The sequence below is a fragment of the Hetaerina americana genome, unplaced genomic scaffold (genome assembly GCF_022747635.1).
Source record: "Hetaerina americana unplaced genomic scaffold, ioHetAmer1.1.p SCAF_7, whole genome shotgun sequence".
In the NCBI taxonomy this organism is placed as follows: domain Eukaryota; kingdom Metazoa; phylum Arthropoda; class Insecta; order Odonata; family Calopterygidae; genus Hetaerina; species Hetaerina americana.
In genome coordinates, this window is record NW_027287316.1 from 23755336 (window position 1) to 24332051 (window position 576716).

At 39.9% G+C, this 576716-nt stretch overlaps 6 protein-coding genes and 1 non-coding gene across 8 annotated transcripts; 4 read left to right on the forward strand and 3 right to left on the reverse strand.

The window, feature by feature from the left end:
- Positions 1–1959: 1959 nt before the first annotated feature.
- On the reverse strand, positions 1960–6216 carry LOC139696577 (putative autophagy-related protein 11). Its single transcript, XM_071595382.1, has 6 exons — positions 6075–6216; positions 5906–5970; positions 5727–5829; positions 5176–5303; positions 2445–2549; positions 1960–2364 (listed from the first exon to the last, which is right to left on the reverse strand). Exons 1-6 carry the CDS (start codon positions 6214–6216, stop codon positions 1960–1962), a joined length of 948 nt encoding a protein of 315 aa, XP_071451483.1.
- Positions 6217–40992: 34776 nt separating this feature from the next.
- LOC139696425 (semaphorin 5c-like) lies at positions 40993–384486 on the forward strand. Its single transcript, XM_071595187.1, has 19 exons — positions 40993–41435; positions 259407–259624; positions 304844–304943; positions 361192–361408; positions 362899–363097; positions 364629–364819; positions 365025–365224; positions 365839–366023; positions 366300–366628; positions 367814–368030; positions 368734–368890; positions 369461–369675; positions 370920–371228; positions 372553–372690; positions 373326–373565; positions 374369–374554; positions 376701–376859; positions 379107–379424; positions 380760–384486. The coding sequence occupies exons 2-19, from the start codon at positions 259471–259473 to the stop codon at positions 380945–380947; spliced, it is 3702 nt and encodes a 1233-aa protein (XP_071451288.1). The 5' UTR covers positions 40993–41435; positions 259407–259470; the 3' UTR covers positions 380948–384486.
- Positions 99312–99383, reverse strand: TRNAM-CAU (transfer RNA methionine (anticodon CAU)). Its single transcript has one exon. It is a non-coding gene; the product is annotated as a tRNA-Met (tRNA).
- Positions 384487–386657: 2171 nt separating the features above from the next.
- LOC139696607 (uncharacterized) lies at positions 386658–419283 on the forward strand. 2 transcript variants are annotated; one of them, XM_071595413.1, is made up of 6 exons: positions 386658–386714; positions 395776–395891; positions 406850–406975; positions 409547–409886; positions 416540–416743; positions 418864–419283. In XM_071595413.1, exons 2-6 carry the CDS (start codon positions 395852–395854, stop codon positions 419075–419077), a joined length of 924 nt encoding a protein of 307 aa, XP_071451514.1. In that variant the 5' UTR covers positions 386658–386714; positions 395776–395851; the 3' UTR covers positions 419078–419283. The 2 variants fall into 2 exon arrangements, with proteins under 2 accessions (XP_071451514.1, XP_071451515.1); XM_071595414.1 differs by lacking the exon at positions 386658–386714 and adding an exon at positions 386726–386742.
- Positions 419284–466646: 47363 nt separating this feature from the next.
- LOC139696475 (lipase member H-like) lies at positions 466647–479792 on the forward strand. The gene is made up of 7 exons (XM_071595259.1): positions 466647–466789; positions 468750–468924; positions 471406–471554; positions 472127–472381; positions 474277–474465; positions 475574–475736; positions 479264–479792. Exons 1-7 carry the CDS (start codon positions 466705–466707, stop codon positions 479319–479321), a joined length of 1074 nt encoding a protein of 357 aa, XP_071451360.1. The 5' UTR covers positions 466647–466704; the 3' UTR covers positions 479322–479792.
- A 47897-nt stretch (positions 479793–527689) lies between these two features.
- On the forward strand, positions 527690–536668 carry LOC139696580 (lipase member H-like). Its single transcript, XM_071595386.1, has 6 exons — positions 527690–527753; positions 529633–529807; positions 530773–530921; positions 531592–531846; positions 535484–535672; positions 536502–536668. Exons 1-6 carry the CDS (start codon positions 527690–527692, stop codon positions 536666–536668), a joined length of 999 nt encoding a protein of 332 aa, XP_071451487.1.
- A 6492-nt stretch (positions 536669–543160) lies between these two features.
- Positions 543161–572926, reverse strand: LOC139696582 (protein draper-like). The gene is made up of 14 exons (XM_071595387.1): positions 572863–572926; positions 569164–569307; positions 568069–568197; positions 565707–565832; positions 561770–561901; positions 559560–559691; positions 559347–559469; positions 557596–557730; positions 555936–556067; positions 550307–550441; positions 545732–545857; positions 545207–545323; positions 543365–543508; positions 543161–543225 (listed from the first exon to the last, which is right to left on the reverse strand). Exons 1-14 carry the CDS (start codon positions 572924–572926, stop codon positions 543161–543163), a joined length of 1704 nt encoding a protein of 567 aa, XP_071451488.1.
- Between the last annotated feature and the right edge of the window lie 3790 nt (positions 572927–576716).

Here is a 576716-nt window from a genome sequence, read left to right on the forward strand (position 1 = left end):
ATTGGAAATTCATTCAGGACCATCACACACATTGTAAGAAAGTTATTAATAATAAAGATAATAGAGCTCAGGAATCGTGAAGATATTGACAACACTTGAATGCATATCAGTTTTTATTGAATTAGTATTTTTAGAGTAATTACGAGTGGAAAAATTCATCATTCAGCCATTCAAGGGTCAAATAATACCCAAGGGATATTCTTGAGAGTCACTTTAGAAGGTTTAGAATGGCCCAATACTGCCATTTTTTTCATTCTATTTACCAAAATGTGCAATGAAAATAAGTTTTTTTGAAAGCTGTAAGATAAGCTGTCGCATTATTATTCTTTTCAAAACTGAAAATGGAATTGTCAATTACAAAAATAAAATGAATTCTACAATAGTATTATCTAAATTATGAAATAATCTTTCCTGATGGCTCTAAGAATATTGATTGTGGTACTTATTTTTTGGCAATATTGTTTTAAGTATAAAAAATAACTTTCCTCATTTGGAATTCTACCATTTCTTGTTAGCAGAATAATACTATTTTGAAGAAATTCATGGGGTCTAATCCTAATCCCTTCTCATTGAATAAAACTGTTCATCACAGGTGATTCGAAAATAAAGGACTTAACATCTCTTATCCAAATGTATGCATTAACTTTACTAGTCGCCAATGATATTTGCTCAAGGCTATTTAGATTTGTGTTAAGCACTTTTTCTAAAAAAGTCATTAAATAAGGAAGCAGTAGCAAATATACTAAAATTGTGTGGGTCATCAGAATTAATTTAGGCTGAGGTATTTTTTAAACAATCCATATGCCTCCTTCCAGTTACAGCTCATAGAGTGACTGATTTTTTTAATAATATCCTGGTAGGTAATAAATGTCTCAAGATCATTAAATGCCTATTAAATAAAGTTTTTAGTATAAGTGAACAATTATCTATTGAATAAGGAACTAAAATATTTAAAATGCACTTATGGTCATGAGGGTGTGGTAGCACGGGGAGTAGTAGAGCGGTTGGCTACTGACTGGTGGGCATATTATTTTCTGTTGACTTTGAAGCTGTTTATTTTATACCCACCACTCCTGAGAAATCATGGAAGATTCAGGGGAAGGAACTACCCATCTCAATGATACGTAAATTTTGCATGCCATATAACTTAGTATGTGGTAAGGCTTACAATTTCCTATGGATCAACTTTTGGGCTGATTAATGTGATTTTTTAGGGTATGCAGACTGAACTGTATTAAGTCGAAATTGATGTGGGCAGGCAAATGGTTGAATATGGGACTTGTGACTGTAGCTGTATTTATTTTGCATACCTGTGGTAATCATTGGTCTGTAAAATCAGTTAGTTTTGTATATGTGACCCTACATTCATGACTTACTTTTCTTTTTGTGGTTTTGTATTTCAGTCCAGAATAGCAAATCATATGGATAAAATGTAAATCCCAATGAAATGCTTAATGATATTTGTTATTATGTGCTTTATTTTGTGTTTACTCCTTTGATTATTGAGGATGGAAACATTAGTTGTACATGGAATAGCAGGGATACTGCTTGCTTTTCTTGAATGTGGACTTGCATGGATGGATGTATGTGCTGGTGACAAGTTCCTTAGGTGTTGATGTGAATGCTATCTTTGTAAAATTATACAACTCACTAGTGGCATGGTATCAAAACATGCTTTCAACATTTTTCATTGATAACTATTTGGGTATAGCTTCAGGATTTCCAGAAATGACTTAAGAATTGCTTTGCATATCGTGAAGTGTTGTTGTACATTTTATTACACAATTTGCAACCTAGTGATTGTTTTTTTTTGCATAAATGTACAATCAATCATTGTATTATGTAATCCATAATGAATCACTTAGTATTGGAAATGTGACGAATGAGACTCAAAATAAAAAAACCATTTTAAATAGTTTCTACTTAATGATCAAGGATGCCATGTAAGGCAGTAGAAATCTATGGCTGTAGATAGTTATTTTCGGCTGGGGTGAAAAGCTTTTTTTTCTTAATTATTGGGAAAGCCACATTGCGCCGTGAGTTAGATGCTGGAGTCTCTTTCTGAACTTCTAAGTAATCTTCACTAAATCCTTGCCTATCTTGAGGCTCGGAAATCATTCCCAAGGAATTTTGACCACCAGCAAAATACTTTTTGATATCTTGCTGCTGTTGTTTGTTGTTAACCTGAGAAACATGAACGCTAGAATCTGTGGCATTCTGAACATATCTGGCATTTGATGCCATTGATGTTCCATACTCTTTTGATTTCTTAAAATTTTGGTTCACGTTTTGTTTGATCGAAGAATTTTTGTCATATGCTTGTAAGGAGACCATGGCATTCTCTTTTTCTAATTCCAGTAGTTTCTGAAATCAATTAAAATAATATACGTAGCAAAAAGAAGAATTAATGAGTCATGGGGGCATAATAGAATATGTGCACTCACTTTTTGGTAGATTGACATATTAGCTGATGCCCTTTCTCTCAAGTTTTTATTTTCCATTGTCACAGAGGCCAGCAGTTCATTTGACCTCTGAAGTTTTCCCTCATACTGAAAAATATTTAGCAATCCAAAATTGTCAAAAGATGCATTTTGATTTAATTTTCTAACAACCTAAAGTCAAAGAGCCGTATTTAATTGGATTAAAAAATGTGCATGATGTGGGGACAAAATGGGAATGTGGGGACAAAAATGTCATTGATATGTATATGCCCATTCATGAGGTGTGTCTGGAAAGGATCCAACCATGCCATTTTCGAGAAAAATATCCTACCTAGAACAATGAGGCCTTAGTCCCCATGGAAGTACACCCCTTAGGACCTCGTACTTATCCCAGCATCTCTTCCACTTGTCAAAACTTTTGGCAAAGTCCTTTTTTGGAATAGTCATCAGCTGCCTCGTTGCATTCTCTATCATCTTGTCAATGTCAGTCGGTCAAATGACGAGATTAATGTGACTAGGCAGCTGATGACCATTCCAAAGAAGGGCTTTGCCAATTGTTTTGAAAAGTGGAAGAGATGCCGGGATAAATGTGTGAGGCCCTAAGGGGTGTACTTCAAAGGGGACTAAGGCTTCATTGTTCTAGGTAAGCAATTTTGCTCAAAATATTGTATGGATGGATAGTTTCTGGACAAACTTCGTATATAGCATGTGTTTTCCAAAGGGCATGGTCAAGCCTCAGAAGACTTTGATTATTGCCAAAAATCTATTTGTATTAAGTAATATTATCCCTGGACTTAAAAATAAAGCAAAGTTTATTGCTTTTAAAATGACAATTATCTCTTTGTGCAAATGATAAACTCTTGAAACAAGCTCCATGCTGTAATAAGAATAGTAAAGAAATAGATTAAGAGCTGAGAATTTTTCATCCTCACTTAATGCTGTGAAGAATGCTATTCCATTTTTGTTGAACCATTATCAATTCCTTGAGGAATAAAAGAACTTGTAAAAAAAAGGCTCTTGTAAAAGTTCTATGTGCACTTTGTGATAGCTATTCCACAAGATATTATAATGTACATATTGACTTGAACTGACAGCCTTAGTAAGCATGGTTAAGGTTGTCCTACCACTGAATAAGTAACCTTTGTATTTTTTCACAAAAACTTCATTACATTACTACTGGTTTTGATGCTTAGGAGATATCATCGTGTAATATTACATCCGATTATTTTACGTCAAAACCGATTGTAGTTTTTGTGAAAATACAAAGTTTACTTATTCAGTGATCATGAATTTTCACCAAGTAGAGCCTGAAAACATCAAATTCAAGGTTGCCCTAATGAAAAAAACCTGCATGTACTTTGAATAAGGTATCTACTTGAGTGGCAACAGTTCTAGTTTTGTTTGATATACATGACATTCCCTAAATATCCATGAAAATAATAAAGTATTTGTAGTAGTTTTTATGGATTTTCATTTTTCTAAAATGTTACAGATTGGAGTGATCTGAAAGTTATAAAATAATTGATCAAAAGATTTTTGGAGTCAGCTGATTTCATTATGCCTGAAAATTCCAGTTAGGTTTATTTCCATGTTCCCCTAACTCTGGTTTGTGCTAGTAAAAAAGTTTACCATGATTATTTCAATGGTTAGGATTGGAGCTGCTGGGAGCATGAAGATTACATGCATGACTTATTATAATTGATGTATAATTGTATGATTTTAATGCTGATATACAGGTGTAGAAGAAGAAAAGGACCCAGCCCTAAATAGTGTATGTAGATGCAATGAAAAGTTCAGTGAACAGACTGCTGGACAAACTACTAACTCCTCTTTCCCACAGACAATTCATGATCACTTCAGCAGAATATGTTTAACATGCAACCATTAGAACTATGTACTGAAATATAACATGCTACCTCATGGTAATGCATAATATAATTACCATAATGGGAGGTGACTTAGCACCTAGTGTCATATGCCCTTGAGGCAGCTGCAAGGTAATGTTTAATGTTAAAAGTGAAACTTTTTTGTAGCAGTATTTAGTCCAAATGTGCCCTTCAAGTAGTAAAATTATCAAATTACTTTGCTTTGAGAGGTAGTAGAGGCCAATACTCTGTGGAATTTCATTATAATGAACGATGAAGAATCAAATAACTTTCATTCCCAGATAATAGAATTTCTATTGTCGACTAGTCTTGCTTCTAAAATAGCATCATCTGGACTAATGGTACAAGAGGTTACACACATTTATATATCATCAAGAAGTGAGGTTGGTTGAGTGATGGAAAGGGGGGGAGAACTAGTCTACAATAAAAATTCTATTCCGTGGAAACAGTTATCAAATTCTTCCTTGTTCATATAATTACTTTGTGCTATTGGCTGCCAAGTTTGACTGTCTTTGGTTCATTTTTAGGCTCCAAGTTTTTCTTGTATTAGAGTATGAGCATATTTGCTTCTTAAGATGCTAACTGTAACACAGGAGAAGCATTAAGCCTGAAATGCTCCATCTACAGTAAATCTTTGAAGCTTATCATAAATTGTAGCCAAAGCCTAACATTTATGAAAAGCAAATTAATTCCTTGTTTCTAAATGTCAGTTGTTCACAGTGTTTATAATTGACATTTATAGCTTTCAGGAGCTGCTGTCTTCCTTCTGAATGTTTTATTTTTCAAGTTTCCACATTCAATGCATGCAGAAAAATCAATCAGGAATCATGTCTTTCAATTCATATTACCTCTGCTATCAGCAAATTAACCTGCTCATCTCTTTCATTTTTTAAGGCTTCTAGTTTATTGGCGATCTCTTTATAGCATTGGTGAAATTCCAACTGATTTTTTTCAAGCTCCCTCTTGATATTCAACACTATAAAAAAGTAAAAAAACACTGGCAATGAGTGCTTGCATTCATTTTTTTGAGCTCTTGTGGCAAGATGTAATTGAAGGCTCAAGGATAATTTCAAATAAATGGAGGGCAAGAAAATAGGTTGATGAGGAATGAGGAGGAAAAGGTAATATGAAATTTGAAGAAAGTAAATATGTTTAAAATGTGTTATTTTGAAAAATAATAGCAAGCATTTATTTGGTTTTTCTGACCACAATAGATAATTACTTGACAGAATTTAATAGTGAAAAATTTTACTAACCAAACTAATAAACTTATTATAAAACTCATCTTTGGATTATCATGTTTGTATTTTAATAAGATACTTTATCAAAACAAGGTAAATGAATTGGTTTAGTTTTTGGATAATTGTTTCATAGGAAAACTATTAAAAATTTTGCGCACCTTCATCCTCTGATTTCTTTAATATATCTTGTTTCTCCTTGGAATGTAAATTTTTAAGGTTGTTTAACTCCTCTTCATGCTCTTTTACTGCCAAATCCAATTTCTGAAATAATATTTCCATCAGCAAGAAGTCATGAAAATAACCAGATTTTCAACTTTACCAGCAGTTTAAAACCAACCCTTTGAAGACCTTTGCAGGTATTCTCCACTTCTATATTATGAGTGGACAACTTGATGTTCTCATCTTTTAAAGTAAAGGAATCATGTTGATTGAGCATGAGATACCAATAGTGTACTATAATATTTAAGGTCTTTTAGATTACAGACAGTGATAGTAATGAATTTTACCTTTAATTCCAACTAGTTCGTCTATGACACATTGCTGTTGATTAAGAAGGTCGTGCATTGAATTGTCCCGGTACCTTTCCGAGCGTTCTAGGTCTTTTGAAATTCTTAGCTCCTCATGTAAAATTTCAACTGTCCCATGCATTTCCCGATAGGACTTATGAGTTTCAAGATATGCCTAAATATGAGTAAAATGTGAAGTAATAAATATTTAAATAGCAAGTGCATAGAATGGTATGATCAGCTTTGGGATTTGTTTGCAGTAATACCATGAAAACATTTAATAACCATGTATTCAATGCAATTAATTCACAAAGTAGGAGCTCTTCATGCCAAACCCTATATGTGGCCCTTTCAATCAGTCAACTAGACCATTTTATCTTATAGAAGGAAGCATTTTTATTGTGCAAGTGATAGTGTTCAAAGAAATTATAATATTACTAGCATAGACTTTTTCGTGTTGGCAATTATAAAGAACGTAGTGCAACAATGTTTCCTCATCTGGTGAACGAACTACTGTATAATATTATGCAAAACTACCTCACCACCATTAATATTTTATCAGCCAATATTACCCTAAATATGAGAGATAAGTTGGGTTAATCTAAAGTGGAAAATTGAGAAAATCAACACTGCATAGAGTAAAATTTCAAGTTCATTTGGTAATATCCGGAATATGCAACAACTGAGGAAAATGGACAAGTCTAATAAATTAGTATAGTCAAATATTCAGACAAATCGTCCCCAGAAGTAAATGCCGATACATATTTCTTCATTCCGTCTTCATTCTTACATTTTGAATTTAAAAATTACACTATCTTGTACGTTGAGGAGCGTTAGTGTTTCATAACACAACGATCCAGTTCGTGATTCATACAATGCCTTTTGGAAAAAGAATTGGTCAAACCATCTCAATCGAGACTTTTGAGGTTCGAGGGAAAACAAAACATGTAAACAAATTATCATCATGTTTTGTGTGCAAGCTAACCAACAGAAGGGGTGCATGGTTTAGCTACTAAGTGAGTTTCTTTAGGCTGCGGTTACTGTATGGATTCATTATTGTGTATAAAAACGTGTCTACCTCTTTCCAATGCATAAAATCCTTGATTAAATCACTCAGATCTTCACTAATTGCATATTCTTTCTCCATGTCAGTTTGTCAATATTTTTGAATGCACCGGAAGTTTACAACGTTTACGATTACAATTAACAATAGAAGGGCGTTTATTCAATCTGGACAAAGATAGTGAGAGAAGTGACATTATTAGTATAGTATGAAGGCGACCAAATAAACTGACGATAAGATGTTTTTTTTAACTAAGAGCCCTTTAATTATATTAGCAGGACTTTCAAAAGTTCAAAATTTATGCGCGCATATTATCGTTTCTTTTTTCTGCACCATGTTGAACTGGAAGGACGACCACGACCAGGGATTGCGACATGCAGAGACTCGTTTCTTGTAATTTTGCGCTTCCTAGTTGGAATTTTAGTTCATATCATTAGGTCGAGTGATGCGTCCTGTGAAAGGAAGCTTCGCTTAAAGTTGAAAGATAATGATTTACTACTCATTACGAAATCCCAGCCTTTGCAGAAGCCCTGTGCGTCAACCTTCGAGCAGACCCCCGGAAGAAAATGGCAGTGTTCTGTGTTGTTCTTCTCAGGTATGGTCTTCTCAGCTCATAGAACAAGAATTCTAAAGCAGACCTTATTCATGAGTGTATGGTAACATTAATGGATAAGTGTCTACTTCGTACAACGTCCATGATATATAAGGTTTACTTTTCATGTTTGCTTAGCGGCACCTAGAGACTGGTGCTCTTCAGGTGCTGGCTTGTTGCTCAATAATGCCCTGTTTTAAAGGAAAAATCCGTCAAATTTTAGTAATTCTTATTAGATACTTATTTTAAATCCATTTAAAGCCGCCCGCCCCCTGTTTTAATTCTAAGTGAATATGTATTTTAGAATTCCCTAAGCCTATACTCCCAAATGGATTCCTAAGCGAATTTCTACCATTTCATCAAAATATGCTGTAAGACTTGAATTTGAAGCAATAGTGTTCCTACAAATAAGTTGGGGCTCCACTTGCAGAAATTTGGAATAATTTTGACGGGAAAATAGGGAGACAGTGAAGGCATCGTTGAAAGAAATAGTTAAAAAATCACAAATACATTTACCATAAACTAAAGAGTAACAGGTAGACCTGGGTAGGTGGAGCTGCTGTTATGCCTGCAAGGCCATCCGTACATGCAGCTCATACAATTAAAAAAAGATTTGGGAGTAAAGAAAAGTAGGTTCACATTTGTATACCCATTCGCGGAAAGAACGTGATACAAATACCTCTTTTCGCGTCATTTGTTCATTGGCGAAAAATATGTAAACGTTCTCGATTAAGACCTTTGTAATATTTTTGAATTTTACCATTGTATACAACCACTAAAGGAAATTTATGAATCTACAACTGCAGGCCACAACGAGTGAGTGTGGCCGGAGGTGTTTTAGACTCCAGCTATTACATGTTAGCGTAATGAGTGATAATTAGTGTTCCATTCACTTTAATTTTCGGGAAGTTCGAATCAAAGCACGTGATTTTTTTCTGGTGCCACGAATTGTGCGAGGGAAAAATGATTCAACGGCTCAGCGATCAGTCGAATAAAATCTCGCCTCGGTCTCGCCTGTCATTGTAGTGCGGGGCTACGATTATTCCGTCAGCGTTAATATCGGATTTTTATTTACCAAATAGAGTAGTGTAAATCGTACGTGTGATCTTGAAACGGGTTGCTATTTTGTGTCTTGTTAAATGTCGAAAGGCACTATTGACCAGGTCCCTAGGTGCTTGAAGACCTTAAAAGTGTAGCATAAACACTCAATGCATGACCTAAAATTTAGCAATTCCAGTGCATAAGGGGATCGGGATGGTTCAATGGCTAACTTACAGGCTACCCCCCCCCCCGAGAGAGCCTGGGTTCAAAACCAGGAGACAAATATTTATCAGTGGTATCCCGATCCCTATTTGAGGTGCTTTGTGGAGAGCACTTTGAGTGAGTATGATGTCCGTCGGATGGGACGTTAAACTGCGGACCACTTGGCACCTTTCGTCAAAAGTAGGCTAATGCCGACTCCAGCTTTCTCTCCACCCTTCCTTTCCCATCCACCCCTAATGGTGCAAATGACCTTGACTGTCGGTCACCTCCCTTAAAAACTACTACTACTCCAGTACATAGGCAAAGAAACTCTCGCTCCTGGAAAAATAGTTGGACATTATCCTGATAAGTTCCCATACAAAATAATTTATAACTTGCGGTTAGCATTTTCCTGAACAGCCATGTGATAGCCGCAAATTTGACCAAAGAAATGGAGATAAGAGAAGAAAGACGAAAGTGCAAAATAAAGAAATAAGTGCAAAATTTTCACCGTATGAGATAACTTTTTTTCTTTTTATTGAATAAGCTATCAAGTAAGGAATACTACCTTGATCAAAAAGTTCCCGGAATAACCACCGTGTGGCGCTCCCATCGTTCCGATTTGAGTTCTGTTTTTTTTTGTTAAATTGGTATATCTGTTGTTGATATTCCCTTTAAATCTTAGTGTCATAACTTGACATTTGCAAAAGTTACGTAGCCAAGAGTACATCTATCTCTGTGTGTGTTGGCGATTTTTTACAATTTCAGAAATGGATTTAAATTTGCAACAACGAACTTGTATTAAATTTTGCGTAAAAAACGGATTTAGTGGCGCACGGACGTTGGAAATGTTGGAAAAGTGTTTCGGCAACGATTCTCTAAAAAAAACGGTCGTTTACCAGTGGCACGAGCGGTTCAGAAGTGGTCGTGAGTCAATCGAAGATGATGAACGCAGTGGCAGACCATCGACATCGAAAGTCGGTGAAAAAATTGATAAAGTAAAAGAAATGTTGGTCAATAACCGCAAATTAACCATCAGAGAAATAGCGGAGGACTTGAACATTGCCTATGGATCCGCCCAAGACATTGTGGTTAATGATTTGGGTTTCCGTCGTGTAGCAGCAAAGTTGGTGCCAAGAGACCTCAATTTCATGCAAAAAAGAGACCGTGTTGACGTCGCAAAAGACATGATTTGCGAGGCTGAATCCGATCCCACATTCATCAAAAGGATCATTACTGGAGACGAGACGTGGGTTTATGAGTACGACACGCAATCCAGACATCAGGCAAGTGAATGGCGTTCACCAAATGAGCCGAGACCAAAAAAACCACGTCGTTTTCAGTCAAAAAAGAAGGCAATGCTGACGGTTTTCATGGATTACAACGGTGTAGTGCATCATGAATTTTTGCCAGAAGGCCAGACAGTAAACAAAGAGTATTATTTGGGCGTTATGAGACGTTTGCGTGAAGCAATTCGCCGAAAGAGACCAGAAATGTGGGCAGAAAACTCGTGGATTTTGCACCATGATAACGCACCGTCGCACAGTGCTATCATTATTCGTAATTTTTTGACGAAAAATGCAACAAATACCATCCAACAGCCACCGAATTCACCTGATTTGGCTCCCTGTGACTTCTTTCTGTTCAATCGAGTTAAAAAACCATTACGGGGAACGCGTTTTAGCAGCCGAGGGGAAGTAATGGAAAAATCGCAGGAAGCACTGATGGACATACCGAAAACCGAATATAAAAAATGTTTCGAGGATTGGATCAAGCGCTGGCATAAGTGTGTTGCAGTCGATGGGGATTACTTTGAAGGGGACAATATAGATTTAGATGAATAAACTTGTATTTTTAATTTTCTGAATAAATTCCGGGAAATTTTTGATCAAGGTAGTATTTTTGGATAGCTGGGTCTAAACTTTCGTCAAAAATAAAACGCACAGCTGTGTTCCGACCAGGTCTTTTTTACCATGAACACTAGTACAGGGATGTCCACCCTGCGAACCGCGGGGCGCATGCGGCCCATCATGGCCATGAATACGGCCCAACAAGTAATTTCAAACTAAGATAACTAAATAATTTATCCATGTGTGAATAACTATTTTCTAGGATTAAGCGCAACAAGAATAAAATTAAAATATCTGATGGGCACCTCCTAAAGATTACTGAGAATTCCAATTACTTCCATTGAACCAGATTTTGTTGCAATGAGTTTATCAACTAGTGTTAAATATTCTGCTAGTTTCATGCTCAACTTAGCTTTCATTTTTACATGCAAATATTTATTAAAATGATGAAGTTTAATTATTTAGATATGTATATTTTCATTATTCGATATGGTAAATCGATATCACGATAAAAGTAACCTTCATTTTAAAAACAAAGGCTTTGCATTTCAGTGCGTTCGAAGGCAATTCTTTTTCTGCTATAATGGCCGAGAAAACCTCTAAGATTGGGAATTACTTAATTTAGTCAGTGTAACTATAATCGAAACTCTGATTTTGTTTCCCTGTTAGTCAATAAAATTCGGAATAAAACTAAATATTTCAATACACGGAATCTCCTGCCGTTAAATGGCCTTTCTTACTCAGGCAGCGAATAGACGATTTCTTCTCTCGGGCTAAGCAGTAATACCAGTTTCTCAAATAATGGATTTGACAAATTCCGAAGCGTAATAACTTTTATTGCGCATTTAAATAATGCTAATTTATTTTCATATTGATTTTTAATTACAAGTAAAATACTCCTGTTTAATTGCATTAGCCATTCCGTGGCAGTCGCCATTATATCCTAACCATTCAAATGGATATCCTTACCATTAACTTCAAATAATGTACTTTGAGTCCCATTTATTGGCTTTGGTAATTGTCTGGCATCGGGTAATTAGGCCACCGCCGGACGATATTTTTGTAGCGAATCCATAGCTGTGTTCGCCAATGTTTGAATACCTACCGTAAGCCAATGCATTTAGTTTATTTTGAATTCAATCAATCAATCAAAGTACTTTAGTATTTTTTTAACTAAAGTTGTCTTTCGAAGGTTTCGTAAATGCACAGGCGGATAATTTTTCAATCGTGAACGTTCGTTTATACGAGTTTCTAAAGACGAGCTTAATTCTATGTAGTTATGGGTTTTGTTAAGCAGCGGACACATTTCTTCTGAAATATCCTCATGGTAGTCGAAAAATCAGGTAGCCAAAATTTCAACCTCAAAAATGCAAATTACATCTACCTGCATTTATTGATTAATTGTAGTGTATCCAGGTATCCACGTCCTCTTCTTTCAAATGAACGAAACGGGACGAGGATGAAACATTTTCCCCTTTAGAGAGCTCTTCCTCCATATTTTCACGATTATTGCCCTAATACCCCCAGCCATGCGGACTTTGGGCGATTTTCGAAGAATCACTTCGATGAAGGTAATGTGACGTGTGTACCAGCGGAATTGTGCATTTCATTGTACCACATGTGACTAAAACGTCAATGCCTGGAATTATTTTTTCTAATACTTTAAAATTCACCAGTGAATATCCACAGAATAAATTTTGCAGCGATGTTTATTTGATTAACTGAATGAGGAATGTTTAAATCATCTTAGTTGCCATTGTTTCCGGAAAAAATAACGGGACGGCGGAAGAAGCAATTTATGAAGTCTTAGTTAGGTGTCAATTGAGGCTACTTTGTTTTCACGAAGTGATTTTAAATAAGAAATACGCGCTATTTTAACGGATTTTACCCTCTTTTCTTAGGAGTGGAAGGGGAAGAAGACCCTTATCCTGTGAGACCCTAGTAAGAGGGGAAGAAGGCCTTTTGAAATGGCTTCCTCACTTCCCTCCTCACCACCTCTGCCGTGTCTCTAAGGGGGGAAGGATTCCATCTTCCCGAAACCTCACGCCACTCAAAACTCCTACCCTACCATATTGCCCCGTCGTGCCTCCGCAAAAGTAGAAATCCTCCCTCACCCCGAGCCATAACTCATGCTGATTCGCTTCAACCCCCCCACCCCCTTTTCTCCCAAGCCATCACCCCTGTCCGCCCACGCAACCCTCCAGGGCCTTCCTGCCCTTTTACAACGCCAGACGCCCTAAAATGTTACAGACGTCCCTTAGTCCCTCCTCCTCCCCCAATAACCACCCTCCCTTCCCTAGTCACTGGAGGAACCAACCGCAGGTAGTGACCGAAAACAAGAAAATAAATACTACCCTCCGATTTTCCCCCTCATCTGTGTTAGTACATGCCGGGAAAGTATGAAAAATTGACAGGAATTGAATATTAGTTCCGAGGGACTTGGTTCCTTTGGAAAATTTATTAAAATATGTACATAGACATTGTGCGAGATTCCAGTGTTTCCTGCTGTGATGAGATATGGCATTTTACATTGGCACATTGTAGCAATTAAACTTTTTTAGATTGGAAAAAAATGAAAGGGTGCAAAAAATTACCTCTCTTCTGAGCTATTTGGTCCTGCGGAATACAGGTATGACGGTGAAACTTGTGAGGCACAGATGAATCCTAGGAAATCAAAGGCAATTTCATTTCCTCAGGTGTGAACAGCAAATATGTCCATGTAATAATGGAAGAAGTAAAGGGTGCGGCAACATAACTTCCTTTTTTAAAGGGGTTTTGCTTTATAAAAAAGGAAGCTATGTTTACGTGAAGGGTCTTGAGGTGCCGTTTGGTAATTGGGCAGTCGACCGTCATCTTGCGTCCGATGTGTATGTTGTGCTTCCGATAGTGTCTCCTGCCCTCCCAACTCGGTCTTTTGTTAACCTCCGGCGCATATAAATGTATCCTTGGGTAGGGTAACTTCACTGGACCCTTGGTCACTTCACTGGGTTCCACCATTGCTTCGCCCGTTATTGGAATTTTAATTTCAATTGTTGCCGCGCTCTGAAAATTTCATCGAAGCATCTCCAAATGAGTCTTATCCACTAGAAGATTTAATAAATTTGTCCTTCATAAAAGTATGGTAAACGTGAGTTCTCTTAAACAATATGATCCTCTATAGTGAAACGAAAAATTTTTACAGGAATGCTCCTTTTTGAAAAACTAAGTTTTAATATTATTGTAATGGTTCCGTTTTTCTAAAAAAATGCGCCTTCCCACGTTACCTTGGGAGGTGATTTTATAATTCATCGTCGTGCTGGAGCAAATGGCCCCTTAAATATGTTTGGCAGTGGTTGTTACGTTTCCTAATTTTATATGTTCAAATTGAGAGCGTTATGCATATTATTAGCTTCTAAAGAACCATCTTATCATTCAACGTATTTTTGTTACTTAAAGGTAGATTTTTGACGGTTCATTACGACCATGTACTTCTAAATTCTAAGAAACTACGGGAGATGATGCCAGAAAATTTTTTATCCATTGTTTTACCCTCAAGTCCAATGGTAACGAATCCAACTTTAACAATAATTTATCGTGAGGCACTCGGTCAAAAGCTGCCGAAAAATCAACAATTACTGCATCCACCTCCTTTCCTTCGTCTATTGCGTCGCCGATGTATTGACTTAATCCCTATAGCTGCGTTTCACATGAGTATCCCGTTCTAAACCCATGTTGGTGTTTGAATAGCCATCTATCTCTTGCCCACCATTCCCGAATGTAGTCAGCGATTCTTTTTTCCATTATTTTGCAAACAACTGAGGTTATGCTTACCGGTCTATAATTGTTGGAAATTGTTTTATCCCCTTTCTTGAAAAAGTCACGGAGTCATCCGCGAATATTCATTTCAATGCAAACAATTTCAGTGTAAGTCCGGGATTCGAACCCGGTCAAGGCGAATCATTTTTACACTGAAATTTTTTGCATTGATTTACATCTAGAAATAATATTATTGAGACCTTGGACCATCTTAATTTTTATTAATAAATCAGACAAAAGATACATAGTTTAGGAATAACATCTTTAATACATTTTGTGAATTGATTTTTTTACAAGTAATGGATGTCTCTCCTCCTACGCTTCCTTAGCAACGTTGAGTTTCGTAATACGCCATCAATTGTATTGATTGTATTTTCTAAATTATCGTTCGGTAATATAAGTAATATTGCTTATCAGTGATATTACGCAGAAATACTGTCGTAATTTAAGTTAATAGAGATGTCGACGCATCTTGGCACAGTAAAACGTTAACCATAACTCTATGACAAAAGGAGATTTTTGTTGGTACCGTATCTTTTATGAAAGGCTATCAATAACCGTTTCCAATTTTTTCTTGCGCTGGATTATTCCCCTTGTACAAAAATTATAAAACCAAGAAGGGTGGAATGGCACAAGTAAAACTAACTCTCCCGTCCATTGTCCTCTGCGACCACCATTTTAATTCATCAATTCAGATCTGCAATTCCCATGTTTTCCTATCCATCGTGACCTGCGGGCACTAATATGATAATACAAATTTATATTTTGTTCATCTTTGTGAAAAAAAGGGAATAGTCTCTATAAATCCCCATAAGAACAAATAAAAATGTACGATACCTTTTAGAAAGGCACATGATGACTTTTTTTTAACACCGAGGCAATTATTAACATGCCTCACTACTTTTTCTCATATCTGAATGAATAGAAGCCTAGGTTGAAATAAGAGTTGACAAACCGTCACATTGAAATACTATTTTAGTTTCATTTTGAAAAAAAACTCATTCGATTCATAACGAAGCTTAATACGACAACGTACGAATTCTGGATATTAATACAAATAACACCAACTACCTTCTTCCTTCTTGAAAATGTAACATTTGTTTTGTTCACATCACTTTCCATTCAAAAATATACTGTTTTCCATAATTCATTTCGGACTTCCCATTAACCCACCCCTCATTCGGAGAAAAATACGGTCTTACTCGTTAACTTATCAGCGCATCTGGGAAGTCTCCACCAGATTCTATTTAATTAAATATTTTCAGGCCCATGGCGTAATACTACGAAAAACGGGGTTCCTTGGAATTACGAAGAAATAGAGTCAAACGACGGAAATTTCTAAATAATGGCGATACATGAAATGATCAAATATTTTTTGGCTCGCAATCGATTCTTGAAATTATATGTCTTATTAAAAATAGGTGAATTTCTATGAAACAGAAGCATAAAAAGATATCATTCACAATAATTCTTTCGGAAATAAGAATCGTTCTTTTATCATCTCAATTTATGTAGGTCATATAATTATTTGAAAAATAAAATTATTTTTTTAATTCTTTATCATTGACTCCGTCTGGTGGCTATGCCAATCGGTGACTGTGAAGGACTATATAAACTCTACTCTTCGCCAGCAAGTATTCTGTTCTTATTGCATACTTACATATGTTTGGATAATGGGGTTCTCATCCCATTTCGATCGCACTGAATTTTCAATTCACTACGCAATGCTTGCAACCCCTTGGATGACTGACAAACTAAAGCTTGGTAATTCAGCAAACCTAACTGATTTTACGAATTCCTCTCCGACTTTCATTCCTACCTCCAGTTATTCCCATACCTCTTTAATCATTTCCTCCACATATACGTTGAACAGCACCGGTGATAATTGACAGCACTGCCTTATGCCTCTTCCCAACACTTCCCATCCGGACTCTCCGTTCCCCAATCACACCTGAGCAGTCTGAGACATGTATAAATTGCGGATTAGCCTCCCATCCCTCAATCAATTCCTATATTCTGCAATGTACTCATTGATTTTTCTTAATTCACTCTTTCAAATGCCGGGTCAAATATGCCGGGACCTAATTTATTTTCATCTACGCCATATCCCCTTTCTATGTCCAACCTTGCTGGCTTAAGTTCCTAACCATGCAGTTCTTCTATATATTTCTTCTGTCTCTTTTGGATCTTTTCTGACCCAACTATTATTTTACCTAACATATCTCTGACTGTTAACACAGAGCTTCCCTTCTTACTTACAGATAGTGTTTTAACTTTCTTGTATAGCGCACCAATTTCACCTTTCCTCTGCAAACTTTCCATAGCCTCGCACTGCGTCTTCCACCACGCTTCTTTTGCTCTAATTGTTGCCCGTCTCAATTTATTATTTAACTATTTGTACTTCCTTCTGCCTAACTCTATGTTTACATTCTTCCACATCCTTCTCTCATCTATCTTCCTAATCATCTCATCCATGATCCGTGGTTTCCCTGTCCTTTTCCTATTAACAGTTCATATAGGTTCTTTTGCGGTTTTCGGTATCCGTTTTTAGAGGTATTTACATTTTTTTATAGTTCTCTGCTTCTTTCCCTCACTCATAATTTCATCTTCAGTTTGCCCATACTTCTTCCTTGTCATTCCAGCTAATACATCTAAATTCCATTTCCTAACCCATAGCGCCTGCCTTATCTTTTTGAATCGGATGTTGCACTTCATTAGTACTATGAAAATTGTGATCAGAGTCCGCATCCGCTCCAGGGAAACTGTACGAATTGATCTCGCTGTTCCTAAATCTCTACCTAACCATAATATAATCTAACTGATACCTTTCTGAGTCACCTGGCATTTGTCATGTATGCCTGTGCCTTTTTTGGTGTCTAAACTAAATGTTGGTGATGAATAACCCCTATCTCCGGCAGAATTCAATTGCTTTCTCCACACGGTCATTCCTCGTACCTAAACCGTAGTTCCCCACCTCATCACCATCTCTTCATTCGCCCGACATCCCAATCCCACCCCTCATCACTATCAAATTTTTCCTGCAGGAACCAAATACACGCACACATACAATAAATAATATAAATACCAAGAAAAGACACTCACCACTCACGAATGTGTTTGACGTTTCCACGGGTAAGCAGTCATTTTCTGGATCTGAATACTGATTTCAGTTTTCAGGTTCAAATACTGAAGGTGATGGCCTGCCGCTTGACGTTAAACATTTATAATTGTTCTTGCTTTTCTGTTTAATAACGTTCTTGATCAATGTTTTTGCAAAAATTTTTCTTTATTTATTTTTCTTTTTTATTTCTACCTCCTGGAATATCTCATTTCCTTCGTTTCCCCGTTATTTGTCATTTTGGCCCTCTTTTACAGAACAAGATAACCTTAAGCCAACGAAATGTTTTCTGCCCTGTCTGTTCCACCATTATTTCCTTCCTCCAAAATCTTTTTCTCCCTTCCACAACCCTGCACCCTTTCGTTTCCGTTCGCCTTCACGTCCCACCTCCCTCCTCTCCACTCTCGAACCCGTCCCTTGCGAGGGGAGCGTCATCCCTTCCCCAGGAACCCCGTGGTACATCTCCCGACCACTTTGTCATGTCCGCGGGTCAGCGAGCAGCGTCCGAAAGAAGTCTCTCTCCTCTTTGTCTCTCTCTCCCCCAAGAAATGAATACGGGCCTCAAAAAGAGAATTCATAACAGCTAACGCACGATTGGGGGTGTACTTACATTCACAAGCAAGAGTCACGGAAATCCCCATTCCCGCCCGGGACGCTTCCGACTAGGCATTGCTTTTTCCCAAGTTCGAGGAATACATTTCCTGGGATCGGGCGACTTTGCTCCGGGGTGGTCCTTTCCTTGACATGTTTTTATTTTTATTTGAGAAGAGAAGTAAGTTCTTCTTTTAAAATGTGAAACCGTTGACATGGGCATAGAAACATCGGCGTATTGCTGGAAAGTTTTTTCTTCACATTTAGGAATCCATTTGACTTCATTTTACGTTCATGATGCGTTTTAGGCTTCGTTATTACGTGACGACATACAAATAGGGAGGGTGGGTGGAAGCCAAACCGAAGGTGTGGGTAGAAAGAGAATATAAATACTCAGCGTGAATACCAATGCCATCAGTTCAGCAGGAAAACGTTATTTATTTCATATTGGAGATTTTGGTCGAAGAAACATTGGTAAGCATTCGGCTGTGGACCGGTAGGTCACCGATCCAGATATGAGTGGTTCTTAGAATTACCTGACGTCCAGTATTACTCGGACATGTCATCTTTTCGAAAACATCCGGGTGGGGTATTGATCGGTATCAATAATTTTCCGAGCAGCGAAAAATGTGTCTACACGCGCATATTTTTAATAGACCCATTTAATTGGATGCATTTTCTTACTTTTGCCCAACATTTTCATTGACCGTTAAAGTAAAATAATCTGGTAAACCTTAGAGCTGAATCTCACTTTGGACACCATTGTCTAAACCCATGATGCGGGGTCTTCTCTTGACCAAATTTACAGCGATTTTTGGGGAATCGTGGGGGTAACTTCAGGGAATGTCCTTCGTATGGACCTTTCTACATAGAGTTCGTGATTCCACGCACCGTTGCGTTTGGTTGGCCTCACCCAGCGAGCCAAACTTTGCGTGTGCTGAATACAGTTTACTTTAGCGGTAATACTCAAAGCTTTGAATTCGTTTTCATATTGTTCATTTGGATACCTGTGGACAATGTCCTAAAAAGTTAAGTTGAAATATTAATTAATTTCATTTGAATTTCGGCGACCACGCCGTGAATTTTGTCACGGGTTTCAATCGCCCACAGGTATCATTAGAGAACACAGTTGTTTTTGAAATTTACATTAAGAATTACTTTTAAAAAAATCGAAATTTATATTAAGCTGCACATTAGATCTATTGAAAAAAGTACATCACTTTGTTTAACCTTGTACATTAATCTTTACGTATGCATTTGCGAGTTGACGATATGCGGAGGAATTTTTCGGATCCTCAACTGAACGATATGGATAATTTAAAAGACTTGATGTATCGAAGGTCGATAACTATTATCGACATGGACAGTATTTGCCGACGGGCGATGTGGGTGATATAAAATACGGACGATACTGTTAAGCTTCCACGACATGTCAATATATCTCTATGTTTTCGATAAACTCCATTTTGGTAATAATAAGCGATAAACCTAATGTATCACTACATATTCAATAAACATCTTCGTCTGGGTAGTCATTTTCTGTTGAAGATCGCTGTGGTGAGGTTATAATAATTCTTCCAGCCATGTCATTAAATACAGATATGTAGTAGAGCCCTTGCTTTAAATATATATCTGACTCTATCTCATCGTAAATCGGTGGACCCATAACGCTGCAACACTAACTTTCCTATCGCAAAACGTTTTGGTTATATATTCATTTGTTTTACCTCCGGAATTTTGTACATAGTGACCCATGTCATACCATGAACTTCTTGGGAATAATAGTGGGGTATTTTGCTTTTGCTTTACACACAGACAGAAAGATGCCCGGTTTAATTCAGCCGTCCGTTCTGTCAGACAGCCTTTACGGCCGCTCAATATGACGCTGCGTTCTGGGTTACTTGGCTTTGCTCCTCACCTTCGGTTTACCAGCAATGGCGGCCCTGTCAGGAGCGACATTGGTCTCAGGATCATTGTAGCTCCTGATCCCCCACTACCATGACCAGGTGGTAACCCTCAGGGGCGGGAGGGCGGATACGGAATGGAGAAATTATGCAATAGGTCCCATCATCTTCTAAAGGCGGAGCCTTTTTATTGCAGCCATTGCTCTCTCTCCATTTCCGTTCTTTTCAGTTCATTGTATGTTGTTACTCTCATAGTACTCTTTATATCATCATACATTTCTTTCTTGACCTTCCTCTTCCTTTTTTCCTATTATTTTCCCCTCCATTATATTTTCTAGGAAGTTGCTACGTCTCTGAACATCTCCAACAAATTTAATATTCCTTTTCTCCATCTCTGCCTTTTCCCTCTGTCCCAATATCCAAGTTTCACATCCATATAACCATGTGCTCCAAAATAAATTTTTTTGCAAAGAATTTTCTAATTTCCAATTTCATGTGTATTTTTCCTAAAAGATTCTTTTTATTTTCTAATTCCTTCTTCGCCAAGGCTATCCATCTTATCACTGCAGAGGTTATCTCTTGTAATTACACTCACAAGGTAACAGAACTCTTCTACTACTTGGCTTACCTTTGATTCCCTTATCTGATTTCTTTAGTTCCTGTTAAATAAAATGGATAGAATGTGCTTTAGCTCATTCTGGGAATGAAGGAAGATATACTATTTGCTACCCACATAATTTGTGCCCTTCAGTAATAGCAAATGATTGCAAAAGCATCTGGGCTTGAATATAAGCTAGATAAACTATCCATGTATCCCGCGACTATATTTTTTAATAGACAACGCCATGTGTCAGCCAAAATCTTCGTTAATCAGGATTTCAAAATACCCCTTGTATTTGATGAAATCGTATGTTGGCCAGCGTCGGATTTATTGCGTTTCCTCATCTGAATTTTCCACAATTTTGTTTTGACTCCTGCATCTCATAATAGTCACCACATGACATTATTTGCAGCCTTTCAGTGCTTTTTAATTTTCTTTTCCTTGTTGGTTTTTTATAACATCATACTTTTCGCGTACTTTCACTTTTATTTCCTATAACTTTGGTTTCTCATTACATTTTAATTGCATAAGTATGGATTTGAGTATTCAAATTAATCGTATCATCATACGATTGCTTCTTTTGCGAGTTGAATAATTTTCATGTTGTCCTACGTAGAATTATTACGCAGCTTTAGGGTTCTGAAGACAGGTTTGTCGTAAATTTCGTTCTCAATTGTTTTGGGATACATTTCATTTCAATATATTGATGTAAAACCTTTACTTTTTTGTAGTCATAAGTAAACCACAGTTTCGATTCATTTAAAATATTTAAGATGCTTGAAAGTATCCCATTGTATTTGATTTCCCCGAACCGTTTATACTTGTTTAAAAAACAACCGTTTATTGCACACCAAAGTTTTTTTTCGGGATCCTGGATAACCGGCTAGTTGGCGGCGCTACCTTGACCAGTTTTTGAAGGTCATCGCAGGGAACGGTGAAAGTGATCTTAAGTGAACATAAAAATATGTACGTATTTATTTCTTTCCCTTATCCCGCTTTTTATTGGAAATTATATTTTATTCGGTTCCGTTTGGATGCACTCGCATAGTTTTTCTTTCGTATTCTTTGGCTGAATGCACTTTTACGTTCCTAAGGTTATGTATTTGGTTTATGGAGAGTCTATGTCATGCATCAGACCAAAAGAGAGTTAAAGAAGTAAACAATTCCCTACATATTTGTTTTTATTTTATTTCGTAATGTATTTTAAATTTTAATGTCAACTCATCAATGCATAGCACAAGGCTCTTGTCTGTTCGCATCGTCGCCTTAAAAAATCAAATTTTTATTTCTTTCCCTTATCCCGCTTTTTATTGGAAATTATATTTTATTCGGTTCCGTTTGGATGCACTCGCATAGTTTTTCTTTCGTATTCTTTGGCTGAATGCACTTTTACGTTCCTAAGGTTATGTATTTGGTTTATGGAGAGTCTATGTCATGCATCAGACCAAAAGAGAGTTAAAGAAGTAAACAATTCCCTACATATTTGTTTTTATTTTATTTCGTAATGTATTTTAAATTTTAATGTCAACTCATCAATGCATAGCACAAGGCTCTTGTCTGTTCGCATCGTCGCCTTAAAAAATCAAAAATTTAATATTTAATATAATATCACATGAGCGACACTTCGACAGTTGGATTGTGCTATCTTAAACATTTATATAATAATGAACATACAGGAAATCATTAGATATTAATTGAGATCAGTAAAAAAGAAGAAAATAATTTTTTCAAGAGGAGGTTGATCAAGCAGTAAAATTTGTCGGTACTGTAGAAATATAAATATGTGCTGGTTCGAGTAAAGGTAAGGGAAAATAGTCATGCAAAAGTGATTTTGCGGGATTTATAATTTTAGAAAGTAATCGTATGCTTAGAAAAACCATTTGGTCAAAACTTATCCTGTTTGCTGATAGTGTGCAGTTCAATTCGCGGAATACCAGTCGTATTTTCCGTATTAAGTTGATGTTGACCCGTTGCCAGACACTATCGGCAGCAAGGGACATGGGTCCTTTCCTCTTCATTCCATTGATAGAAGTGCATATGAGATTCTCAGAAAAACCACAAACCCTATTTCTCATAAGCGATGCAATCACAGAGATCGTTCGGGAACCTAAGTGACATCCCCCTCTCCAGGGCTATGCCTCTTCCGGCCATCATTTTACTGCAAATTTATCCCAGGCATTTTATTTCATTAAAGTGTATCTATCGCGTGAATCTCGTGATGTGGTGACGATCGTGTGCTTACTCACCTCACCGTTTGCATCATTGGCGAAGAATAATTTTAACCTTTGGATCTCCCCAAACGGATGGGTAGTTTTTATCTGGATTCACCTCATTGCCGACGGCGATGCCGGTATAAACCTCCGGCGTTTCCTTGTGCTGCAGGTCCAAGTTCAGAATTAAACCGTGAAGGCAGTCGTTTTCTTGAAACTGGTAGATTATTTCCTCACTTTCCATTTGGATCCTTGAGGAGGGTCGCTTTTTCTTTATTTTATCTCCCGCCTCCATCGCCCGCAGCGATCCAAGGTCCCGGGGCACAGCGGGATCCGTGGAGTAAATTTTTCCATCGTGGAAGTCAGCACGGTTAGGTTTTTCACTTCCGCAATCCCATTTTTTCCGATCGCCTCGGGAGTGGATGGGTTTAGACACCGACCTCATGTTCCGAACAACAGATTACACGTCGGTTCGCTCTGACCATGAGAGAAAAATGAGGTGAGTTGATTGCGAAAAGCGATAGACATGATAACTCTTAAGCGAATGGATTTAGAACCCTCGGGGTTCGCTCCAGTGTTGCATCTCAGAGCATTCGTGACATTAAGGCGATTCTCATCCAAGGATATTCATTGGGACAGTATTGCCAATTAGCGATTATATAATTGGGCTTTAGAGACTCATCGCACAAAATATAAGATTCTAGGATTGAACAGTATGTGCATGCAGAGGAAAGCCTCCTGGTTCGTGGAGGAACTAGCATAAAAAATTAGAAGGTCGCACGATTAAAACATTTAGTCGGACTAGACGGTTCGAAGATAATTTTATGAAGATCGTTTTACTAATGTGTCAATCGTGCGGATGCGTTTACAATTAGACTTTGAGGAAATAATCCACCCCACGCTACTCGTACATTGGCCGGTCGGACAAAAAGGAACAAAATGGAAAGGTAAACTGTCGAACAGTTATATTCAAGGATTATCATTTCCCTCACGCAATTCACCCTAGTAAGAGTGATGCGCTGACAAATTATTATCATATTTCCCTTAACTTCATAATTTTTATTTAATTAACAAACTTCTGCCTCTACATTCTTCTGGTATATGACGAAAGAATTGGCATGTTGAGTGGATGGATGAGAGTCAAACCATATATATATGAGAGCAGATGTAAAGGCAGAGTAAATTGTTTGAAAGGAAGTGTTATACCGAGAGAGTCGTGGGTGAATATGGTTGTAGACTATCGAGTCAAAGAATATTGGAAGTCTCAGGAAAAAAAGCGTACGCATGAAACAATAAATAAATGTGACAGCAACGGAAGAAGCATACAAGGATACCAGATTAGAATGAAAAAAAAAGTTAAGACAATTTTCCTTTCGTGACCTGAAACGCAGTTGAGGAAAAACCCTTTCATACTACATGAGCACAAATAATTTTCTGCCATATTTTTTCGTGAAGGCAGAGAATCATGCTACATTTAAAACTAATGGCATTAATTTAGAGGTCGTAACATATCCATATTCCATCGGTCGGGGGGGAATGGGTCCCGTACCATTTGCTCCCTACGCCAGTGCCTGAAACCAGATTTTTCATAGCATTCCCTATCCCGAAAAGGAACGGTGTGAAAGGTATGCGTAGTTTGTGTGGTTGTTGAAATTAAATACTGAAACTAACCCCAGTTTTAGAGTGGAGGATTACTTACTTCTTGGCTCTGGCAAATGGTCATGGGGGTGGGTCGTAATGTTGCGAAGATGTAAACAGGGGTCGGCTAATCTTATTTGCCTCCCCTCCCCCCCTGTGCTGCTAACTCCTTGAATAAAGAAAGGATTAACGGTGTTCTTACCGCGTTTGATACGACGCACTGTAGGCACTGTACTATTCAATTCACTGCTTCTGCTGACCGGTTCTCACCAAGCGGGCCGCGCCAACTCAAGCTTCTGAGATACAGCCCAGATTCGTGGAATAGATTATCCCTTCCCTTCATTCTTCCCTCTTACCTTCGGGAAATACACAGCAGCGAGTGCAACAGTATCTGAGGTCTTATACTTGCAGATCTAACCGAAAAGGAAGAACTCTTTTCTGTAATTGCGCCAGTCCAAGTCGCAAGATTATGTAGAAATTATTATCATTTACTGACGCCTGTGGTGAATTTTGAACTTCCTTCATCTATAATATCACATTATTGGCCGTATTAATTTTATGAGCTCATGTAGATTACGCTATAATAATTACTATGAGACCTTAATTACAGTCTTCAGCATCGTTTAATAGAGGTGTCCTAGTAATTACTTCAGTTTATTCAATGTGATAATGTGAAGTTGAATGATGACTTTGAGCTTAAAACTGATTGGTATAGGGATTTAAACAAAATATACTACGGATTGATACTTTATAAATTAAACTGGTATTTATCTACTGTGAAATTATTAAATAGTTTGAAAAAAATAATTTCAGTCGTAAATATTCAAAACATACCAATACAGCTTTCTTGGTTATCCTGAAAATAAGTGGATCGAGTTGGTCCGGAGACTAGCGTATCCTGAGGTCTCGGGTTCGAATCCTGGAGGCGACAGATATTTTTCTGTGGTATCCCAATTCCTACTTGAGATATGCTGTGGAGAGCACTTTAAGTGAGCACAATGTCCGTCGGATGGGACGTTAAGCTGCGGACCCCTTGGCGCCTTTCGTTAAGAGAAGGTCAATGCCGATGCCGGGTTTTTCTCCACCCTTCATCCTTTCCTCTCCATCCCTAATAGCGCACATGGCCTAAGCAGTCGGTCGCCTCCCATAAAAACTACTACTCCTCTACATAAAAAGAAAAAATGCTTAATTCATTTCGTTTCCATAGAATTTATTTAATTTCGAAAGATAATCGATCGATGGAAAAATATGATCATAATTGGAACTTTTAATTTGTTTGGCGCATTTTAGTTCAAGTCCCAAGAGCGTGATCGAAACGCAAGTAATTTGAAAATCAAGAAAGGAAACCTCTGTAGTGCATGGTAAAAATATTGTCCTCCGACATGCTCTTTTGAGCTCTTCCTCAGCCATGTTACACACTGTTAGAACATTTCAATTAAAAGTATTGACAACAATTTCGCAGCAAGTGGAGAAAAGAAAAACGGAAATAATCTCCCATGGGTGTAATATTTTAAAATATTTTTTGCACCTATTGAAGAATATTACCTATTATTTTTTGCTAAGGACGTGAGGGCTTGCCACATCTCACCTAAAGAAAATGTTATTTAGTTAGTTCTTTGTCCCATCACAAGAGTCACCAATGCTCTGTCGCCGAAGTAATCCTTATAGTTTTTATTGGTGGGCATTTTTATTGTTTATCGTCAATATTATTGAAGCTTTTTGTGTGTTGTCGCTCCGCCAGATGTACAGATGCAATCCTTCCCCTATGCCACACCTAGAAATATTTAGGAGTTTAATGGTCAGATGTTTTCTTGGTAATGCCCTAAAATTAAGCGATAAATATCCTGGACCTAGTCAATTACTCCAAATATTTCCCCATTCCTGTAACTGTGATCTAATTTATGGACAGCCCTGTTCCCGGGAACCATTCTCTAGTGTCTAATATATAATTAATAATAGTAATTGCAGGGTAGCATGTGAGATTGCCGGGTAGAGCCTTTAGCTGTTGAACATGGGGGACCGGACTCAAATCTGGGCGATGCCTCTGGGTAATTCCAATGACGCCCATTGATTTGATGCGTGATTCTAGGTACCAGAACTCCCTGGGAAGTCCCGGATGCCCCAGGAAATGGAACTGACTCCCTAAAATACCCTGATGCTAAAATTTCTTACACCTTAAGGCGAACTGCCCTCGCTTATCGAACCGATCTTCGACTTAATGACTGAAGTTTGAAGATTAATTTGATAATCGAGGTGTTCCGTAATCCTTAATTAAATTCACTCGCCTTCAGTGTATTTAAGCAATAAAAAATTGTCCAACTTCAAATGGTGGCATTTCGAGCCCTACCAAATTTAAGCTTGCGTTTGAAAATTTTAAATTGGTATGGCGATAGATCTAGGAATTTCCCAAGGTTGGTGGAAAAGGATCGTAAGAACTGGAGGGCAAGAATTTTTAAATACTTCTAAATATTTTTCATGATATCTGCATCTTATTATTCCCTATATATTTAATCATCGTTGTTTTTTTATTTATTCGATTGTTCAAATTTAAAATATATTATGTAGATTGTGCATTCTTTCCTTTGAAATTATCGGTTATGGTATTAATGGTATTTATTTGGGCTCATACATGGGTGAGGGAGACCTATGCTGTTAATAGAAATATTTAGAGCTACCAACGTTTCGGTTAGAGCAATAGTTTCGGTTCAGCCCGGTAATGTATGATAACAGGTGTATTAGCACAGGAAATTTGGTGGTTAAATTCATTAATTATGCTGCCAATGTGCCTAATGATACCTATTCTTATGCGAGAAAATGCTTTGCACTCATAGAAAACGGCATGCTAGCCAAGTGGTCAGGGTGTTCGTCTTCTGACCGGAGAGTCCTGGTTCGATTTCAGGTGGCACCCCGATTCTGGCACCAACTACGTATTATTCTAATACCGCCACCTGATCATCTTGGGGAATCGCAGCCCGCAAAGGTGAAGGAAATGATCCCCCCACCCTGAATATAAATTTCATCTCACCCTGCAAGCCACCACGAGAGCGTGTGGTAGGGGGTGTTGGATCTGTAATCATTAAAGTGATTGGTGATTAATGGTCTTCGAGAAGTTCAACTTGCATGCTGTTTCATGCTTTGTTGGTCCAGTATTTTTCAAGGGAAAATTATTTCTTGCATCGATCGACTCGGTATTCGATTTCCCTTAACTTCTCGCTGTTGTCCTACCTACAAATGTTAGGATCATTCCTTCTGTGTCAGCGCTAAACGTGAAAGATTCGTGTGTAGCTAAAATTTCAAGCTGTGCATCCTTGGTGCTTCTGGTATCTCCCAACTCAGGCTCCTGAGTGAGTTGTATTGAAACTGGAAGCTTTTTTGTATCCTTTTTAATTCCGAAATTAAGCCCGTCTAAGAAGGGTCCCAAATACTCGACGTGTACCAAAGATGAGGTTTAATAACTTAAAACCTATCCTCAACTCCATTTATTCGAAATGCTAGCAATCTTCGTTTTATGACCCTTGTTTTTTAAGCATTGGTCTACAGACGTTTCTGACGCACTTTCATCGCTTGTGGTCCGATAATAGTGTGACTGCTAAATATTTAATTTGACCCGCCGAATTAATTAATACTCCCAGAATCTGCATGTGTAAGGATTTAAACTCCCAGAGTTTCGAAGTGTCGCATTTTTTTCAGATTTAATTGGAGACCACTCCTTAAGCGTTAGTATTTTTCAGACCACTAGAAAGTGACACCCAATTTCGATTAGTTACTTGCGTGTATATCACGGTAGATGGCTCTATTGTCAGCGTATCTGGATCTGCTGATTATTATTCAAAGCAATTCCATTGATGTAAATGAGGAAATGTTAGGAACCAACCGAAAAAAAAATCGCAAAATTGAAACTAATACCATTAGTAATTGCCATTGCCTTTTCTTTCGCTCAGAAAGAAAATCTGTAGCCTAATTTGCTATTTTGCCATCAGTTTCAAGTATTCATAATTTGTAAATAAGCCATGGTACTTGATCAAACGCTTTTTTTCGTAAGAATAGCACATCTACTTCATTTCTTGGTGCCTACGACTCTAGCAGGTTGTGGATGAGTATCCTAATCTGTGTTTCATAAGATCTAACTTTTCGGAAGCCATTTTGTGTGCTTATGATTATCTAGGGGGGGGATTCCATGAAACTACGGGAGATACCGCAACAGTAACTTGTAACGGAGTCATACGCTAAGTGTGCATTACAATGAAACAATGTCAGAGTGTAAAAATCATTTTCCTTGACCGGGATAACCCGGATTCCTATGTGTCCGACCGAGTGCTTTAGCCAGTAACACTATCGAGGCGTCCTCTTATACTCTGAAAATTTTGGGGCTTTAAAGGACAAGTTGTTGTGACGAAATACCGCACATACACTGTCACAGGCATTCAAATTTCATAGCGAAATGACGGTACAATAATATGCTCAAGAATTTTGCATTGAGAGACGTTAATCATGTTAGTCTGTAATTTCGTTGGTCCTGTTTATTTCTGTTTTTATAAATGGGGCTGACTTGGGCAATTTTCCAGTCTTTCGGCACTTTATCGTTCGATAAGGACTTGTTAAATATGTTTATGTCCTTCAAGACACCTCATGCCTTGCGGTAAGGGGTGAAAGCACCAGGGAAATTGATGGTGATTACGGCCATGAGTATATTTTAGTGATTGATGGATTATTTGGATACAATTATTTGAAAATCATGTTTTTTTTCTATCGACGAATTTAATTTACTCCTATCACGTATTTTTTTTGGAAAAAATCGATTTCTTTTATATTGAAGATATTTCTTTTTCATGCTCGTTTTTCCAATATTACATCCATGAAGAATGCGATTTAAATTGAATCTAACAAAAGTATCGATGAACGACATTAGTTCGTGGGCACATTCTCATCTGGATATAGTTTTGCGTCGAAATCTCTTCACTTCTGGCATTTCCGTGGGGATATGCGATTTAATAATGTTTCACATAATATGGTTTGACTCCCTTTCTCTCGGCTCCTTCGGACGACACGATGCCCTTCACACTCTTCTCTGTCGATGTAATTTATGTGAATAAAGCCCTTTTGCAATCCGCTGTATGTATATACCACGATTTGCGGAGCACGAACAGCGATATGCTCTCTACGTAGCCCTTTCAGAAGAGTTACTACTTGCGTATTTGGGATTGTGAAGGTGGGTCAAGGGTTTGGTTTTGTCATGCTGGCGAAAATGTGCGAAACCTGGTCGGAAGAGTGCCTCAACTATTAACAGATAATGCTGTAAGTGGCACGGGCACTGCATATGCGGGCAACCTAGCATATCCTATCATTCATTAATCATAATATTAAATGAAAGCCTTGGACCATACCAAAACAGGTATATAAGACAAATAGATTCAATTATATAGGGCTTATCGATACAGGAGTATATGTTTATGACAAGGCTTATTATTTGGAATGAAAGTCTCTTTGCGTACATATAGCATCGCAAGACGACTTATCGCATTGCTTGGTGGATCTGAAGAGGTTTTCAATTGACCCTGGAACGATAGTCCATGCTCTAACTAATCTTTAAATGTATTTGAATAATTCAGTATAGTTTCAGAATGTATTCCTTCTCGTGACTCCAGACGGCTTCAAGGGAACAGACTTCATTCGGCCAGTTCCCGCAGAAAGTATGTCTACCCTTAATTGGACGAGGAAGATAGCACCATTCTCTAATCTTTTAATCTTTTTTATCACTAATAAGTTAATCTATGTCTACATTTTTAATGCCATTCTCGATACCCTGGTCATTCTACGCTTTCGTTGGGAGTTCAATCTGAATTAATACTGAATCGGTAGTGCCCCACCTGTTTCAATTTCTGCGGACATGAATGATTAAAATTAAAATCCCATATCATAATAAGTCATCGCGGCGAAATCGTTTTATTTAGAAGTTCTCGAGTGAGAAAATCAATTTTTAAGCTACGCGATGTTTGGATATGTGCATCTTATCGGCGAAGAAAGTATTTCATCTGTAAATAAGGTATGGTTACAATCATCATCAGATTGTCTCACCCTTGTCTGTCATCGACACTCATCCTTTTTATATGCAAAATAGCGTAACTCAGGGTGTTGAATTGTATGCGACCCAAAGTGTAAATATTGCGAATAAAGCTGCAGGTGTACTTGCTTGTTTGCACTGCATGTGTGTCATGCTCAGTAAAAAAAATATTAAGCGGCAAAACATCCCTTTTGTATCGAGATATGATTTATGGCACAGCATATATTGTAACAGCATTGATAAGTGGGAAGATTATAGTAGGATATATTCTGGCATCATTTATAAGAAGGAATGGACAATCAAGTTTTGAGCTATTGTGAATGTATTGGCCACTTGCTACAGTTCCTCTTTCCTGACCAAGTTTCGAACCCACGGCTATTGAGTTAACCGACTAAAGGGTCAACTTCCAAGCTAACCTGAAGTGTACGATCGTGCGTAGACCATGTATTACAATCGAGAAAGAGCTAATTGTATCCATTTAATTTATGGATTAAAATCGGAAGAGAGTACACAGAGATGGAGAGGGACTTGTTTTAGAGGAGGATGCTGGATTAAGTTCTGCTTGAAGAAACAACACATTTAATTGGTAGATGTATCCATCCAAAATCTACCTTAACCGTTAGATTAACTTAAAAAAATCGAAAGATACCATTTCGTCCCATGATTCATTTTCATCAAATGGAATGATCTCTTGCAGTTCAAACGGCCATTTTTTTCATGCAAGTTTTTTTTAGCCAGTCCGAGTGAAATGTTGTCAAATAAACCCGAGAAAATATCGCTTTGAAAATAATCTACAGCTGATTTCAAGGACTCTCTCAAAAAAAAAGGCGGCTCTTGGAAAATCTCCAAAGCGATTCTCTCTCTGAAAAAAAATGCTTTTTTTGCACATGGAGAAAGTAAACGGGAGCATGTGGGTCGTAGGAGGGAAAAATCTCATGCGACCATTCACAGTTGCACTCAGAATGGAATTCGAATACCCGATCATCAAACTGAAACCAATTCCCCTGTTATTTTTGGACACTTCCCGAACAACAAATTGATTTGTACAGAGGTTTGCACGAGGATACAGCGGTCTTTCAGAGTCCGTTTTTCCGCACTTATTGAAACATTATCGTTTGATGATCATAAAAGCTCACCAAAGATGAAACATGTGGGGAAAATTTCTAAAAATCGAAAAAAGGAAGATCTCCCTTTCTTCGAGATAGCTTTTTGAGAAATTTAATCTGTCTTCCAAATGTTTAATTTTTAATTGCATAGTATTTGTTCTTAATACGTAAAGCATTTTTAGATTCTTGTTGGTTTTCTTTAGTCCGCCATGTGACCTTTTAAAATTCTTTACGTAACAAGGATATTTCGGATTAACAGTTTCTCAGAGTAGTTTGTTGGCATTTCAGAGTTTACCTTCAATGCATCCGTGCTTGTAAGTAAATACATAACAATGGGTGATATTGAATCTACATAAAAAAGAGATTCCTACTAAATGTTGATTTTTCTCATAGTTGGTATCACATTTATTATAAATATTCCTTCATATAATTGTTTTCGTATTTCCCTGCCTTTTTCTAAAAATGACAAAGCTCTATTGGGTGGTGCCACAGCGACCGTGGATTTATTCGAAGTGCAGACGCCCCTGAGGTTTTACGTTACGTAGCGGATGAAGTAGGTAGTACAGATCGTACGAGTTTTTGCGAGGTCCTCTGATGGCTGAATTTGCATCGCATCTTGAACTCCGTTCAGAAAATATCTAACATCACGACATAGCATTGTACACCTTGATGAATTCGAACCGACGACCTTCAGTATGGCCCACCACAGATGGGCTCCTTTTTAACTGATGTTGAAAATTAGTTGCCTTCACCTCACTGTCATTTGCTCGAGGTCCCCTGTTATCACGTATTCCTTCCCTTAATCACTTCTTATGGTATTTTCCTACGATCTATTTAATTACTACGCACGTGGCTTTCATTTATTTAATAATTTTTTGTACCATAATCCTAGAGAGGGAATTATGAATGCATGAAAACCATCTAACATATAAGTAAAATGCATAAAATGCCTGGACCGTTCAATCTAAATCTACATGGGACCCTATGAACGACCTCTACGGTGTGTGGCAGGGGAAGCTTCATCATCAGGCATGCAATATCAAAATTTAAGTTTTGTTAATTTTTAGTTACAGTGTATGTCAAAAATAATTCGAACAATGAAGATTAGGATTACTACAGTTACATGCACTGCGGTATCTAAGTGGATTATACTTCTTCGTGCTGCTCTTTTAATGCTTAGGATAACCATACAGTAAAGCTCTACTTCGAATGTATAGTATATATAAGGTACCTTTATGGTATAGCTCTGCCCTTTTATTGTGATACCTTCCTTAGTGTTGGTCAGGGTGAATAACCTTCAGCCACTGGGGACACTCGTTTAATTCTCTTCACTCTTGGCACTGTATGGAGCGTGGATAGTAATAGAATGCTTTCATTCCATCGAAAATATGGCATATATTAAGATGCTAATCTTTTTCATGGAGGCGATTGGCATGCAGGAATGTGATATGTGAACTGGTTTTAACGATGCGACATCGCAATTTTGGTACTCGTCACGCAAACAATTCTCTCCCCGACACTGACCTTCAACCTAGTCACGCAAGGATGGGAAGGTTCTTCATCTCCGTCTTCTTACCGCAAGCAGTCTTCTTAGTTAACGTTGGGCTCTGTTACATTGCTTCCTTCACGTGCACTCGGCGCACGGATGTATCTTCTCGTAGCTGAAGAATTATTTGCAGTCCACGTGCTTGGACTATACTCTGAGAAATTCCTTTGGTGATAGAAAAATCACATCTCAGTTCCATTTTCTGTTGACTAGTCGCACTAGTACGTCTTAAAATAATTCACAGATAATCCCATTAATTGCATAACACCCTGCTCGAAGGTCGAAGTCCTAAAAAGTTGTTTTTTCGTTCAAATATGTGGTCATCTTTGTTTTTCTAAGTGCTTATTCTTATCCTTCACAGTCTATTTTATCTTATGCATTGTTGCTGCTATTATTAATTTACTTTTTTTTTAAATGTGACCCGCTCAAAACTCTCCCGCGTGCGCAAGGCGTCCCGCTGAATTTCGTTTACCGCTAACTTACTACTTCTGAAACCTTTCCTATCTTCCCTTCGTCCACTTCCCCCCGACTATAAAATTCATTCCTACATTTATTATCCCCTCCTTATCACCACTAACCCTCGCCGACTTCCTCGAAGATCACGTCTCATCCAAGACTTCCAATCTAGTTTCCAAAAACCACCTTCCTAAGACTTAACTTCCCAACCGTTAAAATGCTACTCTCCTTCTACAGAAAATCAACCAATATTTGAACGGCTAGGGGCTGTAAAAAAAAACTTCTCAATTTGCCCAATTTATTTTTTTTCCTCGTGGACAACCACGTTTTCTCACACAGTGGCGCCCTTAGATGACCACCCTCTCGTCGAAGGAAATTGCTCAGTTTTTTTGTACTCTAATCCAACCCTCTTTCGTGGAAAAGGCCCTCTCTCGACCATTAGGCACAACAAGCAGCATGCCCTAGAACGCGCCAAGTTTTTCTCTCTCTCCTCTCTCTCTCTCAGATGAGGGGTACGGGGGGAGGTAGAAAGCCCCATCTTCCTTCCAAGAAAACAACCATCCCGTTCCTGTGTTGCCAAAGGCCCCTCTCCTAGAGGTAAAGGATGTGGGTGTTTTCCGAGGGTCGGAAGGGGGACCCGGCATCCATGGGATGGACCCAACTCCTTCTTCCTTCCAAACGGCTGGGGGCGGGTGAGGGGCCTTCCTTTGTCCGGGCAGCACGTCCGGAGGGGGAAGAGGAGGGGCCTTTATAGTGATTCAGGTGCATATTCGTGGGTTTGGGAGGCGGAGCTGAGAGAGGGTTGCGCCGAGGGTGGAAGGGGCGAGCGGACGAGAGAGTGTGAGCGGCGTAGGGAGAGAATAGTATATCGTAAAAGGGCGGAAGAGGAAAAGTTCGTGGAGGTAAAAAAAACAGGCGAAGGTCTTGTGTTGGAGGGGGCGGGGAAGGAGTAGGTGGGATACAAACGCACACACACGAACTCCGCCAGACACCTTCGGCAAAGGCGGGGAAAATGAATACGAGTCGGGGGTGTGGGGAGACTTATTTTCCTCCCTTCCTCCTCCTCGTGGACTCTTCCTACCCCGCGCCGTTGTATGGCTTGGATCGGGGATCTAGAGACCTTTAGGACTCATAAGGTGACCTTCAGGTGAGGCATCGGCTGAAAACCTCCTCGGAGGATGACCCAAAACTTCGCGAAGGACCTCCGTGCGGTTATTACACGGTAGATTTACCTTGCCAGCAATCTATATATTATCTCATATATGCATATATATATATATATATATATATATATATATATATATATGTGTATGTATTGCGCTGATATCCTCCACAGTGGAGGATATCGGCCCAAGTTTGGTTTTGTTAGGCATGATATGTGCTCACATTAAACTCTAAGGTGTGTGAAATTCACAAATTCAGTGTAATAGACCATTTCCTTTCCCTGTGCGTATTCACACCAAGTTTGAATATCAAATCTGGATTTTATACGAATTTTCCTAGAGTATCACTCTGGATGTGAACTCATAGCCCTCCGTTTAGTGTCCTAATGCTAAGCTCCCACGCCCACGATATGCGAAAGGGAAAAATTATATTATTATACAAAGAAATAGGAACACCCAAAAAACACATTTTAGGTTTTCTGAAGAGGAATTCAGAGAAAGGGACATTCATGATATTTTATTCGTTTTTTTAATAGACTGGTAAAAAGTTGAAAGTCTTTGATTAATTTCTTTATTCTGATGACCCAAAAACTTTAATTATGTGACTGGATTGTTATATTTATTTTAGATCTACTTTAATATTTATCTGACCGATGATAATCTTCGTATCTGGGAGGTATTTGCTGTATTTTTTGTCAGAATTTAATAGTAAACAATAACAAAATTAAAAATAACTCGCCGTTATCGAACTAGGAAAAAATACTACAGTGTTTGTCTCACAATTGTAGATCATTTGTAATTATTTATAACTTCTCTTTAAACTATTTCTCATAGAATGTTACAGGGGAGCAATGTTATATTAAATTTAAGCAGGTAATGCATAATCCTGGTCCGAAACTATCTCTGTTTTAAATTATGAATATTCCGCAGCTAGCTTATTTTGTTTTATTTTCTCATTGGAACTGTAATTTCATATGATGTTAATTTTCTTTGGAAATTCATTGGGCGTTTTCCTGTTAATTCATGTACTGAAAGCTGGAACTCTTTTATTTATTGAGAGCTAGACCTTTTTTTCAGTCGGCATAGTTCTTGTCCAAAATTGATTTACGGCTTGGGCAAGCTGTCTAAGAAACTTTACCTACCTTTTTTATACTGACTAGACTCGTCTCATCGCCACGCCCACCAAAAAACGAAAGAAAATCTTGAGAAACCAAAGTGTCACATTTAGAAATCTCACCGGACCGTTTGTTACCTATTCAGCAAGGTTTGCAGTTCTTTGTTGCGCTCCTACATTGGTGTCAAAAACAACTTAATACAGTGTTCTCAAGTAAAAAATTTCCCGTGCCCGGAAATTTTCACTGTAGGCAACGTCAGCATTTCTTTTTAGGGAAATACCCATCAGGTTTGCCTTGACTTACTACCAGCTATTTTCAAGCCCTTTGAGAGGCCCACTAACTTGACAATGAAACGCATTGAGTGACTTTTTATAAATATTTTGTTTCCATTACAAAGATTAATTTCCACGGACCGACCACGACCTCCTTTATCTTCAATTTAAACGGGTTCGTCTGGTGGACAAGGCACCCGAGGGTTAATATAAAGGTCGCAGGTTCGAGTCGGGCCTCAGGCAAGGATATGGGTTAAATGAAATAGTTTAGCCTTGGGAAACGTAATGAAGGCTTCGGGATTCTAGTAAAACCATTAATGTGCCGTAGAAAAAAATCTACTTTGTCGCTACCTTGATATTTGAAGTATTGATTCCTAGAGTACACATTCCATAGAGTAAAGAAGGTGACTCATTGCTTTGATGACGTAAGTATTACGTTCATTTCATACCGAATTAATTAAATTTTGAAATCTGGTGTCTCAAAAGTAACTTTTAGTTTTGTATTTGAAAAGGTAATTTTGAAAAATGAAGTGATATAAGGACTTAAAGACGCTTTTAAAATACTATCTTTTATTTTTAAAAGTCTCCCCTTTTCACTTTTTTTTTCAAGGAATTAATTGTTTTTATGGGAAAATTATACAAGAGGTGATTTAGGAAGAAAATCAGCTGATCAGAAAAGGAGCTGTAGTCAGTTTTCGTAGATGATTATTGGTGATTTTTTCAATAGAGAGAAAGTCTAAGTCAGTATCCTTCAAGCATTGGCTCAGGAAAACCCATTAGATGAAATGAGCGCACTCACTTTTATTGTTTCAAAACTGTGATGAAGTTGAAGATAAATAGAGATAAATATCTGTGTTTTTGGTATTTTGTTCCGGTCCATGTATGCATTTGTCTCAACCCACTTGTCATCGTCAAGCCACATAGTAAAATGTTCACATCTCTTGCAACCCCGTCTTCTACTCCCGAGTCATTTAGTGAATACCAATCTCTTATTTCTGAACGCCTGTTAATTTCTCTTTAATTAAAGAGGTCTTTCCCCCTGATGGCAATCTCTTCCCTGTGCCATGGAAAACTCATCGAAAAAACTCCAAAGAATACCGTGCGAAAATTGATTCATGGCTAGTAGTACTCCACGACGCTCCTCTGCCCGCCGATATTTTACCATCAACTCCACGACCAAAATGTCCGATATGTTTTATGTCCGCCCAAAGTTCGGTTAAAGCAATAATCTTCCCCTTTAATGAGTATCTCACATTAATTTTCTTCCGAGTAAAGATAATTGTGGGAGAAGGAAGTTGGTTAGGAGACTTCGAAGAAAACGCACGAAGCGGATGGAGGTAACATGCAGTGGTAGCGGAATACGGAAAGTTAGACTGGATGATGGCCTTGCGGGAAGTGGGCCAGGAGAAGAAAGAGGATGAGTACTCTGGCGACTTAAAAGTGTGGTAACTAAACCGACTTTCGGGTTGATTATTGTGGAAATTGTGATTAAAAAGAACCATGATTAAAAAGTATTAGTTAACATTCTAGCTAATCTTCGCTTGCCGTGGAGCCTATCAAAATACTACCACGGTAGAATACCCATGATGGCGTAACCTTACAAAACTGTCTATAAGTATACACGTATAAGCACTGTGTCCTGAGTTTCCCTACCGATTGCAATTTCTGCCGAATATTCTTATCGAATCAGGCCTTTGTTGTTCCTTGCATTCTGTTTGAAGAAGGTTGTCGCTGGGTTCCTTCGGCACCCGCCTGCCGCCGCACACTTCTGAGACGGATACGAGACAAAAGCTCGCGTCCTTCCCAAAGAACGTAAAGAGCCGCGGAGATCGTAAAGACTTGCGATCTTTTTTTTTTTGTCTTCAGCGCGAAGGAGAAAAAATACTCTCTCTCGTGGTGTTATACCGCCTCAAGGTTCGAGAGGATATAAAAGTAGTAGGTACCCGAAGCCAGGAGAGGAGGAAGGCCTGAAAGGTTCTGTATTTAATTTTTTTCAGTCTTCGGGTGGACATTTAATTCAACATCGATGTCCCGATGCATGTGCAATGCATTTTGCGACTAATTTTACTGGGCTCGCACACCCATCGCTCATCTATTTAATTTAGGTACTCGCATCATCTCACCCGTGACGCGCTCTCTTTCTCATGTCTGCTGTCACTCGTCGAACTCATTCCGAAGTTCCAACGACGCATGTCGCTTCATCCTAATCGCATTGTCATCGATTCATAACCACGTGGTGTATCATATGAGCGCGTCAAATTCGTTTCACTGAAATATCAATGGTTTTTATTGTGTTCCCAGGTTAACATAATCAGTTACAGGATACATCGATTAATTATGGCAAGTGCAATTGATAGTTATAAAACATGGATTTATGAAATTTAAGTGTTTTGGCTTTTTTGTGTGGTTTTTCAAAAGATTATTAATGTAAATAAATAAACTAATGGGGAAGTTGAAATAAGCCCTGAATGATCAAGATATTAATTTTGGAACCACCGAGAAAAATCTGTTTTGGGAAAATGTATATTTCGCGTTTAAACTTCACATTTTGATTTGTTCCTCGGACGAACTTCATATGATACCGGAATACACTCTGGACTTCGGAGAAAAATGGTTGGTGCCTGCTAACTCCGATTATAACGAATTAAAGACAGGTTGAACGGTTCCCTGGACGTGATATATGCGACTATTTGTTCGCTAATTTTGAAATAAGTTTTTAGAGCATAGCTTTATGTTGAAGAGCAATTAAAAATTAAATCGATCTTCAATAAATCATGAAAATTTCGTTAAAGGTTCAATTGGTTGAGCAATAAACACACTAGAATACTGTGACTCATATCAGAACTGTTTACAAATTTCTATCATAATATTACGGCCAAGGGTAAAAAATGTTTAAACTATTTTAAACTGTTCGTCCGAACTATTCAACGGTGAACTAGGAGGTAACACATAAATAGCTTAGGATAATCTTGTAACGCAATTCATAATTTAGTACGTAATGATCAAATGATAATAAAGTTATTCCATTGAAATTCACATCTCAAGTGATAGAACCCACAGGGCGGTGACAAAAAACTCGAAATTCCATTCTTCTTAATGCATAACTAAACTCACAGGATGTTACATCACGTACGGAGGAACTTTAGCTGAGAACAAATTGTTATTTTTACGGCGTGACCGAATGGACGGTGCACGGAGCTCTTAGGGGTGAAACAACTACCCGACCTGGTTTTTCCGGTAGGAAGCGACTCTTTGGCTAGCCATATGGTCACAGGTTCGATTTCTGCGTTGACTATGGACTTTGCCGTCGCTAATGAATTTTGACAGCGGTGCGTGATGATCTCACCCTTGATACTACTTCAGCATCTACCTAATACCCCGCAAGCCGCCACAAGGACTAACGGCAGGGGATTATAGGCCACCAGCCACAAGAGTAACTATTCTCACATGCTGAATCACTCGTCGACATTTTATTTACGTGTAGTTCGAATAGTTGTACGTTCTTTTGTACGGATGTAATCACGAATGTTCCACAGGGAAAAGGATTCCCTAAATCCCTTTGTCCGGCTCATTGGCTTCCCTTAACTCCTTGTTTTAGTTGCGTCGGCTAATATAATAATTTTTCCCGCCTCACGATGCATTAACACTCTATAAGTAAAATACAAAAGTCATTTACTTGTCCTACTTTCTATCTGTCTTCATTCCGCCCAACATCTATCTTCGTCCTTCTACCTCAGGTACCAGGTCACACTCTCCCCATCTATCATAGTCTTTAGTGTTCCATTCTCACTCAATAGGCCCTGCATCCATATTTTTTGCCTTTGATTTCCTTCCAACAACCTACTCTCTTCCCCTACAATGCCTAACACTCCTCCGTTTGTTCTCCTTTCTGTCCGCTTTATTTATTCTATTCTTCTCCACCCCCACAACTTAATCTACGCTCATCCTCTTTATATTCAGATAAAGTTTCGGAGCCGCGCAAAACCACCCGTCATATCGCAGTTTTCGCTAATCTTTTCCTCACTTCTTTAGTTAACATCCTTTTCATCAACTCCCTCCACCTCTTCAAGGCTTCTTTGCGCAGCGCGATTCTTATTTCAATGTCTTAACTACAATTATTCCGCCGGCGTTGAACTCACATCATTTCTATCCTACATGCAGCACGGGACCGTGCCATCGGCAGACATACCAGTCCAAATGGAATTTGACTTCGCTCCGCGCCGCGCGCAGCATCCCTGTGCTCCTCGCTCAGGAGGAGGAGGTCCCGCTACGACGCCGCGGGATTCGAAGCCGCTTCGCCCCGGGGAGATTCGGCCGCCCGCCCGGCAGAACTCTTAAGGTCCGTGACAAGGCCGCGAAGGTAAGCTGAGGAACCGGCAGGAGAGCGGGGAGGGAAGAGGCGGGGGCGGAGGGAGAGATGAGGAGTAGGAGAAAAAGAAGCGGGAGGGAGGGTCGGTTGTTGTCACGGGAAAGGGGAAGGGAGGGCGGAGGAGACGAGCGTTGGAGGGGTGGTAGGCGAGCAGAAATCTCCCTCTCCCGTCGGCCACCGCCGCCGCTGCGCTCCCAGTGTAAGACTCGTGAAGCTGTTGTTCACGTCTCGTGTGCCCGTTGCGTTCCTCCAGCTACATTGCGTCCCTCCGGGATCTCTCCGTATCGTTGCCCGTGTTTCTCTCTCGGAAGTTGAGAAGTTCGACCGGATTGGTGGAAGAAAGTTCACGAAGTTATCGGGACTTAAGACACCGAGTGCACTATTTCATTCTGCGTGGATACCCGGGACGTTTCCGTGACGTGGGACTCTTTTTTGACACCGGGAGTCGCCGGGTGTCTCCTCTTGGAGTCTCCGGGGTGTGTGCCGCTGGGGCCAGCAAAAGCTCGGCCCGCCTTTTTCGTTCTTGGGATCCCTTGCACTCACTTCCTGGTCTTTTGAGTGCGGACCGGCCAGCCCTCAGCAGTGCAACGCTCGGGAAAAACGCAATCCGGAGCAAGTCTACGATTAACGCCGATTGAAATGCCGCCTTCCCTGCGCGCTGATTGAAAAGTAAGTCCCAGCATCCAATTGCAGGACCATCGAACGTCCATCTCGAGTCGGCTCTGTAGTATGTTCGGAAGAAGATTTGAGTATGACAACTGAAGTCTTATACATGTATTCCGAAGCTTAGGGAGGCCACCGCCCGATCGAGTTCACGTTCAATTTGATCTAATCTTTTTCACATCCCTCCTCTATATTTGGCCTTCGTCCGGGTCCATTCTTCGGACTTTCCCTTCGAATATGTTCTCAAGGAAGCCATTGTGTCAATTTGTAGGGTTCCTCTGTTTCGCTTCACTATCCTTGTGTTTTCCACATATTCGGCGCGTAATCTCACCCACGGGAGGGGTTGTTTTTCCTCTCGGGTGTTGCGTCCCATTGTTCGTTTAAACAAAAAACTCTTTCGTTTATTTTTCTCTCCTCGGCAAAATGTTGTGCATTCATGTTTATTGCGTGTGGAATTGGGAGATAAGATTAACGAGGGCTCGTAAAAAAGAAGTTTCCAGGAGACCGGCCCGACCGGTGGGCGGTGTTTTTCAAGTCGCTCGGTCAACGGCTGGGGAAAACGTGGCTCGTTTCGCCGTCGATGCGAGCGAGGGCAGTCGCTCGGTCATTTGGGTTTCCGATACCTTTTCCCGCACACCTGAATCATTCGATCGATTTTGACGCGTCCATAGGCGGAATTAACGCGAGCGAGCGTGGTCGCCGGTGGCGTGCGAGCATTGCCCCGTGAACGTGACGTTTTTTTTTTTCGGTCGCGGTCCATCGTGTGTGTATTTCGCGTCGTTTAAGTCTCCTCAGAGACAAGCCTCAGGTCTGTGGAGCTCCCGCGACGTTGGGAATTCCGATGTGTGTAAACAGCTGCGGATACGAGCGCTCTTCTCCCTGGGTTCGATCCCGCTTCCTCCTCTCGTGTCCTCAGCGCCGTCGCTTGGGGCGGGCAGGCTAGCCAAGCGTCGGGGTTTGCGTCTTTGCCGTGGCATCCCACAAGCGAAGAGAACGCCCACTTCCATCCCGTCGGCGTTGCCAGCCGTGGGATCGCAATCACGAAAATCACGCGCTCGGGACCAAACTCGGGGATACCGATGGGGTGGAAGGGGGGGTAGAAGGAGACGATGGTCTTTCACTCGGGAATATCAATTAGCCAGCGATTAATTTCACTCGTGAGGTTAATTGGGAGACGGTGGTGGACCTGCACGGAGAGTTCGAAACGTGGAATGATTCGGTGAAAGCCGTACCGATTACATGGCCCCGAACTCCGTCTAGAATTATTGCCTTTCGAATCGCGTAATTTTAATTCGTAATTATTCTGATATCCTCGGCATCCCGGTGCCGATGCAATTGAAATCTCCGAGGCTAGCAACAGCAGTTTCATACCGAGTGTGACCACTTAGTTTCTTTCCTTTTGGTGAGCATATGCGTGCTATTTCCGTTTGATCCGTGGGCGAATTATTAAAAGGAATCTCGCTGACCTGGTCGGTCGCCAAAACCGAACCTTCCTTTTAAATAGGTAAGCGGCGATGAATTGAACCGGGCGTTGGCGGACTGGTTCCAGTGTTTACGTTTGCAGCCGTCGCCATGGATATTCTCTTTTGTGATGAAGATTCGATCACTGCCTGTTTAACTCCCCATCGCTTTTCCAGACTGCGAGGATAAAAGGAAGCTTTTATCCGTCGCTTCGTCCTCAACAGTTTGTTTCTACATTTTTTTGTGCGCCCATGTGGTTTTTGAAGGCACAACTAAGGAAATGCAATTCCTCCGAATCCACGTCTGGTTTTTTTAGGAACGAGAGACGATTGAAATGAATCCCATAAGATATGCGACATTAATAATTGTTGTTATCTCTGCCGCAGGAGAGAAGAGACGAACATGGTTTCATACCAAGGCCTTATGCTTATTTGTCGTTACCCTGTCTTGCGGCCTTATGTAACAGAAGGAATTACACATTTTAGGCACGCAAGCGGATACATCCGGCTTTCAATGAAGCTGCAATTAGACGAATATTACAGGAGCGAGCTTTCAGGAAAAAGGTACCTGTAATCAACTCGGAATTTTTATTAAATTAGCTATTTAAAGGCTCTTTTTAAAACGACTCCATCGCCCAGAAATGCTAGAAGAAATTCGATTCTTCGTATTTTTTAATTTATTATTTTTGGCGATATGAAATCATGCGTTTAATTTCCATTACGACCGCGAGAGGTTGATGGGGAAGGTGAGAATGATTAAGATGATCCAATCCACCCGCACTAATTGCAGCACATGTTCATGGGAATCCTTGAGCATAATCTTTGTTAATATTTTTAGAAGTAAATAAGTGTTGTTAAGTTTCCAATTAATGAAATAATTAAAATTCGATAATTCTTGTTCCTTGACGTCATCTCAAGATTGAAAAAAACAACAATATACGGATTGTTTTCAACTGGAAATGTGCATCAGATAAAAACAGGTTTAAATTTAAAGATAAGGCATCTTTATTTTGAATACATTTTCGTTCAATAACAATATTTTATTAAAAAATAAATATTTTCAATTTACTTGTTGATGTTTCCAGGATATGACAAACACCTCGCGCCTCTAAACCGTTAGTATGGCCCTGATTTTGAACTCGCTTCTCCTAATATGAGTTATTGTGAATACAATGGAACATACAAAACCCACGCCCACATTTGCGTTTCGCTTTAAAGATCGTTTTTGCGGGTCGCCAGGCTCGGTTTCAAGTTTTAAAGGGCCGAAATGTTGACTTCCGCAAATACGATGGTAATATATCGCATGCCTACTTTGCAAATAAATCACGCTGGGATGACATGCAAACCAATGAAAACGAATTTCTTGAGAAAGTTTATACTGTGATTACTATCAATTAATACTAACGTTTATCTTTCGTACATAAATGGTATATCCGAATGCTAAATCAATACGATTTGGAGACCCCTAATGCTCTCGAATAGATCTGAAGTACGAGATTTTATTTTTTGTCGATATTAGCTTTTTAAAATAATTTACGTACCCAAGAATATTAGTCATGGTGTTTTGTTGAAAGTTTGCCAACAGTTTAAGATTACATGAATTCAGTAAAATTATATAGAGGATTATTTCTATTGTCATGTGTATTGGTTGCGCTATTATTCGTTCTTAACCTCATTAAACAATAATCATTGAGGAATATTCGACCCTAAGAATAGAGTAACGAGTTAAGACTGATAAATAATTATTAGGGAAAGAATTTTTCGATTAACAATCGAGTAAATTCTTCGTTAAACAGCCGGGGTTGACGTCAGAATGATAGAATAACTTAGAGAAATGATGCATGCCTATAAATAAGGGTGTCGTATGGTTGCACTACCCCCAATCCTGATTCTTAACAGTAAAACCTGTGGGGGAGAGGGAGCAGCTTGTTAATATTATTTTTATATACGCGATACAATCCCGAATGCAACCAGATCTTAATGAATATCCAGCACTGTCTCCCGAGAAATTCTCAGCTTTGTCAGTACTTCCTGAGTAAATATTCTCAGCGTTTGCAGTCTCAGGTCTTACCCCGACTTCTCTAGCGTCAGCGAGAACGGGAGTCTTGTCGGAAGCTCATTTTAGAAAAGTTGACCACGCGCTTACAAACATTTACTGCGCCCACCTTGTAAACCCATGTAATTTTACGTCTTGCCTTCTGTTTTAACTAATGGTGGTAGCAAGGTATGGTAAGGTCATTATCCGAGATAGCCAACCAATTTTAGATAGTTTCATTGCATAATTTTCCCTTCAGTTCTAAATACCGACTACATTTCTTCTTCAGTTCCACTTACCGTCTACCTTCCTTCATGCCTTACAAAAATCCTTTTTTCTTCCTTCCTCTCCCACGCTTGCTCAACATTCTTCCCTCTGTCAAGGCCTTCAACATCCCACGGCTTCTCAAGATCTCCTTCGTACACGTATTCTGCCTTATAGTTTATTTGTATTTCGTGTCGCAACGTGGTTACAATTAATTTACCATGTCGCAGTTGCCGAATAGTATAGTACCGTAATACTATTTCGAACCTTTTGGGCCCAGTCTTAGTTCCTAGGATAATGTATATATTCCCGAAATGTTTGATTTTTATAGTTTGGAAGAAAGACGTTTGGTACGATAGTGTTTCGCTATACGGAGAGAAGGATCGTTATGAAAAAACTAAGGCGTCGCCGTGTAGTGGATAGGCTGGTTTAAGAGCCATTGGAAGTACGAACAAGCACACATTTTAGTTAAATGCTAATCATTCGAATTCAACGCTGGCATAGAGATAATAAATGTTAGATCCATGTTACATCGGCCGGCGAGACCTCTATGATATGGAATTGACTGCCTAACAGAACAATTTTAAGGAATCTGCCTCTCCACTCCCCTCACAATTATTGAAAAAAAGTGCATGAACCATCGCGAACGACAACACGAACTTTCCAGATATAAAACTACGAAATGCCAATGTTCCTCAATTAATTTATTTTTTAGTAACCCAGCATCCTCTGCCACACGCCCTCGTGGCGGATTGTGGTGTAAAATGTTAATAAAAACTGTGTGTTCACTGATGTTGTTTTGTCGTCCTGAAAAATATTCGCTATGGTAATTTCAGTTCACGTTATTTTAACGTACCTATCGTGCCGTACCGTGCGGCCAGCTGTATGCGCTCACCGCTGTGAGGGATACTCCTCCCGCCTTTTTCCAGTGTAAGGCAACCATCATCCCCCTGTAACTTTCTTCTCCCTTCCTCCCAAAGGCCTCACTCACTTCTCCCCAAAGGAGAGGCCCACCCCCACCAGCCCTCCTTACGGTTCGTAGCCTTTCCCCTCCTAGCCTCCTCCCCTCATCTCTCAAACGTCATCCACCACCTCCCTCAAGACCCAATTCTCATCCTTCCACCCCCTCACCGCACGGTCGGGGCGTCAAGACGTCCCGGGTGGAAGGATGGATGGCTTGTGGATGTCAAGGCGTATCCAGCTCAGAGTGTACACACAGCAGTGGTTGGCAGAGGTAGAAGTTTTGGTAGGGCACTGCCCTCGGCGGCTGGGGTTGTCCTCTCGCCCTCGAGGGAGGAGGCGCGAGGGGTTAATGAGGGCATGGGGGGATGGGGAGAAGGTTTGGAGAGAAATCTCCAGCTTGGTCGTTAGTTTTCGACTGCTGACGTAAGACACCACGGGGCGAAGTGCGCTATGATATCCCACACGACGTACGTTAGGGATATGCTTAACGGGTCAAAGTGAAACAGCTAAGAACGTGATTGCAGGGGAGGTGGAAAAGGAAAAAGGCATGGGGAACGTAGCCATAAGGTGTTCATGGGAGCCAAATGGCTGAAATTTATTCCGTGTTTGTCTGGGGGCCGTTTTACACGAGGTATTCAATTGTGTACTTAGTTGCATGGAGTGGTGGGCATTAAAAATTTCGTCTCGTGAAATATTGTAAGTATCACAATGCGCAGAAAAATGCGTCAATTCATAACTTTCAAGGGAAATCGGGGTGGCCACTCAGTCGTGTGATTCGGAAATTGCTCAATGTCTTCTACAAACCGGGAAAGAATGGGGAAAATAAACGAATTAAAAAAATAGTCTGGGAAAGGGCGATCGGGTGGGAAATATACGAATCAGGGATGCCCGTTTGAACCAAATGGCTAGTGTTAATTACCGTGAGAGGCCAATTCCCATGAACGGCGCTTCTCCTTGTACTTCTTTTCAATAAATATAGCCCCAATAATTATGGACATTAATCCTACGGCGACAGTCATACTCGATGTCTCGGATATTCCTCGCAATAAATTCTCAGCCTACAGCTGTTGATATGCCATACAATATAAACAAAACTGCCTACAATTCTTCCTCCCTGTTAAATAAAAATCGTTCTTTACGGACTCATTTCTCATAAAAGTTGCATGACAAATTGCACGTTCAGATACGCAGCGTAAAGCCATCGTCCTCGTACGAATTATCTATTAATGCACCGTAGATTGCGAGAGTAGAGGCTTCTCCTTAATTTGCAAGTACGAACGATGTGCGCAAAGTTAAGAATAAATTTGATTTTTTGATGAAAAAAAATAGGAGACCTTACTTTTCAAATAGCCCTCGTACATGCTTCGTATACAACGACCGTAATTACATGTAACTATTACGATACGTTACCAAAGTTAACATGAAAATGGCCAATCGTCAATGGTAAATGGCTTCAATGAAAACGATCAAGGAGTGTTTCACTATCGAGAAATGAGAAGGATATATTGTATTTTGTCGATATCTTCAATTCATGATGTATGCATAGAGTGCATACGAGTACATATTAGCCAACAATACTGGCATTTTATATGCTGCCCATGAAGAAGTGTGGTTGCAAGAGTGACACTCATACTTGAGTTTTTGCTGTTTCTAAAACTTAATTCCTAAACTTCCTATCAACTAATGTTTAGAGGATTATCCGGGGCCACATCAGGATGTGTTCAAGGATGCTTCAAGGCAGCGAAAATTTCCAACCCTACTCCTCTGCACATTTCTCTAACGAAAAAATTACCTCGCCCACGCATTTATAGGTTCGTGCCGCGGTAATTATCGTTTCTTTCGACCTTGAGGGTTTTTTTTAAATCCTTCTTCTTCTTAGCATTCGTCTCTTTCACATTTCTCCTAACTCCGCTCTTCTCGGCCGTTGCATACATTTTCCCCTCGTCTTGCGTTTTTCTGTAATGTCTTGGAACTATTCTTCTTTGAAAAAATTCTGACGAATTCAATATATACAACAATTTTTTTCCCTTACCTATTGTTCCCCGTCGTGCTTGGTAAACATATTTCGTAATGTGCATAATGGCGTTTTGCTCAGTTTTATCCCATAGATATCGTGGAATGCTCTTACACATTAGGCTGACTTTTCCCTGGTTGCGATGAAGCGGTTATAGTTAGAATTTCCTGAGATCATATTTGTCATTCTCTTAGGTTGAGTGAATATGGTTAGATGGAAAAGTAAAGGTACTTAGGAATATTATTTGGTACCTATTGTAGTCTAGCAACAAAGGGTGAGCTTAAAAAAATCCCAGACGTTGGACTGTGCGCCTCCACTGCTGATTGATCCGTATAAAATATACACACAGATTTGTAAGACATCTTTTTCGTTATGCTTAAGTGCTGCGTTATATATTTTGCTATTCAAGGAATCTTTAAAGCACAAAGAACTTCCATTCTTGCTCTAAACACTCCTGCTCCCACACCGTCACTTCCTTCCTCCCCACCTCCGGCTTCCACCCTTCCTCGAACTAAGAAGTAATTTTTCTATTCCTTTTCCTACGGAGATGTTTCGTAGGCCGAACAAAGACCTTTTCCCGGTCTTTTTTGTATAGTTCGGGTGTTGGCTGTTTCTACCGTCCTTTAAGCTCCTCACAATACAGACGGACACCTTAGACTGACAATACAGACGGACACCTTAGACTGTCGTAACATCACGAAAGTTCTTCTTGCCCAACCCTTTCATCCTTGGGATTGAATGGAGCCCCTTGCGCTACCCACAATGCTTCGCAGTTTTATTTCTACGGACGGCTGTTTGTGGATTCAGGGGTATCTTGCTTTGTAATATCAATGTCAGCATGTGTGTTGATTAGTGTAAATTACTTTTGTATGAGGAGGTAATTTTAGGGAAGATCCTTCTTATAATTACCGCTTCCATAATACGGTAAATAACAGTTTCTCCAGCACAACTCCTGGGAAGTTTAAGTTGCCCGTTCAGAAAAATATTGACAATGTTGCTCGCTATATATAAGCGCCTGTACCCAAAAATATTCGAAGAAAATCAAAAGTTCAAGGCAGTTTTGAAGCTAGTTTTCTTTACTTAAGGGTCACAAATGATGAATTTGCTGTCACAAAATTTATTAAAATTAAGTATCTTTTAGATGTGATCATCGTCTTATCTATGCTACTTTCTCCATATGCTTGTAAGTAATTGAAAGTGATGTATTTATGTTTTTCGTTATTTTCAAGATGCATCTAAGGGATTTCCTCCAAAGATTGTTGACAGCGTGGAAGATAAATAGATATCAAATGCCTTAGTTTTAAAATAAGAGTGCAATTATTTTATAAATCACGCAGGTATGAGGGGTCTCGTAGGAGCGTGTATTAAAGCGAAAAACTCACCTGAGAAATGAATATGGCGTAGATTACTTTCAATGTATGAAACGTCTCTTGAAGATGACGAGAATCAATTTCTGAGAAAAGGTTTTTGACTTAGTTATCATTGAAAATGAAGGCGTGTAAACCAGTTAACAGGAATTGTTTCTTCAATTTAGTTAATTTTGGAACAGGGATAATTTGATGAATAATACCACGGTTGTCAGTATCGAGTTCCAATTCGTTGACACACAAATTAAAATAAATGACAAATATGCCATCTTCTCATCTCAATTACTCGCGTTCGAATCCCGAAATTCAAATTTTTCAGCGGTAACTCGATCCCCCCCATTGGCAACATTGTTCATTCTCTACGGTACCTTAGTTCAAAAGGTATATGTACTTGTTCACGCGTGCGTGAGGATCTGCTAATGAGGAATGTAAATAAAATCAGTGAGATAAAATATTGGCTACAACCTCGAGTGATTAGCGTATTGCTTTTTGAGCGCTGACGTTGGCTAGTACAAAGCACTCTTTTTACAAATTGCGTATAAGATATGGAATTAAAAAGTACCTGGTCAGTATGCCTTAAACTGTGTGAAGTATTTCTAATTTGTAGTCGACAAGGGAAACCCGTTGGTATTTTTATCTGCCAAAATAATGAACTCATACTTTTCGCATCACGATTATAGGGGAAGAATCGGTTCTCGGGAGGGGGGGATGGCGAGAAAGTAAAAGTCCTCCTCCCCTCCTCCTCACCCGACATGCGTTCATAAATATCATGCCACCCCTCACACCAAGCAATGCATACCCGAGACGTCGTGATATATCGTTGGAAGGCTGCCTATCTACGCTCTGGTCGCCGACTCCACCCAAACCCCGGTCTTCTCCGTGGGATAATTTTTGGCGCGTTGGGTGCCCGCACTGGAATCTGCCCACATCCCCGACCTCACTCCCCCGAACCCATTTGGAGGAAACACCTCGAGGAATCCCTCGACTGCGACCGTTCGAAGCGATGGACCACCGGAAGGCGTCTCCCTCCCCCCCCCCTCCCGCGTGCTAAAAAAGAGAAGACTGTCGACTCCTTGCAACCGTTTAAAACGGCGGTACGTGAGCGTTGTGTGCGACAACGACCGTGTGAGGGGGAGGGGGAAAGAACGGAGGGAGAGAGAAGCGGGGAGGGGGGGAGAGGGAGGGGGGGGGTGCACGCTTCATTCCTTTTGTTTTGAAATCCAAGGGCGGTGGCGCTGCTCACTTTCTGCTCCGTCGTGTCTCGGTCACGCGTCTCGCTCGAAGTTGGTACTTACGCGGGGGGGGGGGGGGAGGCGGGGGAAAAGAAAGAAATAAAAAAAATAGCGCGGAGAACTTACCGGGCTCGATTACTGTTACTCCACCAAGGCTGTTAGAGTTTTGAACCTCGAATTCTTAAAACACTTTTTTTTTTATAAGTGGCCATTTCGGAGTCATGACCAGGTTTCAGTCACTTTTCAAGGAATAGAGAAACATTTGGTAGGCTTGATGAAAGAAAAAGATTCACCCTCAGATCTTTATATTTCCGCAGTTTTTATTTGGACCGACGGCAGCTTCAGCAACTATCGCGCCGTTTTCATGGTCAGTTGCGGAAGGGTGCGCGTGATTTATGTGTCGGAGGTCCTCCACTGTACCTGTATCATAACCTCATCTATATAAACATCGTGAACCCTCACATTCAACTTACCTTGAAAATAACTCGATAAGTGTTGAAATCATGGTCGGTCAAATGAAAACATGGAATATACGAAGCTGCACATGTATTTCTTGCATTATGGAAGACTTCCATCATGATGCGCCCAAGGCGATTGAGTTTTACCATAAGTTATACTAGAGCTCACGCAAGATATCTTCTCCTCGGGATATTATTATATTATTCGCAAATCAGTCAATGTTGGCTTCACTCATGAACACTGGCCAACCATCATCTAGCGTTGACTTGATTCACCTCCTCTCTCGGGTCTATCTCTATTCTAACAATTGCTAGTCTCCTCACGGGTTCCTGGTTTAGCGTTTCCTCTTAGTTTGATTTATTAATACAAATCAATTCCTCGTCTTTGTTCACTCTACCCTATACTTTTTCCTTCGAGAACATTTTTACAGCACCTCATAAATGTTCGTTGTAGTTCAGTTCCTATGGATGCTCAACCATTTTCTTTGTACAACTACTAGTTTTCGCAATATTTAAAACCATGGTCGGTCTGTCCATGATCGCTTTCACTCGTACACAATGAACTTCCGTATTTAACTTTCCGTTTCTGCCGCCTGCAATCATATTGGTGGAAAATAAACTAGCCATTTGTACTTAACGTACCACTAAATTACCAATTCAGAATTCCGTGGGCCATTAACATGATTTTTTTAAATCGGTACAGATATTTTTTTTAATATTAGTTATTCCAGTTTGTTGATATAAAATGTAAATCGAACATATTTAATAGCAATATTATTAGTTTGTTTAATTGCCACAAAATATCATTTTTATGTTTGCTGTCGTTGTTTGGAAAATGTTTCGTGGACCTCAAGTCCGTGGAGCATCGATTGGCAGCCGCCGATATGGATAAATCCATTGTTGGTCTCCAAAGGCTTTTTGAAAACCAATAAGTTTGGTTTCGGAACACCAGTTCGCTTGATGGATCAAAACACAAACCAAATATTGGATGGGCTAGAGCCTCCAGGAGATGTTAGTTAATGTTTGATGATTGAAATTTTTTCCGCCCATTACCTGGTTGAATATTTCCGCCGTGCAGGTAAAATGAAACAGTAATTGCGCAATTGATATTTGTTCTATAAGACCATCGTTTAACCGCCCCATCGCATTCTCACCTGACGCTGCCATGAATTGCTGTCGTAGAGAATAAATATTTTAATTGCGGAATCGTCTGCGTGATGTTTGATGCGCAGAGTGAATTTTCAGAAGTCATCACATTTACTGAGTGGTTAGATTACGAGGAGTGGTTAGGTTGTTGTAAAAGTAACGATTACGGTTGAAAGGAGCCGAAGCTCCCCTCGTTAGCCCTCCGAGTTACTTCTTCCCCAGTCACTCGTCGTCATCCGACGCAGAGAGACGCCCCCGACACACGCTGGACCGACAAAAAAAAAGAGGCCTCGCCCGCGGAGTCTACCGCTCAGTCTCTTATCTCCGCCTCGCTCTCCTCCGCTGTCACGGGAGATTATTAACCCTTCTCCCTTTATTGTGGGTCGTAAAAACGAGACGTCCCGCGACTAAGGGTGTTCTCTCTCTCCCCGACGCATCATCAAGGGCTCCTCGACCGGGCGTCCCCTCCCTGGGCGTCTTTGTTTAATCACTGCTGGCCCCTCAGCCACTACGGCTCTCCCGAAATTCTTTTTATTGGCCTCGGTCGTTGTCGTTGGGCACCGCTGTGCGTGCGAAGGACGGATGATGTCACCCGCACCTCGGTAAGGGTGCCTGCCATTTGTTTAGGGAAATGTGGGGCAGAGTAGAGACGTGGTAGTCCCGGCGTTGGTGCTTGCTTCGACTTTCTCTCTCTCGGTGAAGGGAATCAAGGAAGTGGACGAAGATCGAGAGAAGCCCCCCCGCATCGTGCTTCTCCAAAGACCACGTGCACACGGTCAATCGGCAGTTGATTAGACGGATGAATCGAGAGAACTACTAAAAATGACCTGCATTGCTCGGTGAATTAATTCAACGGTTTCACGCGATGAAAGCTTCCTTTGTATTATTAATTTTACCCGTATGGAAACATTGACTTGATGATCGATATTTGGAAGACTTCTGGCCAAACCAGCTGTTTTGATCGTATCTGTGATTATTAATAAAGCTGGCCTTCAGACAAGTCCTGCTGGGGAGCCGAAATACTCTTGAGAAATACAAGGAAATCTGAAATAGGTCGTTACAAACTATTGACACAGTCTTCCGGAGATGACACAAAGAAGATATTCATCATTTTACTGCCAGTTTCAGAAAAATGATGAGTTTCTAATAGATTTCCAAAAGGAATGTATCCAAATTTTAATCTGGAGAAGGACTCTTTAACGATTTTCGAAATTTAGGAATCTTATCAGTCTCAGGTGAAAGGGTTAAACGACGAGCATTATTTCAGAATTTTTATAAAGTAACATAATTACCAAATTAAATTTCCAATAGATATGCTTTATAATGCTTTGTTAGAAAAAATCCGTGCTAAATCCGCAGACAGGTTATATCTTTTGTTAACAAATCAAGAAGCATGAGATTGTAGAACTCAGCCTTCGGAATAAAATGTATCTGAGGAGTTTATTTTTAGTCAATTATTAGTGAAGAGTACTCCTCGTTAGACCTCGAGAAGAACTGAAGATTTCCAATGTTACAAGGAGTGATAATTATTCTGAATTGAAGAATCGAGTTCAGAACTGTATTGACTACTGTGATTAATAAACGATAGGTATATCTGATACACAGAGAGAAATCTGGAGTACGCTTGGAAGATTTATCGCGACTGGCAAATTAATTAGTGAATTCCTTAAATTTATTCGGATTTCGCGACCTGCTCTAACGCTATACCTCCTTTTTAACCTCTACATTTTTTTAAAGGAAGGTGGAAAGCGTGGAAATGTGGTAGTCTAGTGGTTAGAGCGCTGGGTTAATCACCGGAAGGCCCAGATTTGATTCCTGAGGAAGCCCCTGAGCACCCTCAGCTTCACCCAAGCTTTGGTATTTTTTAGGGTATCAGATTATCCTGGGAAACCATAGGCTAATGTGCCAATGAAAGAAACTAACTCCCCTAACCTGACGTTTTACTTTCACACGCCGCTGGGCTAAGTACTAGATGAGCTCTATCCTCACGAATCAAACCGATCTTTGGGTTTGTGGTTATAGATAATAAAGTGAGGAGAAACTAAGTAGTGATGATGGATCCTCAGGTGGAAAAACCTAGCGGAGTGTCCCCCTCCCAGGTCGAAGCTGACCCACCCAGTCACATCCGCCAAGGTGCCCTTACACTTTCCGAGAGGCTCAAATCCATTTCCTTCCTCCCTCCGCACATCATCTCGGCTTCCCTTTCCTCTTCACTCACTTGCTCCGGGACGCTGGAATCTCCCTCCGCCTCCAGTCCCCCCGGCCGAGTCGGAAAGTGCGGGAGGACGCGCGGTAGGTGGGTACAGAGGAGGAGATCGGGAGGAGGTGAGGGAAGGATGCGACGGCTACCAAGATGGCGTCCTCGCGCCAGAGGTTAACGGAGGCACGACGTGGTGCGGCGGTGGTCAACTTCTTGGTAAACCTCTCTCTCTCCCCCACTCCCCTCCGCACACAAATACACGCAAGTTACACGCACACACATCTCCCCGTCTTGACGTGGACACCTATGCCGACAGCGGGCCGGATTTCTTTGTCAGGGTTATTTTTCCGCTCGTGAGCGAGATACGTACGCATACGTAGTATATTTTGACCTTCGGGGTGCCTTCGTAGCTCCAGCGCTCCCTCCTCCTTCTCCTCTCTTTCCCCTCTTTAGCAGCCTTCGTAACCTTAACACTTTTCTTTTTTCCTTTTTCACCTCTCAAATTCGCGTACCTCATCCCTTGGATGCTTGCGTTTGATCGTGCGGATTTTATTTCAGCGTATTTTTCATGTCGGGAATTTCCCCTTGTCCTTAGCGTTGGAGACGGATCGAGAGAACGAGTGGCGAATGGTGGGGGGAGTAGAGAAGGGGAGAAGATGAAACTTTTTGTCCTGTTGTTTTACGGGTTGTAACGCCTGGTGGTTCAGAAGAAGGTTCGGTCCAGAAGAAAAACGAACTCGAAGGATGGAAACGGGAAGATGGAAATTACAGTGGACTGAAACTTACTGCGCGTGAAATCAAACGCATCGGGAGGGATGAGGGACTGGTGAGAATCTTTACCTCGTGCCGCTGGTTGTATTCTAGGTTAATACCACAACTGGAAAACCGCACCTTCTCCTTGTGGCCGCATGAAAATCGCAGTATTTGAGCCCGAGATGTCGACCGGTCAGTCATCACTGTAATGGACTTGAAGGTTGTTCTTTTTCGATATGTGAGGATGGAGCTCACCGCGTTCTAAACCCTATGGCGTGTGATTTTCACTCATGGGGGTCAGGGATTTCGGAGTTTCCTTTCTCTAAGCCACCTGTGGTTTCCTTTGGTATTCAGAAAATTACCGAGCTTAAGACAAGCCTGTTGTTTCTAAAGGAATCGATCGGATTGGAACCCGGCATCCTCCAACCAGTAGTTTAACGCTCTACCAAACAAAAACATGTCGTTGATGGCCAACATTAAAGTGATTTTTCTGTCGAGTTAGCTTATGTCCAAAAGCAAAAACTCACCTCATTCAATTTCCGCCCCACCAGGGACATCTTTGACGGAAGAAAGGTATGGAAAAGCTGGTGTCTCGTTTTTATCTCGAATCAGGTGCTCTAGTGAGAAATGTGGCTGTGCCCCAATGACTGTACTAAAATGTACATACTCAAATGATATCAAAACTTCTTAAAAAATCACCGAACATTAGGCTTGACGACTCTCCTAATTACTGTAATAAAATGTAGGTACTCGAGTGATATCAAGACTACTTATAAATTGACCAAATTTAGGGTGGATTTCTGAAATATTGAATTTCACGGCTAAAATCGATCCAACTGAAAACTTTATCATTCCGATTTTGCTTGGAATGATCGAATGTTTGTGTTCTTGACCTAGCATCGAGATATATGTCTTGAGCCATGTTTTTTCCTCACAGTAATAAAAAAGATGGGTACTCAACTGAAAGTGAGCATACGATTGGCAGCCTAGTAGTCAATTTGGCGTTAAGTATAAGATAAGAGAGATAGGTCTGAGATCGGATGGGTTCAAAATGCCGTTTATGCCTTGTACAACAAGGGATCAGAATGATAATTATCGTAGTTACTCGGGAAATAATTTATTTTGCTTAGATATCCTAGTTTTTTAAACTCTTCTAATTAAATCTTAATGTAGTTATACTACTATTTACTAGCATCTTGTCTCACCATTGTATTCAAAGCTCCATTTATTTCCATAATTTTAGTTCTTTAACTCATCTGTTAGACCCTAACTTTTACAGTATTATACAAGGATCTGTGGGTCGTGTATACCTGTAAATGTGGGTCGTGTATACTTGGTGCGGTAACACACCGTATGACACATTCTAGAGATGGTTTGTGGGAATCCAAGGAGACGGACTCCTGGCTATAGATTACTCGATAGGTGTCAATAATTAAATATACCACAAATCGAATGCTAACAATCGGAAAAAAAATCACGTTATGCTAGCCAACTACCATTGAATTCTGGTCAATGTTCTTCGAGCGCGCTCACCAGTCGTCGCGTTCGCGGCTGCATTTCATTGCTGTCTGGCTGCGGTTTGCCCTCCATTTGATATCACTTCAATGTATCCCCTCTGATCAAAAGGAATCGTCGTTGGCGCCATCTCCGATCCCTCCTTGGCCCTTTGTGATCTGGGTTCCGCCGCCGGCTTTTGATCCGCTTGGGCTTAGTGAACGCCGTGAGGGGACCGCTGCGATTTCAATAGCACGCACCCTGGAGTGCCGCCGCCTTCCGCCCTGATACACCCTCCCCCTCCCCAACCCGTGGCCTCATCCCAGAGGAAGTTGTGAAGGCTCTTGATCCGGCGCGTCTTATTTCTCGTCTGGAGATGGACGAAAAGATACGAGAATCTTCTTCGGGCTTGTGTGAGTGCCCCGGTAAATCTTTCGCGCCGTATTGAATGAACGAGATGGTCTTAGGATTTGCGGTCGAGACTTAAGTCCTCTTTGTTTTTATTTAGTCAAGTGGTCTGAGAGGTATGCAGAGAGAGGGGCGTCTGGAGAAACGGATGTTACTAAAGGATTGACGAATCGAAGTGGGAATACTTATATGTTCTAGGTAATATTTAGACAGTTCATTCCCACCTTAAGCATTTTAATCTTAATATACCAATCGAACTAATCCATTAGGTTAATAGGTAAAGGTGGCGAGTTCTTAAATCAATCCGAAATGTTGTGGGTTCGAATATTCCTTTACGTAACTGTTATTATGACGTAGATAGTTCTAAGTTGAGTTTACGGTGATTTATTACCTCGTCCACTGTTAGGCAACCTAAAAAAAATTAATTACTGAAGGTTAGATCGAAACCAGCAGTTTTTAGTCGGGAGTACCACCAGGCACATCAACGAGAAGAAAGCCCTTCCTTCATTGCGCGAATATTTCTACGGCTCATGCGAGTTTTCATGTCTTCGCCGTTACTCGGGGAATGTGTCGTAGTTGTCAAGCCGCAGTCATCAAGAAAAACCTAAACGAGCAAATATGCTGGGTAAGCCATTAGTTATCAAAATGTGCGCGACTACATTGATATGAGCGAGATACTGCTGAGGGGTAAGGAGATAAGAAAAATGACGACCATGACGAAATAGAAATTTAAAATATTTAAAATGTTCTAATTTATATTCTTTAGTAACTTCTGAAGATGGGATGAGGCTGATTTAGTGCTGTAATTTGGTTAATGTTTATGGTAAATTATTTGACTAGTGATTTAAGCTATCAATGGTATACTTATAAAGTAAAAAGTATTACTCAAAAGAACAAAAATTTAAAGAACTCCAAGTTCATTCATATACATTCCTATATTGCAATTAGCTGCATGTTTTCATTACATAATTTGGAAGCGCGTTGAATTTTTCTTTCTTTATATAAAGGGAACTGCAATCGAGAAAGCTTAGGAACTCCTAGTTAGCCTTTTTTGGAGTTAATTGCTAAAGAAATCGGGATACCCTTGGAGAGATCAGGGGTTCGAGTCCGGTGCAAGCCATTTCATTATTTTCATTTTTGTCCCTAGCCACTTTGAGGAAAACTTTCTTTTCCATAAATGCCCGCTTTTGATTTTCTTCTATTCCCCTAGCAGATGCTAATATTTACTTTCACTTTAATCCTCCTAATCACCCCCAACACCCGCCCACTGATTCCATCCTTCGACGAACCACGACCGTTGTGTGTCACTCCAATCCCTTATTCTGCGGTTTCCACGTCTCAGCGATCGATGCTAGAAGCTGGATGCTAGATGATACGTATTTCGGAGTCCAAACATCGCCCAAATTATGAAATAAATTAGTCTTTGTATCAAACGCAATGTTTTCCACGCATTCACATTTAAAGCATCCTCATTCTTCTTCCTCCGTACTTTTCCATGCCTGATATGTAATTATAGATGGTAAAAGAACAAAATGCGAGTAATATGAGAATGTAATTTGATAGAACCCGCGGTCAGCCAATTTATTACGTAGCGTGAAATTGTAACAAGAAGTTTATTTTTCCATTCTCCTCCGTAATGGAGATATTTCACCGATTAAAGCCTAGCATCCTATGTTTTACTAAGTGTGCTCTTTTTATTACGAAATTTCTCTCTTTGAAGGTCAAAATTACGAAATCGCTCCAGTTGAGTTGGTAGTTGATAATTAGAGACATGTACAATGCTCTAGTATCAATATCACTACTACGATGTCGTGATGAGGTTATCATGTTTTCTCGCCTGATGCGTCTGTTTTGTGAGAAATCGCAATTAGCATTGGGACTCTGATCTCGAATTAGTTTTTTATCTCGTTATTGAAACGATTTATTTGACGGCAGGGCGATGATCTCCTATCCATTTTGTGCTATTAAGTATTCCCTTCTGTCCCTCTTTGACGCTTCAGAACGGGCATTTCTGTGTCGATGTTAGTCGCTACGCTCCATGTCCGAAGTCCTCTTGATCGTGAGCACACATCAGAGCAATATCTCTCCACATTTGCGCAGAATAACAATAATATGACTGCGGATGATCATTTGTGGTTTTCTTGGTTGTCTCTATGCTACGAGTAGTTCAATTTTTCCTCCTGGCCGTTACGTTTATCAGTCCATGAAATATGTACATATTTCTGTGAGAAAATACATGGAAGATTTGGATCCCTCAAAATCAGGTAGATAAGCAACCCTTGTATTTTTTACGGAATTTCCTATTCAATCTGTTCCTCTATTGAGTTCAAGTTAATCCCTTCCAACATTTATTTCACTTCATTTAAACCGAGCCTTGATCGTACTTCGTTTGTGTTTCCTTTTCTTTCTTCTTTTGCATGCCTTCATTATTCAGTCCTATCTCAGAATATGCTGGGATGGTTTTCTTCACTTTAATTAACCAGCGCCTGTCAGTTTTCATTCACTCGCCGAAGGAATTCTTTATTAGTCACCCGATCTCTTTTATATTCTGCTGAATCAATAGGATAACTACTAGGAAGTTTCTTTCTTAATTCATGGGATAAACTTGTAGACAAAGTACTTGTAGGAGTACTTGGGTGGCAATTTCAGGAAAGCCACGGCAACATAGTCAAAGCGGCTTGTGATTGCTACCCAGGACATCAAAATTTAAAGAGTTTCTGAGCTGAAGGTCGTTAAAATCGGTATCAATGACAGAAATATATCATAGCGATAATGTTTAAAAAACTGTAGATTAATGTCAGAGAATTTTAACGGGGGTCAGAATAACAGGTTCCGTTACCTCGATACCATTGACTAGTTAGCTATCTCTATCGATACCTCCATACCAATACCGATATTCATGCACTCGCAAAAAGCTACTGAAAAAAACTCGAGACTGCATCGATGTGCAAAAAGTCTGACTCTGCTTACACCGTGCCATTCACCGTGATATTATGATACAGCACCTTTCACATAATGTCAATGAGCCAGGCGTGTGTGTGAAGCGAATTTCTCGTTCCCAATCTCGCCTCGGATTAATAAACACCGCAATCAATCAATCAAACCATCGATCACTCCTACCTCCCGCACTCGACGCACTCACCCGCTGCGATCTCCCGTCTGACCACGCCCATCCCTCCACGACCCCGGACGTAAAGAAACCCGCGAAAGCACGCGTGCTTTCATCTCGGGAGCAGCAGGCCATTTGGAATTTAAGAGAAACGCTCACTTCTTCAATCGGGTTTTGCCATGCCGAGATGCAGCGAAATGTGATGTGAGGCGTGATTGCCCCGCGGGATAAGAATTCGATGTCATATTGTCGGTACGATGATTTGTACATATACGTACGTGGATGCGATTGCGATGTGACGTTTTGTATCACCGCAAGCGCCACTTGGCGATTGAAATCGATTTACAATACTTGAATTCAATAGCTATGCCAACCATTTTGTCATTGAACTCAAATTATCAGCGAATTCAAAATAATCGTTTGAAACGTGAAAATAATCTCTTCTTATTTGCTTTATTAGGATCAAGTATGTGCAAAGTGGAGTAATAATAGGTGATAGTTATAGTTACAAGAGAGAAGAAAAAAAATTCAAATTGTGGAATTACCTTTTGCGTATTCTTTAATCTCTCATTAAATTTAATACGCTACGTAAACGATAATCTCGGAGACCACGTTGAAATTTATTATCATTGTTTTAATAAGTACTCCATAAGTCATGTGATAATTGAATTTCGTTTTTGTGACATTAGAAAAGATGATGGTGGTCCCGGTGATTCAAATGTGCGTATTTTTTCTACCTTCTTAAACCTGCCCCACTTTGTAAATTGATTCTGTTCAAAATAAAACTAATCAGAGTATAATGTACTCCCTTTTCACATGAATACCTTTGAATATCCAACGTGGAAAATTTTTGCCTGCAAAAATTGGTCGCCAGTTACTTTCGAAATGGCGCAAGCGTATTTTTGTCTATATGCGAGTACAACCACCCAGCCAAGGTAACCAGCCCGGCGGTTGGTTTGAGAGGGAGAATGGAGCTTACGATACTTCATATTGAACCCAACGGCTGATGAACTTCACAGGTCAGAGTTTAGGGCACCAGTTCCTTTTCCTGTGCCGCCTGCAATTCCCCAGGAAAATCTGGTACCTAAAACAACGCTGTGGTAAAGCTGAGAATTCCCAGAGTTGTTATCCAGAATCGATCCGAGACCCTCTGGTCTGTAACCCACTCTAATGCCACATCCCTCTTTCTAGTGGTGATTATCTATGCATAGCATTTCTTCCTTCTATGCGATGCCGTCCACGTTCAGGTTACATCGCAGTACGTCATGTAAATTACATTAATCGCGTCACTCCGGGTTTTTCGTGTCCTCGAGAAGTTTCCACTCTTACCTGCCCAATGCATCTTCTTCTCCCATCACGGCTACCAGTCCGTTCGGTACTTGTGTTCGGTACCCTCACTGTCAATTCTGGCATACTTGTCACGGCTGTTGCGCAGCAACTATGACGACGAAGATTTCTTCCCATCGTTCTTCTCTCCCTTAGGTGTAGGGAAAACGAAGTATGCTTTGTCTCCGTATCAATCGGTGCAATAGTAATACGCCATTTTCACTCTTTGACCATTTCCTTCTTTCAGTATATATATATATATATATACTGAAAGATATATATATATATATATATATATATATATATATATATATATATATATATATATATATATACATATACATATATGCATACATACATATAGATATGTATATCCAAGCTGTGTGATTTTTAGGGTACCAGATCCTCCTGGGAAACCATAACCGGCGCAGGGAAAGGAACTGGCCCCCTTACCCTGATGTGTGAATTTCACACGCCGTCGGGCTTAGTACTGGGTGAACTCTACCATCACCTACCTAACCGGCCTTCGGGTTGATTACTTTGTTTATGGTTATACATATTCCTCAGGGTAATACCTAAATGATGTCATATTTCACGATGTCAAGATAAGGCTGTCAAGCTGTAGAAAAATTTCTCTCACCGATGAGGGACATCTTGTTGACTGAAACAGTGCTGGATTTTTCATACTGTAATGTATTCATTGGGTGAAGGAATGGACGCCTTTAGTGATCCGAAGATTAGTTTTTTGGAGTTTTCCATTCTCTTCTCTACACAGCTACGATAGTCTATTCATTTCTTTGTGACTTCCTAAATTCACATCTCCCATTGTCTATTTGACATATATCATAATTCATTCTTGGCTTTTTTCAGTTGTGCTTACCGTTTCATCATTCTGTAAATATTTTGAGGACACAATTTTGCCTTAACACTCGTACAATGGAATTGCCTCTACATGATATCTATCAAGCACTTCTGTCTACCCCTACATTTCGTAGGACTTCTCTCAGTTGGTGATTTGCTTTGTCCAGTGTTAACTTCCATCAATCTTCTACTAAGAAAAATCCCCAATCCTTAATTCATAAGATTATTATTGTGACAGTAATTATTTTTTGCGCTGATGGATCATTCAATTAAAAAAAGGAAAAACATATCCGAATTAAACAGCAAAAGTCGCCATCTTTTCTTAAATTCTGTTTTCGAATACAGTCAGTTGCTTATAGAATTCCGTGAAGCCATCATTCGATAGAAACGGCAGAAATATCTGTAATTGCCAGGCCGAAATTTTGGGGAATGCTAAATCATTTTAGCTGCCCGTTTTTCCCTTTTTTTCTTTCCTTACCTCTGATATTTATTGACGTTGGCGGTTGTTATAATTCACCACCTTACTCAAAGGTCATATGCATCATACGGTGTTCGATTAACGGATCATTCGGTTTTCTTATTGTCTCCTTTGTGTTTCTTTTAGCACGTTTGCTATTTAAAGGTTAGTCTACGAGTTAGTCCCTGAAAAAGGAACAGTGTTGATGTTGGTCAAAACTTTTGAGTCCAAAACTGAATATCTGTCCAAAATTTTTACAGTGATGTTAATTTATGTCCAGGAACCATGAATACTTCTAATTCCATCCGTGTGAATACGATATATCATGTATAACGCTGTATAATGTCAATGATTTCGACGTAAGGTGTGTCAATGGTATAGACCCACACTCAGATTATGAAATCACGCCTCAGGCTGATAAGTGCGGCGGTCAATAATGCGATCTATCAATCTCTCACCGTCCCTAGTTTGTAGCCCCGCCACTTCATCAAGTGCCGCCCTTCCATTACATCCATTCCCAGCCCGAGTGGCGGGATGGGAAACTGCTGCAGTCGGTGAAACAATTAACTCTGTTGCTTGCTAAATTTCTTCCTGCTTGCTTTTCAAGTTACCTTGTCGTATCCCGTTGATAGCAAGTGCTGAGTTCAAGTTAGTTCTAAGCGGGGGAATTTTTTTTCTGCTGCGTCTAAGAATACCAGACTCGAGAAGGTTATATATGCTATAACTACATGGTTGTTTCGCCTCTCAGCAGAGGCGAAAAGAAACTTGATGATTAAAGCCTAAAAATAGGAATGTTGATAAAAGAAAGTAGGATAAAAATAATACGTGCATAAAATTAATCAGTTTTATTTTTAGTGGTACTTGTATGTCTATGGTGAAAATTTATGTCCACATTTTTTTTACAGAATATGCAAATTAAGGAGTGATCACTAATTACGTAATGACAAAAATCATTATTATAAACGTTTTCAATCTTTACCGGGCTTTGGATTTCTAACTTGACCTGCATTGGAGATATAAAGGTAGATTTTAATAAATTATTTCGAGTTTCTGCGAGCTTTAGGGAACCGATTATGGTATATAACTTGGGATAACTCTCCAGTTTTGGCCTTAGTAGGGGGTAAGAATTTGGGGAAGACCTAATAGGGTAATTTAGGTATACAGCGTGGCTTACCAATTCTCAGTTCCTCTTAAATGTCGTAATTTGACCATTTTCCCTACATGTATACTTGGATACTTAACATAGATGGACTTTTGATACAAAAGTCTTAAACTCAGGAAGGAGGGTGTTTTCCTACGCTTCTCGACTTATGCGATGACCTCTGGTATAGACATAAATAAAAGGGATTTTCTGTAGCTCTGACGCAGGGGTGGTTAACCATGTGGGAGGGCTGCAAGGAATCATCATTATTTCATCGCGAAACAAGGATTCGAACCTCTTGGACATTTTGATCGCCCCAAATTAAATGCGTACGCTCATAGTTAAATAATAATAATCATTTGGCTTTATTCGGGGGAGATTGAGACTGTGGCAGTCCCTTCTTCCATCTAACCTATTGTCAAATACATTCAATGAAAAAAAATTACCTTTGAGTGATGAATAATATAAAAAAGAACGAGATAATGAAAATCGATTTTCGATGAATATGCATGAGTACGAAGAGTGTATAAATATGTGCAAAATTGTGGGAAAAACGTAAGGAATAATGCTTTTATCCTCGACGAAAAAACCCACTGCAGGAAAACACCCACACATGAAGGGGAGTGTGAAAAATCTGCGAAAACCATTGGATAGATTATACTGATGTTATAATTTACCAAATAAAAAAAATAAGAATTAAGCAATGCATAAAAAAATGAAATAAGGAACACAAATCAATTTTATGCACATAAATGTGGAGAAAATTGATTAAAATAAAAGGACAGATTGATAATACCGAAGAAAGAAATATTAAAGAAAAAAATGAAAGAAAAAATATTACTACGATATGATTAAATTATAATTTCTAAAAAAATAATAGCATATGATATGATGAATTGAAGTGAAACACGTCATAGTTTGTGCTATATATTTGCGAAAGTATGTCAATCCAATCAGAAATAAAATGAGCCTATGTATATAATCTTGGACTCAACGCGTGGATTGGTCGTGATTGGAAATCCAGAGGTCACGTAGGAGGGTCACCAAAAGAGTAATCATTAGAAAAGCATTAAGCCGAGGCTCAACTTCTCACTTGTTAGTGTGACATTAACATAATGATGTATTGTTCCGTCGTTCTCCAGGCAAATATTCGTATCTATGCCATTGATTTTTACTTTTATTTACCCGCATCTTCACGAGTGTGACATCGCGGTTCTTTGTCGAGATTTTCGGGCTATACTGGCCACCCTGCACCGGCTTTTGCACGCAGATGCACTATTGGCGACCCCTGATCGTCCAATCCGGCGCGGATCTCGTCTCTCGGGTCAATTAACCCGCTCCGGTTGCCGCACGCCCGGCGCGGAGCGGTGTCTCTCGCGTATGCCGCCCGCGGGTCCGAAATTTCGCTTTCACTCTGAGAGGAAGGCCGGCCGCGTGTCTTATTAACCGATACTTAAATGGCGGCATGTCTCCGCGAGACGGGAAGCTCCGGTTTTAATCGCTCGATTTGCCCGTGCTCCTTTTTTTACATTCTCCCCGCCGGGGACCGAAGTGAAATAATAATTGCGAGCGCATGAAAGGGTTCCCTCGGACCGGAGGTCCAGATTATCCAGTGCGGTCAAAGCTACGCGCGACGCCATTATCGCCCTTAGAGACCATTATTTTTATTAGGTTTATTAAACCGTTGAAATTATTACGCATAGTAGATTATAAAGCGATTCCAGTCACTTCATAACAAGCCAGGCCAATAATTTTGGAGTTAAAAGGATTACGCCGTTTACTAAAGCAATGCATGGTTAAATACCATCTAGAAAATACTAAGGCAGGTTATTGGCAGTCCGTAAAATTGGACAAAGGTGTGTACGGGAGAGTCTTCTTGGCTTTTGGCCTCTCCAAAGTGTGACGTTTCTCCTTTGAGTTAACACAGTTAGGTAATTTCATTGGCATTTTTCACACCGTGCCATAAATTAGGTTAAGGAAATATTCCTCAAGCTATAGCCTGAAATGGGTTCTTTAAAAAACGTCGTATTTTAGGATGAATTTAACGCTAACTATTCTTTAACACTTCAGTTTCGGTGACCGTTGAAATCCAACCCAATCCTCTGGTCGTGGATAATTTTTTAAAATTGCTCGAAATAATACGAACTTTGTTAAAAATGCTTATCTTTCGAACCTGAAGTGAATTGATTTGGAAACTTTTGGAAGGAAATTTGTCATTGCATCCTGAATCATTTGTCGTTGAATCTGAGTTGAAATTTTCATTTTGCCAGAGACATGAATCCACGTTCGAGGAAAAATGTCCTCTGTACATGCAAGGAAAATTTCAGTGCCTACTGTCCTGCCTTCCTACCTATACGAGTACTTAACCACATGATTTCCAAATATTGTTTATTTCATGCTTACTGCTTTCCATGTCTCTCGGTAAAATTAATGAAGAGCTGGTAGTACAAAGCAATTTAATGAATTTAAATTCAACGAGGGAAGAAATATAATATTTATATGGTTGAAAGTTCCTTTGTATTAGATGACGGATTGTGAGCAATCGCCCATCGTTCCGCTACCTCTATCCTTGCAGATTATCTTTTCCGAAAACAAGCAAGGACTCGTCGCCTCGTTCAGATTTGTACTACAAAGTAGTTTCAAAGCAATAATTGGATAAAATTCCTTCTTTTAAAACATAATAGTTAGGTGGCTCTTGACGAGAAATATGAATATATGTTTCGTTACATCTTGGTTTGAGATAGTCCTTATTTTTTTCGAAGAAGATGTTATTCCATCTACGATTGAAGCGTTGAATTAGCACACCATGTAGTGGTTCGCTGAAAAGAGGCAAGCGCGAAAGAGAAACAACTGATAAGTTTCGTCTTGGACGAAACCTCCACAAAATGTGAGTCACGATCTCTAGCAGCTATCAGTGGATGGACAGGTGGGACTGAGACTTATCAAATAAGGAATTATGATGCACTTAACTCGTCTCTCTTTCGGAAGCCCCCTCCACTCGATCCGCGACCCCGCAAGCTGTTTAGCAAGAGAAGAAAGTAAGACTCGTGCAAACAAAACGCCATGAGTTCGTGAACTATGCCATCCACCACCAAGGCGACCGATATATGTATCGGGGAGCAGAAAATCCCACGGGGCGAGAAAGGGGGACATCAGGCGGTGTTTGTGGCGGTGGTGGCAAATCCGCGCGATTACTTTTTCCTCTTGCGACACCACGCTCCGCGCCCAGCTGAAGTGACATATGGTCGGCGATTGCCCTCATACCCGAACTGTGACCGACGACCTTCGGTGAACACTTGGCGACCGCGACAGGGCGTTGATGTCGAACCTTTTCTTTAATTTTTTTTCCATCCAAACTCTGGGGGAGTGTTATCGCCTAAAACAACGCCCGCGTGCTGGAGAGTGCGAGGAAATGAGATTGTTTCTGGTCATATTTCAGGGAACCGCCTCGCGTCGTTGGAAAAAAAACTTGAGGAAACTATTGGTTTCAGTTGGAAAATATCCCATTTTGCCTTGGCGACGAGGCAAATTGTTTGAAAAAATAATTTGTGAAACGAGCATTGCCCGTTAAGGTTTGAGCTCTGCGGAAACATGAAGAGCTTATGGAAGCCACGACGTGGAAATCTCCAAACAAACACATTAAAAATTTTCAGCAACAGTGGGGAGTATATTACGTCACAGTGACAAGAACCCAAGGCGTTCATCTACATAATACCCCGCAAGCCGCCGCAAGGGCGTATGGTGGGGTGTGTTAGGTCACTAACCGTAAAAAGGAACAATACCACATGCAAAACAACAACGTGGAAAATTACACCCACAGCAGCGCACATGTTACATATGACGGATAAAACGCTGCTCTATTTCTTTTCGAGAGGTTTTTTAATATATTTTTCTGGCTATTGAACATCTATATTGAAAACAGACCAGACCTTTATATGAAGTCTCATATTAATAGCATACTAAACTTTGTCGTAGCGACAATTTATCCGAAAACAGTTTTCCCACCTGATATCCCCTTTAGAGCGGGTCGAGGTAGTCCAGGGGTAAAGCGTTGGACTACTGACCGGAGGGCCCAAGTTCGAGTCCCGTGCAAGCCTCTCTGGGTGAGTGCTGAGTTTGACTGAATAAATCATTCAAATCATTCGGTCTTCATGTTAGTAAGATGAATTTCCGTCTTTCTCGGAATTTCGCTCAGCGAGGTTACTTATTGCACCGGATGATGTCCGACGTACGTGGATATTCACGATGGAAGTTGTAGTTTCGGACTCGCGCTTTCCAAATCTTCTCCTGAAGTTACTTAATTGCTTTCAATTAAGTTGTTGAAATGTACTTAAGCGTGCAACATTTGACCTGAAGGTTACATAAGGAACCTTTTTGTGTGCTGTGCTCAAAATCTTCTAATTTTTCTGTGAGGATTATAATTATTATTTGGTTAACTACCATTTGACAAGGTTTTGGATTGACTCACACTCAACACCTCCACATTTCTTTGCCTCGCCCAACAATAAAAAAACCAAAAACCTGTAAACACGATAAACTCAACTTCAATTTCGCGTACTTCTACCTCCCTTCATTCCTTCCGACATGCCTATCCCATTCCTCCGCTCACCTCGCCCACCCACGTGTCTTTCTCTCTTCCATCACAGTTTTCAACATTCCATCCCCAGTTAAAAATTTTCTGGATCCACCTTTCCCACCTCCTTTGGATTTCTCCCGAGAACCCTCTTTCGTCCCCCACCATATCTAGCACGCCTTCGTTTGTTTTATTTTCGGTCTCTCACTTTTTCCATCCTTCTCCGCCCTCGTATCGCAAAGGCCTCCAACATAAGCCTAACTTCCTGCTTCCACGACCAAGTTTCCGCGCCGCGCAAAACCACGCCCCATATAAAATTTTTCACTGATCTTTTCTAAACAGCCTTACTCAAAGTCCCTGTCGTCAGCTACTTCCTGGTGAAAGCTTCTTCGCCTTGCGCACTTCTTCTTATGTCCCTCCAACTTTAACCATTTTGGTCCAAAACACTTCCAAGATAGGATCCAATTAAATTGTTAGGCTCTAAGTTTGCTTACGAATATGCTCGCTGGGAGGACTTAAGTCTAGGCTCTTATTTGTGCTGTCAAAAATAGCCGTGAAGCTGGTGTCTAACACTGTTGCCGGCTACGACGCCTTTCCTCGTGTCGGCCCACCAACTCGAAGGAGGGACCCGTCCGAGGCTAGTTTGGGGTAAGAAATCAAGGATGATAAATTAACAAAGAAAAGAACCATTTCAACGGTTTGATCTCCACGCGGTCTCGCCTCATGCTCCCGACCCGTGGTCGCGAGTACATCGGGAGATTCGCGATAACTCCCCCAACCCCATTTTTCCTGACGCCTTGCGATAAAAACAAGAGGTCTTGACAGACACGCTGACGGCATCAAACGGCTGGGTGACCTCAACGAACGCCGATACCACAAGCGCTGAAACAGATAGAAAAATAAAAAAACAAACGACTTCGTGTTTTTCTATCTGTTTCGCGCAAGACGAAGATCGCTCTCCATAGTTCTCGTTTGAAAGCACTAGTGGGCGTAATTAAGCATCGTTATCCACACTGGTCTTCATCAGTGACGTGATGAAGAGAGTGGGGCTAGGATTATTAGTGGCAGAGTGGAAGTGATTAATTAACTTTCGCCCGAGGCTCTATCTGCGATCGTTCAAGGGAGAGAGATCTTTCTCCGTTGGAAAAAAATTATCCCTGTCTGATGATTTGTAATACTGATTTGATGAATGGAGGTTGACGAGCCAGGGCACTCGGGTATAGAAAGATATTTCACCGAATTCTTCTCAGGATTACCTTTCTTGCAACACATAGTAATCATGTACATGTTTATACAAATAACTAAAATGGCTGATAATTCTGAAATTTTCTTCCACATGAGATTCAGTAGACACTCCCAAACGAGGACTAGTGTGAAATTGAAAAGTGCCAATATTCCGATAATTAGTTCGGTTCGTGGTTTTAATTCAAATATTGTTTTTTTCGAAATGAAACATGAATCGATAAAAATCGATATCTGTTCTTTTAAAAGTTCGTTTTCAATAAGGCCTTAAATTGGCACTTACACAGATATGCAGTCTCGTTAAAGCACATGTTGATTCCAATGGAGAATCAATGTTAATAAGACACTATTGAGTCTTAAGTCAAAAACTTCCATTACTGCTTATAGAATTTTAACCATGCATGTCGCGGTTGATTTCACACAATAACGTATCCCCTATCCAATGAAAAATCGTTTACCTTCATGAAGGATTCTCATAGCAACTTCAAATGTACCTTGGTTTTGGTGTATTAATCTTATGTATTGGTCGCTTAATGAGAGTAAATCAGAAGAATAGCTAACTAATGTAGTAGTTGCTTATTCCTCGGCTACTATAGTACTAGTAGTATAATAGCTATACTCAGATGGACATGAAAGGAAATTGTTACCTCTCACAATTCTTGAAACTGCTGCACCATACTAGCTTCGGAACATTTTGAATTGAAGCTTACCGGCGGTATAACAGTGACATCGTTCGATACTTTGTAGTGAAACCTTTTTCGAAAATATTATATCGCTTAGATCAATGTATTTTAATTTTGCACTGCGTCATTATCCTTCCATAGCTACGATGTGTCCCATCATCGAGTGCTATCTCCAACATTTGACGTTCTTCGTTGATGATTAATGACTACGTGTAAGTGTAGTGATAGTGGTTAGGTGATAACGTTAAGAATAGCAATGAAGGTCGCTTTATCTATGAGTAATGCTTGAATCCGTGCACTCATTGCCGGAGCAAGAGGAATGAACTGTTTGTTCCTCGGTTTTACCATTTTATGGCAGAGTTTATTTAGGATCGCAGTCATTCCATGAGTCTTTCACACCGGAGATTGCCAATTTCAGCTATTTACTCTTGCCGATTCCCTCCCAGTGGCCGGCCTATAGTCTTACGTTGCATGTAACTTTATTTTACCCTTGTTAACTCTAATTCTAGGATGATATAACTTCCGATGTATAGATAGTGGTTTGGTATTTTGAATACATGTAAGGTTGACGGGAAAAGGTTTTGGCATGCGGAGATTCTCTGCTGGGAAAACATTGTGGTCTCTAAGCGAATAATTTATCTCTCACTGGTCACAAACAGTTGACAACATTCGCAAATATAATATACATATAAATATAATAGAAAGAGAAGTATGGAGATATAGCTGACATTGGACTGAGCCTGTCCTGAAAACGTTAAGGCTAAGTGATCACGTGAGAGACTTTTATTGCTGAATAAATCCGAAACTATTTGGTATTTTTTCATCAGTAAACATTCAAGCCAAATAGCTCACCCATTTTCATCCCGCGAGAGATCGTTGGGGAAACAAAAGAGAAGAAAAACTCAATCGTGAGCACAAATTTTAATGTGCTAGGATCACAAAAAGTGATTCTTAAATCAATCCGTGACGAGTATATCCTCACATTGTTCGTAATTAGCCGTCGGTAGAACTGTTAAGTCATTTTTATTGTATTTAGAAGTTGTGGCACAAAATTTAAATTTATAATTAGAAGCACTTATTACGAATTTTGTGGCTTGAGTTGCTGTATTATTTTCCCATCTGTTTCATTGAATATATTTAGTTTTATTTGATATCAATTGGAGGAAACGTGGATGGGAAGAACAAAATTGGAAGGCTCAGAATGAAATCCCGTAAGACGATGATGTAACGGCTTTGACTTCAGAGAAGATTGAGAGAGGCCCCCTGAAGAGAGAGCGCAATGGAGCGTCGAACGTCAAAACCATCTATGATTGACATGAATATGCGTCCCATGAAATGGGCGGTGCATATAGCGCTCTTCTCGTCAAAGTGCTCACCCACCCGAGCGAGGGCTCGCAGTGCCGCTGTAAAACCCTCCCACCCACGGGAATCGAATTCGGGTCATCGGCGTGGGAGGCGACCACAGCTGTCGTCGAGTCAATCCGGTTCTCTTCATAGCCTCCATCCTTCCATGCCGTGCACTCCTAGAATAATTCCATGGAATTACATGACTGAAATCGATACGGAGGACTTGAATTCTTGTTCCGTTCAATTAATGAGAGGGAAGTCATTAATGAATTTGAAATTTTAATTTGTCAGGATAGGTAATGATGAACCATTAAAGGGAATTTCTTTGCCCTCCTCTTCCCATCCATTGAGGAGGATACTCATGTGAACGCGTTTTGGAAACTTAAACAGTAGGGGTAATTGGCCGTTCATGATATTTGGTCTCCGGTTAGCTTTGCCCATTAGAACACAGCTTCTAATTCTCATCAGCATTAGTGTTAACGCCAGTATTCTCGTCCTTATTCCTTTTTTCTACGAGAAACCACAGCGTGGCACAAGAGGGTAGGATTGTAATTGGCAAGAGTACTTATTGTATTTCAGTCTTTGGTTTCGCTTCCTTGGGGTGGCAGGGATTTTTTATACTCGTTGTTGTTTTGGAGAAGGACGTACCCCACCATAGGCGAAGTACATCGTTGAATTTATTTAAAACCTTTTCCTTACTAAAACTCTGATCTAGTTCCTAATCCGTGTCGTTCCCGTGCTATTAATGGTGCAGATAGTACCAGAAGGTGCAAACATGACCCAAATACACTATCAGAGTAAGTTATTAAAATATTAGCGGATAAACCTCTCTGAAAATGTCAGGCTCCTCATGTGATTCGTGGAATACCGTCATTAATGCTGTTGATATTTTTATTAAACTGGGCACGAGATTTATTTTAATGTAATGATCCGAAAAAAAATTATGTTGGTTGAACGGAAAGCGTTAAGTTCAACTGGAGTGTAACTGGAAACGAGAGGAAGTCGTACACCCGGTGAGTGGGAGGGGGGGGGGAGGGTTTATTCAGTGTGGATGAGGACCCAAGTGCATGTACGAGAAAGATCCGCTTCCTCTGTCAAGATCGGACGATCCCTTCACACACACACACATGGTGGAAGTTAGAAGGTCAAATCCAGGCGCAGCGTCGAGTGAATATAATGAATGGTCCCTTTGTGCAGTAATGAGACGTGGAGTGGGAGAGGGTTGGGCGGGTGCTGGGGAGGGGAAGGAAGTAAGTATCTTTTGAGGGTGAAGGAGGCAACGGGGAGAGAAGAACACCCTCCTTTCTTTCGTGACCCCGGTTCAGGGTGTCTCTGCTCAATGCTCTCCCTCTCTCTCTCTCCTCGGGCTTTCGTCCCAGATCCGTCGCTTGACCGTTTCTGCTGCCCCCCCCTTCCCATATGGCTTCTTCTATGGTTGCCCAAATTCCCAATGGATCCAGTCGGAATCGTCCCTTTCAATGTTGTGATTAGATTTTATCCCGACCAAGTTGACATTAGTGTGGTAAACTTGTGTGAAGTTGTGGTTGGGTAATCATCTTTACCACCTTACTATGTAATACTTGTCGATGGACCATGCGAATCTAACGTGGAACTTCTCGATTCGCTTGCTTCGGGTAAAAAGACCACCACTACAGTCTCAGGTTTACGAATTTGGCCTTTGGGCAGATAGGTACATGAGTTTATGCGAAGAGGTGCCACAAGAAAATACGTTATTTCACCAGGTTCCTATCGATTGAAAATTGCTGAAAAGACGTTTGCTTCTTCGGTTATCTCTATGGTAATGGTCGTAGTTACTATTTTTCATTAGTGACGGACGTACCGATGTTGTGAAATTACTGCCTCGTGAACCCAGAATATCTTCGTTGATGTATCGTATCTATCCTCTCATGATGCCATTCTTTCAATTAAGCGACCAAAAAAATAATGTCCATTTTGGGACTGTAGTTTAGGGGTCTGTCTAGTTACCTTTCGATTTGTCATACTGAGGCTGGAACCCCCCAAAGGGTATGATTGTGTGTTTTGGGAAATAAAACAATGTAGTTACTCTGTGTCGGTCAAAATAAGCGTTAGCCCGAAAAGAACAATACACCTCTGATTCTTTCGCTAGGTATTATGTTGCTCATGTACGAGGAAAGGACACAAACACAAATCATTTTCTGTGTATGGATATATATATAATATATATATATATTTATTATATATTATACGTATATACATATTAGATATATATATATATAAATATATATTTATATTTATATATCCATACACAGAAAATGATATGTGTTTGTGTCCTTTCCTCGTACATGAGCAACATAATACCTAGCGAAAGAATATATATATATAAATATATATATATATATATATATATATATATATATATATATATATATATATATATACTACCTTGAACAAAAAGTTCCCGGAATAACCACCGTGTGGCGCTCCCATCGTTCCGATTTGAGTTCTGTTTTTTTTGTTAAATTGGTACATCTGTTGTTGATATTCCCTTTAAATCTTAGTGTCATAACTTGACATTTGCAAAAGTTACGTAGCCAAGAGTACATCTATCTCTGTGTGTGTTGGCGATTTTTTACAATTGCAGAAATGGATTTAAATTTGCAACAACGAACTTGTATTAAATTTTGCGTAAAAAACGGATTTAGTGGCGCACGGACGTTGGAAATGTTGGAAAAGTGTTTCGGCAACGATTCTCTAAAAAAAACGGTCGTTTACCAGTGGCACGAGCGGTTCAGAAGTGGTCGTGAGTCAATCGAAGATGATGAACGCAGTGGCAGACCATCGACATCGAAAGTCGGTGAAAAAATTGATAAAGTAAAAGAAATGTTGGTCAATAACCGCAAATTAACCATCAGAGAAATAGCGGAGGACTTGAACATTGCCTATGGATCCACCCAAGACATTGTGGTTAATGATTTGGGTTTCCGTCGTGTAGCAGCAAAGTTGGTGCCAAGAGACCTCAATTTCATGCAAAAAAGAGACCGTGTTGACGTCGCAAAAGACATGATTTGCGAGGCTGAATCCGATCCCACATTCATCAAAAGGATCATTACTGGAGACGAGACGTGGGTTTATGAGTACGACACGCAATCCAGACATCAGGCAAGTGAATGGCGTTCACCAAATGAGCCGAGACCAAAAAAACCACGTCGTTTTCAGTCAAAAAAGAAGGCAATGCTGACGGTTTTCATGGATTACAACGGTGTAGTGCATCATGAATTTTTGCCAGAAGGCCAGACAGTAAACAAAGAGTATTATTTGGGCGTTATGAGACGTTTGCGTGAAGCAATTCGCCGAAAGAGACCAGAAATGTGGGCAGAAAACTCGTGGATTTTGCACCAATGATAACGCACCGTCGCACAGTGCTATCATTATTCGTAATTTTTTGACGAAAAATGCAACAAATACCATCCAACAGCCACCGAATTCACCTGATTTGGCTCCCTGTGACTTCTTTCTGTTCAATCGAGTTAAAAAACCATTACGGGGAACGCGTTTTAGCAGCCGAGAGGAAGTAATGGAAAAATCGCAGGAAGCACTGATGGACATACCGAAAACCGACCGTAACTTTTGCAAATGTCAAGTTATGACACTAAGATTTAAAGGGAATATCAACAACAGATGTACCAATTTAACAAAAAAAACAGAACTCAAATCGGAACGATGGGAGCGCCACACGGTGGTTATTCCGGGAACTTTTTGTTCAAGGTAGTATATATATATATATATATATATATATATATATATATATATATATATATATACACACACACACGAGTATATATTTGACTGGTTCGCTAGTGCTGCAAAACATTTCCTCCCGGTGGTAATGATTGCGTTTAAATGTAAATAAATATGAAAATTCAAGTGCGACGGATAGGCGGACGAGTAAATTTCACTCAATCTCCTGCTAGATGTTCTTTACAGTTCATGTATTCTACCGTCCAGTGCTTATATTTTTGCTGCTCTTGATATGAACAATATTTTGTGAGTATCAAACTCTTGGTTGTTGGAAAGGATTTCATTGATGGAACATTTATGGGATCGATCCACGGATAGCAATCCCGATTGACCCTGAACTGGTCCCATCAAATTGGTCCTACGATTGAAATCGGAATTGGAGCTCGTAAAATGAGAAGAGCTATTGAAAGTCCGGAAAATCTCGACCGTTTTCGTGTTCGGTAATTGGACCCCTTATGTTCCCTCCCTCGTAATTGATAGAGCTTAAGTATTTGTGAAATTTAGGCCTTTCTGACACAAGTCCACTTAACTGTGAACCAATCCAAAATCACGGCGTGCAGATATAAAAAAGTTATTTTTTTCCACATTTTTCCTGCGGACAAACATGGGCAGTGAAAGAGTTACGGTTCATTTATTGCGCATCATCTTATGATCACGGTGGTGATTTTCGTGAGCTGAGTCTCCGTGTAACATTTGGTACCTTTCCTTACATAAATTTCTCCGTTATATTTCAAACCCGGGGGCAAGGGGGTTAACTTGTAAAGAGGAAAGGAGCCTTCGAATGGTGGGGAGATTTCTATATTCTCAGCGATGACAGAGAGGATGACGGACATCCCTTAGCGGTGTAGTGCGGATTTATCGCTGCAGCTATTTGGGAAAACTATTAAAAATTAACATTGAGGACTATCTTAATATGTACTTGCTATGAGATGAGGTGACTTCAGTATGCATTTCTTCGCGAAAACATGCGGCGCTGATAAATCCGTACTTCTATCTTTTACCCACTCCTCAGAGGACGTGGTACTTAATTCTGGATAATAAAATGTCATAGCTGTTCATTTTCTTGTGATGCATCGAGCGTGTTTCGAAAGTACTTATCGCAGAATCCGCAATGACACGACATTTAACGGTAATCACCCTTTCATTTGCTCTTTTTACCTCGACAACTTGATCGTTGCAGCTGCATACTAAATACACACGCACACACTCCCCCATATGTGCTCACTTATTGCGACCGCGTCCCGACCAGCGATTACTTCACAGACCGGCGTTAGTATGCACTCGACATTTGGCGGGAAATGCATGATTACTGTTGTCTGCGCCTCCCACGCAAAACAATGAAATCCGCTCAGTTTTAAATAATGAGTCTACCGGTAGTGAGTGCACAGCGAAGTAAACCAGATATCCCTCTCTCGCTCCAAGGACTTCATTAACCGCTCGCCTTATCTTTCAGCTAATATATTCGCAACCAATGCTTTTATTTGTACTTTATTGGCATATCGTTCCGTTCATCTTTTTTCCTTTCTTTTAATAATTGATCGATCGATCGATTGCCGTTTTTTTCCTTCAATCAAAGTTTTTTCATGCTCTGCATTTTTTGTTATAGCACAAATGTATTTTTGGTGATTATTGTAATTAATTCTTCGCTTTAACTTGATGGTGGGCGAATATAAATTTAATCCGATGCCAGGCGTACGATTGCCATGACACCAAAGCTAGTTACAGTTTTGAAGGTGTCAAGAAGACGGTATCTTTCTCGTCTAATGGCATGAAAACCAATATACTAATGTTGAATATTGTTAAAAATTATAAGATGTCAAATTCAATTAATAATTGAATGGCGAGTGTGTACAACTTATTACGATCGACGACATATTCGATGTCGAAATCCAATCTTGAAAGTAGGAAAGACAATGTAATTGACGTTTAATGTCCCGAATTAACCCGTATTCCGTATTCATTATCGGGGTTGGTTAATCAATTACTCATTTCTATTCTTTTTACAGAACAAAGCTATGCGTTGGTAACTTTTTCGAATATTTTGGCATTGATGACAAATTGATTCAAGCTCGAGTAACTCAATGCAGTATCAATGGGTTAAGACTTTCATTTCGTCTTCTAGTGACAGTGAATCTCTCATGATGGGGATGTCGTTTGTTCCGAGAAATATCATTCTAGTAATTATCGAATTCGTGTTCCCGAAATTGAAGTTTCTCCTCCGATTGTGAGATGGCTGGTGTACGTTTGCATGCATGAATGCACGCGTATTTCTTATCGAGGTCCAACGTTTCCCCGACGCGGCAGTAACGGGCAGAGACGGCGACCCAACCGTTAAAAGGTCGAGATCTTTGGGTCATCGGAGGACGGCGTATTGCAGTGGAAATGGCCGGAGGGAGTCAGTCGGTGGGTATCGGAAACTGGAGCGGTGACTGCGGCTGCCGCGGGCTAATGCGAGTGGGATCGCTCGCCAAGTTATCTTTCGCTGCGGGAGACATAGCGTCCGAATTTAGCCGAGGAAAGCGAACGAGAAGGATGCCCCCGCTTTTATCGTATCACTGGCCACGTGTGTGACTTTCTTTCGTTAAGTCCTTGAGTGGCTTGATGGATGTGTTGTTAATCATTATGAAGAGGTTATAGAGTCTTGGGCCACATTTGATTGTTTATCGCAGCCCCGTAAAGCGATGCAGGATTAGCGATTAAGGAAGAGTAATCGTAATTGCCGTACTGAGATGAATACTTGGAATTTATTCGTGCTATCAAGTCAAGACTTGCTGTTTTATCACATCAAAGCTGGATTTTGGAGTGAGTAGGAGGATTAGTGTAGAGAGGAAGCAAGATTTTGCGTCGTAATCGAAAGGAGATAAGAAGTGCTTGGCGTCATATCTTTTAAGCGGGTTTAACGTCCCATACAACGGAAGTTTCTCTCCTCTTTCAATGAAACTAGCATGTTATCCAAGGGCACCTGGGCGTCTATCACGGAATTTTTAGATAAAAATTATTATATTTAATTATTTATAGTGAGTCGCGGTAGTCCAGTGGGTAGAGCGTTGGACTGCTGACCGGGAGTCCCGGGTTCGATTTCCGGGCAAGGCACACTGGGCAACTGCAGCTCTACCCAAGCTAAAGTGATTTTTCGGGTACCAGATCTTCCTGGGAAACCATAACCGGCACAGGGAAAGGAACTGGCCCCCCTACCCTGATGTGTGAATTTCATACGACGAATAGGGCTTAGTACTGGGTGAACTCTACCATCACCAGTAAACCGACCTTCGGGTTGATTACTGTGTTTATGGTTTCTATGGTTTATTTATTTATAGATTCCGAAAATGGCGGCCTTGCCGTCGTAACGTCAAATACGAGTAAGTACGTAAATGTCCTTTCTGACGTCTGACCTTAGGAAGGCCTAAGGGAAGGTCGAAAGCTCAAATAATCATAAATGTGAGTGTTCTTCGACGTGTTTTCCATGTATATTTTTGTGTTCTCTTCTTTCGTCTAAGTGTTATAGATATTTTTTGTTGGTAATAGCTACTGTGCAAGAGTAAATTTTCCCCATTTAGCTAGTTAATTTTCACGTTCGTTTTCCCCGCGGATTAATCACAAAATACCTTAAAGCACGAAGACAAAATCAAAGAGGTTTCCTTTGGAAATGCATATTCTTTTATTCCGTCTTCGTGCTTTACAAATGGATTTCCACAAAGTATCGACCTCAACCGTCTCTCAAAACAAAATACATTTTGCGTTTTATGAATTGATGCATAATTTCATCGAAAAAGCAGAACAGCGTGACAGATGACGAGAGTGAGCAGAATTCCTCGGAAAGCATCTTGTCTTTCTCCTTACTAATCTCGATTCCGTATTCAAAGTTGTCGTTTTCTAGTCAATTCTTCCGTTATGCGCCAACGCTTGCCTATCGTATTTTGAACGAGGCGTTGTGGATTTGTCCTAAAAAGTTATTCTCTAAGCAGTCACTTCGTAACCAAGGATCTAGGGAGTTTCCACGCATTCGAGCGGAATATTTCGCACCGATTTCTGGTTTCAGAAAGCATTCAAACTTATTTCAAGGACGTCCGTCGAATTATAGTATGTAATCGTCCGTCCGCTTATTAGTTTTGGGCCCTCAAACGAATCGGTAGTGAGAATCCCAGGTGCTTTAAGTTGCTTGTTGTTGGCATTGTGGTTTTGTGCCGAAAAGACGTAAGCGGCCAGCGTGCTTGCCAATGTGTTCCGGGTGATTTTGCTGTTTCTCCCTTTGCGGGTTCCCTCCCCTCTCCTCGGACGAATCTGGCGAGGGGAAAATTCGAGGGTTTTCGTGTTGATGGGCGGCGATGAGTGGTCAGGGGCAGCCCTCGGGTGCGGGCGTTCTCCTTTTGTTTCCCGGATGCAATTTTTTTATTATAAAAGTTTTATTTATCGGCGATCGAAGCCATCTTTCGCCTCCAAAATCACGGCCGCTGGCACGAATCTGGACAAATTGTCCTTCTAAGTACTGGTCTCTTCTTGATTTTTTTCTTTCCCGGTGGTCACTCGATCATTGATGCCCACTGCGTCGATATATCTTAGTTGATCTCAGATGGTATCGCCACATCGATAGTGATATAGCGGCGTTTACTTGCTCGCTCAAGACACTTCGACTAGCCGATTTATGTAAGGTCACACGCCCGGTCGACTTCAATTGTTAGGCAAGTTACTTCCACATGTAGGACGAATGGCCGAATTGGTTTGGTGCTATGAATGCGCGAATGGAAATTTTCCCGCTGTGTATTTTATTCGTATTTTTGAAGCCCGTTGATGATTTTAATTTAATGTGTTACCTAAGGTTGCGAATTATCATATGTGTATCTGGGATTTCCATAGTATGTATTTTTTATTCTGTTGATTTTGGCCACAATACATATATGTAATTACTGAAGTCATAAGCACGATTGTGTGTTTTTGTGAAATGGAAATCATTTGGTTGGATTTCATGTACTTCAATGAGTATCTGTCGTGTTTTTTTCAGGAGAAACACTCACGGGGAGTCGTAACTATTCAATTATCAGCTTCCTCTTTTTCGTCCATCCCTAATCATTTGGTCTCTAAATCTATCCCTTGATTTTCCTTCTCGAGTTCCCTGTTATCTCTTTGAAGTTGCCTGCAAAATATATCGCGTCAGTTCCTTCCCCATTCGCAAATACCTTTGGTGGTGTTTCCTTACGCTTTCTTCTTTCATCTTCCTAGTATATGTTAAATTGTACGGTTGAGTGGATGCGTCGTCGTTTAATGTACAGGTATGTATTTTCCTTAAATTTGTCCTCGTATTTCCTTCTCATTTTGGAGAAATGGTTCTTGTGTGGTTCACAGACCATTCTTCCGTCGTTTCAATCCATTCCAAGTGTTTCCAGAATTTTGAAATTCTCGTTTCACTCCACTTTGACAGAGACCTTCTCCAAGTCGACAAGCGCAACCTACAATCGTTTAGTGACGTGCGTTTTTTTTCTATCGACTGACTTACAGTTAGACAGGACATGACCTCCATTGTTCCTCTCTTCTTCCTGAATGCGAATTGGTTTTCCGACTCCAACTTCTGTATTTATCCACTACAATTTCTTCTTATTTTTCTTCCACGTTTCTTCTTACATTCGTATTGCGGCCTCTCGATTCCGGTTGGACCTCATAATGACATGGGGGATTCTCGCAAACAACTCCCTCCGTGGGTATGGTCCTCTTGTATTATTGAATTTGTTCAATTGTTGGCTGATTGTTGGAGCACGCACGACTCTACGCCGTTTACGAGGTCGATCCAAATAAATCTGACGCCGTCTCAGTGAGAGCGGAGCGATTTTTCCGATCCTCGTCCCAGCCGTACGGAATCTGGCGAGTCTGGGTGTTTTTATTTCGGGAGCGTACAGACCATTTCCTTCAACCGCTATGTCTGCAGGAGGCATGGACGGCGCACCACGCATCATTGTTATTATTATTACTGCTATCGAGTGGCCTCACGCATCGTATGTCGGTCTGGCGCTTCGGGGAAGGCGTTAGAGACTCCTCCTCCGCATGTGCTAACCTCCCGGGCACACCACGTGTTTTTCCGCGGACCTCATCGCGGGACGCGCAAATCCCGCGGAACAAGAGGCGGGCACAGGCTACGGTACCCGCTGCCATGATTTATTCATTTCTTAATAGTCAAACCTCGACCTAGCGCTCGTTTTCCAGGAAATATATGTGTGCTGTTGAGTAGGCATTACCTGCGTCGTCGCATGTTCTCGTTAATGATGCTATTACGATTGGCTTCTTCACCATATTGCCTTATAAACCTACAGGAGAGCATTGGAAAGGGAGCATTTCGGTTGCAGTCATTAGAGTAATAAGTGATTAATGGTATTCAAGAGATTAAAATTCGTATATTACGTACGGTTCCGGCGTCGAATTATGCGAGGGATAAATAATTCCTGGTATCGATCGGTTCGATAGTGAGTCTCTCGTAATGTTTCGCCTTAGTCACACCTAGCACTTTAATGCTGTGCTAAAAGTATTCCTTCTGTGCCAGGGTTCAACTCGTATCATTTTTTTATATTAATGTTTAAATCTTGCATGATAACCAGTAATAATGTGACGTTTTTTTATTCGTTCATAGTGATTCTTCACGTAAGATGCAGCATATTAACGGAATCATTTTTTTACAATTTGTAATTCTGTTGTTGTAAAAGAATGATCCAAATAGTATGCGAACGATAGTAGATATACTTTGATAGCGTTGCTTTTATGACTAAGTTTCAGTCTGTTTCAATTAAGTAATGAAGGATAATATTGCGTTTTACAAATACTTTGTGTGCCACGTGACGAAATCGTCATTCGGTCAAAAGGTCACTGACAAAATTAGCAACTTCCGGTAGGGTGAGACAATTTGAAAAACAAAAAAACTACGACAAATGAATTTATTCTCATGGTTGCTATTTGGTTTGTTGCTGAGTTACTAATCAATATTTGCGGCGGTGGCACATGATATCATTTTTCGGCATGCGTTGGTCGTGCACCCAACCCAATCGTTTTGAGGTTCAAGAGAAAATAACGCCCATATATCGCATTTTCAAAATATTTACTAGAGCAATATTGAATTGAAACTCCAATATTTTTATCTTTCAAGTCTTATCCTTCAATTAGTCTAATTGATGGAATTAGGAGCAAAAAGTTAGCAGAGCGTGGTTTCGATCCACGGACCTCTGGGTTATGGGCCCAGCACGCTTCCACTGCGCCACTCTTCTTCGCTGGAGCGGTGGAGGTTATTATGGATTTTATACAACATACTCTCTTTCATTGCGTCAGATTATCGAAGTTACCGCCACCTTTCCTCCTTTTTTTAAACACTCATCTTTCCATTTAGTCAAGGGCATTGCGGTAGCAGTAGGTTGAGGTGTATGGCAGCGGGTACCGAAGTTGGAGGCGTGAGCCGGTTTCAGCACCCTGCCCAAAAAAATAGGGCACATGGTGATGTGACCTATTCTGGCATTCCACCGTTTTAAATTTCAAAAGCCGCCTGCTGGGTGAAGTTATATTGTGTTTGGCTTGCTCTTTAAACAAAACAGCAAAATTATAGCCTGGAGACGCGATTCGATGACTTAGATTTACTCACCGGCACTCTAAGACGGAAAATAAGCAGCGAATTTTCTGCATGTGACCCGACACCATAAACGTCACGCGAACAATTCCATAAAGCTATTTCTCTGGAGTTCTCAAAACACTTGTGGGTTGATGCTCTCTCAAGAGGGCCGCTTCCTCATAAGATTTAAAGTGACAGGCCCAGTAGATAACCGATTACCCAGCTTTCAATTGAAAAGGAGACCGAACGGATTCTCTTTGGTGCGTTACGAATGCCGCCACACTTATGGTGATATTTTTCATTTATGTGTTTTGACCCAGATGGCTTCCACGGCTCAAGAATGAACGATATACATTGAACCCGATTTCGAGATAAGGGTTATTTATTTCTTTGGATTTACGTCAAACAGATGGGATTCATATGATGTTGGGGGGCTGGGGGACACCCGTTGACCAATGGGTGACGAGTTATTGTTTCATAAAAATGTGCATCTGATTTTAAGTGATTCAGCTCGTGTAAACCGTAATTATTTTAATTTCTGGCCTATTTAAAAAAGCCTTTGTTCTCAGAATTATTCTGCTGACACAATGTGTAAAAACGTTAAAAATTGAATTTGTTAAATTAAATTGACATTTCGTAGAACGAATGGCCTGGAAGAAAACCGGTGACCATCGCGCGGAAGGATGTATGGTCACTTAAAACTGTCATGTTTCTACAACCGGTACAGTTCTACAGATCACGTGAAACACAGCTGTTTTATAAAAATTTATATATTATATATATATATATATATATATATATATATATATATATATATATATATATATATTATATCTTCGAAATGGAACGCTCTTCGGCGACGCACAAATATATAAAAACACGGATGTAGATTTGTAGAATATAGAGACACATAGAAAGGACACTCACAATATGTTATTTGACGGTACCCCTAACACACATGACATTTCTGCGCCTCGATAGTAGACATTTTGGGCATTTCCCGTAAACGACTGACCTCCGTGATGGGCAAAATGGCGCTTGACCGTCATGCCCCCGTCGTTCACTTTACCGTCTATAATGCTTAGTGCTTACCGCGTTCGCGAAACATGATGAGTTAGACCATAATGAATTCTCGAAGCCTCCTCCCGCCATCGCCTCCTCTATCCCCGGAGTCAGTCCGAAGCGACCTTTCATCTCGCTCGCTCAGATGGGGTCTCGAAAGAAAACAAAAAAATGGAAGGGGAACGTCTCCCGTGTTCCGTAGGGGTCACGTGGTTCGGCGGGCGTGATGCAGGGGTACAGCATATATGCGTGCGCAAGGGGTTGAGGGAGGATACTACGGGATGAGGAAGGGGGTCGTGGATGGACTGTGGGGACGACAGATTGGATGTATCGGGCGAAGGAAGGCACGAGCCGCGCCGGGCGGGGGGGAGGGTGTGGGGGCGGGGGAGGATGAGGAAGCAGCTGCCGACCGCAGGGAGAGCGCTCGCCTCGCCCACGTGGTGCCGCGTTCAGGGCCCTCCAAGTGCGTGCCACCGCATCTGTGGGCAACACCTAAAAGCTCGCTCCACGACTAGTTTGCTCGTCGAGCAGCTGACCCGTGTCCCCTCCCCCTCGGATTCCCTCTTTAATCGTGCGTGTCATCGAGCGCCGCCCGCGTTAATTAACCTCATGAGCGTTGGACGTACCCGTTTATAATACAGTTCCGATGCGAAGGCTCAATCAGTGCAGATCATCGTGTCATCGCTCCACCCGTCCTTCCGAAATCACGTTCCGGAGGGCAGGGGTGTAACCAGGGAATTGATGGTGAGGTGAAAGAAAGAGAAAAAACAACTTTGCACTTCCACACACTTTTTTAATATAACACGACCATGGTTTCGATGCTGCGCATCATCTTCAGGTACAACATAACAAAAAAAAAATGTTCCTTTTTTTTTTTGTTATGTTGTACCTGAAGATGATGCGCAGCATCGAAACCATGGTCGTGTTATATTAAAAAAGTGTGTGGAAGTGCAAAGTTGTTTTTTCTCTTTCTTTCACCTCACCATGAAAGAATTCCACCAAGTTAAGCCTGAAACTGTTAGATTCAGGGAATTGATGATTGAAATGATGGTGGACTGGCTGTCTCCCAGGAAAAGAAATATGCCGCGCACCCACTAAGTTCGATATCCAATTTATTCTCCAGATTTCACACTTTTTAAATAGAATTTATACTTTAAAAGTATTTTTGACCTTCGATATATTTTGGCGAATTCTGAAGAATCAATGAGGGAAGAAAAGTTGCTCCCTTCTCACTAACGGGCTACGCTCTTGGTGGATAGAAAAAGAAAATACAAAAGATAAGAAAATAACGAAATATACGCTTAGCACGAACATATTTATTGGTTCAGAATTTTCGTTGAATCTTTTAGTCGGAGAGTTCCAATCGCCCAATTCGAAAATATTAGAATTTACGAAAATTATTTCTGTTATATTTTGTACCAGTTGCAATTATGACTATTTTGAGGAGTTACCATAACCATATTTTTGTCTCAAAGGTAAACATTCCCATCTCATACAATGATAATGTTGACCACTGATAAATGACACTAGTTATTTAATGAAAATAAATTTCGCAAGTGTCGCAATTTTTCTCCCCTGCAAATTGACATTTGGCTTTTTTATATTTCGATTTGGTTAATCTATTTTACAATTTGCGTTCATCTCTCAAGGATTTCTCTACCTTCATGCAGTCCGTGGTAGTTTGTCTAATATTAGCTCTGACACTTATTTCGAAAATAAGAGTATAATTCCTCCCTATTGTAATGAAGGTGCCACCGAAGTCACTCAAATTAGAAAATACTGGGATTTGGTGTTTTCTCGGTTATTGGTGTAAATGAATTTCTCACAGGTGCTTTCATTGTTGAGTCAGTCACCCTGTCATGGTGAATCACCCATGAATGATCTTATAGAAAAATACTTATATAAAATACTATATTTTCCGTTCATCAGCACAACTTTAGAGGAATTTTAGCGTGAAATTAAATTATTTCACAATGAAAGTTAGGCGGGAATTAAAATGCAATTGCACGGTTCTTTTCGTGGCGCATAGACTCTACGTCCTACCTTGTGTGTCTTTATTGTTTTTATTCAAGTGGCGTCCAGACACCCTAGTGAGGAAAACGTGAGGGGTTCATTCACTTCGAACGTTCCCGTGTGGCAACTGCCATATACATATGGTTTGCTTGATTTGCATTTCCTTTTCCGTTGTACGCAATAGATTCCCCATCAAGGAATGATAGGATCTCCAACCATAAAGAGAAACTCGGCTCTGCAGTGGACCAGTTTTTGGGTGTATGACAATTGTAACTTATTAACGAAATTTTTTCTTTCCGTAGTTATGAAATGCAGTTTTGCCTTTTATGTATGCTTCAGTTGTCACTTCTAGTATTTCGCCGGAGCAGCCTTGGCACGATTTCCACCGTTGGGACCCGTAGGTTGAGTGAGAGAGTATTGAAAGAGCCGTACAGCAATAATATAGCACTCAAAAGTAGTTAAGTCATTAACAGTGCGCAATCGGCCATATTTGGTCGCCAGGATATGCAGTTAATGTGCATAAGACGGAGCTAATAAAAATTGCATCGGAGTGATACCATGAAAACGCCTTCAATAAAGTACACATTCAATAGTGGCTCACTCCAATGGCGTCGGACGTCACACTATTGCACAATGTGTGCTTGAATTATGGGCTGATCAACGTGGATATTTCGCAAGAAATTCTTCGGTCTCATACTCAAGAGGTGCCATCAATCATATTTCTTAAACTATATTTAGTCCGGGAAAGCTTTCCATGAAAACGTTTTATCAACCCCCTCGAAAAACGTGACATTTGAATGGTAGTATTCGTCAAGAAATTAAAATCACTTACATGGGATTTCTTTTGGACGCACGGTGCCACGAGAGGGAGGCTTTAAGTTTGTCCTACATGTAGCATTCAAATTTTGGTACACGACTAATCGTCTGTATTCCCACAGCATTTATTGGGGGAACGTAAGGATGAAAATGTTCATCATACATCTGTCCCTCTGGCTGTCTCTTGCGAAACGGTCTCTTCTGTACGCCTTCCGTTTTTAATCTTCATGATTAATCGACGAAGTAACATTTTATTTTACGCACTCATTCGGGCAAGGTGCCCAGTTGCAAAACAATCTCGAAACGAGCGTATATAAAAATTAAAACATTTTTTTTTACTTTGAGAACTTATTTCCTTCCCGATTGCTGCTGAAATGTGAATGGCCTGCTTCAGACGTCACTTATATTAGGTAGTTGTTCAAGGGAGAAAATTCATTTTCTCATGGCAGGAGGCCCGGCGGAGAATTCTGGCTCCGTGTGCCTTCGAACGGTTAATAAAAATATGCATTTGATTGGTCGGCGGGATAGAGATCGAAGGCATTTCGTCTCTAATCGAAAGCGATGTTTTAATTACTGGGGTAGCGGTAGCTAATTGGTGCGGCGATTGACAGGAGCGCGTATGAAACGTGCAGGACTGCGTGCGCTGCGTGATGATTGCCTTTCGGAAGCGGGATATTGATATAAGAGTGCCGCCCCTTAATGGGGAATTATCGTTTATTTTTTTACGTGGAATGTGTGTTTAATCAGGGGAAATAGGCCAACTTGAAAACGGCGACTCTGCGTTCCATGTAATCGCTGAATTTTACATATTGGATTTCTTAGCCATAGAAGGTGGGCCATTTGTGTTATATATGGGCAGTAATTTCATGGCGACGAAAATTAAAATGTAGAAATTATAAAATATAGATACATTCAATGCCCTATCTCGCGTCCTATTGCTCTGAATAATTATAGTATACCTAGCTAATAATCAAACTTTTAAAATTGTTTTTTTATCTGGTTCAAAAAGCGTGGAATATATGTATTAGTAAAGGGGGGGTAAGTTTCCTTGAATAACTTAAAATGTGACTTTGTTTTGCTTTACCCACTCCGAAAGGAAAGGGCTTGAAGGATATGTAGGTTACAGTTTGAAAAACTATTTTTGGTACACCATTATAAATGAAGAAATATTTCATTTGAATTGTAGGGGATGTGTTTTGACTGGGGCTAAAGGTAAAGAGGAGAACATAGTGTAGAACATCGATTATTAACCTTTGAATTTTTTGTAGCATTACTTCAAACTATCATGTTACCCTCAAATTTCTTCATGGTTCCTACGCGCACGTTTTCCATAATCTCGAACTTCATCCGTGGCCTTCCGCTGTAGGTCTCTCCCCTTACGTGGCTCCGGCCTTTATGAACTATCCTTCGTCATGATGTTTGCGATTAGCTCCTCTTCTTCTTGGCTTTCATAGACGTCTCTCCTCTGTACCCATTCTTGGAAGTACTTCGTCATTTCTTTCTCGATCCATTTCGTTTGGATCTTTCTCCGTTACTAGCAGATAGCTGTCGCTCCCCGTTCTTTTTTTTTCTCCTCTGCTGCCATCGTGTTTATTTCACAGTTGGAAATTAAACTCCATTAATAAGTTTTTACGAACCACTTCGTTATATCTGAACTAGTATCGTTTGCCTTTGACAGTTGCCTCTTCAGAGAGAGAGAGAGAGAAAAGAGAGGCTTCGCTTACTCTGTTCTGTTGCAGTCTTACCCCCACCCCCATGTACTGTTCCCATCGCTGGTGAATGCGTATGAAAAGGTTTCCGCTCTGGAAAGCATGAAAAGGTTTGAAGGAATGGCAGAGTAAAATTAGCCGCGACACCCTGACTGGTGTGAGCGGACCCCTTCCGATGGTTGCGTAAGGGAGTCGCCTCGGTGAGCCGTGTCTTCCCCTTCCTTTTTTTTCCTTTTACCCATCCCCCATCGATCCAGCTCCTCTTCCGCCGTCTCGTGAAGGGAATCCAAAGAGTGACTTCGGATCGAGGGAACTTGACCGCATGTTCGGGCCGGCCGTTGCAGTCTCCCGCCGACGAACCACGCTCGGACGGATGGCCTTCGGAGACTTCGATTGCAACTCAGGCCGGACATTGGGATCCACGGCGGAAGCCGGACGCTACATCGGACCGCCCGACGGTCGCTATCGAAGGTGGCGTGAGAAAGTTTTGGGGGAAAGGTGATCAACCTCGAGTGGTGGACTTTCTCGTCCTTCGTTTTGACTTCTTTAATTTTAGTGCGCACGCAGTGTTGGTAACGGATGACCATTGTTATCGGACGGCGATAAAGGCGGCGATGTATCTATCAATGTTGACAGTTGACGGGCTGTTGTGCTTTTAAGTTTATACTTTCCAACACTGCCTCTAAGAAACAGGTTCTTTGGTCCTTTAGCACTCAAAAGCCCAAAAGAGTAACAGAATATTTAGAGTGCGAAGGCATTATAGGATTCAATTTTTCAGCGAAAAAATTGTGCTTCATATATTATGCATTACAAACAACACTTTTTGTTTTCTGTGCGCAGAACCTATATCATGAGTGTTGCCGAAAAAATGAATGTACGAGATTCAGAGATAAATACCAATTCAATGGTAGTCACGATTCATTTTCGTTTATTATGCGGGCCTCGCACTCATTATATCATCAAATCTGAATACATTTTTCAACCTCAATTTACGTAATTAGGTGAAACCTTTTTTTTCGTTATCTCCTTGTAATTCAGAATCTCGCCAAATAGCTTAAATAATTGAAAACGCAAAATGATGTAATATATGACGAATTACTCGTGAATTTAGCGGCGATAATTTCATTTATCTGCGAGCTTCTTCCAAATGATTAGAAGTGTTGTGCAGGCAGGTACTGATTGATAACTGGATGCTCGGCTTGGAAAAATCAAAGAACTAAACCGTGGAGAAAGCACAAAGCGGAGAAAGGGTAAACTGGGGAGGAGGGATGAATGGGACCAGCTGCCATATTTTTCCTCCTTTTCCTTCGACCAATTTATGTTCCTCAATTGTATTCCCATTTCAAGAGATTTTCATTGTAGGATAATTGTCGTGCGGCGCGTAAAATATTCGCAATGCGAAGAGGTGCACCGTTCCGATTTTTTCCCTGTAACAGATTATGCACCGGAGGGAAACACCTTTTATATCGCGGGGCTCTCGGGTCTTTTCATGTCAAAGGACCTTAGTACAAAGGTGATATAAAGTACTCGATTTACTGACTGTATTCCGGTTGGAAAAGGCAAAAGATATCCCAATGCAGAATTTCCGAATGGTGGGAGTCCCTTGGTGATCCAAGTACTATCAATGGCGAGACGGTGTCATTTTCGCTCTTTTGTGCCATTCTAAAGAGAGATGTTGGATTCCGAAGGAAAGTTCTCTCGACCAAGGTGGTCGGGAATTCGACTATGTAGGCAGTGGAGAAGGCGTAACTGTTTCCATAAAACTAAAATGGCCATCTGCAATTTGAGAAATTTGTCCCAAGTCCTTTCCAGTTCTTGATATTTGGTTTCGAGACCCGGTTATCACTCGACACCGGACAGGTACGATAAGCTGAAAGGAAAACTGGAAATAGTCCTGTCTACCGAATGGGAGAAATAGGAACCTTAAGTAAGTGGAATGCTTTTTCAAGGGCTGAATTTAAAGAAAATTGAATACTGATTCCGAAACATATTTATTGGTGATACGAGTACCTCTACTGAAGGAGAAACTCATATCAAGAGGAGGAGAGAAGAATCTTGAAACATTGTAAGGTCAAACGCGTCGGTGTTATCTTTGGCCCGAATGAAGGAAGGACGAAGGTTGGCAGAATCAAATTCATCACATTACACATTGAAAAGAGGAAATTAATAACTATAAGTCAAATGATTCAAATACTTAACAGTAATTTGTAAAAGAAGTTTAGAAAAATCTGAAGACATGAATGCAATGTATGGTTTATTTTATTTTACAGTTGAGGGTATTAAATGTAAAAAATAGCGCCCGTACTATGCTTATTGGCTGCAGATTCTCCACCTCAATGCGCGGGTTGAATAAAAAGTATTTATATTTTTTTTAAATAGCAACGAACTATTCCAATCATCTCCAGTTCCAAATGGAATAAATAACTCTTGCTGTCAAAGTCTCAGTTTAAGTTCAACACTAATTTTTTCTGTGAGTTCATCTAATCAACATCTACGTGGTACCTAAAATACCGTCACGGCAAGACGAAGCAGGTGTTAATATTTCTTATTTATGTGATTGTGGGTAAATGGTAAGTGTCGTGAAAATGAATGGCGGGCCTTTTTTCCGCTTACGGTTCTTGGGTTGTATAACCTTGATTTTATGGTGGTCGCTGATTTTGAGAGGGAAGAAAGGGCATTTAAATTTATCGATTCCGCTGCTGGTGTCATCTCTTATTTTATCTACCGTGATTTAATCTGCCGATATATCATGAGATCCTGATAACGTACTAGATGTAAGAATGGGGCACTTGACTAAACATTTCTTTTACTCTAAACATGACTCCACGGGCTCCCACCACAGTTTCCATTAAAATGCACGACATGTACGTTCTTGTCGTAACAATTTTTCGCAAAGATTGTGACTTTTCTCTGTATTTAATTTAGTTCCATAATTTTTCCGTTGGGTCCCAAATGCCTTCTGTATGTTCGAAACGTGGCCTAATCAATGTCGAATAGCCACTCATTTTACACTTCTATTAACATTTCCTACAACCTAACTAGAGAAGATTTTGTCGGTGGTGTTGGAGAAAACCAAAGTGAACGCAAGATTGCATATGCTCCAAGGTAATGGCTCTCCCCCGAGTACAACGGCGCCCCCGTGCCCGGCATGTTTCATTCTCTCCCTGGTCCCAAGTTTACGAGAAACTGGAAAAATGATCGAATTTATCTCTCTTCGGCGGCTTGAGCGAAGAAAATTCGAATTCCAAAGAGCTTTCTTTATCCAACAGACAAGAGTGTATAAGTTGTGGCACGCTACTCGAGAGGCGGTTGTCTTGAACGCGGGTGCCGGCTAAGGACGGTGTATCCCCCGGGCTGGCCCGTGTGCCTGCCTCTCCTGCCGACCCCACCAACGAACGGTGCGGTGGCTGCATCACGCCGCCGCTGTGTCCGTAGCGTACGTACGCTGAGGAGGAGGAGAAAACCAGTGGGACAGGTTTCCTCTCCTCCGCAACCAACGTCTTTTCCCCCTTCCTTCCCCTCCTGCCCACCTCACCTTTTCTTCGCCTCCTCTGCTGTCTCCTGTCCGGGGAGGCGTGTGAGTGATTGGGCATGGACTGGAAGGAAAGGCGGCAGGGGTGTTCCACGTGTTCCAGGAGTCTTTTGTGTTAACCCAGGACAAGGGGTGGCCGGTTCTTTTGCGACCGAGTCCATCTATGCTTGCCGCGGTCAGAGGACGTACGGGACCTCCAGGGTGTCGAACTCCGATTCCGGAATCCCTGGTTCGATTCCCATGGGATTATGCTGCTGCGTCTACGGTCGAGTTCGGTGTGGGGAGTAATTGAAATGCAGTACGCCGTTTGTTGGATGAGACTTCGAACCGTGTGAGTCCATGGCCTTGGCATCCTTGGTCAATCGAAGGAAGAGGAATTAAGAAAAAGGAACTAAAAAAGACACAGGTCACTGCTTACACCGCTGATGCTCTTGAATGTTCACTGATATGTTACTTTGTGTCGAATGGTTGGTGAGTGATTAATCTGACTCACAGATGAATTTATTCGGCCAATGAAATTATCTCTATACGCAGTTGCTGAGGAAGTCGAATGAAAAATCAGAAATTGAAGAGTCGTAATATTTCACTTTGATAAATTAAATCGAATGTACGTCGGCTTTACTTAATCAGTTGAAGATAGGTCCAATGCTTCCATTCAGCGTTGACAGACGTCTTTCAGCAAGAGAAATAGTGTATGTATGTACTATTATGCTATGTAGTATGTACTTTGTTTACTGAATGATCACTTCTACTCTGGAAAACTCGAGAATAGCAATTCCATGATCCGATAAAGAACATGTGCAGGCCGTTCGATAAAATTGTCATGATTGGTGAAATCAACAGCTGACGAAATTGTAATTAGTCTATTCAACAGAATAGTTAATTATCTAGGTACCAATTAAGTCAATAACCTTGGCTGAGAAGCTTGAATAATTGCAGTCAAGCACATTCTTCGCCTTGGAATTTTATTGCTGCGATTTATTTACAGATAACATCGGCACATTCTACTGGTTGTATTTCAGTATTGCAGGTGGTAAGAAACTTATTATCCAACTGGCCGTGACTTACGACTTATGGATTCCAGAGCTTCGTTCTCAGTCAAATCAATACAATTTCACAGCTCGCTCCTAGTTTTCCGTTAGTATCAAACGAAATCCTGAGGACCTTTTTCGATTTCTGAACTAGTCCAGTCTACTTTTATTGCTTAATACTATGGATCTAGTGCTGGTATGAAATTGAGATTTACAGTGAAAACATGTTAGCAGCATGTTAACATCATATATTTTCCGGTACTAAAGTCAGATTTTCATTTACTCCGGGTGGACCCTGGATTACTGAATCATTCTATGCAATGATGTGTGTAACGGATTGGATTCTCTTGGGGCTGACGATGCATAAAAATGTACTCCTTTCTAAACTTTATGAATGTTTATATGGAACTACCAATCATTAGCATGTCCAAAATCAAGAGTGAAATTCACGAATTTCCTCCTGGATCACTGAAGCATATTTTTGCTCGTGAAGTCTTGGTAGAAGACAGCTAAATCGAATAAGTTTAGACACCATTTTCAAATAAAAAGAGACGTTTCAGGCGTGATATGGTGGAATATCATGATTAATTAAAAATAGCAATTTTCCACAAAAATAAAATTTAATGCGACCGGTTTCAATGTTACTACATCATCATCAGGTCTTGACCTGATGATGATGTAGTAACATTGAAACCGGTCGCATTAAATTTTATTTTTGTGGAAAATTGCTATTTTTAATTAATCATGATATTCCACCATATCACGCCTGAAACGTCTCTTTTTATTCGTAATGCTAGCATGGCAATCCAGGCAAAGTTATTTCTCAAATTGTCCGTTCAGTGCCGAATAGCGTCCTTAAACATTTACTTTAATAGCAAGTGCATCGAATACGGAGTAACCCCTAAGTACATATCCATCAAGGCTATCTCATCTTCTACAGCAGCTCAACGCGCAGTCTCCATTGCGGAAAAGGTGTGGATCCGGACGGAGCTAAAAACGTGGTACAGGAAACGGGATTCCTTGTATTACTATTTGTACCACCTCCATGCAGAACTCAGCCACAAACTGCATCCCGTCGAATTTAGTGTCCTCGATGATCGTGTGAGGTCCTTTTTTTTATCTTTTTTACACCTGATGATGATGTAGTAACATTGAAACCGGTCGCATTAAATTTTATTTTTGTGGAAAATTGCTATTTTTAATTAACCATTTTCAAAGTTATTAGTTTGACCATTTTGCCCTTGACAATTTAATAATCAGAAAAAAGCATCTGTTCTTTCCTAGACGTCTTAATGGCTCCACTTTCTCGTGAATTTTCTCTTCACAGAGCCCCATGGAAGGGATTAATTTATTATCTTTTGTAACCTTATATTAGATGACTTAGGTTCTAGTACTGTAGAAGTTCTAGAACCAAACCTGCTTCTATGAATTTACATGTTTGAGAAAAAATATGACGGCTTATGAAAATTACCTTAATTAGACAGGTTTTAGGAGAGTCGAGATAAAAAATAAGGCTTTTTTTAAGAAGACAACATGGATAGTTAGAGAATATGGACAACGAAAATATGTAATCATGAAATAAAGTGGTGGAAAATTATTCCCTTGCTATTTCATAGTCTTTTAATTTCTCAGCTCCATTCACGATATCTCTTGGGACAATTTGAGAGCTCATCCTGAGTACATTTCGAGTATTTAGGATCATTAATGGGATATGTAATGTGAATTGGACAAGATCCATTGGAAAGAACGAAAAATCGTCGTGAGCAAACCGAAAGCATCACATTGTTAATTAAATCTTGGGTTGGGATTCGCATGAAGGACGGAAATTGTATGCACGGTTTGAACTGCTTAATCGAATAAGTTTAACCCTTAAGAAGAGAGAGAATACTTGTAACCCCGGATTATATTTGTATGCGATACCTCAATGAGAATTAAATGGAATTTGACAGCCTGACAGACAAGGAGTCTTGTTCTCTCTCGCACAATTAGCAACCACATTCGTGGAAAATATTACGGTGATTCGAACAACCCGAAAATAAAACATATACCTAATTAATAACAAGTAATTGTAATATTTGATTACCCAACACCTTTTCGCTTCCCCTTTGGTAGGCGTGCGGAATAAGTTGTGTAGATAGACATCTCAAAATTGAAATCCCCTCTACGACACCGAAACTTTCTTTAAGAGTCAACTCTCGAGATTTGACACTCTTTTCGCGCGCACAGCGTGGCGACGCAAACCCTTTGATACGGCCCAAGATCTGAGTTCGGAATAACGCGTGTTTCGGAGCCTGGATTCTTAGAATAGTTTCATCGTCGGAGAACTTCCCGTTACGTCGAGATCCCAAATGAGGCGCGGTCAAACGACATGGGTCCCGATGAACGCGTGTTTTTTGTCCGATAGCACATTCCTTGTACAGAAGAAGATTTATGAAAAGAATGCTTAGGAAACAGGAACCGAGTGTAGAGATGCAATGCCATCTAGAAGGCGAGAATCGATCGTTCTCTGAAGGTATAATTTTTGAAGGCCAGATGCTAGGTGGATTACTTTAACACCCTTTTAAAATTTCATCGCAGTCTTTCTATTTTTTGTTAGACATTGACTATGGATTTACGTATTTCCCAGAATGACGAAATGGATGCTCTTTGCCATATGCTTTTCGCAGTACCTTGCTTTCTGTGTTTTAGAGTATGTTATATTTCATTCGCCCTGGGTTATAAGGGACTCTGAAATTGACTTACTACTTAAGAAATTAACATACTACTTGAATGTTACTCCATTGATATTTTAGGTAACATATTTGGCTCGCAATTTCAAGTAATCAGGAATGTTAGTGACTCGCCATTTTTCTGAAGTTAACGTGTTTCACTTGAGCAATCTTGAAGTTTGACCGAAAATTGTCCGTGCATGCCTGATTTAATTCTGTAATCAAAGGAAATACTTGAGTGACTGAAGAAGAAAGGCGTTTCATAAAAATTAATTTTTTATATGGGCACTATTAAATTCTTATGGAAGTTCTCGTTGGGAATAAAAATGTTGACGACTCAGTTATTGTGAAAGACGTGCATGGGAGATCGGAGGATTTGATAGGGGAGCGCCCTCGGCTTCCATAAAGGCTTATTTTGGATTTTCCGAGGTAAATGAATCCCACCTCGAAAATTTTTAATGGCAATTAGAATATATGTATTAATATATAAATTAAATTATTCGCAATAGCCATTTCCTCTATAGTAAAATGTATTTTAGAAGCACAGCTTTTAGCTTTGGGTAATTTAATAATCCGACTTTCAAACACTTATCGGCGAATATTTATTTCTCGTAATCAAGTGGATAATTGTTACTCTTATTTACTCGCACGTGTAAATTAGAGTAGTAGTAAATAGAGTAGTTAAAACCATATGCAAATTGAGATGAACTAATGTAATGGGATATTAACGACAATAAGAGATTCAGGGCCTCATTTTGAGTAAACACCCTTGAAAATTATCTAAATCCTAGTTTTATCGGACGTTAAATTAAAAGAAAACGACCGAGTTGGTCATTTGGAGACTAAGACACTAGAAAACTTGTAAATAACTTCGTCTGTGGGAGCAGATGTGAGAGATTGCATATTGTCCTATCCATTTCTCGTAATGGCCTAGTCTTAGGTGAATTTAATTGATCGTTGAAAATTTAGCTTGACCTGTTTTTAAGTTAAAATAGCTCTCAAAGATATAATGTCAGATTCCCGCGACTGTATCGACGACTTAATACGATGGAGTGAACGTTTCAATCCAACTAATTAATTATTTGATATTAATAATTCCATAATCCAAATGCTCACTAATATTTTAAGGTGTTCGGAAGTTGTTTCACACCAGTCGAAAACTTTTGTCTCACGTTTTAATAAATGACCAGGGATGGAAGTTCATTGGTTCTACAAGACTGAGTCTTGGGAAAACGTAATGCAAAGATTTCTTTCGGACGATTTTGCGGAAGAAAATAGTTTTCATTTTGCGAGGAAACAATCTAATCTCCATACTACACGGGAAATTCGAACAACAGAGATAAAAATAGTCAAGGCCTCTACTGTCTAGCTGATAAGTTCATTTATTCCGGTTTCCCCTCGCCCAGTCCACGATAAAAGCGAAACGTGAGAGAATCGCTAACTAAATCATGCAAATTTCACTTGCACAGGCTTCTTCATATGCGTATATTTTCATGTCCGGTGACCTAGCAACGACTGCCATGCGCCCCTGCGTTGGCTCGCTATGCATTGCGTGGGTGTAGTTGCAGGCGGTGAATCACGTGAGAAATCTTTTCACTCGGCAACATCCGAAAATGACAAGACTCCGATTTGGCCACAGGTGATGCACGTTGAAGGGAGGTTGTTGGTAACCTTTCTGGGGCAGCGAGGGGAAGGGGAGAGTACTCAGACCACGTGCTCGGAGGAGAAGGTGCTTCAGACGGAAGGGGAGGGGGGCACGATGGGTCTTTGGAAGGGGGATGCAGGGGCGTGGCTGCAGTGGGAGGGGGGCGTGGTTGATGGATTGGCGGGGCGGGGAACGGGAGGGCGCTGTGAGGACGGAGAGGGAATTGGAGGGGGCGAATGGCCTCTCAGCCGCCGCCTCCCCCTGCTGAGGGACGCTCGTTATGTATGTATGCCCTCTCGGCAAAGGGAGTGCGCATCGCGTCTCCGAGGGAGTTTTATAAATAAACACAATATGCAATCGCTGCGGGGAGAGTTGGCGGTGACGTTCGATGTCGTCTTGTGCTTTCCTGCGTTTCTTGATCGGTGAGGGATGTGCGGATGGGCTTCGTTACCATGCGACCGGGTCGGAGGATAGTCGCTAGAAGGGCGATGGCTATGAGCAGTGTCTGACAACCCTCAAAAATCCTGGAATCATTTGAATTAATTGCGTTCGGAAGAGATGCGAAATTCAGCGTTCAACCTGTAAATCACTTTAATTGGTTGGGATGTGGACGATTTGTTTGAATCAATTTAAAGATGATGTTAAAGAAATGTCATTTTTGGATTTAAATTACAAATGTAATACGCGAGCGAATTCCTCCCATGTATGAGAACTCTGCCGCTTATTTTTTTAAAGTTTTGTTTGATCTTTGTATCGATACAATTTTTTTATGCCATGGATAATCCAACCAATTACGTTAATTTTGGATTGAAATCCGTCGATCTGGAAGGCATACTGTGGTATAAGGCTAGAAAATCGGGCGTGACATTTTTTTTCGGCTAACATGTCTTGCGTCAAGACTCATTTTCATCACCCTGGTGATCAATCCTAGTTTTAGCCTCCGCCAATCGGAAAGCACAGTCGTTCCTTCATAGCTCCTTGCGCATCTTCCATCACCATGCTCTCGTAATTCATCTTTCCTGTTTAGTTCTGTCATGCAATGGTTCCTTCTCTTAAGAGTTTTACTTCTTTTTCAGTGCAATGGGAATGCGTGCCGAAATATTCTTGCTTCGTTTGACCTTTTACTATTATTCATACCTTTCATGAAGCGCTATTATTGAACACTCTGACGTATTTAGTAAAACAAAAAATACATCGAAATTGGTTAAGAGTAAAAAATAATTATATCTTTTTAAGTAGGGGGTATTTTATATGTATACGCCTTAGTTTGTTTTTTTCTGACTTCTGCTGAAGCTTACATGTAAAAAAATGGGTTTGATTATTTTTCATTCAAAACTGGTCAATATTTAAAATAAAACATTGAAAGCTGAAATGGCAGCTTGGAAAGCTGAATTTTGTGTATCAATTAATATGTCGAAATCGGAAGCCTATCGAAGATCCTAGAAACTGTGAAAAAAATGTCTTTGGAAAAATGGATTAGCAGAGCGTGGTTTCGATCCACGGACCTCTGGGTTATGGGCCCAGCACGCTTCCACTGCGCCACTCTGCTTCATGAAATGTAATGAAATTTCAATTCCTACAAATTTAGCATGAAATAGAAGTCATCAAACCATTGGGTAAGTAAATGAGACGTTTGTTTACCAAGCCAATTTCTTTCCTGTTCATAACAGTTTATTGACGGATGTTTAAGAGGTTTTGACTACCAAGAAACTGTTTTTGGAGGTGTATGCCAAATGTTGCCCCCGGTAGTTTTGCCATATTTTCATTACGTAATATTGACTCCCACTGTCGCAGTAATTTTTGTCATGTTCAGCTTTCATATCGTGGAAATTCCTATCTAAGATGAAGCTCTTCGTCTATTCCAACCTCTAAATCTCATTCAGATTACTAAGGGCAAACTCTTTTTAAGTCGCTCTAAGGATGTCTCTCTCGAAAGGAAGTGGGTTGTCCAGTTTGATTCGACTGCCCACCAATTTGTTCGTTTAGGTCTTCCGTTTCTTTCTCTCGCCTCGACCCTGTTGATGATTATGAAATCAGAAGCTGCGGCCATATGGGTCATCCCTACTAATTCCCTGCCGGGAGGTTTTGAGTTGAGTATGTGTGCCCTCCGTTTAAGTTGCTTATTGGTTTCGTTGTGTCAGATCCTCTGTTCAAAGCAAATCAATGGACCGGAAGGGTCGTGGAACAACATACGTTTGAAAGGCCGAATTATATGGATGTTCGTTCCTCTGGAAAACATCTTTTGGAAAGTTTGAGCTTTGAAAGTACCGGAGACTTTGGTGAGTGTACTCAAAATTGATAAATTTTGGGTGTGTTCGCAAATGATGGAAAATATAGCCATTTATTAGGCGTTTTCCCTATTTGATCTCGACCATTTACTAAATATTGGTCCAATGCGGGTATTTAAAAATTCGCAATATCGATTGACACGATGTATTGATATAACAAAATCACATATTTCATAACTTATACGAATTGAAAAGAAATGTTACTATTCCATGAAGATTTGCTCGTACGTAATTAAATCAATGAGCTCCAGTAAATTGGTTTTGCTGTGTAATACGATATACACTGAAAAACTGTTGCTGATTAAAGCCATTCCTAATTCGTATTCACATGTGGAAGAATTGACGCCATTTGGTGTCATGATGTAACAGCATTCAGTGGGGTTTAATAGAGTTAATAAGTATTCCAAGAAATAAAAAGTACTAAATATTTAATTTGTGAAATCGTTATTTTATTTAATTCTAAATGTTAGCGCCAAAATGAAGGGTAGTGATTCATGAATGGAAAGCGGCTGTTTTCTGCGGGAAGTTATTCTTACGAGAGTAGCTACTTTCACTCCGGAGATTCTCACTTATTAAAAAAAATCATTATTTCATTTACTCCACCATTTTCCCAGAAAGGGGCTCACGTTACTGTTTATTGCAGTGGATTGTAAACGATCTGGCATCGGCTATCCTGAAATCTTTGTTAAGGTTCATTGTGATCTGTTCGATCGTTTGTGATGAATGTCAAACAACCCATGTTTCACTAAAAAAAGTGTGTAATTTAGGAAATGTACGCTCTCGGAGAAGACTCCAATCATCTATTTCCCGATTCTAACTAGCAATTCCAAACCACATATACCGGAAAAGAAAAATATAGTGCTTCGGATCTAACTATCAGCAATCAACGTCCATAACATCCTGTGCAACTTCGATAATCGGGAACCAACACGCCTTGCTTCGACCATTGGATGTTAATTATTCTTTCGGGTGTAATTCTTTCGTTTTCGATCTACTAATATCAGCAAGTCGTAAAAAAACCCTACGTGATTTTTCAATGAATTTCACGCCGTCAGCAAAAAAATAGACTTAAAAAGCTTGAGGGCATACTTTAGAGCAGTTGGAGTTCTTCACTTGTTTAGAGAGTGTTTTAGACAAAGATGAACAAATCGGGAAGCTTATTAAAAAAAGAGTGTTTCGTTAAAGTAACTGCAACTCATTCAATCCAAGGATTAGCGAAAACTGATTAGGGGCGAGGTTGGTATGGCACGAAAAATTTGTCACCGAGGCTTGAGGATAATCGTATGCCGGAGGCCTTTAACATCTACTGAAGAGTGGAGAAATTAAATAGATCTAAAAGGAAGCGAACGAGGAAGTGTAGACATGGCAGGGGAAGTGCGATGGTCGTCCGATAAAATCGTGATGGAGGAGAGAAAGTGGGGTGAGCGAGGGAAGATTACCATCGGAATGTTGGACTGATTGAAGAACCGTAGAAAATATGCACTTATTTGGAGCTGAAAAATGTTTTTTGATGTAAGTTGTAGGGATTTAATGTAACGTGATGTAAGGGTTAGAATGAAAAGGTAGTTCAATCCAAGACACACCTTGAATGGCAGACTACTATTATTAAAAAAAACAACTTTTATATCCTAAGCTCCAATCATAATGTGTCTAATGGCACATGGATGCTAAGGGGCCTAAAGGTACGTATACTGCACGTATGCGTGAAAGACAGGGACCATTGAGAAAATCGGTACGCGCCTCGTCCTGAGATTAAGTTAATATTTCATAAGTATCACTCGAGTCTCATGTCCGCCCGTGGCTTGAAAAGACGTGGTGACCAGTCGGGAGCACCTGTATGAAACGTGGGCTTTCGGTTTGGGAACCGCATGGGAATCAGGCCCTTGGAAGTATACGGTCCATAAAAAGGCGACTCTTGGCAGCGACCAGGGTCGCCCCTGGCATTTCTGGCACACCCTTCTCCTTCGGTGGACACCGAAATTAACGGGTCGGCGCCAGCGATCGCAATCTCGTTTGTGTTTGATGCGATATTTGATTTTCTCTCCCTCTTTCTTTTTCTGGACCATTGCTCAATACTCCGGTGGGCCAATGAAGTGGAGAGGTGAGAAATTCGGGAGCGAGATCGCGCGTAAACATTCCCATATGCTTCTCCGTGTTCAATGGAATCACGTGACCGCACCTTCCGCCATCTTGTTTTTACCCCCCATCAGCCCCTCAGTGCGTGTCCGTGCGTTTGATTACGATTGGTCTCTGCCTCGTTCCCCCGTTAAAATAATTCAGGTAATTTCTCCCTCCGACTGAAATGATGACCGGCCTAATTTCCATGTCGTCTCTGAAACAATATACATTTCCAGCGGGTGCGAAATGTGAGTTTGTCGATTTCTTTTCCGATCGCAATCTTTGGAAATATTACGTCGCGGAGGGCGTCGTTTATCCAAATCGGCCGTCTACTGATCGGTAAACAACTTAATTGAAATGAAAAAAAAGGTGCTTCGAAGAGACAAAAAAATATTGGACGCCAGATATACGGATATAACATCGAGTTGAATATTGTGCAAAACGGCTTCCTTTTTTTTCCCGTCAGAGACACGCTTCATAATCCTTCGATTTTTTTTCTCAGTGCAAACAAAAACCGCACCTAATGGTTCCACTTTAGCGTGTGCCAGTAGCTGTGCACATTATCGTAAAATAAGAATCTAAATTGCGAGCATGTTCTCTTCATGTGAAATTTTCTAAACTTAGTTGACTTTGCATTCGACTTATACCTCTTGGATTCATGTTTATGGATGAGGTGAAGTATTTTTAGCGACAGTAAGGTGGGAGAACCCGCTTGCATCCGCCGTGATTTGAAGCCTGTGTGTCTCTTATTGCCGGTGAGTGTTCACAGATTGGTTTCTGCGACTGCATACTTGCGTAGTGAATTGATTGCTTAATAAATTCCTTAACGTGCGCATCTCTTTTGATTTTTTACTCGCTCTATGCCTTGAAGCAAGAAGCAATGGAAGGGCGCAAATGTTATGCTTTTAGTCTCTGCTTGCCGGGTTCATTTTGGAAAAAATTAGCGTAAACGCGCAGGTGACTAAGACTACTAAAGATTTTGCCCTGAGCAGTTTGAGCAGTTTTGTTTTGGATACATAAGCAGTGATGATTGAAAATCAAGGAATTTTTAATAGAAAATGCACCCAGTGACAGTGAAATATCTAGTGTTAGTCACGTAATGGAAATTTCATGTCAAATATTCTGCAATATTCGGGATATTTTCCGTGACAATTGCTGAGCTACCTTATTATTAGCCGAATTATGGTATTAGAAGTACTTAAATCCCTGTTTGCATTTAGAGAATTCTTTAATGATGATTTTTAATGCAAGAGGACGTAGCAACATTAATTTGAACATGACACGCGATGAATGTACTACGGTATTATGTCTTTTCGTTGTGAAATATTTACGTCTATCTACTGACGTTTTTCGTGCATGCCCCTCAAAAGGTCGGAAAGCATTATGCGCTTTGAATGTATTGATTTAATTTACAATACGGAAACCAAGTTTTGCTGTGGTGTATTGACCATGAAGGATGATCGGATTCGGATCTCCATCCAATGTCTGAAGATATTTGGGGGAGCACGTTTGTTCAGAATGAGGTCTCGCGGATGTCATTTTGGTTTTAGCTCGAGTCGTAGGGAAGCTTTTTCATTCTCACTAAGAGCGATAAACTGTTTCTCGCCTAGGAAATTCTGATACCTTTCCAACCGCGACATTACTTTTGAGGCGTTGGTCAAATTATATAAATTTCCGGGATATTTGTGGTCGCTTTGTGTTTCGCCTTGTTGGTAAATAACGAAACAACTAAACTAGCGTGGAGGTAGGTGTCAAGCCTTCCTGTCAAAAAAAATGTGCTAGTGGAGAAACGGGCGGAAAGAGTTCGGTAGGCACGTTCGTGTCTACCCGTAGCGGTTTTGGAGAAACGGGTTGTGATTCTTCCACCCCACCTCCCTCTCCCTAGTCAAACGAAACCCTGTTGGCGCATCTGATTCCTGCATGATTTCTTTGATTACATCCTCAAATGAGTTTGATAATTTTGGGTTTCTCTGATCTATACGAAATAAAGGCTTGGTTTGTGTGGTGACCCTCAGTGGTCACTTCAGAGTTGAGGAGTCTCATTAAAGGTTCTCTCATCGGGCTGGTTGAGAGAGGATTAAGGATTAACAATTAACTTCACTTCATTCCGATTCCTTTGGAGTGCATAGAATTTTCATTAAGGTTATTTGGAAATAAAATGATTTGTAATCTTTCGCCTTGTATTCACATGGTTCGATAGCTTTCTTAACTTTTTAATCGCTCCTATAACTGTTCTGTGTTGAAAAATATTTAGGACTTGTCCTATTTTCCATTTGGGAATTTATTTAAATAACTCAGTATGCCAAATATAATAGTTATAATGCGTCGGTGCAACGGAAACAGTTCATATTTGTGCCCGAAAGAAATTTATTAAGAGTTATTTAGAAAAATGATATCAGAGATAACGGCAATAAATAAGAGATTTTCCCTGGTTTTGGCTTTTGCTAAGAAATTTAAATTTCAATGCATCACTTGAAATTGCGTCTCAAAAGTGGGTTCAGCGGAGGAATTCTCTTGTAACTAGTATCGGTAGCTTAATTGCTAATAAAAACCACCTTCTAACATGTATGTCTCTCAAGTTGTTGTGCGTTCGACTATACTTCGTTTAGGCTTTTAGGTACTCGTATTTACGAAGTATTACCTATATAAATCTAGAAATTCGTGCCATTAATTGGACATGAGATTTTAAAATAATATTGCTATTAGTATTTCGTGAGATGTTAAAACCTAATAGTCTGAGTGATTCGAGAATTTTTTTTTTTTGTCTGAAAGGTAATTTTCCTCGCTGGATGTTTCTTGAGAACTGTGCAGATGAGATATTTCCCACGGAATTGGACTAATGTTTGGAAAGAGTCAACGCTGCATCAGAGGTAGTGGCAACGGTTTGACTTACTCCAAATTAGGAGCAAATGAAGCTGGTCTCGAAAGCAGAGGTTATAGGAGTTTTTACACTACATTAAGGCTAGCTATTTAAAAAGTATTTTAGAAAGCAACAGTCTTTCTTTTCTATCCCCAACGATTGAACATGGAACAACATTTTATGTATGAGTTCTGTTGGTCCTTCATGCATGCGTTAAGCCATTAGAATCTTGTGCATAAGTAATGAAATTTCTTGCAACATTCTTTGTCCATACAAACTATTGAAGTACGCTAGGACTTCAATACGTTTTTTTACGCAACAAATTTAATAGCGGTTGATGTTGTTCTATTCAAATTGGAACAGTGCCATGTGACCAAAACCTTAAGAGGGGACGTTTTCATTGAAATGCTCTAGTCATTTTATCATTTTTTTATTTTTTATGAGCGATGACCTTAATAGAGCGCGCGTTATCTTTTTTAAGCGCTCTATCAATCCTTGACGCCGAGCGAAGTTCGTTCTTCAGTTTAAAAGCAATTGGTTTGTTCTCGCTTTAATTCAAGCCTTGGTTTAATATCATTCGGAGCGAACCGATTATGCTCGCAATGTTTATAAAGGTTCCGCGATACCTGTCTTAAAGCTGTCGTCTCGGGATATTTTTCGTAATTACGTCCGTTTTCGATTCAACATGTTGCTTCGGCTCGGGCAGTTCGTTATAAGCGTTTCACTAAATTCAGCGTGGATTCCTATCGTCACCGTGAGAAGCCCGGGCGAGCAACGATGGTGCCTTAAAGGATAACGCTGCTTTGCATTGCAAATCGACTTCTGGGCGGCTGAGGGAATAAGAGGAATAAAAAGAGAAGAAACTCGAAAGAAAACACATGCGACAACAAAGACGCGGGACTCGAAGGGGTGAATGGAGAACGGTGACTCAAAGTGACGAATGACTTCAATTGTTTCCGAGGCGCCGTTAAGCGTACGGCACGTTGGGCGTTGCGTATTCTCCCCGGCCGCGCGTCCCTGTGGGAAACGGCAATCTCGCAATCGGCCGGGGTCTGTCCCTCCTCATACCACCCTTTCCTTCTCTGTTATATGTGCGGCAGAACCACCTTCCCCTCACCCCCGCAAATGCAGGGATCTTGGCAGGGGAAGGGTCGTCGACCCCGCCCGGATTTAGTCCGGGAAGTGTTTGTCTAACAACACCCGGAGTAATGTACCGAGGCGTTGCTTGAATGGCACGCCCTGGTGTCTTCGAATCGTGATTGACTCGTCATTCATCACGACACTTCCATAACATCTCGTTCTGGTGTCTGCACTAGAGTACACACGCTCACCTACACAATGGAGTGTAAATTTAAGTACCGTGGGTATATCCCGATTCGATGTGTTCCACAGTCGATACTTTTCCCCCGTTTGGGTCTCTTCCATTCATCCTCGTTTTCGATTCATTTCCCTCAGTTGTTCGCCGCATTCCCTCCTCAGATCTTGTTCCCATTCGATTCGGATTAGAATGTCGGCCAACGGAAAGGTGAATCCGCGGGATCTGACCATTGCTTCATCTTGCTTCGGGATCGATTGCGTCGAGAAACCTTAAATTTGAATAATTATGTGGACCCTATCAAATTTCAGCGAAAGAAATAAATCTTCAGTGAAGAGAGCGCATCAGATTTCAAAATTTTTAAAGAGCGGGTTAGGATGGTGGAATCGGGTTTCATTCCTGTTTTTGCATCTTCCGAATCCATTCCGATTTTATTCGGCAGTTTTCTCTTTTTATAACCCCAAAGGGCGAGGTGTCCGATATGGGGTCAATAAATCGTTTTCTTTAATTGGTTCCTCCCCAAAATGGAATGACTTGGCGCACCGGAAACTCCGTAATTTCTCCGAAATCTAGCTATTCAAATGATGTTTACGCTGTCTCTTGTTGAAGTTATTCTTGTTTGAATCGTTCCATTGCAGATAACGATTCAGCTGCAACAGGTGAAGAGAAACTTTGTTTCCCCCCCCCCCCCCTCCATAATGTCTGCATGAGAAAGTCGATTCGTTACCGGCAGAAATATCGGCCAAATCTACACTATAACCTCGCAAACCGCCATCTGAACGCACGTGGCAAGCGTTGTTGGGGTTACGGCTATGAGAACTGAGGGGTAGAAGTCCACTTCAGCAGAGATCACCGCAGAAGAGTCATTAACTGAAACGTTTGTGTCATTTAATGTGATGATTACCTTTGTCTGATGGGCTCATGTGGTCCCAACTCATACCCTTTTACTCATTAGTTCTCCTTTCGTTAAATATTTCATGGAGGTTGATTTCGTCCATGACTCATTTCTAAAAGTAAATCATTTAAGAAACCATATTTCTCTGAAGAGGAATCTTTCTAAAAGTCTTCCAGATTTTAAAAATATTCTCTACATGACATATTCTTCAAAATTTTATTGTGATTATTATCATAGATTAATCGTCACTGGAATTTTATTCATGGACAAACTACACGGACTTGTTAATTGAGTTCGAAATTTTATTTGAGAAGCTGGTCGTTCGCAGGGGCTGCTTCGGCTTTTATGTTTTACCGGCTCGCAGATACGATTAAAGTCAAGCGACTCCGACCTCATGTGAAGGGAATTGGTGTGAGTGGTTAGCACGGGAAGGAAAATATATCGACGTCCATTACGCATTTAATCGCCCGTGCGCCGTCTAGGTTTTCCTCTCTCTATCAGATTTGGGACCGAAGGTATCGTCAGTGACGTGGACGCGTCAAAAATAAAAAAAAGAAGCGATTAGTCCTGATACGAATACTTCCGGCGCTGGTATGTCGATTAGGAGTGCTCCCGTATCGTCTGGCGGGAAAGTTTACTTTTTTTCGAGAGTTTAGGCCGCAGGGTGTTCGACTGGCGATTGAGATGTCTCCTGTTCGCCCGAGTGGAGACATCGCGACACCCTCGGCGCCCTATGTCACAGGTGGCGTTCCGCTTCACCGGGGGGACCCTCTGCGTTGCGCAACCCGAGGACGAAAATCGTGCGGCAGTCGCGTTGGCTGCCGTGTGCGACCTGCTTTCGATCGCCGGGTACCCTCCCCCTACCCCTCCCACTTTCCCCACACTCTTCAACCTCACCACCACCGACGGGAGGGGATCAAGAGAGCGCCCAAACACACACACACACACACACACACACACATTCACACGCACATGTGTGCGCTCGTAGATCCGACGAGAACGATAAAATGGCGGAGTTTTGAGATCGAGCTGTCATATTCGAAGTGCAAATGGCGACTTGTGGACTGTGAATAAATTTTAATTTATTCGCGAGGGAATCGAAAAAGGCACCCATCGGAATTTTCACATAATTCCCTCACAGCCGTCACAGTCTTTCATTACCCGTCACAATTGTCGCGATCGGTCGGCAATCTCATGATTTGTTTCCTGCAGATATGCACTCCGCTGTTTTCTTCGTTATCGTCATAGAATATTCGTTTCAGTACTCTTTTCTTCAATGTGTTTATCAACATTCTATATTGTGCCTAGAATATAGTACACTGCGTTTTTGATGTGTTCATATTTTACCTCCATAATTAATCACCAAGAAACGAAGTAATTTAAGATAATTTGTGATTGGAAAGGAAATGACATTGCTGACCAGAAAATATTAATATATGTTCTGGGTTGTATGGAAGAATTAAGTAACGCTGCTTTAGTCCCCCAGCTTGAAAATGCCTCAGGTGTATACTACGTGCTAACAAGTTGTGCATACTGTAGGGAAGATTCGACAGAGAAACGCATTTTATTTGAAATAAACGAGAAGACGCTTGTTGATTGCTCTTAACATCCTCTGAACGGAATCAGTCAAGGGAAAAAGGTCCTTCCGAAATCTCGGAATTCCGACGAAAGTCGTTGTACCACCTGCGATATCTAAATCTGTGTAGACTTCGTTAGATATTCTGACATTTTGATCCAAATACTCTGCTTTCAGTCTTGCCAGAATTCTATGCGTAGGTAATAAAGAAAATGTGGAGCGGATCGAATGGATGGATATCTAGTGGTCAATTAGGAGAATTCCGTGAAGAAATCTGTTCGTGTGAGGGGCGAAAGCCAAGAAATCAGTAATTATGCATGCATCCATATGAAGAGTCGATGGGCAGAGGGGAGAGAGAGAGAGAGAACGGAGAAGCATGTTTACCCGAAGGTTTAATATCCTTTCGCGCCATTAATGAGTGGGTGCTGGGGACTCTTAGGCCTTCAAGGCATTGGTCATTCACCCTCTCGGGATAGTCTTGGGAAAATTACGATATGAAATTTTAAAAGGTTTCTTAAAAAGACGAGTAGTAAACAAGCTGATAAAACTTTTTTTTCACCTGTTACTTGTTTTTTTATTTTTTTGCTTGGCGGATATCCAACCTTAGGCTAGCTGTTGAAGTAAAGATGGTTAGTTTTACATGATGAGCGTTAATTACAAATTGCTGATGATTTACTCTGGTAGGCCATGCTCACGTCCTCTTTGTTTAATGGTCGTTACTTCGAGTCTCGCCTCGGGCATCGGTATTCATAATTTTTTCCCCTCAAGGCTTGCGCTGGTGGCCCCTGGGAACTCGATTAAACATTTCTTGCCTTGGTATCGAATTATTCAGGGGCAGAATCACCATAGTTATACGCCGCATAAGCACCAGTGAAACTCGAAACGCGACTTTTTGGTTGGGAGGAGAGCGCGTTACCAACCGGATCGAACGTTGGTATTCTACGTTGGGAAATCAGATGATAAAATCTTGTGGACCAGCAGTGGCATCAACAAAAAATGTTTTAATATTTAATTAATTTCAATGGCGCATTTAGGAATTTCATTTTTTTGTATTATAATTAAAATGTTTCCTTCGCGATGATTGGTAGGGACATTATAAGTAGGTACTAATTAAGCTAAAAATTGTTCCAGAGCTTTAAATTTAGTTTATTATAGATAAGACTACCTAACTAATGGCATAAAATATTTTTGTATTACTTAGCACCATTCGCTTCAGCAATTAGAACTAGAGCAAAACACTATGACGGAATTAAACGTAATTAAAATTTGTGTTGCGTTGCTCTTAATGCGTTACCTATTCCTTCGTATATAATAGTTGTTCGAGTGAATGTGCTTTAATAGGGCCTGCGGTTATATCAGCCTGTGAGCTTTGTTCTTCACGGATTTCCTTATTCTGCAAAATTAACTCGATGTACGACTTTTCTACCACGATATGTATTCACTACTTGTCGTCTTCTCACACATCTCTTAACTGGAACACCAAAATGTGAACCGATATCCTAACAGTAGGGCGTTTTTCGTATATAATGTGAGACCAAAAATATATTTGTTCTAGTGTTGCACTCTATTGACATCAATTGCTCTAAAGTGAAATTTAACTGGTTATGAAGCGAATGTAAAGTCTTGATATATTTTATTCTCAACCCGGATTTCGACATATAATGTCATCTTCAGGGGACATGAAGGTATGTGTGTGTGTATGTATGTATGTATATGTGCATACACACACTCACCTAACCTTGTGTTGAAACACGGGTCGTGAAGCATAATATACTGGTAGAATTTCCAAGATCTACGAGTTATTCTTTTTATTATTTTTATTAATTTTTATTTTAATGGATAAATTCATAAATATTATAGCCCAATACCAAGAGTCTTCGTAATATGCTATTATTTCAGACACTGTTATAGGTCTTGTTGTCGTTTTTAGCGACACTATGTGCACGTATAAGTAAATAAATAACTCAGAGTAATCTACAGCTTCCGTACACAAAATTCTCGAGGCAGGACTCAAATTCTCAGATAAGTGGATGAGCGCATTTCCCACCGGTACAACCGCGTAGGCATCTTAGCTCATTTCAATTAAACGCTCAATCAAAATTTATTCTTTAATGCCGTACTCCGTGGTTACATATGGGGTTGCTCATGTAACGCACACACGTGTATGTATGTACTTGCCACACCCCTCGGCGGAGGGTTGCATAGACAAAAATTAGGTGGAATTCTTAAGGAAATCACGAAGACCATATAGCACGCTCGAATATACTAGTAGTCTCACCTAAAGCGACTTCCCTTATGCAGGATGGCTTCGCCGTTCACGCGATTTTCGAGTCTAGCGGAGCTGTGATCGGTGGACCACCCGTGATCGTGGGGGAGATTATATCCCGACGGACCGGTCCCCCGTTAGATTTGGCCGCGGATAAAGCCATTTTTTTTCTGGATCGTTTTGCCACCTTGACTGACTCGCATCGGTCTGTCTGTCACGAGGTGGGAGGGGAGGCACTCGCAGCAAGAAATCGAGAGGAGATCGATTCGAGACAGCCCATAGGTGAGCTTTTTCCGGGGAGGAATCACTACTGAACGGAATATGTTGTTATTTTATTTGAATGTTTTCGAAATTTATCGTCGCAAAAATGCCGATCGATGCCATCGATATCGCAATCGACCCGCGGAAAGAGAAAGTCCCCGTAGACATTGCGAGTGAGAAAGTTCAAAGGAGATTAGCGTCTTGGAACCGTCAAATATATATATATATATGCTCGTATGTATATGTTTCTCTTTTTTTGCCAGCCGATTTGTACATTTTTTTCGTTTGTTGGCTGGGAGAGGAGAAAATCTCGCGAACCGGTCAAATCATTTCGTATCGCGCTGATCGGTGGTTGACTCCGAAGGGAATTACTCCGCGACGGACGGGCAAACAAATCCGTCGAGGTCATCGGGACAAGGACTGTTCCAATGGAGGGCACGCGAATATCTAGGTTTCATAGGAAAGTCTATGAATGCAGAGTGTACACAACTGTGTAATCTGGGAGCATCATAGTTTACTTTTGTGATTGGGAAATGTCTTTATACTCATTCTCGACTACAGACCGAGTGCGTAATGAACTTGGAAAGCTAATGATCATTTACTTTTCAATTACAGCAAGTGTTGGAAGCGAATGAATTAAAAAAAATTGAATCCCATTATAATATTTCGAATTCCTATTTTTGGTCTGATCAATTAGTCATGACTTTTAATTATGTCCCCGGAGTGAAAGTTGTTTATTCATTAAACAAGGTGCACATTTTGGCGTCGTATATTTTGAATCCTGTTTTTTTTAGATATGTATCAGAGACTTCTAGGTTAAATCAAATATTCATGCTTCAAGGTACCATGCAAAAAGCAATTCATACTTTTATTTCTAAAGAATTACATTCTAACAAGAAAAGGATACGTCGTACGTAAATCATTCGGATCGAAATCCTAGAGGTGAATTCGACCCTCAAGAATGCGATAGGGAGAGGGTCATAAGTCTCAACCAAGACAAATGCGGAGGTAGCCGGGCCCCTGGTGGCGTAACGTCATCATCGAGAATGATCGGAATAATACAGACCTTAAGTGAATACGTTCATATTTATATCAAACAATTAGTGCTACTGAATCAAGTGTAAATACGTTCATATTGATATCAAACAATTAGTTCTGATGCATCAAGTGTAAATTTTCGGGTCAGATATCCATGATTAAGTTATCATTTGTGTCAAAACAAATTCCGCTCAACATTAAGAATGTAGGTGCGTACTAGATAACGTTGATGAAGTACTTGATGCGGTCAATTACAATGTAAGTGCATATCCTGTTATATTGTACCTATTTCTTAGAAGCAGGCACTAATGATTGCCCATGTAACTAATGAGTGGTAAGTTTCGCTTAATTCTGAGATATTTTGATTAGCTCACCCGCATGCTCGTTCTCAATCGAAATGGTTTCTCTCCCGGGTGTAATTCCATTCTCCCAATTTTACCTTTATCGTCCAAGAGAAACGATGAGTGAGCCTTGTTCTTGCATACAGGAGTTTCAGAAATAACTTTGCAGTTTCCACATAAAATAACTTATTTATTTTCTACTAGTTTCGCTACACTGTAGCATCTTCAGGAACGTACGAAGCGTACGTAGCGAAACTAGTAGAAAATAAATAAGTTATTTTATGTGGAAACTGCAAAGTTATTTCTGAAACTCCTGTTCGCAATGGATTTCCACAAAGTCTCGGCCTCAACCATCAGTCACATTGTTCTTGCATGATTGCTAGCACGATAGCTTGGTATTAGGAATCCATTACCAGCCAGCGTGCCACATTGTACTGAAAGATTAATAAATCATTAGACGAGCTTTTTATATACATCTACATAAATGCCCCTCGATCCACCAAAAAGGTGTGTGGCAGTGGGTGGCAAGCACCAGGTGGGATGGGTAAGGGATGAGGGAGGATGAGGGAGAGGAAGGGAAAGGTAAAAAATATTCACTATTAGCCTTGAAAAAAACGTTATAGTTTATGTAAATGCTGGCGGAAAACTTAGTTCAAAACACATGTTAATTTCATCCATTAAATTAGTTCTTTAGTATACGAAAAATGAGGGCATTAATACGAACCTCAGCATACGAAGCATTTGTTCTCTTGTTGTTCAATAAAATTAACAAAAAATAATTGATGAATGGTTGATCTCCCGGCGAATTATTTGTTTGCAGTTAAATAAGCTCTTTGGAAAAGTCCCAATCGTGTGGACGGAAGTGGAGAAAAATTGGCGGACAATTTCTCCAGGGATTTTGCCGAAAACACGCGAATTACACGCTCGGGTGGGATCTTCGGGTAATCGTCAGGCCGTGGCGCGGCGGAAAGTGTATCCGCTCCAAGTGATTGATGGTTTAAAGCTTTCGGGTAGGTAGGAATCACCCCACCCAGGAACGGTTCCGATTGTTCTCCGCCGAGGAAATGACCCATTTGTCCACGATGTCCCCCCCCGCCATTTTCAGGCCAATTCTGTGTCGGGGTGAAGGGATAGACTAATGGAAATAACAGACGGATTTCATTTCGGCAGGTCAGTATCCCCTAGCATCCATCTTCCCACGAGGGATTGAAGGGATTTTTAACGAAAAAATAGAAAAAGTGTCCATACTCAAAAGTGGTCTCCAAGCTAGATCAAACAAACCTTCCCCTCTCATTTATAAATTCTGTTTGAAAATCCCGGGAAGTAGTAAGGATAAGGAATTGGACGGTAAAGTTGGATAGAATAGTTGCTACACGTATACTAATCTGAAACGTCTTTTAGGCACGGTGACCTGATCGAAATAGTTGTCGAGGGAAAAGTGAATGTGAAGAGCCTCAGAGAAAGAACACAGATGAGATGCCCGATAGAGTTGAAGACACTTAAAAGAGATGAAATATGCGGTTTGAAAGATGTTGACTCTTAACGATAATTGAGTGGAGAGATCCGTCAAGCCAGTTTCAAAATTTGATGATTTAGATTCTCAATATATTCCGGTATCTGGATAAGGATTTCTCTATACTTTTTCTTGGATTTAAGGGAATTATTCTATCACTATTGCTCAGCCATGTATTCAATATAATTAATGAGCATTATATACCTCGTAGTACCGTTCTCAAGACCTGTCACGAAAATCTGAGAGCGAAAGTCGTTGAAAGTTCACTGCTTATGATGCAAGGGCAGATTCAGGGAGAAGAGACACTGGGGTCATGGCTCCCTCATAGGGTATATTTGTGACTTGAATAATATTAAAAATAAATATCATTCATGTTACCGGAACTGGGAATACCTGTGGTTCCCTGAGCTTAAAATTACCCACTGTAGAGTGCGTTGCAGTCCTCCCAAGTGAATGAGAATAATTTAAAATGTAATATTATTGTCAAATTTATTTGTAGACAAAATATTTACACTATAATTTTGTTCGTAGTCTTCCTCCCTGTAGTAGTGGTGTTCTAGATCCTTAATTGTTATGATGGGAAGAGATAAGATCGCTGATACAAGTGTCATTGCGAACATTTCATTCAAAATGGCGACTTTTCAAAAACCCATGAGTGAAGATCTAATTGGATGAGGTATTAATTTTTGTGGTGAAGCATAGTTCGACATCTTGTACGTGATAATAGCTTTCAAATGGAAAATAAAAAAATGCTACCTTTGCGAAATTGAAACATAACTATTGGCTACAAGTTGTTGAAAGAAATATCTTAAGACAGTATTATAATGATTAAGGACTAACTCCAGTATCAGTATTTCAGTCTGCATGTAAATCATCCCAAGTGACGAGGGATGTGATGTAAATAAGCTATTGATATAGAATAAGCGCGTAACGAAGTACGTACCGTGAGGTGGTGATATATGTATGTAGGGGTTTGCTTCATTGCTGAAGATTTATAGGGGTCGAGAATCAAACCGCGGCATTAAAATGTAGTTGCCGTGCCAATATGCAGGCAACCCAAGACTCGTTTTGAACGCCACACGTTGATGCGCGAGTTTTAACTTGAATGCCCGCAGTTTGATTTTCCATCAAGGTGATTTTTTTTCACTGTGATTGCAAATTTCCAATGATTTGCGGTTATTCCGGCTACTGGAAAGGTTATCTTCCCTTTTTTATCATAATCGAAGTCCCGATCGAGATAAAGACAAGATTGTAAAACATTTAGCATAATTAAATTCCATGCGGTTGTTTGCCAATCGAATATGAAAGTTCCAAGTACAACGTGACGCTGTTTTTGATTGGTGTGTGAAAAAATCTTCCTGTGGATACTTCAATATCGCCTCCATATGGGAAGATGTCTTTATAAATTGCATTGTTGTCACTGGGTGCCTATACTTCTGGTCCAGACGGATGTTAGCCTGTTGCTTATGTGATTCAAAGCGAAAGATCAATACAGATTAATTAATTTCGTTCTCCGTTAACCAAAAGACTTTAATATTAGCCAATATGACATTTACAATTAAAAGGGCGATTTTTTACGATTCTAAATGAAAGTAGGTAATTGTTCATTAAGTATATGCTGATTTTTAATTTGACTGATCGTTTCTTATGCTGATTGTTGAAGTGCAGAGCAGCCAAAGAGCGGCACATGAGCATTGAGTTCAAAGGAAAAATATTATTTATTTTATCGTAGTGGAAACGTAAGGATGGCGTCCCTAATAAAATCGAAGTGTGGTAAATGAATATGCATGTGTGTAATCATAGCATGAAACAAATACCGGTTTTTTTTTAATTAATCGATGACGCTCATAACATTGTATGATTAATAAATGCTTTTTCGTGCCGAGGAGCCGCTTCATTTGCTCATGCCTTCATTTTTAAAGACCAGCATTCGAAAAATGTTCTCACTGACAACGGGGCATGCTCCGCTCTTTCCCGTTTCCAAGTCAACTCAGTGAAATATTTAGCGCAGCGATCGTAGTAATAAGCCATGTCGTTTATTGTAAAATGGCGAAAGGACAACTACGTAATCCAACTAATATGAGTCGGTAGGATTCTGTAATTGAGGCATGCTTATCCACTCTCGGGGGAGCTGTAGCGGGTCCATACGGGAGTAATCGGAGTGGGAAAGCAGCAGATGTAATTTTCACATTAAGTTCAGACGCTAAAGTTTCTTTTGCGCGCTGTATAAGGACATCCTCGCCCTGAATTCCACCAAAAATGCTCATAATAGGTTGACAAGGTTGAATAAGTGGAGACGAACGCTCGAAACTCGCACCATACGGCGTTCATTTTCGTTGGAACGTGGAAGGGTGGCTCGAAAAAAAAGAAGAAATGGCGGAAGAATTATTTGAACTCAATGCGAGTGTCTTCGAGTGAAAGTGCAAGGTGATCGAAATGACGAATAGTGCGAGATTAATGTACCTATGTATTTGCAAGCCGAAGAATATGAGGACGAAATAACATTCTCCGTTCACACACATAGGAGAATGGTGCCGACAATATAGATGGGTGTGGATAAAATGTGTTCGGGGCAAGGATCTCATCTTTCCACACTTCAGCGTTTGCATAAAGAGTCGAAGAATTATTGGTCTCTGACGCGGATCGATACACTGAGCTGGAGAAAAATATGTTCTGCTTTCCTAGACCATTAGAAATGGAAGAAATGAACGGAAATAAAAAGCACCATATTTCTTATTTTTTTCGCTTTTTTGAATATGTAAGAAGCAGGGTAAGTACACGTAAATGGCGAAGAGTAAGCAAAAGTGTGAGGCTTTCCGTAACGGTTGGTATTTTCGAGAATTTTATTTCAGGTGGGGAAAGGCATATGGAAAGTAATAAATTAGAAAAAAAATTATAAATTCATAAATTAAAAGGTGCCCTACCTGATCGTAAATTTAAAAATTAACCGTAAAATGCCCAGGTGTTTGTCATTGCTATGCTATCGTAGATAATGATATCTAGAGCGAGGCGAGATAATTATTATCCATTACATTCCCTTGATAACAACATTAATAATAATATCTTCATTTTCTAAGTATAAAAATTGAATTAACTGTTATGTAAAGGTAGGTACAGGTAAGAATAGAGTGGATATCCGGTACTGTGGGTTTCTTCCTATATCTTTTAGGAAATATAACGTTTCCTGAAATTGCTCTATTTTGAAAAACTCCCCTCTCATTAAATTAGTTGTTATCATAAAGATAAGGCGATAAAATAAAGAACTGACATGTTAAATATGCTATTTTTATGCGAAACTTTATCGCCCAGGATATGATGTTTAAACCAGGTAGCCTAGGTCGTGGCTATCGCTGTAGGTGACTCTGACCTCAATAACTGCTATTCGTCTTGTTTGCGTAGAGCAGTCGTCGAAACTTAGATACGTAATACCGCTGGTAATAGTTTTTTCAATTAGTCACTAAAGTAATATTTGATGTGGATAGCATTTCATGCCTTGTGTGGAATCTTCCCCTGCCACGCATCACAGCTGATGCTTATGTGGCACCATGTAGATGTAGAGCATCCTGCCACTCTTGGTATGTTTCACTTGAATCTGCATGTACGAGTATTCCTCGCGAGGTACTTCAGACATTTTTATCGCGCGGTATATTCATCCAGGGAGAAGTAGAGGAAGTAAGGCATGATAAAGCGAGCCATTGAGCCTTTTATTAAGAGCCTAGCGTAATAATTAAAGCTTTAGAGCTTTCCAATAGTATTTTGTTTCGCATTTATTTTTGGTCAATCAGACCCTGCCGATTTGATCGTGTCTCTAGGGAAATGGCGGAATGAAGGGGTGAGGTAAAGCTTGGCCGAATGCCATGCGGAGAAAGAGAGGTGCTGAATGATATGTAATGTAGCACGTAAAAGGACCCGAAAATTTGCACGACAAACGTGAAGGAAACCCACACATAATGAGACCACTTTCCTACTCCAGCGAGTGGAAGGACTGACTGATGATCAATCGCACGGTTAATGATGCTGATAATGTTGACTCCAATTATAAAAATTGCAGGGAGTGGGGAGGTAGGGAGAGTTGTCGGTAGATGTGACCTAATATCGGGGAGATTGAAAATTTGCGGCTAAGTATGGGAACGGGGCTGGGGAGGGGTCAGAAAAGATCAAAACGCGTGTGACGCAATATATAATAACCAGCCCGTCATCTGCCTAAATCGATTTTGTGGATCGATGATCATGCAAATATCAATAATGTTCGGACGGTCGTGTTACCAAATTGAGCCTAACATGGAATGACTGTCTTTCCGCAAGCATGCCTTTGTGTTCCTCCCAACCCCACCCCACCCCTCTCCCACCCGTCCCTGCCGCCAGAGATCCGATGCTGCCCCTGACAGTCGCTCCAAAACCAATCCGTGACCACGGGGCCCAACCGTGAGGCGCACACACGCAAGCATGGGCCTAGGATATGAGTGTAATGGAAGAAACACTCCCTCCTATTACGGAGAAGATTATTAAAATAAAATCACAAGGAGTTGAAAAAGAAACTAAAAGTTGCAGTCGACTATCCATTCCATAGTTTAAAAAATATTTCCCCCTCCCCTATACATACTTCACCCTTCCCCTCGTATTGGAATTATAATTCTGTGGCGACACATTCTTCAAAATTTGGGGCAGCCTAGTCAGTTGGTAATGCAGGTGAAGAGGAGCAGCGGAAAACTGTCTGTGGTCTGTTTCCTCAACCACACATCATCATCCACGACTACAAATAAGGGGTGATCTACATGACGATGCTCTTGCGAAGCACTGCATTTAGATTCGGAGAAAAAATGGTGGTCACCTTTATAAATTGTTTAGATGGTGAATGTGGTGAATTAATAGTATGGTATCTGGTAATTGCATCTCCTGATTGGATTTCCGATCCAAAATTGTTAGAAAATTACCGAAATAGGACGTAGTGGTAAATATTAGTGTCGAAAGTGTACGGTATTATTTACGCAAGGTGCAGCCGGGACATCCAAATTGGATTGGCAACTGGAGTTATACGTCGAGACAAAATTGGGTATACAATTGAAAGCAATCTTGGAAAATTAAGTTGTAGAGAATGCAAATCTCAGGACATTTTTATTTAAAGCGTAGTTCTCATTCTCATATTGATCATTTATAAATATATCGCAAGAGATTATTCGCGAAAAATATCTTTTTCCTTGGTAATGATACGTGTTTTGGCCATATTTTCCTCAGCGTTGAGCGAATGTAAAATTCTTCAACTCGAGTAAAATAAAATACCGAAATTATTTTCATCCAGAATATTCTTCTTAATTTGGCCGGCTCCGGTGTCTATGGAGTAACGGTCCCTCCTGCTAGACCAGAAGTCGTGGATTCGATTCCTTCCCGCCACATGTTGGTTTTATTCCCACTAAAGCTTGGGTGTTGGTAATCGGTCTTCTTGCTGTTATCTCATGAAAAGGTTTTTGACTGTTATCGGATAGGAATGGAATTAAAAAATAAAGAATATTATCAGTTTGGTACGGTTTACGTATAGTACGTGCGAACATGTGGACTATTGGTTTTTTGGGGAAGAGGAGGAGAATGGGAGTAAATTTATGGAGAAGTGAACTGAGCTTCACAAGGAAGGGAGGGTGGAGTTAGCGGGGGAGAAGATTCGGTCGTTGTTGCGAAACTCTCCTTCTTCAAAGAACCCAGTGCCGCTTGGCACCCGCGGGGCCATTGTGGGGAGGGGGGGCTGAGGTCAAACGGGCGGACGGCGACGTAACCCGGCTCAAATCTGGCGGTTCTCTTTCGGGTGTTTGGACTGGGCGATGCCTTTTATTTATTTCACCCATCCTCCCACCCCCCCTCCTCCCGTCAAGCGCCAGATCCCTCCTCCCTCGTTTTGCAATGCTAATGACTGCGGTTCCCGATCGGCCCACTGACCCCGCTGCTGACTGAGGGACTCCCCTCGCCGCTCCTTTCGTCCCCTTCCCTTTCGCTACCGTCCGGGAGTCCCTCGCCCGCTCACGGGGCCCTTCTCCGGATGGGACCGCTGGGGGGAAAGGGGAGCGGGACGTGATATTTTTTTCAGGCGCCACACCTTAGCACGGACCGTACCCACACTTAAGGCGTGCCAAGAAGCTGCTAGGGATCCGTTCCTCAAAAGCCACGGGCCAGTTTACGAGTCTTGTCAGTCGTTTGTTCTTGCCGTAACTTCTTGTGACAAATAATCGTTGCCAAAATTTACTATTACGTTTACTTCTAATAATATTTGTTCTTAGAAATCTTCTTAGGTAACGGAGTACATACAGAGCACTTGAGTTTACCTGTGAAACCGAAAAGGAAATTATTACACGTCCATGTAGGATATGACATAGATATATGGAATATTTCTTATTTATTACCTTTATTCTTATTATTTATGACTGATTTAGGAGGACGTGCAAATTACTTGTTGCTCTTGAGTATTGATTCCCAGAACATATTTCTGCCAAGGTTGGGCTTTACTGAGCTTCTAACAAAGATCAAAGTATCCAGAAAAAATTGCGGAAATTTATTTATTTCATTTAACACGATCCCTCAACAGCCTATAGGTCTTGCATTGATACGCCAGTTATAAAAACATCTTAAGAATAATACTCGACCGTTTCACCCCAGCCATATTCATGATTTAGTTTTCATCTCCGACGGAAACAAACTTAAATGTGGAGATGGGAAAGCGGACCTAAGATAAAAAAACTGAGGAAAATGTAACCAGGCTATTCTGTAAACCTAACAATCGTCATCATATAGACAGATGTATCTCCTGAGTCAATAATATAGTTTCAAACGAAATATGTAATTGCTAGTTCTCATATTGGCCTCCCTGGTGGAATTAAAGTAAAACAGGTAGGTAACATCGAGTGCGCGTAAGCTTTCAGGGTGAAGGCATACACGCTCGTAGAGGGCCGTCGTCCCCCCGGGGTCACTTCGTCTGCTCGGTGCTCATTACTCGATGACCCCTCCTGCGGTGCTGGAGACGTGGTTTACCTAATGCTCCGAACTCCTCTCTTGAATCTCCGCCCACGGTGAGGCCGCGAATGTTGATGTTTACCCGGGGCTCGAAGGTGGAAGATAAAGATTGTTATTATTATTAATGTACATGTTTAGAAGGTTTTTACTTGACACTAAATATCCATTGATGCACTGCTAAGACTCACCTAAACACGGCACCACGTGACACTCTATTCTACATTATAAAATTTTTCATTTCCTCATCCCAAATTTTTCATTTCATCTTTGTGCCTCCCGTCATTCCGTCCAACTTGCCCATTCTTTTACTCTCCCTATTTCACCCGTCTATCTCAGTCGTCAACGTTCCACTGCTAATCAAAATGCTCTGCATCCAATTTTACTGCCTTAAAACTTACGGCATGAGAACAAACGTATAGAAAATGTAGGATGGGCAACGAAAATATGGAACAACCAAAGATGATATGAAGAAACATGTATAAAATGAGACCAAAATTAATATTTGCTATTGTCTTGGGCAGAGGAGGTGAAATTTTCGGTGTCGTAATAGAAGGGATAGTATTAGGTAAGCGGGTTAGAGGAAGGATAAGAATACGCTTTTTGGTTGAGATCCATGTAGGTAGAAGGTTAAAAGAATGAAGGAGATATTTTAGGGCAAGCAAAAGGAAGCCACGCGGAACGTATAATGATTGTCATTATAATATCTTCCAAAACGTACATTTAATGTTTATGTTACTTTTGATTATGATCTTGGATATAAGAATACAATATTTCTGTATACAGTTGGCTTTGATTTTAATGAAGTCGGTTATATTGAATAGACATTCCCAACTGCAGTACAGTTAACGGGATTTTTGGGAAATGGGATAGGTATTAATGAATGGTAAACCAGATATGTTCCCCCGTTTAAGTTCACCATGAGCATAGTGGAATTTGCATTAATACTAATAACCTCTACCAAATGGACGAAAAAGACATTACCCATGTTGCCGACGCCACCAAGGGAAGGGGACTGCCTAAGACTCCAAATTTATTGCCAACGCAATTTGAATTTCCCCTTACGCTATTGACTCTTTCGATTGCTCAGAAAATTGGTTTCTTGGAGTCGGTCGTCAGTAGCGATGAACGCAATTCCATTCGGTGGGAACGCCAACTAAATCAGGGTTCTTATTTAGGCTTTACAACTCATATAGCCGATTCTGGAGCTATCAGTATGTGAATACGTAAAAATACCCATATCCCAATATTTTATTACATCTAGGGTTACGGTTAGGTGAGGAGGAGGCGTTATATATTTTTTTTAAATTTGGAGCCAATTTGAAAGCAACCAAGTTTTGACCTTTTACATCGGATGATAAACATGAGATAACCTTAGAGGCAATCACAACCTCGAAAGTTTTGGGTAGAGGAAAATTGAATTAGACGAGCATTGTACCCGCAATATCGTGGATAACAGGAAAGGGCGTCATTCTGGGGTACAAGTGTAAGGGTTATTAGAGAATACCGGTACGGTTCTGATGGTAGGAGGAATGAAAAATATTTTCTTTGACTTTTTACTATTTTCATTTTATGAAATCTCCTTCATTCATCCTCGTCAATTCAGGGTCAGCCGATGAGGGAGGATGATGGCCCGTGGCCCATTTAATCCCTTTCGAGATAAATTTTAACGAGCGCACCTCTCACTCCCGGTTTGTAGAGTTCTTCCAAACAGTGATGGCTTATGGTGTTGCCACTTGGAAAGCAGCGGGGAGTAGTCACATAGTGATCCCGGGAGAAACAGCCCAACGAACCCATTTCCACGTGCTTTCCGAAGTGATTGGCAGGGAACAAATTAGAATGGAGTTTTGTAATTTAACGAGCCAGTCCCGGCGGCTTTAATTAGTGCTGGGAAGTTTTTTTTCAAGTAATAAATAAATCTCTCACCCAGCTTCTTCAGTTTCAAGAGACAGTTTTGAATTAAAATTTATAACAATTTTTATGTTTGCATAATGGCTTGACGTTTGATTGGAGTAATCGTTTTACTGTGAACATCTCGCATGTACGAGAACCTAATTCAAGCATCATTCGCGTATTAAAACGATGATCGAAATGCGGATAAAAATAATACTTTGAAAACCTGTGTGAACATTCGGTCACTGAGTCCTGATTCACGACTAAGCGCAATGGGAAATATCGGCCTAAAACCATTCCTGAATTGTAATTGATTTTTTCAGTAAACATTGCAAACAAACGATTTTTAGAAATGTTGTGTTCGAGTTTTTTCCCTATTGAATTAATGCTACGGTAAATGTTTATCTCTTCTTCGTTGTGTTTGTAGGTTGTGCTGTGCGCATCAACAGCCACAAAGGTATAGCCTGCCACAGGTTTAGCGTGCGGGCTATTTTTAATCTTTAAGTTAACCACCGCGCAGCAGCGATGAAGTCTTCACTTGGCTCCTGAAGACGCCTGCTGGAACATGAGTGGGACGTAGAGCCACAAAGTGACTTTCGCAAGCAAACCTCACCGCGAAAACCGAAACAATTAAGGACTCCTGCGAAAGCTTACGATCCTCCCCACCTCCCCACACACATGCGTTTCGTGTAGGCTCGTAAACACATTAATGCGGATGGTATGGAAACTTTTTGCTACCCTTGGGCTAATCCCTGGGGGTTATACGTTTCTTTAGATTATTTTTATAAGCAAAGTTTGAGAGAGTTGCGGATTAATGGAATCTTCGACCGCAAGGGCGTGTGCTTCGAGGGCGCGCATTCCGAATCGCACCCGGGGAGTGCCGTTAAGCACCGCTAGTATTTTCGTCAAATTATCTTGTTCAACTTGATCAGCACAACTTTTTCTTCATACTCGTACAGTTGATAGCGTTATTACTATCTTATGCGTCATGCATTCCTTCCAACGATTTAAAGCTTTTATCACCTCTGATAAATTAGTTTATCTCTCTTAAGTTCGCGCTGTATGACGATGGGTATATCAGCGCCATAACATTATATTTTCCATTTTAACGAGACTGATATGAATAATTTAGTCTGCTGTGTATTCCCCCCTGCCTCACACCCTATTGGTGGCTTGGGGGGAACTAAAAAAATGTTAAAAATACTAAATTTAAGAAACCAATGTAATGATAGCCGACGGCAATGTGGATAATATTAACATCAAACTTTTACATTATTAATTGGGATCGTAAATATTGGAATTGAAAGGCATATATTTGCGTTACAATAATCAAGGTAGCTTCCATGTCTTATGTGTCATATTATGTCCATATCTTCCATTTGGGTGAAATAGTTGATTTTCGATATTGACGATATCGATCGAGACACGAAGTGAGTCGACTTTGAAGCTATTGAGAATATTGCTCAAGGGCGTAGGTATACTTTACAATTGTTGCCAGTTTCCGTCATTGCATTTATATTTATTTTGTTTTGCGGGTCAATATTGGCTAATTAATATCACACAGCACTGGGCATACGCTGCCGTTGTAAAACTTCCCCACTCTGCGCCACGGTACCCTGGATCATGGTTCACCGCGTGGCTCGTCGTGACCAACTAGTTCACTTAACCACCCTCAGCTAGGGATAATATCAGCGCACATAATTGTGTCCACCGCCGGATAGTGTGTCCCCTCATTATGGTTTAGCGCTTCGATCCCTCTCCAACCTCCACTTTCCCTCCCCGCCACTGCGGTTTTCTAAGTGGCCGTAAGCTCTTTTACGTGAGCACCCAGGACTTTCCCGGAGGGGTGCGGGCAGCACAGGGGGATGGTGGGGTGGAGAGGGGTCGGGAGGTCCGGTGCCACTCCGCGTCGGTGGCGAAACGCGTCCCCCAATTGTGCGTCGAGGTGGAAATGGGCGCCTTAATTGATCCGGAATGAAACTCCTTGAAAAAGCGGTCGCCCGGATCGGTAAAAAAGGAGGATGTAAAGAAGGAAGGAAGGGAGGGTGGGTGGGTGGGCTAGACCGTCGCCCCAATCTAATTTTAACGACGTACCCGCGGTTTCACCCCTCCTCACTCGCTGTGGCCGAAAGCCGTGGCGAAAACGTGTCGCATACGGGAGGTTTCGAATGTCGTCTTTCTTTGCGACGGAAACTTATCCCACTCCCCTCCCTCCCACGCCCAACCTCCCATTAGTCCCATCGAATGAGAAAAAATGGTGGAAAAATATCATCTCCCTGGTTAAAGATAGGTCAAATTGGTAGATAATAAGGGGCGTTGACGCCTTTCTTGGAAAATGCACCTTTTTTTTTCATGGTGTACAAGTCTCGGGCATCGGAAGAATTCATATCCGGAAAGATAAGGTTAAAATGAAGACATTCAACGAACGAATGGCATATAGCGTTGGGTAGAAGTGCGAAATGAAGTGATATAGAGAAGAAATTATGTACTCGTATGACATAGATATTTAGAAATAATATATATTTTATTATTATTTAATATTGTTAAACATGAACAGTTGTAAATATGATATTTAAAATTGACACATGTAGTAAAGCCTTTGGATTTAGGGTACCAGGCTGTTCTTATTATAAAATAATAGAATTGTTATTTCTTTCATGTGGCCATTTTATGTATTACTCTGTTAACGTAAAATATTTTTTTAATATTGCGACTTCAGATAATTACGCAAATGGAGCGATTTAATTCTGACTATGAAGTTAATTGGTTAATGCGTGTTAACTTATTGGAATAGATATTTGAGGAAAATGGTGCGTCAAAGCTAGACTATTAGATGTGTATTTATTATTGAACTCTTTTTATACGGAATTAACTATTATACGGAAGCAAGTAGGTTGTATTGTGCGGAAGACCTCTAGAAGAGCTGAGAAGAAAATAATCTTTTATCATTTACCACTTATGAACTAGTGACCCAGGTTGTTCAATGTGTAGTATACTGGATCCATCCTACGATGGTCCGGGATCGAATCCCGGGCAGGATATTTCAATCCCATCCCGATCCCCACTTGAGGAACCAACGTGGAAAGGTCTTCAATTGGGATTCGCCGTCAAACTGTGGAACTCTTGGCTCCTTTCGTTAATAGTAGGCTAACGCCGACCCCGGGTTTCTCCCTATCCTTCCGCCAAGCCCTGAATATCCTACCCTTACCGAATTACCCACCCATCCCTCATGGGGCAAATAACCTCATCTGTCGATTGCCTCCCCTAATAACTACAACTGCCAGTGACGGTGATATTAATTCTTACTTAAATGAGCTGTGAACATTTTTGTTGTCACTTCTTATTAATTGTGCAATGAGTCTCACCCTACGAAGGCGAGAGCAAAGGCGTGCGTTTCTTGTAAGTCAATCGAAATGGAAATGAAACGTGGTAATCCAGTGTTAAGAGTGAATTCGTCATATCTTTAACAGTCGCTTTTGGATTTTTTCGTAATAATCAATGGTTGCAGTCATGTTAGCTTCGTGGGAAGAAAGAAAAAAAACAAAATTAGATGCATAAGACTCCTCAGAATATATGTAGTGTGTTCAGGCGTGACTTTGTGAAACTTGATTGCGTAACGTAATAAAGAGACAATTTGTTTCTCCGCGCAATAATGGAAAATGCGTGGGAACTCCTCGGATGCATTATCTTTAAGAGTCACGACATTATTATGCACATGTGTCGGCAGCGTCTCCGGAGAAGGTTGAGCTGCTGGATTGAGGTCGTCCTCCCTTAGTTATTCCAAATGAGCGGAAACTTCGACAGCGGGGAAAAACTAAATGTTGCGTCGCAACGTTAGCGGCTACCGTAGCTTTCGCGTCTCAGTCCAAAGTAGGTATTAAACTGTAGGAGTTGGTGTTTGCACTTCTGGGAGGTGGTGTCAGCGAAGGAAAATTGTCGAAGACACCCGATAACGATCGCGTGCGAAGCCATAAGAGTCGAAGGGGTCGAGGCGAGGACCAGAAATCCGCTCGTTTATCGTCGGATGCGATCATTTGTCGCCGGCAGCCCCCCCCCCCCTTTCCCGATACGAATCGTCAGGGAGTCGTGCCTCCTATATTTTTTGATTTCACTCAGGTGACTGCTATCTCGAAACGCGCGACGTTCAGTTTAAAACACTCGCACACACACGCGCGCGTGCGCATCGTAGGTCGTTCCTTTCTTTTGCATAATTTCCGCGCAGTTCGTTTCTTGCGTTCGAGAAATTGGCGCCGTTCTCGCGCCGTCTCTACCCCCAAGGCCGATTTCCTTATTGGACTGCGGCCCTACTAAATACGACTATGCTTCTCTCCGTTCTTCGCTCAACTAGGTTTCCACAAAAATAAACGAAACGGACCTTTACCCACGTCCTCAGCTTGTACGCGGTTAGCTTGTAGTGGCACTCGCCATTTGTTTCATTTTTCATAATCTGCCTTTCGGGCAGCACTCGCGAAGCGCGAGGACGTAATGGGAAGAGTGGCATGCGAGGAGCACTTAGTGGAGAAATGAGAGGCGCCCGCGGGAGATCCACGCACGGCGTCTCCGAATTCCTCGTGTGCATCGATTGAGTCTTTCGTCTGCGCGAAGTTAACGCGTTCAGACGTTTCGACCGACTCCGAATAAAATTTTCCGTATCCTCTGTAGGGAACTGCATTGGGTAAAATTTAAATCACTACGAAAGTAACTTAAATCAATACCAGTGGTTATCCAATGTCCCGACAACATAATATCTCTAGCAGTCTACGGGTAAAGGGTAAGGATTAGATGGATGGTGTGATTTATTTCATAATGCCGTAATATCCCAAGCACTGTTTAACTGAGAGAGCCATTAATTATACAGGGAGTAATTTTTCAGGTCCATCCATCTACCTTTTACTTCCCTTATTGGTGCACAAATACGTAATCATTTCCTCCCTCGCTTTTCAACTTACTTGCACAATAAGGTTCCTTGGGAAATGTCAATACTTATCGTACTTAAACCATAGCGATCTCTGCCGCCTTTATTTCCTCTCGACGGACTGCGTTGACTAAAATTTAATTCATAGCTAGCGTAACAGTATTAATTAATTTTATCAATGTACTGCCTAAGATCCAAAAACCTGGACATTATTAGTGGCATGATGAAAGAAATTACTTTGCTTTTCTACACAGAATTTATTTTTATTACAACCTAGGTTCCGTTGCAGCGTAAAATCTTCAGGTTGAATATGTAACATTCTAGGTCTTAATAAAAATTCTATGTGGAAAAGCGAAGTGTCTTCTTCCATCATGATTTCCACCATGTTAGGCCTGAAACTGTCATTTATTATTTGCAGTCCACGATTGGCAGGTATGTAATGGCCATAAACACTTATTGCAATATGCCGTTATCTTCTCGGGTCTGCTTGATATGAGAATTCATTAGTGTTGAACTGAATTATCCTTCGGGTGCAAATACTGTTTATCTTCCACTTTGCTGTTCAGAATGCCATTATTTTCCCCTTTCCAGATTGCTTCATTCATCACTCTTCCTTCAGTTACAACCCTATACTCCAATTTAATGATTTTCTTCGCCCAGAAGAGTTACGAAATTGCTGGTTACCCATTTATCTGGAAGAGTTCTCCCATCAATTTCCCTCTCTACTTGAGGTGAAAATTACCCGAGAAGATATTGAAAATGAAATTAAACTTGATTTTTAACATCTATTTCTGTTCGCCATTTGTAAAGCTCCCGAATTATTCGTTTGAAAGCACGAAAACCTGCAACTTGGTAAATGATTTTTCAGGTGAAATCATATGAATAGGTTTACGTAATGGAAATTTCAATTCGATCGTTTAATACATTCTTTCATTAGTATCGTTTCTTTGTAGCTTCAGCTTTCCCTTTTCCTTTCTCCTGGTCGATTTAATTACGGGAGGTTTTAAATTTTCGTTCATTCATGGGAAATTTCTTGTTTTTGTATCCATTAATCTTAGTTAGTACAGGTAAGGAAAATAAACGATGGATAATCTTAATAAACTTGCTCCTGAGGCAACCACACTTTTGTTAATTCTTTTAAATATTATGCATCTCTTTCGTTCCTTGATGACGGAAAATCCAAATTTGTTTGTTACAAATCTGCCTGGCAGAAATTACTCGAATATCTCGACTTTTCGGAATGCTGAATCCCATTTTCTCTTCGCTATGTATCCATTTAGGTCACAGATTAACTGAATACGGTGTAACGTGCGTCATTGAAATCTAACCACGATTTTAAAACCGCACAAGGAATGTAAGGGACGAAGTGCTTTCCCATAATCAAGGCATTTGACTGTAAAATATTGCCTAAGAAAAATTCTGCGTATTTCCGCACGCATTTAATATGCAAACTTTGCTCATCATGGGCTTGTTTCCGCGTAAATCTCCCTATTTGGAAATATTAATAATTCCATTAGGGTACGTCTCTCACCGTAACGTTCGTAATAACCACAGTAATCAGAGCCAATTGACAGACGTTATCGCACATACGACCGACTACCAAGGTGCTAAGGCCTCGCTTCCAGCGAGAAGTGGTGGAACAGCTTAAAAAAAAATACTATTTCTTCTTCATTAATCAAATTCCAACTGACTACTATGAAATTCGACTTCATTCAAGCCGCTGAAATTTTATTTGGTGCCATTTTTATCATATATCGCGCAGGTTCATGATATTGCCCGCTTCTTTCCTCCTTATTTTGGATATTTTATTATAGGAGGCAGTTGAGGTCAACCGAGCCACTCTCAATCGGTGGGTAATTGGGGCAAGGCAGGTATGTGCAGAGGTTCTTTGTGGGATGAGTGAAAAACCCCGCTGCCGAAACCCAATACATCGATCGTATCGGAAGGCGGTATCGGAGTCGAAAATTTCATGGACGTTGTATCTTTTTTTATTATTTTCCCCGCGAAAACCTACGAGGGTCATCCGGAAAGTAGTACCCGTTCGTGAAATAAAGACACAAAAGTAAATATTAACAAACATAAAAAATTTTATTTGAAAGAGGATACTTTAAACTACTTCTCAACATAATCTCCAAGCAAATTAAGGCATTTGTCATAACGTGTGACAAGTTTCTGTATTCCTGCTGCATAGTCCTTCGCCGCCAGCTCATTGAGATACAGGGTCACTCCTTCTTTAAGTTCTTCATCGCTGTCAAATCTTTTTCCTGCCAAAAAGTCTTTAAGCTTTGTAAAGAGAAGAAAATCTGAAGGGGCCAAGTCCGGGCTATACGGTGGATGGCCGATCGTTCCTCACGAATTCGTCAACTGAGCTCACCAGTTGGTCTGTAATGACAGACGGTCTCTCCGAACGCTCATCGTCGTGTGTGTTCCCCCTCCCCATGTTGAAGTTGCGACACCACCGCCGAACAGACGACTCGTCCATTACATTGTCTCCATACACCTCCTTTAATTGGCGATGAATATCACATGGGCGAACGTTTCTTGCATTGAGGAATTTAATCACTGCCCTCACTTCACAACTGGCGGCGTTCTCAATTTTTTTAAACATTGTAAACAATCACAGAAACAACACAGGCAATGCTAGCGTCACGCAACTTGGCTCAGAGAAGGCAGACAAGCCACTGAAGCTATCTGACCTCGTCCAGCGGCTACTCGCGTCGGCAGCACTTCATGCGGCACGAACGGGTACTACTTTCCGGATGACCCTCGTATATTCGGATAAATCGAGCTAAGTCCTCAGCATTAATGCAATATCGAGTGAAGAAGGAGTGATATTTAAATATGGGCTGTGGATTTTTAACTACCAAAATCCACCATAGACGCGCCACAGATCATGATAAGAATGGTTTTGCCAATATAAATCGTTATTATTGCAATATTCAACCAGCCAAAGTAGATTTTGGATGGATCCAGTTTCTAACCACTTCTACATTTCTAAGTTCACCTAACACGAAACTAAACAGTTTAACACTCTGAATCAAAATGACTATTTTTCTTTCTTCTTAAAAAAACTCTTCCCTTCCCCCTCCTGCCCCGCTGACCCAACATTCTTCCTGCTCCTAGTCTTTAATATTCCCATTAATTTCCACTCTTCCTGAAATCAATTTCCTTGTCTTCTCCGAATTTCTTCTAATAACCTCTCTCCTCAAAGTCCGAGTTGCATACTCTGTTTTCCTTTCGTCCATTTTATTTTTTCTTCTCCATATACACAGCCCAAACCATTCAACCTATGCTTTTCCAATTGTCTCAATGACTAGGTAGCTGAGTGGTGCAAAACTACGCTCCATATCTATGCGCTCGCTAATGTTATCTATATATCTCTATTTAACCTACCCTCATTGTCCTTAAGAATTTCCCCATTTTGGTCGAACACACTTCCTAAATAATAAAAAATATATTACTTGCATTGACGTAATGTGTATGTAGCCGGAGGAGTATGAAAATGGACAAAACGTAAAAATATCTTCAAGCATAATGTGGTAGTGTATCATGTAATTGCGACGTTGTGATATTACGTTTTTTTATTGACCGATACTATTGCGATGCTCAGTTTACATCATAAAGCCCTGGTTGAAGACCTTCCGTTCCTTCCCGACAAAGATCTTGGTAGAATAACCTGGCCCTCGAAGGAATCGACCCAAGTCCCTTCGGGTTGGAATCGTCCCAGGTGAGGAATACGATCTCCCGACCTCCGGCTCCTTTCCTTGAATTGCTTCGTTTGTGAGGCTCGCTCCCCTGACCCGCCCGTCCCCTCCCCCGCGGGATGTACACGAGGCGCCCTTGCGGTGGCTCGGACAATTAGCCCCAAGCGGTCTCACCCCCTACCCGATGCGAAGCCACAGTCGATCAATCAAACTGTCCCCTCCCCGCCGCTGCCCATGTCCTTTTCGGAATCTCCCGGACAAAAAGAAATCCTGACGTCGAAGGTCATGCTCGCCCGTCCGTCCGTGGCCTAATACCACGCGAGGAAAAATAAACCAATCGGACATACTGATTGCGACCAAATTTCAACCCCATCTTGGAGCTGTAATTTAGTCTATTGAAAAATAAATGCCCGCGAAGCCGGAGTCTATCTATCTACTCGTATCTATCCACATGATATCCTGCAAATCACCACTAGGGTATCTGGCGGAAGGTGATTACACTCCAGACATGCAACACAAAAAGTTTTTCTTGATTTTTAGTCACAACATGTAAACTATAAACACTGTCATGAACCCGAAGGTCGAGTTGATTGGTGATGGTATAGTTCACCAAATACTAAACCCAGCGGCGTGTGAAATTCACATATCTGGGTAGTGTAAATCCTTTCCCTGTGGTGTTCCTGAGAGTTTTGGTACCCGAAAAATCACACTGCTCGGGTTAAGCTGAAGATAATCAGAGGTGTGCCCGGAAATCGAATCCAGACCCTTGTCAAATGATTCAAATTTTGTAGATCATTATAACTACAAGTGCATACACTAAGATATATAAGTGAGATATACATCTCTACGCATGCGAAAGGAGCTGTGAGGAGCAAGAAGGACAATACTTATGGTTTAAATGAGATAATGATAGTATTCTGGGATAATAGCATTCTGGCATACTCGGAATGAAAAATAAAAATAATTTTCCCCTTCGAGCGTGGTCGTATGGAGTCAGTCTCCTTGCATAACGGCAGGGCTTCTGCCTTGCATGGCTTTCTCTGTATTTGAAAGCGGAAGGGCTCAATTCGCAGTCATGTCCGTTTTTAAGAGCAGAATTCTTCAAGGACGTGTCTAGTATTGACCGACGCATACGTTCTCAATTTAACAGCTCGCTGGGAATGTAAAGCAGGGTATCCTAAGATGGGACCCTTTACTGCTGTGTGAAATTTGGATGAAGGGTTTATTGGAAATAGACCCAAACAATTTATTCGCTTTCTGAATAATTTGGAATTTTTTAGCATCGGCTGTTGTGATTCTTATTTCAGCACATTTTAATTTATGGTTTAAACTATGTCACGAAGGAATCGTAAGGATATGGAGGGATGAGGGGTTATGAAGGATTAAGTATTATGAAGAGATAAAGGGTTATTAAGGATAAGGGTATGAATAGAAAGATCTGTAAACATGTCGAGATAGTTCCAAAGTATACAGGGTTCGTCCGGAAAATAAGTGTACTGAGCTCAGGAAAAAAAATTTGTTACACTTTTACATATCTTAAGCTAATATTCCTCAAAATAGGACCCTTGTGAGTCGATACACTTGTTCCAGCGGCGTTCCCATTCCTGGAACGCTCCCGCGAAGGCATCATCGTGAACCTCTCGAAGACACGTCGTCTCGGCCTCTTTGACGGCGTCCAAAGTCCCGTATCGCGTTCCTTTCAAACTTCTCTTTATCTTCGGGAACAGAAAGAAGTCCTCTAAAAAATGTGGATCATTTTTGCAGTGATCCGCAAGTTGTGTCGCGATTTCCAAACGATTGAGTCTTTGATCATCACTGAGCACTTTCGGCACCAACTTTGCACAAATTTTTCGCATCTGTAATTGCTCCCTAATAATCTCGTGCACTATTGTTTTTGGCACATTACACTGCTCTGCTGTCATCCGAACACTAAGACGACGATCAGAGTTCAGTACATCGCGAACTTTTCGCACATTTTCGTCGGTGAGTGTCGTTGATGGGCGTCCAGGCCGTGGTTCGTCGTCGACCTCTTCTCTGCCCTCCACGAACATCTTGTGCCACCGAAAGATCATGTTTCTGGACATGGCTGACTCCCCGTAAGCCTGGTTAATCATACCGACAGTTTCGGTAGACGATTTCCCAAGCTTTACCGCAAATTTGATGGAATAACGCTGCTCCAAAAACTTCGGCATCGCGTTCCGTGACGTGGGTCGAGCGTGGTGGTTCGCGTTAACAGAGCTCCTCACTACACCACAGCTCAGAGCCGACTGCCTTTTTCAGCGTCGCTTGCCAACATACCCCCCTCCAATCGCAGCCCGTCAGAGTGGTGCTGGGCGCGCCTGGAGCGGCGGGAAAAAATCAGTACACTTATTTTCCGGACGAACCCTGTACTTGATATTTTCGTCGATTTATTTTTTTTCCAGCCAAGTACAAACTTCTTTCAATTCCCAGGTTGGAAGTGTAACCAAATAGGTATATACCTACTTCCTCAACAAACTGTAAATAGTTAAATGAAAGAAATTCCCAAAGACGAAACCGATATTCAATTCTTAACTCAAATCGTTTGGAAAATGAGTGTAATTGGATGTGTCCATGTAAAAAGTTAGACGTGTGTCTATCGAATCGATGTTGACTTGATTTTAATATAAAACAAATGCGTTATTAGATGAATAGTGAAAGGTTTCAAGTTTTCTCTTTGTCAACGCTCAAAAGGGTTAAAAAAATTGGAAATGGATTTTCTAACCAAGTAAAATATTCGCACATATGTATTCGTATGTTTAATGAACTCTGCCATTTCACGCATCATAAAATTTCAAAGGAGGCATGCAGGCAACGATAGGGAGGTGCTTGAAGGATGCGGCGAACGAAATAAACACACGCGCGTCTCCTTAGCGACGCCTGTTTTCCCGAGATTTTCCCCCTTTGTACTCCCCCCACTCTCTCGCCCCCTTCTTTTAAGACACGTAAAGTCATTCTCTCGAAACTCCCTTCCCCGCGCTCGTTTTGCGTATTTAGAAGAGGCAAAGGGGGTGGGGGTAAAGAAGTAGAACCTCATGGCCTTACCGTATTCCACGTGGGAGCGCATCATCCTCTCGGCATCCGTGTTTTTCAAAATTGATTCTCGGGCGCGTTAATTGGAGGCGTCGATGTCCCTGGTCCTGTCGAACGCGGGGAATATTTTACCGCCGCCCCGCGCGTCATTTTAAACTTCGCGAGGCCTTGTGTTCGCGGTGGGGATCGTCGCTTGTTTTTTTTTGTTTTTCTGAATGAAATGCCGCCGCATGAAGTCTGCGTGCGCATAATACCATCGACCCCGCGACTGCCTTAGTCTGGACGGTAGCCAAATGAAATACACACATCCAGCCCGTCCGGCCGCTGAATTATTTATTTATGAGGAGATCGAAGAGCGGGTTTTTTTTAAGGCACCGGGATCATTGTTGCCGCAGGAGTTCACGGGAAACTGCTCTCATGAAGCTCGACGGTAGTGTATCCACTGGATGGGAAACACGTCGTCCCGGTTAAGTGTCAAGGGATTGATTTGCGATAAAAATTGAAGCCCATTTCTTTTGCGTGTTTTTCTGCATAGTCTGGAACATTTCCCAGTGACTTCAAGTAAATCAGGTCAACATCAAATCTATTGTTTGAAATTCTTCCTGGACCTCTTAGATGTGCGTTGGTCTATGCTCTAAAGTCTAATCATCAGGAAAAATTATGGAGTGTTCAAACGAATTGAGTAACGTACTAAATGGTCTCTTAGGTGTTATGATTTGATCTTCAATCAAAATAAATAAAAAAATCAAGTGCTACCTTGCTCAACGGGTTTCCTCCTGTTAGTTATGCTATGTGAAATGCCCGTGATTGACCCTCATTCTCCTGCAAGGCGTTATCAAGTATTCTCTTTTTTTTAACATAAACAAGAAAATATATCCTAAAAGACGATGCTGTGAATCCTAAACATATAGTATGATAATAAGTCTGACTGCGTTGAGCTATGAGAAATTTAATTGTAATTAAGCTTCTCCTTTTTTTGTGGAACTTATGAAAAGTGAATTTTTTAAGGTTACTGCATGAGCAGTGGATAATAGATCCAGAGCAAGTTCACTTTTTCCAATTTAAAATTATTCAATTTCATTGCATTAACTTGAAAATGTTATTTCCTGTCTGGTATTGTAGCTTTCCTCATTTGAATATTTTGCGAATATAATTCAGTTAATTCCATGATGCGAATAGACAGTCAAAATGAAAGAGTGGGAAATCTATTTATAAATATAGTCTAGGTTATAATATAATTTGCTCTTGGAGATATTTATTTCGTTTGCATGGATGCGAAAGAAGTTTGAATTGCCACTGTAGTGCGCGTGGCCGTTCCGCATTTTAATGTTTCCCTACGTGTCGAGAAATTCGAAATGTTTCTTCGAAGGGAGTTTAATGCTAATCGCCTCTGAAGGCGTCTGAGCAAAGCAAGCGTACGGTCCATCGTCATGGAACTTGATCATTAACTCCATGAGTCTGTATGCAAAATAAATTTAAAATAAACCTCCTGCGTTAAGTAACTTTTTATGTGTCCCAGTTAATGTAGGTATTTAGTTTTATGAAATGGTGGTTTATCGCAGCATGACATGAATTTCGTATGACCATGCAAATGAGTGTCCACGCCCTTGTATTTGTGGTGTGCTGATTCTGCCATCACTGATACTTTTCCGCCAATTTATGACACTTTATTTGCCAGCTTGTCTTCGGTTTGGACCATCTCATTCGCCATCAAATTCCAGGACAGGCTTACACTCGGGCGAACGAGGGTGAGTCTGAAGCAAGTGGTAACCAGTGGGTAACGGTCGCGATAAAGCAAGGAGAGTGGAGCAAATAGCCGACGTGGATGATTGCGGAAGCACTTTAACGTAGTAGAATGATAAAAGCCACTCTTTCCATCCCTGCTGAAATGAACAAATACGAGGTTAAGAGTTGTCCCCAGAGTAATAATAACATAGATTTGTTGCGATCGTGATAATAACTGCCCACAAACTGATTTCACCTACCGTCATCACTTAGTATTTTCTCCAGATTTTGTAAAATAATATCGGTACATTAGAGGTTGTTAAAAGAACTAGAGTGAAAATCACTCGCTGGAGGGGAAGGTTTTGAATACCTGCTAATTCTAAACATTTCTTTTCTGGAGGTGATAATAACTTATCAAAAACCCAGTTGTACGGCGGTATGAGGGATCATGGAAAAAAATATCCGAAAGGTAGGCAGTGGAATGCAGAGGTTTATAATTTCATTTTTGTGAACTATGAGACCGGAATAGTTGTCATCGAAGTCACTAAGAGGATAATATTTGTAATAATCCAGTTTTTACTCATATTTTAATTGTATCTATCACAACGGCTACTGGCAAATAGTTTAATAAAAATATTCTATGGAAAAGCAAAGTGTCTTCTTTCATCATGAAGGATCTCTACCATGTTACGCCTGAAACTGTGTCATTTATTAATTTTGATGCTATGGGCTTCGTTGAAACCCACTATAACTAATGCTACTTGGGAAGGAACAATGATTAAATGTCATCATGAACTCAGAGACATCAGATGCATTAGGCATATAATCAGGGTTATAACGAAACCATTATTTTACACTTCAATGTAGGTGATTAACTTATATGCAATTTTAAATTAAATCAAATTAGTGGCGTATCGTTTTCTCAAAAAACATTTTCTCACAGAAAAGGATATATTTCCCATTAAACATTAAAATAATCATTGCGAACTTAAAACCCCATTTCACGTACCGTTGTAGTAGTTCATAGGGTGGGGTAATGGAGGAGACTTTAAAATTAGTGTTATTTCATTACGGATATTTCATGTACACGTATTTGAAGATGCATTTAGACGATCCCTAACGGCTATTATTGTCTACGAATTGTGAGAAATTTCTCTTTTTCTCCTAATATGGCAATATAGACGATATCAAACGATAGTAATTACCTGATTTGTTTGTCGTGCAACATCATCGGTAAATCAATCGCCAATTCCATCGTCCAAGATGTACCGTCCCGGTTCTTACAAGAATCGGGACCATTTTAGTTAGCATCTCACCTGATGCAAGATTAGGACAGTTCACAGCAACACTACTTCTTATTTATTTTAGAGGAAGAAACTTGTCACCAAATGGTTTGAGTGTACCATTGATAGGCGTTCTGCCAACTCCTGCTTCGGATTTGTGAAAGTGGTTACGCGGTTGGAGGAAATGAATTAAATTTTTTTTTCAAGAAGCCCGTTAACTCGACCGGTTAATAGCTTCATGAATGAGTGAAAGTGAAAAATTCGGTCGCAGTTGAATGACGCCGATAGTCGTGTGCCCTCCTCCGTCTCCTCAAGAGGTGTCCAAAGGGAGGATTCCACGTTTACATGTGATATCCTGTAAGTCATAGCAAAGGGTGTGTGGCCGCCGAGGTAGGGTGCGTGGAAAAATGCGAAATCGACTTTCTCCAGTCCCGACGGGGGAGAAGAAGGTTCGTGGTGTATCGAGGAAGCCGGCAAGGATTTCATGGCGCTTCCTGTTCTCCGATTCGGTTGACTAGGTCATTTTTTTCTTCCTTTCCGGTGTGGGACCAGTGAAAAAAACACGCGCTGATTCGTTCATTCAGTGTACAACAATTATTTTCCCGGTCCTGGGGCGATTGAAATTATATTCAACTTCCCTGAATATATATATATATAATATATATATATATATATATATATATATATATATATATATATATATATATATTATATACCCACACACACACACACACGAGGAGGAGGAAACCTCTATGGGAAATATTGTTAAGAACTACCTCATCTTTCAACTCGAGTATTTTTGTGTATTTTTCAACGTCCTTGAAGCATTCATGGACTTACAAAATTATTTTATTTCTTCCATGATAGCAGGTAAATTATCCGGTGCATCGCCTCTTCTTTTAAATAATCAATTTTTTACTGATTAAAGCGTAGGATAATGCATAAAAAATGCACTATCCTACATTTGGGTGACCAGGATTAATAATACGTAAGCCATATGAATTCTATCCTCTTTCCGCCCCTTTTTCTCATTTCATCGACACAAAATTTCATATCAGCCTCCATTCGTTTACCCTCGTCGCGAGCGCCACTTCTTTTTCGTATAGGTTTCCGTCCAGCCTGTTCTAAACAACTCGCGCCAAACCCACGTCTGGCAGGATTCCTCAATAAATCTTTCTTTTTTACCATCCAGCGATTCCGTTCCATGCAAATCTGTGCACCGGCCACTTTTTTTCCTATCAGTGTTTTTATGCTAGTTGTGAGACAGTCCAGAACGAGCGAAAAGCTAAACCGTCGATTTCGTGACAGATTTCGTGGTAAATAGTTGGTGCAGGTGATGAGATCATTCCCGTCAGATTGCATATTTGTACACTCTGGGTGCTCAGACCTCCGCTGTCAGATCACTTTCATCTCGCGGGAGCTGTTCTAGTTTCTTGTTGGACATGAACGTGGTCGTGATCTAATAAGCTAATTAAACATTCGAAAACTCGCACACGTCCGATTATCCCCGATCGAAGCAGGAAAAATCCACGAGCAGCAAACCATATGCATTTGTTAACTAACGCTTTATAGTAAAACACAACCGATTCATGCAAAATTATATATGAATACTGTGCTGCAAACTGTTTTCAGTAGTCACGAGTCCTTGTAATCATTATGCTTGGATGAAAACATGATGGATTTCGCCTCTTATCTTAAATGGAATAAACGTATCTTGTTAATTTAATATGCAGGTATATAAAATTGCTAAGTTTTTGCTGAAATGCCTGTACTGATTCTTTATCTTCGCATGAAAACTCGTGGCCGATACACATGAGACATTCATGAAAGAAAGCCGAGAGTGTCTGCATTTAAATGTTTTAATAACCTTTGCAAATTTATTTGTTGCGTAACTCGGAGAGGTGGTTGCCCAACTCTCCGTGGAAAGCACACGATGGAAGGGAGTGGACCGCCTTCCTTATCTGAAACGAAAGCCATAACGACAGGCATGTCGATGAGTTGGCAAATCTCGGAACTCACAATTTTTACCTTGCATAATAATTGCGACTTTAATACCTTCCGTCAACTTGTTTTTGGGGATAAAAAAATTTTTTTTTTTGGGGGATTACTCGGGATTATCTCGCGAGGAACCAGTTGAAGGTGATCAACTGGTTTTGAGAGCAGTGCCGCACCCGATTTTTCGCATAATTCATACTATTTTGCGGTCGACCAAACGATTTGCGCCTGCGTCCTCATAAGCCGCGGACTTCGCGTGATTTGCAGCCAATGGAGCAAGGGAGGGTTTGGAATCCCCCTCCCTACTCGCCACCACCCCTTAAATGCAACACTGCTGAATTTTCAGCTTAGGGATAGTATATCTTATTAAAATTTCCATGCCTCCCTCAACGGACTTTATGAATATTAATGAATGGGCATGCTTCCAAGCGGGACTTACCCCCGTGGTAATGATTTAAGGATACCTTTCTCGGGCGCGCCCAGGAAATTATTTGTTTCCGACTTCTCCCGTAGTCGCTCACTCACTTGGCTGCCGTTTCTACTCCTCGCTTTGTTTACTCCTCTTAGGACTCTGTCCGATCCATCCTCCTACTCGGGAGAATGTTGCACGTCGAGGCGTTTCATTCCACTGCCGTCGTCAAGATTTATTGGATGTTTATTTTAAACTTGCACGTAGGGTTCAATTAATGCAGTATGACAGCGTCAGACATTTAAGTTCGCGCCTGTTTATCCATGTTTCCTTGGTAAAAAAAAATAAAATTAAGAAGCATTTCTCAGCGTATTGTAAATGGTGGTGCATTTTAAATTGAAAGTAAAGTTTTAAACTAGTGAAATACAATTCGATGTCAGCGTTCAAAAGACCTGAGTTATTGTAATTCGTCCACAGAATCGTATTCTTGGAATTTCCTCGTTACTTCATGTTGAGAAACTTCTCAAATGCCTCTAACCTTCGCGCCTCTTTCGGTTTGGCATGCATCAAGTTCCGAGGGAAGGGTAGAGCATGGCAGTAAATGGCAGTCTCTACTTTGCTTGGTAGAAGCCTCTACTGTATTTATACGTATACATAGAGCATAAAATGCGGAAACTGGTAGCAATTATGTATTCGTTGATTTCGATAATTAAGTAAGTAATTAGTCATATTAATTCATTACTTTCTCTAACAAGACGACCAAATAATTTTCAAGTTAAAATAATTTTTGCAAAATAAAGTAAATAATAGTTGTAGAAGAAGTAGCGGCTTCATTAGCGCATCGGGTGATATATCTCCCTGAAATTTAAATAACCATTACTTACTCGGAAATTGGATCGCGAATATTTGTATGATAATTGAGTGGCCTTAGTCAGCGTTCACGCAATGGAAGACCTTGTTGGGAGGTCGAACTGTTAATTATTTTCTTCTTTGTCTTGCGTCATCCTGTATTTTACCTTTAGATTTTCTAATCGTTTCTCAAGTAATCACTTTTTGGCAATTTTTCTTTTCGCAGAAAATAAAATCCTCTATGGCATCTGTTTCAGACAAATGTTCGCATATTTCATTCCAAGGATATTGAAATTGTGATTTTTTTAAAATACACACGCCATTGAATAAGGTAATTCACGAGAAGACAGTTGATGGAAATCAGTGACGAGAAGAATGGCTTAACGCAGAAAACTGTCCTTGTGTCCTATGCCCCGTTTAGAAGTAAGACAAGTGAATGTCTGTTGTCATACAAGAGTGTACGTAGCGTCATAATTGCATTTAGTAAGTAAGGTTGGATCATCAAAGACAGCGAACAGAAATATATCCTAAAATCATGAAAGGAAAATGTCAATACGAGCAATCCATTTTCCTTGCGCAATCATTTTTGAAATAAACTGAAGAAAAGACAAAGAAAAAAAGAGAGGAATTTTGAACGAAATTAAATAGGCGGTAAGAGATGATGTAGTATTTTCAAGTTGCACTTTTCTTCATTTTGGTTGAATTATAACTTCGTGGTAATTGTTAACTTATTAATTGAATTTTATTCCCTGATAATTGTTCTATTACTTTGAGGGCGTAAATTACTGGTTGACTCAGATTTTCTTTTTCATTTTACGTAATTTCATCCCGTGGACATATATTCCTTAAAATATCTTTCGACTTCACTCTTCATTACGCGTATTTCTTTCCGTTCATATAATACTTTTTCAACGGAGTATACTACGTGATAAAGGTGTGCATTATCGGTCCCTCACGGGTGAATTATGCGCAATTATCTCACCACCCAAATGAAATCCTGTCTCCGAGGCTGATTAAAACCCATATGGGGAGGGAAATTTATGGAGACGGACGATATTTGGAGGGCCACGTACATTTAAAAGAGTCGCGGGAGAGATTCATTGAGTAGCCCGAGTAATGTGCCATTTATTCTCCGCGCGCCAGCCGTTTTTACGAGCCGGATCCGCAAAAAAATAGATTCCAACCATATGGTCCAGTGCGCGGGGAGAAGGGGGGAGGGGCCGCTCTTACTCCTCCCCCACGGCCAGGGTCGCCCCTCCCCCCCCCCCCCTTCAAGCCCGACCGCCGTCCGAGGACTGGATTTTCGGCCGTCGCCACGCATGGACCCGTGGGTGGGCGGGGCGATGGGGTGGGTACTTCGGGATCACCCAGACCCTTGTTAAGACCATCCCATGCTTCTTTTTCCTCCCCCCAACCAAGGGAAGGCCAGATTTAGACTGCGCCGAGCATTCGACCACTCATAGGACAAGTGCTAATTAAGGAACTAGTTAAAAGTTCAGAGAGAAGATCCGCTGGGTCTGTCTGCAGTCATTACGAGAAGGGACTAAGTGTGACGAAGTGAAACTTAACCAGAATGCGATCCCCCCCCCCGGACACGAGGTGACCAGACAAGACTGAACGCTTTTAGAAAGTTTCAGGGGTCAGGAGTTTAATTTTGGCACTGAGGCAAATGGTGGGACCACCACCTTAGAGACAGATTTGACAATCCTTGGATACAGTAATGGAAAATGACTCGAACAGTAATAGAGATGAATAAGTTCTCGTATTTCTGTCGTCTGATTCGATATTCAAGAGACTCCAAGGCCAAATACCATAAGAATTATAGCTGAATGTCTTTAATTTGGCCAACGCCATCAATTGAATTATCTTGAAATATGTCCCGCCTAGTGTCCTAACACCTCTTCCTGTCAAACGCCCTCGTGGAAGCTCACCGGGTATGACGGAGATTTAATAGTAGCCCAAATGGACGGGATGGCAATAGAAACCACACCAAAACGCAATTTGTTTCAGGCACGTTACATCGGGCCAACATTTCTAATTTCTAAAAGTTTCAAGCCATTGGAACTAGTGAAAGAAGTAAATGGGGAAAAATATATCACATAATTATGTATGTGTTCATGATCGTTTGAACTAATTTCACACGATTAAACCGACATCTTCTGTTCAAAAGAGTATTGAAGCAAAATTCCCCGTCATAGCGAGCTACTAATGCAATATAGCAAGTGTCTAGCAAAGAAGCGCTCAAACATTTACGACTCGATAAGCCGATCTTGTGCTGATACCATGTTCGGATTATTTTGCGCTGAAGAGAAATAGAGTTCAATGTTAACTGTATAGATGGAACTACTTTAGCGCAAATTGCAAAATGGCTATGCGTAATTCAAATAATCGCCACAGCAAAATGTCTCTTCCAGTTTAGATGTCGCAACAGTAATGGAAGTAGATGTAGAATTAAAATAACCGAGGGAACTGATAAATCAACTTTAATGACAAAATGCATTCAAATATAAAAATATTAGAAAACAAGTCAACGGTATGGAGTATAAAAACATCAACTTTATGTTACTGCGATAGTAGTCTAAATTAAATATTTACTAATTGCCTCATTCATGATGCATGCATGACTGAAACAAAACAGGCTCCTTGCTGGAATAGTAGATGAAAATATTAGATCATCGGCATTCTCGTTAATCGTCGGCTAGCTCTCATTTCAATGTCACCCCACTAACACGAGATAGCAATAACACTAAAATGACAATAAAAATATCCGTAGCGAGATTGTGTGCATGTGGATTTGTATACTTGGTAGCAGTTAGGGCCGTTTCCACTGTCCTATTCCTTTGTAGCTGACGAAATATGCGTCTTGCGTGCCAGATAACATTATTGTTGGTCAGTTGAGTTATTGAATAGAATTTTACTTGCAATTATTTGAGTCCTCTTTGTTGTACCCAAAAGAAGAGCTTCCAAAATTGATCAATCGGAGGAAATTGATTGCAAAGCTCCGACTCTGTAGTAATGTTGTTCTACCTTAACGTTAAGGAATGAAACGAACTGGAAATTTTAAATGATTACAGTTTTATACAAATCCATATTTATGTATTTGAATGTGAAAAATTGTCTCATCGTCTCAGATCATACGTCAACATCAAGCATATTCAATCCTCAAGAATCCAATTACATTGTTACATACGACATCAAGCATCTTCAATCCTTAAGCATCCGATTACATTGAAACATATGACTGAAAAGTTTTAGTTTTCTCATTCCCATGAATTCCCATTTTTATTTTTGTTGGTTTAATCGCTGTCTTGTTTTTATCTTTCCATGTTTAATTTGGTACGTATTATAGAAAAAATTTTTTGTGCCCCAAAATTTTGGCGTCTGGCGACCACAAGCCTTATTATTATTATTGTCATGAGTTACTTGTATTAAAAGTTTTTTCAATCGTGGAAAGACGGAAAGGGCGAATCCAAATACTAATGTAATAATTTTTGGATTAATTGTGTTAATGAATGGTTTGTGATTTGGAAAAAACGAGTATTGAAATCTTATCACTTCGGCAGCCTCTCTTTCTTGATCCGATTAGTCTTATATGCCGATATGAGATGGTGCTTTAATAATTTGAAATGCAAAATAGAGCCGCATAGCTGTGTAATACTGTGGGTATAGGTAGGTGCTTTGCAGTGGAATCACGTTCGCGATCGACAGACGTGCGAGGATCGGGACCATGCGTGTTCCCGCAGGAAGTCAGGTAGACACCTATGTGGAAGAGGACGAATGTAAGAGAATCGCGAGTAAGCCCTGGACACACAGACCTGCCGCAGGCATCACCATACGCCTCAGCTCCCACGTCGCAACCCCTCTGAGACATAAATAAATCCGTTATTAGCTCCCTCTCCGCCCCCTCTCCCCCGTCACCAACCTCCCACCTTCTCCCAGCCTCACCTCTCTCGGGCCACCCTCAGCTCCTCCCTTTTCCCCTCCCCCAAAACACCCTCTTCTCCCCCCCCCTGAACCCCCAGACTCCCCGACACCACCCCTCTCTCTCTCTCGCCATCTATTCTCCATACCACCTCTCTCTCTCACATACACACGTGCCACACGCTGCCTCTCTCCCCTTCCTTCCACCACCACAGACGCCTTTTGCCCTCCCCCCCCCGTTCGGTCGCTTCCGGGACACCCCTGCGGGGAGCGGTGCCGCAGACGGGGTCTTTTCGCCCCCGGGCCCCTACTCGGTGTTCGAACGGGGTCCTCCGGGCCCTAGGGGCCCCCCTGGGGGACCAAGTGCGAGACAGGTGGCCGGGCGTTCAGGGGCGTGGGAGGGGTAAGGCCCCGGAACACACGACCTCGCCGAAGTTGCGGAGGAGTCGGAGAAAGCAGTTGGGGGGAGGGGAAGGCGGGGTGGGGAGGAAGAAGGGGGGGAGTGGGGGAAGAGAGATAGAGGGGTGGGGAGGCCGTCTCTCTTGGGTGGGTGGGTTGGGAGATCGTGGTTGCCATTGGAAGCGCACCTGTTGCACCTCGAACCCAGCTATTATTCTCCTCATACAACGATTGTATGTGTATGTGCGTTTGTGTCTCTCGTTTGTGGCTTTTGTTGGCACAAAACTTTCGGTGATGCTATTGGCCCTCCCTTGTGGGATTCGGTCGGGGTCGTCATGAATCCGTTTCGAATTCCGGAGAATGTTAATTGGTTTATGGGGATAGGAGGACCAAAGGGCAGCGGGACTGTGGATTGAAATAAATAAAGAAGGATGCGATTATAAAAAAAATGTACAGTAGAACAGGATTGGAATGGGAAATGCGCTGGGTCACAGTCGTGGCGAACCAATGACGCCAGGGAGTCCCGCTAGGCACACTGTGGAATGTAGGTTTTTGAGTGTACCGCCATTCCTTAGAAAGCGTATCAAAACGGGCCCAAATTAAAATTTCATGAAAGAAATTAGTTTTTGCATTTCCGGCAAATATTTCCGATCACATTTCACTGTGACGGGATGTCACGGGGTATTTCCGGTGCAGAGTTGACATAGCAACGGATGATGGATCAAAAACCTACGGTTAATTAAAATGTCGAGCAAAATCCTCCGAAGATAATTCCACCGGCATTTTCTTATATTTAATCCATGCCTATGTTTTCTGATTTTTTACCAAAGGTTTTCGAGTCGATTTCATATTCTTTGCCTGTCATATAAAAATATAAGGGTTTCGTTTAAAAATACGTTTTACTTATCCAAAATCATTTCTCTCTTTTTAGGTAAGTGATACTTCTCCCCTGCCATGCAATTGGGTGATTGGGAGCTGTGATGGTGAGTTGTGAAACTTAATTTGGTGGATTTCATTGAAGGGTCACGACGCCGTGATGTTGCAATAAAATATGATTTTCGCACACTCTGCGGAAGAAGAATCCACCGCAATTACTTGGAGTCATCCGCGGATGGGCATCGACATGCAGAAATTTCAGTGAAAAATCACTCGTCTTAACCGGAACATGAACTGGTAGTCCGGGTTACCGGAAACCGGTGGACATTCATATTTCGGTAGGACGCCTCGTAACTTATTTTTTGGAGCAGTCGGCTGGAAATCGAGAGAATCCGGGTTCGAATCCCGGTCAAGACGAATGATTTTTACACGTGAAATTTCTGCGTTTAGGTGTTTCTCGTAGTTTTGATTTTAAAAAAGGCAATCAAGTGCTGCTGATGGGAAACAAAATTCTCATTTTCCTAACGCACGACATTCATAAGGAATTAATAGCAAAGTGTAGAAAAAAGTGTAATATTAGATGTGATGAAGTAGCGCAAAAGAAAATATTAATTAGAACACACAAGAAAAACTGTTACATACTTAGTGTGATAAAAAGATGGCTGAGTATAATCTTACAGAAAGTAGGGTGAAAATATTTGTGCAAAGATTATGTTAATTCGTTCAGTTTATTTCACTTTAATGCACAATTTGTTATTTTTCATGGGCTTTTGTTTATCTTTTGGTAGAATTTACTCTTTGATTACTTGATTTCTCAAAAAACGTACATGTAATGAAGACTTTGTTGCGTTGTAATCCGGTATCATTGCAGAAAGGTGAAATTTCACCTTGTAAATTACACTTAATATTTTTATCTTACCACCCTAGTTTCAATACATAGCATGTAAATACTATGTATTGAAACTAGGGCTGTAAAATTAAAACATTTAGCGGAATTAACAAAGCTGCATTTTTTTCTTTCCGTAAAGGACAAAGTTCCACAAAGTCAATTTTATCCTGTATCATTGGATAACTTCTGGCAAGTCACCGTTATTTCATCAGCTTTCAGTAAGTCATTTTTATCAGCGCGTGTAAAGGAGGTATAACGGATAGAGTTAATTTTTTTCACTACCCTCCATCGAGTGCTTCGCTTTTGGCGTCTCAGTGTTATTTAAGGTGCAGGTTTCACATATAATAATGACCGGTGATAAGGAAGCTTTGATGTTCTCGATGGTTACCAAACGCGTACATATTTTTTTTTAGTGTATGTTTTGCATTTTTTCGTATTAGTTTTTATTCCAGTCAGTCGCCAACCTATGATGAAATGACTGGATCAGAAAGTTATTTGCACCTTGGTAGCAGGTCACGCTGCTAAGGGATAAGGGTCGCAATCCTGGATTTTTTTCACGAGTCATCGTTATCTTTTTCTGTGACGAGATTTTCTTTACTATTTTCGATCTTACGACCAGCTCTAGTGCGTTGTCGCAGGGCCAATAATCGCGTAGTTCCGGGATTAATGTCGCAGTCTAAAGTAATGTAACAGTCTGAAGAGCGTTTAGAATCTGAAAAAAATACTGTGTTCTTCCACATATATTTTATTATTCATCGTAGAACGGAATTTCACGGAAGAACAAAGTATTTTCTTTTCCGATATGAATCGCTTCCACAAAGTGACGCCTCAAACGAGTCTTAAGAATGTTCATCGATTAGTGACGATAACATGCGCGCTAAATGAAGATCTTTGATTCCGTCCAACATGTACACGTTAACGTGGACAAACTGGGTTTACCACTCGTGTTAACTCCGAGCGATGTTTGGAACTGGTGCCATCTCGGACGGAGAGCGTAAGACGCGGTGAGAGAGCGGGAGGGGAGGGGGGGGAGAGAGAGAGATGATGATTTTTTCGTTCTAAGGATACGTGTAGAACGGGGTCTCCTCCTCTGCTCGCGATATAAAACGCAAACTCAGCGTAAATGAAAGAATCAGGCCATGAGTTTGAAAGACTATATATTTAGAGGTGCGTGCTGGCGGTGTCAAGACCCGGTGTACTGCCTCCAGGCCGGCAGTCATTTGAAAGTCATTCATTTTTGTTTTTATTTTATTTCAAACATAAGACTATCGGGTGAAGTACATTTTTTTCAAGGAGACCGGCCCTTTTAAGGGATGAGGCCTATCTCCCCGATAATTACATGTACGTTCCCTCGGGGCGGTGTAAACTTTAGCCCTATTTGGCGATCATCATCCGATTTTGACAGCCTCCCCCGTCAAAAGCCCGCGATGTTTTGCTCCAGGAGGATATTACGTTCTGGCTGAACTCCGGCGAATGGAGGACGTTCGGCATGTAGTGATGGTGTTTCTGGTTGCTGATACTCCCTCTAGGTGAGGATATTTGAAGAGGAAAGGTTCATTTTTGATTTAGAGAAGAGATTTTGGAAATTTTCCTAGAACAAGGCATATTTTGTTTGCATCTCTCCAACTACTTCAAAGAGAGAGAGAGTTCGCAACCCGAAGCTAATGGATACCAGAAATCACGAAGTCGCTGGCACAAATGAATATAAAGTATGCAAATATTCACCAATAAATAGGACGAATAAATAAAATGACCACGCTTCCACGGGGTATTAAAAAAATACTTGTTACAAGGCGCCTTTCTGCTCACTGAGCCGTCATCTGATAAAGTGCAATGCATAGCAATAACTAGGACAGCTCCAGAAAAGACAACTCGACCAAATGTTGCAGTTTTTTCAGGGAGTCGTGACCTCGTACCAGGACGACTTTGCATGTATATGTTCTCCCTAAGAGGTGATATGCTCGTATATTTTTGTACGCTCTTTTTTCAGATAATTTATATCTGAATTAGCACATGTGGGCCTGGGTTAACGTGAGAGGCGCTAGTTGGCTGAGGTCGCTTGCACCGTTAACCGAACATGCGCCTACGTGGGTGGTGAGGGCAGCGAAGGGGTTGGAAGTGGGTGGAATATGGGTGGGGAAAAATCCCGAGGTCAGAAATGACCTACTCTTTTACATGAAAGGGCTACATTTTTAACGTTCTAAACGTCGGTCGATGAGTATTTTACGTAGGTAGACACTCGAAGCTAATTTACTCGCGTCACACAAGATAGGTGGTCGTTTAATTTTTGTAGACGTCTCGACAGAGGTGATCATTTCGACCCTTAATGAATCCTTTAATGTGGAGAAATAATCACCAGCAGGGGATTATGCCTGTGTTTATTTCATAGTGTTAATTTGATGCATGAGTGCTTTAATATGCTGTGTAATTTGCTCATTGGGGTAAGATGTGTTAAGGCATAATTAAATGGTCAAAAGTTCCCAAAGAGACCATTTGAAATCAAAATTTGCGGCGCGGTTGGCATTCCGAATACTGAGGTTTGGAAAGGAACACCAAAGGATTATTTACTCTGCCTGGCAGTCAGTCAACATCGCAAGAGGAACAGAGCATTACTAATTGTTCCAGTGTAATACTTCCAATTGATATTGACAATGAAAGCGTTCAATGAGGAGTAATGCCTGTGCACCGAGCAGTGTAAACGGCTGTAATAGTCACCACCTGTTGATGGACTGTTTGTTTTGTGGAAAGTAATTTCGATATGTGATAATCAAATTCTGAACATGTATTTTTCAGTTAGGTACGCAATTGGACAGATACTTTGAGCTCTGGGTAATAGCTCACCATCGGTCGTTTGATCGGTGTTCTGGGGCCAATTTCATATGATGTTATTGTCTATTTTGATTCTTAGATTTAATTTTCTATTGTTAGAATGAGAAAACTAACTCTCCGTTTAAAATCATTGCACATTTCCCGAAGAACTGCATTAAATGATGAATTTTACAATCAAAAACAGAAAAATGTTGTTTTCTAAAATGTTGCTTTTTTTCTCTAGACCTTATGCAGGTCTCTAGACCTAGACAGGTCTCCAGACCTGTATGCCTAATATTTTCTATCCCAGATGGCGTTGGAGAGATGAAGGAATCACGTTATGAGTTAGAGACGGGTTCCTTGGAGTTTCGGTCTTTTTGATCGTGAACTCGCGTGAGTTCGAGACTATACGGAAGAACAATGCAAGGGGCATCCGAATGGAAATGGGGGTGGGGGGAGTAAGAAAAGAGGCGGGGTAGAAGGATCGAAGGTTCGTGGTATGGAGAGATGCATTAGGGCAGGGGGTCGTGGAGAGTGTGAGAGAAACGATGTTTTTTTTTAATCCCTCTCTCGTCCTCGCGACTGAAAACAAAGAAACAAATCTCCTGGAACATTTCCAGAAAGCGTTTACCGCCTTGGCCCTTTTCATTCATTCTTTGGGGGCGAAATTCGTGGAAACGAAATTTAAATAGCAATAATCATTCCCACGAAATAACTCTCGATTGAAATAATAGTACGTTGATGATTTGTTGCTTCAGTTCGGATAAAAAAATTTATTTGTCTCTCAATTTAACATCTCTGATCCTAACCGCTTCCTTTCTTGCGAAAAAAAAGTTCGTGTTTATTTTTTAATCCTTTTCTATCGTGTTGCGCCAGCGTTCTTAATACTGCTGCGATGTGTGGGCGGAAGTATGGATGCGCAGCTAGCGTCTCATGTTGCGATTGCCATGTGAACAAAATAGGCCATAGGACACAATAGATGGAGGGATCATTCCGTCCCCGCCCGTTAATTATTCGCGGAAGTTTGGAAAAGATTTCCTGGGCAATTAGTTTCCGAGAACCGTGGTCCGACTCGAGAATATGAATGGTTTATCTAATCGGCGAGTGAATTAGAGATGGAGAATTCAGATCAAGTTTAATTTGTTAACCAAAAGAGGCAGAATAGCACGCACACGTTTCAGTTGATTATATACTCAACCAACTGCTTTTTTTATCATCGTCTTCTTAATGATTTTGTTTCACCATGTACGAAACTTTCTAGAATGAAATAAGAGATCCATTGAAAGCGCGGAAAAGGTATTTATGTTACCAAAATCCTCCATTTAACGAAATTATTATTCATGAGCATCGTTCGTAGAAGTAAGTATGAATTTTTTTGTGTGTGAAATACGTATTCGGATGGCGACACACCTTTTAAATATATATCTTGGAAATGAGGACATACATCGTATTTATGACACTCCCAAATTCTGTGTTTTTTTTTAAATACCCACGCTTGTTTCCGTCATTTTGTTTCAGATTAGTTTGACGAGCTGTTTCGCGGGATGAATCGATCATTAAAATTCGGTGGTGAGAAGTTCTATGAAAATGAAAAATCGGTACTCTCTAGGAAAAGATGCACATAGCGGATGCCCTCATATTTCGGGATTCTGATTCCAATCCTCTCTTTCTCTCTCCTTTCGAGGATTTCTGCGAATCGCTTGGCGTGTGGGAGACATTCGAGAGGGTATTTGGCGTGCGTGTAATGGGAAAAGACTCGGGAGGAAATTCACGTTTTTATTCCATATGATCGATTTCACGATAGAATTTCGCAAGTTTTTCCCTGCCTTTTCGTAGTGTTTTCATTTTTAAAAAATCGCTCCCAATCCCTCTAGTCGCGTGTTGGCGTGCGGTCGCTTTACTCGCGTGGCATTAATAAGAGCGCGTGTGTTCGCCAACGCACCGCCGGACCACGATAAACCAGTAAGGAAACGGAAATAGATCATTTATCCATATGAACCGAGTCGCTATTTATTTTCTATGTGAATGACTAATTAGCGTCACATACATGGGAGGGTATTTCATAAGCAAAGGTCAGATCTGCAAAGCTTTCTGAAGAGCTATTGCGGCGTGTTTTGTTGAAAGTATATTCACGAGCACGCAACTCACGCGCGCGGTTTTATTTAGGAATTGTCCATCGCGTCTCAATCCGTGGCCTCAAAGAGTATGGTGCTATTGCATCGTGAGAACACACGCTATAAGCATCTCTAGGAATACAACTCGAAGTCCCAGATCGTGAAAGATGGAAGTTGAAGGTAGTCTTACCATTGTAGAGAGAAAAATCATAACTATTAGCCCTAAATAATAATTAACTCCTCAAACTCCTAGAAAGCTGCATAGCATGATCGGAAGAAGCCCCGCGGACTGAAAGAATAGCTCAAGCTAATTGTAAGAAGTTTTCGGTGAAGAAGTAACTAATGTGCTGCCGGAAGAATCGGGCGATACATATAACGTATCACTCTTGTTGCATGATTTTATTAGAAATGGTGTTGGTTACCATGCATTCCTCTTTGACCCTGATGAGTGGTTCGAAGTTCATCTACATGTCGGAATTGTTTTATGAAGTGGTGTCTCATGAGACTTCGTCTGTTCATGTGCTTGGCATGCTACGCACCTTTCCAATGCCTTGCAGGTTATTATTTAGATGTAGAGAAGTATGGCTGCAAGCAAGAAAGCATTTCGTGAAGATATTCGAGCACGTGTGTGATACGCTATGAATTCAAGATATGGACCGATCGCAAAAGAAGACCAGAGATGAAAAGAAACCTTCTCAACTAGGTGATAATAGTGAATGGAGGATCAAATGAGAAAAGAGGGAGCAGACTGAAGAGTAGGAGAAAACAATTTCATCTGGAATACATTCTGGCTCGGTTTTATCGTCTTGCCAAAGTGAAGATCAACTCGATAACTTAAAGGCGGAGTTACTACAGTTCAGCGTGCTCACGTTCACATACGAACATTCTGAATTGTTTTTAGAATCAGACGTCGTCAGTTTGTAGACTCAGTCGTCATACTTATCGCCAAGACGAACGTCCACGCTAACGAACGATTAGATTTTTAACCATAAGTTAATCCGGGCCTTAGTGTTGTAGAGCAAACTGAGAGGACTCCTCCCACATCTGCCTTGATATATACTCGTATGTGTATATGTATAAAAAATCATAGCTCTTAGCATCATTGCAACGGTAAAGAATTGATGAGAGCTGTGGTAGTACAAAAAGTAATGTTAAGCGATTTTAATCGTCATATGTATTTGCGCAAATGTATTCAAACCAAAATCAATTCAACCTTCGGGTTGATGAGCATGCATTTACGACTTCATTGCACTCGAGATAGTTGTCCATTTTGATCGGTTATTAAGAATACCAAGTGCGCTGGCTACCGTACTGGCTTCCCACCCAGAGGGCCCGAGTTCAAATCCCGGCGGTGTTGAATATTTTTCAGAGGTATCTCGATCCCTACTTAAGGTGCTTTGTGGAGGGCACTTTGAGTGAGTACGCCGTCCGTCGGATGGGACTTTAAGCTGCGGACCCCTTGGCGCCTTTCGTTAAGAGTAAGCTAATGCCGACGCCGGTTTTCTCTCAACCCTTCATCCTTTCCTATCCATCCCCTATGGCGCAAATGACCTCAGTTGTCGGTCGCGTCCCCTAAATACTACTACTACTTAAGAATACCAAGTGGTTCTACCGAATTCCTCAAACGCGTCTTCTTATAGGTTCCATTACATAAATTTCATACTGAATAATTTTAAAGCGGTTTAATTGGGATTAGAATGCATTAGAAACCTTTTACTTTCGTTAATATTTCCGTTTCAAAGGTATGAACCTGGTGAAATCGCGATTTGAGGTACTGAGATGAGAATTTTATACCAAGGTGCCACATAAGTTATTAAATCAGTCAGATTGCAATTAAGTTTGGTGGAATTTACATAGGTTTCTCTGGCACTTCAATCATTTCCCTGACCACTAAAAGGCTTCTGTTCTGGATGCTGAGGATGCCGAAACGTTCAAGAATTTCATTTTGTCTTAGAAGAGGTCACCTGCTAGCTGATCTGCATGTTAAACGTCAACATATAAATGTTCTTTTTCGCATTTGTTGTTAACATTTAACGTAGAACCTTCCCGAAATTATGCCCAAATGAAATGAGACGATTCTTGCAAATCCATCGTCCCATGCGTCTGCAAGGAGATCCTCGATAGAGATTTTGATTCTGTACTCCTTTTTAATTTTGCATGCTACTGAATCTATGCTTAGAAACCAGTGGACGCATTCGTATGGTTAATTCATAATTTGAAAAAAGTCGAAAAATCCCTTTTTCTACCCAAGCTCCCTCGGTGACTGAAGGGTTTATGTACCCATATGTAGATGAACTTCGGTACTTACATTCAATTACATTAAACGTCGTTAATCAAGATCTATTTAGCTTTAATTGCTCCATTTACTCGTCATTTAAGCAGATGCTGATTTACATAAAATTCAATTTCGTTGTTAATACTGTTAGGTTATCAGACATGCGCAGGCAATTAGGTTGTCGCGCGTTATAACAGTTGTTAAGGGGTTCATGCGACGTACGTTATCGCGAACGAGATAGGTGGAGGGCGCGTACGTAAGAAAGAGTCGCCTGCTTAGGCGGAGGTTAAGAGGTGCTTAGGCGGAAGAAGACGAGGTGCCTTCGCACTCTGCCACCTGGGGTAGAGTAGTTAAATCGGTGCGCACGCTTTTCTAGTATCCTCCCCGCCTCCCTCTGCAATAAACAAGACTTACGCGCAATCGATAGACTTGGAAGTGTGTCGCAGCGCAATAAAGCCTTTGGGTACTTCGATTAACTAACCCAATTCGATCCGAGCTGTTCCCTCATCGCAAAGTGTGCTTCGGAGAAGTTGCTCCCATAATGCAAACCTATACGTCAAGCATGTGGGCAAGCCCGCGCTTAGAACTCAATCGATTAAAATTCCTGGAGTCGACTTCATTCATGGCCGACATTTTTAGGGATCTACATCTACATAATGCCCCACAAGCCGCCGCAAGGGCATCTGGCGGGGGGTGTTAGGTCACCACTCGTTAAAGAGAATGAAACCATATGAAAAACGAAACAATTTATAAGGCCATTTCTTTGAACAGAGAAGAATGGCGGTAAATATCGATGGAAGCCATCCAATAATGAATTATATATAAAATTCGGTATAGATGACGTAAAAAGTGCATGCCTACGTTAGGTTGTCACGGCATCCGCCCGATGATCGAGAGATAGCATTCGAATCCAAAGTTTACCTCAGGGATGCAGTATTTGAAACCTTAATTCGGATCTACCGCTTTGTTCCAGTGCGTCTCATGTACTCCACATGTAGTGATCCATTAACTATTACCCCTGTCGTGATGTGCCAATCTTCCGCCACTCTTTTTATTTTTCCACAACGATTGTCATATACTTAAAATTATTATCATGAGAAGGAATAATGTTGTCAGAAGACTGAATGACTTAAATCTGCTTCGTTTTGCAAGTAATCCTTGCCGCTCCAGTTAACACATCTTTCGGAGAGAAGAAAGGAATTAATTCTTTATAATGATGCATAAAACTTTGACATCCCGAACTCAAGATTTGTATCTCCCGGTATTCAGGCAGATATTCTGGTCATATTTTGATCCACATTAGGATGCTGGGAAGTGCGCTTCAACGCGGTCTTCGCATAGTATGCCGTTCATCGAACTCTCTTAGGTTTGAGTCGCACGCCCCTCTCGACTCTGGGTTCACATTTTTCCTGTTCCCCGTAATATTCATTCCACGCCCCAATCCCTCACCTTTGCTCCCAGCTCCGAGGACTCACAACTGTTGCGACCACCCCCGCAACGCTGTAATCGCCTCAATGCCATGATTCGACGTGGTCGACTTGGTCCAGAGTGGATCGACCAGGAATGAATATAAAAAAACATTCCAGCGTGATGCTTAATCACTGGAATCAATAATACTATTCAGCAGGGGGCGAAAGGCTGGCCACCGGAAAGCATTAACATAATTTCCTTGGCGAGCCACCAACTGCTCCGAATCAATCGATCAAAAATGAATAAAAAAATAATATCCCGGGACGTCAACGTTTTCTTCCAATTTTTTCTCCGAAAATGTTCTTCGCATCTATTTATATATTTTTTATGAGGGAGGTGGTGAGGGGAGTGGGGAGTTTTTTTTAAAAATATGTATACATACCCTAGGGAATTCTTTTAACGAAACAAAGCCCATCTTATCTCCCGGTGAGAATCGCCTCTCCTCCCTAGATTCGTGTTTGAGATCCAATCAATCAGCTCCCTCTTAACGCCTTCCCCGGCCGAATCCTCTGACGTCTTACATCGATAAACTCTTTGAAAGGTCTCTCTCCCCATGCCACCTCCCCCCTCGGCCAACCCATCTCCCCAACCTAACCTGCCTTTCACTCCCACACGTGAGGCTTTGGTTACTTTCACACCATTTCCATTGCCTCTCTGATACTTTTCCCGGTCGCTCAGCGCTCGCGAGGATTCGGTCGCCTTGTTTATACGTGTATTTTTATTCAATGTGCACTCCAAGAGGACCTCTGCACCTTGGTGAGACATGGGATGGCTCGCGATGCGCCTCCAGACCGACCAAACGCCGATCAAACGTCACTTTTTCTCTTTTCTCGACGTCCCAGCTGGAGTTACAACACCGATAATGAGAGTTATACTCACACGGGTGAGAAATGACGCCCGAGTTATGCAAAGATCTCCCGGTCAGCTATTAACTACCGATGAGAGTTCATCTCATAATTTTTTCAGTTCGATAAAATCTTAGACCGAAGTCAGAAAGACGTCTTAACCTAAGATGCAACGAACACTCATTGATTTCCTGTTGTTTTCGAATTAATGAAGCGACTTGGCTGCTTCTAGGTGACCTAACGCCTATCTAGTGATGCCTCAGCGATAATAATGTCTTCCTTATCCGGATCATAAATAAATAATGGTGGTAATTGCAGCCATCATTACGTGCTCAAGGGCGAAACATCTGTCATCTGCCAAAAAAAGCTGGTATTCGCTCAAATGGTTTGGGAAATGCCGTGTCAAAGTAATGCATATGCCATTCCGCATTGGCGGATGACAAATGCCGATATTGCGTTGATGAATCTTTTATTATGAAAAATAAATAGGCACAGGTATTAAGGAAAGGTGTCACTACGCTACTTCTGATTCGTGTGAAATAAATTATGTTTCTCTGTTTACTTTAATGTGTGTCGTACACTCAACAAATATATTTTCAACAACAGGAAACACAGATTTTTTTGGATTATGGCAGGCTCAGTTATGAACCATAAGGAAGAGTTTCATTACAATCAACCCACCACGAGGTGACTCATGAAAAGTTGGGCTCGATTTGAAGTTTTTTCCAAAGGCAGAATATATTCTCTGGCGGTGTGTGGCCGAACGAGTCTTTTTCTTTTGCCAGTACTCATTCGTTGTAATAAAGGCTGTTACAATTGTGTTGGCTGATTATTTACGATGAAATAAAAAGCATTGATAGCAGTTTATGCTGAAGACACATGACAATAGGCGCACGTGTGGACTTCTGTTCGCACTGTTTAACGTCATATGCCCGCCATACTTGTTCTTTCTTCTACGTGTTTACTAATTCCTTTTTTTGGGGCTGCTGTTAAATATTCTTAGCAAAGTAATCCTCTCAGTAAGCTCCTAATAATCGGGCTCCCGTCAAATCTTCACACTTAAACCTTGCGAGGTGGATTTGTTTTTTCAAAAAACGCCGATAGTCCTACCACTTTCTCATTTCCAGTCGTTATGGGATCAAACCCACATTAAGTAAGCTTTATTCAAGATTTATTCTCCCGTAAGTTTGATTTTTACCAGGATCATTTTTTCGATCTAAAGCATTTACGTCAAAAGAAAACCGGACTTCCACCTGGCTAACTAGTAGTTCCAAAGGCCTCTATTTTCTTTAATACAGTGAAATATTCCTAATAAATACAACTTTAAATCTTTACTTAACGTCCCAACAGCATATTAAAAGACATTTGATAGGCTTTTTTCCATTCCTTATATCCTGCGTCTGATTATTGTGCTACGAAATACGACCTCCTCCTATTAAATCAAGTTTTATGCGGACTAATCTAATACCTACTCTATAAAAATGATAATCTGACAGTAACTATTTCCTATACGTCAAAATGGTCGATAAAATTAAGCCAGAGCTCATTTCCTGTACGATTTTTTTATTAAATATAATTAATAGCTACTTCCAACTTCAATCCTGCTCACGGCGCCGAAAGTTGGGATTTTCGAATTCGAAGGGGTATACGCGGGGAAGCGATATGCTCGAAGTCCTAAAATAACTCCATTTTGACGTGAAATGGCACGCATTCGGAATTGTGATAAAACTCCGCTCAAATAATTATGTTACCTCAATGCCAAGAAGGTATGAAATGGATCCGTGGAGGTTCAAATACGCAATTTGTACGAATAAGTTACGTGCTATCGTATCGTGATGTTTTAGGATGATTTCCACTGGTTATCCAGGCCCGCAAACTTCCGAAAGGTCGTGTGGTTGTACACCCTCCTTGAAAAAGGATTTTTTTTAATGGGACCGCCTTGAAATAGGGATCCTGTAAAGAGGAGATGTCTTAAATGTTACGGTGTTCCCCTCCTTCTTTGTGGTCGCGAACTGTCGCGAAGAGGAAACTACGAAATCGTTGGATCTACAGGTATCTGCTTGACAGAATATCACGACGCTAATTTCGTCATTCTCCGACCTACCGATGTAATGGGAGATTTGTTTTGTTTTATTAGTGTCGAAGTAAGTTCGCACGATTGATACTTAAGTATCGAGTTTAATCCAGGGTCGAAAGTTCGAATACGGGAGCTCCCGTCTCATAATGTGTATAATTTGTGTGACGCTTTGTGTACTCTCTCGTGCCTTTATTTGTTCCATTTGAGGTGAAGTAGACATAGATTTGAGGTTAATTTATCTCTGGGCTCATTAACAAACTACTTGATACGTATAAAACTGTATATCGCGGATTTATAATAAATTTATTCATATCGTTCATTAGCCAATTCAAGCGAATGATTCAAGAGATCGCACGTGTACTTAACCACATTAAGGCTGTTTGAATATGAAAGAGGTAATCGAATGACAGTGACTGAAAAAAATATCTTTTTTTAAGCCACAGTGAGTTAATTCTACGCACATGATATGCATCAATGGTGTGAATTGTTATGCGAAAAAAAAATCTTCCCGGAGCTATTGATAAGTTTCCAAGGCTATACTTTCAAGTTCAGCGGATTACGAGAAGTTATCGCGCACGCTCAATGAGAAAAATGAAAGATATGCCATAAAGTAACGAATCAGTTGCTCGTTATTACGATTGAAAAGAACTCAGAATTGAACGCTTTCAAATTGCCGACTATAATCCGCTAGTGATAACATCGCTCGTACAACTGGACGTTCACGTCATCTCTTTATATGATACTCTAAAAAAAAGTATCATAATGGACATCATCCAACTTTCATGACACTCCGTAATATATCAACAGTCAGTATATCAAGAGGTAGTACATGCATACATGAATTTCTCTGCTATTGGGAATGAAGTAAATGTATTTATGTGTGTAAATTAGAAATTTTTAGTGCAATTAAACTTCTGGGACTATTAATGCTTCATACATCCTTGCAAGGCGCTCGAAATTATCATTCATCCTTACGCTTGATTTACATTTGAATATAATTAGGAAACGCATTGAACTGCCTAAACAATTCTTGGATTGGTTACTGGCTCTGTTAATATGTAAATGCCACCCACCCTTCATGAAATTCATGCTCAGAAAGACGGAGCATGATTTTTTACCATTGCGCTAAATATCAATGACGCAAATACCCAACTTGCATAGTTTTCCGATCAAATTCACTTTTTACTGAAGCGTATGACCACATGAATTCCCGTGAATTCCTAATACTTTTGGTTTGATATTGCTTTAATTTCGACTTTTTTAAGCTCGTTCCCAATATTTTCATTTAACTATGCTCTACTACTCCGTCCGTATCACATGCTGCATCAGGGTGTAATCCGTTAAAATGGATTCCTAGTAGTATTAGTATTTTGGGGAGGCGACCGTCAGCTGAGGTCAATTGCGCCATTAGGGATGGGCAAGAAAGGATGAAGGGTGGAAAGAAACCCGGCGTCGGCATTAGCCTACTCTTAACGAAAGGCACCAAGGGGTCCACAGCTTAACGTCCCAACCGACGGACGGCGTACTCACTTTAAGTGCCCTCCACAAAGCACCTCAAGTAGGGATCGAGATACCTTTGAAAAATATTCAATACCGCCAGTATTTGAACCCGGACCTTCTGGGTGGGAAGCCAGCACGATAGCCACCGCACCATCTCGATCCCCATAGATTCCTCTTTTTTGCTAGAAATAACGAGCGGTCTCTTCAGTTCCTCATCTCTCTCACTGCCGCTAAAGCAAACTTGCAAAACGCAAAATCTGCAAAACGACGAATACCGATTCTTTTCTTCGTGTGCTCGCATTTTTCTCTTTCTTCAATTGATGTCTCCTTAAGCGTAAAAGGTCGAAGGTTCATCACCTTGATGACTCGCCGCTTAACTTTTGCGTATCCACTTCTGGGTTTTTGGCACTAAACTGGAACGCGAAAAAAGTTATTGACCTGAGAAAAACTGTTAGAAAGAGTGCAAGAGTTCCTCAATTTGAGAATCTGATCCAACGACAATGGAAGAAGCCGGAAGAAAATGATTAATAGAATTGCCCTGATAAAGAGAGAATTCTGCCAGAAGAATAGTGTGTTGAGAGTTGGAAACTAAAGTCAGGGAGTAAGAAACGAACTCATAGAAACATGCATACGTAATTTTCTGTGGTGCATGTGAGTTCTCAATGGGAGTGGGACACTAACAAAAGTAGCCGAAGGAAGGAGAAGATTGAAAGCACTGAGAACGTGGTACTGCCGGAGAACGACGAAGATCAAAATGAACTGATCGAATGACCACCTAAGAGGTTGTGAGAAGAGTGGGGAAGAGGGAGGTCAAATGAAACGTCTTAAGAAGAGTAGGAATGACCTTGCCGGGCACATTTGGAGACACGATGGCCCTAACGGAGAGAGTCATCGAGGGGGAACTACAGAGGAAGACCCCGGATGTGTGACACAAATAATGGAATAAATAAGGACAGGCGTCAAAGAAAAGGAATATGTGGACATGAAGAGGTTAGCTGAATGAAGAATTGAGTGGAGAGCCGCGTCAAACCAGCCCTAGGATTGATGACCGCCGATGATGATACCTCTTTACTGTTGAGTCCATCCACAGCCAACAGCCGTTATACAGATGAGGATCACTTTCTGTCGTCATGAGAAGTTTCTTTAGAAAAGGCCAACATTCTCTTCCAGTCCACGTTCACTTGACTCCAAATACATGAATAAGATGAAAATTAGTCTTTTTCCATTCTCATATCTTCAAGAACCAGAAGGGTTAAAGTAGCGTCTCTTTTCCTCTTGGACTTCTTATGTACGTATTGGCCTTCATCTAGGAACACTCCTCCGCTTTGCCTTATATTTTTCTGTAGGTGATCCCTGTCAAGATCTTTGATGCATGTGTCGTCAGGCCAATGGTCCGAAACGTTAACATCTATCTTCCTCCAGCGTTTCGGGAATCGGTGCTCTCTTGTTCTTTTGGAAGTCATCAGCATTTTAACCGTTGAGTAGTATCGCCATCAGTCTTAACAACTTGGTGCGTTTTAATTTGGGAGTCTTGGTTTTTCTCCTGAATTTTAAATTAGCTGTGAAGCGATATCATTCCTCAGGTCATCTTCACGCACTATTTCATGATTTCGGCATCGAATTGTATCCTCAGCTTGATGTCCCATTAATTTTCATTCCTTTTAAATTATTTATTGTGCTTTTTTCCGTTCTCGAGCTGTTTGTGATAATCTATCTAACCCATCGCTCTCTCATCATCTTAGATTACATTTTTCTAAATCTGCAAGGTACCCCGTAAGTCACCGCTACAGTGTGAAAGGGGTATTCTGCGTCAGGGCTACAAGATTACATACATACACGTATATATAATGCGTGTAGTTTTGCATCCCATCGGTGAATGCTATGGAATTATTATTGAAATCGTGTTATCCAAGCGGTGGAAGTTACTGGTGTTAAAAATAGTTTTAAATGCGCCGTAGCATTTAAGTTTCAACGTATACTCGATGCATGCAAAACAAGCTCTTAGTTACCATAAAGTTTTATTTTTTATAATTTAATAAGAGTGAAGCCGCATATGTGTTGCAGTATAGATGTGCCAATGATGAAAGTTGCGCGAAATCTCAAAAGTGCAATTTAATATATTAAAATGGAATTTCGCCAAGTCGCGGCTTAAACGATAGAGTTAATAGGAATCGGTTAAAATATTTATTATCTTCATCATCCGGTATTGAGTAGAAACTTTCGTTATGTTACAAACAAACATGCAAAGAATCTTACATTGAAGTCCATAAAATTTAATGCATGGCGTAGTGTAAAAGGATAATGGATGGAGGTGATTTTTTCGTAGGATTCTCGCGTGCTCTTTGATCATTCAAATCGGCGAAAGTTTTGCGATTGAAATTGTTTACTCTCGGTGAGTGAAGCCTTAAAGTTCATTCGCTCACGGAAAGGTCGCCATGTTCAACGACCGATCATCCGTCGCACGGCGTAGACACGTTCCGCCTGACCCGAGGGAGGAAACTCCGGCGAAGACACGTCTTAAATAATGCGACGCGTCTCGGGCCTTCATTATAGGATTAAGTTTCCGTCGCAGCGTTCAACTCGCTCTCTCCCCTCCACTTACTTAGACGAATCGCCTTACGGTAAAAATTCATTGAATTTCTTTCGTAATTTTCAATGTTTTTTTCCCCCCATTCGACTCCATCCCCAACCTGCTTGCATCCGCGCTTTGCGGTTGGATAATCCGAGGAGATCAGTTGGTAAACGGTGAGCGTGTTTGGAATTCGCCGTCCGCGGCATGAATCAAAGAAATCGTTTTGCAGGGAGCATTTACGTGTAGTTAACCCTTTTTAACTTGGTTTATCCGATCAAGGAGGCATGCATGCGAGAGGTTTTGCATAGCTGGCCGACGGAGTGTGTGTTAAAGGTGTAGCCAGGGGACGAGGTCGCGTACTCATGAATTTGTGATTGCAAAATGTGACGCGCCTCATGATCCTGAGAAAATCCCGGGGCATTAAAGGTGATATCGATTACCGAGTCTGGCGAAATGCGCGTCAAAATTCAAATCCTCAGGGCCTATATTCCGAGTGTCGACGGGTGATACGCTTCTAGCGATAAGTCAGTCGTCATTGCGAAATTACGTTGCTTTGTTGTGATGCTTTGCTGGCGCCATGCCGCTGTTTTGAATATTTATGCCGCTTTCAAAGTCACTTACGGTTTCCATGCTGTTGTAATATCAGAGAAAATTACCGATCAAAGAACAGTTCGACTGACCTAATCGTGCACAAATGCTATAAAATCTTGGAATAATTTTACGATGGAAGATTTCCTAAATGCCGGATTTGTCATTTGAAAAGGTTTGAGTTCCATTGCATGCTGAGTGTAGTTTTATCTGTTGCTGGAAACTTTATCCATCGAAGAAAGCTATTGAATTTGTTATAATCATAAAACAGATTCCACTAAGCCTGAATGGTAACTTTAGATATATATCGTCTCGTAAAGTAATCTTCCTATTTGCTGACGTCTATTTCACGGACATAAATTCGCCTCGTTTTCCAAAACCAAATAGATTTTAAATGTATTCTACAGACTTCACCGAATACGTGAAGAGTATTAGCGGAATAGGCATTGCGACCCGCGTGGCTAGTAAAAGAGAAAAGCGATATCTGCTCAAATTGTCCAAACATGAAAGGCGTTCATATGAAATGTAATACTTACGGCCACAAATTACATGGGTGCGTAATTTCTCTGGATGAATAAACAAGTGTCCGACACTTCCTCTTTATCTTGCCGGGAATCGATTCCTAGCCCTTTTATGGAGACAACATATCGCTTTCCTCCCTCCTTCCTAAACCAGCTGGTTTCTATTTTGCTCATATTTATGATTCATGTTTTAAATGTGAAGACATAATCTGTATGTATAGGTTTTATATTAACAAATGCCATATTTTGAAGAAGAGCGAACAATTTCTCCTTTCTTAAAGAATTATTGAAAATACTTTGTGTTGTTAACGCCATTTAATTTTTCAATGCCTAGCCTATAATATTAAATTTATTTCCACAAATTAATGAGAATTATAAAAAAATCAATTCTTTTTTTTATTTTAAAAACCTACCATTAGGTAGAAAATCTGGAAAAAAATAAAATTTTAGAGTATATCACGCAATGGAAACTTATTTTTCGTCAAATGGTTTTGATCATCTAGTAATCTTGAGGGATGAGGTAAAAATTTGTATAATTCACGAAATTTCTCAATTTTGTTTTTATAAATTTTACAAAGTTTATCTCATTCCAATATGCTCACAAGGTTGAGTCCGATACTATTAATCTTGTAAGCTTTTCTCATTTTTTTTCTTTAAATGTTTTCATCGCCCTATTAATAGGCTGAGCCTTTGAATTTGCATGCAGTGCGTGGTATGAAATAGCAGAAGGAGGATAGAGAATATGTTGTGACGCCGAAATTCTGTGGAAGATTTAGGGAGCGGTGAATCAGTCGTGCTCTTAAGGCCTCGTACTGATTAAGGAATTCTCGTCTTATGAGATTAACTCCTTAACATTTTGGAAATCTATAGATGTTGTCATTTTTTCTTTATTCATCGAAGAAAATATTGTAGGCCTATTTCGAAAGTAAAAATGTTAACCTTTAGTCCGAAACACTAAAAAAAACTTGAAACCAACTAGAGCCTCTCAAGCTCAGATCTTCATGGGCCATCGTGGACTCAGTTCGAAAAGGAATCTCACGCCTTCTAGGTCCGCTCGCTTGTTCAAATCATTCTGCGGAAATATTTTTTTTTTATTATTACGTTAGTATATGCACTCCCGGGGTCCCTTGTATATGTTCTCGTTCGCAGCATCTTTTTAAAATTTTAGCTATACCTCTTGTTTTCGACCGCGCTATCATTTTTAAATCGCTGTTTAAAATGCCCACGATGTACCGGGGAATTCTGTTAAGTCTCTCTCCGTCCGCCTACACTATGTACTTAAGAATCCGCTCGCCGGCTTGCCATTTGGGAGCAGGTCGAGTCATTTAATGTTCTCCCCTCCCACATCTCGAGAGATCCAGTGATATTTTTTTTCTCCTTTTGTTCCATTTCCTCTCCCGCGCGTATTCGTTCTTGCGCCGTGTCTCCGACCATCATTTCCCAGCACGAAGCGGATGCCAATTTTCCGCTTCTATCGGATGGGAGAGAATGCCTCTTGGCCTGCTTAAAATTCGTCCCACTTGACATCCTCATCGTACTCATTTTAGCTCCTTGCCTATGCGACCACCGTCCCTCAACCGGCCATCTGCGACCGAAGCATCAGAGGTGGCGGCAGAATACCACCGGGTTGCTGGGTCTTCGGGAACTGGGCCGATCGGCGCGGGGCCTCTCCCATGTAGTTGTGCGTGGGATCTCACACAATAATCCCACGCCAAACACGCCTTCTTTGGGAGAATGTCCTTTTAAAAAGTTCCAAAGCCTCTAGGATAATACCTCATCAGCTGACTTAAGTACTGTAGCGTCATCCTCCGTGATAATTATGTCTCTTGGGAAACTTTTAATTAAGGAATTAGACCAGGTTAAAAAGAAGACCCGGTAGATTCGTGAAAAATAGTTACGCGGGATGAAAGATGTGCTAGGGTTACTCGAGGCAGTAGGACCGGAGTCCCACTGCCTTGAACGAAGAGGTCGAGCGTTATTGTCACTTGAGACAACGGAAACCGAACACTTGAGTGAGTTTCCTTGTGTCAGCAATGAGGGAATTATTAAGGCCACACACTATTCCTTCAGTTAAAGACTACCCGGACAAAATTTAAAGTCTCGAGAACGGACGAATTTGAATACTCTTTCCTTGCCTCACACAATCGTGATGGCAGGAAAACTATGGTTGAGTTCCGCGACTTTGATTGAAGAACCTAATTCTGAATTGCAATTCCTATTACAAACTCATTTCCATTATCAACATTTATATCTGTAATAAAGGCTTCGATTTGGCTGTAATAAATGATACACTCCCTTTGTGGCTCTCTGGTTAAAAACGCAGGTGTAGGTGAAAATCGAGTAGACAGACACATGGAGAGGAGCATTCCGGGACGTGTCGCGGTAAAGAATTGATTGGTGAATTGGAAACGACATGGGGGGAGAAAATGACTTCATGTGGAGCGTATTGGAGGGAATTATGGACGGGGAGGTTAAACGGAGAAGACCAGGACACCACAATTGCACAGCTCAAATGGTCACATAGAAAAAGGGGAGCCCGTACTGTACGGTGGCAGAGGATATGGCATGGAAAGGAAAGAAACGGAGATGTTTATTAACCCTTTTCCTGGTGTAAAAATACATTCCCGCTTCAGCGATAACTTTGAGGCCCTCTGTCTCTCTCTCTCTGGCACCTGAAAAATAATTGTGCCTTGTCAACCTCTGATAAACAAGCCATGAGGGGAATGCGAAGCCACGATATTCGAATCATCAGGTCGATCCGCTCCGATTCACCCTGAGGCAATTACATCTCTGAATACATTTGAAAACTATGGAAAATGTTGGAATTCACGAGGAAACTACTTAGAGTTTAGAAAAGTTGGGAGATTAGAAAATTCGCTAAAAATCACCAAAATTTCTAGGTGCAGGTAGAGGTTTATCTTAAGAAAAAGACTCCGTCGTGACAATCCAGGTATTTTCGAAGGAGAAGGATGAACAAGGGATTTTTATCCAAGGTGTTTGGAAGCAATACAACATCGACGCAATATTTTTACGAAAATGGTTTCATATCTGTTTTTGGCATGTGACTAAAAATGGAGTTTGTTGTGAAGCGTGTTTCGTTATAGGTTAGTAGCACCAAACGTCAAATGAATTTCGTTGACCAGAAAAGTATTCTGCGTTGCGTCAAATGCCGTCTGCGTTTCCGTCATAACTCAACCGATCCGGGGCTGCCTGGGTAGCTTCGGACCGTTTATCAGCGGGAGACCTGGAAGAGTGGTTCCATTGGAGCATGAACATTTCAATTTCCCACTCTTAAGAGTCTTGGCCATCCTTTAAAATTTGGCTCAGGAAACCCGACGACGGCGGTGAGTTTCTTTAATCAGCGTCCAATTGTAATCTCGTTTGTGGTTCCCTAGGAACTATATCAGCAGGACAACGCTACTTGACATCAGTTTAAAGCGACCGTGGGTCTCCGAAAACCACTTTCCGATTGAATGGGATCTAGGTATTTCCACTTCTGTTGTTGCTACATTTCGACAAACCGGAAAGAAAACGCACCCCAGAGAACGGATCACAACTGCACGGTTATCCGTATTTTTTCTTCCCATCGCCGAAAGCCCGCTCGTTTCCGTGTATCATTATAAAATTTTTTTGCGCAGTGTTATTGTTTGGTTAACGATACTCATGCGGTTGATAATGTTGCATAATTTTATCGGTCGAATACAGAGGGACATGTGCTTAATTCTCTGATTTGAATCCGCGGAACGAATTGCCCCAAGGCTCAAAATAAATTGTTTTCCTTTTATTTTACTTTCATGCTCGCTTTTATTTCGTCGGTGGTTCATTTCCCATTCATTTCACGTCTCGGGGCGCCTTCGCCGTCGTGCCTATCTAACAAGCGGGGGAGTGAGAGTGAACCTTCGCCCAGACAAGCTGGCGCGGGCTTGCTAAGGGAGAAGGAACCATCCTCTGAAGCACGGGGTGGGTCGAGGGCCGAAGCTTGTGGGGAGCGTCACGGGACGGGGTTGCGGGGCGGTCGATTGACCTCCCTGATCCCATACCAATCAGAAAAGGGAAAATTTTGCTTCCACATTCGAAGGGTCCACATGAGGAAGGTCTTTCCATGGACATTTTGTTGGTTTGCAGTGTCGAAGAACTGAATTAGATATCCCATTACGGACCAAGAGCTTTTACCATTTTACCATCTTATGTGTTCCGCGGAGGGAGGCTCTCTGCCTGAATAACCCGTCCATCGGATCGGGTGTGAAAACACATGTCGGCATTTTTCAAAGTACTCCCCCATGTTGTATTTTTCTCTTGCGTATTATTTCCCTTTCTCCGCGCATTCTTCATTCCACGGATGCCATAGCTTATGAGACTGATAGTAAGGATATGGCTCTCTCTCGTATATCCTAAGGAGAGTGAGATTTTGTGATGCTAATCTTTCCGACGGGCAATAACCGCACTAAGACGAAATATTGCTATTCAGGAAGACACTTGACAGATGTTTCCATAGAAACCCAGTAAAATTTAGCTTATTAAAAAATTCGATAGACTTTGGCAAGGATGTTTCAAAACAAGAAAAATCTTTTCTTTTAGTATCAAAAAGCAGTTTTAAAAGTTTCATCCGATAGCTAGGGTTTTATCACTTAATATAATCTAATATGGAACTAATACTTGGGTGAAAACAACTTCAATTAGGTAGGAAGCCTTTACTTTTGTGTGCATATGTTACCAACCTCGAGCTTGGACTGTTACCATTGTGATATCTTTTTATATGGCAACCGATAATAAATTGAAGCCATTTGCGTACACAATCTTCAATTCTCCTCTCATGATGCTTGTAGGAATGATATTCACTGATGTAAGTTATTGTTCTATGCCTTACATATTAAATAAACATTTTAAAATTTCATAAAAACCTCTCCTAATGTACTAAATTAACACATTTTTTACCATTCGAGCCTCACCTCATTAAATGTCCCTTTCGATTGTGGTGAAATGATGCTCGTGGCTATTTTTTCCGTAAATGGAAACACAAGTTTCAAAAGCCACGGATGCAGACGGCAATAAAACCTCTACGTCTTCTACGGGATTCGAATCCTTCGACCTTTAGGTCCGCCTTTTGCGACGTTGCGTTGCTGCTCACCCTTGGGGCAGCTCGCTCGTGTATCTTTCGTGCTAAGGAGTCGCAATTGAGCGCTAAAAAGAGCCAGCCGCGTGAGTCTCCGGAGCCACCGCAGTCTTCGTGGTGGAAAAATTTTCGTACCCCACCCTCTCGCTCCCTAATTTGTGTTCCGGACGTAACCATGATTTCCATCGAGCATAATTCGAGAACGAGGTTTAATTGACGCCCGAAATATTTCCTATATTTTTTTTGCTTCATTTTCAGAGTCTTTTTATTTTTTGTTGCCAAATTTCGTGTGCCTATATGTCGCGACTGCCACCCGCCGCTCGCATGCGAAACGTCGTCTGTAGTGTGGTGTCTCCTCCCCAACACTCATTTTTTTTCTTTCCTCTCGTTGCAATAATTTCGGCTGTTTTATCTGGTCGAAATGTTCGTACGAAAAGAAAACGAAATTCAAACAAAAAAAGGACGCTCCGCCGAGAGAGAGAGGTATGTGGCAACGATGATGAAACCAACTTCGTCTCTCTTTTATTTTATTTTTTTTGCTACCATTTTCTCTTTTTTTCTTATTTTAATTTTTCCGAGACTCGGGCGGTTGTTTCCTGTCCAGAAATGTTGCGTGCGTGCGAGCTCGCGACTCAATCTTGTGCCTCGAAGGGGATTCCGTTCCGGAGGGGGACCATTCGAAAGAGGAGGATATGAGAGATGGGCAACGGTGAGCGTGGGGTCCACTTCGCTTGAAGGCATCGAGGGAAGAAAGGCGACGTGTCCTTCTCGGCGACGATAGCCTGCCGGACCCGTAGGATCGACGTTCTCCATGGAATGCGATTCACTTCGGATCGACACGATTTGGAGGCGGAGGGATCGGCATTAAGCACACGGAGGTTGAGGTCTCGAGTGCCCCTGAGACATTTTTAAATCGGTCTCAATGTATTGGATTTGAATGGGAAGATTTCTGTTTAAGAATACAATTGGGTAACCTCAGTCGGTATTTCGTTTAAACCAGTTTTAAGGAATTGTCGAAACGCCGGTGTGTGCTAGTCGATGTGCTCCTCTACCAGGTGAAAGAATATTCGTCGTTAAGGGTTTCAATGAGATTTGGCCCACAATAACGAAATGCGCGTATCGTGAGATACTTTTAAACTACTGTAAATATTACTGCAATACACATGAGTGCAATTTTGGCATTCAGACAAAAAATTAGATTCAACATTTTGCTAACTCTCCTAAAATCTGATTCTAGAGGAATAAAATAAATGTGTCCTCATTAAACACGTTTAATGAAAACTTAAATATTAAATGTAATTCTCTTTGGTTCAGATAGTTTGTTGTTCGTCGAGGAATGTGGATAAGCGTAGATAAGAGTAGGAGTCGTTGAGATGCGAGTGTGGATAAGAATTGAGAAAATGAAATCGACGGAAAGGAAAACAAATTGCGAAGTTCTAGGCCTGTTAAGGGAAGAGAGACGGCTGTCGGGAGAAATTCAAGGAAGGCAGGGTAAACGGAAGCTGGAGATAATGAGACACAATTGGGTGCTGAAGACCGTAATAGATGGGAGAATCTTGGGAAAGCGAGAGAGAAAGAGAAAAAAAAGAATAGGCATTTTGGATGGAATTAGGATGAATTAGGTCTCTTTGCCCAAAGGTCTAGTAGTTTTTATGGGAGGCAACCGACAGCTAAGGTCATTTGCACCATTAGGGATGGATGGAAAAGGAAGGGTGGCCGGCATTAGGCTACTCTTGTCGGAAGGCGCCAAGGGGTCTGCACTTAAACGTCCCATCCGACGGACGTCGTACTTACTCAAAGTGCTCTCTCCACCAAGCACCTCAAGTAGGGATCGATACCATGGTACAGTTATATTTCGCCGTTGTTCGGTCCATTCTTGAATATCGATACGTGATCTTGAATTCATACAGTTTCACTTACGATTTGGCTATTGAAAAAATACCAGCACGTTTTGTCAAATGATTGTGTTTCAGAAATAATGGCCGTTTCGGATGCAAGTAACTGCCCTAATATATGCCATCACTTTAATCTAACACATTTTAATGAAAGACGGAACGTTGATGACGTCCTTTTTCTCCGCGACACATGGAAAGGACCTGCTGACTCTTTTGTTATTTCCTTGGTGTGATCCTTGGTGATTTCTTTGGTATTAACATCCGAACCTGGAGAACATGTACCCCACTTTTTCAAGGTCGATTCGGAACGGTGGAAGTTAAGAAGTTTGAACCAGTGGTATGGATGTAACGATCGGCAAATTAGTTTTTAGAATACAATACTAAACCTGGCATTTGCAATGGTTTATCGAAATATTCTTATAAAAAACTGTTTACTCTTTTAGTAGGAATTAATCGTTGTGATATGTGTGCTGTAAAACCTTACTTTTTATTATTTATTTTGTTTTTACTGTAACAAATGTAATTGGGTTAACCTGCATGTGTTAAATAAATTATTATTATTTTTTAATTAAGGAAGGCAGAACGCATGTAAAGCTAAGGAATGAATTGATGCAATACCAAGAATGTGTGTTAAGGATATTTTGTCTCGCGTTAGTGCTTAGGGTTACAGTATTTAAAAACCTACCCAAAACCGTTGGACTACTACCAATAATAATTAAACACGAAATGGCACATCGTAGCCTAGTTCGCAGACTGTTTGGCTGATGACATGAGGATCCATGTTCAAATCTTGGTGACTGTCGATGGTCCCACCTTCTCCCAAGATGTCTACGATAATACGTTTATCGATTGCCAAATCATCCTGGGAAACCGGAGGCGGCAGAGAGAAAGGCAACGGCTCCCTTGCCTGCGCTAATGCGCGAGTTTCACACATTTTTATTAGTGAAATAAAATGACATTATATTAATAGCTTATGCATAATTCTAAGTTCAAAATAATCAAACGTGATGTGAGTATGTGTGAGTTGACGCGAACACAGCAACCGAAGAGGTTGAGCGAGGCGTGGAATTAAGGATTGAGAACTATTGCGTTATGGTGTTGTTTATGCTGCTGTCATCTGGCATTTTAGTAGTTTATATGGAACGGGGCCAAATGGTTAGGCATTTTTGAATCAATAGGGATAGGTGTGAATTCAAGTGTTAGCAGGCTTCTTGGGAATGGGGGTAGGATCGAGAGAAGTCCGACGTTAACCTGCTTTTAGTCAAGTTCCAGGCGCCAAGTAGTCAGCTGTTTAACCAAAATAATATCACAACCATTTCTCCTTTAAATAAAGTGGAAAATCATGCTGAATTAGGAACTGTTCGCATTAATTGAAAAACCACAGCTGGCTATTGAGCATGGTTATAATAGGCAATAGTATAATAGACTGGATATGTATAATAGACAATAATAAAATAGACTTGATAAGTAGTATAATAGACAATAGTATGCTCGCGGGACAGCTTTCAATATTAGTTTTGCGCTTATGAGTAGTATTTATTTTGAATTTAATCAAAGGCAAAAATTGTTCCCAAGAGGAGGAGGGCATTCCTTCACCCTTGAATCCGCTCCTTGATTTTTAATTAAATCAGCTCCGGGATACAGTCTAATATTCGCTCCTTAATAATATTGGGAAAAAAGGTCTTCCCAAATGGTTAAAAGGACAGAAATTTCATGAATTGCTTTTGATAGACTCGCATCACCATCGCCTAAGGAACTGCTTGGTTGAACAAATGATGGGAGCGTTTGGAAAGGTCTCATTTCAAAGTTACGAGCGGCGCTTTCGGTTTAGCCATAAGCCTTGAGCTCATCTCCGAAGTGTTCATTTGTGAACTGTCCGTCCTGAATGTGTGGCATGCTGCCTGATAGTTGGTGATTACGTGGCATGTTAACCCGCCCTTTTCAATGGGTTTCCTCATTTTATATTGTTAGTGTAGTCAGTGGAGGGGTCACTAACAGTATAACATTTGTAATGTGTCTAACGGATGTTTCATGAATTATGTCCAGTCTCCCCCTTCCACGTGTCCTTAAAGTCAATCACGTGGTGCCATGTGCTTGTGAGAGTACTGGATTAGATGTAGAATGGCTGCTCACCCAACACCCCCTGATAAACGTCCTTGCATGGGCCTGCGGCTTCGGCATCGACATAACACCCGAGATCCGCCAAAAAGGTGCATGGCAGGGAGTGCAAGCACCAGGTGTATAGATGCGCGGATTAGTGTATAGATGTACACAGATGTACTCTAGTACAAGTAGTAGAAGATTAGATACCGTAGTGCATTTAAAACTGTTTATAAACAGTATATACACATATTATATCCATGTGGACACTTGTATATCCATTAACACCACAAAGATAAGATAAGGGAGATTACCTTAAGTGCGGATACTTATTAATATTATCTCTTTCCTCGGAGGATCAGGAATCATACAAATAAAAAATCAAAATTATTGTGAAAATCTTTTAAAAATCGAATTACAAGCGAGGACAAGATTAAACCCTGCGTTGACATCTATTGCATTAATAGGTTGTTTTTTTATGTATTTTGCGTGTGTGTGAGTAAAAGTAAGTTTTGCATGAACATATACGTCTGTGTGGGTGTGCATTTAAATATATTTTGTTCCTTTTTCATGCAGTTGTATTATATTTTGCGGTTCGTGTCCTGACAACCTCCGCCACACACCTTTGTGGCGGCTTGCGGGCAATTGTGTAGATGTAGAGATCAGTTCGAAAAAAGTAAATTTTCAAGCAGTTCCGCTAACTTTTCGCCAACCTGTGATGTGTATTTCGCATGCCCTGTTTGCAGTCACCCCCTGCCTTCCACCGCTCCGGTGGCTCGCGGGCTACATTGTAGGGACGTAGAGAAGAGTTAATTTGATTCCCAGTCCAGACACTCCCCGCGGTGGCCGTCATGGCGATACGCGGGCGCGGCCGTGAATGTCTTTCGCCCTCCGCAGACGGTCTTCACATTGCTGCGTCACACTAAATCGAGCGCTTGCTCTTCGTCTCGAGGGAGGTTGCCTATCGGACTTTTTCTCTCTTTTCGATAGTCTGGGGCGTGAGCACTTCTGGGAACGCAGCGAGTCATGCGGAGTGGACCCGAGCGATTATTGCTCGGCTCCGACAGGCAGGGAGCGAGCGCATGCGTGATTCGGAACAGCATCTCAACTTTCACCCGTCGCCATGTGGCTGGGCGTCATTATGCACGGTTTCCCACTTTTCATCCCGCGATAAAAAATAGAAGAGCGAAAAGAGAGAGAGTGAAAAAAAATGACACGAACAAAGTGCTCCCTCACTTCATAAAACGGCGGTTGGAGAGCCCTCACGCGGTTGAGCGCCCCCTCGACTGCAGTTTTAAAATGGACCCTTTCAATTGATTTCAATCCTCTCTTGTAAAAGAGAAACACCGTCTTCGGCTTTTGGGTTTTCCTTACGCAAGCTCGCTTAAAAATGTGTTTGGTTTATCACCTCGGGAGTTGTGAGCGCTCGTGCGTGAATCGTCGGGCCAAAAAGCGGCGAAGGCAAACAAACGTATGAGCGCGACGCCTTGTTACGGGTCGGTAAAACGTCTTTATTATAAGTGTACGGGTCTCGGAGATGAAATTTTCACGATAAGGAAAGTGAACAAAAAATGTGTTATGTATATGGTTCTATTTTCGCAAGTGTTTTCGATCACTTTAAGAAACTAATTTGTTCTACAAATCATTTTCTCTTTGGTGACAAGTCGACAAAATCGTTTTTGTGAGCGCATCAAAGCTTTAAGCATGACTTCATTTAAAATTAGCTCCTAGTAGTAATGTCGAGATTAGGGTGTTTTCACACCCTGCGTTTTTCTATTATTCGGTAGGCAATGAAAGCAATATTAAAGACGCTGGAAGAGATCAAATCAGGGCATTTCCGGCTTATTTGCCAGGCGTTCAGATGAGGCTCCTGGTCAAAGTCCCTTTGCGAATGAGGCTCCATTGTGCTAGGGAGATTTCCGATTGAAAAAACGTTTAGAATTATTTACATACCTTTCGTTTGTAAGCAATGGATATAAAAATATCATGAAAGGGATATAAAGTATCATCCATTTTAACACAATTGTATTTGGAATGAGTAATTTCTATCCTAGCCAATACATATTTCGGTTTGAGGTTTTCAGTGAATATAAAAAATAAAAATATACATAATCATATGTATATACTTATTTAAACACAGAAAACGAAAGAATATTTCTGAGGATGACGGCATTTCTGTCGAAACTTCAAATATATACGTGTGTCCTTTCTTTGTAATTGGCTGTTAAGATTAATTTTTATCTAAGTTAATATACACATGTATAGAAAGTTTATATATATATATAATATATATATATATATATATATATATATATATATATATATATATATATATATATATATATATATATAATATATATATAATAATAAAGTTAGTCAATAATATTGAAAATTGCGTAACTAGTATTAAACCTTTATAGTCTTAACGTGCATTTGCCCGTACGAACCGGTGGTTTTAAGGGCTAGTGGAGTAAAGTCAACAACTGATATCTTTAAACCTTTCTCTGGAAGTCCGCACTTGTCTTTGGTCACGTTCCCTCCCATTTGTAATAGTAGTAATAAAGATATTCTTCTCCGGACGGAGCCCTCCAGTTTTAACGAGTTCTTTCGCTAACGAAATCTCATGAACGATATGCGATACTCTTATACGCCATCTGTTAGTTCTCCCTGATTTTTTAAAATATATCTTCTGGGGCAGTATAGTAGATATGTAATTAGCGAAGGGAAGTGAGAGATAATTTCAGTCCCAACAGATGTTAACGTTTAATTTGACTGGGACGTCAGTGAAAACACAACTCATTTTGCATTTGATGGTGTTCGGGTGTCCGGGGGCGTACCTACGGTTGGGTTTAGCGGCTATCCATGCGTTCCATCGCAAATAAAGAAACAAACATCCGTTTGGCCTGAAATCGAATATGGCAGCGGTGATCTGTCTACTCTCGGAGCGCGAGGCAGATTTCTCTGTCTGCGAGCCCCAGATGCTAATGGGTGCGGAGAATACTTCCGTTAATAGCCCATGTAGGGTTTTAGTCTCTCAGCGTATTTCGTCTGCTTTAAAAAGATGGGAAGTACTCCTCGGAAGCTATACCTGAAATGATTTGAGCGAAGAAAATTGTTTTTAAGCTCAATTTTTTATTATAAAATAGATTCAAACGATGTGTCTGATTTGATGTTTACAAAATGTTACCCGGAATCAGATTGTCATTATTATTTTACTTTTCTAATATAGTTTTAATGTTTTATTTCTCATGTATAATACGATTAAGATTCGTCTGTTTGTATCGTGTTAGATATCTCTCTCGTTGTGGGAATTGGGAATATATTTGTCCCAATGAGCCTTCAAGTGAAATAAATTGATAGTTAGCCTAGCTTAGCTGCGCTAACTGAGAGTCTATTTCAATTCTTGCCTTAGACTAAGGTCACAAAGGATTCGAACAATGATTTTTGGATTTTGAATTTTTTTATTCGAGGCAGATGGATTTGGAGAACCACTGCCAGCTCAGGGGAAAATGCCATTTTCCCATAGATGGTGACCACTCAGTAGGGAAATAACGGTGGGAATCAATGAAAATCTTCAAAATCTCGAGAAATAAATGAAGAAAATGGTCGAATTTTTTAAATATCGGATTCGGGAATATGATGCAGGAATCTGGAATTCCCGATTAGGATTTTCATTTTACTTGTGAGATCAGTTTGGGTTAGCTGAAGGGTGTGGAGTCAATCGCGCTTAGTAGGCCTGGAAAAAATCATAACTACCGCATAGCTTAGTCTTCAACTTCAGTAATACCAATGACTCGTGAAGCAATGAGTTATAATCTACGTAAAAATGCGCAAAAATTTCACATATAATCCGGAGAAACATCGGGAAAAGAACCTGGAAAATCGGGGAACAAAATCGGAAATGGCAATCCAAATGAGTGGCCACCCTTCTGTATGATCCGCATCTGATGAACTTACTGGGAGTGCAAAAATTGTACTTCTCCACTGTATTTATTTTAGTTACCAAACATGGTTTCAGCGTTAACTTGTCATTGTCGAGGTGTCGTGCACAAGTAAATCTGAGACAAGTCCTGAAACAAACACTTCCCGAAAATGGTGATTGAAAGGGGCTAGGGGAGGTTGGATTGGGTTTGGTGCGCGGGAGGAGGCGAGGGTTTCGATTTAATCTGAGTACGTTATGTAATTCGTAATGTGACTCGGAAACCATCAAGTGATGATCAGTGTTCTATTGATAGCCCTTAATACACCGTCGGCAACCCGTAGCTTCTTGAGTTGCAAGTGACACCTTAGGGAGTGATTTTTTTCTCGGACATCAAGGGTCAATAAAGTGTGGAGCAGGAAGGCATAATGGCCGGAACATAGAACGCGTACTTCATCTCTCTCCATTGAGGTGGCCGTAACGCATGTGAAGATGGTTACCACTTTGGCGAGGCTCAAAATACTTGGACGACGTGAGACGAATCGAACTGGTCATTATGGCTGGGCGTATGCGTTTTATATGCCCCGTGCCTATGTATGTACGTATATTTCTTTCCGATTTGCATTGTCGCCGTTCGATGTCTGAATGGTTTGGGCATGAGGGCGTCCGGACTTGTAAGTACGTCCAGGGAGACTGGGTTGGGTGGACACGCAAGATGGGTGGAAGTTAGAAGAAAAAAAAACGATTGTCGCCCAAGCGTCGTCCGAAGGTGCATTCGTTCATCCCGTCGTAATTTCAATCGCGTCTTTCCGTCGAGTTACGAGTTTTCGCGTGTTCCATCCGTGCGAGCTCTCTTTCTCTCTCCCGAAGGTGGGGCTCGTGTGGACTCAACCCTCATCCCCCAGGCCACGCTACTAATCCATTCTCCCCTTCGAAACCCCTCCCCTTTCTCCATCCCTCACGGATCATTGAATCTTCTCCTCCCTCCTCGCCCTCCCCCTTGCCCCGTCCCCTTGTCGCATCCACGGAAACGGAACATATTCCACCGATTCTACTTTGAGCCTTTGAAGCTATGGAGTGCGGTTTTTAGCATTCTCGACCTCCTCCTTGGTTTATTCAGTCGTCAGCGGTTTACGATCCTCTGGTTGGTCTATACAGCCCTCGACTCCGTTGCCTTCACACGCATTCAAATTTTCATAAATGCTCACCGACCCGACACGTAACAACAACAATATTTCAAATAGGGAAAGACTATATGGATCACGGGACTTTGAAGGAACAAGATGTAACGAAATACCGTACAAACAATGTTACAGGCATTCGTAGTCGTGCGCGATGGGCCACAGTCCACGAGGTTAAACCCAACTTTAAACACTGAGGATGATTTTTACACGTGTAAAAATCACCCTCAGTGTTGTTGCATTGTAATGCATATTAAAAAGTTACTGTCGCGGCATCTACCGCAGTTTCTTGTAATCTAGCCTTGAGTATTTTGAGCTTTAATGGCTTCCCTCTGAAGGTAGCCTAGACATTGTGTGACGCTTTCTGTGCTTTCAGGACGATTATTCACGGATCGGGAGGCCTCCTTCTTTATTTTGCTTCATTCTTTAATCAATGGTTTACTGGCTTTGCCCAAAATATTCTCGGCATATTCCATGTGGTGTCTGACTAACGAGTAATGATGCGTTTCTTTATTGGTATTATTTTCCAAATGTTCGGTTCACAAATATTCGATTTTTCAAGGCGGCGCCGCATGTACGATACGCTCTTTCTTCAATATTAGAACTCTCCTCGGCTGATGAGAGATGATATTCAAGATCCCGTTCTCTGTCACGCACTTCTTTCATGATAAAAGTCGAAATGTGATAACATGATGATATGATTTGATTATCCGCTGAGAAGAGATTAATTCCTTATGGTAAAAGATAAAAAAAAGATTCATTCTGAGAATACGTGAATGATTTTATCTTGTTCGGGTTTCTAGATGTTTTTTTTCGATCGAAAAAAATGAAGGTGTCATCCGCGTCCCACGCAACATGGCGGCAGTTCGATGTCATTTTTTGCGGTCGCAAGTTGTTCTGACTAATCTCGCCGTTTGGATGCGTTCCATGTAAAAGGGTTGTGGGATTAGTGTGCTCTCTCTCTCTCCCCAAGTGGATGACGCGGACAGGTCTTAAATGTTCGACGTCCATTCTGAAAGTCGACGTGGATATTGGTTGAGGACGGGAGAATACCCAGTGTAAAAATATCCATTCAATTCTCAGGGTGACCCCTGAGAAGTGGGCGGATGGTACGGCGCTGTTAGTTTACTCCTTGATCCTTGGATGATTTATATCGCTTTCCATACATCAATGCCTTAGACTTCCTTTCCACATCACGAGTGTGCATAATGCGTGTTACATTCAGTCAGATTAGCAAATTGGCTTGCCAAAAATCATCCCCGCATATTTTCCATCGTCATCGATCAGTGTGATACAGCCATACATGATAAAACTCACCTATAATTGAAAATTATTGCGACTAAATAGCTAGTTTCAAGTTTCCAAGGCCCGGTTTGTTCGTTAAAATCATTATAAATTGTATGTCACTTGGTAAATATAAAAATTGAATTTTTTCTCGCCGAAAGATGCAGATGCGAATATTTTCAATGAAATATTTTCAGTTAAGTAAATGAATACATTGCAGTATAACATGTTTTGTTTCATTGAAAAGTCCAAAAACAGAATTATTTTACCTACCTATAATTTAATAATTTATGGTATATATGTTTTCCTCCGTAACCTTTTCTCTTAATTAATTCTCCCATCCGGTTAATAACATTTTTTAAAACTTTTTTATCAGTTATGTCAATACTCATGCTCACATTACCCTTGTCATTAACCTAGATCCTTTGCATGTTTCCCATGGGACTCCATTCTTAACTCATAAATAGATAATTCGGCTGTCTTTTGTCTTCATTACTTCTTCGCGTAGCTTGTTGGTGAATTCATTGTTTGTTGACTTATTTTCATACGCGTGACTAATCACGTGCTCTCTTATCTTGGATAATGTCCTTATAAGTTAGTCAATAAATCACCACTGAAAAAGAATCGAAGTGAGTTTTTCAAACCCGAGTCCTATATTGTTCGCCGCTGTTTCATTACCATGAACGTGTTGATTGATGGTATTGCTGTGTGCCTAGAGTCATAAGTACATGCCCTTTGTCTATTTGTGTGTCTGGTCAAGGATATAAACCTGTACGCATTCATTACATCATGCTTATGTCCGAGCTTGTAGGGACATCTATTGGCCCCCATTCCATTGTTTGCCACTCTTTCGATGATGTCATTGATGCACATTTCCTTTGGCGTCCTGTGCCTCTTACAAAGTAAATACAACTTGTCGGGAGTGCCTAGACCATCCATCCATCTTGGCGATACCATTTTGGTGCCAATATTAAGGTCCACTGACATTCCTGCTGTCCTAATAATGGCATCCACTAGAAAGTACGTCAATCACGAACTTCTCGTCGTAATATGCAATAACTTAGTGATTAGCTATACTCGGAGAGGATGCATTTGATTGGAAAACCATTTATAGTCCAAGTTGACCTTTATAAACCACCCCCAATTGACCCACGAGAACTGCTGGATATGTTAGGTGTTCTGTCGCAAAATTTGTGGTTACCCACTAGAATTAAAATGGAGGCTAGAACTTCGTTTTGCAACACTTTTTCCTTTTTAATCTCAACGACATAACGTCTTATAGTGTGGGCCAAAAGAATTAATGGCGACGCAAATGATGACTCGCCAAAAAAACATCGACCTGGTAATGGACCTCTTTCTCTGAACTGCTGTCGTGGGTTATGTTAACTTGAGGAACATGATTTTAACATATCGAGAAGTGGTAGTTAAGCAGTCACAAGCGATGTAAATGAGGAAAATTTTGCTGTCGTTTACCAGTGGATTAATCTGCACATTTCCCCTTTCACCCCGGAGCATTATTTCCAATGTTATCGGCACTTCGATCAGTAGTGCGTACTACTAGTAATCTTATTTTTTATCTGTCATGTGGGTGGTCCCGTTGCTCATACATTGAAGGCGTGTGTCCAAAATTATGAAGCAGAATTAGGATCTACTTTTCTCTTCAAACTTTAAGTGGACTGATGTATATTATTGTAAAGTAGAACGGTCATGAAAAATATAATGTAAATAACTCGCAGAAAATTTTAATGGAGGAGTTTATCAAGCTGATTTCATATGTTCCTTAATGAAGGGATTCCACTGAGAAACACCGAGTAAGGCTTAATGTATGCGAAGTCGAGGTTTGAGAGTTTTGCTCCTTTTTTTTCTTTCTAAATTGTGCTCATATTTTTTATTTAATGACATATTTTACTTCTACTTAAGAAATATGAAGGATTGGAATAATCGTTTTAAATATGGAAATATATATTTAAATTTTCACAGTCTTCATATACAAGGTTAAGTGAAGAGAAAATTGCGAATGGTACACACAAGAGATATCTTGCACATCAGTGACGGTGCAGTTTACATTGTTTCTCGAGAGCACTACTAATGGCATAAATATATTTACTCATACATAAAATGTGCATTTAGGTCTACTCAAGAAAATAATATCTGGCATAATTTCATTTCAAAAGGGAAGGATATAAATATATCTTTAAAGAGCTACTAAATGTAATTTCATTTATGGTTAAATCTTTCATATTTGAAACCCCCGACTATAACCCGATTTCAAGCGCGCATGTTAATCGTTACGTTGACTCTTCTCAGTTTTTCTCGATCATACTGGAATTCCGGGATGGTTGGTTGCAGTGGTGGCTGGCAGTATATAAATATGTTGTTTTTGAGCGACGTATTTATGCGCGTTATGATCTTTACTTTTGTTTCGACGATTAAAATCCCCCTAGCACATTTGCATTCATAAATTTTCCCTTTTCCCCGTTTTTTGCCGCCATTACAATTTATTAGCATATATTTTAAAGAAATGAACTTAAAAAAAAACTGGCTTGGTGACTTGAGAGAGCTCAGAGTGAGCCCGCGGAAGGTCGATGACATGAACCACAGGTCCATCCGTGATTAATTACGTACGCTCGCCTCCCCCCCCTCTCTCTCTTTCTCTCCTCTTTTTATTCAAGCCCGCCTCCTATGCGCTTTCTCGCCTTCTCCTCCTTTCTCTCCCGAGACAATTCACTCCCTCAAAACAAAGGGAGTCCGTTTTTGGGGTGAGAGGAACTGTGTCAAAGGGTTGCTTGAAGGGACAAAGTAACGTGCCGCGCGGGAGAAGCATTGTTTCATCATTTGTCGTATAATCCTGCTTTTTATTTTCGTTAATTTTCGGGGCGATGGGCTGTCAATATCTTTCTATCCTCAAGATTCGTATTAAAGGTCATACCATAACAATATATAATATTCGGCGCATCAATACCGGTCCTACGGTTTTGTTTTAGATCTTCAGACTGGATCCTGGTTCCATAAACGCCTTTATACTCCGTTGATAGGCGTATACACATGGTGCATTTGAGGCCCGACACCCAAATTATGCTTTTATCAGCAGATAATACAGTGTTAGGACAGGCATTATGAATAATATGTGAATTGGAAAAGTACCTCATGCCTTGCTCTGCATATTTTGGCTAACCAATGAACTGATGAAATCAAAATCAAACTCTTTAAGATTTTGCAATAGTTTTAGTCGAGAGTCGGCCATTGTTTAGATACTATATGCTGTTTTTGTGACTGTGACACACAGGGCCGAAACCACAATCGGTGTTCAGTTAAGTTTAATGTGAAAACTAATAAGTATTTATGTATTTTTATTTCGTCAATCAATGCATGTTCGTGGATTTGCTTAAAATGTGAAAAATTTAGGCAATCCTCCAAAACAGTCGCGGCATTATCATTTTATTATTATCGATTATATCATTTTTAAGCCATGGCATTGATTTATCTACCTGAAATAAGTAAATTAGAAAACGATGTTTTACATCTGTTTTAATTTGTTTTTCCAGTTATTAATCTTTAACTCTCAAGTAATTATCCTCTTGTCTTAGTAGATATCCTTTGTGCCGTAATCACGATATCAATGGCAGTAATTTCGGCAGCTTCTATCGATAGCAAATTTTTTATATGAATAGTACGATTTTGTTCTTCCTTGACTTAAATCGACTCACAACTGAACTTGAGGTCCTTGCGAAGGGAGATCTCTGAAAAATATGAGTATGATATTCATATGATATTATTAAATAAAATGAACTGCATCACTTAGAATCAATTGATTGGCTATACCATACTTGAAATCCGAACTGATTTACTTTTAATGAATATGAAGTATTACTAATTGATACCTACAATTTTTTGTCAGTCTAACCGGAGGTCAGCTTTGTGTTGCTTATTGCTCATCAAGTCTTTGTCCAAAATTGTCTACAGATAATATTTCTGGCATTTGGCACGGTTATTTTGTTGAATTTCTTTTTCCTCGTTTACTGCTCCAACAAGTCTGACAATCCTTTCATTTATTAGCTGCATACAACAGTCCGTTTGTTGCATTCCTTGATCATCTATAAATTATGTTATATTGTTATGGTGTTAAGCCAGGCAGTTTACCTCAGAATATCTCCGTTGAGGCGCCTTGGGTGACTCATACGATAAGCCTTTTCCTAAAATTTTCAAGTTAAATTTAGGGTTTTTATGTGAAATTTATTGATACCACTTTGATAAACATGTGACTAATACGCATTTTTTTCTCTTAACAGGTGAGTGAAGTTCTTCTTACATCTGTACGTACATCATTCTGATACTGGTAGTCCTAAACGGTGAGTTCTAAATTTCGTTTATGGCAGAGACAGATTTACGGTTATTTGCGGTCGATTCGATGGGCTAAAATTCCGAGAGTCCAGTGGCCACTGTGGCCCTCCATATCGAGAAAGTTGAGAGGCCTAATATTGCTAATCTCTGATTTCCATATCCTCCGTATCGGATTCGGCACTCAACTCCTCTGTCTATTTTCGTCCCGTCCGTGTTCTTCATTTGCGTTGGAATTTTTTTTATCCCAATGCAAGCAACTGACCTCGCCTGATGCAGCCTCACCGTGCATTTTTTTTATTTACTTACCGAAGGATTATGCTAAAGCGCCGAGACCGTGTCCAGTCTTTGAGCATGCGCGCGCCATTTATATAAAGCGAGCAGCGGAATACATCCCACATACCCATCATCGGACGCCTTTTTCTTATGCTCACTTAGGAAGCTGCCTGTTCTCGATGAGTTGTCATATTTGTAGCGTTGGAACTTGTTCGCGAACGTTTTTATTCTCCCGATCGTCTCTCGATATGATCATCTCTTTAAAGACCAGATTTAATCAAAACAAGAATTTGAAAACAAATATCTATTCAATATGGAGAATATAATTTAATAGCATCAATGCAAAGGAGTGGAAGAATTGCTAAAATTAAATACCTATATTTTTGCACCTATGGAGTTTTACATTCATTCAACCTATTCCTGCATTCTTTTCCAACCGCACCAACCCTTCGATATGCTGTTTCAAGAGTTATTTCTCCGGACGGGAAGCTGAATCATGTCGAAGTGTAATAATGAATTAATGATTTGAATAAGGCGACTCGCTTTCAACAAGACAAAGAACACGGTGCGGGTCTTCTTTGTCTGGGTCTTCTCGTGTTGAATCTGCGAGCCGCGCATCGTACGTAATAAATATGCATTGACTCTTTGTTTTAGTTGTGCCTTTGTCTAATTTATCATCTATGGAGATTATGAGTAAGGTGAGTTTTACCTGGTGGAAAGCGTAAATGGTACGCAATCCGCATCCCGCCCGATTATTTGAGTCAATTCTAGCTGCAATGGGAAACCTTTCCAGCGTTCCAAAGTTGGAGGGTAGCAGCGTGGGTAGTTTTGAGTGTTGACTGAATTTCATCAACAAAAAATATGTCGTAATCATTTGATTTCGCGTTATTGGCCTTATTTTTTTCCAAAACTCCGGAGTGGAACCCATTCACGAAGGCTGATTACTATTCTGAATCGGATGGTAACCGTGGAGTGCGCAAGTATATTGACTATGGTCGCTGTTTTGACAAATGCATTATGGAGAAATAAGAGACCGGTGTCGTGATGAATGCTTATTGCTCGGTCGCTTTCTCATCCAGAATTGTGGACCAAGTACCCCTTTTAAAAAGGATTCTTACATCCCTGATCTAAATGAGTTGGAATTACCACCTGTAATCCACAGGCTTCCGATGGCCTCGTTGCCAAGTCTGAACCCTTCTCTTCAGTCTTGGCTGCTTGGTGCCAGAATGGCTTTACGACTTGAACACGCTGTTTACTTTCCCCATTCGAGTTCTTTTCGAGATCTTTTTTTGGAACATTTCGCGTCGTTTCCCCCATTCCAATCCTTCTCCCTCTCGTCTACTCCCTTGCCTTGCTCCTTCCTCCTCTTTTCTCTCCCCCTTCCATCCTTCACCCTCCTCTCCCTCCCCCATCTTCTTACCTCAACGACCTCCGCCTTTCTCATTTAAGCGTGGGCCACAAAGCTGTCTTCTCTCTGGCTCCTCCTCCCCTCTTGTCTACTGCCTCCAACCCTCCTGGTCGTCTCCCCTGAATTCTCTCTTCTCTCCACCACTATCCTCACCCTTCCCAGCCAGACACCACCTCCCCTCCCGTCCTCCGGCCTAAACTCTCCGGCTCCAACTCTCCGGCCCATGCTGTGGTCGCTATTAAAGGCGCAACTCTGTTGCGGCCAGCGATATACATAAAACGCGACCAGAACACACTCATATAAAGACAGAAATCTTTTGGCGGCGGTCCAAGCCGTCTTTCGGGGCGCGCGGACCGCTTCGCCCCCCGTCCCGGAGCTGAAAATCTCGTATCTCGCCACCGAACCCCACGAATATGGAACAAATTGATCAGATGCTACCGCCCCCCCCTCCCTCGCTTGTTTCCGTGAGTTTGCGCATCGGGAGCGTCCTTGGCCGATGCCCTGGACCGCTGCCGTGGTCTCGGGAGAGCACTTGCTGTTCACTGGACGATTGATTGCGCGGGGTGCGAACGTGACCTTCGACCTGATTTACGAAACAAGACCATCGACGGGCAATGTGGAGATAAGTTACCCCAAGCAGTCTGTTACTTCTTTTTTGCCTTTGTAATCCATTATTTTCTTCCTCAAATATCGTCCTTTTTTGAATTTAGTACTTTTTATCCACCTGAAATAAAATATGCCGTTGTTTTGTCTAACCTTCCTGTTTGTGACACTAAGAAATGGATGAAATCGCAGAATTTGTCTCCTTGGGGAAAGCGCAAGTGCGCATTTGTGCGTTGTTCATGGACAGGTGGGCAGGTTCGAGCTAACAGCCACCATTGTGGCATACTCGAGAAAAGCGTGAAGTGGAGATCCCTTCACCAGCATTAAAAATGCTCTCCTAGCTAACAAGTACCGAGGAACAATTTGCTAATTGTCTCCTCTAGGAAATCTCTGTCCTTGGTGGCGTTTTCCACTTAGTAAAACGCATTGCCCTCGGGAACACAGTGAAATCTGCAGTAAAATCCTGAGTGGAACAGCACAAGTCTAATGAGAGTACGACCATGTAATTACGCAGCCCACTGCCATGGAGGAAATATCCGGATAAAAACAGTGACACACCTGAAAAAGAGCGCTTATGCTAAAGATGGTGCCCTTGTTCGCTGATTGTGTTCCTTACCTCAGGTCAGATCCTCAACCTCGGTATTTTTTAAAATTTGCCATGCTCATTTCCTTCCTCCTCCGTTTAATGGACATTTACATCGCCCCAAACCATGGACGTGTATCAGAAATCCTTCTTTATCATTTCCTACTTCTGAGGCATGTTTCGCCTCAGGGCCTAAAATCCTAGATGGTCAGAGCATGTTAAATGGGCAAGTCTGTTCTATATCTCTTTGCATTCCTATAAATCTCTATGAAATACTTTTGGTATTTCGTATTGCTTATGAAAGAATATGCTGACGGTGAAACTTCGATTTGTTTATCTATTACGGTTCATTTAAATCGTAAATATTCTGCATTTTAAGCGAAGTCAATTTTTTTCGGAAGTCTTTGTTAATATATTAGCAGCTTTGTTTTGAGGGTATTTTGAAATAAGTGTTAATCAAGTTGTTTCCTTTTTCTTCCTTATGAAATCTTCAAGTGTTTCAATGTACCTTAGCCGAAACTGCAAGAACCAACTAAATCTCCTGTAAAATGAAATATTTACCAGTTTAATTAAATTTATCGATTGCTATGACTGTAGGACAGTACTGCATATTCCAGAACATTAGTCGTGTCGTATTATACCACAGTCCGGCAGTTGCAGGGTATATGTATTTGTCACAGAGGTATTTGAAAGTTACATAAGCATTATTAGCAGCTAGTCGTCAATTAGAACTTAAAGATTCCCCAATGCTCAGCTATAAAATATGCAATGGCATAGGTCATGATTGAGATTGATACGAGTTTTGAGATCAATTTGAGGTTGTTAATGTTGATTCCTATTATTTCCAATTGAAGTCGGAGTTGGCCAAAGGTTAATTATACAAGAAAACTGTCGCCGGTTAGCCGCTCAGTTGAAAGTGATAACGGAATCCTTTAATGTGTTCCACTTTCGGCATCTTGAAATAAGATGGTAGCCTGGTTGTCCAAAAGCCGAGAAACACCATGGCCTTTTTACGCCCTGAATCGAGTTAGTGGTCTGAAGAAAAATCTTGTACGCTCAGTCAGTCACTTTCCGTTCATTTTTCTCGCTTTGTGTTCCCCCCCCCCCCCCGATATTAGGTAACGTTCTTGCTTTTTATTCATCGATGAAAGAGTCACAAACCATCTTTCCGGATCCCTCTAACTAGGGATCTGTAACTCTCGTCATTACACTCCAGTCATTTTCAGATAGGAAATGTGTTAAGTAAAAAAAACATTCCTTCTCGGCCCATAAGAATGGAGTATCATCGTTGGCTTGGATCTTAAGTGCGGCCGAGGATCGCAGCGGGAAGGTGTCCCCGCAGTGATGAAAGTATTCCCATAAAATCGCACCAGAGCAAAGTGAGTTCTGTGAAAAATTGCGTAAGAAAATGTTTATCGTCTCCGCAATATATGAGCGGTCAGTCGCAAATGCTTTCTGTCTCTCCCGTCTTCCAGTCATTAGGATACAACCGGTTCGTTGGCGCCTCGGGTATGGTTTCACGTTTACCTCGGAAAATTGCACCTGTTTACTTTAGATTATTAGCAAGTCCTACGTTTGGTCCATTTCTGCTAATATTATTGAAATTTAATTCCGGCAATGTAAATAAGGGGTGTAGTTGGTCAACTTAGGTATTAGTTTGCAAAATTGTAACCGTCAGTTTCCCAAACTGTGTGCAGAGTGTTACAGAATTGTGATATCACTCTGTTCTTTAAACAATTAAAGCAGTTAATCACCAATGCATTTCATGAAACTTTGAAGTGTATTATGTAAATGAAAAGGAAATATGTGAAATAATAGATTTCCTAGTCTGTCTACAAATGTATATCCTGTGTAATGATTGTTTCTGGCATTATCTTTGGGATTTTATTTGGCATGTCGTTTTTGACACAAATGTGAATATTTAAATTTCCTTTTCTCAGCAGATACTGCATTATCTTTTTGTTGCCTTCGATATTCAGCACTGTACTTTATTAATGAATGTATAGCTTTAAAAAGCATCAGCATATTTAAGTTATTGCAATATTGGGGTTTTGCAATGATGACATCTCCAAAGAAGTGGAAAAAATGCAATGCATACAAAAGTGAATTGAATGCAATTAACCGATATCGCCATAACGTTAGCTGCTAATCGGTAGATCAACTGGCTGGAGGCGTCAATTTTTTTCTCTTCTCCTGACGTCTCTTGATTTTTCCATCCATTCTTAAATTCACGCCTTCCATTCTTTCATTAACGGAATGATTTATGTCAGCCTCACTCTCTCTCTTTTAGATTCATCAATCTTCTCCACAACTATAAACCTCAAACTTGTTGCTCTGCCCCAGACTGTTTCCTGTGATTTAATCCTTTCTCTCATGCTGTTTTCTGCTGGCTTCCTCACTCATCCACAGAAATTCTTCGTTCATGAATCATTGACTCGATTAGAGTTTAGTATTTCCTGTTTAATACCACTTTCCTTTCCTTCAGTCTTACCGTTCACTTACATTAAATAATGATAATAAATGCATTCTTTGCGATCCTTCGGTTAAATTACTTCCTGAAATCTTTGGCGGTATAATTGTCGTCTGAAATGGAGATCTCGTAAATTGCCTATAAGAATATCCAGCACAAGTTATTTGCATATTTGATGTTGGTTTTAATTGTTTGGCGTTTAAATTTTCAAGAGGTGGAAAATGAAGCGTGGGCAGGAACTTATCACAGTAAATTATAGACATTAGCGGAGCCATTCAATTTTGACACCGAAAGCAACATTTCCACCCGTCACACTTTTTCCTTGGAATTCGTCGTTTGGCGCATCAAAATTTTGGTAGTTATCTGGACCCCTTATTATTATATCCCATGGACCGTTGAATTAGATAATATTCAAGAAAACAAGTGAATGGCCAAAAGGTGGGATGATCTATTCCTGCTAAGGACACTGGATGAACGCTGTATTTCAAAATGACTTCACCAAAAAAACCTATGTGGAATGTAAAGCTTTGATTTTCCCCTATGCTAATAAACAAGTAGGAATCAGGAACTCCCCAATGGAATTTTTTGGATGCAGAGAGTAGTCAACAGGACTATTACCATCAGACCTGCACTTCTACCATGAGGCCTTGGAATTCTTCTCTGCATTTGCATCTGGTAGGAATTTGATCGAAAGAGAAGGGGATTTCAGCCTCCTCGACTCCGCCGTGAAACTGCCACTGATCACCGGCATAAATGCTGATCATATTGCCGAGAATGATATCTCTGGGGCGCATAAAGGTTACTCCGTGATCGACCCTGAAAAATTATACGAAATGGATCGCCCTTGGCCCGGCCCTGGCTCCTCCCATCCCTCCCTCCATCCCTCCCCCCTTAATCCTTCCCGAGAGCACCCCTTCCCTTCCCCTCCCTCCATGGGTGGCGTCCCTTCATCTCTCCTGCCTCCGGGGGACCCGCGCGCGGCGTTGGACGGCGCCAGATGGTCGTCTCCGACTGTGCGGCGCCCAGATCTGCCCCCCACGCCCCTTCCCAGCTCACTCCCTACTCTCTTTATTTTTTCCTCTCTCTCTCCCGCCCCCGCCCTTCAAGCAAGAGGCGTCGTCCGCCCCACCTGAGAGCGGGCGGGCGGCCTGCGGACGGGCGGGAGGCGGCGAAGTGCGAGACCGGGGGAACGAGAGGGGGGTGAGGGGCTGGTCGTCTCATGCGTGGAGAGGGGATGTCGGGATGGGGAAGGAGTGCAGAGGTGGGGACTGGGCTTGGCGGCAGCAGAGGGGGAGGACAGAGGATTGTGGTGGAGGGGGTGTGTTCTTGGATGGGACGGACGGCTGTGGGACTAAGTGGTATAAACGTCGGGCGTTGAAGTCTCCGACGACCGTTGAAGTCTCCTGAAATCCCTCAAGCATCGAGAGAGGTTTAGCGTTAGGTGTCAAAGCAGGATTTACGATACGCCACGTGAAGTATTACTTTTCGTTTCGAGGAACAAAAACGCGCTAAAAGTTTTAGAGTGGGACCCGGGAATTTGCATGTCGAGATAAAAGTTTGCGAGGTCAATGATTGCAAATGTTGATTCTAGCTGTTATTGCTAGTGATGATCGTCTACTGCTCTGGTAATTAGAGCATTTGAGGAAGATGGTACTATTAGGATGAAGAAGTCGGCGAGAGGAAAAATAATGGAAGAACTTTTGCGTGTTCTTTCTCCCGAAAGGGATGTCGCAAAGGGGTTCCTCAATTAAATCTCTCAGCCAACTCCAAGCGAATTTGTGATGACGATCAGAAATAGAAATTAATTTACAGTAACGTATGTAGGTTTTACTTTTATCGAGCTTCAAGTATCTGCTCCATCAAACCACTGCATTGAATTCAGTTTATACTTTATGTTAGTTTCCACTTCTATAAATATTGAGTACATGAAGGTATGAAATGTGTGACGTGTTATTGCTCATGCTTATCCTCGCAAAAGTTCACAATAAATGCATTTTTAAAACCTTATCCGTTATTAAATTCGTATGTAAGCTCATTTAAGCTTTAATAATCTTGTAAACTTGAAAAAGTTTGCAAGATTATATACGGTATACCTCCCTATTAATGCTATTGACGAAGGCAAGGAGTGAATTCTGACGTCTATAACATTGGTATCTGATTAAGATATCTTTATCTGAAAAAAATCTCTTCAAAGTAATCGAATGCTTCCTTCATAACCAGTAGAGATCCAACGGAATGCGCTTTATGGTTTACTTGCAGATGGTTCCATGAATTGGGCGACATTTTCATATTCTAGTTATTAGTGCCTTGATGTAGCACATCCCCTTTGGATAGGACGGTTCGAAGGCCATTACCTCGATCTGGGCTAAGTGGTCGTCGTTCGGTGTTGCAGTCTCCAGCCATCTCTCTTGCCTGACGACGAAAGGGTTAGTCCTTTTAAGCTTTGTGATGTGGCAGCGGGACACAATTACGACTCTTTCTCTTTGCACAGAGATAAGGCGTGTCTGGTTAAGAACTCGGGTCCTCAACTCGTCCATCGTAAAGGATTTAAAACCTCCAGGCTTGGATTTCAATGGTAGAACCTTTTATGAAAAGGGTAGAGGGGTAATTGCTTTTTAAGCATAAAAGGGACCTTATTGGTTTAGCGAGAAGGGGGAAAGCTTTAAGATACTGTGACATTTTGTTGGTGGAATCGTTGCCTAAGTAGATGTAAGCCCGAGAGTGTGGGTCATTAGAGTCTCATATCTTCGCACAGCGGTTTTCGAACGTTTACTAATACAAAGATTACGAGTCCATTCGACGTCCAGACTCATTAACGAAGGTAAACACTAAGTTCGTTTGGCAGCGGTGTAACAAAAGTTTGTCTTTGCTTAGCTTATCAAAGCTGTGTGAACCAAAAAAAAAATCATTGCATAATATACGCGCGCACACACACACATATATAAATAATACACAGTCACATTATAATTGGAAGTTTTGCAGATTTTAAAATCCGAAAAATGTATTTTTTTTACTGCAAATGAATTTTTTAATGAGAAAAGTGAATTTGCCTTGATTAGAAAAGTAATAGTCAAAATAATCCTCGGTGTGAGTTGCAACGAAAATTTTCAGCTAATCATTTTTTTACATTGATTCTTTTGAAGAAAAAAATGAAACATTGAATTTCAGTCTAAAGGTATATGTACGTATGCTGTTCGTAGCTTTAAAATATAGCAATTCCCTTACAGTCATTCCGTGGATAATTCTCTTGAATTCTGATATTTACAAATATAGAAAATGAGGTATTTAAATAAATGTATCACTTGTGATAGATGTCTCAAATTGGTGGTTGAGGGCGATTCTCAGATGAATTAATTACATTGTAGGTGTAATATGAATATTTTCACACAGTAGGAAAGAATCTAATAATGTCTCAATCATAAACAAGTAATTTATTCCGGCCTGAAAAGCAAATTTTTTCTTTTAGTTTTTTCGCTGAAACGATGAATAGGCATTTCAAATCATTCCGCGATTATCGACTAAAGTTCTCATTTTCGATACGATAACGAATATGGGACGAGTTTTCGACTACTTCTTGTTAGCCTTCTTTTGAAAAATGTCACCATGGAGAATGTACGCACGATCTTCTCGTATACTGACTTAAAGAAAAACATATGAAATCACTTTTTAAACATATGCCTTGCATATCCTGCCCATTCCCTATCCCTTCCAGCCCATATAAGCACGTACTAAACTTTCACAAAGAACATTTTAGCTAGGAATAAGCTAGCTTTGTAACGGAAAGCTGCTTATACGACAATGTCATATTTAACTTTCTAGTGAAACCCTAGAATGCGTAATGTAAATTTCTCTGGCCATTTTTGTACTTAGCAGTAGACTTTTTATGAATGAATAAACTTGAGTATTAAAAATATGGATATTTAAGTATAAATATGCTAAAGTAGTGTTTGGTGACTCATTAAGTACCTTTACACGGTGGATTTCTGATTTCTAGAATTGAGCACCATTAAACATAACATCTAAGATGAATGTTGTTCCACCCTATGTACACTTATTTATGGAAATATAAATGCCGAAAACTTGCCAAAATTTTCATTAAGATCTGCAATCCTTTCCGAGAAGACTGTCTATTTTTTATTTTCATTTAACAGAGTTTTCCTTTGGATATCGTGCGGAGATATGTAGTGTAGATTTTAGACATTTGGGGCTGGCTTCAATTGTTTAACCATATGCTTGAATTAGAAAGGCTGATATTTCAGTCTCTCTCCAACATTTTAACACAGCACGCATTCCATTTTTTATGTATTTGTAAATACAAAAAGATATAGCAGTTTTGTGAATGAAATGGTCTCTATTTCTTTTTAGAGCATCATTTTGACCAGATTTATAAAAAAATCGGATTAGTAACAAGTAACAGAACAAGTAGAAAAGACTGCCGAAATTTAGTCGTTCTCATAATGCTGTATTGCATGCTGCCATGAGCAACAGATTCATTTTCTTTGTGCATTTTGTTACGTGTATCGTGTTTATCAAATATCTGCTGATAGTGAATTCCAATAGAAAGGTTTGCTATATTCTAGGAATTGTCATGAACATAACAAACCTAATACACGCGTGAATATCCCCAATAAATGCCGAAAAGTAGGTCTCTTTCCAGTACACCTAATCTCGATTTCCATTCCGGTCATCAATCTTCGAGGACGAAAAAGGCTCGCAGCCTTCAGTTTGTAGCCTTTCAATAGATGTAGGATTAATGTTAGCTGACTTAGAGTCAGCAGCTCGCTCGCCCATCGAAGAGACGAAGAGGTTTTCGAAGAATATGTGCCAAAACCTGCCGACGCCTAAGGCGTCGAAACTTGAAATTGTTCCCTGTGTTCTCTCTCGCTCGGCGCCAATAACGCTTTCGCACCCAATCGTGGCAATTCGATTCAACATCGTAGATTCAAGAGCGGTGAAACTCCCGATTTGTTTTATCTCCGGCGGGCTGCTTGGTGCCCGTAATCCACTGTCGGCGGGGACTAAATTTGTCCGGCACTCGACATTTTGGATCGCTTCCATTCCTTCCACTTTTGGACGTCGGGGCGATTACTGTTTTCCATACCCGCGTCCATTTGTCTCCGCACCGCCTCGAAAACTTCCCGTTCCATTTGTTCCGAGTATCCCTTCCCCTCGCCTGCCTCCCCCCTCCCTTCGGTGATCGATCCACCTTGAATGGGCGAGATAAGAATGGGCACTTGCCGCCTTGCAAATTCCCTCGGTCTGGGACCACCATTCCTGGCTGGTTTGCCTTCCTACTCCCACTTGAAAACTTCGAAGTACACAGCGGGAACTAGAGTGCCCGAGGCATTAATGGATTCGTGGAAAAGGTTGCCACTTTCGAAGATTGTTGTATCCTTAAGTTCTAGGAACACTGCTTCACGATGTTAGAAGCCGAAGTCGGAGAACGTAAAATATATGCAAAAATTAGCAGCGCAGTTGCGTGTGATAAAAATCTAATAACGGTTAGAATCATCCACGTTATTAAGTTTTCAAACATTGACCCTAAAATATTACTAATGATTTAACATCATGCCCTTAGTTTAAAATACCACCCACCTTTGAGGAACCAGAATAAATTGTGAGGATCGTGATCAAATAATTATATCTTAAGAGCATAACCACCTGTTATTGCTGTGCGCTGTAAGTGTAACCAAAGGAACTCTAAATAAAACTCTCTCTCGACACGTTTTCAGTTTAAATTAATCGATAAAAAATGAACCAATAGAGAGAAAGACACTCAATTCTGAAAAGCTGTTTTACACATATAGTTACAGTTTGCTTCTCATAATGCTGGAATCATGCATTGTTTTCCATTCTTCTGTTCAAATATGAAACTTGAATTGGTGAAGAACTGAATGTCGAAATATTAAGATTATTGCTTATTTTTATTGTTTTTGGTTAGGGAATGGTTGGTAAATATAATCTTCATCGAACGACGAAAGCGAACTCCCACGAAGTTCAAGTTACGCAATTTGACGCAGGCGATTTCATGGATATAATATTTACGTGCTTCAATGGATGCCTAAGGCCATTTATGATAAAAAATCAACTATTTGTTCTTCGAAATTTTAGTCACAAACGTGATGAAATATGTGCCTGGTAATCTTTTTAAACGCTTGATTTAGTGAGGTCGGAAAAAACGAATGAAATTCATGGAAATCATCATCACGTTTTCGAAAAAAGGAGTTGGCCCGAATGTGTTTTATGGCCCTCGAGATACTAATGAACATGTGAAAGCGAACCCCTGGGCTAGAAATCATCCTCCACTCGTTCTTCCGTGGTGTCAATTTTATGGCGTTGTAATATTCAATGCGCGGATGGTGAAGGGTTTCAATAACTCGACATATGTTATCTGTTTATTTTGCGACGTTGTTTTTTTAGTTGTAAAAAGATCAGATAACGCCCAATTTGTTTTTTCGTCGAAATCTAGATACCTCGGGGCAGAGCGATCTCTTAACCTTAACTCTACAGGAAACACTATTTTGCCTTTTTTTGTGCATGGCGATGCCTATCAAACGAAGAAATTTTCTCGAAATAATATAATAGTGGATATTTATATCAGGCATATTCTAATAGTCTCAGTTCATTACAGAAAATTAATTCTAAATGGTGGCATTTATTAAATAAGGCGAAGATGAATTTCGAAAGCTATAATTTACGAAACACTTTGAAATATTATCTCATTTCACGTGCAAAAAAGAAAATAGAAAAACAATGATTCCTGGAAAATAGGTTTTTTGAAATTAAAACTTAGAAATCGGCATACTATTTTATAGACCTACTGTCAGGTTAAAAGATAGTTCAATTCTTACTTCGAGTTAGCTCTTCTCAACTAGATTGCACGCATTTATGTTAGTAATATTGTTATTTGGAATGTTATTCTCACGAATTAATTTTTAATTCTTGCCAAATTTCAAATTTTTCCGGGATGAGTTTCTAAATAATATGTTGACCATGCTTTATTCATATAGCGCTAAATATTTTTAGTAATTTGTAAATAGGGCCGCTGGTTACTCTGTTTCATTGTTCATGACATTATTTTGCCGCCCCTCGAACTTGTCATAAATAAATAAAAGTCATCGCATTAAAAATATTATAAATGACGATAACAGTGTTCACTGTTGGATAGTGGATAATCATCGACGCAATCAATAACGAGAAAAGGGACAATTTTTTGTACTCCGTATTTTTTCCTTAATTCGATGTGGTATTTGTAGTTTTATCGAGAGTGAATGAAATTTTATGCAGCGTTTGTACGGCTATTAGGCCAATTCTGGCGTCAATTGACAATTTCAATGCGTTTTGCAGCTTAAAAGAGTGCATATGTGCTATTTCAGCGGATGCAGCCACATGGTAAAGAAAATCTCCGTTTCAATCTGGAGTGGGGTTTCAAATTGCCATTTAAGCTACTTGGGAAAATTTCACAGCCAGCTGGACTATTAGTAGTCATTAGACGTTAATGGTGTTATTGACACTTGCTTATGTGATAATTAGCGAAATGGAGAAAAAGAGAGTGAGTTTGGTAGACTCAGCGCCTCGTTTACCCTATTCCTGAAGAATGGTGCGCAGTGGCCAACAAGTTAAATTTCTTCCAAACGGATTCCGGCGAGCAAAATATTCTTGACATAGAAAAGCACATGAAAAGAATTCATATGTATCTTTATCAAATACTTTCTTCGCATCTCTTCATGAAAACGAGAAAGGTTGCGAAAATTGTAAAACTGTCAACTTCTTAATTTGAAACCCATCCCCTCCCTTCTACAGGTCGCACACCCTTGTTCAGCGACTCCCAAGCAGTTCGTTTCCTGGCTGCTTCGAGTTACAAGCTCCACGCCAGTTAAGAGGGAAAATTGGTAAACGCTTCTCTTCCTGAAAGTGTATTGCGAAGGAAATAAAGGGAAATGGATTCATACGAAATCATCGTTCAGAGGTCGATTTGAAAATTGAGCTTTAGCGAGTATTTGTTTAACAACAAGCAAAATATAATTTGATGTTCAATCACGTTTGGATTCCTGTCCTAAATCACAGTAATCAGCCCGAAGGTTATAGGCGAGGGTAAAGATCACTCAATGCAATACAGCTCAATCCCAATACAGCTTGTGAAATTTAATGCATCAACAGGGTAAGGGTTGTAATTATATTCCCTGTGAGTGCAGAGGTTTTCCCGGAAGCTCTGGTACCGCTCGGTACCACACAGCTCGGGTGAAGTCGAGGATACCCGTAAAAGCCATCTGGAATCGAACTCTGGGCCTATAATTAGTCCTGGGCTTTACCCACCGAACCACCGGGTACCTCACCAAACAAATAGAGTCTAATATTCTGAGGGTATTTTCCGTTAGCCATTCTTGAAAAATCTTACGAAAGCCATCATTCCGATTTTTATTCACTTTTTAAATAAAAGTTTCCATTCGGATCCCGATTTCTCCGGGAACATTCAATCTGTGAATTAACAAGTTTTGTAAGAAAAGCGTGACTATTTAACATTTTCCCCGTTAATTTCCCGATTGTATGCTTGAGAAACTCGAGTCCCTCCGTGAGCGTCTACGTGCTCGGGTATTTACTTTCCCTATGCCCATAATTGTTGGGTGGAAGCGCTTCGCCGTGGAAGAAGGAGCTACCTACCTACCATTCGAGTCGAAGGCGCACCGCCGGCAATCTTTTAGAACATCATTTGCATATGACGTCGTCGTGCTGCGCGACCCCGCACTATGCGATGTCCACCGAATAATTGGCTCTCTCTCTTCCTCTCCCTCTTCGCCATCGCTAATGCGCGAGAGGTCTTTTCCACACCTCACTCTTAAGCGCCACTTTACGACTCCAAAAGGAGCGAGAGGCGCGCGATTGCTTTTCGGCCCCGCCCCCTCGGCTCCTCCCCCCTCCCATCGCGGCCCATCCCATCCCTCCCCCCATCTCCCCTCGGCTTCCCTTCCGCCGCGCATTCCGAGGGAATGAGGAACGACCCTCCCTCGCCAGGGCGGCGGATCGTATATTGCGATGCGCCACACAGCACACCCATTTGTTACTCCCTCGTTGAGTGATTGTGGGAAGGGCGGCGTCGTTCGGCGGACGGATTCGCGGGGAGTCAGCCGCCTTTGCAGTGAAATCTCGGTCCGACCGTTGAAATCTCTTTTATATCCCCACCCGTCCCACCCCCGCATCGCCCCAGAAGGCCAGTTCACTGGGTGAGGCTCACCAGGGCGTCCGTTGCGGAACATTCCCGTGCGTGTAAGTTTGGAATGAAAAGGCGGTTTTGTTGTCTATTTTCGCACCTCATGGCCTTCAGCTGGCGGAGCAGATCGATGTTTATGGTGCATGAATTTAAAAAAAAGCATATGACTAAAAAAAATAGGAACGCATCAACCATAAACTCTCTTTCCCTTGATATCTATCGATGATATTGTTCCGCAAGGCGGTAATTACACAAAAGAGTTGACTCCTTTGCTTGTAATTTCCAAATACACCTACGTGTGTAATATCCTCACCGATGAGAGTTCTCTGTCAATCGAGTTCGATGCTTGGACGGAGTATTAGGTGTAATGATGAAATTTATTCCGGTTCGTTTGACCTAATCGAGTTCCCACTGGACTAGTGATTAATGCAATTTCCATTTATTAATGAAGCTCTGGATTCCAGGCTTTACTTTGTAAGAAAATCTTCATTATTAAATAAGGAAAATACTTAGGAAATTTTGTCATAGTGTAATATATTGCATTACTCATTCTTCAATGTCCATTAATTTCTTGAGATGGAGGAATGAATATTCCTCGGACATTTTCATCCCCATGCTCATAATTCTCTCTTCCCTAATTACGCTCCCAGTTATTTTCTAGGTTTAGCCAAAATTTTTCCTTTCATAGATCCTTTGGCATTATCCTGCCTATTAGTATCTTCTCCATTTATTTTTCTCTAATTGTCGAATATCCTATACCCATCACTTTTCCCCTACTTTGTTTTAACACTTCATTGGCCTTCGTGTTTTTGCAACTCATTTTTCCTTCCTTCTCCAAGTCGCACCTTGGCAAGGCCGGGGGGGGGGGAAGGAAGGAAATAGAGAGAGCTTTAAAAAGCTTCTTGCACCTTACTCTATTCAAGTTGGCATTAGCCTCCATTAATACCTATGCATAATGGATTGCTGATTGTGAAATATGTATAGCTTTTATTGTTCGTTACACTTCCGTGTTCTAATTCGGAATGGAATATAATTGTTGTTATCGTTAGGAAAAGGGTGACTGGGGTGGAGAGACCTGCTGGAAAATCACGGAGTAGAGGAAGTCAGAAACTCTAATCGCAGTCTAGAGATTCATTTCAGTGCAGGTGTGAACTTATCTGATGTTTTCTCCTTGTAGCATCCTTGCAGAGAGCGGAAGAGCATTGAATAGCTCCCCTCAACCTCTGAAATACACAGACCCTCACTCAGCATGGGAGGTTCCTATTAATACAGGCAGGGTAGCACTATTTTCCCTGTCGTTTAGTCTGACAGTTTTTGAGATGGGCAATAGTCACATTTCTTTGGAACTCCTAATACTATTGCTTTTCTCCTGTCAGGGTAATTGTGGTTAAAATACATCGACGCCTCCAAAGGCATGTATTTCCTCCACTCAGGTAATGCTAAGATAATGGTGTGTAATTGTTAATAGTATATTTCATAGGCAGTGAATATGAATTGAGAAAAACTTGTGTCAGATGTGTTGACACACGAAAATAAAACCTACGTTAACTCAAAGTGGACACTTTTTGTCAGAAATTTCACGTAAATTTGGCATAGATCGTTGGGGTTGAGATAGCAAATGACTCAAAATTTCCCTTACTCAACTTCCGGAGAGAGCGAATCGCTGTCGACATCGAAGAATGCATTTTTTCGCCTCCACTTCCCAGAGTTTTCTGTTTGGACTTCTGATGCGAAGGACCTATGGGGAAGAAAAGGTCTCCTTGTGTCAAGGAAATTTAAAGCAAAGTCTATCGGGGAAAAAGTGTTTGTTTAGATTTAGCAACGGTGTTTAGATTTAGCAAAACGTGTGTTTTGAGGTAGGTGACGCCGCGCAACTCACGTATGCATTCCGCGTCTCGAAAAAAAGTTCGACTCGAGTGCTGTTATCGCACGTCTCCTTATTGCTCAATATCATATCCCTAAGTAGCATTCAAGACCAAGGTATCTAAATGGATTATTTTACAATCGTGAATAGCTACGACAACAAAGTTTTTACCATGCTGCAGTTGTGACGGGAAAGGATTAAAGGGCGATGAAGAACGAAGTTCGTTGATTGCAGGGATGCTTATATTAATTTATGATACTTATATTTCTATAGAATTTTGTGTAGAGAACTAAGAATTGGATGATTAAGTAATCTACCGGTTAGGGAAGGTTTAGGATGTACACAATAACCAAATAAATATTTTGTGACTCTTAGCAAAACACAATCCAGCAACCTACTTCACATCAAGTCTCTCGTCATCTCTGTGTACTTCCTCCCTTCATCCCGTCCAAAATCCCTATCCTGTCCCAACCCTTTCCTCGTTTGTCTAACAGTCTCCCCTCCATTACAGTTTTCAGCATCCCACTGCCGGTCAATAAGCCCTTCATCCATTTTTCCTGCCTCCTTAGGATTTCTCCCAAAAACCCCTCTCCTCGCCCACCTTACCTAGTTCTTCCTCATTTGTTTTCCTTTCGGTCCATTGCACCTAATCCATCCCTCTACATACCCACATTTCAAAAGCCTCCAATCTAACTCTATCATCCTGCTTCAGTGATCACGTTTCCGCGCCGTACATAACTACGCTCCATATCAAAGTTTTTACGAGTCTTTTCTTAACATCCTTACTCAACGTCCCTGTCATCAATATACCTCCTCCTTGTGAAAGCCTCTTTGCCTAGCGCTATTCTTCTTCTTACGTCCCTACTACTTTGACCATTATTATGGCAACCCCTCGTTGGCTCTTGTCCCCGCCACTGTATATAATTCTATACTTATCACTCAAGTAATCCCCGCTATCCTTCCATCTCACTTCGCATAAACCTTAAATATTTATATTTCCTCTTTCCATCTCTCGCTTAATATTCTCTAATTTTCCCCTCCTCATCATTGTCCTAGCATTCCAAGTTCCTGTTCTAACTAATTCAGTCTTCTTCTCCTGCGTCTTCTGTTGTGTTGCTGTCGATTTTCCTTTGCAAGGGTTTCGTGAGATGACGACCACGGAAGCCTTGCCTCTCCCGCTGCCGGGGACGACACAGGACCGATTAGGCCGAGTCTCGCAGTTGCCAGGACTCATATTCTCTATAGTGTCCATCATATAATTCTTGGGAATAATAATTAAGGTGATTCCTCGTTGCCTTCCTCATTAGTGTTTTTAATGTGACGCCATCACCCAATGGCCGCCCCTCTGGGGTCAGACGCCTTTGCAGCCGCCTCTCTGAGGAACAGACGCTGTGCGGACTACCTGTCGTCTGGCTCCTAACCTTCGACCTATCTGGCATGGGTGCCCCTACCAGGAGCAATTACCATTTCTCCCACCAGCACAGCTCTAGGGGTCATCGGAACGCACAAGCCCTTCCACCAAGTCAAGGTTGTAGTCCATGGGAGGGAGGGTAATTAGATATAAATATGAGAATTAAAATGAATAATATAAAAAGCATGTGACTAATTAACTAAACTAAAAATTAATATTACACTTCCGTGTATTTTACATCTTCCCCTTGCAAGGAGAAGTTTTTTTTTTTAATTTCGATATTTCGACGTCTTACTGAGTATCCTAATTGGACATCCTGCTTGCATGTAGTTGGGAAAAGCTTTCCTCTGCATTTGTCTCTTTTCGTGATTACTTATAGTTAGGATTTAAGGAAACATTTTTTCGTTAAATTTAACAATAAGGACATTCAAAAACGATTAGGGAAATCGAATTACTAGAGCAATGAAGTTTTACATACCTACAGTAAGGTAGCGAGCGAAGACAATAAGCTTCATTAGGACACATTTTCTTGAGATGCCTCACAGCAGTCGGATAAACATTGAAAAGTTTTTTCTCCTCGGAGGATTGAACCCATGGAGACCCATTTCAATTGCCAGTTACTCGACTATCACTTCTCCTTTAATATCGTAACCGTTATTAGTTTGACGCAGGACTTTTTCTTAATCAGCGGTGGATGATTTATTTTAACAAATCGCCTAGCGGAATACGCTCGTTATTTTCTGACGATTTGTTCCCGCCCTGATGTTCGGGTGATCGCTTGGCTCACCCGCAGGCTGTACGCGGCAGGGCGGGGGCCAATGGCCAAAACCCATTATCGGGCGTTGTGAACTCGTTCCTGACTGACGGAGGTGGGATCCAGATGATTTCCGGTACGCCACTGGCCTAAATCACGACAAAGTGACCTTCCGAGGCATAAATCCACGAGATTTTACGGCCCCACGGTCGCTTACATTATTGGAAAGTATTATTCTGTGATATTTTCCAACCCTTTTGTGCCGGCATTTTATGGCCCTCTCAAGTAGCATGAGTCCCAGACTTATGTTCTCAGCTCTCATAATACACGTAGATGGCGCCCGTGGAGAGAGGGAAAAAAGAAGGAAACTCGAACAAACCAAATGCCCCGATTATTAGTAACCGTGTGATTTTTTTCCGGTTCAAATAAGCGGTAACGGTGTATTCACTTTGCCCGGCTCACCTACAGATTCACGTTTTACGTGATACCTTAAAATCTATAAAAGGTCACCGCTGTAAAGTAATCTTTATTATCGTTTCCAAACCGTTGACCACGTTTAATGATTTTCTTCAGCCAGTACAAAGTTGTAAAATTGCCAGCCAGGACCCCTGTATTTGGAAGTTGACTGCTAGATTTGATGATTGACGTAGTCTTGCGCTAAATCAATAGCGCTCTCGAATTTATTTGCTTGTTCCTAGAAAATTACCATTCCTCAAGATGAAGGCGCCACGGTTTCGTATAATTTGTTCTCTGGCATTAGCATTAGGTGTGCGTGTCTAAACCCGAATCTTCGCCATTAATTAACTCTGCTCGATACGCCACGATATTGATGTTTTCAAAATTGCCTCTAAAGTCTTTCCTTTGCCTGTCACCGAAATTTGAATCGAGACAAATCAGCTGTTAACGCGTGCGTAATAAATTTCAATTTTTGATCCAATTCCTACGGTAGAACGGGAAAGTTTTCCTCGTTCGAAGGTTGGATAATAAATCAAAAATTGAAGCGGATTAATCACTCGCGTTAGCGGTTCCCAGGCAGTAGTACTCGCACCTACAAGGGGAACGCTTCGAGGCACTCGGAGGGCATGAGAAAAAACGGTGAGTAATGGCGGAAAAAGGTACATCATCCTCAATTCGACCGTTAAGTTTGCAAATCAATTTTTAACTTATGGGTTTTGAATTTTGATCTTTGGCTTTAGAATGCTGCTGCACGCGTGCTGTGTTTTCATCTCATTGCCAAACCGAACTATATTAATGAACCCGACGTTTAATTGGAAATATGGGGGTGAAATTCATCCGGTACTAAGCACTATAGCATCTAAAATTCACATATTCTCAGTAAGTGGGACAGCTCTTTCCCTGTGTCGCATATTTTTCCCAAGAAAATTCGAAAAATCATGGAGTCACAGCTTAGGTAAAGTTGGAAACAGGAGGATTTAAACTTGAACACTCCGGTTAGCAGTCTGATACTCTACCAACTCGGTTATCACGCCGCCCTTCGTCCTATTATAGTATTTCTAAACAATCCAATATTCGTCCATGTATTTCCTGTTACATTACATACATTTTGACTTAAGTAATTACATCAAGTGGCTGCAACTTTCTGGAGGGTATTTTAGGGTCCGGAGCAGGGCAACAGGATAAAAGGAGCGTACGAGACCATATAAATTTTGCGAACCGCTGACCTATAGCCGTCTCAGTCTCATAATGTTTTTTTATGTGTGTCACTTGTATGCGGAGATGTAATTATGCCCCGAATTTTCAGTCCGATCTGGCTTCTGTTACAACCTTGTGAGTTTATTATTTTCTGAGCTAGCATCCCAGGACTTAAGGAAATTTGCAGCGAGCGCACATTAAAATTCACGACGTCAAAGCACACACGACCCATGCGGGCACTTTGGTAGAAAGGCCGCTTACTTTTCCACATAAAAAGTCTCCCCTTACCCGCATCGTTCCTGGAATAACGGGCGGGCCAATCTCTTCCCCGTGGGCAGCGCCGAGTTATTTGCTCCTGGCCATACCAGCGCTTTACTCGGTGGCGCCGTTACTTGAGATTTTTTGGTGGAGGGGTTATTGTGCCAAAGTCTGATAGCATGAATATAAATTTTCTTTTGCGATAGAAAATACTTAAAAGAAAATCCCATTATGTTTAAGACCGATTCTTAAAATGTGGGATCGGATCGTTTGCATAGAATAAGTAGACATTTGCTTCTGTGGGACATATTAATTTGCTGCCATTCAACAACCTTATGCATAAGTTAACTAACTTTTTCAGCTACTGGAATATTGATGTTGAACTGCCATGAACGCCTTCGCTGACTGGAAACTATGTTGCATGTAATTAAACCCAAAAATTGTTAACGATTAGGCGGCAAATTGCACGGTCCGAAGATTGCGTATATTTCGAATACATCTTCTAAGTTCCATTTCATTAGGATTGAAAAGTTATGAAACTATTTCCCAAAAGATAAAATTCAGTCATGGCTGAGTATTCATTCCTTTTTTTAATCACGTTGGAAACTGAAAATGTCATTTGAACTGCAAAATGTGCTCGACGCATCCTTCATGTTGAATCAATTCCTTCTATTTGATCATCCATCATTTTATTTCTCTTTCGGCGCTCCCTTCCTCTGTAAATTCCTGTGTATCTCTTTGCAGACCTTACAGAGATCGCAATTTATGCTCAGTTCATTTACCCTTCTAAATTTTTTAGTAGTTTTCTTTCGTCATCGGCACATTTTGAAACATAGCTTCAAACATGCAAAATAAAAATGGTATTTTTTTAAACGGTAACTTTAGGACTTCCAATAGAAGTTTTATAATGATAATGAAAAATCTTATTCCCGAATCCTTTTTATAAGTAGCCTTCCTTAAACTGGGACATTCGAGAGACATATCCGTGATGAGATTTAGCGCAAATCAGACCTGATTTGAGCTAGACCCGAGGTTATTTCGTCAGGAACGCTTACAAAAACCAACAGAACAGGTAGAAAATGAGGGTATTGTTTTCGGAGTGCGTCGGGAAAATTGGCCATTAGCTGGAAACAATGAAAAAGCACACCCAGAAACGAGAGGTTCGTGATTAAGTAGGTATAGAGAGGGGGGAACAAAGAATATGGGGAAGAATGTTGGACTCCGGTCAGGGCGTAGCATCAGCCCTCTGGGCGTCCGGACGGAAAATTTCATTTCCTCGATCGTTGATCAACATTCCCGATCCCCGTTAATGATAACGCTCCGGGGTAAGATTCGTAGATACACATAACGCGTATTCAGCAGAAGAAGAGGAAGATGGAATATTCAGATCTGTGGTATCTCCGTGGACCATCTATCTCTCAAGTAACCCTACCGCCTCCCCAATGCGCTCTCCCTCCCCCAGTATTTTTTCCCCTTCGCTACCTGTTCTGACCGGGAGTCTGTAATTACCCGACAACCCCATCGAAATCCCGGAATTTCGTTAATCGCTTCCATTAGAAACGGATGAAATATGGACGCGGCCACCCCGGGGGTCATTCCGGCCGAAATTTGCCGGTCACGGCCTCACCTCGCCTCACTCCAGAAGAGAAGCGCCTGGAATTCTTCGGCGCCGGACGAGGGGGGGGAGGTCGGGGAGGAGGGTTGCAAAGGGGCATCCGCCCACACATATCCTTCTGATCGGAAAGAGAAGGGGAGCGAAAAAATCTGGCCCGGGAGCAATCAAAGCAGGGCGGCATCGAAGTGACGCGAAACACCTGTGCACTTAGGTGTGCATTCTATCGCATATTTTTACTATCGGGCGTAAAATTGTCTCCGAAAATGTTATGCGCGTCCGTCCACGTCAATTGCGATAATCAGTGCGTACTCATTGGTATTTTGTGCCGGTTTAAAACAGTTTCGGAGTTTATCAGAGACACCTGTGAATTTAAATTTTCTTTTGTCGACGCGTGTTGCATTATGCATCGGACAGGGTAGTAGGAGTTTCTTATCGCTTTAGGAAAATAATTTTCGTCATAATTGCATGCCTGCTGCATTTTTTTATCCCTCTTTCATTTGGATAAGAGTTCCGAAGATGGAATTTTACCCGAGAACTGTAGCGTATCATGTTTCGACATCCTTTGGGTTTCACTGGCGTATGTTAGAAGATGGTAGGATCGTATTATCTTGCCTCATCTCTTCAGTTTGGCAGATTTTGTATGTATCCATCAAATTTATGCATGTTGTTATATTTAATTAATTAATCATTAATTAATGTCATAGTATTCACCTAAGACTGTTACCTAGAAGGGAAGAGGGCTTTCATCGTCAGGGCGTCTTTCGGAATATTTTGTTTGGCCATTAGACGAAGGGCAGCTGTTAATCAAGCACAGTTCAAACTGATTAGTATTACGAACTGAAAGGTATTTCATCATTTTGCTCTCTCCCATAAATATAAAGAATATTTGATGGAGTTTGTAAAACTAGGCAACATTTTTTTGTTGAGCATTCAGCTTGACCGTGGCTTCTTTCTTGGATTAATTGGTTTTATTTTATGGAAAACGCGTTATAGTATCTCCAGGAAAGTGAGTAGATCTTTTCCCAGATGGTACTTTTATCTTATTCTGTTAGTTTTTCTAAATTTAAATAAATCAGTTTGTAATTGTTTTCTTTTCCAGTAACATGATGAATCATTCACTGAAATATTTATGCACGCATAAATGAAAGCTTATCAGCCGCTGTAATTTTTTGTATGCAAAATTAATATCGACTTGGGTTGAACCTAATTTTGGGCTGAATTCAGTACATGTGTATAGAATTCAATTCAAATGATCCTATCCCTAATTTTCGGTAGTAAAATTTTAGGTACTCATTGCGTTACGGTAATCTCATATTCGTTATATAATCTGAGACTTTCCACGTTAAACGATAAGAATGGCAAGCGAAGGTTCACAACAAGGAAAAATGCTGTAATCGTGTTAAGGAGTGCAAACATTTTGGAGACGGTAAACTCTATCTTAACATTTCCATTAGCGCTCATGCATTATTCACCCAGGAGAACATTTGAAGAAATGCCACACGGTTGAGAAAGTGTCCCCTGTGTTTTTTTTGTGTCCGACCCGGTGGCACGGCCTTCGGGAGAACCTCTCGAGTAGTCTCTCTCCTCTTGCAACCACGCTATCTGACCCGTCCATCCATTAAAAGTTTTGCAACACGAGCGCCCACTCAAAACAGGATCTAATGACTTTGTAAACCTACTGGGGTGTAAGACGTTCAGCGACATCTTGAGCGAAAGTGTGAACAGGAAAATGCGTGTATAACGGGTGCCAGTAACATCGCGGTATCCCAGCATCATTTTACAATGGTTACTCACGGCAGTTTCGTGGAAATGGTTTTTTATCTCGTTAAACAATGCAGTACACTTTTTTAGGCTGTTGTAAGTTGCTTTTAATCGTATTTCATTGTAATTTACTAAACTATTTCTGACGTGTTTTGGCCACTAATAACTATGAGGTGGGAGAATTATATATCTACACAATACCATGCAAATCGCCGCAAGGGCGTGTGTCTGAGGGCGTTAGGACGCCACCCGTAAAATAGAATGTAACCACATGCAAAATATGCAAAAGCGTCCCAATTCACACCCATAGCACTTGCAAGAAATGAGTTAGATAACATTGACACTTGGGGTGATGGTATTAAAACGGTCTTAGGCCAAATATTTTCCAAAAATATCAAAAGCATTCCACAGCATGACTCTTCTATCGTGAAAATTAAAAAAAAACAGTAATACTATCTTTGATCATTTTTCAAATTTTTTTGAAATATGGTATTTTCTTATGATGTGACTGTACCTTTAAAAACGTATTCAATGAAAATAACAACACTACTGATTGCCGTATTTCCCAACGGATTTCCTTGGTTCTCAGTTTATTCTGGAAAGTTTATAATTTTGGGCAGGACATCCTGAAACAGATTGAGAAGATTCGTTTCAAATAAATTCCGGTCTTCCTGTTAGTGGAAATCGTTGCATAAGTACTATAGCTGCAAACGGATGCATTTATTTTTTGGCATCGGAAGTCAAAATCACAAGTAAGTTATCAATATGTTCTAGACTAGCTTAAATTGTCACCAAAATAACCAGTAAACTCTTCCTTTTTTCCACAGCCTTTTTCGGTTAACAAAGGTTTGAAAGTTGTTCATTTTTAGTTCTGATCTGATTAATGAACACGAATGGAGTCAAATTTTGTTCTCGTCATTGACACAAAACTCCGAAATAATTTAAACTTCTGCCACTCACGATTTTAAACAACCATCAAAGCATTTGACACCCAGTTCTAGAGTTTGTGAAACCCAGCTCGTAGATTTTGCTTCCACGCATTTATTTAGAAATAGGTTCACTTTGCGCCAACTGAACGCAGCCTTTCGTACTTACGTACGAAGTGATCTGTCCCTACTCAAACTCCAAACCTTAAGGTTTCAAGATTATCACAGTATATATGCATCACGTAAGGCAGTGTGACTAAATTGTTTTCAATTATCATGCTTAACTCTGTGCTGTATAATTCACTCCAAGATTAATGAAGGCAAAGGAGACAGTGTACGAGAAATACAGAAACACGTTGCTTAAGCAAGAATTTTTTTGGGAAACAAACCTTGGAACTTTAAAAATGACTTTCACTTCTTTGTGTTAAGAACCTCGGCGTTATTTATTTTTAAATTTTCTGGTCATTAACGAATTTCGAGCGGCGACCTAGTGCCAGCAATCCACTTATCAGTCAGGTGGGAATGACCTCCAACCCCAAAGGGTCATTATTTACACTCAAATGAGTCGGAAGGCTGCCCTTATCTCTTCTACCACTTAACTCCCAGAAAGGTCCTCCACGCCGTCCTCCCGCCTTCATCTGTTTGCCCTTTTCCTTCTCATTTACTCCTCCAAGGGTGAGGTAGGTGGTGTGACTGAGCACTTCATTTCAAGTTTCTGCGGTTTCGGGATCCAAGTTCGTATATTCCTCCTCGGACCCTCTGAGGGCAGGGCCGATAACGAAATTCCACCTTCGATGACTGGGAGACCATGGAAAGCATCCTACTTATAATTTCAAAATATTAAAAAATTTGTGTTTTAATTTTACGGCATTCCTTACACCGGGTTAAATCCACATTGTAAAAGGAAGGAATTTTCTAAAATTCTTATAAGGTATAAATCATTAAATATAGTATAAAAAAGACTGGCACGCGAGAAATCGAGCAGAGTGATTTGGAGTAACACATTTAAGGAAAATATCAAGTGAGAAAAATACATTGAAGGATCATTCCAAGGTCGGAAAACATTCTTTATTGGGTTGGAAAAAACTCTGCCGGAAATCCTGCATTTTTTTCATATGAGCTCAAAAAATTTCCCGGGGCAATTAATTTCACTCTTAATGGTCTCTATTTTAGAATGAAATTTTGGTTACGTCCAAATTTTGACCGTAAAGTTTCGTCTTCCAACCGACTGGCACCCCCCCCCCCCTTCTATAATAACAGCAGCTTTGTGCCCGGTCAGTAGTCCAACGCTGATAGTCAAAGGGTAGAGCGTTGGACTACTCACCGGGGGGCCCGGGTTCGATTTCACGCCTCTGGGCACCCTCTGCATCACCCGAGCTGTGTGATTTTTTCGGGTACCCGAACTTCATGATAAGGCGGCGCAGTGATAGGATCTGGTCTCCCTACCCCGATGTGTGAATTTCACACGCCGCCGGGCTTAGTATTGAATGAACTTTACCGACTCCTACCAAACCGAATTTCGGGTTGGTAACTTTGGTTATATATGTAGTCAGTCACAAGCATGGCGAGGGCATATAAAGCTCAAAAACCCAAAATAAGGAGCCTCTCACAGTTTTGTTTTTTGTTTAATATTTCGATGGCAAAAACACCTTCCTAAACGGAACGAAAATAATACATTTATGTATAGACGCACACATACATTAACATAACCATGCGATTCATGAAATAGCCTCCCCGAGGCAGTAACTCTAGGGCGCTGTATGGATAGAAACACGTAAATTAACTCCCGGACAGTTATTGGACTGCATGATTCGGCGGTGACTCTCCACATTAGTCGACAGAAGAAAAATATACGCTTTACTATTTACAAATACATGTGTGTATCGCATGTTCGATTCGAGAGTCCGATATGTCACGCCAGGGCCGTCGTAAATAGTGAACACATAAGCATCGCCTGACACCGTCAACTTAGTCCCTTTAACGACCCGAAGCCATCATCGCTGTCGACATGAACAATGTCCGGAGAGAGGGATGAAGTATCGCTTCCGCAGCGGCAAAGTGGATACGCCGCTCAAGGGTTGCATTGACATATCAAAGGAGCGATGATGCAGAGTGAGCATCTCCTTCCCACCTCGCGCGTGTGTGCCCGGGCGTATCGACTCGAAGTCACTCGCACGGCCTCGAGGTGCACAGGGTCTTGTCCCCTGCTTATCTCCGCCAGCGCACTTTTCCTCTCCTCCTTCTCTTCCCTCGCATCGCCCAAGGCGCTTCTCCCGCTCCCCTTTTCCGAGGAATTCCTACAGTGGCCGCTGCCCACTCCTCATTTTTTTGTGAGCGTGGCGTGTGCTAGTGAGTGCTTCCGAGAAGGCGGCGAGAGAGTAGTTCCTCCGCCGTGAATTCGTGATTCTCTCGCGTCACGCCACGTTCGCTCCTCCCTTCCCCGTTCTCCCCCCTCCCCCCACCGGCAGCCCAACACCCACACACACCCTTCTGCACCGCCATCGGCAGTCCATGGTTATCGCGCGAGGCGCTCGACGACTCTCTCGGGGTCGTTCGCACCTCTAGGTCCACCAGCGACGTCACGCCGCGTTTGAACGTTTTTGATCGACCCTCTTCACGCTTCATCACGCTAGAACTAGCGTCACCTAACATCCATCCACCTGTAGAAGCTCTCAGATCCAACCCATTTGTCATTTTTCAAGAAAACGTTTCTCGCGGAGTAAAATATGAGAAACAGGGCTGAGAGTAAAACATTGTGACTCATGATAAACTCCAAGATGATTGCTATACCTGTTATACAAAATATTTGGAGGGGTGAATAACTGCGTTTTCCCACTTTTAATAATAAAATTTATTTCACCAAGCATTTCGGCTTCACTGAGCCATCATCTATAGATTCTTTGACACGCAAATCAAAAAATTTGTTTTTCATCAGAAGAACATGCATTTTGTTTTTTTTTTCGCGCTGAGCGAACATCACTCCCTATTCGATGGAAGTGCATGTATCTATTTAGATAGAATTAACAGTATTTGAAAATTCATCTTAAAGGTGTGGAATAATTTTGTTTTATCTTTGAGCAACCAATAAATAATTGTGATTACCTGAATATTTCCGCTCTAATTTTGTAACTACTCTTTTTTTTCGATTATTTTTTCGTTATCATTCAAGTAGACACCTGTTCTTAGTATTGCATTGGTAAGGTTAAACTTTGAGGAATGTGATCATTTTTTTCTTATAACACTCGCAAAAAAAACAAATCAATTAAAGGCCAAATGCATGGCAATTTGGCTCTAATCAATTTTTTAGCGTGAAAATCTCAAATGAGTGCGCAGCCTGAATAATAGATTGATGATGATTCATTTGTCTACATTTTAATGTTTACACATAGTATGCTTGTCATTACGTAAACAGTGCGTTCGAAGTTCATAATTCTTTATTTTACCAGTGGGTCACTTTGGGTTACGTTATCGTTCTATTTGAATTTATAATAATGAAGCCTTCTTAATCCGCCTTCATACTTGATGATAAGATTCTCTTTTTGCTGTCACAAAGGAGCAGGGAAGAAACAAGTTCCATCATCATAGGGCAAGTGGTTTCTTGCGACATAAATGCCTATGGTAAGCAAGGAAATAACCTTTTCCGTTTGCCATAGTGAGATTTTTTTCGGTCTCGGAATGATATGATTGGCCTCCTGCCATTTCACATGTAGGTAATCGTGATTGTGGGTGATTATGTTACGCGCAGGTACACGACGTAATGGTCGCCGGATTCATTTTTCCGGGGACACGGACGAAGACAGGGATGTGATTAACTTCGTGACCGCCGCAGTGGGGTATCATCCCGAACGGAACGCCACACGTTCGTGACAGGCGTCTCCGTCTTCAATCGGTCGGGGAAGCGGGGAGGGGCGACACGGCGCGGTCGTGAGTTGACAGTGCTCCCTCCGCGTGTCATCTACAAAGGAACGCCGACGACGCTCCCTTCGTTAAAACCCTATTCTCTTTCATCCTCTACTCTCCACACCCCTCCCCAGCGTGATTGTTCCACTTTTGAGAGCTCATCACCAGGGTTCACGACCCCCGTCCTCGGCGACAGTCCCGTTTCTTTGCCGTCCAAGTCTACGACATCGCCAAACACTAGTGTGGATAAAATGAACCTACAGAGGGTTTTAGAGGCTATCGTACCGCGGCTTGTGCCAATCCGGATAATATTAATTGATGGCACTCTTCGAGTAAATGTGGATCTAATTTTGGGGTTATACCTATACCTCCCCACACCCTCATTTGATACTTTGAATCAAGAACATAGGACTGGACCTCATACTATCTTCCTATCATAACAAACCCAACGGCTTACTATTTAAAACTTGAGAAAAATATAATTTTAATAATGGTCAGTATTGAAATAGTCTCACGTCCTGAGACGTAAAATGAGCTCACGTTCTGCTAAGACTTGCGACATGTGATATCCAAACACCTGGGATGTGAGGGCCAGTTTCTTTCCCCGTGCTTCCGTGGTATCCAGAAAAGTCGCTCTGCTTATATACTGTAAGATTGTGCGACGGCATTTATCAAAGGATTTGAACCAGCGATCAGTACTCCAACGTAGGACCTTTTTCCGCAACAAGATCAAACCCTGATAGCCACAGACGTAGTGGATTTCAGGGGGTGTATCTACAGCAGGCATTCACACTACGCAAACCATTAAACCATGTAGCTACCTACCGCTCGTAGTTATAAAATATTGTCATATTCGATAATGAATAATGGCGCGTATCTAACATGTGCAGAAAGGTTAGGAGAAATCATTCTTGGTAGAGGGACCTCGTCAACAAAGAAAAACTCACTATCCCTTAAAAATATTTCCATATATGAACTTAGGGTAAGGATGTTAAGAAAAGGCTCGTCAAAACCTTGAAATGGAGCGTAGTTTTGAACGGCGCGGAAGCATGGTCATTGAAGCAGCATGATATTAGATTGGAGGCTTTTGAAATGTGGATTTGGAGAAGGATGGAAAAGGTGAAATGAACAGTAAGGAAAACAAACAAGGAAGTGCTAAACATTGTAGGACAGGAGAGGGAATTGTTGGGAGAAATCCAAAGGAGGCAGGAAATATTGATGCAAAGTATTCTGATTGCCCATGGGATGTTGAACTGTGATAGAGGGGAGAATGTTGGCGAGGAAGGGGCAGGATTAGAGTTGGAATGTTGGACGGAATGAAGGGACGAAGGAAGTGGGCAGATTTTAAAGAGGGGCTTATTGTACGATAAGTTTGGATGTCGAGTTGTGTTTTGTTAAGAGAGACAAGGGGATTGTTGCTGTGCCGTTTGGTAGCTTGTATCCATCGAAAAGCTACCTTGACAGGTAGATTCTCAATAACATAAATTGAGGTAGAGTGAGATGAATATCAACTACGCCTGCTACTAGTTACCGGGTTGCTACGCTGTCAAAAAAATAGAAACAAATTATTTGAGGACCCGAAAGCTGGTTTTAAATAGCTGAGGGTTGAAGCTCTCCTGGCACAGAGTCAAGTGGCGTATGAAAAGTGTTCTCCGTAGGAAGACCAGTTGCTTACCGTGTGCCTTCTGCAGAAATTCGATGGTTGAGGCTCTTCCGCCGTTCTTAGCTTCCATAGAAGTGTGTTGGAAGAGAGCCCGTCGCCCCCGTAGCTCACACTTAGAGAAACGAGCTGTGTTCCGCGGCACAACTCTCCAGCCGGCGGATCAATTATGCTAGTTTGATATGCTATCTATAGTATGCATATGGAACCAGAGTATGAATTCGAATACCGCAAGTAAATCCGGTGCCGTCGGGATTATAATCCTCTACAATGATCATGTTTTATTCAATATTGTGCAATCGTGAACATTCTTTTTTTAAGCTAGACCTAGAGCATTAGTGAGTAACCACCTGCATTCCTTCCTGAAATTAATCCCTGGTAGAATAATTCATATGGAAATAATTTCAGGCGGGATGTGGGCTTCTAGTTAAGGATTCGCCGTGTTTGATTCATCCATCTGTCCGCGCAAATTTGGGTGCTGTTTGACATCTCTCCTCAGAAAAGTCTCGCGTGTTACCTTCATTTTAATTCATTTAGCCCTCGTTAATTGTTTCCGAGCGTGGACTTACGCTGTTAAGCCCGCGATTAATCATCGCCGGCCGATGTCAATGAAATTTTATTACTTGTAAAACAAGTGTGGAGATATTCCAAAGAGCTGTCACGTGTCAAGGGAAAGTGCACGCTCATCGCTACCCATATGTTTTTATGCATGAGAGCCCGTTGCATATGTATGCGTGGACCTAGGAGGTAATACTTCACTTGGGGCTAAAGGACGCCTATGCCAATTTAATATATCCATTATGTGAATGCTTATTCCGATGAGCGAAGAAGAAAGTGAGAAATTAAAAAGTACTGGCGTAATTATCCTGAAGGCACGAGGCTATTTACTTTAAACTTGATTAGTGAATTAAGCTGTCTGGAGTTAAGGCTGTCAGGTTCAGTGTAGTTAATTGAATTAGGAGCTTCGAATTCTTTGCACCTATTCATTCTCTCTCATTGTGCGTGATTCGAAGGATCTTCCGTCGTTAATTTGATCCGCACTGGGAAGGCCTAGATGGGGGACTTGCAGTTTAAGGTCCTTCGGTTGAAGACTGAAATCATACCCATGTCGTTACTCAACTTCATAAGACTTGTTTCTCAAGTGGTTACTTTCGTGTACAAGTATAAACAATGTTTCGTGTGATTACGTCGATAGTTGGCACGGAATTTCGCTTTGAAGGACAGTTTATTCACTTTGACTGTCAATATACCTAGGCACTCAACTAGAAATGAAGAAAACCGTTGTAAGGTATCGTTTCCTCAACATTTTTCACTAATAAGACAAACATTAAGGGTTTATGACAGTTATATTCATAGTCAAATCCAGGTGAAATATTAAACACTAAGAAACACTATGATAAGAATGCGTTAGGGAATTAAAAGCGAGTATTTCAGTATTATTACAGTGGATTCTGATTACTAAGTCTTCCATTTTGACGTCTACATCTACATAACACCCCGCAAGCCGCCCTAAGGGCGTGTGGCGGGGGGTGTTAGGTCACCACCCGTTCACAACCACTTGCAAAATCAACACATACATGCAAAACTATACCCACAGTGGCATATACATTCATGCAAAAATCCTTTCATTCGACACGCATGCAAATACCTATACTATCATCATATAGGCAAAGACGTGTTTTCCTCTGCTCGTCTACCTGGGGAGTTGGAGGAACAACTACGAAACATCGATGTTTTTCACGGTATCGCTCTTAGCCCTGCGTGATTTTTTCCTGTTCACCGAAATTATTCCTTCCCGAGAAATCTTGGGGCCTTAGTTTCCTTTCCCCGGTCGCGAGAGACTCGACTCACCTCCCCCGATCCCGAGAAACTCTTGATCGCTACTTCCCCTTTCTCTCCCGTGGCTCCAGCATCCCCTCAACCCCCCCTCCCCGACGGTATCTTTCTCGAAATCTCTTGACCTTCCCTCCTTTGTCCTCCTCGCTCACTCAATCCTCAGTGGTGCGACGGAAGAGCACTCGAATGGGTGGGCAAGGTAAGAGTCGTCGCCTTCGGTTGACAAGAAGACGTGGTGACGAAACGCGTCTCTCCTGGCGCGCTTTCCTTTCCACGCCCGGTCTGTTCCGAATTGAATTGGCGCGTGCAGCTGTCGCGTGGTGTCGCAGTCACGCGTGCCTAGACGTCCATAGCGTTCGCATCGTCGATTCCCGTGTGTTCTTGGAATTTCTTGGCTGAAATTAGTCCGTGTGAGCGTATTGATACTCAGATCGCTTGCATGGGGCGAGAACCTCTCAATGTCTGCTGCGGTGTCTGTCCTGAGGAGGACGGAAGGCAGATTTTTCTTGACAATCGGAAACCGCCACTCCACAACGGGGGGGAAATTTTGAACATTTTCCCTGGAAATAAATAAACGTAGATAATAAAATATCTTGGGTAGGGAAGTAGAAATATATAAGTGTATAAAATAAAAAATCTTTGATAATAGAAGAAAAGATAGCTTATAATAGAATCCCAGAAACTACGGGAGATACCGCGACAGTAACTTTTAACGGAGTCATCCACCGCCTCGGTAGCTTAACTGGCTTAAGTACTCGGCCAGACATGGAGGAACCCGGTTCGAATCCCGGTAAAGGCGAATGATTTTTACTCTCTGAAATTGTTAGCTTACAATAGATTCCCCGGAAACAATGTGCTTAAATGTACATTACTAAAATACTGTGGGTTCTTGTACCAAGGAATTCAAAATTTCATTGGATATTTTATGCTCGCAGTTTGGTAATAATGATTGAAAAGCTATTGGTGCAGATAATCTACTCGTACGTTGTATAGGGGAACTTTGCTGTGGGTATCCAAGGTGTTGATGAACTATTTAAATAATGAGTCGCAATGCACCATATTATTCCCTTTCTTGTCGTTTCTACCCCCAATCCACGTCATCCAATGTGCTCATTATTTTCCCCGCCGCCACCAAACTCTATCTTCGATGACAGACTTTCTTATGTTATTACCTCCAAGTATCTACATCGCCTGCATCTACTTAATACCCTTCAAACGGGAAGCGAGCGTATGGCGGGAACTGTAGGGACACCGGGCTTTTATGCAATAATATACCTTTCATTCAAACTTCAAACACATGCGTCACTAACTGTATGTTTCTCATAACCATCCCCGCAAACTTCCTATCCTATCCTAAACTTCTTCGTTTGCCATCTCTATAAAACATACTTTAAAGGTTTAGGAAAATAAAAACATTGAAAGAGAGAACATTTATTTTTATGGCGGTTGTTATTGGTGCAGGTTGAAACGTTGCCTAACTGGTACCATATTTTCTATGCATTACTGTTATATTTTAACTTCCAGGCAGCTGTCAATTTTTATCGCCCGTATTAATTATTGCCGCTGGCCCATTCCAAGTCGCTCGCTGAGGAAATGTTGGGAAAATTCCTACCGCCGGCGGAAAAGAAGAATAATAATATTTCTTGATTTAAAGTCTCTCATGCAGTGGTCTACTTTGCTGGCCGGGGTCCAGCTTAGGAGCAAGCATCATCATTTGCCATTCACTTCGCCAAAGCCATCTCTCTTAACCTTGTCCTATGATTGGGGAATCTTTCCTTGATCATTGAGAGGATTTATTTATTCGATTTGCTATTGCGTGTCCATGTTTAAATATTCTGTATCGCATGAGTTAAATACTTTGTGTGAAAGCTAATAGAGGTAGCTAAAAGCTGAACATAATAGCAAGGAAAATAGAAGTGAAGGTCCCTCGAGGAAGACTAAGGGATATGAGTTTGTACAAGACGGTGTCCAAATTAAAGGGAACATAAGAAAGAGGAGGAAACATAAGAAAGAAGAGGAAACATAAGAAAGAAGAGGAAACAGAAGGTAAGGAAATTGTCATAGGATAAAAAAGAATGGAGGGCTACAATCAATTACTCTTCAATTTGAACGACTCAAAATGTAATTTTGTGTGATGTCTGAAAACTTGGAATTTGAAGCGTTATTTTCCATGAGGAAACAATGATGTTGGTGTATTTTTATTGGAAATAAATGAGAATTACCGAGCTTGACGATTAAGATAACTCTCCAACATTCTTTCATCCGTCATTTCAGCTAATTGACGACATCGTGGTATCCTGCCTTATATCCTTTAGGTGACAGGTATGGGGTCCGTGGGCTAGGGATCCTAGAATCACGCTCATATATCAAAACCCTCGTAACCTCCCATTGTGATAGGTGGAGTGTCCCATCCGTTCGGGGGAGTAATAGGGAGGCACACATGAGAGATGGGAGTGGAGCAGCATCCTTCCTCCGCGGAGGGCCCGGTCCCTTTTATCCGCACCAGCCCCCCTCCTTTATTACTACTCGCCCTTTTTAAGGAATGCCCGGGCCACGGGAGCAATAAAACGCACGGCCCCCGCGAGGTCATCAACGCCAGAGCCCCCACGACCACTTCGGATTTAATGCACTCGCTAAACATCGTCTATCTCTTTCATCGAGTGAGCCGTAAACCAGGAACGAAATAAAACACGTTCATCCGCATTCATTTTGAAAGGAAATGAGGAACCCTTAATCATAAAAAAGTACTACTAATCGTAGCTCTTCTAGGGCTTTTGCTCCGTTGTGACCACTTCGTTGCCTGTGAGGCACGAACACATTTTATCGTTGCAACGTTTACAACCGGCGAGAGGTTAAGAAAAATGGATTCCATCTCGAGAACCTTAGAGGTTATTTCCGGATAATTTGAAATATTCCACCACAGTTCTGAATGTTTAGGAAGTAGTGGTGGGTACAACCGGAGGATGAGCCCGGGGAATCACGCGGAAACCAGGGAATCTTGATGTTTGTCCGGTCAATAAAATGGGTCCTGTGTGAAGATCGTAATTTATCGGCTTGGGGTAAGTGTTTGATTGACCCCGGGACTACACACCATGGCCTAACTTAAAAGACACAAAATATTCTTAGACTTCATACTGCATATTACAATTACTCAATATATTTAGCCCCACATACCATATGCCTCCATTAATTACATCCAAAATGCCTTCTCTCTTCCTCCCTTTACCGCGCTCTCCCTGAATTCTGATCGCCGTCTATATTAGCCTTCCTTCTTGGTTTTCCTCCCAACAACCTTTTCACTTCTCTTACTTTGCCCACAACTTTATCGTTTGTTTTCATTTCCGGCCATTTAATTATTCCTCACCCACATCTCAAAAGGCGTCCAATCTATGTTTATCCTCTTGCCACAACGACCAAATTTCTGAGCAACATAAAACCACGCTCCATATTGAAGGTTTCGATAGTCTTTTACCACTTTGCCTAACATCATCCAAAACACTTCTCAAATAGTTCTGCCGGTGTACATGTTCTAGTTTTGTCCCCCAACTTCAATATTTATCTTAACCTTATTGTTTCTGGAGAATCTCATTACCTTCCATTTCTTTATTTGTCTGACTCTGCAGTGCGTCAAAGTAATGATTGTAACCCTTTGGCTGACTGGCTAAGTAGCGCTTGTTCATCCGCGAATGGAAGTGATTTGATGGATGGTATTCCCCACGTGCTTTCACTCCAGATTCCAAGCCAATGGCTTTCTAGATAGCCAAATTGTCATTCCAGTCGTCACGAGTACACACTGAATGTATCCGTTGAATGCCTACTTTTTAAGCGGATGGGAATCCTAGAGTGTAAAAACGAATAAAAGTGAAGATAATCTGTAAAGTAAATTTTTATTATTTTTTTCAATGAAGATTTTTTTCTCTCCGGTGGTCAGCCTAAATTTTCAGAATGTGGTGCCATTCAAAAAATAGGAAAAGCCTCATGAATTTTCAGCGTGTCCATAATCTGAGAGACTGTTTGTCAGCTCTTACCTGGAGGAAATCGGGAATAAGCATTCCTCTTGCTGACAGCGATTTCCGGTGATCGTTTTATTTCTCCTTTTCCCTTTTAAGAGTTCTGCCGAAGAATGCGTTGCGTCATTCATATAATTCCATGGTTCGTCGGGTTGTGTGAAACCTCCTCCTGCCCTCGTACGAAAACCGCGATCCTAATTTTGCCTTCGTGATCACAAGGGCAAACTCGGTAGCAGGCGTAGTGGCTGGTGACCGAACACCCCACGCCACACGCCCTTGCGGCGCATTATGTAGATGTAGAGGAGGCGTAAGAGGTGTGGGCACCCGAGTATGCTCGAAGCCGTCTTGGAGAGCATTTGCTCTGAGTTTTGGAAGTTTTTAAGGCTAGCCCAAATATACGCACAAATGGTATGCAAATAACATACCAACGGTTCCCTTCGATGGGTAAGCAGATGAAAGTATGATGAAACTTAGGGACTTGACGGAACTCCAAAAGAAACTTTCGGATTACTTTTAACATTTATGAGGGAAAACGTTAATAAAGGCTAAGACATTAGAAATACTTGCATACTATTATTAAATTTAGTTTGATTCGTCTGCATCAACGCAATACTCCGCCAGCCACCGCAACGGTGTGTGGCAGGGGTTATTAGGTCACCAGCCCTGAATGCTTAATCCCAGTCATGTCACCATTACACAAATGTTAGTTTGCTCATGCACTCTAAAAAATTTAATAACATGAAAGAAGGTACTTACACGCAATAATATATAATAGCAGGATGTACATGTTCCAATCATGCCGTAGAACTGTTAAAAAGATGGGTCTATTAAATAAAAATATATCATGCAGGATATCGGAAAATATACTTTGCCAATTCTGTTTGCACGGCCATTTTTAATTATCTCCTATGCGATTACTGTCAAATCTATTTTGATCTGTAATTGTACTAGGAAAAAATACATTAAAAATCCATCCGTTCTACTTATCTATCTCCCTGATTTTACGTTGGCGATCTGATCTACCATAGCAAGTCGGGGCGTGTAATATGTCTTTAAAATCTGGAGTCTCCCGCGATCGACTGCAATTCTTCTATTTTTATCTTGACGCGGTAAGTAGCCAATGCCTTGAGGCAGTATCAGTATTGGATAAATGGAGACATACGCCGGTCTTTTCGCCATCACTTGAAGTTAACTTAATAAGAGAAATATGTGGTTAGGAAGAACCAAAGTTGATGAATAACTTTAAAAATTAATTTACCCGAATAAAGGATTACTCATCTTCAGATGTAAGCTATAAAATTATGGTTGAAATTATGATACTCGAGGAGAAAGTAATGAAAGCAATGTAGATTAAGGACCTTAACCACAGCTAACGATTGTTTACCCCATAAAAAGCTGGGTATTCTAGTAATTTCACTCCTAGTTTAACCAGTAGGATTGTAGGCCGGATTTGAATTTTGTAAACCATCTTCATTGCCAGATTTCCTGAGTTATTCGGCTTTCATCCTTCCCCAAATCGGTTCGTTTTTGCTTCTTTCAAATCTTTTAGATTCCTTCGCCTTCATAAGCCTAAATATATACGAGAGCCTTCGATACTTATTCCAAGGGCACTGCTCCTTTGTGTTGGCCGGCCGATATTCATGTGATGCGGATGTTCTTGGCAACGGAAACGCCGTCGCTTAATCATAACAAACGGTCGAGTAGGAAAAGAGCACAATCTCGCATTCAAATTCTCTCCTCTCCGACAGTAATTTCCTGAATTAGCGCGATCAAGTATTTTAATGGCCACCAATAAGGAGGAGCTTAATATTCGTTAATACCGAGGATGCTGGGCTAGGCGTTCCTGACAGGCCATTGTTGGGAAACTCTTCGCATAATCATCACAAGTCGTTTATTTCCTCGATGTATATTCCGTCAAGTGAGCCGGAATTTTGTGACGCGCGCGTTAGGCGAGGCTTTAATATTTTTTTTCCACCGGAGAGCAAAAATGCCTGTATTTGCTATGGAAATGAGGATTGAGACGTTCACATACCTCTGGTAGATGCCAAAAACGTAGCGAAAACACCTTTCGTGCGCGAAAATGCTATCAATGCAGATGTGGGGAATAATTTCTTTGACCTCATTTGATAACGTTCAAATATTGAATGCGGGCGAGGCACCCCTCGCAGTTATGCACCACGCTGAGCGGAGAATATTTAACTGATCATACGAGTATGTTCTACTTTTCTCCTGCCGTTTCTGAAGAATGGAAATTGATCGTGTGCACTGTTGAGTGAGTTATCTTCATTTGCACGGCAATTGATGAGAATCGCAAGCAGTCAGTATGGAGACATTCACCTCCTGGAGTGCACGGTGCAATTCCATTAAGAAGAGAAATTAGCATCCATATTTTGAATGCTATCTCGCAAATCTCGGTACTATTTCATTTTTTTCCATAAATTGACGCAATCGTGGAATCTTTCGTCTGCGGCGAACATGCATCCTCTTCTCCAAAGGCTTTTTTGAACTTGTCTGGAACGAAGTATAATTGTTCCTTAACTGAATCTATGCAACACGCAAGCCGCTACAAGGGCGTGTGGCGGGGGCTGGTAGGGCACCAGTTCATACATGTATTTAAATGTATATAGGTCATATCGAAAAATACCCTTGCACATGACTACAGGTGTCTTCGATTATATCATTTAACTTTAGATTTTCTCCGAGTCACATTTGTTTCTGAAATTAAGTATATCTCCCATGGGTCCCAAATACTTAACACACACTCCAAATGTAGCCTTTACTAAAGCTTGGTAATACCTCCCTTTTGCCCCTGTATAACGTTTTCTTATTACCCGCTTAATGAAACCTAGCCTCTTTAAGGCTGTACCGCATATGCTTCTGTTGTGTTGTCCATGAAAGGTTTGATGTCAGTGTGACATCCAAGTATTTCACCAGTTCTGAAACGCTTAATTTGATCCTGTTTGTTTCATAATTTATGTCTTTTTTCTTTTCTTTTATTCCAAAGCTTTAGTGCGTCACATTTTCTGATAATTAATTTCAACTCTCATTCTTCACACCACTCCGATATCCGGTCTTGATAGCTGCAAGGCCGTAATTTCTTGGTGTCCGTATTCCTCTGTAAACCTCTGTGTCGCCTGCAAATAATCTAAGTTTGGTTCAAAAGTGTAAACATGGATCGTTAATGTAAATCTAGAAAGTTGGGGCTTTACAGTTCTTCCCTGTGGTACTCCTGAAGTTACTCTGCCTCAAATGTGCGCACCTCAGCGGCTATATTTTCTTTCCGGTTAAATAAGAAGTCCCTAATCCAGCTGGTCACTTCCTCATTAACGTTATAATATCATCGTTTGTGTATCAAATTCTCGTGAGGGACCTTGTCGAAGGCTAGCTTGAAAACTAATGAAATAGCATCCACTCGGGTACTCTCTTCCCCCGATTTCAGGACCATCATCATATCATTACAAAAAAACCAATTTTGTGTTTCGCATGATCTGCTTATCCTAAAGCTGTGCTGATTTCGGTACATTATGTAAATTCTGCCGAGAAAGGCCATCATATTACCAATAATGATAATTTATAAGACTTTTCAGGATATCAATGTTGTAGTAATCAGTCTGTAAATACTTTTGAGTTCTCCCAATGGCCACCCTTGTTAGAGGGGAGTTGTGTGAGCCAGCTGGGTTCCGTTCGCTGGGTACTAGACCTTCTTCTGTCGATTTGTAAACATCTTGTTTTTAAATAAGGTTCGATATACATGAAGAATAGTAGGGGTCCTAAAAAATTTCCGTGTGGTATTCCTGAAGTTATCGCAAATGACTTACTAATCAGAATTCGTGGAAGTTAATCAAATATTAAATACGAGCCCTGTACATGTAGCCCTTGCGCGGAGGCTTTATGCGGTGAATGCCCTTGTCATCCGGATTTATGCGGGTATTTAAGTAACATCCTTTACTCGAATTAACAACGACGTTGCATACAGTGCAACTGGGTTTGCCTGAATCTGTTTTGGAATGGCGTCGAGGTGACGGTGTATATATTCTTAATGTTTCACCATGATCCCATGGTGTAAATATTGAAAAATCAAGCTTATCTGTAAGAGCCCACTCCGCTCTCTGCGAAAACAGCGCCATTAAGATGTGATGTGTTTATTTTTCATTTGATTCCGTGTCAATGCGTATCGTAAGTTGCAAGGTACACCCACATCTTACTCAGCCCATCCTACTCGAGGCGGTCGTAACAACCGTATTGACGGCTGGCTCCATAGGATGTTATCCGTTTTGCTCACAAATGTCAAGGAACCAACGTACATTATTGGCAATTGAGACCCTTCTAAATGCAAATTGAAGGAAAAGACGTTGGGCACAACGGCCACTGTTATTCATTTATATTCTATGGCCTCGGCGAATTCAGACCAGAGATATATTACGTAATGTGTTGAGAGATGTTCAGAGAAGGCCAAGTGAAAACATTGGTGGATGCCTTAACTCATGTATGGTCCATCTAGTTTGTCCCGAAGTAAAGTTGTAACTAATCCACTTCTGTTTGCCAAGTTTCTCCTTTGCTTGAATGGTACGTATTATTTGATCTCATGTAAAGTACTCCAGGGGGCATTTTTTTCACTGTGATCACGGGGAGGATCGCGGACCGGTGCTGTTGGCAAAACGAACTGATCTTCTGGCCAAGCATCGAAAAACTAGTGTGATTTCTTTAATTAGGTCTTCTCTAGTGTAAAATGTTCTCAAAGGCTATCCCTTATGCCGTCTTTGACCGATACAGGTCACGTGGTACTCAAAATCCTTCTCTAATTGGCATCATATAGTATGTGAATCCACCCCGTCCGTCATCATCGCACGATAGCTTAGTTGCATCGAATAACGATGGAGACGTCGTTTTCGCCGTGAGCATGAATTATTGCCGTGGCAACAAAGCGTTACTGCCCACTTAATTTCAGATGAAACGAATGGAGTGCATAGTGCTGCAAGAGGGCGTCAAGTCCAACGTCAAATATTTTTGCGGTCTTCCCGTGCGTTGATGCATTCACCACCAACTTGCAGCGCGTTCAATTGTAGTGGTAATAATGGCATAGTTAAAACCAACCTCATCAGAGTGCGAAAAAGTCATCGTTTGCTCTTGGAAATGAGAAGTCATTTATGAGCCGGAGAGAATGAAACGATCGAGTGAAAAACTTAATCATCCACAATTCCGAGAACAAGTTCGTGCGTACTTGAAAAGTGAAGGGTCACAATTACGGACTTCGGCAATTGCTGTGGGCGCCTCTGTTTCTTGTAAAATAGAAGAAATGTAATCAGCGGAATTTTTTTCCTCTCCTTGGTGTAGCACATTTTTTAGTTTGCGTGTTAAAGGTCTCGGTTCAACTGCTCAAAAACCACGCTGGTAGGGAGCGTAAGAAGTCCGTTGCGTGAAGGAATCGACCTGTTTTCTTAACGAGCAGTTCAAGCAGGTCCTCGCGGCGTTTCACGAGAGCACGCCACTCAGTCCTTGAGGCGTTTCCCACGCCGCCATCCCATTGGAGAACGGAAAGTAGGATCTGCCCCGGCCGGAGGTCGAACCGGCGGACCACGGAATGGTGCGCCAACCCCTCTTCTCCACCCCCAGTCGGGAACTCCGCCCGTCTGGTTGGTGGGCGTCCCTCGCACTTTTGAGTCTCGCACTGCGGGGAAACGCAGTGATGTTACAAGATGGTATTCTGAGCGCTAGTTTTGTCGCTATTCCCATCCAATCCCGCCAGGTGGTAGCGGGGGCGGACCACTTTCAGCGAGAATACCAGCTCGCACCTTTCTTTTCAATCCTTGTCTAACTCTTTTTTTAATTTCCCTTTCCCCTCATCTTCCTCCAACCGTATGTTGCTCCCAACTCTTTTTCTCCGGGAGAGGAACATGTTCGCGTCTCGCGTGCGCTTGCGTGCTGCGCTTGTTTTTTCTCTCCTTCGAAAAGTTTTATATTCGCGTCCGAGACTCCCCTCCTCGGTACGGCTTCCAACCTTTCACTCCGCAACGAGCGTAAATCTACTTCGCAAAGGCGCCCACGTGGCGATGCCTGGGAGTCGGAAACGAAGCAGGGAAGAGAGAGAGAGAAGATAAAAAAAACAAAAGAATGACAGTCGGCGAAGGACGAAAAGGCGTCGCTCCCCCCATTCCTCTCCCTCCCATATGTGCGGTGAGCGTCTGGCTCACTAGCTGGCTTTCTGGCGAGCACTCACGGGGGCGTATTAATTGCGATGCTATATAACGTATAGGTTTATGCCGTGTGAGAAAGAGATGGAAGTGGAAATCACACTTTATGACCGTCGCGCATGAATCAAGCCGTTGGGCGCGCGCGCGCGCCGGGGAGAGAGCGCTCTCTCACCTTCACATGTTTCCTCCCCATCTCGTCTTTTGTTTTTGTTTCCACTTCCCCCCGCCGCCGTATTTACTAGGGCTTGTCACGCCGCCACCTGTTCGCTTTCGGCATTCGATTCGGCTCGCTTTTAAATCAACGCTCCCAGCGATTCGTTTCGAATGATTTCCTGTTCGTGGAGTGAAAATTTTTGCCCGTCGCGAGATGTCGTTCGGGTGTTTTAGGAGGGCGTTCTCGGAGGTAGCCGCAAATGAGGCGTGGGAGTAATTTATGAAGAGGGTCTCATCTGTAAATTTCTCTATTTTTATTTTGGATCTCACCCGTATCCTTGGCTTTTTAGAAAAAAAATAATGAACGTCCGCGTCCAGTCGTCCCTATTCGGTTTGGTCACTCTTCCACTTAGGAAGCACATATTTAATAAGCTACATTAGTTACCAAGTGTATTTTTTAAATCTTCTGGTGAAATAATATCCATAGCAATCCTTATCAGTTACACAATGTGGCAACTAAAGTATTCAAATTACATTTTTTAGTACAAATGTATCAAATTTTCATGCTAGCTCAGTCATTCGAATACTCTTCAATGCTTAAATATCCGCAATGTTTGTTTCCGTTTGTCATGATTTAATTATTTTGGTTGAAGCGATGAGAAATGATCTAGGCCTGGGAAATGGTTGCATTGGATCCCTATCGTATTAAATATTGAGAGGCATTAATGGGTAAACCGTGTTAGCAATGTGTGTTCCACTTCGTCACCATCTGATAGAACCTGATTCTCACTTAACAGGGAGATAGATTTTTTTCACACCCGGGCAAGTTTGGATGATTTGATTTGATGAAGGAAAGAAATAGGTTTTGACGAAAAACAGTTCGCTGGACACTGATTTATGTGACAACTTTGTCTGGTGTGAAGGATAGTTTTCTCCCCCTGAGGGATGAGTTGGCACCAATTGCCAACTAACAATGGCACTACCCTTCCATTGGAGGGTAATAGCAAAAGCCTCTTGACTGTTAATTTCGCTGGATACCAATTTCAGTAAAATAATGGAAAGTGAAGGTGCTCAAATGGGTAGACCGCTGGATTACTGAACGGAAGACCCGGGTTCGATTCCAAATGGCACATCTGGCTATTATCAGCTTCTTCCAAGCTGTGTGATTTTTTTCTGGGGACGCAGTGAAAGGATACCCCACTCCGTCCCTCTCCTATTAAACGACCCTTCGGGTTGTTACTCTTGTGGGGTCATTTGAGAGTGAATTTACTTCATTATCTGCAGTTTTCCCGGATCATATCTCATGTTATAAATCCCAGGATTAGTTTATTGCGCCTATCATGTTACCACACAACCTCTTTCCTCCTTTATAATTAATAGCTTCGTCTTCTTCCATTACCTGATTCTCGTAATTCGTCCTTGATTGTCCTTTGTACGAGTCTCGTAATTCTTCCTCTCTGGTTCCTTCTGTTAGTGTTTAGTGAACTCTTTTATCACAGGCAGTCTTTCATTCTCTTTTATCTCTTCCATAGGCTTCTCTCTTCACTCACTCGTCTGTCCACTTCTCCATTTGCCCGGTTTACCCACTAACTGGAACATCCAATTTTATTCCATTCATCCCTTCTGCAGTTCCACATTTCCTTATCTTATGGTCTTTTGCGGATTTCCTGTAAGTTTATTAAATGACATTACTGAGAGTCTGTTTCGCCTGATAATTATTTTCTGACTAGAGCGACAGATGTACCAGACGGCGTAAACGCTTTGTTTGAGCAATTCTTATTCATTTGATTCTGGTCATTTTCTTTTATCCGAAATTGGGACACTGGACAGCAAATTGAATGGAACGCAGAATTAAGTTTCGTGGACAAGTGCTTCTCTCGCAGGTCACGTACACAACCTTCCCTAGTTGTCGTAATTTTATCTCGTCCTTGGTAGAAGCAGAAGAAATTTTTCGCAGAGATACGCTTGAATGGGTAGGGAATTATGAAGTCAGAATTGTCTTATATTTAAGTAATCATTTCGACTGTCACGGAGTCACGTCATAGAACCAATCTATGTGATCGGCCGAACCAAACCCACCTTCGATTTAATTTTGGCCTTTTGGGTTTTCGCCTTCGCTAGTTTGTGTTTGATAATAATTTTCACGAGTAATCATAAATCACGGCTCCAATTACACCACTTCCTAAGGTTAACACTTATTATACTTAGAAAAATACTGGTCTAATCATTCGATTCTCGATGGATTCAACATCATCGAACGAATATCCCATCACCTATATGGGAAGGCTAATGTTGAGTGAAAGAAAAAACCAGGAAAAAACGGATTATCATAAAAATTGCATGTATTTGCCATTAGTATTATTCAGTAAGGTAATTGAAAAATTAAGTATGAAATTTTCTTCTGGGATAGAATATGGTAAATGTAATCTAATACACTTGTCTAGAATAATTAATACAATGGATCGTTCGAAGAGCATATTTTATTTCATACCTCAGGTGAAGTTACGCACTTTTTTCGATTAATTTCGACACTTAGACTTTTTATGACTAAAAATGATAATAATAAAGCATAAAATACTCACTTTCAAACTACATTAATTATTCCTCCCCCTCTTTGAGGAAACCTGCGTCCGCCCGAGGTCACCTGTGACGTCTCCGTCTTCCTTCCCTGTAATCATCACATAACTCTCTTGCAATTACACATAAAACTTAATTAACCCCGCGGGATCTATTCCTATAATTAAAGGGGTCGTGTCAAATAAACTACTTTAATAGGGTTTTCGAATCGCATATTTCGTAGGTGTACATGCTTTGACGGCTGCAGTCGTTTCAAACGTCTTTCACGGCAAGGCAAACTTAGAAAACACAGAGCTCATCCATGCCTTTTTCGGAACCAGGCCTACGCATTCCTCTGGGGTGGTCCGCGAATCAAGTACCGAATAACCTGACCACCTAGCCTTAAGGTCTCAATCTATTATTTATGACTATACATATTCATGCGTCTGACAAACGTGTCATTCGCTCTTCGCCAGTCTCGGACTAAATTTTTATCTCAAAGTACCGAATTATTTATTGTAAATAATGAGGATGAAGGGAACGGTGACAATTTTCTAACGCACGCGCTATCGTGTTTCACGATGCTTGCTTAAGTTTGTTGAAGCTATGTATGTTCGTATCACTGCAGAGTCAGGCTAGGTAAGTTATGCTCTTGAAAGTAATTTTGCAAGATCTCGACCGGGACAAGCACGAAACGTTTTGACATTGTGTATCAGCCAATCCTCGTCCTCCGCTGTTCAAACTGACCTTACTGACGGGAATGGAGGCTAAACTTAACACCGCCTACTAGATGCGCAGTTGTGGAATTAATCTACCGCATACGGTGTGGACTAACATCTTCTTTATTGTTTGGGTAAATAATGCCGAAAAGCATTTGAAGTATCGTTGAAGTGAAGTAATGTGAACTAACTTGAAGTGACTAACTCTATCCTCCAGAAGACGCATATTCACAAGTATGCGGAAGACTTAACACTCTTGAAAAGCTTGTAGTAGAGCTGAAAATTCAATTGTTTATCCAGATGTCCTGAACTTGTTCAAGAGCCATATGCTATTATTGTTTGATTGAAATGTTTTTCCGTCGTTCAAAATGGATTTCCTCGAGATTTTCAAGGTTTCTGATGTTTTCCACTCGTTAGGTTGGTTGATAAACTCTTCCGCGTTTAATTTTTATCGTGGATAAAATATTTACTTTGTTGGAGTTCTATCTTTTCATAAAATGAAAGTGGCAATACAATTAAGGGATCTTTTTCACTTTGGCTTTAGAAACCTACACCCTTATTCATTGGAAATAATTTTTTTCAAATGCAATGACAAGTTGAAGGTGGATAGTGTAGTTAAAGGAATGGTCACAGAAGGAGAAGATTCCACCGACTGTGCAAAACGTTGAGAATTTAATGAATTCATGAAGACAGTATTGTTGGTTAGAAAGGGAAAGGATAAAACACTGACGAGCCATCTAGAAGGACAATAAAGGACTTCAGCGGGTCATTTTCGTCATTTTCTTAAAAATCTCATCAGATCACGGTCGTCTTCCTCTACTTCCTCTCCTCAGCACATCATTGTTAAATTTGGCACCCGAATTGTGTACCTGCAGTTTCAGTTTCTACTAAAGAGGAAGAAAATGCGCGTAAATTATAATTAATAAGAAAGCTCAACCTTCAAGACCAACTTTCTTCTTCTAATGTCCTTGCAATTCATTACTAAATTCTCTTTTTGCGCTGATACCAACCCTTTCGATGGAATCCAGTTTAAATATCAATCGGCTGTGAGAGTTAAGAGTTATTTTATTTCTTTTCGTTTATATTTACCAATTCGCTCCATTTAATTCCAATATTTCTTTTTTTGTCCAATTAATGCACTCACTTACGTAGAGGACTGGGCATGTCAGGTAATGAATCTGAATGTGGAAATGAACAGGTGTTTTGAATTCGGCGAAGTAATGCAAGATGTATCAGGATTTGAAAAAAAAGCTGGAGTTCAATCTTAGGAATGTGCGTGTGGCTAACGAGTTGATCGAATTTCCGCTAATATGTTCGCAGAATACGAGGCAATTTCGGGACCGCTCAAATCACAGGGTATATTGGCAAAGAACAACGAATTAGAGAATCAAATGCTCACGGATGGATACTGGAGCCTGTAGTCTTACGTTGGCGAAAACAATTAATTTTTGATCTAACTTTACAACGGGGACTCAAGGAAAAAATACCTATTAAAAAGCGAATTGAATCATGGGCTAGTTTCTACTTTGCTAAAGAGACCTCCTTCCAATTTATGCAAGAGCTTCAATCTGTAATTTAACCTTCGCTCCGTGAGTGATTCCCAGCCTATCTGCTCAAGTATTTTGGATATGCTACTAATTTTATCATAAGAACGTTTTTTTTACAAATCTAGCTCCACTGCGCTGCACACGATCCAATCGGGAAATTAATCAAATTAAAATTGGTTGGAGTGTTAGGCAACACAACCTGGAATGGAAGTCTTTGGAGAATCCAACGCTAAATTAAAACTAATATAAACGTTTCAGACGTGCGATTTTACGCGCACATTCGAGGAAATTATCCAAGTCCCAATCAAGGATTAAACTTCCAGGTAAGACAAGATGGACGAAATCAGAGAGATATATACAACCAAAATATTTAAAGATTCGTTTATCCCTCTCAAAATCAGGCACAAAGTAAAAAGAGCGATTGATTAACAAATGAAAACCATATCTTTATGTCGAGGCTTCTTCGTAACATAACATATTTCAATGTCTGTCTGGAGTCCAAATACCCCAATCCAAAACCCCAGTCTAACTGCCTTTCGGCAACTCCGAGCCTGTTGTCAAATTTTTATGTTGCATATCACTTGGTATACATTTAACTTCTTTCTTTTGAGATAATGTCATTATCAGTTCCTCGAATTCCTTCCTCCATTCCCTCAAATACTCCAAATTTCAAATTATCGACTTATCTTGAATGGCGTTGTTAATTATTGCAAAATTTCTTAAGATATTTAGTGGGATGCCACGAAATATGTTGAGATAATATCCAAATTGTTTAGCAGTAACTTGTTTCACAAGTTATAACCTCTAATCCATTTGCCATCGATAATTTTGCCGATTAGTTTAAGCTCAAAGGCTTAAAAAGGAGATTACAATGCATAGTCTAAGTGTATATATATATATATATATATATATATATATATATATATATATATATATATATCTCTTCGAAATAGAATGCTCTTCGGCGACGCACAAATATATAAAAACACAGATGTAGATTTTTAAACCATAGAGAGACAAAGCAAGGACACTCACAATATGCTGTTTTGACGGCTCGGCCGTCGTCTTCAGATTCTGAAGACGACGGCCGAGCCTCCAAAACGTCAAAACAACATATTGTGATTGTCCTTTCTTTGTGTCTCTATGGCTAAATATATATATATATATATATATATATATATATATATATATATATATATATTTATATATATATATATATGTGTGTGTGTTTATGGTTTTATTATATATATATATATATATATATATATATATATATATATATAACCATATATGTAATCAACACGAAGGTCGGTTTTGTAGTTGTCGGTGAATTTCAGCCAGTATTACCCCAATGAAGTGTGAAATTCACACATCAGGGTCGCGCAGGATCCTTTCCCTGTGCCGCCTATGGTTAATTACGATGAGCTGTCAAACATGTATCGTCGTTTTATTGAAAGTCCATGTCTTGGCTTTTTTTTCAAATTTAAAACATTTTAATCTATTTGAAAAAATCGATCAGCTCATTCGTCAGACACCTCCCCTAATGACTGCTGCTACTGCATACACGAGTCCACGCCGGTTTCGAGATTTTGCAATTAACTCCCGACTTATTTTTCACAAAAATCATCCCATTTCATCACATCCCGATCGCTCGCTCTCCTTGCTCGACGGGATTCCTGGGTGATAATCAATCCGTCATCGGGAAAGTAGCAGATCATACGTCTTCGGATCTCGCTGGCTCCGACGGCACGGAATGATCGGCGCCACCGGGCGGCGGGCGCCGATGCTGAGGGAAAGGGATCGACCTCCCCCCCCCTCCCCATCTACTTCCCCCTTTCAGGGGGAGGGGTGGTGAAATCACGCGCGGCGGGAGGAGCCAGGGAAACGGAGCATAAATATGCATTATTGAAATGTGTATCGCCCGCACTCTCCCTCTCCTTCCCCACTGGAGGAAGGACGTTCGTTTCGGCGTCCGCCTTCCGTCTTCGAGCCCAGCCTCTCCGGCGGCGGAGGCAGGGAGTCCTCATCCCCGTACCCTCCCTCTCTCCGGTCGTATCCGCAATCGCCCTGCGTCTTGGGCCAAGCGAGCCAGAGGAGCCGAGGGGAAAGTGGAGGGCAGCGGGGGAGAAGGGAGCCGCCCCCTCCTCCCTTGGAACTCGAAGCGTGGCGCCATGACCTGGGCCAAAAGAGAGAAGGGGCGGGGTGGAGAGGTTGGTTGTGCCGGAGGTTGGCGGGCGAGAGGAGGTAGGGGGGGAGATATTTTTTGCTGGCATTCCGAGGCGGGGTGGGTGAGGCGCGCGGCAGGAACTCCCGTGGGCCTACTGGACTCCGAAGAAATGAAGGGGAGTCCGCGTAATATTTTCGGCAACGGTCGTGTGAATTTATACGCAATAAATAAATATAATTTATTTATTTACAAATAACCATAAAAAGTAATCAACCCGAAGGTCGGTTTGGTAGGTGATGATAGAGTTCACCCAATACTAAGCCCGACGGCGTGTGAAATTCACACATCAGGGTATGGGGGCAAGTTCCTTTCCCTGTGCCGCTAATGGTTTCCCAGGAATATCTGGTACCCGAAAAATCACATAGCTTGGGGGGAGCTGCAGGTGCCCAGAGAGGCTTGCCCGGGAATCGAACCGGGACCCTCCGGTCAGTAATCCAACGCTATACCCCTGGACTACCGCAAAACACACACGTCCTATCCCACAGGCCTCTTCGCACCCTCAGTTTCACCCAAGCAAGTGATTTTTCTGATACCAGAACTTCCTGAGGAGACATAGGCGGCATAGGGACCGGCTGTCCTACCTATTACCCTGATGAGTGTGCCCGAAATAAATCACACAATAATACCGAAGGAACTCTACTTGTAGAGACATATGCAAAGACACGTCAGTAGTACGTGATAACAACCTATCATCCCAAGAATCGAAGTACCTACGAGACGGTTGATAAACAAGCACAGCAGTGCTGGAGCTATAACTTATGGAGAAATCGGGTGTCGGCGCGCAAACTAATTGATTTAATACTAATTAGTACACACGTATCTCTGCTGAAAGGGGGGGTCCGAAGTCAAAAGTCGGCAAATTTGTCGTTTCTTTTCTTACGTTTTTCAATCACTGCCCTATCATTCGATATTTATTGATTATTATTACTTTGCGCTGCGGCAGCTTTCAACGATGTAACGCATATGTGTTTGTTTGTGCGATATGGGAGTACACACACACACACACATATATATATATATATATATATATATACAGCCTATCAAAAACGGTGGTGAGGGTCATCAATAATCGATTAATGAGGTTATGGAACAATTATAAAAGCAGAAAACACGCAACTTGTATATACAATGCAATATAAATGTTTGTGTTTATGTATGTTTGGGAGGGGTGGAGTTTTTGTATCGAAAATATGAGGAATGAGAAGGGCAGAAATAATGCGGATTCGCTCCTCCGTTGAGGAACAAGTACGAAATAATTGTGATACGCTGGTTCGGTGCTAGAACTTAAGAGGGAATTGGTGTGCGTCGAATCACCATCAGATGTAAAAATAAGGGAAGCGTAAACGGTTTCGAGGCATGGTATAGAGGAGGGGACAGAGACAGAGGATGTATGGTTGAACTTGGACGAAGGGACTGCGACGACGACAAGTAATATGAGAACTCTAAGGAACAAAATGGCGTGAATTCAATATCAAAGATGAAATAAGTATGCAAAAACGAGGAAGTTTTGAAGATTAAATTCCCTCTCGTTGCCTAAAACCAGGCGATTATAGATTGTGTTTACCTGAAAATGAAAAAAATTAAGGGCATGCATGTTGGCACGTGATGCACGATGCCGAGTCGAATGCGGTGTCATCACTTCCATGCGCATAGTCAATGGTGACTTCGATTGCAGGATTCTTTGGATTGCATGTGTTATTACTCGGCATTCATTTAAAGTGCACGACCACAACGCCTCCGTCGTGGGAATATTTTAAAGCATCGAACGGCGGCCTTGTGGGCGCCCGAAGCGTTGTGGCCCTCAGTTCCGCAGGTTTTGAGAAATGGGAACTATTATGCATCCGCCCATGCCGTTTGATTTATGTGCGTCCTTTATCATGCTCGTTCGACGTCGTGAAAATGCGATGCATGCTTTTGGTTTATTATTAGTGTTGCCTCGTTTGATAGTTGAACGCCGCCCGGAACAGGGCGGAGAGAACGTTAATGGTAACATAATTACATTTGGAGAAATGTTTCGTCTGGGGGCTGCTGTAATATCACATGTGAGAGGAGCGATATCCTGCATATTTCCGTACACCTTTGTTCCGACTTCTATTGAGGACATATTTGAGGCATAAGAAAACCAAACATTTGAACGAAGCCAAACATATGTTGTCTCCTGAACGAAATAAGACATGTCGTTCTCTTGAATTTATGTCGTTCTTCGTGGCAGTCATTAAAAATGTTTGACGCGGCAAGAAATACTTAACATTTGAGTTAAAAATTAATCCCGGTTGTGACTGAAATTATTATTAACTGGGTTGTTATTGTCAAATGCTAGTTATGCTTTGTATTGACATTCTTTCGTGGAGGTCGACCTATACGACACGAACATGAAGACATTCATCCACTTCGGTCTTTCTCATTCGTTCATTCAACATACGAGTACTTTGCAGCACATCTAGAAGAACGCCATAGAGAAGGGGTAATATCACCAGATCACCGATGGTTGAAGTATATTAATATTAAATGCGATTATGTTGAAAAATAAAACATTTTTGAAAACGTACATCTTTGCCTACATGTCCATTTCACTACCAGGCCGAGAACTTTTCAGATCACCCTCGTAGTATATTCGAAATTCCACTTCAGTTCAACCAATCTCATTATCTGTAAAGCCTAAAATCATAGTTTTGATTACCCCCTCTGAAAAAAATTTGAATTATGCTTAGTGAATTTATTTCTGGTTGAAAAACATACGCTTGAAGAAACATCCTAATCAAGCAGAGATTGGACGTGCTTACGATGGTAGTGTCCTGGGTCCACGTTAAATTTTCATCATAGGTAGAAAACCAATATGCTAAAGTATTTAAAGTGAAAGGTGACATGAATGGTTTCTTTTTCTTATAGTATAAGCATTTTATTAATAGAAGGTTTTTATTTCAAATAGTTGCCTTAATACCTTCGTTCTTCGCGAGTAAGGAGGTTACTAGGAAAAATATTTGAATCAGTACCTGTTAAAAATTCCACCTTAATTTTATATTAGGTATGGATTAGATTGGTTTATGTGAAAACACGCACATTTGCCGCTGCTTCCCGCATTAGATACTAGAAGTTTTCTCTGGTTCAGTTCATGCCTCAAAAATTGCATCATCGCCTTATGCGGACAGTGACCATGTGTCGGAGGAGTTGGCTGCATGTTGTTTCGCCGTATATCTCTGACTCCCGGCAAAACGTATCGAGAAAAAGTGCAGTATGCCCGCTAGCAGTTATGTAATTCATTTTTTGTGGTAGACGCAGGGATATTTTTATTGTTTAGAAGCCGTACATCCTTATTTGGCTGGGTTGAGAATAGGAGGAAAAAAGTAGCTTTATTATTCAAAGTAGTCACATGGGCCTCAGTGTAATGTCAAATATAATTATATACTTATTAGCACAATTTGATGACTGAAAATGGGCTAAGTAGTGAGGAATTCGGAAGCCGGAAGGAAGGAAGGAAGAAGAAAACATTTTTAGAAAAAAGAGGTATTTACCAAAGAGAGCTTAATCACGAGGAATATTTGTGGGCAGGTAAAGGAAACTTACGTCAATTTAGAAGCACGGAGTTACACGTGGTTCGGGAACTTAAGCTTCAAGGAAAGATGATGAGCGTAAATTTGGGGCTTCCCGGATGAGAGTTTGCCAAAGGATGGAAGACGTGAGTTGGATGGATAGGAAGACAAACGAAGAGAGGAAGGTCGTTGGGGGAAATTCGAAGAACCTGGAGAAGTGGATTGACAGAATATCAATTAAATTGCGGCATATTGAAATTTGGAAGAAAGTCAATCTAATATTCATGTTCAACCTAATCCAATTTCTGTGGTCACGGTAATAGCTTATTTTCCAGATTAATAATTTCTTACTATTCAATATACCATCTGGTCTTGTAGCGTACTCGAGAATGTAATGAATAATCAGAGAAAAATGCGTCTATGACTAGGGCTTACCGTAATCTCTGTCCGAACTAAGCCTAGTTAAGTTGGTAATCTTATTCGTTAATGAATACAGAGAAGTCAAATTCAATGAAAACATCGGTTATAATCAGTCGTGCTAACTATGATCCGAGCCGAGCCGAGTGCACCGGCTAGATTAAGAGATAGTTATAAATGATGGCGACGCAATTGTGACGTCATACGAGTGCTTAGTTCCTAGTCACCATAGAAATAAGAGCCGAGTTCCGTGACCAATGTTTTCCTCGGTAAGAGAAGATTTAAGTAAGGGGAATGAAGCCCTGAATTGTGAGATTTCGATATTTGCTCTTTCATTGAATTATTCGCGACTCAACGAAAACCTTAGCTCAATCACCAAACAGATTTCATCATTAAACTCTTATCTGCAAATCCTTTTACAAACACTTGCAGATCACCCAGAACTAAATAATAAATGCAGGTGTTCCAAAAGAGGCGGCCACACGCCCGCTCTCCTGTCATTTGGTTTGATGTAGATGTGGTTTTTATTAACGAGGAAAATAATACTGAATTAAGAAGAATCTTATGAAAGTTAAAAAGTGTTGAAAATGGCCCATGGCCGGGAATGGACGCAGTAGTTAGGAACAGAGGAGATAAAGGACTTTTGATGCACGGATATGTTTAGAAATGAGAATTTAATGAATGGAGAATGGGAAAGTAGGTAAATCATTGGCTCAGTGAGAAGACAGGAAGAGAACTAGATGGGGCACATGCTAAGAAGGAATTCCATATCATGAAATATGTGATAGGATATTGAAATATGGGAGGCGCAAGGGAAGAGATGTCAAGGAAGGAAGAGATATTAGGCGTTAGATAATTCTTTGGCGGAAAAGTTCAGTGCACTGAGGAGTTGTACAAGCAACGATGGTGGACGAATGAGGAAGAACGGAAATTTAGTTACTGGGTTACAAGATCAATAATCACAATGCCACTTTTAAAAATCAGGGCTTAGGGCCGCCAAAGGTGCAACGAAGAAATGTTGTAGTGGAATTATGACTCTGAGTGGTAGAGAAATGATTGTCATGAGGTTGGCAACCCTGTGGAGGGGTCGTGGCGTGATGCGGAGGGTCTCGGTAGGAGGATGCGGTCTGCATGGAGGGAAGGCTTTTGAGGTAAGATACAAAGCGAGGGGGAGGGGGTTGGAAAGGGAGAGATAGGAGGGGTGAGAAAGGGAGAGTCGTCCTTGAGAGGGGAGGGCGTGGGAAGGGGAAGAAGAGGGGAAGGAGAGAAGGGGCGGAAGGGTCGGAAGAGAATGGTGGGGGCTTCGGAGCAGTCCGTCTCTCTCGCCCTCTCCGGCACAGCATTCACTGTGTTTCCAGTTTAAAAGGAGATTTGTGATGGTGGGGAAGATAAAAACGTCTCCAGGGGAAGTTGTAGGAAGGGGGCAAAGAAAGGAACCCTCCTCTCCTCTCGCCGCTGCTCCTTTTTCCACGGAACAAATCTTTTTTAACCCCCCCCTCCCCTTACCACTCAACTTCCATTTTCTTCACATTCTTCCTTTTCTTCCTACCCCCCCACTCCGGGAGGAGCGTGATGTTTCGAAAGAAACGGGTGAAAAGTTTTCCGCAACGGTTGTGAAAAGAAGGAACACATTTTTTTTCCTACCCCGTTCTCTTCTTTCGTGAGTCGAAATTAATTGGTGTCGTTAGGAACGGAATGGGATCGTAATTGAAATTTGTAAAAAGCAGCATAAAAATTATTTTCTTTTCTGCGAATGCGCATAATTTTGCGTGGACCACGCCTGTTTTTTTTCGTGGGAATTAAATAATGAAATGGATGACGTATTGCCCAGTTATCCCGGTGGGTGGTATAATCGTCTACTGGCGCGAAGGTCGTGGCATCATAAACGTATTGTATTCTGAGAATGGTGAAGCTACAGTATATTGTAATGAGGAACTAGGCACAGGTGAAGTGTTTGGGTTCCACTACTGCAACTAACCTTTAATGGGGTCGTCCATTGGAAGAATATGCGGGTCCTTTGAGAAGGAACTTGGCTTAATTAGACAAACGATGAGAAATTCTAATGATAGTTCGTTGGAATTAGAGAAGAGATATATTGTTTCGCATAGTTCAGGCCACATCTGGAATGTGAGGATAGTGGTATGTATCTATATCTGCGTTTAATTACATTACACTCTACGAGCCACCACGGATATATTACTTGAGGTGCTATCCTCATCACGTAAATCCATATGGATGCGATTTTTTCCAAATAGGGAACAAAGGAAAGATTCACAGTTAGACTTTCTTAGCATGTTGTTGAGAGACATAACCCATTATTTGTTAGATGATAGTATATGCATTTGCATGCGTGAGAATGAAAGGATTTTTGCATGAATGTATATGCCACTATGGGTCTACTATTACATGTATGTGTTGATTTTGCCTATGGTTGCGTTCCTTTTTACGGGTGGTGACCTAACATCCCCCGCCACACGCCCTGGCGGCGGCTTGCCGGGTATTATGTAGATGTAGATGAACCCAGTTCCTGTTCTCCTCGAGAATTAGTGTGAAAAAAGGAAAAAGTATCTAAATCTTCCCAGGCCGCTATATATTCATATTACGTATTTTATTCGGGTAATCTGATCTGCCAATCTTCATGTTTCAGTTACTGCCATCCTAAGTAGATCATGACTTACGTCATCATCACAAAACCCTTCTACTTTGTTTCTTTCAACAATTTACGAGGAAAATAGCCGATCTTGCCGTTGACTTTTTCCTAGTTTCTTAATAAACACTTTCTCGGGTGGATCCCAGGTACTTGCTGTATGTTATATGTAGATGTGACCTTAGTAACGCAAAAGGTATGTTTCTTTTACTTCATTGGTACATTTTTCACAGTCCGCCTAATTAAATTAAGTTCATCTACGTCCAATGAAAGGATTTTTGCGTAAATTTATACGCCACTGTAGGTAGAGTTTTGCATGAATGTGTTGATTTTGCATGTGGTTTTGTTCCTTTTTACGGATGGTGACCTGACACCCCCCGCCACACGCCCTCGTGGCGGCTTGCGGGGCATTATGTTGATGTACGTCTACATAGTACCCCGTTATTGAATACAACACTGGAATACAAGAATATTCAATAAGAGGATATATTCAAATCATGCGGAAACGGTGTTATTAAGCTGGGTCTATTTAAATTCCATGCAGAATATCGACAAAGAGTATTCACTACTAATACTAATTATCCCCTTTGCGCCTGCGGTCATATCTATTTTGATTGCTAATGGTACGAGGAAAAAACCACATTATCATGTATCCGTTCTACTATCTATCTCCCTGATTGTACGTACGTTATCTGATCTACCATGGTAAGTCGGTCGGTCATAGTGAGTTTCATTAAGGCTGGCCCTCACTTCTTTCTAATGGCCGCTCCTCATGATCGGTAGGATCACGGTGCGCATGCTACTGACCGTATTAATATAATTGGGTTCAGGGTGTGTTCAAAAGTGATGCTACTGGTACAAGGTGGGGAGGGATGTATTTCCATGGGTTGGCGTTCTCGCACACCACTATCTGGAGGACTGCGTATTTACGACGATCCCTCTTGGCGATGCTTTGTGCCGGATGACTCAGGATGTGACGGCGCCTGAGACGTCAACCTTTAACGCTATTAAATGCTCGCGTTTTCCGAAGAATCCAAGGTGAGGTAATTGCCGTGAAAGGCTGCAGTTTCCTTATCCCCCATTTCTCGATCTCGGAAACTTAGAGAGGATAGGGATTTATGAACACACCTAGTAACAAAGCTGCACGATCCATTCTCGCCATCATTCTGATTGGATCACGTTAAACATGGCATAATAATATGAATTTAATTGATTAAGTTTCATTTTTATCGTCTTAGTTCCTCGAAAAATATTCTGTTCAAGTTGTCCTTGGTTCGATATTTGCTCCAAAACTAATTTCGAACGAATAAAATGAGTCTTCCCTGCAATAGTGAATGAGTAAGGGTAGTTTTCAAACAGGGACGTTTTCATTAAACGGAAAATATATATTCTAACGCCGTTCTATCTAAGTTTGTGATTTTTCAACTACGCCTTCCCTAAAAATTAAGCATACTCTTCCAATTGTAAACCAAATATGTCCATATCGGTCATATTATTAACATTATTTTTGATTATACTGTTTTATTTCATTTTTGATCTCACGTAAAGTTTTCTTTTACGATCGAGTATCTTATTGGGAATTTCATTAACGCTAATGCCTTTTAAAGGTGTTTGGTGTGAACGCCATTTCAGAACTCGCTGGCCAAAGGTTAAAAAAGAGAACTCGTATTGGTAATTTAATTTTTAGTTGCCTCGACCACTGAGTTCATTTGCTAAAGAACTCGTTTCGGCAAATATCGAAGAAAGAGAGTGGAGCATCGTACGTGATACTCAGATATTCATTTAGTCGACTGTAGACAGGAAAAGGTCTCTCATTAAGCGAATTTTAAGTTTATCTTAAGTGAAAAAAACTAAAAAAACAGCGTCGACAGGCGTACGCTAGTGCGAAATGACAGCACCGTTCGAGTGCGAATTCATCTTACTTTCTCGTGTCGAAGAAAACCGTGTGAGAATGCAGATTTATTTCGGCAGGGACGGTACAGTTCCCTTACAAGGATCCAAGGACGAAAAAATTGCCTGGGAAAGGTCTCGTGGGAATAATCCATCAAGCGGGGAAAGATTTTTCTATTTTACGGCATTTTCCACGTGACCCTGATTAGCGGCCGATATTTCATTAGCTCGGACGTGGGGTCGGGATGAGCAAGAGAGAGAGAGAGAAAGGGTGTGGTGAATATGTCGGCACGTCCGCGACTGGATCCGCTCACGGATAAGAGAGACGGGGGCATGCGTCCGAGATTGTTCGGTGACGTCACACGCGTCGATTCGTGACGGTTTGCGGCACGCACGACCTCGATTTAAAAAAAATCAAGGGGTGACGTCACGCGCGAATTTTATTTTTCCAGTCTCTTATTCACTCCTTCCATCTTACATCCCCTTTGCTCCTTTTCTTCCTCTCGCCGGCCACACGCGGATTCGCATTCCGTAGCTGACAAAAGAAACTTCTCTCCCCACGTTGGCACCGGAATAAGTCGGTCCTGAGGGTAGGAAGACGAGTGGCATTTATTTTGCAGCGGCGGAGCGAATCGGGGAAAATCCCTCAGAAAAGGGGTGCCACGCATATTAGGTGGGGGGGAGAGACCACCTCCTTGCTTTCGTGTTGACTGGACGTCGTGGGAAATGGAAGGATATAACCTATCGATCCTAGAATTCGATGATCTCAGACGAATCATCGCTCAGAGATCGAGTCAAAGTCGGTTCGTGAAAATTTTATGGAGCGATAATCCGAGTTTCATTTTTTCTGATTTTTGCAATGACTCTCTTTCGCTGTTGTATTGAGTGAGTCACTTTGCTTTTGTGAATTCCACTCAAAAGAGTTATTATCACGATCCATGTGCAGACACTTTTTTATCACAAGTTAATCTTCAGGCGACTAAGCCTGTCCTTCCGCCCTATCGAAAATGATGATTTGATAATTTCTAATTTTTCTGTGCTATTTTCCATTCGTGTGTGTGACAACAGGGCGTAACTCTTGGTGTTTATGATCGCTTCTTTTTTAAACAAATGCCGTTTTAAGAAACTGTCCATTAGTTTTATGAATTTTCAGTAATTAAAAAAAAATGATGTGGAGAATTACTGCTGGCAGTAGAAGAAGATGCCAGATACTTGGGAGATGTAATGAGGCGTTTAAAAGGCTATGTTATTTTACATTAGTTGGGTAGTAGTAGTTTTTAGGGGAGGCGACCGACAGCTAAGGTCATTTACGCCATAGGGGATGGACAGGAAAGGATGAAAGGTGGAGAGAAACCCGGCGTCAGCATTAGCCTACTCTGTACGAAAGGCGCCAAGGGGTCCGCAGTTTAACGTCCCATCCGACGGACGGCGTACTCACTCAAAGTGCCCTCCACAAAGCACCTCATGTAGGGATCGAGATACCTCTGAAAAATATTCAGCACCGCCGAGATTTGAACCCGCGCCCACAGGGTGGGAAGCCAGTACGTTAGCCCCCGCACCATCTCGATCCCTGTTAGTTGGGTCCCACCTGGAGGGCGTGGGGTGTATGCCATCCTCATGAGGTAGGCTTAGTTTTGGAACTAGATCGAGTGCAACCTAGAGCAACTAAGTTTGTTTAAAGTTGTGATGAACAAACTAGCATGTCACGACACTATTGAAAGAATTAGGATGGGAGCCGTTAGTTGACCGTAGGTTGAAATACAGATTTAATTTACTGCGTACATTTTGGGCTGGTCACTCATCCGAGAATATGTCGAGACGTACGTATTTCAGGCCCCGGCTTACTATGGTAGATCAGATCACGTGCATAAAATCAGGGAGCTAGGTAGTAGAAAATGCTAACATCCGGAAATGTTACGCCGCAACGAAACATGGGTCGTATTAAAACTATGGAATGTGGAAAAGCCAAGTGCCTTCTTTCATCATGAAGGGTTTCCGCCGTATTACGCCTGAAACTGTGTTATTTAAACCAATGGGAATCGGAGATACGCATTTTTTATTTTAGATTTATATTATATGCCATGTAGATATTTCATGTCATCATCTTCACCGTAATTAACCTAAGATTTTAATAGGTGGGGGTAGAACTCATCTCTAATTAAGCCTCGAGGCGTTTGAATTTCAGACGTTCATGGTTGAGGGGCTACTTCCTTATAATGTGCATCCCACCAGTTAGTTTCCCACGAAGTTCCAGGAATCAGAAAATCGCACGCGCGCTTGGGTTTGAAACGGGGTTGCCCCAAGTCATCACCCAGTTCCCTACGGTCAGTGGCCGAACTCTCCATTACCGTGCTTGCGGTGATAATGTAATTACCTGTTCTTAAATTACATTCTTCCACGCACAGAAGTGTGAATATTGCATTAATACACTCTCCCGCAAGCCGTCGCAAGGACCTGTGGACGGAGGTGTTTGGTCACCAGCCATTTTATTCTGCTCCCCTATTTCTATATGCATTTGCACCTCGCAACAATGAAAGGGCGCGTGGAAGGGGGTGCGGCCGGGCGCCATTCCTGCATCATCCGTAATTCACATTACGAATATAATATTGTTAGTAACTACGTAGTTCACTGACTACACTAATAAGTCAAATTAGAAACTCATTGAAAAGGGCGGACTCACACGCAACGCAGTCACTAGTTATCAGGTAGCATTTCACTCATACAGGACGGACATTTCGCATGTACAAGATTGGACATTGGATCAATCTACATCTACATCTACTTAATACCCCGCAAGCCGCCGCAAGGGCGAGTGGCGGGGGGTGTTAGGACACCACCCGTAATTTAGAAAAGAAAAAAAAACCGCATGCTAAAACCACAATTTCATACATCCACAAAAAAACATGGTATACATTCATGCAAGAACTCTTACACCCCATTACGTTCAATAAATATAATTTTCCCAGAGAATGCGCATTACTTTCATAGTGGACCCTGTATGTTCCTAGCTATTTTTGCCGGTTACTACCCGTTCCTGTCTTCTTCCTTTTGATTTGTTTTCTCGAATAGTGCGCGAGAAAAACGAATGCTTGAATATATTCAATCGGCTGTCCTATCTCTTTTATTTTGTGATGATTGTCTGACCTGGCGATGTAATTGGAGAACTGAATTATATCTTCTACGTCGGATGCAAACCACGCGATTGGTATCTTTGTAACAGATTTAATCAAACTCTGAGCCTTCGCATATCGAAAAGGTTCCCATCCCAGATGTTGTAGTAACCAGTAGTTGTAGTATGTGACCTTATGTATTCTTTCTCACGAATTTTTCACGAATCTGACGGCCTCGTCAGTTATCTGTACCTTGTTTGATTCTGTAAACTGTGTTTTTTGAGATGCATCTCCTAGGCATGCCAAATAGTCTGTGTGGGGTCTTACCAACTAAAAATACCAAGTCTCCTTCACTTTTTCATCGCTGTTTCCCAAATATTCGTGTGATGAATGCCTTCTTTAGGGCTCCTCCGCATGAGTGCGTATGTGTAAGTTTGGTGCGATGGTGACGTCCAAGTATTTTTCTTAGTGTGCGACGCTCATCCGAACACCTCCGGGTGTGTTAGTTCAATATTTTGTTTAACCATCAAATAACCAACTAAGCAATGAAGATTTTGATTTTGACTCGAGCCTCTGCGGTAGGCAAAAGAACACTTGAAATCACTTTCATTTGCACGAGTTTCGTAACATTATTAAATGTCGGAAAATTCACATATATGAGTAAAGAGCGACCTTCGAAGACATTTAAACGAAATGCCTTGTAGTAAGGACTCTTTGAAACCTCAGTTTTGTTTTTAAGAACCTCGGTTTCTCGAGGCCTCACTACTGTGTCACAACCGGTGACCAAATGAAAAAGTAAGATATCGTCCATTGTCAAATTTGCCGAATCATTACCTGTATGATGAGATATCGTCAACATCCTGAACATCACTTACGTACAGGCCAATGACCGCTTTATCTCTTTGGAGACCAGCAACCTTCGACCCTTAGAATCGCTTCATTGAGCTCGATGAGCTCCCAAAGCGGCGGATTCTCCTCTCCGACCCACTCCCGATGCCCTTCCCGATGCCGATCGTGGGGTCGAATCTGCGACCACTTCCGGAACGCCTGCCTCTCTCCTGCGCTACTCTTTCGGCCATGTGCTGCCGGTCAATCCTCTGACCGACTCGGAGTCTCCCGTTGCCGCCGAACCCGTCTCGACGTCCCGCCAACGCCTCCCCGAGACGTGGGTCGAGTTATCCCGATCTTCCCGGGTGCTTGATCTATTTGCCGATTAGAAGTATACAATGGACCAAAAATATTTTAGTTGTGTCCACGCTCTCACGTTGCGATTGCCAACCTCGCGTCGGCCGAAAGAGCGATGCAAATCTGATTAATATTAGATATTTTGGTATGAAAATGCTCAGAATTTAACTGGTCCTTCCATTTCTTGCTTTTCCCGTTGGTGTAATATATTCCGGTTTTCCACCACGCTCTGCTACGTGCTATGAAAGACACATTTCCACTGATTGCTTTCTCTCCTCAACTGTTATGATGCTGAAAAGTCGTAAATGGGTGCAATTTCACGAGCAGTTGCGCGCGCCATGAGTGCTTTGATTCATGTGCAGCGGAAGGAGGCATGAGGATGAAAAAAAGTAATCTTCGAGCCCGTTAATTGTGGTGGAATCACTTATCATTCACTGCTATTAGTTCCCAGTATTATCTTCACACAGCGTTCTGACCTGAAGAAATTGTGTCACGAATATTTCAACCCAAAGTGACAAGTTGATCGTTCCTTCAGCAGCTCTTTCAGTTTATGTGACTGCATCTTCGGTGACGCTTTCGCACTTAATTAAATTAGTTTTTGCTCCTCGGATAGTGAGACTTGTTGCGGATTTGTCGATTAATGCATATTTTTAGAATTCATCTGCATGTTGCATCTATATCCCTCAAGCCACAGCTTATGTGTGTGAATTGTGGTGATTCTACGAGTATACCATGCTAGCGAGACCTATTGCACATACCTATAGGTGAAATGTTGGGAAGTAATTGAGGAGTCATTATATTCAATGACGGAAGTGACAAACAAACGGATTTGCATGCTTTAGGTATCAAACGCAAGATTCAATTAATACGCAAGTTCTGCGACAGAAGTTGAAATTAGCTATTATGATGCGATTAGAATTATATACAAGACTAATTATAAACCCAGTTACCCCTAACGAATTATCTCCTGAAACATGAATATATACTCTTTTAAGTCATGATTGTTCTATGAAAAGATTGATCGTAATTTGTTCTCTCTAATTATATATTCGTGATATATACTGCTGTTGTGTGTCAGAGTTGGTCATGCTATTTTTACATCTCTGCAAATGAAACTGGTTTCTAATTTACGTAAGAGATTCAAATGATTTAAAACATCGTGTCACAGATTAAGATTCACCTTAATGCCCTCTGTTGAATCATTCCCGTGCTGGGTGAGTTCCATTCCATGCCATAGAAATGAATTGTATCAAGAGAGCACTGCATTGATCGCAATGTCTTGTGTCGATTTTCACTCGTTCAAAGCTACTCCCTTGGATGACTGTGGCTTCGGGAGGCATTTCATTCCGCGCGTCGAATCAATAAAAATAACCGTTATTTCGAAAGGGTAGAACATTTAGCGCAAATTAAATATACCCACGTACTTTATGAAACTTTAAATGAGTACTCGTAAAAGTTCTCTTCATATATCTGCCATAAGAAAAAGCCGAGAATCATAATCTCTCCTGGGTTTTGTTCATTTCAGCCGTTATGGGGAAAAAACCATGCGCTGTAATTGAAGACATATCGGTAATGAGCGTAAATCTTTTTTTCAAACCTAGCACAAGCTATGTTTAAATCACCGTCAAATAATAACAAGTCAAGTCGGCGGACTGTTAATACGGCGATGTCAGTGGTTTTATTTAAACCACATGAGGATGTAAAAATACCATTCATTGATTAAAGCCCTTTAAACGCCAGGAGAAAAGAGGTACGAGCCAATACACGTAAAGCTGGGAAATTACGGCTCAGGCCTCGATTGGATGAAAAAAAAACCTTTTAATGCCACATTTGTTTTTTATCTCTCAGTTTACATGTTGTGCTAACTTCCACATCGGCAACAAATAAAAACAGAAAAATTATCATGAAATACTGGCAAAAGATAAATAACGCAATATTTATTTAACATAGATATAAATAATTATACTACTGTCAAATATTTAATACATATTTCATGATAATAGTGGTCGTTGCATTTCTGGATCTATCGCGTTTGAGAATTAAGTACGCAGTGAGCGTAGTATTATTGTAATACTAATAAAATTTTAAAATAGAAATCTAGGATCAGTCTAAATTGTGTACGCCATGATTTTGTGCCAAAGAAAGCTTCCCGAGCAAAGAAAGATAGGTAGAAAATACTCTGCGATACTCCGCTACACATTTGCCCTTGTGAATAAGTGAGGAAGGTCTTGTTCCAGCGAGCGAAGCATATTGCTCACTGAAGGCGATGGCGCGTGGCGACCCTAATAGCAGTCTGCTAATGCTCCTGTCCCTCTCTCTCTCTCTAGTGTGCGTGGTTCCGTCCCTTCACTCCGTCCCAAGGCCCGCAGACTACACGGATCTTGCCCCTGTCCCCTGAGGACTGCATTCTCACTGGTGCCTTAAGCTGTCACGCCGCCTCTTCTATGGCGAGACGTTTCTCTAAGTGTGCTGGGGAGATGTCTTCTTATCTCGCCCAAACTACGGCTAAAGAGACACTCACTTCGAGCGTTAAACGTCCGATTCAACCGTCCACCTTCCTCCCAGTAATGCCTTTTCGAATTACTCACAGGTTTTTTCGTCCTTAGAGGCTTATAGCCCCGGCATTTTAAGGCTAAGCCGTCTACGCATTCCGGTTTTCAGGTTTTGAGACGCCCGATTTCATTTCACACGGCGAATTACGTTTCATTCAGTGCTAAAGCGTAATTTTCCACAAGGGATGACGTGTACATTTTTGAGACTTGACTTGTACATCCTTGGAGCTTTGAAAACTTGGTTATACTATTGAATCATAATATAATGTCGATATAATTATGAATATGAAGAAAATCAATTAATATTTAGCAGAAATAAAGGTGATAATGAATTAATACGATTACTACACCCTACATTTGATGGTGTTGCGTCTGTCTCATTCTAATATCCTTAAGGGAATATCGAAGTACAAATTCCATTGCACCAAATATTGTTATTATCTGTAGTGTTGGATTTGGACCCAGACACATCATCGCTTCATTTCTTAGCGTCGCCTAACACGACACAAGCTGACATATAGCACTACAATAAACCCCTATTTGATTCCGTATACTTCTTTCCTTCCTTAATTCAACATGCTTATGCTTTTCCTAACCCTTCCTCATTTGCCCAACATTCTCCCCTCTATCGTAGTCTTTAACATCCCACCAACACTTCCTGTTTTGTTTTCCTTTCACTCCCCTGCACCTTTTCCATCCTTCTTCACTACCACATTTCAAATCTCGCCATTTCACATCTACGCCAATTATCTTGCTTCAGCGACCATATTTCTTCGCATTATAAAGCCGCGCGCCATATTAATAGTACGGTTTAAAAAAGCTATTGTTATTTTTGCGAAACTTCTAATGTTTCGTGCCATTTCCCTTGTTGGATTTTATTTCATTTAATTATTGAAAGATATTGTTTCCATTCTCGTGTACAATGAAAAACTACAACTTTGTAATTCCATGGCATTTTCTTGAGTTTCGACGTTCAGCGTCATCATCGTCGGACGTCGAGACTGAATGAAATTCCGTGTAATTACAAGGCTATAGTTTTTCGTCATTAAATGAATCGATTCCATAAAGTCACATCTCCAACAACCAATATTCATGTATGTAACTTACGTACTCTTTCGATGGAAAAAAGTTTTATTACCGCGTAAATAATTATGTACTGCGGGGAACCGGTTATTCAATTTTTCTTCCAGAGAAAAGATCAGTTCAGATAAAATAGTGAGCATGATTTGGTATGGCAAATGAATAAATAGTCGTTAATACGCTTAAGGACCATTTCAGTGCCAGGGGACCCCCCCATATCTCTCGGGACGTTTCGCTGTAGGTTGCACTGCCATTCGGAATTTTTCTTGACGAGTACCGGCCGTTGGAACCGCGAAAGCTGTTATAATATTGGCCTGTGGGCCCTAGGGGAGGACATCTTTGGTAAAAGTTGCCGACCCGGGCTTTCGGTGCGACGCTCGCATTTGTTGAGGCCGTACATTCGAATCCGCTCCCTTTAAAGAGTAAGAGACGGAAACGGGTTCTCCTCGGAATAAGGCCGAGCGGAAAATCATTGCCGGAAATCATAGCGGCACCTAATGATCGCCGCAGCGTGAAATTACCGCTCGCAAAAAAAGCCGGGGGGTATTAAGGAGGAGGAGGAGGGGGAGCGCAGTATTATTGACGAAGGTCGCATTTCATACGTTTGTCTCATTGATGCGAAATTCCCCGCTCATTCGAGGGCTTCCTCGGTTTCGCAATGCATATTCATGGGAAGCGGCTCAATCTTGTATGGCTGATGCGGAAAGGGAATGGTGGTGGTGGTGGAGGGGTGTGTGTGTGTGTGTGGAAGGTGGTATTATCCTTGAAAAGCGATCATTCCCTTGGATTTATGTATTTAATGGTCCCACCGCCGGCCGCATATCAACTGACACATCAAAAGCCCAATCCGTGCGGCAATAAGAGAATTTGCGATTGGCATTTACGCCAACTGCGAATTATCGCAAACGGGGAAATAATCTAACAACCTCCTCGCAACTACGATTTCCGAAGATCAGCATGGAAGAATTTGATATTTCCTTGAAGAGTCGTGCTCTTTTAACTCGAGAGATTGGAAGTACAGGTATTAAGGACTTTATCTTCCGTGAAATGGTAATAGGTGTTTAGACAGGCAATAGGAATGGAGCAAGAAAAAATGTACTGATTAGCTAGGCTTCCAGAAAGTTTTCTTTAGTGAACTTTCGTAGCACTTTCGATTCACTAATGTCGACATTTTGCTGGTAATTATTAGTACAAGGATAGTCTGAAAAGTTTCCGACGTAATAAATGAATAAACTTTTTTTCTTCTAATTTATTTTTATTCTTTAACATAGTTCAAGTAGCTTCTAATTGTAGGAGGTAAATTCGATGCAGGTATAACTGGATTAATTCTTCTGGGAAGTGAGTCATAATGAAAATATGGAGACGGCTTCTAGACTGCAGTAACAATCTTGAAGGGAGAAAAGAAAGGACTTTCCAAAACTTACAGGAATTAATGCAAATAACAGTTTATGTATGTGACTAGTATGGGGTGTAGAACGTTCACACTTTTCGCCGATGGAAACTAGAAAATTGTGTAATTTGAATTACTTGAAACAAAACGAAGTGTTGATCAGCTAAGTAAAACCCCATTTTACAGCAGTGAGTACATCAGTTATTTCGCTGCATAATTACATAATTAACAACGTATTGACACTAGAAAATTTCAAAACCAACCTTATCAAATCAAAACCAACATCTTCGTACCAACCGCGACAATGTTTCGATTTGTAACTGCGGCGGTATTTCGTATGAGGAAGTTCATTCAGATGCGTTATACGGGACGTAAGAATTAAAAGAGAAATACGGTAATGGCCGAACGGTATTAAACAGGAAAGGTACCCAATGTAAGATTTTATAGGCTTTACCATTTGAATATGTGGTGCTTGGTCACGGAGTGTATTAAAGGCTCTCCGAACGACTATAGTATAAATTCAATCTCTGCCGTAAATGTATTGACACTGGTTTTTTTTTGCCTCGTTATTAATTCAATTATTGCTGTGCTACGCATTGATCTGAGTTTTTACTCACCTTAATCTGCATCATGCCTCCCATCGCAGTTTACCGCTATACGGCATAATTAAAAGAACTTTGTCGTATCAATTTTCACTGTACAAATGAATCACTAAGAATGTTATGACACTATTACTGGTGGTGATAAAACTGAAAGTTGAATTGATTGTTGAGGGTAGGGCTCACTCCTTACTATTAAGTGTGACATTCACGCTTTCAGAGGAGAAGCGGGTGGGTGTTTAAATCTCCCTTTGCTGCCCTTATATTCGAAAATACTCTGCTTCACTAGGGCTGTTACCTTACTGAAAGATCTCGAAGTCAGGGATGGCTATTTGGGTATGGAATGCCAAGAAATTTCAGGGACTACAGGAACATTCATTGGAATATGTATTCAAAGTTCTTTGTCTGTTTTTTATTCTTATACAGTACAGTATTTTTGTTAAATCGTCAGTATTGCATTCTGAAGATTTTACGATTTTTATGATTCTTTCATAATTATAAATACAAGGCTGCATCTTCTGGGGAGGCTAATGCAATGGTTACCGGTCGTCTTGCGCACAGCAGTACTGAGAACAATTTTTAAACTGCAATCTCGCTCACAGTTTTGGCCGTAAAACACAGGACCGAACTTCTTGATCTGCGCCGTTATCACCACAGTGTCAAACTACTCCTTCTGAATGTTGGTACAGGGGTGCTGAGTCGGTAATTTTTCAGAAAAGAGGAAAGGAAATTTATTATAAAACCTGAATTACTTAGAAATGTATTTGCTATCCATATGTTTTCAATAGAATTGGTCTTATTAATCCATTAATTTGTTCGCAATATACATATATAAACAGACACACACATATATATGTATGTATCTGTACGTGTGAGTATATATATATATATATATATATATATATATATATATATATATACACACACATATATATTATATATATACAGGGTTCGTCCGGAAAATAAGTGTACTGAGCTCAGGAAAAAAAATTTATTACACTTTTACATATCTTAAGCTAATATTCCTCAAAATAGGACCCTTGTGAGTCGATACACTTGTTCCAGCGGCGTTCCCATTCCTGGAACGCTCTCGCGAAGGCATCATCGGGAACCTCTCGAAGACACGTCGTCACGGCCTCTTTGACGGCGTCCAAAGTCCCGTATCGCGTTCCTTTCAAACTCCTCTTAATCTTCGGGAACAGAAAGAAGTCCGGTGGTGCCAAGTCCGGGCTGTAGGGCGGGTGCGGCAGCGTTGCCACGCCGTGCTTGGCCAAGAAGTCCGACACGACAAGCGCGGTGTGAGACGGCGCATTGTCGTGATGCAGCCGCCAGATGTTTTTGATCGCTGGCCGGACGCGGGCGACTCGTTTTCGAAGATTACACTGCTTTGCTATCATCCGAACACTAAGACGACGATCAGAGTTCAGTACATCGCGAACTTTTCGCACATTTTCGTCGGTGAGTGTCGTTGGGCGTCCAGGCCGTGGTTCGTCGTCGACCTCTTCTCTGCCCTCCACGAACATCTTGTGCCACCGAAAGATCATGTTTCTGGACATGGCTGACTCCCCGTAAGCCTGGTTAATCATACCGACAGTTTCGGTAGACGATTTCCCAAGCTTTACCGCAAATTTGATGGAATAACGCTGCTCCAAAAACTTCGGCATCGCGTTCCGTGACGTGGGTCGAGCGTGGAGGTTCGCGTTAACAGAGCTCCTCACTACACCACAGCTCAGAGCCGACTGCCTTTTTCAGCGTCGCTTGCCAACATACCCCCCTCCAATCGCAGCCCGTCAGAGCGGTGCTGGGCGCGCCTGGAGCGGTGGGAAAAAATCAGTACACTTATTTTCCGGACGAACCCTGTATATACAGCCACATTGTTGATGACATTTAGAAGCAGTGCATTCATGTACAAATAATTTTTACGAAAAGTTATAGAAAAAAATAATTTTTGGGCGCGAATACCTAGAATTGTTGTGGAGTAAAGCAATGAGAAAATGTGAGAAACCTGTTGATCGCAAAATCATACAGCTTAGGATTTATCTGGTTGTGGTTAGAACCCTGGACCCTCCATTGTGCAGCCAAACGCTTTCCCCTTAAGAATACGCACTACTTGTATAATGCCGCCCTATTTTCATGATAGGTACTCTCATTTCTAAAAGTCTGAAGGCAGTCATCGTCACGGTGAGATTTGGGTAAGGGTGAAAAAGTTCATTTTGTTCATATTCAATGCCCGTCAGGCAATGCGGTCTCTGATGCAACCACGCCAAGTGCCTTACAGGCATTGAATAGCAACATGAGTAAGTTTTTCAACTTCGCCCAATTCTCGCCATGACAATGTCTCCCTGCATACTTTTGGAAATCATAGTAATTGTTTATAATTATGCATAGGAGTACTCTTCAGACTGAATGGATTTATTCTTTAGAATGATCGGCAACCTTGCTCCTCCCTCCCGGTCGAAAACTCTTTGGGCATCGTGAAATGTTTTGCCTCCAGCTCAGTAAATCTGACTTCGTTTCTGTGAAATCATACGAGTTTCACCTTTATCGCATAATCGTGAGCTATTTGGTTTGCGTGTAAGGCACAGAAAACTGATTGCCCGTTGAAAAATATGCACTGCCTTCATTCAAAGGAGTTTTTTTCTCAACCATTCATCTTTGTAACTCACTCGAATAAGTTTCTTGAATGTTACAGATATCCCCGAGCGGGATTCCGGGGTAAATACCACCTTGAAGTTATATCCATGTTTCGAAGGTTCTATCGTCTTCATTATTGCCGCTGTTCTCTGTAAATTGCGCAGAACTGATTATTTTTTACGATTGGAAAATGCAATAAAGTAAATTTATGTCGCCGGAAGCACAGTAGTATCATCTCATTCTATGCACTCGGGAGAAAAATTTAAAATTGAACTTGCTCGAAATGAAAAATGCCGGGTATTTTGGGTCCGCGGTAATAAACAACTCCATGTGCAATGAAGAAAGAATTAAATCTATAGTCTTGCAACGGTGCCAACTTCCACGGAATATGTATAGAAATTGCTCTATTTTGTAACTTCCTGCTAAGGACTCGTCAACGGAAACACATGCCGCATATTTTTCATTCATTTTATAATGCAGATTGTAATAGGTGGCTTCATGTCCAAAGAAGTATGGCATATCTATAATAGTTAGCGGGATTTTTACTTATTTATGGGGGGGGGGGGGAAGACTTGAGCGATTTCCGTATTCATTTTCAGTTTTATTGCATTAAAACGAGTTATAATTTTAAAGCTGAAATTGCAAATTGTTACACTTCATGCTTTTACACTTCTTTTTGGCGATCCGTCTCTCGATCTATGCTGTAGATGAAGCCACAGAACCTTATGTATAATTATGGTCTTGTAATGAAGCCGTTCGCAATTATTTTTGAAATTGTTTCAAGTAGTGCTGTATGAGCATTCCTGACAGTTCATATTCCCCTCCTTTGCTCGTGAGGTCAAAATATACAGAGTGGGTGTAGATAATTTAACGAATAGTAATTTGGAAATATGTATAGAAGTAAAAATGCTCGTGATGAGTTGTGTTTATACTCTAATAAAATATTAAAAAAATATGTGGGAGATATTTACTTTGCACAAACTCATTCAATAGCGTTTGGGAAAAATAAAATGAGATGCAGGTCATCTATGAACATTGTTCTATTAAATATAATACGTCAGTATTGAAGTAATGTATTTGCTGTCTCTCGACTTTTAAATTAATAGACTAGAAAATGATAATAAGAGAATCGCATTCACGTTTATTGGTTGGCTATAGGCTTTCTCTTGAATCGCCTATCCTAAATGGGTAGTCTGTGAATCTGTAAACATTGACTGAATTTCATTTATCGGTCATGAGTGGTGGTAATTCTCCTGGGCGCGCGCGTCTTGGAGAAAATTAATCACAGAAGAGGAAGGCGTCGGTTGACGACGAATGGCAAAGAGTAACATCGACAATTCTTTATCCTCAAAATCCCAGATAGTTCACTAATTTGACCTTTCTATTGCCCTAAACAATTTCTAATTTTTATCGTTCCCGAAAAAAAGTTCGACTTCAGAAGCGGGGATAGAATTTATCGCACACATGTTTTTACCCATTTGTTTTCTATGGATAATAAGGAGTTTAAAATAATCTAACACTGAGGATAAAACCTTTGTCATTTTTTTATATATTCATGACCAAATGCCGTGTGAGTGCTGCCTTAATTTCACCATGAATTTTCTTTTCACTCATCATTATTTTCTGAATCAGATTTTATTTTTGTCCCTAAGTTTTCACGTGTGTATTTTATTTTTGATTTTCTTTATTTATTTTCATTATTAGGGCATAATTGTGGTCGCCTGTTAATGCGAAATAAATATTATTAGTGCTACCATGGGACCTAAACGAATCAAACGAATGAAATCCTCGTGGCCTCCAGCTGCTCACGGCTCGAGTACATTTGCGCGTTTAAATCTCCGCTCTGGCGTCTAGCAAAATAAAATTCCCTCATTTTTTTTACGTCGTATCCGTTTTTTAGGGAGCCTTCATCCATTTGGACGCCGTTTCCCCGTGACAAGTCTCGTCACCGCTTCCGCGTATCGCCTCTGCCGCCGCGTGGCACTCCTCCCACCCCATCCCTCTCTCACTCCCTCCCCAACTCCCACACGACCCAAAATAAAGACTCCGTCCATCCCCGCCCACTCTGGGAGCCGGGAGGATGCGAAGGAAGAGTTCCCCTCATCGGCGCTCTCCGTTGGCCCCCCAACTGTGCATATATCTCACTCACACGCTGGCCCGCCTGCCTGCCTCCCTCTCTCTCCATCACCTACTCCTTCTTTCTTCGTTCCAGCTCCTTCCAGTCCTTCATTCCCCTTCCTCCTCCCCACACCACATCCACTCCCCCTTCCTTTCCCTGCTCCTCTCCGCTCCCGCTCCATTATTCGCCAAAGCGATTCATACAGAGTTTATACGCGGACTGATAATCCTTGATGAGTTCCATTTACAATTAGATGTTCATTACTTCTGACATAATTTTAAATGCTGGGTCAGGAAATGAGTTCAATAACATAAGAAAAATACTCCTATAATCATCTTTGTATGCATAAAACTACTATTTTAACAGAGGTTGATACCCGACTCGTACTATTTAAATGAGGGTTACCAGATATTTTGCTAACTGATCGAATAAAATGTATGCGCATATTCAAAAATAAAAGTATTGGGTACTTGGATTTGACTGATAATTATTTACATAATGGATAAAATAAGTACATACTTTGACTGATTTCTAGAATTCTAGAGTGCATAAAAAATAATAGTTATATTTTCGTAATGCCAGGATAACAAGTACGAAAAAAGCTACAATTAAATCGTTACCGGTAACTCAGTTACATCCCGTCAGCGACCGGCAGCGGGAGGAGGCGGGAGAGCTAGGCGTGGGGGCGGAGGTCGGCGCGTAGGCAGCCGCCGCCCCCTCCAGGCCCCCGTCCAACCCCCACCTCCTCACGCTCGTGCCCCCAAAGGCAGGTCCCTCCTCCCACCGCCGAGATCCTCTTCCCAGGCCAACGTCCTCCCCGTGTTCCTCCTGCCGTGTTTCTTTTTTTTATTATTATTTGTAATTGTCCCAGCTCCCACACGGGCCCGGAATAAAATGCGCGTTCGTCGGAGGTGACGGTAAGGGCATTCATTAAAGTCTCCGGCTCCGGAAAACTGGATTCCGTCGCGCTGTCCATATTCGATCGCAAGGCGAAAAGTCGAAAAACTACTTCGATTCGCGGGATAAATCTTCTTTCGTCGTCAAAACTGCACGACGTCAATGTTTAGTACGGCAGTGATGGTTGGTTGACATCAGATTGCCTGCCCTGCCTGCTATATTCGTTATATTCAAAGGGCTAGATTTGTTAAAAGAAACCCTTGAACAAAGTGTTTCGTGCCAATGCATTGCTATCAATTTTGGGACGGGAATCGATGGTGAGCAAGATTTTTCTGAAAATATCGATGAAAATTTGAGACTAAAATTATTGATTATTCATAGTTGTTCATCAAATTAGAAATATGTTATCCTAAGAAAATGGCTCTAGGGACGCCATTTTTCCGTGAATATTATCTGACCTCGACCTCTAATGTTCCCCAATTCTAATCCAAAGCCTTAAAACCATTCTACGGACGAAAATCGATCAGAAGTCAGTTTATGCTAAATAACTTTTGATTTCACTGTGGCCAGCAATCAGATCCACGCTTACTCTATATTATTAGTCAATTCGTTGATTTTAAGTAACGTACCACTTGCGTGCACAATTGGAACCTGGATTTGACAGAATTTTATTGATTATTATTTACTGAAATAAATTCAAAGAGGGAAAAAAATGTAGTAGTAGTTTTTAGGGGCGGCGACCGACAGCTAAGGTCATTTGCGCCATAGGGGATGGACAGGAAAGGATAAAGGGTGGAGAGAAACCCGGCGTCGGCATTAGCCTACTCTTTACGAAAGGCGCCAAGTGGTCCGCAGCTTAACGTCCCATCCGACGGACGCCGTACTCACTCAAAGTGCCCTCCACAAAGCACCTCAAGTAGGGATCGAGATACCTCTGAAAAATATTCAACACCGCCGGGATTTGAACCCGCGCCCTCAGGGTGGGAAGCCAGTACGTTAGCCCCCGCACCATCTCGATCCCCGGGGAAAAAAAAATGTTTTAATCAGTCGGTGATGAGAGCAGTAATTCTCTGTTTATACAATATTGCCTTTAAATTAGTGGCGTGGCGTGGGTAGAGTGCTGGGATGTTGACTGGAGTAAGATCCGGGAAGATTTCTGGGCACCCTTAGCTTCAACCAAGATGTGTGATTTTTCGGGTACTAGATCTTATTTCGGAAATGATAACAGGCGATTCAAGGAATAAAAGGAACCGCTCACCCTACACAGAGACACACAGACACGCTGTTGGATTTAGTATTAGATGAGCTCTACCCTCGTCTATCAAGCTAACCTTCGGCATGATCACTGTGGTTATTAATTTTAAACATATTTCCCGCCTGAATACCCTCCCCTTAATGAAAATCCTGCTTTAAGGTCGCCAAAGAGTCATTCTTTAATGTTTTTCTGAGATATCTGGTTGTGCTCGGGAATATGGGACATTAACAATTTGTGTGATCTCGTTGTTGCGGGGTTTTGAGCGGAAAACAGTTCAGAATTAAAATGTTTTGTCCGTTGTGGCTGTGTGAACTGTCCTTATAGCGATCGATCACCCTACCCCCTTCAATTTAATTTACGCTTCCTGATTGATCCCCTATAAACACATATGATGAGGCAACCTACATGTTTTCAGTTGCAATTTGCTATTAAAATTTGGTCCCTCTGTAATTGGAGAACAGCTGGCATTTTTAGTAGCAAAAATATCTTCAAAATCCATTGGAAAAACATATAATTTACTCCCTCAACAAATGTCGCCGCAAGTGATTCTAATAAATCCTCCCACACGAATATTCGTATGGATAATGTTTATAGAAAATATCAGAATGACATCCTCGAACTTTTGCACTCGTTATTCTAGAACAAGATGATTTTGAATTATGTGGTATATATTTTTTAAATTGGGAAATCGCTCTCTTTTTCCAGGTTTTCGCAGTCGGAAGACCGTGGTTTGTTTGGGGCCCCACCCAAACCCCTGTAGTACCCCGTCATGGAGCGCGCCCGCAACTTCAATGCCACACTCCCTGCCACCCTCCTTTTCCTGCTCATCCACGCCCTCCTGTTGCCCCAGACGACGCGGGCAACGTCCATTGTCGACTCGTCGGATACCAATAAGCGGGACTTCCGTCACATCTCGCACAGAGGTAAGTTTGTATGAATGAAGAAGTAATATTCAACTTATTCAATAAAACTCAACTTATTTATACTTCGTATATAAATATGACACCTGCATTGCAACTTGCTTGTCCGCAATTGTGGGTGTAAAACTCATGTCGTAGCCTTAAATATTGTTTGCTTGCCCTAAGCTTCCTACCAATATGGTGAGCTTCAATTATGTATTAATCCCTTCTATCTTAAATGATTTATTCGAAGTGCCTATTAAAATGAGATGTGAGAAGTTTTAGGCAATGCACCTGACTGGAAACTGTCTTTAATGCTAACTGAAATACTATGTTCATGCGATGTCTTCTGTTCATTTCACTGCTTCCTTTAAACGAGCATTTACAGGCATTCGATGGTATCTGGCTCAACTTTGTGGAAGTTCACGTTCATTCAATGAAGAATGCAATGTATTCCCTTCCCATTCCTCCACAAGAATGGTATATAAATGAACCGCAGCTTGACAAATTTTTACCTCTGATGACGCCTAAGTGTTGAAAATATTGGTACCGAAATACAGAACAGTGGAAAAGTACATTGTGTTCTTCATTTAATGAGCATTTACAGGATTTAAATTTTCAGTATTCGTAAAATTTTTGATACTGTTCGATACTGTAGTACTGCTGGAAAAATGAAGGGTCGCACAAGGGTATTCATAATGTAAAAGTTTATAAACTTCATTTAAAGTTACCTGCTTTCCATTTATGTGAAATCCTGCCGATCTTCTAGTTAGAGTAAACATTCGTTATTTATTGCGACGGCACGCAATCCGAGAGGGAATATTCTTTCGTTTAATTGACTGCGTTCAAAAAATAATATTTCCGCCAGTAATGAAAAACGCTCCAAATTGCACTTTCAATAAATAGTGGCACCACTACTAGTAGGTGCACTGTGTCGTAAAATCTCGAGCTACATGCGAAGCTCGTCATTTGCCTTGAAATCCGGTTGTATAAGAGGGTGAGAATTAAGAGTTTAAACTTTCCGGACCATGCATGATTATAGAATTATAAGGCACATTCGGAATGCGCCCCGCCGTAAATGGAAGAAGGAGAAAGTTTGCCGGAGCGTGGGACGAAATCATCTCGACTCCGGTGAGGAAAGCATCTTAACGAGTAAGACATTTCATCGTTTCGGAAAGACTGCGAATCATCGACGTGAGAAATTAATAACATGGATGCGGCAGTCAAATCAAACAAAGAAAGAAAAATAATGCATCGGATACCGAATTCACCGGTTGTCCAAACAGTAACTCCTCTAATTCGGCTTCAAGGTGCACTTCTTACTGTTTCCTGAATACCTAATCTCAGTTATTTAGTGACTTCCAAAGTTTTCAATTCATCAAGCCACCACCCTCCGTGTCAGTAAAAATTTGAGGACGACAAAAATGCTTTCATTCGATCTTAGTGAAGTTTTGCTTATGGGAAGGTAATAATTGCCTAATACCTTTGTTTAAAAGTATAGCCCTAGATATAGCCCTATAGATGCTGCTTGCTTCATCATCAGTATTTCATTCCGATGATTTATTCTTAATTTAACTTAATTCTTTCCTATGTATGACATAGAGGCTGCCTCTTCTAGGGACATTAATTGAAACGGTGTCCCATTTTCTTAAGAGCCGCAGTTCTTCGGGTGAAGTTTTGAATCACGCTTACTCATGGCCGTGCCTATAATCTTCTTGACCTGCGCTGTCATTGTTTTTTTAGTGAAACCAATTAGTCTCACCTTAGGTATAGAGCAGTTAGTATCAGCAATTTGATTTTTTCCAAAAGCTGAGAGGATTAGTGTCGTGGAGCCGCATCTCTGTAGTCTGACTCGTTATCCCGAGGTTATCATTGCTTCCAAACCGAATTTCTGCTGTTTGATTAACTTTTAAAAAAATCATCCATTAAGAAAAAGCAAACCATATTTTGGGAAACATTTCCATTAAGGACGGTGCTAAATAAACACCATATTTAATGGCTGCATTTATGTTAGTACCAGAATCAAATAACCGGCCAGACTTACGGAACGCCATGTGGTTTTCGAATACGCTATCAACCCACTTCCGAACGATTTCCACACCGCAGTGTCACCTCCGTTTCAACCGGACAGCCATCAAAGCGCAGTAAATAACGAAGTGAAGCAGGACGAGTGGAAATCAAATAAATATAAAAAGCGTGCGCTTCGATTCTGGAATTTAGATAAGGAAGAGCTATGGACCGTGAGAAAAACTAGGTTTAGGCAGGCGTGGCCCTCTTGGTCGATGCCCACGGAAAAAGAAAACACCCAGCGCGTGGTTTTGGGTGGGCCCGTGGGAGTACGAGGTCCACCTAATATCAGAGCCTCTCGAGACGAAGAGCGCCGGTCTATTCCCACTGGGGCCCTTTTCTGTTTTGAGGTGGAACCTATCATTATTACATATATATATATATATATATATATATATATATATATATATATATATATATATATATATATCTGGATGGAAAATATTGAAGAACGGACTTGAAATCTGGTTGAAATACTTCAAAAAAACGTTGACAACGGCCTGGGCCACAGTTTAAGTTAAAGTTTATACTACATCATAATTTTCACTCCGCGAGGCGCAGCGGGGCGTGTTTTTGGAAGTGTTAGCAAACAAGACTCCATTATGTAATTGCGGGTGAATGAGATATTTATGATAGGAATTGTGGATAACAAATAGGGTTTTTAGTCACAAGCGTTACTCTAGCAAACATATCATTCACAACCTAGTTACTCTAAGGTTTTGAATGATATGTTTGCGAGGTAAAAAATGCATTTTAATCTAGCTATTCTCTTATCTATTCCCCCTATTTTATTTAATGCCTTTCTAACACCGCTAGCCTTACTTGTCGTTGTAATATTTGGAGTTAGTCAAATCATAATTTTTAAATGACCGCACTTACTTTCAATTCATGAGAATTTCTCTCAAATCTAGTGAATCGTCATTCAGTCCCTCTAATTACGAGTATTTTATTAGAACTTAGCCGATGGATCCCTGATGCGTGGAGTACGTACTTTTCTCCTATTCCAAATCCAAGTATAAACAGGGTATTCCAAGTATTTCTTGTCTCAGGCGTAAATTTATGGAATTTGCATAACATATTGAAATGAAATGAAATAATTTAATTTGTAATTCCAAACAATTTATTTGAAAAACACGACCCAGGTTTCGACGTTGAACGTCATCATCAGATGACGCTCAACATGACCTGATGATGAGGTTCAGCGTCGAACCATGGGTCGTGTTTTTTAAACTAAGTGTGTGGAATTACAAGGTAAATTATTTCATTTCATTTCAATATATTCTAAGTATAGTCAGGGTAAAGTAACATCTCTGCAATAGTTTGCTTAACTTGTTTTAGCCAATCGAGCGGATCTTGTTTAGACTACATCCAATTGCATACTTAAAAATTTCTCCCTTCCAGCGTATTTCACATATGGCCGAAGCTGGGCGAAATAATACCTAACCGTTAATATTTTATATTGAATTAATACTATAGCCCACCAATTGAAGCCAAGTTCCTGAGGAAGTAGCCGCGCATATTTTTCTCACGGCTAACTTAAACTTGTCACTACGGCTTCGATCACACAATTTGAGACTTACCGATCTTCTTCCGTCAAATATACGTCATAAGAACCATATGCAGAGATTAAAATTGTCGTCACTCCTAACTAAATCCATCAAAACACTCATTCCTCATATTTTCCGTTGGCGCCTAAAACCCCTGCCATACACCGATATTGGCTGCACCTTGAAGTAAATAAATTGGGTATAAGAATAGTATATCTTATCCCTATTAGGATTTGATCTTAAATTGCCCCAAAACTTCACTCCTTAAACGGTGAAGCTGTTGGAAAACGTCGTCGCTCATCATTTAATCGTCGTTTCGATGGATTTATCTTTGATTACTTAATACCATTAAGTTCCTTACTGCCGAATGTGGTATATCCGTAGCTTATTTTCATTGAAGAGAATAGAATAGAATTTGCCCAGGCTAATTTCCTTGTGCGAGGGAAAAAAAGTAACAATATTTTATTAAAATGCGGCCCATTCTGCGAATATTTTTTTAAGTACCTTCGATTAATCTAGAGGGCACTGTCCATTTACAAAATCTGATGTGAATAAAATATTATTATAAAGAAATAGGATTACTATTAAATGAAGATTGTTACTTTGATTTTCGAAATTTTAAATATTCTTCTAGGTGCTACCTTTTTCCTAAGAGTATGACATTACTTTCAAAATAGTTAACTTCGGGAAGACGTTCTTTCTAGCAAAAAAATTTTCCTGAAACTCCATTGTCGCTCTGCCACTCTACCACGCTTTCCTCTCTATGTCACTAGATATAAGTTACAGAGTAACTGAAATCACCTGCCACCCTCTATCAATCACTTACTTTCGGTGATTATTAGTTCTTACGACGTGCAAGCCTCAGAAAATTGAAAATGGTGCTCGTCGCGCTCGTAGTTTTTAGGAACAGTTCGGCTCCCGGTGACACCTCCGGAAACCCTCAGCTTCACCCAAGCTGAGTGGGTACCAGGTCTTCCTGAGAAACTGCAAGCGGGAGAGGGAATAAGGTATTGGCCCCCTACCCTGATGCGTGAATTCCACACCCGTTTGGTCTTAGTATTAGCTGAACTCTAACCTCACCTATCAAACCAATCTTAGGGTTGCTTACTGTGATAATAAGTTGGCAAGAATAAAATCGCAAGGCATTGGTATTTAAACGTGGAGTTTCTGAATGAACAGCGATTTCACCACTTTTTTTCAGTCTTTTGCAGAACTAAGGAGTGTTGAGCGTTGAGATGGGCATTAAATGCGAGGAATGTTCTTTATTGGAGGCATATAACAGGTAGCTAGCTGTTTTTATAGCTTATCTAATTTGATGCTTTCACGTGGCCGAACTTTCTATCAATTTTCATTCAATAAAACTCGGACAAGGATCTTAAGCGGCATAAAAGGCCGCCGAACCCGAGTTTATTTCTTTTTAGATTGCTTTTTTAAAAGCATTGGACGTACTTCGAGATTTTATTCAAAATCTCATCGCTGAAAACACGAAGAAGAATTTGGCCATGCGAGAGGCCTACTTGGGTTTGAAGATCGTGAACTCTGAATACTGAACCGGAAGCAATTCTTCAAGCCTTGACCGCCGAATAATTCATTCTGGAATTTTAATGCCCGTGGCCCTCACACTTTCCAATGACAAAATATCTACTTCCCGTTATTAACACGTTTTTTTTCCTTTTATAGTTTTTCACGATGAACATAGATGTAGTCCATATCACGAAGTAATCCTTCGTGTACGATCGGAAACCGAGTGTACTGAAAAAATCAAACAAACCAATGTGATCAACACAAAGGTTGGTTAGGTATATGGGTAAGGGTAAAGTTCACCTCGCGTAATTAAGGCGAGAGCACACATTCAGGGTAGGGAGAGCCGTTCTTTTCCCTATGCCTCCCACGGTTTCCGAGAAAGCTCTGGATACCATACAGCTAGGTTGAAGCTGAGGGTATCAAGAGAGTTCTCACTCGGATTTGAACTTGGGGACACCCTCCTATCGCCTAAAGCTTTACCCGCGGGACTACCCACCACGACTCCGAACGGCTATGCTGCATTGAGAAAATACGTCGTTTATAATGCTGAGGAAAACCATAATGGAAAATGAAACAAAATCGTGTCTTTATATTTCATTGGCATAAAGTAGCACAATTTTACTCAACTCAACGATTTGAATTCGTTGACGAACAAGATGTTCCGGCCTAATTGTAAAGTAAAATTTCCTTTGTTTGTCAAAATCAACCAATTGCAAAGTGGTTGGTTAGTTTTTGTAACGGATAAGGAAGATTTCTCAACTTTACTTCAACCCTGTTTTAATGGCCAAAATAGTTGGACTAGATATTTGAATTGATTTAGGTTGCGTTTATCAGACATAACTGATATGAGTGGTGTCGTTCAGGATCTCGAACGAATGATGGAATATGGGAGAAAAAAATCTTTTCCAACTTTGCAGAATAGTGAGCGTATTGCTGAAACCTGAATCCGGAAAAAATGTACAAAAAATGGAATATATTGTTGGTTTTTTGTTGGAAGATGGGCGAAATACGGAACCGACACCTTACGTCTATCATAATGTCGATCGATGGTAGGTGATTTGAGATACTGCGTCGTCGTCGGGAGTAGAAATCACTTGCGGGTTTCTCCCTTCCATTCTCCTTCCGCACATCGCCGTGAAGGAGCTGGTGAAGGACCTTTTACCAAGGTGGCAACCAATTGAGGAGAAATAACGTCAATGAAATAGGGGGTCGTATTAGTGGGGCGTTAGGTCTAGGAGGAACGTCCTCTCTCTCTCTCTCCCTCCCTCATCGCGGTCGAAAACATACCCCTCGGAAGAAAAACCGCGTTCGCTCCCCAAAAAATAAGCAAATATGCAAATGGACATTTTCTTTTTTTTCTCTCTTTGGCTTTTATGCGAAACGAATTGGCCTCCGCCGGTTGTTTCACGCACGCACTCGCACGAACACCGAATGGAAAGAAAAAATACGGAAGAACTCCCGGACGGGATTCCGTTCTTCTTCGTCTTCGTCCTGAGTCCGTACGCTTCTCCCGTTCTCCTCTTTTCAATCCTCCGTCCTTCCGCGCGTCGTCCTGGATGACCCGATTACGATAAGCATTTTTCGAAAGCAAAAGAATAAGACGAAAAAGACAACATTTCGAAGAGGAACTTGTTTTTTCGGACTGCTTTCTAATTATAGCTCCGAAAAGTGTTTATGCCCAGCGCGTGCCACAGTTTTCTGACGAATGAAAATTGAGCGATCTCCCATTTCCGCGGAGTGTCCGAAAACGTCCGCCGCATATATTAAATTAGTTCTGTGTTATTAATTGATGGGGGTTTTTCCAACAATGGACGATTCGGCGTCCAACGGTGCTTGGTGATTGTGATCGGGGCGACGGGGATCTGGTTTGCGTGGACGATCGCCATCTTTCAACTGTTCGCCCGTGTCCCTCCGGGAAAAAAATGCGTCTGAAACTTTTTAAGGACAGAACGATAAAACACTCGGAGAGTTCGGAGACAAGGAATTTTCCGGGTCAAATATTTTAATCTCGTAGACATCAATTCCGATAAATGTTCTTTTTTTTTATACCTGACATATACCCAATTTTTCAACTGAAGTGTTATATTCTTCGTCTTGTCTCGCGTGCATAATCTGATGGCAGAATTGTCGGAGAGTTTGAGAGTGAAAGAGATTTTCAAACGTGATATCTCGTTATACGGGACTCTATTCCTTGATTATTTCCTAAATTGATGCAAACTGGAATGGTTCCGGGATTCTGGTATTCCACTCCGTCCAAAAACTGGCCATTTGGTATTTCAAATAACAGCGGTAATATGAAGTCCTCTCGGTTGCCCGGGGGCCTTTGGTAAATGATACCCTTGCTGCCTTTATCCATGTTATTTGTCCGACGCTCAACTGTTTTAGGCGGTCGGCGACGTTGATTTGGTGCTGATGTATTTTAATTTCGCGAACAGCAGGCCGCTCATGCTACCGGCCCCTATTTTTTCTGGCAGAACGCCTCTTCTCCTCCTTAAGATCATTCTGCCCTTTCATCAACCTCATTTTAGCGGATTCGATAATCTATTTCATCCAATGGAATGAGAGAGTTTTCAGTTTCAGATGGAGAAGCATTCCCCAATTAAGGTTTCCATTGCCGAAGAAATACTTCGAAGATAGTGGCACAAGCCATCTTTGAAAAGTTAATTCTCAAAGGGATCTTTTATTTGGATTCTTTGCTCGATTTCACTGTTTACAACGCCACAATAAGAGTTGAATAAACATATCTCGATCAAAATTCAGTCTGAAATATATATATATATATATATATATATATATATATATATATATATATATATATATATATATATATATATATATATATATATATATGAACACAGTAACCAACCCGAAGGTCGGTTTAGTAGGTGATGGTAGAGATCACCCAGTACTAAGCCCTATACGGCGGGCGAAAATTCACACATCAGGGTAGGGGGGCCAGTTCCTTTCCCTGTGCCGGTTATGGTTTCCCAGAAAGACCTGGTACCCGAAAAATCGCATTAGCTTGGGTGAAGCTGCAGGTGCCCAGAGTGCCTTGCCCGGGAATCGAACCCGGGACCCGGCCAGCAGGCCAACGCTCTACCCACTGGACTACCGCGACACACACACACACACACACACACATATACATATATATATATATATATATATATATATATATATATATATATATATATATATGTGTGTGTGTGTGTGTGTGTGTGTGCTCAATGGAATAGAATTAATATTTCATGCATGATATAAATTAAACTTAAATATATTTCTTAAGTATTGAAATGAACATTGAAAGACAGAAATATAGGCAGGAGAGACTGAATAATAGATGTTAATTTTATATGCTAATGTAATCCGAAGATGTTCTTACATATTTTGTCTCGCAACAGTGTCAGATGATTCCCGAGTTAGACTTAGTGGCCGAGTGGTAACTTGACTGAGAGAGAGAGAGAAAGCGAGAGAGCGGGTATGAATGATGCTCAGGACTGGCGCAAGTGAAACATGACATAATGGCTTTTAGGTGGGCAAAAATTACATTTTAAACCCGACCGATCTAACGATTATTTCTCTAACCTTATATCAATGATCTCTTCCACCTCAGTGTAATGAGGTTAGTAATACGTTTTTAATATCATCCTAAAAGAGACATGCTTCTAATTTATTTGAGAGCATATAATTTAACCCTGTAGGAACTTGCTGAATTTTCCTAGAAATTTCCGTCCCAACTCATTGGAAATGATGTCGAAAGCATTTGAATTACCCAACCGTATAGATTGGATTTGAAGAAGTAGATTGTATGGTAAAAAAATTGCCTTGGCACCTTTTAAGGCCAGATTGGTGCCAGGTTTTTTGAGTCCTCCATTCAGTAACCTAATTCCTAGAGAACTAAACGTAATTCATACCTCTTCCTAATTGCGCATCTTTCTTAATGGTCTGTCGTCTAGAGACTCCATCAATAACTCCGAAAAAAGAACCTACATCTACGCGGAGGATAGAGGTTTTTTTCCTAGAGGGGTAACGTAATGGAATGGTTTCATTCAATCCCGACGGTGGACTTGGCGCTTGAGTACCAAAGTTCGGAGGAATAAAAAAAAGACGAACGTCTAGCGAGGGTGCTTCAAAGGTGGAACTCCTCCGATGGCGACCTTGTGAAGAGCGTCCGTTTATCAGGCATCCACCGTTAGGGAGGATCGGGCTGGGAAGGTGAGGCGGAAGAAGCGGGGGTGGACGGGGGTGTAAGTACAGAGGAGTTCTGTCAGGTGGGGGTGATTCTTTCTTGTGGGCGGAGTGGGGCGGTCGGCTGGTAAGTGGAGCTGGGGGCAAGAGGGTAGAGAAGAAGGGAGGAAACGACTACTCTGGCGCGGCGTGTAATTGCCAGGGAGCTTGTCTTGTGGGCATCCCATCTCATCGAACCTCTTCGACTTTTTTTGTGATTGCGTCGTCTTCATCCATCGCGGAGGTTCGAGGCCCAGCGGAACTGTTACGTACTTGGGACGTATTCCTCCACGCACGTAACCCCCGGAGGGTTGAAAACTTTTCTTATTGCCCTTCAACAAACAGACACGATCGAAGCGTTGTTGTGATCGGTGGCGGGATTGGGTGTAAGTCTTATGGAGTTCATTTGTGGTCATTTTTTTTTCACCGCCCGAGTTTCACTCAGTCAACCCGTTTTAAACTTCCTCCTGCAGTTCTCTAAGGTTCTTACATAAAAAAATTGATCGAAAGGTTTTCCGTGTTAAGATAGAACTTAAAAAGGAAAAAATCTACGTTTTTTCCTCTTATTGGATGCCAGGTAACTGTTAGAGAGAAAAATAGTTACTTTGTTACCTTTGTCCGAGAGAGGAAAAAGGTACCCTTTCCTCCTATATATTGCCCTAGGCTTATCTCTTAGGCCCAAAAGTGCGTTAAATTTGAATGGATGCATCTTTAACGATCGTAGTTAGCCTGTGATACCAGTACCTCTCAGGTCTGAAGGATTGGTTTATGGTTAACCCCCGGAAGTAGCGTTATAGTGGACATTTTATTGACTTCCCTCTTTCCGTAATTGCTTTAGCCACTTCCATCTTCGAGCCGCTTACCTCTTCTTGAATTCTTGAGCTCATATATGAATCGTTAAAGGTTAAAGTTGGAATTCAGTCTCAACTTAAGAATGGAATACTCACGTGGCGTGACTTCGGACGAGGAAATGGGAAGCATCCTGCGCTAGAATACAGAGAGCACTTGACTCGCCGACTCAGATTTGAGAATCGGCAGATTATGAAGCCTCGGAATCGAGAAATATGAGAGTATACCATCTTATTAATCAATTTTTTTACTTACATTCCTACAAATAATAAATAAAAAGTGCTTCAGAAAACCTCACGAGTATTTACACATGAGATTCAAAGGGTATGACGAGTTTTCTCCTGATTCTGTTTCCTTTTGCACTACTTGTATTACGTTGCCCATCGGGAAATGGTAGGTTCGTTGGGAGGAAATGGCGTGAAGAGAAATCCGTAGGCATCTAAACTTGATCTTAAAGGAATAGTGTCAATTGATCAAATTTTTCAGTACATAAATTCTTTACAGTTTGATCATCCTTGAAGGCTTAGCACCTAATAATGGATCAGGATTCAGTACTAAATGATACTACCTCGGGCACTATTCGGCGACGTCATGTGGGAAGACAGTGAATATAATCTATATTCTACGGTAAGAAGACCAAATATAGTTAACTATATTTTGTCTTCTTACCGTAATTCCTCCCTGTGAGTCTCGATTTCATAAATGCTATAATATATGATAGACTTATCCCTGATGTGAAATTATTGAAATATGCATGAAATATCCTGCAAATACAAGCATATTGAACGTTTTTGTTGCAAAAAATCTGTCATAATAATGAGAATTATTTAATATCGAATGATGAGGTGCGCCTGGACATAATTAGGTGACAAAATTACTATCATATTTGGAAACAAGTAATGGATCACGTACACATTGATGACCAGTTAAGTAAAGGTTGAGATACGCACACATATCCTGCCTTACGGAAATGAGAGGTTAGTTCGGTTGCAGCTCACGAGTGCTATTCGGAGCCATTAGTGCCAGAACTATTCAATGCCTATCAAGTTAACGTTGACGTGATGATATACAACCTCCGCTAGGGAAGAGTGGTGGAAGAATAAAATTACTATAATCTGCAGTGATAGAGGCCAATCTAGCTGGTAAGAATTTAGGGGCATGCGGTGGAACAGACAATGGTTGACAAACAAGGCCTCGGCCGGTGGCCTATTCTTAGCGATAGGCGCCAGGGGGTTCGAAGTTTGGCTCACTGTGGGACGAACTTAAGTAGAAATTTTGAGGTGGTGTAAAACGCTTAGCGAAGTCCCTCTCGTGTCAGCTACGTCGTCAAAAACTACTTTTACGGCTAGCATCAAACGTATTAGAGATTTAGTTCGATGGGTGACGTTTGAGTCTAAAGACTGGCGCGATTTGACAAATTGTGGAATTAATGTACATACTAGGTAGGGAGTCCGAAACGCGGATTTAACGACCTTTGGAAATTAACTAGACGATAGAGGTAGCTCATGAAACTGGGAAATTATTAGGATTTCTTGTTTCTCGCTAGTTTAAATCTTCCAGGCAAAATGAAAGAAATACGATTCCAGAATTGTCAACTATGAATAATTCCCTTCTGTCAAACATGTTTGCCCTCGCGAAAAACCAATATAAATCAACACAACGATTGCAACCAGAAAAATACCTTCTGTTAATCCTTTAGTGATCAATTTACATTCACCGATAATTGCGTAACAATGACTGGGGCAGTGACAACTCCTGACCTACCCCATGGAGGCTCGCAGCGTATGACATGGACGGAGATGTTACTGACGAAACGTTTGCTGGGTAACGTATCCCAAACTTTGGGTTTGTAGGCGGGCGACAGGAAGTACTTGACAGGAAAGGTACAGAATTGAGTTTTCATGAGCTAATATATATTAAAATGGATGCGTGGACTTATATTTGTGCATGTAAGCCTCGTGTCCTGCCGCTCACCCCGCCACACATCCTCGTGACGGTCTGCAGATTATTGTGTAGATATGGACGATCTATGTCTCAACTTTTCGATACAAAAATCGTCCAAGTTTTCTCATTTAGTCTTCCAATGAAAATTAGTCTGTGGCAACTTGCCACTTGTTTGTATTGCACGAAACGCGATCTTGAAGGTCTTATGCTAGTGCTCGACTCTTTTTTTAGGGAATTTATTTACTGGGGATTGAGGAATTGAGAATTACTGTTTCTCGGCCATCACTGCTGCTGGAAGTAATCCATGGGCCCTAATCAATGACAGTAGGGTATAGATATGAAAAAGGAAGTGGGCTATCCAAATCTCGCTATCTATCCATCCAACAGAAAAACTAACGAAAATGTGGATTAGAGTAGAAATATTTATTGAATTAGCGCAGTAGAACATACAAATTTTTCCCTGCCCACCGGGTTCTGTCTCCTAGCCGATGCCGAAACACAGTGTTGTTTCCTTGGCATTTTTACACGGATCGGAAAACACCGATCCGACTACCTTTGGTGGAAAAATAACGGAAAAGTGAGCACGCTCTAATTTCTGATGCGTAACCCACCACCCATTCAGTTCTGTGGCTTCTAAGGAAGCATTGTCTTTAAAACATTTTTTCATTTATATGCACGCTGAAATGTATCGCGTAGCATTTCTTTTATTTTTATCTTTTTATTTTGGGGATGTTTCGACGCTAGTTGGCAAATGACAATTTTCTCTCGATGAACGTGAACGGGATAGCTCGGAGAAAAAAAGAGGGGGGTGTTATTTTTATTTTCGGCGTCGCCACATGTCGATTGATTTTTCGGTGAACAGGGGAAGATGGACGGCCCTTGGGATGGCGAATATTGGACCGAGGGGGAAATCGGAAGAATTTGATAATGGCCCGTGTAATGGACGCGTTTGCCAACTGCCACCGTCGGGGTAAAAAGTACCCGTTTCATTTTTCCCTCTCCGCAGTGATTTCTTTGGAAACGACAGCCTTTTATACGAATTTTTTTTTGTTTCACATCCCCTCCGTTGCCTTACGCCTGCCATCTGCAGGGAGAAAATGATGCTGTCCCTCCCCCAGAGTACGTGAGCGAACGCCAAGGTCGGAAGAAGAGGTTTATCGCGCATGAGCGTTCATACTTATGCGTACATCTGCACATGGACACAGAGGTACTACCTACGGCGACGAATGAGTTTTATTTAGCTCCGGCATCCTTAAAACTTGTTCGCGTGCGGCAGAGGGAAGGAGCGATCTCTCGAGCGAGAGGGATCTCGCGACTACTCGAGAGTCATTAAGCGGACTTAATGCCGCAATGCATCACGACATTTGGCTCAAGTTTGGGACGGAGGAATTTTACGAGAACCTCAGAAATTGGCGCCTTCGCAGAGCTTTGAATTATGTAAAGTGCCACGTTATTTTTTTGCATAAAGAGCGGCAGCGTTACCTACCCTTGCGAAATTTCTCCCTCGACCAAGAAATAAAGATGCACAACACGTGGTCGCGGAGAAGAAAATGACGTGTTGCGGCAATGCATCCATGTCTGGATTCACGTCAAAATGAAAACTAATCACCTGAATAGAGGCGATTAGTTCAACATGCAATCTTGCAACGCCTGGTTTAAAAAAAACCCGACTCATAATTATTCTTGGATATAAGATCCCTTTAGTTCCTGCGAGAGATGATGTAACCTCATAATAAGCCTGATGAATGCAGCACTTTTGGCGCCCAATCGTGACTTACTCGATCTATTTTTGTCCTTTCCCCCCCCCCCCCTCCGCGGATTTTGGAGTAATGGAAGTGATAAATGGAATCGTAATATTTCGGTGGATAATGCAATGGCAATGCCTAGATCCTCGGGTAAGAATCGTGTCATAGCTGTATTTTAACTACAAGAGGAATGTAAATTGCTGACAGTTCATCTCAAATGTGTAAAATACTATTTAAAACATCGAATTTCACTGCTTGAAAGATGTTTGTAACTCTTAATGCCATAGTTTCGACCATATAACTTCTCAGGTCGTTCTTAACCTTTTAGTGTAGCATATAACATGGGTGGTGGTGCACTCCTGGCGTGGAATTGCCACAACAAACATCTCAGAGGTGGTAAGAAGAATATCCCTTCACCGTTCCTTCATTCCTAAATACGTATATTAACATTTTACCCACCTATCCTTTGGTGACAGAAGTAACCTCAAAAATCGATCGGATTCCTTAACAGCTTCGTGTCAATTCCCTTGAATTCGGTCAAACTATTACGCGGATTTCTTTCAAAGAATCTCGTACAATAAATCTGGGTGTAACTGACGCAAGAGTATTTATGTTTATTATGAAGTTAAATTGGGAAATTAAATTTCCATTAAATTTCTTGCTCAAAAATTAACGCGAAGCATTCTTGGATGCATGATGTTACAGAATGTTATTATGCCGTTAGGGCAGTCTGACGTGCCTACAACTCGCGGAACGATTCGCAACTGCCAGTTGGAACTATAGCTAACACTCCACTAGATGTCTGTCCTTATCGATTGTCCACATCCATCAATCCAAGTGATCTTTCTCGTAGTCATATTCCAATAATATTAAAGTTCGTTATTTTGCCGCGCCTCCCTGCTCCGCGCTGGAAAAAATTGGTTAAAATTCTTGGGAAAGATTCTTTGACTATGTGAAAGTCAGTCAAAGAGTTGGTTAAAACGTTAGGAGCGGGAATGAATGAAATTCGTACTTCTCGTCGATACGCCATGTCCATTTTCCTTGCCACAGTTCCATTTTATCGTTTTAAAAGTAATGAAAAAGGAAGAAACAAATAACTTCGCGTTTCCAGAGAAGAGAGTTTTTACTGCCGACTAGTTTTGCTACACTGCATCATCCGGACTGGAGTGTTTTACCATTGAAAAAGTCTTTGAGAAAGTGTTTTGCAATTAATACAAATCCAAAAAAGAAAGTGTTTTACGACGAAAAAAACGTTCTTCACACTACGATATTTTTTAAGTTATTTCTTTTCTCGTCTCGTCGGTGGGAAATAATGCATCCATAATTGCCCTGTAAACTTGTTCCCGAAAGATAGAATCTTTTAGGTACTAATGCCTCACGTCCGCGGAGTCGGGTATTTAGTTTCTCTGAAAGACCAGATACACGAAGAATCATAATGTTAGGGTCGTTCTCGGGGGCCGTCCGGAGGCACCGGGAATCAAACCAGGACCCTCCGTTCAGTAACCGAAAGCTATCCACATCAGGCTGCCAAACTCCCAATACTGAATTATGTTTTCAAAAATATTCATCTTACAAGCCTACACAAGAAGTTTCGGCCGGAGTTTACAGGTCACCCGCACTTGGAATAATAGCCTACCAATGTTGCTCGACTTAAATGTTCTGATTTCATATTTTAAAGAGTATTTTCAATTTTCATTTTGAAATATACGTCGATGAATTCGTAGTTGTTTGATCACGAAAATCATGAGTCTGAGTGGACAATAGGTCTGAAACGATGTCCAGAGGTGGCACTCAGATTCCTCTCCGGTTTCAGCAGTATTTTGTATTTTTTAGTACCATGAAAGCCACCGCGAGGGTGTGTGGCAGTTGAACGCTCTACGAACTGGACTACCAAGACCGCCTTCGATTCGAGCGTTACGCTATCGAAATATTCCTGCCCAAGGGCGGGGCATTCCTCCCCGCGAGCGTACGGGAAAAGTCGACGCCGTGGAGGAAAAAAATGCGCGCCAGGCCGCCCCGGAGGATATCCTCCCTCTTAGTTCGTCTCGGAACAAGTTATAGCGTCCCCCTAGTGCCCCCCCCCCCCCGGACTGAAATTCGTGTCACGCGCGCTCCGCGAAGAATGTCGCCCTTGATCCTGAGGCATTTGGTTCGAGCTCCGCTTTTCCACCTCCCTCCCCGCCGATTCCACCAACCGAGGCAGTTGGCGGGCAGTCTCGATGTCGTCTCGACGGTGTCTCTCTCTCGGGAAGAAGGAAACCCGAGGCGAGAGAGACACGAGGAGGCGACATCCATGCGCCCTCGCGCGCGCTCTGCCTTCGGTGCCTCCGGCCAAGGCGAGCAGGTGTCCCCTGGGTGGGTGTTTGCTTAGCAGTCTCGGGGCTATGCAGCCCTCCCGAGCGAGGCGACCCTTTTTTCACCCCCACCCCCCTCCTCGGATGTTGAAATTTCCACCTCGCGGCGCAAATCTACGGGGTGAGAAAGGTCTTTCGTCGCGTCGCCACTCCCTCCCTCTTCGAGGAAGGGGAGGATTAAAATTCGAACCGGAAGGAGGAATGCAGGAGTTTAACTCGTACTGAGTTTAAGGTGTGGTTCCGAGTGATATACTCGTTTCTTTATTTCTGCCATCTTTGAAAGGATGGTTAGAAGGGACGACGATGTATCTACGAGAGGATAAACAGCCGAGGAAAGCTAGCAATGTCGATAAAAAGTTTTCATGTGATATGGTCATACGCTATAGGGATAATATGTACATTGTCGTTGCAAAGAAGATTGCAGTATCAAAATCTTCTGTGAGTGCATCCAAAATATCACCCAAATTGTCTTACTTCTTCCATTTGATCAAATTTGAAATGGGATCTGCATATATGTATTGCCATACCGTGAATTCTTGGATGCAAGTAAAAAAATAACCGCCTTCGTTTTTTGCGAATTTACTCAAAAAGAAACTCGATTAAAGGGATGAAATCGTTTCAAATGCTTTATAAAGTCAAAATAATCCAATGAAAATTAGTATTAGACACAGTGGATAGATTTGTTGATATACTGCTAATGAGTACGTATGCTCACTTCGTAGGACAGCGTGATGATTTCATGTTGCATGTATTGTACTTTAAGCCTACCAGTAGTCCAGGTGAAATTAATTATTTAGAAGTTATATTTTATCGAATACCCTATTGAAGATGACCATGTCATACCCCAAATATAATAGTTAAGATGTGACCTGAATTCGATTAATGCGTCTTTTGACAATCAACTGATATAAAGTAGGGCTTAACTTCTTCTGCTTAGAGTGTCGTCGGATAGTTCTGATGCCCGAACTCTGCGGCCAGAAGCAAATATAAGTGGGTAAGACACAAAGTTGATCATTAAATGGTGTGTGTCTGAGGAATCTTCTGGCCAGCACGATCCTTTAATACGGCAAGCAACATTTTAAATTTCGGATTCTCACATCCTTTTGGCCTTGAAAAGCGGTTGTGCAAGTTAACTGGCGAGGCCCATTATGCTGGAGGAAATGACTAAAAATTTAAATTGGACATGCACGGTTTAACCGCATTTTTGTGTATAAAGTGAGCCGGTGATAAATAAAGGAGCAGGTACTGTTACAGGACATAAATAAAAGAGAAGGTTCTGTTCATCCCACCGATCAGCGGGAAATGGAATTTATATTCCAGTTGGCGGTATCCGGCGTTGATGGCCGCTCGGTGCATTGTCCATCTGTCGTGAGACGTGATGCTTATAACGAGGATTTTTAAAATCCTATTATTAAGTTCCCCAATACTTAAACGTATATGAGACCACATACTTTCGTTTTGCGCTGTCAGACACGAGCTCCGAAAATAGAAAACCACCTTGCTCTATGTGGGACATCGATATTCTAGCGTCAGATAGCGCTGCAGTGAACCCGAATCTTGGGTTGTCTGCAGACTTTTTTTCATCATTCAAAGACCGCGCCTCGGAATGTTTTGGCGAGAGAGACGACATCATTATCACCATATCTATTGGTCTCTCTGTTCTTCTCTTGCAACGGCAATGCGTCAATTGGTAATATGCTGAAAACTACTATACATTGGTACAGCATTTTAAGACGGTGAAAATTCTGAGTTGAGAATTTATTTTTTTGTCAACTAGTATTCCAAGGATCCACCTGAACAAACGTCATTTTTCTACATTGAGTTGATTTAGACCAAGTTGATCGGAGGAGGAGGAGGTCTCTCTGAATGACTGGGCATTTCTGGAATTGTTAGAAGTTACGATATTTTCTTTATGATTTGATATTGCCCGTTTGGCTCGTATTTCTGGTTTAAGAAATATCATGTTTTATGGAAATTGTCCCCTAGTCTCTTTCATCAAAGGATATCGTGAATTAAAGGACATCGAACAGTGGGAATTTGAACACTTATTTTCTGGTACAATGGCTACTTTGAGTACTTCTCTTCCGTTTCGTGAAGGAAATATTCCCTTTCGTGCAGATATGATGTTCTCTTCAAAAGAATTAACATTGTCTCCACTCGTTTTAACGCAATCGATAATTAAAACAATATAAAAGTGATATACTGCTACGATAAAAATTATGACGAGGGGACAAGCCAATTTTCTCAAGTCAGGGTCCACTTCCATTATGCTTCAAGTGCTTCGGAAAACATTGAAAGTACAATGAATTCCAGACTGGGTCTTGGGAGACGGCTATTAAAGAGCACGTTGCATTACATTATGTTGGAATTACTCAACCTTGCATTGGAGCCTCACGAGATGTGTAAGCTCAGTGATACGTTTAAAACATTTTGCAAATGTGTCAAGGTATTGCTAATATAATGCTGTTTAACATGTCGTATATAAGGAATGAAAACGAAAACTTACATTTGTAAGTTGGCAAAAAAAGCTAAATGAGTGGCTTATTCGTAAGAACAGGATAGGATAATTGATTTATTTTCTCCAAAAAAATGATGAATAGGGTCACTTAACAGCGTATCTTCGACCATTTCCGCCTTTTCCTGACTGTCACAATTTTTCATTAATACCATCTCCTAAAGACTCCGTGTCTCGCGGTCTTTCACTGTCGAACTTGGTATTGGTATGAATCGAGTCTTTTGTCAATCAGTATAAATATTTACTGGCTAAAATTGTTTCTTCTCTAGTAATTTTATCTTATAGATGCTGAAAAATATCACACAAGTGACTAGCAATAAAATCTTATCCGTTCGTCCCCATGGTATTAGGGACATGTAAGTATGTAGGTACATCAGTAAGTATGTAGGTACATAGTTATAATCAGTCCAGGCAGTTAGAGACCAATCAGATTGATCCATACTAACCACTTTTATCGAGACAACTCCTGCCGTGAAAAGACTTTCAGATTTGTTGTTAAAAGAACTAATAATTAATGAGGAAGAGTAATGTCGGCGCATCATAATGGGAACGACTTCAGCTCTCAGGAAGAGAAGAGCATCGAAATATGGAGAGCATCGACCTCATTACACGCCTTTCGCATATTTTCTTTGTAAAATTTCAAGTTAAGAGAGGAATTGAGTTACCGATGACTCTTGTTAACTGCCCTATGCAAGTGGGGGGTACATCAATTGTTATGGCTGTTTTTCATCCATTTCTCGCCTCGCAAGGAATTTATAGCCACACAAAAAACCTTTATACCCGAATACAAATTTACAATGCCCATCTTTATTGGGGTAAAGAAAGTCTGTTATTCTCGTTTGATGTTCTTTATTTCACAGCGTTTTTTAGTTTTTTCGTCAAGATTTCAATGGCAGCCGACCGAGGTTGAGATCAATCACCGAGATTCTGGCATCATTAAGGAGGAAAAGAAAATGTGTTCACCGGCTGAAGGATGGGGACGCTTCAACGCGAACTTCTACGTGGAATACACATGACCTTTTTTTTTGCTCTGACGTGGATTCCGCGTCAGATTGGTTGATAGTTTGTGGGTTTCGTCTGAGTTGGCGGGGAGGAAGGAGTTTGATGGGACGCAAAGGATCGAGGAAGAAGAGCGAAGGAAAAATGAACTGACGTCGATTCCTACCAGGAAGAAAAAGGTGCAGTGGAAGAATGTAGCTCAGCGTCTTACCGCGCGGGTGGTGCTGTGAAGTTCCAATTTTCTTTGTCCGATTGGTTTCGGGAGTGCAGTTGAACAATGAAGGACTTAATGAAAAGGAACGGTTACCCCTAAGTTTTGTAAAGAGGAGCGGTTCCGGGATAGAACTAAAGGAGCAAAAGTAGAACCGAATTGAAGGTGGGATTGCAAATTCGTTCGAACGGTATTACAACCACAACGGATTGGCGAAGGTTACCTTTCGGTTACATCGACTTTGTCTAAGCTTATTAGATTATATATATACACACGTATGTGTGTATGTATATGTATGTATGTATGTATATATATATATATATATATATATATATATATATGTATGTATGTGTATGTATATATATATGTATGTGTATATATATATATATATATATATATATATATATATATATATATATATATATATATAGATAATGGAAATAGATATAAGGAATACGGATAGGAACACATATAAAGGACGAACTCAGTAGAGGTGGGGAAGGCGGAATCAAACGGGTCACTAGAGTAAAAATATTTTCTTGACCGGGACTCGAACACCGGATCTTTCCACTTGACGGGCGGATGCTCTTACCGCTTGAGCTATCGAGGAAACGTAATTTATACAGATCCGTGGATCTAATATGTCGCCAAGTGCCCCGATTCTTTGGCCAAGAGATGGCGTCTGGGGTTTGTTTCACCCACCAAAGGAGAAATAGACAGCACTTAAGAAGAAAGGACAGTGGGTTAGAAATCTTACAACATCATACAGAAAAGGAACAGTGCGTTTCATGGCACGCATAGCCAGAAGAAAGAGATGAGCAACATTGGCCAAATACACATTCAAACACGAAATCCCACCATACGGCGAACAAATATTGATTCACATGGAAATAGATATAAGGAAAACGGGTAGGAATACATTTAAAGGACGAACACAGCAGAGGCAAATCGCATCGAAACCTTTCGGTTACTCACAAATTTCCTACCCGGTGGAACTGTAGCCACGCCACCAAAACACTTGAACTAGAATCCGCTCGGGAAACAAACTATTCCGGGGAGAAACCTTTCGTCCCTACTTTTACTCTTGTGCGGAGCTAAACATTTCGACAGTTATTTAGTTTCATTCCGAATCGAAACTATTTGTCCGTCCCGTTTTGTTTAGCATCAAAACCCCGTTACCCGAGCTCCAATTCGTGGGCAGGCAATCACAACCGTGTCGTTCACCGAAAATGATGAGCTCCCCGACGGATTGGAATGAAGAGATCGCGGAGATCTTTCGCCAGGCGCCGTTCGCGCCTTCGAAGGGGCGGTTGGCGCCAAGGGACGCCTTGCCGAGTGATCTCCGGCACTCCGTTGGTGCTCTCGGACGTAACGGGTGCTCGGGTTTGTTTTTCCTGGGCGTATGCACTGAGTCCGAGGGTGAGGTGAGGCGAGGAAAAGGGTTCTCGTTGGCCGGGCCACCCAAAAATCTAAACCCCCATTATTTTGTTAGCAGGGGGTCGAGTCCGCGCTGTTTGTTTGTGTGGCTCCCGAGGAAGGTCCTGAGGGGAGAAAAATTTTAGCCTCTTGCGTGAAAAGCAATCGTAAAAACTAGGTTTTTACTGCGGCACGGTTTAACCTCAGCCGTCACCTCGCACGCGATTGGTTTTTAACTTATGCGGCGGTTTATGCTGGCGCGACCGTTAGTGCAACGGCCGCCTCTCCCGGTCCGCAGGGAAAAAACAAACATAACATTTCTTAACGGCTTGAGGATATAGTCTCTAGGACGAATTGCGGCTCCAGTAGTCGTGATCTTTCAGCCATGACAGTGGGGAGTCTCCACTGCACTCATATTTCCTGAGCTCCATGATCGCTTAATTTAATCCGTTTATAGTGGTGGCGTATTTGGGCTACCCCTATCACATGCACTTCAATAAAAATAATTTCAGTAAACAAATACCATGGAGTTCAATTTGAAAAGAATAAACATGATTACAAGTCATAGCAATGCGATAAAAGTGAGAAAAATAATGAAACACTCAGTTCCGAAAGAACATTCATTTGATTTTTTTCTGAAAATTTTACAAAAAAATCGTGCATAAGTAAAATTATCCGGCCGAGAGCTTGTTGGAGGCTCTTACTACTCTGGGAATGGGAGAAAATGGTTTGTAAAGTCTTTTTAGAAAATGGCGAAGCAGACTCTAGAGAAGTTCAAATTTTCCGCATAAGAACCGAAAGGCAAGAATGCCCAACTAATCCTTTCCTATTAGGATCACGGTCGTGGTTGGAAGGTGTTGCTGAGGCTCGCTCGTATCTTCGATTTTCGGTTGTCGGGGTGAGTTATTTCCGATGGATGAGCATCAGCGACTGAAAGCGAAATTTGAAAAGGAACATGGGCTCCTGGTCTAGCGGCGAACTTGAGGTTAAAGAAGTCCAAGGGCCAGTTTAGTCTATTCTTTGATATATAGCCGGCGGAATATGTTCCCTGTTTTCAGTGAACGGAACGAAATTAGAATTTGTAGTGTAGAATATTGCACCTACTTGATTAATTGCAGACTTCGGCAATATAGCGACCTGTATTGTGTCGTTGTGACTTAGCAAGCGAAGAACGTTTCCTACTCGTAACGACAGGCACCATGGAGCCCAAAATACAAGTACGATATTACGTCCCATCCGACATACGGCTGCTCTACTTAAAGTGCTCTCCTCCTGCTTACCGCAAGTAGGGAATGGGATGCCACCGTAAAATCCTTTCACCACCGGGAGTCGAACCCGACCCCTCGGTGTGGGAAGCCGATGCATTAACGACCGCACCAATCCAATTCCCTTGAAGATTCAACCATTTTTATAGCCGTACAAGGACGAGTGCGCTACATCGTGTCCGGGCATTACCCTTTCTTGCATCCCCAGCCCTGACGTACTCGGGTCGAAACGTCGCATATCGCAGACTGCCCGTAAATATATTTTTTACCGCGAATTTCACGCGACGTGGGTTTACCGGCCCATCGACTTACGGGAGCGTGTGCGTGCGTGCTCGCGTGAGGTCTCCTTTTTGGCTTTCTTTCCCCCTCTCCTTCCCACATTCATTTAAATTTCCTCCCTCCCGCCCTCTGGGGTTTGTTTTCATTCCGGGCGCGTGTGGGTAGCGGCCCGCGGGACTACTCGCGCCCTCCTAATCGCTCGTTGGGTGCGCTCGTCGTCGTAAAGGAAGAAAAAACCCCGCGGGAAATGAGGATGGTTTCCGTTATTACGGATGTGCTGCACCCGTTCCCCCACTCAACGCGGAAATCGCCAAGCGTCTCCGGCGAACGACCGACCGGTGAGAACATCTAATTTGGGGGCGGCACCTCCCCTCCACCCTCTTCCCATCCGATCGGATCATCCCGCCTCCTCTCCCCCTCATATTTCTCCCTCGTAATGTTTATTTTTTACCGGAGCGGGGAGGTAGGGGACACGTGTCGGGGTTTCATTTCTTTTTCTTTCCCGAAGATGCCGAAAATATTTATTACTCACTGACCTTGTTGTTAAAGTTCGTGTGTGTGTGTGTCTGTGGGGGGGGGGAGGAGAAGGAGAGAGATCGGGAGAGGAGATTAGGACGGGCCGAACTGGACCGAGTGGATGAGAGCGTCGCCCGTCGCTTCGAATAAAGATCCGCGATCATAATTTAGCGGGTGTAAAGGATATCCCTCGATACACCCATGGAATTCGGCGCACTCTGTGAATATTTATACCGGCAGCCCGAAAATGGATGAAGCGAGAGGAAGGTCGAATGTCTCCGTGCGTTTGAAGTGGATAAATGCATTAGACTTGTAAGTTTCCATTTGTTAACATGGCCTTGGGAGCGTGAATGGTTGCCGCACGCTGCCTCCGAAGAATTTCAAAGAAAAGTCTGGCTGAATAAATATCATGATTTAAAACATTTACGTACTATTACCGACCAACCAAGTTTAAGGAATACATTCACTACGTATTCCAACACTTATCCTTCTAGTCCATGTTACAAAAGTTTTCATATGCAATAAACTGCGGTTCCCAATATTTGTTATTCTTCTGCAAATGTCCAAGTAAAGATTCACTGAGGATTCAGATCAGGGTTCAAATTATTGATTTCTCATTTTCGTAAACCCTGTGTATCGATTTAAAATCAAAATCGTATGGAATTAATTTTTGTACTTTGTAAACTACGGATGCATTAAGTAAAGCTTCCAAATGACGTTATGATTATTGGTATGAACAGTTTTGACAAACTGGATACTTGAGAATTGCCTAGTGTGCTCACATGTTTGATATACCTGTACGTATTGTGAGAAACCGTCGCATTTAATTCAAGAGGAAAATTTTATGTTAAAGTTGGTTCTATTTTCCCAAGGTGGGAAAAATGAGTAGATCGTAAATCCTAATAAATAAATCCTGTTATATCTGACTATTTTGTTTTTACCACGAAGCTTAGAGCTTGATCATTACCTTATTTTATCGAATTACGTCCGCTTCTGTGGTAGCTTAAATGCCCTCTACATTTTTCAATGCAATCCCGATGTCATCGCACCGGATGAAAAATTACGTAGTTGAAAAAACCTGTATTATTTACAGGCTGAAATGTTTTTTTCATTTGCTAAAGTAGCATAATACTTTTCATCAACCTAATTCTTACCGAAATTTGTCCAGAAAGTTCATACCTTTCCGATGGCAGGTCACTGCTGAAGAGAAGCTCCTTTTTGTTTCCACATTGCTCTCTTCTTACAAGGTACTTCTATACCTGTCTAAATTCAATTTATCCTAAAGTTGTGTGTATGGTGCATGTTCTAGGGAGCTAAAGCACCGTGGACTAGAAGATTTTACGTACCACATTTTCGCTACTAAATTCATTCCTCCAATCGGATTACCTTCTTGCTTTATTGATCTTAAAGTTACAAAGGAATAGAAATTTTGTGTAGTCCAATTAGGAGCGAATAACCAATTAGGATTGCATTCAAGAATAATTTCCAAGGATGATCTTCTTTTCAGATTCCGAAAATGAATCGTAGGTTAAGGAATATTTTCTTCATAGTAAAACTTGCCTCTAGCTTTTTCTAAGTTTCTCTGGCAATAGCTTGGGTTTTTAGAGCGGGAACTAATTCCTCGTCGCTACAGCAGGTACCTCCATCAGTCTCCTGCAGCATAAAAATTCTAATAGCTATAATCAGGCTGTTTCATCAGTTCCGTGAATAGTCAAAGGTATCAATAACTGTTACCCCTAGGTGATCTATTCCCAATTGTTTTTTTACCACGGTTATTCCACTATCATGAAGGACCATCGTTTTTTTCTCATCATTACATTTAAGTTGAGACTGTGAAAATTATAGAGTCCAAGTATAATTGTATGCATTTGTATAACTGATGTGACAGAATATTGGGGCTCTTAACCTATGATTGAGCTTATGACAGAATGATTATGATAATGTTCTTAATGTGACTAATTTATTTCTGAAAAGTAGCCTCAAAATATATTCTGAAGAAACTGACATATTTTCATGAACTTATTCTATCCTAGATAATATATTTTAGGTGATATATATATTTGCAATGGAATATGTATTGAGGAATTTTCTGTCGTTATTAATACATAAATTTGATGCATATTTTCTGGGGTATTACTTTGAAGACTTTAGTCTTTTCTATGGATTTATGAGACGTATGCCATTCTTTTGAGGTAAATGAACATTTGTTTTTCATCAGGAGGCTCATAACAGCAACCGAAAATTAATCTCCATTCCTTGCTGATCTCTTCATCTCTTTTTATTTTCTTTTTCTTTGACGCTCCTCTGTATTTCCAAGGTATTTAGTCTCTTGGTGTGCCCGTTTCAGCTTTTCCTCGGGCCTTTCTTTCCATCGCGATCCTCTCGAATACATTGTGTGCATCAATCAATCTTAATATATTTAATTCTCACCCAGTTATCCCTCCTAATATTCAGAATATATTTTCTTCATTTTTTCAAATAAACTAGTATTTTGGACCCAAAAAAAAAGGTCTACCTTTCTCAAGAATTCTCTTTCTTCACTAGATTTTTCACCGTGCGAGTAAATTCCTGGAAATTTCTGAGTGAGAGAAAACCGGAAGCTTTTCCAGAAGTATGCTCTTCTTGATTGATAAAATTGTGACTCGTACCCTGAAGGACATGTTGTACTTTTGTTGACAAACATATGATTGCAACATCACCTGCTTTTGTGTTACGTTTTGCAACTGATTGGTTGATATTCCTCGGAAAACACAGGATTGTCTATAAGAACGGCTCAATCCTGCACGAATCCTCTTATAATTCGGTTATTCGCCAATTTATTTAATAATTTAATGGAAAAACGTTTTTACACCCTTCCAAGGTACAGCTATATATTAAAGAATCCATGGTTTAGTAAATTTAAGAATATATGTACGCGTCATACGCAATGGAAAACAATAATATGGAGTGATATGTCTACATTGCAAATACCTCCACGAAAATCCTATGATTCGGATTACCGATAGAGACTGATAATCAAAGATCAAGACCTCTTGTACCAACTAATTTGGTTCGTTCAAGTGTACCTTGTCTTTTCTAATTATGCAGTTAAAAGGCGATCATTACATGTTATGTTCATCATTCGTTCATTTTGAAAAGCAATGCTACAATTTCACTTATTGTTAATGAGAGTTTCATCACCTCTTATATTATAATATTTATAATTTCATTCGCTAGTAGTACTTACTTCAGCTCAAGGTGAAACGAAACCTCCTCAAAACATATACCCTCAGGATCTGAAATTTCAGAATCGCATCCAATCTTTCGCCCGGCAGGCTCGATTCGCGCATATCCAATCCGAGGACAAGGCCTGATCACTCAATATCAAGCGGGGGCAGGTTTGAAGTTACGGGTTTATTTTTCAAGCTCGCGTTGCCGCTCATTTCCCTCGTCTTGATTCCCTTCCCGCCTATCGTGTGGCGCGATGCAGTCGAGTCCCGGCAGGGATCAGCATTTAACATATTCTCTCCGCCCCCGGGGTCCAAATCATTAAGGCTAATAGTTGGCGGCGCGATGGGCCGATAGCGATGAAAGATTGATGCAAGTCCCGCGGACGTCAGAAGGCGGATCGAAGGCTTTCTCGTCCTACGGAGGACTCTTCCATTCCCACGTCTCCGCTCGCTCGCCTAGGAAAGCACTCACCCTCGGCAGGATTTGTTGTTTTAGAAAACCGTTGCCCCGGCTACCTGGCACGGGGAAATTGAATCAAAACATGCGCGAGTGCACGTCCTTATCCAAATGTCGGCAAATTAAATGAGGATCGACTACTCTAACTGTTTTTGAGGCTCACATCCGCGAAGCAGTGTAATTGAGCGTCCCTTTCCGGTTATTATGGAGAGGGTTTTGCGTTACAAGTCGAAGTTCAAAGGTTTCTGTGTCACGGGTGATTAATCAGTGTTCGATGTTTTTGAGAATGCTCACTGAACAAACGATGTGTGTTCGATTCCGCTCATCCAGCATGTAAATGTGTCATCACTAGATTGGTTTTGCGGCATGTCTATCCTCTCATGCTGTTAGCCGTGCATTTCACTTTAATTGGATTCAATTTCTAATTCCGACATCCTTCCTAATTGCATCCTATGCTCTTGTATTTTCACCTTCCCCTTTTAGCCCTACTTGCTAATTCAGTGGAACGAATAATTCTAATTTCATCATCCATCTCAGGAAGATATCTTTTTGTGGAAAAAGTTGAATTATCCCCATTAAATCTGTCGTTATATTTGATTTATGGACGACCATATTTATGGCTTGGAATGAAACTTTATTTTAGAAGCATTCAGTCATATTAAGTTCCCGTTGGCATACGTCTCGGAAGTCTTGTTAATAAGTATTCAATTTTAAAATACTGATTTTATTTCTGTTCCTACCTTATCTATTCTTTTATTCTGTTTTCTGATATTTATTTCTTAATGCGCGTCTGTAGTTCGCCACTCATTTATGTTCGCCATACATGTTTCCACTTTCAAGCTTCTTCCGTAATCACTCAATCCATTGTCGAAGTGAGAGTAATTTGCATCTTGTTAATTCATTTTACTTTATTAAAATTTCATCATCGACGGAAACCTTTAATCCTCGGACTTTGAGAGAGTGAGGGCAGAGAGATATGTATGAGAAGCATGAATTGGCGTGGTATCATGCCAATGTAAGACGACAAAGCACCTCACACGAGGAAAATGTGAGGTGCTTAACGATGCATAACTGGTGAGAGAATGTTCAGCTTTCCAGAGAATGAGAATTCTTGAGCGTCGCCTCTGGGGTGCTTACGAGCGCCAAGGAAGAATCCATGAATAGCTGGAATTATATTTAAAAATTGCCTCGCGGCCCTAAGGCTTTTCGATTAAAATAAATGCGAACGGATTAGCATAGATTAAATTATTTCAAGCAGGTGAAGTTTTCGCTTGTAAATTTCCCTTGATTAGCTTTTTTATATTTCTTGGCCTCGAAAGGTGAAGTGGCAGTTCTCGGTATAATAGAGGCAAGTTAAAATATCTAAGAGGATATTAGAAGTATTTATGCTATTTTTAGGCGATGTATATCCGCATAAAATACCAGTTGGTTTCAGTAAATCAATCTGTTTGCTCATTTGTGTCCTCAAGTGGGTACCTACCGTAAGAGATAAAGACGTGGAATGCGGTTTCTTCTCAAGAGTTGATTAGTTGAAAGCAAGTAAAGTGTAAGTAATACCGATGTTTTGAGGCATTCATGTAGACTAAAATATAAGGACTCCAACATGTAAGTTGTAATTTACATGTTGGGCAGCAAGTCAAGGACTCGTGCGTGACCCTCACCTCCAGCCTATCACGGGGGCCACGCTTTAGAAAGATACGGGGGTCGACGTTAAAGAAACTTGCTTTCATTAGATGGGTTACGAAACAATGTAATGACATTAAGAATGTATTATTTTGCATTGGTTAAGTCACGTTTGGAATATACTGCATTATTAAGGACCTGTAGAATTCTAGATTCATCAGCAATTATTAAGAACAGGAACGAATTTTTGGAATAAATAGAATTTGAATCCTATAGAGCATGTATAGCGTCTGCGGCACAAGGAATTTCCGGGAGTGACAAAACTATGGATTAACACATACACCAAAGTGGTAATTATTCGTGCCCCACATTATATCGGTAAATCAAACCACCAGGGTAAAACGAAAGGATATGCTGCAGCCGTGTGAGTTTCAAATACGTATTATTTTTTCGCTCCAATTGTTTTCGGTCTCAAAAAGGTAGAAGATTTTATTAATATCCCCAAGTGCGATGCCCAGAAACCCTAGTCTCCTCATTTTCGAAGGCATTGCATTAATTTGTATTTACATAATACGAGGTGGGTGGTATCCTAACACCCCCTGCCTCATTCTCCCGTGATTGTTGGCAAGGTATAATGCAGATACCATTTGGGTTGAAATATCGATCACATACATGTCCGAGTGGCTAAATGAATAAAATGAGCAAAATTAGGGTTTTTCAGAACTTAAAATATATTATAAATGGAAATCATGAGAAAACGTCACTCTTGCAAACGATCTCTTAATTTTGAACAATTCTTGTGCCTAAGTAATGAGGGTAGGTTGGGAATAAATATTTGATCGGAAATAAAAAAATAGCAGAGGTGGTGGAGAATAGATGGTTCGTAATATATTCAGACGACTAAACTCAATTCGCGGCGCTAACACGACTGGCTCGAGGAAAAACTTAGCATCAGGCCTCGGCATCAATGACCCCAGGCGGGATTCGATCGGACGACCTTCCGGTTTGCCGTCGGTCGCACATCACTCACCGGGCAATCCGGGTCAGTAAGGGTGGGGAGAGACCAGGTGTCTGCCCTGGCAAGTATTTATTATCTTTGCCAGGGCATCCAAAACCCAACGCCCTCTCGGACTTATCGGACTGCAAGCGCACCTTGCACTCTCGCCTTTCTTTTTCTTGAGCATAAATATACTGCGCCTGCATGAATTTAACATTGACCATTCAATAAACCATATCGACATGCTACGGAACCTAAAACTGACGTATTCACGCTATTTGCGGCGTTGGGTCGAGCAGCTCATTCGAATTGCATAGTAAATGGGAAGGATGTCTCTTCAGTAATGATGTCGAAAATTTATTATTTGCCCCCTCGTATTACGGTAGGTGACATCATGTTAGTAACATTAGAGAGATTAAGTGTAGAGCAGATAGATTTAAGTTGTAATTTTTTCCACGAGTGATAAGGCATCAGAATAACATTGTCCGACCGCAGTAGGGGTAAAAAAATCAGGGTCAAAATTAGTCTGGTGTGTATTTATTCCCTGCCACGCACCCCAGCGGTGGCTTGCAGAGTACTAAAAAATACTAAAACGCCGTAGGTGCAGTGTACCTACGCGACCCAATTCATGCACTTACAATTAATTTTCCTTCATAGCACGAAGAATATCGCATGCATTTAAGACAGTTTTAGTTCAACGTAAACATCCGTTGTGATAGTGTGGGTGGCAACCATAATATTTCCGTTAAGTCGAACTGCGTCGCATATCGGCATGGCACCAAGCAGTAAAACTTTCAGTATGAAGCAATGAAAGTTTTTGTAGTTGCGATAAAGAACGCCACAAATCATGCCTTTCTACCTCTTCATCATCACGTGCCGTCAATCCTAGCTTATCTTGTCGCAGCCCTCAACCAATTCTTCTGTCGGAAGAAAACGTCTTTATGTCGATACATTACTTGAATTTGACGTATTTAATCTCTGGTTACACGAAATTCCCGTTACATCTCTGTAGTCTTTAACCGTTCCCTTGTTCCCCAAGGAGTCTCTTCATCGCGTCTCAAAATATGTCCGTTGGGATTATTTCTTCTTCTTCTGCTTTTTCTGTGTTTTCATTGAACTCCTATCTTCTATTACTCTTTCTTTATTGATTTAATCTGTTCAATTTTCCGCAATTCTGTTCTTCATCATTCATCTGCGGCACCGCATTCACTTTGCTTTCTATTCCGTTCTTTTCCTGCTGTTACTTTCCATGTCCCACTACTTAAAAAAAGTGTGCTCCAAATATATCAATCTTTATCATGGTTGATCGCCTGAATCTAAAACAGGTTCGGAAAGCATTTGTCACTTTCCTCTCCTCTGCCGCATTTCCTCTGTCATTCTCTTGGTTCCATAGCATTCCATCGCTCTTCTCAAGTCATCCAGAATCTTCATACTTCTCCCCACGTTCTTCTCTCTATCGTCCACGCCCTCAACTGTGGTCTTCAGCAAACCATCTACTTTTAGTACATACCCTATTTATGCTCTTTTCCTACTTATTGCCTACAAAGATTTCTATTATTTTTATATAGAACGACCTCGTTTCTTACCATGCCTTTCCAACTGATCTTTTATACTTCGCCTCCAAATCCGCGCGTCTCTGAAAGCCTTAAATCCTCCTTCCTCAGTTTTCGTCGATGTTCACGTCTCCGAATCGAGCACAAGTACCCTCGGTGCAAAACATTTTCTAGTCTCCTCTTTGTAATTGGAGTACAATGGTCCGCATAATATTATTCCTCTCATTTTCAAAGAAAAAGGACTGCTCCGCCATCCCTATTCGCTTCTCTTTTTATTTCTCACTTCTCAAATCTGGCGTTAAGCGTAGTATTCACTTGAAATTGGATTGATTTTCTCAGTGTGGAGAATTCACGTGGCACGCCCCCTGCAATCATTACGAATTTCTCCCGCAAAGAAGGAAACAATGTTGTCTCTGATGGCAGCGATGATTTTATGCGTCGGGACGAAAAACACTGTTCACCAAGCGTCGCCGCCCCTCGAGGCTCCTGGGAAAGTTTCTCAGCCTCATCTCCCTCGGATTAGTCACACCGCGCCACTATTACTGGATGAAATGGTTGGGATGGTGGAATATTCGTTTCTCTGGGGTGGAGGGGGGGGGGAAATTAAATCCTGGATCGGTTGTTTTCGCGCGCACTAGGCGGAGTGCCCGGGCCCCTTCATCGCTTCCCCCCCGTCCGGGATAATATATAGTTGACAATCGGCATCATTGTTCCGTCCGGTGGGAGTGGGGAGAGAAGAAAGGCGGACTCGACTCGCGGGAAGAAAGTTCATGATTAAGGCGTGAAACATGGCCGGGCGAAGCGGGATGTGCACCCCCTGGCTAGGAAAAATCCACCTCGCAGACATCTCTCGCTGGCTCTCTCGAGAGCCTCCTCGCTTCTCTCTCTCTCTATCTCTGACCCTCCCCCCTCCTTACCTTCTCTCCGGCTTCCCTTACCCCCGTCCCCCCCTCCTCTTGCCTCTCTCGGTCTCCCGAACAACAGTTCGCTCGTCTCAGGCATCTCTGGTGGTGGGCCTCCTCGGGGCTTACCAATAGGGGCATCTTGTGGAACCAGTTAGGCATCGTCTCCTCCTCCTTCTTCTTACATCCCCCCTCCCCGCATTCCCCCTCTACCAATCCACTCCTCCTCCCACCTCAACAACCCCTCGGGTCATCCTCCCATCAATTTCCTTCCATCCGTCCAAAACGCCTAAGTACGAACTTTACAGACGCGTTGCATGTGCATAATACGTTCGGGCAGCGAGCCTCAAGAAATGGACTTGCCGGAGTCGAAATTTCAATAATTCGGATCCCTATATGCTCCAGGCCCGAAGGGGAAGGCGATTCGTGTGGGAATGGGGGGGGTCAAAAATCCATCGATAATATCAAACTATCGGTGGTTGTCCCGGCATGCATCGAAATGACAGCAGGAAATTTCAATAATTCGTGTTCCATATGTTCTCCTCCCATGCTCGGAGGGTTTGTTGAAGGCAGCCAAGCCACCGTCTCTCCCAGCAACTGACCAAACTATCGATGGTTATAACCCCGTTTATATGGAAATAGGCAGAAATTTAAAAAAAAATCAGGTTCTTATTATCATCTTCACGCAGTGATAGGGAAAGTGTTTTGTAAAAATGCAGCCTTCGGTACTATGGAATAATCGACCCTCACCTTTGATGTACGTTACTGGTTTTATTAAACGAGAATAAATCATACACATAATCCGGATTGATTGGTTATACCACTTTAGGTAACATTCAATTTTAGAGTTCTTGTTGGATAGAGCCATTTCTACTGCCCAGCTATCCTTCTTAAGCTTTTATTTATTGCAAGATGTACAGGAAATGATGTATTCCATTTTTCCCCTCAATAGTGTAAAATGGGGAGATGATGTAGCCTAGCTGTCCTCGATAAATCTAAAAGCGTTGATGAATTAAAGCAATTGAAGATATTCAGCGTTTTATGAAGTAAAATTCTTTCAATAAATGCCAATTACAACCCATAAAATAGCTTAGTGAGGTAGTAGTTCTATAGCACTCGTTGTAAATGGAATTGTTTTCATTAAAAAGGATTTAAGGAAGGATAATCTTGATTTAAGAATAAAAAATGTTTCATGCTAGTGCAGATTTAGTAGAATATTGCTTAATGCTGGAGTAACATTGTTTTCAAGTCTAATGGAACCGGTTTTGCTCAACACAGCTATTGGATTAACTTTTATTTCTTACTCTAAATGTAAGTTGCCTTTAAACAAATTACGGAGATTGGTGCTCTACCTGATTGTGGAGTTATTTGTTTTGCAAAGCGGTTATTTAGTTCTTAGAGGTTTGCTTGTTTTGCGAATCGGTAATGTAAGTAACCGCTTTGCAAAACATGCAAACCCTTTGTCTGCCCCTTATCAAGTGTGTTCAAGTAAGATACTATTGATTCGATTCAACTGTCGTCTATTTTGGTAAACTACTTCATGTCGATTCAAGACAGTAATCACCGCTGTTTGATGTGATTCAAAGAAATGCAGAAGTATGCATTATTGACAATTTTGCCGTAACTAGTATATTCCACCGATTTTGACTCTTAAAGTTAAACTAATCACTCAGTGTAACCCTTGGTCTTCTCGGAATGAATTTATTGCATCGCCCATGCACGTAATTTTGGTCCTCAAGGATCATGTTTTCAAAGGATCCTCATCTCAAAGGGTCCTGGTGACCTCATTTACTGTGTCTCCCGATGTTTGTTTCTTTTCTTCACTCGTATCCCTGTATAAGTAAACGCTACTCTCCACAAAATATAAGATATGTGCCGGGAATGCCAAATAATTTCGGATTATCTCAAAGCTTAAGCCAAACTTTGCCTGCTGACTGTAAATCTTGCCACCGTGACTTAGGGATTTGCAGTGGCCATACCTTTTCTGGATGTTGAGTATTTGCTCTGAAGCACATATACAAGAACAAGCTCGTGTTTTGTACTCGGAATTTCATCAGCCGAGATCAAAACAAGGAATGCCCTATTGTTTTTTGTTTGATTGCTTAACAAAGTCAAGGAACCCGCGGAAAATAAAATGTGTAATATAGATACGTGACACGTATTTAGCCTCCAGGAACACAAACTTATAAATATTAAAGAAACATTACCAATCGAGAGGATTTTAATCTTCAAGCTAATTATACATTCTTCTGGCAAATTAAGTAGCGTATTTGTTTAAAATCTTGACTAAATATTTCCGTAAGTAAGTATTCTTATCCCCTCTCAACTTTTGACTACTCCTGCATGCTTTGGGTGTGTAGGTGACTTCCGGGGGGGTTGCGGTGTGCACTCTCATATGCTCCCATCGAAGCAGCAACCTTGGGTTTTTTGTGGATGGCACAGTGCTTAACATAGGAAAAAAGGACAGCGGCAGTCGCACGATCATAGAAAAATCGATCCCAATCTCCGGAATATATTAACGTGAAGGCAAGCATTTTAGGATTCAATCATTTATTGCGTCTTGTATTAAGCATGTATGAGTGTTTTTGTTGTATGAGCTGTTAGTTGCACACGTGTGGCTGGTGCCTTATCACCCTCCGCCACAAGCCTTGGGTCGTCTTGCGGGGCATTGAGTAGATTTAAATGTCAAGTGCATCATACAACTTGCCTGGAACCCATTTCGGTGGACATTCCAGTAGTCGGGGCCAGCAAGTCTCTCTCGACACCCCAAAGACTGTAGTTACTCGCTTCGACCTTAGAAGTGCGTCTTCCTTTTGTTTTCGTCTTACCTTGCAACCGGAGGTCCGCCTGATCCTCAAGATCGCCATCCTTCTCTCAGCCTCTCTCTCCCACCCATACAACGCGGGCTTCCCCTGTTCTGCTGCGCCGTCGAGGGTCATCGGGGCCATAAAGCGGTCAACAAATCACCTTCGGCCATCATTCTCACGGCCACATCACGTCACTAAGCACGAGATACTCTGCACCTACGTCTTCCTTAACGTCATCCAAACATCTCGCACGCGAGAATCCGGTACTCATCCCACCCTCATCATCGGGGCGCACGAGGCGTGACCGAGCTATGGGGCAGTTATGTGATTTCTTGAAAATCGACATCTGTTTTGGGGAAAATTATTTTGTACTAAACAGAAACTTGGTTCCCGCCCGTTTTTTTATTTTCTTTCAGGTTTCGATTTACCTGCAGAATTAAAACAACTAATTTTATAATACTTGACCCAAAAGAGAATATGACTGTATGAAATTGACATTGTGAACATGAGTAACCTTGCTTCTTTTTCTAGTCACGGCGACGCCCATGGTCAAAATTATTAATGTTTTCTATGCAAAATGAATCGGCAAGAATGAAAATTATTTTAGGACTTCGGCGTTTCTCTTTGAGCGTCACACGTTTTGTGATGCGATATATTTATTCCGACTTATTCGTGATTGCAATGTTTGTCCAGAAATGTAATTAAATTTAAAAAGTTATAGAAAAAAATCATGCTTAACGATGACGCACGATTAATCCATGCGAACAGGTTAATAGCGTTTCCTTAGCGCCATCAATATAATTTAAGGCAAAATTATGTTTGCGTAAAATATTACTTAGCTTTAATACCTTCCTGCAATATTAATTATTATAAGTTGTTGTGTGATTAATATGCCGTCGTCTTCATATGCAGGAATATCTCGTATGAAGAAGATATTAACGAAGTTGAGGGGGTTTTGACTTTTGCTGCACGAAGTCACCGTCATCTTTTCGTTTTAATTACCGGCCACGTTGTCTAATTATCATTCACTCTCAGCGTGGGGTAAACATACTTGTTGAAATTGCTTTTGAAAAATTAATCAACACACTCCTGCACTTAAGCCTGTGAAAAAAATTACTCACGTTGGTTGAAAAACAATCATTTTCTTATGAGCACTGGAATAGAGCCAAGAACAGGCATGTAATTTCACGCAATACTTTTAGCACGTACTTGGCCCGAGCAACGATTTAATTAACTACGCATTATATTATCAAGGGCTGTTGCGAGAAAGTTGCTGCCGCAAGTCTCAGAATTAGTTAGTAATTGTGGTGTCGTGTAATCGAAGATGCTCAGGGTAAAAAACCGATTCCGGGTTGATAGACCATTCGGTGGATAAAGTATTTTAAAGAGACAGCGAGGGGAGGTTCTGTGATCGAGAATTTTATTGATTAATTCTCGTCGAGGCCTGTACGCTGCATTGGCGCTCATCTGTGATAAATAGTGCATTGAAGATGTATTGATTGGCCACGATGCAGCCTACCTTCAAAACATCATGCTGTGGAGTCATTCAAATGAAAATGATTTACTGTCTAGCCTTGACATTGCGTCGAAACCACTGCCGCGATGGAGGACACGGGTGATTGACTTTGAGGACCATGACCGCGAGGCTTTTAAACTTTCAGAGTTCTGAAAAATTATCCTTAAGCAAATACTATTTTTAATTTGAAACCCCTGATTTGGGTTTGGTCCACTTCACCCTAGGCCAAATCCAAAACCAAATTATGTAGCTGCGTCCAGACTCGTCATTTAGGCGCCTAAATCGCCCGTATCAAAATATTTACATTTAGACATCATCTGTTTAATCCTTATTCTTAGCCACATAGACGGCAGTACTACTACGTAAGGTGTCCAAACTCAAGCTGCCTTATTATTAGGCGCCTAAATGCAAACTGCCTAATGCCTAACGAGTCTGGACAGAAGAACCGTGAAAAAATATAAATGCACTTGTATATTTATTTTCACGGAGTCTCTCCAAGTCTAATGACTAAATGCTGCGATTATTGTTTTTTTATATTAATGTGGTGTACTGTGTGAGAGTACTTAATGATTAAAAATCAGGATAGTGTTTGAAAAAAATTCAATCGTGAAACGGTAAAAAAGTGTGAACTCTTGGTCGCCATCTTTCACGTGGAACCCCCGGCCAGATCGGAGCAGTTCGCTAATATCCTAGTTTGAGGGTCGGTGAATTGTAATTTTCGTCGGGCTATTAGTATGAACACACTCAACTTTTTTTAAGAAACCCTTGTGGGGGAAATGACATATACCGTGGGATAATGCATGCATCTTGTGTAATTTGTGTTACAATAAATAGTGGCAGCATGGACTCGTTATGAACCCTTTGAACATTTGGCAACTGGTACGTTATCCAATGGGAAAAAACATTTCGGTTACTTGGTTTGTCCATCAGTAGTAAAATTCGCTGATCCTTACGTCAACTTCATTGTTCTTTTATTGCCAGTTCAGTATCGATTTCCTTGCCAATGGAAAAGAATGAGACCCTCGAAGTAAGGTAATTTTCCACCCAAGTTCTTGGGTGCAAAATTTACCTTATTACTGGATATGTTACCAGTTTTATTTAGAGTAAACAGAACAAATTTCTTTGCAGTGCTTCTTTTCCGGTTAAAACTGAAGGTCGCGAGGGAAAGCTCTCATGCTTGGAGAATTGGAAAAATATATTACCGGAAACAGTGCTGTAATTGGAGTTTAAAACAAACTAACTCCAACGTGACACACTGAACTTTGACCGGGATCAATCAGAAAATCTGTCCCGCGGAGACTTAATCTGATATTAAAGCAAACCGTTGGTTTATTGTGAGAAAGAAATTTTCATATTTCGAACGTCAGAACACTCTCTGACAATTTGGCGGTAGAAATTATGCCTCCAAATGCACTTTACAGTCCAACGATATTTTATTGATTAGTTTTGAAAGTTTTATTGTTAACTTTAACATTTCAAATTTCGTTTGAGAAGGGGATATTATTTTTCTTCAGCCAGTGTAAGTAGGGAGTTACTAATTACGTCGATATTCTTAAAAATTTAAACATCAAGTGCATTATTCGATAAATACATGCTTTCATTCAAACGTTTTTTTTGTCTGAAATACCAGCTACCTACTCAGTGTGAACCAGTTCCTCAAGTTTAGCCGGAAACCACTGCCTTGCTGAGTCGGACTCGTGGGTACCATTAGTGCGGATAGTCATTTCACATTAGAAAATCACTATGTTCTTACTGCACCAGCCAATCACTTTGAGGTTGGTTTGTGCGGCGTCTGGCAGGTTTGCTGAACAGAGAAGTGAATGAAATTGCAGGCGGCCACGATTAGTGGGTCATGTATGTAATGGTAGGTAGCAATTGCAGCCCCGCGTTGGAAACATATGGTCCCATTAATGTTTCATTCTAATAATCGCAGTGATTGTGAAGAAGTAATGACCGCGCTATCTCCAGAGCAATAGCGAATAGCTTGTTTGCGAAAGCGCTTCGAAATAGGTGATGCCTTTTCCTGCATGAGGAACCATTAATTATGGGACTGGAGTAGGGAACGCACGAGAAAACCGACTTCCTGAAAAAAATGACCCATTGGCTCTCGCCCCACATTTTGGTTGTTTCCTCAAGTGTCAGTGGCCTTACTAAAGGATTTTTAAAGACACAAGTGTATTATTTAAAAAAAAATTCATTTGTTGTTATATTTGATTATAAGTCTCGGTCGTATTTTTTTCAAAGGAGCCCATTAATCCCTGGAGTGTCATGACGAGCTTTCTTTCACACGTAATTTTCCACCCACACGGCTGTCGAGTTGACACCAGGCAAGAAGCTAATGCAGAGGCGTGGCCAGGGATCAGCCGAAGAGGGTTGAGGACGTTGGTGGTCCGACTATTTTCAGTGAGGTGCGCAGAAATATCACTAAAACATTTAGAGTTTCACGCCAGAAGAGGCCGTTTGGTTGTAAATCTCTCTCTCTCCCCCCATCCTTATGCAAACTTTTATTCTTTCTCTATCCCGGAATTAATTATGAAAATTCAAGAAACCTTAGAAGGACCGAGGTCGTCAGTTTGACACCTTTCGTCGTTATAACCTGACAACGTACCGACTGACTATGTTTAATTGATGCCGACAATTTACTTGTACTGTGGGCTTGGAATATGAATTTTAAAAAAATGAAAATGTTATTAATTGGAAATATTATATTTATTTCTTCTACCTCTTTTGGTAAATTAATTTTGCATTTACTCAACACATGCGGACCAATTGTTGGTGTGATCGTAGATCAGGAGGAACTCGGTAGTCATATGACCACTACTCGATGCTTTAATCAATTGCAGCATGACTTAGTTTCGAGCAATAGGCATATGCGTTATAATGTCAACATAATCTCACTACTCCACATCTGTCTGCGGCACTGATGGTTTTTATATAGGTGTTATATGATTATTTTCCACTGCTATGTAATGTTTCATTGCTATTATTAGCAGTGCCGCTGACCGTTTATACAGCGGAATCACATTTTTATAACTATTTATAGTTAAATGGAGTATTGCTGTTACTTACAATATTCTACGCCGGTAGTGTGGAATATTATCGATATTATTGAGTTAATTTCGAAAGGCCATGGTAAGTTTCTATCATCATTCCTCTACCGCGGGAATTACTGTTATTTTATTTTACTTGGTGGCGTTTTAGTCTTGTTGCTAGGTTTTTATGCGGCGTGCTACATGAGTTTCCAAGAGGCAATGAAAATGAAATCTTCCATTCTCCGTCTTTGAACATCAACTCCACTCCTTTCAGGCGACATATGACGCCGTTCACGCATCGCGCTCCCTCAAGGTCTTACACTCATCGCTACACGCATACTCGCTTACGAAGCGAGTTTTTAATGAGGAAGTAAATTTTCTTCTGGAAGAAACCCACCGTTATCGCTCTTACAACCAGTGCCGGGTTACCCTCTTGGTGGGTGGGGCACATACGTAACCCACATGGGGTTACGGATCTTGGGTCCCAGATATTGGAAATAATTAAGCAATTTTAAATATCGAGTGTGCATTTGAATTTTCAAAAAATATCAATGCTACAATTAGACGCTATTTTTTTATTATGTTGTGTTAAACTGTTACAGATGAGAATAGTACAAAATTATTTTGAAGTCTCCACCTTTCTTCTTTGCCACTGGATTTTTGAAGGCTGTAACTTGCCACGGCTTAAATGTCCCGACTTTAAATACTCAACCTTCGTTGATATATGCTCTGGTTTAAGACAAATAAAAGATTCTCTGCTATCGGGTTACGTAAATTATTACAAGAAAAAACTTAATTCTATAATCCACTGCAAATGATTCGTTCGGTGAACGCTGGTACATTTAATCTTCCGAGGGATTTCATCTGTTTTACCGAACGATGAAAATAAATAAAAAGAAGTATCGTTTATTTTATTTATTCAACCACTATTACACTCGTCTGCATTTATACCGGGATACTATGCGACGGTTACAAAATATAAAAACGGAAGGACAAGACATTTATTTCGTTTTTAACTTCTTCACATCTATGCAAAGTATGAGAAATTTCATCCATTCACAAGAAGGGATAGTGCTTTTATGAAAATATTTACCCTGTGTCCTCGTCGTAACCCCTAGCTCAGTGTTGGGACGGTTCACGTCCATTGCTGCGTTGACGGGGCTCACTCGAGGTTTCCCCCCCATGGATGAGTCAATTTAATTCCCTTTGCAAAATGATTTCTTTCCGCTTGGCTGACCAAGGGGAACGCTCCTTGCCCAGCGAGGTGTTGAAGTAGTAAAGTGAGAGTGGGGAGGGGAGCGGAGCACGGGGAAGAAAAGTGTAGGTCATGGTCCTCCCCCTATTCCGCTTTCCTCCGCTTGTTTTTCATTTCTTCCCATTAACCGAAATTTTGGCGCGGTTATTCCGAGGTAATGACAGTGGCGACGGAATCAGCACGAGTTATCTCTAAGGCGGGAAGGACTCGGACCGAGGTCACTATTCCCAATTTTAGAGGTCGGCTGGATAATGCGGATCGAAGAAGAGAGAGGGGGAACTTTCGTTTTATTTACCTTAATTCCAGCTGCTCAATTCAGCGGTTCAAGTTTTACTCCCAGTTTTTATTAGGTAGTCAAAGATTTAAATTGAGTTTATTTTAGTATTCGAGAATGATTTCTGCTCCCAGGGAAACTGGAAGAGTCGCTGGCCTATGAGTATTTTTATTTAGTTTTGCATTGGAAGGATGTTTCACCGCGCCTGCAATTTCCTATTGAACCGTCGTATTTGCCTGCTATCGAGCACTTCAGTGGATAACATTTTTAATTGCCGTCACTTTTTCTGGATAATATTCGTTAAATTACACGCAACATCTATATTCTTGGAAAATTCGAACCTGTGATCTGGAATTTGGCTTTACAAAGTAGTATGATATATACACTGTGTAGAATGCGTATTTACATGAATATTCATGTCAGTCTTTCCGCCGTACATAGGTATGGAACTATATAATATTATTTTCTGAAAATAAATATCCTTGTATTAATTGGGAATAGACATGACCGGAACTATTTGCTCCAAATGTTTTACCAAAATCGCGGCATTTTATTCTAGAGTTTTGATGACGAGTGTCCAATGTGCAATATGGGTTTCCGTGAAAATGTTGTATTTATCGTTTAGCAGTGGCATAGATTTATTTAAATATTGCGTAGTCAAAGGCTGGCGCCCTAACATACCCAGGCAAGCTCAAGACTGGCGGCTGACGTAGAAGACAAAACTAGGTTAACTTAATGGGCAAAAAACCTATCCGAGATTTAATTTTTCTAGTTAAAGAAGTGGTAACCCATTTTCGATGGGTTTTATTGATTACTGGAGCTCCGATCTGAACTTTTCTGAGATCTCCAAACATAACCGTTATTTTGTCGTTATTATAGCGTTTAGTACACTCGCTTGTAAAACTGTTTATTGCAGTATACGCGACTCCCATCCAGGGCAACGATGTTTTTCAAATGAGATTTGTGTGCCGTGCGGTATGCGTACCAATTCATGCGAGCAGTCAATTCACTCTTGAAAGCGACGAATGCGACGACTGTTTCGTCCCCATCACCGCATTAGCGAGAGCAAGGCTCTCCCGTGCTTTCTCCTTTGCTGACCTTCTTTCCCTCAACTTCCTTTTTAAGATACAGTTTTCCACTAGCTCTTTTTGCACTCGTCCGGCTTCTTTAGCAGGGTAAACCTTCAAGGAGAAAAAATAAAAGTGGTGGCTTAGGGAAATTGATACGCACGCAAGCACGGATCTCGCGTTTCTTACTTTTGGTCCGTGCTGGGGTATTGTTTTCCCCTTTTTTTCCTCCATCGTTCGTTTTACTCTTATTCGTTTCCAGCGCGGGTTACAGCACGCGATAATGATGGATATTATTGAAAAAAAAACTAAACAAATAAATAAACATCCCTCCTCCTGGGCATATCAGATAACCTTTCTCCCTTGCCCTCTTCTCTTCATGGACGTTTGTTTTCTCCTCGGAAACAATCTTTTCCCCTCCCACCCCTGCCCCCCCCATCGTGTCACGGGGGGCTAGCGCTGCTTGATACATTGGCTCTCGTGACAATTTTTTCGAGATAAGGAATTCGGGGAGGGGTTGGAGTGGGTTGGGGTGCCGACCGCCTGGTTGTGGTTTGGAATTCCGTCGAAGGCTTCGATGTCTTCGGGTGGACCAATCGCCTTCCCCCAGCCAAGCGGCACTAGCAGGAAACCCCGGCGGGCGGCGCCGAAGAGGATGGGGAAATGATTTATGACAATGATTCTCGAACGTTCAACTCCCGTGGCGCCTGTGCCTTATGCGTAATTAATACCCGCGGAGCGACCGTTGGACAGCGAGCAGGGTTCGGTGGAATTCTTTTTTTTTTCCTTCGACCTCTCGAAATTCATCCACGTGATGTCTTTGTTAAAGGTAAAGAGTGTGTTTGTTCTGTGAATTCGACTTGGAAGTCTCGAGTGTCCTTTTTGTAGTCTCTGCTGACTGAGAGATTCTTGCAGATATTAAAGGGACCAAACGGCTACTACTCCCAAGGGAATGCTGCGATGAAAAGCGGAAGTTCAAAGTGGCTTCGATCCAAATTTGAGCTCACATAACTGTCGATGCTTTTATGGCTACGATGGTTGTTTCCTATTACTCATAGAGCTCTTCAATTGAGTAGCTCGGTAAAATATGTCATGTTAATACACTAGAAGATTGTATGGGACCGAATTCAGTTTTGAAGCTCTGTAATTATTTAGGTTAAACTGTATTCTTTTGATCTTTTGTAGAAAACTAATAAGTATTACGATTTTACCGAGTGCTTATGGCGTTATTTTTGATAGCGCAGTGATCATAATGACTTTGATTGAGCAAAATTGTTCCGACTTCATCAATTGCAATATCGACATTTTTCAAAAGTATTTATTTTCTTGTAATTATACACTTATGCGAGATGCAAGTAGAGCCCATGAATTACCATATTAGCTATGAACATCTTTGGATTTTTCTAAGATAGATTCTTACCATTCGAATCTTGACGGTGAGCTGATGAAAGCATTAAACGTTAATGTCACTTACAATAGGGAGTTAATCATCGAGTAAGAACTCAAGTAGTTGTATTTTTAAGTGTTTTCTTACATGAGGGAATGAGTGATTATGATTTTTAAAAAATTGTAACTCCCCATTTTATTAATTGTGTGACAATGGTCCAGGAATTCTCGATTGTGTTGCATCTCTCAAACTTTCTGTCAGGATCATGAATGTCGCTCGCATTCTACAGATTATTTTTTCCTTGCTTTTCTTGTGCAGTATTTAACTGTGGATTGTTACCGACTTTGAAATCGTGCTAACAGCAGTGATAAATGGGGATAGTATATCTGAAAATGGTCTCATTTTGATCATTAGCTTGTTTGTTTTACGATCAACTTCGACTACCCACTTCTGCCGTCACAGCCCATAGATGTTTATATTTGGTATGGATGATCTAGCACTGTTGACTTTGGTTTTGTGTGTTTTGTGTTACATCGGAGGATACCGTTTTCTCTTTACGTTTTGGAGTTAGAAACGCATATCTTGAAAGTGAGCGATTGGAAAAAAATAATCAAAGCCCTTAACGAAAGTGAAATGATGTCTTTCAGATAAGGATATTTTAGAAAAAAAGAGTTGATAAACGTGAGAGCTAAAATGTATTTGAACTGTGAAGAGCAGCATCCAATACTTGTTACTGTCGGTGGCATACTTGGTCATTTGATTCATATTTTTCCATGCGGCATGTGTGTCATTTTCGTCTTTAATTTTGTTGTTCCCTTTTTGCTTATCTAAATTATGAAATTAAGAAATATACTTAAATCTTGCCGTAAAATAAGTAACATTTTGCGTTACACACTTTAAGTTAGTTATTATGAAGTTATTTTTGTTTTAGATGCTAAAAATTTAATTTTTTCATCCCGCTCCCCTGAACACAAAGAAGGAATGATTATTGTCATAGTTTTCTGGGAAGGTTATTCTTTTTTGTCTTGCCTATTAGATTTTTCCGATTTTTTCACTCTTTTCGGAATAAGTGGTAAAACCAAGGAAGCCCGTGCCATCGAATGTGTGTCATTGGAATACACCATGAGAGTGAATTCCTGCGTCGTAATAGTAATATTTAATTAATTTGTCTGCCTACGGAACACCTAAACAATAGTTATTACTAATAATATAGAGCCAATTCCTATTCCTTTGCGTCATGATGATTTGGGCCATGTGTCCCGCCTAGGGGTACATTGGATATGGTCAAATTCATTTACGAGTCAGGTGAGGTTTTGTTTGAACATGCTTAAATGTCATCTGCTTTCGCTGTCATCAATCACGCGTTCCTTGGCTCGGGGATTTTCTAGTCACGCTGACATCTTAATGGCATTTCTCTCTTTGTTATCTCTAAACGTTGGTCACCGATTCGCACCAGTACGAACAAATGAACGATGCCGCAAACGCATTGCATTTGGAAATGGAATGACGACCCGGGTGAGATTAATTACACTCTCATGGTTGCGACACCTGTCTCCTGGATTGTCAAATGTGACGGTGCGCAAAGTGAAAAGCGAAACACAAAGGCGTATCTTTTTTATTCATTGCGTTCGCCATGATCGCTACTTTACTTCTCTCACTATTTCCAGTGTTTTAATTGGGTATTGTTTTTCTATTCCTTTCGGCAGATGTCCTCGCTGGAGCGCAAGTCTATTTTGACCCCAATGTAACCTCTTGCAAGGAACTTCTCTTCGACCTCAACCGGAGGCAGATCATCGTCGGTGCCAGGTGAGTTTGTAAAAGTCTCCTCTCTTCAATTGTTTGGTCTGTTCATGTGACCTAGTTTTCTTGAAGGGACATGCTAGCAGAATGGCTCCAGGTAAGTTGTCTCTCGTCGAAGTATCACTTTCAGAGATTGAAGACGTACTCATCCAGCGATCTCACTGGTGATCACCCAACCACAAACTTAGGAGTACACTATTTCTATTCATAATTTTCACGCTTCAGCGTTCTTATCTTTTAGAAGTGGCCCACCTTTAATCAGTGATCTTACCTAACACTGATGAGGCTCTCCGAAGCTCAAATTTTGCTGCTCACGTGCTCAGTGGATCCCAAATCTCTAAGAAGTTTGTTTGGTGTTCGTGATGTCCTTAACTTTACGAGTGTAAAATAAATAGAATCATCTCAGTTTCAGTTGCGTGAGAATCTTGCACGGAAGAAAATACAACTATCCGGACATATATCATCTTCTTTTCGGCCTAGATAATTATCGCGTAACAAATATCTTCGTTTCAGTAAATTAAAAGGAGAATTTAGTTTCCCATTTAATGCAAGTAACTTTTTTATTTAAGACTGAGACCTCGAAACCAGATCAGAAATAAATTCTATATTTTCGTTTATGACCTGTTTATTTTCAAGTTTTGAAATTACAATATTGATTGTTAATAGAGTCTTACCAACACTGAGTCTATTTCCTTCAAGTATTCCATTGTGAATCTTGAGGTGGTGCATTCAGACTACCTGGAAGGTGGTGTAATTGAATCTAATCCTTAAATGAAGCTCACATGACGAATGCCACGTGTTCATTATGGAGGGTTTCGAAGAAATGCTCCTCGAAACAACATTTGATGGCTATTCATAATGACAAGCATTCCTGTTTTCCCGGGTCCCATGAAGGAAAGAAGAAATTATTCCACCGGAGCGAGGGTTAAAATAGGAGCGAGAGGGTCTATAGCTTGATTTATTCATACCCCACCACTCAGGGTCATCGGTAAACATTATTGAATCCAGATTCCAACCAGCCATTATCCACCATCTCTTGCCTGAGGCAGGGGCTCCTATTCATCCCTCAGCTCTCTCATTAATTTTAGAGACCACCCCCATCGATTGCTTCCTCATTTCCATTCTGCTAAGGATAACCAGGAGAGATAGCATGCTTAGCAGCCGCGAGTGAAGTCAATATTTTGAAAACATTCCTTCAGTTACCTACCAGTGGCATAATGGGACTCCTATGAGGGTAGAATATTAGAGAAGCTAATTTCGCTGGGCTAGGGAGAGAGACAGGGTGCCATTAAATATCACATGGAAAGTAGATTTTAATCTCCTTATTAACAGTTTCCTTTCATTCTTCGGAGGTGCATTATGAAGTTCTCTTCGTTTGCTTTTTGTTGCCTCATATGAACCCGACATCTGAAAGTGAGAATGTACATGATAAATATAAAGAACTGCAAAATAATCGTAGAGCGCGTTTGCGTTGTTTCTCCTTTCGTCTGAATGTTTCCCTGGTCTCGAAAAATTTCTGCTTGGATATACTTTTTATAATGAAGCGATATAAAGAGAAGTGCAAAAGCATGGAGTTCTGTCTTTAATGTCTTTAACCATTATAGAGAATTGAAATTATTTTGCAAAAATGCTGACTGTTTCAAGGGGTGACAGGTGACAATGGTAATAGCACCATTAAGTATTTAATAAGTGTTGAAACAGTTGGCATAAAGTTCAGTGTTAAGGTTGGTGCCGCAAGAAGAATGGAAAAATTACATCCATCAAAGAAGCTGATCAAAGTAATTTTATTTTTAGGTTGGTTTCTCTGTCTGCTTACAGACACAGATTGCAGCTATAAAAAATATGGATATTAGCCATCATTTGCAGAAATTCAGACGTTTCCAAGGCTTCTTTGTGCTGCATTCACAATAATTAAGAGTCCTATTTCTCTGGGTTCAGCTGAAAAAATTATAGTTTCATTTTTTTGTGATGATATTATGAAACCATTAGGTCTTCTGTGCAATAACGACAACTTTAGTCTACGCCTAATCCCCTCAAACGCACCAAGAGCTACTCCACATGGTGTTATCATATGCATCAAAGGCATTTCCGTAAATAAATCATTCGGGGACTGAAACGCTAGTAATATAAATTTTATGAAAGTAAATTTTAATTAAGGGTCTCTTCATGGACGCTCATATTTTACCTTCCGGTTTGCAATCCCCTTAAACTCTTTGCGCTCATTTCCTTTATCCCTTGACATTCCTTTATCGATTAAAGAAAACCAGTAAAACTGACAAAACCGTTTCCCGATCTTCTTCGATTGCCGTAGAAGTGCGCGGGTTCCGAGCAGTCTCTCCTTTTCCACTTCCTACTTAGGAAGTAAGAATATAGTGTACCATCCACATGCTGTCGTATTCACCCTCAACGTCTATATCCTGTGGGAGGGCGTGACGCTCTTTCTCTCTTTCGCTCTTCCTTTATCTGTTTCTGCCTCACCGAACTCCGACCAACGAGCTCTCCATTGTCCACTGCAACTGTCCCAACCACTCCTAACCCAGCCCAGCCCCACCCTCTGCCCCCAATCCAGATTGCAGTGCATATAATCAATGCGCGGAGTGCTTGCCACTGGTGGGCGCCGAGGGTAGGGCTCGTTCGTGCCGTGGGCGTGGGCATCTCTCCCCTTTATTCCACGGCGTGGGTGAGAGCGGAGCGAACCTCCAAGGTCTCCATCCATCCCTCGTACCTCTCGCGCTGGCTCCGTTGCTGAATGGGATCGCCCTCGAGAAGGGAAATCGAGACAGCCGGGAGACTTCAACGACCGTGGGTAAATGTAGGATTACGTCGTTTATCTGAGGAGACTTCAACGTCCGACTCGCAAGAGGTCTTAGCTCTGCGTTGTGCGGATATTGTTTTTCCAGGCTGCAGGTGTATCTCGGCTCTTGAACATCCAAGTAAAGAACAAATCATGCTGTGGGGAACACATCACAAGTAAATAATTAACACTAAAAACTTATTGACATGGATTATATATTTAGTTCATTCTGATGTGGTATTTATTTTCAATGAAATCATGCCCTGAAATGTAGTTGAGCATTCAGCCGTCAGGAGTTTGGCCAGAACACACATTTTCAACTATATATTTTGTTTACTTGTAGAATCCATGTTTTTACTGATTAGCTCATGGTTGCTTTATTGTCAAATTTCGTCACCTATGGAAATGCGGATTGGCGCTCCTTTAAATTGGTACGGATAAAAACTTTTGTCAACATCAAAAGTCGTGATTTCGCTTCACGAAGTTTTCCCTCTCAATTCATCTGCCTGATAAAATTCCAAAAATATGGCTTGCATCAAATATGTATTTAGAGATCACTTGAAAGAGTGTTGTTTTGTTTTAAATCGTAACGGGGCACAGCTAGGTTTTGGTTTAAGTAAGGATTACTGCATAATGTACGTATTTCTGCGAGTTGAGTGCTCACCGTCTGACTAGAAGACTGAAAATCCGAATTTACCTTTTTAGTGGATGATACATTCTAAAGCTTTTCTCTATTGATGATTATCGACTCTTCTATATTTTTATCTATTCTCGACTTTGTGTCAGAATTCCGGGATTCTTAAACTCTCTACAACCCATTGCATAGAAAACAAAATAAACGTGATAGAATCACGCGTTATTCGATGGCAATAATTTACGCACCAAATTTTGCAATCTTTTTTAAAATTAACTACTTTATATTTGGGACAGTATATGGAGTTATGGGTATGAGTAGAACTTGCTTGAGTTAAAAGCTGCGGCATTCATCCCGAAGGATGTTTCATAAGTTAATAGTAGAGGTGACGTGACATCACACAGTAGGTGAAATTCACTCAGAAAGACCTAAACCCGGAAATCACTCTGCTTCTGTGAAACTAGGAGTGTCCTAAGTCACAAGACTTATCAGCTATTAGCCTTACGCATCCATTACATGGTTACCGCGTCCCATATTTGTGTATGGAGGGAGTAAATATCGGACGTTAGTTTATTCGACTTTAACTTTTGCGTAAATATTATATTAATAACATATTCATCTATTTATGCTTTCCAAAAAATCTTAGATTATCGCAGAAATATGCTCTGATGCCAGAATTAACTTCTTTTTACTATTAAGCTAACCGCGGCGAACCACTGCTGAATATTTCTGAGGTTTGGCTATGTAATTATATTTTCGGCAGACGGAATTGTGTTATTGTATGAAGCTTTCTAGGCTCTCATTCTCCCTATGTCAAGAAACAAACGGCTACTCGAGTCAAAATTTAACTTCGCTTAAACCTATGTCCAAAGTCAGCGAACGGCCGTACATTCAAAACATCTTTCCTTCTTTGATCGCCGATAATGAATGTATTGGGCCCGAATAGTACTCGTACGTATAAACTATGCAGGAAATAAGTTTTGTTCTGTGATGCGGGATATGATTAATAGGTATACGTACATTCTTTCCGAATTGGGAATAAATTGCTTCCAATGGAATGCGAAAAGGGGCCACGGTCTTTCTGTACTGATTTTTATTTTATTTTTTTATTGCACGTGCTAAGGTAATATGATATCATTCAAATTCTTTTTCTGTGCCATCCGTGTGTAGATGATTGGCGCCATGAGCCGAAAATTTCTTCCCTGTTGAGGTGTTGATTGCTCTTAGGCCTTACTTTTTTGTTGTAGCGGTAATTTTGTTGTTTTTAATTACCTATAACCATATTTATTTGAGAAGAAACTTCTTTTCAAGCCGAACATTAAAGATTTATATATGGTTACATTTTAAAATGAAGAAATTCAATACCCAGACCCAATTAAGTTTGATGGCAAGTCAAAAGTATTTTATGATTGCCCGAAAAATTAATTTTAAATTCTTTCAAAATATTCATTTTAATCGTCGCCGTTAAATTTCTTAGGGACGTGCACGATTGATTTTATGGGTAAGGAACTATTAAATCTTTTCTTACTCGCTCAAGTGTTCATCGCTGACCGAAATTGAGCAATTTCGCTGAGCAGCGTGTCAGTATGCGTCTGCCATTATGATATCGATTTTATTGATTGAGAACCGGAGAGAAGATGTTGGAGTCGTACCTTTAAAACGGCTGAATTTTTAATTGCTCTCTCGGATTTCCGTGGCGTTGTTTTTCACTCTTGAGGTTAGTTTCTGTCATCTTTCAAACCAGATCGAGGACTTTCTGCGGCTGGGCACGCATTTCTTTTGAGAGCCGGAACGGGAAAGGTAATAATGAAACCTTGAATAGTGGTGACATGCGACCATTGCCAACGTCGAATTGATCAATAGTGCTACGCTTCCATATCGACGTCCTTCCAACCGGAGTCGTACCTCGCCCATCAATTAAGACCTGTCGTCGGTGTGCAATTAAACCTTAATCAGTAGGAGTTGCTGAATTATCCAGATCGATTCGATAAGGGAGACTGATGGATATGTCTTATTCAGGCCAATATAGTATTTTATATACCCAGAGTGCGTGTTGTTAATAATGCAAACATATCCTCGAATCGGTGCGAAAACATGGACGCACATTAAACACGAGGGGGTGAGGCATATTGAGCTATTAGCAGCCCGTGGATATTTTCGCAGGCGGTATGATCGTTTTTAATAACTACGGCAGTTTCGATCTTGATATTCTCTTTCAGGTCATGAGTCACAAACCAATTTAATATAAATGTATCATAATTTGATGAATTCAAATGAAGAAGAATTCTGAGTGACTCTGTAAAACTTCGCTGAAAAAAATTTCTTCAAGGTTTAAATTATGCGATATAACTAGTAACCATGATGGCACAAAAAGATTTCTGAGTGAATTTATTGCTTCGTGGTTAAAATTTACAATGAGACTCTTGATTAATTTTCTATAACTTGACACTTCTTAAAAATGTCCCGATAAGAGGGAATAATAATAATCCGGGAGTAACAACACTGCCTATCCTATAGAACCTCATTATTCTTTTACAAACTGGGTGTTTAGAAATCACTCATCCTGACCCAATTGTAATGTTAAACATCTTGCATTCAGAGCGACTAGCGTCGACTTAAATTTTTCTGAGCTCGTATGCAAATTCGAGATCGAGTTGCAATTTATAAACCTGTTTTAACATACTGGTTAAATATTTCCATGCGTAGGCTGCTTTTCTATTTCAATCGTAACGGATATAGGAAGGTGGCTTCCAAATGTTCATATTATACAATTGAAGAAAAACAAATAATGCGCTTAATCCGTTATATGAAACCCTGCAAATGTGAATGCTATCTGCCTCCTTTGTCAAGTGAAGACAAAAGGGAGGTTCAGCGTTTGCGTCTCCACTCCCGTAATGTTGAGGGAGCAGGAATGGCAGCGTAGCAGAAAAGTGGCGTTTGGGCGAGGTGCCACGCATTTGAGCGCGTGACAAATGTGCATTCTCGCTTCTTAGATTTGCGCTATTGTTCGCCCTCCTTACGGAAAGACATCTTCCGCTGTCGGCCAACCAACGCCTCGAATTCCTTCCTCTCACGCGCTGATTTTTGCCACTCACTGAGTGCGAAGCGAAAGCACCGTGATTTTGAGCTCGATTATGTCGCAGCGGTCGGATTTAAGACCAGGGAAGAATTAGTGGCGATGTATGTCCCTCGTTCGCCAATCGGAGGGTCGATAAATGACAGGGATCTGTAGTCCAGATTCTGTGGTCATGCATGCTTGACACCGCTCTTACTGAAATTTACCCTCTGAGCGTCTTCAGTGTATTCCTAGTGGTCCTTCCCGTTGGGTAGTAGCTTAACAATTACCTCTTTATGACCAACAGTCGTCCATCGCTTTTATCGCAGGCCATGTCCTTATAATTCCGTCAATCATAGTTATCATAATACTACTGTCTTTCCATGCAGAAATGTAGTTTTTTTATAAATCAATTGGAATCATTTCACCACCGTGACCCGTTATGTTCCCGTCATTTCTGCAAAACATGGCTTAGCGAAGTAACTATTGACATTACTGTTGGCATACATACTTTCTTGTGCTACACTTGATTGAAAATTCAGTTTATCGCAATTATATGCTGCCATTGCCATTTATATCGGGAAGTTGAACAACATTTCTGTCGACATTTACCAAATTTCGGAATCATCGGGCGTATTTTGAAGCTAATCTCTTTGAATCGCGTGCCTAATTGTCGAGGAGTCAACCGGAGGTGCCTCAGAAATCGCAAGATCCGCATTCATTTGCCAATCAAAGATTGCGAAAAATGGAGGGTATTGCGGCTAAATAATGGGATAGCCGAGTGGGATTGAAATCTGCAACTTATGAGGTGTTAACGTGGGTTTGTGGTTGTGAGGCTGAACTCCATGCCTATGAATGAGTGATGGTGAAAGGATGCAGTCATATCTCGTGTAAAAGGATCGCCACAGCGTCAAAGCAGGACGTTGGCTCGTTGGGCGAGAGGGCAAAGCTCACCTCTCACTGTGAACGAACGCGTGTAAATTAACGGCTCAAAGTGTTTTCTGGCGGCGATTCGTCTTGAATTGATACGTTTTCTATTCCACAAAAAATTTTAACTCACCTCCAGAGTTTCGACGTACACCGTCATAAACAGGACACCCAAAGAGGGGGCTTGGCGAGTCAAACTCTACGTAGAGCAAAAACTTTTATTAAGTGAAATAAGGGTAAATGATTTAGTCCAAAATCATGTTTCATTTGCCAGTTATTTTCCAATGCCATCCAACGATGATCATCTAAATATGGAGGAACGTGGGAAATGAGAAGTCACACCGACTGAGTTTACGTGAGATTCATCAATCGGATTCCAATCTGTGGGGATTTAATGCCCAACGTGCATTCCCTACCCCGAATGCACTATCCTTGTGACCACAACACGCCAACTCTTGAAAGGGTTAGGACTATAATTTGTACAGCTTAACCGCTTACTTACTCTGAGGGATAAGATCTCTTTGCTGAGTTTGCTCTGCAATTATTCCTCCGTCCCGAATACATTTACCGAGACCATTAAAACCCATTTCCTCTACCCTCCCTTCGGCTTGGCTTCCCGCTCAATTGGGGACAGCGCGGGGGCTTTGGGGGTGGAGAGGGGAAGGTGAAGAGGAAGAAAAGGTTTCTCTCCATCGACTCTCTCCGTCGATGGCAACAAGGAAGAACCACTGGCTGAGAGTTTTTCAGTGGCGGCCACTCACCCTCCGCCCACCGCCTCGACGCCTCAGAGATACGCGGTCGTCGTCGGATCTCCGAACTAGAAGTTTGTGACGGTCGCGGTGACTCCTCTACCGGAGGAAATTGATGGCCGGGTGGAGGATTGGCCTCGTGTGTTTTAACTCCCCGGAGACAAGCGAGTCCTATGTCTGATTTGGCCTCTTAAGCGCGGGGACTCTCACTTAAAACTGGATCGCTCGATTTCTTGATTTGTGCGGTCGTAAAACCATTTGGAAAAATTTTTAAGCGGGGACCGTCTATGTCTAATACTCCATGCTGAAAATTACTAAGTACGTGAAGTGGCAATCAATTACAATGTTGAGAGTCGGTAACGAGGGCGCAGGTGAGTCTCGCCTGAATACGGGTACGATTTCAAATTGGACAGACTATTTCGCCTTCGTCCAGTGATCATATTCATGGCGTGAGGGATTAGACAGCTGATGTGTTAAATCTTTGAATTTGTTCTTTCCTGGTTCAAATGGAAGAAATTTTGGAGTTGAGGAAATATATTATTAATGTTTTAGGTGATGAGATGCGGTCAAAACTCATTCTAGGAGCGGCCTAAAGGCCAAACGTCGTATGACCCCTTCAATTGCCAGAAGTATCGGTGGAAATTAGTTCGTGATGAGCTTTTGGAAAGAAAATATTCAACACAAATTAGTCATTTGTTTATAATTTTTAGATTAATTTTCGCTCAATGCCGCAGTTGACTCCGCTGATTTGCTATTCCCACCGTCTCATTGTGTGCGAAGAAATGGTGGCTAGTTATAAAACTTATGATTTGCCAATTCACTGCCAACTTTTTTTAAGCTGCTTGCAAGAAATGTGTAAGCTCAAGATTCTGCCTTAATAATTGCGTTTATTTTCTGTGTAGGACTCTTACTTGCTTGAGGCTTTTTGGCCCTAATATTTTCGTATTTAGATCTAATCCGACTAAGATTGCAACTCACTGTTCATCAAGCATATGTTTATTTTTAGGTACTCAACTTCCAACTTAACTCTCTATTGATATCACCCTAAGGGGCTCCAAATGACTACCGGACATTTAAAATGATGTCAGACATTAAAATATTATATTCTTCTCATTTGTTAAATATTCATTCATTGCCTCTTGATCGAAAAGGAGAATCCACGTTTGTTTTCTGAAACCATTTATCCTCACCCTGTGCTAATATTCTGTGCAGTGAATTCTCTTCGTCTGTTTTCTCTCCTGCCGTAATACAAAGTTACCCGTCACTACCCGAGGTAAAGATGGCAATAATTTATATATATACATATATTATATATATATATATATATATCCGAGTAACGTCTGACTGCAGGTTTTACTATAGAGGACGGTAGTTTAGAAGGCGGCTACAGTTTTATTGCATTTTATATGATGCGAGAAGGTCGAACGAAGGTTAGGAGCGTGTACGTTTGCCCATAGTATTTGTCAAGTTGCCAACGGAAGCAGGAGTATCCCATTAGATTACTAAATCCATTAGCAGTAATGAAAAGATAACGAGTTTGAATTCTCATTCCTCCTGTGGATAAATCTGGGAATGGTATATTTCAGCATAAAAATGAGTTTAAAAATAGTCAAATGTTTAATTTTCGGTCATCCATATCATACAAACTTACATCGAGTCTCTCTTTTGTATCTTCCTTATAGTCGGGAGTGCCTTTGGGATATCGTATGCTATTTACTATATATCAAACAATATCAAGGGATATACCGAAACAAGTTGTACGAGTAAGTTAGAAGTTACTACTGAAGGCCCAGCGTAGAAGAACAACCAGATACTCATAGAGATTCATTATTTACAAATTTGAAAATTCACAGTATTTTATAGCTCCTGCTTTTTAAGGAATATGCCGGGCTTATTGAGGTTCAAGTAAATAAAATTCGTAATTGAATTAATTTTCCAAATTCCGTAATCAATTGAGGAAATAAAAAAAGGCGACTCCTAAGTAGAGTTTTATAAAAAGTTGTAGTCCATGTGATTAGCATTCATTTGAAGAAATTAATTTCGAAAAATAAACCCGAAAATAAGCGGTTACGTTTTATAGTGAAACAGAAGTTGGAGAGATGGAATAAAATGTTTAATTTACGACTTTTGATTTGGTCAAAACGATTACGCAAGAACAGTCATCTTCCTTCACCACATTTCTCGAAGTGGCGTGAGACAAATTAACTCTTATCGAGGCCGGTTGGGGATAGTCTGAACATTCGATATCTGGTACTTGAAGTGAGGAATTCAGTGTTACTGTGGTGCTAAATTTGCTCCAATATCCTTCCGAGGGATCAATGGATCCCTTTGTAAGTAACTTACCAGTTCCCTTTAAACGATAGCCGTGCACAAGATCTTCGAGTTAAATTTTTCTTAAGTTTTTTTTTTTCATTATCAAACTGACGTATACATGCCATGCACAAATATACTTTAACCCAAGTTTACTGGGTCAAAGGAAAGTTCAAAAACACATATTTACTATTTTATATGCATTGCCTTGAAATTGTAAATATTATGAAACTTATTAAAGAATTTCCCGTAATATTGATGAGTTATCACTGAAATTTGCAGAAAATCTGGCGCAAAAATCATTTGTCTATTTATGAAGGGTGAGATCATGGTAGTTCATTGAGGATAGCGCTGGGCTATTGACTGGAGAGCCCGGGCTTGATTCAGGGTGGTGCCTGTGGGAACCCTCAGCTGCACCTAGACAATGTTGATTTTTCGGGTAATATTTTTCTTGGAAACCACAGGCGGAGAGACAGAGAAATGAACTGCCCGCCCATCCTGATGTGTGAATTTCACATGCCGCGCTGTTGGGTATAGAACGAGGTGGGCTCTACCCTCACCTGTCAAACCACCCTTCGATTTAATTTCTGTGGTTTATGAAGTCTGGGTCGCAGAAAAGACTGCAATAGTACGGCAAGGGTTAAGAACCTTGCCATATTCTCAGGACAACGAAGTTTTCCCGCAATGTTTTCGCACTCTCCTCTTCTGACTGATGGAATTGCTCAAAGCCGCAGGCAAACCGCTCTATTTCCTGGGAGCTCTCTGAGGCGATGGGGGTTTAAGCAATATACTCGTATATATACATATTCTCGTCCCTCCTCCTTATTTTCCTCGGGAGCACCCGTGGGAGAGGACAAAATCCACATATTTCGCTGAATCCGATGCCGTAAACAAGCATTCGCCTCGGGGGATTAGAAAAAAATGGACGAGATGGTCCTTTTGTGGCTTGTCTTTAGAGATTGGAACCGCGGAATTAGGGGAGCGATTCTCGGGAGAGCACCAGCGTCTCTCCTTTGTCCGAGACAATGCGGATTGTTGGCAGAATGGACGGACGCCCTTCTCCGTCTCCCGCTTGCATCGGAACCTTTCTTCTCTTCTCTCCCGGCGATAGCGCCCTGCACAATAAACGTTTTATTTATTGCGACGGGTTATCCGACCGAAGGAGAAATAAAATGGAAATCGTCATCGCGACTCGAATCGATCGTGTGTCGGTGGGAAATAGAATGGCGGATGACCTTAGAGAAGCACAACGCGGTCGGATTTTACTTCATCGCCTTGCTCTGTTACGAAGGTGCTGTTATAAGTTTCCGCATGCCGGTACTCACGTCTTTGTCGGCCGCGTTTTGATTCCGCTCCGCTTATAAATAAAGAAATCTCGTTCGTCTCAAGGGAGAAATGGCGGACGGAGGCTATCGGTTATTTTTTGATCGCTTGATCCTGTCTTTTAATGCTGCCAACGGTGTTACTATTCTGAGAGGCCAGAGGTGAGAAAAAATTTGTTTTCCACAATAAGAAATTCGGATGATTTATTCACTTGATTGCATGACACTACGGCGGTCTATCACATCGCGTGTCGTAATTCCGGTCGCAGATCTAATTAATTTAATGCCGTCACAGAGAGAATTATTCCATTACCGAGTTACATTGGTAGACGAGACCGTGAGGAGAAAATAAGGGAAATTGACTTCGTCGCTGATCGATTTGTATAAATTCCTTATACCTTCGCACGATTCGTGACCACGGCGTAAGAAAATATCTTGTATGACACTTCAAAGTACCCAAAAGAATCTGATACTCGACTGTTAGTAATCACGAATGACTCCAATAGGTGACGATCGACCACCGCCTACGGCATGCGTTCGCATGGTAGCTTGCAGTAGAAAATTCATATGTTTAAGAGTGCTTCTAGAGCGCTGATGTATGTTGGTCTCTTTTCATCTCTGCCATACCATTCCAATCATCAGTACTGTCCTGAAGTGTCTCATTTTCCGACGTCCATTAATCTATTAGGTGAATAATTGGACTGTTGAAGTTAAAAAGGAAAATTTGACTGCTTGAGTTTGGGCATCAGTATTGACAGAGAATAAGTTTGTTTTCATGGTAGTCTTTTCGTATAGGGAAATTTTTTTATTGTTCGAGAAATTTCTGAGATTCAATGTAGCCTATCTTCTTCCTTTTTCTTAGGTTGATGGAGTACTTCATCACGTTGAAAAATATAATTTATTAAATAAAATGAAAATAATTTTTTGCCATGTGTTGTCTGGAATGTTTCGGCTTTGGTCGATTATTTTTAAAAATCATGTTCGGCAATTGAGTCGTGATGTTTTCCCCTGGAATTGTTTGGCATCTTTTTAACGGTGTAAGCCTAATAGTTGAAAAGGAACAGATTATAAAATCGAAAGAATTTCATCTCAGTATTAATGGAGTCGGCAATGACGACTCATTGTTTTGTTGCGAAGGTGAATGTTTACGCTAAGGTTTACACATGACAGATTTAATTGCCTGTAACTGATTGAAACTCTATTCTGAAAAAAGTAATTCGTTTGACAAGTTAGCATCTGAGGAGATTCCTTGGCGGTAACTATAGCCTATACGTAGGTGCGCACATACCATTCTTGAACCGGCCTGGTAAAGACAATGGCAAAAAGACCTTGATAGAGAATATACATGTATTTATCAGGAAAATCAATCTGTCAGTATTTTATAAGAATTTTCATGCTCAGCTGTCAAACCGATTACTGATTCCATGCCAGTAATGATAATAATGGTTTTGAATAAAGAATTTGCTTTCTCAACCTAGTCTTAAGTTCCTAAGTATCGCCGAAGCATACCTTAATCTATCCTAGACGGCATTCGAAGGTTCGGAAAAATCGATAAGATTTAGCGGCTGATGTTTTGACTTCCCGGTAATTATTTTAATTTTAATTGCTAGACTTAAGATAACTAATTGATACTATCCAATGACAGTTTGCCAAGAAATTTAATCTTTTTGCGCCGTTAATGGCACGAGTGACATGAGGTCACAACAGCCACTGGGCAGGAATCCTAGGGGCAGTATATTATAGCAGAAGACAACCACAGATCTAGAATCCGATTAACATATATCTTTGCCAAATATTAGCAAAGAAAACGCATAATTGTTTGACGAGCGTCATTACTTATAAAGATAACATTTATCCGCATTCGAAATGGAGCGGAGATCGATTTTAATGGCTCATTAAATCTAAGGTCCCAGTCGTTTGCGGAAATTAAAAGAGTTGAGAGAGTATAGAATTTATTTCCGTCTCGTTTCCGGGACGAAGTGGCGTGACTTGCCTTTTTTTTCTGAAGTGCTGTAACTGATACGGTCCTCGATTCTTTTTTTCTTAAAAAGGTGCCAGAGCTAAATGGGAGATCGTAAAACGAGGCTTTAATATACCCACATATATAGAAAAAAGATCCTCTTCGAAGAACCAGTAACGTTCGCGGGGTGTGTGCCTGTGTGTGCGCGCGCGGATGGGTCGTTGCGTATTTTCGAATGAAATGTCCTCAGACGCAACCTCTCCCTTGTCTCTCTTCGTGGGGAGTCGTTTTTAATCCCGAGAAGAGGAAGAAAGAGTCGTTTATCCCAATTCAGAGGGAGCGGTGGGGGGAAGAGGGAGTGTCCGGGGAGAGATGCTTGGGAGGCAAGAAGGCGCGAATGAGCGAACGTTTATTTTCGGATGCGTAGTACACGCATACATTCGCACTTTTCTCTCCCCCTCTCTCTCTTAAGCGGAGATTCACATTTGGGACATCGTCATGAAAGAAACTTGGGCGCAAATGACCTTAGCTGTCGGTCGCCTCCCCTCAAAACTACTACTACGAAACTTGGGACGGGAAAAGAAAATTATCAAGGCTGCACTTGGGAATTTTTGGGTAATGTTCCGGACGGAGACTGTCGAATTTCGTTTTTTACCGAGTCTGGATCTTGAGATCACGATCCAAACTCGAATTTGGTTTATCTCATCGCTCACAGCATCAATATTTTTTATCCAAATTCGTGTTGTCATTCTACCTCGAAATAAAGTATGCAGAAAAATGATGGCGATTATATTTGCATATGAAGTTCGTCTTAGTCAGTTGTAAGGGACGTGGGCTGCGGCCAATCAGCGACCACTTGTCATTGGGGTATTAAACTCATTTAGAGGGTGCGTCTTGCTGCCAGCAAGACGCGCCTTCAAATGATGCAACTGGTTGCTGATTGGCTGGGAACCACGCCCTAAACTGACTTGCCGAAACAGACAAATTGTAATGTACTGTGAAGTGTAGTTTTGATTATTAAAATATACAAACTGTTTTCCTCACTGTTTCAAATAGAAGATTCTCAACATTTTTAGTTGAACCTTAGTCTCTGATTAAATTGATGCAGCTTGGGGTAAAAAAAAATATTGATCATGTGACAATGTTGCTCGGGTGTACTTCTTCTCATGGTAAGAATTTTGACCTTTACATGCGAGTCGCACCGTCATAGATTATATCAAAACCCTTGAAAATTCGAAAAATATTACCTTTCTAAAATTTTCATTACATATCATGCGAGTAGATGTACGTAATTGTATCAATGGATATTTGATTTCACAGATCAGGTATTTCCTCTCATTTTCTCTCTTTCTCTGATGGTGAAACTACTTTTGCTAGGTGACGGTCACTCTGCGGACCTTCCCCCGTAGTAACTGTGATGAGGAAACTCCCAAGATAACGGTGACGCATCCATTAATTCTACCTAAGTGTTCCTTAAATACGTTGTTGCGCATGCATGAAGTAGCAGAATTGAGATTGCTGCCCTTAGTACGAGAGCGAGTAACACTCTTAAACTCTGTAACTTAACTGCACATTAATCCGACCAATCGATGGGTTCGCGGTTTGGTTCCCGGTTCACGTAATTTTTTTCCGGGTGACGATCGCCTTTGCATCTGATTCATGCAGTTATCTTTTATTTCCGCGTACAGAAGTTTTTCTCACTCGCCAATTTAGGCATGGTCACCTCGTTAAACGCGGGAGATGGACGCAACCTCATTCATATCCGTGGGCGCCGTCCGGTTCGTATATCGATCCAAAGTGGGACTTCATCCATGAGTCTCCGTCTAATCAGACTGAAGTGAAACGCTAATTTAAATGAGTTGCCAGTCCTGTTAGTCTGGTAGGCTGCTCGCTCTCTGTCCAAACCCGAGTTTACGATCGAGTCCCGCTGCGGCTTCGATTGTTGTGCTGAGATCTGGGGCTGATGTGCACTTACTTATCCAGTGGAGGTAGTGCAAAGGGTGAGAATTGGGGTTATCATACCCTCTTACATACTTCCAGGGGCCAAGGGAAATTGATCGGCGAGTACGCCGTTATTCTGCTAACATGCAAGTGATTATTTTATGACGGCGATTTCTCCTTCAAGTCAAACAATGAGTACGTGAAGATAGCAGCATTTTATATTTTGCCTGTTAGGTAATTATAATATCGTTACAATTTCACGTTTTCCTCAGCTACAAGAACAACACTTTTGCATGCATACAAACAACATATGTGTATATGAATGAATAAAATAAAACTTATGTGAAAGTCTCACGGATGTGAATAATAATGTATATCAAGATGGCACTACCTAACAAAAACAAATACACAGAAACACACAAAAATGGAACACACGTTTCAATTTGGAAAATTCGATTAAAAAATTTGGAAACGTGTGTTTCTGTGTTTTTGTTCGCTAGAGCTTTCTTGATATACATTATATATATATATATATATATATATATATATATATATATATATATATATGTATGTATATGTGTATATATATATACACATATACATATATATATATATATATATATATATATATATATATATAACCAGTGGGTAAAGCGTTGGACTGCTGACCGAATGGCTCGGGTTCGTTTCCTGGGCACACTCAAATTTACCCAAGCGGTTGATTTTTCGGAGATCATAGCTTCCTGGGAAACCACAGACGATACAGGGAAATGAACTGCTATAATGTGCGAATTTCTCGGGCCTTGTCGGGCTCACTAGGTGATGTCTACCCTCCTCACCTATCAAACCAACCCTAGGGGTGAGTAATGCGAATTAATAAACTGTGGTTTATTTTATTAGAATGCATCGTATTACATATAATAAACATCTCCAAAAGTGGGCAGTGTGCCAAAAACAATTCAAGGGATGTCATTCCTCCTAATGAGCAGCATCTGAATTTGCCCCTTGATTTCCATGACATTCCGCGGAGATTCCTTAACGGTGGCCAGTGAAATGTCTTCATTGAGGTCCGGTGAAGTGACTACTTTGAATGAATCCAGCGATCGTTTGGGGTGCTGAACTATGGGAATTTTTTACATATTTTTGCTTTGGATGGCTGCTCGTTTAAGAAGCCAGAATATACCTTAGCATCCGTTCTTTTCTTAGGAAATTTAGCAGCATCAGTTAAAAAAAACAAATTTTAGAATATGTTTACATAGAAAAGTATTACAACCGCAGGAACAACCAAGAAATTGATATTCATCCACTCGTCGGGTGTTTTTATTGTGCTACACGTTTTTTCCTTCGTTGGAAATTTTCACTCGTGCGTACGGGATTAAACAGAACCGGCTAAAAACTTAATTTATTTATTTATTTATTTATTTATTTATTCAGTATAAGTCCGAAAACAGCACATTTTGGCCTTTACATCGAACTATTAACAACGATAACAATGGTCACATTCACAAATACCCAAGCCCTAGGTGGAGGAAAACTCACCCATGCGGGAATCGAACCCGCGAACCTTAGAATAGCAGACGAGGACGTTACCCCGCCGCCACCGGGGTCGGCAGGGTAATAAAGGGACACGCTTCTGAGTCCATCGGGGACTTAAAAGTGGATAATCATAGAATGACATATGGCTAAATGAAAGCCTGTTCATGTGTCAACAATCGTTGCGATACGAAGTATGAGGGTTGAAATAAGGAACTACAGAATGTGAATTTGAATCTCTTCGCTGAAATAATTCGCACACTAGTTTTTAGGGTCCAGCGTATCGTGAATATTCCATTCATGGCCGAGCAGTAAAACAAAATTTTTATGCAGATGTTTTTACCGCGCTTACGGGATAAAGTCGAAAAGAACGACATCATTCCTCCCACCGCGACAGAGGTCCCTTCCCAATGACAACACTCTTGCTGACGTAGGCTTTCCACAAATCGAGAAAAAGAATTCTGTGGTCCTCCGTCTTCTCCATTCACAAAACCATGCCCCATGTGAGTTTCGACTCTTCCACGTCGTCAAAATAAAGTTGACGGGAGATGATTTGGAAGCTATTCCATCGAAATAAAGGCGAAAAATCTTCAGCTCTAAATTTTGTAATTAAAGAATCAAACGAGTTTTGTAAGCAGTTCAGAATATCATTGACGTAAAAGTAATTCAAAATTGCAATTCAATGCGATGGTATGGAACAGAAAAACACCTATAGGACATATTTATCCAATGGGATTTTAAGCTTCGAATATCGTCTCTTATTTCGAAAGAGATTAATCAAAAGGTTAATTAATTAAGGCGATCACCATGTTTCCGCGCGAAATAATGAGAGTAGACATCAACGTGATATTTTAAGATGCATTTTATTTGGGTTGTCGATTTTGGAGATATAGCCTTCGAAACTCGAGAGAGATTTCTTCAACAGACTTTTCTTCATAGCCTATCCCATCAGGTCTTCCAACGATGATTTCAGAAGTGGAAGCTGCACTAGGATGGTGACACACACACACACTCCATAAGAAGGAGAATGCTTCGAATGGTACAGTTTAGATTTTAACATTTGGTAATATTTTTTTCTGGACAGAAATCCATAGTATTTTTTTCAGACAGACCTCACAGTTTGGAGTCGTGGCGTGTACTCTCGACGCGCCGTGCGCTCGGAGTGGTGCTAGTCGACCGGCTCAACAACATTTGAGTGCGGACGGCGGTGGTTGTTTATCGGAAGGGCGGGGAGGGACTATGGGGGTGCGGAGGGTGGAGTGGGGTTCGCCCTTCGGAGTGGCCCGGCGTAGAGGGCGGCGCTTGGGGACAGAGTGAGAGGGGATTCGAGGGCAAACAAGCCTCAGCTAAGCGTCTTCCGTTTGTTTACTCTCTGGGGTTCTTCGCCCCTCTCTTTTGTACCCCTCCCACCCCCCTCACTGCCGCCGTAAGATTTTCTCCCGCGCGTGCATGCTCGAACCGCGTCCCCGCGATGGGAGGGGCGGGCGACCCAACTCAAGGCAGCAGTCCAGTAAAGCGATGCCTAACCGCGGGTGCCCAGGCCTGCGTTCGGCGTTCGCATGATGCCTCCAAGGAGACGCGTTAAGTTCAAGAACGCTCTTCGTGGGTTGGAATTTCGGGGGTTTCGGAGGCGCCACGTAACACTTTCAGTCGTTTTCGAGCTATCTTGTATTCTGTATTGCACTCGAGTTAAGGGTTCGAAAACTGGTGATTGCATGGTGACATTCATCAAAATTGAGGGAAGGCATTCTTAATCATTGCAATTATAAAACAAACGCGCGACTGTTTCTTTATTTAAAATATGAATAGTCTTCTGGGATTTATTCCATGTGACCATACAGCGATGGCATGCGCATTTTATCGAAACTTATGGGCAGAGGGAGACAATTGAAGATCAAAGAATATGTTGTAAAATACCATCTGTTGTGCTTAATGTGGAGGCTGACGAATTCATGAAAGGGTGTTTCATTGAAGGTAGATTAGAAAGGAAGTTTCTTATTCGATCACAGCAGGTGGTTTTCTCTTTTCTGTCTTAAATATCGAGGGATATTGTGAGACTACTCGAGACCGGATTCCTATGAGATAGGGCATGCGCCAACGTGATTGATTGCCTTCCGCCCAGTTTATACAAAGTGAAGTCATTCACGAATGATCACGCTATATTTACAGGATATCATCCGTTAAAGTTGAATGGGAGAATCGATATTGGTGAACTGGTAATCAATAAATATATATATAATGGAAAATGTTACATTTTTTGGCCGTAATCATCAAAATCAAAGCAGCAATATCAGCATTTGAACCTGGCAGATCAAAAAATATTGAAGATTCCGTCTGAAAGATGTGGTAACAGAATCGATATTTTTAAAAAGTTGTTACTGGTAAATTGGTGCTTGAAAAAGAGTTGCAGCTCCGTCTAGTAAAATCCTCCCCGTTTTCTTACGTTACCTAGTTTTACGAAATGCGTCTACAGATGTAAATTTTCGTGTGGGCCGTTCTTGAGTTCAATTTCATGGAAAATCAGGACGAGGGTGGAATGAGGGAGTGGAAGGAGGACATGAAAAAATAGGGCGCGGTTCCATTACTCCAAACGAAAGGCGGCAGCGGGCCCGAAGTTTTAACGACGATGGCAGGCAGTTTATGACTGCTGCAGAAATTTCTCGACGTATTTCCTGGGAAGAGTCCCAATTTCCAAAAGATTTCGGATTAAATATCGTCCTTTCGGTCTTCTGATAAGTGTCCATGCCATCTCCAAAAGGTTATGCTGTATTCTCTCTTCACTCTTAACGGTATTTCTTTATTTTAGGCACGTGTTCAACGGCTATACTTTGACAAGTTATGTATGAGATGAAGACATGATATTGACGAGGCAAATAAGGCGATTATCGCACTATCGGCTAGATTATATTTTTTACCTAATTTTTCTTTTCTTATGCTTGTGGAAACTACATATTGCCTTGGCCATGCCTACATACATTAGTATTTTTAAAAATATAGTTGAGATGTTATTCGGGGAGGATGTTATAGTTGAGATGTTATTATTTTTATTCATACTCTTGTAAGTGATCACCAAACAGATTTTTAGCATTTTTGTAGCCATATAATCAAGATACCGTATTAGTGGACTTTCCATTCCTGATTCCTAGTCTCATCTAGTATTTCTCCATAATGCCTGATGTACTACTACCTCAAAGCTGGAAAGACTTTAAAGTTGAACATTAGGCCCTTCTTCATATTATAATCGTGGTAAAATTTCTTTCAGGAGTTCATTTTTGATCTTTAAGTAATGAACAGAGACGTATTAACTAAATGAAGTCACTTGTGTACTATCTCGAAGAAAATTGATTAGATAATTAAGCAAATACGGAGGGAAACTGCGGAAGCGTGTGAAACTGCCGTGCAAAAACACAAACCATAGAAAAAGTGCAATTGCAAGTGTACAAGTACTTTGTAACGTGTGTTTTTACTCGAATCATCTTCCCGCGCAGTCCCCCTTTAGCGCCACTACTCAAATCCCGTCCCGGCGGGTCTGGCGTCCTTTCGTGTCTGGAACATTCAGATGCGCGGGGGCCGCCTTCGCATCCTAGGGGGAAGAGGGAAATGTTGCTCACTAGGGGGGGGGGTGGGTTGGAGGGACGTGGAGCGGCGGCGGCTCATTTCTTTGCTGAGGGCTCGACTCCGCGCCGTCCTGTGATAACGGCCCCGGTGGGCTGGAGGTGCGTGGCGACGTTGCCGTCCCCTCTCTGCCACCGACTCTCTCACGTTCACCCGCGCCCTGACTCCGTGGGATGCTGCTTGCAGGGAAAGTAAAAAAACCGAATTCCTTCTGGAAATGTCCGCAGAGCACGTAGAGCTTGATAAAAGTTTTGTCACCAAGACTTCCACCGCTTCTGGATTCCACGTTCGAATTGGGAGTCTGCACCGGAGGAGGGTCAAAGGTGACGCGGGCTCCGATTCTGAGTGTGCCGCAAGCATTTCGGGTTCATTTCAGGAAAATATTGCGTGAAGTATTGTGCAAAGTACAAAGAAGTGTCCGTCAGTTGGTTAAGACCGCCACGAAGGAACGTGAATCGTCCCTCAATTACTGCACAATCTGCTTTTCCGAGTCCCCGGACAAACGCTGACTCTGCGATAGATTAAACTTAATGTCAGAGGATTATTCGTCCCATCTTTCCCTATTTATTCTCCCTTCCATCATGCCCCATTCCGCATTATCAAGCTAGACAGTAAAGTCGGCATAGGGAATACCGTCAGACAAACGGATTGAAGAATGTTTCTCACTCTTTAGCATTAAATGACATCAACGCAAATGGTTCTGCTCGTGGGTTCTCGAAGAAATTTGGAGCAATCGAGGGAGGGCGAGGAGGGGGATGTTGTTCACTTGCGGGTAACTCGATTTCTTGCTAGGTTTTTTAAACTACGGAAGGTCCATAATTAGGTATGGGAGTGAAGAAGATTTTGATGTCAATTCTATCCTAGACACGCCAAGAAAGCGGTCTCTTGTGCTTGGGGGCATTGAACCGTTATCTCGAACGGAAGCATCCTGCTAAAATGATAATATTTGAATAAGTATATCAAATCATGTGTTTTTTAAAATGCAGTTTTTACCGATGTGCAAAATGTCTCTTAAGAAATCGCCTGTAGGCTTTGGAAAGATTTGTAGAAGGAACCTTGGTTAGCTCTGATGTCAATACCGTATTTCTATTTGGGGATATTAACACGCTAACACGACGTTTCCTCTAAAAAAACTTGACACTGCAGTGTCAAGTTTTGCTGCGTTCAAGGATCATGTCGAAGAAACTAAGGTTCGCGAGTGTTTCCGAAGAAAATCCACCTTGACAGCTCGCGGCCTGTAACTTCTTGGTAGGCCTACGTTTCAATTTCACCGAAGGTCGTACCACAACATTAGTTCATAGCATGTTGCTTTATCATCAGGATTGAGTCATATTTAGCGCTACCGTGCTTCGGAATTTCATCAGTAAGATGGATTGTTTCTCTTTCTCCCTGGGTACCGTCGAAAAACCATTATCATCGTAAATTTGATTTGATCCTTCATGGGATGCGTGGAAAATTTTCCCTGACTTACGAGGGTCCTGGTAGTCCATGGGTAGAGCGTTGGACTACTGACAAGCCTCTCCGGTCACCCTCAGCTTTACCCAAGCTATATTTTTTTCGGGCACCAGATCTCCATGGGAAACCATAACCAGCTCAGAGAAAGGTACTGGCCCTCCTACCATGATGTGTGAATTTCACACTCCGTCGGGCTTAGTACTGGGTGAACTCTACCATCACCTACCCATCCGACCATCGGTTTGATTACTGTGTTTATGGTTTTTTTATGTTTTGTTACATAGTGGTTACACGTGTAAGATTAGGATGAATGGGAACAAAACAATTCTGGTGAAAAATTTGCATATCGTGTAGGGAGCCACTCATGTGCGACGCGAGTTCTACGTGAGCACCACTGCCGAAGCGTTTGCCTAGCTGTCCCCACTTAATTAGGCCCTCCAAGATTTACTTCAATTGGTTATTTTTAATATTTTACGGTACGGTTTTCAATGTTCATATCCTTAAAAACTAGCTTCCCGAACTTGTTAATAAATCTCTCTGGGTGCCGTGAATTTGGATTGATGAAACGATGATTGTCCGTTTAATGTTTTAAATATTACATTCATTTGATATGTTGGTGAAGTAGCTGAAACAGCTTTCCACTTACCTCGATTTTATTTCTTAGTACTTCGGTAGATTTAATACTTCTTCGCCAGGAATTGAAACTAAATTAGGATATTTTCTTATGATGTTGAATAGTTTAATACCCACCGAAAATTGTAGATTTAATTGGCGAAACTGTCTATAGTTGTGATCTGAATGATCTTTTATCTTGCTCAATTTGTTATTGACTCCATGAATAGTGTTACTCTGGAAAAGGCTGAACATCTGTTGACATCAAATATACTTTAACAATGTCTGCATTTTTCCTTCGGTGTCACAAAGCGGTGCACAATATCACAAAGCGTCTAAGGTATTCAGGCAGTGTAAATTACTTACAACAACTCAATACCACTGATGAATAAAGTGCCACCTCTTCCGCCTTGAATTTTTCGAGAGCCATTCCCAACGTTAGATCATAAAAGTGGAACGGCGACTGTGAACTGGAAAGGAACGCTGTGAATAAAATGAGAATGGAGCGGGTCCTTTGTGTCCACCTTGGACAGAGACGTGGGGAAAATTTGGACGAGCCAAATATCTCCTCTGTATCCGTAAAACTAGAGGACCGACCCCCTCAATAAAAAGCGATGAGCGCGGGAAATCCAGCGAGCACCCTTTACGTGGAAATGATGGGGCAGTCCGGGGAATGAGAGTCACAATTCATGAGGTTTTACGAGGCTAACAATGCGGGTGCATTAATCAAGAAGGTAGCCCAAAGAGAATTAAGGTATGGGGTGTATAGAAACCGCGAGGGCACAATGGGAAGCAGCACCACAGGTGAACAAAATTGAAACGCCAAACGTTTGAAGAGGTCGTGGATATCATCATTCTTCTGTCTTTTTTGACGTGCTCGTGCAAAGCAATCATCGGTCCGCTATTCTTGTGGGGGCTCTTCTTGATCCTTCTTCTCCTGACAGTATGAATTAGTGCCTCGAGAGGAATTCTGTTATCGCTCATCGTTGGTAAACATTCCTTCCTTCCATCCTACTCGCTTCCTGTATTGTGTGCTGTCGTTTAGCGCCTGCGTTATGAAGTTTGTCTCAGACTTCCCTCCGGGTTGTATTTTCCTCCCAAGGTGGAGTTCTTTCTTCGATGGTCCACGAGAAATTAATTCGAGCTCACCGCTCGCGTTGTTCTTTTTATTTTCCTCCTGGATTGCACCTGGATTTGGTCGGAGCGCGCTTTTTCCCGCAGTTCTGTCGGCCGGTGGATCAATTGGACGACAAAACCATTTCCGACTGCCGCCATTTAAATATTTCTCCTCGCGATTAGTGAAAACTTAAACGACTTTGGTGTCTTGGGGTAGAACTCCTTGGATACATCTCAATTCCATGTTGATGAGATTGTACGAATGTTTAAAAAGGGTGTTTAGCATCCCAGTGCCTCCCGTGTGGCGATGGCATTCTCGGTGTTAATCACCGGTGTGGATGGAATGGACTTGTCTATGAATAGATGTTATGAGGAGCACGACAGACGGGCTATTTCCGTCTTCGAAGTCGGGAAAAAAGAAGGTATTAGAATGGAGGAATGAGAAATGGGGGGAAAGGCGAGGAGAAATTCAACGGAAATTCAACGTATACCTGTATTAGTGCTCCCGCAGCAGGAAACTCTATGAGAAATGCATTTTATACATTCTCATCCTTCCGTCTTGTTCCGTACGAAAAAATATGGGAATAAGTGCAAAATGAGAAGAGTGAAATTCTAATTGTTATCGAGGTATTGTGTGATTTCAATGCGTGAATGGGAACGTCGCATCCTAAGCGTACCTATGGAAAAGTTTCAAATTATAATTCGTGGCTCCACGAAGTCATGCCGCGAATTTCCTCTAAAGAAAAAATGACAAAACTTTGTAAGTTCATGAAGAGAAATGTCAATCTCCCGGTTTATGGTGAAACGTTTGGTGACGAAACATTTATCACCCGCATTGAAACGACTCGTTTACCCCTACGTACAAGTATTGAGGGCAACATGATGCTCCAGGGGCTGGCATAAATCGATTGTATCAACGTGAAAGCGTATTATAAACATAGTGTAATGAAATATTCCTCAGAGTGGTATTTGCATGTCCCAGAGAGTACAAGAGTCGATACTTGGGGGCATGCCAAATAGCATAAAATAATTAGAACATTTTAAAAAGAAGGAAAATTAACTTATATTATTGAATATTTATGAATTTGTTCGTACATACAAGTGAACGTATACATTTTTTCTGGGGCCCAAATATAATTGTTTTCTCTAAGAGATGCGTGACCAAAAACGGTCGCAAGATCACCGGTTCTTTGTGTGCCGTGGTTTAATTTTTTTTCTCATTCCAACGAAAATGGTTGATTGGCGTACATTTGATTTTATTGGGTGCTCTTATACCACTTTTGCCGGTTCACTATTTTTTAAATATTCATTCAGATAACTAAATCAGGTTTTAATTCAGTTTGTTGCGAAAGAAATACTCGGGTAAACACGCGTCATTTTCTTTTTATTGATTCGATAAAAATGCTGGGCATGTGTCATATTAGACTTTCACGCAGGAAAGTGCCGATTGAAGACGACACATCCCTCCAAGACTCGTTCTCAAGCTGTTTCAGTGCCTCAGGAGTGGACTGCTTGCTTCCTCTGTTAACACACCTTTAAACAGGCTCTCTTCGTTCGCGTATGAATATATTTAGACCTTGAATCACACCTTAGATGCTGCGGTTGTCGTAGCGACACCGGATACATCGACTCTAAGCTCTACTGCGTCAATTGTGCTCGCGACAACAGAATATAGGCGCCTGCCTGCTTAAATTTACCATGGCAAAGTGATACGCTTCTTCAAGACCAAAGATATTTTATTTCATCATGAGGAGTATGGACACATCCACATTGGCATCACCGAGTGAGTTTATTCCGTTGAAAAATTGGTTTTGAAATCCAAAACTCAACCGAGACGAAATGGACTCTATTGACACGGCACCAAGAAATGTCTGCAAGGAGATTTTTCCACGGTGTGAAGGGAATTGCGTTATTATTAATAGTATATTTTAGCCGGAATGATCATCACCAAGTCAAATTTGTGTTATTAAAAAAATTAAGCCTGAATTAATCGGCAACCAAACTGAATGAATTACTAAAACTGAAAGATAACAAATCTGCGTCCGCTCATTAGCGCGTCTTCCCAGAGCAACCCGATAGTTTCTGAGGGTAGGTGGAGTTGGAAGGCGTGCCTCCCCCTGGGTGAAAAACCTCTTTGCTGGTGGGAAGTCCTTCATCCGATTTAATGACACGTAGATATTTTTTTTATGTTCACTATCTTGAACTGATGAATAGCTTGTTTGTCTTTGGAAAAAATGCGCCGTCACGAACACATTTTTTTTAAATGCTTCGTGGGGAGTGTCAGCATAAAAAGTGAAAAATCACTGCAGTGGTGTTTTGAAAATTCCGTAAATACTTCCTGATACACCGCGTTGAATGAGTTCCCTGAAGAATTCAGCTAATAGATGCGTTCCATTGAAGCACTGACACCGATTCTTTAAGTTCAGGTTTTATTTTCCCGGTGAGGTAATACGAAAAAGGTTTTTATCCGTGATCGTGCGAAGAGAGGCGGAAGACTTCTTTGTAATCGGCCGTGAAAGAAGTGCCCTCAGTCGACGCAAGATATTGGCGACCATCGAATCTTAAACGGCGAAGAAGCAAGTGTTTAAAAGGATTCCGTTTTATTCAATCTGTTTATGATGATTAAAATATCGTTTTCCTGCTGAAGCTAATTTTTTAGTTTTTCATTTTGGTAATGTTGCACAATCGATAGGTCCTTTTAAAAGGTAGTCTTGAATTATGAATGCAGCCGATTGAATTTCAGCATGTGGATCCGCCCTTGCGTGGTGTCTTTCCATCTTTGCGTCTTCCTTCTCCCTTGTCCCCGTTTCGATCGGCCCGTCCCTCGCTTTCACACGTTCCTTCCACAGCCCACGTGCGCACAGCGGCTCTTGAATCCTCGTCTCGCCTCCTCGTCGGCCGCTTCCAGGCGCCGTTCTGCGGGGGCGAGAGCCGGAGGCATCGGAGAGGAGGAGCGAACGGTAGAGTGAGAGAAACCGGAGACAGGAGGAGAATGGAAGGATCATTGGGGAAGAAAGTCGAAAACGACGTCGCAGTTGGCATCAACAAAATAACAGGACTATAAAAAAAATTCCTTTTTCGGCTGTGAAAGGTTCCAACGCTGATGTTTTTCTCGTCCGTCCATTTCAGCATTTCACGAGATCACTTCATACAGTCCATGTTGAATGAGTTGGTAGCAGCTCTCCATGATATCCTGGTCACTAAATCTCTTCATCACCCTACGACTTGCGTCTGCCTTCCATAGCTTGAGTCTCTCTTTACATTCTTGGTGTTTCTGTAAAGACCTATGCTTTGGTGTTTCCATTCATTGTGACTTCGAGCGAACTATTACACCTTCGAATGAGCTCAATTAGTTTTCTGCATCGCCGTTGACTTCTCTCCCAACGCTCTCAATGGTCCCCTTTATTATTCACACGGCTTGGCCCTTTCATCCTCACCCATCTTCTGAATTGGCACATTCTTGTCCTGACCAATATTAATGTATCTGCTGTTGTTATCTCCCACGTGTCGAAGTCCTAAAACTGTAAACTCCACCATGACAATTTGCTTAAGAAAAGTTCAGGATATTTCTTCGAATGCAGAACACTCTATACTTGTGAAGTTCCTCATTTCCCTCTTTTTCCATCCCCAGTGAACCGCATTCCTTAATAAAAGATTTAAAATACCAAGCACAGGAAAATCAGAACATCAAAATTCAATTTTATTCTTTAGGAATGTGTGGCGCGAAAGACCGAAAGCGTGATTTAGTCTTAACGATTTCATAGAAGGAGACTCTTGATGGTGTTCATTGTGACTGTTTGCATTATCAATGAAAAAAGATTTATGCGGTCGTGCAGAAACATTATAATTCTCACCACATTTTGAGATTCCATTAAGTCTTGAAATATGCACGTTACCCAATGTCCTCCACATGCGCTTGTGGCAGGAGGTGTTGTGGTACCAGACGTAAAATGAAAGTAAATAAACCATAAGGTAGTTTTATTTTGTAGTAACAGAATAAACTTCTCCGTAATGATTATTGAAAGGGAAATAAACAGTTTTCGAGTGCAAGGGAGAAATGGCTGAATGCGAGCATTGTACGCGATGAGAAAGAATTACGTACACTCTTTCCTCCGTCCAAGGCGTAAAGTATCAGGCGATTCTCTTATTTTATTTCCTCTCGCTGTGGTTTTGAATCGGGAATGGAATCAAATATTCAAAATTATCAGAGAAGAATACCGGCAGGTATGAATACGAGAGGAATCTTAGGGGCAAATGATATTTAAATATACATATTTACGATTGGAAGCTTCGTGAGGTGAAGTGAATGTTGGAGTGCTCCCGCGGACCGAAGAATGGACCGGGCGCCTTTTGGCCGATGATGCAATGCGTGTCGCGCGACTTGAATACACACGATTGAGACGTCATGTGTAGCATTGTCAATTTTAGTCTTCGCCGTGAGAACCGCTGTAGCCTTTCACATTGAGTGGGTTGGCGGCACAAAAAAACAAGGGTAGTGGCAGAAATCGATTTATTTGCCCATCGATGGTGTTGCTCGCATCGCAAACAAATTCTCGGATTAAACTAAAGAAAATAACCGTAAGCAAGGCGGAATTCACGTCCGCGACCTTTGTTTGGGTGGATTGACGACTGTGCTAAACACGAGGCAAACCTAACTGCCAGCAATAAAAGATGTAGGCCTCGGCCTGTATCCTTTATTTCTGGTATAACTGTGGTGATATGCAGCGGGAAAGGGGTAAGTTTGTGTCTGTATGGTGTGTGGCGTCTAGAGATGACTTTTGAGACGTTCAAATTGAGAGCTGTGTGATGGTAGACTATGTAATTAATGTTTAGTTTCTTTTGGAACGGTAGCTATAAATACGTGACTGCCAAATAAGGTTTTCCTTCAGTGACCTGGTCGTCGCTTGGCCAAAGAGCCCTGAAGTTGCCGTTTTATTAGCCCGACTAGAAACTAGGAAACCTGATTCCTTCATCAGACTGGCAGATATAATAATTATTTCCGACATCGACACGATAATATTTCCAGTAGTCGCAATGAGATACTATATAATATTAAGAATACGAGACCGGTTTTCGTCCACCCGTCGAATACCATAGAGAGCCGAGACAGCTTTAGTGAGGAAGAATGAAATTGAGTTATAAATTCACAATTTTTGCCTACGAGATTTTATTTTAATGACTGAATTTGCTGTCGATTCCCGGCGCAGAGGGTATAATTATGTATGATTAAGAAGCGTGTAAATATGAACTGTCGTAAAAGTTGGATACTGGTAACGTAAATTTCATTTTTGTCATTTTCTTCAAATGAGACGAAAGCGCATGGGTTCTTTCCCGACTGCCCTGTTTACCCATTATTTGCACTTTGAGGCGGCTGCCAAACAGTTTTCCCGCGGTTGCTGTTCCATGTCTGTTTCATTTTAATTGAACGATTTCATCCCAGCCATAGATTTCCGATAAAAACTACCGAGCGGAAAAGATGTGCATTCTTCTTATTTACCCGTGGGCATAATCTCTAAGAGAGAAGATTGGAGAATATATCGTATATAAATCCTCGTGGCTTGACCGTAAACCGGTAAAGAGTTAGGTATGAGTTAAAGAAGACATTTTAATGAAAAAATGTGCGCGAGGTGAAATGACTCCCAGCTTTTTAAATATATACATGCACATTTTTTTTGTTTGGAGGTGAGCAGGTCGCTGGGGACTCTTATACGTTTTGCTAAATGGCCGGAAAAAATGAGAAGTCTGGCATGAGGTTCACACTTCATTAGCATCATGAGATTGATCGTGCGGATGGAGCGTCTCGTGTTTTGTAGGAAAAAATTCGGCTTTTCGGGATGGGCAAGCCCGGAAATTAATCTGAGGACGAGGAAGAAGTTAGAGAAGATAGGGGAGGAGTGTTGAAAGAAATTTTGAGCTAATCTTCTGGGAACAAAGAACTCATTGTTCCCTGCTTAACCGAGAATGACTCTAAAGGGTGTAAGATCGGGATAGGGAGTGCAGGTGGATGTGAATAATTTGTAAGTTTGAAAGTTCCCATGTTCAACCACTTAGCCCGTTTAGCGACGGAGCGTTAAAAATGTTGTGGGACCATCAGGTTAAATTGTAATCAAAATTCAATTGACAAATCCGATTACATTATTTGAGAAATTATCTCAGAGTCATTGAAACTTATTAAAAAATTGCGGCGACTGTCGTTAATAGAGCCAAACTTAATTGACTGAGGTTCATGTTTTAACTGAGGTAAACTCTAGTTCACCTATTCATTAGCAATTACACTCATCAATAGCCTACTTTTTGCGCTTATCTCAAGGAAGAAATATTTATTTGATGATAAAAAGTAAAAGAAACATTTGAGTCCGCTTTTAGGTGATAAACAGCGATACCCGGGAAATAGAATAGTGTTTTTGGTACCTACTAGTAATAATTTCTTTTTTAAATATTTTTACTAATAAAAGTAAAATACATTTGCTCCTTAGTGGGCAAATATTTTATTTTATGTCTTAAGGATCTATATTTTGAGACAAATGGTCATTTTAATGTTAGGGAATTACTAGGAGACGAGGAATTATTTCTGTATATAACATTTTTTTTCGCTTCTGTATTCTAAAGGAATGCATTTACCTACGTCTATGACCATTTATTGCCATTAAATGTAATTAATCTAGCCGAGAACAAGTTATCTCTCTGCTGCAGTCATTAATTGCAATGTTTTAAGAATGATATTTTTGGTAATTCTTCTATGATATTTGTTTAATGTGTGTGCTGTGCCGTAATACGAAGGTCCAGGGATCAGATCCCGGCGGTCTTTTGGAGAATGGAATTCAAGAATCTTCAAGTGCAACATTTTCTGGGCGCACGCCATATTCTAGTACGGTTTGAACGGATAGTCTGATCCGCTAACCTTATCCTAGGTACGTGATTTCGTTCGCTGAATACTTGGCACTAGTTGATCATCGTCTATCATATAAAACAGGAGGTGGCTGATCTCCGTCGTTTTGATTGCGTTTTAGTGGGATTTAACAACCGACGAGAGTCGCGCTGTTTTTTCCGGCGACGACCATAATAATCCTCTAGGTCAGTCAGTCCCTTTCATCAATGGAAATCTCCAAGAGTCGCGAAAGCGTTTTCAAGTTGGCACCTCTGTTTCGGAGAGTGGGGAAACGAGGGGAGGGCACCGCGAGGTGGCCAATCTCTCTCCCCGACCCCCTTGCCCACCCTCTATCCCCCACACCACGCCGCATTCGTCCTTTTTACACCCTACCCCTCACCCACCATCTCCAACGCCCGGCTCTCTTCGCGTGCATTCCTCCCGGGCCGCTGCACCTGTTCGATTCTCCGTCCTTTTCCCGAGCCGACCCGGGAGATGGGACGCCGATCCCTCGGCCTCCTGCCTCCCGGCGACATTAATGACCCTATTCCCGCGATCCCCGCGTCGCATTCCGACGTCGATATGAGCTACGTCCTTGCGAAGCCGTTTCGTAATTGAGGAGGTCGTTCGTTCGTTCGGCGGTCGACTTCTTCCTCTCCGCCCGCTGTCTCCTGCCCTCCTTCCCCGTCTCCCGCGGCGGCGGAGAAGTATCCCTCCGCTGGCGGCGGCCACCGTGTCCCCCGTCCCCATCCGCACCCCCCCTTCGTCCCGTCGCGTTCCTTATTTGGCGGATTGACTTTACCTGTTCGCACGAAAGGGTCCCACTTCGAGGAAACGTTGTTTACCAGATGTATGCGTGTACGCACGCGCGTCGAGTTTTTCCGCTGGTCGGAATGGATTTGGGTGCTACGTAGCAAGGGTCAAAAGTTCAGCCGAATGAAGCTGGATATTTGTTTTGGACAAGCAGGACTTGTTGACAAACTTACGTCGGTCGCTGTCAGGAAAGAATCATAATTTTCCCATCTATTTAATTCAAGGGTTGATATTAAGAGGTCAGCTTCGTGAATTCTACCCCTGGCTATTTTTTCACAGGTATACTTGTCGCTGTATAAATTCCGTAGTATGTATGCTTAGTTTAAACGTCCTAAATATATATTAATCCAAGTTGTCCAACTACCATTTTTTTCTCAGGTCCATGTTACATTTTTTCCGGGATCAAATCATGGTAATTACTGACATTAACAATGTTCAGTTGTACCCGGGTCAACCGTCCCTTTCTCCCACCATAGTTACAGAACTGATTGTTTGACATTAATTATGTGTAATTCATATTTTTTTATCCTCAGATTGATTTATGGTATCTCTCCAATGTGTTATGCCGGGTTACCAATTAATCATTATAAATGGTCCATTCGTGGCAATACATTTTGGAGGTTACTTTCATTTTGATACTTATTCACTGATAAAAAGGGAACAGTAATTTAACTATGATTTTTTTTGTCGTTCCCACCGAAAACGGCATGGTCAGTAAAATAATCTAACATTGCTTATGGGATAAAAATCTTTTTTGCTGGCCTATAATGGCGAAGGGGAAATTTATGAAGCTTCTCCAATTTCCAACTAAGTGTAACATTATCATTATTAAATATTGGTATTCTACCAGTTAGGGAATTTTAAATAGACACCGCCTCTACACAACTGCACGACGATACCTTTACTTGCTTTGCCTAACAAAACTAAGGACAAGGATAACAGTGTTGCTTGAATTTTTCGGGTGAATTTTATTTCATAAACTTTGAGATATAGTATTTCTAATTACAAAAACTGTCGGTTAGGTTTTCCGTTTCATTGAAATTTTGGAGATAATTTTTTGTTTGGTATGATTAGGGAAGTAATACACTCAGGGAGGAGAATCAATTACTTAACCCTGGTATAAATATAAACCTATTCTATGAATTATATTTCACGCCCAATAGAATTAAAAAACGAGTATACACTCACGTTAAATATCTATTATTCCTCCCTATGCATTGAAAATATAAATATCCTATGTGATACATGATTATGACGTTATATCGATGTTTCTCTAATTTGGCTCACTTAGTCCTTGCTCAATCCGGCATCTTCTCCCTTTCCAGTATAAACAGTTGTATTTATATATTTCTTTTTAATTGCTGTAGTTTTTCGATTGATCTCTTCGCTAAATTTACTTTAATTTCCGTTGCTTTGTAATTCCTTGCGAAATATCATCATTGGGAAAATCATTTAATACATCCTAGACGAGTAAAAATAGATGCCCAATGACGAAACGTTCTTTGCGACGATTGATGATCCTAATTGCGGACTTTCTCAAAGGTGAACTATCTACTCGAGTAACTGGAGTAAGATTGGAATTGGAGTTCATTAGATTTGATTTCAGTCGCCATAAAGAGTGTCTGTGAGCCCGTGAGAGAGCTCTCTGTGTCCGGAGACAGCAATGCCCGAGCCGACGACCTACTGCCGTGAGAGAGAGGGAGAGACCTGAAGTCGCTTTCTTGGCCGCCGTATAGCCGCGCATTCTTTGACTTTGTTTCGTGCGTGGATCTGAGGGGGGGAGGAATGGTGCCATCGGTGACGGCTTTGGCTGCTTAACGTCATCGGAAAGAATGTGTGCATATGAGTCCAAAGACCATAGGGGATATTGTTATCACAATAGTCCCAACTGTTCGAGTTCCTGTTTCGTTTTTCTGTCGACTGCACTCGTTGCTAAGCGTCACATCGTTATTGGAATACCTTGTTTGGGAAACAATGGAAGCACGAAAATTGCGGGTGCCACTGGAACTTTTGTACAATGTACCAATCACCTTGGTTAATGTGCCAGGGAGAGAATAATTTGAGCACCACATTGAAGTGGTGGAACAGACCGCAGTTAGGAGTAGAGGGAAATTTGACAGCAGAGCAGATCGATTTTTGGAATCATTGTCCTCTCGAAAAATTCTAGATCATAATATCTGGTAAGATAATTTGCGACTCATCAATCAATGATTACTTATATAGCTATCTGGTGACTTAACCCCCTCTGCCAAACGCCCTCGTGGCGACTTTCAGGTTGGGACGTAGAGGTTTATGCTTAAGCTGATATTTTTAAATTGTTTAAATATACTCTACAGCCAAACTGTCATTGATAGTTGCATAAGAGATCTGCTAACGTTACAGATGATAAGCAGCGCCCAAAGTGACGAAAAATATTTTATTGGCCTAACTTTGTTGCCTTTTAAGGATTCCAGTCAGATTTTGACGTTGATTTAATTGTTGGTAATGCCTTTTATAGTATTAATTGCGTACCGAGACCAGGTTAGCTTTAAATGCCACTGTTTCATGCGTGAATTACCCTCCAAGTTGATGACTTCATTATTCTGTCTTGATGGTTCACAGTATTCGCACCCTAGTAATTTTTTATGTCATTCTAATATAATTGCTAAACTCACAAAAATACCCATAATTGACTAATGACCGAGGATAATAATTCAGTGTGTGGAATGCCCTAGAAAAATATTATTTGCGAACTCGGGGTCCATGCGGCAGTTGGAAGATTTCTCATTCGATTTCCATCGAGAGAATAGATTTTTCCTGGCATTTTAATTACATTCTACGCTCGCTCGATGCAATCAGGCAGTAGTGACACACCCAGCGATAACGATACTAATGGATGACGGGAATGAGCAGTAACCGACACACTGGGTACATAATTAATTGAATATCATTGCGTAAGCATGTAATTTCAGGAGTTAAGGAACTTGAGGGAAAATATTTTCAAGTTTATTCAAATGCGAGCGAAGAGATTCGCTATAATTTTGTTTGCGAAATCAGACCAGTTTGTTTTATATCCTTTTAATTTTTAAAAATGCCCTTAAGCAAGATGTTCTTTTATATTTCCTCTCAAAGTATTTCCTTGCGGAATATTGTATCGAGGTAGTAATGCCATGGAAAAATACAAACAGCCGAATAGTGACGCCTTTTTACCTTGCTTTCTGTCAAGTTTTCCTTAAGAAAGCTTGATTTTGCCACTACACTCAAATACGCTCACAGCCAGCATAATATGCAAATATTCGGCTGCGTTCTCGTAATTTCTGCGGTCGCAAGAAATAAATATCTCTGCAAATTCCATAAACGGGTGACGGAATGGATAGAATTCCGCGGAGTTGGCAAATGAACCAATTCGATTCGGGGAGTATATTTTTTCATGAACGCCGCAGTTGAGGCAAAAAGTAAGAGCCTTTCATTTCGTGGGGGTGGAGAGGGAGGAGAAGGTGGGGTAGAGGGTGGGACGAGGGCGATAGATTCCACGAATTCCATGGCGTCCACCTCTCTTCATCCTTTCGTCGCAAGGTTGTGTTTATCCGACTCGGTGGGAAGTAGATAAACTCCCCGGCAGGTTCCTTGGCGCGTTCAATGGCTTTCTCGTAAGTGTGTTTGCCTTCCCTGCCCACCTTTTGCCTCCGTGAATTATGCAAAAGACGTGGTGGGCATATTTTAGTATCATCGAATATTTTAAGCTCTGTTTGGCATCCATTTCGGAAATTCCTCAGAAATGATCGACCCGTGGTCCGAGAATTCAATAACCACCCTTCCATCTCCTCTAGACGAAGGGAAAAACCTGTTCCATCCAAAATAGTGTGTTTTTCGCTTCTGTCCTTAGCAAAGATTGATAGCGTTGTTCGATGCCGAAAAAACAAAGCCTTTTGGTTTGACCCCCAGAATAACGACTTTTTTTTTAAGTGCATAAATTATGTGCTCTTTTATTATTACCTGCACTTAATGCCTTCGGGTGCCGGGCGTGTGGGTGATGAATTACCGATGACAGCTCACTCGTTAGATTTACGAGGCGTGGCTTTTAATATTCCACGTGCCCAGCGTCTGTTAAGTACCCGACGATTTATATCGAGTACATCACTCGTCATTCTACCGGAAGATAATATTTTTTTTTTAAAGCATCCCCGTAATTGAACTGTGGATAAATGACGTATTCAGGATAAGAAGCCGGTGTAAGCCGGTACAAGACCTAACATGTCTGACCAGGCAAGTTTACCTTATCTTCAGAAAAGAGGAACTCCTTCCCTGGTACGTACGCTTCAGGTCTTGGGACCCGATGACAGTTCGTGAGACAGCCAGGATCCACGAGCAAAGGAAGTGTTGAGACCGCGATGTTTTATTTACCCCGGCCACCAGAGTAATGACTGCGATCCGATGATTTCCATTGAAGATACGAATGGAGTTTCAAAATGTTTCTTTGAACATCAAAATATAATAATGATGCTTTGTAGAATTATACCGCAAGACCAAGTTGAGCCGCCAATCACGTGATCAATTAATAATTAAATGTTTAAATCTGGCTCATGAATCAATTTATGTATTTAGTTCGTGCACGCATTATTTTTTCAATTAGAGCAATCAAGTTATAGTATTATATTTAATGATAAAAAATAAAATTTTTGTGAAAGCTGTGTATGTAATCCTAGATTAGCCGTTAATTTTTTTTAAATGCTATAGTTTCCCTACTTTCCTGTCCAGATTTGACACCCAACGTCTCCAAAGATCGCCCTAGTTAATGGAAGTTAAAATTACTATTTAAATATTTTTCAGACTGATTGTGTTTCTATTTCTCAGACGGATGATCATATCGGAACTAAAATACATGATAAACCTCCTCGTCAAAAATCATTTCTTGGAGCAATACGTCGAATAGTGCCATCGTCTGATGGCATTATTCGACGTATGTATGGAAATACGTTCGTGTGAATGGATTCTAGTCGCAGATCACCGACATATATTTCGTTGGCCAGTAGTTGTTAGGACACGCTATTGACTCCTGAGGTAAATTGGCATGAAAGGTAGGTTAGTAATTTGGGGATAAGTATAATTTCAGGGATATGAGATAGGAAGGAACCTGGAATTGATATTGGCCGACTGATTTCAAGGGATTCGCAATTCAGCCGTTGAGTATAGTATTGCACTCAAAATGCCCCCCACAGAATCGTAATGACACTAAAAATCCTTCAGCATTTGAAACCCCATACCCCGGGGTTTGGTGCCTGTCACCATACCAACCCGATCACCATTCCCAGTGAGTTATCTGCGTTGTCAGATTCAACTCAGCATTCCGACAAGGTAAACATTTCAGGGGAAACATATATCGGGAACCAGAAGGAGTCATTTAAAAAATTTGTCTCTCCAGGAGGACACGAGTCCAGTCTGTTTGCGCTCCTCGTCCGGGGAAAGGGCTTTTATATATCTCCATCTCTTTCCCTCGTCAAAAGTGGACTCACCGTGGACACTACGTCTCCTCTCAGCTTTGGGTCACTGGGATCTCCTATCTCCCCCGACACGCGCTAATGGCTCGCCTCCGTTTGCCTTGCTCGTTTGTTTGACGTGAACTTTCCTCTCTTCCGAGCGTCATTACGACCCACGGTGTCCGAACCATGGGAAAAGAAAGCTCGCAGTTCCCAACCGCTCTTTGCTCCATCGGAAGGGGGGCGTTGCAGCGGCGACACAGGCTCTTTTTAAGGCAGTCCCCGTTTTCGCTTCCGAAAGCATCTAATGGCAAAACATAACCTCCAAATTAAGAGTGCCACTCAAGGGTAAGGTGACCAGGGGTCCTCGTTTCGTCGAATTCGCCTAGAAACTTTCTCCCAATTATTGCCCAGTTCGTTTTTTTTCTTAGTAATAGTGGTGGTTTATACCGTGTTTGTTTTCCACTTCTTAATGATTATTTTGGAAACCAAAGCAAACAAGATGCATTTATCACTGAAGAAAAATCCGGTCTCTACCAAGAAAAATGAACATTGCTAACATTTTCAATTGCGATGAGTCCCTTCAACTTATATAATTACATTTTGAAGTTATTAATGTATAGTTTCCCTGGAGCAATTCAAGAGGAGTAAGTAATTTAAAATGATATTGCAATTAATGTTTACCACAAGTATTGCGAAAAACTAAGCTTATTCACTGATCAATGTTGTAGAAAAATCGTAGGAGAGAGTAGCCATACTGTTTGAAAAATTGTAAAAGCATTCTATCACCAAATTCGTCTGGTTATCATATTCAAGCGTGACGATTTTTACATGTACAGGGTTCGTCCGGAAAATAAGTGTACTGATATTTTCCCGCCGCTCCAGGCGCGCCCAGCACCGCTCTGACGGGCTGCGATTGGAGGGGGGTATGTTGGCAAGCGACGCTGAAAAAGGCAGTCGGCTCTGAGCTGTGGTGTAGTGAGGAGCTCTGTTAACGCGAACCTCCACGCTCGACCCACGTCACGGAACGCGATGCCGAAGTTTTTGGAGCAGCGTTATTCCATCAAATTTGCGGTAAAGCTTGGGAAATCGTCTACCGAAACTGTCGGTATGATTAACCAGGCTTACGGGGAGTCAGCCATGTCCAGAAACACGATCTTTCGGTGGCACAAGATGTTCGTGGAGGGCAGAGAAGAGGTCGACGACGAACCACGGCCTGGACGCCCATCAACGACACTCACCGACGAAAATGTGCGGAAAGTTCGCGATGTACTGAACTCTGATCGTCGTCTTAGTGTTCGGATGATAGCAGAGCAGTGTAATGCTCGACAGGCTTCGAAAACGAGTCGCCCGCGTCCGGCCAGCGATCAAAAACATCTGGCGGCTGCATCACGACAATGCGCCGTCTCACACCGCGCTTGTCGTGTCGGACTTCTTGGCCAAGCACGGCGTGGCAACGCTGCCGCACCCGCCCTACAGCCCGGACTTGGCACCACCGGACTTCTTTCTGTTCCCGAAGATAAAGAGGAGTTTGAAAGGAACACGATACGGGACTTTGGACGCCGTCAAAGAGGCCTTGACGACGTGTCTTCGAGAGGTTCCCGATCATGCCTTCGCGGGAGCGTTCCAGGAATGGGAACGCCGCTGGAACAAGTGTATCGACTCACAAGGATCCTATTTTGAGGAATATTAGCTTAAGATATGTAAAAGTGTAATAAATTTTTTTTTCCTGAGCTCAGTACACTTATTTTCCGGACGAACCCTGTATAATGGTTCGCGTCTTTTATTGATCTTTTATCTACTCCTCTCCCAATTTTCGTGTAGGTCACGTTTTTTATTTAGAATTCATTTTAATGTTTTATTCTTTAGTATAATATTCAATAGTTTTTTTATCCCCTACAGTGCTGAAATTTTGTCCCCGCGAAACAGAATTCTGAGCAAATAGAAAATCGGTTCTTCTACCACTGCCTACTTTAAGTCGTGATATTCCCTTTCCTTCCCAATGCTGTCAAAAGTATATTCTTTTGTAACCCCTTCCCCACTTGTCTGACATTCTCCCTTGCGTCACTTCTTTTAGCGTACGATCACCTTTCAGTATCTCTGTAAGATATCTTTAATGACATTTCGCTATTTTGTGACCGCATTTTATAGTGTGTAAATAATATACAATTCACGATACGGCTGAGTGATGATCCGCAGGGGATAGCGATATAGAAACTGTGAGGGAGTCTAAGAATTGCCACATGCTTTCCTGCCTTCGTTAGAAACCACTTGTGCGAAAAATACATTGATCATAGAGAGTAGTAAAATCAGTATAAGCCATTAATATTTAAATATGATACAAGAAATAAAAACTGACGAATACAGATGATTCAATTCACAAGAGAGTATGACAGTGCTAATTTAAAAAATCTTATCATTGGTGCATTGGGCAATTTTTTTACAAAATTGAATGAAGCATTAAATTATGAGCAATTCAGATGTGTACGTAGATAAAGGAGCGTCATAGTGGGCACATGTAGTAATTACGTAAAAATAATAAAAATCAGTCATTAATAAATCTCTCCGCTCCATGACGGGATCCTGTTAGTGTATGACTTTTCGTAATACTTTCGTATTCAGTTGAAAATTTGGCCAGGGCGTCGAACATTTGAGAGTCCTTTTATATCACTTTTATGTAGGACACCCGCAGCTAGAACGTACGTATGCACATGAAAGCCATTGCCTCCGTCTCCCCGCCGCCGGCCCCACCTCCCTCCTCCCCCTGGAGACGGTGCCTTCCTCCCGCGTCCCTCCCTCCCTCCAGCCTCCCGATTCGTCTCTGTTGGCGATCACCTCGCCCTCCCCTAGGTTGTTTGGACCGCGGGCGGCGAAAGCGATCTCCAACCGACGCCAGGCGTTTTTCATTTTGTTTGCTCGCCCGCACAAGGAAACACCTTTCGTTCCGTCAGACTCATTGCGAACTCATCGTCTGTGGTGTTACATATATATATATATATATATATATATATATATATACACACACACACATATATATAATATATATATATATATATATATATATATATATATATATATATATATATATATATATATATATATATATATATTAATTCGGACGCGGCAGTTGACTGACGGAGATTGTGTGAAGTGTAGGGTTGTGGAAGACGTTTTCTCCGCTAACTGGAACGCTTTTGAGCGATGAACTCTTTTGGCCTAGATGGAATATTGTGGCATTTGAGGAGGAATGTGAGTTTTTTGGTCTATGCAAGCACGTGAATATTTCTTGACAGCACAACAAAAATAGAGTTTTGCATAAATACTTAAATAAACTCAGTACTACCCTACTATGATTCTCGGAATGAACATCAAAGACACTTGTGTTTATGAATCATACTCATTCAGAAGTCTTCCAAAAGGCATGGGAGTACTCAAAGGCGGGGAATGGAAGGGGTAAGAACCACTTCACCCAAGAATTTCCAAGCGCTCAAAACAAAAAGCGTGTGGTGCCTCCGTAGATTGCAAAAGGTAAATATCTAGCACCTGCAAGTGTTGATATAAGGGTTGCTGGAGCAGTAGGAACGGCGTCTTTTGGTACCATCATCAACTGCTACATCCTATGATAAAACTGGAGACTCGGTGAAAACTGCTTCCACCCGTCTTGACAGAGCTGTCAAGGTTATTCACCAAGTGACATTAGTCATTTTTAGTTTTTAAGGCTTAACAGAAAAGAGGAAATTTACGGCGAAAATTCCCGTTAACGCTTCCTAGTTCGTATTGGTTGCTTAACTTTTATTCTTCGGTCGACACGTCGACAGAAAATGAAATATGGGAATCTAACGGTCCGTTGATGTTTTAACGATCATTAAAAAAGACAGAATTATGTTTGGAAGATTTCATTTTTACTACTCTTTCAAAAATCCATGTGGTACCTATTTCTGTAAATATGCTGAGACCATATTCGTACTGTCCAGATCTAACCCGTAAAAACTAGTGGAATTAGCTATAACTGCGGCCGTAAAGAGTGCTAATTGAAGTGTTTTAAATCACATTACCACATCACAATGATCAGTCAGTCGGCTGGTTTTTGTAGGTGAGGAGGGAAGTCATCTCATGCTTAAAGGCCTAAGATATGTGAAATTCGTGTATTCAGAGTAGGGGCATATTTTTTTTCCCAGTGCCGTCTGCGGTTTCACTTAAAGTCCTGGGACCCTGAAAATCACAAACCTTAGATTAAAACTGGTGTCCGAAGGCTGACTGAGCACCATTTCAGCAAGACTTCTCACTAGGTTACCAAACCTTATTCATTTAGGAGCGCCATTTCAGTATTATCATATGCTCCTTTAATATATTCTATTTAAAGAACCAACTGCTTTAAGTTCCTGAGAAATCCTAAATACGTTCATATAGGAATACCTGTAATAGGATGCTGCTTGGTCTTTTTAATGTGGGCGAGTAAAGAAAAATTTGAAAAAAGTATTTGACTGCAGTGCCCTTGATGGACAAGAATGAGAAGCATGATGCTCGTAGAAAATTGTTCATTATTGGTATTCTACCGTTTATTCTACCTCCCCCTTCCTCGTTTGCCTCCCCTCCATCACAGATTTCAACATCCCATCGCCAATTAATATGCTCTCAGTTCCATATTTACTGCGTCCTTTAGATTTCTCCCAACAATCTTCTCTCCTCCCCCACCATGCCCACCACTTTCTCGTTTGTTTTCCTTTCCGTCCACTTCACTTTTTTTTCATCCTTCTCCACACCCACATTACAAACCCTCTAAATCCACGCCTTTCGTATTGCTTCAACTATCATCTTTCCGCGCCGTACAAGGACATTTTCTGGTACCTGTAGAAACCCACTAGACTCATAGGTTTCTAACCGAATGCAACACTTGTTTGTGCTCGAGTTTATCATTTAATTGGTCCAGACTTGATCTTGGTTGTGAATAAAAGCAAGTATCGTTCTTGAGAACACGAATCCATTCTTCTGGGAGAGTCGCAGGGGAATGGATTCGTGGGCACTCCAAATAAAAGTGCACGGTCGGGAAAACCGCCACGGAAATGGCGATCCCGATTTCTCATTTCGATTCCCCTTCGCGCAAGGGAAATTCGCGGCGTCCATCACTCTCCTCTCACCGTGTCTGGTGGAGGAGCGATGGACGTCGATCAAGGGGGGGGGGGAGAGGGGGGGAGAAAGAGAGACCCGCCCCGCCGCAGTCGGAGCATTCATTTGTTTTCGGAAAGGGCCGCAAACTGCGAGATAAAGATGGCACTTGAGAGCGAGTGGCAGGGAAGGAGGAGGGGGGTGGGGGTGGAAAAGAGGGGTAAAATTTCGGGAGGCCCGCAGCGCAACTCGAAAATATCCGCTCGATAAGAGAGCTCCATAATAACGTCGCTCTGGCGCAACCGCGAGTCTTTCGGCCGGCGTGTATGATTGCCGCCTCGTGAACATTACGACCTCCCACCCTCATGGATTTATTCGACAGCAGTACTTTAAATTCCTCTTTATCATTTTTCCTCCCCCCCCTCCCTCCCCCGCCCTAACCCGAGCCGACCCGTCCAAGATTTGGTAACTCAAGCACTGTTCATGTGGGTTGTAAATGCAAGGGTGTTAAAAATCGCTTATTTCACCAGAGTACATGTTAGCGGTTACTTGGACCTAAGTGGGTTACTTTATGGTGTTCACACGTGGTCAGGCCATTTCACACGTTTTCTCGTGTGCTCATGCATATAGGATATGCACATATGTGGCATAAAATTGTCGCTTAAATAATGTAAACACGTCCGATTTTTTAATTTTTTTACGCATGGCCATTGGAATATTGAGAAAATTTTGGAGCAGGACGGAACGAGTCATTTGTACATATGATATTGAATATATTAATGTTTATCGAATAGTCGAACGATGGGGTGGCTGATCATTTAATTTGCGGGATGAACTTAATTTCGATCAAATGAATCATCTGCGACTTCTATTTTTTTAATGACTTCTTTTTGAAAAGGATTTTGAGGACCCTTTTGGCTATGACACTGTTACTTCTGATGCTGAGCAGATCTAAAATCTTTAGGAGCACTTCATTTAACCCTTTACGCTTCCTCTTAATCTTTTTTTGACCGTGAAGAGCTACATCCATTTCTTGTTTTAAGTGTTTTAAACCGCGCCTGGCATAGTAATGGACGGCGTATCGCTGCTCTTACTGTGAGTCATCCACGAAACAAGAAATAGAAAGGACAATTTGCACACTGAAGTGACAACGGATGCTGCGGGCCTTAGTCAAGTAATAATGGACAACTACCATGCATGGCAATCCGATAAGGGTCTTGGAAGTGTCCCTGGTGGTCGGAATCCCAAGCTCACGCGGTATTGAAAAAGTGTCGTTCCGCGAATTAAACGATCAGCCTTCGTATGCCTCATCTTTTGAAGGGCGTGGCGGAAGGGATAATGGGATAAATATGAGGGAGATCACTTGAGAAAGGAGCCTAACATCATGGGAATGTTTGGAATTAGAGACTGAAGTGATGGAATTGGAAGTACTTTGAACGAGAACCTTTTTTTTCTCCATTTTAATTTAATGCAATTAGACGTAGCTGGAAGTATTCGTTTCCTTTTAATAGCTGGAAAATCAAAAGGGTCTCCCGTAAGCCTAAAATATTTAATTTACAAAAAAAACCACGGATTAGGTATGTAAATAAGTTGCGAGATATTTGGCACGCGTGGGATTGGCTGAAACGGTGCGTTCTGTTGAGGATTATTTCAATGAAATTTCTCTATTACATTTTGAAATTATTTATCGTTATGGATTTGACTTACTAAAGCTATTTGCATTGATTGGTGTGCTCTGGTTTTCATAATTTCTGTACTGGTTTGCATACCGTAATAATCAAAGATGGTATTAGGTGGCTGCAGAGATTTGTCGTTTATTCCCAATCTTTTTTTGAAATTTTGTGAACTTCACATATTAATATTTTTTGTGACAGTTCTCATAAATATCCAACATATCGATGCATATGAAATAAAACAGGTTAATAACCGTTAATTTTTATGTGATTTCTCATTGATCTCTCGGGCTCCTTCTGAATCTTAAGTACTCTTTGACAACTAAGCTTTGGTAACCTGAGTGGACAATCCAGAATTAATATCCTTCTTGATCTTTTGAAGTCTTCATGGAAACGTATCTTTCATTCGGAAAGCTTGGCGTAGGTAGAGGCTTCCTTACTGCATGTATGCATCAACGCAAATAGGGTCGGCGAAGCAGGAAAGCAGTTCGACATAGTTTCGATTGCTTCCTTCTATGGGAGTGAGAGATAGAGAGAGAGTTATCTTCCTTTCTACATGCAGCTTCTTCCCGTCGTGCGAAGAATGACTGTGAAGGCCCCGGAGAGGTGGTGAAGTTGCGGGAAAATCACGATTTGGAACCGTTCCAACGTTCGATGCCTCAGAATTGACGTTCTCTCTAGTAGAACTGGGAGAAAATGAGAACCACCAGAGGACATTACCTCAATAATGAAGAAAACGTATCATCATTCACTTATAGGCGCCACGCTGAAAATATTGCTATTCCTTTGCATCGACCGTCATTAGGTTAAAAAGGTCTCTTTCACCATTATTATCCTTCTAAATTTCGGAAACAATATGCACCCGCTGATTTAACATGATTATACATGTATTTCATGCACTCTTTCTCATAGAGACCCAGTAGTGCAATGTGAAAATTATTTTGACATAAGTCAGTTATTCTAATCTGTGATGAAATATAATGGGAGCAGAGCAAACATCAATTTTAATTATCTATTTTTATCTCATATTAAATTTTAGAGAAAAACATTCCACCGAAATCCTTTCATTGGGTTAAGACTCCTTTTCAGGGAGTCAACGCTTCGTCACGTTGTGATAAGTGTGGGACCTTATGATGCTTCACTGAAAGAATAATTGAAAATATTTTCAGTTGATTACAATTGTTAGCAACAACTTAAATAGTTCAAAATAAATTAATTTTTTAATAAATTACGTACAATTAGTGACGTATCATTTTTCCAGGAGAAAAAATGTTTACTTGTGGGTAGCCTCAGATAATATTGCCAGTTTGAATGACTGGCTCAACGCTGATTTCTTAATTTGATGAGGTATGACCCAACATTTTTGTATAGGATTGACGGATTTGTGGAGTAAGCCGTTAGATCATGTGATATAGTGATTGTTTTGCAAATTAGAAAGTAGGTACCACTCAGAGCTCTGATGCTCTGATGTGATGGAAATCAACTTAGTATGCGATGAAGCATTTTCCATGTTTGTGGTGACCCAGTTTATCCAGTGTTCTCTCCAACACTGTGACAACATCCATCGCCAGCTGCAACCGTCTGAGGAGATTTTTGTTGGCTTTGGCTTTCAGTTACCAGGAGTGAAAAACAATTCTCTGCATTAAATTAACGGAAGGGGAGTTTCGAAATTCAAGGTCCATTAATAATCCGGAATCAGATCTCCTGCATATATCATTCGCACGTATCTTAATGCGAGGATCAGTTTCACGCGAAAGTCATGTTCCATCTCCTGGTGAAGTTATTCTGTGCATCCGTGGAACTGATTTATTCTGAACATCCTCCAGTGAGTGTGAAGTGTAATTCCTGGTAGCATTGTCACAAAAGTAAACATTATCGAATGCAATTTTACCCTGGGATGAGGTCAACGAAAGCGTAATGATCACCCCTTCTGCTTAGTCAGGAATAAGATAGTGACAAATATTGTTTTAAAAGAGCTGAAAAAATCTAGAAATATTCTGAAAACCTTTAACCTAAACCTACTAAGAATAATGGTAATAATCGTGTTGTAATTTTTCGAATAATTATTCTGAAGTTTGAAGATTTTATTCATTAATATAAGATGTAAGGCACGAGAAGAATGTAGCCTCCAAGATGATTCCGAATCCACATATTTCAGCTAAACTACTTATTTTGCATGAGGGATCAGGAATTAAAACTCGAATATTTACATTCAGTACGTACGATACACGATCCTTCTTTCGATCCAATAAGAATTTTCATAATACGGAAAGATTCACGATCGGTCATCATTCCATCTCATCTGCCTGATTCCGGGTGACCATGGCACAGGACAGGACAGGACGAACCCCCTCATGTGATCGATTAGAAGCGAAAGTTGCCTGAATATGATTTGCGTTGATTTATTCCGTTGATTTATAAAATCAAACCATGGACAGACTTGAAAGAGGAAGATTCATTTACGCCTATTTTAATGAAGTAAAATTTTTAAAGTTTTACATTTACTTAAGTGTTCATCAAAAGTTAAAATTAGGTGTTGATTTTTTAATTTTGTTTTCATCGTATTACTAAAGGTTTTCTTATGACACGCTTCAAAAATTTAGTCTGCTCTGCAGTAGATTCGGTCGTTATCGTCCATGCCAGTTATTGAACACCAGACCCTTACCACATGCCCTCGTGGCAGTTTTCAAGATAAGATATGGACGTATTAGGGTGTCTATTGTAGAATTTCCACTTTGACTGGAAAGGCGACCATTGTTTTCCAAGTTCGCCCTGATGACCTTTGACTCAGGAAGCAGATCATTGGCACGTATCTACTGATCTGTCATGTTGTTGACAGGTGTCAATAATGGGCGCTATTTCACGAAATACCTAATGATAAAAATATTCTATAGTGAACGTTATATATTTTAATGAATAGTTAAGGCCGATAGTTTGTGGAATTTGATAATAATGAAAGGGAAGTGACTAATAAGGATTTTCGTTTTCACAGAATAGATTTATATTGCCTACTGTTTCCACTACACTGTAGCATCGTAGCTCATAGTTTGGCCGAAGTCACCAGAAAAAAATTTCTGAAAACCTGGGAACAATGCACGATTCTAGGAAGTTCGAATGCTATTGTTTTAAACTTTAAGGAATTCGTAAAACGATTCTACCTGGCTTATGTTGTTGTCGAATCATTGTTATTCTCGATGTTAATTGGCTTTCTCTTTTCATTCACATCCTATCTTTAAATAACTATTAACGTATTCGCAATTTCATTTATTTCTCTTTGCTTTCATGAAATTAGGCCTATTGATTGATTCCTCATTGAGAATGCTTTAAATACTGTTATTACTAATCTTTCTCATACCAGTTTCAAACACGCGTCTTGCTGTTCTTTTATTGTATTAACCTTGCTTTAGTAACCTTCCAGGACTCTATAGCTGTAATTATAAAGAACTATAGTAATCAACCCAGAAGTAGGTTCGGTCGGTGGGGATAGAGCTCAACCGATACATTGATTCCCAGATTTCGAGTGTGAGGAGAGATGTGCCTCCCATGTCAAATCTCAGAGGTAGCAGGAGGAGAAGTCGGGAAGCGGATAGAAAAACCTAATTGATAAACCCTCCCACCGCAACCGACAATAAACGCGCGTCGAAGCATCCGGTGCACACCTTGGTGCGCGCGATCCACGTGTTCGAGCGGGCATCTGCGTCCCTCCGGGGCGTTTCCCTTGTCCGTGGCCCTCCCATCTCCATCTTCCTCCTCCCTGTCTGCTCATAGGCGAGGCACGTGTTATAATAGGCGTAGGCTTCGGAAGATATAGCGGGAGTTGGCGCGAGGGGCGAGGTTGGCTCTGGAGTAAGGTGTTTGTGTATGTGTGTGTGGAGGAGGGTCTGAGGCGTCCAAGGCGGTGTGGCGTGGACTTCGCCTTTTCTCGACGCTCTTGAAGATGCGATACCGTCTCTTGTACTCCTATGCCCAGTGTTCCAGGACCAAAGTGAGTTTCAATTGTTTGTTGCGCGTGAAATGTGTAGCAGTTGACAACGAAAATTGCCAAGGCTTATCCAGTTGTTGCTATTGTAGCTACGGTGATTAGTTTCTGGTTCCATCATATATCTTACCTTGACTTCTATCAATGATAGTAATATATTTATTTCTTAATTTACCTACGCCGTACCCTGCAATCCGCCCAGGAAGCCAAAAGTCGCCCAGGAAGCAGGGGGCATTAGGCCTTCAGTAACCGAAAGGATAAGTTTTCGAGGTTATTGGCTCTTGGTTAAGTTCATCAGCCCTGTTTTTTCGTTGTTTTGCTTTGTTTTGGGTTAGGTCGCGAATCGTACGAGGAAAGAAACAGTCCGCGAATCCGTTGGTGCTACAATCCGTGCATATCTACCCATCTATGTACATTGCAAAAATGATACCAATCCACCAAAAAGTTGTGTGGCAGGGGGTGCAAGCACCATAATGTGACGGGGAGCAGTTACTACAAAAATGAGGCAAACTGCCGTTGGCAGCTGACTGCGTGAGGCATCACCCCCGCCGAGAGGGTCTAGTGGAAGAGGGGAGCTTGGAAATACACCAATAAGGGTTAGGTTGTTTTAACATGCACCACTTTGAATAATTTCAGCCCTACTCGGCGATACGGGAAGGGATTAGCCAAAAAAATATGCAAGATAATTGTAAATTGCATGCATATAAGTATGACTATATATTCCCAAGACTTCACGGGTGGCAATTGGAATTTTTGTTAACTCTAAGCCTAAAGTTTCCCGTATTTTCCGTTGGAAGAATGATTCTTCGAGTCTGCTAGTTCTGGCGTCTATTTCTCAAATTTTATATTCATGATACAAACAACCAATGTATTTTGGAATACGAATAATTGACGAGACCTCCGTGCTGAAACAAGCGGCTCTGAATTTATTTAATGAGTACAACCTATCGTTAAATCGCTTTTGTTCTAATAATCCCAACCCAGCTCTGAAAGCATTTCTGAGACGCTTTTCGTTTTGTCGTAACATTCTTCAACGAATCGGACCACCCTGCGTTGAACCTACTCAATTTCCTAGAGAAGGCCTTTTTTCTTCGGTTACACAGGGAAAGATCTGCCACTCCACTCTGCTAAAATGTCAAATTTAACGAGCCGTTGGGATAAGGGTTATTAGGAGGTTGAGTTATTTTGTGAACCTGAACTTAAGGGTTAATTACTGTGAGTTTTGGGTTATTTTAGCATCCTAGCAGAAGACAAGAGAAGTTGTACGTATAATGCTTTAGGGCAAGGAAGAGGAGTGACGATTTTCATCTTGACCCGACGCATTCGAGCAATCGGTAGTGCATGGACTCGTGGGTGGAAAAAGGAAAACATAAACAAAAGTGAATTCTAAAGCGTCGCAGGTCTGTTGGAGGGTCCTGGGATCTGTAGAGAGACGGAGGGAGGGAGGGAATGAGTGCTAGGAGGAATTAGTTCCGTCCCTTTTGGTGCTAGGAGGGGGTGCCGTTGTTCTCTTGCGTTGGGGGGAGGGGGAGTCGTGGATGGGGCAGGGAGGGGTCGACAGTGTGTGCCTGAGGAAGGAAAAGGGAATGGGACAAGAGTCACGCCCTCCACCGGGGGACCCCGCCCCGAGATCGTCTTTTGTTTTCACCGTTTTGTGGGGGAAGAGTGAGTGAGGGAGGCCACTACGACGTTTTGTCGCCGACAGGAGGATGGAAGGAGGGAGAGAAGAAGAGAAAAAAGAATACACGAGAGGATTCGTTCCCTCGCTAATCAAAGTCTTAGGACGTTTTCCATAATTATAGGTATAGGAATAGGTGTATAAAATCCAAAGGTTTCTTTTTCGGTCGGTCTGTGCTGGGGATGGGGAAGCGATGGAAGAGGTGCGGGTATGGGCCACTCGTCACTCTCCCTTTTTCTTCTTGAGGCTCGCGTTCGGAAACATTGCTCAATCATACGCTTGCGTTTGGAGTTGAGTTTCACTGTGACTTAGCATACTTATTAAGCTAGTTTATTGGACAGATACCATTAATAGGTAAAAGTGCTACTCCTTTAAATCACTCGCCTAATATGCCTACTATCACCCTAAGTGTAATCAGAGGTTTGATAGTCGGCAAATAAGCGCTTATATTTCATCAGTATTCCGGCCCTTACTTAATTGCGCTCTGCATAAAATTCCAGTTTTATTTCGCTGTCCTTCGAAAATGAATGAAAAAAAAACGTAAACGCACTCTTTTTTTCTTGTGCATCATATAAGTTGACCGAATGGCGTTTACTGTTTTAAATAAGGAAAGTGAGTTCACAAAATATTTATTATGGAGTAATAATTATTATGGAATAATAAATAATTATTATGGAATAATAAATAATTAGTATGGAGTTATAATACTGACGAACAGTTCTTTTGATGACAGTATGCATGTAAAATGATCTATATTGAAGATTTTCTGAATATTTTAAACTGATTTATTTCGAGCAATAGGGAAAGTACTGACAAACAAGAAAAGTGTTGTCGTTAATTTTATTAGACTCTCTGTAAGTATTTTTAGATATGTCGACCGTATAAATCTTAACCAATCAATGCTGGAAATTTATCGCTCTGCAATTTAATTATGCCTTCAATTTAACTACCTCACCATGTCATTTTCTATACTAAGAGCTAGACAAGGAGATAAAAAAGTCTCGTTTTTTATCACTTGAATTTGAAGTCGCTAAGACCTATTTGATACTCCTACGAACCTTATTTTTTAAATGTTATACGCTCCATTCGATTAAATATTTCAGTTCAGAACCATGCGGAGCGCATAACGCCCAGGAAAAAATGAAAATATAATTTTATTGCCTCATTAGATAAGAAATTTCAAGGCGTCCACAGTAGGGATGTTACTTATGAAGAGTAGACATGCGTTCGGTGTGTTTAGGTGATCTTGATCCTATTTGACAATATACTAGTTTCCAGCATGGTGTGTGATGGAGATGTGGTAAGATTTTGGAAATTAACATCCGCCTCCCGTAGATTTAATGGTTAATGATTAATCACCGGAAAACATGAATTGCCTTGGAGTAATTTCGTAAAAATCTGTAGACATCGTACCATCGTATAAATAACAGTTTAATCGAAATTAGTTCTGAGACTTAAGAGTTTTAAAGACCTTCTTATGTGGAATATTATTTCAAGAAAAACGTAAGAGAAACACGATAAAAGATCAAAGGTTCAAAAAGGCTCCACCTATGTTGAATGAGGTATGGAAACCTCTTTGTAAATGCACAGCGTAGGGGAGTAACATATGTCAAACGTCAGTAGACGTACCGAGTGAAGGTCAATTTTCTATTGCTCACAAATTATTTTGATGCAAATAGAATTAAGAGCTCTATCGTACGCAATTGAGTAAGAACTCTGTAATGGTTTGGCGATATTATTTCCTCTAATGGGTCCATATGCAGCATGACGAGTAATATTACATTATTATCAAGATTGAATTTGTATTTTTAATTTTCTAAATGAAATCTGTATTGATCTCTTGACCTATTCTCGAAGAGAAGTAAAGGATTTAAGCAGGATATGTCGATATCTAAGGTGTCTATGATGAATTTAAAAAAGAGCCAAATGTACGAAGTATGTACCAACTTAGATTTTAATTATTATTTATAAATTGTCTTGGCAAAAGACGGCATGTTATTGGGAGCCTTGCAAGAATTATTAAGGTATTGTGAATTAATTGGATATGATTATGATGAGTTCATTAATGTATACAATTCATTAATAATATATACTATAACTTCACTGAATCGAGTGTCATCTCATGAAGAGGTAATTTGAAACAGAAAGAGGTAATGGTGCCAAGTTAAAATGAATGCAGTCGTATTCATATGCCCGGCTCACTGATATTTTGTTGCTCCTTCCTGGATATTCAGTTGTAGTAGGGTTCATCATGGCTCATACGATTACCAGTGTCGTTCGTACGCTGCAACTGCCACCGTAAAGTCATGCATGCACGTAATAAAACTTTGATGTCTTGGAATTCATGTGAATTTTCAATGGTAAATTAGGTGGGCAATATTTCGTTCCCATGAGGCGTCCACTTCAGGCAAATGACACCTGAAGCGACACCTAGCTTCCTCTCTGCCTATTCCATCTTGTTCGTAGTCTCTCGCGGTAATCTTCTGTCTATCGCTTAGCCTATGGTTTTTATGATATCGTGCCGTCTCGTCCCGAAGCACGTTCGTCGACTTTCAGTCAAACAAGGCAGGCCTGAGACGCGAGAGAAGAAATCCCCTCGAATGATAAAGTAAATAGTTAATAAAAGCGAGAATAGATACGCGGCGAAGGCAAACAAAGTGGTTGCGTTCGCTTGTAGTTCCGTGGAGTCGGCGCTGTTACCGCATACTCACGTGCCTTTACTTGGCCGTTGGTGACTGGGACACGCTGGGGCGGGAGAGAGGTTAATGGCACTGCGCCGAACAAAACACAGCCTCAGCAATGCGTCGTCTCTTGTCTTGCAGTCACCGTTCATAGTTGCTATGCTTTCGTGTAAGAATTGTTTGCGTGAATTTCGGATGGAGACCTTACTGGATGCCCAGGGTTCCATTTATTACATCACTGAAATGATGGTTCCTACTGTCCGCTCGGTCACCACCAACCGTTATTTGATTTCATCGCCATTCAGTAACTCACCGGTGAATCGTTGTTATCAAATGGGAAACAGTAATTTCGAAGAAATATTTTTATTTTTGCCCGCCTCAAATTCAACGATACTTCGACCGCATTCAAACGAACTGAGGTGAAGTTCCATCTTATTGGTTTCTGTAAAATTGGCCTTTTGTTGAAACAATGGTCGCTAAAAGAAAAGATTCTGTCGGAATTAGAACTTCTTCGACTAGCCATCAATATGAGATAACCCCGATAAGTACGAAGGATTTTTTTTCACTTACTGTGACTGCTTTATTGTAAACATCAAAATGACATCAATTTTATTCCTTTGATCACCAAACATCATTTTCTTGACATTTAATCTAACCAGTCTCAAAATACACCGACGGAAATGCGGACATCACCTTGGTACTGCTTATGCCAAAAGGTAATGCTGACCCTTTCTCGTAAAATATGTGCGTTATATATGAAATAAAGAATAAAGTGTCGGACGTTACTTTCAAAAGAATTGGTGGTGGTTTTCTTACCAATGATCGGGAAAGTGTGGCTGTATCTCCGTCAACACTCAACAGCAGTGGCTAGCTCGTCAACGGGTAGCTTCCATGTCCTCTTAGCGGGCATTGGAAATGAAACTTAATTGTGGTTGTAAATTTCATAAAAAACTTGTGAATCACAGAAGTGGTGCTTTTCATTCTGACAGCATTTTTTTTTTATTCTATCATCGAATTCTTTTGGCATTTAGTCGCCATAAATGCTCGCGTGCAATGCTGGTCGCATAATCAACAGGAGGCAGAAGTGGACTTCCGTTCTCTTTCCTTGAAGGAAAAAATGAGCATAAAAAAAAAAATGGTTTCATAGAGTGAAATTCAGGGCCAATTATTTTTCAATTTTATTTTCAGCCCTTATATAGTTCATCATTGGGCCTACCGTTTAAACTCGCTTTTGAAAGACAGGATAAGTTGGTGACGCGAGCGGATTTCCATTTGTCCCAGCCTTTACTTTTTCAAATTATTCGGCTATTGCGGGATTGGTGCGGTTGTTTATAGCATACCTGCTGGTTTTCTACGCTAAGGACCACATTTGAATCTCGGAGGTGGTGGGTTTTTTTTTGTTAATATTCTGATCCCTGCTGTGGAGGGATCGCTAATATTCCTTTTCGTGGAAAGTTAATCTGTAGACAGTTTGACGCTTTCGGTTAAATTAATTGAGGCTGAAGCCAACAAGGTGTTTCACTCCTTCTTGACTTACGTCTATTGAAATCCTACCCGGCACCATATTTCCCGCTTATCCCACACGAAGAAAATTACGTCGATTGTCGGTCATTTCCCCCTGCAATCAAACTCCTCCGGGTTAATTTGAATTTAATCGGAGTCTGCCTTATTCTGACGGGAGATTCAGCGGGAGTTTTAACTTTCATCTCCGCGGTTGAAAGTAAGAGGGAAGGCGGTAGCGGTGGCGATCGCAACCGACGAGCTTCTCACGTGAAAGGACGTTTTTGATTTCAACCCGCGGAGAATTGTGGGTGTGTGCCTCGCGTTTGTGTGTGTGTGTATCTTCTCGGGTTATTTGCCATTCGCTCGCGGTTTGCGTGTCAATTAATAGACACCCGCTCGGGACGTCCTTGGATGACGAACGCCTTCACTATGCTGTCTCGGACGTCTTCCCTGAGCGTCTCATGGTGGCCGTTCAAAGGTGACTGACTGGGTTCACACGCAACGCCGATATCCGTATGCGACGGATGATTTGATCTCTTCCCTCCATCGAATAGGGATTTAGGAAGTCGTATTTTGATGTCGAAGGGCAAATTTGACTCATTTTACGGGTTGATAATTGTAATTAGGATTTATTAGAAGAATATTGGGGAAATTTGACGAAAAGGTTACAGAGAAATGTCATCTTTCATTAGTTACGACTCATTTAAGATATGCTGATATTACATGTACATGGGACTCTCATGAAGTTGGATTGATTGCCAAATTGGATTGCGTGTAGCGTGGAGGAGTTAGATCTGTAAGCCTTAAATATGAAAAAAATGAGTAGCGTATCCAAAATATTAGAGCAGCCAGCCTGGGAAAGGCTCACGGAGCTAAGGATAAATTACAGATTAAATCTTTTGCATAAATTGGAAGGATGTCTCTTTAGTATTGATGTTGAAAATATGTTATTAGCCCCATCATATCACGGTGGACGTGATGATATCAATGAAATTAGGGAGATTAAGTGTAGAAAGGATCGATTTAAGATGTCATTGTTCCCATTAACGAAAAGGGATAAGAATAACGCCCGAACGAGTTAGAGTGAAAAAGTATACGGGTCAAAATTAGTCTAGTGGGCATTCACCCCCTGCCACACACACTAGTGGTGACTTACAAGGTACTAAAAAATATGAAATACAATCTGATGCAGTGTATAACTATTATTTTATGTGGATAAATTTTATCATCATATTATGGTTTTACAACGATTCAATTTCATCAACGAGCCATACGTATCTGGTATACTATATGATTATTGGTAGTCTATATTTTAGAGGTGTGAATAGATACTGAAAATCTTACTCTCAGGGGTCCTCTGAAGAACTTCTATCCTAACTGCATAAATACAGGTGTATCATGCCTTACATTATGTCATACCCTTACGCTTCTTGCAATACAGGGTTCGTCCGGAAAATAAGTGTACTGAGCTCAGGAAAAAAATTTATTACACTTTTACATATCTTAAGCTAATATTCCTCAAAATAGGACCCTTGTGAGTCGATACACTTGTTCCAGCGGCGTTCCCATTCCTGGAACGCTCCCGCGAAGGCATCATCGGGAACCTCTCGAAGACTCGTCGTCGACCTCTTCTCTGCCCTCCGCGACCATCTTGTGCCACCGAAAGATCATGTTTTTGGACATGGCTGACTCCCCGTAAGCCTGGTTAATCATACCGACAGTTTCGGTAGACGATTTCCCAAGCTTTACCGCAAATTTGATGGAATAACGCTGCTCCAAAAACTTCGGCATCGCGTTCCGTGACGTGGGTCGAGCGTGGAGGTTCGCGTTAACAGAGCTCCTCACTACACCACAGCTCAGAGCCGACTGCCTTTTTCAGCGTCGCTTGCCAACATACCCCCATCCAATCGCAGCCCGTCAGAGCGGTGCTGGGCGCGCCTGGAGCGGCGGGAAAAAATCGGTACACTTATTTTCCGGACGAACCCTGTATATCATAAAAGCCTATACTCTTCCTTAATCTTCGCCGTTTACCTAGCCGCATTCTCCTGCATAAAACGACCTTCAACATTCCATTTCCTCTTAATATCTTCTACATTTCCTGCTTCCTTAGAATTACGCCTAGCAACTTCCTCCCTTCCCCTACCACGTACAACTCTTCTTCGTTCGCCTTCCTCTCTTGTTATCTAATTTTCTTAATCCTTCTCCGTGTCCACGTCTCAAAACCCCATAAAATAACCCCTTTTTTTTAAATATCAGTTTAGGAACAATACAGCGCTCTGCTCTATTAACTCTCTGCTCCACTCACCTGTTAAAAAAGAGGTCGACAGTGAATGTATGCTTTTTGCATAACCTTGGAAGTTAATTTATTTTTTATCGCAGTATTTCCCTCGCGGTATTTTCTATTATAATTATTAAATGTATTGCACGAGATAAATTGTTTTTTTTTTAACGAACTGTTTTCTCTTGCTCCCCAGGGACGCTCTCGTGAGGCTCAGCCTGGACGGTCTGAAGCCGCTGGAGGTGGCGCCGTGGCTGGCGCCCTCTGGGAAGGTGGTGATGTGCCAGGCAAAGGGACAAGCGGAGGAGGACTGCCACAATTTCGTGCGAATCTTAGTTGCCGGTGGCACGGGGAGGCAGATGCTCTTCGCCTGCGGCACCAACGCCTACTCTCCGCGATGCTCCTGGCGGGAGGTACCGTATTTTCTGGCATATGAGACGAAAAGACGTAGAAGGCGCTCCCTAATGTTACTGGCGCATTCATAGAATGAAATGAAATCCTTTAGAATGCTACCAACATTTTCAAAGCACCCATTGCTGACTCATTTAGCGGTCACGTTTCAATTATTTCACCTAATTTGAAATATTAATTACTTTTATCCTGCCAGAAACGAGCGTGGATGTGACACACATGCCAGCAAAATGAGGTAGCGTTGCTGAAGTAAGACACGTTTCAAAACTGATGAAGTTCCCTCATGCAGACTTAAACGTGACTTTACATCTTACTATCTTTTATTTAATGAGAAGCAAACATTTTTGACATAAAATGTAATCCACTAGGATGTACTCCTCTGAAACACTGGATGCTAGTTTACTTATAGACTAAAGCTGATTATGACTTTGGCCGTATAAAGAACAGAGTTTATTTTTTCATGAACTTCCTTGAGGAAAAATAACGCTCTTTTTAGGCAATCCGGAAAATACGGCAATAAAAAATGAGAATTTAATTCCCCCGAGTGCCAGGGCTCTTTGAACGGATGAACTTTGGCGCCTTCGGCAACTTTGGAGCAAATTTAGAAAAAAACGTATTTGTATTAGATTTATTATTGGTATTTGTATTATTTATCTGAAATTCATGCGATACATATCCATAACCTAAAGAATTAATAGGAAAAATGGTTAAAATCGTGGAACGTTAAAAGAAAATTTTCAACGTATTGGTTGCATTAGCAAGCAGTGTGATGGGCCTTACGGGCAATGCTCTTATATACGGTAGTACAACACTGACCCTGACTATAAGGGTCCGTCCTTCAAATACTCAAGACCATTTTCGCCCTCTTTTTACCCCTTCTCCCCTTTGTTAGGATCCGCCCCTTTCACGTCATTATCGACTCCATCATTAATATCAAGCAGGCACCTTTTTCTGAAGAAAAGAAAAAAGTACTTGTAGTCGCGACGATAGCGTTGTGATTCCTGGTCAATTCAAATCCTTGTTTTTCAGGAAAAGTACAATAGGAACAATTATTTCCTTTATTTTTTTGGTATTAGAATGTGGTGCATACCATGAAACGAAACAAAAATATCTAAAAACCTGCAACAGATCGATAAATGCTTGACAATTTCTATTACGAGTCTCATGTGTTTGTTCACTAAGTCTTCTTTAGTGATGAAGATGTAATTAATATTCTCTTCATAAACAATTTCTGAAATAATTAAAAAATAAACTTATCCTTAAAAATCCTCCTGTACCTCCCTACCCTCCTTTTCCATAAGGAAACTTAATGAGATGGTGCGAACCACCCCTCTCGGCTCCCCCAAAAATCCTTAAGCAATTGAAGGACAGCCCCTAAGTGGGAGCAAGTCGTTATCCCAAGTGTAGGTCATTTCTCGAAGCGTAAGGAAAGAGAAATTTTTCCACGCGGTTCGAGGCGAGGGACTGAACACCTCGAAACCCTCAATTCCAGATGGACAGGGTCGGCCACGTTCTGGAGTGGGTGGACGGCACGGCCAAATGCCCCTACAGCCCACACTCCAACGTCACGGCCATCATGACGGCGCCCATGGTCGCTCCCCGCTTGGGGATCGATGGCGGTGGCGCCGGGGAGTCGGAGGCGGCCGCCACCGGCGACAAGGGCTACGGCTCCAGGGGACTCTTCTTCATCGGTGAGTACCCGTGACTTCCTACGGGGAAGGAGGTTTGAGGAGCCTAAAAACAGGAAACTGAGCACCCAAGCTGGGTATTCGCTTCCAATCATTATGTGTGAAAGAAACAGGCAGGCACAGGCAGTGATCCTAGGGAGTCGGTATGAATTTCTTCTCAAAAAATAAAGACAACACAACGTTAATAAAAGTTTCACATTAATAGCAATGAAGTCTGACATAGTGATCCATAATTGACCATTCTACATGCCTTATGGTAGCCCATTTCTCTAAGCTATGAGTCAATCTACAAGTCCTTGAAATTTACTTATACAGAGACTGCTGACAGTAATAAATTTTGCAGCTCTTGTTACGTGTACTTGCCTGCATTGCATAATATGCAAATCTGATAATTTTATGTTGCAGTTAAGACTTAATTCGAAGGACTTATTGATCGAGTTTTGGGAAACATTACCCTAATAGGGTGAAGGGTTACAGGCAGGTGAAGGGTTACCATACATCCTTAAAAATTTGACGATTCCAGAATATCTGTTTAAAAATAAAAACTGCAGGTTCTCAAATAACTTGTTGAGGATCAAGTGCAACATTTATATTGAAGGGTATTGAAGGGAAACTTGCTCCTTTGAATATCTTTTGAAAGAAATAGGAAAACATTCATATCTCGAAGAGCTGCTAATAAAGCTCTGAGCTGTCAAATCTTCATTATTGTTCCAAGAGAAACAAAAAATTGCATATATGGAAAATAAAATATTGCATATCAAATTAAAGTAGGAATACCGGAAGCTGGATATTATATGTGTTTAGGAGTAGCTCATACCTGTGAAATAATTGAAGTGGTTCAATATAATTACGAGTTGAGGATTAAGGGTTCTGATGTTGCAAGCAATGAATGAATGAGTTGGTTGATGCGATGGATTTTCTGAGCAACATACCTTGATTAATATTAATATAATACTGTAGTATTACTAGCACAGCAGCTGTTAAGAGGAAGTCCTTATTCCTAATAAGCAAGCATAGTCCAAACTGCCATATTATTGACTACGATCTTTTACTATATTAATTGACCCTGAGTACCCTTTTCTCCTTTCTAACTCCTTAATTCCATCTCTCTTTCTTCATTGCTGGCAAGAAGCAAAGTTCCAAACATTTTCAGATTCTGGAACAGAACTAGCAACTTATTGTAATCTTTGTTGCTTTTATCACTCATGACAAGAGCAATAGTCTTTCATCCCTTGGATCATATATCAGTAATTTTAACTTCGTTTCGTTCCTTATACTTAATAAAGAATAGGCAGGTGGAATTTTAAAAATCTTAGGAGTGTAGTAAGTTCATGAATATATGATTAGTAGTTTAGCATTAATGCATGTCCTTAATTGTTCTCCAAAGGATAGGATTTGATTTACCTCTGCATTAATAAACTGATGTGTTGTGGAAGCTGTTTGTGGTACATTTTTTAAAATTTATATTCCTTTATATATTTTAACGAATTAATGTAGTATGTATCTAAATTGTATGTACATCCTTGTATCACAGGTACACCAATGGACTTCAGTGGTTCAGACCCTGCCATCTACAGGACTGGAGGCGGTCAACCACCCCTTCGAACTCTGCAGTATAACAGCAAGTGGCTAAGTCAGCCACAGTTTGTTGGATCATTTGAAACAGAGCGACATGTTTACTTCCTATTCCGAGAGTCTGCAGTGGAGTACATCAACTGTGGAAAGGTTTGTTCATTGATCAATGAGCTATTGATATTTGTTTTCAAATAATGTGTATGAACCACTGTACTGCGTAAAGGAGAAATATAAAAAATAATTTATTTGTTCATGACTATTTCCATTGAAAATGTATTGAAGAGTCTTAGATAATCGATTGATGCTTGCATGTATTGGATTTGTTGTACTAATACATAATTTTTTGCTCTGGCAGAGAATTTATTCCCGGATTGCCCGGGTGTGCAAGGGAGATACTGGTGGCAAGGTGATGTTGCGGGACAATTGGACAACTTTCTTGAAAGCTCGCCTCAACTGTTCTCTTCCCGGAGAGTATCCGTTTTACTTTGATGAAATCCAAGGCATGGATTATCTTATGTCCGAGAGAATCATCTTTGCAACATTCACGACACCAAGGTGTGGAATCTCTCTTATCATTCTGACCTGCATGTTGTCATTTAACTGCCACCTTTGAGCATCTGTTTCATGGAACACTGCTCTTGAAATGAGTTCTTTTTCATTACAGAAAGACGCATAGAGATTTTCTAGTTTTCTTTACAAAGTGTTAATGAGTTAAATAGAGGGGAATTACTTTGTTTGTGAAAGTAGTCATTTATATCTTATTAAAAGATAGCTGTATAGAATTGCCAATTTATTTGATATAGCTAGGTTTGAAATTTATGCGACTGCATAAATCATTTGTCCAATTTTACTGGCAACACGTTTCATTAAAAATTGCAGAGGTTAGAAAATAAAGAGTTTTTCTTATTTCCACAAAATTTTAACATGAGTTTTTATTACACCTCTACTGCTTGTAAAAAAAAGTAAGCCGAAAGTGTGGGCAGTAAAGAAAGTGGCAATGTGCTATCATTACTTTTTTCATTTCTAAATGATACCAACTTAATTGCAAAGTATGAAAATTCAGTGGGATGTAAATAACTTGAGGAGTTACTGTCTCAGGTATTTACGATGCATAAATATTCCATCTATTTGTCTTTCTAATGTGCATTCAATTCTTTTGATATTTCCAGAAATAGCATCGCTGGCTCTGCCATATGTGCTTTCAATGTGTCCTCCATTGAAGAGGCATTCCGAGGTCGCTTCAAGCACCAAGCTGATCCTGGCTCAGCATGGGAGCCCTCTCACTCGCCCCACATTCGCACCCACACCTGTGAAGGTGGAATGACACCACAACATGGAGTTCAAGCTGATGCCAGTGAGTTACTTCTGTCACCCTACTCTTTCAATTGGAAATCCATTCATTTCCTCACCTATTTGTCATTCACAGTTTTTCCTTTGGGAATTTTAGGCAATAGTTTCTGTAAATTCAGACATTGTTACTGTAGGCTCACTATAATCTATTGTAAAGCTTATATTGCATTGTGAGCTATTAAAGTAAAGCTTTCTTTCTCATCAAAGAATAATGAGGGAATATTCACCTCCATTTGCAATATATAGTACCTTAACTGAGAGCATTCTCGCTCATTTCTAGGTTCAGATCCCAACCCAGTCCACCCGCACCTACTTCAAGTGGACTCATCCCGTTACCAGCTCCTAGACACAGCAGTGAAGCCCCTCACAGCATCGCCACTCCATGTTGAGGCTCCTCTGCGCCTTGTGGCCATTGCTGCCCTATCCATTCCGACCCGACTCCACACCACCAACCATATCCTCTTTGCTGCTGCTGAGGGGGGACAGATCATCAAAGTGTCGATATTGCCACGCACACTCAAGGCTTGTGTTGTTGAGATATGGAATGCCCCGCTACCTGGGTCTGGTCCTCCTTTCAGAGTCCATGCTCTTCGATACCTTCCAGATTCGGTGAGTAGTTAAGAATTCCCTGGAATGAGAGAATTCAGGGCACAATCCAGACTCTTCACTGATCATTGTGACATTTTAATTTGCCCTCTAACAGCTCATTGCTACACAGCTGCTGCAGTATTTACTAAATATTGGCCGATTTTTGGCCATTAACCTTTAATGAAATTGACTATTTTAACCAGACAGAGTATGAAAATGGGACATAGGAAGATTTATTCTAAAATTCTTTTAATTTGAGATGTTCTCGGTGCTATGAATCAGACAGGGGTGCGAAATTCCTCATGGCTATTAATGAGTTGATGAGGGTGAGGTATGAAATCTTTGTCAATGAATTTTTGTCAGCATTGCTAGTAAATTATTCATTCATACATGCACCTAGTATTATACATTTAAATTGTCATTTAATAAATTATTTATTTTAATATAAGACATCAATAAGGGAAAGAAAAAGTGGAAATTGGTAAAGGAAATATGGGAAAGAAAGAAAAGTTTGATTGAGAGATATTCACAGATACTAAGGTGTTTAAGGATACTATGATGAAAGGGAGACTAGTAGATGCGCAGGGATAAGGAAGAAAAGAAGGCAATATTGTAAGCCAAAGGTGATAAATTGTACAGAAGCATTGCAGAAATCTGCAAGGATACATGATAATCTTCAGGAGCCATCCAAAACCATCCTCGGTATGCTAGGAAACCTGTGACCAGTGTAATACAAATTTTGTATTACATGTGCATATAAAAAGTGAGAAGTAAAAAAAGAATTAGAAAAAATGGAATAATGATTTCTCAGGTACTCGATGAGATTCATTTTTTAGTTTTTCTAGTGCCATGTCACATATCTACAATTATACTCTAGATGAAATCAAAGTTTCATTTTCTTAATAATAATTTAAAGAATTTAAAATGTAACCTTGAATAGAAAAACTTTTTTAAACTCACGAATAGCTTCAATTCTACATGTATTGATGAAAAATCATCCACTTTCCAGGGGCATTAGTTGGGACTATGGAAAACATGTTTGTGACCCAACTTACTAGTCTAGTCTGCATGTTGATCATACATCTTTTCGGTACAATAAGATGAACCTAAGCTTTTAGCTTTATGAAGTCCTGAATTGTATCCTGTCTTCCCGGGATCCATTCATTCGTCAGTGGTGATCATGTGAACACTCATTTTCAACTGCAGGAATCCCTTTATCTTGGCACTGAGAACCACGGAGTGTTGCGCATCCCCGCTCAGCGTTGTGCCCGATACAGCACTAGGCAGATATGCATGGATGCCGCAGATCCCCATTGCGGTTGGGACGAGGCAAGAGAAGCTTGCACGCCTGCTCCTGAAGGGAACACCCAAGCTGCCCACTGGAGCCAGGTCATCACTACTTGCCCCATTATTGGACATCCAGGTAAGAACTGTCAATGCTTCCTCAGCATGGTGAACTTCCTTCACCAACTGTGCTGTCAGCCCAAGGGATTGTCCAGTAGGGCTGTGACTTCTTTATTGTTTCTGGAGGAGAGATAAAAACTCGGGAATTTGTCCGAAGGTGTCTGAAAGTTGTCAAATGAGAAAGGCATTACTTCCTCTTCATTATTTAATGTTCTGAACAAGCTGGTTTCAAATAATCAAAAAGGAGACTAGTCTCGACATGCAGTGAACTGTGTAAGATTATTACTTTAGTCCTTGCCAGTGTAAAAAAATCCTCTTTGTTACTCAGTTAATTATTGTGAAGGAAATAATAACAAAAAATGGAATTGATTCATACTCAGAACATCCTGCAAAAATATCATAGCATTGATTTATAAAGCATCGATAATGTGGGTATTGGGAAAGCAGTTGTACAAAGTGTACTATTTCATGATATTGGTGAAATGAAATATTTTACCCAATGTTATCAAAAACAAGCCATAGGATGAACAGCAATAAATTACTCTGTCATAAATGGCCTATCCTAATTATATGCTATCCTCTTTACAACTGCAACTTGGAATATGAAGTCAACCCTGGTTTGCATATTTTACTTTCTAGTACATTGTTTTCTTTAGGTTCCTTGGAAAATGAGCCTACAAGAACTCACAGTAATCTTAAATTTTGAATTGGGTGATTTTCAGTTGATGGAGGATGGAGTACCTGGTCACCATGGTTCCCCTGCTCTCAGGTGTCAGATGAGTCTGTGGGGCCTGGTTCATCTGGAGCCAATAGCCTTGGAGAATGCCAATGCCGGGAAAGGACATGTACCAATCCAGAGCCAATGAATGGTGGAAAAGCGTAAGTATGCAATTTTAGGATAATGCAAAATGTGGATATCAATCTTCGGTGACATTGCCTTTATTTTGTATGCCTTATGCTTTCTTTGAGTTGTCAAAAGGTAATTCTTAAGATGTGAAATTAATATGGCAAAAAAATATTCGGGAAAAAATGTTATGTATTATGAAAATGAATGAAGTCACTTTGGAGTTTAATTTATTTTATTTTGGAAGTTTCCACGTAAGAACTATTGAAATTCAAATGTATTTAATCTCACAATGAATAGAAATCAGTGAAAATCCCCCTTTATGTTAATAGAAATTGAATTTGACTGTGTAGTCCTAACATTTTCTTCGTATTTATTATTGGAATTTCTAGTCCCAGCGCGAACTGTTGCTTTTCTACCAACCATATTACTTTTGACTCTTCTTAAAGAAGTTGAGATGGTTGGCACATTTTCATTACCAGGAAATTACTAACATATTTTTCTCATCAATGTTGATCACAATTTTAATTGGAATGATGATCATGATAGTGATCATCAGCAGAATTTTTTTGTTGAAGATTTCTTTTAACTTCCTCATGACTCAGGTGTTCTGGAGGTCCGAGTATTGAAGTTGGTCGTTGTGTTCGCCATGGGGGCTGGACACCATGGTCTGCCTGGTCTCCCTGCTCTCAGTCATGTGGACTTGCTGTGAAAACAAGGCGTCGAATCTGCGGAAACCCTGCTCCAGCAAATGGCGGGAGAGTATGTGTAGGAAGTGACCACTCAGAAATATACTGTACATCAAATCCTCCATGTCCTGGTGAGTAAGGTTTCTTTCAATTTTTTTGTTTTGTGAGAGATTAATCATTTTCTGTTACTCAATAGTTAATATGGTGAATATTGTCATTCTCATTGAAATGGCGATTAGAGTAGGGAAATAGTGATTAGAAAATTATTAATGAGCAACTTTGGGAGTTAATGCAATCATTCCTGTGTAAGACTTATGCCTTTTAAGTTAATTTGAATGATACATAATATTAATCACAACTCACAATAAAGAATACTTGGCGCAACTATCATAAACATGAATGTTTGAGTAAATTTTGAGGTGCATTCATAAGAAGGACCAACCTAAGGTTTTTTTGGTGTCCTGAGGGGAAGAACCCTTTTGAATCCCATAGTTCATGCATAGGATTGATGGGAGACCGTTAGATGGATACAGACATTGGGAAACTTCTCTTTTGGTCTCTCAAAGAAACTCAGGAACAGTATATTTCAAGTACCAGCACCTGTCCTGAGCCCCAATTTTGCATAATTGTGGTCACATAAATTAAAAATTGTCCTTAACAACTTGGTATGTTAGGCTCTTTCTCTCTTTACTCTTAGATTATCATAGAAATACTGCTTTGAGCAGCTTCAGGAATACCTTCCAAGTACCCTCAAAGTCAAAGAAACTGACCCCCTAAAACTTTATAGCAATTTTTGAGAAAAGCATCATATTTGTCAAGTTTATCCTTAAGCTTTTAAAGAAAACAGGCATAATGTAGAATATGCAATACATTGCATTTGTACTAGGGTTGAGTAAAAAATGATTAGGTTCTCCAAGTCACATATTACATGACTAACTTTGTCATGAGTGCTTTGCTCTTTTGAAAGGAGTTTTGCTATCACTTGTCAATCATTCCTTTTATAATTAACCATTCTTATTTCACTAAGCAGTTTTTCATACCTTAAGTGATTTGCTATTTGCTCTGCTGCTCAAATCATTGTGGCAGCAGTCTTCATATGTATACCATTGGTGTTATTGGAATACTAACAGTTGGGCATTGAAATCTGCCATTTCTGTCCATGTTTTTTATGATTTAGATCATTTTGTTATTTCAGGAATAATAAATATAGCAGAGACACGATACCCTCCATTTTTGTCACATGTGAGAATTAGGATTCTGTAGAGTGAAAGGGTTAAAGAATGATGTGAAATGACCTGATATACATGCCTGTTTAGGAGATATAAAGAGGAAGGGTGAATATGTTTCAACCCATACTTTATTTCACCCTCTACAGCCAAAACGCTGCCCCCTATAGATGGTCAGTGGTCTCCTTGGTCTGCCTGGGGTGAATGCAGTGCACCTTGTGGCTGGGGCGGAAGTACTCCTGGTTCACCTTCTGGTGGTGGATTCAGATTACGCAGGAGGCGCTGCGACTCCCCCCCACCCTCCAATAGTGGGCAAGACTGCAGTGGTTGCCCCGTGGAGTATGAGATGTGCAATGTAGGTGTGCGTTGCCAGGAGGCCCGACGACTTTCACAGTGGACACCCTGGTTGGCTGTTTCAGGGTCATCCAGCGCTGGAAACTATTCATACCCTTCATTAGGTTTGTTTTCTCTCCATAAATCCTACGCTTATTATTTGTCATTTAAAATAGAATGTAAATATACCCATTTGCATTTTCAAAGTTTTGGATTTTAGTATATATGAACACTACTTCTGAATATCACTATAGGAAAAATTATCTTAAAAAATCATGGAAAATTGTAATTATAATTTAATATACGAGGGTCATCCGGAAAGTAGTACCCGTTCGTGAAATAAAGACACAAAAGTAAATATTAACAAACATAAAAAATTTTATTTGAAAGAGGATACTTTAAACTACTTCTCAACATAATCTCCAAGCAAATTAAGGCATTTGTCATAACGTGTGACAAGTTTCTGTATTCCTGCTGCATAGTCCTTCGCCGCCAGCTCATTGAGATACGCGAGGGACCCATCTTGCACAAATTTTTGCATAATGCAGATGGTGTTTAACAATTTCATGAACAATTGTTCGAGAAACATTGGGAAAATGCTCACAGATGTCATCAATTGTGACGCGCCGATCGTTCCTCACGAATTCGTCAACTGAGCTCACCAGTTGGTCTGTAATGACAGACGGTCTCCCCGAACGCTCATCGTCGTGTGTGTTCCCCCTCCCCATGTTGAAGTTGCGACACCACCGCCGAACAGACGACTCGTCCATTACATTGTCTCCATACACCTCCTTTAATTGGCGATGAATATCACATGGGCGAACGTTTCTTGCATTGAGGAATTTAATCACTGCCCTCACTTCACAACTGGCGGCGTTCTCAATTTTTTTAAACATTGTAAACAATCACAGAAACAACACAGGCAATGCTAGCGTCACGCAACTTGGCTCAGAGAAGGCAGACAAGCCACTGAAGCTATCTGACCTCGTCCAGCGGCTACTCGCGTCGTCAGCACTTCATGCGGCACGAACGGGTACTACTTTCCGGATGACCCTCGTACATTGAGGGTTCTGGGGAAACTATTTTGGAATCTAGAGATAGCAATATCATGAGTATGAATAATGCATTTCAAAAACAATGTTCATCCTCATTGAGACTAGTTGTTTAGCCAATTTCTTTTGGTTCTTTATAGAGAGAATAACTGTTTATAATATGCTGTCCTAAATTTAACATATGAACTTAAACTAGCATTAAAATCAAGTAAGGCCTGAATTAAATCCCTCTGCAAAATGTTAAGCCCTTTTTATTCCACTCCAATTCAATGCAAGTATATGATTACTTCTGAAAGGTTTCTGAGTACACCATCCATTTTAACAAAAATAAATGAATTTTCGATGCTGTTATAGTTGTTAGTAACATACGTTCTTCCCTATTGCTGCCAATAAACAGAGCATGGTGGTGGTGCAAGGCTTGAGAGAAGATTTCGGTTTACCTGTCGTGCACCTGTGCCAAACTCATCTCTTCTCCGACTGATGCCAGCTCGTGAAGATGAAAGGATATGCCAACCTGATGGCACATGTGCCCGAGGTAAGTTGAGGCTATGCTGGTTTTCTCCATCCCAGCTCTAGTTTAATCAATTAGTTCAAAGAAATGTTTTTAGTACAAGAACACAACGCTTTAATTCACCAAGAATATCAGTTGTTGAATTCAATATAATTTTCTCCTTTCCTAGTATTTATGTGCTATTTATAATACAAAAATATGTTTATTTCATGGCCTAATTTTCTGCAGAGAAATCGCTGCTCAGTTTTGGATCAGTTCATGATCTTTTATTTTCTGTAGATGTTTTCTGTCAATTTTTTATTATTTGTAAAAATATGATAATAAATAATTAATTAGGCTCACAGTTGTAAAAATATCTTTATCACTGATACTTTGAATGGAGACATGCCCAATTATAATGCATTTCTGCTCTGTAAAAAGGACACGTCATCTGCCACTAATGAGTTGAATTCATTAACATTTAGAGAGAAAATATATACATAGAAATGTGTGAGTTTGATAGAAGTATCATGTATTCATTTATTGTATTTTGTAGAAATATTCCTTCTTTCAAGTATTTATTTTTGGGTAACTCTTATGTGCTTCTCATTAAGCTTCATGTTTCTATGACCTTTAATGATGGCTATTGAATGGTGTGGTCTCTGTGTCACTTTGAGCAGGTCGCCTAGGAGAAGGGTTGGATGGTGTTCGGGGTAATGATGATGGTGGCTGGGGCGAATGGTCCCCTTGGTCACCCTGTCCACTCACCATCGACTGCCCAGATGGAGGAAGTGGCATTCTCCCACAGCAGCACCGGACAAGAATCTGTGAAAATGGCGGAGATGAAGATTCATGCGCAGGTCCATCTCGCATGACACGTGCTTGCCCAAGGCCCAAGTGCAGCTCAGATAACGATCCTGGTGAGTATATAAATTTTTTGACTCATTTACCCATTAGAACTTCAGCAGTACATTGCCATAATCCAAGTCATGTTGGTGACAAAGGAATTTTTACTCTTTTAAGCCTGAGATCGAAAAGTTCCAAAGGGGTTTTCAAAATGTCTTACCCAATGTATAAGGTAATGAAGGTAATAATTTTCATAATTGGGGTCCTGTGAAAGTTTTACCCCCTGTGAAATATTCAATGTATTGAAACACCTGGTATGGTTCAGAATAAAAAGATGAAAATTAATTCTAAAATTTTTAGAATCTTGACTGTACATGACTGAAGAATCAAGTCTTGTTCGCACCACAGCTTTAAGATTTTAACCTTTGAAAGAATTTGAAAATCACAGTTTTGTAACCTATATATTTTCTGTGAATATACAATTATAACTACAGAAATCAATTGAAATAGTAATTTTTAGTTTGTAAAATTTCGGTATGCGTAAAATTATACCTGTAGATATCATTGATAAAAAGTTTTCCTTCCAAACTAAGCGATATAATTATCATTGATGAAATGAATAATGGTTCTAAAATTAAATTAAATTTTCTAAATTATTGTGACTTATGTATTGTATTATGTAAGGAGTTTTAGCGTATGCATTGAATACCATGAAAAACTATCATATTGTGGTATTGGGTTGAAACCCAGTTAGAAACCAGAGTTGGGAAATCACTGCTCTAAGCAGACATAAAAAATGAAATCAAAAATATCTTCTCAAAACTGAATGGCTTTTCTGGCATGGATGTGTTTGAATTCAGTCATGGAAATATTTCAGGGAGTGACTGGGGTTGCTGGTCAGAGTGGTCAGCTTGCTCCGTTACCTGTGGCCTTGGGATGCGACGCAGGACCCGGCAATGCAATCCTCGTCCACTTCCACCTGGCATTGATGCCCACTCAATCCCAGTGCGATGCGATGGCTCTTCGACGGGGGATGAACCATGCGAGATGCCAACCTGTGAATGTGAGTGCTCTTTTTAAAGTAATATTTACAAACATTCAGGCTCTTATTTACATAGGAATTGCAGAATGATGCCCATTCAAGGTTTTTCCAATGCTTCTGAATAATTTTCTTTTTTCATTTGGTAAATTTCTAGCACGGCCTTCTCCTCTTACATTTGCTTATGCCCATGTCCCATTATGCAAGAGCTATTGCTTGAACTGAAAGGCCTGCACTACTTGCCGTAATGTGTCAACAGCGTGAAGTTTCCCATTTGAGGGGAGTGGGTATTTGCACTGACAAATAGTGTGTCACTGTCAGTGACACAATTTGATGCATTAATCTGTAATATGGTATAGTGGATGCTATTTCAAAGTTGTCATGGGTTTACAAGATGTCTCTCAAATAAACTGTGTGAAAAATGAGTCGCCTACTGCCAGTGAATTTATCATCAGCTAAGTACCAGTAGTAGTCCAGATAAGGAATAACTGATACACATTGAATCCCTCTTTTGAAGTATTTTCCTCTTTTGGGCGTAATGGTTTTTTCATGAATAAATACCTTGAGAAATAATAACTTAATAAAATTATACAGTATACCACTTCTGCTAATGAAAAGATTTTGTAAAGAAAGAAAAATTTGTGTCAGTGAAAAGATTAAAAACATAAGACACACCATTTGGCTTACAGCCATATTTATGAGTGGGAACGCGAGGTTAGAACTTCAATACTTAAAGAAAAATATGTAAAATAAGGTGATTTAATGACCTTTTTACGATATTAAATCCATGTCCTATGCCTTCCATCATAATGTTTTTTTACCATCATCAAAAATATTTCTATTCTACATGCACATTTACATGCTTCGTATTCGTACCGCCAGAGATCAATTTTTTTGCTCTTGAATTCTACCATAGAAAAAAATAGAGATGTATTCTCACTGGTGTCAAGGACATGGACAATAATTATCTAGTATAGGCAAGTGCTCAATTTCAGATTAGCAAGTACCCTATTAAGATACATGGTTACTTGTACAATGTACAATTATGCAGTATAAAAATATAAATTTCAATTTTCCAATGAAAAATTCATATTTACATACGAGGGTCATCCGGAAAGTAGTACCCGTTCGTGAAATAAAGACACAAAAGTAAATATTAACAAACATAAAAAATTTTATTTGAAAGAGGATACTTTAAACTACTTCTCAACATAATCTCCAAGCAAATTAAGGCATTTGTCATAACGTGTGACAAGTTTCTGTATTCCTGCTGCATAGTCCTTCGCCGCCAGCTCATTGAGATACGCGAGGGACCCATCTTGCACAAATTTTTGCATAATGCAGATGGTGTTTAACAATTTCATGAACAATTGTTCGAGAAACATTGGGAAAATGCTCACAGATGTCATCAATTGTGACGCGCCGATCGTTCCTCACGAATTCGTCAACTGAGCTCACCAGTTGGTCTGTAATGACAGACGGTCTCCCCGAACGCTCATCGTCGTGTGTGTTCCCCCTCCCCATGTTGAAGTTGCGACACCACCGCCGAACAGACGACTCGTCCATTACATTGTCTCCATACACCTCCTTTAATTGGCGATGAATATCACATGGGCGAACGTTTCTTGCATTGAGGAATTTAATCACTGCCCTCACTTCACAACTGGCGGCGTTCTCAATTTTTTTAAACATTGTAAACAATCACAGAAACAACACAGGCAATGCTAGCGTCACGCAACTTGGCTCAGAGAAGGCAGACAAGCCACTGAAGCTATCTGACCTCGTCCAGCGGCTACTCGCGTCGTCAGCACTTCATGCGGCACGAACGGGTACTACTTTCCGGATGACCCTTGTATAAGAATCAATAACATACTGTAATCAAGGAACTACAGTAAAATTATTAGAATATTAATGTAGAAAAAAAAACAAAAGATACCAGAATGGTGAATTGAAAATCAAATTCAAGATTCAGAGTGTTAGATCTAAATGATGATAGTAAGTTGCCCATCAGGACATGGCCATTAATTATGGTAACATATGACAGTTTGGCAATAGTTCTATGTAAGCATCAGTTCTTATGTGAATCTGGGATACAACTTGCTATCTGTACATTATTTATAGCCCTGAATCACTGATGGCATAAACTCACTTTTTATTCTTCTCAATGCAGCTCTGCGTGGTTGGGGTGACTGGTCAATCTGGTCAGAATGTGATGATGGAGGGGAGCAGCATAGGCGCAGGAGGTGCCTCTTGGCTCCTGGTGTTGGTGGGGAAGTCTGCAGAGGCCCTCAGATGCAGGCACGGATGTGCATCTTCCCAAACAGCAATGGTAAGTGGGTCTATTCTGGAGAAAAAAAGTGCTTGGCAAATGATAATCATAAGTGTTTTCCTATATCAGGATGTGGATTTTAATTCTTCCATATACATATATAAATCCTCACATTTTTTCCACCTTTTGTAATTTAATTTTTAATATGTTTCTGCTCACTACAAAATCCTCACATGAACTGCAATTTGTTTAGTGATAAAAATCATCTTTTTTTAACCTAACTTTCAATAACTTGTAATGCTAACTATAAGAATTCATAAGAAGAGAGAAGGAAAAGTTAAGAAAAGGTTGGGCCAGTTAGTTTAAAACCATGTAAATTAGGATTTTGTCTGTTATGGTACAGTCAAATCAAAGCATTTACATTTTAAAGAGCTCTATAAATGCTAACTCTGCCAATTCCCTCCAATTACCAGCTAACTCACAAATATTTTCTTCCCTTTCTTTCACTTCCTTTGCCTTATGAATAAAGACCCTTTATATGATGAGGGTAGTTTGAAATTTTTTGGGTTGGAATAGAAATAAACGGCTTACCTTTGTAAAAAATTTTTATTTTTCAATGTGTTCTCCCTGTGCACTAATGCACTTGGTCCAGTGATGTTCCAAAATCTTGATCCCCTCTTGAAAATTAGGCCAGCAAAATACCCAGCTACTTCAGCTGTTAGTTCTTTGTTTGAAGGGAATCCCTGTCCAACAAGAAAAATTTTGAGCATGGGTAAGAGATGGACATCTGATGGAGCCATATCAGGGTAATTAGGTAGGTGTGGCTACAATTCACACCTTAGTTCTCATATTTTTGCCATGGCAATGGAACTTGTGTGTGGACGTGCATTGTCTTGATGAAAGATGGCTTTCTCCCTTGCCAAACCAGGCATTTTTTCATGTATCCTTTGCTTTAGTTGGTCCAGGAGGTTAGCATAGTATTGTCCAGTAATTGTTTGACCCCTGGGAAGATAAACTATCTGTAGAATCCCTTTCGCATCCCAGAAAAATGAAGACATCACCTTTCCTGCCAACCGTGTTGCCTTTGCTTTCTTTGGTGGTAGTAAATCAACATTTTTCCACTGATGAAAAACTTATCGTAGCAGATGTTCGACTTCCATGACATCACGCCCGAAGCTACTCAATGTTTCCACTGGTTTGACTGCTGTTTTGTCTCTGGGATATAGTAGTGGACCCAAGTATCATCTGTGGTCACTTGGCAGAAAATCTTGTTGGTTGCTCTTAAAATTGGTCAAACATTGTTTAGAAATATCAATTGTGATGTTTGTGATCCTGCATCTAGAATCATGGCACTCATCTAGCTGATAATTTTCTCATAACCAATTCCCTTCTTAAAATGTGATATGCTCATTCAGATGACATCCCTACAGCTTCTCAGCGATTTCTCACACTTTAAGTTGGTGGTCCTCCATGACCATTTTATGCACTTATGCAATAATTTCTGGGCTAGTGGCACATTTTGGTGGACCACTAAGTGGATCATCATCTAAGCTGTCCCGAACTAACTTAAATTCATTCGTCCACTTGAATATCCACTTGTCCACACAACAGTTGAATATGGAGCAGAGTTACCTGATGTTCTGAAAATCGTTATGAATATCCTTTGCTTTCATACCTTTCTTTACGAAGTATTTAATCACAGCTCAGATCCCAATTTTACCATCCTCACAAATCACTACACAGGAACAATAACAGAGATGTGTCTGCACCACAGATCTCTTCCCTGAGCCCTGACGTGTAACCTGTTTTCTCATAAAGGATTACCTAATACTACGTGGGAAACTTGTTGTGCTAGTGCTGATATCTGGTGGTGATTCCAAGAACCTTTCTAACCACCCTTATATTAAATTGTACTGTAACTGAGTGGTAATACCATAAATCAAGGTTTCATTCATTCAATCATTAGGTAAACACAAGGAAACTTACTTAAATGTTTATTGATTTTTATGATTAAGTATTCAGGCCACAAGTCTTTACAATTTGTGTATCATTTGAGATTTTAAAGTATTACCATGGTCTAATTATTATTATTGGTCTCTGATGTCAGAGACAGTTGCATAAATGTAGAGGAAGTATGAGTAGCCTGCATGAAAACTCAAAACTCTGCATATTATGTAATGATATTTTTCATTGTGAACCAAGTGAACCAGATTGATGGTGAATAAGGCACAGGTGCAGTAGTGCCTAGTGTTCAAGTTGCTCCTTTAGTGATTGTGTGCATGGCTTAATTTATGTCAATGGTTTCAGAAATCACAGTGATGGGGGTGCAGAGTGGCATTGGTAATGGAGAAGAGGAGTCTGAGGGGGGAGGCTCAACTGCTGGTGCAGTCATTGGATGGTGCGTGGGTGGTTTCATCCTGGGTGTTGTGATCACCATGGGCGTGATGCTGCTTCTGCTCTCCAGGAGCAAAGGCAAGAGGGGTCGATGGTTTGGCCTAAGGAGAGGCCCTGAAACTGGCATGGATTCATGTAGCCAGTACTCTCGAGGGCGCCACCCATCTGGAACTCATTACACTGGTTCTAAGCAGAATGCATACGTCAGTGTGCCTATGATGGATGGAACAGGTGAGTTGGACTGTGGCAGTTAGTTCTTCATTGATCACATTTAAAATGAATACAGGGTCATTAATTCTTAGTATACTTCTAGTTTATTACCTGTAATGAATGATTATAGACGAGAGACAAAATCTTCATCATCGTTATTGATATTTATTGCCACCAGGTCATGCTAATTTATATTTGCAGCACCTTTCAAATGATTTTAATTTTTGTCTTTTTGGCTGTGATCAACTGTGTTACTCGTGTTCTTGGCTTTCATATGTGTAGACTATAATAACCATCTTTATGGCCACAAAGGACTTCCATAGTATGAATAAAATAGGAATCTACCATGGTAAAATTAATTCAAATTACTGTCAGGAAGTAAGAACTGAAATAGTTACAAACAATCAAAGATAAGTCAGGAAAAATATTAGTTGAACAAAAAAGACCCAAGAGAGGTTGGAGAATATACAGAGGTATGGTAAAGAAATTGGACCAGCAAGATTTGACAGAGAGAGAATATGACATAGATATATTAAGTCCAGGCTTACTTGATGGCAAGATAGAAAGGGCAATAAGGTAATTTAAATCAAATAAGGCGGTGGGGGTAGAAAACATTCCTGTGGAACTACCTAAAGGTTTAGAAAAATGTGGGGGGGAAGAGTTTATATGGACTAATTTGTAGCATTCAGGAGGGGGGAATTTGGCCAGAAGATTTCATTTAATTAGTGTTAGTTTGTGTTCCAGAAAAGGGAAAGGCAGCAATCTGTGAGGATTGCAGAATGATAAGCCTGATTTTGGGCGTAGCTAAAGTGGTTCTCAGGATCATCAACCGTAGGATAATGAGAAGGGCAAATGGGTACTAAGGGGATGATGTGTTGGGGTTTAGGAAGAGGACAGGCAAACATAATGCCATTTCAGTAATGAGGTCGCTAATGGAGAGGAACATAGATTATAATCAGGTTGTATATGCTGGTTTTGTAGATTTCAAAAAGGAGTTTGATAGAGTGAATTGGGAAAAATGTGTTGCAGAAAATAGGCATAGATTGGAGGGCTAAGAGAATTATCCGCAATCTGTACTGAGCTCAGACAGCTCAGGTGCAAGTGGCAGATGGAGAGTCCAGATGGGCAGTGTTAGGAAGAGGAGTAAGTCAGGGGTGTACATTAAAATCCATTAATGATCGCAAAACAGTGAGCTAAATATGGAAATGCTACAAACTAATTTTGTTTTCTAATAATGAGAGTTTTTAGGATGGCTTATGTTTGGGTTGAATGAATTCATATGTAATAAGTGGGTTAAGCATGAATGGAAAACTTTCATAATCTTGAGTTTGAGACATTTTTTTTCTATTACTTTAGGAAAACGGAAGAAACTAAGTGGCCTTTCTCTGGGCTCTGGGAAGAATCGTGGTAGTTCATCATCCCAGCCCCCATCACCACAGAAGGCTCCTCCAACTCCCGACTATGAAACAGCCACAATCAAGCGCAATGGACTGTCTAATGGGACGCACATCAGAGCAGACCTGCGTGAGGACCACTTCTTCTGATCATGTAGCAAGAAAAATTGCTCTGTTCCACTCTCATTCCCCCAGCTTCCTTCCCACGAGGAAGTCGCCACTTCCATGCTCCCACCCCCCCAGTGACACATGTCCACGTAGCCTCAGGTCAATGAGTGCTCTGGGTCTATCTCGGAGGGTAGGTGAAATTGCATTGCCTGATGCCCCTTTCAATCAGGTCACTCCTTTCAAAGGGTGAACTTGGTGGGCAGGAGGCTGAATCTCCAAGGCCAATTCATTCTTGAAACTCTGAACGCACCCCTGAAGCTGGGATGAAACCCATGGGGAAGTATTGCCATTGCCCATCCAATGAACATTTCATTCTGACAAGGGATCCATTACAGGGTAACACATGAGGGTGGATATGAATTCCATTCACCATGTGATACCATGAGTGCAGCTCTGGATTCGTGAGAATTTTGATTGTGTTTATGAATGGGTGAAACTCATTACACTCCTGTTTTCTCTGATTCCTCTGGAATTTTCCTGCTTGAGAGTCATTCCATGTAGGCATAAAAGAGACAGCAAGCAACTCTTGTGTGGGAGTGTATGTCTATCCACTCTTCAAAGATATCATGCCAGTGGTTATGCTCTCCGCAAATGACATTTTCATTCCGTCCAAACACTTAAGGCGGGAAGCCAAAAGTTTGGTGACATTTCTTTTGTGTACCTAAGAAAACAGGCATTTGTTTCCTAATGAAGTGATCAACTCACAGAAGTGCCCCATTCAAAATGTTGGAGCAGTTAAGTTCATTGGAGTGCATCATGTGCCTTTCCTAGGAATCTAGTCGTGTTTTTTTTGAGACGTGGTGCTTTCTACTCCCAAATGTTGGTTCTTCTATTAGTGTGAAGTTTGTTATATTTTTGAAGATTATTATAGTTTATGGACAAGACCTCTGTGGATCTGATATCTGAGTTGATGTATTTTATGCGAACTGATATCCAACTCTTGTCACATGAACTGGAGTGGAGGCAAATTGGGACCAATACATTTCAGCATTTATTATTTTTCCACCCTGAAAATTAAAGAAGTATTTTCACCAGAAGCATCAGTGACTGGTTTATTAAGCAATGAAGCTTTTTTTTGAGATTTTATGAAATGATTTTTTTATTAATAGGTATGATAAATTTGATTGCGGATATAATTTTCTGAAATTACATAACCTTTGTTGGTAATATTTTATTGTGAACTTTTGAAATATCCTACTGTATGTTTCTGCTGTTATAAAAACATCAAATGTTAAATGAAACTTGACTGCAATGTCAACTTTCAAAGGTTCTAATTCCATTACTTAATACACAGGTTTTGACAGAGATGAGGAATAAAAATTTGAAAGGAGAATATGATGATATTAAATCACCATTTAGTTTTCATTGCATGTCTTACAAATGTCTAATTTACAGGAAACACTGTATTTAATGCAATTTTACTGCCCAACAAAGTGTGTGTTATGAAATCATAGAAAAACTTTTTGTCAACTTACTCTGGTTAAGAAAAGATTAATTCCATTATGCTTAATGAGTACTAAGATTATATGTTTTGAGGGAAATTTTTCCCCTCAAAGAATGTAAAGTATTTGGTATTATGCAAAATTTTTGAAGAATCACAAAAATTAATTAATGGTTTGTCCTCTAAAGAACTATTTTAAAACAATTTTATGAGCTATGGCATTTGACTTTGAACTGCCACGATTTCAGATCCAAAGACTGCAGTGTAACTATTACTCTATTACATAACCTTTAAATTTTTCTAACTTATGAATGCAATGAATTATCACCCAGGTTTCGATTAAGCAGTGTTGAATTTTTTTTGCATTCATCACATAGTTTATTCTAAAGCCGGCAAGCTTTAAGCAAATTATCTAGGTTGTAAGAATGGAAGTCTTCAATTCTAGGAGAAACTTTTGTCTTATTTTATGAATTATGTGAAAATTCAATTTAATTCAGTAAAACTCAACAAAAAAACTTAAGCTTGCATCCCTTTACTTCTCTACCTATTGGAGTGATTGTAACTGATGGCAAGTAATGTAAAATGGCCACAGTTTGGCGATTTCTGCATGTTATATGTAAAGATGGTTGTGCCGCTTTGTTGTAGATGACTTGAGGACTCAATGGCTAATCAAATTGAAATAATGGCTTTCCCGGTAAGCCATTAAATTACCTCTCTATTACATTTGTTTTCAATATAAATACATTATCTCAGAAATACTGTATTGCTGCTTCAATACTTTTCTTACAGATGTAAATATATAATTATTAGGTGGATATTTTTTCACTCCCTAGATATGAATGGAAGGAATGCAAGCTAAATACGTACATTATTGTAACTTTTGTATAATCAGAATTTTTTAATCATGCCATTATGTAAAATGTTGTGATTTATGGTGATATATTTTTGACTACCATGATATAAGACCAGTAAGATTTTCATTCTTTCAAAGCTTTTTGCCAATCTTTGTTGGTGTTTAAATCTTTAAATTATGCGTGAACAAAATAATTTTTAGGTCTGTTCAACATTATTCAGAATATAAATCAAGGGCAGCAATGCATATTTCTTAAAAGGAATCATTGAATATGAGCAAAAAATTAATCAAAATATTGAACTTACAAATCATAGTATACTTCTTTAAATGTACATAGTGATTTTCTAAATTACCACTAAAAAGAAGACTGATATGTTAAATGAAATGTATGTACCAACTGACCTTAGCTGTAGTGATTAAATGTAAATGACTTCCATGAGACAACTTTAACAATCTAATTAGACCCTCATCCTAGAGAATCTTAGCCTAGCTTATCTTGGATGGGTGGCAGTAATTAATTCTCCCTGCTCTCTATGGTTCAAAAAATGAATAAAACATTGGAACAAGTTTTATGTACAGTGGAAGTGTGAATTTAAGATATGTTATAATAAAATAAACTCAATGAGATGCAACATATCTCCCAATCAAAAGACCAAGGGTACATTCCATTTCCACAATTAGGAAATGCCTCTCAATGCATTTTGGTGTCTTTCCGGTCATTTGATTTTTTATTTCGAATTCACAAAGAAAATTTTACTGGCAACACTCGTATTATGACTTCAAGGAAAAAATTAAATTGGCCCTAAAAAGGTTCTGAGTGAAAAAGTGTCTTCTGATGTGAAAAGTGAGGCCATCTGATGACCAAGGAAGCTGTGAAATTCATGTGTTACATTTCCTCCTTGTCATTGAGCGAACTCCTAAACATAATTGTGAGGAGATGAAATTATAAAGTAATTACATTTAATGACAGTTTGGTATTGTATTTGATATATTTGGGATTGCCAATAAGAATGAATATATTTTAAAGTTGTTATTTTTAATTATGCTTCCTGTGTATTCAATTAGATTTCCAAAATTGCATTGGAACTCTTCGTGTACATAAATTTACATATTACTGTAAATATTTCTGTAATATGATGTCTCATATTGAGTACAGTTTATACATGCCTTGTATATTTAAATTTCACTACATTGTCAGCAAAATCATGATTAACCAGGAAATGTATCTCATGGAAATAATAAATAGTTCAATATTCTAAGTAATCTCAATTCATTTATCAAACCTGTATATACATGCCATTATTTTGGAATGCCTACATTTTTATAATTAGGCAATTTGATAAGTAATGCGATTTAATGGTAATATGATGACATTTGAAAGCATGTTGATGGAGCTCAGTAAGCAGTGAGCTCATAGTACAAATCAGTTGGATATTCTAAGTTGTCTACTCAAGAATTTTGATTGCTATACCTTCCCTAGATACTCAAAGCACTTAGTTAAACACCAAATAGAAAATTGTGAAGCCCTGGATCTGGAAAGCCTAGATAAAAGAGACTCAATTGCCTCTATAAACGTAAAAGGAGATTCTATACCACTCCGTAGTGTGAGATTTTTTAATGAATAAAAGAGAAGGCATAAATAATTTTCATCATCACCTGATTTTGGTCATATTCATGACAATTTATTTGTTGGGAAGGACAGAGCTAACTGAGAAGGCAGATGGATTCATAAAAATATAAGGATTGGAATTTTAATTTGATTGTATTTTTCAGGTAAACAGTAGTTTTCTGATTTACAGGGGTTTGGTAGTGTTAGTATTTAAGGGAGGCGACTGACAGCTGAGGTCATTTGCTCCATTAGGGATGGACAGGAAAGGACTAATCTACTAGCCTACTCTTTACGAAAGGACCGAGGGGTCTGCAGTTTAACATCCCATCCGACGGATGGCGTACTCATTCAAAGTGCCCTCCACAGAGCACCTCAAGTAGGGATGGAGATACCACTGAAAAATATTCAACACTGCCAGGTTTTGAACCCAGGCCCTCTGGATGGGAAGCCAGTACGATGGCCACCACAATATCTTGATCCCCCAGGGGTCAGGTAAATTCTCCATTCTCAAAAGAGGCATACTGATTGCAACCAGGCACAAGATGCTCATTGTTATTCAGGGTAGTCAACAGATCAAAGTAAGCATTGCCTAACACTACATAAATATGTACTCCATAGCCTGACATCAAATATAAATCAATCTAAAACTCCACACACACCCTGTCTCTCTTTGTTCAATCTAAAATCCTCATCCTTTGATTGCCTCTACCTCATTTACCCAACATTCTCCTCTCTATCACAATCTTCAACATTCCCATACCAGTCAGTATGCTCTCCATCAATTTTTCCTCTCTTCTTTTAATTTTTCCCAACCTTTCCTTCTCCACTATCATGCCTGGAAGTTCTTTGCTTTTCTTTCCATTACACTTTTTCCATCCTCCTTCACCATCACATCCCAAAAGACTAAACAATATCACAGTAACCTCCATTGCTCCATGTTTGATATTTTCATGATCTATGCCTTAAGTTCTTTCCTCTCTCCTGTTCTTCCCAAGCCCCTCTTGCCATTTCCTTTGCGTGCATCTGGAAAGGACAGATGACAATGGACAGCCCTAACCCTCTGCCTCAGACTTCATATCCCAACTCTCCATCTGCTACTCGTACCTGCATAGACTGAGTCATGAAAAGGTTCCAGATCTTGTATGTTGTCTATCCCTTCATTCAGTTAACCTCTTCCTATTTTCTACAATACATTCATTAATTCCAACCAATTGATTCTGCTGAAAGTCTCCTCAAAATACACAAAGCAAATGCATTTAGGTGGAACTTTATATTCTCTTCTTTCTATGACATCTATCTTACTATAACTATCACTCCAATATCCCCTATTTCTCTCAAGCTCACCTAATTCACCCCTAATTTACCTTTATTACTTCTCTCCATCTCTACTAGCTATATATGCCTACTTTCCTATCCTCACAATTGTCAAACATTTTGACATCTGTGGTCATCTTGTGAGACCACTTTTGTGCAGCTGTCAATTCAGCTGTGCAAATATTTCGAGTAAAGACTATCACAGAGGGCTTGCCTCCCCTGCTTCCTTCGCACATTTGTCAGAAAATGCAAACTTGCGCGGTTGAAATAAAACATTGATTCGATTTTTTTATGAGTTTGATAACTTAAATTGAAATTATTAATTCTCAACGATTGCAAAATGAATATACATACATATTCACACTTCCGGGTTGCCAGTTCTATTACAAATTTCGAAAAGCCAATTTTTGTTGACGGAATTCAATATCGATACAATCGCTTCAAATCGAACAAATCCATAATGTAATGAGTACATCAAATCGATTTATTGGACTGAAGAATTACACTCCCGGAGGTTATGGGTGTTCTTACGGTGAGTTAACAAAGACACTCATTCATAGGTATGTCATTTTAGTTTTCTTACATTTATTTGTTATAGATGCGAACTCCTTTGCAGATTAAATAGAAATTTACCAATGGTGATTGCACAAATGATGTCGAATTTTACCAGTATTCCGAGCATAAGAAGTAGAATCATGGACAGCGGAACATATTATAAATGTAAAGTTGTTTTAGTTATAGGCCATGAAAATGTTCTAAGAGATTTTCTGCTGAGACATGATAGTTTAAACAATTTTTAATGTAAGGATAACCTTATTTGTTTTAACCTTTTCTTTAACCTCGAATGTGGCACATTTTAAACGACTACGATTATTGTATGCCATTGAGTACATAGTATCGTAAAAACATCCTGTTCCTTCAAAACTGCTTAAATTTGAATGCATCGGAGACTTGTTTTGCAAAATCACTTGGACACGAGGAGGTGTGGATTGGAAATCCATCAATAGCGAATAGTTTTTGTCCTGTGAAATTCTCGCATATTGTAGTTTTTGGAATTGCGAATTTATTGGCATGAAGTAATGTGGGTATGAGGCGTGTCACACAGAAAATTGAATTGATATATTTATTGATAAATATGATTTACCTCATTCTCTACCTGCAGTGAAGAGCGCATCCTAGTACTTAATAGAATCGGCTCAGTTTTCCTAAAAAGTGATCGTTTTAGCTGAAGTCATGAAATTATTTTTTCTTAGTGTTCCGTATCCGCGTTGGGTTTGCTTTATTCAATTGATCGTATATAATCCTGATAGTCTTTTATCGAACATCTCCTACTAGTCTGGTGAAAAAATCAAGTAGGTTAATAATACAAATTAGCCTACCTTTTAGATTAGAATTATGGAAATAATGCGGATCATGCGGACACTTAATCTGCGATCCCTGTCCAACAAAGCCTTCACTCTTGCTAGATTTTCGTCACTTTTTAAGGTCGAAGGGCGTCCTGAACGTTTGGTGTCTTCAACATCTTCTCTACCCTCCCAAAACAACTTGTGCTCAAAAACACCCGATCTACCCATGGCGTTATCACCGTAAGCAGCCTTGAGCATATCATGAGTCTCTTTTGCAGTTTAGCCCAGTTACACGCAACATTTGATGGAGGAGCGCTGTTCCAATGACAGGTTCATGACGGAATGAAACGAGGTCACATTATAGAGGTTTCGCTAACGATCCATCCGCGCTCCGCAAAGACTGGGATCCAACTGCAACCGACATCCAGCCTTTTCTGTAATTCCCCCTCTCGAACCCAGCCAGAGAAACCGCCGCGCATCAGTCCGTCTATCCGGGAAAAAAATGTCGCACTACTTTATAGGTAAAATCCATTGACTGTATACAGATTATAGAGATACCTACTAAATTTAGATTAGAGGCCTTGAAGAAGGATTGAGAAAATAAGTTGGTGTGAGTGAATGATGAAAAACGAAGTTATTCTATCAGTGGGAGTTTGGTGTAAGTTAGAGAAAAATTATGTTCTCAAGCAAAACAGTCGTATTAGGAGGGGGTTAATAACAAAGACTAGAATAAATAGGTTGGTGAAGAAAAGTGAGTGAAGACTTCAAGGATGGCGTTTTGCGGTCTTCTAGAAAGGAGGATGAAAGCAGTATGAGAGTTTTCAAATTTGAGCATGGTGAATGATGGAAAAGATAAAATGGACGAGGAAGACGAAAAAATGTTATTCATTAGGAATTTGCTGGAAATTAAAAGAAAGCAGTAGTCATGGATGGAGGAGATCGGGCATGGGATTGGAGACCGTTATGAGTAGAAGTTGTTCGATAAGTGACGGAAAGGAACTCACTTTGGCCAATATTTAGGAAGGTGCATATTTTATATATATATATATAGTATATATATATATATATATATATATATATATATATATATATATATATGTATATATATATATATATATATATGCACATACACTCACACATTTTTTATGCATACATGCATACACACACACTAGGGTTTCAGGCTTCACTTGGTTGAAGTATTTAGTATCCATGTGTAAAGATTTTGTACTTTTCCCCAGAATCATTTGTTTAAGGTACAACGCATTTCACCGACTTGCGACATCATCAAGTACAAATTTAATTTACAATCAGCACTCGTATACGCTGGAGGTGGGATGTTGAAGGTGGCGGTGGAAGTTATTTGGTTAGGGGGACTGATCGTCCTCATTAAGATTGTAGTTAATCAAAATGATTTCACTTACAACTCTCGCCCCCCCTAGCAAGTACTCGATGACACGCGTTGTACCTCAAAATATAGGGTGGGACAGAATGGACTCCCTGATTTTACGGGTGAGTTGTAAAAAAACCAAACGAGAAAATGAACAAAATTTTTATTTCTGAAAACTACGTATTTTATTTTTATAAGGTTTTTAAAATTATTTCATCCAGGTGACAACATTGGTGAGCGGTGCACATGTTGAGTCGTTCGAAAACTCTTCTCAGCATACGAGATCTGGTATCTTCGTTATTCCAGCGATGACATCTGTAATTGCCTCCTTAAAAGCTTCCAAGGCCCTTGGTCGAACTTTGTAAGCCTCAGCTTTGAGATATCCCCAAAGAAAAAAATCACATAGATCAAATCCGGGGTGTGAGGGGGGCATGGAACATTACTCGTAAGATCAGGCGGCCGGGAAATTGTTCTTGCAGGATTTGGCGTGAAAGGCGGGCGGTATTAGCCGTGGCACCATCCTATTGAAACCGAAAGGCTTCTGTGTCATATTCTTCAACACACTCTTCCATTTTGGGTAGTGAAAATTTTTCCAGCATCTCACATTAGCGCTCAGGGTCTCTAGTAACAGTTGAACCTCGAGATTCAAAAAAGTAAGGCCAATAATGTCTATGGAGGATACAGCGCACCAAACTGTCACTTTGAGGCTATGAAGAGGTCTTGGGTGAAGTTCTCGAGGATTGTCAGTCGCCCAGTAACGAAAATTTTGCTTATATACTGAGCCGGGGAGGTGAAAATGCGCTTCATCGCTGGACCACAGCGCCCTCTGCGTCGCCACCACACTATATCATTGTTCTTAAAGAAGGTTTATACGATAGTCTCGATGCTCCACAGACCACTGTATGGTAACTACAGAAAATGGCGTTGTTTCCCCCAGCTAACGCCACTACTTCCACTCCCATAATTCCCCTGCGCGCTCTTCAGTGATTTTTTTAAACTAGGTCGTCCATTCTGCTCCACTCGGTACATTCTGTGGAAAAGTACAAAATCGTTCAATATGGAAATATATTAAGATGTTTTTGAAGTGCTAAATTCTTTTAAGAAATACATTGTAAGATAGATTTCAGGGTTATTTCAATCCTTTCGTCCTCTCATTGGACTGCCGATAATAGTAAACAATAATAGCCCACTATGAATGACTTGTAAAAAGCATAATTGTTAACGTTTCCTCACTGGGCTTAAAATTGTAACCTTTCGCTTGAGTACACTTTTGTAGACAAATTTTATTCGTTACTAAAAGTGAACCAACTGAGGAAATCAAATAAATTATAGAAAATGTAATAAATGCACTTTCTGACTAAATTTCATTTTATTTTTTAATATACAACATAAATTTCACCCTGTTAACCTATTCAAAATATGTAAACACTGGTGTCTACGTAGTTAACCGTAATGACTTGGAAAAGAGCGACGCGACTCTCTTTCGTGTATTGAAGGGTCTCGCATATATTAATAAATTGTAGCAAATTTACGTAATATGTGGCTACGTGAAACCAGTTTTCTCAAATTGACTTAATATTCTGTGATAAATTGATATCAGTAGTGATCTCCCAAAGAAAAGACATGAGGCAACACATTACGAGAAAATACGAGAGTATTACTACAGAAAGTGGATGCTTTTAGTTCCACCAGTAGGTGCTTACAGTTTTTGGAAAAAGTAGTATCATCCTCAATTTTACAATTGAGTAATATCCCCAACTAAGGCGCTTCACTGAAATTCCACGGAAAGAAAATTCAAACACAAATCCTTCATGCCGTTCCATTTCGGAGGAAGCTACGAAATGGAGCGGCCTAAAGTCAACTTACTCCAAAGTCGCAAAAATCCTGTTTGACATAATGTCAGAAAACAGCGTACTCCCTTATATTACTTCCTTAATCGCCTTCAAATTTGATCATGACTTCCTCGGTCTACGCCTCCCTCTTAAGACATCAACTCTTCACTCACATATGTGATTGGTTGTTCAGCTGTCATTAATTCTTATAACAAGTAGACCAGCATCCTTCACACTTGTCTAATACTAGTGTATGCAATGCTCATTCTTCCACCCACCCATTCCTGGTAAATGGTAGATACTATTCCACATAATCTAACAATTGATTCAAAATATGTGAAACGTTTTAGATTTATTTTTTGTTTTATTTAGTACCCTGCGAGCCACCACTAGGGTGTGGGGCAGAGGGTGATTACACACCACACTACTCCTCACCCGAATATATATACCCCTGCCGCAGTCGGACAATGTTACTCTGATCACTTATCGTTCGTGGAAAAAATAAACTCTCAAATTTATCTGTTCTGCACTTAATCTCTCTAATTTGATTGGCATAATCATTCCTACCGTAGTAAGATCGGGGTAATAATATATTTCCAACATCATCGCTAAAGAGACATGCTTCCAATTTATGCAAGAGATTTAATCTGTAATTTGACCTTCGCTCCGGAAGTGATTACCAGCCTAGCTGCTCAAATATTTTAGATACGCTACTAAGTTTATCACAGCAACGTTTTACAAATCCAGCACCCCTACGCTGCACGTGATCCAATTCGGCAATCAATCCAACATCGTGAGGATCCCATAAACCGTACAGTCAGCATATTCTAATTGAGGCCTAACTAGCGAAATATGACCTTGTCATCACATTGCCCCAGCACTTTTCTAATAAATCCTAATTTTTTGTTAACTTATCCACATATTCTCAATACATTGTATGTTTCACCCAGGAGAAGTCGTGAGTGAGGGTAACACCTAAGTATTTAATCCAGTTTACACTTCCTATTTCCGATACATTAGGCCTTCGGGAGGGAATTGCTCTTTTTCCAAAAATTCGTCTCTACGCATTTTTTTCAGTTTAATTCCAATTGCCATGTGCCGCACCAGCATTGTACTTATAGCATTTAGGTCATCTGCCAAAGCACCTTCATCCTCCGGATACGGATATCTCTGTAAACCACTACATCGTCTGTAAATGTACGTTTCTTACTAGTTACTACGGCATTTATGTCGTTGACGTTAAGAAAGAATAAATGATGTCCGATAGCACTTCCCTGTGGAACAACTGAAGTGACTTCTACTGCATTCGAGCGAACTCCCATCTCTGACTACTTTTTCACAGGACCATTAAAAAAATAAATGGATGAATCCACCCGTCCTATGTCCGTATTTATCGATCATGTTCAGGTCTACCGGTATGAACAACTCCTAGTTATGTAGTTGGATGTCGAGTCATAAGTTCAAACTTTACCTCAACAAAATTGTTCAAGACCGAGACCTAGATAATGGTGATAAACCCTATTTCTATTCCTCCGGAAGCACGGTTGTATTGTTAAGACGCAATAAGTACTCTCGTACGTAAGATATACTCAATAAATGAGCATTGGGAAGTTGAGATTAGATACAAGGGCGGTTCAATAAGTACCCGTGTTTGACGACAAAGGGCGTTCCTGAGGAAAGTTTACGTTATCATTGTGATAATCATAAGGAACCCCCAACTCCCACCACAACCTCAAAACTACACATCCAAGAGTATGGTGCACAGTGCCACCACTGATCTGTCTGTGCCATTACATTTAGTTTATTTACAAACTCTTGTACCTTTAAAAAAAATATCTTCAACAGACGCCTGACGCAATGATATAACGTGGTTCCATTTCATTAGAGCGAAAGGGGATTGAGTTAAACCCTATCGAGCAGGGTGCTTGCGATTGGAGGTTGATCAACAAATGGCTGGTCTTAAGCAGGAGAAGAAGAAAAGTTTTGTTGGTAATATCAAAACCATTTGCATATAGGTGTTATAAGTGAATACTGTTACATATCTTTATCAGTGCACATGGCTCAAATCATAAATAATTACCATTTTTACAATAAGAGAGCGGTTCAAAATGTACCCGGGTTTGATGACAAAGGGCGTTCCTGAGGAAAGTTTACGATATCATTGTGTGCTGCCATCTATAAAACGATGGTGAAACAAATTTCAGACTGATTTAAAGGTTAGTTTGGATTCGGCAGCCATTCGAGTAAGACGTGTTTCGTGATTTTCGGTAAGACGGAAAAAGAGCAGTATCGTTCGGTAATTCGCTTTTTGTGTTCGGGTGGGAAGAAATGAGAGGAAATAAAAGCAAAGTTGGATCTGTTTATGGGGACACTTCGTCATATATGAACACAGATATTGGTTCAACGAATTTAAATGTGGGCGAACATCTGTTTTTGATAAGGAGCGACCAGGACGCCCGGAAGACGTGGTTACCGAGGAAATCATTCAAAAAGTCCACGCCATGATTCTCGCTGATCGACGAATGAAAGTGCGCGAAGTAGCAGAGGCTGTGGGTGTGTCGACCGGAACGGCAATTAATATTTTACATGATAAGTTGGCGATGAAAAAAATGTCGGCCCGATGGGTGCCGCGATTGCTCACGGTGGACAACAAGCTCCAGCACATTCATCCGGAGTTGTCGCCGCCAAACTGCATGAACTACGTTATGAATTGCTGCCGCTGCCCCATATTCACCCGATCTGGCTCCCTGCGACTTTTTATTCCCTAACATGAAGAGATGGCTCGCGGGAAAAAAGTTAGCTCAAACGAGGAAGTTATCGCCGAGACGGGCGTATTTTGGAGAGTTCGACAAATCCTATTTTTTGGAGGGGTTAAATAAATGGCCGGAACGTTGGGAGTAGTGTATCTTTCTAAAAGGGGAATGTGTTGAAAAATAAAAAAAATGTTGTTGAAAAAATGGTTTCTTCATTTCTAACTCGGGTACTTATTGAACCACCCTCGTATATCCTCTAATCATACAATATTTATCCAAGATAAAAATAAATCCTTGCAGGAAAAATTTCCCAAGCGAAGCTGTTATTTGGCTCCGGAATTTGTAGTCGTCCATATGTTTCATGTAACGGTGGCCTCATCCTTCATACCTATGAATGATGAGGCCATAAGTACTCGTAGGTAGAACATAGAGGAGTAGGCGAAGGATAGGTGGAACCTATGTTATAACGCCGTCTGAGGAGAGGTGTATTTTAGCCAGTGTGTTGCATAAATTACAATAAATTCAGGAATGGGATTTGAATATAAAATCATCATTTCCGAGAGCATATTTCTCAATCGTTAGTCCTTGTTCCTGGTCCTCTTCTATAATTCGCTCAATCCAGTGACCCCTGTAAAAAAAAGCGGGCGCTGCATAATCTGCGCGCACCGTAGTGAGTAAACAAAGTCCTGGAAACCCTCAAGTTTCCTGTCTTGGGTCTTTGGAATGCTTCTCTGCGAGCTTCGAAACTACTGTAAGAGTTCCATTTCCAGCTAATTTCATAAAATAATTAATTTATTTTGAAGTTTTCCATGTTCTCTTGAATTTTTATTATTCCGTTTTTCAATTTTCCTGTGACATCCCCATATATCCCTTGTATCGTAGTTTACTTTGTAGTAGTAACTGCTGGCCTCAAAGACATTCGGGACCCTGACACAGTAAACCCACACACAAATTGACCACATCAACATTCGCCTTGCTCAGATTACATTTAATTTTGATGCATTTGGTATTTTGATGCATGAATTGTCAAAGAAAGTGGATCGAAAAAAATAAATAAATTGTAATAAATTTCAGCGAAAATGATATTTTTATCCGCAAATGTCGTACATTTTAAATCTAAGCTGTTTTTATATTAACTAGCGACCGCCCATTACAGAATATCTCAAGCAGGGTGATGTGGTAGTCGAAAGAAATTTATTTCCAAAAATGTCCTAAAGCGACGGAATATTACGCTCCTAACATCATACAATTTTTACTATCTTCTTGTACAGTGGGAAGCATACACTGAACTTCTTACGGCCTTTTCTAAGACTGACTATATTTAATAATATTTCCTTTAGTCGTAAAGGGTTTTTTATTTTTATTTTCTAATTGTGCGGTGATTACTTTCCCACGGAACGGTGCACATTTTGTGTAAAATATTTGAAGATGATTGTGAGTAGTTGCATTTCAAATGCTATTGAATCTCTCATATTTATTCTAGTCGTGGTATTTGAAGCTTAAGTCTCAGTGACACAGGCATGAAATTATCTGGGAAAGATAATCCGTCATCCGGTATTAACTAGTCGATAAATCGCAAATCGAGATACCGCTTTCTATTACATTTATAGAATTTTATTTAAGAGAAGGAATTCAATCAATCATTAAGGGAATTCGTAGTCGAAGCCCCGAAGAGCATAGGGAAAAACTTATTTTTGGATTGAAGGAACTCAGTCTCCTTGGCAATTCCTTGTTTTATCAATACATGTATCACAAGTCAATTCAGGTTCTCTAAAACCATGAAATGGGTATGGATGCGTTCGTATGACGTAGACGAGGGTGGCAGTGAGTATTGGCCAGGCTACTTCTCTTATTGTCTCTACAAGGAAAATATAAACACGATATGTTGGTGTGTCACTCTGGAGGGGTTCCGGGACTCCCTACCGAGAATTTCCGACCGCGGTGCATATGAAAGGACTCTTTCAAGATGCGGACCTTTTCTGAAAGACCCAACGAAGCGGAAGGGTTCTTCTCAAGACTTTTGGAGGGAGAGTTCAAGAGTCCACGACGCGGGTGCGGGAGGGTCAGAGCGGAAACTGTTCCGCCCCCTTCCGCACAATCCCCACTTCCACTCCATAGCCGGCCGGTGTCCTCCCACCCTCGCCATAACTGGTCCTCCCAGTTTAGCCGTTGGCAATCGGGTTTGTTTGGAAAAGCTCTCGGAAGAATCAATCCCAGAGTTTTGAGGGCTTCAGATAGCTGCTTATCTCGTTTCCCATCTCCTCCTCCCCCGCAGATATTTCGCTCTCCACGAGTGAAATTGCTGTCGTCTGCTACGGATTCCGATTCAGAACACCAGCCGTCCCGCAGCGATGGACGAACCTGTTGCCGTCCAGGTCAAGGAGGAGCCATGTGAGTACTTACTTTTTTAAGAAATTCCATTGTACTACTGTTAGACGGGGGCCACATGAGCTGTAGTAATAGACTCGTGAGAGAGTGTAGCCTTGTTTTTACAACACACAGTATTCTACAACTGTCAGGGGTAGGTTTTTAATGGACTCGGATGAATTGAAAGTTTCATTGTCAATTAGGTTTTCTACACTGCTGCATTTACTTCTAAGCTCCTAACACATGAGAAGCCTGCATTACGACGAGCTATATTTTTGCCTCATGTAATATCTACTTTTCATCACACCGTTCAAAACGCTTGCTCTGCTACCAGAAAACATGAATATCAATTTCTATCATTTACTTTTGACGTGGTCACACACAGAAAATGGGGGAAGTTATCACTTGCCGAGTGGGATAATTTTTAAATTAAAAGCCTTATGTTCATTTAGGGTTTTCTTCTCCTCGTGATTTCCGTTCCGTATTTTCCAAGGTGTTCACTCCGACGAAATTAAGATCAACGTTGGATGGTGGAATAGGACGTTGATAGCGTCTATGACGGAAGTTTTTAGTTGCAAATAAAATATCAATGACCTAAAAACGTATAGGATAATAACACGCCATTCCATTTTCCTCCCTGCAAAAACTAGTTACAAGATCATTGTCACACTTCAAAACTACAAAATCTTTGCCATACCGCATTTCATGTGTCAAGGGACGGCTTCCCATTGACTTTAATTTGACTAATCTGGGTCCTCTGCTAATAATAACCCATGTTTCCAGAATTCGCACATGTTGAATACACGCACTGTACGACAATGGGAATAGTAATTAAGACATATTATGAAACTTGAAAGGTTCCGAAGGTAACATTTGCTCAAAAGACGTGCATTAAGATGCATTAAGATGGAATTACAACGTTCAGAAAATTTACTCGGATCTTCTGTTTTGACTCCTATCGATAAGTCTCTCTCTACTGCTTTAGTTATTCATTTTATAATGATAAAACTGATAAGTATGTGTAATCTTATCAACGATGCTACTATTATAGATATTTCAAGGCCGTGCGTGGTGTGGTGGAAGAGTAGTGGGGATTACTGAAGCGATAGATTTGTAGAGTTTAATACTGCTGAGTTGAAGATAGTCAGCAAAGTTTGGAAATAGTATTGAACTAAAAGAGAGGAAGAAGCATAGTAAACATAGAGCAAGCAATTAATTGAAAATTATTAGTAAATGTAAAAGCTAAACCAACTAAAACGATCTTGGTTCAGGCCATCTGGTTTTTTTTATGTCATAGAAGGGGGTTGTGCATCACGAATATCTACCTTAAGACCAGTCAGTCAACACAGAGTACTGCTTGGGAATTATGAAACGCCTAAGAGAGAGAATCAGGCGAAAACGGCCCGAGCTTCGGAGGAGGGACGAGTGGTTTTTTCACCACAACGCGCCGGTTCATTCATCTCTCAGAGCTCGTGAATTTTTAGCCAAAAACAAGACCGCTATGCTTCCCCATTCTCCCTACTCACCAGACCTGGCCACAAGTGACTTTTTCCTGTTCCACAAACTAAAAACCCCGCTAAAAGGTAAAAGATTTGCCAACATTCCAGAGATATAGAAAAATTCGACGGAGGAGCTTATGACTATTCCGGCTGAAACGTTCCAGATCTCTTTCAAAAAGTGGAAATACCGTTGGGATACTATGGGGAGGAGACTCCTTGGAAGGAGACCCTGGGCAATAGTTTGTTTGTGAAATATTTTTTTTATTGATAAGTTCGGAAAATTTTTTAACATAACTCGTACATGCCACCAACCAATCGTAGGCGATGTTAAACATGGTAGTGGAGAAGGGAATGACGACAAGAAATGACCACGGGAAGAAAGCACTAGGTGTGGCTTAACCATGGCGAACACGTGGTTGAGACAACGCATTTACTGAAGGTGTACATGGAAAATGCCCAGGGGTTCAGAAAAATATCAGTTAGACTATATTATGGTTAAGCACAAATTAAGGAAGCACGTAATCAATTCGCAGTTTCCCGGGAGCGGATGTGGGCTTAGATTATAATTTAGTACTAGTTTTTAGTACCTTAAGAGTCAGATTCAAGAGGATAAAACAGGGAAGATAGTTGTGGAAATAGAACCTGGAAACTTCAACGATAAAAAAGGAGTAGTGAAAAGTATGAGGGAAGGGAGATGGGTAAAAAAGAAAAAAATAAGAATTTATCAAAATAGGAACAATGAAAGCCTCAAACGAAATTATAGAAACAGTACGTATATAGGAAAAAGGACAATAAAAAAATGGTGCACTTTCCAGGAAGGTGAAACCACTATCAGGAAGTAAGAAGGGGAAATCTGTTGTGGAAAACCCTTAAATTTAAGTCATGAAGATTATGAATTGAATCAGGAAATATTCAAGAGAATTGGAAAGAATTTGTTGAAGAACAATATAATCAATATAATGATATAGAAGAGGGCAACTATTATCTTTCGCTAGTTAGGCCTCATCTAGAACGTGCTGCTATTACTATATGGGATATTCATGATGTTGGATTGTTTGCCGAATTGGATCGTGTGCAGATTAGAGGAACCGGATTTGTAAAATGCTGTTATGATAAACTGAGCAGCGAATCAAAACTATTAAAGCTGGGCTGGGAATCACTCGCGGAGTGAGGGTTAAATTACTGTTTACATCTCTTGCATAAATTGGAAAGATTTCTATGCTAATAATGTTGCCAATGTACTACAGTCGGCGAGATAATATCGATGAAATTGGAGAGATTAAGTGCGAAATAGATTCAAGACGTGATTTTTCCCACGAACGATAAGGGATTAGAATAACGTTGTCCGACTTCGCTAGTGGGGAAGGTATTCGGGCCAAGATTAGTCTGATTCATCCCCTCCCACTCACCCTAGCTGTGGCTTCCAGGGTACTGAAAATACTGACGCTAAATATTAAATCGCTATAACACGATATCAAGAAATGATTAATAATGCGAATATGCGTTTGTGTTCAGAAAGGGGATGAGCACGCGTGATGCCACTGCAGTTATGAGGTACTAATTGAGAAGAGCATAGAAACAATCAGGATGTACGGCACGGAATCACGGTCGTTTGAAGCAAGAAGATTAGCGTATACTTGAGGCTTTTGAAGCGTGGTTGTGGAGAAGGCTAGAATAGGTCAGGTGGGCAGAAAGGAAAACAAGCAAGGAAGTGTCAGGCAGGGTGCGGGAGTAGAGGAGATTAATGAGAGCAATTCAAAAGAGGCAGGAAAGGTGGGCGCAGAGCGTCTAATTGGCGATGCTTCATTGAAGACTGTGATAGAGAGGAGAATCTTAGGCAAACGAGGAGGGGGCAGGAGATAGAAATGTTGGACGGAATGAAGGGAGGAAGGTAATAAACGGAATTGAAGAGGGGCTCATTGTTATGTCGGGTGTGAGGTTGTGTTTCGTTAGGAGGGGTTAAGAAATGCGTGTATATCTTTTTATAGTCGTCGTCCATCCTAAACCTACATTTACCGTTGAAATACCAATAACAGGTGTTGCCCAGAAAAGTTTCCAGTTGTATGGATATGTCTCGCCTTTTATGGCTGTTAATGCAATAATTGTTCTTCAAGGAAATGTTTTATGCGAGGTCTGTCCAATAAATAAGCGAACTGAGACCATAAAAATTTTATTTTGCAAAATTTAGTCCGCGTCGATTTTTTCCCCTTTAAAGTAATCTCCATTCGTTGCTATGCACTTAATCCATCTTCTTTTCCACTGTTTAAAGCACCCTTGGTAGTCCTCCGTAGTGAGGATTTTTAGTTTTCTCGTCGTTTATTGTGCCCACACATTCCCAGTGATGTCCCCTCATCGCATTTTTGTATTTTGGGATTAGGAAAAAGTTGCAGGGGCGAGATCTGGCGAATTAGGAGGATGATCGAGAATGGTGATTGAATGTTTTTCCAGAAACTGGCGAACAATCAATGCTGAATGTGCAGGTGCATTGTCATGGTGAAGGATCCGTCCATCGCCTTGAGTCAAATTTGGTCGCTCGCGATCTCTCTAACGCTTGAGAACTGTAAGGTAGAACTCAGCATTTACGGTAAGGACAAGGGACTGCACACGATCATTGTTGTCGTCAACACAGGCGGTTGGAAGTCGTCTCGGCTTTGCATCATCCGTGGCGTCTTGTCGGTCATCTTTAATCTTAATCCACTTGAAAACGGACGTTTTCTTCAGAGGATTATCACTGTAAACAGCTGTCAACATTTCAGTTATTTCTTGAAAACTTTTACCGCACTTCCCTAAAAACTTGATGTTGATTCGTTGCTCCGTGATTTCGTCATTTACCATTTATCAACTAACAGTAAAAACAAGGACAACAGAAACTAATTTAACTGGCACCATACGCACAGTTCGACGATCCGCCAAGCACAGACGGCTCATTGGCTCTCAGGCAACTAGCGCCGCTATTGGGCGGGGTTATAGTCCGCGTTATGGCCGCCAGATTGCACCAGTTCGCGTATTTATTGTACGTACTATGTAGGTGCCATTTATTACCCCATTTTAATATGATTGCTCCCGGCGGTGCATGCATATTCTATTTTATTTTTCGTTTACTTATTGTTATGGGAATACAGGATTTGATTTTTGGATAAAAAGTAAATGTTTTTCGTAGGCATTCTCGGTTGCACGTTAAGTTAAATCGCGCTTGTTTAACATAATATCAGTTGATTTCATCGCAATTTTTTAAACATTTTGTGTGTGTCTTGAAGTATTATAAATAAATGATATTGGAAGTCTCATTTTTATTGATTACTTTTTCAAATTACCCACCGGCGACGATTTTATTGGCTAAGATAATATTTTTTCTTGATTATATTGCGCTCGCATTCGAATGAACGTGCGTGGTAATTTTTCCGCGTACCACTTCTTTGGAGGGGAGGACAGATATTCTACTCGACTTAAGAATTTGTGATGCACTTTCGTTTAACGTTGATCTGTTCGTTGTGAATTGGTTAGGCAAATCAGGTAGTGATGCAAAAATTCGGAGGAAATTGCGACCCTTTGGAATAATGCGTCCATGAATTTTTATAGAAAGCTTAAAAAAATTCCGTTCGACTTGAAGCTTCACATTTTCTTCATCTTCTACATCGGTAACATTTATTTACGGCTGAGTCACAGATCATGCGTGCGTTTTTCAAACTCATTTCTATGATTTTATAAAGTCACTTCAAGAAGTATTCCAGCTTTTATTTATAGCCTGAGTTAACAATGCGAATCCTTTGTCTTCTTTCCCGTCAGATTTCACGTTGGCCTCTGAAGTTATAGGGCGATTCGGAGAATCAGCGATCTCATCCACCCCGAATCTGACATCACTATTCATGAGTCAAATCAAAGGGGGCTGAGGTAACCATGACTCAGCTGAAATGTACGCTGGCGATAGTTTGTACGGGGTCGGTTAAAATTTGCTCTGAGAAACTCACTAACTGTAATGGATCGTGAGACTTCCGGAGAGATTTCTACGCCCCTCCCACTATGTAGAGAGCACCTAAAGGAGCGAAGACGAATAGTTTAAGAAGTAGCAAATAAGATTATTTGCTACTTCTTGAATGTCTTCATTAAAACCATTTTGGTTCTTTGTTCAAACTTTGCTGAAAAGAATTTTTGATATTGACTACATGTACTTATACAAAATTCCCCGCATGTTGCCAGCAGGGTGTGTGGCGGGGGGTGATAAAGCAGCAGCAATGCATGCAGAAATATTAGTTCATACATAAAATTGACTATATATGAGCTCATAAAAAATCAAGGGCAAACACACATCATGCAGTAATTGGTTTGTGTGCTGTTCGTTAAATGTCCGACTCTAAGCAAATATGTTCAGGCTCTCAGGTTCAATTTTGTTATGATTCTAGCATATTGTACAAGGGAAAAAGAGTACTTGATTCAGTCTGTTATAGTGTCATTCTCTCTTATGTTTTTACCCTGATGGCTGCATTTAACTATATAATTTACCACCATTTTACTTAATTATCTGTGTGCTGCCAGAAAACTCTGGGTATCCTGTTTTTTTCTAAAAGTTCTACCCATATATGCATGTATATTCCCCCAGGAATGCCCTCGTTTGTCATAATCTCTAGGATATTAGTAAAAAATGCCAAGGTTAATGTTAACTAGTGTGAGCTTTGAGAGAGCATGTATGTTAGAATCAAGTGGTCTGTAGAATGAACATACAGGTATTAATAAGCTAGTGTATTTATAATATCCTTCACATTGCACCAAACGCTTTCTCTAGTGTTGTCGCTGAATTCATAATGATAACTACACAGAATGCAATTAATAATAACTCCTCCATATAGTCTATTAGGTCTTCCTTTTCTGTAGATGAATATTCCGTGTTGCAAAATCTCCCTGTTTATTCTGTCTTCTGTGAGCCACTTTCAGTACTGATGACTATGTCTGCCTTTTTACTTTTAAAGATGTTATCTGCATCTGATCCTTTATTTTTTATACCTTGACAATTTGAGGTGAATTAACGAGCCAAAGTGAATGCTGAATCAATATGAATGTGTGTAAGGATGCACCATTTGATGTGATTAAGCTTGTTGGTGATGCCGTTTTTTCAGAGAAAGTGAAGTGTAATGTGCATTATATAATTGTAATATCATCCCATTGGTAAATGCTTATGACACATCAATTACACTGTATTTTCAACTTAAGCTTAAATTGATAATGTTAGTCTCAATATCGAATGGGTTATTGTTAGTAGTAGTAGTTTTGAGGGGAGGCGACCGACAGCTAAGGTCATTTGCGCCATAGGGGATGGACAGGAAAGGATGAAGGGTGGAGAGAAACCCGGCGTCGGCATTAGCCTACTCTTTACGAAAGGCGCCAAGGGGTCCGCAGTTTAACGTCCCATCCGACGGACGGCGTACTTACTCAAAGTGCCCTCCACAAAGCACCTCAAGTAGGGATCGAGATACCTCTGAAAAATATTCAACACCGCCGGGATTTGAACCCGCGCCCTCAGGGTGGGAAGCCTGTACGTTAGCCACCGCACCATCTCGATCCCCTGGGTTATTGTTGTAGACAAGTTTAAATTGATCATGCATGCCAATTTATATCCACAATTTTAAGATTGAGTGATAAAATGTAATTTTGGCAAAACTTCTAGCATAAAAATGGAAATGACAAAGTAGGAGATGATCTTTTGTAGTTGTATCTTTGGATTTAGGAGAAACGTGCAGCCAATACCCTTGGTGTAGAAAATGTATGAATTTTCAGTTCAGGAATTTTTTTTGTAGATTTTAGGGGAGGTGACTGACAGCTGAGGTCATTTGTGCCATTAGGGATGGACAGGAAAGGATGAAGGGAAGAGAGAAATATAGCATCAGCATTAGCCTACTCTTAACGAAAGGCGTCAAGGGGTCCTTTGCTTAATAACCCATCCAACAGAAGGCGTAGGCACTCAAAGTACCCTGCACTAAGCACATTAAGTAGGGATTGGGATACTACTGAAAACTGTCAGCCACCTCTGGGATTCAAACCCGGGCCCACTGGGTGGGAAGCTAGTATGTTAGCCACCGCACCATCCCAATCCCCTTCAGTTTCACATGATACACATTTAATATGATCCAATGACTCACAAGATTCACAGTTCATAAAACAAATGCCACATGTATCATTTGTTAGCAAAAGTTCAAACATCTATAATACTCTGTGGTAAGACTCAAACAATAAAGTGGGCACATAAGCCTCATTTATAAACAGAATTGAAGATGGTTTACATGTTAGACAGGAAATAGGATACAAACTGATGAAATAAGAAGATGCAACCTGATTAAATATTGTACTAAAAGAGAACTGTACAAAGCATTATGAGAGGATATAGTTGGATCCTGAAGCATTACAAAAATGTGATAATGTCACTGCTTCAGAGGAAGCTATTGGAGTAGATCCCATTGAGCTGAAGGAATTGAGACATCATCTAAATAAAACAAAGATGACTAAAGGCGCTGCTATAGATGGAATAAATTCTGAACAGATAAATAATGGGGGTAAAGCATTAGTAAATAGAACGTTACATCTATATAGGATATGCTTGGCAAGATACAAAATACCTATCAGATGAATAGAGTGTAGCCAAGGTCATTTCTTTGTTCAAATAAGGGCAATGAAGCAATACAGAGTATTATTACATTTACATATACATAATACCCTGCAAGCTGCTGCAAGGGTGTGTGGTGGGGGGTGTTAGGTCACCACCTGTAAAAGAAAACTGAACCGCAAAGTCAACTCATCCATGCAAACCTATATTACTGGGGCATTAGTCTTCGAAAAACCATTCATAGTTTTTCGAAGACTAATGGTTAAATGGATTAAACATGTATGGTTATTTATGACAATACAAAAGGACCTAAAGCAGTTGGAAATATCAGAAATTAGATTCATCCTGCTAATAAAAGGGTGTATGAAAGCAGATAACTATTTAAATACACACTCAAGGAAAGAACAGATAGCTATTGGAATACACGCACAAGAGGAGAGCTTGTGCTCAATAAAGCAAAATGGGAAGAACATGTAATGCAGAGCATAGAATTCCTAATCACATGAAACCTTAGTGTCTGTAAAATACACAAAACTACAAATTAGAATGAAGAACCCTTGCCTCTCTCTTTCTTAAAATATTTTCTACTTTAAAGTATAAAGAATACTTTTTATATTTTGTTTTCTTTTATTTAGGCCTAAAACTCTGATGCACATATTTAGAATGTGTATTGTAGTGCATTACCCCATTCCGATTATCAAATAGATATAATTTTGGTGGATCATAAAAGCACAACATTATTTTTATGGAAGCAAAAATTAAAAAATACTTCTTGATATAAATATGTATCGTATAGCTTGGTTATAATAAGTCATTGTTTAGCACCACATACTTTCTACCTCCTATCTTGCTGTACCAATACCTATAAATTCCCTCCCTTAACCTGAATTCTGCCTTCTATTATTGTCTTCAACCTCAGGCTATGCATTCCTCCATCCTTACTTGAAATTTTACAAAATGATTTCTGGTATCCCTTAAGTTTTTGTTAAAGTTACTCTACTGCTTTTCATGTTTCAAACCTCCTTTCCATTTTAATCCTCTTTGATTTAATTTCATGTTTCATAAGCAGTACCTACATTTTGATCCGCATCTATACCTGCCACCAGGAAATTTCAAATTGCGAATGGGTATTGCAGCTCCTAAATTTGTTTGTGAACACTGTAATTTAACTGGTATAACCATGTTTCATATGATTTTTTTCTTGGTGTACTCCAAACAGTAGATGATGTCTTTCTTTGCAAAATAGGCAATTACTTATGGAATAACGTCATTGTTTGATGAAAATCTCTGTCCTCCAAGCGAAACTTTAAGGTTGGGAAACAGGATAAAGTCATTGGGAGCTAGATATGGTTTATATGTGAGTGGTCAAACAATTCAAAGGGCAATTTGTGAATTTTAGTCATGGCGACTGCCCAAGTGTGAGCAGGTGTTGTCCTGATGGAAAAGCACTTTCTTCTTCTTCAAATGCAGTCATATTTTTGCAATTTCTACCTTCAGCTTGTCAAGTAATGTGGTGCAACACTCTACCATTATTACTTAACCATTTTGAAGATAATTCATGTACAAGATTATGTGACTATTCCAAAAATAAGTCGCCATCACCTTCTGGGTCGATGGACCCATCTTCATCTCTTTCGGACCAGGTTTTGCAGTCCAGTGTCCAGGAGTGTAGAGGTGGATTCAAGTTTCATCCACGGTTAAGAATCAATGCAAAAAGTCTATCTTGCTTAGCTTAAACTACTCCAACAGGGCCCGGGAAATGTTCACTCGAATGCATTTTTAGCCCAAACTGAGCAACTGTGGCATCCAACGTGTGGATGGCTTATGCATGCCCAATTCTTCGGTCAGTGTACGACAAATGCTTTCTTTTGATATGCTCATAGCCTCTGCTATCTCTGTAACCTTATTGTGACAGTTGTCCAGTACCAATTGGTGGACTTTTTCGATGTTATTGGTGGTTGTCTAAGTTTTTGACCATCCCAAATGCTCACCATCAGCCTAGTATGGCCACATTTAAAGTCAGCTACCTCAAATTCCACCATCGTAAATGATGCTGCAGAGTCCCAATACACAGAACTCAACTTGTCTTTGATTTTAATTCGGTGTATTGCCTTTCAAAAACAAATATTTTGTTACAGCTTGATGCTCAATTTTTTCCATTTTCATAAAAACCCACATTATGACTTATTCAAACGATTACAAACTGAGTATCCAAAATTTCTGTTATTTTGGCGAGTACCTTTCAATGCACGTGCAGAGATATTTCTCAACTCTTTTTGTAGAGCGCTGCCATCTTCATGCTGAGGGTGGAAAGTTAACAGATAAACCATGTATGTGGGGTCGAACTTTAAGAGGTTACTGGTGCAACTGTCTCTAAATCCCCATGTTTATGCCACGTGGCTACTGCTATCCCATTGACCCTCCTTTGCTGTATATTTATTGATCATGTATTACCTCTATGTAATTGTTTCATTTCTCTCTTGTCTTACACATTTGTACTTCCTTTCTGCATGTCCTCTTACATCTCTCTAATTTCTCTGTTCAAATATGGTCAAACATTTCAAGCATGTATTTTAGTATTCATTTTCTGTATCTTGAACTCCAATGGAATGCATAATTATTTATTTCAGGCATCAATTTGTTCAAATAGTTAATTCTATTTACATAAATTCTATGTCGTGATCACTTTAGCTTTCGAGTCATCCCAAAAATGTTTGCTGTTTCTCCCCTGATTGCTCATTTTCATTTAATGGGATCTTCTAGGAGCTAAAAATTTTCAATTTTATTTTCCTAATGTATAAGATATTTCATATCTTTTAGAAAGAGAACTTCTCTGTGCATTAACTTCTTCATTAAGAGAACTTGTGATCATTAATTTTCCTTTTGTACAGGTATGGAGGTGCGGTTGGAATACCAGTCACCACCCTTGTGCTTCAGAGCACCCCTCCCATATGTGGCGGTGACAACGCAGGCCGCTAGATACCATAGAGCAACCGTGGTAGATATCTCAGAGACAGGTAATAGGATGCTACAAAAAAGTTGGAAAGGCCTGGGTTTGATTTCAAGGCACACATCTGGGCACTCTCGGCTCCACCCAAGCTGTTTAATTTTTTGGGTACCATTTCTATAAAGATGTAGCATGCTTTCCCTAGGGATGTTAAATTAATTATGTTCAGATATTTTTGTCATAATTTATTGCTCCACTATCATCATAGGCTGTCTGCTGTTATTGTTTTATAGCAGCTCTCAAAGCATTCCTGTCCTTTAATATCCTCATTCCTTCATAGTATTCTGTGATGGCATCTTCCATCAGCTTTTTCTTGTAATTCATCCCTGTCCCTCCTGAGGTTTTTTCATTTTGTTGCTTTCCATTACAGCCTTTAGAAGACTAATTGTGCATCACAAGATGAAAATTTAACATTCATCTTCTTCTTGTCAAGTTTTCATGAAAGTCTCACCTTACCCACTCATTTGGGAAGGATAATTCTTAATTTCTCCATGATAATTTGAGTCTCCACAAGGGCATGGGCAGGAGTCTTTGGGACACCAATCCTTCTTATGAATTGCTGGTGGAGGTGATGTGTTCATAAAAGGGCTGATATCTCAATCAATTTTTTGATCACATTACTAGGTGTACTTGCCTTAGTTTTGTTTTTTCATCAAGAACTCTGTGAGGGGAGAATGAGTAATGGAATTTTTTTGTGATCTTTTTATTATGTGTGACTGAAGATGGTGATTGTTAAGGAGAGCTCAAATAATTCCGATGATGGCATAAGTAAGTCTGTTCTGCACCTTTTGAAAATTCTTTGTCTCACTTGCTCTCTTGGCATTTGGGCAGATTATGGTCCTAGTTTTTTTTAATAACCATGTGACACCTACTTGCATCTGTAAATAGTTCAAATTTGTAGCAGATATCATTTGAACTTTTTTTTTAAACTTTCTCCTATATACATGGGAAGGCACAGAAGTACCCAACCTGTCCTAGAGATGGCGGTAGTTGTTTCTAAAGTATCCCTGTATTAGAAAGTATGCAATCCATTAAGCATATTTTTGAAGTTTGAAGACGCTAAGTTGTTTAGTATTTGTTTGGTAGCCATCAATAGAGAACGTTTTCAGTGAATTTGTGAAAATGGAGAAAATTGGTCATCGTTGTGTGATACAATACTTTATTTTTGAAAGGCCTCAGCCCTACCAAAAAACTGGATTCTACTCTGGGTGAGTCTGCTTCTTCATTTACAACAGTAAAATATTGGGTAGCAGAGTTAAAACGAGGCTGTATGAACTGTAAAGATGAGCATCGCATTGTTCAACCAAATGAGGTGACGACTCCAGAAATGGTGAAGAAATCAACAAAGTGATACTGGATGATCATTGGCTGAAAGTGCACTAGCTAGCAGACATAGTAGGCATTTCAAAAAGTGCACTACATCACAGATTAACTGAAAATTTGGACATGAGAATGCGTGTGCGTGATGGGTGCTGCATTTGCTCACACTCGAACAAAACCAGTGTTGTGATGATGTTTCACTCGAGTGTTTAGCAAAGTTTCACAGCAACAAAGCAGAAGTTTTGTGCTGCTTCATAACCATGGATGAAACATGGGTCCATTACTTCACACCTGAGACAAAAGAACAATCAAAACAATGGATTCAAAAGGGAGATCCGTCTCCAAAGAAGGCGAAGACTGTTTCATCTGTAGGTTTCGGATTTTTGGGATGCATGTGGGATAATTTTCATTGACTATCTTGAAAAAAGGAAAAACTATCAACGGTGAGTACTATGCAAACTTTTTGCAACATTTGAGCGAAGAAATCAAGCAAAAGCAGCCACATTTGGTTAAGAAGAAAGCGTTGTTTCATCAAGACAATGCACCAGCTCACAAATCCATCATTGTAATGGCCAAAATTCATGAATTAAAGTTTGAATTGCTACCTCATTTATTTTCTGTTTGCAAACTTGAAAAAAGTAATGTCGGCAGTTAATGGCTATTTTGAGGAGCAAGACAGTCCTTATTTTGAAAAGGGCATCACACTAATTGAACATTGCTGGGAAAAACGCATAGAGCTGAAAGGAGAGTAGGTTGAAAAATAAATAAATTTTTTAAAAAATTTTTGTGTTTTCTTGGTTATGTCAGGTACTTCTGGGATTTCCCTTGTATATCCCAAATAATTACTGCATATATTGAACATAAAATCAGCAATGCCATATAATAATTCTCCTTTGGTTTCCTATTACTTATTTCCAATATCTTTCATTAATAATGTAGAAAATTGGTATCACTCAGAGTAGCATATTATTATTATTATTCTTTTGTGTGTGACCCATGATAGGAAGGAAGAAAGACATCCAAGTACTTCACTAGTTACACCCATTGCAAAAGCATTTTATCTGTACCTCTTTAAGGTTTCAACGGAAAAAGGAAGAATCCAGTGATACTTTATTGACATCCTGTTTCTGCATCACTTTGATAATTTTTTGCATGGCAGTACTCCATGTGCTTAACAAGAAAGGAAGCATTTTTTTCTTGGACTGTTATTTTGAGTTTGAATTTTTACTCAATATGTTTTTTCCTCCTGATTACTTTTCAGATTCAGAACTCGACTTAGCAACGTCGCCTGAAACAGAGCTTGCAATAGACCTCCACAAGAGCACTAGACGCAGATTCTCCACTGAATGTGACCTTTGGGGATTGTCAGCCAGGGGGCATAAGTTTGAACCACGGATGTCCTTGAATGAGGACTCGATACATGATGGCAGCAGACACAGCAGTGAAGGGAGAAAGGCTTTGTTGAATGGAATTAGAGACTCAGTCAAAGGTAATGGGGACCTCAACAGTCCACGGCAGGAAGAAGCCATTATTCAGGGAGTCGAGGGCAAGACATGTCCTGGTGGAGAAACCAAGCTCTTCATCTGGGAGAAAGGAGATCAGTGAGTTTCTGAAAACTTCTAGTTTGTGGACATAGCAGTTGATCTAAATTAATGATTATCATGGGCTGTCTTTTTAATGTTAGGCCACGTTAAGATTCTGTTTACTTCTTTCCCCTTTTCTAAGAATCATAAGATATGAACGCCTTCCTCCTATGCATTTATGGCACTATCTTCTTCTTATGCCAGTTTTGGCTTCTATGGACCGATCTTCCTATCAGATGCACAGGTATCACTGATTGACCAGATTCCCTCTTTCTCTCCTGCAAGTACTCTTAATCCAATTGTTCACCTAGCGTCTCCTTTCTTGTGGCATTGCTGGTCTCTTTGTTCTTCAGTCAGGAGTTCCAATATGTGGGGTAGTTTTTAAGATGTCCACTGTCTTCCTGTAGTTCTTCCTATCCTTGGTCTCTATTAGTGGCTTTCAGTCTGTTGAAGTACTCAAAGATTTTAGCCATGGGGTTGTTCTCATCCATCTTTCACTAGTGCTCATAGAACTTGTCTCCTCTTGTGTGTTGTCTTAGTGATACAATCTGCATGTTGGCACAGTTCCTTGTTTCTTCTCTTCTTCCATATTAGTTTTCTGAACTTCTTCTCTATTGCTTCTATCCTCCCTATTCTTCCCATGGTTGTGTATTTAGCACCCTCTAGAACTTGTATTGGTGCTGTCATCAATGTAAAATATTCCAAGAAACTGCGGGAGATGCCTTGACAGTAACTTTTGACGGAGTCATCTGCTAAATTTGCATAACAATAAACAATTTCAGAGTATAAAAATCAGAGTAAAAAATTTGCCTTGACCGGGATTCGAACCTGGATTCCTTGATGTCCTGCTGAGTACTTTAGACAGTTAAGTTACCAAGGCATCTTTTTATGCTCCTAAATTTTAGGGGCTTTAAAGGAACTAAATGTTGTGACAAATTATTGCACATAAAATGCCATAGGCATTCGTTGTCCTGCACAAAGCCCAACAGTCTACAAGGTTAAAGCCAACTTCAAAAAGGTAAAACACCATTGTGTTTAAAGGTGGCTTTAACCTCACAAACTGTGGTACTTTGCGCATGACTACAAATGCCTTTGACATGTATGTGCAATATTTTGTCACATCATGTTTCTTAAAAGCCCGCAAAATTTCAGCGTATAAGAAGACACCTTGGTAGCTTTCTGGCTAAAGCACTCGGCCGGGTATCATGGAATCTACATTCAAATGTCTAGGTGAATGATTTTTACACTCAGAAACTGTCCCATTGTAATATCAAACATGATTAATTTTGTAACTAGAGAAATAAGTGATGTAAAATTTGTTGAAATTGAATTCATTTTTTAAGAGGTGCTTTTCACTATGAATACTGATCAATTCAATTATATGTTTTGTGAAGATACACTACCATAAAATAACACTTGATTTCTTATTGTCCTGGTATCATTATACATACCTGCAGCAGCATGAAACCATTCTTAAACCCTTTTAATGAGTTTGTAAATGCCTAAATAATTCTTAAGTGAGTTAAATTGATAAGTATTTACATGATGTCATCTTGCCTCATCAAGGATAACTAAACTCATTTCTTCGCATACACTTGCAGAAATAATCTCTAATAAGAATTAGGTAAGATTGCTCCTAAATCCTCCTCCCTTCCATTCTGTGTAAGGAAAAAAAATAAAATAGCACACCACTCCTCAGAAGTCCTATGTAATCAAAGGACAGCCCCTAAATGGGGTATGTTTTCAAATTCTCTGATTATTAGATCATACCATTTTATTTTATTCATGAATAAAAGTGTAAAGCGAATGAAGATGTATTATTTCATGTTTATTTTTATTTTAATTCTTAGAGCATGTTTCAATGCTCAAGATGTCATCCTCAGGCACAATGCAACTTTGAGAATCATGTTTTGAATGGTGAAAGGCATTTTATGTCAATGGTAAAGAAATTGGTGGAAAGTACAATATCTATTTCAATTTAGTCTTTTATACAGTAATTGATTTTCAACAATCTTTACGGCCTTAGGTAAAAAAACAGGTTTTTTTACTCAAGTCAGTGGTGCTAGCTTTAATTGTTATTTAAAGGTGAGGGGAAGGGTAGTAGCATATGGTCATTTATTAATAATTATTATTGGTATTCTACCAGTTTAGGTAGGTTTTGGATGGACACAACCTGTACTATGGTGCGATGATAGAATGATAACTGTTATTGCTTTTCATAACAGAATAAAACGTGACATCTGTCTACAAGGAACAGTGATACACTAGACATTCCCTATTGCAGATTAGCCAAGAACAGCAATTCTTTCAATATTCTACAAATTCGTTTGTTTAATAGATTGCCCTCTGAGGCTAAAGTTGTGAGTGTGCCCAAGTTTAAGAAAGTTATCCGGAACTGGCTGACTAAAAAAGCATTCTACTCAGTAAATGAGTTTTTTGATTCAAAAATTGTGTGGTCCATGATAGACATACATCATTTGTCTCACCAGATGTATTTTGAGAATTTTGATATTTACCCGTTGTATCTAAATATGTGTTTATGTAACCATAATCTCTAAACTATGTATCTCTATGACGAAGACTATTGCAAAACTATTTTGTTTAATGTCCAATAAAATTATTATTATTATTATTATACAATAAGTTACTGTTCAATTCCACAGACTTCCTTCTTCCATTCATTATGTCCAACATGCCTATCATATTCCTTCATCCTCCTCGTTTGCCTAACATTTTACCCTTTGTCACAGTCTACAACCACCAATCAAAATGCTCTGCATCCATCTTTCCTGCCTTGATTGATATCTTCCAGCAATCTGCTCTGCTCCCCTAATGTACCTAGCTTTCCCTCATTTGTTTTCCTTTCAGTCCACTCTTGCCTTTTTCATCTTTCCCAGCACCTACATTTCAAAAGCCTCCAGTTTATGCCTATCATCTTACTTCAATGACAATGTTTCTATGCCATGCAAAACTACACTCTATATCTAAATTTTAATGAACGATTTCCTAGTATCCTTATTCAAGGTCCCTGCCATAAATTCCCTACTCCTTGTGAAAGCTTTATTACCTAATGCAATTCTTTGTCTTTCTTATGTCCCTTCTATTTTGAACATTTTGGTACAGAACACTTGCAAGATAGGTAAACTGCTCCACTTGCTCTAGTTTATAAGCTTCTATTTTTAAGTTTAAATTACCCCTTCTCTTTCTCAAAACCCACGTAACCTTAGTTTTCTTAACATTTATTATCATCTCATACTAAGTGCGCTGACTTTCTAATGTGCTCACAAATGCTGTTAACTCCTTTGCTGACTGCCTTGCTAAAACTTGATCATCTGCAAACATAATTGATATCAATATAACTGATATGAATTGCTCACGGAATTTCATCCCTATCTCTGGCTCTATCCACACCCCTTGAACCATTTCCTTCTCATACAAGTTGGAAATCATGTTTGATAATCGGCAGCCCCCCCATTATCACTCTTCCTAATTTCGCCTATTGCAGTTTTCTATCCGTGGCTTTCACCTGAACAATGTGAGACAAGTACAGGTTAAGGATAATTATCCTATCCCTCCAATCTACTCCTATTTTCTGCATCATATTGCTTAATTCTACCTAATCCTCTGAATTGAACTCTTTGAAATTTAGGAAACAAACAAATATATCCTGAATCTATTCTATGTTCCCCTGTATTAGGGTCCTGATTACTGTGATGGATTCACATATGCATTTGCCCTTTCTGAACCGAAACTCATCATTCCCTAAATAATCATTTGCCCTCTTTTCCATTCTCTAATTGATGATTCTGAAAACCCCTTAAGCTGCATGTGGAATCAAACTTATTGTTCTGTACGATTCCTTACCTTTGGCTGCCTTTCCCTTTTTCGGAAGAGGAGCTAATAATGATCTGACCAAATCTCTTGGCCTAATTCCACCCTAGGAAATGCTATGAATTATTCCATAAAAACTCATCCTTTCACATTTTGTTAACCCTTAAATAGCTTGGAGAAATATTATTTACCCTCATTTCCTTATTTAATTTCAATTCCTTTCATTACCCTCTAACTCACCATCAAATAATTCTGGGCCTAAGGTATCATTATTTACATAATATTCTCTTTGTATGTTTAACCTTGGTGGCGTAATGTCTTTACCATATAGTTTTTTTAATATATTCTTTCCATTTTTCTTACATATTTCATTGCTCAATTGGTAATTTTTCTGACAAATCTTGATAGCTTGCATGGATTTTCCCTTCTTATTTCCTGACAGTGCTTTCACTTTCCTGTAGATCATGCCAATTTCAACTTTCCCTTGTAAACTTTCCATATCCTTGCACTGCATCTTTCATTAAGCTTCTTCTACTCTGTTACCTGCCTCAGTTTATTATTTAAGTATTTATACGTCCTTCTACCTAACTGTGTTTACATTATTTCAATTCTTTCTCTTGACCATTTTTCTCATCATCTTGCCTATAATCCATGGTTTCCTTTCCCTTATCTGATTTAATGTTCCTATAGTAAATAAAACAGTTTCTGGCGTCACTCAGTGGAAAATCTTTATATTGAAATTGAAAATAAATAACTTGGCTTTTCCACGTAGAAAATTTTTTATTTACTACCTAGGTTTTGTTATGGTTTAACATTATCAGGTAAAAATATAGGTCAAACACAGTATATGTATCTCTGGATGGAGGGGATGAGGAGGGAGGGAGGAAAGCAAGGATTGGTTGAGGTAGGAAGAGGGGGTGGAGGAGGAGGAATGGTAACATTGATAAATTGGCAGGCACGGAGGAGAGATAAATACAATGTTGAAAAAGGTTTGCTTGGCATCGGGTTAGTTGGCAGAGGAGTGGGGGAAATACAATAATGGGGAATGTGAAGGGTAAAGAAAATCGTTAGTCAAAAGATCTTCTCCATAATCCATCTGCTGAAGGATTTCTAATTGCTCCAGCTGGATTACGGAGAAGATGTTTTGACCAACAATTTTCTTTACCCTTCACGTTCCCCGTTATTGTATTTCCCTCACCCCTCTGCCAACTAAACTGGCACCAAGCAAACTTTTTCAAAAATGTAGTAACCCCTCCCAGGCTGCTACTTAATTACCTGACTAATTACCCGGTATCGTTCTCCACGTTCACATTACCCATTCCCCACTCCTCTGCCAACTAACCCGATGCCAAGCAAACCTTTTTCAACATTGTGTAAATCCCTCCTCCCAGCCAGCTAATTTATCAATATTAACAATCCTCCTCTTCCTACCTCAACCAATCCTTGATTTCCTCCCTCCCTCCTCTTCTCCTCTGTCCAGAGCTATATTTACTGTGTTCGGTCTATATTTTTACCTGATGATGTTATGCCATAACGAAACCTAGGTAACAATTTCAGAGTGTAAAAATCATTGGCCTTCACTAGGATTGGGTATCTTGCGGCATCTCCTGCAGTTTCTTTGGAAACCTAGGTAGTAAATAAAAAATTTTCTATGTAGAAAAGCCAAGTTATTTATTTTCAATTCCAATGTTCCTATAGTTTCATTTGTGGCCTTTATTGTTCATTCTTTGATATGTTCCCATTTTTTTCTAATTTTTATTTCCTCAACATTTGCCTTATTTTACCTTCTTGAATCTAGCATTACACTTAATCAGTATTAAATTATGATCTTAATCCACTACCGCTCCAGGGAAACTGTGAGTTAGTCTTGCTATTCCTAATGATGAGGGTAAAAAAAGAAACTTTGCACTTCCACATAAAGATTTAATACTTCACACAACCATGGTTTTGATGCTGCGCATCATCATCAGGAGACATACTTAAAAAATTTTCAAACTTATACAGCCTGGCTCTGGGAGGAGAGGGGGAGGGTATGTATTCGAAGATTACTGGATCAAATTCATAGAAGTTTTGATGCGCAGCATTGAACCATGGTCGCAAAAGAAGAAGACTAAGCTAAACAATAAAATAAGAGAGCAAAAAGTAGACTAGGGGGAATTTTACCTATCTTGGGATTGTTTTGGACCAAGATAGTCAAAATAGTGTGGACATTAGAAAAAGAATTGTATCAGGTAAAGAAGCTTTCACAGGGAGCATGCTTTTGAGTAAGGATCTTGAAAAAGATTTATGATAACTTTGATGTTTTGAAAGAAAAATTCCCTTCCATCAAGACAATGCCTGGTGCACACCTGCACAGTTTTGAATGTGAAAATTAAGGAATTGGAGTTCAAAATATTATAATATTTACTGGGTTCCCCCGGTGACCTTTTTATTTCCATAAGAGAGATACAAGATTTAGGAGTACTATGAGTAGTATTTACTGGCAATGTTTGTACCCCCTATCTGATTGGTAGAGTCCCAAGCTTTTTAGCATCATGTGAAGAGCAAAATTGTACATTGAAGAATGTATGCTAATCACATTGGAGGGAATTGAGCCTGAATGAGAAGTTAAAAGCTATGCATTTATGGTGCATCATTCCAATTCATCCTACTAGGAACTGCAAAGTTCAAATGAGGCAGGTGGTAGTAAGAATCCCGGGGAAAATGATTTAGATGTATGATGCGTGTTCTTGGTCATATCTTCAAAGGTCAAGTTTTTCCATTTGATTGAATTAATGATGCTTTCCAATTTCATTACATGCATGATGTTGACATTTTTTCTTATGCCTTTTGGATGACAGGATCCCTTATTCATCCCAAAAAGACACACCTGTGAAGAAAGATAATCCAGTAAATGTCAGCACAGAACTTGGAAACCGAAGTTTGCAGGACCAGGAGAGGAAGATGGAGTCAAGAAATGTACTGAAGAAGGATAGCACAAGTTCCAGTGGCTTGGATGGAGAGGATTTGTTGGAGTCAAATGTCTGTCGTATTCGACATAGATGGTGAGTGTTCCCAGCCAAATCTTTAAACACAGTATTTCATTACCCCACAGTGGCATGTGAAATGAAATGAAGTTATAACCTAAGAATTAGAACATAAAATAAATTATTGAGAGCATTACTGTTTCTTCAGTCAGCTATTCAAACAATCTAATCAACTAATTCTACTAGTCTAGTCATTCATTATCCTGAAGATTTTTGTGTTTGATTAATAATGGTAGTGTTAAATTTGTTCCCTGATATAATAAAAATACCTAACACGGGGTTGACAGTACCCATGTTTATGTGAGTACAAGGGTGCTTAATCATGGATTTGGGCTTGTTTTGTAAATAAAAGAAATGCCTTACATTGGAATCATAATCGAAATTCAATGTAGGAACATGTTTTTAAAAGTCATAGTATTCCATGAGATTTTTTTCATGTCCAAGGTAAATGGAACAAAATCCTAAATTTAATTGAAATTGTAATACCACAACATGTTTACTCCCCTGTACCAAATGCATGGATAAAATAGGTTTAATCAATGGGCTGCTTCTCATAAATACAGTTTTGAATTATTTAAACACGGACGCAAGAGCAAATTCAAAGGAAGAGTATGTTGCAAAACTATTACCTCAATATCTACAGGGACTTTCAGATGCTTGTGTAAGATGAACTTCTTTAAACTTCAAATTCAGTATAACCACAAAATTTATTTTTAAGCATGACAAGCAGATTTATGAAACCATGTTACTGACCTGCACTGACCTTAAAAAATTCAAAGTTATCCAAGAAGCAAGTTTATTTCTGGCATAAGTAACCTAGGAGTTTAGCTGATCAATTTGAGTGAAATATATTTAAAGCTTAAAAAAATTAAGTACTGAACAAGTCAAGTCATCTATTCAAACAATTTTCCATCTTCACTTGCCAGTTTTTTTTAACAACAATTCACTTGTCTGAGGAAATAAGTTCATAACATTACATATGACTGTTGCACTTGTCAACTGAGTTCTCTCAATTTCATTTATAATAATGGGGATAGCACTAAGGAGCTATGAAAATTAATATTAGCCAAACTATGGTGTTATCATGATTTTAGAAACTTTGTTCCCCAGGTGTGCCAAAGTTGAACCAACCCATCCCATAGATAGGTCCTTTTTGTCAACATACAACAAACTCCGGAGAAATATAAACCCATTCAAAATTTCCATTAGAGATTATGGTTTTTAGTGAAATAATGTGGACTTCTGTAAGACTGATATCTTCAGACCTGAGATGGTGAAAGTGTGAATGGAAGGTTCTATGGCATGTGATTCACAACCCTGGTTGTGCTAAAGTTTTAATAATACTAATTAGGGAAAACCTTGATTGGGTAGAACATGTGAGCATGATCACCCTACACACCCTTGTATCTAGAGAAACCTCCAATTGTTTAACATGCAAAGGTAAATTAATTTCATGCTATGGGGTCACAGTTCTGGGGATATACATCAACGGCCGCTATACTGTTATCTGCTCAGAAGTAAGCATAAAATAAATTGTTGGTGTATCTATTAGAGCTCTAATGGGAATTGAGTTTACAGGCTCTGAATATCACATCACTCCCATCTTCATATCACTTAAAATGTGTGCAATATAATTGAAGAAATATCCATGCAATAGAAATCAGTAGAATAGAGCCAATGACGATGACGAAGCGTATGAAGATGATGAAGCTCTAGGTTTGGTTGGGGAAGAAAAATTCAAAGAAATCAGGGAAAGTGGATGTTGGAGATATTGGGAGGCAATGAAATGTTTAAGGCCATGATGGATGGCAGATTGTTCGATAAGTGAGATGGATGAAGGAAAGGATTTAAATGGAATAAAGCGAGGTAGAAGGTTAGTAGATCTATAAAATGATGAGTTGATATACGTCGTTTCATGCTGAAAAGAGATGCTTAGAATTGTAGCAGGGCTTGGTTACTGTGACTATAAAAAACCTACGTTGAGGGGTAAAGTTGGTATCGTTGATTAATTAAAAAGTGATAGTTATTACATAAATTGCAATGAAACAGTGATGATGATACACTCTAATTTAGCCTTTTTATGTTTTTATGATACTATTACACAGAAATGAGTGCTAAAACTATCTTTATTACAACAGGATAATGCCAATGGAGCGAGACTTCCGTTGGAATAAGCCAGTAAATTCAATCAATAGGATGATCAGTAACTTTGAAAATCTTGATGATACAAGAAAAATAAATTCTGTACCCAAGACAACCAATACCAGCTTCAGACTGACAAAGACCTCAAGAGTGCCTGTTTCAACCTTAGCAGAGAGGTTTACAAGGGCTGCTAATGGATCTAAAGAATGACTGTGATGAAACAAAATTGTATTTGGTGGGTTTTGTGCTGTGGTCATTGACTTTTGTGATTGCAACTGTTAAAATTTTACTGGGAATTATTTGATGAACTCTCAAAATCATCCAAAAGGGTGTCATATATGGATAATGAAGTAAGATCTGGTGCTTTCCCGGCGTATGTGCTTCATGAAGTTTTCTCGGGTCTTCCACCTGGTCAGGGGTTCCATATTGGCCAATGTTTCAATACCCGACTCGTCCATTGTCCTCAGGGTAGATGATCATCTACCCTGAGGACGATGCACGAGTCGGGCATCGAAACATCAGCCAATATGGAACCCCTGACCTGGTGGAAGACCCGAGAAAACTTCATGAAATATATGGATAATGTCTCTTGAGTAAATAATAACAATTTTAGTCAGTGCATTTGGAATGTGGTACAGCATGCAGTGTTAAATAAATGGACTGAATTTTTATAAGACACCATATTAAATTGAATTCTGATAAATGAATTGAACTAAAGTTTTAATCAAATGAGTAATAGCTTCGTATGAACCTAAGTTGTGGTATGCAGAGTTAGTGAAATAGCTAATGCTAGTAATTAGGTAATTGAAATTTAATAACTACCTTAATTACTGTATTTGGACTGCATATCTTCTCTTAATTTGATGAAGTAAATGTCGGTAACAATGCAATTGCATAGTAATTTGTGCAATGTCTGATTTCAATTCAGTTAAACAATTTTTAGCTATTACTTAAATGTAAGTTAGGGTAAGCCTTCTATTATAAAATATATTGATGCTTAAGATCTAGTGACTTGAAAAAAAGAAATGTAAATGTTTAACTGTGGGAAATATTTTCAACAATGTTTTCAGATGAATCTCACATGCAATTTTTCTGTAGAAAAAATTTTATACAAGTAAAACAAGGATAATATTCTTGAATCTTTTTTATTTAATTTTCAAATTATTTTCTGGAGCCTTTCCTGTAAAAATGCACCACTTTAGGCAAGATATAATTTCATCAAATAAAACTTAAGTTAATATACATTAGCAACAAAAAATGCATGTTCTGGCTGATTGATATGGATACTCTAATCAAATTTGAATTAAAATAATCCTAGAAGATTGATGAAGGACCACTTATATACAGAGTGTGTTCCAAAAGTAATTCAATTTTTTTTGAAGTAATTTATTGAACTGATTTGCTCAAACTCTTAAAATTCTTCAAAGTACTGTCCTTGGGGCTATACACATTTTTTCCAGCGACTCTGCCATGACCAGTACACACCCTTGAAGGCATCTTCGGGGATCTCTCGCAAGGTCTTTGTTACGGCTGATTGGATCTCTTCTATGGATGAAAAACAGGTTCCTTCCAGGGCTGCCTTAATCCAAGGGAACAAAAAGAAGTCTGCTGGGGTGACGTCAGGACTATAGGGGGGGAGGGGCAGCATTGGCATCTGGCATTCGGCCAGAAACTCGCGGACTCGTAGCACGTTCTGTCAAGGCATGTTGTCATTCTTTTTGTGATGGAGTTGGCAGGTGCCCGAGTTGTCTTTTCTTGTCCTGATGACCCTTTTTCAGAGTCTTTCCAGCACGTCCACGTAACAGGCAGCATTAACTGTCTGTCCTTGAGGAAAAAACTCCTTATGGACCACTCCTTTCCTGTCGAAAAGACAATGGGCATTGTTTTCACTTTTGATTAGCTCATTCTTGGCTTTTTTGGCTTGGGGGACTGGTCGATGTGCCACTGAGAGCTTTGGTGTTTTGTTTCTGGGTCATATTCAAAATCCCAGGTTTCATCACCGGCAATGACATTGTTCAAATAATCAGGTTCATTTTCAATACGTTGCAAAAGTTCAATTGAAATTTCCACTCGGTTGGTCTTTTGGTCGTCTTACAACACCTTGGGCACAAGCTTGCGGCACACTTTCCTAATCGCTAAATATTCAGTAACAACAGTAGATGACAAGTTCAGTTCATTGGCAACCATCTTGATACTCAATTGAGGGTCAGAGTCCAACATCTGTCAAATACAAGCCACATTGTTGTCATGTTTGCTGATTGATGGCTGCCCAGAGCATTATTCGTTGTGAACCTCTTCCTGGGCCTCCTTAAAGGCCTTTAACCATCTCGAAACTTGTGAGTGGGACGGAGCAGAGATGCTGTAAGCCTCCTGAATCATTTTGTTTGTCTCCTCAAGAGATTTTTCAGTTTAGCACAAAACTTAATCGTGTCACGTTGCTCCATCGTCGATTCCATTTTTTTTTGTGACACAGTCAGTGTGCAGAGGTTTGCAATAACTGACATCCTGCCACTTCCACAGCTTGGAGAGCACTGAGACTGGTTTTGTGGCAAAGCTTTGTGTACCCCCACCTACTCCAAGTGGTTCTATCCCACCCAGACCAATAGGAGTGGTGCAGGAAATTCAATTGCATTACTTTCGTAACGCACTCTGTACATACTTGCACCAGGATATGTGAGCAAATGTCTTTCTTTCTGATGATGGATCAAAGGACTGGCTTAAGTCTGGTCATTCCTTATTTTTTTAGTAATATCTGTACAAATGTTGAAGTACAGATAATACGAGGGTCATCCGGAAAGTAGTACCCATATATCCATTAGAGAAAACTTTTAATCAGTATTTGCAAAAGATGCGAAGAAAATCCGTCAAATGTGTTGGAAATTGCCACGAGAAAAGAGGAAGCGTGACGGGTTTGAGAAATTATTTTGGGAGTCCTCTGACTCATGAAGAGAGCAAGGAAGGTGTAAAGACTTATAATAATACGGGGAGTATTGTGTTATCTTGGGACACCGATAGAATTATTATGACCTGAAATTATGTTGTTCGATCCGATCATCGAGATAAAAATAAGGTAGATAAACGCCGTGACAAACACACTCAAATATTCGTTCTTTTGCACGGTTTGCTATCATTACAAAATTGAACCCACGCATCCAAATATATTTACTATGATGTAATATATGTAATTAAATGCATTAATAAACTAATGGATGTGTAGATATTCAACCACAACCCGTACGATGGACGTGTAGATTCATACATATTTACTTTACGTTTTATCCATATGCGCCTCCGACATATCCGATTTTCATTCCTGCTATATAAGGAAATAAAACAGTACGATGACCCATGCGCTTGCTGTGTGCCTTGGAGTTCTGAATAAATAACATGACGGCCCCGCAGCCATCCTTGAAAGTTGAAAAATGGGCAACTCCTTTGGCACAACACTTAAAAATGGTGACCTACGGCCTAATTGGTTGCCAAGCCAAAGATGACGCAGATTCGGACGAATGCGCGAATAGCCTAGCTTGAATTTTCTGAGCAGGTTGAACCCACGCAGTCGAGCTAAGGTTGTGGCAACGAGTGAAAGACGATACTCACCACCATCCTCTATTTGCTCAATTCGTGAAAAAAAAACACTCAACGCTTGGGTCACTCTTTCTTCTTTTTCTTTATGGGGTTTCCGGAGTCATGGAAACGAGGAATGTCGGTGACGCATGCCGCCGTCGCAACGTAATGCAGAATTGGATGAATTAACACGTGGCTTGAAAGACAACATTTTGTAATTATTTTTTAAAATATTTAATGCTACAATCACGCGCGTAGCCAGAGGAGAGGGAGCAGGGGCCGTTGACCCCTAGGCCCTGGTATTCCTTTTCAAACTGTATTACTGAATAATATGAATTTTTTTAAATGTTTTAATTTAACGGAATATTTGTTTCGTCACCTTATGCCATTGAAATTTCTCCAAGTGGTGGGGTTGGATAGAGAGAATCTCAGTATTGAAAATACGTATTTAAACCACACTAAAAGAAAGATTAGTGAAAGCACTGCTATGCAGTGTGGTTTTCTATGGCTCTGTGGGCACGGAAATAGGACAAGCATTTAGCATTCAGGCTTTTGAGATGTGGGTGCTAAGATGGATGGAAAAAATTGAACGGTCAAAAGTAATCATACTAAGAGGTTCTAGGCATCGTTGGTGAAGAAAGAGGGAAGTTCTCTTAATGGTGTCTTCTTTCTTGGCTTCACTTCTCTTGCCTTAATCGTCCATGTTTCACAATTATACGAAACCATACTCCACCTAAAGCACCTAAACAGCCTCTTCCTCAATTCGTTACGAATTCTATTTCGGCTGCTGAATACTCTCGCATTAGACGCTTCCTTTCCCAATAAAATTTGGATATAATGTTTTCCGCACAGCTCCCATTCCATATTTCCAACATATCTAAATGAGATAAATATCTCGAATTGAAAAAATTTTATTCCCTGCCAACGATAAATACCACCTTCTAACTTGCCAACTATCCCAATTTCAACCAAAAATCACCCATATTGATCGTCATTTTAATTATTTTTCTGCATTAATAATTTGTATCATTATAGGCTGCATTCTTCAACTGGTTCAGCAAACAGGTAACCCTTGATCATTTGTATACATAATTGTATAGTACTTTTATCATGTTAATATTTTACACATGATCACGAACTACGAGGGTCATCCGGAAAGTAGTACCCGTTCGTGCCGCATGAAGTGCTGACGACGCGAGTAGCCGCTGGACGAGGTCAGATAGCTTCAGTGGCTTGTCTGCCTTCTCTGAGCCAAGTTGCGTGACGCTAGCATTGCCTGTGTTGTTTCTGTGATTGTTTACAATGTTTAAAAAAATTGAGAACGCCGCCAGTTGTGAAGTGAGGGCAGTGATTAAATTCCTCAATGCAAGAAACGTTCGCCCATGTGATATTCATCGCCAATTAAAGGAGGTGTATGGAGACAATGTAATGGACGAGTCGTCTGTTCGGCGGTGGTGTCGCAACTTCAACATGGGGAGGGGGAACACACACGACGATGAGCGTTCGGGGAGACCGTCTGTCATTACAGACCAACTGGTGAGCTCAGTTGACGAATTCGTGAGGAACGATCGGCGCGTCACAATTGATGACATCTGTGAGCATTTTCCCAATGTTTCTCGAACAATTGTTCATGAAATTGCTAAACACCATCTGCATTATGCAAAAATTTGTGCAAGATGGGTCCCTCGCGTATCTCAATGAGCTGGCGGCGAAGGACTATGCAGCAGGAATACAGAAACTTGTCACACGTTATGACAAATGCCTTAATTTGCTTGGAGATTATGTTGAGAAGTAGTTTAAAGTATCCTCTTTCAAATAAAATTTTTTATGTTTGTTAATATTTACTTTTGTGTCTTTATTTCACGAACGGGTACTACTTTCCGGATGACCCTCGTAGCTACCAAACTAAGGTGGCCAAAATGTGTTCATGTGATATATTTTGTCATCAGCAAACCATGCATATGTTTCCGTTGCCCCGGTCTCAAGAAGATATGTATATTAAAATTGTTTTTTTTCTATGGTACTCATACAAGTTTTCATGAGTGCCAACAACTATTGTGGCATTTAAGCTTCTCATGCAAAACTAAAGCTTTCTCCCCATGGTCATTTCTTGCTTCTAAAACATACTACCTCACTCTCCCCTCTCTGCTTCTATAGCATTCCAATTCCTTATCATTATCAAGTGTTTTCATTCACATACATTCACCATCATTTTGTCCGACTGACCATATACAATGTCTTTCTCTATATGACCTCTTGTCGTCATGTACATAGGAATTCCTGCTACTTTCTGTCTTCACAGTATAAATAGTGAAATAGGATGACAGTACTTGTGATTTATCACAAGCGACAACACCAAGTCTTAGTGTAGAAGATGCTGGGGAAAATGTTTCTTTGTATGACTGCTTTAATTAGTATAGACTTTTATTTCCGACATGTTACTCAGTTACCCACATATTACATCAATAAAAACTAGGCTGTTGTAATAGACAGAATAAATAGTTAAATTATGAACATGGTAGCAGGAAATTTTGGGTGCAGAATCAAGATGGCAGTTGCACGAAATCACAAAAGAATACATAAATAACCAGGGCCCACCACAGATCTAAGATGGCAACTGCAGGCAATTCTCAAAGCCTTACAACACAGATTCAAGATGTTGATCAGGGACTGGGTTTCAACAGTGGCAGAGGGAATAAGAATCAAAGGATAACCATTCAATGTAGGATATTTATCCTATTTACTTTTTCTTTAATTTTTACCTCTAAAGATAATAGGATCCTCTTTTGAGAACCTCAGACTCAATGGTCCTTGATTTAACAGGAATGGCAGCTTGCACCAGATGAACCTCTTAATTAATTTTACTAATGACTTAAATAATGACCAACCACTCAGGTAAATATATGTTGAATTGATATAATCCATTCTCAGCCATAGATCAGCAACACTGTGGCCCTTGGATGGCAACTGTGTTATCTCTTAAAATCACCTAACCTTAAAACATTTTATCCAGTGCATGAGGAAGGTGTTATTTAATTGGGGGTTAGTAAAGAAATCTGGAAATTGAGCGAGGGAGTGGTGAGTGGAGTGCTTATGAAGTGAACAGAGAGTTTTATTCTCCACATAGGTCAAATTAAGAATTTTGAAGTTGAATTGAATGGCGAACAATTAAAAGTGCAAGGACATTTTCAAAATACAAGTAATTGTAGGTGGCAACCCATACAAAAAAAATATTCTGGTCACTTATAATTGTTTAGATATACTGTGATTGAATGTATACCATAATTAGAAGTATAAAAATATATAATACTAATTTCTGGTTCGTGAAATTTTGGAAGCCCATCACAGAAATCACTAGTGCGTGATTCATGAGATATGTCTAGTTGTTAAGTGAGGCAATTGAAATTCAGCTGCAATTATAACACTAACTGATAATGGAGGGGACACATGATCTTCATGACCTGACCTATCAGGAGTTAACTTTGAAGTAATTACAAAAAACCCATCATTATCTGATTGCCCTATCACTTTGGTATAAACCTAGGGTGGATGAAACTGCAAATTAAATGCGTCCAAATTTTTCCTCTTTGGAAATTATTGGATAAACGTTGTAATGGATATGAAGTGCCATTGTGTAAGGTTAAGTTAATTTGTGAATTATCTACCATCACAATGATTCCATTTGGGATTTATCCTAATATAAACTGATTATTGCTGAATAGGTGAGAATCATTAGGACAAGTGAGCTTTCACTTTAATTCGTTCATATGGTCAAATGGCATTGACTGTTGCAGCATCATGGACTGAGATATGGAGATTCCCACTTGTGGAACATACAAAGTAGCAATTAAAACATTGAATGATGAAGCCTCTGATGCAATCTAAATGAAAAAAGCAGAAAGTGCCAAGGAGAACATGACATCAATGTCAGTACCATTTAACAGTTATGTTTTTTGGCTAGAAAAGGTATGTCAGTTTCTCTTCTAATTCACCGCAGTACTGTGAGCAAACCAAGCTTTTTTTATACCAACATTTTCTATTCCCCTACCGTTTGAATCATTACCTGGATTGAATCATGAACTCCTCCATCACATACAAGTTGCATGTATGCCATAAACCATAATTTAATAAATTTGGTAATTTCAAACTACTAAAATGATAATTATCTATTAAAGACAACATCATGACCATTCATGAATAAAGTGCATTTATTGAACATGTAATGCAATACTATAAAAAACATGATTTTTTTGAATCACATGCTTTGTAATCTAAATCATTTGATTTGACTAAATTAATTTTGCTCTCTAAGGAAACACTATTCAAGTCACTGTAAGTATTCCCACGTATGTTTTACGGAAAACTTTTGTACTATTGGTTTAGCATTAGCTTGTAAAATGCATTGTAATCTAAATCATTTGATTTGACTAAATTAATTTTGCTCTCTAAGGAAACACCATTCAAGTCACTGTAAGTATTCCCACGTATGTTTTACGGAAAAATTTTGTTCTATTGGTTTATCTGAAGATGGAAGAAATTTATGATCTGTGACTCTATAGCCATGGAATATAATCTACATTGGAAGAAGAGGGTGGTCCCAGAAGTACGCGATCCAAAAAGAAAACGCTAAAATTTTGGAAAAAATTATTTATTTTTCAACGTAATCTCCTTTAGTAGATGGAAGGGTTAGTGATCTGATCTGGATTTCTTCTGTTCTCGCTGAAATATTTATGGACCAAACCAAGAAGAAACTTTTGGATCTGAGAAATAATTTTTTAAACTCTATTATTCAGTGGTTAAAATTTTTCAAATCTATGGTATAATACTGACTGACAGCTGGGAAATTTCACAGGATTCACTACAATATCCTCCCCAATTTAATTCAATTTCCAAGTAAGATTGACAGATATTTAAATTTTCTAAAATTATCCTTTACCATGGTAGACCATGCTTTTTCTAAGTTCTGAAAGCCTCTGCTGCGCATATTATTCTTGCAGACTCAGGGCAATGTTACTTATAAACCATCTTTCATTCATCATCTCTTTATTACACAATCACATAGAGAATGATTCAGCCACGAAATTAAAATATGTTAGCAATCAGCCAGTAAATGGTTATCCTCCAAATAAAATGTACTTATTTTTAAAAATTATGGAAAGACTAATTAAACTAAATTTGCTCTAAAGAGCTTGGCACTACAAGTTAAAAATGTGTTCAAACTTGTTTGGTCTACATTACAAATGGAAAGAATCTGCAGTAGATAAATTGTAGGTATCTTCTGGGACCCCATTTAATTTAAGTAGCTTATTGGTCAAGTATAAACATACTAGGGATCCCAAGAACGAATGGACTTAAACAATAAAAATTGTGATGGGTTTATTTCAGCCATAATTCAAAAAATTATCTCTCAAAAACAGAATTCTCCTCTAAAAACTCTGCCAACAGTTTTCCCTCAATGATTCATTTTTTGATCTGCTCTAGAGCTTCCTTCTGAATGGATCCCAACAGGTAACCTGCCTGAAGTCGCATCCCCTTGGTCACCTGTAAAATCTGGAGTTCCCCAAGGGAGTGGCCGAGGGCCATATCTTTTCAATTTTTTAATATATGAATTTGCCTCCCTTACTGTCCCCTCAACAAGCCCACACCCTTCATTATGCCAATGATTGTTAAGTATTTAAGGAAATACTTCATGTTTCAGACTATCACACTCTACAAGATGCCTTAAATAAAACTTCTCAATGGTGTAACATGTAGAAACTTATATCAATTCCAAATAAATCCAGCTATGTTAATATTGTTAAAAATTTACCATTAGCTTCAAATATACAATTTACTCCATCCCTCTCACTTGAATGTCATCACTTAAGGATCTTGGAATTTGAACAGATTCTGGACTTACTTACATTGAGCATATTCAAACTGTCAGAAAAAAGTTCTCACTAAACCAGTGATGATGCTGCCTATGCATCGAAACCAGCACTGGTATAATAGCTTTAATGTGAAAAAATACTAAGTTTATTTATTCAGTAATCATGAGCTTTCACTATGTAGGACCTCACACCATCTAATTCAGAAAGCGGTCCCTATTAGGCCTCCTCTATGGCTATACAGAAATAAGTGACCCACAACTGCTGAACTTTTTTCCACAATTGTCTTGCCTCTCATAACTTATTGCTCTCGCATCTGGTCGATATCAACACCTACCAACCTGGCTACACGTAACAGTGTTATTAATTTCTTCACAGAAGTAGTTAAATACTGAGCCCATAATCTCCGTAATGCATCCAAAGATGTAATTTTGTCTTCACTTTCCAACCACTTGGTTAAATCTGATTTGAAGTACATTTACAACACTAATAACTTTCTCACCGACTGCCATGAAGTGCTCTCCCATGTCAACTTCAGAGTACCTCCATGACCTACCCGCCTACACACATTACTCTACATGTCCACTCCCACATTATCACAAATTAAACGCTCTTTTATGGTGATACCATTGCTCCTTTTCTCCAACACATTAATTCCCCTCGCTCTTTCCCAACTCTCCATAATTAGCTGAAAAATAACCCGTTATTGTTATTTCTGTTGTTGATATTTGTATGTATGCATCCTTATTTGAATGTCCTTACATACTCTACCTTAAATTGGCAAGTTACTGTGAGTGGTTCTATTTTCAAGCAAATAAGAAAACCTATTACAGCACTATGAAGTAAAGTTATGAATCCCTTTGGTGACATTATTTGTTGATATCATGATTTGCAATTAGAACCAGCTTCCACATTTGGTCATCACACGTCTGCTAAATTCAAATTACTAATTTCTCTGTTGCCACTCAGTGGCAATACCATGTATGTACTTCAAGATAGTCAAAACTGCTTTGCACAATTTATTATAAAGTTAGTGGTATAACTGCTTCCACTTCAAATTATAGTACGCATCAAAATTTTTAATTTCATAAAACCAACCACCTTCACAATAATTAAGTTCCAAGAGGGACACAAAATGACCAAGCATAAGGTATCGATGCTATAGGTCAATACAGGAGAATTGATCAAATCAAACCCACACAAATGATAGCAGCAGGTGTCATTTACCTTATTCTTGAAGTCTTTGGTCAAACTGCTCATATACCTCAAGCATTACATGAAAAATGAATATGTACTAGTGGCTCAATGTTTAAATTTATTTACTGAATTCCATCAAATGTCTGCCTATAATTACTCTATACTCAAGGCCACCTACTTTTGAGTTTACATTTCAACATAGTTATATTATTGGCACTTTGATGCAGGGGTATATATTAAGGTTAAATAAAACAGATTCAAAGATTAACATAGGAGTATTTAGAGTTATTATTTCTACTAGAACAAATGTGAAAATCTTCTATCAATGCTCATGTTCAATGATAAAGATTAAATACATAGTTTTCTTTCGACCTCTTTACATTCATAAATATAAGCATTTGTGTGCCCCTGGTGTCCAAATGGAATTTTATTAAATATTCCTACCAGCAAAACTTCAGGTTACACAATACAGGAAAGGGCAGATTCACAAAACTTAAAATTCACCAAAATAAAATTACCATTCTATTATATTGACATTATTAGAATAATTTTCAAACACTGCCTACTAAAAAACAATGCCAAAACTTGAACTATGCATAGCAATGTCTTAGAGAGAATTACAAAATTAACATTGAAGGAAAAATAAGTAAATTATTCTTAATATGTTAATGCTCCAAGTAACTTAACCTTCGGTTAACATTTCACATTCCTGATCAGAATTATTAGCGACAAAATCTAAGTTCTGCATTAGCTTGTAAACTGCATTACAATGCACATCAAACTGTGGAAATTCAATCACATTCTCAACGTTCACATCTTCTGGTTTATACAACTACCATATTTTCTCATCGATAACGTGGAACCAGAACTTTGATATCATGAATTAGTATAGACATCACACACCCAGGGCTTGGTGGTTATTTTGAACGTGTATAGTTCCGCGCATCTGTGTGTGTATATGCGCGTAAAAATTATAAGCATTGTGTGTAAAAATACGTCGATATCCCTTCACTAATAGATGGTTTCAACCAATGAATACATGAAATCATAATTGCCTGTGGCTATATCTACCGTAAGTATTCAGGAGAGGAGAGTCAGGCGATTGAAATAAATTCCAAACAACAGAAGGATCAAAAAATGAACAATATTTACAAGCCGACACAATGTGCTACCTTATTGCTTTATCGCTATGATTCGTAAGTCGAAACGAGACATTGGTTTGTGTGCCCTTTTATTGGCTATATAATTTACTTTCAGCAAATCAAATATAAAAGAATGAATGAAATAGGATTTCCTTGTTTTGTTTGCTTTGCCTTGTTAGTATCGACGCTCAGCTGTTCTAAACCCCCTCCAAGTTCTTTGAAAGTGCCGTCTACATGGTAACTGTTTCTAACCTAAATTGAGTTGTGCTTTTATAATTTTCTCAAGAATATTAGGCATAGAAAGGAAGTCTTACACAGTGATGTTTAAGCTAGAAGTCATCCATTTCATGAAAGAAGGAAATTGCAAGGCTGCCAGGGTTTATCCTTTAATAAATCTTTTAGATCAAAGTTACTTTCTAGTTAGGAAAAGTGGATGTCTGGTATGAAAGGCTACAATCAGGAAGGATTAGAAGTGTCTTATGAATATATAAGCCAGTGGAGCCAGGAAAGTTTGCAGGGTGAGAGGGACTTATGTAAAAAATGGATTTGAAAAAGCTTTATGCAATATTTCAACGCCAGTGCTAGAAAACGAGGAAGAGTTAACTTCTGAGAGGGTACTCCGTGATGTGCCCAAAGAGACAATGAATGCACTTTATTTATTTGATTGTGATTCAGGTGATGAATTTCTTGGATTCAAGAGATCTACCTATCCTATCATATATTCATTTATACGTGTATATAATACGACGTACTCTACGTGTACGCGAAGTACTATGTATTTGAATAAATAAGTACTTCGTATTAGAATAAATGAAGTGCATAAATCATGTTTTCATGAGATGAAATAACTGTAACAGTAGCAGATCTGTTTAAAATAGAATGCAATTAGAAAGGCATGCTTCCAGACCAATTTATTTTAGTGAAACTCTAGCTTTAAATTACTGTGTACATAGGTATGTAAATGTTTGGATTTTTTCAATTTTCATTACATAATGCGCATTGTCATTTTTTTGATAATCTGAACATTTTTGTACAGATAACGCATGCATTATCGATGGGAAAATACAGTAAGACTTAAATTAATCACTAAAATTTATCATAGAAGAAATAACATGCTTTAACTCTTCCATATTTTGAAAACTCTCATTATTGCCGATTAGTTGAATATTTTTCCCTTGAACCACCTCATTTTGGTGGAATGCATTTATTTAAAACTGTCCATATATACCTTACAACAGCATTGTCACTGACAGTAAAAGTAAGCATGTCGATGCTTCGTCCTTGACATGCCACTCACATTCTATTTTTTAACTGTGGGCATACATTGTTAAATTCAGGTTGACTGAAATATGCTAAGATCTGCTGCTAGGGTGACATGGTATTATGATGGAAGTCAACTAATATTAGAATTGATGGAAAATCACTTACAAACTGTTGAGTGTTATATAAATCCTTAAGATGTAAAATATTCCTCATCAGAGATTCAAGCACAGTTTCTTCTTCACATTTGAAAATGTCCAGATTTTAACAATTAACTAAAATGCAGGAATAAAGTGAATTTATGCTGCATATAATAGTTAACTTTAGTGCAGATTATAAATGCATTCATGATAACACTGACAAATGACGGTTCTAAGTGAAAATTAAATGGATAATATAGTCCCCATGATAGCTGGGGAACTTTTCGTTAAACCAACTAATGAAAACCAATATTTTCCCAGACTGCTGATTACTCATTTTTAAGGATTGGCTAATGAACTTATCATTTTAAGAATGATTGTATTAAAAATTATAGGAATGTATAAAATGCTTTGAAATTTTGAACAGTAATATCAAGTTTTTCAAAATAATTCATAGTCTCTAACCTAGTCTTCAACGAATCAAAACTTCATCTTGCAATGTTCACAATTTCCGGAAATTAGGAATGAGAATGATTTATATATTTCTGAAGGTTTTTGAGACATTAACTTGCAATATGACAGATCATCCTCCACCATTTCCAATAATAGCTTCACCTGTGGGTCTCCCTCAAGGAATCTACTCAGCAATATTTTTTCAACTTCCTGCATGTGAGAGACACCCTTCTTAAGGGTACTCCTCTTTCCAAACCCAAGGTAAAATCTTGCAAAGATAGCTTTTAAAAACAACGTAATTGTATGCCTCTCTCCCACCTTCAATTTAGAAAATTGATAAACACTTTTCAATATTCCAATTGCTTCTAACTTTTTAAACTTATACAGCTTGTGGGATATTTGAAACGAAGCCTTAAGAAAAAATAAAGGCATTTCATTCTTTCCAACATTCCTCTCTGTCATCAAAAACAATTCAACCATCAAATGGTATACTTCTTCAAAATTTCCAGAATTAAAGATGTCATCTATGACACACAGAAAATTCATTAAGCCACCAGTAATTAAAGCATTGCGCTCAGTGTTAAAGCAAAGCCCCAAAACTATGGGGAATGCTTCTGTATATCTACCCAATAAGCACAGAACCTTACTCAATAAGCAATTGTACTCAAAGAGATAATTTTCATCATGTTCATCTTTCAATTTTGAGGAGAGGGTCTTCAGCTCATTGAGTGCGAGTTCAAATTTGCCAATTTTCATCAAAATTTTTGACAAATACAATGTTCCTCTCCTGGTGATAAATTGTGAAAATGAATCAGCCTCTGAGAAATTTCCCAAGCACCATTTTATAACCTCGTAAGCTTCCTCCCATTTTCCATTCTTCTCTGGCAACATATGAAAACAAGCCATGACCATGAATATGTCCTCTGTCATGTTTCCTCGGTGCTTAATTTGAGTTAGTATGCAATTATTCCTGCCTGGTATTGTCCCAACCATTTCAACCTCAGTGCGGATGCTTATGTAAGCTTTTCGACTCCATTGTTCAATGTTTTTCCATTCCTCGTCATTAGGTACACCCATTTTCAGCATTAAATTTGCGATTCTTAGTTCACATAAAGATATGTACATTGAATCAAACATAACAATTTTGCTTTCGGACACAATTTCTTTGAAAATACTCAAAGACTCATCATTTTTCATTTTAGCTTCTAATAAACAGCCATACAAAAACTTTCCCAAAAAATAAAACTCAGGATTACAGTTTGAAGTCTTACTCCATTTTTTTAAGTATTTCTTGATGAACTTTTCAGCTTCATCGTAACTCCCTTTTGAGAAGTATGGCAGTACCATGAGCACTTCAATTTCCATTACTTCTACAGAAAATGTACCAAAATGAGCTATTAACAATGGTAAGGCAGACTCTGAAAACTTCAATATTGTATCATCATGACATACTGGAAGGAGTGCCATAATTATCTTTGATGGAACCCATGAGAATTCCTTCACCAAATCTGCATAGTTACTAAGGAATCCCCAAACAGAAATAGAATGTCTCACATCCATTTCAAGAGCATAATGCATTGCCTCCCTTAGAACATTTGCTTCTGACCCTAAACTCCTCAACCTGATACGGTTCACAGTTTGAACCAAGCGATGGATTCTTACCTTGCTGCCCACAAAAGATACAACTGAAAGTTTTGACAGCACAGTAAAGCCATTCTCAATTACTTCTTGGCTGTATTTAGGAAGCACATTGGACATAACTGCAAAATCAATACAGTCTGGAGAGAGATAAGATATAATGTTTAGTAAGGTCAAGGCCATTTGACCCTGAAGGGACGTCTTGAGAAGCTGCACTGTATTCATTAATATCTTGAATGTGGTCTCTCCATAGCCATGCTTAGCTTCCTCACACATGGTGTGGTCCAACATACTTTCTGTACTCTCCTTTAGCCGAAAGATGAATGCAGATATATGATCTTTCTCCTTTTCTGTTGGTATGTATTGCCCTTGAATGTAGGAAACTGCCTGCTTAAGAGCCAGGGGATAGTAAGAAAGAATCTGGCACAGTTCTTGGCCATTATCATCATTCCAGCTGGACATTTGATCAAGGTATCTTTTTACCAAACCAAAGGCCTCAACAGGATCAAAATTGTCTAGAAGAATCAATGGCATATCCTGCCAATGCTGGAAGCGTGAGGTCAAGATTACATGAATGTGGCAATTAGTAGCATTACTTGGGAGATACCTCTTAATTTCCTGGAAAGATTCAGCATTGTCATATATTAGCAGTGTCCTCTGGCCTCTGAGTTGGTCAAAAATCTCGTCAACAACCGTGGAGATATCCTTCATCCCACCACAATGATTCAGCTTTTCAATCTGCAATTCCCTGAATGCTAAGGACTGCAAGCATGCCCATATTCCCTCTGGGTTCTCTGCATCGATCCAGATTATGTTGTCATAGAGTGAAATGAAGTGCCTCTTACAGTATTTCCTAGCCAGTTCACTCTTACCCATTCCACCCAAACCAGACAGCACCAGGTATTTGCATGGGCCATCTTTGTGACACCAAGGCTTCCCCCCGAGGAGGAGATGCATTTCCCTCAGCTGTCTTTCTCTTCCGACAAAATCGGAAACTGGGTCACTCAAATTAAATCTTAAGATAGCCCTTTTCCCTCTTTCTGCCTTCACCTCCTCAAATAGATCTTTTAATTCATGGCATAAGATCACACTTTGAGCATCTTTTTTCCCTGTTAATCCTCGGGCTTTTTTCATCAACCTTTCACGAATATTGCCTGAGTCACTAATGCTTGAATATTGCCTTAACATAATATCTGAGAATGCATTCAAATCTTCCCAGCTTGGGCAATCTGTCACAAAAGCCACTTTCCTAATAAATTCTTGCATATCCAACCTCAGATGAGACAAATGAGATTCAGTCGCAAATGCCTCTTCATTTTGATGCTCTACCAAGGTGGGACAGAGCTTGATCATTTCCTCCACAAGTTCTTTCTTCCCTCTGAAATCATCTTTCATTTGTAGCAGTCTAGTATCTAAAATGAAATCTTCCTCTAGGGATTCATTTGTTATATTATAAGAGACTTTAAGCAATGGGGAATGATAACAACAAAGGACAATTTTATCAATCCTCTTCAAGTAGGTGATTATGTCTGGGTCTCTCTTTAGATTTGTATAGATCTTGAAATAATCTGAAAAAACATGAGTCTCTGGCACAATGGCAGGAGAAGTACTCTCTGAGAATACCTTTTGCTTTTCGGAAGGTACTAGGAGGCAACACCTGTAATAAGAAATTTCATTTTTTAAGTTTCTATAAAATATATACAAAAAAATTGAGAAAAGTTTCATAGCTGGTAACAGTTTCATCATTACAGCTGAATAAGATATAAACATGTCAAAAAGGTAGGTGACTCCACTTTTGTTCAATTAATTTCTTCAGCCCATGAAACATTTATTAAATACAGCTTAAGTTAACTTTACTAAAGGAAAAAATTATTTTACTTGTGATTGGCCCATTTCTTTACCATTGGTCCAGGAAAATATCCACAAGTTAATGTACAGGTAGAACTGCCACAATTGGTCTTTCGATTTATTTTTTCCTTTTTCATAAGAACCACACAAGGCATTCCACGACCGAAACAGGTTTAAGCTCAGATATATTACCAGCCTGCTGCATCTTGTATTTTTATTAAACCATGCAAGTTATTTCGAGTGCCTATGAAACCTCGTAAACTCTAAATAATATGCATTAAACTGAAGGCTTGATCTATATTCAGTGACTTTTAAAAGTGGTATTCCTGCAAAACCCAAATTTATAAGACAGTTTTGAAGTACACAGAAAAAATGAATGTCCTTCAAAATTTAGGCCTAGTTGCAACAGAAGTTTTTTCAATGTATTATTGTTACTAGCGTAATCTGGAGATCAGGATGGTGTTGTGGCTAACATATTGACTTCCCACCCTGTGGGCCTGTGTTCAAATTCACATCGTGTGAGTATGCCATCCGTTGGATGGGATGTTAAGCTGCAGATCACTTGGTGCCTTTCGCTAAGAGCAGGCTAATGCCAATGCCGGGTTCCTCTCCAACCTTCATCCTTTCTTGTCCATCCCTAAAGGTGCAACTGACCTGAGCCATCGGTCGTCTCCCATAAAAACTACTACTACTTATGTAATTTACAGGTTAATCTATGTTTTGAATGGGCAAAACTACCAGATAAATATTATCCTGTCAAATTATTAATTGATTAATATATCCTGTCAAAACACAACCCAACATCCTGCTCTACAACGAGCCCCCTCTTTATCTCTGTTTACTTCCTTCCTCTCTTCATTCTGTCTAACTACCCTATCCTATTCTTGCCCTTTCCTCATTTTCATAACATACTCCTCCCTATCAGTCTTCAGCACTCCACTGCCGATCAATATACTTTTCATCCTATTTTCTGCCTACTTATGATTTCTACTAACAATCCCTACACCACCATTTCTAGTACTTCCTCATTTGTTTTCCTTTCTGTCCACTTCACCTTCTCCATGCCCACATTTCATAAGCATCCAATCTATGTCTATCATCCTGCTTCAGTGACCATATTTCCAAGCTGTACATATCTATGCTCCTTGTGAATGTTTTAACGAGCTTTTCTTAACATCCTTACTTAATTTCCCTGTCATTAATTCCCTCCACCTTATGAAAGCCTCTTTGCCTAGCAGTTATTTTCCTTACATCCCTTTTACTTAGACCATTTTGGTCTAAAACAGTTCCGATATATAAACTAGTTTTTAGCCTTCCTATTTTAAAGTTGAGCTTAGCCTTTTTCTCCCTGGATAATTGCACAACTTTTGTTTTATTTATCTTGATTCTCATGCTGTATCTATCGCGTTTGAGTTTCCATTTCACTCAGCAATGCTTTCAACCACTTGGCAGACTGACAAACCAGAGCTTGGTCATTAGAAAAACCAAAGTGATTCTATGAATTTCCCGCAGCCTTTCATTCCCATCTCCAGTTCTTCACATTCCTCTTTTATCATTTTCCCTACATACACGTTGAACAGAACTGGTGTTAATGTTCTCTATTTGTTACCTGTCTCAATTTATTATTTAACTCTTTGTAACTTCTTCTGCCTAACTCTGTTTACATTCTTCCATTTCTTTCTCTTACCTTTCTTTCTAAACATCTCATCTGTGACCCAAGATTCCTAGTCCTTCTCCCATTGACGGTCCCTATAGTTTCTTTCGCAGCTTTTGATTACTGTTTTGATATACTACCTTGATCAAAAAGTTCCCGGAATAACCACCGTGTGGCGCTCCCATCATTCCGATTTGAGTTCTGTTTTTTTGTTAAATTGGTACATCTGTTGTTGATATTCCCTTTAAATCTTAGTGTCATAACTTGACATTTGCAAAAGTTACGTAGCCAAGAGTACATCTATCTCTGTGTGTGTTGGCGATTTTTTACAATTGCAGAAATGGATTTAAATTTGCAACAACGAACTTGTATTAAATTTTGCGTAAAAAACGGATTTAGTGGCGCACGGACGTTGGAAATGTTGGAAAAGTGTTTCGGCAACGATTCTCTAAAAAAACGGTCGTTTACCAGTGGCACGAGCGGTTCAGAAGTGGTCGTGAGTCAATCGAAGATGATGAACGCAGTGGCAGACCATCGACATCGAAAGTCTGTGAAAAAATTGATAAAGTAAAAGAAATGTTGGTCAATAACCGCAAATTAACCATCAGAGAAATAGCGGAGGACTTGAACATTGCCTATGGATCCGCCCAAGACATTGTGGTTAATGATTTGGGTTTCCGTCGTGTAGCAGCAAAGTTGGTGCCAAAAGACCTCAATTTCATGCAAAAAAGAGACCGTGTTGACGTCGCAAAAGACATGATTTGCGAGGCTGAATCCGATCCCACATTCATCAAAAGGATCATTACTGGAGACGAGACGTGGGTTTATGAGTACGACACGCAATCCAGACATCAGGCAAGTGAATGGCGTTCACCAAATGAGCCGAGACCAAAAAAACCACGTCGTTTTCAGTCAAAAAAGAAGGCAATGCTGACGGTTTTCATGGATTACAACGGTGTAGTGCATCATGAATTTTTGCCAGAAGGCCAGACAGTAAACAAAGAGTATTATTTGGGCGTTATGAGACGTTTGCGTGAAGCAATTCGCCGAAAGAGACCAGAAATGTGGGCAGAAAACTCGTGGATTTTGCACCATGATAACGCACCGTCGCACAGTGCTATCATTATTCGTAATTTTTTGACGAAAAATGCAACAAATACCATCCAACAGCCACCGAATTCACCTGATTTGGCTCCCTGTGACTTCTTTCTGTTCAATCGAGTCAAAAAACCATTACGGGGAACGCGTTTTAGCAGCCGAGAGGAAGTAATGGAAAAATCGCAGGAAGCACTGATGGACATACCGAAAACCGAATATAAAAAATGTTTCGAGGATTGGATCAAGCGCTGGCATAAGTGTGTTGCAGTCGATGGGGATTACTTTGAAGGGGACAATATAGATTTAGATGAATAAACTTGTATTTTTAATTTTCTGAATAAATTCCGGGAAATTTTTGATCAAGGTAGTATTTCCATTTTTCCCTGATAGTATTCAGCTGCTTTCCCTTGCGTATGATTTTCCCTACAGCCTGCCGATACTCTTTCATTGTCATTCCAGTCATTGAAGTCACCGGTAATAATAACATGGTCATAGTTCGTGATTTGGGAAGATAAGGCTTCAGTCAAGTTGGAAAAATAACCCACCTTGAATGGGAGGTAAAGATGTCCAAAAGAATATTTTGTAGGTTGAAGGTTATCTTTAAGAATGCAAACTTAGGTCTTATGCAGTAAATGGAAGAACTTTTTGATATAATTTTGAATGAGAGATCTTTTCTCACATAGACACCTACCTTTAGGGAGGAATTCTGGTGCAAAGGGGCAAAAAGATTTGCTGAAATTGGCAACAGTATTTTGTGCGTAGTTGGGTAAAATGTGCCGACTCCAGGTCATTTTCAAGGAATTCAGTCGTGTATGAGGGACAAAGATTAGAGATGTTACCAGCATGGGAAATGATCTGCAGAAAATATGAACTGATCTCACAACTTAAAGGAATCGGTAACTAGCTTTAGCTTATCAGGAATTGTCATTTCATATTCCACGTTCACAGACCTATTTCTTATATTTCCAAAAAATTTTATCTCTTCCTCATTTTTGCAGAATTTTTTATAAAATGGATTAATTTATGACTTTTTTCACCTCCCTATATTCATGACTAAGTGGCCACCCTGTACATACACAATTATAAAATCTTTTCAAAAATATTTGAAAATATGACACAAAGTAGGACATGGATCACGTGAGTAGAACTGCCCCAGAGATTCCAGCTACAGGCATGCATGTTATAAATAGATTGTTGAACTGGAAGGAACCAAACATAATTTCTCGACTTAAATTTTCTTGAGTATTGCAAACATATTTCATTCCTGGAATTTTGATGCAAATGTGTGGTGTGAGGTGGGTTCCAGCTACTTTTCTGGCTTCCCACCCTGAGGGTGCGGGTTCAAATCCTGGCAGTGTGGAATATTTTTCAGAGGTATCTCGATCCCTACTTGAGGTGCTTTGTGGAAGGCACTTTGAGTGAGTACGCCGTCCTTCGGATGGGATGTTAAACTGCGGACCCCTTGGCACCTTTCGTAAAGAGTAGGCCAATGCCAACGCCGGGTTTCTCTCCACCCTTCATCCTTTCCTGTCCATCCCCTATGGCGCAAATGACCTTAGCTGTCGGTCGCCTCCCCTAAAAACTACTACTACTATTCCAGCTACTTTTGATTTCATGCATATTGAATTATTTCATGAACAGGATTCAGAGAGGAAAATATGATAAGTCTAGGACCTAGGGTAACACTGTATCCAATAAATAAAATCTTACACTCACCATCCACTATCATCCTTGCTGCTTTCAACCCTTTTATATGCAAAGATATAACTGTCCTGGGTGGATTCTTCAATCGCTGCATCTCTTCTCACTGCCCATATTTGGAAGTCTTCAATCTCCTTATTAATAAAAGACTTCCAGGCAAACATCACCAGCAGGTTCAAGTGGCATGGCAGAGATTCTGTTTTATCAGTATTATCAGTTTCCACCTCCAAGACATTTCTCATTTCAGTTTCAGGTTCATGTTTCTTATTCATTGTTGCCAGCTATATTATCTGTTAGGTACAAAAAAAGACAAAGTGATAAACATTGTGATTTTGGTGAAAAGAATGATGTATTTCCTATTTCTGCTTTTGGCATTTTTAGATGGTGTCATTCTAAATACTAAGGAGCTAAACTACCTGCATCACTTAAGGATTTCATAAGCATCAGGTTTATACTTCAAATAAAGAAAACATGCAGGAAACAAAAAATGACAAGATATGCACGCAGTCAATCACAGTCAACTAATCAATCATCATCAATTTTTTCTTACCTGTGGTCTTTTAGGCAAACACAACTGATTTTCCAATGAAATTAGTGTTAATTTATACCACAAATTTATATTTATAATGGTCATTTGTGCCTACTTTTTGCTCAAATGCAGCTTTCGTTTCTTTTTTTTACAATTCCATAGAACTCTAAAAAATAGTGGTAAAATTGGATTCATGGGAATAGGTTGTGTCCAAAATCGAAATAATACAAGCAGCTTATCTTAAATGAGGATACTTCATTTCCATATTGAGTTTTGAAAATTTGGAGGTGGTTGCAAATGCTGTATAATTTATTTTATGTCAGCAGTGTAAGACCTACCTGAGAAATCGGAAGCCCATTGGCATTAAAATAAATTTTTCATAGATCATTTAAGAATATGATGGTAGGATCTGTGCCTATGTGTTCCAATTACTGTCATGATTTGTCTTCAAATTTTTCATCTTTTATCAAAAGCCAACAGGTCTTCAACCTTGGAATAAAATCAAATTCTGTTATGATGAGGTCCTGTTGTGAAGGTTGCAGTTTTCTTCTTCATAGCCAACATTGTTCCATCCGATAAGATATATATTTTTCTCCATTCCTTGCAGTGCTAAGCTGAAACATTGCAAGTGTTCCATTGCACCAGTTAGGAATATCAAATCCCATAACCAGTTATCATTCATGATGTGGATAAGATGTCTTTTTTTAAATATCCAATTGTTCCCGGCTCAACCATGTGGAAATTCATTTTAATAAAATTAAGAATACAAAGTAACTTTCCACTGTCCTTTATTAGCGTACAACCAGTTTCAACGCTCAAGCGTCATCATCAGGTACTTGTCTTTTTTTTATCAAATTTTACAGACTTGACTCTTTTTTCAGGCTTGAGTAGCTTAAATTTATGAAGTACCTCATAAATTGACATTTACCAAACAATGCAGTAAAATGATATGTCATTTAGAAAATCTTGTTTATCTAAATTTTCCAAGAAATTCTTGAACTGGTGATTATTCTTGGCATTTGTTTAAATGTACATCACAACTTGAAAAACTATAGCAATAATGCCATAGTATTTGAAGAATCTAGTTTGCAGATTTAGTTACGCATTTATACCACTATTCTGTAACTGCTATGGAATTGTGACTCTTGGATCATTTCGAATTAATTCAGATGCATACAGAACTGAAAACTAATTTTTTAATGTTGTCAAAGCAATATCACTTGCCTCACAACAGGACCAGATTAGTGCAGAAAACGGATTATCATTAACATTGGATGCTCTTGTCCTGGTCTCAGGAGTGGAAGTTCATATTTAGTTCCCCATAGCCTTCTATTTATTCTATACACAGTACCCTACAAGCCACCACTAGGGTATCGGGCAGGGGGTGATTACAAAACAAGACTACTTTTAACACAAAATACTTTTCCATCTTAGTTCGATTGAATGAAGCTATCTGATCCCTTACCATACATGAGAAAAATGGCATTTTAAAGCTTTCTGTTCTTAACTTCATATTAATAATTTTACTAAATGATTTCTCCTAATTTAGTCTGATGGGTCTTAAACATTTTCAACATCATCACTAAAGAGACCTTCCAATTTTTGCTAGAAGTTGAAGCAGTAATGTAAACCTTCGCTCCGTGAGTGATTCTAACCCTCCTCCTCTAATTATTTTGATAAATACTCCATTTTACTAAAGTTTTAGAGATCTAGCTACTCTATGATGCATGCGATTTCACTTAGCAATCAATCCAAATTCATAAGGGTCCATAAATTAAATAAATCTAGTTGGTGCTCATCATTTGCGGATGTGCGGCCACATTTGAACTCATTTACACAAATGTAAACAGTCCCAAACACAGGATCAAATGCCCCATGAACTTCATCCTATTTGGCTTCAATCTGTTTTGCTGCTTAAGTCTCTTAAAAAGGGTTTAACAACCAAAAAAAACTCGCATTTATCCATTGTTCTATTTAAACAAAAGTTAGCTGCTTTAATCAACTGTCAAAATGAAACCACTGGATCGAGTAACTGAAACTTTAACTGCAGTCTAGTGAGATATGGGAGATATTAAAAGAAGACCTTTAACGATACTAAGGGCACCATCTACTAGATTTTTTACAGAATTATTGAATGGACCAGTGCATCTAGACTTTTTATAGATTTTTTTAAAAATTACTAAATATACCTATATAGTCATGTATCCCCTCCTCGGACTACAACCTTGACGTGGTGGAAGGGCTTGTGCGTTCCGATGACCCCTAGAGCTGTGCTGGCAGGAGTAATAATTATTGCTCCTGGTAGGGTCACCCATGCCAGATAGGTCGAAGGTTAGGAGCCAGACGAAAGGTAGTCCACGCAGCGTCTGTTCCTCAGTGAGGTGGCTGCAATGGCGTCTGACCCCAGTGGGGCGGCCAGTAAGTGATGGTGTCACGTTAAAAACACTATTGAGGAAGGCAACGGGAAACCACCTCAATTATCATTCCCAAGATTAACATGATAGACTATACAGAGATTTTGAGTCCTGGCAACTACAGGGCTCGGCCCAATCGGCCGTGTGTCGTGCCCGGCAGCGGGGGAGGCAAGGCTTCCGCGGTCGTCATCCCACGAAACCCTTGCAAGTGAAAACCAGCAGCAGCAGGACAGAAGATGCAGGAGAAGAAGACCACATTAGTTAGAATAGGAACGTGGAATGTTAGGACAATGATGAGGACGGGGAAATTGGAGAATGTTAAGCGAGAGATGGGCAGGGGAAATATAGATATTTTAGGTCTATGCGAGGTGAGATGGAAAGGTAACGGGGATTACTGGAGCAATAAGTATAGAATAATATACAGCGGCGGGGATGAGTGCCAACGAGGGGTTGCCATAGTATTAAATGAAGAGGTAGGAAGAAGCGTAGTCAACATAGAGCAGGTAACGGATAGAATACTACTAGTGGAGATAAAAGCAGAACCGACGAACTTGGTTATTATTCAGGTATACATGCCACCGAGCAACCATAAAGAAGAAGAGGTCGATAGGATATAAGGAAGAAGAGGTCGATAGGATATACGATCAGTTAGAGGATATAATCGCGAGGGGAAACATTTGATAGTGATAGGGGATTGGAATGCGACGGTAGGCGAAGGAAGAGATGGTGATGAGGTCAGGGACTACGGTTTAGGCACGAGGAATGACCGCGGGGAGAAAGCAGTGGAGTTCTGCAGGAGACAGGGGTTAGTCATCACCAACACTTGGTTTAGACACCAAAAAAGACGCAGGTATACATGGAAAATGCCAGGTGACTCAGAAAGGTATCAGCTAGATTATATCCTGGTTAGACACAGGTTTAGGAACAGTGTGATAAATTCGCACAGCTTCCCGGGAGCGGATGCGGACTCTGACCACAATTTAGTGGTTATGAAATGTAGCGTCCGTTTCAAAAAGATAAGGCAGGGGCGGCGAGTCAGAAAATGGAATGTAGAAGCATTAAATGGTTTGAAAAGGAAGGAATACAAACACGCGGTAGAGGAAATCATGGAGGATGGTAAAGAGCTAAGTACTATCAAAGAAAAATGGGAAAGTATTAAGAAAGGGTTGTCTAAAGCCGCAAAAGACACTATTGGAACCGTTAACGCTAAAAGGACTAGGAAACCATGGATCACGGATGAGATGATTACAAAGATGGATGAGCGGCGGAAATGGTATGTAAATACAGAATTAGGCAAAATAAAGTACAAAGAATTAAACAAATTGAGGCGGGCAACAAATAAAGCAAAAGAAGCATGGTGGAAGACGCAGTGCGAGGATATGGAAAGTCTGCAGAGGAAGGGGGAAATCGGTGCGCTGTACAGCAAAGTTAAATCGTTATCGGGAAGTAAGAAAGGGAGATCAATGATAGCAGTTAGGGATAAGGCGGGTAAGGTAATCGTTGACGTAGGGAAGATCCAAGAGAGATGGAAGGAATATATAGAAGAACTGTATAGCAAAGAGCTTAGACCAACAAAGTTAGACATAGAAAAGGAACATGACGTAGAGGAAGATAGCTTAGGTCCAGGCATTCTAGACAATGAGATAGAAAGGGCATTAAGGAAGATTAAACTAAATAAGGCCGTGGGGGTGGATAACATTCCCGCGGAACTTTTACAAGGCTTAGGAAAATGTGGGAGGAAGAGGCTATATGGGCTGATCCGTAGTATTTATGAGGAGGGAATCTGGCCGGAAGACTTTGTGAGATCAGTTTTAGTTCCTATTCTGAAAAAGGTAAAGGCTACATCATGTGAGGACTACAGGAAGATAAGTTTGATATCCCACGCAGCTAAAGTTGTTTCCATGATCATAAACAAAAGGATAGAGAGTAGGGCAAATGATTACTTAGGGGATGATCAGTTTGGGTTTAGGAAGGGGAGAGGTATGCGTGATGCCATTGCAGTGATGAGATTATTAATCGAGAGGAATATAGAACACAACCAGGAGGTATTTGCCTGTTACGTAGATTTCGAAAAAGCGTTTGATAGAGTGAATTGGGAAAAACTAATGAGTATATTGCAGAAAAGAGGAATACATTGGAGGGATAGGAGGCTAATCCGCAACCTGTACATTTCTCAGGCTGCTCAGGTGCGAATGGCGGACGGAGAGTCCGGATGGCAGTGTTAGTTAGAGGTGTAAGGCAGGGTTGCCCATTATCACCGTTGCTGTTCAACCTGTATGCAGAGGAAATAATTAATGAGGCATGGGAAGAACTGGAGGTAGGAATGAAAGTCGGAGGAGAATTCGTAAAATCAGTTAGGTTTGCTGATGACCAAGCTTTAGTTTGTCAGTCAGCCAAGGGGTTGCAAGCATTGCTGAGTGAATTGTAAATTCAGTGCGATAGATACGGGATGAGAATCAAAATTAATGAAACAAAGGTTATCTGACTTTCCAGAAAGAAAAAGGCTAAGCTTAACATTAGAATAGGAGGGCAAAAACTAGAGCAGGTAGAACAGTTTACGTATCTCGGTACTGTTTTGGACCAACACGGTCAAAGTAGTAGGTACGTAAGGAGAAGAATTGCGCCAGGCAAAGAGGCTTTCACAAGGTGGAGGGAGTTAATGACGGAGACGTTGAGTAAGGATGTTAAGAAAAGACTCATAACAACTTTGATATGGAGCGTAGCTATGTACGGCACGGAAACATGGTCATTGAAGCAGGAGGATAGACGTAGACTGGAGGCTTTTGAAATGTGGGTGTGGAGAAGGTGAAATGGACAGAGAAGAAAACAAACGAGGAAGTACTTGGTATGGTGGGCGAAGAGAGGAGTTTGTTGGGAGAAATCCTATGGAGGCAGGAAAAGTGGCTGAAAGGGGTATTGACCGGCAGCGGGATGTTGAAGACTGTAATTGAGGGGAGAATGTTAGGCAAACGAGGAAAGGGAAGGAACAGGATAGGGATGTTGGACGGGATGAAGGGAGGAAGAAAGTACTCAGAGCTGAAGAGGGACGTGATGTAGAGTAGGATGTTGTTTTTTGCTATGGGCCACAAATTGTTTAATTAGTAATTACGTCCATCCAAAAACCTACCTTAACCGTTAGATTACCTAATAAAAAAGTCATGTATCGAGCTCACTTTCTCCTTTTTCTCTACCTTTCACACCCAATAATGACTCTCTTTTACATTGTCTTATGGAAGTCTATTCCCAATAAAAAAAACGACTATCCCGAATTCAAAATTCTTTTTTTCACTAGGTAACCTGCAAGCCACCACTACGGTGCGTGGCAGAGAACGATTATACCCCAAACTACTTTCGACTTATAATACTTCCTCCTCCTAGCAGAGTGGGACAACGGTATTCTGGTCCCTTATTGGTAATGAGAAAAAATGATATCTTAAATCTATATGTTCAACACAAAATCTCTAATTTTATTGAAGTTATCTCTCTCGTCATATTTTGGGGCTAATAGTTCAAGTTCAACATCCCTACTAAGGAGGCACCCTTTCAATTTATGCAAGCAATGTAATCGGTAATTTGACTGTCACTCCACTAGTGATTCCCAGCTTGGCTCCCTTAATAATTTTGACAAGCTACGCTTTGTCATAACAATGTTTCACTAATCTAGCTACTCTATGCTGCACGCGATCCAAATTGGCAATGCATCAAACTTCATGACGATTCCAAATACAAAAACTATATTCCAGATGAGGCCTAACCAGTGAAAGATAACATTTATTTTTAACCCCTACATAATATTTCCCCTATCTCTTCGAATGCATTCCAATTTTTTGTTAGCTTGCCCACATATTCCCAGCATATGTTTCACCAATTCTCTATTGGCGTTAGAAAGATCAATTCTGACTTAAAGAATGGGTAATCAAAATTTTCAATGTATTGTCAGGCCTAACCTATTGGCGAACACCCAACTGGTTTTGCTTGCTATTGCAGTGGCAACTATGACATCATTCAACTATCTGTCTTTCTTGAATGGGAACAGGTTAGAAGTGAAAATAATCTCAGGTTAGGTTGAGATAGATAGATATTTTAATACCCTGCAAGCCACCACAAGGGTGTGGCAGGGGGTGAATACACACCAGACTAATTTTTACCCGAATATGACCTTACCGCAGTTGGACCATGTAATTATGATCCCTTACTATTTGCAATGTCATTAACGTTAAGTAGGAATGAAAGAGGTCCGATAATACTTCCCTGGGGAATCCCCTGAAACGAATATTCCTGCAAAATATAGAAAGTGTAAAAGGAATTAGTGACAACAGGGCAGCAAATGCTAAGTTTTCGCTACATAGGGTTGGACATAAGAAGTCAATTTAAAAACTTCAAAAAAGTTAGTAATCATCGAAATACCGAGGATGCGTGGAATAACTTCCTTAAAAACACGCGCTTAGCAGTCAACAAGTACATTCCCATTAAATTTTAAAAAGTTAACATGGAACTTAGATAGTGCACCGCGGATGTTAGAAAGGCATCAAAGGCTATGTCATGCCAAAATGAAAAATATTACGGATGATCAAGTTGGGATGATATCGGCAAAAATAATGAGATCACTTATGATTACAAGATAGCTAGCGCGAATGCTAAGAATAAATTTGGGAAAGCCTTAAGTGAATTCAAAAGGAATAGGTTGGCGGAAAATTTGAAAGAGAATCCGGAAGTATTTTTGGTCATGCGTCAGAGAAGTTCAGGGAAATATTTCAACTGTTAATTAATTCAAAAATGATAAAGGCGAAAGAGTAATCAGCAGTTTAGAAAACGATAACTTATTAAATTATTTCTTTCTAAGTGTCTCCACCAATATTTCACCGAATGCCTCCGATGGCTTACCAAACCGTGCGGGTCAACCGATGCCCAAAAGTGAATCTCATATTATGGAATAGAACTTTTGCTGAAAAATATTAAGCCTAAGAAATCCTCCGGCCCCGATGAAACGCCCGCTGGTATATTTAAGGATCTAGCTTCGGGAATTGCGCCATTTTCAGAAAAAATATTAAGAAGTCGCTGGTACATCACAAGGTTCTTGGAGATTGAAAAACTGCTTACGCATCACCAATGTTTAAAAACGGAGACAAGGAGGAACAGAGTAGTTACAGACCTATTTACCTCACATCCATTTCGTGCAAGGTTATGGAACATATAGTTGCTAATTCGGTCGTGAGACACCTCGATAGTCAAGAGTTATTAATGAAAAATCAGCACGGTTTCCGAAAAGGCAGATCCTGCGAGACACAACTTGCGCTTTTTGTTTATGATATTCTTATTTCGAGAGAGAGCAATTTTCCAGTGGACGTCATGATTCTAGATTTTAAGAAAGCCTTCGACATAGTACTTCATAATTAACTACTTGCAAAGCTAGAAGCATATGGCATGGATAAAAATATCTGGGGTTGGATTAACGACTTTTTGAATGGTCGGGTCCAAAGAGTGGTGATAGATGGAGTTAGCTCAAATGCAGCAGAAGTTACTTCGGATGTCCCCCAGGAAAGTGTTATCGGACCTCCTTTATTCCTACTTGAAGTTAACGACATTGACTCCGTAGTCAATAGTAAGATACATTTGTTTGCCGACGATGCATTGGTTTACCGAGATATCAGTGATCCTAAGGACAGAGCAGCTTTACTAGATGACCTTAATGCTATACAACGCTGGTGTCGCTAAATGTTTGCTTGCCCACTATTTATTAATAATTACACATGAATTTAAGACACACAGCAAAACACTAAACTCATAAAAGACGCCTCCATTCTTCCCACTCCTCAATTGCGCAATCTCACCACTCCATCCTGCCTGGGGAACAGAACAACGTCCCACTACAAATGCTTCCATTTACAAAGAAAAATACATGAGGGCTTATACGAGGTCGGTTCAAAAAGTATTACGACTTCTGTGTTTTTTCAAATATTATTTATTAATTCATGAATATCTATTTTTTCCCCTTCAAAGTAATCCCCATTAGATATTATACACTCGTGCTAATGCTTTTCCAATCCTAAAAGCACCTCACAAAATCATTTTCTGTCTCTTGCTCAGCTCCTCCTTCGACGCAGTTTTTATCTTGTCTATCGTAGCCTAGCGTCGTCCTTTCATGGGCCTCTTCAGTTTCAGGAACAAGAAAATGTCACTGGGGGCCAGGTCTGGGGAATACGGTGGCTGCGGAATCATTAGTGTGTTGTTTTTGACCAAACATTCGCGCACAAGTAATGATGTGTGAGCAGGGGCGTTGTCATGGTGCAAAAGCCAATATTGGTTCTTGCGCAAATCCGGACGTTTGTGGCAAATTACGCATAACTTGCAGGTAATATTCCTAATTTACCTTTCTACCCCCCGGCAAGAACTCATGATGCACCACGCCCCTGCAATCGAAGAAAACTGTAAGCAAAACTTTCACATTCGACCGAAATTGGCGCACTTTTTTCGGTCTTGGCTCGTGGTGCAGCTTCAATTGAGATGATTGAGCACGTCATAACCACAAACCTATGATTCCTCACCAGTTATGACCCTCTGGAGCACATTTGGGTAGTCGCGGACAGAGTCCAGCACCTCATTAGCAATGTTAATGCGTTGCTGTTTTTGATCGAAATTGAGCAATTTTGGTAGGAATTTCGCGGCGATCCGTGTCATGCCCACATCATAGGTAAAAATGGAATGGCACGAGCCAATCGATGATATGTTTAGATCCTCAGCAACTTCTCTAACGGCGATTCGACGATTGGCCAACACTATTTTCTTCACTTCATCAATGTTTCCGTCTGCCGTTGACGTGCTCGGGCGTCCTGTAAGCTCTTCGTCCTTCACATCTTCTCAGCCCTCTAAGAACATTTTGTACCACCGATAAACGTTGCTTTGGTCCAAGGTAGCTTCTCCATATGCCACAGTCAACATTCGGAATGCGTCCGCGGACTAAATTTCGCTTTTCACACAAAATTTGATACACATTCTTTGATCAATTTTTTGGTACACGTAAAAATCGAAGACAAGCCAACACACGTCCCAGCAAAACAGCTGTCAAAAATTAACTGAACATTCAAAATGGCCGAACTTTTCGGCATAAGGGAGACACATAGGTACCATACATAGCGCCACAAATAAATCAAAATCAAATAAACGTAACCCGCGGAAATTCAAAATTCGCGATACTTTTTGGACAGACCTCGTATATCTAGGCGTTACCCTCACTCACAAACTCTCCTCGGTGGAACACATTCGTGTAATATGTGGACAAGCCAACAAAAAATTAGGGTTTATTGAAGAGTACTTGGTAAATATGATGATAAGGTCAAGAGCAATGTTATCTGTCATTGGTTAAGCCTCATTCAGAATATGCTGAAAGTATATGGTATCCTCACGAAGTTAGATTGATTGCTGAATTAGATCGCATGCAGCGTAAAGAGTTAGATTTGTGAAACGTTGATACGAGAATCTTGGTGGCGTATCCTAAGTAATAGAGCAGCTAGGCTGGGAATCACTCGTGGAGAGAAAGTTAAATTATAGATTGAAGCTCTTGCATAAATTGGAAGGAATTCTCTTTCGCAGTGAGGTCGAAAATGTATCGTACTACTGATTAGTACTACGGTAGGAGAGATAATATCAATGAAATTAGAGAGATTAAGTGTAGAACAGATAGATTTACGATGCCATTTTTCCCGCGGAAGATTGGGTATCAAAAAACATTTTCCGGTAGGGGTAAAAATACTATATTCGGGCCACAATAGGTCTGAATGTGTATTCGCCCCATCCACACACCCTAGCGATGGATGCAGGGTACTAAAAAATGCATAATGCTTAGAATACATAGCTGAGGAAAATATAATCCTAACGATGGCGTCTACAATTCCTGATAATGGATGGGAATATAGGAACCAAATTGTAACGCGGGTGACAAAGCCAACTTTTCTTACACATTTTATACATTTATTCATCACATTACATTACTACACGTTTTAGATATTTTAAGTAAGTCTCTGTTCCAGCCTTGTGTAACTGTAGGTTAATACGTTAGGTAGGCTTGAATGCTTTCTTCATGTGACTCGAAATAATCGCATTATCAACTCAGGGCAGAGGGTGGAAGACGTGAATGCGGTGGCAATGGCTTCCGACCGCCTTCCGTTAAGGATCTCTTTTGTTTTCGTGGAAGGGGGAGGGGGGTACGTGACAACTCTGCGGGTCTCGGGAGGTTAACGAAGTCAGCAAGGCAGTGAGAAGATTAGACACCGCATCTAGAAAGCATTCATTTGGCTGTGGTGGTGGATTAGATATTTCATTCCCCGTTCTGAAGGTGTTCCGTTTAATTTCAAGACCAGAATTACTTGGACAAACACCATCGCGTATGCTGACATCTGGCGGAGATATCATAGAAATGAGAGATAATTCTAAATGAGTACCAAATTAGATTTTAAGTACTTAGAACAAAATGTTATCATTCAGGGTGGAGTGCTGGGTTCTCAGTAGCCCAGCGATCAAATCTTTGGCTCAAGTATTTTTTCTTGGGAGAAGCTTCCAGTGTTTTTTTTTGCTGACAGATCTTCCTGGGAATTCCACTGGCGATAAGGAATCAGAATAAAATTACCGTTTGTCCACTAGGAGGGCCAGGCGTTTTGAATCGAGGGTCATCTGGTGTGTATTCACCCACTGCCACTCGCCCTAGCGGTGGATCGCGGGGTAATAATTAATATAAAAAATACCTTAAAATAAATAAAAATATTTCATAAGACATGCCCACATAGAGCAAGAAGCTAATAGAAATATTACTAGTTGAATTCAAAGCATACAGACGAACCTGGTCATCATTGTTCAGGTACACATGACACCAAGCATAAGGAGGAAGAAGTCGATGGGGCATACGATCAGATGAAGGACACAATCGCCTGTGTTCCTGCAGGGAAACCTTGGAGAGTAATGGGGGATGGGGAGGCGACGGTAGGCGAAGGAAGAGCTAGATATGATGACGTGGGAGATTACAGTTTAGGTGCGAGTACTGTAGTAGTTTTAGGGGAGGCGACCGACAGCTGAGGTCATTTGCACATTAAGGGATGGACAGGTAAGGATGAAGGGTGGAGAGAAACCCGGAGTCGGCATTGGCCTACTCTCTACGAAAGGCGCCAAAGCTTCATGTCCCATCCGACAGACGGCGTACTCACTCAAAGTGCCCTCCACAAAGCACCTCAAATAGGGATCGGGACACCACTAAAAAAATCTGCCGCCGCCGGGATCCGAACCCAATCCCTCTGTGTGGGAAGCCAGTACTTTGTCCACCGTACGTTCCCGATCCCCCTTAGGTAAGACGAATGACCGCAGGATAAAAGCAATTGAGTTATCTAGGAGACAGGGGGTTATATTTCAATTGTTAGGCTTAATTTGGAATATGGTTTGAATATTAGGGATATTAATGAAGTTGGATTGATTGCCGAATTGGCAGCATAGAGAGCAAATAGATTTATGAGACTTGGTTTGATAAAATTATTAGCGCATCCAAAATAATAGAGCAGCTAGGTTGGGTATCATTCGTGAAGTGAAAGTTAAATTATAGATTGAAGCTCTTGCATGAATTGGAAGGGATTCTCTTTCGCAGTGATTTCGAGAATGTATCTTACTACGGTAGGAGAGATAAAATTAGAGAGATTAAGTGTAGAACAGATAGATTTAGGTTGTCATTTTTCCCACAAACGATATGGGATCAAAATAACATTTTCTGAACGCGATAGGCGTAAAAATATTCGGGCCAAAATTAGTGTGAATGTGTATTTACCCCACCAACACACCCTAGCGGTGGATACAGGGTACTAAAAAAGATGCAAAATACTAAAAATACATAGGTGAGGAAAATATAATCCTAACGATGGCGTCTAAAATTCCTAAAAATTCATGGGAATATAGGAAACAAATGGTAACGTGGGAGACCCATCCATCTTTCATTACATCCACTAAGATGTGCGATTTATCAATATCCCGCTATGATACGCAGAACTTCATATCATTTAGAGGCCCATATCTTTCTCCATCGAGGCATTGAAATGGAACCAGCGTGTTTACTGTTCTTCTCCGGTTTATTAAAATATGCATCACTTTTAAGAGTGCCAATACGCCACGAAAAAATTCTCTTACATTTCTCACTGGTTTTGCAACGTGTTGATGTGATTATTCTTCTTTTAAATCCCTATATCGCGTCATGAAAAATTACCAAACCTCCGTTAATCGCTTATTTTATAAAATAGTGCTCCCTCTCTTCAATGCTCGTCCTTTTACCCAAGTACGAACGCCGTTCCCTGATCTTTCGAGTTTTAGATAATGAAAGTGAGTCTCTCTCTGTTCCAACCTTGGGTAATTAGTTATAGGTAAATACATTTATGTAGGCTTGAATGCTCTCTTCGTGAGACCCGCAATAATCGCAGTATCAACTCAGGACAGTCGGCGGAAAAAATGAACGCGGTAGCAATGGCTTCCGAAGGCCCTCAGTTAAGGATCTCTCTTGTTTCCGTGGAAAGGGGGGTACGTGCCAACTCTGTTATCTCTTGGGTTAACGAAGTTAGCGAGGCAGTGAGGAGATAAGACGCCGTATCTAGAGAGCATTCATTTAGCTGTGCTGGAGAATTTGATATTTGAATCCGCGTTCTGGAGATGTACCCAATTAGATTCCAAGTACTAAGAACAAAATGTTATCATTCAGAGGGTAGAGTACTGGGTTCTCAGTAGCCCAGCGATTTAACCTTTGGCCCGAGTATTGTTTCCTGGGAAAAGCCTCGAGGTGCCCTCCGCTACACTCAGTATGTGATTTTTTTAGTTGCCAGATCTTACTGGGAAACCCACGAGCGATAACGGATGAGAATAAAATAATTGATTGTCAGCTAGGAGAGAAAGGCGTTTGGATCGAGGGTAGTCTTGTGTAGTCAGCCCCTGCCACTCACCCTAGTGATGGCCAACAAGGAACTAAATAAAACAAACCAGATGCTGCACATAGAAAATGATCTGACAAAAAGGGTGTGTGCGAGCTCTAACATCAACGTGCCACGGAGTTCCTCATAGTTAACTACTCGCAGCTTGTGAAAGAAAAACACGAGGTTGCGGTGAGAAGTTCGGGTTAGAGCTAGTGATGGCGCCAGCAGATGTAATTTTATACTTGTATTCTGCAGCATTATATCTCATTAGTTTGGGTATTAATTTTCAGGTCGATTGCTTTGTTGTAATACATTTGAGAGCCGACTGATCAAGAAGCCTCTTTTGACAAATTCCAAAGAAACTGCGGGAGATGCCGCAACAGTAACTTTTAACGGAGTCATCCGCTAATGTGCATTTCAATGCAACAATTTCAGAGTGTAAAAATCATTCGACTTGACTGGGATTCGAACCCACATCTTGTTCCTTTAAAAGCCCCAAAATTTCAGAGTTTAAGACGACGCCTCGGTAGCTTAAGTGGCTAAAGCACTCGACCAGATATTGAGGGATCTGGGTTCGAATCCCAGTCAAGGCGAATGATTTTTACACTCTGAAATTGTTGCATTGAAAGCCTCTTTTGCTTACGTGAAAATGTAAAAAATAAGAGAAACGTGCGGCCATCAAGTACTTCTATTTAAAAGGCCTAATACCACTTCAAATTGAAGAAGAACTGGATTCCACACTGAAAGACTCTTTTCCATCATAATCTACGGTTAAACTTAGGGTTTTTAGGGGAATTTAAGCAAGGTCGCACTAGCACTTCTGACGAACCGCGTTGAGGACGTAGAGGTCACAATTCCCTAAATTATTGAAAAAAAACTCATAAAATGGTGTTGGACGAGCACAGATTAAAAAGCGAGTTAGACAGCCGAGACTACTAGGATGTGAACTGAACGTGCACGCAATATTTTGCAAGAACATTTGGGCATGGAGAAGTTCTGTGCTCGATGGGTGCCACGCTTGCTAACGGACGATCAAAATTAGACCCGGAAAAGCGATTCAATCGAAAATTTGCCGCTTTATAAGTGAAACACGCCAGCTAAATTTTGTGTCGATTTATAAATGTGGATGAAACTTGAATTCAACACTACACTTAGGAAAGTAAAAAAACAGTCGAAAAAATGAATTGGAACTGGAGAACCAACCCCAAAGAAGGCAAAAACGATTTAACGGTGAATAGAGTTACGGCGAGTGTTTTTTTGAGATGCGAGAGGAAATATTTTTATTGATTACGAAGGAAAGGGTAAGACCATTAGAGGTGAATACCACATTGAGTCATTACTATGTTTGAAGGAAGACGTGAAAAATGAACGACCTCATTTAGCGAAGAAAAAATATTGTTTTACCATGACAACGCACCTGCACATTCGTCGGTCGTTGCGATAACTAAAATCTTCGAATATTTCCCCCATATCCACCAGATTTACCCCACAGTGAATCTCATCTGTTTTCTAACTTTAAAAATTGGCTCTGAGATAAAGAATTTGACAGCAACGAGTAAGTCATCGATGCTGTAATTGAGTATTTTGAGGGACTTGACAAATCGGATTATGAAAGAGGTACCACTGCAATAGAGGACCGTTACGAAAAGTGTATAAATCATGGTGGAGATAATTTAGAAGAATAAAGCGAAAAATGTTATCCTTTCCTCAATCAGGCCGGAAACCTTTCAACCCACACTCGTATATCCTGGGCTGGATTAAAGACTTTTGAATAGTCGGGTACAAAAGTAGTCATAATTGGAGTTGGTTCAATTGCAGTCGAAGTCACTTCAGGGATCCCCATGGAAGTGTCATCGGACCTCTTTTATTCCTACTTTACGTTTACGACATTGACTCCGCAGTCACTAGAAAAATAAGTTTATTTGTTGATGATTTTTTTGGAAAATGAGCGATTCCCATCCAAACGCCTATTGCATCGGGAACACGAAATAAAATGTCTAGGCTCAAATACCAAGGCGTTAACCTCACTCGTGATCTCTCCAGGAAGGAACACATACGGGGAATGTTTGGACAAGCTTACAATTAATAAGTATTTATTAGAAGTGTACTTGACAAAACCGATGAAACGGTCGGAGATAAATGTTATCTGCCGCTGGTTGGGCCTCATTAAGAATATACTGCAAGTATATGGGATCCTAAACCATCGAATCGGATCTCGTGCAGAGTAGAGGAGCTCTTTGAGAAACTTTTTTATGACAAAATTAATAGCGTATTCAAAATATTAGAGCAGCTAGGCTGGGAATCACTCACGGAGCGAAGGTTAAATTACGGATTGAAGCTCTTGCATAAATTACGAGGACGTATCCTTAGCAGTGCTGTAGAAATATATTATTACCCCCATCGTACTACGGTAGGATAGATCTTGTCAACAAAATTAAAAGAGATTAAGCGTAGAGTATACAGATTTAAAATGTCATTTTTCCACGAACGATGCGGGATTATAACAACAGTGTCCGACGGCGGTAGGGTCATGTTCGGGCCGAAATTAGCCGGGTGTATATACCCCCTACCACACACCCTAGCGTTGGCTTGCAGGGTGAATATAAATGAAAAATTATTTTAGTCGAGGTGCTAGATAGGGAATGACTGAAGGAGCGAAGGTAAAATTACATATTCAACCTTTCCCATACATTGGAAATTTCTCCTAAATAGGGATGTTGAAAATTTTTTTTTAGCTCCATCGTTTTACGGCAGAAGAAATCATACCAATAAAATTCGAGAGACCAAGTGCATAACAGAAAAATGAAAAATTTTATTCTTCCCACAAACCATAAGGATCAGGAAAACAAGATTAGCCCGAACCCACGAGGAGGTGTTTTGGGTTAAGGGTAGTTAAATGTATGATAATCCCCTTCCACACAGCCTAGTGATGGTTCGCAGGTTACTAAATTAACTGAACTAAATCAGTAAATCAGCATTCTGATTACTTACGACTCGTTGCAAAATGACCTCTCAATTCCATCTGCTCAACCCTTGATGCCTCTCTCACTTTTACCACACGACTACTTCTACCTAAGTACGATTGGGCTGCATTTTAACCTTCGCTGCGCTAGTGATTCCCGACATACTTGTAGAAGCTCAACAGAGCATGAGATTTGACTCTGCTATCAATCCAACTTCGTGAGGATTTCCTATACTAGCAGCTATTCTAAATGTGGCCTAACTGGCGTAATATAACACTGTCTTTCAACCTTATCGTCACATCTCTCCAATTAAGCCTAATTTTTTTTAGCTTGCCCACATATTTCCGATATCACACTAAAAAAAGAAATTTTTCTACTTACCCCAGCTCTATCGATGCAAGTGTAGTTAGCAAGTCTTCATGGCACTACGTAATACGGGCACAGGCAGCTCACAACCACCACCGTACGGACCGTCACGTTACCACTCCCTGGTACTGGGAGCAGAAGAATGACCAAGAGAAGCTGGCCGCAGAACCAAGGTAGGGGGAACCGACAAGGCGAAGGCGTTGGGTGTGCCGAATGGTAGTTTCTGGGGAAGTAACTCTCTCAGAATCCACGCGCTGCAATCGCAGGCGCTCGAATGCCGTCACTATTCATGAAAAGACCAATGATAGCGAGGATTTCGAGTACGTCATATCTAACGAACAGCGTTTTATATTTGATGAAATTTTTGAAATTTGGTTCGTAAAATTTTGGATTTTACATCGCATCGCTTTACACGATTGAGGTTATTTGTGGCAGCAACAACAAGTTTAGCGTCATTAGTCATGAATTGACACTTCTAATAATGACATGCATTTTATATGCAGTAGAGTTGTCATGTGGAATGACATTGTGGTATGATAATAGTTGACACTGGAAAGATCCAAGAGAGATGGAAGGAATACATAGAAGAACTGTACAGCAAAGAACTTAGGCTAACTAGGTTAGACATAGAAAAGGAACATGACATAGATGAAGATAGCTTAGGTGAAGACATACTCGATGATGAGTTAGAAAGGGCATTAAGGGAAATGAAACTAAATAAAGCCGTAGGGGTAGATAATATTCCTACGGAACTACTGAAATTTTTAGGAAATTTTGGGAGGAAGACTCTATAGAACAATTAGTTTCATATCCCACGCAGCTAAAGTTGCTCTCAGGATCATTAACAGCAGAATAGCGAGTAGGGCAAAAGATTACTTAGGGGATTATCAGTTTGGGTTTAGGAAGGGGAGAGGTACGCGAGATGCCATTGCAGTAATGAGATTATTAATCGAGAGGAATATAGAAAGAACCAGGAGGTATTTGCCTGTTTCGTAGATTTCGAAAAGGCGTTTGATGGAGTGAATTGGGAAAAACTAATGAGTATATTGCAGAAAAGAGGAATACATTGGAGGGATAGGAGGCTAATCCGCAACCTGTACATTTCTCAGGCTGCTCAGGTGCGAATGGCGGACTGAGAGTCCGGATGGCAGTGTTAGTTAGAGGTGTAAGGCAGGGTTGTCCATTGCCACCGGTGCTGTTCAACGTTTATGTGGAGGAAATACTTAAAGAGGCATTGGAAGAATTTGAGGCATGAATGAAAGTCGGAGGAGATCGTAAAATCAGTTAGGTTTGCTGATGACCAAGCTTTAGTTTGTCAGTCAGCCAAGGGGTTGCAAGCATTGCTGAGTGAATTGGAAATTCAGTGCGACAGGTATGGGATGAGAATCAAAATTAATAAAACAAAGGTTATGCGATTTTCTAGAAAGAAAAAGGCCAAGCTTAACATTAAAATAGGAGGGGAAAAACTAGAGCAGGTAGAACAATTTACGTATCTCGGTAGTGTTTTGGACCAACACGGTCAAAGTAGTAGGTACGTAAGGAGAAGAATTGCGCTAGGCAAAGAGGCTTTCACAAGGAGGAGGGAGTTGATGACAGGGACTTTGAGTAAGGATGTTAAGAAAAGACTCGTAAAAACTTTGATTTGGAGCGTAGCAATGTACGGCGCGGAAACGTGGTCATTGAAGCAGGAGGATAGACGTAGACGGGAGGCTTTTGAAATGTGGGTGTGGAGAAGAATGGAGAAGGTGAAATGGACAAGGAAGAAAACAAACGAGGAAGTACTTGGTATGGTGGGCGAAGAGAGGGGTTTGTTGGGAGAAATCCTATGGAGGCAGGAAAATTGGCTGAGGGGGGTATTGATCGGCAGTGGGATGTTGAAGACTGTGATAGAGGGGAGAATATTAGGCAAACGGGGAAAGTGCAGGAACAGGATAGGGATGTTGGACGGGATGAAGGGAGGAAGGAAGTACACATAGATGAAGATGGACTTAATGTAGAGTATGTCGCCGGTTTGCGTTTTATTAGGAGTCACAAAATATTTATTTGGTGGTTGTGTCCATCCAAAATCTACCTTAAACGGTAGATTACTTAACAATAATCCGTAACGCTTGTTCGCTTCTCGTGACAAATGTTAACCAACCAGCGGATTTTCTCTGTGCCTGCACGGAGGTCAGCGTGTGATGGAGCTGATATGGCCGTGGATGGGAAATAGTTGGCTGGAATGACTCCCCCGACACCACCACCTGTCTTCTCCTGGTTTATTATAAAAATCAACCGTTAGCCATATATTTCCCTTACGCATATATTACGCATATTATTCGGCCCAAGGCTGCCCAAAAGAATTTTTTTCCTCCCAACTGCATGAATAATGCAATGTTATCTCACCAATATGACCATTATCACGTCTGTAAAATAAAACTAAATTGTAGCGCTAAGTATTTATCTCGAGTACTTGGAATAAATAATTTATGTGGTTTTTTAGTTGCCTTCCTCAATTAAGTTTTTAAGGTGACACCATCACTCAAATCGCCACCCAAATAGTTCAGATGTCTCTGCGGGCTCTTCAATGAAGAACATACGCTGCACGGACCTTTCTTTTGACTCTTTCCTTTCAACTCATTTACCATGAGGGTGGGTCGAATAAAAGCTAATTTACATTCGTTTAACTCCAATAGTGCGGAAAAGTTGCGTATTTGCGTGCTGATATATGGAAAGAGGTTGAAAAAATCCTGTTTAATTTTTAGTTCGCGGAGATGATCTAAAGTTTAAAAAAAGTGTAAAAAATACCAAATATTACGTTAACCCTCACATTGTCAGCTGTACAGGGTTCGTCCGGAAAATAAGTGTACTGATTTAAGTGTACTTTTTTGACAAAAGGTGTAAAAAAGTGTAAAAAATACCAAATATTACGTTAACCCTCACATTGTCAGCTGTACAGGGTTCGTCCGGAAAATAAGTGTACTGATTTAAGTGTACTTTTTTGACAAAAGGGGAGTCGTCCACTACGAATTTGTACCTGAACGACAAACTGTAAATGCTGCATTTTACGTCCAAGTGCTCGACAGGCTTCGAAAACGAGTCGCCCGTGTCCGGCCAGCGATCAAAAACATCTGGCGGCTGCATCACGACAATGCGCCGTCTCACACCGCGCTTGTCGTGTCGGACTTCTTGGCCAAGCACGGCGTGGCAACGCTGCCGCACCCGCCCTACAGCCCGGACTTGGCACCACCGGACTTCTTTCTGTTCCCGAAGATAAAGAGGAGTTTGAAAGGAACGCGATACGGGACTTTGGACGCCGTCAAAGAGGCCGTGACGACGTGTCTTCGAGAGGTTCCCGATGATGCCTTCGCGGGAGCGTTCCAGGAATGGGAACGCCGCTGGAACAAGTGTATCGACTCACAAGGGTCCTATTTTGAGGAATATTAGCTTAAGATATGTAAAAGTGTAATAAATTTTTTTCCTGAGCTCAGTACACTTATTTTCCGGACGAACCCTGTATGTTTTCCCGCTTCTAATAGCTCGAAATTACTCTATTTCAGTTACTGATAACCATAATCATCAAACGTCAACTGTCTTGTCGCAATGACCCCGCATCGCTACTCACTGCTGTTTTCTTTCAGGCTAGCATATTACGTCAAGTTCATCTCGTGCTTGACCTCTTGACTTCTTTCCTACAACTTTTCCTTCAAATGTGGCATTAATTGATAATGAATGTACTTGGACATTGATTACGCCTTAGTACACGTCCAATCAGTTTTCCCCTACCGTTCTTAACAGCGATGCATTTTCTTTTCCTTCTTCTAACACTTTCTCATTTTTTTAACTCAGCTCGTTTTCGCCAGTTTCCTCCAAATACACATTTCCCCAATATTCCATGTCTCGCATCCATGTAAGGATACAATCCAAACAAACGTTCTGGTGAACCTTATTCTAGTGTTTATGCTTGCATGGACTAATAAGTTATTCTTGTTTTGCAACGCTAGCTTCACCAACGCCATACTTCCCAAGCTGGGCAAGGAATAAAACGTCCCGAGCCCCTACCGTCGAATACCTCTCATCAGCTGCCTATGCAAGGTGATGGAAAGGATAGTGAATCGCCGTCTCGTTCGGCTCTTCGAGAGGCTAGATCATCTTTCTGATACTCAGCGTGGTTCCCGACGCGACATATCCATGACCGACCGTTAGCCGCGAGCGGATAATTTTATCCGGGAAGCTTTCCTATTACGCCAGCACGTTGTGGCCGTTTTTTATATCCTGGAGAAGACTTATGACAGAGTGTGGAGACACAAAATATAAAATACTTTAAACAAGTTGGGTTTTAGGGGCAATATGGCCTTTTTATCAAAATATCTTTTAAAGAACCAAGTTTTCGAAGTCAGAATAGGAAAACATCTATCCCGATCGTATGTTCAAGAGAACGGAGTACCTCAGGGTCCGTACTGAGTGGTTTCGTGGAGTGCATAATTGGTAACTTCGGGGATACGGAACGTTGTTTGTCGACCTTCAGCTGGCGAACCAATCGCGTAGGAACCACTTAAACCATTCCGGTGTTCATTACACTTCTGAGGCCGCCTGCATATCCTTTTTAGATTAAAGTGAAGGTTAGCGTGTAGGTCAAATAGTGGGCCTCTATAAACTTTTCTTTGCCAAATTATTTACCTTTAACTGAAGTGAGGGTCAGTGCACGATATATGGATATATGCACGATAGGTCATTTAACACGAATCGAATAGCATCGTAGAGAAAATTTTATAAGGGATTCAATATTAATAGGAAAACGTTCCTCGTTAAAAATTCAAACAATCGTAATGTCAAGAAAACATAATCTGTATTTATAGTTCTTTGCCGAAGTTAAAAACATAGTCGTAGAATATCATCACTGTATTCAAAGCACAGACGCAAGTCACATAATTATTGGGACAGAAAGCTGGTCCAGTCCAGTGATATCGCCGACGGTGAAATTTTCCCAAAATCCTTTTCCGTTTACAGAAATGACCGAGCAAATAGAATCGGGGGGGGGGGGTGTCTTAATTGCAATGAAGTATTTCTTGCGTCAGCAGGGCTTAGGTATTTTCAGATAATGGTTTGGAAAGCGTTTGGTCCTGAATTAAAAGTCATAAATCCAAAAGAATCTATGCATGCGCATTTTACAAGCAACCGGGTAACAAAGATAATTCAACATTAGAATTAGATCAGCAGATCAAAGGTTTCTTATTCCAATAGAATGATCGCGAAGTTATACAGAAGCATAATCTGTGGAGATTACAATGTCCCATCTATTGACTGGAGCACATATAGTGTTAAAACGGGGGTTAAGACAAAGATATCAGCGAGTCGCTGTTGAATTATTTTACGTTGAACTCTTTGCATCAACTTTTCGCTTCATCAACTTTGGGGCGATAATATTCTTGATTTGTTAGCTACGAACATACCCGAAAAAGTCGTTAACTATAGCAGTAAATGCTAAGTTTTCGATACATGGGGTCAGAAATAAGAAGCCTAAAAGATCACTTGACTTAATTAGGGAAGGGGACCATAATGACCTAAAATGCGTGTCATTGTCGTGCTACAGAGTCAATTTACAAAATTTTAAGAAAGATAGTAATCGCCGAAATACTGAGGATACATGGAATCACTTCCTTGATATCACGCGCTTAGCAGTCAAAAAGTTCGTTCCCATTGAATTCATTAAAGATAACACAGAACCAAGATGGTACAACGTCGATCTGTGAAAAATTACAAACTCTTTTTATATGGACATCACTCTATTCCACAAAGTGAAGCCTGATGGTGTAAAGTATACGACGTGGATGTTAGAACATCACTTTCTTTCCTTCAAAGCGTCTTCAACAGTGTCTCACCGAATGCCACCAATAGCATACCTAATCGTTCCGGCCAACCGATGCCCAAATTTAAATCTCATATAATGGAATAGAAGGTTTGCTGAAAAATATCAAGCCTTATGAATCCTCCGGGTCCGATTGAATACCCACACGTATATTTAAAGAACTACCGTCTGAAATAGTACCGTCATCAGAAATCATATTTAAGAAGTCACTGGTAGATCATGAGGATCCACTAGATTGCAAAACGACTAACGTAACTTCAATATTTAAAAACGAAGACTAGGAGGAACCGAGCACTCACAGTCCTATTTCCCTCATATCTATTTTTGCAAGGTATTGGAAAAATTGTTGCTTTATCGCCGGTGAGACTCTCTGATAGTCAGGACTTACTGATGAAAAATCAGCACGGTTTCCGAAAGGGTAAATCGTGCGAGGCACACCTTAAACTTTATGTTTGGGGCATCCTAATTAAGGGAGAGTGCAATGGTCCAGTGGATGCGGGTTTTCTAGATTTAAAAAAAAACCTTAGAAAAAGTAAGTTAACTACTCGCAAAGCTAGACGCATAAGGCAGAGATAAACATATCCGGAGTTGGATTTAAGACTTTAAATGGACGGGTACAAAGAGCAGTCATAGATTAAGTTAGCTCTTATGCAGGAGAAGTTGCTTGAGGTGTTCCCTAGGGAAGTGTTGTCGGATCTCTTTTATTCCTACTTTACGTTAACGACATTGACTCCGTATTCACTATTAAAATACGTTTATTTTCCGACGATGCATTGGTTCACCGAGACAGCCGTATTCCTAGAGATAAATCAATTTCAGCAGATGACCCATAACCTCTAAAACGTTGCTGAGACACTGGGCAGTTAGAATTAAACTTAAAAAGATGCATAATGATGAATTTTTTGAAAAACAGCAATTCCCTCCCCAACTCTTGTTGCATCGGGAACACCGAAATGCAATGTCTGGACCCAATGAAATACTTAGGCGTTACCCTCACTCACGACCTCTCCTGGGTGAAACAAATACGGGGAATATGAGGACAAGCTAACAAAAAATTGGGATTTATTAGAAGATTACGAGGTAAATGTGATGAAAAAGTCAAAGAGAAATGTTATATTTAGCTGGTTAGGCTTTATTTAGAATATGCTTCAAGTATATGGGGTCCTCACGAAGTCGGATTGATAGCCGAATTGGGCCGCTTTCAGCGTAGAGGTTCTAGATTTGTAAAACGTTGCTGTGATAAACTCAGTAGCATATCCAAAATATTAGAGTAGCTAGGCTGGGAATCACTCACGGATCGAAGGTTAAATTACAGATTAAATCTCTAGCATTATTTGGAAGGACGTTTTAGCAGTGATTTTGAAAATGTAATATTACCCCCATCGTACTACGGTAAGATAGATCATGCTAATAAAATTAGAGAGATTAAGTGTAGAACAGATTAATGTAAGTTGTTTTTCCCACGAATGAATTACCTTGTCGGACCGCGGTAGGGATAAAAATATATGAGTCAAAATTTGTCTGGTGTATATTCACCCCCTGCCACACACCCTAGCGGTGGCTTGTAGGATATTAAAAATACCAAAAAATGTACTAAAAATACTTCATGGCTGGGGTGCTAAGGCCACCCACTACATGCACTTGAGTCGGGTGGTGGAATGTCATGAACATAAAGTTGTGTATTTAACACATTTGTGAATTTTCCATCCTGTACGAGTAGAATACTACCTCGTAATTCGTGACGTAGTCTTGCGTGTGACCCCGGCCTGACTAATGTGCTTACGTATTTGTCTTTTTAGTGTAGTCAGTGCAGTAGTTACTAGCAGTATAACATTCCTAATGCGTACAACGGATGTTGCATTAATGCTGTCAGTTAGTCCCCCTTACACGTGCCCTATCGGTGGATCACGGGATGCCGTTTGTTTGTGGAAAGATTGGATTATATGTGGTATGGCTGGTGACCTAACAAGCAAATCGTGTGGTTTTCCGATGGGTTGATTACTAGTCTATTGACTGGAGGGCCCGGGTTAGATCCCGGTTGACGCTTCTGGGCACCCTCAGCTTCACTCAAGCAGACTGATTTTTTGGGTATCAGTTCTTCTTGGGAAACCACAAGCAGCTATGGGAAAGAGATTGGGGTCCATACACTAAGGTGTGAAATACACGCACGGAAAGAGATTAGTGTTTGGTGAGCTCGATCCTTACCAACACAACCTCCGGGTTGAACACTTGTACATCTACATTGCACTCTACCGGTAAACACTAGGCTGTGTGGCAGAGGATAATTGAAAACCAGGCATTGTGGCATATTAGCCAAGAATGGAGCGAATATGAAGTTCATAAGGAAAACAATGGCACCTTCAACAACTGTGTTACCACTGCACATAGAAAATAGACATTGTTCTAGTCTCTTAATTATTCTGCATTCCTTAAAATCCACTTGCGAATGGCTGGAAGTTGGATATGCGAATATCAAGAAAGTAAATGTGCAAATGATTCTAACTTAACAATCGATAAGTATTGCTTTGAATCAAATTGAAATTGATAGAAATGGCAATATTAGGAAATATCAAATCGTGTGTTCCATATTGCGAGTGGTTCATGTCTCCTCCCTAGAATTTCAGGATTACCGTTCAATGAAGAAGGGAGCAGTTTTCTTCCAGAAAAAAATATCACACCGCAGTAGTATTGATATTTTTCCTCGTAATGACATTCTGCAGAACATCGGGGCAATCACGAGACGCAAATTCCTTTTTTTCTGTCCGATACTCCACAGTTGATTGGCCACAGCGTTCGGCGATGAGGAAGATTACGATTAAAATTATGGCGCAACTGCATAGCCGCTCGCAATGGATGCCTAGGCTATTAAGCAAGACAAATCAAGCACGCATCACCAAACGCGTCCATATATCCTGACTTAACACTTCTAAGGGGTACACGATGCTTAGATCAAATGCCATTTGAAATGTTGATACGTTTCATGAACCGGAAAGAAAACATTTGAACCTTTTTGAACTTCCTTAATTGATAATTGAAGGAGGATTTCATTGGTTATAGATCAATCAGATATGGAACTATTTGGCGCGTTAACATGCGACGTCATTTTTTATATTAATAGGTATAAATAATCGAGATGACGACCACTATCCCAGCTGCTACCCTGTTATCGAAACGAGGGTCTACACCATTTACTCTCATCACTCTTACCGATTCACTGGGTGCTGATGTATCCTCTTAGGAGAAACATGGTCAAGATTTCATTATGGATTATCGTCCTTACGGCCTGCATCGTCGCCTTGAGTACAGCAGGTAAGATTCGACGGTCTCAAAAGTTATCACCTAGAAACATACTTATTAGCCAACTATTTGAGCTGTAGTGATCTTACGTACATTTTATTAATTTTTCGCATTATGACCCGATTGATTTTCATACAATTACGAGGATGAAGGTCTTTCGCCATTATTAATGATTCTCAATTTGAGGGCTGATTTGACGCAGCTCCTGAATCGAGTCTCCTGACTGTTAACTTCTTCGCGACTTTTCCATTTCGTTCACATTTGCCGTTAATCGTTTCTTCCAAAGCATCTGGAGAGTTATCTTTCGTTTATTTTGCACGCTTTTCCTTCAAGTGCTATCAACACCTAGCAACACTATCATGCACCGAGTTAAGTCAATTCATTGATTTTATTCATTAGTCTTCTTCGATAGTAACTATATTTTTTTAAATAAGCAATAGAAAACTTGAATTCTAAAAATAAGATAGCCTACAGCCATTAAAATCCATTCCCCATTGTAACTCGTGCTAAACCTGGAACGTTTTCCTTCTAATCGCGGCCTTCAGCATTCGATTGACGCTAAATATGCCCCTAACTCAACCTCTCCTGCCTTCTTTGAATTCCTCCCAACAATTACCCCTATCATGGAGTTCATTTATTCTTTTCCGTTCATTTAATTTCATCCTCCTCCAAACACGCATTTGAAAGGCGGTTGATTGGAGACAGCCACTATTAAAACGTTTAAAGGGAATCGAACTGTACGAAAAAATATACTAGGAAGCAAACAGCATAGGTGCAAATTAGTGAATTAGGCCTTATTAATATATATATAATTCCTCTGAATGATCCATGCTGCTTCAGGGAATTACCGCCGCGTCCGTTGATCGCTAAACAACTGCCCTCAAGCAGTTGTCTAACTGTCGCAGCTGTATCATGTGTAACAACTTTCATCGTGAAAACAGTTGCCCCACAATCAACCAACGCGACCGTAATTCCCGGAAACAGCATAGATTCTTCATCAGATAGACGTCGCGGAAGCCTAAGATTTAATATAATTTCTCTATTTAACATATTATAGAGAATATTACGCCAAGAGTTTACAGTGCGAATCTATTTCATGAGTAGCTGCGGAAGCAAGAGTCATTGCTGCTATGACGGAAATGAATAAATATACATAAATATGTAATATAGGTGAGGTAGTTTTGATTGTTTCAAAGTGTCCACATTTTAAATTTTCATTATTACTTTATGTGTTATATTTCAAATTGAATTGGTAATTAACGCTAAAACTTGGAGCGCGTTATTTCAACTCAAATATAATGTCGGTGATTTATGTAGCAACATTCTATAGAGTGCATTGAAATTTATACATAGATAATGTTCTATGTTGGACAACATTTCGCGAGCCAAAGTGTAATGAAAATATGCAAGAGAAGGTATGCCTTCGTAATGTCATTACGGTAATGCAATCGAAGGCAAATTTTCAAGATATCCAGTATTAAATATCTTTGAATTGCAACAATTTCAGAGGATAATTAGCCTTGACTGGAATTCAGAGTGTTATTATAGCCTTGACTGGGATTCAAACCCAGATCCCTCGACGCCCGATCATAATCTTTGACCAGTTAAGCTACCGAGGCGTCGAGTGAAAATTTGCAGTATGAGATGACGCATCGATAGCTTAAGTGACTAAAGCACTCTGCCGGAAAAACTCAGGGTTCGTGTTCCAATCCCAGTCAAGGCGAATCATTTTTAAACTTTGAAATTGTTGCAATATAATGTCCATTAGCGGATGACTAAAATTAATGTCGTGGCATTTCCCGCAGTTTATTTGAACGAAAATATCTTTGTCAAATTATCAGTGGCCGAGAAATATTTATCTATTCACTTGAGGTAAATATTGGTGAATAATATATGTTTTATTCAGAGTAAGTTGGCGGGAAAGCGTAAAATAGAGTTATCCCATAGAATAGAGTTTGCGCCTCTTCCGCAGATTCCGAGAATTCGCAAGGCATCCTGGTGATCAGCGAAAACACGGCGGGCACAAACTGGCCCGAGGTCTTGTACTTCCCGGACGCTCAGGAGCGACCTCGACCCGGCAGACTCATTGGTCGGGCGTATTACACACCTGCCACCAAGGAGGATATATTCTTCAAGCTGTACACGAGGCACGTATTAAAAGGGTTGAGAAAGGAGGACTGACCGAACGCTGTGCAGCCATTGGTGAAATACGCCCGGCGTTAAAAATAATTGTGAATAATTGATGCCTCGATATACGAGTATTGCTACCTTTAAGTTTCATTATTTTTTCACATTTTAAAAATTGAATCCTTTTCATTAAATTAAAAGTTTACAAAAAAGTTGATGGGATAAATCCGAATGTAATTTTACGAAAGAGCAGCTTTCATTATAAATGGACCCTATTGAGTCAACCATGCTTTACACCTACCGATTTATTAAAAGTTCAGTACCTAACTATCTAACTACCGGTTAAGATAGGTTTTTGGATGGACACAACTACCAAATAAATATTTTGTGACTCCTAAGGAAACACAATCCAACAACCTACTCTACATCAGGTCCCTCTTCATCTCTGTATAGTGTCCATCATTTTTTTCTTGGGAATGATAATTGAGGTGGTTTCCCGTTGCCTTCCTCAATAGTGTTTTTAACTTGACACCATCACTTACTGGCCGCCCCACTGGGGTCAGACGCCATTGCAGCCGCCTCACTGAGGAACAGATGCTGTGTGGTCTACCTATCGTCTGGCTCCTAACCTTCGACTTATCTGGCATGGGTGACCCTACCGAGAGCAATTATTATTACTCCCGCCAGCACAGCTCTAGGGGTCATCGGATCGCACAAGCCCTTCCACCACGTCAAGGTTGAATTCCATGGAAGGGGATGTATGTATATGTATATGATGCATATACTTGGGACAAAGTCGATTTGTTTTCGGGAAGCTCTGATGCCCTCTTTCCTGCCTACTTTGAAGGATTTCGCTCAACAATTCTCTCTCTTCTCCCATCATACCTCGCACTTCCTCACTAGTTTTATTTATAATCTTTTTCAGCTTTTCGATCCTTCTCCACAACCACTTTTCAAAATCCTCCAAACTACGCCTCAATGCTTCAATGACAACGTTTCCGCGCCGTAGAAATAAAATCAGAAATTTTACAGGAATCACTGTAACTAAACATTTAGAAAGACCTAAATTTTGAAGGCGCATGCTTAGTGTGTAATTGCCACTACCACGCAATAGCGGGAGCAGACAGTTTCCATGTAGATAGACAGAAGCTGAGGGTCCCCAGCGGCGTCACCCGGAAACAAACCCAAACCCACCGGTCAGTAAGCTCAGAGGTTTAAATTCAGGAATTAATTCGCAAGTAATTCTTGTAAGTAATTCAATTAATAATAATTATTTAGACTAATTTGAAATAAACAATTTTTTCAAATGAGTCTAAACAACAATGATAATTTTATCCAGCAGTTTTCTCTTCATGACGTGGAATCGTAGCCACCAATATTCAAAATTTGAACTCAATCGATTGGTGATGTTAATAAATTTTTGGAAATTAAAAACAAATCGGAGCTTTAGAACAGAATCTCGATAGCCTTTAAACCTCAAAATCTAAAAAATCTCCATTCGAGAAGTAATTTTCATCAATGATTTAATTGCATATTAAAGTTATAATTTCTATTGATCTGGCCTAGAGTTATACTTAAAAGTTTCCCCTTTACTGGGTGATATTCTAAGGTCGCTAATAATAAAAAAAAGTGTTTTGAAGAATAAGAGAGATAAATATAAATTACCAAGTTGAATGCCATACCCCTTCCGAATGGACTACAACCTAGACGTAATGGAAGAACTTGTGCGTTCTGATGACCCCTAGAGCTGAAAGCTCTAACTTATATCCAATATTGCATAAACCCGATATTAGCATGGCCCAAATTACTTGAATAATTTGACAAAACTATATTGTAACCAAAAGAAAACTTTATTTTTAATTTAGCATACCTGGTCTGTAATAATCTCCTTCCAGACACCCTAGCGATGGCCTGCGGGGACGAGGTATATGTTGTCAGGCGCAATTAGCACTGAATGAGAAAACGAGGTGATGCACTTTAAAGATTATTTCTTACAGAAATAATTGGAAACAATCGATTTTCACAGTAGCAATTTACCGAAAAAATATGAACTCTTACACTTTACTTTTATTGAAAAAATCCGATTCTATCAACTTTTGTGGCAGACTAATTACAATGCAGGAAGCGTCTTCCCAGCTGTCAGCATAAATCATGCTATTGTATATTTACATAATCATAATATTGTATAATTACATATAGCGACAGTTTTATTGCCGCTCTTCATTGAAGTGAATAAATTGAAATCTTAATACGGAGTGAAATAAGTGCTACCATGTGAGTTTGAGAAGAGATTCAAAAACATTGGTATAAGTATAAAAATTTACAGAAAAGTGCATTGAAATCGGCCCAAGCCTCTATTACTTTGTGCATTTTTACCCAATTTACGCAAAAAATTAGAAGTCCCGACTCACAGTTTATTAGAAAAGAGATTTTCCATGCCTTGCCTCTCGCATGTACGCATTCAGTTGCACCGTTACAACTTGTTTCCTTCATTGAAACAGGCACGGTCCGAAGGAAGGGGAATCCTTGAATATCGGAGACACCGACGAACTCAGGAATTCTACGTTCGACTTTTTGAAGCCAACCTTTATCTTAACGCACGGATTTTTGTCGGGAATAAACTCCGAAGCCGTCCAGAGCATCAAAGACAGTGAGTTCGTGTATGCCCATGTTTCAATTCTCTCCTGTCATGTAGATTTCGGGGGGGGGGGGGGGGGGTTGGGTGGGAGAGAGTGCACTGCTTTAAGTTGAATCATTGCTTTCTTAAACGCAAATTAATTTTTTGGGTTAACTCCACAGGGTACCGGCCGTTTTCTTGCCGGAATCCGCACCCTTTTGGATTCATTTATCTTACCACATGTAAAATAAAGATCTTCCAATTTGTATATCTATTCTGTTCAGTTATTACGCCGTTTTAACTCCCAAAACAAACCACTCATCCCATTTTCCTTATAAGAACAATTCGGGTTACAATATGCCATATGAAAACACCATAGAAATACTAAAATATTCTCCTTGGTTCTTTTAAATGGTTGAAATTTATCCAGATAGCTTGCTTTTACTACAAAATTACATTTTTACCAAATGAGGCATAAAATTCCGGGGCACATTCAAACATGCTTTTGACTATGGCCGTCCCGCTTATTCCGAACTGTTCGTTGAGGGCCCGTGGGTCAAATCGGCGACTCCATAATGGTTCAAAATGATCCTTCTGTCCCGCAGTGTACTTGGGTTTCAAGGAGGAGAACGTAATCGCCGTGGACTGGTCCCGAATCGCAGCCAACCCGCTCTACTTCATCGTGAAGCGGCAAACGGTGCACGTGGCGGGCATCGTGGCTGACTTCGTGCACTTCCTGAAGCTGTCGGGAGTCGATTTGGGGAATATCCATCTATGCGGTCACAGCCTAGGGGCACACGTCATGGGGCTCACCGGGAAGGAATTCAACAAATTCCCCAGTAAAATCGCCAGAATCACTGGTGAGTAAATAGATCTTGTAGTCCGGAGTTCAAACACTAGAACGCAGTGAACCATATGTTAAGGACCACTTATAGTGGAACACTTGAACTTATTCCTTTTCACTTTTCCATCACGAAGTGTGGGGGAAATCATTATTTTCAAGAAAAAAATTGGCATCCGAAAAAATGAAACTACATCTTTAAGTTCCCATGAATACCTTTTTGCCAAAATTCGATTTATGTTCGCATCTCTGTCCAAGTGAAGGGATAGATTTTTTCTTTGGGGAAGATAACTGAAAATAGAACAATGATAACGTTGGTAAAAGTGGAATTTTTCAATGGGAAGAGAATTTTTGGCGATTACACTGAGTAAAAATGTGAAGAAAAGACTAGCAAGGTCTTTAATATGAAGCGTATTGTTTTATTGACGCGAGAAACGAATGGATGAGCGTAGATTGGTGGGTTTTCAGAAGTGGATACGGCGGGAAATTGAGAAAATACCTGTAATTTGTAGATAAAAGAAAACAGACGCTGATGATTGAAAAAGGGTGGCCGAAGAGAGGAAGTTACGGCTGGAGAATATGGAATAATGAAACAGAGGTGGATGGAGGAAATACTCGTACTGAAGGGTAGTGATATGTTTGAGGTCTGTGATGAAAATGAGAACGTTCGAGGCACGGGCAGAGGAAGGAAGGTAGATAGAAAGTAGACTTTTGTGGAGAGCATGAAAGCGGCAGAAATGACTAAGAAATGAAGAAATAGATAATATGTACCTACGATAATTTGAAATAAATTGTTGATAATCATCGTTTAAATCCTACCATACAATAGTTGGAATAACTTTACTGATTGATAGCTAAAAGTTATTATTATATTTAGCAAGAACAAAAGATCCTTAAAATTTTTATCAAATGTTTCTAAATGAACAGATTAAATTTTGGCCAAAATCTACCTTCCTGATGTGCCACTGACAAAATACAGCACTGCGGAAAATAATGAATGCGCATGTGAAATTTGCTGAGCGTCTGCTATCTAAGTAATTCAAGCAAAGGGAATTAGTAAACTCCTTTATCTTGAGAAATGAATTCCTCCTTCTGCGTCTGATTAATCAGCTCTTTTTATATCTAGCATGGAGCTAAATCAGTATGTATTTCCTTGTCGCTCACTGCAGTCGCCATTGGTATAAGCAACAGCGATGAGATGCCTCCACTGCCCCGTGTTATCTGTAGTCCTTTCAAGTCAGCCTGGTCGAAGACATCACGCAACAGGGGATATAACTGTAGAAGAGTGATACATATAACTGGCATGTGCACACCATATGTACAGTGGCTGATTTTGATTCATGTTATTCCACGTTTGTCATGGTGCTCATCATGGGGAGTGCAACTCGTAGGAACTAAAGGAAATGTAAACAAGCTTGCGCGATTGTGAGTGGAAGGAAACTGGACTCCTTCCCTTACTCTCTTCTTCCATTCATTTTCTTCCCTCTCGGAATAAATGCTTGTTCTTTGTATCCTCCGAGAGTAAAACCTCCCGTGTTAACCGAGATGCACTAAATCCATCTGCGTAGCAGGCAATAATATGGAGGGCATGGTATTCCACTTGTTAGAACGTCGGAGTACTGACCGGGATCGATTGACGCCCTTGGAAAACCTCAACTGCACTTATCCCGATTGATTTTTCAGGTACTAACTCTTCGTGGCAAATCATAGGCGGAAAGGAATTGGCTCCCCAACCCTGATGCGTGGTTGTGTGAACGCTGTTGGTATTTGTATTTGGTGGGCTCTTCCGTCCCATATCACACCAGCCTTCGCGTACACAGATGATTTTTTTGGGGATGTAAACGGTATTTGATAAATTTCGTATCGATGCAGTTGTCTGGAGAAAAACTAAGCTCCATTCGTCCATCCCTCCAGGTCTGGATCCAGCAGCACCCCTCTACTCCGTGAACGATACGTCGACTCGTCTCGACCGAGATGACGCCGACTTTGTTGATGTCATTCACACGTGCGGTGGCTTGCTGGGCTTCGGAGCGCCAATCGGGAAGGTCGACTTCTTCCCAAACGGAGGGAACATTCCACAACCTGGGTGCCCTCTCGACTATAGTAAGTGGTCAGCTTGTGCCCTTGTCATGAACATTGCCATTATCATTTTCAGGCGTAATTATATGGTTTGATTTGATGTTGATTCACACCCGTTTGAGAACGGCGGTGAAAAAAGGTTGCATTTACACTTCGGTATTCCATTACAATTAATTATTACAAAATATTGGAAAGTTCAATTTTTCAAAAATGAAACATTCGCGACCCGGGTTGATTTTCCAGAGGATAATCTTCAGACCATCATCAGATATCATCATGATGCCATCAAAACCACGCGATTGTCAGACCTTTCGATTACGCTGTTTTTTATTTATTTGTGTACCCTGCAAACAAACGCTAAAGTATGTGGTACGGGATGAATGCACACCACACTAATTTTGGCCCTAATATGACCCTACAGCGATCGGAAAATGTTATTCTGATCCCTTACCGTTCGTGAAAAAAATGACATCTTACTCGTAACTCTTATCTGTTCGACACTTAATCTCTTTAATTTTATTGACATGATCTCTCCTACCATAGGGCGATGTGAGTGATGAGACATTTTCAACATCACTGCTAAAGAGACGTCCTTCCAAATTATGCAAGAGCAATCAACAATTCAACCTTCGCTCCATTGAGTGATTCCCAGCCTAGCTGCTCTAATATTTTGGATACAATACTAAGTTAATCATAACACGTTTTACAAATCTAGCTCCTCTACGATGCACGCGATCTAATTAGGCAAGATTTTGACATATTGTTACAGGGTTCGTGTGATTCAATCTTTCTTTCGTGTAATCTTTTATTCGTTCGTTCAACTATGTATTCTTCCCTTAAGTCGTTGGTCATTCAGCCATCATCCTGTCAACCAGTTAGCCTTTGAATTGCAAATTTGAATGTTTATCCATTCGATCTTCTATGCATCCATCATTCGTTCATAGTGCTCTCATCCATTCATTAAGTCACTCAGTTTCTTTTTTTTTGTTAAAAATATTACTTAGTCTCTCGTTCATTTGTTTATCCGTGTATTCATCGTTCCGCTATTTCGTTCTATTTAATTTCATTTATTATCGCACGAGTGCCTCGGGGAGAAAGAACTTTTCTTTACCGGCCCCTTTCCTCGTTCCAGTGTTCGCTGGCACGTGCTCACATAGCCGCGCGTGGAGGTTCTACACCGAATCCGTCAACTCCGTCGGGTTCGAGTCCGTGCCTTGTGCGAGTTATGAGGACTTCCAGCAGAATAACTGCCCCCAAGAGATGAAGACGCCCATGGGAGCTCCGACACCTCGGAGGTGAGTAAGGGCCAGATTGCGGCACAGAGCGCCTCAAATGCTCTGTCTTAATGTGAGGCCCCAGCTTTCGCGTTGTGGCATTTTCTTGCGAGAGAAAAATGGTGACGTCACCTGCGTGATAGGTTTTAAATAATATTAATTGATTGTTCCCAGGACATTCTCTATTCTGCCCTCCATAAATGGCGCTACTGGGATAAAGAGTAGGGAGACATTTCACCGCCACCATCACGAGTTTAATATCTGATTGTACATATATATAGTCCTGTCCCATCTCTGGGAGACCCCAGATACCATATCTCAATCAGCATATTAAAAACAAATTGCGGACGTCATGAGATGAGACTGATTATGTAATATTTCCTGTTCGAGCTCACTTTAAAGGATTTCGACTCCTATTCCTCGCAAGTCAATCCGGTTCACCAAGGTTCTTCGAATAGGTTAGGGGTCTTCTTCTGTTTTTAAAACATTTCCACTAGATATTTTACGTGGAAGAGTCGTTTCTGAGATATCTTATTGCATAGTCTGTCGTAGGAGGCCAAGTAGAGGTATTCAGAGCGGGACAAACCTATAAATACGGCCGAAGATTTCTGTATAAAAATATGTTCTTACGCAATACTATTAGGGGGAAAGACCCCGTTTATTTCGTTCAAGATCAGCTGGCTGACAATCAGTAGCTTACTTAACAAGTGGGACTTAAGTGAGTCGAATATCAGAGGAGGCATTGCTTTCTTACACTGATGGTAGAGAGGCGGGAGCAGGAATTTGGAAGGGAAAGAGCATGAAGTAATCCGTCAAGTTTATATACTAAAGGGCTTCTCTTTGGCAGTGGTATGGAACATTTATTTTTACCCCCATCGTACTACGGTGGGAGAGATCATGCTAATACATTTAGAGAGATTAAATGTAGAACAGATGGATTTAAGATATCATTTTTTCTACGAACGATAGGGTAACATAATAACATTGCTTGACCGCGGTAGGGTCGTATTTGGGTAAAGTTATTCTGTTGTGCATTCATTCCCTGCCACACACCCTAGCGGGGGCTTGCAGGGTGCATACATTTATGTTTTTTAATTTATGTACCATGCAAGCCACCGCTAGGGTGTGTGGCAGGGGGTGAATAATGACCAGATTAATTATCACCCTATCGCGATCGGACAAGGTTATTATAATCCCTTATAGTTCGTGGAAAAAATTACATCTTAAATCTATATACTCTGCGCTTTATCTTTTTAATTTTATTGACACCATCTATCCTACCGTAGTACGATGGGGGTAATAATGCATTTCTACAGCACTACTAAAGATACCTCCTCGCAATTTATGCAAGAGCTTCAATCTGTAATTTAACCTTCGCTCCGTGAGTGATTCCCATCCTAGTTGCTCTTAACATTTTGGATACACTACTCAGTTTATCATAACAAAGTTTCACAAATATAGCTTCTCTACTCTGCACGCGATCCCATTCGGCAATTAATCCAACTTCGTGAGGATCCCATATAGTGGCAACATATTCTAAATGAGGCCTAACCAGCGACAGATAACATTTCCCTTTGACCTTTTCATCACATTTACCAAGTACTCTTCTAATAAGTCCAAATTTTTTGTTAGCTTGTCCATATATTCCCCGAATGTGCTTCACCCAGGAGAGATCGTGAGTGAGGGTAACCCCTAGGTATTTAAATTCAGTCTACACATTCCATTTCGGTGTTCCCAATGCAGTAAGCTTTCGAGTGGGAATTGCTCTTTTTCCAAAAATGTATGACTACGCACTTTTTTAAGTTTAATTCTAATTGCCAAGTGTCGCACCAGCGTTGTATAGCATGAAGGTCATCTGACAAAGCAGATGTGTCCTCAGGATCACGGATATCACGGTAAACTACTGCTTCATCGGCAAATATACGTATCTTACTAGTGACTACGGAGTCAATGTTGTCAACGTAAAATAGGAATAAAAGAGGTCCGATAACGCTTTTCTAGGGAACACCTAAAGTAACTTCTTCTGCATAAGAGCTAACTTCATCTATGATTGCTCTTTGTACCCGACTATTCATACGTACGATTTGTGGAGGGCCGCTAAAAAAGCTGGCATTGGACGTTAAGGTGAAAGTGAAGCGACGAAGCAGTGACGGAAACGTGCTATTTTTCTTTAGTGAGGCCTCACATTGAGTATGTGGCGGGCGTTTGGGATCCATTTCAAAAAACATCAATGGCAAAATTAAATAGGATGCAGAGAAAGGCCGCTAGGTTCGTGAAAAGCTCGTACCAAAAACACAGCGTCACACATTTAATATAGTATTTGAGGTGGGAACCTTTAAATATGCGAAGACTGAGGGCTAAATTAAACTTATTACGAAGATATAAAGCGTGAAGTTTTGCATCTGTAATTGGAGATATAATTAGACCCCCTAATTACATTGGAAAGGCCGACAATGGTAAAAAAATTAGAGAGTTAGATTGGCGATCTGATAGATTCGAGTATTCGTTTTTCCCGCGCACTATTTGCGACGACAATGAAAATAGGAACACTTACGAAAATAACAGCTACACGCTGTCGAAAATGGTGAAATTCCGACAAAACACTCTCCAAGTCTGGCATCCTAACCCCCCCGCCGTGCGCCCTTCTGCCAAGTGGGGTGTACATGAATGTATGTCAAATCCCTTGTATTTGTGAATCGTCCATCCTGAATGTGTAAAGTACTTACCGGTAATAAGGGTCTGAATCGCATGTGTGCCTGCCCTCTTTCAGTGCATTTTATTGTCCTGTTTGTGGAGGCATAAGAATAGTTGCTATGTAATACTCGTAATATATGTAGGCATGTTGCGTAATTGGTTTTCGGTCGCCCCCTTTCCAGATGGTTTTTGGTGGATCGCGGACTGCCAGGTGCATAAGAAAGTAGAGAGAATAAATGTAGAATGGCTGGTGACCTACCACCCCCTGCCACACGTCCTTGCTGCGGCTTGCGGGGTATCATATAGATACAGATGAGATGTAAGGAAGTATGTAGACGCCTAAGACTCGTATCTATACTGGATTTGCATATGTGTCTGCTATCTCTGTACTATTCGATATTTTCGTACCTAGGCGACATTGTCAGATGTTACTTAAATGTCCCATGTTAATGTTATTTTTTAATACGGCCGATATCATTGAAATTTGATGATACATATCATATGTATAGTCGAGATATCACAGCCCTATGATATTCACTTTGTATTGTTGGCCGATACTGGAAAATGAATATCGCACTGCCAACATGGAGATCGCAAAGAATGGTGATCACGTCGATTGATTCTCAACTTAAAAAATCTCAATCTAAAAAATCTCTTTTCGAAAAATGAATACGCTTGCCAAAATTCCAAACTACGAGAATTCTCTCCCTGAATGAATTCTCTAACGCCACAAGATTATTCGGCGGCTTACAGGTTGAATGTGTAGCATATTTAAACGTCTTAAATGGCGCAAAATATGGCCTAGGGCTTGGCGGCTATAAATTTTGGTTCTCATCCCATCTTTCTTCCTGCAGTGCTCATGGCGATTTCTACCTCTACACGGCCGGAACTTCCCCCTTCGCCCTCGGCTAAGCACCGTGAATGAGTACGTTGAAACGGACTGGAACGGGTCATATCAGACCACTTGTGCTGACATCCTCAAAGGGAATTTTGTAATTTCGACCCCTTCTGGATATAAAAAGAACAACATTGCGATGGAGTGATAACGAGCGGCTGATCCTCAACTTCTCCGTGATCCGTCGCTTGCGGGATGTCCACTCAAACTGTGACGAGACTTTAAAAGAGTATCTACCACGCTTCACTTCATCCTACCCATTTACTGGTTTGGGTTGTGAATTGGAAAAATAGGGTTCCTTGCGATGTTTCCAGCTTGGTGTGTGTCGAATATCTTAAGCTTTTTTGTTCCTGAACCATGACTATTCTTACTTCATAATTTATCCTTATTATTTGTGCCAAATATATAATGAAATACTGTTGTCAGCGTTTAAGGAAATAATTGTACATAACATAGTAATAGAAAAAGTTAATAAAACTATAGTGACGTATAATTAACCATTTAATGCCTTGTAGTAGTAGTAGTTCTTAGGGGAGGCGACCGACAGCTGAGGTCATTTGCGCCAAAGGGGATGGATAGGAAAGAATGAAGGGTGGAGAGAAACCCGGCGTTGGCATTAGCCTACTCTTTACGAAAGGCGCCAAGGGGTCCGCAGTTTAACGTCCCATCCGACGGACGGCGTACTCACTCAAAGTGCCCTCCACAAAGCACCTCAAGTAGGGATCGAGATACCTCTGAAAAATATTCAACACCGCCGAGATTTGAAGCCGCGCCCTCAGGGTGGGAAGCCATTACGTTAGCCCCCGCACCATCTCGATCCCCATTTAATTCCTTTCACTGGATGAAATATAAATGAAATAAACATATAAATGGATAGGCAAGATTAACAGATGAAGAAGTATTTCGAAGAGTGAGTGAAGAGAGATGCCTAAGGAGAACTCTTACTTTCAAGAAGAGGAGGGAAATAGATTGGGCATATCCTGAGGCACGATAGCGCAACTTAATAGCAGTATACTGGCTTAGGGGGTGATTTTGATGGATAATGTGGGCGAGCGCATGATGGCTGCATTTTTCAAATAGGTAGTCTTTCAGAGCCAACTAGAAAAACTCAAAAAATTCTCTGAGACAATCCCGTCTCAGAATTCCCTGGAATCGCAAAAATGAGAACACTTATTTATTTATTTATTTATTTATATATACCCTGCAAGCCACCGCTAGGGTGTGTGGGTGTGGCCAAACTCCAGACTAGTTTTGGCCCGACCATGACCCTAACACGGTCGAATAATGTTATTATGATCCTCTTTTCTTCTTGGAAAAAATGGAATCTTAAACGTCATCCCTTTTCGACACTTAATCTCTCAAATATTTAAGGCATGGCCTCGCCTATCGTAGCAGGATTTAGTGTTACAATACATTTTCGACATCACTGCTAAAGAGAATCCCTTCTAATTTATGCAAGAGCTTCAATCTGTAATTTTACTTTCTCTCCACGAGTGATTCCCAGCCTAGCTGCTCCAGCACTTTAGTTACGCCACCAAGTTTATCATAACAAGGTTTTACAAATCTAGCTCTACGCTGAACCCGATCCAGTTCGGCTATCAATCCAACTCCTTGAGGATCCTATTTTCTTGCAGCATATTCGAAATGAGGCCTAACCAGCGACAGATAAAATTTCCCTTTGACCTTTTAATCACATTTACCTTTTACTCATCTAATAAATCCTCATTTTTTGTCAGCTTGTCCACATACTCCCCGTGTGTGTTTCACCCAGGAGAGATCGTGAGTGAGAGTAACGCCTAGGTATTTAATCCTTAAATGATGTCATCAAAATAACAGCTGGAATAAGCTGCAATCGTCCCTCCGAAATCTCACAATGGAATAGTGATCTTTTAAAATTTATTTGTATGCGTAAGTATTTATAAAGCTTGATACTTCATTATGGTACCAATTACTGTCGAGAGTATTTACATTTACGCTTTTGAACTCGGAACTTTTATATAGGTTGTGTTCCAGTGCAGATAAGTTGGTTTATGGGATGAAAATTTAAAAAGTATCCTTTAAAAACAAAAAAAACAGTTTCATTTTTGTAATCGGTTACTGAGAATTCCATATTGCTATCTGAGACCATTGAACTGTGATCCAAGGTCCGGCCATGTCCGGGAGATGGTTGTTCGTGCCAGGACAAAATTCTCCGCCGAAACAATTCTCGTTGACATTTGAGTTTTAACGAGCGTATTTGTGTGTTAAATGAGTCAATTTTTACGTTGATATGGATTAAAGAGAGTTAAATGTTTAACAAAAGAATGGAAAATCTGGTAGAAGACCTTGCTGTAACCATATACTATATTACGAGATCTGTCCAAACAGAATCACGATTTTTGTGTCCATACTAAAAAGAAAGACTCGTACTTTTCCACAGATTTTATTACACGGTACAACGCGTTTCACCGACTTGCGGCATCATCAGGCACAAATTTGCGAAACAGACAGAGCAAGAATATATACCCTCAGGACAGAGTGGGGGCGGGGAGGGTTGGAAGGGCCTGAGAGGGGTGGGAGCTCTCAGGTGAGTTGATGGGTTGTTTTGACCATTTCCAGGCTAGTTTCTCGGAGAGGAGTGGGGAGGGGTATGGGAACAATTGCTCATTACAAAGTGTCGTGTTGGGGTTTACCAAGTGCCTTCTTAACTCTAATTGCTCGAGAGCGTCCATTTTTAATCCTTTTGGGAGTGTGTGTAATATCTCTGGGACAAAGTCACTGCTGTGGTCGAAAAAACTCAGTCGGGCAATTCATAACCGAAGAAGAGGAATTTGAGCAAGGGGGCATCATGCATTCTCCCGACAACTCTCGCCCACACGTTGCCCGCCAAACTACCGCTCGTAGTAGTAGTATGATTTAGGGGAGACGACCGACAGCTGAGGTCATTTGCGCCATAGGGGATGGATAGGAAAGGATGAAGGGTGGAGAGAAACCCGGCGTTGGCATTAGCCTACTCTTTACGAAAGGCGCCAAGGGGTCCGCAGCTTAACGTCCCATCCGACGGACGGCGTACTCACTCAAAGTGCCCTCCTCAAAGCACCTCAAGTAGGGATCGAGATACCTCTGAAAAATATTCAACACTGCTGGGATTTGAACCCGAGCACTCTGGGTGGGAAGCCAGTACGATAGCCCCCGCACCATCTCGATCCCCGACTTTGGTTAGGACATTGTCAACCACCCACCCTTTAGTCCGGACTTGACCCCCAGCGACTTTCGCCTGTTCCCTAAGTTGTAAGAATATTTGGCCGGAAGGCGATTCAGCTCCGACGAAGAGGTGAAAGGTGAAGTTCAACGTTTCCTCAAGGAGATGGCGGCGAGCTGGTACGACATGGGCACACAAAAACTGTCACAGCGTTTTCCAAAAACACATCGACCGAAACAGCGATTATGCAGAAAAATAGATAATTGATCAATCTTTAAAATGATGTTTTTATCATAGAAAATAAATGTTTTTTTTTATTTATAAGAAATTGGTGACCTTACTTTTGGGATTACCCTCGTGCTTAGCCTAACTCTTTTACTGGGTCTCCAGTATAATTTTTTTATTTCCTTCTCCACCATTTGTACATTCTATGGTTTTCTCATGCCCGATTGCTGAATTTATTTTACATAATTTATAAAAGCTATCACCCCTGGTCACACATCATGTGATGTAACTTTTCACTTTTGCCGTAAACGCATTACCTAAGGTTAAGCCTTCGAATTCTAGGGGTTGAACTTGCTTCCACGGCTCCCACTGACATGGATGTCTTCGATTCATCGTCATGAGTAGATGATTAGTTTGTTGACCTTTACCTTTCTAATGCCTTTGTTCCATGCTCTCTTTGCGAATCAAGAGCCTTCCAACCGAATTCCTCCAACATCCGTATTAATCTTACTCTTTTCTCGTAGAAATGTTCTAAGAACCCAGCGGGTTTCCTCTGAACCTTACTAGACAGCAACGAAACATTGCTGCGTAAAAAAACTTTCTTTGGTTATGTACTGACAAACACGTAATTATGAACATCTTAAGCCGAAACGCGTCGTTATTTAAGTTCTTTTCCAGTGGAAAAGTGCGAGTGTGTTATTCGATATTCCTACTCTGCTTACCACCGATAGTATGTTGCACGCAGAGTTCACGCATACTTATCACGCGTATTTTATTCAGGTCGCTTAATTATTAGATGGAAATGACCCTTAGTATATTCAACGCTGGAAAACTTATACGAGCAAACAGGGCAGCGATTGAAAAATTGTCATCTACATTGCACAGTTTCAGTGGAACATTTTGTTACCAATATTTTTAGCATCAAATATTATGAATCGTGCATATAAGAATAAGAAATTGTATCCGCCGGGATTCAGGCAACGATCAGAACCAGGGCGACCCCACAAAAAGAGATACAGGTCTAGTGTCTACTCGTATTCCAATGGCGGGGATAATTAAATTATAAGAGAAAATTGCACTGAGGGTATGAGTATAGATTTTTTGAAACCAACCACCAGGATTATTTCACGAAGGTACCTCTGTAATAATCCTTACGCAATACCCGTCGCGTACTTCATTTTATTGATTTTATTAATAGTTACGATTACAGCGGCTATCGTGATGCATTATTTATCTCGAGACAACATGAAATAGTATCTTGTTTTCATTTCCTTTCCGCCGGATCTTATTTATAGCCTTGCTTATTTTGCCATCCACAATCCCGACTTATTCGTCAAAATAAATCATTGGTGGGGCGGGTTTATTTCATTTAAATCCACATAAGATTCCGGAGGCCAATCGGGTCAGAACCGGCTGACCTTGACCTCCCGACCATTGGCAATGTTCAAGGCACTATGGGGAGAGATACTCAAGGAAAGATTTGTGTCGGGAAAGATGCGATTGTACGATACTACGAAAGATCGACGGACGAATGGCTGTACGAGTCACCGATCCGTCCTGTTAAGGCAAGTAACAGTATGCGCATATCTACATAACACGCTGTACATCATCGGAGGGGCGGCTGGCAGGGGGTATCAGTGAAGGCTCTAGCCATGGGTATACTTCTGAAGGCGATTTAATTACAGCTAACTACTGTGGCCAAACTTTTCGGTTAACTTTGATTAACAATTATTATTCATCAATTATGACTTTAATTAAAAATTGGTCAGGGCTCATTTTTATTAGACTTCATTTAAAATATGTTGCAATTACATGGTATCTTCACGGAGGTAGATTAATTGCCGCATAGGATCGTGTGCATAGAAGAGAGAGATCGTGCGCAGAGAAGTTAGATTGGTAAAACATTGTAATGATAAACTTAGTACCGCATCCAAAATATTAAAGCAGCTAGCCTCGGAATCACTCACGGAGGGAAGGTTAAATTACAGATTACATCTCTTGCATAACGATGATGCGGTGATTAACCGGGATATCCGTGATAATTTATTTATTCCATTTTAGTACACTTCAAGCCACCGCTAGGTTGTGATAGAGAGTGAATACATTTTATCAGATGACCTAAATGTCTCACAACGCTGGCGCGACACTTGGAAATTAGAATTATACTTAAAAAAGTCCATATTGATGAATTTTTAGAAAACGAGCAATTCCCTCCCGATCTGCTACTGCATTGGGAACACTGAAATGGAATGTGTAGACTGAATTAAATACCTAGGCGTTACCCTCACTCGCGGCCTCTCCCGCGTGAAACACATACGGGGACTATGTGGACAAGTTAACAAAACATTAGGACTTAATAGAAGATTACTGGGTTACTATGATGAAAAGGTCGAAGAGAACTGTTATCTTTCGCTGATTAGGCCTCTTTTTAAATATGCTGCCAGTATATGGGATCCTCCCGAAGTTGGATTGATTGCCGAATTGAATCGCGTGCAGCGTAGACGAGCTAGATTTGTGAAACGTTGCTATGATAAACTTATTAGCGTAGCCATAATATTAGAGGAGCTCGGCTGGGAATCACTCACGGAGCGAAGGTAAAATTACAGATTAAATCTCTTGCATTGTGTGGAGTGGCGACTCTTTAGCAGTGATGTTGAAAATATCGTGGACGTTTTCCCGGCCATCAAAAAACTCCCTGCACCGCTTACGCACGTTTTTGATTTCAATACACGTCTCACCGTACACTCAGGGGCGTATTAACCCCATTTGCCGCCCTACGCTACAATGTCTGCCGCCCCCTTAGTTCATTAGTTTTCTAAATAATGCGAACCAAATTCTATGTGTCCACAAGGTCCTCGCGCCTAACAACAGGAATTAGCGAAAAAAGGAATAGCGTGATCATTCGCAAGACAATGACTAATGTAAACACAGGATTCGCGCTCCTGGCGGCCTAGTGGAACCTTTCTTCTAAAAAAGAAAACGCGCGGGATTTTGAATCAATATGTTCGCATTAAAAAAAATTGAAAAAACTGATGAAATTAAAATTCCGGGACTTATGCCGCCCCCTGGGAGCTGCCGCCCTACGCCATGGCGTAGTTGGCGCACTGGTAAATACGCCCCTGCGGACACTTCCACTAAATGGCGATGAATTTATATCGGAGAAGCAGTCGTCAGTTGGCTTCGCGACGCAGCGGGATAAAGGTACGACGCCGGTATTAAAAAGCTGCTTACAAGGATGCAAAAAGTAATGATCGTCAAGGCGACTATGTAGAAAAATAGCAAAATGCTCAACCTTTCCAACGATGTACGGAAAGTTGAGAATAAATTTGATTTTTAATGAAAAAAATAGGAGACCTTACTTTTCGAATCGCCCTCGTACATGTGTACGAATTCATGTAACGCCAGCGACATTTTGGAGAGAGATTAATCAAGGAAATAATGATGGACTTAATTTTGTTCGATCCTCTGTACTTTGGATTATACATGAATGAATGAATGTAGCCGTATTTGTGAAGTCTGGAAAGGCCCAGCGTTTCCCTCGATACTACCCATATTAGTTGAAAAATCTTGACGGCAGGGGATTAGGTGCTCGATCCCCTCCACTTCCACACAATACGATTGGTAATGCGGTCGTGTTTTACGGGATTGACGCGTACTGTCTACCTATTACGGAACTCTTCATCCGATAGTTATCGAGTTAAATGGCGTCCATTGTTGTCGCATCACATCGACATCACTGCTCAGCTCCTTGATCCGGAAGCCACTAGGCGCGAAATATGGCAACAACAAGTGCCTTTTCACTCGGGGCCTATAAAGGAACATATTCCTTGAATGACGCTCACGTACCAAAGACTCGAGAAGCAAGGTGTAAGGCAAAGTATGGCTACGGTTGGTTCACAATAATATTTTTACTCAGAAAACACATTTATCATTTAGATAATGCAGACTTAGTGGCTTGATAGCCTACTGCGTTAAATGTTGAGTTACTCATCGGAGGTCCAGGGGCATACCATTTAATCTGGATTTTTGTAATGTCTATTTTTTGTTTTCTTTTCGTGATGGTGTTATAAAACTGTCTTCTTTCGTCTGTATGATTTACTCTTTTCGTTACCGTCGTCGACCACAGTTTCCAGCATATGAATGACCAGCAGGAATCGTCGACCAACTAATAGTGAATGAGTTTTAGTTTGAACCTGGAACGCATCGGAGTGATCTGTTATATTCACGGCTCTATTGCATTTTAGTGTTTATAGAGAAGAGTCGCCAGTGTCACGCTGTTGCATCTCGACGCATTAATTATATTGTTCTTCGTTCATTAGTCATAGTCATTCAAGCAGCAAAATGCGAAGGAATTTCCCAGCCAGACCTTTAGCCAACTCCTCAAATCGTCCCATGCATGCAACGCAAGGAAATTCCACTGGCGCAACGAAGCGTGAAGATTCGGCCTCGTCGAATTGTAAGTAACGTTGTTTGATCAATTAATGTTGTGAAGGAGCAATAAAAAATTAGCTGCCAAAAATAGTGTACCATGGAAAAAAAATGCATAAAATTGTTCCTCTGACACCTTCATGTCTCTCAGCCCGGTAATGTAGTGTGATCGAATTCCAAAGGTAGTGAGCCTTCAGAGCCGTCAAAATCGTTTTTCTGGTCCTCAATACAATTACCTCGATGACCCGTCTGACCAAGAAGTGAAGGTATGCTCAATCATCTTAGTCAGAATCCAGTGGGAAATAATTTACCTCCGATGACCTTAAATTTACTGAGGAATGCACATAACGTCGCCAAAGTGTGTTCCGAATCCTTGTTTGAATGTTCTCAGTAGGGGAGGCGATTTAGCACTCTGGAAATTAGGCAGTCTCGTTGCTGCAAGTTGGGTGCAACTTCTCACTGAATATTTTGCCTTTGCTGTTGAATTTCACGGACTTGTCTCTTTCGTTTACTCACGCAAATGTTCGTCGCCGAAACCTAGGTAAAATCAACAAACGAGAAGCACCCTAGGCTTCGCCCTCTAAGGGTACCTGGGAGAGAACGAAAGAGGGAGGGTTTTCGGAAATAGGAGAACATAGCTAAAAGACAAGTGGCAATCCTGCAATACAAAATGTGTATCCTCTATTCCCATCAGTGTGAGAGTGGCGTCACTATATTTTTTCCGTGTATGACTGTAAACCTCATGAAAGTTTTCTCACACTCTCTCATTGAAGGCAAACTATGATCTTTATAATGAGTACTTCAATCTGAAGATCGATTTGTATTAGCCTTCCACTTTTTGATAATTCCCTTTAACATATTACCTGATGGTTCGTAATAATCATTGTTGTTTGGACATCCTCATGTTTTCTTTCCTTATATAAATTTCCAACAGAATTCGTGTCATCTCGATGTGTTCTCAAGTCATTTAGTTCTACTTTTCCTTATCTTGCCTTAAATTGTATATTTTCCATCCTCTCCTCTTCTGAATAATTCTTTATATACAGATGTATCTAATTGATCTTCAGCATATAATTCATCACCATGTTACAAAGGCTTATATTCTTCTCCGGCCTGTTTTTCTAATGGCCTCTGCCTTGGTTGCATAGAGCATCAAACTTTGAATACTTAATTGAATAGTGTCCATGATTTAAAATCTAATATTTTTGAGTCAAGTTGTTATATAATCAATGCTTCATGGTAAATACCTTCTTTCTTCAAATTCATAGTAGGTATGGTAGTATGGTGTCAATACATGAAAAACGCTAATATTTCTAACTGATTTATGGTCTGTAGGGAAAATTCTTTATCCTGACTTGTGACTCGGTTCTTCCAAGTCTCCTAATGCTAAGGATATAACTACTTGAATACCCTTAGACTAGCTGCCGAGTTGTATGTCATTAAATGAAAGTGTTATGACTAGAGTTTTCCAATCCCTAGGGTGTGAGCCCTAAGATATATGGCTAACAGACCTTATAGTAGGCTCTAAATTTTGTATAACTTATGTATTACACACATTTGTAATACTCACCTGACAGGGCATATTTTCATGTGTATTTAGTATGACCGCAGATAGGAGGGGGGAGGAATAAATGAAATCATTGGCTACAGCATTAAAATACAACTATAATAAAATAATGGTAAAACTTTGTGAAATTTAAACTAATGATAATTTCCTCTCGAATCTTGGATCAAGATTCTTATTCTCTCTCATATTTTTTTTCTGGAGAGCTACAAGTTAACGAGGTTGTATTTACCAAAATGTATTTTGAAATTGAATTTTTTGATAGGCATTTTATGATTTGCTGAAATATTTTAAACTGCATGAATATGTAACTTTTTAGTCTGTTATATATTGAGCTTTCAATTTGTAATGCACATCAGACATGAAATTTTTATTTGCCATAAGTAATAGATTTAGAACCGAGCATCCTGTTTATGCCAACTCAAGTTTAGGGAAAAATATGTGTGTAAGTCAATAAATAACTTGCAAACCTGGATAGAGGCAGTAATACGCAAAGTAACTTCCTGAAATTTATTTCACTTTTTTACATATTCATTCTCCACATTCAGACACTTTATCTTATCTCTTTAAAAATCCTTGATAGTTGATAGCAAAGAAGTATTTTGTTTGCTGTTGCAGCCAATGAGAAACCTCTTAGACTATGGCATCATCATTTTCCAAACTTCAGCCAAACAAATGATTGTTTAGGGGCCTGAACAGATGAAAATCACACGAAGCTAAATCGTGACTACATGGGTGATGTTCCAAACATTCCTAATGAGATGTTTACCACAGCTCCAGCATTAGTCTTGCTGATATTTGCAACTTATGTATTGATTTACCCATGAATAGTGAAGTCTATCCTGTAAAATGGTCTTCATTTTTACCCGTTGACTATTTTTTCAACTAATCATATCGAATAAGATTATTTTGAATTGAATTATGAAGTGCATACCATGTATCTTAGGGAAGGCATTAGTTTGGAAGGGAGTTAATTGACAATTTATACTGAATACAATCTATGTTAGGTGAGATGGACTGTAGAGGAGCAGAAGACCAGATGGCATTTAAGGGGAGGGCAATGGTTTGTGCTGGTGGTCAATGACCGTGAAAAGGAATATGAGAGTGTGGTTGGTAGACTGATGGACTGGAGATGAAGACACATTAGTTGTATTGGTTTGGGAAGAAAAATTCATTTTCATGGTTTCTGGTTCTTAATTTTCTCAGCTCAATGCTTTAAAGTTCTGTGCAAAATGGTAAGATTGAGAACACTATAGTCATCCTAACTTGCCCAAAGCATTGAAACCACACAATTTAAAATTGAATTTTGATACAATATAAATAACAGTCGCATACCATTCCTTGAAATTTGAATAAAAATGAATCCCAAAAATACATTGTCTTTTGAAATAAATTTGGAAACCACATTAAAAATACGTGAAATACACATTAGGAAACCAATTACATTTAGATCTTTACATCTTCTGATTACTTTCATCAATTCATAAAACAAAAACCATACTTTCCTTGCAAAAGTCTTCTCTCGATTGTTCTTGTTAGTAAAGCTGTTTCAATAGAACTCAAATGTGTAAAAAACAGCCTATATTACAATACCAATTTGATACACCATGTTTTCAAAAAACTTATCAAGTTCACCAACCCTCTCTTAAATTTCTGACAAAATAACAATAAACTTCTTATTCATCCCTCTATTACTTTGGTGTCCCATCTGTCTTCAAGCAACATAATATATCAATTTCTTTCTTCTACAAATTCGATAAAAAACCCAGTGCCTCCTGACAGCAAATGATCCTTCGGACAAACAAATGATCAACTTCCCATGGGATTCAAGGAATATTTAGCACACATCAAATACAATATGCTGAAAAAAAATTTAGGATCACCAAATATCTAATAGAAACTGATTTGTATCCTCCACAGGCTAATATATCTTCGGCCTGTGATGCTGTCTGGTCTGAGATCTCTGGTCTAATCTGTCATTTGATACCATGGTACTTTGGTTCTAATGAAGGTGGCCTTGCCATCAAAATGGTATTCTGACTTCCTCTCTTTCTCTCTCCTTTCCTTTGCTTTGGCTCTTCCAGTCCGCATATTACGATCATTGGCTTTTGAAAATCCTTCCAAGAAGTAATACACATAGGGTGGGACTGTGGAAGTTGGGTGGTTAACTGCTCCCTCCTGTCTCCATCTGCATTTGCCACGACATTCAGACATGGGCCGAGGTAACCCACAAAACGTAATCTGTATTTTAATTGCATTTCCCACACCATTAATGAAGCCATAACATAGGCAGTCACTGGCCTCAGCTATGAGTTTTGCCTATCATCCATGAAGCACTGTTAAGTGTTTTGGTTTCAATGCTATGTTAAGGCTCATTCTTTATCCATATGTTTTAATAATGAACGTAAAGAAAATAAAGTCATCAATGCAAAAATAGATATTGAAGCATATGAAATATAAAAATAAATCATACTTACTACTCAATTTACCTGTCATAATTTATTTACCTGTTTTATTTTAATTAACCATCAAATATTAGTTGGCACTCGTTGATATAAACAAGTAATTGATTTAGATATGAATAAAAATGTGGCGATGAATAATATCAACAATTACTTCATTGTTGATAACTTTTTATATCTCTCTTTGTTAGCGAAGGGAAGAGTACCCCGATGGGACTTCAAAGGCAGACTTTTATTGGCTGAAGAAAAGTTAGCAGCTTTTAGAGAGACTAATACAAAATTCAACACTGAGAATGCGGTATTGAAGAGAGAAATTCAGTGCCTACAAAATAAAATTTTGCTCCTTACAGAAGAACTGAAGTTAGTTTACTACTCTTTCTTTAATTTTCTATTCTGCATTGCTAGATTTAATATTTTTAACTTGTTATTTTGCAGGGTAAAATCCGACTGTTTAGAGACAGAAATTAATTTACATGCTCAAACAAGAATGCGAGCTGAGAACTCGCAAAAGGAGTTGGAATCTGTGAAATTAAATTTACCTTATTTGGAGAAAACTAACATGCAATTACAAGACCAATGTAATCAACTAAAAGAAAAAATTATAACAGCTGAAGCTCAAAGGAAAATTTTACACAATAACCTGATGGAAAGTAAGGTGAGATGAACAAAGTATTTACATCATGAATGCATTTGGATAATATTTAGAATCCTTGATTTTTAACAAAAATTTATGAAAATATCTCCGTGGAAATGATGTGTTTAATTAAGTAGAGGGTGTATTTTATGAACCTTATTTATAAAATCATTGCAGTCCTTGCAAAATATCACTTTTACTTGTTATTTACTAGTCATTCCAGTTAAAGTATGCTCTCTAGCAAGTAAAACACATTGTTAACAAATATTTCAATTCTAAGAAACCGCTGGGGATGCCTCAACAGTAACTATTAGCAGAGTTATCCACTAATGTGCATCTGAATGTAACAATTTAAAAGTGTAACAAATCCATTGTTTGAGGCCTATCAATATGAAGGATTTTTACATTTTGAAATTTTATTGTAGTTCCTAATTTAGTGACATTTTTTTTGTAGTTTTCATCCTACATCTGCCAGTTAATTTTTCAGTAAGTTAAATTTAATCACAATGAAGCAAAATAAATGAAATTAGAAGACAATGAAAATTTTTTGTAAATTAATTCCAGTTGTTAGAAATAACTTGTAAATGCTAAGTTATTCCTACAATCATTGAGTATATCATGATCTCTTCAAATATTATATTGTTTAGCCACTGAAGGTAAGATAGTAGAAGGGGCAGGAGAGGGATGGATGTAGTGGTAAGTTTGCCATCTAAAAATGTTCTCTCTGTTTTATACAATGGAGCCAATTTTTTAAATGTATGTGAGCCATTTTCTCAGTGGGGCAGTGAATAATGTGGATGAGAATTGTATATATTATGTGGCACCATTGAGGCAGGAAAAATGGATGAAGGGCATATTGATCAGCAGTGGGGTGTTGAAGACTGTAATAGAGAGGAGAATGATAGGCAAATGAGGAAAGGGCAGGAACAGGATAGGGATGTTAGACAGGATGAAGGGAGGAAGGAAGAACTCAGAGATGAAGAGGGACCTGATGTAGAGTAGGCTGCTGGATTGTGTTTTGTTAGGAGTCACAAAATATTTATTTGGTAGTTGTGTCCATCCAAAAATCTACCTTAACCGGTAGATTACCTTATAGTAATAATAATGTGGCACCAATATTTAATTTTCCAAATACCAAATATTTCACAGTTTGGTCTCTAATACCCTGATATAGTTATTTCTGTTCTAAAGGCAAAACTGAATAAGTGAGATGGGTTAGGACTGGTTGACTCATTGGATCTTTAACCTTAATTAGGTGAGTTCATTTTATGTATGTGTACAATATTCTGATTCTTTTCTGATCCTTTTATCCAACTAAGACACTCTTTATGAGAAGCCACTTCCTACATTTCTATATCAAACTTAGGTATCCTCTAACATAATGACAGATTATTAAATTTGGATTACTGTTGTTTACTATAGAGTAGTGTAGAAATATTTTGGATTATTGGAGTACAAAAATCTGAGTGAACACAAAAAAATGTTTTGCCCTGCAATTACAGAAAACATGACTTATATTTGATTTTAAGGGTTTCAAATAAGTATTCCTTTTCAAAGATAAAGTTGTAGAAAGCCACTAATTTCGACAATGCTTTATTACCTATGACCAACCTTTGTCCATACACTACTGCTTTGAAATAATTTATGCTACTCGATTTTGTTTGTACTGCTTTTGTACCATTTTTCTCTGAGTTGCACTACCTTTACTACTTTCAGAAATGCATTTCACATAGTCTTTGGTAGGGTAATCTAGCATATTTTGCCAAGATATATCCATTTGCATTATTGTGGGAAACATTCTAGTTTTGTCCTTAACTCTATGAAATTTATTGTTTCACACTATACAATTTTTCTCCCTTCATTTATCCACAACATGATCTACAAGTATAATATGGCATTGCACATCCTGTCACAATTGATTTCAATGCTCTTTAATATATTTCTGTCTCAGGGCATTTTTAGGAAATGCAACTGATGCATTAAATAACTATCTATTTTACTACTGCTGGAGTTAGATTTAACCCAACTCCAATCCTTATAGAAAAAAAATTACATTGAAGAATGCAAATCACTAACATTCCATTTTCAAGCGGTTTGTCATAGGGGTCTTTATATATCATTCATTATTCCCAAGATATTTTAGCTTTTAAACTGGAGTATATGTGGACATTTTGAATTTAGGATCTGCAGGTGGAAAAAATCAGCATTTTTATCCATGTACATTCAGCTGTGTAAATTCCTCTCGGGTCCTCCACCAGGTTATATTGTCCATATATTGGCGGACGTTTTGATGTCTGACTCGGTCATTGTCTTCAGGGCTTCAGAAGCCCTGAAGGCAATGGCCGAGTCGGACATCAAAATGTCGGCCAATATGGACGGTATAACCCAGTGGAGGACCCGAGAGGAATTTACACAGCTGATACGCCGGGAAAACACCAAATCTTTTATCATGTACATTCATTTAACATAATTTTTACGGAAAGGTCCTTGAATTGTTTACAGACAACAACTACACATTTTGGAGGGATTTGTAGAATGGTCCAAAAAACATATGTACACAGGAGATTAATTCAATTTATGCACAAAAATATCTGGGATTTGTTGTTACTGTTATATTTTTCTAATGCCATAAAAGAAGCAGCTCATTTGATATGATTGACTTGGAAGTCTTAACTGATGAAATTTTTCAGTGTTTATCTGTATTCAATGGTCCTAAACCACGTTACCACGCCTCATCACCATCTCTTCTTTTTCTTATATTCGTATTCCTATAGCTATCAAATGCTTTCCTCAAGGAACATCCATGATTATGTCCTCAAAACAAATAGAGCAAAAGAAATGTGGTGAAAAATAAAGAGCAAGGATATCGAACGTTTGCCGAGGAAGGATAAAATTGGTGAGCTATACAGGAAGATTTAAACATGATTATGGGGTATGAATGGAAAATAATTGCTATCAATGAGAGAAAAGTTAGGAAAATAATAACTGAACCAGAAAATATTCGAGAGAAGTGGAAGGAACATATTGAGGAACTATGTGGTTAAGATCTTAGACCAGCAAGGTTAGAAATAGAAAGAGAATATGGCATAGATGAAGATAGCTTGGTCCAGGCTTATTGAATGGTGAGATAGAAAGGCTATTAAGGGAAATGAAATCCAATAATGCTGTGGTGGTAGTCAACATTCTTACATGACTACTTAAATTAATGGGAAAATGATGGGGTAACAGTTTATATGCATCACATATAACCTTAAAAGGAAAATTCTGTAACATCAGCCGTATATCAGCCCCTTCCCCTACTGAGGATAAAACAGAAGAAGAAAAGCAAGAATTTCATGATAAACTGGAAAGAGAATGCCAAAAAATACCAAAATATCAAACAATTATCATTCTTGGAGATTTTAATGCAAAAATTGGTGAGGAAGACTTCTTGCATTCTGTAGCAGGAAAGGGCTCACTGCATGATATGACAGGTGAAAATGGAAGTCTTCTCTGCCAGCTTGCTCTGTCGCTCAACATGATCATAAAGAGCACATGCTTTGAACATAAAAATATTCACAAAGGTACCTGGAAAATGCCTGAGACAGGAATTATGAATCAAATAGATCATGTGCTGGTATCCAGGAGACATTCATCTGCTATGTTAGACATAAGGTCTGCACGAGGACCAAATCGTGACTCTGATCACTATCTAGTGAAAGTAAATTTTAGAGAACAACTGGCTCTCTTGGATAAGCTCAATAGGCCAAGAGGGGTGAAATGGAATAGTAAAATTTTAAGAGATCCTGTGCAAGCTTCGAGGTACAAAGATGAAATAAGTAGAAAGTTGATAAGGAATGGGGAAGAACAGACAGAGCAATATTCTGTGGAATATCAATGGACAAGAATTAAACAATCTGTTCTATCAACTCAACTGCAAAGGACATAATAGGTAAAGCAAAAGTAAAAAGGTATGTAGATTGGTTTGACAATGAGTGTAAACTTGCAATAGAGGAAAAGAATAAGAATAGATACAATATATTGCAAAGGGAGACTAGATTAACAAGAGAGAAGTATAGCCGGAGCAGGAAAGAAGCTGATAAATTACTGAAAAGAAAAAATCAGATGAAGGCTGTAGAAGAGCTCAATAATGCTAAAGAAAGCAAAAAGTTCTAACAAGTAGTAAAATATATAACTAAAGGTTATCAACCAAAAGTGCACTCCTGTAAAAATAAAAATGGTCAAGTCATTGGGTAGGAAAATGAATAGAAAGATGGGCTGAATAATTCTATGACCTGTATAATAAGGAATTAACTCCAGGGGTAGATGAGCATGAACAAAGTCACACAAAAGACCAGGAAGTGCTCATTCCAACAATAGAAGAGGAAATTGAAAGTATTGGAAAACAAAGGAATGAAGCAGCACCAGGAGAAGATGGAATAACAGCTGAATTGATAAAAAATGAGGTCAAGATTTAAATAGAGAATTACATCAGCTAATTTGTAGTATTTGGAAGTTGAAAGAGTTTCCAGAAGCCTGGAAGACAGGATTGATTTGTCCAATATGTAAAAAAGGTGACAAATATGATTGCAAAAACTATAGGGGCATTGCATTACTGAATGTAGCATATAAAATTTTCACCTGTCTTCTTCTAAAATGCATAAGCACCTATGCTGAGGACATACTGGAAGAATATTAGTATAGCGAAGCTGGTAGAAGTACCATTGACCTGATATTCTCAGTAAGACAAACAATGGAGAAATGATACGAATATAATGTTGACTTGTATATACTCTTCATTGACCTCAAACAAGCTTTCAACAGCGTGAACAGGAAAGAAATGCTTTGTGTGTTGAGAGGTTATGATATTCCAGAGAAACTGATTAGACTGGTTCAATTGACATTGCATGAATCACAATGTAAAGCCTTTATTGTGGGTAGAGCAAGAATAGCATTTAATATGACCTCGGGTAAGACAAGGAGATGCTCTCTCAGCCACGTTATTCAACCTGATCCTTCATAGTGCAATGTAGGAATTGAATTTAAGAGGGACCATTGTGCATTAATCCCAGCAAGGATTTGCATATGCAGACAATATGGCACTGATTGCACAAAATGTGAATGACCTAAAGAAAAGTTTAACATTTTAGAAAACACTGGTAGAGAAGTAAGGTTGAAGGCTAGTGAAGAGAAGACCAAATACTTGAAAATGTCAGCTTTTCAGAACAAGCGGGTCCCGCAAAACATAATAATTGGGAATTTGAGTTTGAGGGTATCAAGGAGTTTACCTATCTAGGAGTCGGACTTAACAATTGAAATATGATATCCCCGGAGATCAACCAAAGGGTAATGGAAGGTAACAAGGACTATTCTGCAAATGTAACACTCCTCAAATCAATGTTACTATCAAGGAATACAAAACTTAAGATCTATAAAATGCTTATTAGACCTGTTGTAACTTATGGAGCTGAGACATGGACATTAACAACTCAGGATGAAGAAACCCTTAGAAAATTTGAAAGAAAAATCATAAGGAGAATCTTTGGCCCAATTAGAGAAGGAGAGAGATGGAGAATTAGAATGAACATGGAGATAAATGAAGTACTAGAAGGGAAGGATATAGTTAGAATTGCCAGGTCACTGCAGCTGGCATGATTGGGCCATGTAGAAAGGATGGAAAATGACAGAATGCCCAAACTGATACTTAATATCAAGATGGAAGGGGTCAGAAGAAGAGGCGGACCAAGGAAGAGATGGCTACAGGATGTGGAGGGTGATTTGAAGGCTATAGGAGTTACAAGATGGAAGGAAAAAGCGAGAACAAGAACTGAATGGAGGCATATCATAGAGGAAGTCAAGGCCCATACCAGGCTGTAGAGCTGCAGATGATGATGATGAATTCACCGCATATAGAGGAATATGGCCAGAAGACTTTGTCAGATTAGTGTAAGATACTATCTCAAAAAAAGGTTAAGGTTACATCATATTAGGAATACAAAACAATAAGTTTGATTTTGCCCACAGCTAAAGTGGTTCTCAGGATCATCAACAAGAGGATGGAGAGCAGGGCAGGGTAAATGATTACTTAATTTAGGTTTCATCAGTTTTGTTTATGGAAGAAGAGAGGCACACATGATGCCATTGCAGAAATGAGATCACTATTTGAGAGAATATAGAATACAATCAGGATACTTTCCTGTTTTGTAGATTTCAAAAAGGTGTTTGATAGAGTGCATTGGGAAAAACAATGAATGTATTGGAGAAAATAGGAATAGATTGGATGGACTGGAGGCTAATCTGCTACTCAAGTGCGAATGGGGAATGGATAGTTTGAATGGGCAATATTAGGAAGAGGAGTGAGTCAGGGTTGCCCATTATAACCTGTTGCTCTTCAACACATACCTTGTGTGTGGAGGAAATCATTAATGAGGAACGGGAAGAACTGGAGATAAAAATGGAAGTCAGCAGGGAATTCATTAAATCAGTTATGTTTACAAATGATCAAGCTTCAGTTTGTCAGTCAGCCCAGGGGTTTTGAGCATTGCTCGATGAATTGGAAATTCAGTTGATAGATAGTCTATGAGATAATTGTGAATAAAAAAATTATGGAGTTTTCCAGGAAGAGAAAGGCTAAGTTAAGCATTGAAATAGGTGAGAAAAAACTGGAGCAGGGGAACAGCTTACATATCTCGGAAGTGCTTTGGACCAAAATGTTCAATGTAGTTGGGACATAAGGAAAAGAATTGCATTGGTCAAAGAAGCACAAGGAGAAGGGAATTGATGATAGGGACTTTGATTAAGGATGGTATGAAAAGACTCGTCAAAACTTTGATATGAATCATTGTATTGTATGGCTTGGAAATATGGCCATTAGGGTAGGGTAGATAGGAGTAGATTGAAGGCTTTTGCAATGTGGGTGTGGACAATACTGGAGAAAATCGAGTGGACAGAAAGGAAAAGTAAAGATGTGCTAGGTATGGTGGGGGAGGAGAGGGTAGGATAAACTTCGATATGGAGTGTAGTTATCTACGGTGTGGAAATGTGGTCCCTGAAGCATGAGGAAAGTCGCAGATTGGAGGCTTTTGAAATGTGTGGAAAAGGATGGAGAAGGCGAAATGGACCGAAAGGAAAACAAACAAAGAAGTACTAGGTATGGTGGGCAAGGAGAGGGGTTTGTCGGTAGAAATCATAAGGAGACAGGAAAAATGAATGCTAAGCACATTGATTGGTAGAATGATGCTGCAGACTGTGATAGAAGGGAGAATGTTATCCAATTGAGGAAGTGGCAGGAATTAGGATAGAGATGTTGGATGGATAAAGGGAAGAAGTATACTGAGATGAAGTGGAGCCTATTGTAGAGTGGGATGTTGGGTTTTCTTTTGTTAGGAGAAAGAATATATATTTATTTGGTAGTTGTGTCAATCCAAATCCTGCCTCAACCTGTAGGTTACCAATAAAGTAATATATACATAACAATTTGGCAAAGTTATAATGACTTTTAAGATATTTGTGTTACTTGAAAATAATATTTTTTGAGCTTTTCATTCATAAATAAAATCATATTTTGTTATTGCTTCATGAAACATGACGCATCCTATACTTTTTACCAACCCCTGGATTTCAATATTATTATTATTTTGAATCATAAAATCAAAGTAGTTTGTTATTTTTCTCATGTGCCTGATTTACTAAAGTATGTTATATATATTTACTCAAGTCAGTAAATAGGTTATTGGTATATTTTCTTAAAAAATTAACAATAAATAAGGGACTGTGAAACTTTTCTTCCAGGGTAATATCAGAGTCTTCTGTAGAGTCAGACCATTCTTGCCTGAAGAGGTTGGTCAAAGCTGCACAAATAACATAAATATTATCAATGAAAACACAGTGGAAATAATGAAAAGTTATCCCAGAGTCATAAGAAATTCATTTTCTTTTGACAGGGTTTTTCCTCCATCAGCTAGTCAAACTGAAATATTTGAAGAGCTCTCTGAACTAATTCAGGTGATTGGCGATAATTTATTTATACATTCATTTTACAATAAATGTGTAATATCAATTGACGTAATATGTTCCATATTCTGTCTAACTTCAAACACCGTTTGGATGGGTTCCATACTCAGCATCTTTTGAGTTCTAACGAACTGTTAAGAGAAGTCAATGGGTAATCTATCTACTTATTCTGAGGCATAGTTAAAGTAAAAATCAACTAATTGAATATTGAATGGATATAATTATTTCTATATTTCCTTATGAAACATAATTTTAAGTACTTATAAAACATGCAAGAAAAGAGAATGCTTTTTGAATATCACTATGAAATGATAAGCAAATAAAGGTGTACTCATTGTGGGCATATACACATTGAATTCAATATTTTTTAACTCCAGTTAAGAGAGATAGAAAAGCTATAATTTATCTTTTATTTTCAAACTTATCATTTTGACAATTTGATTTCAATCAGTAATTTAGAGAATAATTTAAAGGAACCTTATTTTTTTACTTATATTATATATCTGTTGATTCGCTGACCTCTTTCAGTCAGTGATTGATGGCTACAATGTGTGTATTTTTGCATATGGGCAAACAGGATCTGGAAAGACTTACACAATGGAAGGGAGTTTTGATAAAAAAGCTAGTGGTATGATTCCTTTAAGTGTGGATTTAATATTTTCAAAGCTGGATGAAATCTTATTATTGGTAAGTGCCTTTCCATTGGTAACATAAGTGCCAATATGGAAAAAATTTGGTTTATTTTATGTAAAATTTTGACTGGAAATCCATTCATAGGTATTAATTGGTTCCATTTGAAGCAGCTCATTTATTTTCAAGGGGGGCATAAATGTTTGCAACAGCAACTATCTCGCTGTCCTATTTATTAAGGTATTATATCCTGGATACATTTACCCTTTAGGGGCATTGATGTGAGGCAAGCACACAGCATGAAAGTTTTTTTACAATGTTTTGTATGTTCATGTTTCTTGGGCCACATAAAATCTGTTTATTCATCTAACCTTATCTCTCTATGCCAACGGACATTAATTAATATCATTGACTTTGGAGTGAATATTTTTTACATTAATAAGTAAATTATAAGCAAAAAGCTGCAAGTTCAGAACATTGGGAGAGATTATAATTTCTGGCATAGTCCTCATTGAAGAATTCACTATCATATCTGAGGACCTAAATGATCTAATCCATCCAATTAGAGAAGCTAAATGATCATTAGAGAACTTAGAAAATTCATGTTATATTTCAATACATTTTTTAAAGGTTTTACATAGAAAAACTAAATGTTTGTTTTTTATATAATGAATAAAACTTGAATAACTCCAGGTAAATTGGTCTGTATTTTGATTTTATTTCATATCAATCATTCATTACATTAGCATGTATATTTTTTGCTTAACATTTTGTTTCAGGGGTGGAGTTCTTATGTAGAAGTATCATGCATAGAGATCTACAATGAACAAATAAAAGATTTATTGGATGCTGACAACATATGCAAACATAGTGAAATAAGAAATGCTTCCTCACTTGGAGGAGATATGATTTTGACCAATGTGAAGGTATCATATTCTTCCTCATTTGTGCTATTGTAATACATTCTTAAGTGTATTTGACCCCATACAAAGGGGATGATTTATTTTATTAAGTGGTGCCTACATGTTGAATCACTTCTTTTACGATAGGTGAAAACAGTAGAGTCAGCAAAGGAAGTGAATAAGATACTAGAATATGCTCGGGCTGCTCGAGCCATTGCAGCCACTGCTCACAATGATCATTCTTCCAGATCTCATTTTATTTTCAAACTTCGAGTGAGGATATCAAAAGGTTCCTCAGTATGTTGCAGTGATTGTGAGTGGCTTTTTAAATTTTATTTGGATAAAACGACATTGCACATGGAGAATTGTTCATGGGATACTGGGGCTTGACTATTGGTTAATATAGACAGATATTAGTTTATTTTCAAATAAGTCAGCGTTAACATGAGAAATGAGGTAAAAAGAGTATGGATTTTTAATAGTGGTCAACAAAAAGATTTTAGCACTGATTATGTTGATCATACTAATAGTATCTATGTTATCATCATTTATTAAACACATAATTATGGTCTAGGAGAATTATATGGTTTTGTTTATTTATGCTAAATGATGATGATAAATTATGGTCATGTCTTTGACAAATAAATGTGAGTGAGAGAGGTACTATTGTGTTATTCAATTAATTATTCTCAGTAACATAAGAATTTAAGATTACCTTGGGTATTGGTATGATAGTCAATTGATTGAGTAGAAAGATGAAACATATTTAATGCTAGCCTGTAAATATATTTATAATCAAGTTTCGCTTGTTTTCAAATTGACCAAAGGAGAGGATATTGGCAAAGAGATAGTTTTGATATACATGTGGGATACTGAAATTTTATTACAGTGGTATTAATTAAAATGAGTTGATGCAGTTTTAGCAATGAATTAATCATTTTTGTTTCTTTCTCAGCTGTTTTGAGCATGGTGGATTTGGCTGGTTCTGAAAAGTTGGAGGATATAACAGAGAAATTACGGGTGCAGGAAACAAAGAACATAAACAAATCTCTTTCCAATCTTGGAAATGTTATTTTGGCACTCAATGAAAAGGTGAGACATCTTTTTGATTTTTCCTTCATATTCCTGGCACACATTGGAGTAACTAGAAAATTTGTCTGGATCAGAGGCAAGTGGGTATCTGGTCCATATGTCTAGAAAATTGAAAAGTGTATTGGGGTTTTGTCTTCTTCAATAAGAATGAATTAGAATGATGTAATCGATTAAAAATTTGAAAAAAATTTTTGATTAAATATGTAAACATTGTTATTTAAAAATAGATTACCTATATCCAAATTAGCTTCAATTACCTGTTTCTTCTGACAAAGATGTCCAAATTATAGCCTTCTCTTACTTACTGCTTGGCAATAAGGCTCTGTGTTGAACTGGACCAAATTTTAGATCATGGCCTGAGTCAAAGAGTTAATTAACAATACCTTGAATCCTTTAAAAATGGAAAAAAATTCTTACTACCTGCTGAACTAACAAGGCAGCTAAAGAGCTACATGCAGTAGCTTATAGGTATTGGGAGTAAATTATGTCCACAGTGTACACACAGTACAGAGGCTGATCTCCTTGGTCTTGTTTTTGATCTAATTTTTATTGACAAAGGATTCTGCCTCCCATGAAGAGCTGTTAATTGATTCATTTTTATAAGAAAAATATACTGTTTCAAGATTACAATCTTGCTTTAGAAAGTAATAGACTGTGGAATTAGAAGGCTTTTGAGCATTTTCAATATTATTTATAATATTGTCCATCACATTGTGATAAATATTGGCTTCCAAGCATTCTGTAGCTTTAGTTTGATGGTAGTTCCATCTAATTAATTTTCAATGAGTTTGTTCAATCAGGAAACCATTCATACTATTTAGCTGTTTTTTTGAAGGCTCAAACTAGTTCCTAGGAAAGTTTTGTTTTTTGGTGGAGTTATCAATTTCCTTTCAGAGATCATCTGAAATGTTTCCATTCTATTATATACTAGCTTTGGTTATTGTGGTTAATTTTTCTTGCTCTATCAATATTTTATACTTTGAAAGGACTTTTTGATTATTAACACAATGTTTAGCATGAATCCTCCTCCTAAGAGTCAGGGCGCACTAAAAATTAGTATGCATGGTTTGTATAAAAAGTAACCGGAAAAGTTTCAAAGAAACTCTCTCACAAGAAAGAAATTCTTCAAATTGAATCCTTTGAGCATGAACACACTTTTGATTGCAGCTATTCCATGACTCGTAGGTTACTTGGTAGGCAGATTCTGGTAGGTCCTTAAGGGTACACCTGCAAGATTCTTTGACAGCACTTAGGGTCCCATGGTTGTGTCCTTAAAGAGAGGATTCCACACTTGGAAATAGCAAATAGTCTGCTGGTGCCAAGTTGGGACTCTAAAGGGGTTGGGGAATCATTGTGATGCCATTGCAGATGGTCTTTGCAAGCAGACACTTGACTCTGCTTTTGGTCATCCATCAAGACCTTCGGGATATGTTTAGCACAAATCTTTTGCTTTACCAAATTTTCAGTGATAATGGTGTGCCCTGTCATCTTATCAATACCAATATGATGTGCGATCATGCACACACTTAGCTGATGATCTGAATTCAGTACCTTACACGTATGCCAGAAAAAAATTATTACCAATAGTTTTTATACAAACCTTGTGAACAAAAACCATAAACACCGTTATCTACCCAAAAGTTGGTTTGGTAGGTGATGGTAGAATTCACCCAGTACTGAGCCCCACAGCGTGTGAAATTCACACATCAGGGGAGAGGGGCCAGTTCCTTTCCCTGGGTCAGTTATGGTTTCCCAGGAAGATCTGGTACCCGAGAAATCACACAGCTTGGCTTGAGCTGATGATGCCCAGAGGCTTGGCCAGGAATTGAATCTGGGCCCTCAGATCAGTAATCCAACACTCTACCCCTGGACTACCACAATCCACACAAACATTGTAGATAATTTTATTTAATATAATAATTTATATTGAAAATTTAAATATGGCATATTATTTCCTGTTAGGACAGATTTGAAAATATGAACTGGCTAAATAATTGTCTTGTCTTAGAAATGAATTATTTGATATGGATATACATATTAAATGTATTAAGAAATACGTGTGTTCCATGACTCTGAGCCCCTACCAACATCCTAGATCCTATTTCATTAAAGGATTTTGGGTCCCTTTATTATAATTATTATTATTATTATTTGGGATACATTGCTGTTAGGCGATAAGCCGGGTGGCAATGACATGATATAACAAACATTAGTCATTCTTAAAACATATCACAGTGTCATTAAATAGTCGTATAGTAGACTTACAAAATAAAAAAATGAGAAAAAACAATATATTTTGATACAGCCATACACCTTCTGCCGTATTGCATTTAACAATCCCATCATGTATACCTTTTGCATTCACGCCTAAATGATTTAATGCTTTTGGGTAAGGGCTTAGAGAGTTCATCAGGCAGCTGGTTCCACTCTTTGATTCCCATATTTAGGAACGAAAACTTGGCGGTGTTTGTCCTTTGGGGCATGTATTTGATTTTAAGCGGGTGATCATTCCTGCCGAGATAACATGGCTTATTTACACTCTCGTTCAGTTCTTTCCAGCCTCCGTCAGCTTTCAATATTTTAAAAATGGCACACAGTCTATTCAGCTTCCGTCTGTTCTTTAGTGACCCCCATCCTAGTGAGCCTAGCATGTCGCTTACACTGTCAGTCTGCCTATGTCGCCCTAAAACGTACCTGGCAGCCTTCCTTTGCACTGCTTCTAATTTTTTCACATGCCCTATTTCAAAGGGATCCCATACTGTGGTCGCATATTCGACAATAGGCCTTACAATTGTTTTGAAGGCCAATTCTTTAGTTGATTTAGTGCTTCCTTTGAGGCTCCGCATGACCCAGTGGAGCGATTTAAAGGCCTTGCCTACCACATAATCTGTGTGAAGTCCCCACCCTAAGTCTTTACTTAGGTGTACCCCTAGATATTTACAATTATCTTTTGTTACAATCGTTTCTCCCATTATTTTATATACCCTTCCCTCACCTGCCTTCCTTTTGGAGAATGAGATGTGGATAGTTTTTGCAATGTTTATCTCCATTTTGTTGATTTTGATCCAATTAGCCACGTTATCTATGTCACCCTGCAGAACGTCGCGATCACTGCTGCTGCTGATTTCCCTATAGAGTATACAGTCATCAGCGAACAATCGTATTTTGGAATTGACACATTCAGCAAGGTCATTCACGTAACAAAGAAACAGAGGAGGACCAAGCACGCTACCCTGAGGTACTCCGGATGTGACGCGGGTTTCTTCTGAGATTTTGTGCCCAACACGAACCTGCTGGGTTCTATCTTGTAGGAAGGCCTTCGTCCATAGTAGTACTCTTTTATCAATATTTAGTTTTCCAATTTTATCTAACAATCTGTCATGGGGAACCCTGTCGAAGGCTTTTGAGAAGTCGAGTATAACTGCATCTATTTCTTTACCTTTGTCTAAGCAGTCTGATATTTCCTGGCAGAGTCCAAGTAGTTGGGTTTCGCATGAGTACCCTTTGCGAAAGCCATGTTGGTATTTAAATAGCCAGTCCTTATCCTCCCAGTGGTCACGTAGATATTTTGCGACCTTCTTCTCCATTAGTTTACAGGTTACAGACGTTAGGCTAATGGGGCGATAGTTCACTACACTGCTATTGGTCCCTCCCTTAAAAATTGGTATTACATAAGCCTTCCTCCAATCATCGGGGATTTGATGATTATTTAACATGATGTTAAAAATGGTGCGCAGATACGGTATCATTGCCTCTGACCCTAATTTGAGTGCGTCTCCAGAGATGTTGTCAGGGTCAATCGATTTGTTGACTTTAAGCTTTTTTACTTTGTCCATGACTTCACGGTCACAGATTTTCATATACTTAGGAATAACAATATTACCCTTTGAAGGTGTGATGACTAGTTCACCCGGACATAATACGTTCTCCCCTTCACAAACATGAAAAACACGTGGGGGGAGGTTTCCACTGAAATCCTTGGTAAAAACACTTCCATACCACTTGTTGAGCTCATTTGCTTTTCCTTCATCGTCTGTTATAATGTCCCCCCTTTTGGTTTGGATCACGCCTACCTTCACCTGGCTGTTTTTTCATCTTCTTAAGTATTTGTAAAATTTATTTGTATCGTTTTTAGTGAGAATGTTCACTAAGTATTCTTCTTTTGCTACCCTCTTTTCCCTATTCAGTTCTTTTACTATCGATTTATATTTGCACAGATATGGGTTCCCATACTTGATCATAGAGTGACTCCTCCTAGCCTTTCTCTTTAGTTTTTTTATTGCGCAGTTATAGTACTCGGGGTCGGTGTTACTTTTGAGAGTCATTTTTGGAACGAATTTTTCCAGCCCTTCGTTGACAATGTCTTTGAAACTGTTCCAGATGTCGTTTACAGTTCCCCCTGTACAAGCCCAGTCCTGAAAACGTTCCTTCAACAAGGTACGGAACCCATTGCTATCTCCTTTGCTGTATCTCCACACCGAATTTCTTACTACCCTATTCTCGGGTACCCGGAATTCCCTTTGAATATTGATACATACCGCTATTATGCTAATGCATGCAATTATTTCAAGGAAAACCTGTATTTCTGACACAGGAGTGTTATCAATTTGGCATTTATGTGGACTTTAACTTAATTATGATACTTTGCATTCATATCATTTGTACACTCAACATTACCATGATGCTTGTAATGCCTATATCAAGAACAATATATTTACAAATGAAAGTTACGTATGCTGTAGATACAAAGTAAAATGCCGTGGAATTCTATTGTGTGCTATATTATTTAGGTCCGGGATTAATGATATGATAAAAGATATTGATAATTTGCTGTTATGCAATATTTGGCTCCATATCTCAGTAAAGCAAACAGCAGAAATCAAAACTCTTCCTTTTCAAACAAATCTATGAAATCATACCCAATGCCCTCCAAATGACTGTAGAATACTCGAGCAAAAACAGTATTGATGCTGTATTCTTGCAAGATCTCATCCACTCTAAGGAAGGACAATGAATGGATAATGTTGCTTGGAAAGGCATAAAAACTACGATACTTTGAAATTTCTTGAAAAATTTATGAATAGAATGTTATCTCATGCTTTTATATTATAGTATACAGAATATTTTAGATATTTTTGAAATATCAATATTTTTGTCTATTTTACTCTTATTTCCATTACATTATTGGCCATGTTAACTGGTACTTTATATTTTTTAAGATAATGTTTTCCATCTGGTTTCCTTCCAGAGTGAGTATGTGCCATACAGGAATTCCAAACTCACCCAATTACTGCAAATGAGCCTAGGAGGAAATTCTAAAACGTTAATGTTAATTAATCTTTCTCCAAGAAGAGACAGCATCAATGAATCACTCAATACTCTTAGATTTGCAATGAGAGTGAATTCTTGTCACATTGGCAAAGCTCAGCGGTGTACCTCACGAGAAAAATGATACTTGCTTTAGTTTTAATTTATATTTAGCTCATAATTTATATTTAGCTCATAATTTATATTCTTTTTAATTTGGAAAAAATCTTGATATGCTAGCCTATTTTCCATCCCACAGAGTATTCAATGTTGTGTATTTTATAGCAAAAAATGTTAATGCCCATTTTTAAATATCAATGCATTTTATACAGATATTTATACCAATTATTATTTTGGCTTCTCTACAAATAACTCACCATATCCGGAAACAATGGTTGTATTGAATATTCAGTCACTAAGTATTTGCCGTCAGCTAGCAGAGTTAGTTTTACTACACAATATATGTAATAAACTTATAAAATTTTAATCCTAAACAAAATCATTAACTTTGTGTTATGTTTCCTTTTATCAGGAGGAAAAAATCCTTCAACATTTAAACATTGCAGTAGAAACTTTTCATCCGATTTACTTATGAAAGTATGTTACCCTAATTTAATCATTAGCTCAAATGTTGCTTAGAACTGTGATACTTTGCCTAAATTTAAGATGAGTTCATAGAAACTTTATTAAAAGTTGATACCAATCAATCATGAGCTAATTTATTTAGTGCAATATCCTTAATTAGATGTATTACCATGGAATTAAAAATAAAATTTAGTTGCTTTTAACAATCTGTTGAATGTGTTATTTTGATATTTTCAGTTTTACAGTGTATCTCTTATTTTACATTCTCTTGTGTGATATGGCATGTGTATATTGTGTTATAAATTGGGAATTTTCCCATAAGAAACATAATTATGAACATTATTGAGTGAATTTCCCATTGCCTTTTTGACACTTTGAGGAAGCCAATGGGGAATCACTTCAATTAATAATCCCATGATTTTTATGATCAGCAGTATAGGGAAAATGAGTCCTGGCAACCATGGGACTCAACTCAATTGACTGTGTTTTTCTCCTGGCTGGAAGAGATGCAAGGCTCATCTCATTTCATGAGATGAAGTCATCATCTCATGAAATCCCTAAAAAACAAAACTGACAGCAGCAGCAGCACAGAACTTGGAATGTTAGGACAAAGTTGAGGTCAAAAAATTGGAGAATATAAAATGAGAGATGGAAAGAGGAAATATAGATAATCACTGCTATCCTTTCATCACACACATGATAATATGGAAGGTTAGTGGTGATTACTGGAGTGATAGTTAGAGAGTGATATTCAGTGGATGGAACGACAGCCAGCAAGGAGTTGCAGTAACATTGAATAAAAAGGTAGGAAGAAGCATAGTGAATATAGAACAAGCAACAGATAAAAAATTACTGATAAGGTAAAAGCAGGACCAACCAAGCAATCATAAGGAAGAAGTTGGTAGGGCATATGATCAGTTAGAGGACATAATCGCATGTCTTCCGGTCAGGAAACATTTTATAATAATGGGGGATTGGATTGCGATGAAAGGTGAAGGATAAAATGGTGATGAGGTAGGAGATTAAGGTTTGGGTACGAGGAATGACCTCAGAGAGAAAGCAATTCAGTGTTGCAGGGGACAGGTTAATAATCACAGACACTTTGTTTAGACACCGCAAAAGGTTAAGGTACACATGGAAAATGCCAGGTGACTCAGAAAGGTATCAGTTAGATTATATTATGGTTAAACACAGGTTTAGGAACAGCTTAATAAATTCCCAGTTTCCCTAGGAGTGGATGCGGACTCTTATTACAGAAGGGTAGCATCCAATTCAATAAGGTAAGGCAGGGGTGACATGTTAGGAAATGGAACGTAGAAGCATTAACTGGATTGACAAAGAAGGAGTTCCAGCAGGTTGTAGTCGTGGATAAGGGAAAAGAGCTTCATACTATTGAGTAAAAATGAAATTATATGAAAAAGGGATATTGAAAGCTGCAATAGAGAATAAGGGAACTGTTAATCACAGTTATTATGTGCCACCATGACTTAATGGCTGCTCCTCTGGGGGCCAGATTCCTTGGCAGCTGCCTCACTGAGGAGCAGACCCCGCACAGACTATCTTTGGTCTGGTTCCCAAGGTTGGTCTGGTTAGCCCAATGGTAATGCTGGAAATGGAAGGAATGCTAGTGTGTCACGATAATTGGTAATAAGTATGATTTTTGCAACAGTTCTACGAGTCAAAGTAGATTTTTGTTGCAGTTAATTAATTAAGCGCTCTTGCACTTCTAAACTCTGCCGAACATGGCTGTAATGACTCTACCTCGCATGACCAGTAATCATTTATTATTTTTTTAATTACTATTTCCATTTCATCCAACATGATTGATGTTGTCCTCCCTCTACGTCGCTCACCTACTGTTTTCCCCTCCATACCAGTATCTTCAACAATTCATTACCCCTCAATGTGACCTGCATTCACATTTCCAACTTTGGGTATCTCTCAGCAGCCTTCAGTTTATCTACCTAACACTTCGTTTGTTTCCCTTTACGTCCATTTTATTATTTCTATTTGTTCTCCACACCCGTATATGAAAAAGTCTCCACTCTGCCGACTATAGCGTCCAAATTTCATAACCTGTGCATCATGTTGTTGTCATTGCACCGATACGAAAGTTCAGTATGTAGGAAGGGAACACTTCTACCCGTGTAGAAGAAATTGGAAAAACGTCGTTTCCCAACGTACAACTTTCGACGTGTGCGCAGCGTCACCGTGTTTCTCATTGCAGCATCTGATTACCTCCATTGATATCAGTCAAGAGTCCAAGGCTCTCGTCCATTTATGTATGTATTTACACGGTCATACGGTGCATAAGGTCTAATTTCTAGTTGAAATTTATATGTAGCGAGTTGTATGTAGTATTTACTATTAAATACAAACTTGATCAAGTGCGAAAAAGATTGTCACTCGCCTCATTGAAGACGCTCATTCGATCTAATTACTTTTGTTATAATGATGAGTCATTTTAGAAAACTGTAGACTCATTCCCGTTAATGCTTGATTAACCCACTTATTGTATTTTTTCAATATAACATTGCATATTGGTTGCACACCCAGTGATCGAACGGGAGAGGTAGAAAAATTAGCATTATTATGTGACTAGTCTGATGTAAAAAAAATTGCCGGCCACGCGAATCGGTGGGTTTCGCGAATGTGTCTCTGCAGTGAAGGTTTTTTTATCATGCGATAGCCCCGTTTGATTCCCGAGGTAGTTGGACAACTTCCAAATTCCACCACACTAAAACTTTATCTATTAATCAAGTAGTATTGATTGATGAATGTACCTATTTAACTGTTCCCTACCTAAGATTTGATGCCAGCGACGATCCAGCTTTATTGCCCTTAGGAATATGAAATGGAATGACACAATACGAGACGCTCATGCTGTGCCCTTAGATTTGTCGCTTAATTTCTTGTTATTATTGAGTATGATAAAAATTGAAAGTATTTATGTTGCAGATAAATTTTAAGATTTAAGAATTACTCCGGTGAACAAATGTGTTGCATACCAAGAGAAAAGACGAGGGCTTATGTCCTACTTCGGGTACCATTTGATGTAGCTCTGGTATGTTAGACAGTTGGCAGTCCGATGATGAAACAAATTCATGTTGCCATTTCACAGTTATCCTCGTGAAATAATTTATTGCCGTCGTTTAGAGGAGATGAATGACAGCTAAGGTAATTAATGCATTTAGGGTTTGGTAGGTAATCTGGTTAAGTTTTAGGAAATTAAGATAAACGAGGAAGGTTGGAGGGAAACGCGGAGTCTGCATTAGCCTAATCTTAACGAAAGGCGTCAAGGTGTCTAAAGTTGAACGTCTCATCCGACGGAGGGCGTACTCTACTTGAAGTCCTATCCGTATAGTCGCAAGCAGGGATTGGGATACCACTGAAAGAACACTGTCAAATCTGGGCTTCGAACCCGAGCCCTCGGGTTGGGAATCCAGTAAATAAGTTGCCTCATTATCCCGACCTTAGAAAAATACTTATACGAGCGCGCAAGAAAAACTGTTGGTCGACTTACGGGGTCTCTTCCGGGAGTAAATAGGGTTTCACAGACGTGCGGGCATTGAATGAAATCGCATTCCGAAGATCGTGGGAGCAAGAACCTTGGGAATAACCTCTCGACGAGCCCACCAGTTTGGGTGGCAAACGAATCAATATCCCGACGTGGTTTTTTTGATACTTTTGATTCATCCTTGGACTACGCAGCACAACTAATAGTATTTTTCTATCCTTAGCTCTCTCCTTCTTCTCACACATCACACTTAGTCATATATTTACAGCCCCCATTACAATGAGTCTGACTTCCCTCATTCATGTAAATTTTTCGAATCTGGATCAATATTGTTTGGTCCATTATTGTAATTTCACGGAATACATTTTGTAAGCGTCTATTGTGTTTATCATGCTAAAAATGAGGCATTACGGTCCGACTTTACATTTTCTTTATCATACTTTCATTCACCTTCCCCTCGCGTAATTTGTCAAACTTTGCAGTATTCCTCCCCAATTGTGACGTGTTGACGGATTTTGTTCTCTATGGACAGATCCTTAACACAACACTGGTGCCGAGATTCAAGGGCCTCCATCTCTTTGCCCTTTATGTAAATTCGGTGGCAGGGCGTGATAGGGGAGAAAGATAGAGTGTAACTTGAGAGAGAAAGTTGCGTGTGGGGAAGTAAAAAAATTATTGTTTAAATACCTATATTTACCACTAGAAGGCAACGTATCAATGGAATAAAGTTCAGTACAGGTTCCACGAATCCTTGGACGTATTATTCTCTTAAGAGGTAGTGACTGTAAAGAGACTATGGTGTGAAAAATGACCTGACACTTCGCGAATTTCCGGAGGGAAATCTTAAAAATTCCTTCGTTTTTTACGTATGAAATATTGAAGCGCTTGTAATTACAACCCATTTTTCCTTGGAGAAAAAATTTGCTTTTCTCCTGACAATAATATTACATCATTATTTTTACCTATTTATAATAGGTAACCTACCGATTGAGGCAGGTTTTGGATGTGTACGACTACTAAATATGTATCTAAACTATCCTTACAAAATACAACCCAGTATCCTACTCTACAACAAGCACCTTTTCACCTCATTCCTTTGCCCATTCCTCGTTTGTCTGACATTCTCCCCTATATCATAGTATATATCATCCCCGTGCCAATAAATGTACTTTGCATTCATTTTTCCTCTCTCCTTATGATTTATCCCATCAAACCCCTCTCCTCTCCCATCATACTTATCACTTTACTTCCCCATTTGTTTTCCTTTCTGTCCACTTGACTTTCTCCATTGTTCTCCCCACTCATGTTTCAAAAGCCTCCAATCTATGCCCTGTTTCAATGACCATGTTTCTGCACCATACATGATCACCCTTCATGTCATAGTTTGGACAAGCTTTTTCTTAAAATCCTTACTATCCCTGCCCCTGTCATCAATTCCCTTCTTGTTAGAGCTTCTTTGCCTAATGCAATTCTTTTCCTTATGCCCCTCCTACTTGTTTTGTTAATATTGATTCTCATCCCATATCTGTCGCACTGAATTCCCATTTCACTCAGCAATGCTTGCAACCCCTTGGCTGACTGACAAACTTGGTCATCAGCAAATCTAACTAATTTTAAAATTTCCCAGCTGACTTTAATTCCTACATCTAGGTCTTTCTGTCCCTTTTTAACCGTTTCCTGCACATGTACATTGAACAGCACAGATGATAACAGACAACCCTGCCTTATTCTTCCTCCTAACACTGCCCATCCAGGCTCTCTGTCCCCTACTCCCATCTTAGTAGTCTGAGACATGTACAGGTTGCAGATTAGTCTCATATGCACTTGCTATCTTTGCAAACATTATGGTTTAGCTTGCTGGCCTAGGTGGTTTACTATATAGTTCCTCAATATATTTCTTCCATGACTTTTGGATCTTTCCTGGTTTAACTACTATTTTCCCCAACTTATCTCTGATTATTAACACAGATTTTCTCTTCTTACTTCCTGGTAGTATTTTAACCTTCTTGTATAGTGCGACTATGTTACACTTCTTCTGTAAGCTTACAATATCCTCGCACTTCATCTTCCACCATGCTTCTTTTGCTCCATTTTTACCCGTCTCTATTTATTATTTAATTCTTTACCATATACAGGGTTCGTCCGGAAAATAAGTGTACTGAGCTCAGGAAAAAAAATTATTACACTTTTACATATCTTAAGCTAATATTACTCAAAATAGGACCCTTGTGAGTCGATACACTTGTTCCCGGCGTTCTCATTCCTGGAACGCTCCCGCGAAGGCATCATCGGGAACCTCTCGAAGACACTTCGTCACGGCCTCTTTGACGGCGTCCAAAGTCCCGTATCGCGTTCCTTTCAAACTCCTCTTTATCTTCGGGAACAGAAAGAAGTCCGGTGGTGCCAAGTCCGGGCTGTAGGGCGGGTGCGGCAGCGTTGCCACGCCGTGCTTGGCCAAGAAGTCCGACACGACAAGCGCGGTGTGAGACGGCGCATTGTCGTGATGCAGCCGCCAGATGTTTTCGCATCTGTAATTGCTCCCTAATAATCTCGTGCACTATTGTTTTTGGCACATTACACTGCTCTGCTATCATCCGAATACTAAGACGACGATCAGAGTTCAGTACATCGCGAACTTTCCGCACATTTTCGTCGGTGAGTGTCGTTGATGGGCGTCCAGGCCGTGGTTCGTCGTCGACCTCTTCTCTGCCCTCCACGAACATCTTGTGCCACCGAAAGATCATGTTTCTGGACATGGCTGACTCCCCGTAAGCCTGGTTAATCATACCGACAGTTTCGGTAGACGATTTCCCAAGCTTTACCGCAAATTTGATGGAATAACGCTGCTCCAAAAACTTCGGCATCGCGTTCCGTGACGTGGGTCGAGCGTGGAGGTTCGCGTTAACACAGCTCCTCACTACACCACAGCTCAGAGCCGACTGCCTTTTTCAGCGTCGCTTGCCAACATACCCTCCTCCAATCGCAGCCCGTCAGAGCGGTGCTGGGCGCGCCTGGAGCGGCGGGAAAAAATCAGTACACTTATTTTCCGGACGAACCCTGTACTTTCTTCTACCTAACTCGGCATGTACGTATATTTTTCCAGTTCCTTCTCTCATCTTTCTTTGTAATCATCTAATCCGTGACCCATGGTTTCCTTATACTTTTCCTAGTAACAGTCCCTATAGTTTCTTTTCCAGCTTTCGATATCCCTTTCCGGATATACTAGTATTACCATTTGTACTTAATAGCACTCAGCTCCTTTCCCTCACTCATGACTTCTCTACAGCCTGCTGATACTCCTTCCTCATGAATCCAGTTAATTGATCACACTGTTTCTAAACCTGTGCCTAACCAGAATATAATCTAACTGATACCTTTCTGAGTCACCTGTCATTTTCCTTATACACCTATGCCTTTTGTGGTGTCTAAAACAAGTGTTGGTGATGACTAACCCCTGTCTTCTGCAGAATTCAATTACTTTCTCCCCGCAGTCATTCTTCATACCTAAACTGTAGTTCCCTACCTCATCACCATCTCTTCCTTTGCCTATCTTTGTATTCCATTCCCCCATCACTATTAAATGTTTCCGAGCAGGAACACACACGATTATGTCCTCTAACTGATTGTTTACCATGTATTGTTTCTTCCTCCTTATGATTGTTTGGTGCATGAACAAGTATACCAGAACATTGACCAAGTTCTTCAGTTCTGCTTGTATCTTATCAGTAATGTTCTATCTGTTGCTTGTTCTATATTCACTATGCTTCTTCCTACTTTTTTATTCAAAATTATGGCAAACCCTCATTGGCTCTTGTCCACTCCGTTGTAGAATACTCTATAAATATCACTCCAGCAATCCCCACTATCCTTTCATCTCATCTCTCATAGACCTAATATATCTATATTTCCTCTTTCCATCTGTGGCTTTTTATTCTCTAATTTACCTGTCCTCAACATTATCCTAACATTCCAAGTGCCTATTCTAATTCATTTTGTTTTTCCGCACTGTGTCTTCTGTGCTGCTGCAGTTGGCTTTTCTTTGCAAGGCTTTTGCGAGATTATGATTGGGGAATCCTTGCCTCTTCAGCTGCTGGGCTTGAAATGGCTGATCAGGCTGAGTGCCGCAGTTATCAGGACTCATTTTCTCTATCCTGTCCATCATAAAAGTTTTGTGAATAATAATTGAGGTGGTTTTCAGTTATTGGGAATAATCAATTCTATATTTTCTTTTATTACATAATTTTAAGTATAAAATATTCAAGAAAAGGGAATGCATATTGTATATCACTATGCAAATAAATATAAATAAAGTTATACCCATTGTGGGCACATTCATATTAGCTTTGAATTAAAGTGTATTTGTCTCAAAATTCAGAATTTGAAAAGACTATATTATAGCATGCATTTCCAAACTCTTATTTGGACTATTTGGGTGTTAATAATTAATTTGCAGATTAATTTTAAAAAGAACCTTGTCTTTAACTAATAAATATATTTCTCTTCATCCCTGGCCTCTTTCAGTTGGTGGTAGTTACTATGTGTGTGTTTTTACATATGAACAGACAGGATCTTGAAAAACTAATACATTGGAAGGGAGTTTTGATCACGGAGCTAGTGGTATGATCCCTTTTAATGTGGATTTAATGTTTTCCTAGTTGGGTGAAATCTTATTATTGGTAAGTACCCATTCTTTTGTAACATTAGTGCTAATGTGCATAAAACTTGATATATTTTATGTATCATTTCCATTGAAAATCCCTTTATAGGTAGTCAATAGTTCCATTTGAAGCAGCCCTCTAATTTTTAAAGAGAATTATCTGAAATTACCTTATTAATTAAAGATGGTTTTTGAAATGCGAGTCTTTAATCTTTAATGATAAAATAAATTATTTGTTGGATGTTACAACTCCTACCAACATAATGAAATAAGAAATGCCTCTTCAGTTGGAGGGTATATGATTTTAACTAATGTGAAGGTATCAGATACTTCCTCATTTGTTAAATTGTAATACAATCCTAATTCTATTGTCCCCATACGAAGGCGATGATTTATTTTATTAAAAGGTGGCTACATATTCAATTCCTTCTTTTATGATTGGTGAAAACAGCAGAGCCAGCGAAAGATGTCCAAGAATTCTAAACAATGATCTGGATTCTGACTGAGATGACATGAAAATGATTAATTGAACATACTTGAATGTCTTGGCCAGACAGAAGATTGAGCTTATTGTATTGGGGACCAGAAAAACGATTTTGACCCTCTGAAGGCTCATGGCCCTTGGAATTTGATCACACTACATTACCGGGCTGAGAGACATGAAGGTGTCAGAGGAACAATTTTATGCATTTTTTTTCCACGGTACACTATTTTTGGCAGCTAATTTTTTATTGCTCCTTCGTGAAATTAATTGATGAAACAATGTGACTTACAATTCAATGAAGCCAAATCTTTACACTTTGTAGTGCCAGTGGAATTTCCTTGCATTGCATGCATGGGATGATTTGATGAGTTGGCTAAAGGTCTGGGGGGGATGTTCCTTTACATTTGGCTGTCTGAACGATAATGACTATATGAATGAAAAACAATGTAATTGATGCGTCATGGTTCCAGAACGTGACAGTGGTGACTCTTCTCTATCAACATTAAAATGCAAGACAGTCATGAATATAACTGTTCACTTTGACGCATTCCAGGTTCTAACTAAAACCCATTCACTGTTAGTTGGTCGACAATGTCTGCTGGTCATTCATATGCTGGAAAATGTGGTGATAAGAAGGTCTCACACAGGCCATTTGGATGACAGTAATGTAATGATAAGTTAAGCATACTGCCAAAGAGAATGCAACATCATATCACATCATGAAAAAAATAGACATTACAAAAATACAGATTAAATGGAGTCCCCTTGATGTACAATGGAGTCCAAATGCATTCATGAAATAAATAATTTGTACATCTCCACATACTTCTAGCAGGGAATAGTGCATCAATTCCATTTATGCTTCAGTTTTGATAATTTTACTTTTAGTTGATTACATTGATATTGCAATTGCATATTAGTTTTCTCCAAATAAGGTGGTATAACTATCACAAATTGCTACTTTTTTGTGAGTTCTCAGTCAATATTCTTGTTTGTGCATGTAAATTAATTTCAGTTTCTAAACAGTCAGACTTTATGTTGCAAGATATGAAGTGAAAAATATTAAATCTGGCTAGGCAAATAGGAAAATAAAGAAAGAGTAATAAACTAACTTTAGTTCTTCCACAAAGAACAAAATTTTATTTTGTAGGCACTGAATTTCTCTCCTCAGTACCGCATTCTCAGTGTTGAATTTCGTATCAGTCTCTCTAAAAGCTGCTAACTTTTCTTCAGCCAATAAAAGCCTTCCATTGAAGTCATATAGGGGTAATCTTCTCTTTGCTAACAAAAGTATTAAAAAGTTATTAACAATGATATAATTGTTGATATTTAGTTATAACTTCATTTATTATATGATTTACCACAAGTAATGTTCATATCAATTGCTGCTAAAAAACCAGGAATTATCAACATGTCAAAGACCCTATAGACAATGTTTATGCTTGTTAAAACCTCATATGACCACTCACTACATCAGCAATATTATATGCTTAAGAAATAGTTTTGGTATCTGGCAAGGAGATCAAAAGGAGGAGTATGATAATAAACGGTTAAGGAAAGCATCTAATTACTCAAAAGAAGGCTGGAAAATTATTCAGAGTAACATGACCCAAACATAACTCTGGACACAATTTTATGTAAATGACAACAGTGGTGGTGCCATAACTGACCCTACTTAAATAGCAGATGAATTTAATATTTAATTTCTACACTACCTGACACACCCCAACCCACTCCTTGGGAGATCATGAAGTTCCAAATAAGATCAAGTAAGACAATGTACTGCAGTCCTTGCAGTGAAGGAGAGCTACACTCCTATCTCGGAAAAGTAGGAGTAAAAAACTCACCCTAGTAAATCAATCTCTCTCTGATGTTGTATATCCTGATGCTCTAAAGGAAAAATTAAGGTGACCAGAACGCCTTGAGTAACTACAGGCCAGTATAAATTATCCCTCAGTTTGGAAAAGTGTTCGAGTATGTCTATTGTCAAAGGCTTATGAATTATCTTGAAATCAAAATCCTTTTATCTATGTATCAGTTTGGATTTTAAAGGGGAGCAGAACCACCTCTATTTGATACAGTTAGTTACCTGTATATTTTTCATAACATAAATATTAAAAACAAAGTAATGTGAATCTACTTTGACATGAGAGAGGGTTTTAATATGGTAGATCATGACATGCCACTAAAAAATGTGAAGTGCTCTGCACAAGAGTAGTTGCTCTGAGTTGGCTAAAGACATACTTATCTAACCTAAAACAGAAGGTTGTCTTCTACAAAAATGGAAATATTTTTCTCTCATCTTCACTCCAGGTGACCAAAGAGAACCTCAGGGGGTCCTTACTACTAAGGCTGTGGGGGTAGACTACATTCCTACAATATATTACTGAAAGGTTTATGAAAGTGTGGGAGGAAGCCTCTAAATGGAATGATTAGTAGCATCTATGGGGAAGTAATCTGACTGGAAGAATTTGTGAGATCAGTGTTAGTTCCTATTTTGAAAATGGTAAAGGCTACATCATGTGAGGACTACAGAACAAGAAGTTTGATACTGCAGGCTGCTAAAGTGGTTCTCAGGATCATCAACAAATGTCTCAGATTGTTCAAGTGCAAGTGTGGGATGGAGAGTCCAGATGGGCAGTGTTAGGAAGAGGTGGAAGCCAGGGTTGTCCATTGCCACCGGTGCTGTTCAATGTATAAGTATGTGGAGGAAATGATTAAAGAGGCATGGGAAGAACTGGAGGTAGGAATGAAAGTCTTAGGGGAAAATTGGTAAAATCTTTTAGGCTTGCTGATAACCAAGCTCTAGTTTGTCAGTCAGCCAAGGGGTTGCAGGCATTGCTCATTGAATTGGAAATTCAGTGCAACAGATATGGGATGAGAATCAATATTAATAAAACACAGGTCACGTGGAATTCCAGAAAGACAAAGACTTAGTTAAACATTAAAATAGGAGGGCAAAATCTAGAGTAGGTCGAGCAGGTAGCATATCTCAGTAGTGTTTTGGACCAATATGTTCAAAGAAGTCGGGACGTATGGAGTAGAATTTTATTTGGCAAAGAGGCTTCCACAAGGAGGATGGAATCAAAGACGGGGATGTTTAAAAAGGATGTCAAGGAAAGGTTCCTCAAAACTTAGATAAGGAAAATAGTTATATTGGGTGGTGACCTCATCATTGAAGCATGATGATAGGGGTAGATTGGAGACATTTGAAATTTTGGTGTGGAGAAGGTAAGTGTACGGATAGGGAAGTAAAGGAGGAAGTGTTGTATATGGTGGGGGAGGAGCAGTAATTGTTGGGAGAAATCAAAAGGAGGTAGGAAAGATGGATGGAAAGAATATTAATTGAAAGCAGAATGTTAAAGGCCGTGATAGAGGAGAGAATGTAAGGCAAATGGGGATAGGGTAGGATTAGGATAGGGATGTTGGACAGGATGAAGGGAGGAAGGAAGTATACACAGATGAAGAGGGACCTATTTTAGAGTAGGATGTTGGGTTGTGTTTTGTTAGGAGAAACAATATACTATACTATCATAATAGAAATTATCTACTATTTGGTAGGTGTGTCAATCCAGATCCTACCTCAACGGTAGATTACCTAATAATAATGATTAACTGTATCCTGTGAGCGTATATATCATGCAGTGACTTATGCTGAGAAAAACAAAACTGACTTTAATATGATGAAGTTTTATCACTGTCACAATACCAGAAGATGTAAAGATATACATGTGGAAATATCAAACCTGTCTTTGGTAGCTTAAGGACCAATATCCATGCGCCCAAATTTGTCAAACAATCTACCAATTAAAAGAGTAGACAAGAATTTCACTATTCAAGAAGAATCTATTTGCATGTCTGTTTGATGAGTGTTATTTTATGTGTAAATGAATATTTATGTATAATTTAAGTGTATATTAGTTTCCTGTCATAACTGTATTTCTATTGCAATTGGGTAATTATGTAATCTGAGCCCCAGTAATTGTCCTATACACCTGACATGTATTTTCAATTCTATACACTGTGTCTGCTGGACAAATAAATAGATTTTTATTATTAATATATGCTACTTTATTAAGTCTCTCCTTAAAAATATGACTGGTAAAGTAAGTGTTACGTATGATTTACTAAGTAGATTTTATATGTTTCAATATCTATTTTTCCATTCTGATGGCTTCATTTTTTCTATGTTCGCAATTAAAATGCATGGATACAAAATGGGGTTTTTGAAATTGAGCATTGAAACCAAAACACTTAACAGTGCTTCATGGATGATAGGCAAAACCCACTGCTGAGGCCGGTGGCTGCCTATGTCATAGCTTCATTAATTATGTGGGAAATGACATAAAAATACTGATTACTTTTTGCGGGTTATCTCAGCCCATGTCTGAATGTAGTGACATATGCAGAGGGAGACAAGAGAGAGCAGTTGACCACCCAAATTACTCAGTCCCATGCTATATACCCGTTCAGATGACATCCCTACAGCTTCAGCAATTTCTCACACTTCCTGTTGGTGATCCTCCATGATTATTGTATGCAATTTTGCAATAATTTCTTGGACAGTGGCACATTTTGGTCGACCACTTTAAACATCATCATTTAACCTGTTGCGACCAAACTTAAACTCGTTTGTCCACTTGGTAACAGTTGAATTAAGGATCGGGTTCTCCCGAGTGTTCTGAAAGTCGGCATAAATTTCCTTTGTTTTCATACCTTTCTTAACGAAGTATTTAATCACTACTCGAATCTCAATTTTTCCACCTTCATAAATCACTAGACGGGAACAACAGCAGAGGTGTCCTTACCACAGATACCCACCCAGAGCACTGACGCGCTGCGCGATTACTCAGGGCTCCTACTCAGTGTAACCCTAATTGCCATTACAATGAACGAACGACGTGATGGCCTCTATAAAGGCGCCAGTGATGGGGTCGCTCTTCTTCGACGATCTTGCTATTTTCTGTAGGACATCCAGACTTTCCAGAGCCTCCACGCTTGTCCCCGTGACTATGAGCATATTGGGATACTGGGCAAGTAGTGATGGGTTCCGCTTCCCTGCTTAATAAACTAAATGTGCTCACTTCCATCGACTCCGCGGACACTATGCCACCCCGAGACTACGTATGGATGTTTAGAAATATCCTCTTTATGGGGTCCATTCACATCTTAGGAATGGTCCTGAACTGTAGACTCAATTGCAGAAATCATATCCCAGAACTAAGGGAAAAGTGTCGTCTAACACAAAATATTTTAAGATTTTTAAGCCACACTGCATGGGAAGCAGATCGATCTACCATGCTTTTACAATACCGAGCTTTGGTGCGCTCCAAATTGGATTTCGGCTCTATCGTTTACTCTTCTGGGAGAGAGTCGTTTTTAAGATCTATTTAAGATTTAACACCTTTGACCGGTGTCCGCAATACCGGGTTTCGTGTGGCCATCCGCACTTTCAGGACCAGCCCAGCAATAAGCAGATATCCTTAATCAGGAGAACCGCCTTTGGTGATCCGTAGAAACTTTATGATGAGTAACTATGCTTGTAAAGTTTTATCCGTGACCGACCATCCATGTTTTAATATTATTTTTAATCCGCGGTTCTTAGACTTATTTTATAGACGGAGAAGGGCTACTGGGCCCCTTGCCGCTCATTTTGATGATCTTATCCGCGATGTAAATTTTACCCTGCCCGAAGTATATCCCGTTTGCTACCCCAAATCTCCACCTTGAGTAAAACCATAGCCCGAACTAGTGACCATGCCACACCCACATTCCAAATCGTGCGCCACCGATGTGGAGTACACACAAATGTTCTGATCCTTCCTCGGATCCCACACAGATTTCATCCCTGTGTTCACGTATGTATGAGATTCAGCATGTGGTCCCACAGCATTTTCGTCCCACCACGGAGTCCAGAGGGCAAAGATAAATATAGTCCGTGCAGTGTTTACGCAGGATAACTCTTTGACATAAACATAGCCCTGCGAGAAACAAAAGGCTCTTTATAATATGCTCTGCCTCTTCGAGCACCCCATCCATTTCCAGATCCTCTCTTACCCACCCTTTAGTCCAGCAGATACTCTCTACTCTCGTATCCCTTCATCAGAGGGGTAAAAAAGTATGTGTATCTATGGATCCCTGGATACGTAGGAATCGCTGGAAATGAAAAAGCCGACGGAACGGCGAAAGGAATCGTAAACATGCACGAGACTGATTCTATGTTGATGCCAGTGGACGATCTCAAGGCGGCATTGAGCTGCTCGATCCTGAAGCAACAACGGGATGCGTGACTGAACGTCACCATTAATAAACTTCGACTGATAAAGTCAGTGGAATCGGCGTGGACCTCATCTGTCAGGAAGAGCCGGAGGGAAGAGTCCCTTGCGGTAAACCATATCTTGACCCAGTATGACAAATACCGGAGGGTAGGAAATATTTTGAAAATAATGGGTGATTTGGATTATATTTTAGGAGATGACACAAACTCCTTAAACAGTTATCAAATTAAAAAAATGGCCTAACAGGTACAATATAATTGCGGTATCCTTATTTTTAGAATATTCGTTTGAAATATTTATGTATTGATTTGTTTATCTATTTCTTAATAGAGTATAGATGTTATAAACCATTTGGCAATGGCGCAGAATGACCTTAGCTGTTGACACACCTCTAACAAAACTACTACAAAGATCTACTATAAAAGGGATCAGAATAACGTTGTCCGACCAAGCTAAGGGGGAAAAGTGATACGAGTAAAATTTTGTCGAATGTTTAATAACCCCCTGCCATGCTCCCTAGCAGTGGCTTGCAGGGTACTAAAAAACTAAACTAAAACTAAGAATCTTTTTTCACACTATTTATTCCTTCTGTCTACTCATATATTTGTTCTACTTCCTCGATTTTGCCTTTGGTTGTTGGGTGGTGAACTGTTATAATGCACAAGTCTACTGGAAAGGATATGAGTTTAATCATGAATTATCTGTCACTGAGGTGATATTTGATGATAGTATATTTTTATCTTTTCCTCTTAAGATTATTCCTACTTAATTTCTTGCAGGTTTAGCATTCCTATTGTGAATAGCTCTAAATTTCTCAGACATAAAATTCCTATCGTCAGCCCATCTTGTTTCGCAGACACCTAGAATGGCCAATTCTCATTTTTTCAATGCGATCTTGACTTCTCATATTTATTTTATTTGTTTCAGTACCCTTCTAGCCACCGCTGGGGTGTGTGGCAGGGGGTGAATACAAGCCAGACTAATTATCAATCCGAATATGACCCTACGGCGGTCGGACAATATTATTCTGATCCCTAATCGTTCGTGGAAAAAATGATATCTTAACTCTATATGTTCTATGCCTAATCTCTCTAATTTAATTGACATGATCTCTCATACCGCGGTACGATTGGTTTAATAATAAATTTTCAGCATCACTGCTAAAGAGACATCCTTCCAATTTATGCAAGATCTTCAATCTGTAATTTAATCTTTGATCCGTGAGTGATTCCCAGCCTAGTTTCTCTAATATTTTTGATACGCTACTCAGTTTATCATGATAACGTTCTACAAATCTAGTTTCTCTACGCTGCTAATGAACCAATTCGGAAATTAATCCAACTTCGTGAGGATCCCATATACTTGCAGCATATTCTAAATGAGGACTAACCAGCGAAAGATAACATTTCTCATTGACCTTTTCATCACATTTACCCAGCATTCTTCTATTTAATCGTAATTTTTTGTTAGCTTGCCCACATATTCCCCGTATGTGTTTGGTGTTACCTTCATCCACGAGAGGTCGTGAGTGAGGGTAACGCCTAGGTAGTACATTGAGAGAATGTTCAGAGACTACTCACGGTTCAACCCCAAGTACGCAGTTATAAGCTCAATCGAGCTTGCCGGAAAGCGTAAAGAAATTAATGTTCCAAGTAAAGTGATACTTGTTTCTTTTGGTATTAATAACTTGTTCACTTATGGGCCGAAATCGGAAGACTTACTTAAGGATCCAAATGTACTCCAAGACTCCAACATTACCCCAAATATTTCAAAAGAATTAATCACCCTCATAAAAATCGCAGTTAAAAATATTTCAGTTTCAACCACAATTTTTATATCCAAGCAGTCGGTCTAGCTATAGATTTCCCACGTTTCCCCCTCGTAGCCAAAATATTTCTTAATTCGTTAGAAAAATCTATTTTCAATACTGCCCATAAATACATGGAAAAATGGTGTATTGGTTCCGCGACCTAGATGACATTCTCTGCCTGTGGACAGGGTCAAACCGCCAGGTAGACTACGTCCACAATCACCTGTACACCATCCGTCCTAATATTTCCTTTTCCATAGAAAAAGAAGTTAACGGCACGGTTAACTTCTTAGAACTGGCAATCACCATGAAACAGACACGAGTTCTCTATGATGAGGGTAAAAAAGAAACTTTACACTTCCACAATAAAGATTTAATATTTCACGACCATGGAAATATTAAAATTTATTGTGAAAATTTAAAGTTTCTTTTTACCCTCATAAAGAAGGCATTCCACAAAGTTAAACCTGAAACTGTTATGTTTAACGAGTTCTCTATTTTCAGGAAACCCACAAATACAGATCACATAATACCCATTCATTCCGCCCTCCATTTTTGCACAAATTTGCAACCCTCCGAACTCGATGATTAATACTGAGGTTAGAATAGGTTGAGTACTGGCCTATTGACCGGAGGGTCTTGGTTTGAATCCAGGTGACGCCCCTGGGCACCCTCAGCTTCAACCAAGCTATTTGATTTTTCGGGTATCTGATCTTCCTGAAAAACCACAGGCAGCTTTGGGAAAGGGATTGGGGTCGATACACTAAGGTGTGAATTACACGCACGGAAAGAGATTAGTATTAGGTAGGCTCAATCCTTACCAACACAACCTCCGGGTTGAACACTATTGTGCATCTACGTAATACTCTGCAAGGACCCACTAGGTTTTGTGTCAGAGGATAATGGAAAACCAGGCATGGTGGAATATTGGGCAAGAATGGAGCGAATATAAATTAGATAAGGAAAAAAATGGCGCCTTCGACAACTGTGTTACCGCTGCACATAGAAAATAGACATTGTTCTAGTCTCTTAATTATGCTGCATTCCTTTAACTCCACTTGCGAATGGCTGGAAGTTGGATATGCGAAAAAGGGAGAAATATCAAGAACGTAAGTGAATGTGCAAATGATCCTAACTTAACAATCGATAAGTACGAGGGTCATCCGGAAAGTAGTACCCGTTCGTGAAATAAAGACACAAAAGTAAATATTAACAAACATAAAAAAATTTATTTGAAAGAGGATACTTTAAACTACTTCTCAACATAATCTCCAAGCAAATTAAGGCATTTGTCATAACGTGTGACAAGTTTCTGTATTCCTGCTGCATAGTCCTTCGCCGCCAGCTCATTGAGATACGCGAGGGACCCATCTTGCACAAATTTTTGCATAATGCAGATGGTGTTTAACAATTTCATGAACAATTGTTCGAGAAACATTGGGAAAATGCTCACAGATGTCATCAATTGTGACGCGCCGATCGTTCCTCACGAATTCGTCAACTGAGCTCACCAGTTGGTCTGTAATGACAGACGGTCTCCCCGAACGCTCATCGTCGTGTGTGTTCCCCCTCCCCATGTTGAAGTTGCGACACCACCGCCGAACAGACGACTCGTCCATTACATTGTCTCCATACACCTCCTTTAATTGGCGATGAATATCACATGGGCGAACGTTTCTTGCATTGAGGAATTTAATCACTGCCCTCACTTCACAACTGGCGGCGTTCTCAATTTTTTTAAACATTGTAAACAATCACAGAAACAACACAGGCAATGCTAGCGTCACGCAACTTGGCTCAGAGAAGGCAGACAAGCCACTGAAGCTATCTGACCTCGTCCAGCGGCTACTCGCGTCGTCAGCACTTCATGCGGCACGAACGGGTACTACTTTCCGGATGACCCTCGTATTGCTTTGAATCAAAATTGAAATTGAGAAAAATGATAATATTAGGAAATATCAAATCGTGTGTTCCATCTTGCGAGTGGTTGATGTCTCCCCCCTAGACTTTCAGGATTACCGTTCAATGAAGGAGGGAGTAATATTCTTCAAAAAAAATTATCGCGACGCAATAGTATTGATATTATTCCTCGTAATGAGATTCTGCAGGACACAGGGTCAATTACACAACGCAAAGTCCTCCTTTTCTGTCCGATACTCGACATTGGAGTGGCCGCAGTGTTCGGCGATGAAATTCGCGGAAGAATACGATTAAAATCATGGCGCAACTTCATGGCCGCTCGCATAGTTACTAAGGCCAATAAGCAAGACATATCAAGAACGTATAACCCAATACTTCGAAATATCATAAACTTGTACCTCTTGGAATTACACGATGCTTAAATAAATGCCATTTGAAATGGAAATACTTCTCCTTACCAGGAAATAAAACATTTGAGCCTTCTTGGATTCAGCGATTGATAAATAAAAACTAATTGCATTGAATATTAAGCTATCAATTAGAAAGATATTTAGCGCGTTAACATGTGACGTCATTTTTTATATCTATAGGTATAAATACTCGAGATGACGACCGCTATCCCAGCTGCTACCCTGTTATCGAAACGAGGGTCTACACCATTTACTCTCATCACTCTTACCGATTCACTGGGTGCTGATGTATCCTCTTGGGAGAAACATGGCCAAGACTTCATTATGGATCACCTTCCTTACGGCCTGCATCGTCGCCTTGAGTAAAGCAGGTAAGATTCGATGGTCTCCAAAGTTATCACCTAGAAACATACTTATTAGCCAACTATTTGAGCTGTAGTGATCTTACGTACATTTTGTTAATTTTTCGCGATATACTCGATTGATTTTCATATGATTATGTGCGAGGATGAAGATCTTTCACCTTCATTAATGATTCTCAATTTGAAGGCTGATTTGACGCAGCTCCTGAATCGAGTCTCCTGACTGTTAACTTCTTCGCGACTTTTCCATTTCGTTCACATTTGCCGTTAATAGTTTCTTCCAAAGCATCTGGAGAGTTATCTTCCGTTTATTTTGCACGCTTTTCCTTCAACAGCTATCAACACCTAGCAACACTATCATGCACCGAGATTAGTCAATTCATTGCTTTTATCCATTAGTCTTCTTCGATAGTAACTATATTTTTGAAATAAGCAATAGAAAACTTGTATTTTAAAGAGAAGATAGCCTACAATTATTAAAATCCATGCCCCATTGTGACACGTGCTAAATCTAGAACTAGGTGTCAGAGATTTTGGGACTTATGCAGGACCAAGCCAGTGGAAATTTGCAAAAAAGGAGGAAGGTTTTAGCATACTTTACATTCTTCCTTCATCAATTACGTCCTAAATGCATATTATTTCCCTCTAACCGACTCGCTTAACTCCAACGTTCTCCCGCTAATCGCAGCCTTCAGTATCCGATTGCCTCTAAATATGCCCCGAACTCCACTTTTCTTGCCTTCTTTGGATTCCTACCAACAATCAACCCTATCATGAACTTCATCTATTTTTTCCGTCAATTTCATCCTCCACCAAACACACTTTTCCAAATCGGTTGCTTGGAGACTTGAAGACGCACTGTGCGAAATAATCGCCGGCCTCGGTGGCGGCGGGGTAACGTCCTCGTCTGCCAATCCATGGGTCGCGGGTTCGATTCCCGCCTGGGTGGGTTTCATCCACCTAGGGCTTGGGTGTTTGTAATCGTCTCTATTGTTATTCTTTGTTAATAGTCCGATGTAAAGGCCAGAGTGCTGTTTTCGGACTAAGGCTAAATAAATAAATAAATAAATAAATATACTTATAAGCAAACAAGATAGGTTACAATTAGTGATAGTGTCTAATTGAGATGAGATATATAGTAGATGAGCAATTTTTGATTGTTTTAAGGTGTAAACATTTTTAACTCAATTGTTCACTTTTTTGTTTTTTTTTTCAAACTGGATTGGTATTTGCTTGGAAAGAAATGCCTTGGCTATATATTTAATACGTGTACAAATAATTTTTGACATTATAAAACACTCCGCGGGCCATATTTAATGAAAAAATGAAAGTTAATATATGCCATCGTAATGCCATTACGGTAATGCAATCGAAGGCGAATTTCCAAGATTTCCAGGATTTATCATCTTTCAAATGCAACAAATTCAGAGCGTAAAAATCATTCGCCTTGACTGGTATTTGAACGCGGATCCATCAACGCCCGATCAAGATCAGCCTTATTCAGTTAAGCTACGAGTAAAATTTTGCTCTAGCCTTGTGGAATTTTACAGCGTAAGATGACACTATGGTAGCTTAACTGACCAAAAACACTCGGTCTGACAAACTCGGTATCCGGGTTCCAATCCCGGTCAATGCGAATGATTTTTACGCTCTGAAATTATTGCAATGTAATGTCCATTAGCGGACTACTTAACTAAAATACTTTCGCGGCATCTTCCGAAGTTTCTTTGAACTTAAATTTCTTTGTTAAATTATCAGTGGCCGAGAAATATTTGTCTATTCACTGAGGTAAATAATAGAGAATAATATGTGTTTTATTCAGAGTAAGTAGGCGGGCAATGGTCAAATAGAGTTATCCCATGGAATAGAGTTTGCGCCTCTTCCGCAGATTCCGAGAATTCGCAACGCATCCTGGTGATCAGCGAAAACACGGCGGGCACAAACTGGCCCGAGGTCTTGTACTTCCCGGACGCTCAGGAACGACCTCGACCCGGCAGACTGCTGGGCCGGGCATATTACACACCCGCCGCCAGGGAGGATATATTCTTCAAGCTGTACACGAGGTACGTATTAAAATGGCTGAGGAAGGGTGACCAACCGAACGGTGTTCTGCCGTTGTTGAAACACTCCCGGCGTTAAAGATATTACCATAATTAGCATTAGAATAAATAATTTAATCCTCGATATGTTGCCACCTTTAAGTTTCATTATTTTGTTAATTTTCTGTTATTGAACCCTTTCCAATAATCCCTTCCCTTTTCCCTTTGCATTTTGATTCCCTTTACATTATAAATGGACCATTTTGAGCCAACCATGCTTTATGCCTACCAGTTTAGTAAAATTTATATGTACAGGGTCTGTCAAAAAATATATATGCATTGGAAAGATAGCACCTTTATGGCATGGCGTTCACCAATGTTTGATGCTAACACTTAAATATACTAGATTACACATTTTTTAAAAAGATTGATAAAAATGAGCATAACTCAATATAATGGTTCCGGCCACTTTCATCAGAGTACTCTATTTACGCAAAAAATTAGAAGTCCCGAATACGTACCGTTTTGTCGTCAGTGGTCCGCAAGCAAATTCATTTTCAGATTGATATGTTATTTGGATAAATATGTATATGCATATGTATATATATATATATATATATATATATATATATACATATTCCATATTACTTCTACATCTTCAGAGGAAGACTGATTGTTTCCGTCGAAATATCAAGAAAATACGTGTGAGTGTTCTCTTTTTTTGTGTTTCTATATTATGTGTTACTGTGTATTGTACTATATATATATATATATATATATATATATATATATATATATGTATGTGCAAACTTATCGTGCAGTATATGCAGGTATAAATGCCATCTTTAAATTCATCCCTGAAGTCGCAAATTTTATTCCGGTTGTTTATTGTAATATACAGTTTACTAGAAAAGAAGTTTCCAATTCCTTGCCTTTGGCATGTACGTATTCATTTGCACCATGTCAACTTGTTTCCTTCATTCAAACAGGCGCGGTCCGAAGGAAGGTGAATACTTGAATATCGGAGACACCGCGGCACTCAGGAGGTCCACGTTCGACTTTCTGAAGCCAACTTTTATCGTCACGCACGGATTTCTCTCAGGAATACATTCCAGCGCCATCCAGAGCATCAAAGACAGTGAGTTCGGGCATGCCCAAGTTTCATTTCTCTCATGTCATGTGGAATATTGAGGGGGGAGTAGACTGTTTTAAGCTGTACCTTTGCTTCCTTAAATAGACATTAATTTTTTGGATTACTTTCACAGAATACCGGCCACCTTCTTACCGGTATTCCCACCCTTTTGAATTTACTTATTCATTTATCCTACCATAAGTAAAAAAAGATCTGCCAAGCCGAACATCTATTCTGTTCAGTTATTACGCCGTTTTAGCTCCCCATACGAATTACATCACCCCATCAAATAAGAACAAATTGAGTTAAAATGTGCCATTTGAAAATACCATAGAAATATTGAAATTGAAATTGAACAACTTTGCTTTCCACATAGAAAATTTTCTATGTGGAAATTTCAATTTTAATTTCAATATTAACATTTTCCACAAGTGACGCCAGAAACTTTTATTTACCATATAAATATAAAAATTTTGTCCTCTGTTCCTCTAAATGGTTCAAATTTATCCAGATAGCTTACTTTTACTACAAAATTACATTTTTACCATATGGGGCATAAAATTCCGGGGCACATTCAAACATGCTTTTGACTATGGCCATCCCGCTTATTCGTTGAGGGCCCGTGGGTCAAATCGGCGACTCCATAATGGTTCAATGTGATCCTTGTGTCCCGCAGTGTACTTGGGTTTCAAGGAGGAGAACGTGATCGCCGTGGATTGGTCCCGAATCGCAGCCAACCCGCTCTACTTCATCGTGAAGCGGCAGACGGTGCACGTGGCGGGCATCGTGGCTGACTTCGTGCACTTCCTGAAGCTGTCGGGAGTCGATTTGGGGAATATCCATCTATGCGGTCACAGCCTAGGGGCACACGTCATGGGGATCGTCGGGAAAGGATTCAAAAAATTCCCCACTATAATCTCCAGGATCACTGGTGAGTAAATAGATCTTGTAGTCCGGAGTTCAAACACTAGAACGCAGTGGACCATATGTTAAGGACCACTTATAGTGGAACACTTGAACTTATTCCTTTTCACTTTTCCAATACGAAGTGTGGGGGAATCATTGTTTTCAAGAAAAAATTTGGCAACCGAATGTTATTGAAACTATATGTTTAAGTTCCCATGAATACCTTTTTGCCATTATTCGATTTATGTTCGCATCTTTGTCCACGTGTAGGGATACATTTTTTCTTGGGGAAGGTAACTGAAAATAGGACAATGATAACATTGGCAAAAGTGGCATTTTTCAATGGGAAGAGAATTTTTGGCGGTTACACTGAGTAAAAATGTGAAGAAAAGAATAGCAAGGTATTTAATATGGGGCGTATTGTTTTATTGACGCGAGAAGCGAATGGATGAGCGTAGATTGGTGGGTTTTCAGAAGTGGATACGGTAGGATATGGAAAAAATAATTTGTACAGAAAGGAAGACAAACGCTGATGATTCGAATAGCTGCAGTTGCCCGAACTACTAATCGGGATCGATTCCAGTTGACGCCCTTGGACACTCTCAGCCTCACCCCAACTGATTGATTTTTCAGATACTAACTCTTTGTGGCAAATCGTAGGCGGTACAGTGAAAGGAATTAGTTTACCAACCCTGATGGGTATCTACATTTACGTAATACCCCGCAAGCCGTCGCAAGGGCGTGTGGCGGGGGGGGGGGGGGGTCACCACCCGTAAAAGAGAACAAAACCAAATTGAGTAGCTTCAGGCGATGTGGTGGAAGTCGAACTTAAGAAATAACTGATCGAAGCACTTTTCCACTTGATAATTTTTTTTTAATTTTACGACCGGGTTTCGATGTTTTACATCATCATCAGTTCAATGATGTTGTAATACATCGAAACCCGGTCGTAAAATAAAATAAAAATTTTTTTCAAGCGGAAAAGTGCTTCGATCAGAACAAAACCACATGCAAAATCAATTCGTCCATGCAAAAGCACACCCACAGTGGCGTATACATTCATGCAAAATCCCTTTCAACTTACTTGCATGCAAAATACATATCTAACAAACAATTGAACCTCAGAATGTAGTAAAAATGTATCCAATAACGTGCAAGCTAGAATTTTAAAAGTATGATGGCGAACTTTCACTAACACATGGACATTGAACATAAAACGGTCTCCTCCCCAAGGACACCGGTAGAGAATGTAACACAACGCTGCAGGTAGCGGGAGGGTCCACCCCACAGAGAGAGACGAGGGATGGAAGGGGAGACTTAAAAACAGAAAAGGCAGAGCAATCAATACTGTAACGAGCACTATTTCTTTTGTGGCATTCTAATGCGGTCATGCGGGAATGGTTTTGACAACAAAACACACGAGGTTTATGAAAGTGCATGCAATTGAGTTGAAATAATTATTCCCTGGACGATGAGGGTTGCAAGTGGAATTTTGTTATCTGTAAGCTTACATTTTCTATCCCGCGGGACGAAGGATTCCTCGAGTCTGCTAGTTCTGGCATATATTTCCCGAATTTTATTTAATTGATCCAAACGACCAATGAACATGCTGTAGGTTGGAGTGCGAATAATTTGCGAGATCTCGGCGCTGAAACATACGGATCCGAATTTATTTAGTAGTTCAACCTAGCCCTGAACCGTCTTCCTTCTAATGATTCCCAACCCAATTCCAGCAGTGACGCTTTACGTTTTATCGTAAGAGCTTTTAACGAAACGGGCTGCCAGGTGTTGACCCTTCTCAATTTCCCGAATGGGGCATTTTTCACTCGGATCCCGTACACTGCATGTATATTCCAAATGAGGCCTTATAAGAGTGTGGTTACAACGCTCCCTGACCTTAGAGTCACTTTTTGTGACAATGCGTCGATTAAATCGCAAGTTTTTATATGCTTGCCCGCATACTTTACGTATGTGGGTCCCCCGCGTTAAGTCTTTAGTGATTGTAACACCTTGGTATTTTACCGTATCAACTACTTCTAGGTTAACTCCAGCTAATTTGTAAACAAATCCCGTTGATCTTTTAAAGAAGTTTACCTCCGAACATTTATTATGGTTTATTGACAATCCCCGTTTTGAACACCATTTAGCAATGCAATCTAGATCCTGTGCTAGAATGAACGATCCTCATCCCTAGATATCTCCTGATAAATCACCGTGTCATCCGAGAACATCCTAATCTTACTTTTCACTTCGCGGTTCAAATCGTTGACAAAAATCAAGAAAAGCAACGGCCCGATTACACTTCCCTGAGTTATCCCCGAGGTCACCGTCGGAACTAGCGCCGCAAGGACTACCCTCTGCTCCCTCTCTGACAGAACCCAATTTACTACGCCCTTGTTTATACCTGCGACCTTTAATTTATGAATAAGTTTACCTTGGGGAACCTTATCAAATGCCTTTTGAAAATCCAAAAAGATCGTATCCACTTGCCTACTTGCACTTTCCCCCAGTAAATGTGTGAATAATCCTAATTGGACCTCGCATGAGCGGGTTTTCCTGAATCCGTGTTGATTGTTACTTAAGAAATTAATGTTATAAATGTATCTCGTTATGAAATTGACAATAATGTGCTCCAAACTTTTCAGCATATAGAATGTGAGATAAATGGGTCTGTAATTATTGGGGTCCTCTCTGTCACCACTTTTAAAAATAGGCGTTATTTGCGTGGTTTTCCAATTCTTAGGGATTTTGCACTCAGTGAGGGATTTGTTAAATATAATTCCGAGATGCGGGGCGATGTTAGGAACTAAATGTTTTATCACCTTATCTGGTATATATTCAGGACCCGGGGATTTGTTTGGTTATATCTCTCGGAGCAATTTGAGAATTCCTTGTTTTTCCGCTGTTATATTTGCCGTGAGTTCAGTATGTATTGTTTCTTGGAGATACGCGGTGGCAACATCGTTCGTGAAAACGCTTTGGAAGAATATATTTCGAATATTCGCTTTTCCCTCTCTGTCAGTATGAATGATATGGTTACAATCTTTTAAGCAAGCCACAGTTTGCTTACCCCATTTTACTTCCCTACCATATGACCAGAACGCTTTAGGGCCAGTCTCCAAATAATCACGTAGTACTTTACGCTTAAAGTCTTGTAAACCGCTACGTAATTGTGTTTTGGTTTCAATTTTTGTGGTCCTTACTTGTCCAAAGAGAGTTTATTCTCCCTATTATGATATGTTCACGCCTGCTTTCTTTACCCTAGAGAGTAACTTTCTCTGCTTCCGTAGGGCTTTTATAACGCCTTTATTGTACCACCTGGGGTCGCGATTTGCTTTAACATTCTTAATACGGATGAAATCTGTGATGGCTTTTTGCATAATATTGACAAATTTTGTCCAATTTTCTTCCACGTTGGCATGACTTAAGCGCGTTTTGAATTCAGGTAGTGAGGAGTTTAATTGACAGGCAACATTTTCAAATTCTGCTTTATGTTGTGTGAACGCCGTTGGGCTTTTTATTTGGTGGGCTCTTCCGTCATATATCAAACCAGCCTTTGGGTTTAAAACTGCATTTTTTCGGGATGTAAACGGCGTTTGATACATCGGATATCTGTGCATTAGTCTGGAGAAAAACTTTTCACCATTCGTCCATCCCTCCAGGTCTGGATCCAGCAGCACCCCTCTACTCCGTGAGCGATACGTCGAATCGTCTGGACCGAGATGACGCCGTATTCGTTGACGTCATTCACACGTGCGGTGGATTGCTGGGCTTCAGAACGCCCATTGGGAAGGTCGACTTCTTCCCAAACGGAGGCACCATTCCACAACCTGGGTGCCCTCTCGACTATAGTAAGTGGTCATCTTGTGCCCTTGTCATGACCATCGCCATTATCATCTTCAGGTGTAATCATATTGTTTGGTTTGATGATGATTCACACCCGATTGAGAGCGGCGGTGAAAAAAAGGTGAAAAACACATTTCGGTATTCCATTACAATTGAGTATTGCAGATATTGTAAATTTATATTTTTTAAAAAATGAAACACACGCGACCCAAAATCTTCAGACCATCATTAGACATCATCATAAGGCCATCAGAACCACGCGATTGTCAAACCTTTTGATGGGACCAACGCACCGCCACAAGGTTCATGAGGGATTTAATTGTGCATTAATGTAATATTTTAACATTTTCCATCGTAAATTACTTAAATATTTATTTCTTATAATCTTGAATTCGTTCGTTCAATTATGCATTATTTCCTTCAACCGTAATCATCCACCCATCATCCATTCATTCATGTGATCTTTCACGTGCGTGTTCCACCTCATATTTTACTCGAATATCGATTAATTCATGATTTCGCTAATTCATTTTCTGTTGCATATATACGCCCATTCGTCACTCCCCACAGTTAGCCTTTTAATTGCAATTTTGAATATTTATCCATTAGTTATTCAATGCGCCCCTCATTCGTTTATAGTAATCTCATCCATTCATTAAGTCACTCCGCTGCTCATTTTTTTATTAAAAATATTATTTATTTCCTCGTTGATTTGTTTATCCGTGTGTTCATCGTTCCGCCCTTTCGTTCTTTTTAATTTCATTTAGTACCGCATGAGTGTCTCGTGCCCTGGGGAGAAACAATTCTTCTCACCGGCCTCTTTTGTCGTTACAGTGTTCGCAGGCACGTGTTCACATAGCCGTGCATGGAAGCTCTACGCCGAATCCGTCAACTCCGTCGGGTTCGTGTCCGTGCCTTGTGCGAGCTATCAGGACTTTAAGAGAAGGAACTGTAACTTCCAGATGAAGACGCCCATGGGAGATCCGACACCTAGAAGGTGAGGAAGGGCTAAATTTCGACATTAGCGTCCTAAGTGGCCTGTCGTAACTTGTAGCAATACGATTCGTGCGGTTGAAAAATTGTGACGTCTCCTACGTGATATGCAAAAAATATCAATAGATTGTTCACAGTACATTCTCCATTCCGCCCTCCATAAATGGCGCTTCTGGGATAAATAGTAGGGGGAAATGGCCACACCACCACCACGAGTTTAAGGCCTAATTGCATATACAGGTATAATCCTCTTCCATCCCTGGGAGACCCTAGCCACCATGTCTCATTCAGCAAATTTAAATCAATAACAAGCGTCAAGAGTTGAGACTGATTTTTTGATATTTCCTTCCGGAGCACTCTCGGAAGTGTTTTGGACCGAAATAGTCAAAGTAGTTGGGACGAAAGGAAAAGATTTCATTATGCAAAGAAGATTTTACAAGGAGAAGGGAATTGATGACAGGGACTTTGAGTAAGGATATTAAGAAAAGGCTCGTCGAAACTTTCATATGGAGCGTAGTAATGTACGAAATGGAAAAATGGTCATTTAGCTAGATGATAGCCATACGAGGATTGGAGGCTTTTGAAATGTGAGTATGGAGAAAATCAAGTGGATAGAAAAGAAAACAAATGAGGTGGTGCCGGGTATGGCGAGGAGGAGATGGAATTGATGGAGAAATCATAAGGAGACAGGAAAAATGTATGAAAAGTATATTGATCGGCATTGGGATGTTGAAGACTGTAATAGAGAGTAGAATGTTAGGCAAACGAGGAAAGGGCAGGAATAGGGTGGGAATGTTGGACGGAATGAATGGAGGAAATAAGTAGGCGGAGTTGAACAGGGGTTCATTCTAGAGTTATTTGTGGGGTTGTGTTAGACTAGGAGAGATAAGAGAATTATTTGGAAGCTTGTGTCCATCCAAAACCTACCTTAACTGGTAGACTACTTAATAATAATAACGTAGCCTATTAGTTTTAGTTTAATAGCCTTCTTGTTACCTGCAGCTCCCGTCGTTTAGGTGGAGAGGAATAGTTCAGTAAGATATGATAGCATGGATAGCAATGAAAGGAGTGCACTGATCAAGGTTTTTCATGTTGATAGAATTAACGGTCACGAAACATGGGCAACAGTCTTAGGAATATATACCCATGTACGAAATAATGCGCGATCATAAAAGAGACGACAGAAGTACGCGAGTACTGGACAGTGTGGATTAAGTTAGGGAAAAAGAGTAAGTTCCCCGTAGTAAAATTATATCAAGGCTTTTCTGACTTTGTCTTCCCCAAAAGGCGTGAATGGTGGATATGCATTTAAAAAATACTTGTCTTAGCAAGTGTATTATAACCAAAATGCAATTGAAAAGTATTGGGCAAGTGAAATACTCCCATAATTAAAGATGGAGTCGAAATACGATGTGGATGTTATGGAAGTAAGGAACTATGTAGACATCTAAGGCTCGTATCTATACTGGGTTTACTTCTGTGTATTCTCTCTCTCTACTATTCGATCTTGTCGCACACAAGCAATATTGTCAATATCACTCAATTCCCGATGTTAATGTTATTTTTTAATACAGCCGATAGCATTGAAATTTAATCATACTTATTTTATATTTATAGTCGAGATATCGTAGCCCTAAGATATTAATTTTGCATCGTCGGTCGATACTGTAAAATTAATATTGCACTGCCAACATGGATATCGCAAAGTATTGGTGATCACGTCCATAGATTCTCAATCTCGTGTCTCAAAATTAATACGCTTGCCAAAATTCCAATCTCATTCTCTCCCTGAATGAATTCTCTAACAGCACAAGATTATGCGGCGGCTTAAAGGTTGCATGTGTGACGCATGTAAATGTCAGAAATGACGCAAAATGTGGCCTAGAGCTAGGAGGCTCTAAATTTCGGTTCTCTTCCCATCCTTCTTCCGGCAGGACTCTTGGCAATTTCTTCCTCTACACGTCCGGGACTTCGCCCTTCGCCCTCGGCTAAGCACCGGGAATAAGCACGTTGAAACGGACTGGAACGGGTCATATCAGTGAACACTTGAGCATACATCCTCACAGGGAATTTTGAAATTTCGACCCCTTCTGGATATAAAGAACAACATTGCGATGGAGTGATAACGAGCGGCTGATCCTCAACTTCTCCGTGATCCGTCGTCGCTTGTGGGATGTCCACTCAAACTGTGATGAGACTTTAAAAGAGTATCTACCACGCTTCACTTCATCCTACTCATTCACTGGTTTGGGTTGTGAATTGGAAAAATAGGGTTCCTTGCAATGTTTCCAGCTTGGTGTATGTCGAATATCTCAAGTTTTTTGTTCCTGAACCATGACTATTCTTACTTCATTATTTATCCGTATTACTTGTGTTAAATATATAATGAAATACTGTTGTCGGCGTTTAAGGAAATAACTGTACATAACATTGTTATAGAAAAGGTTAATAAATCTAAAGTGACGTATAATTAACCATTTAATTCCTTTCACTGGATGAAATATAAATGAAATAGACTTAAAAATGGATAGGCAAGACTAACAGATGAAGAAGTATTTCGAAGAGTGAGTGAAGAGAGATGCCTAAGGAGAACTCTTACTTTCAAGAGGAGGAGGGAAATAGATTGGGCATATCCTGAGGCAAGATAGCTCAACTTAATAGTAGTCTACCGGCTTAGGGTATGTTTTTGATGGATCATGTGGGCGAGCGGATGATGGCTACATTTTTCAAATGGATAGTCTTCGAGGTTCAACTAGAAAAAGTCAAAAAATTCTTGTCTCTAAGATAATCCGAATTATCCGAAATCACTCAAATGAAAACATCCTTAAATGATGTCATCAGAAAAGCGACTAGAGGAAGCTGCAATCGTCCTTCCGAATTCTCACAGTGAACTAGTAATCTTTTTAAAATTTTTTGTGTGAAGGTATTTTAAAATCTTAATACTTCATTATGGTTCCAATTACAGTCAAGAGCATGACCTAGACGTTATGCATTTGAACTCAAAACTTCGATTTTCATTTCTGGTTTTCGATGTAAGTTATGTTCCTGTGTAGATAAGTTGGTTTTTCGGACGAAAAACAAAAAGTATCCGTTAAAAACAAACAAAACATTAGCGTTTTCGATATCGCTTACTGAGAACTCCAAATTGTTATCTGAGACCATTGAACTGTGATCCAAGGTGATCAGGTGCCGGGTCCAGCCATGTCCAGGAGATGGTTTCTCGTGCCGGAGCAAAATCGTCCTCGGAAACAATTCTCGGTGATTTTAGTGTTTTATTTGAAATATCAGCTTTTCAGAAAAATGGACTCATTTGTACGTTGATATAGATTAAAGAGAGTTCAATTTTTAACTCAAGAATTGAAAATCTGGTAGATGACCTTGCTGTAGCCATATTATGCAGGTATAAGTATACTTAACATTACTCTTTAACTCGTTCTTCAGTATAATTTATTCCACCATTTATTGAGTTCACGCACAGTTTTAACGCGTATTTTATCGAAGTCGCTAAATTATTATATGAAAATGACACATGGTATGCTTATATGGACAAACAAGGCAGCGACTGAAAAATTGTCATCCACATTGCACAGTTTCAGTAGAATATTTTTTTACCAATATTTTAAGTATCAAATAATATGAATCGTGCATGTAAGAATAAGAAATTGTATCCGCCTGAAGTCAGGCGACGATCAGAACCAGGGCGACCACACAAAAAGAGATATCTACTCGTATTTCAATGGCGGGGATAATTAAATAATAACAGCAAATTGAACTGAAGATATGAGTATAGATTTTTTGAAACCAACCACCAGGAGGATTTCATATAGGTACCTCTATAATTATCCTTACGCAATAGCCGTCGCGTACTTCATTTTATTGATTCTATTAATAGTTACGATTACAGCGGCTCTCATGATGCATTATTTATCTCGAGACAACATGAAATAGTATCTTGTTGTCATTTCCTTTCCGCCGGCTTTTATTAATAGCCTTGCGTATTTTGTCATCCACGATCCCGACTTATTCGTCGAAATAAATCATTGGTGGGGCGGGTTTATTTTATTTAAATCCACATGAGATTCCGGAGGCCAATCGTGTCAGAGCCGGCTGACCTTGACCTCCCGACCATTGGCAACGTTCACGGCACTATGGGGAGAGATACTCACGGAAAGATGTGTCGGGAAAGATGCGATTGTACGATACTACGAAAGATCGACGGACGAATGGCTGTACGAGTCACCGATCCGTCATGCAAAGGCAAATAGCTATATGCGCGTATCTACATAACACGCTGTACATCATCGGAGGGGCGGCTGGCAGGGGGTATCAGTGAAGGCCCTAGCCATGAGTATACTGCTGAAGGCGATTGAATTACAGCCAACTACTGTGGCCAAAATTTTCGGATAACTTTCATGAACAATATTGTTCAACAATTATAACTGGTATTAACTATTCAGACATCTTGAGACATAGGGGGACAACTGTTCAAAATTAACCTAGGCTAGATTCTATGCTCCGCAGTGCCTTCAAGTGGTTACTTATCTCAATTTGTTACAGTGTAGCGACGCTGAATTGAATTCGTTTAACCAGTGGAGGTTTAAGGCTGAAATGAAAAAAAAATATTTATCAGAGAGGAAAAAGAAAGGCCTATCAAGGGGAGATTTTTATTTTAATTAATTGTTGGTCATTCTTTTTATTGTGATCTTGGAATTTATGAACAAGAGGGGAAAAATCTTTTATCGTCTCAGTAGTATAACTACATATAGTATATCTTTTGTCTCTACTGGTCGAATTATGTAGCGTAGAGATTGGATCATTTCCTGTTTCGTTTGCTTCGATTCGAACGCTTTAAACCTCTATATTACGTAGGCTCAAACCCGGCTCTGACTTTCTTTGATTCCGACGTCTCCGATCCGAAGTGACTCGATGTACGTATTTTCGCTCTTTTACTTCTCTCGTGGCTGTTGTCACAAACTGATAGAATTTTCACTGAATTATGCTCGATTCTCGCGATGTCTTGGATTTGACGGAATTAGGGGTATAATATTCGATATGGTGTCTAAATACAGGGAATTAGCGCTTTCTTCACTGAGTTATCGCTAAACATTTTTTCCAAATATGCATTTCGCTAGCCTCTGCAGGGCGTTATGATGTGCCCTGTGTCACTAGGTGTCGTTCTCAAGTGAGTGTTGAGGTAATGGCATCATGATGATCAATGTTACTTTACTATTAATGCTCAGTTGAATCCTTCCTTTCGAGTTCTATTCCTCAGTTCTCCGTTTAGTGGAATATATGATGGTACCTTTTTAGAAAGTAATGAGATACCCTGGTTTCCCAATTATCTGCTCTACATGCTAACTAAGGAATAAAATAAGTAGTCCAATAAAAATTAAATTTATGTATTTATGCATAATGTTTTACTGATTTAAGGTATTTACTATTTGTACAGACAGGTAATCTGCGCAATTGCGCTTCTTTCTTATTGTTAAACAATTGATAATATATTGGTTAGACCTGAATGAATACATGTCCATGAATAGTGATATCCAGTTAGCCGTGGGAATAGCAGAGACAGAGTGATTCTCGGACACCTGGCAGAGGTTTGTTTGCAAAATGATGTCACTTTGGAAGCTCTATTATTCTTAGTACTGAGCCACTTTCGCTCCGTCTGGCGACACACTGACCTGCTCTTAGCCTGAAGCCACTCCTTTTCCTATCTTATTTATTTTTCCAGAACTCCATTCTGCTGACATCTGATGTACTTGATACATATTCTGTTTCATTATAGATCCTTTGAATTAAACAAAAAAATGTTCCAGAGTCGAATATTTCACATGAAGGAACTCACTGAAGTATACTTCATTGCATTGATAGTGATGTTTCAATCAGTTCAGGGGATGATAACAGACAATTTTTGACAAATAGTGTCTATAGGAATAAGTAATGTCACAGAGGGTGTTAGGCTTCTCAAGAAAGGGAAGACCATGTTGTGAACGTGCTGTATATGTTAAGAATACCCAAACTCAGGGTGGCATATATTTATTGACAGAACCTAATCATGAGTGTGCTACTGATGTGCACATATGTGAAAGAGGACTTCCATGAATCATTTTACAAGGGACATCATGAAAATTTGTTCTCCTTGAGTTCCCAAAAATAAGCCGGTCGTATCCTATTATGAAATAAAATTTTTCTTCATCAAATGGTGTCAAGTAGCATATTCCCCTTGTACTTGGTCTTCTCCAGGAAAATTCTACCTTTAGTCCATCATTCATCTACATCTTTCTATGACTCATCACTTCATACGACTAAAGAACACTCACAAAACATACTACATTCAGTCAAAATGATTGTTATAAATGATAAATATCAATAAGGGATGGATTTAAAGACCACATTGTTGCATCTAAAGGGGTATAAATAAATAACTTAGGATGTATTTGAAAATATGTTAAAATAATATTAGATGTATGTTTTTATAAATATTTCAATGCCATTTTTCAGCAGATTCTTCTTAACAAATAAGCCAGTATTGCAGGAATAAATATGTGTGGAGAATAGGAACCTGAAAATGATGACAGATTTGGAATTATTAAGACAATTACTTAGCTGGAGATCATATATGCTACAGTCAGGTTTGCATGTAAAGAAATAGAAAATTATAAGGTTTGGCTCAAAAGTTTTCAGAAGTCCATTAAATATACCTGCATTGGAAGAGCACTTGTCTTTCTTCTTATCATAATGATAACTACTCTTGCATTTACATTCCCATTTGCCATCTGTTGTCTTTTCACAAACTGCCTTGGAGTCAGCACAACCATCAGCTTTGCTGCAAACCTGGCCAACTTCTACATTTCATTTAAAAAAATAGTAAGAGTAATTACCTCATTCTGGGCACACACATTTTAGACTCCTAACAAAATTTAGAAAGCTGAATTGCAACACTTTTGTCATTACTTTTAAGCTACTTCCATAAAAATATTAGAGCTACTTCAATTATTACAAACTGAAAAACACTACTTACTTCACAAATAATATCAAAAGTTTGGTTAAATACTTTCGTAAGCTCAATTTTTTAAAATAGGGATATAATTATTAAAATAATGAAATATTTGACAAAGAGTGATGAGATTACACTATCTAAAAAGGTAATGCTTACACTGATGCTTTCTTGGAAAAAACTGAGTTCAAAAGAAAAAGAGTGAGTTGATTGAATGGTTGGCAAGTAATAATACGCATTTTTGATTTTTTCAAAAATTATTACTAATACCCAAAATGTTGGCTCTTCTGTAAACCAGATATTGTAGATTGTTGTTTCTTCTTTTTATTGTGTGTAACTTCCAAGCTATCATGCTTAATATACATACATAATGCCGGCTCGCAATATGCTACCCACAGGAAGTTACTGATGTTTTCCATTAAGAATTGTGTCACTTGTAAATTAAACCAATATTTGTCTAGGTACTAAAAGTTTGAGCCTCTGTCAAGTTTCATTTATTGAATGAAAGTTTTTTCCTAGTTGAGGAGTTTAAAGTAACTACCAGTGATTCTGTTTCTTGTATGGCACTCTTTCATAGTTTTTCTTAAGAAAGATTTAGTCTGAGGTATATGCTTTTAATTTTAAAAGTGACTGTGTTGTGATTTTGGCTAAACATATTTGATTCTATTATCATGTGGATAAATCAGTTAAACATACAAAGAGGACAGAAATATATCTAATTGAAGATATTGAAATATATTTATTTTTTCTGAGTTGGAGAAGTAAATAAAAATATTAGTGTTGCTTGTTTAGATAGCAATCGGCCATTTTGGCTTTGCATTGAATTATCTTATTCACTGGCATTCTTCACAACTTAGTATTAGTTATTATTTGAAATAGAAAATTATCAAAATATTAGTCTAAATAAAATATTCCTTGTAACGATTGAAGAGAGCCTATGCCAATACTTAATTCAATGTGAGTGCATTACGAAAACTGTCTGTGAAGCATAATTTCAATGGTATGAAAAAAGTAGTTCATCCCTGGTTCAGCAGATGATCTTAAACAGAATTACCAGATATCTACTTTTTTGTACTCTTTATCTTTGAGGAATATGCTAATTATCTAATATTTACAACTTCACTATCAAGACAATATGAAGTATTTTTGAAGCTGTATCTTGAAGAAGAAAAAATATGAGTTTTAAATGAACTAGATTAAAGTAAATTTCATTGATGGCATTGGCATATTATTTTATTTATCCATAAGTGTTCCAAGCATTTATAAAACTTTAATAGCTTATACCATGGGTGCCAGCAGATTGAAAACTACTGGGTGAAAGGCACAACAGACTAAAGAACCCTCTTTATGAATCATCAGTTCCCCATTATCTTTCTTTTGAAAGGGAGTTTTTTGCTGCCAATGCATTCCAGCTGGGATAACGTTACAGATATTAATGCATCTGAAATTTTTGATTTTGCCAAAAATTGAAGGAGGGGCTTGACCCCTGTATTCTCCCTTTGTGTCATCCTTGGTCAATTTCTGAAATAAAAGGACATGCACTTACTTGCTTTACACAATCCATTTTTTTCTTCGTAACCCTTCAAGCACGAGCAAGTTTTATTGATGCAACCTGAATAGTCATTTATACAGTCTTCCTTGTAAGTGCATGGCTTTCCGAGTTCTGAAAATAAATAATCACCCAATTAATTCAGAATGCAAAATTCATACGGTCTCAAACAGTATGGTCTAAAAGATGTTTAATTTTGTCATTTAAGTTTACCTACTCGTAAATACTAGTAGTTAAAATCCTCAATATGCTCTTTTAAATCTTTGATGTGGGGACGACTCTCTCTTTTGGGTACATATTATTAAACATTATGTCTAAAACATAATACGTGGGATTTGAATTTCTCCACTCCAAATATAGAGTAGCAATATGTTAACTTTAGGGATCATTTTGGATAGTTGTGGCTATTACATAGTTTTTCAAAGTTCATTAATTTTTTATCATTGGATGGAAGTGGATTAAAGAATTTGCTTTCATGTTAATCATCACATTTGAAACTTTTTTGTACATTTGTTAACTCACCAGACTGACAAGTTGTGTTGTCCTTGCTAGGAATATGTCCTTCACCACATTGGCATGTGTTTGCCTCACAGACTGCTTGACTGCCACACTCAGAGCTATTAGTACAGTTCTCTCCCAGATGAAGAACTGTAATATGCAAGTTCATAGCTCAATATCACATAATTTCATAGCCTTCCTCATTAAATAGTTGAATCTCATGCAAAGTGATTTCCATATAAAAATAATTTTTATGCAATTGAAAGTGTTTCAATGAATACATTTTTTAATGTAGCAAAACTAGTTGATGTTCAGCATTTGTCATTAGTGCTCATCATAACTATATATTAACTTTTCAATATTTATTTATGTTTACTTGGAGGATTCACCAAGTACCATGTAACATCTAATCAAGATAATAATAAAAAGTCTTTGCTTGTATTATGGCAAGATACAAACTAGGTAGGTCCTTCTTCCCCCTAACCCCTCGTAATTTACTTGCATAGCAATTTTTACAATCTCTACAATAAAGTGTTCACAATGAAAGATAGAAAAATAGGAAAGAAAAATGAGGAACTTAAATTAGAGTGGTACGTTGAAAATAACTAGGTTCAGTTGTGAAAAGTTTACATATTATGTATGTGTATATATATATATATATATATATATATATATATATATATATACATATATATATATATACATATATATATATATATATATATACATATATATATATATATATATATATATATATATATATATATATATATATATATATATATATATATATATATATATATACACACACACATTCAAACATGAAATCCCGCCATATATATATATATATATTATTATTATTATCAGGTAATCTACCGGTTAAGGTAGGTTTTTGGATGGACACAGCTACCGACTAAATATTTTGTGACTCCTAAAAAACACAAAATCTATCATCCTACTCTATATCAGGTCCCTCTTCATCTCTGAGTACTTTCTTCCTCCCTTCATCCCGTCCAACATCCCTATCCTGTTCCTTCCCTTTCCTCGTTTGCCCAACATTCTCCCCTCTATCACAGTCTTCAACATCCCACTGCCGGTCAATACCCCCTTCATCCACTTTTCCTGCCTCCATAGGATTGCTCCCAACAAACCCCTCTCTTCGCCCACCATACCAAGTACTTCCTCATTTGTTTTCTTCTCTGTCCATTTCACCTTCTCCATTCTTCTCCACACCCACATTTCAAAAGCCTCCAGTCTACGTCTATCCTCCTGCTTCAATGACCACGTTTCCACACCGTACATAGCTACGCTCCATATCAAAGTTTTTACGAGTCTTTTCTTAACATCCTTACTCAAAGTCCCTGTCATCAACTCCCTCCTCCTTGTGAAAGCCTCTTTGCCTAGCGCAATTCTTCTCCTTACGTCCCTACTACTTTGACCGTGTTGGTCCAAAACACTACCGAGATACGTAAACTGTTCTACCTGCTCTAGCTTTTGCCCTCCTATTTTAATGTTAAGCTTGGCCTTTTTCTTTCTAGAAAATCGCATAACCTTTGTTTTATTAATATTGATTCTCATCCCATACCTGTCGCACTGAATTTCCAATTCGCTAAGCAGTGCTTGCAGCCCCTTGGCTGACTGACAAACTAAAGCTTGGTCATCAGCAAACCTAACTGATTTTACGAATTCCCCGCCCACTTTCATTCCTACCTCCAGTTCTTCCCATGCCTCTTTGATCATTTCCTCTGCTTACAGGTTGAACAGCAACGGTGATAATGGGCAACCCTGCCTTACACCCCTTCCTAACACTGCCCATCCTGACTCCCCGTTTCCCACCCGCACCTGAGCAGTCTGAGACATGTACAGGTTGCGGATTAGCCTCCTTTCCCTCCAATCTATTCCTAATTTCTGCAATAAACTCATTAGTTTTTCCCAATTTACTCTATCAAACGCTTTTTCGAAATCTACGAAACAGGCAAATACCTCCTGGTTGTGTTCTATATTCCTCTCGATTAATAATCTCATTACTGCAATGGCATCACGCGTACCTCTCCCCTTCCTGAACCCAAACTGATCATCCCCTAAGTAATCGTTTGCCCTACTCTCTATCCTTTTGTTTATGATCCTGAGAACAACCTTAGCTGCGTGGGATATCAAACTAATTGTCCTATAGTCCTCACATGACGTGGCCTTTACCTTTTTCGGAATAGGAACTAAAACTGATCTCACAAAGTCTTCCGGCCAGATTCCCTCCTCATAAATACTACAGATCAGCCCATATAGCCTCTTCCTCCCACATTTTCTTAAGCATTTCAAAAGTTCCACGGGAATGTTATCTACCCCCACGGCCTTATTTAGTTTCATCTCCCTTAATGCCCTTTCTATCTCATTGTCCAGTATGCCTGGACCTAAGCTATCTTCTTCTATGTCATGTTCCTTTTCAATGTCTAACTTTGTTGGTCTAAGCTCTTTACTATACAGTTCTTCTACATATTCCTTCCATCTCTCTTGGATCTTTCCTGCGTCAACTATTACCTTACCGGCCTTATCTCTAACTGCTATCGTTGATCTCCCTTTCTTACTTCCCGATAACGATTTAACTTTGCTGTAAAGCGCACCGATTTCCCCCTTCCTCTGCAGACTTTCCATATCCTCGTACTGCGTCTTCCACCATGCTTCCTTTGCTTTATTTGTTGCCCGCCTTAATTTATTATTCAATTCTTTGTACTTCATTTTGCCTAATTCTGTATTTATATTCTTCCATTTTCGCCGCTCATCCATTTTTGTAATCATCTCATCCGTGATCCATAGTTTACGAGTCCTTTTAGCGTTAACGGTTCCAATAGTGTCTTTTGCCGCTTTAGACAACCCTTTTTTGATACATTCCCATTTTTCTTCGATAGTACTTAGCTCTTTACCGTCCTCCATGATTTTCTCTACCGCCTGTTTTTATTCCTTTCTTTTCAACCCATTTAACGCTTCTACATTCCATTTTCTAACTCGCCGCCCCTGCCTTATATTTTTAAAACGTACGCTACATTTCATAACAACTAAATTGTGGTCTGAGTCCGCATCCGCTCCCGGGAAGCTGTGGGAATTTATCACACTGTTCCTGAACCTGTGTCTAACCAGGATATAATCTAGCTGATATCTTCCCGAGTCACCTGGCATTTTCCATGTATACCTGCGTCTTTTGTGGTGTCTGAACCAAGTGTTGGTGATAACTAAGCCCTGTCTCCTGCAGAACTCAACTGCTTTCTCCCCGCGGTCATTCCTTGTGCCTAAACCGTAGTCCCCCACCTCATCACCATCTCTTCCTTCGCCTACCGTCGCATTCCAATCTCCCATCACTATCAAATGTTTCCCTGCAGGAACACATGCAATCATGTCCTCTAACTGATCGTATATCCTATCGACCTCTTCTTCCTTATGGTTGCTCGGTGGCATGTATTCCTGGATAATAACTAAGTTCGTCGGTTCTGCTTTTATCTCCACCAGTAGTATTCTATCCGTTACCTGCTCTATGTTGACTACGCTTCTTCCTACCTCTTCATTTAATACTATGGCAACCCCTCGTTGGCTCTCGTCCCCACCGCTGTATATTATTCTATACTTATCACTCCAGTAATCCCCGCTATCTTTCCATCTCGCCTCGCATAGACCTAAAATATCTATATTTCCCCTTTCCATCTCTCGCTTAACATTCTCCAATTTCCCCGTCCTCATCATTGTCCTAACATTCCACGTTCCTATTCTAACTAATTTGGCCTTCTTCTCCTGCGTCTTCTGTCCTGCTGTTGCTGGTTTTCCCTTGCAAGGGTTTCGTGGGATGACGACCGCGAAAGCCTTGCCTCCCCCGCTGCCGGGCACGACACACGGCCGATTGGGCCGAGCCCCGTGGTTGCCAGGACTCAAAATATCTCTATTGTCCATCATATTTTTCTAGGGAATGATAATTGAGGTGGTTTCCCGTTGCCTTCCTCAATAGTGTTTTTAACGTGACACCATCACTTACTGGCCGCCCCACTGGGGTCAGACGCCATTGCAGCCGCCTCACTGAGGAACAGACGCTGCGTGGACTACCTTTCGTCTGGCTCCTAACCTTCGACCTATCTGGCATGGGTGACCCTACCAGGAGCAATAATTATTACTCCCGCCAGCACAGCTCTAGGGGTCATCGGAACGCACAAGCCCTTCCACCACGTCAAGGTTGTAGTCCGGGGAGGGATATATATATATATATATATATATATATATATATATATATATATATATATATATATATATATATATATATATATATATATATAATATATTATATATAATTTTGTGAGAAAAACCTGAGAGTTGTGAATTAATATCCTTAATAAAAACCCACTGCAGGAAAACACATTGGAAAGGGGGCGTGAAAAACCTACTGAGACATAGCGTGTGAATGTTTAATACCTTTGCAAGCATGAGGTCATGCATAAATATAGGAAAAATAACAAATGATATAAAAAATTCCAAATGAGCATAAAAAAAGGATGGATTGGCTGTCCATTTTTTTCGCCTATAGAAATGGCTTGCTATTATGGAGTAGTAATTTAATGCACATACTTTCTGAGCATATCTTTCCGCCATAAGACATTGTGTGATTTTCTGCACACTGGCATATTTTACTGCCATCTCCCTCTTCCTCACATGTGGCATTGATTATGCACATGTGGTCATCAGAGCATCTAATTCCTGCATCTAAACAGAGAAAAGGAAAATAAGTAAATTTAATTGCTGAATTCAATGTGTCCAAGACTTTATTTGGCAATGCACTATTACCATGCATTAAACCATTCAGTAAAACAGAGAAATATTGACTGTGTGAGTAGATAATTTGAACATAATTTGGTGTTCATAAACAATGAGAAAACAGCATTCATCCAATGTCATCCCCACCATAGAAAAATCATAGCCTCCCCTCTTTTGAGGATAAATGGGTCCTCTCTTAAGTGTTCCACTGTGACAAAAATCTTAGGGATGCATGCACTCTATCCTGGGAAACTAATATTGATAAAATAAGCTTTAAAGTGGCTTCTTGAGAGAAATTGTGACCCTGGTTGACATTGTCATAGCTCTCTCAGTTTATCATGCATTCATTTATAGTCGATTGAAATATGGAATTACTGTGTGTGGGCATTCATATCATTCCATGTTCATGCCAAAAAATGGGCAGTAAGAATCCTAGGTAAAGTTCCACATGCAAGTAGTTGTAGGCATCACTTTATAAAATTCAAAATTTTAACTATTCCTTATATGTACATATTTGATACTATTATTATTATTTTGCCACAAAACAAAACCATGTTCAATTTGATTACCAATGCTGATGTACATTGGCACAGCACAAGATGTTGTAATGACTTCAGAATAATGGCCCATAACTCAGCTAAATGTTTGTTGTCTCAGGCGTAACTTTGTGGAATTTGCATAACATATTGAAATGTAATGAAATAATTGACTTTGTAATTCCACACACTTTATTTAAAAACACACGACCCAGGTTTCGACGTTGAACGTCATCATCAGGTGGTCCTCATAGAAGCACGCTGGCTATATATACCTTCTGATCATAGGAGGGGGGGGTTTGTCAGAGAGGGAGGTCGGAGGGGTAAAAAAGGTTACAATGTAGCTGGGAAGAAAAGAGAATTACATTTTTGATTTAGAAGAGTGGTAGGTCTAGGAGTGGGGAGTGGGAGGGATACAAAATTTCGAAATTTCGTTGGCAAGATCATCTTTCCAACGGACACATTTCAAAATTTCTAACTGCTCCAAAGCATCGAGCCTTTGACCTTTTTCTTCAAAATGAATAATTTTTGTCACAAAGTCACTTTTGTGATCACTTTCGATGAGGTGTTTTGCAAAGAGGGATGTTATGTTCTTATTTTTTACACATGTTTGGTGTTCTTTAATCCTTTCTTTAAATTTCCGTCCTGTTTGTCCAATATACTTTGTGCTACAATCCGAGCACTTTAACTCATACACTCCACTCCTCTCGTTTTCGGGGACTTTGTCTTTAGTGTGAGAGATCAGGTTCTTAAGGCATGAACGACTGTAAAAGGCACATTTAATTTTTTCTTTAGGTAAACTTTTAATTACTTTTTGAGAAATAGTCCCAAGATATAGTATTCTCCGCCATTTGGCAGTGGGATCTTTTACATGTTCGGGGTTGTAAATGTGGCTTAAGGCTATTTTTGTAAGTTTATTCCGGTAAAGTTTATTTATTAGATCTTCTGAATACCCATTGTTTACTGCTAACGTTTTAATTACATTAAGTTCCTTATTTACATTGAATTTTGACATAGGGATAGCGGTCAAACGGTGGATCATTGCATGAAATGCCTACTAGACCTACCACTCTTCTAAATCAAAAATGTAATTCTCTTTTCTTCCCAGCTACATTGTAACCTTTTTTACCCCTCCGACCTCCCTCTCTGACAAACCCCCCCCTCCTATGATCAGAAGGTATACTACCTTGATCAAAAAGTTCCCGGAATAACCACCGTGTGGCGCTCCCATCGTTCCGATTTGAATTCTGTTTTTTTGTTAAATTGGTACATCTGTTGTTGATATTCCCTTTAAATCTTAGTGTCATAACTTGACATTTGCAAAAGTTACGGTCGGTTTTCGGTATGTCCATCAGTGCTTCCTGCGATTTTTCAATTACTTCCTCTCGGCTGCTAAAACGCGTTCCCCGTAATGGTTTTTTAACTCGATTGAACAGAAAGAAGTCACAGGGAGCCAAATCAGGTGAATTCGGTGGCTGTTGGATGGTATTTGTTGCATTTTTCGTCAAAAAATTACGAATAATGATAGCACTGTGCGACGGTGCGTTATCATGGTGCAAAATCCACGAGTTTTCTGCCCACATTTCTGGTCTCTTTCGGCGAATTGCTTCACGCAAACGTCTCATAACGCCCAAATAATACTCTTTGTTTACTGTCTGGCCTTCTGGCAAAAATTCATGATGCACTACACCGTTGTAATCCATGAAAACCGTCAGCATTGCCTTCTTTTTTGACTGAAAACGACGTGGTTTTTTTGGTCTCGGCTCATTTGGTGAACGCCATTCACTTGCCTGATGTCTGGATTGCGTGTCGTACTCATAAACCCACGTCTCGTCTCCAGTAATGATCCTTTTGATGAATGTGGGATCGGATTCAGCCTCGCAAATCATGTCTTTTGCGACGTCAACACGGTCTCTTTTTTGCACGAAATTGAGGTCTTTTGGCACCAACTTTGCTGCTACACGACGGAAACCCAAATCATTAACCACAATGTCTTGGGCGGATCCATAGGCAATGTTCAAGTCCTCCGCTATTTCTCTGATGGTTAATTTGCGGTTATTGACCAACATTTCTTTTACTTTATCAATTTTTTCACCGACTTTCGATGTCGATGGTCTGCCACTGCGTTCATCATCTTCGATTGACTCACGACCACTTCTGAACCGCTCGTGCCACTGGTAAACGACCGTTTTTTTTAGAGAATCGTTGCCGAAACACTTTTCCAACATTTCCAACGTCCGTGCGCCACTAAATCCGTTTTTTACGCAAAATTTAATACAAGTTCGTTGTTGCAAATTTAAATCCATTTCTGAAATTGTAAAAAATCGCCAACACACACAGAGATAGATGTACTCTTGGCTACGTAACTTTTGCAAATGTCAAGTTATGACACTAAGATTTAAAGGGAATATCAAAAACAGATGTACCAATTTAACAAAAAAACAGAACTCAAATCGGAACGATGGGAGCGCCACACGGTGGTTATTCCGGGAACTTTTTGATCAAGGTAGTATATAGCCAGCGTGCTTCTATGAGGACCACCTGATGATGACGTTCAACGTCGAAACCTGGGTCGTGTGTTTTTAAATAAAGTGTGTGGAATTACAAAGTCAATTATTTCATTACATTTCAATCAGCTAAATGTGTTAAGAACCTATGTTATGATGGTTTGAAATTCCTGAAATCTCCACCTAGAAAAATTAGGGAAATTTTAAAAAATTTTTTGATATTTAAGTCTCTAGAAAATTTTTTGATATTTAAGTCTAAACTTTCCCAATCCCTGTGCGAACATCAATGCTATGCATTGAATGAATTCATTTCTCTCCAGATGAATAATTTTATTCTTAAATACAATATTAATGTTTTTTCATTTATGATTGTACCTTTGTATTCAAATTTTAATTGCAATGTATTGTGCTTGTTTGCAATATTTGCAATCAATAAGATATGCCTGAAATATATTTTAGGAACCAGTAAACCCTAAAATAACTATGATTGAATTTATTGAAAAGAGTCAAAATGGCTGTAACATCATTGGCCATACAAAATTGTTTTTTCATTCAATTTAGGGGGGTATAGAGCTCTTATCTTAAGATAATTATATCTATTGAAAATAATCAATGTGCATGCCTCAAGCATGCATTAATATTTTCTTTAGTGTGATTTATTCATTAGTAAAATGAAATTTGTATTACTTTTAGAAAACTATAAAATTAAGGATTGAGATGGGCTTTTAGGTATTGAAGATATGCATCCATATTTGATAAATAATATTTGCTAGGCTAAATATATTTTTCTGTTGAAAAATATTTGTGGTTGAACACTGAAAATTTAGAAAGAAAATACAAATGGCACACATTCAAATCAAAAGACATTAATGGCAAGTATAGTTTACATTGCTTTCAAAGCCTTGATTTGAATGCTGTATTGTTTAATTTTCTCCTGCTTTGGAGAAAATGCTAAAAAGTTAGCCGGCCAGGAGATTTTGGCCTATAAAAAAAAGAAAAGTAGGCAGTGACCACTTCATATTTGTTTGAAATTAATTTTGAGGAATTGCTAACTAGGTGAATTAATTCTTTTACCAGATCCTTCAATGACATTCTCTAATGAAACTTTTTTTTAAGAGTTAAACATTGTTATATTAGCTCAAGAAATGTTCACTTCATGGATGAAATCTTTTCTTGCTTACTCTACTGCCAAGCATGTATCTACTTTAATTGTCTTTGAATCTTCTAGTCTAGGGGTGGTTTATGTGGAAATTTCATTTTATGTAGACCAAAGAGAGTGAGCCTTATCTATGGGTGTAGATGGCACCAGAACGAGGTGTTAGCCTGTCAAAAATATGAGCCATTGAAAAATATAATCTATTACTATAAGTTCAAGCATGAATAAGCACTACGGAAATGTAACGACATAACAATGCTCAACCGAACTACTGCAGGGAAATGGGATGGTCAGAATTTGAAAGAAAAAAAGAGAACACTTCAAAAAATGTTGTAAATTGATGAGTTTAAGTTTTATTGAACAATTTTTAAGAAACATCAGCCATTTTAATATTTCAATTATCTTATTGAAGAGAGTCTTTCTGACTCTTATTTCTTTTAATAATGCCTTTATTAGATCAAATTGTCTTTAACTTTCGAGTGTTGGAGTCTCATAGGAAAAAAGTGATTACTATTTCCCAACCTGCTACTCTACAGTTTAGCTTTCTGATATTCATCTGTTGATATGCAGTGACTCCTACTTAAAAGCAAAGGTCACTGCACTGCTGAGTATAACCCAAGGTTTTAAGATTATTTGCATTGCTTAATGGCAATGGCTACATGTTGGCATGTTTAGTTGAAGAAGATAACTGTAAGTGAAAATGGTGATACCTTTTTGGCATAAAAAACTTTATGAAAAAAAATGTTTTGCACTTTGACTGCCATTATGATTCTCAAATACTTCAATGAGTACCACAAAAAAGCATGTTCTGGTAGTTAGTACACCATTGCTAGAAATGACAAGAAATTTAATTGCACTTACAAATTTAAAAATAATTAAATATAAAATTAAATAACTAAAAATGCAATTTAAAAAAATATGGATGCCAAATTTTTGTCTTTTTAGCTAATAGTTACATGATATGAGTATGTCTTATTAAAAAATATTCCTGCATATAATTTGTTTTATTTTATCTGGATTTTACTATGGCTGACTTGAATTGGTCAATTATCCACTGACTATGCAGATTGTATGAGTTGCACCTATTTCAAATTGACAAATAAAATCATGCTCTTATCTCAAAATTTATATTATTTTTCAATAAAAGAATTGATGCACTTATGGTACCTACCACAAATTCTAAGGTGTCACAAAAAGATATTTGACAGCATATTAATAGCCAACTTTAAATTCTTAAAACTTACAAGCCAAGCACCTTCCATTGTCTTCTGATGCTATAAACTGATCAGCACACTGGCAAATATTACTTCCATTTTGAAGAATGCAGGAGGAATTTTCAATGCAAGAATCATTTGAAGAACAATGCTCTCCTATTCCTACACATTAAAGTAGAAGACATATTATCATCTTTGTAATGGCTCTTACTAGCATTTTAATTTTTATTGACTGAATAACAATATTTGATTCTTATGGTACGAACTGATAATAATACTGTCTATCTAATTAGAACATCTTCTAGAGCATATGAATGTTGCCGATTCACTGTTCATGCCATGTATCATGATGCCAGCATTTCAAGCATCAAGCAATCACTATGAATACATGTGCAATGGTACAATAGTTCAAAATTATACTTTTTTAATTCATAAAGTACGAATGCTTGCATCAGATTATCCGAGCTCTGATATATTTACACCATAAATAAATATGTAGCTTCAAGAGGAGATTCATGAGTATCACATGGCAACATATGAATTTAATCAATTTTTAATTTACTAATCATTTATCACTTTGCCAACAATTAGCAAAAATTGATTTCTTCCACAAAACTCCAGTAATTGCTCAACTGTTGACACTTATTCAGACAGATAATCAATTTTCTATAACTATTTGACAAATTTTCTAACCTCTTCAAAACCATACTCTCATTCTTATAGTCTCTCATACTTAACAATATGAAATTATGGCTATTTACATATATTTAAAAATAAAACTCACTGAAACAATTTTCACTCAGCAAAGGATAGAAAACAGTATCTGGCATTGAAGAATGGCTGATTGTGTTGCGTGGCGTTTACATTATTAGTTCCATGTAAAATCAGTCTTGGAGGTGAAATGTTATTTACATCCAAAACCAATCTTACCCACTTGACTACTGTTAATATATTGAGCTGGCATGATATCATCAGCATGCTGTCATTTTTAAATTGATAAATGACATATAATAATGACTTTGAGCATTACATAAAATATCAAAACTATGGCCAATTCAATACATGCCTTTTTAAAAGTAACTCAGTGAGTTTTATTCAGCAAGAGTAACATATTAACAACTTTCACAAAATAGCATCTCCTATGATACATGTCCATATATGAATGGTGGATTGAAAGAATGGAGTAGGAGCTGAGGTTTTCTCTGGAATGGAATTGGAAAAAGGAATTTCCAATGACTCTTGATAAGAGTTTTGAGTAACTCCCAAAAAAGAATGTATTTATATCTTGAGGGAAGGGAAATTATTTTGAGAGTTGTATGCTTGTTGTGAGTACAATCAAACCCCTGCAAAGATTTAGGAAAAGGAACAGTATTGTTACTTACATTTGGATCCTCATATTAAATATGTGAACAAGAAGAGGAGCCAACCATGTACTTTGAATTTTCTGCATCAAAATTTTGAAGGATGAAAAGAAAAATAGCTCTCTGTTTATGTCATGGGATTACAACTTCTCTGTCTAATAGTTCAAGTGGTTCATTGCCTCAGGTATAAATATAGTCTCAAAATCTGCAGTCTACAGGTCATGATGTCATCCAAAGCTACATCTTCATTATTTTTATCTAAGGTCTAAGTCATTACCAAAATAATTAAAACTTTTAAGAGAAATTGGATTTCAACAAATTTCATTTACTTTTCAAACATATGCTTTCCTCACTGAGTGATGGAGCAAACTCAGGCAGGCACTGGCAAGTCCTATTGTCACCATTTCCGCTGCAGTATGCATTACTGATGCACATTTCATTTTTTGAGCATGGAAACCCAATATCTGAAAAAGGGAGTTAAAATTCATTGCATACATTCATAACTGTTTTTATTCAACACACATTTTTTTGAAAATATTACATTGGATCACAAAGCCATCATTGTGGAAGTGTCCTAAAGTGGCATCACAGTTGAAAAAATATGGTATTCACCTTTTTGGCCATACTAGAATAGAAACAAAGGGCTCTGTGGACTAGTATACACATATCACTGATTGTGAACCTAGCCAGTCATCAGAGATATAATATATAACCATCAGGAATGTCCAATGAATCCCAGCATGCTTAGTTATGGTATGGGACAACAGAGAAATATTTATTTCCCATATATCCACACAAAGAAGACTTCTCTGGGTTCCAAGGGTTTGGGTTTACATCTATACAATAAACTGTCTTTTGCTCTAAGCTCCCATGAGCACTCATGTTTTTATAAGCAAGGTAAAAACTCTCCGACAAATGCTCATCCTTCAGTTTCTCTGAGTGTTCAGAATGGTATAAACAGTGTTGTTCCTCAAAACTTTGTGTTTCCCCCATCAAAAATACCTTTCCTTTTCTTCCATAACTGCTTTCATCAAGCTTGTTAGGACTTGCCACTATGATCATTTGTCCTCAAATTGTAGACTTGTTAGCCTTTGCACCTTATCCAAGTTATTTGTACACCAGGTGTCTGGGTTACTAAGAAAAATCATAATGTAACTGCCATCATTCGGTTTCTGTTATGGAAAGTGGTTATCACATGAAACTCCTGGCCAACCCCTAATCATAAAGTGCTCATATTCAAGTGGCTGCTGTTGCTTCATCATATATTAATAAGTAAATTAATGTTTTTCCTTTTATTACTTAAGCACAAAGTAAATACTTTCAAATTAGCTGAAACAAATTCATCAGTATTTGATCTCTGCTTTTAAGCCCTCTCTACTATGAAATTTACTGTACCTAGTTATATGACTGCCAGAAGAAATAAAGAAAATAAAGGTTTCATCCATCCAGTTAGTGTATCAGGTGCAGATGGCTTCTACAAATGTGTAGATAAATTAATTGAGACATTACTTAAATATACAATAACTAGGAAACATAGGCCAAATTTCATAATGTCTCATTAAATCCAGTCATTAGTCAATCAGACCCTTAACTTAATTTGGAGATTCCAAAAATCCAATTTATAAACAAATAAGGTTGCTCATTAGTAAATGTGACCATTGTTACTGTAATTACACCGTGAGTTATTGAGCTGTTTAATGATTGGTTTTGAACCAAACTAGCGTTCATAAAACTGAGTTTTGGCTTTGACTGGACATTAAAGCTAACTTTCAGTTTTACAAGACATTATATAAACTGGCCATAGTGCTTTAAATTTTACAGGCATAACCATTGTAAAAAAATAGGGCTTTTAGTACAGCTCTATTAAAATCATCAAATTTGTGTTCTGAATGGATCAGATCCATACAGTAGAAAGTTTTACATTGATGATCCATCTGGCAAATCAAGTGACCAAATTTCAGAGATCTTTTATATGATTTGTAAATTATTGATAAATGGCATATTCACAACTTCCTATAGTATTTATCACAGCCTCATATTCATATTTATAGCCTCCATTATCATTAGGGAAGTCACTCACATGCTACACATAAGTCCAAAGTTGTTGATGGAGAATACCCATATGAACAATTGCAGGTACCATCTTCAGAGCAAAATGCATTTTCAATGCAGGTGTTGTTATTAGAGCAATCATGGCCAATATCTGAAATTTAAGTATTAACATTTCATCTTCAATGGATTTAGCATAGTTTGTAATGTTATCAACTTCATTGTAGTTCACAGGTAGACATACAGGCCAAGCATTTATCCCCATCTGGATTCGAGTTCAAGCCACTGTTACACTGGCAGGTGTTATTATTATTTTCCAAATTACAAAAAGCAAGCTCTATACACATTTCATTGCTGGTGCATGGGAAGCCAATCTCTGTAAAAAAATCAAGTACATTAATCCCAATTATTTCATGGAATTTATCACATTTATGCTTGATATTTCAATCTCTTTTTTGTGCTGGAGGCAATTCAATTCTCATTGAATATTTTATAGGATATTTTGATACACCTGCTTCCATAGTCTATTCTACACACTCTCTTGAATTTCTTCCATGCTATATTTATTTGAAAGCAAAGTTTTCTCGTTTCACATCTTAATTCAGTTGTAGGATCAATATGCAAATTAGAGCAACTGAAATGAGTGATCACATTGAATAGTATAGGAACTGTAATTGGTTAGACTGGGAATTTTTATAAATTACCATTGACAGGACTAATATAATTATTTCATAAAATTATCTTGACAGTAATTATGTGCTCCAAAACCAGTCTTTGTCTTATACATGGGTATGACTTCATCCTTTAACTCATAATCTGATTTGCCAGGAAAAATACTTTGTATTAAGTATTTTTTCCCTTAGCAGCCATAGAAAGTGGTTGTCTTTATTACCAATTTTGATAATATGTAAAACTATTTTGAGCAGGTAGTAAACATGGAGTCTACAGGCACTCAACTGCAAGTAGCACAATAGTGTTGTTCAATGTGTAATACATTCCTTTCTATTTAGTGTGCACATCTGATGTTATACACAAAATCTGAATTGCATAAAAAGTTCAAATTAGAATAACCTCATGAGATCAAAAGAGAGAGCATTGTTATGTACTATTTTATTTCAACTTTAAGTCATGAATTTTGCTTCAGAACATGGAAACAGGGCAGCAAAAATGATTTTGGCCTACCTCTGGCTGTGAAGATGATACAAGAATGGGGAAAAGAATATTGATTTAGTGCATGCAGACAGGAGTAAAAAATAATTATGTTTACATGTGCCTTCAAAGTTTGAGGAACATGTTAAGAACTGGAAAATAAATCACAGTAAGAGCTGGATTTTTATTTTAATAAAAATTATTGTAATTGAACCAAGAAAGTTAGTGATAGGTATGTCTATAGCCAATTTTTCTGGGGCAACATCGTGGTGTGAGAGATTCAGGAAGAGAAATGGTCAGTGTATGCATACCAAAACTACAGTAGCAAAAATACTGTCACTGGAATATGAAAGAAAGGTTATAGAGAGCAACAAATGCATCATAAAACTGAGAAAAAGGATGTGTTTTGAGAAAGGGCAAACAGGAAACATGGATAAGGTACCCTTGATGTTTGATATGCCATTAAATGGAACAGTGAATGTTAAAGGTGCTAGTCAGTGATGATAAAGGCTTCTAGTAATCAGAAGAGGTGCTGTACAGTTGTTCTTGCCTGTTGTACAGATGGTTCAAAACTCCTTCCTTTGTTAATCTTTTAATGAAAAATGCTCACTAAAGTTACAATTTACAATTCCGCAGGAATTTATGATCATATTCACCCCAAAGTATATGAATGGAGAGGGTATGAAGCTAATCATTTCCTCTTTATCGATATTGAGTAATGTAGGCAAGAGACAGCAACCCTATTTAACTCCTCAGCCCGTCTCTATCCATTCTGTCAATGATTTAATTATGCTAAATGTTGCCTTTTTTCATTTAGATTTCCTTGATTAATTTCCTGTCTTTTTTGTTCACATTTTTTCTTTTTGAGTCTTGATAACTTTATACCATTTAACATGATGAAATGCCCTCCTCACTAATGGTTTTTAATGTGAGGTGGTCAATTAAATGGTTGCCTTACTGGGGTTGGGTGCATATGCAGCTAATCGACTAATATCTGTGGACAGATGTGATGATTTTGCATGCATAGCTCGTGACCTAACACTCCCCATCGCATGCCCTTGTGGCAAGTTACAAAGTTAATGTAGATGTAGATACTTTTTGAATGAAATTCATATATCAGCCATGAAGGAGATGCATGGATACATGGGGGAGTGGAATAATGCCTGTTGTAATCATTACACAATGGCACTCAGCAGGTGTTTTCTTCAAGGAAACTCATGCCTTGTAGTATATGCATCATTTTATTCACTCTTTCATCTAGTTGTATGTCTTGCTCCCTAATTTCCTGAGTCAAATAATACTCACTTGAAACACACCTATCAAATTTGCTTGATGAGGTAAAATTCTCAAAACATTGGCAGATCTTCCTGTGGCCATTGCTGGTACAATATGCATTTTCAATACAATCTTCATCTTTATTGCATGATTCACCAACTCCTGAAATGAGAAAGAGGAAGATTTCCTAGTTAGCATTTGAAATACATTTCTCATTCTATTTTGAGGCATAATTTTTTAAATTTTTATTTATTAAATTGGCATAAAAGTACAGAAGCCTCTCAAGTCGGCAGATATTTCAATGTGGCAATGAATATGATAGAAGAACAGTGGGCCTTTCCATGTGGAATCATCAAAAAGCTTCAGGCACAGCACTATTAATGTACCTGAAAAGTAGCCTTAAATTTGCACCTTATGAAAAGCATTATTATTAATTTTAAATATATTTTTTGAACCTGAAGTCTATGGAAGCCATTTTAAATAAAGGATTTACTCTGATTTTGATTGTCGAGGAGTTCCACAAAATTTTCAATGGTACAAGTGCCAATGGAATTGAAAATATACCTAGAAATGGTCTCCGTAATAATGCAAATTTTAATTGTAAGGGAGCTAAAATATTTCTGGTAAACATTTCAAAGTAGGGCCACTCCTCTTAAACACCTGAAATAGCGTTTTTTTTCAAAATTTATATTTAAAAATATGTATTTACTATTAGTGTTCTACCGGTTAAGGGATGTTTTAAATGGGTACAGACTGTACAATGGTACAACTGTACATTTTAAAAACTGAATAACCCTCATTTTTTTACATAGATTCTCATCTCATATCTGTTACACTAACTAACTAATTAGTCAGAAATGTTACCATCCCTAAGCAAACTAGCAAACTTAAAGCTAGAATGTCTAAAAACCTGGTTTTACAAATTCTCCATCAGCTCTCCTTCCTATCTCAAGTTCCTCCCACATTTCTTCAACCATTTCCTCTGCATATGCTTGTGAGTGGAAAAGCATGGGTGACAATGGACACCCTGTGACACCCCTTTTTCTAACCTTGCCAGCCTGACTCTCGATCTGCCACTTGTATCTGAACAGTCTGTGACAAATACAGGCTTCGGATAAGTCTACTTTCTCTCCAGTCTATTCCTAATGACCTCAGGTGTTGGTCACCTCCCCTAAAACTACTATTTCTATTCTACATGTATGTTCGACTAGTGTATAGTGACCTTATTACTGCTTTGGAATCACTTATGCCTCCCCCCTTTCTGAGCCCAAACTGATCATTCCCTTCGTTATCATTTACTCTCCTATCTAACCTCTTATTGATAATCCTGAGGAACACATTAGCCATTTGAAATCAAGCTTATTTTTCAATAATCCTCATATACATTCTTACATATAGCTGCCAATTCTTTTTTTGCGATGGAACTAATCACTGATTCAGAGAAATCTTCCAGCCAAATTCTTCCCTCCTGAATGCTATGAATAAGTCCATAAAAACTTTTCCTTCGAGGCTTTCCTAAAACCTAAGTAGTTCTTCAGGATTGTTATCAATCTGCAAAACTCTATTGATTTGAATTCCCTTAATGTCCTTTTTATCATACCATTAAGTATACCTGGAGCTGAACTATCCTCATCTACATTACTATATATTCTCTTTATATGTGAAAGGTTGCTTGCATAATATCTTCACAATATGGTTCCTCTCTATATTCCTTCTATCTCTACTTGAATCTTTCCTCTTTCAGTTAATAATTTTTATCACTTTGCTTTGATTTTTTTCATGAATTTTCCTTATTTCTTGACAGTTTTCACCTACCTGTTCAGCACACCATTTTCACCCTTCCTTTCTAAACATTTCACATAATAGCATTGCATTTTCCACCATGCTTCCTGCCTTAGTTGGTAATTCAATTCTTTGTACTTTCTTCCTCCTAACTCTGTGTTTATATTCTTTCATTCCCCTTTATTATCTATCTTGTTAATATTCTTATCTATGATCTATGGCTTCCTTGCTCTTTTCCTGTTAACTATTCCTATGATTTGTTTGAGGCTTTCAATATCCCTTTTTTTAACATGTTCATAGCTTTCTTTGTTGTACCTGTCTCCCTTTCCTCACATTAGTTTTCTCTACAGCCTACTGATACCCCTTTCTTATTATTCTCTTTGATACTCTTTCAGTCTCCTTCCTCAATTGCCTTCTTTGTTTTATTCTCTTGAATCTGAAGTTACAGTTAATTAGTACTGCATTAATTATGATCTGAATCCTCTTCCACTCTTGTGAAACTGTGCTAATTTATCCCTCTCTCACTAAATTTGTGCCTATCCATAATATAGTCTAACATATATCTGTTTCATTGGATATTTTTCATTCATACTTATGCCTGTTGTAGAGTTTAAACCAAGTGTTCACTATGTTAAAGCCGTCCCTGTCTCCTGCAGATCTCTATCACTTTCTTCTTATGGTCATTTCTTGTTCCTAAACCATATTGCCCTGCCACACAACCATTTCTTCTTTTGCCTACCATTGTATTTCAATCCTGTATCACTATCAAATGCTTCCCTTGAGGAATATCTGTGATTATATCCTTTAACTGATCACATAACTTGTCAACGTCTTCCTACCGATAATTGCTTGGGGACATGTAGACCTGAACCAAGTTCGTTGGTTCAGCTTTTATTTCTCTGATGACATTCTCTCACTTGCTTTATCTAAATTTCCTATGCTTCTTCCTCTCTTTAGTTCATTACTATTTCCACCCCTCCCTGGATCTCTCCCCTCTATTGTACAAGTATATTACTTTATCTCTATCACTCCAGAAATCCCTGCTATCCTTCCATTTTTCCAGCAGAGGCCTTAAATTTCTATATTTCCTCACTTCATATCTCACTTAATATTTTCTAATTTTCCTGACCTAAAAATGGTTCTAACATTTCAGGTCTCAGTAATTCTAACTCATTCATTCCTCTTCTGTGTCATCTGTGCTGCTGCTTTCAATTTCAAATTTCAAGAATTTCTTGAGATGATGACCGTGAAAACCTTCCTTCACTCCCTGCTATCCATCACACATGGCCCAGCAGGCTGAGTCCCATAGTTGCCAGGTATCATATTTGGATTTCTGTCCATCATTGATTCATGGAATAGTGATTGGGGTTGTTTCTCATTGCCTTCCTCAATAGTGCTTTTAACTGGACACCATCACTCATGGCCACCCTACTGGGGTTGGATGCCTTTACAGCTGTCTTACTGGGGAAGACTGTGTGGACTACCTTTGGTCTGGCTTGTACCCTTCAACCTATCTGGCATGGGTGGCACTAACAGGTGAAATTATCATTGCTTCCATCAGCACCGCTCTAGTGGTCATCAGAATGCAGAAGTCCCCCCAACATGTCAAGGTTGTAGTCCATGGTAGGGGCAACCATGCTATAGGCCTCTTGTAAATATGAGTGCAGGTTATAGGCTTTTAGAACAATGGAATAATTAAGATATTCTGGCTAAGTCTTTATTGATGAATTTGCTAAGTTTTAAAAGTGTAAATATCCCATATTTTGTTAGATTGATTTTGTGATATTTTTTGTTTATCTACAGTATTATATTCCTAATAACTTATGAGTATGCATTATTGATTTTTTTGAGAATATTTTAGTGAAAAATCAGCTAATACAAATATCAGCCGATTTTTATGGAAAATCAATGGATTTTAACATTCATTTTGATGTGTATGAATATGGTACTACTTCTCTGGTAACTTTCAAAGTGTTTTAAAAGGGTGAACATCCAATTTTAATAAAAATGAAGAAACTATTTAGATGGTTATTAAAAAATCATACTTAATTTGAGAAGAAATCAAAAAAGTGATAGATGACATACATGTAAGGAGGTAATATCAAAGTTTCAAAAACATACCTTGAACTCTCTGAATTGGGAGTTGCCGAGCATAAGCAGCTCATTTGATTTTACAGATACTTACTCAGTAAGCACTTATCTCCCAGTTCAGAAGGAACTCGATTGGAGGAACAGCGACATATATTCCCGCTAGCATTGTCACAAAAAGAATTTGCTATGCAGTCACCAGGAGTGCAATCTGTTCCAATATCTGCAATTTTGAAAAAAAAATTTGCAGTGTTTCAGTGTAAAAAATTCAGTCAAAAAATATTGAGGCATTAATTTTAGGCGCCAGGGCACACACATATTTAATATTTAAGGAGCATAATTTTTACCAGTAAAGTTTGATGGCTGATGAACGAGTAGCATATATACCTATTTGCACTTCACTCGCTTGTCTTTCAATATCAGCATCATTTGAGAAGACTGATTTTCATTCATTTCATGGAACTTAATATTTTTTGATAATTTATTTCACACTGCACACTTCTATCCGAAGTAAATTAATTGCCTACATCACATTAAATCATTTTTCATATGAGCCTAATTGTTCCTGGGACATCTAATATTCTTTACTTTGAGATATTCTTCTAACATATTGAACATATGACACTTCTTCTACAATGGTAAAATATAGGTGGATCTAATTCATGTTATTTCACGGTCTACCAATTCCTTGAAAAATACCTTCTATTTACAGCAAACACTCCTCAAATATCCCATACCAACTGGATTTATTTGGCGATTATGCTTATCACGGCCACTTAAGTTTTGCTTCTCTTCAGGAATGCAGGGATTAGTGCACTTTTATACACTGGCATTTTTGCTTCAGTGGGAAAAAATTCATTTTTTATGAATGCAGCATACTATAGGAAATGATGTACCATTTAATCACTTCATCTTGCACTTGTTCAATTATAGCTTTTGCTGTTTACACTCACTATGCAAATGTTCTCCACATTCTCCCATTCGATATTAACACTACTACCTTTATTTTAGATGTATTTAACCTCAATTTCAGTCTTTTTTATGCCTAATTCAGGCTCTGTAAACTGATGGGCACTTTTGCAGCATTACTGCATTGTCATTAAATATGTGTATATTTTCATTTATTGTAATATTCCATCTCCGATGAACATATTGAACCCGATACCCATATCCAGGTACAAGTTGAAACAACTGTTATGGTTATGTATTTTTTAAAGTATCCACTCTTATGCATACCATTCCTTAAAAATTTTTGCAGCTGCTACATGCACAACCTCATTTTCATTTATATCAATCTTTCTACATTCATGTTCACCTTCCATAGAATCCATTGGACTCCTTTTCATGATTCATTCCATTATATTACAAATTCTAAAAAATAGTTCCTCAATAAGTCTCTAATTACACATTCAATCCATTCAATATCACCAATTTTATTATTCTTTTTTATGTTCATTCCTTTGCCCTTGTAAATCCTTCAAAAATCTTGCTTTGCCCTTTAACCTTTTGCACTCGGATGTCGAGTGTGACTCGACATGGTTAGCAACGGCAGCAGGTTGTATGTTGAGCCACAATCAACACAGAGTTTCACCATAAGGGAAATTGGGATTTTTATCTATTTTTCCAATAACTTTTCTTGTAATCATCTACATGAAAGGACAAGTAAAGTAAATCTTAATTAAAAGCTTGGCTTGTTTTATAAATGAACAGTATCGACCCATTATGTCGTTGTCAACATAAGTGCCGTCTCCAAAGGATGCCACCACCTATGCAGATGTTTTTTGTTATCTATTTACTGTGTTGTAAGTTCTTTTTCATTTGTATTGTTTGCCCTTCATTGCTTGGAAGTCAGCTACATGTAAAGCAATGCCTGAGTAGACTAAGGCAATCGAGAAAAAAAGCACCCGAGTGCAAAGGGTTAACCCATGTCCAATATAATCCAGATCCATGATGGGTCCACAGTTAGCACACATCCCACACTAAATGCTCCATACCATTTTCCCTAGCCATAGGTATGGTATATGTAAAAACGACCCCTTCCTTTAGTAGTGTACAAATACCCTACACCACACCCTTAGCAAATATGGGCTCCCCAACAATTTACTTTTAAAAACTCCTACCATACACTATCAGTTCTATTTCTTGTACCAAAATCCATTGCCCTGATAGTTTCAACCTTATCATGACTTATGTCCTTGGAACTGAAAAAATGAAAAAGATTCGTAAGCTATTTTTGTTAGTAAAGATTTTATTTAGTGAGAACAGTGTGAAGGACATGAATATAGGTATGCATGTTGTTTTCATGGAAGATATGTCTACCATAAATGACGGCGGCCAAATTGGAATAATGGAAATAAAATTTCATGATAGAAACATGGGTGAGATGACCTGAGCACTCATTCTTAGAAAGCATTTACCTCAATATCATTGGAAGTAAAAGTTTTACTTGTCAGGCTTACTTCCAAGGCATTTGTCCATTGCTTCAGATGGTGTGAATCCTCTTTGGCATTGGCACGTGTCATTTCCTCCCTCCAAATTGCAAAATGAATGCAATATGCAGTCTTCACCTTGACAATGGGTTCCAACACCTGCAGAATGTTACAAGTATCAACACGGAGTATAATTTCATCGGAAGTTCATCCCACAATGTTCAAATAATTTATCAACAGAGTACAATGGTTTTTTCAACAAGATAAGTTTCAGTTTTTGTTTGAATATCTTACAAGAATCTTCATTTTTTTTTGTATTAGATAGACAGTTTGCCACCATGGTAATAAGGACCTGTTTCATTTATATCATCTAAAAAGAACATGGATATAGTTTTTTATTCTTGTATCATACCCATGTTTATTGAAATTCCTTTCTGTACTTGAAAGGTTTTTATTGACAAACTTTGCTACCTCTAGCACCAATATTGCTGGTAGAGGTAATATTTTTAATTAGCAGAAGATGTATCTCCATGACTCTCTAGTAAGTTGAATTAGGGCAGTTCTAATTGCTTTTTTAAAAATCTACTGACTCTGCCTTGAATTCCTCCAGAGAATTATCTCATTCAACAATATGGAATGAAAATTTGAATATGAGACAGATTTCAGTTCTCTTAAATAGCCATTTGCTTTAAAAAATCTGAGCTGAAAAATAAATCTACTAAGTTTTGGAAGCAGTGGTTCAACTTGAGATTTCAATTTTTATATTTGATTAACTTTGATGCCCAAAAATGTACCATTGTCTACAAAATAAATATCATTATTGCATAAGTTTACTGCTAATGAATCTTTTTTTACTGAAAATGAAGCAATCAATTTTTTTTCATTTACAGCAAGTTATTTCACATGAAACCATTTTTCAAGTTTTTGCATAGTATCACTGACTCTCTCTTGTTGGACAGTAATGTTAAGTGTTTGCCGCAGCAAACTAGTGCCATCTGCAAAAATGACTTATTACTTCAGGAAGGCAGTCTTGTAAGCCATGTAAGCATTATAAAAGCAGGATACACGTTGCCACCTTCAAATACCTCTACCTTAAAGTTAAATTCATTATAATAATTGACTCACATGCCAAACAGTTCAAAAGATCTGCTGAAGGTGTATATTTATTGTTGCATTGACAAGTGTTATTGTTATTTTCCAGGTTACAATAAGAATGAGGGATACATTTACTGTTGTCATCACATTGAGATCCAACTCCACGAGATACACCTATGAAAGGTAAAGCAAATGTGTAAGATTAAAACTTTTTTGGAGCAAAATAATAACACCTAATTTTTTACCATAGAAAGATTGTCAGTTCCTTTCATCTGACGCTCTGCTGATTTGTCCCTCAACATCCTTTCAAATAAGACATCTTTATGCCTTTTCCTGCACAGAATGTGAAAGTTGCAAGAAGTTCACCCTCAGATTATTTTACATAAGACATTATATCACTTTAAGTTAAGGTTGCTGAATACTGCAATATCCAGGTACATTTAAAAAATACAAATATATATATGTATATATATATATTTATAGTCACATAATTTACATTGAGATCTGTAGGTCTTATATGCCACCAATTACCCTGATTCTTTGGCCGAGGTGGCGTCAGGGGTACATATAAGACCCACTGATCTCAGTGTTAATTATGTTTCCTTGATGGCTCAAGTGGTTAGAACATCCACCTGGCAAGTGGAAAGATCTGGGGTTCAAGCCCTGGTCGAGGAAATATTTCTGTGCTTGTGATCTGTTTGATTCCGCCTTCACCATCACTCCTATGTTCATCCTTTCAATGTGTTCCCATCCCTTTCCCTTATATCTATTTCTATGTATGTGTGTGTGTATATATATATATATGTAAACCATAAACACAATAATCAACCCAAAGGTTGGTTTGGTAGGTGATGGTATAGTTCACGGCGTGTGAAATTCACACATCGTAGGGAGGCCAGTTCCTTTCCCTGTATATATATATATATATATATATATATATATATATATATATATATATATATATATATATATATATATATTTTTTTTTTTTCCTATATACACACACACACACCCCTTAGAAAATAAAATACCATTCATAGATTACTCAACAAGTATTCTATTTCATCATTAGTAATTTTATGGATCATTTCATACGGTGTTCTATTTAAAGATTCAGCCCACATTTGAACATCTGATAACTATGTTAATTCCACAAAAAGAAGAGTACCTGTAGAGACTTCAGAACACATGATGACATTCAGAAGTAGGAAGCTAATACAAGGTGTTACTACAAACTTCATTTTTCACGTCAACCCCAACGGCAAGTGGGCCCTGTTTAAAATATGAAACATTTATTACTTATCAATTTTAATTCTAATTTTCAATGTTTATCTTTTCATGCAATGCCTACATGAACAATTTGTCCTTAAATGGTGGTGCCAAAACACCACCTACATTTAAGATGGATTCCATATTTCTGTTGATAGTGGAATGTTTTAGACTTATCTAGCACTTATTACATTTGGGTTCACAACAATAAATAAAATTTGGGAATTTCCTGTAAACTAATTTCTATCCCTCAGTTATCATTTCTGGCAATAGGACAAATGACATGAAAGCCATAAAATTTAGCGGAGAGGCACTGCCAGTTAATTAAAATAAATGTAAACCATACTGATCATTATATCATCATCATACTGGTTATCTACTGGTTTAGGTAATTTTTAGATGGCAAAGCCTATACAACTATAAAATGATATGGTAACTTACCTCTCCCTATGAAAGCATAGCCTGACATGCAACACTAAAATCCCAACAATATCCTCTCCTCCCCCACCATACCTAGCACTTCCAAATTTTTTTTCCTTTCCATCCTTCTCCACGACTACATTTTAAGTCTCCAATTTACGTCTATCATCGTGTTTCAATGACCATGTTTCTGCACTGTGGGAAACCACTCTCCATATCAAGGTTTTGATGAGACACTTTTTAACATCCTTGCTCAACATCCCCGTCATAAATTCTTTCCTACTTATTGAAGCTTCTTTGCCTAGCGAAACTTTTCTTTTTTTGTCCCTAATACTTTGACCATTTTAGTCCAAAACTTTTCTGAGATAGGCAAACTGTTCCACCCACTCATGTTCTTGAGCTCTTTATTTATAATTCACTTAGCATTCCTCATACACGAAAACTGCATTGCTCATTGTTTTATTTACGTTGATTCACATCCTACGCATTGAAAATATTTTTCAATATGCTGAGCAACCCCTATAATCCCTTGGCTGACTGACAAACTAAAGCTTGATCGTATAACGAACCAATTTCGTCCTTTCTGTGTAAACTTTCCATATCCTCGCACTGTGTTTTCCATCGCGCTTCTTTTGCTCTATTTGTCGCCCGCTTCCGTTTATCATGGAATAACGAATATGAATAAGAACCTCTAATACGATATCCCATAGAACGTTTGGTGAACAACGTTAAACCTAATAAATCCTCTGGGCCCGATCAAATACCCACTCGTATATTTAAAGAACTAGCCTTAAAATGTGCCGTATCTAGAAATTATAATAGTAATTGCTAGTATACTGCAAGGATCCCAGTGATTGGGAAACAGTTAATGTAACACCTACAAGGTATGACCCAAAAGTAGTAGGGCTTATTTTTACCGGATAAACGGACGGACGGGTGTTGGTTTCTCAGGCTGAGTTCGAGGGAGGAGAGTCTCAGGAAAGGCTGGAGGCCGGTGGTACTTGGCTCCAAGCCCTTGTGGATTGCGGATCGCACATTTGCCAAACCTCTATAACGTGACCCCGTTATGATCCGCCTCGAACCGGTTATTTGAATAGCGTTACGCCATCAAATTTTGCGTGAAACTGGGAAGAACCGGGAAAGAGGCTCAAGGCATGGGTATATCTGGTGTTTTTGAGTGGCACAAGTAGTTTTGTGAGGGTAGAGAAGATGTTGATGAAGTCGAACGTTCTAGACGCCCTTCGACCTCAAAAAGTGACTAAAATCTTGCAAGAGTGAAGGTTTAGTTGGACAGGGATCGCAGCTTAAGTGTTTGCATGGCTTTTAATGAACTTGGCATCCCTAAAAGTGATGTGCATCGTGCATGTGTATGTGGTCGAAAACATGAACATAAGGAAGGTGTGTGCGACTTCGGTGAAAAGGAACACCGTGAAAACCCGAGAAATATTCACAGCTATCGAATCTACAACGCAATAACTTCCGATTAAAGGATTGTACCACTTTACATTACTGTAAGTTGACATTTTGCTGACCTGCAATCCTAGGTTTGCGTCTGAATGACTATTGAGATGGGCTGGTTGGAATGACGACAACCTGGGCGGTGGTTCCGAATTTAGATATTTATTTTCTGGTAAAAAATCTCGTCAACAGGAAGTTGATACCGACACGGATGTATACGTTAAAAGAGTTCGAGGAACTTACCTTTGGTATCCACCAGGTATTGATCTGAATGCGTATATATTACTTCTATTTAGAGTAATTGCTCTACATTCATCTCTTCCCTTCCTCCATCAATCCAGGTGAGCATGAAGACTCTGACGCATGAAGACTCTGAAGCATATCGGTCTCTGACGACAGCACCGTGGTATCGTCATAGAGATTATCTTTAGATTGTTTGAAATCCGCAGTTGATTTTGCTTTTTTTTCGCATCCCGTTGTCATCCTTATCAGCTGGAGAAAGCAGATACTGCAATGTAATGTAGCTAACTCAAAAGGGTGGACATACTGGATCTAATGATAATCGTTATCTCTCCATCTCACCTTGCACAGCCATAACATAGGCTATGTACTTATTTACTTTCTCTTGACGTTTTCCAACTTCCATGCTCTGACATTCCTGACCCTTGCTCAAATTTCGTGTAAGGCTATGGAACATATATTTGCTAGTTCGATCGTGAGACACCTCGATAATCAGGAGTTATTAATGAAAAAGCAGCAGGGTTTCCGAAAAGGTATATCCTCCGAGACACAACTAGCGATTTTTATACATGATATTCTTATTTCGGGAGAAAGCTATGCTCCAGTGGACGCGATTTTCCTACATTTTAAGAGAGCCTTCGACAAAGTACCTCATAGTAAACGCTCGCACTGCTAGAAGCATATGGCATAGATAAAAATATCCAGGGTTGGATTGAAGAATTTTTGAATGTTCGGGTTCAAAGAGTAGTGATAGATGGGAGTTTGGTCAAACTCGGTCGAAGTGACTTCAGGTGTGTCCGAGGGAAGTGTCATCGGACCTCTTTTATTCCTACTTTACGTTGACGACATTGACTCTGTAGTCACTAGTAAGATACGTTTATTTGCCGATGATGAAGTAGTTTACCATGATAGCCGTGGTCCTGGTAAATTTAAAAATGTGCGTAGCCATCAAGTTTTGGAAAAAGAGCAAATCCCTCCAGAACGCCTGCTGCATCAAGAATCGCGAAATGGAATGTGTAGACTCAATTAAATTCCTAGGCGTTACCCTCACTCACGATCTCTCCTGGGTGAAACACACACGGGGAATACGTGGACAAGCTAACAAAAAAGTAGTACTTATTAGAAGAGTACTTGGTTAATGTGATGAAAAGGTCAAAGGGAAATAATATCTTTGGTTGGTTAGGCGTCATTTAGAATATGCTGCAAGCCTATGGGATCCTCACGGAGTCCGATTAATGTCCGAATTGGATGGTGTGCAGCGTAGAGGAGCTAGATTTGTAAATCGTTGTAATGATAAACTTGGTAGCGTATCTAAAGTGTTGGAGCAGCTAGGCTGGGAATCACTCGTGGAGTGAAAGTTAAATTATAGATTGTAGCTGCTGCATGCGTTGGAAGGGATTCTCTTTAGCAGTGATGTTGAAAATGTATCGTACTGCAAAATCGTACTACGGTTGGAGAGATAATGTTAATAAAATTAGAGAGATTAAGTGTAGAACAGATAGATTTAAGACGTCATTTTTTCCGCGAACGATAGGGGATCATAATAACATTGTTCAACCGCGGTAGGGTCATGTTCGGGTAAAATTAGTCGGGTGTGTATTCACCCCCTGCCACACACCCTGGCAGTGGCTTGCAGGTTATATATAAATAAAATAAATATATGATAGGGAGTTACAAAAACCATCTGCTATATTAGGCGATCAAAAATTATCTCTCAATCAGCATACTTGGAGAAAATAGTATCATCATTAGCAAAACATTAAGTAAAGAGATTATGCAAAATAAAAGGATAGGGTTAGTGCGGTGTCTTGGAGTCTGTTAGTGAGGTAGTTTGCTGTCTTCCCACCCCAAGTTCGCGAGTTTGTACTCCGGTAGTAGCAAGATTTTTCACTTGAAGTGAAATATGCCGTCCGTCGGATGGGACGTTAAATTGTGTAACTCCTTGCCGCCTTTAGTTAAGAGTAGGCATATACCGACGTCTTTCCACCCTACCTCTATTCCTTAAACTTCCTACCCATACCAAATTACTCACCTATCTCTCTCTAACGTTGCAAATGCCACCAGCTGTCAGTTTCCTCATTTAAATACTACTATTAATGCAAAACGTAGAATTAAACTTGCGATTTTTAAAGATATTTCGTTATTAAACGAGAGAGACACAGCTCACAATATAACGAGAAGATTGCAGGCCTAAACAACAATGTAATGCCCATATCCAAGGTGGGCATGGACGTTAAATTTTGCCATATCTCTGCCATGCCATGTAAACATGTTTTTCCGATTTCAGAAAGAACGAATCAATGTCGTAGCACTTGCTGTTTTGTGTGTCGGGAAACAGTTAAGGGAAACCTCAGTTTAAGGCCGAATTTTCAAGATCCAGCTACTGGACGCACTAAATAATACTGTCGAACTGCGGGCCCTTGCAAAACGAGTATATAAAGAAGAAAGTGGGACGTTTAGAGTCCTCCTATATTAATCTTTGTGAGAATATATGTAATGCCCACGAAAGTCTGGAAAGAGATTGATCAAGCAAATAATGCTGGACTTAATTTTGTTCGATCCTCTGTACTTTGGATTATACATGGATGAATGAACGTAGACGTGTATGAGAAGTTTGCGTTCTGATACTGATATTAAGAGAATAAGGAATAACAAATAACGTTCGATTTCTGGAAAGGTCCTGCGCTTCTCTCGATACTCCCCATTCAGAGGTGTGTTAGATGAATGATATTGGCGGCAGGGGATTAGGTGTCTGATCACCTCCTCTTCCATAAGATGCGATTGATAACGCGGTCTTGTTTCACGGGATTGACGCGTAGTGTGTACATATTACGGAACTCTTCATCCCATAGGTGTCGAGTTAAATGGCGTCCAATGTTGTCGCATCACACCGACCTCACTGCTCAGCTCCTTGATTCAGAAGACACTAGGCGCGAAATATGGCAACAACAAGTGCCTTTTCAATCGGGACCTATAAAGGAACATATTCCTTGAATGACGCTCACGTACCGAAGACTCGAGAAGCAAGATAGTAGTAGTTTTGAGGGGAGGCGACCGACAGCTAAGGTCATTTGCGCCATAGGGGATGGATAGGAAAGGATGAAGGGTGGAGAGAAACCCGGCGTCGGCATTAGCCTACTCTTTACGAAAGGCGCCAAGGGGTCCGCAGTTTAACGTCCCATCCGACGGACGGCGTACTCACTCAAAGTGCCCTCCACAAAGCACCTCAAGTAGGGATCGAGATACCTCTGAATATTCAACACCGCCGGGAGAAGCAAGATGTAAAGCAAATATTAATACGGTTGGTTCATAGTAATATATTTACTCAGAAAACACACTTATCATTTAGATAATGCAGACTTAGTGGCTTGATAGCCTACTGCGTTAAATGTTGAGTTACTCATCGGAGGTTCAGGGGCATACCATTTAATCTGGATATTTGTAATGTCTATTTTTTGTTTTTTTTTTCGTGATGGTGGTATAAAACTGTCTTCTCTCGTCAGTATGGTTTAATTTTTACTACGTTACCGACGTCAACATAGCCTGCGCGAGACCTTATCGCCGCAGTTTCCAGCATATGAATGACCAGCAGGAATTGTCGACCAACTAATAGTGAATGAATTTTAGTTAGAACCTGGAACGCGTCGGAGTGATCTGTTATATTCACGGCTCTATTGCATTTGAGTGTTTATAGAGAAGAGTCGCCAGTGTCACGCGATTGCATCTCGACGCATTAATTGTATTGTTCTTCGTTCATATAGTCACTATCATTCAAGCTGCAAAATGCGAAGGAATTTCCCAGCCAGACCTTTAGCCAACTCCTCAAATCGTCCCGTGCATGCAACGCAAGGAAATTCCACTGCCGCTACGAAGAGTCAAGGTTAGGCCTCGTTGAATTGTAAGTAACGGCATTTGATAATGGGCCTCCAGAGTGTCAAAATCATCTCTCTGGTCCCCAGTACAATATGCTCGACCACCTGTCTGGCCAAAAATTTCAGGGAAGCTTAATTCATCGCAGAGACAATCCGGTTCGTCCATTGGGGAATAGTTGACCTTCGAAGACCTTACATCTACTGACTAACGTACAAAACGTCGCTAAAGTGTATTCCGAATCCTTGCTTGCAAGTGCTCGGTAGTAGAGGCGATTTTATTATCATTCAGTAATCTACCAGTTAAAGTAGGTTTTGGATGGACAC

What these genes read in the sequence shown, in the direction of transcription:
- LOC139696580 (XM_071595386.1), top strand. Translation starts at nt 527,690, where the DNA reads ATGGCCAAGACTTCATTATGGATCACCTTCCTTACGGCCTGCATCGTC. An exon ending in CATCCAGAGCATCAAAGACA is followed by an intron (nt 530,922 to 531,591) that starts GTGAGTTCGGGC and finishes TGTGTCCCGCAG; the next exon opens with TGTACTTGGGTTTCAAGGAG. An exon ending in TATAATCTCCAGGATCACTG is followed by an intron (nt 531,847 to 535,483) that starts GTGAGTAAATAG and finishes CCATCCCTCCAG; the next exon opens with GTCTGGATCCAGCAGCACCC.
- LOC139696425 (XM_071595187.1), top strand. Translation starts at nt 259,471, where the DNA reads ATGGAGCGCGCCCGCAACTTCAATGCCACACTCCCTGCCACCCTCCTT. An exon ending in AGTACATCAACTGTGGAAAG is followed by an intron (nt 364,820 to 365,024) that starts GTTTGTTCATTG and finishes TTGCTCTGGCAG; the next exon opens with AGAATTTATTCCCGGATTGC. An exon ending in TGGAGTTCAAGCTGATGCCA is followed by an intron (nt 366,024 to 366,299) that starts GTGAGTTACTTC and finishes GCTCATTTCTAG; the next exon opens with GTTCAGATCCCAACCCAGTC.
- LOC139696577 (XM_071595382.1), bottom strand. Translation starts at nt 6,216, where the DNA reads ATGCATGGGACAGTTGAAATTTTACATGAGGAGCTAAGAATTTCAAAA. An exon ending in CGAACTAGTTGGAATTAAAG is followed by an intron (nt 5,971 to 6,074) that starts GTAAAATTCATT and finishes TTACTTTAAAAG; the next exon opens with ATGAGAACATCAAGTTGTCC. An exon ending in ATATGTCAATCTACCAAAAA is followed by an intron (nt 2,365 to 2,444) that starts GTGAGTGCACAT and finishes AATTGATTTCAG; the next exon opens with AAACTACTGGAATTAGAAAA.
- LOC139696607 (XM_071595413.1), top strand. Translation starts at nt 395,852, where the DNA reads ATGGACGAACCTGTTGCCGTCCAGGTCAAGGAGGAGCCAT. An exon ending in CCAGGTCAAGGAGGAGCCAT is followed by an intron (nt 395,892 to 406,849) that starts GTGAGTACTTAC and finishes CCTTTTGTACAG; the next exon opens with GTATGGAGGTGCGGTTGGAA. An exon ending in ATCTGGGAGAAAGGAGATCA is followed by an intron (nt 409,887 to 416,539) that starts GTGAGTTTCTGA and finishes TTTGGATGACAG; the next exon opens with GATCCCTTATTCATCCCAAA.
- LOC139696475 (XM_071595259.1), top strand. Translation starts at nt 466,705, where the DNA reads ATGTATCCTCTTAGGAGAAACATGGTCAAGATTTCATTATGGATTATC. An exon ending in CGTCCAGAGCATCAAAGACA is followed by an intron (nt 471,555 to 472,126) that starts GTGAGTTCGTGT and finishes TCTGTCCCGCAG; the next exon opens with TGTACTTGGGTTTCAAGGAG. An exon ending in TAAAATCGCCAGAATCACTG is followed by an intron (nt 472,382 to 474,276) that starts GTGAGTAAATAG and finishes CCATCCCTCCAG; the next exon opens with GTCTGGATCCAGCAGCACCC.
- LOC139696582 (XM_071595387.1), bottom strand. Translation starts at nt 572,926, where the DNA reads ATGGAAGTTGGAAAACGTCAAGAGAAAGTAAATAAGTACATAGCCTAT. An exon ending in CAACACAACTTGTCAGTCTG is followed by an intron (nt 545,324 to 545,731) that starts GTGAGTTAACAA and finishes ATTTATTTTCAG; the next exon opens with AACTCGGAAAGCCATGCACT. An exon ending in AAATGGATTGTGTAAAGCAA is followed by an intron (nt 543,509 to 545,206) that starts GTAAGTGCATGT and finishes AATGAAATGTAG; the next exon opens with AAGTTGGCCAGGTTTGCAGC.